Genomic DNA, 564,998 nt, shown 5'->3' on the forward strand with positions numbered 1-564,998 from the left:
TTAAGGCAGGGCTATGCAACTTTGGAAGCCCCAAGGGCCACAATGATACTCTCAGCACATGCCAAGGGCTGCAACTTAAGTGTGGTTTCATATGCATACAAATAGTTTCTTTCATACTGATGGGCAAGACTACATAACATGCAGGCCCCATTTAAGTCAGTTCTGCTGATATTAATAAAATGCAATATTTACCCGATTTCCACCCATGTGACAGCACTTTTAATGAGCAATGACAGTCCAGGAATTTAATTTCTAAAGTACTTATCAACAGAAGACCATTATATTGGCTCACCGTTGTGGAGTGTGTTCCCAGTGGAGGCCATGTTCAAAGGATCCCACCCACAGGCTGTGTGTTGAGCTCCATGTAAACCCAAACTGAACCGTGGGCTGCACACAAATAGGCCATGTGTTGAGTAGCCCTGCTTTAAGGTAAAGACGACGCTCTATTGTAAGACATGCGTATGTTAAGTATTGATACAACAGAGGGATGTAAAATTATTAATAGTACAGAGAAGAAAAATGGGGGGCTGAATCTTGACCCCATTAAAGTCTATGTGAATTTTTCCATTGACTCCAGTGGGTTTTGCCTGAGTTCCAATTTTTCCATTTCCCACAATATAAGAAACCAGGGTTATCCAATGAAGATAGGCAACACATCTGAACTGTAAAAAGGAGCTATCTTTATACATAACTGACGAGCGTATGGGACACTCAAGATATTAAGGTAAAAAATTGTGTTGTATTCAGAAAAGGATGAGACCACAATATGATTATGAACAAAATATCTTTTACTGTAGCTAGGACAAACATTTATAATGGATATAAACCCTCTGACTTCAGGACATAAACTAACTGCTTGGTGCAAAGACAAATATATTGCATAATCGTCTATTACGGTATTTTTTTCTACAACTTCCTTTGAGGCAGCTGGTACTGGATACTGATATATGATGACATAATGGATGAATCAAAGATTTGATCTGAAATTATTTTTAATTTTAATATACTTCATAAATATATGCAACCTCTTCTCCCCTCAAAAAAATAATTGCTTTTTTAAGTGTTCACAAGTTAAATGCTGCCATGGATACAATGTGCTGTTTACAGGAATAACAATAAATATTTTACATTCACACAGTGCTTTTCATCACAAAGTGATTCACAAACTCTGTACAGTAATGAATCACAGCCACAACAACTGTTTTAACAGCATATATCAACACTATCAAACAGTTTAGAATAGGAAGTGAAGAATACTATGTCCCCAGTGAAACTGGAGGCATAGTATAGGAAGATAGAATGTAATCACCAGAACAGAAATCTAGTTTAGGAGCTGAAAGGCACAAATTGTACAAGGTGCAAAGAATCTAATGGGATTGAGCATAAAGTAACCAATGCAGTGTAGTAGCCAATAGGAAAGCACATTTACACTTTTACTTTCCCATTAGATACATTTAACTTTGTGCATTCTGGTTCTGGTATTCTGAGTCATTCTTTAAGCCTTTGCTTTTTTTAGGCAGCACATTAGTGCTGATGTAGGTGTATGACCTAAATAACCAGTGATTACAGAGAGAGAATTTAAAACAGCTCTGATTTTTTTTTTTTTACATTGATTATGAGGTAGTTAAACGAGGGGGTCTACTAAATTATCCCTCCAAAGACTTTCTTGCAGTGACCATATTTTATAAGGACAGAAGAATTGCGGATTTTATATTTGAAAAATATAAAAGTAATTGCAGCTGCAGTTGATGTAAGCTTCATGTTCAAGTACTTGTTGGTTTTGAATATTTTATAGTACAGTAATGCCAAGAGGCTCAGTCAGGATCATGGCTCCATTCCTGTAAAATGGGCGAGAGAGAACCTCAACCCTGATGAACTTACAGTCTAAGAAGACAAGTGACATATAAAAGATGGAGGCATTCAACATCTGAATTACCTTAATTGTAGGAGCAAAATCATGGCTCAGGTTATTTGCAGCTGCAATTTTTTGGGCTCAGATATGGAGACCTAGTTAATACTAGGCTGAAATATTGGCCCACAGAATTAATGTTAAAATTAGTTTTGCATGTTTGCAAGGAATTACTTTACACTACTGATGTCACTGGGCTAGATTTAACACAGCATAAGTAGACTTATGACTTCCATTGACTTCAGTGGAATTGTGCTCACAGATAGCAATGGTAAATTTGACCGACTCCTCCGACAAGATCAGGAGCCAGGACTGGGAGTAAGCAAGGACTTGAGCTAAGCAAAACTTTGACTTGCTTTCAGATTTTTCTGGGAATATAACCTGGTTTCATATTTTATGCCTGAAATTGAACAGGTTTGCTGACGTTTGTAAATCTTTTGACACTGTTTATCCAAGCTTTGTCTGATCTTGAGCTAAGAGTTATTTGCTTTTGTTGGAAACTTTATAAAACTTAATGGGTCCATGAAGTCCATCCAGAACAGTGCAAAACTCAGTGAATTGAACTGAGCATTATTATAGTTTATACCATGAGAAATCCAAGCCCTTCGGGACTGGGGATCTGTGACCAAGACCACAGAAAAATGGTTTTGAAGAACCTGAACTGAAACCATGTACAGTTCTTGCCAGGACATGTGCTATTTATTCCTTGGTCTGCCACGGATTTGCTATGTGAATATCTTCAATTTTCTTAACTGCTTTGCTTCAGTTTGCCTGCTCGTTTAATATTTTCAGTGTTTAGAGATCCTTGGACAAAAGCAGTGTTCCCTATAAGCTGTGCACTTGTGCGGCCATATAGGAAAAATTCAAATGCTGCCCACCTTATTAGCTGAGTGCCCACAGCTGGGTTTTGCTTCTATTGGTGGTGCCCATTCACACATGCCTGAGTGTACATACAAATTTATTCTGCACATGGATGGAAAACATTAGAGGCAACATTGGACAAAAGTGCTAAGTGCAATGTATTATTCTTGTGGTAACAGCTGCTTTGGAAAGGTAGAACTTTCAGGCTCTTCAGGTTTTCACAGGTTTTGCTGGATTCTTCATCGTCCCTGATAATTTATTTTTAGTATTGTCTCATAGTTGTATCTGCTATAAGGGTTAAATTACCACCTATGTATATGTTTATATAATTACTGAGGTTGCATTATAAGCATGCATTTTTCATTTTACCTTAAGTGGAATAAAATCACTAGCATTGCCCATAGGCACTAGGCTAGAATTTGAGCACTGTAATTTTCTGCACACCTGAAGCCTCCATAAACTAGGAGAGTTATAAAGGCAGGAGTGTGAGTACCATATGTAATAAAAGCAGTATCAGTGCTTAGATTCTAGTAAAATTTAACACTTCAGGTTATTTTGTTGTATACTGAACTCCTACCCAGAAATATGACAATAGACTTGTTGACTAAGGAGTATTACACTAATTGACTGTTAGGTTTGAATCCCAGAGCCTCTAACCAGTTGTTAAACTCTGAATAGGCATGTCGATAACATGCCAGCGGCAGTCTTAGGGGGTGGAGAATACTGCTGGGTTTATGTCTTTCAGATTCAGTTCTCCGCGTTAGGAGATGTGTGAAGTCGGGTGTGAGTGCTGCTACAGGCAGATATACAAGGACAGCTAATTTCTAGCTCAGAAGCCCTGATTCCACGAGGGGAGAACTGCTGCTGCTGCTGGAGTATAAACTGGCAGGATCATGACAGAGCCAAGCAGTAGAAAAGAAGGATTTAAAAAATGCCGGAGTGCCACTTTCAGCATTGATGGCTTTAGCTTTACAATTGGTGAGGCTATGGTTTAATTCTTGGTTTTTGTTACCCTCCCTCCCTTTTATTTTCGCTTTCTTTGTATAGTAGGCATCCTATGAGGAGACCATTGTCTACCAACAGTGCTTTTTGAAATGCATAGATGTTCTGTAACTTTTTGCTTGGCTTTGTATCCAGCTGTTTTCTTTATTTTCTTCTAAGAAATCTGCCCTTGAAAAGTAGCTTATCTAAACCCTTTTCTCTGTGTTTTGGAATAGTTTAATTAAGAGGTTTGCACAACTTTTGTTTTGGAACCTTATCTCAGGAAAGCCTGTGTTTTTGGCATTATAGAGATGCCTTTCCTTCTGACAAGTCCAGTAATATAAGCACTGGGAACTTGAGGGATTGTTTTTATTTTTATTTTTTGCTCATCTAGTAAGCTTGCAAGAACTTAAGACCTTGTGCTATTTTCTAGCTAAAGTAGAAACATATAATCTCTTTTATTTAAAAGAAAAAATGCTAGAATTGGAGACTGCATCAGCGGAGGTTTTAATTTCTAGGGCCATGTTTATTCCTGTTGCAATTGTTTGGATGAGGAATGGAGTTGGTGCTTGGCGAGGGAGACAAAGTGAGCCTTCTCAAAGCTACAGGTGTCTGCAGTTTTTGTTTTTGTTTTGTTTTTTTGGGGGGAGGCTTGCTGTGTAAAGGTTAGGCCCTCTGACTAATCTGAAAAGGCTGTTCTTTCAAAATTTTACACCTTACTGGGCTGTTTTATGCAAATCCCTGTATATCTCAAAAAGAAAACAAGCTATAATGCTGGTTTTATTTTTCTTTGTAACCCAAGAGTGACTTTTGCATAATCTGCATGAAAGAAACTATCATTTTATGTCTATCTTTTAGAAATTGACTCAGATTCTATTGTCTTGCACAACTGAAGTGAGTGGCATTTATTCAGGATTTACATTGGTGTAACTGAGTGCAGATTTTCATTCACTAATGATGGATGCAAACTTTTTGTTGGATGTGAAAACTTCCCCCTCTCATTTTCTGTGCCTTTGTCTTGTGTGTAATGTCTTTTACAACTTTAAATAACTCTCACAGAAAGTTTAGGTTTTAAAAGTTAGAATATGCTGTTGGAGAATATTTTCATATCACAATATGTTAATGTTCATACAGCACTTTGAAGAGGAAAGCTACAACACAAATACTATGCGTCATTTTTATTTTGCTTTAGTATGGAGGGTTGGTAGCCTCTGTAGCTAAAAATTTCATCAAGATTCCCTTTATAAAGTCCTATTGGTTCCCATGGTCCCATTCCTTTTTGGGCCTAGGAAGGACTGGACGTTCGGCTAGGGATCAAAACATTTGTGTATGCGCTCAATTTTATTAATACATGCTTATAACCAACAAGATTTCTGTTTTGGCTATTTGTCTGTTATTACTATTTCAGTTAGAGAACTAGATTTTGCATCAAAGGACCTGTATTTATAATCCCAACTTCTTGGATTTTTTTAAGGCAGTTGTCATGTTCTCTCAGATTTTTTTTCTCAAGATTTCTGCATATGGGATAGCCAAGGAAAACAGCTAACCATTTGCATGCTATCGTACACTGCAGTACATAGAAATAGAATATATATATATTTTGAAAGGATCTGGGTGGTTTGACAAATGTGCATTGATTTGATGTATATATTTGTGATAATTTTGCAAACATGCTTCCTAAAATTACTAGCATCCAAAGGATTCGTGAGTGATCATCTATCTACAAGTTTCTATACTGAAGAATGTGACTATTTCTTAGTGGTCGTATGCCAACTAAAAACTATGAAAAATGGGCTTAACATTAATATTTCTTCCTTAATGGGAAGAGAATTCTGCCTTGGTATTTCAAATGAGGTTTTCAAAGAATCTTAGTGATTCCCACAACTTCTGTTGGGGTTAAAAGAATTGCGGGAACTCAGTACTCTTGGAGGATCAGGCACTAATATAGTAACAATATGAGGCAGAAAGCAGCCTGTGCTGAGATGGAATGCTGTGGAAAATGATATGATGTTATCTATATTTTAATCAGTCTATGCATCTAATTGCTGTCCTCCAGCAGGGAGCTGACTTATTGTGTGCCTGTTTGCTTAATGATGATTTACAATTAGTCTTATGGTAGCTTCTTTTGGAGAAGGGTTTGGGCTTGATACTGAAGATAGCTGTGTAGTGCAGGGGAGGTTGGCAAAATGCCTTTTCCCCACAACTGTTTTTTTAGGGTCCAAGCATTCATGCAACTGTTTATGGCTCCATCATTCTTGTGCTGGTCATACCACAGTGTTAATTAGAGCAAGCTCAAGGCTGCTGTAATTTTCACCTTCCTACAGGGAATATTAGGAAAACAGAGACTCTGGCTTTGCTCCTTTCTCCTGGCAACAGCTGTTATGACTGGGGCTGTGAGGAGTAATACTCACCACTAGGTGGAGACTTCCTGAGTAGCCACTTAAATTGAGTTTATGGTTCTGTAATGGGACATCTGCCCCACACTGGCCCTTTTAAGGCTAAAACCCAGCCCTGGCAGCGGGCTGAGAGCAAAGCCTACAGCTGAGGCTGATATTGCCAAATAGGGCCCAACCCGGGCTGTATTAATAAGGGCTCCGGAAGTGCGGAAGGAAGAGACTCTCTTGGGCTACATCTACACTGCAGGCTTCTTGCTCAAGAACAGCTGTTCTTGCGCAAAAACGTGCCGAGTGTCTACACTGCACGCACGTTCTTATACAAGTCAATTTACAATAAAGTGTGGGAACAGAGGGCTTCTTGTGCAAGAGGTATTCCTCTCCTCACGAGGAATAAGCCCTCTTGCGCAAGAAGGCAGTATGGATGGGCAATAGAGGTTTCTTGTGCAAGAAAGCCCTATGGCTAAAATGGCCATCAGAGCTTTCTTGCGCAAGAGACTGTCCACACTGCCATGGATGCTTTTGTGCAAAAGCACATCTCTTGCGCAAGAGCAAACAGTTGTTGCTCAAGAAGCCCGCAGTGTAGATGTAGCCTTGCTGGGGAGTAGGAGGTACCTGGCTGCCAGGGAAGGTGGGGGCTTCCTGAGATAGAGCAGTGCTGGGGAAAGGCTGGCAGGGCTGGGGAGCTCTGGCCTGACCCTACTCCCAGGCTGCAGGGCCTGAAGCAAGGCATTGAGGATACCAGGGGGCACCCAGGCTAGGAAAAGGCAGCAGGTCCACATCCCCTTGCCAATGGTGAGTGGCCATTACAGGCTGATGTTTACCCCTGAGGCAGGGGCTAGATGAAGACTGGCAGAGGGTCACTGAGGCAAGGTGGGTACTGGGGAATTGGGGATTCCCTGGGAGGGGAGAACCCCAGAGTGCAGAGACTGATAAACACCCCCCTGGAAGGGGGATGAGACACAACAATTGTGGGCACTGCCAAGGGCAGTATCCTGAAGAGGACACTGGGGGCTGGAATTGACATGGGGGGACACCAGCTAGAGAGAGGTGTCGGGTGGGCAGGTATGAATTAATTCCCAGTGCAACCGGAAGGAAGTGCTGTGGCAGTGACTCTGCCCTGTGAACAGGTCCCTTTGCACTAATGGAGTTATGCAAAGGGACCATAGTGGGCTTCTGAATCAAGTCCCTTGATTTCAATAGGACCATGAAGGATAAAAAGTCTGCCCAGTCATAAGAGTGGTAGGATCAGGCTACATACAGGCAGTCCCTGGGTTACATCAATCTGACTTATGTCAGATCCCTAGTTACAAACGGAGGTGGGGGGGGGGGGCTGCAGCTAGTGCGGGGTGCCTCCCCCACTGTTGCCGCCCCAGCAGACCAGGGAGACGCGGAGCTAGCCACCCCTCCCCCCAGCAGACCAGGGAGACGCGGAGCAGCTTTTCTCACCGCGGAAGACGCGGGTCTGCTGGGGGGAACTAGACACCAGCCAAAAGGGGGCACTCCAGAGCGGAAAAATTAATTTCCTAGGGAACAGAAGGAGCAGCAGGCAGTGAGACCCATTGTGTTACAGTCCCCACCTTGGGAGCAACAGCTCTTTCCTTCTTCAGCACTAGAGCTGCAAGTATCTTGTTAGCGTCACGTGAAATTAACAAGTCCCTTCCAGCCTGGCAGAAGTGAAGCTGAAAAATTACCCAGTGGTGTGGGTGGGCAAGAATGGGGAGGAGCAGGACAGAAGGGAAGAGGGGATAAGCCCCAACCCCACACCCTGGCTGGAGCGGAGCAGGGTAAGCCCCGAGGGGATGGGTCTGGTTGCAAAGTGGGTGAGTGGACAATGAGGACCCACCTGTGGCTAAACTCCTGTTCCCAACACAGAATTTTTCTTTAAAATTAAATTCTCTCACACACTTCACAGGAAGGGATTTCCATTTTCTGCTCAGCAGAATACAACAGCAGCTTTGATTGTATCAATATTTCACTGTGCTCTCCAATGATTATTGATTACACTTAATACCCATTTCACTGAACCATCTGTAGCAAATTCTATTTGGAACAGTAATATGCATTGAATAAACTTTTTTTAGTTATAAAAAACAAAGATTCTGACTATTAAATGAATAACTGGGATCTTTCAGGTACCCCAAAAGGAAGATTTGGATATAGCATGAAACACTGAAACTTATGATCAATTTTTAATTAAAATATCAACCAAAAAAACCTTCATATCAAAACAGTATGTGTTTTTTCTTAGAATAAGGAAGTTGTATGAGAATCAGGGTCTTTTCCACCTAACTCCAGCTCCCCGCCCCCCCCCCCCCCAATATGTACCAAATATGTAAGTTCCGACTTACATACAAATTCAACTTAAGAACAAACCTACAGTCCCTGTCTTGTACGTAACCCGGGGACTGCCTGTATTAGAACACACGGTTTATCAGAATCTAAAGCTTCTATCACTTTTGTTTCACTCCTCTCGCCATCTGGACATTTCACAGCGTATGAAGTTTTTGCATAGAGTGGTGCTATTAGATTTGGATTCTTCCAAAAAGATAAATTCTCTGTAGCCAATTTTCCCCATTCATTTGCACTCGGATGTGTTTATTTCTGAAGGTTTAAAAATCTAGCTATGATAAAAACATGATGCCCGTTTCTTGCCTTGCACCCTGTCTTGTCACTTTGGTACATAGTGAGCATAAAACTCTAGTCTATCAGAATGCCAGTGTTTCATATCTACCTTGCCTGGTATAACTGACTGAACTAAACATGCAAGGAAACAAAGCATCAGACCCACTGTCCTTCATCTTGAGAAGATGGTAAAACACAGATGTCAACAAGATTATATTTTCCTTCTTTGTTAATCATTTTTCTGTGATTTAGAGTTAGCTGAATTAAAGTTAATTTTAACCCCTTTCTTTTCATATCCAGAAGTGCTTGAATAACTTAAGTGTCCTAGCCACATGAATCCAATTAATTTATTGTTATAAATATAATTCTAATTAGAATTAACTGAATTAGTTGGGTGTTCTACTGAAACACACTATTGTTTAGGTATGAGAAGGGGGAACACTGACCTGAAACAAATGGGTTTAATTCATAACACTGTGGATCTTGTAGCAAAGATTCTTTAGAGTCCCACTGTCATTATAAAGGACACCACCATCACTCTGCATCAGAGCTCCATTTAAAATAAATGTGAGCTTTGTGTCCAGGTGATTTTGATCAATGGTAGTTTCAGTCTCTGATCAGTATTTATTTGTAAGTTCTGTTTCCTATCTGTCCTCAAAGTTTGTGATTCAATGACTGAACCCCATTTTGGTGTTTAATTTTAAGTCTTGATAACGAGGGACGCGTACTTATGAAGTGCATGCACAGACACGATGTACTTTATTACGTCACTGCACAAATTTACCTTGGTAATCTATCTTGTGCTTTGGTTATATAAATGTTGTGACTTGTGAAGATGTGTGCACTAGTTATTTAAATCTCTCACATGACCCCAAGTGGGAGTGGGGCTGGAGAAGTTGTAGGTAGAAGTCTTACAGGGAATCAGAGTGTGAGAGAGTAGCTTTATTAAAATAAGGAAATCCGCTTTACCCTTAAATTTCCTTGTTAGAGGAAAACTATTCTGTATTTCTCTGACATTTTCACGTGATAGGTTCTCAGCAGATGCCCCAGTAGTCAAACTAGCTGACATGTATGGCTCAGACTTTTATTCAAAGATGGGTGTGGACAATCATGCATCAAGTGAGTTAGAAAGATATGACATTTGTATTATTTGTTTTGCTGTTCAATTGAAAGACTGTCTCTATATTAGCAACTGTCAGTACTATGGTCTGTGTGTATATAGCTAGATAACAGTTATGATTTTGGTGTACTGTAACTTTTTACATTTTTAGGAATTCTTCTGATGGCAGCTGCCATTTTGTAATCTGATCAGATGCAGCCTGCAACTACTTTTTTACAGAAGCTTTACTTTTGTTCTTTTTTCCTCTCTTGACTTTCATTCTATGTTAAATCTGAGTGACAGTGCATAGTTGCTCTTTACGTACAGGAAATAACAAGTATTGCCCACACATTCTCAGGAGCATCTTTTCTTTAGTCTTTCGGGGTGGGGGACACAAGGGAATGATAATATCACATTGAAACCCACGGGGAAAGAGGAGGAGTCCAAATGTATCTTTCATATAATGAGGTTGCATTTTTTCACGATTGTCACAATGGGATTCCCTTCAGCTTCTTAAGAAGTACACTGCAAACTCCAGGGACTCCCTTGATCATCTGCAACAGCTTACAAGTACTGCTGGTGGGAAAACATCTTTTGCAGTCAACATGCTTTACCTTGCCCCTCCTCCCCATTTCTATGTGCTGCTAGCACATACTACTTCTCTTTAAAGAGCCATGTTAGAGCTTTAGGGCAACACCTGGAATCAGCACTGCTCTTTCCAGTTAAGAGCTAACAATGGTCCTATTAACTACATCTTAGCCTAATGTAGTGGATTTTTCAGATATTTTCCTTCTGTGGACTGTTGTGAAATAGAATGCTCACGCTTCAGAGACCAGGGTGAAATGCATTTGTTGGGCTCAGTCCATTTTCTAGTAACTAGGCGTCCAAAGTCAGGAAAAACAGTAATTGGTACCACTATTGGCAGAGAAGTCAAGGAGCCTGAAGGACATTTTCATCTCTGGAAGTAGTCCTTCTAAGTCAGGTCTGAACTCTACATTGCAGATAGTATTAAGAAAGCTCCACTTGCATATGCATGTGTTGTTTCTTTTCTGCAGATAGAACACTTCAGTCTGTGGGGACTTCAGTCAGCATGTTTCACCAGTACTAAGCTGTTTTTATGAAATTAAAAAAACCCTCTTTTTATGCTTCTAGCTGAAAGGGGAAGTACTTTTTTTTCTGCTTCATTCATTGTTCCAATTGATACAACTAAAATAGTTTTGCTTACCGCTCTTTTCTGATGGAGAAGAACTGATATTTGTAATTGTCATGTTCATCATCAAATATCTTGCCACCTGAATCAGTAGAACAGTGAATTTTAAGCACAATGATGTGATACTAATTTAGCTATATATACAAAGTTATATCTTTATTTTAATTATTTAATTAACTAATTTGTCAATATATTTCTGAAGCCAATACAGATACATATGAGATAAAGAAAGGAAAGACAAATATTGTGTGTGTGTGTGTGTGTGGGTGGGTGTGTGGGGTAGGGAGGAGGAACTGACAATAAGGCTATGTCTACACTGCAGGCTTTTTGCGCAAGAACCGTCTTGCGCAAGAGTGCATCCACACTGCCATGTGCTTTTGCGCAAGAGCGCGTCCATTGCAGTGTGGACACTCCCTTGCGCAAGAAAGCTCTGATGGCCATTTTAGCCATCGCGGTTTCTTGTGCAAGAACCCGTTGCCTGTCCACACTGCCTTTTTGTACAAGAGCTCTTGCTCAAGAGGGCTTATTCCTCGTGGGGAGAGGAATACCTCTTGCACAAGAAGCCCTCTGTTCCAATGCCTTACTGTACATTTACTTGCACAAGAACGCACGTGCAGTGTAGACACTCGGCAAGTTTTTGCAGAAGAATGGCCGTTCTTGTGGGAAAAGCCTGCAATGTAGATGTAGCCTAAATGTATTGTTGTGGATGAGATATTCTCTATCATTGGTCCAATTTCTGTTGGTGAGAGAGAGAAGCTTTCTAGCTTCCCAGATTTTACCAGACCCGAAAAGAAGCTCTATGTAAGCTCCAAAGCTTGTTTCTCTCCCCAGCAGAAATTGGTCCAATAAAAGCTGTTGCTTCATCTACCTTGTCTCTCTAACAATCTAAAAAGGTATAAGTTTGCTATTAACTGTGTTTCCAAATTACAAAGCCAGATTCAATCCTGTCTGGTGTGTCTGTTTGCTATGCATGAACTGTGCTTCACTTTCATGTCCCTTGAGTGATCAGAATTTATGTGGGTGAGGTGTTGACTTGTGCTGGCCGTCTACATCAGGGGTTGGCAATTAAAAAAAAAAAAATGGCAGCCTGCCAGGGTTAGTCCACTGCTATGTTTACGTGCACTTCTGCAGGTATCGGACGATCGCAGTTCTAATTGACTGCAGATTGTCGTTTTTGGCCAATGGGAGCAGCAGGAAGCCGCATGGACCAGGATGCCGCTTCCTGCCATTAGCATTGGCCACGAACGTTGAGCTGTGGCCAATGACAGCTGCAGTGATCTGATACCTGCAGAAGCACAAGTAAATATTGAGGTGGAGGCCTGCGGACTAACTCTGTGGATTGGATCCAGCCTGCAGGCTGGAATTTTCCCACCCCTCCTTTATATAGTGGTGAATTACACCCTGATGCAGTATTAAAACATGAACTGCTTTTACAATTTGCTTTTTTTAAATGTTTTTTGTCATTGTTCCTGCATGGGGAACAAACATTTGGCAATGCGTTCTTCAATCTTGCAGAGTATAGTATAACATCAACCTGGGAAGGGTTCAGTCAGAGAGATTCTCTTGTGACTGTCAGGTGATGTACTGAATATATCACTAAGCCCTTCTACTTGCCTGCTGGGGCACCCCACCACCTGTCCCGCTAGGCCAGAACCACTGGTCTCCCCCAGAGTTGGGGTCACAGCTCTCCAGCAAAACAACACAGACATTGAAAACAACACAGTTTTGGGAAGGTTCAGTCAAAGGGATTTGTCACAGCACCCAGGTGCACAGCCCCAGTGGGAACAAAACTCCAGAGGAATCCGTCTTGCTCGTGTAATGTCTATACAGAACAAACTCATAACTTGTTCACTCCCTTTATTGATGAAAGCGAGAGATGCACAGTTTTCCCCCTCCCCCGCATTGATAACAGCTATTTACATTGGGTTTATTAATAAACAAAAGTGATTTTATTAATCATAAAAAGTAGGATTTAAGTGGGTCATAAGAGATAGAAGGCAGATCAAAGTAAATTACCAAACAAAATGAAACAAAATATGCCAGCTAAGTCTTAATACACTTAAGAGAACTTGTTACAAATCATAAACAATGAGAAATCCTGTGGCACCTTATAGACTAACAGATTTATCGGAGCATAAGCTTTCATGGACAAAGATCAACTTCATCAGATGCATCTGACAAAGTGGATCTTTGTCCATGAAAGCTTATGCTCCAATAAATCTGTTAGTCTTTAAGGTGCCACAGGACTTCTCGTTGTTTATGCAGATTCAGACTAACACGGCTACCCCTCTTATAGTTACAAATCATAATTTCTCATCCTGGTTCTTATTTCAGAGAGTCCTTCTCAGGCCAGAGTTATGCTTTCTGACCTGAGGCAAGCAGGTCTCCTCCACCCTCTTGTTACAGTCCTTTCATTTCAAGTTTTTGTTTCCATGTATTCCATGGGATCGGAGAGGCAGTCTGTAATGCCACTGAAGACCATCATTGTTTACTTTCCTTGCCTTATTTAGAATTTCCCTAGAGGAGGAAGCCATTGTTTGATTCTGTAACACTTCTATGGAAAAGTACAAAATTCAAGATGGATTCCACCATCAACTGACATGGACACATGCCTTTGTAGCATGTCCACAGGGAAGCAGTTCTCTCCCACTCAATTGTCTCTTGCTAATGGTTTATTACCTCTGTGTCTGGCTTGTTTGTTGTTGTTCCTGATATGTTAGAATAAGCTTTACCAATGTGAACACATTGATAATAAACCTGCAGTCAATATTTTTAATTTCAGCTAGAGAAATGGTACATGAATGCAAATGGAGTATACATATTCAGTTGATTACAAGCTTTTCAATATGTTACAAGAAATTGTTTGTAAAAAACATATTCAAGTTAGGCATAATCCTGTTCATAAACATATTTCCATAAAGAATATAGGGTGTGATGTCACACATCCAGTATAGAAGAGTAAAATTGTAACAGTGAGCGTAATTGCCGGTTGGAACAATTTCTCAAAAGTCATGGTGAATCTTGCATCGTGGGCAATTTTAAAATTCAGCTTGAAGATTTTTCTAAAAGACACGCTTTAGGAAATTATTTTGGGGGAATCTCTGTATAAAGGTCAGGCTAGATCATCAAAATGGTCCCTCTTGGCTTTGGGAATCTATGAAGGAGAAAGGAATTTCATTGGGATTTGATGTACTGTTTCTTCAGTGTGCTCAACACTTTAAAGAGTGGAGCCTTACATAAGCTTTATTAGAAAAGACTCAATAGCGGGGTGGGGAATCTTTTTTGGGTCAGAGGCCACTGACCTACCGAAAAATCAATTGGGGGGCCACACACAAGGGAGAAAACCCCACTCACAGATCTTTCAAACTCTAGCCCCATGGGGGTGGTTAGGTGAGTAAGAGGTGAGGCTCAGGGGTTACTCACAGGGCTGCATTAACTCTTCTGGGGCCTGAATCTAGTAGATTTTGTGGGGGGATGTAGGGTCTGAGCAGGATTTAGGATGCAGGAGCGGGCTGGGAGTGTGGGGTCTGGGTAGGAGGAGGAGCAGGCTGGAGGGTGGGAGTGTGGAGGGGGTGCAGGAGCAGAGTGAGGGGTGGGGGTCTAGCAGAGAGGGGTCTTGCATACCCCCCCAATTCCAGCTCACTTAAAAGCTACTTTTACAAAATCAGACAAACATGCAACAGTCACAGCACGCTATTACTGAAAAGTTGCTTACTTTCTTTTTGTTTTGTTTTGCCACATAATTGTAAAATAAACCAACTGGAAGAATATAGTGCTTACATTTCAGCATACAGTATAGTGTATAAATAAGTCATTGCATGTATGAAATTCATAATTATACCAACTTCACTAGTACTTTTTATGCAACCTATGGTAAAACTAGGCTGGTTGATAGTCATTGGTCTAAGACTCCCGCTTTCTGCGAGGGGAAGTATGGGGAAGCGACAGGAAGAAGCTACTGCTGTGATGGGCCCTAGAACAGAGACAAGGTTCTAGGTATGTAGCCCAATGGCTCAGTGTTCCAGAAGAGAATCCAGAGGCATTAAAATGAGACCCAGGGCAAGCAGTAGTGTTTAAACTTCAGTGTAGTTTAGTTTGGATATTTTTTAACTCTGTTGGGGAGAAACCCAGGAGCCTGCTAACTCTGAAAGAGTGGGATTGAAGAGCAGCTGGTGGGATGAGGTGAGGAGTGAGTGGGGAGAGAGATGTTATGGATGACGAATAGTGTTGTTGGAAATTTTATCTGGGACCTTGGAAGGGGTGAGACAACATGATCTCAGTGGAAGGCCAAGTGGCTAGAAGAATGAAATCCCCACTGGGCCCGAATAGCTATCGGAAAAAGGCCACCAAGGGGAAGGTTCTATAGTGCTGGGTCCAGCCTTGAGGGGGTATGTCTGCTGGTGAGTCACTCTTCAATAGAGCACCTTTATAGTCTTTAAAATACGTATTCTTACAACACCTCTGTGAGGTAGGGAAGTGCTATTCTCTCCACTTTTTCACATGGGGAACCGAGGTATAGACAGGCTAACTCACTTGCCCAGCATTCCACAGGAAGTCTGTGATGGAGTGGACAATTGAGCCCGTATCACCCAAGTCCCAGACTAGCATTCCAACCACTGGGCCATATTTCTTTATGGAGAGGATGCAGAGAGGAAGCACGTGGCATTTACATGTGTATGAACCTTGGAGCAGTGCACCAATCTGACTGTCTCTGACACAGAGGTGGGTTGTTCTGGGGCATGACAATGGGGTTGTCTCAGCGTCCTTTATGTATGGCATTGCACTGGGGAGCAGAGTGACAGGCTGCTCTCATGCTTTCCAGCCCTGCGGGAGAGAAGATTCCTTCTGCAGGTCGTGTTTACTAAGCTTTATCCAGGGATCAGTGAGCCTTTAAGCTGAGTAACAGCTGCAAGTTTTAGCCAGCAGAAGGTGCTAAACTCACTACCAATCAAACAGTTAATACTTAGTGTCTGCCTAACAAAATGATCTTGTTGTTTTGCCCTTCATAAACACTAGTCTCATTAAATCCATTGAGCTGTAAAATAACTACATAAGGTCTGTAGTCTTAAGTAGGGATGTGAACATGTACACGGTTAACTGATGAGCCTCGGCTCATCAGTTAATCCTCACGGTTACACGCAGCCTCCCTGTTACTTTTCTATAAGATACAGCAGTGCTGGGGGGTGGGGGGAGAGGCAGGAGCTGGCTTTTAAGCTGGCTCCCTGAGTGTACTGGTTCCCGCTGAGGTGACTGCTTCCCCTCCCTACACTGCTGCCTCTACTTTTTAAGCCACTTTCCTGGGTGTATTGGCTTCTGCTCTGAACTGCTGCCTTCCACGGCAGCAGCGGAGAGCGTAAGGTGGAGGTTACATGTTTACAAAAATAAATGCATTTTAACATCCCTAGTATTAAGAGAACTTTTACAGATATTTAAAAATTACAAAGGACAACTCCAGCCCTCTTTCACTGCAGCAGCTTGGGGCCAGGTCAGAAGTGCCTGTCCGTGGCTGCTGCAGCTCCCATGGGCACAACTGGGGGACAGACAGACAGACAAACTATCTGAAATAAAGAGTGGATAGGTGTCCCTTTCTCCAATCTTACCTTCTGCTGGCTCTTTGGGGTTACAGCTGTCCTGGTCCCCATTTCTAGTCACTTGCTGCCCCCTGGTGGTCATTCTGAAGTATATCTTTCTCTTGATAGGCCCCCTTCCTTTCCATTTTCTGAGAAACAATTGAATTCTAGGCACATCCCATTAACCTGGCACAACCAAACCCTGACTTTGCTTTAAGTTATGATAAGATGAAGCTGCCTACCAAATTTGGTGGGCCTAGCTCATATAATTTAGGAAAAGTTCTTGAACAAACAGACTCACAGACAGACACATTTCTAAAATATATAGTATGAAATCAAAAGATAGAAAGTGGTTGATTTTTGTATTAAAGTTGTTTATTTAGACTCCAATAGAGTTGGAGTCTAGGAGAGAGAGCTTTTAAATTGAATTGTCTTTTGGGATTTGTTCTGTCAGAACTATTTTTTTCTTAAATTCTTATGCTCTGCTAATTAAACTGTTTTTCTTGTGTGGTATTAATGCATGTTTAATGGCTCTGTAGCAATGTGTAGATTAATAAAAGACTATTGAATAACACTTTTCTTTTCCCCAATGTGAATTTGAAGTAACACCACTCAAGTCAGGAGATGTGAAACAGTATAGCTCCAGTGAGGTCAAGAGCTACAATGCTTTACACTGGCTGAGAATCTGGCCTCAAAAATGTATACCAGTGTGGAGCCAGAGTAATTTAGAAAATAATCTGACCTATCATTGAAGCGATTTAAATCACACAGGATGAAGCCTATCAGCCATATTAATTTCCATAGCTCATTTCCAAGAATTAATAAACAATTGTGTTGATTTTTCCTAGCTTCTCTCTCCAGTGACATAGATTATATTTAATAGTTCCACTGTAACCTGACCCTGGCTTTCTAATAGCTACCAACTTGAGATATTCAGGAGTCAGAATTTGACACCTGGTATTACATCAGTGCCTGGAGCCTATGATCTGGCTGTTCTTAAAGTTGAAAGTGTGATGAGTGGAAAGTTGTAGTAATTACTGAACAGATGCACTTAATAAGGTCTCTATTGGATTTCCAGCTGGCAACTAGAGCTGTGTGCTGGGACACTGTGACTGCAGTCACTTGGATCATTATGTGACATCACATCCTCCCCCTTGTTGTCATAGCAGCTGTAATCATTCCACTGAAAATCTCCCCAAGGAAGACTGCAAACATCATCCTTCTCCATTAAGTGGATCATGGTGTTTAGTTGTTTGCTACTACTATATGATGCCATTTCTTATTTCTATTCATTTCAGATTTTCTTCCTCTACAATTTAGACTGATTGGTTAAGCAGTGATATAGGCCATCAAATGGTATGCACCTAGCAGATAAACAAGTACTCATCCAGTGCAACTTTAATTCTTTCTTACCGTTCCTTTACTCTTCCAGCATCAGAGTTTCCCCAAGCAGACCATGTTAGCAAGAGGTAAATGTAAGATGAACCATATACAAGGAATGCTGGCTCTGAGTCTTAACTTCCATTAGTTTTAAGTCAGTGTAGCTCTACTGACTTCAGTAGCACTATAGCTGATGTATACCTGTGAGAGAGGGGACTTGTTGGCAATGTTCCATCTATTTCTTTTCCATCTATGTGTGGAATAAATTTTGTTATTTGCACCAAGACATGTGCGGATGTGCACCACTTGGAGAAACACAAGATGCCAGCTCTGGGCGGTCTGCTAATCAGATGAATGGCATTTTAATCTCTCCTGATTAGCCACCCAAGCTCTTAGCTTACAGGGAACACTGAACACTGGTATCAATGTCATCTGCAGATTTCTTACGTTTTTGCAATTCTTTCAAGTCAGATGCTGTTTACCAGTTTCCATTTTCATTGTGTAGTCTTTCCTTTCTGGGTCTGAAATGCTGGTAGAATGCTAATACTACTGGGTTTCCAAAGATGCATGGAAACAGTAACTGCCATACAACTTCCACTAGATTTTCTTCTTCCCCTTTTAAGTATTTACTTTTCACAACTAACATTGTGCAAATGAGTTTTGCTTAGATAAAACAAATACTAAGCCATCATGCTCCAGAATACATAGACTGTGAATGTTAAATGTGCCACAGAGGCAAACATAAAGTAACAGCAGAGCAGTTCCAGTAGAAGAATGTTAAGCCTTGTTAAAATAATGCAAGAAACAAGACCTCTTTGGAAATATAGTGTAGGAAAAGTATTTACAGGAAAAATATCCCTCTAACCTACAGGATAATACTAATACGTACTTAGTACCTCCACCTGTGTGGATCCTGCAGTTGGTAATCACAGTTTTTCACTACAGTATCCAGCTTTTTCAGAATGTATAGATTACCAACAGACAATTTTGTCTCCAGGACATGATCCTGCAATTGAGTGTGCACACATGAATTTAAAGTCAATTGGGCTTTACTTAAGTGCACTCATTCATGGTCAGCTGCAGGATCAGGGCTTCATTTAATTGGCTGTGGGAAGAGCCACAGCTGGGTAGTTGCTCGAGACGTAGGTGACTCTTGGTAGCATTCAGAAGGTGCACTACTTCCTAATACCCCACCAAAGTAGCAGTTGCTAAATGGGGTGCCCCTCATATCTCCTCCCTGTTTCTCTGGGTGGCTCTCCATAAAACACTGTCCCCCTCCCCCCGGGGCTACTAGTCACTTTTGGCCTCAGGGCCCAGTGACTTAAAAGGTCTCTGGGCTCTGGACTGCTGCTGCGGGAGTGAGGAAATTATAAGAACTCTCTCCAATTTTTATAAGTGAGACAATGTACATAATGGGGGGGGGGGGGGAGTGGGCTGTTTGTTTGCATTGTTGAAACAGCTGAAAAGGTAGTGAACAGATGAAAAATCTCTCACTTTTTAATAGTTTGGATTATACTTCCTCCCCCGCACCCAGCAATGAACTTTATTAATAATCCAGATCTCCACGTACTGTAAAGAATCAATGGAATTTGAACTGAATACTGTGGCTTGACTAATCCTTGAAGTATAATTCTACACAAAAAAAGACTCTCTTTAAAAATAGCATGTTTGTGGGTTCTAAAGTTTGGTTGTATCTTGGTGACTCCATATAATTTTTTTTCTTAGTTGACTTAGTTTTCGAACTGTGAGCCCTTGAACTGAATATCAAACTGTGTTCCTTCCTCCTTGCACATCATCATCACAATTAAAGCTCTTGCAGGCCTAATTATGTCCTCATATTTGTGCAACCCTGATAATTGAGGAGATAATTTGGCCTGCAGAATTTTTAATAGTGGTGGTGATATGCAAAAAGGAAAAACACAGATAGCATTTGCAGGTCTGGTGGCTTGGGTAAGGGGATGAAGAAAACCTATAGTTATTTGTAAACAGAGCAAATTGAATATGAGGAGTAATTAAGAAAAAAAATCATAAAAATCTTACAATGCCATGTTTACATTAGTTTTAAGTTATATAAGTCTTCTAATGAAGACTTCTACATAGGAGCAGTTCTGTCATGCCCCAGTAGATGGCATTGGGATGTATACTTTACTCATAAGCTCTCTGAAGGCTTTTGCAAACTCACTTGTATAAAGTGTTTTAAAGAGACCAGGTGAGTTAATATCTTTCATTGGACCAAATTCTGGTTGTGTGAGAGAGAACCTTACAAAGAACTCTTCAGTAGAGTGGTTTTCTGTGGTCTCTATTCACTACACTTCTGCCAATGTATGGCCATCTAGCTCAGTAGCTCTGAACCTTTCCAGACTACCTTATCCCTTTCTGGAGTCTGATTTGTCTTATGTATTCCCAAGTTCCACCTCACTTTGGCTGTGTCTACACAGCTGCGTTATTTTGGAATAACTGATTTATTTAAAAATAACAAAGCACGCGTCTACACTACAAGCCTTTATTTTGAGATAATGTAGAGCTGGAGGACTTCTTACTCTGACTCATGGGAACCCTCGTTTCCAAAGGATTTTCAAAAGCACAGCCGTGTAAGTCAGTTTTGCTCCCACGGAAATAAGTGACTGACTGTAAAGGAAGCAGAAGTGGGTCAAATGCTGAGTGCTTTTGAAATCCTAAATAAACATAGCTAATAGGTATCCTTTGTTCAGACCAATTTATTTAATAAAATAATGCCACTGTAGCCAAGACACATTGGCTCCTGATAATCCTTATGGTTGATGGTTGGTTTTTTTAATAACTAGTATAGCTTATCTGGGTGAAGTAATACAAACCGTCTCACTTAAATTGGTTTAAACTTCTGTTACTCCATTGACTTAAAAGGAGTTACTCCTGATTCTCACAAGTGTAAACGAGAGGAGAATTGGGCCCAAAATATAGAAAGCCATCCAGGCACATCCAGCTTTATAGTGTTTGGCTATGGGAGGGGATGTGTTTGGAGAATCCTAAAATGCATATTTCACTATTTCCCTAATTAAGCTTGCTCAGGAGTGAGTGGATCCAGTAGCACTGTCTAGCAATGCAAAGACACGTACTCAGTGGGACCATCAGGCTCCAGCAGCTGTTAAGTGTTTTAAGTAGGCTTCACTTAAATTAGTCACAGGTGTAACTTGCATCTGAATCTGTGTCAGATGGTGTTATCCCAGAGCCACACAGACACCATAACATCTCAGTAAGCCCATGGTACTAGCATACTCTAGCCTTTTTTTTTTAATCCCACAAGTGCCAACAATTAATTGTCGTTCTTAGGTGCTCGTTGGCATTGTCGCATCTCTATGGCTAATGCAGAGAGTTTAATTGTTCTTGAAACTGCGTGTGTGAGCACTGAGGATGTCAATTACAGCACCACAGAGAGCTGCAATTCAGTTGCTGCTGTCAATGTGACAGAATTATCAGAGTAAATGGTTCTCAATATGAGATTCTGTTTATTTTGTAGTGATATTTTTGCCTTTTGTTTCAGTCTAATGCTTTCTATTAATTAGAATTCATCATGCCATTTAACTGAAGTAAGTCCTTTTTACAGTGAAATTCTGAAAACTGACTTATCTTGTCATTGATGTGCATGCTCTGCTTGCATGCTTTCCCTCTCAAGTGCACGCGCTAATTCGAGTCCTTTGCTTTACCGGGCATCACTTTCTTACACTGACAGTATACAGTCATAATTATCTCTTTCCACCTCAACACTGATGTTTAAATGGAACCTTAGGGATGTATTCCCATCTGATTGTGTGTTTACATGTTATGTTCAGTCACTTGTATTTGCTGTGTTTAATAAATAAGCTTTGTATCTTTAGAAAGTTTTTAACTTTGTGCGCCAAACCCACATAGTCCCTTTTGAAAATCCCATTTTTAGGCACTTAAATACCTTTATAACTCTAGCCTTTGATTACTTCTATCTATAATGCAGGGGTAAGGGAGCTTTTGAACTAGGAAGATTAAATATAGAATACCTATTATGGGAGAACAGACACATCAAACACTATTTTAATTTTTTTAAGAAACATAATGGCATCAGGTGGATACTAAAATCAGGAACAAAAGGAATGATAGTTTGAAAATATATATAGAGAGAGAGTGTGTGTGTCCAGACACACTTATTTTAATGGCCAACTCTTAATGAACTCCAACAAAGGAACCCAACTCTGTGTAAACGTATACTGGTTTGTGCTACAGAAGTTTTGGTTGGTTCAATTACAAATCTAGCTTTCTAACTGGATTTCCCTATTTCACCTTCTCTTTATGAAATCTTTGTGCCTACTGCTCTCTCTTGAGTTTAGCTCTTAGCTTTTCCTTTCCTTTCAATCTATGTTGTGTTTGTGCATTCTGTAACAATATATTTCAGGACCTAGTGGGAAACCCAATTACGAGTCTTGTAATGAGGCAAGTGGCAGGACTCATCTTGACCCCTTTTCGTTACCTTTCTAGGAATCTCTGGTGGTCTTTCTTTTGCAGTTCAAATAAAAAAAATCATTCCATGGTTACTTTATTCATCTGCATTCTTTCCATATTAGATATCAAAAGGTAGAAAAGCTTTTAGTGATATGATTTGCTCCAACAAAATTAGAGTAGGCAGACACTGGTGCTTAGGTTTGTATGTGCGCTTCTGGCACTGCAGAAGCACCAGTTAAAAGATCAGAGCTAAAGAATGCTAATAACTTGTAAATTCCCACCCTCAGACAACTGCTGATGATTTCAGGAGGCCTTATTCACTAGATGACAACTGTTAAAGGGTGAATGTAAACAATAATAATAATCTGAAAACTAAAATGGGAGTAAAAAGCAAACACAGCAAGTTATTTTCTTTCATTCGATTCTATTTTTTGTTACTAAATTCTGTGTTTCATTTGGGCTTGTCTCTATTCCAGTTGAAGTGATTGCCAAAAATTCCATTGGCATCACTGGGAGCAAAATCAGGATTCGTATGAACAGACAGACATTAGCATCTTTAAAGTGTCTCAAACTGAGATGTCTGACAGCTTGCAAGTGGGTAGGCAGGATGTACGAGGTACATGGGTTTTTTCCCCCCAGTGCAGGTATAAAACAAATTATAAGAAGGGTGTGATTAACAGGAAAAAAACAAAAACAAAAGAGATCCTTGACTTCAGAAGGCTTGGGGAAATCCATTGTTCCAGTTTGATCTAATGCTCCTAGGTTTGGGGGGAAAGGGGCATTCTGAATGAATTGAGGGATTCTTTTTTTGTTTAGAACTGACATAAAGGGAATACGTAGGGCTATGTGTATAGCTAAATATTCCCACCTCAGGGGTATATTGCTTCCTACATTGCATCAGATGGGAATTTGCTTGTGCTGTCATGTCCAGATATTGGGATCATAAGGCATGTTGCGCTGTGACCCATACAGAGGCTATGATGCCTGCTACTAATGTGAGCTAATGGAGTACTACTTTCAGCTTCACGTGAAGTGGTGGGAGTTAAGATTTGTAGGCCTGCTTCCCCGTGTGAGAGAGATTTAGTGAATTGCATGCTGATTTTAGAAGCATACACAATACAGAATGCATGGCAAGTAGAGAATTGGACCCCAACGAGTTAGAAAAAGGTCAATGGGTCAACCAATCAAATTTAAAGAGGTGGCCTATCTCTTACACCTTTTGGTTAGTTTTCTTGCTTCACTCATCTGTTTTGATTTCTTACAACATACATTAAATTGAGTTACACTATTTAGACTTTATAGGGCAAATTCCTAAGGCCTGGATTACACTAGGAAATCAGATTAGTATAGCCATGTCACTCAGGGCTACGAAAAATCCACATCCCTGAGCAATGCAGTGAAATGGACTTAATCCCCTCTGTATACAGAACTCTCCTGTTAACTTAGCTCTTGCCTCTCAGGAAGGTGGAGTACCTATGCCAATGGGAGAAACCCTGCTCTTGGGGTAGATAGTGTCTACGCTGCAGCACTACAGTGTCTCACTTCAGTATTTGGGGTGTGTGTAAACTACGTTATATCATGTGGGTTTAAGAGTTTGTCTACATGGGAAGCTAGTGGGAAAAAAAGCTATGGTGCAGATTTACAGTGCAGTACTAACTTTCCATGTGGACAATCGTATTCCTCACTAAAAGTGCCTTTGTGCAGCTGAGCTTAGTCCACTTGTAGGTTTTCTAAGCCAAGGAAACTATTTCATCTACAGAGACAAAAGATTAGCTGGACTGAGAGGATGCAGATGGGGCTCTGTCTTCTCTAAAGAACTTGGACCAAATTCATGTCTAGCAGGGGTGGTGAGATCAGACTGAAGATCTGATTTCCCAGAAACGTGTAGCATTTTAGTGTTGTCTAAGAGTAAAAGTATCTGTGGTTAGGCCTACTAAAGGAATGTATGTGCCTTCATCGTCCTTAACTGGGTTAAGTAGGAAACCATAGCTGTCACAGCTATGAAGGACTCTAGGAGAATGCAGCTGAGCAACTAGGGTGCTCAGGAAGGCAGGGGAAGTGGTACTGGAGCTAGGTGGCCTGATGGTAGGTACCCAAGAAGGGTGTCAAGCATGGGGTCTGCAGCTAGGGAGTGCTCCTGGGAGATGCAGAGCTAGAAACAGTGATCAGTCCCAGAGGGCTTAGCAGCCCCTGGGATTCTGCAATTGGATCTGGTTAGAACAGACTGGTTCAGAGGGCATGGCTGGACGATGTTGTGACTATGTTAAATTTCGTTTAATCAGCTAGTTGATGAAATTTCCATTGATGACTCAATTAGTCAATAAGGGGAAAACTGCAGTGCCACTGGACTCTTACTACTTGTAAGAGGCAGAAGCACAGAGGGGGAGCAGGCGTGAGCCAAGAATCAGCTGATTCCTGGCTCGCACCTGGTCCCCCACTGCAACTTTGCCTCCCCTACCCCCCATGGAGACGGTGCTGGGGGTAACCGGCTTTTAAACCTGCTTCCCCCCCCCCAGCACTGGCTCCTGCTGCTTCCGCCCCCTTCACTGCCTCTGATAGAGGCAGCGGAGGTGGGGGGAGGAAGTGATTAGTTGAGTAGTCCCTTGAGTAGTTGCCAGGAGAGCTTTGGCTTCCTCGACCATGAAGGCTTGCTAAGCAGATATGGGGTTCACCTTTCAAAGAAGGAGAAGACCGTATTTGGATGCAGACTGGCTAACCTAGTGAGGAGGTTTGATGGGGGCAGGTGACCAAAGCCCACAGGTAAGTGAAAAACATGGAAACCTGGGAGTTGAGTTGGAAATGGGAGGGAACATAGGCTATAATAGCAGAGAAAAAGAAGGGACTAGGCAGAACTGGGAGGCAAAATCAAATCAGTATCTTAGATGCCTATATACAAATGCAAGAAGTATGGGTAATAAGCGGGAAGAACTTGAAATGCTAATAAATAAACAACTATGACAACATTGATATCACTGAGACTTGATGGGATAATACACACACGATTGGAATATTGGTATAGAAGGGTACAGCTTATTCAGGAAGTATAGGTGGGGTAAACAGGAAGGAGGTGTTCCCTTATATATTAAAAATGTACACACTTGGACTGAGGTGAAGACGGACATAGGAGGCAGACATATTGAGAGTCTCTGGGTTAGGTTAAAAGGGATAAGAAACAAGAGGGATGTCCTGTTGGGGGTCTACTACAGACCACCTACCCAGGCAGAAGAGGTGGATGATGTTTTTTTTCTAAACCACTAACAAAATCTTCCAAACCACAGGATTTGGTGGTGATGGGGGACTTCATATGTTTGGATAGTTGTTGGGAAACTAACACATAATAAGTTCTTGAACTGCATTGAAGACAATTTTTTATTTCAGAAGGTTGAAAAAGCTTCTGGGGGAAGCTATTCTAGATTTGATTTTAACAAATAGTGAGGAACTGGTTGAGAATTTGAAAATGAAAGGCAGTTAGGGTGAAAGTGATCATGAAATGATAGAGTTCATGAGTCTAAGGAATGGTAGAAGGGAAAGCAGCAAAATAGAGACAATTTTAGGAAGGCAGATTTTAATAAACTCAGAGAGCTGGTAGGTAAGGTCCCATGGGAAGCAAGACTAAGAGGAAAAACAACTGAGGAGAGTTGGCAGTTTTTCAAAGGGAAATTATTAAGGGCTCAAAAGCAAGCGATTCTGCTGTGTAGGAAAGATAGAAAGTATGGCAAAAGACCGCCTTGGCTTAATGAGGAGATCTTGCATGATCTCAAAATAAAAAAGGAGTCATATAAAAAGTGGAAACTAGGACAAATTACAAAGGATGAGTATAAGCAAACAATACAAATATGCAGAGGCAAGATTAGAAAGGCAAAGGCATAAAATAAGCTCAAACTAGCTAGAGACATGAAGGGTAACAAGAAGACTTATTAGAAGTGTTACGGGGTCCATAGGCCCACCCCGCCCTGGGCCGCCACGCTACGCCGGTTGCCGCTCCGGAAGGTCCCAGTCTCTGTGACGCGGCGCCGGGTCGGCCCTCTCGTCGGTTGCCCAGGCGATCCCATGAGCGAGGAGGTGAGGGGGGTCCAGGCCCTCCCTCTCTCCAGACTCCAGCCCAGGGCCCTAAGGCGGGGGAGATGCTCTCCTCTCCCCCAACCTGGCTGATGGGGCATGGAGCCGCAAGGCATCAACCCTCGGGCTCCAGTACACCCGCTCTGGGCTGCTTCCTCACACCCTCGCTCGTCCGCTCACCAGCCAGCTTGTCCTGCTGCCTCCTCATGCCGCTCAGTCCCTTCCTCCAGCGTCCTCCTCCTCACCCTCCTCTTCTGCTTCTGCTTCTGCTTCTGCTGGCTTTATACCTGGGGAAGGTGCCGCCCCCGCCCCTCCAGAGCACCCACACCTGTGCTCACCCGCGGTTCTGGCTTCTCCTCCCCAGCTGTTTCCCCTCACCCCCAGCATCCTCCTTGCCTCCAGCAGCTGCGGCGAATTGGGCTGGCTGGGGGCGTCTGCGGGGCTGCCCGCCCCAAGGCTGGTGGGGTGGCGTTCCTTCACCATTACCCCTGCTGACCATAGCGCGGGGGGTCCTTCCCCCGCGGTACCCCGGACTGCGTCCGTGGAGCCGCTAGCCAGGCGGCGTGTCCCGGCTGCCCCGCTGACTGTGCCCCCGGCTGACTGTGCCTCACCCTGTCACCCCCCCCCCCCGCTGCTCGGGGTTACGCCAGCTCGACTGCCTGCCGAGCGGCGCGTTCTGGTTACCCCACTGGACGTGTCCTCGGCAGCGGCGAGACCAGCCGCGCCGCTTTTCCCAGCCTCGCTGGGGGGCGGGGGTCATTTTAGTGCGGGGTTGCCTCACCCCGTCACAAGAAGCAAGAGGAAGACCAAGGACAGGGTAGGAGGAGTGAAGAGGGAGAAACAATAACAGGAAACTTGGAAATGGCAGAGGTGCTTTATGACTTCTTTGCTTCGGTCTCTACCAAGAAGTCTGATGATGAAGGAATGCCTAACATAGTGGATGCTAGTGGGAAGGAGATAGGTTTAGAAGATAAAATAAAAGAAGAACAAGCTAAAAATTACTTAGAAAAGTTAGATGTCTGCAGGTCACCAGGGCCTGATGAAATGCGTCCTAGAATATTCAAAGAGCTGATAGAGGAGGTATCTGAGCCTTTAGCTATCATCTTTGAAAAGTCATGGAAGTTGGGAGAGATTCCAGAAGGCTGGAAAAGGGCAAACATAGTGCCCATCTATAAAATGGGAAATAAGAACAACCCAGGAAACTACAGACCAGTCAGTTTAACCAGGAAAGATAATGGAGCAAGTAATTAAGGAATTCATCTGTAAGAAAATAAGGTGATAGATAATAGCCAGCATGGATATGTAAAGAACAAATTGTGTCAAACCAATCTGATAGCCTTCTTTGATAGGATAATGAGTCTTGTGGATAAGGGGAGTAGTGGTGTATGTGGTATACCTAGACTTTAGTAAAGCATTTGATACAGTCTTGCATGATCTTCTTATCAATAAACTAGGCAAATACAACTTTGATGGGGCTACTATAAGGTAGGTGCATAACTGGTTGGATAACCGTTCTCAAAGAGTAGTTATTAATGGTTCATAATCCTGCTGGAAGGGCATAACAAGTGGGGTTCCTCAGGGGTCTGTTTTGGGACCGGTTCTGTTCATTATCTTCAGTGATTTAGATATTGGCATAGAGCAAATGCTTATTAAGTTTTTAGATGATACCAAGATGGGAGGAGTTGCAAGTGCTTTGGAGGATAGGGTCATAATTCAAAATGATCTGGACAAACTAGAGAAATGGTCTGAGGTAAATAGGGTGAAGTTTAATAAGGACAAATGCAAAGTACTCCACTTATGAAGGAACATTCAGTTTCACACATACAGAATGGGAAGCGACTGTCTAGCAATGAGGACAGCGGAAAGGGGTCATAGTAGACCACAAGCTAAATGAGAGTCAACAGTGTGATGCTATTGCAAAAAAAAAAAAAAGCAAACATGATTCTGAGATGCATTAACAGGAGTGTTGTGAGAATGACATGAGAAGTCATTCTTCTGTTCTACTCTGTGCTGATTAGGCCTCAGTTGGAGTATGGTGCCCAGTTCTGAGCACCACATTTCAAGAAAGATGTGGAGAATTGGAGAAGGTCAAGAGAAGAGCAACAAGAATGATTAAAGGTCTAGAGAACATGACCTACGAGGGAACACTGAAAGAACTGGGCTTGTTTAGTTTAGAAAAGAGAAGACTGAAAGGAAACATGATAGTGGCTTTCAAGTATTTAAAAGGGTGTCACAAGGAGGAGGGAGACAAAATGTTCTCCTTGACCTCTGAGGATAGAACAAGAAGCAATGGGCTTAAACTACAGCAAGGGAGGTTTAGGTTGGACATTAGGAAAAACTTCCTAACTGTCAGGGTGATTAAACTCTGGAATAAATTGCCTAGGGAGGTTGTGGAATTTCCATCTCTGGAGATATTTAAGAGCTGGAGATATTTAAGAGCAGGTTAGATAGACATCTATCAGGGATGGTCTGGACAGTGCTTGGGCAGGGGACTGGACTTGATGACCTCTCGAGGTCCCTCCCAGTTCTAGTGTTCTAGGATTTTATGGCTACCTGATAAGCATATTGTTATTGGGTAGTCAACTACTTTACTAGTTGCTTACATCCCTAATTATGACATGATGGCCTTGTCTTTCAAATATTTCAAACAGATAAAAACAAAATACAGGAGCCTTTTCTGTAAAGAAGTTTAAAGCCATCTTTATAAAAAGGAGCAGGAAAGGGGAACCCTCACAGTTTCCCTTTCCTCAAAAAGAGGAACTTCTTATGGAGGGGAAAGCCACACTAGGAGGAATACCCTCTGAAATGCTATTTTTATAATCCCTGTTAGTTCCCTATGGGCCCAGGGAATCCCAGGCTGAAATAGAAATGGAAGGGAAACAATGTATAATTGGTTCTCATGAAAACAACTGGCATAGTGCTTATTAAGCCCAGTTTCATTGCAGTGAAGCTTCAAGGGCTCTGCTCATATCAACGAGCCCTTAAAATTGAACGCTCTGGGAGCTGATGGCCAAACACAGAGCGATAGCATAACATGCATCCTCTTGAGAGCTTGGACTGTTTGTGCAACAAGATGACCTAGGAACAATGTAGTAAACGTAAGTATAGAGGTTGCTGATGATGCCCATTGTAATATGTCCAGTTTCACAATAAAGAAAAACTGCATTAACGCAAAAGAGCAAAGCCTGGGCCTCCAACCACGCTGCTGCTGCCACAGCACATCATCTGGACACCATAGCTGACCCTTGAGCCCCTTAAGAGTCCTTTCCCGCTCCCAGGGAGTAGTGTAATGGCTCCCAGGAGCCTGCCAGGTGGTGAGAGGTGTGAACCATCCTTGGCTGGGGCAGAGATCCTGGCCCTCATTGAGTATGGGGCAAGGAGGAAAACCTCCAGGATCTCCGCTCCTGATGGCACAATGCCGGTATCTACAGCCGCATGGCCGATAGCCTGGCAACCAAGGGCCACATCTGGACCCAGGAGCAGGTCTGGATGCAAGTTAAAGAGCTTTTCCAGGATTACGACAGGGCAAGGGAGTTCAGTTCCTCCTCAGAGGCAGAACCACACTCCTGCCCCTATTACCAAGACCTGCACTGCATCCAGGGGCAGTACAGCCCTTTCCCTACCCCTGATGGTCGACTTGGGGCTGGAGACGCCCATTGTTGCCCACTGGTGAGGAGGAGGACCTTGATGTAGGCAGCTCCGTGACCTCAGTGACCCTGGAGCCAGCACCCCATGGCCTGGATGTGTCCCAGGCTTCCTCTGAGGCTGTGGAAAGAACAGCAGGTGAGTGATTTCAGGCACATGACACACAGGGTGGAAGTGGCGGGCAGTGTGGGGTGGGGGCATGCTCCTCGCTCAGCCTTCTCGGTGGGGGGAATCGCGCTGCAGTCTGTGCACGTTGATTCATGTGCAGCACCAGTCTGGGCCACACAGCCACAGGAGGCTGCATCAGAGCACCCCTGGGCTCCTGCTCTCAGGCTCTGGGGAGGCTGGACACACTTCAGACACCCTCCTCCTGTCCTGCCACAAGCCACCACTAGAAGGAGGCTGGGGACAAAGACAGAGAGACAGACAGACTCTAGAGTACTGCACACGGGTATGTCCGCATGCTTGAGGCAGTACCCACTCCTGGGGACAGCACTGCCCAGGTGTAGGTGTGTCTGTTGCTCACACCCTCTTCTCTGCTTACACTCTTACCCCTTCTCCCCCAATGGTATTGATACAAGTTCTTTCCTGTTAGAGGGGAAAGGGTGGGCCCTGGCCTCCCAGCCAGCCTCTACCCCCCCCCCCCCCCAGGGGGGAACGCCTCTCCCTCCTTCTCTCAGAGGTTGTGGAGCGTGCAATATGTGACTACCACCCAGGGGATGTTCCCCTCCCCAACATCCAAATGGGTCAGGAGGCATCAGAAATGGGCCTCGAGACACTCAAAGGTACACTCTGCCTGCATGCAGGCCCTGCCCAGCCTGGCATTAAAACGGTCCTTGCTGGGGTCAAGGTGTCAAGGTAGGGCTTCATGAGTCACGGCACGAGAAGGTAGGCCACGTCCCCTGTGATGTACAGTGGCAGTCCACATCCCTGACCCTGATGGTGCAACTGGGGAAGAAAGTGCTGGCCTCCATCTTGTGGAAGAGACTGGAATGTGGAACATGTGGGGGTCGTGCCCCTTCCCTGACCACCCGACACAGATGTCAGTAAACTGCCCGCAGTAATTGATCAGGGCCTGCAGGACCATGGAGAAGTAGCTCTTGCAGTTTACGTAGAGAGATTCCTGGTGGTCAGAGGCCCGGATGGGGATGTGGGTGCTGTTAGTAGCCCCTCCCCCTAGTTGGGGAAGCCCATGGTGGCAAAGCTGGCGATGATGGGGTCCATATCACTGAGGTGGATGACCCTGCACAGCAGGATCGTGTTTATGGCCCTCACCACCTGCAGAAGGAGACAAACAAACAGAGAATCAGAGGGGTGTGAGAGCCCTTGGAACGTCCCCGAGCCCACACTTTCCCCTCTAACCACACCAGGAGCCACCCCCTATGTAGCCCACTCCTCCGGCAGAGCTGCATGAGGGTGGGACTGAAGAACCTCCCGGGGAAGTGGGCTTCCCCCCCACACCCACACCCAACCCACCCTTTCCCTTGGGTTCCCTTTTCCAGTACTCCCTCCTGCCCCCCCGGGACTCTAGCCCAAGAGCACTGTACCTGCATGATGCGGGCCCCGATGGTCAACTTCCCCATGCCAAACTGGTTCCTGATGGATCGGCAACTGTCTGCCATGGTGAGCTTCTAAATAGTGATGGTGATCTGCTTCTGCAGGGGGATGACAGGTCTCATCTGGGTGTCCCATCATGTGAGGGAAGGGGCAAGCCAGGCACATAGCTCCAGAAAGGTCTCCTTCCTCATTTGAAAATTCTGGAGCCACTGCTTGTCTTCCCACCGCTTCATCATGGCTGGTCCCACCAGTCAGAACTGGTGTCCAGCTGCTAGAAGCGGCAGTGCACAGGGGGTGCAGCTGGAAGAACTGCATTCCCAAAGAGTGGTTGAGGGTCTCCTCAAACAGATGGGTGTTGCGTTCTTGCAGGACCAGGAGGGCAGCCTGCAGAAACTGCTACATAAACTGCAGCACAACAGTCAGGAGCCGTTGCGTGCCATGGGGCAGCTCTGGCTCCATAGCTGGGAGTGTTGTGGTGTCCAACAGGGCAACCAAAACACACAGGGAGTATGCTTTGCTTCCCCTTAGAGAGGTAGGCAAGCGGGAGAAGAACCTCAGAAATGACTGTACAGCAGCATGCTTTAAGTAACTGCTGACCTGATGCCCTGCCTGAAGTGGTTCTGGGTGTCCTTAAATGCGAATTGGCATCCAATCAGCATTGACACTCTATTTCAAAATAGCTAAGCGCTATTGTGATGCGCTTTTTGTGTGTAGGAGTGCTATTTCGAAATAAGCTATTCTGGAAAATAAATTCCAGAATAGCTTATTTAGAAATTAGCATGCAGTGTAGACGTAACCAGGACACTTGTTTCCCAGAGTACCATTGAACTGACTTTCTGTATTGCTCTATGTAATATATTCTGCAGTGAGATTTGTAACATGATGTAGAGCTACTGCATTCCAGACACAATGGAGAATCATATGGTCCCACCAAATTGAGTGGTATGAATGGTATAAAGTTTTATGATGGAGGCATATGAGGCAGAGGTTATAATGGGTGCTTTGTATTGGTCATTAGTTCAAGTCCCACTTTTTTATTCCCCGGGTTGGTTGGCTTAGGCCTAGGTATACTATGGAGATGGCAGGGTCAATGCTTGGACTCAACAACCCCCAAAGGCCTACTGAGTGAGAGTTATTAGTCATCCCTCTGTGATAGAATTATATGGTGAGAAGGGACCTCAAGAGTCGCTTACTCTAATGTCCTGCCCCCAAAAAAGATTTGTCGTGGGTAAACCATGTAAGACAGATTGCTATCCAGCTGCCTTCTGAAAATCTCCAGTGAAGGAGCGTCCTTGACCTTTCTAGTCAGTCTGTTCTGTTGTCCTCCTGTTCTCAGCCTGCGTTGGAGTCTCATGGCTGCTGTGCTGGTGAGAGGGTTAAAAGGAGGAAATCCCTAGGGTTGCAACAAGGAAACAGAGTATCCCTCTTTATGGAGATATTTATTTAATAAGGAATAATTACCTTGCCTGAGCTGGAATACCCAAACTACTGGTGTAGATATGCTGAGGGTATATCTTCCACAGGAAAAACAGCGGTAACCTATGTGAGTTGTGGGTTAGCATTTAGTGCATTTCCTTCCGCTGTTCATGGCTACATAAGTGTTTTCTTTAGAAAGTTTTTGTGCTACTCCACGCTCAGAACAACAGCATGGTATATGTTTTTAATAATACTCTTCAGGAGAATAAAGGTGCCCACAAGTAATTCAAGTGGGACCTCATTTACTAGCATTACGAAATTCAAAGCCAAGAGGTCACACCCACAGGAGCTGATTGCCAGGCTATACTTTACCAACAGAAAAAAAAAGTTTCCATGGTAACTGTCTAATGAATCTGTTGGAAAAATTATTCCAAGAAGAACTTCTATCCTTTCCCACCCCCACCCACTAGGTTAAATGTTTGTGAAGCCTGTGCAACTCTGATGTTGTATCTATAATCCCTCTGGCAATGCCAAGAGATTTTTAACTTAGTCTCATTACTTTCCAGGATACATACACAAAAGAATCCACACAGCCAGGTTAATGGATCCAGTTTTAAAGGAAATATTATTTAATGGTTGGGCATGTGCTCTCCCTTGCACTCTTCCTTTCCTTTTGCTCAGACAGTGCTGCTTCTCTTTGGCTGGACATTATCACTGTAGCATATAATAGCTGTAACAAATCCAGGTTGTCGATTTAATGTCAATCAACATATTTGTTTCACTTTCCAATATACTACAAATTTTGAGCTTTCATTTTTTTAAAAAAATGTAGTTTCTAATCTCTTTCTGTTGCCAAGATACAAGCATCAATTGGATTTGTGTCCTCTTTTGTGTGCGTGCGCATGCATGTGTAAAACGCCTGACAAGATTTTTTTCCCCCTGCTAATTCTTTACATTAATAAGTCAGGTTTCTTATTTCCTACTTCTTCAAAGATTTTTTGGGTTGTTGTAGAATGTATATGATCATCTTACAAATACCAAAGAAATTGATTTCTGAGGAATTTGGAGGGGAGAGAATTTTTAGGCTAGCCATTGAAATCCTTTCTTTAGCTTTCCTTTTCTTAATAATTTTATTTAACTCAAACACCTCACAAATAGTGGGGAAAGAGATCCATTTTTCAACACTCAGCATCCCATGTCTTTCAGGGATGAGAGGGCTTCCTCTTACTTCTTTGGTCCTTCAATAGCCAAGAAAAGGAAGACACAATTTAATTATGCTGCTATACCTAAGGAAAAAAGCAGGTAAAAAACACATAGCGGTGGCTGTTTTCAGCCATATTGCATTTTTCTACATTGGCATAATTGAAAGCTGTGTGTCCCTTCAGCTCCTCTATCATTATCTCAGTCACTTTATAGAGCACTTCTTTTTGTTGATTAAATTACTAAATGTCAGTGATCCACAATAAGCTATATTTGCAAATAAAGGCTAAAATTCTATAGGACATGGCTTTTTCAATACCTTTGCTAAGGATGAGGGGTAGACGTAGTCTTCCCACTTGGAAAGCATCAGAAGGCAAATACTGTTCTAAAATTAGCGCATTTTGCTCTGCATTTGTTTTCATTAGGACAGTGTCTGGAAACAGAAGACATTGTCATTCCATTATGTTTTTAATGATTATATACCGGGTGGTGGAGAGTCTGGACCTGCTTCCTGTGGACTAATAAAACAAACCACTCATTTGTGTGGACTCCACGCCTTTATTTTTCTATGCAGTTAGTATTTGGAGTCCTCACAATGACCACTGGCTCTTTGCAGAACTAGCTATTTGTTAATGGATACACAAAGGAAATGGTAACAATTAGGGTGACAAGTGTGGATGCTACTTTTTTGCTTCTTAAGGAACAGCCATGTCCTATAGAATTTTAGCATTTATTTGCAAATATAGCTTATTTTTAATAAGGTCTTTTCAGTACTTTGCAGGCATGTAAATTGAATGGAATCTTATAAAAATGCTAATTTTAGTAGATTTTCCCATAGTTAGGTTCTATCATTTTAGCTGTGAAGGTATTTGTCTACACTTTTTTTTCAGAAGCAGGTAGGCAAATTTAGAAACATGGAAATGCAAAAAACAATGTAATCTGAATCCTCCTTTGCTTTCCCTTTTTTATAGCTGATTCAGCTGGCCATAATGCATAAAGAGGGGATTTTTTCCCCCTCGCTTTTGAAAATACAATGGTTTCGCTCAGAGTTGGTAGCTCTTGCTTTTGGATTGTTGATCCAAAATGTATTTGTAAATCAGTGTACACATTTGATTCAAGGTGATATTTCTCAAATCAACCAGGCTTCCATTATGCCCATCAAAGCACTACAATGGGTGTGAGTGCTCCAAAAACATGGACATTCCAGGTTGTTTTTGGTGTGTTTCTGGTGCAGGGTTGAATGGGAAGCAGTTTCAACACTAAGCCATTCATATTTGCATTTGGATACAAAACACACACTAATATGATAGGCTTAGGAATAGCTTGAAGCTTCAAATGATGGCCTCCCCATTCTAATATATGAAAGGTGACTCAAATGTCTAATATAAGATACACTCTAAAGAACTTGCTTAGTGAATCAATTGATTTTTGACAGTTGGGTGGATGATTGGAATAAAGCAGAACTTCTTCCTTAAAAGAAAAACAGATTGATAGGCCCAAACCAAAACTTTGGAACTTTTGAGGAAGTTCATATCCTTTGTAACTGGGTTTCTATTTCCATTGGGATCTAAAATTCAAATCCAGATTTTTAAATCCCGTAGAGTTAAAGGAAGAAGAGTACTTGGGAACTGTACAGGATACAGTACACTTCAGAGAGTTGACATGTAGGCTGTCATAGCTGCTTCTTCAGCAGTATAAGACCCCTCAAACTCTCTCTTTGTACAGGAGTGTCCATAGCCCTACTTCCATCAGTAGAAGGTAGTAATTTCAGTAATGAATTGTTTCTCTGCTGAGCCCCTTTAATGTTCAGTGTAAACTTCATAATCTTGGGCTTCCTCAGTTTTACAGGCTATGAGAGTTTATCATTCTCGGGGACATTGTCATGCCCCAAAAAAGAGTGAGGTTTGAACACTCCACAGTATTCAAGAGCTTCTGAGAGAAACCCTAGCATCAGGCGGGGCCTACTTGTTACACCCCAGATCTTCTGTACGGGGAAATGAAACGGAAGTAGGGAACTGCTGAAGTTACCCAAATTGCTCCCAAATCTCAAAAGTGTTTGGATTGGATGGGGGTGAAGGCCCCAAAGCTGTTAATGTAACCTGAGTTTCACAGACCTTTTTGATTCTCCACCAGTGGAATTTCAGTAAAAATAGGTTTGTGCAAATGAATCATGTACCACAGCAAGCTAATGTCTTGCAAACAACCAACCAGTTCCTGGAGGGCTGTCGAATATCAACTGTCTAGCCTGTCATGAAAGCTGCAGATGCAAGGTTTAGATCTAGAGACTGAGATTTGTCTAAGGAATCTAAAGGAATGGTGCACCCAAGGCCCACTGGGAGTTGGGCACCTACCTGTCTCAGGTTCCTTTGACAATGCCAATCAGAAGTCTCAAGAGTTGATGGTTTTATAAGTGCAAGGGTTTTTATTTTATTAACATTGGTTTGCTTATTTTTAGTGGGGTTTTTTTAGTTAAAAATGAAAAGCACTCTGAGAAGTTGTGGGTTGTCAGCAATTTGTTTTCCACAAATTGTTGTCAGCAATTTGTTTTCCACCACTACATGGAAAACAAAGCACCTGTGTGGATTCTATACAGGCCAGCCTAATACCATGTTTGCAGCATGCTTCACTGAGGTTCATGATTTCTAATGACTTTGCTTATACAAATGTCACCATCTGGAACTAGCTCATGTGACTTTTTATTCTGAAGGAACAGATTGATTATATTTAGAAATATGAGACTCTCCCTAGAATCCTTTGTGATACTACGTTATAGCATCACACTGAATTTCAAGCAGGCAAAATTCATTTGGATTAATCATAAAATGAGTAATATCTAGAAAATAATATGATGATCTGCAGTATCTTTTGACTCCTTAATGGGAAGAGTGACTCAATATCAGTTTTGTTGTTTGCTTTTCATGAGTTATTTAGCTTTCTTTGCATCTACTGTAGCTTCATAAAGTGTGTTTTTAGGAAATAAAATGGGCTAGTGATTAAAATTTTGTGTTTATAAATGTCACAAATGAGCTTTAAAGCACACTAAATGAATGACAATTCCTGTGTCAAAACAAAACATAGTGGATCAAATGAGTGTCCCATTTAGTCCATGAGCTTCTCCCTGCCAGTGGCTGGTAATGGCTGCATCCCAGGAAAAGATGAGAAACACTCAGGTGGCCAATTATGGAATATCCTGCTCATTGGGAAGCCCCTCGGAGACATGTGGATGTTCTTATTCCCTGCTTCTGAGCCTTGGACTTGATGTCCTGAATTGAGGCAAAGGATGTTGCTCAGGTCTCTAGCAGGAATTATCAGAGGAGAATCAAGGAACTATAAAGCAGAATATGGAACTGCCAGAGGGAGTGGCAATGGCATTTTTTTTTGCCCTGGAGCTAATTCCTTTTAGTAAGAAGCTAGCTTTAGGAAGGGTGCTGGGGAGTCTCTGAACTCTGGGGTGATTAGGAAAGAGGAGCCTGTCAGTTCCCAAGAGGGACCTTGGAAATCAGACTGAGGCAGTGGAAGGCAATAGGCAAAGGGTACATCCTTGCGTTTGCATAATTGGGGGCAAACACCTGCCCTTTGTATTCTGGCTAGCTGGCACATTCCCACACTGGTAACAGCTGTAATTGTGGTCCCACTTGATTGCATATGGGCCAGCTCTTGGAGCTGTACACTGCTGCCAAGGATCCTGTTGATGAAAGAGAGTATGTCCCATAATTTTTCATAACTGCAGAACTCAAAAGCCTCTGTGAAAAGGTTAGCGATGATGAAAGAATGATGGATTTCATATGTATCATTCAGTTCATGTTCTTTTGTTTCCTCTTAGTATTGAAGCACAAAACATTTGTGAATGGGCACAGCACAAACTCCTCCACCTTCTCCTTCACCCTAGTTCACCTCTCCTACACCCCCCATGTCACAACCCAGACCTCTACACCTTAATCTACCTAACCCAGGTCATAACTATTTCCTTTACCCAAATTCTCTCCCACATCCTCTCCTGCACTCCAATCTCTTACTGCAATCTCCTTTCTGCATCCGACCTCCATCCCAGACTCTACACCACCTCCATTGATATGGAAGAGTGTGGCCATTGATCACTTTTCAAATTCTTGGAGTGGTCCCCATCAAAAATTATTGCTCCCCTCTGAGTTGGGGTGCACTGGTTATACAGGAGAGGCTTACCAACTGGACACTCTTGGGACATCTGACATTGTTTTCCATTTGTTTTAAAACAATCATTCAGTTCTTATGTTCTGTGTTTTGATAATCTTTGAGTTTGTTCAGCCAATGTGACCTCAAAAACAGAAGGCTTGTCTTTGGGTTGACACAGGCAAGAAAATGCAAAATTGTAAGCAATGCAACACAAAGGTTTGTATAAAATGGTAGAATGTTTGTATATGTGTATGTAGTTATGTGTATATGTTCATATTAATTAACTTATTTCACACACACAAAACCATATTCTGTATTAATGATCTGAGCTTCCGCTGTTTTCCCTTGCTGCATGTTGACTCTGTTTACTACTCAAAGGCAAATCAAGGCAAATATAAACTTTTGTTCAAGAGGGTTGCCAGGTGTCCAGTATTGACCCAGACAGTCTGTTAAAAAAAAAAAAATCAGAAAATACCAGCCCTCCCCCCCGCCAGATCCTTCACCCCTCTGCTTACCTGGTTCTTCAGAAGAGCTGTCTTGTGGCTGGAGCAGAAAAACAAGATGACTGCTGGCAAAAAAGCCTCTTAAAAGGGCCATGTTTTTTAATTTTTTTTTTGCTCAACAGAATTTTTTTTCCCCAGTGGTGGTGGTGGAAGGCTGTAGAGATGTATGCTCTGAAGGTTGCAGCCACTTTTAACAAGGATTTTTCTCCCCGAGTGCCTATAAGTGCTCCTGGTGATAGTGCTGTGAAATTAACTACAACAGTGGTCTCTAACCTTTTTAAGCATGAAATCATTTTGGCTACGTCTAGACTGCAAGCCTCTTTCGAAAGAGGCTTTTTTGAAAGATACTTTTGAAAAAGCCTCTTTCGAAAAAGAGCCTCTAGACTACAACCAGTACTTTTGAAAAAGCAAACTGCTTTTTCGAAAGAGAGCACCCAGGCAGTCTGGATGCTCTTTTGAAAAAGCACAGTTTGCATTACATAGCACCTTTTTTTTTTGAAAGAGCACTTTTGAAAAAAGGCGTTCTTCCTCATAAAATGAGGTTTTCTGCAGTCAAACTGCTGCGTTCTTTCGATTTACTTTTGAAAAAAACGCGGCAGCAGTCTAGATGCAGGGAAAGTTTTTTTGTTTTTTTTTTGTTTTGGAAAAAAGGCCACTCTTTTTGAAAAAACCCTGTAGTCTAGACACACCCTTTGAATTTAAGTGCAATCCAGGATCTACTTCAGACCCAAACAACCTTGCCCTATCTCCAAGGCCCTGCCCTGGCTCACTCCATCTTCCCTCCCCCATCCTCACTCATGTTTATCAGGTTGGAGGCAGAGGTTTGGGGTGCAGGGGAGTGGATGCAGATACTGATCATGGGCTAAAGGATTTAGAGTGTGGGAGGGGTTCTGAGCTGAGCCTGGGGTAGGGGGTTGAGGTGCAGGAGCGGGGGTTCATGGTGCAGGGTCTGGGAGGGAGTTTGGGTGCAGGGGGACTAAGGGCTAGGGCAGAGGTCTGGGGTACAGGAGGGGTTCAGGACTGCGGCTGGGGTTCAGAATGCAGGTGCCAGCTGGGCACCACTTACCACAGGTGGCTTCTGGGTGGTGGTGCAGGGGACTAAGGCAGGCTTCTCCCTACCCTGGCCCTGCACCACTCCCAAATGCAGACAGCAAACTCTCTCCATCCCTGCCCCCATCTGCTCTGTGGATATGAGGTATAGGGTGGGGATGGGGCACCCTGACATCAGCACCCCCCCTCCTCTTCTCTCCGTGCTTTGCACAGCAAACAGGAGGCTCCCAGGGGTGGGGCACACCTCCAATGTAGAGGGCAGGAGCAGCATGGCAGTGCTGAGTGGGGCAGATGAAGCGCTGGCACTGGATAGTCTCCTGGCCAAACCTGTCAGGATCACCTGTCAGAGGTTTCAATCCTGATCTATTGGTTGGTGACCACTGCTCTACAGGATTGGGCTAGGCTGACTGGTGCTCAAAATCTGAGAAAGTTAGAATTTATTATGGAAAATTTTGACATACCTTATTTTAAGTTGCCCACAGAAAAATGAATATTCCCTTATTTGACCAGGCCTACTTGCATTGTCAGACTATGGGTACATCTAGACTACATGCCTCTGTCGCCAGAGGCATGTAGATTAGGCTACCAGACATAGTAAAATGAAGCGGCAATTTAAATAATCGCCGCTTCATTTAAATTTACATGGCTGCCGCGCTGAGCCGACAAACAGCTGAACAGCTGTTTGTCGGCTCAGCGCGATAGTCTGGACGCGCGGGTGTCGACATCAAAGGTATTTGTCGACCACCCAGGTAAACCTCATCCCAGGAGGTTTACCTGGGTGGTCAACAAATACCTTTGATGTCGACACCCGCGCGTCCAGACTATCGCGCTGAGCCGACAAACAGCTGATCAGCTGTTTGTCCGCTCAGCGCGGCAGCCATGTAAATTTAAATGAAGCGGCGATTATTTAAATTGCCGCTTCATTTTACTATGTCTGGTAGCCTAATCTACATACCTCTGGCGACAGAGGCATGTAGTCTAGACGTACCCTATGAATACACTTGAATTGGAATTATATTACAATCCTCTGACAATGTTTTGTTTCATTTTTGTCAACTGCAAGCACGATAGAGTGGAAAAATCTGCTTCTTTCTCTTGTTTTCATTGTTAATTTAACAGTTGCATCTCCAATCTCTTGAAATTCATCATCTCATACAGTGATTGTCCAGTGTACAGTGGAAACGCTTCTTATTTATTGGTGTCATATTAGTGCATTCCCAAAGGCACACAATCAATGTGCTGTAACCTGATTGTGCTAAATAAATTTGAAATAAACATGTGAAATGGTGAGGCTGGGCTGAGCAATAATTTCAGAGCGCTACTCTCCTAGGGCTTGACCCAAATCTGGAAGTGGAATGGTGTATTCCCATTGATTCTAATGAGAGCTGGACCAGGCCCATTTAGTTCGGTAGTGATGCGAGACTTTTAGATAAAAACATCTCTCTTGCACTCAGTCTGTGTGTTTGAGTCCTCTTTCTGTTCATCTCTGCGATGTCCTGAAATGCCAATAGATTTTTATAATCTTTACCAAGAGACTGACTATGTTCAGCCATTATGTGTGTGCGAAGGGTGTGAGAGGGAAATTGAAAGTGGCCTCAATTTTCTGTGTATAAAAGCCAGCTACAACTGCATTTCCCATGCTCAGGGAAGCACCGTTCGTTCTTTTGTGCTCTCCAAAGGGGCTCATGACACTGGGGATTAAAGAAGTGGAAGTAGGCCCCACCTTATGAAGGGCTGTACCAGTAGGTATCTCCTTGTGCATGTCTGGAGCTTTGGGAAGCTTGGGGATTACCTCCCCTCTCCTTTTCAGGCAAGTCAGTAAATCTGTCTCCGTGGGAAATGGATAAATTGGTATAAAATAAATGAATTGCTTTTCTCCTGTTACATGTATACTAGACTTGCCGCTCTGCTACTTTTCTATTTGGCATGCCTAGTCTTTTAGTTCTGAAAACATTTTCTCGTTTATCAGTGGAACACAGATGATGTGAAATCTTATGCTTATGTAGTCCCCTTAATAAAGGTGCCTCTGCTTATTCTCTGGGAAGATCCTGTGTGCTGCAATCTATCCCCAGAGACTACAATTCCAATGAGCCCTTGAGGAAACCAGGAAGGAACTTACTTTTTGTTTGGGGTCTGAGTCTCTCCATGTGTGTCGAGAGAGATTCTCAGCAGTCTGTGGACTCTTCCCTTTGTTTTTGGAAAAAAGGAGCCAGGCTGCTGTGGAGTAGTTTTATCCAGTCCAGGAGCTGTTAGGTTGCAGCTACAGACTTGGATTCAGAGCCTTTGGGACTGGTATCTAGTAGGCTGCTTCTGATTGCCCTTTGGCTATCCCTGTGGCTAGAAGTACTACTCTGCACCCAACACACAGAAGGAGACTAGAATCATCCACTTCAGCTGCAAAATCTTCAAACGCACCCACGCAAGCAAGTGTATGGTATTGTGAGTCCAGAGCAGTGCACATTCTGGGGTGGGATAAATGGTAGCAGTGCAAATACCAGATAGATAAGTTCCTATGATTTCTGTGTACTTTGTCAGCGTTAGTCACTGTTAATCTATTAAACTGTGTTTCTTTAAGTTGTTAAATAAAGGTTGTTCTTTCTACTGTAATCTATCAGATGTATGTTATTTATGATTTGTAATTGTTGTTCTGGAGCTAAATCCAGATTATTGCTGGAATAATTTTATTTCTGGAGGCTCCCAAGGAACACCCTTAAGTGTGTACAGGGCCAGCCAGGTGAAAGCACCGCCATTGTATGTTCTTTATGAGCAAGGGGGTGGATAGAGTTTCCCCAACTAAACAACATCACTGGGGATTGCCTTTTATGTTAAAACCATCATGCGCCGAGGCACACCTGTAGGTGTGACCTGCTCCTGAGTAACCTAGGGAGGAAAAAGTGGGTTATGCTTATATAGTTAGGGGATGTGCTTTCAAGGATGCACACTTAAGCTACCTGAGGAAGCAAAGAGGTTTCCACAGTAAAACAGCTTTCCTTCAGGAATCTATCTGATCTACAGTTTAATTTCCTTTCATATTTAATCTATTAGCATATTTGACAGTGGTCTTCCAATGACTGATAAGATTTAACATGATGCACGTAAAAGCAGCTAAGCAGAGAGCATGAACATTTTTCTCAGATTTAGAGTAGGTTTGGAAAAATGAGATTAGTCTGAGCCTCTTTCACCATTTGTAGATAGTGATAATTTTCTGTTACAGGAGTATTAGGAAATGGAACCATGATAAAGTGATTTGTGATCTTCAAAAGGAAAGCACTAAGGAAATGCAAAATACTATATAATGATTAAATCTGTGAGAAATTAAATTAACGCTCTGCAATTTTCATCTCGATAATTTAAAGTTTTAAGAACTAAGTGGGGTTCTTTAGTCCATAGAGGCATCCGTCATTCTGGTATACATTTTTAATCAGCAAAATATTGGCATAGGACATACATTCAGCACTCACTGCTCCATAAATTAGTGTCTGCTGACTCCTTTTCCTGTAGTACACACCTGCTCTAATGCTAGTTACAGTAGTGGCGATGACATCATTTATTGACCTGCCGAAATTTATTGAAAGTTACTGTACTTGAATAAAAGAAATCTTTGGGGTGCTAACGATGTAGAGAACACTGTTCTTTGAGAGACTCTGGGACCAGCTCACTTAGCCTTCTGTGGAATTTCAGTAATGATGGCTGAACATGAAAAGGTTTAGAGGTTCCCTTCAGGTAAAATTTGAATGTTTATTTGAAGGATCTGAGCTATTTGGTCTCTGTCCTGGAGTGAAAAGCTCAAAAGGACAGTTTTACTCCTGAGATTTCCCATACTTCCAGCTGGATCGGAAACTTCACAAGAATCGCTTTTCTTATTGTATTATACTTCTTCTGCTTATGGTCCTGGTGATTTTAAAAATTGGCCAGTGTGACCTAAAATAAATAGATTTCTCGGGCTATGTCTAGACTACATCCTTCTTTTGAAAGAGGGGTGTAAATTAGACACATTGAAATTGCAAATGAAGCTGGGATTGGAATTTCCCGTGCTTCATTTGCATAATCGTGTCACTGCATTTTTTGAAAAACGCTACTTTGAAAGTGAAATCGCAGTCTAGACGTGGTTCTTTCGAAAAGAAAAGCCTTTCATTTTTTGAGGAGTACAGGATTTTTCAAAAAAGGCTTTTCTTTTCGAAAGAACCGCGTCTAGACTGAGGTTTCACTTTTGAAATAACCTTTTTTTAAAAACTCCATGACGCGATTATACAAATGAAGTGCAAATGAAGCCAGGATTTGAATTTCCTGCAATTTTGATGTCTAATTTACATCCCTCTTTTGAAAGAGGGGTGGAGTTTAAACGTACCCTCAGTGTCTGCATTATTGCCTTATATTTCTCCCATCGTATCAGTACTAACTATTAAAAGTTATGTGGTTATATAAGGCAGTTAAACTTTTAAAGCAGCAATGGGCAACCTAGGCTAAGGAGGAGGCTGCATGAGTAGACCTCCTTTATCTCAGTGGGCTGCAAAGTAGTCATAATCAAAGCAATTTCCCAGGATAGGTTAATTTTGCTAAACTGTGCTTGCATATTTAGAATTTGCAGGATGTGCAGAATGAACCATTGAAGCACTTTGATTGGATACAACAGAAGTGCATGGCTCCTACAGTCAATATTGTGTGCAATCAGCATGTACCTCACTTCATGTACCCTTGCATTATGTGCATATCACTTTAGGAATACTGGTAGGAAAATAATCTGCATGATTGGAAACCAGTGGAATCTGGCAATTCTGTGCATGCACAATGGTAAACAAAATGTCTCTCAGGCCACACACAACCCAATGGGCCACATGTGACTTTGAGTTACCCTCCACTGTTGCAAGGGGAATCCCCACGCAAAGTGCAGAGGTGTATGAACATGAGAAAAAGGGTGTTTTTAACCTCAAAGAAGATTGTTTAAACTTTGCATGATGTGTGCTTATATGCATATGTGCAAAGTGTTCTTGTTTTATCTAAAGCACTGTGTTACTAATATTTCTGTTTAGTTTTTGATTAAAGAAGTGATTTGTGGCTTTTTTTGGGGGGGCATCTCATTTGTCAAATGGCAAAGTGGGAAAGATATACAGTTGTCTTCATCTGTCAGTCTTAGTGAGTTATTACTACAGATTGAATTGTACTAGAGATATTTGACAAAGAACATTTGACAGCTTGATTGATTTGAGGTGGCATAATGGTGCAATTGCTACTACTTTGAAAAAGAAAATAGAGAACTTCACTGGACAAATATAACTAATTTGAGAACTGACTTAATACTTCAACTGGTATACAGTGCACATATTTGATTAGTCTATTTTAGTCTGAGAATAAACTGCCTATAATACACTTGCTATTTTAATAATAACAACCAGAAAGGGTACAACTTGTGGCCATTGTGATGGGTGGTTACATTATACAGTACTTTAGATATGGAGGGACTTTGAATGGAACTGAAGCGTTGCTGTCCATTAAGATAGATGATCACAGTTAGGGGAATGTTAGCCCAATATTTACTATAATGAGGAGTTATTGTACATTTATTGTCTATAGCTGCTTTTTCTTCCTGAAGAAATTGCTTTATAAACTACATAGTGTGGCAAAGCTCTGGCTGTGTCCTGAGGGTTCTGTATTTCTGGCAGACAGTGTTTGCCTCAGAGGCTCGCTGTGACCTTCCATGCAGTCTCTTCTTTTCTAGAGGCAAGGGCCACAGCCTACTGAGCCATACTCACCATAGGCTAATCCACAGTTTGGGGTGAAAACCCCTTCAGAGTCCTGGTCTCTCAGGCAGACCCTAACCCAGGCCTGCCCAGCACTCCAGGTTCTGGCCCAGGGACCCTAAGGCAGCAGCAACAGACAAGGTTTCTTCTACTCCGTGTGGATCTTACTTCCTGGGTCAGTCCCCAAATGATCCCTCCCAGTACCTTTCCTCTGGTACCTGAACAAGCTTGTCCTGCTCCTCCATGGTACTCTACCTTACTTGCAGATCTTAGCTCTCACTTGGAAAACCTCTCCCTCTCAGATATTGGGTTATTCTGCCCTCCCTGAAGGGAGGGCTTGTTTATAAGGCCTCCCTTCAGGGAGGGCAGAATAGCCCATCAGGCCTTAAGGGGCTTCAGGTACACTGATTAGCCTGCTGGTTCTGGCAAGCTCTTAATTGGCCCCAAGTGCCTGCCTGATCATGCAGCCCTACATAAACTGTGCAACCAGGGCCCAGTATGCCTTCCCTCCATTAGAATGCAGCAGCCAGCTGTACAATAGGTAATACTAAAGTGAGCACTGATTAACCATCTCCGGAGTAGAATGCAGAAGTTAAGGAACAAGTATAGATGTACACAATTTAGTACAAAAACAACTTTGGGACTGGAATTGAAGGTCAGCACAAGGGAAATGCTATGAGTTTTTGCATTAATTATGTAAAACCACCTCGAAAGCCTTCCACTCACATATAATCTATTAGGCACCAAAACAAGCCATGTGACCATCGTTTCCAGTCACTTTGTAGAATACTACCATGCAATATGAATAGCATTGTAGTGGAAGTGATAGTCACAGGGCTAACTCAATTGTGATACATCCATAGGCAGAATTATATCCGTATAATCTGTTGAATAACAAATATTTTTGAACCATCTAAAGCCCTCATTCTAAGCTGCTGTAAATTGATGTATTTGTCCGGTAGTCAGTAGAGTTACACTGACTTTCAGCAGCTAAAGATCTGGCCCTAAATGTCTGTTTTGATATTTTGGGCTAGAAAAAGGGACACTATGAATGGTTGGCCCTACGGTAGTGTACACCCATTTAGTGATATCCCCAAATCCTCTCTCCTCCTTCCTTCCTTGTGAAATGGTTCTGCAACTAAAAGACTTCTATGCCTGCAGGGGAGTGAGCAGAATAGATATGATATGCATCTATAGGCATTCCGCTTCTATTTATCTGTGGTACTTAAGTGGCCCTCCCTTATTACTGTATTTGAGCATCTCACAATCTTAGAATCATAGAATCATAGAATAATAGGACTGGAAGGGACCTCGAGAGGTCATCGAGTCCAGCCCCCCGCCCTCAAGGCAGGACCAAGCTCCGTCTACACCATCCCTGACAGATGTCTATCTAACCTGTTCTTAAATATCTCCAGAGAGATCTTAACGTATTTATCCTCACAATGATCCTGTGAAGTAGTGGAGTATTGTTATCCCCCTTGTACAGATAGGGAATTGAGGCACAGAGAGGCTAAATGATGTTCTCAAGGCCATGTAGTAAATCAGTATCAGAATAGGTACTTGAAACAGAGTATTCAAAGTCCTCAGCTAGTACCCTAACCACTGGACCAACCATCCTGACACAGCAGAATAAAAAATACAAAGTAAAGTAAAAATCAGAGGGTAAAATCCTGGGAGTTTTGCCAATGAATGCAGGGCTAGGATTTCACACACTGAATAGGAGTCCCTCTGCCATCATTTGTCAATGTCACTCTTGTATAATAAAATATTATATAAATAATATATTATGATTTGCATAGTAGGTTTAGAGAGGAGATTATTGGGAACTTTCAAACCATTTGGGTGGGCATTGCTCTCATGAATGTTAATGCAACAAGAAGTCCTGTGGCACCTTATAGACCAGTGTTTCCCAATTGATGCTCCGGGGAACTCTGGTGATCCGCGAAGCAAAAGCAAGGGTTCTGCGAAGAGCCGGCACTCCCCCACCCCCTGTTAAAGAAACAGGGCATGGTGAGAACTTTTTTTTTTTTTTTGCTCAACTAAATGCGGCAGGGGCTGTTTTGTTTTGTTTTTTATAAGGCAACTCGAGGGGTTCTGTGGCCAAATAAAATTGGGAAACACTGTTATAGACTAACAGAGCATAAGCTTTCGTGGGAAAAGACCCACTTTGTCAGATGCATGTAGTGGAAATTTCCAGAGGCAGGTATAATTATGCAGGCCAGAATAAGGCTAGAGATAATGAGGTTAATTCAGTCAAGGAGGATGAGGCCCACTTCTAGCAACTGATATGGAGGTGTGAACATGAAGGCTATGTCTACACTCACAGCTTCTTGCGCAAGTACGGCCATTCTTGCGCAAGAATCCGCAGAGCGTCCACACTGCCCGCCTGCTCTTTTGCAAGGAAATTTACAGTACGGCGTGGTAAGAGAGGGCTTCTTGCGCAAGAGCTACGCTCTTTTTTTAACAGGTGTAAGCCCTCTTCCGCAGGAGCTCTTGAGCAAGAGGGCAGTGTGGACGCTCGGCAGGGATTTCTTGCGCAAGAAAGCCCGATGGCTAAAATGGCCATCGGAGCTTTCTTGCGCAAGAGAGCATCCACACTGCCATGGATGCTCTTGCGCAAAAGCACATCTCCCACATGGCAGTGTGGATGTTTTCTTGCGCAAGAAGCCACCAGTGTAGACATAGCCGAAGAGAGGAGAAACTGCTTTTGTACTTGGCTAGCCATTCACAGTCTTTGTTTAATCCTAAACTGATGGTGTCAAATTTGCTTATACTCCAATACATTTGTTAGTCTATAAGGTGCCACAGGACTCGTCACTTTTGCAGATCCAGACTAACATGCCTACCTCTCTGATACATGAATGTTAATGGCTTTCAGGCATATGAATGAAGACTAGACCCCAATATGCCATATGTTTTGTTATTTTCTATGTGAGCTGTAGCAGTTTAGTAGTGTCATTTTGGGACTTTCTCCAAATTGCTTTGAATTTATTGTTGTAGTGGTAGCATTAATAATATGTTAAAAGGGGGGCAATTTTGACTTCAAACCTCATTCTTAGCTACAGTCCATTACACTCCAATGTTTTAAAACATGGAAGCCTCTGATTAGGTGTCCAGTTACCTATTTCAGGTGTCCAAATGAGCATTCAGTATTTTAGGGGCTAATTTTTAGAGTAATTGATCACATCATTTGAAAATTAGTTCTTCATTTGAATTGCCCAAGGCTTATGCTTGGTTTAAAAATAACCTCAGAACACAACATAAAAAGGGGTAGGTTGTAGTCGAGGAAAGGATGTGTCTAAAGAGAAACAGACTTAAAGGAGATGTATGGTAACACAGAGCTACAAATACAAGCGATCTCTGTGAAAGCTGACTTACTTTTTCAGCCCTTTAAAACTCTACTTCTTCCCCCCATTCAATTAATAAAGATGTACTTTCTCCCCAAGTGTTTGGTCAGGTTTTTGAGCTAATTATTTTAGGGCTTGTTTACACTACCTACATCAATGTTGTTACATTGCTCAGGCAGGGCGTGAAAAAAACACCCCTCTGAGCAATGTAAGTTGCATCGACTTAAAGTGTGCCCATACCACATTATGTTGGTGGAAGATGCTCTCTTGCTGATACAACTTCTGCCTCAAGTTGAGGTGGACTAGTTAGCTTGATAGAAGAGCACTTTCCTGCTAGGATAGCACATTTTCAGTAGACATGCTGCATCCATGCTACTGCAGAGTGGTAGTGAAGAGAAATCCCTAATAAAACAAACAAACTCCAAAGTATTTCAAACACGCTGGAGAGAAAAATCCCTTCTCAGTTACAAAGGTTTCATTTGCATAATGATTGTAATGGCCCAAACCTTCCAGTTCATCACTTCTCCAGAGTGTCTTTCAGGAAGAATATGGGAAACCAGACTGGAATTTTCACTGTAGAAAGCAAATGAGGGGGGGAAACTCTGAGAATTTCATACTTTATAAAGCTATATAAAAAAGGACAAAGCTCCTCTCCACTCCTCATCTCCTTCCATTTTAAATGCAAATCCTAAACAAATCTGAGATCTTTTCTGCATGCAGCATACTGCTCTCTTTTGCTCCTCCCATGCTTGTTCTTTAAGAAGAATAATTGGAAGCTTTGCAGCAAAGTTTTCATTAGAAATGCCACAACAAGTTCCCTTGTGCTTATCACCTAGTTTTTATACTTGTACCTTTACTGAGAAGGATTGAAAATCAGATGGAAGGGATTATATATAGTGTAGTTCATAATAATATCACCATCTATTGGTTAATCTGAGAATTGCAGCATTGCCTATAGAGTCCAGTGTAATCTTTCTAAACACTGAGAGCAAATGGTAGCCTAGTGTTGATAAATATTAGAAGACTTGAGAAGAAGAGGGGAGACTTGAGATGAAATTGGATTTTTTTAAAAAGATTTTGTTCCAGTGTACTGCGTGTTGACTTTGTGGAAACTTATGGAACTGTTTTCTTGTAGCAATTTGTTTTGTGTATGATTCTATAACAGAAAGATCGTTTTCACTGGGGTATTTCCAGACCAGTGAGGAAGCCATATGGAACAAATATCCTCATAAAAGGACACTTTTCTTTGCATACCACCCTCACTTCTGCCCTGTCTCTGGAGGTGGGTCTGATCTCTTCATTGAGATTGGCCATGAAGGGGAAGTACATCTCTTGTCCCTCCCCAGCCTGGCCCAAATTAGCAGCTATGAGCCCCAACTGGGTACTCCTAGCAGCATGAGAAGATTGGATTTCCTGGGGAAGGAATTATTTCATAGTGTATGTTGCATTTTTCAGAGCTGTGAAATTGCGGGTATTGCCTAATGTTAACGAAAATACTAGTATAATACATACATACATTTTAATATAATATTTGTTTCTTTTCAGTTGCAAATGAGACTGGTGACAAAAATGCACGACCACTTTCAAGATTTTCTCGTAAGTAACCAACTTTTAACTCATTCACTTCTACACCTACTAAGCAGCATTGAAATGCAGCTCTAGTAAATCTTCATAGCACCTGCCAGTCATGGCATACCATCTTACATTACAATATAGAGTTCTGAAGCCTTAGAGCTCCCTCTGATCTTGCAGGAAGTGTCTGTTACAAGAACACAGTGATTTTTTTAATGGAATTCCTCCTTCAGAGCAGGTGAAATGTTAAACCTCTGGGCTACCTTCCTATTTAAAGTTGCTCTTTTGTTATAAAAATGCAGATGTTTGATAATGTTCTGATCCAAAGTCCACTGAAGTCAATGGAAAGACACCCATTAGAGCCTGATCCAAAGCCTGCTAGAGCCAACATAATATTGCAAGAATGCTTTTTAACCAAACCAGTAAGTCTTTCATCATCTCTTGTCATATATACTCAGGCCATGTCTAGACTGCAGGCTTCTTGCGCAAGAAGGTTTTTGCAGAAAAGATCTTCCACAAAAAGATCTTGCGCAAGATCGTGTCCACACTCAAAAGCAAAAGAGAGCGTCCACACTCATTGGACGCTCCCTTGCATAAAAAGCAACCCAGAACCAGTTCTAGCTGGGCTTTAGGTCACCAGTTACTCTTGAGTGCTGTTGCCGGAGCCCTGCAGAGACAAGTGCTTAAAGGGATCCTCCCAGACAGCTGTTTCTCTGTTTCTGCTGCCTGCTTGTGGAACTCTGTTGAGGGACAGCAAAGCTTCAGCAGTGTCTGCTGTGGTTGCCCTGTTCTTTTTGGGGACGCCACAGCTTTTTTCCTTGGTGTGTGCCATGGAGCTGGAGCTGCCCTATGGAGCTTCCAGCTGCCTACATGTTCCTGCTGGACATGGACTCTGAACTCTTTCTCGTCACCCTCGGTGTGGCTGCAGATGCTCCAGTCTGGCTGCCACACCCCACCATACACAGAAGGCTTGGGAGACTAGAGACCAGTTTGAACTGGTGGAAACAGCTGGTCATGGAGCAGTGGGACAACCAGAAGTGGCTGCACAACTTTCGCATGCGCAAGGCTGTCTTCCTCGAGCTCTGTGCCTGGCTCGCACCCAGCCTCCAGAGACACGACACCCACCTGCGGCCTGCCATCCCCCTGCAGAAGCAGGTGGCCATCGTCATCTGGAAGCTGGCCACCCCAGACAGCTACTGCTTTGGTGGCCAACCACTTTGAGGTGGAGAAGTCCACCGTCGGGGCCCTCCTAATACAGGTAAGGAGCTTGCAGGCTGCAGTCCCTGCCCACGGCGGGGAGGGTGTTGGATAAGGGGGACCCTTGGGAGAGGGAGGCTGGGGACTATATGGGGTGGAGTGGGGGTGGGGGAAAAGCCCTGGGCTTGTGCCGTTCTGCCCTCACACAGCCCTGCTGCTGGGTGGGTGCACAGGCTCATAGGGGGTAGCTCCTGAGGAGTTGGAGGAGGGGCGGCAGAGGGCAGGGGGTTGGGCACCTTCCAAGGGCTCTCACGCATCTCTCTCTCAGTCTTTGTTTTGTGTGTTTCTTTGTCTCCTTCTGCAGGTCGTCGGGGCCATCAACTCTCTACTGCTGTGCAGAGTTGTCCGTCTCAAGGATCTGGACGCAGCCATGGCTGGATTTGCTGCTCTGGGGTTCCCCAACTGCAGGGTAGCCATTGATGGCATGCACATCCCCCATCCACATCCTGAACCATCAAGCAGCCCAGTTTATTAATAGAAAGGGCTACTTTTCTGTAGTCCTGCAGGCCCTGGTGGATCACCAGGGCCAATTTACAAATGTTTATGTGGGGTGGTTAGACAGGGCACGTGATGCCAGAGTTTTTAGGAACTCCAGCCTGTGTGCCAAGCTTGAAGTGGGCACCTTTTTCCCCTTCTGGGACTTTGCGGTGGGTGACCAGAACATGCCAGTGCGCATAGTGGGGGATGCAGCATACTCACTCATGCCCTGGCTAATGAAGCCATATACCAGCCACCTTGATCCAAGCAGGGACCTTTTCAATGCCCACCTAAACCGAGCCCAGATGCAGGTGGAGTGCACCTTCGGGCGCCTCAAGGCATGCTTCCGTTGCCTCCTCACCCACCTGGACGTTGGGGAGCAAAATATCCCTGAGGTGGTGGCAGCATGCTGTGTTCTCCACAATATTGTACAGCGCAAGGGGGAGGCCTTCCTCCCAGGGTGGGGGGCAGACACAGGCCACGAGGGCAGAGCGTTTGAACAACCCCATACAGCTGCCACCCGCCAGGCCCATCAGGCTGGGGTGCGCATCATGGAGGCCCTGAGGGAGAGGTTCTCTCAGGCCCCCCAGAAACTCTCCTCAGGGCCTCCCCAACAGTGGCTTCTGCTTTTCAGCTCTTTCTCTTCCCCCTCTAACTCCCCCCCCTTGCCCCTTCCCTGACCTCCCAATAAATACACCTGTTTGCTTTCCAACAAAAGCAGTCTTTATTGATTATACATGAAGAAAAGGTGGGCAGGGGGAGGGGGATCCTGGACTGGGAGGAGTAGTGGGGCAGCTTGCTGTGCCGCCTCAGGTGCGGGGACCTCTTCGGGGTTGTGTGGGTCTGGGGGCCACAAAGGAGTGAGCAGGAGGGGGGGGGCTAGAGTGGGGTCAAGGTTGGTAGGGGGGCAGGAGGAGGGGCCACAGGCATCACTTGGGGAGAAGGCATGGGTATTGCTAGGGGATGGAGCAGAGGCAAAGCATGGGGAGGGATCTGAGGCATATCAGGGTGGGCAGGCGGATGGGCAATGGCTCGTCCGTGGGTTCCCTGGACTCTGGCAGGTGGCTGCGGTGGTGTGGCTGGGTCCTCTGTCCTGGCTTGTGTGTTCTCTACAGCCAGACAAAAGGAGAGGCCGTCAGTCGTCCTTGCACACACATTCCCTGAGGCTGTGCCCTCCTTTGTGAGCGGCGACTGCAACAGTCCGCTGCCCGCATGAGGGGGATGTCCCGGGTGCTAGGCCATGTGTGGCCTGCATAGCATGCTCTGTGTCTCAGAGGCCCTGACGTGCCCAGAGGACTGTGCTGCCCGCTTCCCCCCCACAACAGACACACCCCACCACAGCCAGGCAGTGTCCGGCCACAGTTGGATCCCTCATGGGTGGGAGTGGAGCTGTGAGCAGGCTGGCCCTCCCTAGGGTCTGCATACACAGCTGTGGCTCGCTGGGCTATCAAATGGGAGAAGCTGCTGCCTCACATGCATAGGCATGCCTGTGGGCAGCACTCCTGGGTGTGTCTGGGGTCGTGCCTGTGCCCTTGTGGCTAGCCTGCTTCCAGCTGGGTGCACCCCCCCATCCCCTTGGGGGCAGGATGTGTGTGCCCTCCCCTGAGCCTGGCAGCAGGATCCCGGGCGAGTTCAGGGGCTGCCTGCTGTGTCCATGTGCTGCACCCTCCTACTGCACGTGGCTGCATGTGCCCAAACTGCAGCACCATGTGCTGCCCGAGCAGCCCAAACAACACTTGCCCCCAGCTCCCTGTGTGCCTGCCTCCCCCGCCCTGTCCGTGTGTGTGACAACTCACCTGAAGATCCCTCCCAGGACTCTGAGGAGGCCTGGGAGATGTCCTGGTTGGCACTCACTGGCTCCAGGGACAGGGTCACCATCCCTGGCTCCTGCTGGGGCTGGCCTTGGCCCCCCATCTCATCATCTGGGGCAACCTCCGGGCGAGCAGCAATTGGGGTGTCAAGGCTGGAGTCCACCACGATGGGGGGTGGAGGGGAAGATGTCTCCCCTCCCCCCAAGATGTAATGGAGCTCCTGATAATAGGGGCAGGTGTGGGGTCCTGCCCCTGAGTGCATGCTGCGCTCAGTGGCCCTGAGATACCCCGACGGAGTTCTTTCACCTTTGCCCAGACCTGCTCCATGGTCTGGGCAGGGTTACCTCGCTCAGCCAGGGATACAGCCATACGCAAAAAACCTGTGGGTTCTGATGCTTGGCCCAGGGATCCTGGAGCGGCGACTCCTCACCCCACAATTCCAGAAGGGTCACTATCTCTGGGCCAGACCAGATCAGGGCGCACCTTTTTGTCCCCCTGCAGGGGGAGGCTGCTTCCTAGAAAGGCCAGGGGTGGGTCTCGGGGCGCTTGCTGCTTTGCCATTTCTGGAGCGAGACAGAGCCACATGGTTCAGGGACCTGCTCTCTGCACCTTCCTTGTCTAGGGTGCCTGAAGCTTTAAGAGGGGCCAGCAGACAGGAACTATAGAGTTCCGATTACCTTGGGTGGAGTGGCCAAGAGGCCACCTGTTTTTTTTCCTGGATGCCATTTCTTGTGCAAAAACCCTGTTGCTCATCCACACACACCTTTTTGCGCAAGAACTCTTGTGCAAAAAGGAATTATTCCTCATAGAAAGAGGAATACCTACACTGCAAAAACTCCTTTGTTCTGTTGATTTACTTGCGCAAAATCGTGCTTGAGATGTGGAAGCTCCACGAATTTTTGCACAAAAACGGCCATTTTTGCACAAAAACTCTATTGTGTAGTTGTAGCCTCAGAGTTTATGATAACACAAACACACAAAACAAAAACTTGATATGAATCCCAAACAAAAACATTTTTTAGTTGATGGAATAACTTCCTTGGAATACTAGGAGAATTTTAATCACATAGGTGTGACACTGACATTCAGCCAACCTGTGTATGACCGATAACAATTTAATAAGAGGCACTGAAATGTTATTTAGACAATCTATCTGTATGTGAATTTCAAAGAGATGCATTACACCAGCAATCATTAACCCATTTATTTGTAATAATAGAAATCAAGGGTAGAATCCAAGTATATTTGTCTGGTTTTATCTGTATCTTGTTAGGAATTTAACTAGATTAGTTTGTAGATGCTAATTCCCCTTCATGTCTTAATTGCTTTATATTATGCATGTGGTTCAGTTAACCTTAAGATCAAAGATGCAAGATACTATAGGAAACTAATAATACTATCTGCATTGTCTTCAGCTTAAGTATTTATGCTATAATAAAGCACTGGCTAATTGCCTTACATGAATCATAGAATATTAGAATTGGAAAGAACCTCAAGAGGTCATCAATTCTAATTTCCTGCCCTCACTGCAGGACCAAGCACTATCTAGACCACCCCTGACAGGTATTTGTCTAACCTGCTCTTAAAAATCTCCAGTGATGGAGATTCTACAACCTCCCTAGAGGCAATTTATTCTAGTGCTTAACTACCCTGACAGTTAGGAAGTTTTTCTTAATGTCCAACCTCAACCTCTCTTGCTGCAATTTAAGCCCATTGCTTCTTGAATGAATGCATTACTTTACCTGTTTATGCACAGGAAATAGAAGATTAGCTTCGAAGCAGTGGTCCACGAATCATTGCCTTTTCTTCCTTAGAGGAAAGTCCTGCTGTGAGAAGAGGCTTGTTAGCTTGCTAGAGAGTTTTAAAAGAAAGCCCTGGACCTGATTCTGCCCTTTCATGTCTGCTTAAAGCTTAACAGAGAAAAGTCCAAGCATAAGACTGAGGTCTCCAGGTTTACTCTGGATCATCCTGGAATTCTCATGGAAGAATTTATAAATAGATTCTGCACTTGGACTGCCAATTGGACTCTAACCTTTTAAACTTGTTCCAGAAAAAGTTTTACAAATCCGCAGTCCCACCATCTGTACTATGAAACTAATCTAAGGATTTTATCCAATATTTGTATCTATATTGATCTTTTCACCACTTGCAACTTTTTCCCTTTTATTATTAAACCTTTAGTTTTAGTTATTAAAGAATTGGCATCAGCATGATTATTGTTCAAAATTTCAGAGTCATATTGACATGAGATTAAGTGTCCGGTCCTTTGGGATAGGTGAACCTCATGAATAGTGAATCAGGTTTTCAGTAATTCCTCGCTATATTGAACTTTGGCTGGCTAGATGGGAGTCATGAGCTGGAATGCTTGGGAACTGTATTTTTTTTCTGTGGTATACTACAAAAGCTGTTTTGTTACTGGTTTGATTAATCCAGTTATAGAATAAAACACAATTTTTTGGAATTGTCTGTCCTGTCTCTTGCAGTCTGCCCTAAGTGTGGCATTCTCAGTGTGGTCCATCTGTTCATGATGGACTGTTTAAAGCTTGATGGGACAAAGAACTGAAAAATAGAATGGAGATGATTATATGGCCTAATGGGAATATTCCATATCCACTACATATAATTTTATGCTGCTGTGTGATTATTAATAAGGTCCATCATTTAGCAACATTTAACATACAGGGGCAAGCACAACCCTTAGTATGGGTAACACCTTCAGAAAACCGATCTCTTACTCAGTTTTTTTTTCTTTTAAAACTTTTGCTAGCTTAGCATATAGAGCACACACTGAATGTGCCAAACCTGTCTTTGCTCATGCAAATAAGCACCCGAGAACACAAAGCTTAAGTGTCAATTTAAAAAAGAAATACATCTGAATTTTAAGGTCACTTACATGCATGTTGGTTGGAGTGTATTTTCTTTTATTGTGCTCAATAAGGGAATGCCATTCTGCAGTGCAATATTCCCACTCTGTCACATGAGGGCACTCAAAGCATATTGTACACTGTGTAGATGAACCATGTAACAAAATCATATCAAATGTATAGATTTAGAGAGATTGCTACGTATTCAGAAAAGCTTGCTGGCTAACCTGAAGAAAGAAAATAATTAATTGTTCTGGCCTGTCACTCTGATTTCAGATTTATTCTTCCCAAATCTGTGAACAACAGAGCTTTAAGTTAGCAAATGGTAATGAAACTACAAAGAAAAGCAGATGAAAACATGGAAGTTTGAGAGAGAAGTTCAAAAAATGTCTTTTTGTTCTTGATGATTGGTAAAAAGGCATGCTCTGGGATTTAGATTATTATCCAAATACCACCGGAGGCTGAGCTTTGTGTTAAGGGGATATCATTTATTTAGGCTGCACTATTTTGTTATTACTGGGGCCAGCATAAGTTATGACAGTTGGGGCTGAGCTGGCACTTCAATATAAAACTAGACATCAATAATAACATGATTTATGAAGCCAAGAATGGTTGTGTATAAAACATTGGCTTAACCTCAGGAAAACTGGGGTCTGTTCCTGTTCTGCCATAGTTTTGGACAAATCAATCAGGCCACATGTTTAGTGATGTCACCCACTGAATTTAATTCTCTAACCCAGCTCATGACTTTCAGGTAAGTTCCATGAATAGGAGCGTCTGATGCAATCACTGGCTTCCTTACCCTGTTAGGTGAGCTTTGTAGTTCCCAAAGCCACTTACTGGCTCTTGTAGAATAATATTAATAAAACATAGTCAGTAACTCAGTTTAGTTCTTTTGGACAATAGTCATAGTGACATCAAATGGGATCCGGGTAAATTAGTTAAAGGGGTGAAAAAGACCCTTTTGGTAGAAGTTTGAGCTTATTATTTAGTAGCTATGCTCCAGTTACAAAGACTCAACCAGTTTGGTGATAATTATCCCTCATTAGCAGTAGTGTAAGGCAATGACTTCTACAAGGATGTGACGGAAACCTAGAGCTAGAACAGTTAGCAAAAATAGAGAGATCTATCATGCAGGAATTGTCTGTGTCTGCTGCAAGATCAGGTGGACCCAAATGTTCTAGAGAGGTAGTAATAACACTATAATTCATCTCACATTTCCTGATTGGTGCCATAATTTAAATGAACTCACAGAGCAGTCCAGAAAAAAAATCTTAGCTGGGTGGTATAAAAATCAGTATTTTCAAGGACTGTGAATTGAAGAACAACTGAAATAATGTGGGGTTGTTACAGATGGGTTCAAAGCAGCAACTTTAGTCATGTTTAGATTCAGCTTTGTATATCAGCTCTGGAAGTGTGGATCTGGATCTGCAATTTCTCAGATTTGGGGGATGTTCAAATGTAGGCTTTGAGTTCAGGACCTATGCATAACAGAGGAAAAACAAATAAGGCCACTGACCACCTGCATCTGGCCAGAAAATTGTGACTTTTTTCTGTTTAGACACAGAATCTGGCCCTGATGATAACCTTTTCATGGCCTTCAGAGCTGATTAGTGAAATGCATATGTAGAAATGTAAGCTGCATACAAACTGAGCGGTCTTTAATTTGTACACCGTGAAACAATCCAACTGCTTAGCAATACAGTCCTTTGTGAACTTATCACCCATTCTCTGCATTAACTACTGGTTGAATGCAGTGTCTTTTTAAAAGAACTTCACAAGACTGGTCCTAGTAATCTGAGAGATTGCCTCTCTTTCTCTTTGACCAGGACCTAGCACAACAGCCATGACAAAGCTGACAATGAATAGAGAGAGACAGAGTACCTTTTCTAGGAGCTAGACCTATGAACACAATGAATATACTACTGTAAGAGAGAGAGGTGATCACTAACCATACCACATTTAGAATAAAGGGTGTGGTTTTTTTTAACTAGTCAGTGCTGGCCTAACTCTGCTCCCATTTTAAGTCAATGGTAAAATTTCCATTGATTTCAAAGGGAGCAGAGTTGGGCCAACACACAGTGTGCTTTTTAAAAATTCCACCCTGCATGTACAACCCTAGTTAGTGCCTCAGTGTAACTTTTCCCTCAGTATGTTCTTCAGGCTTGCACACAGCTAGATACAAGATACTCACTATCCAAAGACATACCACCTTGTCCAGCCCCACATTTCTCTTACAGGCTTTGATGCAAGAACAACAAGGAAAAATTGTCTAAATGCTTGGGGAGAGTGGTAGGGCCCAGTTGCTATAAATATATGTACCTACATAGTTAAGCATGCAGTATAACAATGTTAGTGGAGTACATGAACCTCTGCCAGTCAGATTTATGACTGGTATCATCTATTTGTGATAATATTGCTTTCACAACTAACTCTGTAGTGTGATCTTTCATAGCAATGCAATGCTTATCTGATGTACAATGAAGGAAAAGAAGGCAAAACATTTTCTAATGAAGAACTTACACTTGTGAACAGATTGAAATGAAAGAGGAGTTAAGTTATATTTGTTCTAAAAGTACTAAAATTGGCACTGTTTGAAAATGTCAAGTCTCATTTTATGGAGGGATGTTTGGCACTCAGCTACTATTGGGAAGTTGTTGCTTATTGCTGCAATAGTTGGTATCTCAGCATGCCATCTTTGTTACAAAGTAGTGTTGCACCATCAGGCTTTGAACAGTTGTGTTTGTGGCTATAGGGAGTTAAATCCATAAGGCTTAACTTTCAGCATTTCAGACAGCTGAAAGATTCCGACAGATGTCTGCCCATGAAGAGCCATAGGGGAAAACAACCCTTTGCTGTCTGCAGTTCACCTAAGCCTAATTGTTTATGTATAATGAATAGCCTGAGCAGTCAATTAGAGCGGGTGGACATGGCATTTCATCACTCTAGCGAAGTGAATTAGATTTGTTTTAATGGTTGGCTTACTCCAACAATGTTGATCTTGATAGAAATTCATCAGACTCTAGAGTTTCTAATCCTAGATATAAACAGCAAGAGATGGATTCCTACCACTGGCAGGCAGCTTTAGAAAGAAAGGAAACAATGTGCAGTAAATTTTAGCAACTTTTATTTTTCCAGCTGTTGTTTAAATGTTTCTGGTTTTAATAAGTTTCTTCTCTCATAATTCAGTTTCCCCTTCTTTTTGGAGCTGTTTGTTAAGCTGTTGTTTTTCTTGTTCTACTAGATTGCTATGAAAGTGATTTGTAATGTAAAGTTCAACACTGAGTTTCTGCGGGCTCATGTAGGAGAGAAGGGACTGGAGGCCAAACTCTGTTCATGAAAACACAGTTGAATTTTCAGATCTGCAATGTCCAGTGCTAGAGACAAGTGATTTAATGAAGAACTATAGGCTAGGCATGTTTGAGGGGCAGTGTGATCTAGTGAATAGAGTGCTGGACTGGGACTCAGGACACTTGGGTTTTATTCCAGGCCCTTCATCTGGCCTGACATGTCACCTTAGGCACCAATGGCAATTAGATGGCTAGTACCCTTTGAAAATTGGGATAGTTAGGTGCCTACCCATGCTAGAACTCATTGTGCTAGGTGCCATGCAGGGACAGAACAAAAAGGCAGTCTCCGCTCCAAAGAGCTTATAATTGAAGCATCCGTTTTCCTCTTCAGATGATAGCATGGGATGAGACTTGTCCGATGAAGAATTTTCAGATTGGAGAGGGCCCAAGTGATTTTCTCAGTGGGTGCCTGCCACACATCCCTGATTCTGGGAGCGCTCCTCCCCCCTCCCTGAGCAGTCATGATTGAAGAAGGATATTGCTCTGGCTTTAGCGAGATTATATCCTAGGAAGTTGTATGTCGTGCTGACTGACAAACACATGGGTCGGGGAGCTCCCCTGGGTAAACTGACAAATCTGAGCCAAAGAACGGAGGGAGGGGAGGGTGTTGTTCTTCCTGTCAGGCTCTTATCTTCTGAATTAGTTGCCACAGATTGAGCCTGATACCACTTTTCCTGGGTGAAAACAGCATACATCTTTGATAAGACAAATAACGACAAAGCATAACTGTGTCATCCTCTGTATGCAGGAACAGATGCCATTAATATTAATACTGTATTTCCCTGTGACATTCTCTTGGAAGATAGAGAGGCAAGAGTGCTGTATTCAATCTTTTACTATCCACTTTATGTATTATAGTGACAGACAGTCAGGACTAATTAAGAACTGCTAGTTGTCATGTGCTTTTTAGTCCGTGATTGCTGGACAATTTGCTTCTGAATGGCAGAGGAATGCTTGGAAATTTACAAAGCAGTACCATATAAGTGAGTCATAAACTTTAGTATGAACCCTACTTCTCAGATTTTAATTTTGCATGTAGCTTCAAGCCTCTGGAGCAAGGTCAGAAGCAGTTTTGATATTATGAGGAGGGTTTTTTTTTTATGCTATGAAATCCAGTAGGGCTAATCCTTCATCATTATAGTGTGATGCTTGTTGGCAGTATTATAGCTAATTTCAGTTATAAACTACTCTACTTAGGTTTGCTAACTAAGCCATAAGTATTCTATGCTATCTGAAATTTGCCACATAACAGGTTTTTGGCATGGTAATAGATATAAGATTTTCAAAAGTGTCTACGTAAGTTAGAAGAACAAGCTAGTTAGGCATTTTTAAAGATTTCATCCATAGTTTTGTCCAAGTTTTTTAAAATTGTACTCAATTTTGTTTTAACTGACAAGATCTGACATAGGGAAATGCTATGCCTTGAAATCTTTTTCTTGATTTTTAAATGTCTTGATGTGAATTTCATGTTGGTGAAAAACTGACAAATCTGGAAATGAAAGAGATGATCAAATTATATTGTTTTAAGAAGCAGATGCTGCATTTAACTAAGATTGCTAATGGAAATTTTTAATATACAAGGTTTTGTTGTTGAAAAAGGACCTTTTTAAAAATAATTAAACTTTTTGCAAAACACAGTGGCCATTTAAGGGATGGTGGAATGTCATAATATTTTCACTTTTTATTGTTTACCAAAAGGCCTAATTGTAGCATGTTTAGGTGCGTCATTCCCTTATTTGGCATTCTGTGCAATGTAGAGATGAAGTAGGAATGTTGCCATCGGCCATATGCCAGCATAAAAGCTGAACATAAAAATTTCATCAAAAAGGAATTTTGAAAAAAATATTTAATGAAACTTTAGTGAAAAATAGTTTCTCTCCAGCTCTAATCATAATGCATTTAATTGAGAACATTCCTTTAAACGTGGCATACACTGAAGCAGCTCAGCTACACTTTTTTTTTTCTCTTGCCATCTGGGGATTCACATGTACTTTTGGTTTTGATAAGAACTGGAAGGGTGAAACCCTCTCCCATATACACAGTGGGAGAGAAGTCATACACTACTTCAGCTATTTTTTTAGGGTTTTGGGTGGCAGTGAAGTGGGTGGATAGCAGACCAATGTGTATTGAGAATCCTATGTGATGCCTATGCTCTCATATCTGAGACATTCCGGTAACAAAGATTGATTAGTGCTTGATCTAGTAATATTTTTTTCTCCCCCCGCCCTCCCCCCCGAATATAAACATACAGCTCCAAACACATGAGCATCAGTTGGCAATAACATAACTTGTGGTTTTTTCTCCACACTGGTGAAAAATCAGCTTTGCACACTGATGAATTCATTTTCTTTCTGTCTCTAGGGTCAAAGTCACAAAACTGCCTGTGGAACACCCTTATTGGTGGGCTTACCGGTAATCTCAAAGAAAAGCAGAAGCCAACCATCATTCATGATCCTAGGACTCCAGAGGAAATCTTAGCAGATGAGCTGCCACCAGTGGACAGTCCAGATGCATTAGTGAAAACATCATTCAGGTTTGATGGACATAAACATATGTTACTTTTCCTTGATTAGGTCTCTTAAGTTAGGTGACTGTACTGTGGGTTTGATTAAAGAAGGCAATACAGTGATACCTTCTGCTGTGTGGTGTGTCTTTGTATTGAATAGGATTGAAGAAAGAGGGTCATATGTATGGTTGTTCAAGTTGCTGACTTTCATTTCTCAGACTCTGTTGACCTCATTACAAGATTATAGGCTAGACAGATATAATGCAATAGAAAGTCAACATTGTCTATGGAGAGAATTTGTTGCTTTTGAAGATTGGTTTGGTGTCAGGTGAATCTGTTGTACTGGTGAAGCCTTGCACTTCATAGACAGATAAAATACTGTACTGAGAGAGAAGCAAACCGAGTCTTTTGTCTGTTGATCTGAAGCCTTGAAAACTATATGGCGTTCATGTATTTTGTCAAGGAGTAGGATTCCTGGAAAGGGAATGGTATGCTGATGACTTATGCTGTCATAAATGTAAGATACTTACATTATTGTACTTCCTTCCAACTTGCTTATTCATGTGAGTGTTCATTTGGCAACCATTTCTTTGAAGCATCTTTTGTTGACTATAGTTTTCCTAACCAAATACATTAAAATAGAATAGTGGTACCTGTGGGTAGATAGTTGATAGAAATTTCAAAATCTCCATGCCAAGTGCACAGCAGTACCTAACAATGTTTATTTTTCTTCTGGAGCTTTGTTTTTAAATTGTTCTCTATTACAGCTATTACATATTTGTACAGACTGGTACTGCTTTTGGTATGGTGCAATGTCTCTGTGGGCAAAGCCTGTGGTTTTAATTATACTCCATGGTATAAACTGACATTGATCTTGGTAAACACTGTTTTTAGCATGCCTGTTAAAGCCCTTTGCCCAAGTACTGATCTCAGACAGCCTGCCAGGATTGCCTGATAACTTGAATAATCCTTTTTCATGTCAGTTTTTCCTTGATGTAATTCTGTCATGAGGTAGTGATGCATGTTGAATGTTTCAGACTCTGGAGCTACCTTTTGTGATTTAAAAATATTTCAAACAAAGTTAGCCTAATTTTGTCTTTGGTATTTAAAAATCAATTGTCAAACCAAGATCCCATAAACACATGCACACACCTCTCTCACACTCTCACTAACAGGAAATCATGGTCAACTGCAACCCTTACACTTCTGTAACTCATATTATTCTAATTATTTTTAAAATATTTTTAGAATTACTGATTCTCAAATGGTGTGATCTGATTATATGATTGGGGTGTTTCTTAGTGTATGCATGATCCCAGGTACAATAATTAAAGAGATGACGAGTTGGAGAATGTAGTTCAGATACAAAGCTCTCCAAATGTTGTGTAAATGGTTTTATAGATGTCAGAACAATGCTAATTTGTCCCTGGGTGTAGTTACTTTACCGTGTGGTGTTGTATTTAGCCTGCCATAAAATTAAATCCAACCTTTCCAGTATCATTTGACATATTCACATGTACTTTCTTTTAAGCAGAAGTGGAGGTTTGGTGCTAAATATACCTGTGTGTGACTGTAGTAGTTGAAAACAAAAAGATAGTGGATAACATTCTAGTCTCATTGAAGCCAGTGGTAAAACTCAATTACTTAAATGTACCCAGGACTTCATCTATTAAATGTATTACGTGGACAGGAAATTTTGATTATTACCAAGTTGCACTTAGAGTGATGGCATGGGGCAGGGAGGTAATTATCATAATCATATATTTAATTTATGTTCCATGGACTTGTTTCAAAGGTGCTGTGAAAATAGAACTACAATGAGAACAATGTGATGACAAGATATATGTCAAATCAACTCTGAAAATATCATGGTGGTGACACAGAGAGGAAGTAAAAAAAGCTTAATAAAGAATTAATAAGTATTTCTGATATTTTATATTCATTGGTGTGGTGTTAATACTGTGTTGTAGTATATAGAGAATTATTTACTTAAGCATATAGCTTTCACAAATCACTGTGCCGTGGTATATGTTCAGAATAAAGTTGCTGAATTAACTTTTGTGGGTTAAAATCCTTCAGGGGGCTCAACATTTATCAGTGGGTGCCAGCACCTTCTAGGGTTCACTCTTGTTTGTGATTCGTCAGGTGTCTCGTTATGCAGGGTGTGTCTGGTGGCTGATGGATAACTAGCAAATATGAGATTCTTTTCCTTTGGTCTTGAACCACACACAAGAGGAGACCCAGGGAGAGAGAAAGCTCTCTTGCCATTTAGGGGAGGAAATGTGCTTCAACAGTTGTTCAGTCTAGGCACACTTGACTAGAAGGTTGGTGGCTGTAGCAGGCATTTATGAAAGGGAATGCCATGTTACTGTTAACATTCCAACTCCCATTGGAGTCAAAGGCAGGCTTTCCATTGACTTCAATGGGAGCAGGAGCCGGCCTTGTAATGTAGCGTGACTATTCTAACCAATAACATACATTAACTCTCCTAGCAGTTGAACCACCAATGTCAGTGAGCAGAGAGCAATACATGGCCATCCCATCTCATTCAGATGTAGTTAAAAGAAGATGTCTCTCCCTGTGTCAAATGAGTCGCATTTCCTTCTGGTGGCTGCTATCTTTCGTGTAAATATGTACCTACCTCAGATTAAAATTCCAAGTACCCCTCTCACACTGGATTCTGTCTCGTTGCAGATACAGTGCTCATTGTTATGTAGCATGGAAAATTAGTGAGTGCTGTGGCTTGATTTTGCTTCACAACAATCATCTTCTTGAATCTGTACCTGTGTGTGCAGGCTCACGTATACAGTATATGATAGAGTATGAAATGTATTTGACAGTGGTTGTATCTTTATGCACAGGAACATTGGACAATGGTTATCAGGCTTTTTTCAATGGCATAATAAGGCCCCAGAGGGCCCTGGTGAAACAGTAGGTTAGGAGTCCTCCTTCTAGGGCTGGGGACTTGCTCCCACTCTATCCCCATAACTCCTTCCCCTGGAACTGCTCAACTCAACCACAAAGGGACCTGGGGCCTCTGTAACACCTTCAGTCCCAGCCTGTGTTTTCTGGAGGACCTCCTTACTTTTGAACTGCAGATGCAGTGAGAGCCCAGAGTGAGGTGGCTGCTGGGGCAGGGGGCTGCAGCCCCAATAGCATTGGCAGTGCTACCAAGGGCTGCTCAGTGCCTGAGCTGTGTTGCTGCACTTGTACCCATGCCATGGTCGGGAGTGGCTGGGAATAAGGTGGGAGCACTTTTTGCTCATCAGAGCCCCTGGAGAGGGGGCACAAGTGCTTCCCCGGAAGCCTGGCTGGCTGGGGGGCTACTTCCTACTCTTCAGATCCCCCAGGGAAGGGACAGAAGCACTGTGCTGCTAGCCTAACACTAACCATCTTATGGGTGGGATGTGGGACAGTCTATGCTGGGTCTACAGTCTCGTGGGTCCTAGCACAACTGTGCCACTTGCACCTTAGTAGCTTAGTAGCTGCTGAGATCTTCCTCATGCATACACTTGCCTATATTGATCACTTTTTAGTACCTCTAGAAAGAGTCATTCCTGGGAGTCACTTGTGAAGCACTTTGGGCTGATGAGAATTCAAAGTCTCACATTCAGATCTGGGCATTATCTGCTGTTTCCATTGTGAGCAACTGCAGGTGCAGCAAATAGCGATCCACAGAGGAAGGTGGCTTTTCTTGTTGGAGAAGTTGCCTTCTCTTCTTTGATGTTGTTGTTGTATACTTGTGTTTTTTAGATGCTAGATGAATTATTGATAATAAGGAAAGCCCAGTGTTGTCACTATAAATATACACCTCAAAAGACCTATGTTGAGGATCAGTTCAGATGGAGTGAGGGTCTCTAAGACCAAGCTGTCCCTCCCTCGTGTACTGAGTAACCCTACCTCCAAAACAGAAAGAAGAATTCTATTTCTTCCTCCTCTTTGTGCAAGGCAAGCAAGCTTTATGATACCATCGACATGTTTTGTTAGTCTACATGTTTTGTTAGTCTAAGTGCTACCAGACCATTTTTTTTCCTGTAACAGACTAACTCGGCTACCCCCTGAAGCTTCAAATCTTGGAAAACCCAAAGCTTTCCTGCTTCAGGGGCCAACCACAGCCATTCTCACAGGCTTTCTTCTCTACCGTATGGCTGATCCTCTTCATCCTTTATAACCATGTTTGTGTGTCTCAGGCACATTTGTTTCTCAGCCACTTAATTGTTCCTGATTTGGCTTCATACCGCCACGGACCTAACACTTGAAAAGGGATTAAGTGGGCTTTAGTACTATGTGCTTGACTCTAGTTTTGCCCAGTGGTTAATTAGTAATGAAAGAGGTGCTGGGGCACAAGCAGTTTTTTATTTTATAACTGATATGGTAAGCCCAGAGGAGCTGGGGCTCTGAACTGTCACGCCGAGAGATGCCAGGGCTCAGGCCTGGCAAGCCCCAGAACAAATTAAGCCCAGGTATATACACACCAAACAGCAGGAGGGCCACTATACCATTATACTTCTAAGTCTGGGCATTGATTCTGGTACAAATATACAACAGGTTTGATCTACAAATCCCTGCACATCACTCAGATGTTAAGCTCCAATACGGAGGGTGGAAGAGCAGGAAACGGATGGATACAAACTAGATTAATACGTAGCACCGTCCCTGAACTCAGTAGTATTTCTCAAGACCTTGCACGCCCACTCTCTTACTTGCACGTGTAGAGTAAAAAAGGGCGCGAGTGAGGGAGAGTGCAACAGCCATGAGCTTACATGTGATCCTTATCCTAAGCATGAAGCTAATGCAGCATTTAGCTCTGTACTCTCTTATTAGTCATCATCCCTGCTACCAGGCAGTAATAGCTTGGCAGCTTTGTAGCAGCACTTTCATTAATGCAGGACTGTTTTGCCTCACAATCCCTGTTACTCACCTATTTTATGTTGAGTTTGTTACATGCCATTCCATGGATGCCTTGTTCAGAAGGGAGCCTAGTGTGACCCACCAGAGTAAGATGGGACCCAAACAATGGACTGCAAAATAAGGTGTCTGAATTTACTGTGTACAACAGTAGGATTCTTTCAATGTCTTGTAATATATAGCTACTGAGCCAAACCATTGTACTCATAGCAGATATAGAAAACTGTGACGTTTTCCCCCTGTGCCAGTGTAAAGACATGTCTACACAGCAGCGTTATTTCAGAAATAACGTATTGTACATGTACAGAGCAAGCCTCTTATTTCGAAATACATTCAAAATAATGGGCTTCTTACTCAGACTTCTGGAAACCTCATTGTATGAGGGGTAAGGGAAGTTGGGGGGGGAGGGAAAGAGTGCTCTATTTCAGGGGGCTGGACTTGATGACCTTCTGAGGTCTCTTCCAGTTCTATGGTTCTATGATTCTATTATTTCAAAATAAGTGCTGTGTAGATGTGCCCAAAGTCGAAATAAGCTATTTTGACTTAAGCCATGCAATTAGTGTAGTTCAAGTTGCATATCTTATATCGAGTTTAGCCCTGCTGTGTAGACGTGCCCTAATGGTATTCTCCTTTTAAGAAGAAATGAGTGGCTGTGTTGTCTAGTGTCTAGACTGGAAGTGGAACCCAGGCAAGCTGAGTTCTAACCTCAGCTCTGCCACTGACTGCAAGGTGGCAAGTCACTTCAGCTCAGTGTCTCAGTTTCCCCCAACCTGTTTGTTTTAAAAAAGGGAGATCATAACACCTTCTAAAGTGCTGTGAGATCTGTCAATGATGTAAACAAAGAGCTAAGTAGTACTGAAATGGTATGGAGCTATTTTACCCTATTAAATATTAAGACTTTTTTAACCTTCACATCTGAAACAATTTAGGTTGTAGGTTTTCTTACACTTGGCTAATAGCAAGTGTCACAGAGTAACACTGTTGAATTTTAAACATGTCTTAAATTCAAGTAAATTAAATTTCTTAAATTTGAGTAACAAAGGAGGCAACAGAAAATAGAAGCCTGCATAAAACTTGTGTAACAATAGTATGCTATTTTCAGTGCTTTAAAATATCCAGATAGTAGTAATGGAAAATAGGCCTTGCATATATATTTTATGCTGCAGTCCCCCCTCCCCAAGGAGATATAGAGAATAGCCTAAAATCTAATTTGGTAAGGAATAGAATATGAAATTATCGAGGCTCAGACAAGAAACAGAAACATTTCTGCGCAAACAACAAAAATAAATCCAAAACATTAGCTGATGGCTGTGTCTATGCTAAACTTGTGCACCATCTCAATAATATATTGAGTGCTAAAGCACTATACGAGGGGCATTTAGCTCCAACTATTTTACTTGAATGAATTCTGGGGCCTCTAGCAAGGTTTATACGATAATTCTACTCTGAATTTTCAATATAATGGACCCACATAATTTGATAGTATCTGTCATGTAGCTGGAATGTTCTTGTAAACTACCTGCTGGCAATTCCTAGAAACTGTTTTATGGACTACTCATTTAGAAAACTATCCTGCTCTGAGCATGCACCTCCCTTGGATGTCAAATATACTGCAATATACTGGCTTTGGTTTGCAGTTGTTCATAGAAACTTTTATTTTGATTTCATTCCCGAAGTGTGCACATTCCTGAAGTCTGGGGTTTGAAAGAACTTAAAATGCTCACAATAAAACTCTGTTTTAATAATCACATTTCACTTGGTGTCCATGTAAAGACCACAAATTGACAGAGGATATATCTAAAACCGGGTCCTGTACCTAACTGCTCTTTCAGGCAATCAATCAATGAATCAATCAAATACTTCCTTTTGATCACAAGACTTCATAGCTTAGGCTTCAAGATGGATCTGAGAAGTGTGGAATTTAGGAAAATTGGGATATGGATCCAAATTCTAACCTAACATTACCTGTATCTCTTGCAGAACGTTGTGTGTGTGTGTGTATATATATATATACAGGCAGTCCCCGGGTTACATGGATCCGCCTTACATCGGATCCCTACTTACAAACGGGGTGAGGCAACCCCGCACTAGCTGCTTCCCCCCAGCAGACCAGGGAGACATGAAGCTAGCGCCCCCCCCCCCCCGCCCGCAAACCAGGGAGACGCGGAGTGGCTTTTCTCAGCAGACACCTCAGCTTGAGAATAAAGGACTGAGGGAAGTGAGGTGTGGGAGAATAAAACTGAGCTCTGGAGAAATGTTTGGCTAGAGTTTCCCCTACAATATGTACCAGTTCTGACTTACATACAAATTCAACTTAAGAACAAACCTACAGTCCCTATCTTGTACGTAACCCGGGGACTGCCTGTGCTGTATATCCCATACTAAGTGTCTGTCTCCTCTCCCCGTAGCTGGTCAGCATATGAGGATAAGAGTCTACTCTAGCTGCCACCTAGAGCAGTTAATCCCTTCATAAAAACAATAAGGATTATGCCTTTAGGTTCTGGGTTCCAACTCTGTCAACCAATTGGTATTGTGATATGTATGCTACTCAAAGTCCATCTTAAAATAAAAAAAAGATTGAAAGTTTATTTTCATCCCTGCTAAATGAGTGGATCTGTACACGTAGCTGCGATTTCAAAGACAAAGTTAATTGAACATTTTATGTTTCTCAAACATTTTCAAACACAAGGGGAACTCTTTTCATATAACTGCCCAGTAGTATCTGGAACCTGGGTCTAAAAGACATGTTTTATCCTATCCAACTCCTTGTGCCCATTAAAATTAACTCTGCTCTAATTTCTAATAGACTTGCTAGAGTAATGTTCAAACTCAATCTGAAGATGGAAAAGTTGATAAAATTGGATTTTTATTACTGTAAATCTCTTTTGAGGCTACTCCATTTCCTGGATTGTTTTTAATGCTGCTAATAACATGATTATCCAAAATGTCAGCAATACTTTAGTACAATGATTATAGAAAATGTTAATGTAAATACAGTGGCCAGAACCTCAGTTGATTATAAATCAGCTCCCGTGAAGTCAGCTGAATTATTGCTGTGTTGATTTACACCAGCTAGGGCTCTGGCCCAGTGTTACTAAGTATAGCTCCTAGACTGAAATGTTTATGTTCTTTGCTTAATGTTCTTATTACAAATCTAATAAACCTGCATGAGTTTCTTGCTACATCATTAATGATGTTGGTGACTGTAATATAAATTAATATATTTTGTGTCTTATGCTGCAAGCTTTATAGCTGAGGCGTGCTCATGGGCTTTCATGAAAGCTTTGTGTACGGAGGACTTATAGAATTGAGCCTATAACTACCATGTGCTTCAACTACTTGTGTGTTTTGTGCTAAGATAATGTTGATCCAACTATATCTGTACAGTAGAGCCAAAAAGTGCATTTCTTTTTATACGCTGGGGTTGGAAAGCAATGTATTGTAATGCAGTCTTTAGTTCAGATCCTCAAAGATATTTAGGCACCTAACTTCCAATGATTTTAGTGTCTCTCAAGGTTTGTATAGTTTTGTAAAGTTCTTTTGTGCTTCTTATCATACTTTCTTGTATCATGCAGTATATCTTGAGTAACTGCATTATCATAACAAGAGAAGGCCAGTGGATTATGGAACTACTCTCATGTCATGCATGGAACTCTCATAGACATCAGTGTAGTAAATGGTCCTTCATTTCACACTGAAGTGGATAATAGCTCTATTAGGCATTTTTTAAACCTTTATTTTACTCTCCTGAATTGGTGTACATGCCAGTTCAAATTTGTCACTCCATGTATTTAATGCAATTTGCAGCAGTAGCAAAACAAATGGCTAGATGTTCCGAATAGCATAAACTGATTGCATGTGTTTCTCCAGGGTTCACTTTCAGAATGGGGTGCCAGGATTTTTACACCACTCACATTTACAGTAATGGGAGTTGTGTAGCTAATTCACCACCCTAAGAGCAAACTCCTAGTCTCTGATCTGCACTGCAGTTCCTTATTGCATAGCCTCACTCAGATGCTGCATGGAACTCCGACTGACGTCAATATGCAGTAGAGGTCCGCAGTGCAGATCCAAGAGTGGGATTTTTCCCTAGAGAAATTACCCATCTGTGTTTCAAAACAACCAGAGAAAAGTTAAATGTGTGATTCTATGTAAATTGCATATGTTGTGAATTGAATCTTCCATGGAGAAGTCTATTAAAATGCAAGCTTCATCACCCAGTCATCTAAGGAAATTGGCTCTGAGTTCACAGCTCATATTAAGATTGAAAATAAGAATCTCATGGAAATCGTGCAGTTTATTGAATCTAATTTAAATGTGTCTGAACAAATCATTTCTAGGCTGCATGGGAGTGGTGAGGGGAATAGCTATGGACCAGTACATAAAAAAATCAGAAAGAACTTTTCATTGGGGCATGTCCTTAGATGGATGTTTCACAACTTGGGTGTTGGACTTCGCAAAATCAGGATAGCCTTACAATCTATGAGTAATTCTGAGTTCATTTCCTGTATCGGTTTGGCACTCCATGAAAATTTTTGTTAACTTGGATGACTGCTAGTAGCTTCTGCACAAACCTATTTCCCGAAGACCCCATTATGTCTCCTGTTATTTCAAAAACATATTGTTTAACAAATATTTTCTCTGAGAAAGTGCAACATGGCCAACATCTATCTCCATTTATGTTGATTTCAATGGAGAACTCTGAAATGCTGTGTCTCATGGCTTGGAAAATGGCCAGATACCCCTCTCTACTGTCCAAATGAGTGGCTCAAATGATAGAGAAGATAAGCACACTTTCTTTTTTAACCTTTGGATGACTCTTTAGAATTTGTCACTTGACCTGATCATGCAAAATCTGGTGACTTTGTTGCAAATACAGTTAATTTGATTTATGTGAACTCATCTGGTATCCTTTTCCTCTGGACAGCGTAGAGTCAAATTGCAGAATGCCTCTGTATATTTGATGGCTGCAGAGGTTACAGGAATCTGTATATAAGGCAGTCCCCGGGTTACGTACAAGATAGGGACTGTAGGTTTGTTCTTAAGTTGAATTTGTATGTAAGTCGGAACTGGTACATATTGTAGGGGAAACTCTAGCCAAACATTTCTTCAGAGCTCAGTTTTATTCTCCCACACCTCACTTCCCTCAGTCCTTTATTCTCAAGCTGGTGTGTCTGCTGAGAAAAGCCGCTCTGCGTCTCCCTGGTCTGCTGGGGGCGGGGGGGCCCTAGCTTTGCGTCTCCCTGGTCTGCTGGGGGGAAGCAGCTAGTGCGGGGTTGCCTCACCCCGTTTGTAAGTAGGGATCCGATGTAAGTCGGATCCATGTAACCTGGGGACTGCCTGTATATATCTGGATATAGCCTCACACATGGGGCCAAATTTATTCTTAGGCTGTGTCTACACTGGCGTGATCTTGCACAAAAGCAGCCGCTCTTGAGCAAAAACTTGCTGCCTGTCTACACTGGCCGCGTGTTCTTGTGCAAGTAAACTGACATTCTAATGTATGAAATCAGAGCTTCTTGCACCAGAACTCTGATGCTACCGCTCAGGAATAAGCCCTTTTGTGCAACTGTTCTTGTGCAAGAGGCCAATGTAGACAGGCAACATGAAATTCTTGCGCAAGAAAGCCCTATGGTTAAAATGGCCATCAGAATTTTCTTACGCAAGAGAGAGTCTATACTGGCATGGATGCTCTTGTGCAAAAGCACATCTCTTGTGCAAAAGCACACGCCAATGTAGATGCTCTCTTCTGGAAGGGTTTTTGCACAAGAACTCTTCCGCAAAAGACTTCTTGCGCAAGAAGCTGCCAGTGTAGACGTAGCCTTAGTTTTAACAGTGCAAATTCAGAGTTAGTGGAATTAACACTTTCAGTGATTCTCGATGTATAAGTAATATTTGGCCAGCTATCTTCATAGAACACAATAAGAGCAGTGAGGAAAATGAGAATATTTTCATGAGAATATTTTCACAAAACTACATCCCATTTATCTGTTCCATTTTGAGTGATTTCATGCCCTCAAATTTACTTTCTTGTGAGATTTTTAAGGCAGTTGATACTACTGTCTCACAGAATAATCTAAAAGTACTTCACTTAATTTCAGACAGGCAAACTTTAAAGTAGAATCTGCAGTTTGACACCAGCCATCTTTTAAAAAACATTAATTGTTTATTGGAAGGAGAAAATATGTGGGAAATGGAGTAAAAGAAACAGACTATGTAAAACTAATACATTTATAAACGTAGAGGCTATGTCTACACTGGCGGCTTCTTGCGCAAGAACATCTTGCGCAAAGGCTATTGTGCAAGAAGTCTTGCGCAAGAAAACGTCCACACTGTCATGTGCGAGCTGGGTTTTTGTGTAAGAGTGCCCATGGCAATGTGGATGCTTTCTTGCGCAAGAATGCTCCGATGGCCATTTTAGCCATAGGGCTTTCTTGTGCAAGATACCTCTGCCGAGCGTCCACACTGCCCTCTTGCTCAAGAGCCCCTGCACAAGAGGGTTTACATCTGTTAAAAAAGAGCGTAGCTCTTGCGCAAGAAGCTCTCTCTTACCACTCTGTACTGTAAATTTTCTTCTGTAAGAGAGGGTGGGCAGTGTGGATGCTCTGTGGATTCTTGCGCAAGAACAGCTGTTCTTGCGCAAGAACCCCCCAGTGTAGACATAGCCATACTGTATGACATCCTGGCCCTATTGAAGTTTGTGGCAAAAGTCACATTGACTTAAATGGGGCCAAGATTTCTTCCACAAACTCTTTTGTGAAGGAATAGAGAAAATGGTGGATAAAAATAATGGTGGTGTAGGATAGGACAATGTTAGTCAACAAGGTTTTGGAATTTTATTTTGGATGAGGGGCAAGGCTTATGATGGGGCACTAAATACACAGTATGGGAAGGAAGTTATGTCTATTCTTGGGCCATATATTATAGGATACACACTGGTATGATTCTATCTCAAGAGTATCACCAAAGTTGAACACTTAGCCCTGTACCTTGACTGCCATTTTGCTATCATTTGTGAAAACGTGCCAGTGCAGATGCAAGCAGGTTTATACCTCTAGTGCAAGGGCAGTGGCAGAAAAGCTAGACAGACCTCTTGACCTATCCAAGCAAGATGACCTCCTGCTGCATTGAATGAATAGCCAAAGCATTACAAAATGTGATTTTTTTTTTGGCAGACCTGAGCACTGAACACACATCCAAAATTCAAAATTAACAATGAAAATGTAATGAAATATTTGGCAGCAGCAGGGTATCACAGATACTTCAGTGCCACACTAGAGATGTAATATATACAATTAAAATAATTGGAATCAAAAGGTATAATAAGGCATCTCCTAACAACTCATGGAAAGGTAAAGTAGCTGCTTAGTAGAATTGTGTGTCAACTTCAGAACATCTGGAGAGGAGGCAAAGTGAGGTGATTTTTGTTTTTGTTTTTGTGGACAAATCAGTGGTGGAACATTTTACTCCCATGAAGTTGAGTTTGCTTAGTCATGTCTCCTTAATAGCTCTAAAACCACCCTCCTCTTTTAAAATAATTTCTGCTATATTGTTTTTGAACTGCAAAGATGATATAAAATAACCATGCCAACCCAATTAGACAGAGCATTTGACTGTTCATAGAAAAAACCAGGTACTGTATAAAAGTAGAGCTTGTTAAAGTTAAATAAATACATTGTGGAAAACCTGCAAAATTGAACTTAATTTTTAACAGGGTTTGAAACACTCATTTTAGAATGCTTGTTTTCTCACAATTTAAGTAAAAAAAAAAGAAAGAAAATGGATTACTTTGGTTTTGATATGTTTTTGTGATTTTTTTTTTAAATGAAAGTCCACAGGTATGTGTGAAACTTTTTTTTTCACCCTCAGGAAAAAAAGATTTTTCATCTAAAACTATGTTCAAAAATTGGCAGTCTGTCTATATAAGCATGTAGTAAAACACTTAGCAACAATAGGTATAAAATCACCCAGGAAACCAGTTACAATGTTACGAAAAAGTGTATAAAAACGCACACAATAAACCAGCCTTAGAATTAAGAAAATTGCCTAGAAAAATAGTGATGCAGGAAGTTTAAAGGGATTAGTTTTTGTGAGAAAGCATCACATTTTATCCCCATGTACTGAGGCCACAGTCCTCCATTCCTCTTCCCTCCCTACCCCCGATACCCTTCTATATTGCAGGCACTGCAAGAACCCCTTCTTTTAATAACCTACTTTATCCATACTTTTACAGGGAGAGGACCAGTGGTCCTTTTTTGGCAGACTGCAGGCACTTTCTCTCTCTCTCTCTCTCTCTCATATGTTTTGGTTGTCTACCTCCTTGTTCTCTCCACATGGGCCTGAGGTGTTGAAATGGCTTTCACTGACTCTTTTGATTACTGTACATGTTAACAGCTCAGTCAATTGGGAATGCTGAAAATATATCAAATGGGAAACCCAAACAATTTAGCCTGAAACTTGAAAATGCTTGAAAGAAACTGCACTGGGATTCTCATCAATGTCTAGAGAGGTCAGAAGATAAATGTATTATGCTCATCTTTGTTGATGCAAAAATAAATCTTGTAGGAAGCACCATTTTTCGTACAGTAGCTCTTTGAGGTAGAAAGGAAGCAAATTTAAGATATGTTTGTTTCAGTATGAATAGTTCACATAGCCCCAGTAAGAATACTTACACTACATTTGTGATTATGGTACCATATGCTTATGATTATGGTACTACTGTAGCTTCTGGAGCAAGAAACAGGGTTTATATAGACCTGCTTACAGGATCCCTTTTAAATTGAGCCTGTGGAAATGCTCACAGTGCCTGTGACTATGGCACTGAAGGTCATGTCTAAGTTCTATTCTCCATGTAACAAGTAGGAGGCTAATTGATGAGTGACTGTGGTTATGGTTTGTTTGCACTAAAGAAGCAGCAGATAATCGTGCCCAATGACAGGGGAGTGATAGCTGTGATAAACTATCAGTCTGCACATTTTCTAACGTTAGTAATTATCTGACCACTGAACAACAGAAAGTGTAGTGAAACATTAGATACAACCTAAGAACCACACACTGTTCATCTTCTGTTATGAGCCTGCTAACAGTCAGGGGCTGGAATTTATGGACTCAATTTTTCCTTTCACTTGGCACAAGAGTAAATCATGAGTGGTTCCACTGAAGGCATTAAAGTTGCATCCATGTAAAGGAGGAAAGAATATGCCCTAAGGGCATACATGAAAACCAAATCAGGCTCAAGAGGTCTGACTTTGCCTATGCACAACAGTTGCAATGGGTTTAAAAGTTTGCGGACAAACTTAAATGATGCATACCTAGCTTCAGAAGACTTAGATTAATTTGGTAGTTGATCTGTGCCATCTCTCCTTCTACTACATTCACATGTGGGAGGTACAACTAAGTACTTATTCTTATAAGTAGGGTCCAAATGAACTCTCCCCTGACATCTAGTGCTTAGCTGGGGGACGAGACTTCAGGAGTTTACATAGACATGCCTAGTTTGCCACTTTGCCAAAATCATTAATTATGGCTGGTTTGGGTTACAAATCACTCTGGTATTTTATATGCAGTGGTAATGGAAGTCTTTCATCCTTATTGTACAAATTAAAAATCAGGAGAACTCTGATTAGCATGCCCTGATTGAAGGGCTCACCCTAATCTGAACCTCAGTGGGGTAAGGATGCCAACTTCCAGTGAAGGTGATTGGGGGAACATAAGGTAAAAAGTTTGTGGACCACTTGTTTAGCACTTGTAAGGATAAGGCTGACAGGGCCACCTTTCAAGGCTTCTATCTGTTTCAATTCCTTAATCCAACCACTCCTTATTGCACTGACATTTGCAGTCATTAGGAACAATTCAGGGATCAGGGTTTGTATTTCCCTTCAGAGTGAAAGTTTTACTTCTGTAACACCACATCCTCTAACCATCTTAGACTCAATCTTGGTCTACACTATATACTTAGTTTGGTGTAACTACATCATTCAAGAGTGTGAAAAATCCATATCCCATAACAATGTAGTTATACAAACCTTAACCCCCATGTAGATAGTGTTATGTTAGTGGGAGAGCTTGTGTCATGGATATGAAGTTATTAAGCTAACAAGTGAGCTTTCTCTTAAGTGCCTTAGTGCATTTTCACTGATGCACTACAGTGGCACAGCTGCATCAATGCTTGTGCGCCAATGTAAATTGGCAGTGTAGACCTGCCTCCCACATGGCAGATCAATGGGCTCCATTATGGTTGTCTTATTGATCAGTCCACTTGGTTAGGCTCTCTCAGGCATTGGCAAGTTACAGGGCAGTAAATCAGCTCCCAGTGTTGTAACTCCTGAGGTATCCACACTGGCAAGGCACTTAGTGCACACTAGCCCCAGAGTTGCTTGCTGGGGTGCTGGTGTAATCACTTCAATTATTTGCTACATTGTAACTGGCTTCCAGAAATGTCCCATAATCCCTCAAGTGCTCTCTGCTCATTGTTTTGAATTCTGCTGGCTGCCCTGCGGGCGTGCACCTTTCAAAGCTCTGTTTCTGACAGCCTGCGTACTGTGCCAATCTGCTCTGGGACACAGAGCAAACCATTTAGGTGAAATGCTCATGCTGTTGAACACAGAGGCAGGCTTGTGTGTGTCTGTGAGAGAGAGAGAGAGATTGCTGTGCAGAGAGCTAGTGAAGGAGGTGGTGGTGATGCGGGGGGGGCGGATAAGTCAGAGTTTCTCCTTTCCCCTGCCTCAGTATGGATTGTTTACTGCTACTGTTGGAAGTGACAAAGACAGCATGCTGATACCCAGCCTCTATGTCTCCCAACCCTCACTCCCTCGGTACATTCTCTTTCTCTCTCTCTGTTGAAAAGCAGCAGTCAATGTAGCAGGATGACCATGGAACAATGGGATTGGGAAATGTGTATAATGTTTTGCTGTCTGCCCCATGTGGCATTGAAAACCTTTCCCAAAGCACCCTGCGGCCAGTTGCACAGTGGGATAGCTACCACAGTGCACTACTCCTGTGAGCCATTGCAAGAGTTACTAACATGGATGTGCTCCACTGTCATTAGGAGTACACTGTGGACACACAAAAGTGGTTTCCCTGCAGTGCTCTGTGAGCAGCGCTGTAACTGCCAGAACTGTACATCTGCCAGTACAGGGTTTGATCAGTTGATTAGGTGCAAATTGCCACTCTTTTAGTTTCTTCAGGTACAGCACATAGTGCGCTTTAGGTAATCCTCTCTAAATCCTACTTAGGATTTGTCACAAATATTAAAAAAGAATGAGACAACAACACAGAGACAGAAGTAATTAAGTCCTTGTCAGATCATATTTAATGGATTGTATTTTTTATACAGAATTAAATTATCAAGCTCTTTCTCATTTTGGTTGTTGAAAATCATTCTGCTATTAGTGCTGGAGCCAGAAAAACAACAACAAAAACCAATTGGACTAGATCGTTCTCTGGAGAAAATATAGGCTGACTGACAAGACACTAGGGGGTATTCTATGGAAACAATGTGTGTGAGGTAATATCTTTTACTGCATCAACTTCTATGGGTGAGGGGGACAAGCTGAAAGCTTAATTTTTTCTTGTAGCAATTAGTTTTTTGAAGCAAGAGTGTGACTTTTTTTTTTTGGTTTGCCCAAACCCCACCATAAGGTCCTGCCTCTGGGCCTTCTATGACTGGGGTTGCCCCAGCTTAATGGAGCTGGCCACTGTCGGAGGTCATCGGCGGGGGCTGGTTAACTGCTAACCATTTAAAAAGGATTACCCTCTTCTTACCGGTATGCTTAATGGTTAACTGTTGTTACATCCCTAATCACAACATGTGGTATACCTCATCAAGTGCACTAAATGCTCCAATGGCAATCTAGACAGTTGATTCTTTTTTTCATGTTCGTTGGTGGGGACCTGGTAATTGTTTTGTCATTGTCTTGAAAATTCTTTGGTGGCAGAATCAGTGGAAGAATTCTTTCAGTTCTCCACATGTTAGTATGGTATCAGGTTCTGTGCGGAAGTTTAGTCTTTTAGAGCAGTGGTTCTCAACAAGGGATACTCAGAGGTCTTCCAGGGAGTACATTTATTCATCTAGATATTTGCCCAGTTTTACAACAGGCTACCTAAAAAAGCACTAGCAAAGTCATTACAAAATAAAATGTCATATAGACAATGACTGGTTTATACTGCTCTATATACTAGACACTGAAATGTAAGTATAATATTTCTATTCCAATTGATTTATTTTGTAATTATATGTTAGAATTGAGAACATAATTTCTCAGTAATAGTGTGCTGGGATGCTCTCGTATTTTTTATGTCTGATTTTTGTAAGCAAGTAGTTTTTAAGTGAGGTGAAACTTAGGAGTCTAATTTGTCATGTATAACCCGGAAGATTTGACAGCCACTGCCTTACAGTGTACAGCAGGGTTGGGCAATAAAATGGTGGTGATTTACCAGGGGTAGGCCCTGCTGGGCTGCCACCACTATATTTACCTTGGCCTCCAGAGGTAATGGCGATCTCAGCTTCTGTTGGCCTTGGATCGCTGTTCCTGGCCAATGGGAGTGGTGGGAAGTGGTGTGGACTGGAATGGCGATCCATGGTGATGCAGGGAAAAGGAAGCAACAAGAAAAGTGTGAGAGAGAAAACAAATCTGGGTAGAGAATAAGGGAGGCAGTGAGACTACCGTTTGTTGGGATGTGCTCAAATCCATTCCTAATTGTCATGCAACACTTGGATAATATGGTGATGAACACCTTAAAAAATGCCAGTGTAAGGCTGATCCAAATGAGATAAGAAAAGGGCACCATGTGTGTATGGGTCTAACTCTGTTCACCTGACATGAATACTCTCCTGGAAATCAATGGGAATATAAACAAGCATGGTTTGGCTCTAGATTTACAACAAGCTGTTTATTTTTACTCTCAAAAACAGATACAAATTTGCAGAGTAGCAATTATAACACAAATATGTTTTAATTTGATCTTTATGTTTATCCTACATATTGACTCTCAAAGTATCCTCATGGAAAATGCCACAAATTATTAGTAATATTCAATCATTTCCCCCCACTTGGGCCTTTTAAAAAAAGTGCTTTGTTTTCATTGTTTTACAGATGTAATAATATACTTAATTTTGTATCCCCTTGATGCCTATTTACTAATACCATGTACAGAAAACTCTTCATTTAAACATTTGCTCAGTTAGGCTCTTCAGACAGAACTATGTTTTAAGGGGTATAGTTAATTCTGTACAAATCCATTGTTGTGGAAATTGAAAATATGTAGAACTTGTAAGATTCATGTTACCTTACAAACCCAAAATCTGTCACAAGGCTGAGATTTATAAATCTTTTGAGTAAATTGGAACTAAATGTTCAAATGAACTTGAGTAAAACTGAGCCAACTTTTGGTAGGGATTTTTTTTTTTTTGTCTGCACAAAAGCTGAATCCAGAAAGCCAAAATGTATTTTCAGTTTCCAATCAAAAGTATTTGGGTTTCAATTTTCTAATGAAAGACCATTTTCCAGGAAAGCAGATGCTTTTGGTGAAATGTTTTGTTCAGTTGAAAATCCAACTTTCCATTGAAATAAATTTCTATGGAAAATATTCAACTAGCTCTGGTTTGGAGGTTCATTCAAAGCTAAAACTAAAAAACTTCAGAGTCTGTTTACCTGCACATTTGCCGAACTCTTCATCTGGGAACCAAAATCACAGCTATTTGCAAAACTCTAGTTATACAGTACAAGCCAAAAAAAAGTGATCCTTTTCAAGAGCTAAAATCTGTTAATAAATTGAACATTCAAAATCAAGTTTTAAAATTTCACAGCAAGTAATAGTATGATATATGATAGATAGTAATAATATATGATAGAAGCTAGCCTTGGACTCACTTTGGCAAACGAAGTCTGGACTCCCATTCTATGAAGAATTCTAATGACTCCAATAGAATTGCATGGAATGTGAGCACAAAACCTGGCACAGCTTCATTAAGGCAACATGGGAAATTAAGCAAAGAGTCCTCTGGGTGAGATATGAAGACAGAGTTATAATCGGCTCTTAAGGCAGTGTGAATCAGGAGTAACTCCTCTGAAACCAATGGATGTGCAGCTGGTGTAATGGAAATCAAATCAGGCCCTGTGAAGATCTGGCTATTCATTATTTTGTAAAACCATATGTATTTGAAATGCTCTAATTCAAGGCATCTTACTTAGTTTATACATGGGAATTAAGTATAATCCTAACTTCTATTATTTTCTTGGAGTTGCTCCTGTCTATGTTGCTTATTTGGTATAAAAGGATAAGAAAATCATTTTCCTTCATCCCAAACAGAATACCTGATATTTCCCAAGAAGAGGACTGAGGGGAACAATCTTACTTATAATATTTTCTGTACAATTTTTGGAAGAGTTCTTTGGTATTGTAGGGCTCTATTCTGGGGCATTTTGACAGTTGATATCCTTCAATAATTTATCTTTTCTTTTGGATGCTCACCTGCCTTCAGTACAGCATCCCAAACCTCATTCACTTAAGGGGAGCATTTGTTAGAAAAGAGATAAACTACAAGGAGTATTCTCTACAACTTATTCCTGGTCTATGGATTTTATCATGGGGAGAGGACAATATGGACTAGAACCAGGAATTGTGCATAGTTTTCACATAATTTGCATAAAGGTAAACATTCATAAATCCTAGTTCTTTGAACAGAATACAGGCTATGCCAAGGCAAGGGCAGATAAAATGTTAATAAACAGGCTCCCTAACTTGTCTGGCTTTTCTATATTAATAGCTGTATTGTTTGTAAAGTATGTACATAGCATGTGTTGTTGATATACCCTTAGGGTATGTCTACACTTGCACCCTAATTCGAACTAGGGATGCAAATGCAGGCATTCGAAACAGTCAATGAAGTGGGGATTTAAATATCCCACACTTCATTAGCATGATCTCACCCCTTGATTCAAACTAATGCGTCCTGGTGCGCACTTCCTGGTTTGAATCAGCCGGCGAGATCATGCTAATGAAGCGTGGGATATTTAAATCCCCACTTCATTGACTGTTTCGAATGCCTGCATTTGCATCCCAAGTTCGAACTTGGGTGCAAGTGTAGATATACCCTTATAGAATTCTGAAGGTGATTTCTTGGGATTTCTGCACTTCCCAATCGATATCCAGAAACTTCACAAGAAAAAAAATAGTATTGAGAAAATCTAGGCTGTAATTAATGCCTGGTGATGATCCCAATTTACAACAAAATCCAATTATTAAAGAGCGGGTATACCATTAGTGTTGCCTTTCGTGTTCATGGGGATTTTGCTGCTGATTCTTCTTTTGCTTGCTCTTGTACTCAGAATAAACTACACTGAAGTAAATTAGATGATAGTAGTGTTAGAGCAGAATCAGGCTCATAGTTTCTCAATGCCTCCAGATATATTGTGGGACTGCATGACTAGAAGTTGCTCTTACCAGTCTCATTGTCTTTGCTTATTTCTGTTTCTGTAATTTGAGGCTTTTGCTGTGTTCTGTGTTGTCAATTTCAAGTTTTAAAGAGAGAAAGTGGGAAAAAAGTTGATAATATATTAGCTGACTTCGCTATAGTTTGAGTAAAGAATTGTAATTGCAAATCAAACTTTAGACTGGATGAAGAAAATAGACTGTATATTCTGCACTTTCTCTCTGCAGGCTTGAGTGCTGTGTATGCTCCTATAGCATTGATTTCCACGAGTTTGCATTCTCTGGCTCATTTCTACTCGCTTGTGCAATCCCACTGAAGATGCACAAATATCAATTGTAGTAGATTTTGTCTATATCTTGTTGTAGCCATGTTTATATCAAGATATGAGAGAGAGAATGTGGGTGGCAATATCTGGCATTAGATCATCTTCTGCTGCTGAAAGACAAAAACTTTTGAGCTCCACAGAGCTCTTCTCCAGAACCTCATATTATCTTTAAAATGTAAAGAATATTGATCATCTGAGTTACAGAAGCAATAAAAATAACATTGTTTCAGCCAAGTGAAGACTCTCACCAAGAATTTACTTTGTTAGTGAAAGTAATTCAGAGATAAAAACAAAGCAGGTTGCAAATTAACCCCTTAGCTCATAGTGCCTCATGTTGATAGACAAATCACTGTGAACTAAGAAATGTGATTCAAATTTCTCAATTATTAATAAATATAAAATTTCAGTCCCTAGAGTGAATGAAAAAAGTTACCAGCCTTTCAAATCATTAACTTTGTAATAATCACAGGGTAATATCTTCAAGTGACAAGTATCAGAGGGGTAGCCGTGTTAGTCTGAATCTGCAAAAGCGGTGAGGAGTCCTGTGGCACCTTATAGACTAACTGAAGTGTAGGAGCATAAGCTTTCGTGGGCAAAGACCCACTTCGTCAGATGCATGTAGTGGCATCAAGTGACAACACTCATGGAAATGAAAGTAACAGTGGGGAATCTCTGTGTTTTTTCCAGGGGAAAAAAATGTAAAATGTGTAAGGTTGGTTGCAGTCAGATCTGGCTGAGTGAATAGGTTTATAATTGTATCTCTCACTGAATTGTGTTTCCTCATCTTTCAAAATAAGTATGTGATAATTTGAAATGAACATATATATTTGAGGTTAAATAATTATAGCATGATTACCATGCTAGTGAATATCAGTCAAATGATAATATATCGCAGGTTGTTGCAATAAGTCAGCTAACAACATAGCATTAGGAGTATATATTTCCCCTGAGCATTGTAATCTGAAATAAAGAATAAACTTCAATGAAGTGTGAAATATTTTCAAAGCTAAGGTATGTTCCTTTGTATTTCCTGCTGCTTGAATTATTTCTGAAGTAGAAATTAAAGTGATTGTTCATGCAGAATATAATCTAGTGATCTGAGGCACCAATTAAACAAAGCACTGAAATTTATACCTAACTTTAAGAATGTGACTTCCCATTGAATATGAGTTTTGTTTACAGCGGTGTTGGGCAAGATCCGGCCTGCCAAGCCTTTGGATTCAGCTTGTTGGGATTCTTAAGCAGGCGCCCTGCTTGCTGCGGCCCCATCTGCTGGAACCATGTGCCTCTAAGCATCACATGCCCTTTGCAGTGGGTGGGGAGAGACATTGTGTTCTCTACTGCCCCCCACTGCAATCATTGCCGTTCCCATTGGCTAGTTTCCAAATGCCCCCTCAGACCCTATGTACTCTCCGGCATTCCAGTACTCTACCCCGAGCTGCCTTCTGCACCCAACCTCCATCCAAGAACCTACACCCCCCTCCATATAAGAGCGCAGGCATTGAACACTTACCAAATCTTGGAGTGCCCACCCATCAAAAATTATTGCCCACCTCTGGCCTAGATGCAAATTTTTATGCTTGTTTCCCTATTTTGGAAAGGGGTATAATTTTCTGTTAAAGTAGATACACTGGTAGAACCCTAGTATGGACAAACTTATAATGGAATAAAGGTTTCTTATAGTAATACAGTGTATTCCTTTTTTCTGTCATTTTATACTAGTATGAAGTACTTTTATCCCTAAACATAAAGATTTACCTGGTGCATCTTGGGTCCTTAATTCAATTTTTGTTTTTTTGAGAAATACAATGAAAATGAACATGCTTCATTTAAATCATTGCTCTTGACTGGGGATGAGGGGTTCAGTATGCAGGCTGTCCTGGGGAGAGAGGACGACCCCAGCCCTCTATCACTGCAGCAGTTTGGAGCCAGGTGACAAATGCCTTTCCCTGGCCACTGCAGTTCTAGCGGGAAAAGCGGGGAAAGCCACGGGAGGAGTGCATGTCCCCTGGCTCAGGCAGGTCCAGGTTCATCTGCCCCCCTGCACTCCCCAGCCAGAATGAGGCATGCAGCAAACAGTGTACTTTCCCCTCACTCCCTGACAAAGGGGAACAGGTAGTAATGTTCCAGTACGAATAAGTGGAGGGGGAGCTTCAGCCCCTCCTCTGCCCTCTCTAAAAGGCCATTGGGGAGTGGGAGGCTCAGAGCTGGGGCAATCCCAGAAGGGGTATGTAGACATGCTCCCTGCCTGGTGATTCTGTCTCTTTTCTGTATGGTTTTGTGAGAAGCAATCCCATTCCAGGCACATCCCATTTTCCTGCTACAACTAAACCCTTACCTTGCTTTAAACTATGATAAGAGGAAAACTGTGTACCGAATTTGGTTGTCCTAGCTCTTACCATTTAGGAGGAGTTCATGAACAGACAGACAGACTCACACACAGATGCACAGACAAATACTCTCAAATATAGAGTAGGTAATTTCACCATGGGTGAGAGGTAGTTGTACTACTTTATCTATATTGCTATAGTGAAAGTGGTACAATATTTATATGTAAGCAAGGCCCTAAGCATGTGCTAACCTACCTTGCTGAAGTGAGGTTTAAATGCCTAGAATGTGTAGGCACATTTATTTGTTGAATTCCCTGGGACTACTCATACTCGTAAAGTTATGTGTGGGCAAAAATGTTTGCAGGACTGAGGCCTATGTTTGCAAAATCTTGGGGGCAGGGAGGACCTAGCATTGCATTCTTTGTAAGTTATCTGCCATAGAAAACACTTCCTATTAGTCACACAGTGACTAAGAAGTCATCTCTTGTTTGTTCTTCCTAAATATCAGGGAAACTAACAACTAACATGTTCATAGGAAATATGGTAGAGAAAAAAAATTGGCATTAATCACACGTAGAAACATTGACGAGGAGTCCTGTGGCACCTTATAGACTAACTGAAGTGTAGGAGCATAAGCTTTCGTGGGCAAAGACCCACTTCGTCAGATGCATGTAGTGGAAATTTCCAGAGGCAGGAATAAATATGCAGGCCAGGATCAGGCTGGAGATGACCAGGTGGATCCAATCAAGGAGGATGAGGCCCACTTCTAGCAGCTGATCTGGAGGTGTGAATTCCAAGAGAATAGAAGCTGCTTTTGTAGTTAGCAAGCCATTCACAGTCTTTGTTTAATCCAGAGTTGATTGTGTCAAACTTAAAGATGAACTGTAGCTCAGCAGTTTCTCTTTGAAGTCTGGTCCTGAAGTTTTTTTGCTGCAGGATGGCTACTTTTAGATCTGCAATTGTGTGTCCAGGAAGATTGAAGTGTTCCCCTACAGGTTTTTGTATGTTGCCATTCCTAATATCAGATTTGTGTCCATTGATTCTTTTACGTAGGGACTGTCCTGTTTGGCCGATGTATATAGCAGTGGGGCATTGTTGGCACATGATGGCATATATTACGTTGGTGGATGTGCAGGAGAATGTACCAGTGACAGTATGGCTGATCTGGTTAGGTCCTGTGATGGTGTTGCTGGTGTATATATATATATATATATACATATATACATATACATATATACACCAGCAACACCATCACAGGACCTAACCAGATCAGCCATACTGTCACTGGTACATTCTCCTGCACATCCACCAACGTAATATATGCCATCATGTGCCAACAATGCCCCACTGCTATATACATCGGCCAAACAGGACAGTCCCTACGTAAAAGAATCAATGGACACAAATCTGATATTAGGAATGGCAACATACAAAAACCTGTAGGGGAACACTTCAATCTTCCTGGACACACAATTGCAGATCTAAAAGTAGCCATCCTGCAGCAAAAAAACTTCAGGACCAGACTTCAAAGAGAAACTGCTGAGCTACAGTTCATCTTTAAGTTTGACACAATCAACTCTGGATTAAACAAAGACTGTGAATGGCTTGCTAACTACAAAAGCAGCTTCTATTCTCTTGGAATTCACACCTCCAGATCAGCTGCTAGAAGTGGGCCTCATCCTCCTTGATTGGATCCACCTGGTCATCTCCAGCCTGATCCTGGCCTGCATATTTATTCCTGCCTCTGGAAATTTCCACTACATGCATCTGACGAAGTGGGTCTTTGCCCACGAAAGCTTATGCTCCTACACTTCAGTTAGTCTATAAGGTGCCACAGGACTCCTCGTCGCTTTTGCAGATTCAGACTAACACGGCTACCCCTCTGATACTTGACGTAGAAACATTGATTCTGCTCCCCTTTTCTTCCCCAGACCATATCTATGTTCTGACTAATAGATAACTATCCTGCCATGGGAACAGCAAGCTATTACTTAGTGTCTCTGCTATGAAGTTTTAATATGGAATAGTGTAATTTTCAGAAAAGAAATCATAATCTGATAGTTGCTCCAGCAAGGAAAGCACCAGAATGTCCCACTTCACATATTTATTGCTTGACCTGTAGTGGAATTGTTGTTTATCAGCATCAGACTCTCTAGCTCAGGGGTGGCCAAACCATGGCTTGTGAGCTGCATGTGGCTCTTTTCCCTTTAAAGTGCAGCTCGTGAAGCCTCCCCCGTGGCTTGCAAAGCCGCTCCTGGTCCCTGGCCCCTAACTCCCTGTCTCTCCGGGGTAGGAGAGCCATCTGATATGGCGATTCAAAATTGTGCTGCCAAGATGGCAGCTCAACAACTCTGTTTTTGCTCAACAACTCCTGGGGGGTTGGTGGGGACCTCTTCCTTTTTTCTTTTTTTTTCTTTTGGTCAACAAAAATTGCTCCAAAAAAATATGGTGCAGTTCTTTGCATTTTTTCCACTGTTGTTTCAGCTCTCTTCATTTAATGGGTTGGCCACCCCTGCTCTAGCTGCTTCTCATGGATGTGTATGGCAGGGGGCAAGGCGGCTTCAATCTCATGCATTCCCAAAACAGGAGCCAGCCACAGTTGCAGATCCTGTGCTCGCCTGCATGTAAGGATTGCTCCCTGCTAGTGATAAATGGGGCCCAACCAACCCATAAAAGGGGGAAAGGAGCTGGAATTGTGGCTCACTTGCTTCTGCAAGCTGTGTAGGGAAGTGAAAGGCTCATACAGCCCTGTCTCCTTTTTCTTCCAACTATGTACTAGGTTATTCAGGAAGAATTGTCTGCCAGTGCTCTGGGCAGGGTGGTGCATCTGCACAATGACCTCAAGGCAAGGCAGCTATTGAGTGCAACAGTATGGCCCTGCTAAACCACCATGTATCAGGGCCAATTTGTAACCTTTATAGTTCCCACCTGAATAGAATCAAGGGATCTCCTAGGCCAGGGTCGGGGAACCTTTTTTGGCTGGGGGGCCACTAAATCACTTGGCTTGGGGGCCGAACTTTGGCTTGGGGACCGAACTTAGACAGACAGACACACACACACACTGCAAAAGCCTTTGAGGTGATGTGCTTTTTTATTTAGTGTTTTAGTGGGCTAGCTGAGTTAGCTTCTCTTGGTGAGCTTCCCTTTTCTGAGTGCTCCATGCAGGGAAAAGAGTTCAGAGTCTGGTCTAGCTATGGCCTCCCCTTCCTCCCTAAAGGGTACACTATGCAGGGAAGGAGCTCAGGGGCTTCCTTCCCCTCCCACTACTGGAAGTGGCTCCCCTTTCCTCCCCTCCCCTCCTGGTCCTGCACACCTCCTTGTCTGCAGGAGACAGAGTTGCTGTCAGCATCTGGCTGGGGATGGATGCTGCAGGAAGTGGATGCCCGGTGTGGTGCCCTGCTGCAGCCGCCCCAGCTGTTTCCCTGCTGCTGCCTCACTGCCCAGTGCAAAAATAAAGCCTTTTTGTAACTTCCCCCTCTGGCCACCTCACTTGTGCCTCTTTTATGTGCAGGAAGAGGAGCCGGAAGTGTCCAAATGGCACTGTAGGTGAGGATGGGGTTAGGTCTCTATACACCACCCTTGAATCTCCCGCAGGTGCCAGACCTAATTGTCGGAGGGGCCAGATTCACCCCTGGGCTGGAGGTCCCTACCTCTGTATTAGGATGTGTAAACATTTCCAAGCAGGTCAGGTGTATTGGGGAGATAGGGGGATTGTGCAAGCTACTATGACCCTGCCGTCTATCTGCCTTCTTTGATGTCTGTCTAATCTGCTCTTACATATCTCCAATGATGGAGATTCCACAACCTCCCTAGGCAATTTAGTTCAACCTAAGCCTCCATCGCTGCAATTTAAGCCTGTTGCTTCTTGTCCTATCTTGACAGGTTCAGGAGAATAATTTTTCCCCCTCCTCTGTGTAACACCCTTATAGGTACTTGAAAGGTGTTATGTCCCCTCTGTCTTCTCTTTTCCAAACTAAACAAGCTGAACTCCTTCAGTCTTCCCTCATAGGTCATGTTTTTTAGTCCATTATGTAAGCGGGGGAATGGTCCCGCTATTGTGGGGAACTTTCCTGGCTTCTATACACCCCGGTGAAATGGACCAGCAAAAGGATCTGAGTCCCCGCTCCCACTTCCTTTACCCCACGGCTCCCTGATCCTGAGGGCTCCCCCTCCACTCTCCTGAGTAGCAGAGCCCTTGAAACCCCAACAAGGCTGGGCCCAGGTTTCCTGGGGCTTAATCCCTGACCTTGTAGTCACTAGGGGCAGGAGTTAGGGTGTCCCCACTCCAAGGTGCTCTCTTTACACTGCAGGCCTTCTTGGCCCAGTGATCACTTCATAAGGTTCAAAGCAAATACAATTTATTAAACAACAACGGATTAAAGAGAAAAGAATAAGAAAAAAATGAGAATGGTTAAATGAGAACACACAGCTCTGCTCTGTAGCACAGGGACATCAAAACAGCAGCCTGCAGAGTATAAGGTCAGTCCACAGTCTCTTTCTTAGAGGCCCTGGATATGCTGCAGGGGGGGCTACAGGCTGGACACGCTAGCTCTGGTAGTGACCACACAGTCTCAAGCTCGAAGTGGCCAGACCCCTCTCCCAGTCCAGAGCCTCTCCCCGCACTTTGCTGGTCCCAGGTGCTCACCACATCCAGCTGCAGGCTGTGCTGCTTGGCCAGTTCCAGCTCCTTGTGTTGCTTCTCTGTTCCTTTTTGCTCTCTGAGCCCTGCCAGTCTGCTGCTCAACACAAGGTCTGCATTCCTTGTGCTCTGTATGCCTGGCTCTGCTGCTGCAAAAACTGCCCCTCAGCACAGCTTGCACTCCTCTTAGCAGTGTCTCAGCTCTCTGTTCCTTTTGCAGGACTTCTTCATACAGCTTGCACTGCTCTTTTCAGCTCTCTGTCTTTGCAGGACCTCTTCTGCACACAGCTTGTTTGTTCAGAGAGAGGGAGAGCCAGAACAATCCCAGCTCACAGGGAGGATGGGGCCTGGCCTCTCCCCTTCCTCACTGGCCTGTCCAACCTGTCAATCAGGCTGAGCTGGAGTGTTGGCTGCTTTCCATTGTCTCTGGGGTCAGTCAGTCTCATGAACTCTTCCCCTTCAGATACTGCGAGCTGGCAAACCAAAAACTCCCACAGAGTTTTAGTAAGGGGTAACAGTCCCCTTACATTTAATCATTTTTTTTGCTCTTCTCTGGACTTTTTCCAATTTCTCCATATCTTTTCTGAAATGTGGTGCCCAAAACTGGACACAGTACTCCAGCTGAGGCCTAAGCAGTGTTGAGTACAGCAGAAGAATGACCTATTGTATCTTGCTCACAATACTGTTGTCAATGCATTGCAGAATGATGTTTGCTCTTTTTTGCAACAGTGTCACACTGTTGACTCATATTTAGCTTGTGGTCCACAATGACTCCTAGATACTTTTCTGCAGTACTCCTTCCTAAATAATCACTTCCCATACTGTATGTGTGAAACTGATTGTTCATCCCTAACTGGAGTACTTTGTATTTTTCCTTATTGAATTTCATCCTATTTACCTCAGACCATTTCTCCAATTTGTCCATTGTGAAATATAACCCTAACCTCCAAAGCACTCGCAACCCCTCCCAGCTTGTTATCATGTGCAAACTTTATAAGCATACTGTATGTGCCATTTTCTAAATCGTTGATGAAAATATTGAGCACAGCTGGCCCATGATGATATATTATCCAAAAGGGTCTGAAAATGAGAACATTTAAGAATTCAAAAATAAAGAAGAGATGAGTCTGATGGCTGCCAAATAAGAAAAAGCATTTGTGGAATGAAGAATTATCATCCAGATTTAAAAGGTTAGTACTCCTCCTCCTTGAATTTACTCTCTATTCTCAGGTTTGCTCCTCTTCTTATTCCTGAGTCTCAACCTCTTAGAACCTATACACCATCTGAGTGTGGTGTACTTTCCCATTTAGTGGTACTGAGACTGCTTAGCGAGGTTAATGAGTCTGCTCTACAGCCTTAGCTGAGAGCCAGCTGGCTTTTAGCTCATGCAGTAGAGGCTCATGCATTAAGCTCCAGAGGCCCCAAGTTTGGTTCCTCTTGTCAGCATTACACTCTGATGTAGCATGGCCAGATATGGGCAACCTTGAAATCTGGTATGCCCCGATTAGATTAAGTGTTTAACATCTTTTTCGCCTTTGACTATGCAGCGGATCATCAATGTCAAATCATACATATGGATACCTAGAGCAGCCATACACTAAAATGGATTAAAATATGCAGGCAGGAACTGCAGCTGATATTGACAAAAAGGTTTCCAAAGAAAAGTATAATAAACATAACCTTAACAAGATAAAGCTCCAAACTGACACACACGTAGAAATGAACGAGTAATATCTGATGAGTAATGCAAATAAGAGAGATTATAACAAGCACATTGTTTATGTATAGTATGCATCATACGTGAAGATGATGTACCTAAGAATGTTATGTGCTTAATAACTTTATCAGAGGCAATTATTGTTAAAGTAGATTGCATTTTATCAGTCCTTTTAGAAAAATTAAGATACAGTTTGTGTTGATACTGTTGCCAAGTTTCTGATTAATTTTAGCAGCTATGATCTGTAAATTGCATGGATGACCAAACGAAAGAGAACAAGGCTTAATTATATGAATATTTACCTTCAGTTACTTGCTACATCAGATTTTATTGCATCAAATTTAATTATGCCACATCTGTTGAGCTGCACAGCATGCTGACTTAAAACCAGTTTTACGTTAGAAGGACAACTATAGGAATTCTGATTAAATTACACATTGCACTATTGACAGTGGATAGCTAAATTATGCAAGGAAAGCATACTTTTGAAATAAAATTCAGAATGGAACAGATTTTGCTACACGTGCTCATGTGGTGCCTTTGGTTTCTATGGGGCTAATTAGTTGTAGAACGAGATATTATTCAAGATGGGTAAAATCTGACCCTAAGTAAATTTTAGCTCCTGGAGTATGTTTGGTAACTTGACAAAAGACATGATTATAAGAAGAAGTAAATATACTTTTGTTTTCTCTGGTGGATCATATTTTTTTCCAGGTAGATTTGGCAATAAAATAGTGGTGTACAAGTTTTGATAAAGATGATATGAACTTTAATCAAACATCCTGAGGAAGGGTGCTGGAACAAGGGATGCTGGGGGGGGGGGGGGGGGGGGGGGGGGAGGGGAGGTGGTGCTGCTGTACTCATTGGCTTGTTTTCCATTATATACAGAAGGGGTGCCAACCTGTTACAGATAAAGAGCCAAAATAGTTGTTCATATAGCACGGGGGGGGGGGGGGGGGGATTGTTGAGCAAAAAAAAAAAAAAAGCACAGGGAGCTGGGGAGCTGCACTTTTGGGGGTGGGGGGGGGAGGGGGTTGGCCACAGCTGATATACAGGGTTTACAACTTGGTTCAGTCTCTCCCCAGCACCTCTACCTTACAAATTCTTCCAGAACCCCTGCTCTTGAGCCAAAATCACTGCTGATGGATATTTTTAGCTAATTCTGTATTTGGCACTTCTTTTGGTACCAGAAAATGTAGAGACATGGACAACCAAACAATTCTATAGCCAAAGACATTAATAAAATTATAAAACAAATTGTTTAAGCCTGAATCGTCAAAAAAGATTTAGTTTGATTTGAGCAAAGGTTTAGGTCAGTCCTTACTTTTCAAAGCTTGTTTGCCAGTCCTCATCTTAAGTGTAGTCATCAGTGAATGGAATGTACTGGTCTGGTATTCTAGTTGTACTTTTATGGTAAGTCAGTAACATTGCATTGGAAAATAAAATACATAATTTATTATAAGTTTCAAATGAGAAGTCATACTGAAGCATAAGAAGGCTGAAAATTAGATTGATGGACTGTGAAGCATTTTATTTATACATTAACTGAACAGCTGCCAAAGGAAAAGCCTTTCCTTAACTCAATCAAATAAAGTGGGCCAGAACCATCCTTAGTGTGACCTAACCAAATTCAGTGAAGTGACACCAACAATGCAATAACTTTGTCAGAAGCATGGTTCTGTTTATCTGTTTAGCAGAGCTATTGTCTCCTTCCCATAAAAATATGCTTTTCTGTCACTCACAGCCAGGGGCAGTGTGCCAAGATATGACAAGTGGCTAAAAGTGTGTTTTCTGCAGGAATTGGAATTGGGTGTGTGGGGGGACCAATGAGGGGGTGAGACCTTTAGAGTGAAGGTGGGCAGTAGGGCACCATAGTAAAAACTGAAAAAATGTTTCATGACCATTTTATTAGATTTAACGTATGTTTTTAAATCATGACACAAATTTAAAGTGGCTACACAAGCCTACTGTGGAGCACTAGATCTATTTTTTTTCTTGGTTTCTTGTAATTTTGCATAATTCTGTTAGTGAACTTCTCAAATGCAGTGCACTCATTTTTGATTAATTGGCTAATCGAATAATCAATGCAATTTGCATCAACTATTCAATTAGTCAATAAGGGCACTTCTGCCTCTGAAGTATAGCAACAGCCTCAGGGTTGTTGCTATACTTCAAAGGCGAAAGCACAGCAGGGAGCACAGGACCAGTGGGGGACTCAAGCAGTCCCCTCTTGGCCCTGTGCTCCCTGCAACGTTTCAAAGTGGCAGTGCCAAGAAGCCCATACGGTCTCCCGCATGGCTCCATACGGTGCTGCCGCTTTAAAATGCTGTGGGGAGCCTGGCGTTTCAAAGAGGCAACGCCGCATGGAGCCCGGGGTCAGCGGGTGAGTCCCCAGCAGACCCCAGGTTCCACTTGGTGCTGCCACTTTGAAACACTGCATGCAGCCCGGGCCAGCTGGGAACTCCCAACTGGCTCTGGGCTGCATGTAGCGTTTCAAAGCAGCAGTGCCACGTGGAGCCTGGGGACTGGCCCGGGGCTCCATGCAGCATTGCCATTTGAAGTACCCTCTCCTCTCCCCACCCTTGTTGCCTCTTTCTGATAGAGGTAGCAATGGGGGGGAGGGGGAAGAGGAGGGAAGTGACTGGTTCACTAGTGTGTTGACTCTCCTATAAACATTTGCTTATCAGATAGGTGACTAGTTGCCCAGTCATTCACATTCTTAGTGTGCAGTACTTCCAGTTTGTCATGATATGCTCTCAGTCTCACAGAAGATGACTACTTTGAGAACACAAACTTCTATTCAATAAGGAAAAAAGAATGCTTTATTGTAGCTGTTGTGACTGGGCCTGGTGAGAGATGTGTTCCACATTGATCATCCCAGGAAACATAGCACAAAAATTGGGCTGAACCACTAAAGAAGTTGAAGTCAAAACTTCATTTGTTGATTGTATGAAATTCCTCTCTATGTTCAAATTCTCTAATCTGTCCTGATAACAGCCTCACCCCACTCAACTGTGAGTGTTTTATAAGACAGGCATCTGTAAAAACCACACAGAGATTCATAGAATCCAGAAGTTAGGGTACGTCTAAACTACATGGCTCTGTTGACGGAGCCATGTAGATTTGTTTTTTTGGGAAAGGCAAATGAAGTCGTGATTTAAATGATCACGGCTTCATTTACATTTACATGGCTGCCGCGCTGAGCCGACAAACAGTTGATCAGCTGTTTGTCCGCTCAGCGCGCTAGTCTGGACGCTCCCCTGCCGACATCAAAGCCCTTTGTCGGCAGCCCCGGTAAACCTCATCCCACGAGGAATAACGGGGCTGCCAACAAAGGGCTTTGATGTCGGCAGGGGAGCATCCAGACTAGCGCACTGAGCGGACAAACAGCTGATCAGCTGTTTGTCGGCTCAGCGCGGCAGCCATGTAAATTTAAATGAAGCTGCGATCATTTAAATCGCGGCTTCATTTGCCTTTGCCTATCTGTCTAATCTACATGGCTCCATTGACGGAGCCATGTAGTTTAGACACACGCTTAGTGTTGCAGAGATGTATAAATCAAATTTGTTTATTTTCCTTTTTTTAGTTGATTTAACAAACACTCTTTGTCATCTTCATTTAAGGAGTCAATACAAATGTCCTAATTAGTCAACTTCTGAAATCTTTGCTTCTTCCAGTACAATTTCCATGACTCTCTCTCTGTTGCAAGTGTAGTTTCTATTGTTGGACAGAGATCTGCTATTGTTCATTGAATGTAGCCTGAATATTCATTGTTTAATGACCTAAGTGGTTTCAAAAGTAGACTTATAAGGGAGAATGGCTCTGAAATTAGTAGCAAAAGTAGTCCACCAGCCTTCCTATTTAGATCCATCTCATCTCAGTAGATACTTTCCAAAGCTAATTATTATGGGTTGCAATATTTTTAAGTCAATAGTCATGGCTTGCACATGAGAAAACCAATGGGATATTAATCAGGTTTGGCTAATTTGAACTTCAGTCCTAGTGTATCTTCTGTGTTTCCTTTTGGATTCTCGCTGAGAAAAGAGTATATTGACGACATTAAATGTATAGCTTTTTAAACTACATTTTGAAGACTTTGCAGCTCTTACTAGTGCTAGTTGGCATAGATGACATCTGCATTATGTTAGGAGAGTTTAGAGTTACACTTTTCTCTAAGCAAAGTTTGTACTTTACTATATTTTCCAGAGAAGTTTGCAGCTCCATCAGATACACAAACAGCTATCTCTTTGGGGTACAACTTATAAGCATTTAACTCTTCCAAGATGTGGGTTGTCAGAGATATGACTTCTAAAACCTGAAATTCATCTTCTGGCCTACCACTGACCTCAAGACAACGTATGCTGTTACTTAGTACTTGACATCTATTTGCATTGGGTCATTCTTCAGCCCTGGATGCATATTCTTTAATGTGGTGAAAGTTCTTCACTTTTTCAACTGCTGAGTCTTTCGTTGTTACACTGCATGCTTTTAATCACTCAGTTCTGTTTCCTGCCCTAAGATACTGAGCATTTGCTGTGTTTGGTTGGAATCTGTGTCTAACTTCAGGATTATCAAATTAGCCTCCAGTTTGTAGTGTGTGGTATATTTCTCTTGCTGTGACAGCCATGTTTGTTTGTGTCTCCAGCATTTTTAACACCCTAAGTACTTCTAAAATTGGCTTTGACAATGACTAGCTTACAAGGCTTTCTGCATGTCAATGCAATCCAGAAGATGGGTGTTTCTCAGCTTTTTCACATAGTTTGTTGGCATTGGCTTTTCTGATCAGTCTTGCAAACCAAGTTCCTCCACTTTTATTAGATAAATCCATGGTGTGCTCATATCTTGAATACTGTGTGCAGATCTATCTATTTATCTGTCTGTCTGTCTACCTACCTACCAACCAACCAACCAAACAAACAACCAACGTTGGAAAAGGTACAGAGAAGGGCAATTTAAAAAGATTATGAGGAGAAATTAGAAAGATTGGGATTGGAAAAGAGAACTAAGCGGGAATGAGAGATATCCTGTCAGTATGTAAAAATCGAAATCTATTTCAAAATAATTAAAACATTAAAACTTAAATGCTTAAAATATCACTAAAAATAAGAAATAGGAATTTTTCTACTACACTCCCTTTAAGCTTCAAAGTCTCTTGGTGAAGTACAAAATCTCATCATTCCAGGAAATTGTTTCATGGGATATTCATTTTGAGCCTGATTCTTCTATATTGTTCACCTTTATTATCTGATCAGTACTTACATTACGAGTAGTCTCACTGAAGCCAATGGGCTTACTTGCAGAGGAAGATACTAATTCACCTTGGTAAGGAGGGAAGAATTAATTTCTTTGAGACTGTTAGGCATATACTTCGTTTTCAAGGAAGCATAATCACATTTATTCTTGTCATATACTTTCTGCATGAGACTTATTTATTAAAAATGATCTGGAGGATGACCTGTGAAAAATAGATTAACATCCATATGCAAATGAAGGCCCCTGAAATCTGATAATTTACTGTGTGAATATTATTGCGTGATCACCAGCTGTTGTACTGAATTTTAGCTCAGAAGAATGGGTAGAGGGGAAAGTCATCATTAGATTTAAATAATGAAAAAGCCAATAAAACATCAGCAACTTTCTAGAATTATGTTTAGCTCCCTGCCATCCCTCAGAATTTATTTTATATAGGACTGTAATTCATCATCCGTTTTAGCTGAAGAAATATTCTCAATAATATAATATGCCAACAGAAGTGTAGTATTTTAAAAATAAAAAATAGAATGCCATATATAAATATCCCACACCTACAAAAAATTAGAAGCACTTTTTCTAGAAGAATGTAGGTATAATATAAAATATGAACCATTCATCCATTCCTAAATGCAGCAAACTCTGAGGTTGTAAAGGCTCAACCCAAAGTCCACTGACTTCAATGGATTTTGTATTGGTCCCTACATATGGCATTTTTAGGGACCAATACAATATCTGAGTTTTGGCAGATGAGGGAATGCTGTAAAAAGAAAACTCATAACATGCTAATGGACATGAGGTAAACAGTTTTATTGGATAAGAATGCCACACATTACTGCCTTATTAGCCAGAGCCGATCCTAGGTATTGGCCACATGTATGGTGACCATATTTTAGCTTGTAGTTGACTAAGGTAGTTGACTCATCTACTCAACTACTCACTTCCTCCTCTTGCTGTCTCTATCAGAGGCAGCAAGAGAGAGGAAGCAGGAGCTGGTTTTGGGGGGAGACAGCTTAAAACTGGTTCCCCGCAGCAGTGTTTCCGTGGTGCCGCCTGTCCCCTGGCTGCCTATGCACCTGGCTCTTCCTACATTTAAACTGAAAAGGCACAGCGGGGGTAGCTCCAGGATGTGGTGCAAGCCTGGACTGAGGAAGCCTTCCCTTATCGACTAATTGTGTAGTCAATAAAAATTTTAACCAAACGCACAGTTAACGGATTACCTGCCTCTTAACATCCTCACCATATTTTCCAAACCCAAAATCAGGACACATGATCTGACAAAGGATTTTGTTCTGATTTGTGAGCAGGCTGGAGGTGGAGGGTGTTGGCGGGGTGGTAAGCGAGGGTGGTGGGAGTGGGGGGTCTCGGTGGAGGCAGTGAGTGAATGGGCTGGGGATGTGGGATTTGGGCACGAGGGAAAGAGAGGCCACTTATTTGCTTATGTGTGTCTCCCTACACTGTGTCCTAGGCATTGCCTCCCGTTGCTCCTATTGGCTGAATTCTAGAGCAGCGCGTACAGCTGTTTCTAGCTGCGTTTCTTCCTCACAAACTGGATCCAGCAGGGAGCCTCAGGGCTTTCTCTCCCCCCTGCCAAAATATTTGCTGAAATATTGGCATTTCTGGGACATTTCAATGGTTTATGGGGACAACGGGACACAATATTTGAAATCGGGACTGTCCCGGAAAATCTGGGATATATGATCGGTGTTGTCATGTGATACCTCATCTGTGTCTGAGAGTGGGGAAAGGCTGAATGGCAGGAAATCCTGGAGAAGGGAAGTTGAGAAATCAAGAAGCAGGAGACTCTCCACACCTAACATGTATTTTGCCTTCCTAAAATCTGCATGCAACAGAGGCAGTTGCCTTAGTGCTGCATGGTCTGATCATGCTGCACCTGCTTGCATTGTCTTTATTACACAGCTGTGTTTTGATCCAGGAGGTCAGATACTGATAAAATGCAACTTTGTAATGGCCTTTATTTTCAATATTTTAAGCACATTATTAAATCCTGTGATCAGTGGTGAAAGGGAGTGGTGTTGTACTCTTATCCAGCTCCTTCTGGGAAACTGCCTGCTATCCCATCTAGCTTCCCAAATGTTAAGCTCCAGATAAGACCTTATATTGCTGGGGCAATATATCTGTATTTCATGCTTCACAGCCATAGGAATGCTTTATTAATTGCCTCATTCCTAGATAGTGATCTGATTGGAAATTGGAAACACTGTGTCAGTTTATTTTAACCTACAATTTCAGGTCAAAATTTTCCATGTTGTGCAACTTACTCCATATTTAGGCACTTATTTAAGCATCTTAATTTTTAGAGGTTCATCTTATATTGAAATTAATTAAACAACCAACATGAAAGTTTTAGTCTGGATAATGCTGAAAGGTTGGGCAGAACTGGAAATAGATGTTAAATCTTCTAACTCAATCTAGAGCCTTACAACCAGAAGACTATCCTTCCCCTTATAATAAAAGTTTTTATCAAGTCAGATTGTATAACTGATATGCCTACACAGCTTCAATTATTTTTGTCCTGAGTTTTATAAAAAAAAAAAATTGACTTTGTCCAAAAATACTTACATAAAAACTGCAAACTGAAAACCATTTTTTATTCATAATTGAAAACTTTTTGTCCAAATCTCCCTCAAAATTTGGCTTTCTGATACATTATTAAAACTTTTGAGGAAAACAGACCTTTTCTTTGAAGATTTTTGTTTGGTCAAAACCCTAATTTTCCCCTGGGGAAAAACTTTGGGTGGAAAATTTTAAGCAGCCCTAATTATTTCCATATGAGTAACTTTATCTTCCTTAATTCAAGTACCCAGGCACTCTATAGATTTAAAGTAAAACCTCATTTAATCAGAGTGGTATGTGCTGAACACTTCACAGGAACAGGTGCTTACGTGGACATGAATATGAGATTTGTCAGACTGGATAAGATCTTTTGTCTCGTATATATGATATCCTGTCTCTGAGAGTAGCCAGTGCCTGATGCTTGTTTAGCATTTGTTTATTATTATTATTATCTTTACTTATTTGTGGTCTACTTTTTCACCTCCATATATTAGACTGTTATTAGGGGTTCTGCAAAATTCTTTCAAGTTTAAAAGTGGTTCTGTGAACAAATAAAATTGGGGAACACTGCTCCAGGCAACTGCACAAAACTACATGTCGGGGAAGAAGAATTTCTTGTTGTCTCTTGCAGTGCATAGCATAAGATGTGATTAAACTTCTTAGTATGCATAACTCTGTCATACAATTAGCTTGTTCTCTTTAAAATCCAGCCACAGCATTTGACTTGATTACTTGCTATGCTCGTGATTTTTCACGGGTTGGCTATAATGAATAACATTTAATATGTAGTTGTGTTTATGAAGCCAAAATATTAAATGTTTAATTCATTGCTGAAATCTGAGTATTACTATTGATTGAATCTGTCAGATGTAATGTAATCTAATTTATACTACACTTATGATGGTATCCATGCACTTCATAATGTAGAACTGTACTATAATCTATGTTCCAAAGGCACATTTTTTTCATTTCATACCTGAAGCTTGTTACTAATCATTTGTTAGACACTAGTTGAATAATATCTTGGAATGTTGTTGATTTGTTTTTTTGTTAAAAAATCTACTAATGATGAATATATATTCTTTTCTTCTTACAGGAATTCAATATATCTTCTGTAAGTTATGTAGAAATATAAAGCCAAGTTGAACTGAATTACTGTCTTGCAGCACATGCCTGCTTTAAAGTACAGAACAATTTATGAAAAGCATTAAAGCACAGTTATTCTCACAGAACAAATGTTTACAGACACATTCTGATATCTTATACTGGTGTAAAAATCTGGAGTAAATCCATTTAAGTTGGTAGTGTAGCTTTGACTGTCCATCATAATCTTGCAAAAGGAGACATATGGGTAGAAAGTTATAACATGATGGAGTCCCAATGTCAGTGAATCAGAATCTAGCCTATTATGGTAATTTCATACTAAGTCTAGATATACACCACAAATCTACATTTGGAACATAACCTAACCTTAGCACTCTTCATTTATGTCATAAATTAGTTTTTTATTATAACATTTATTAGTTGCTTTCAGATGGGAGGGTTGTATTTATTCATGTGGCATATTTATAATATAAGAACTTGTGATTTTGCTTTTGCTTTTTATGGCTCAGGAATGGGTAGCAGCCAAAGTGAAGCACAATTTCTTCTTTGGATAGAAGGAGAAACATCTCCATTAAGAAGATACAATTCTTGATTTCCCTCATTTTCCTCAGATGGTTACATATACATCCATGCTATTGCATAGTACAAATTAGGCTGGTATACAGAGGTGCATTATTCTCTAGTTTCTAATGGTTGCTGCTTAAGAGAGGGTAACCATTTGAAAAGGAGAAAGGGCATAGGAAGGGATGAAGAGGAAGAAAGATTGGGAAGGCAGCATGCATTATCCATCCTTTTTTTCCTCTTTATACTCTATCTGAAACTACATTACTGTTAATGTGAATCAACCTTATGATACACACCAGGTAAAGATGTCAAGGAGTTTTACACAGTAACAAAGGGGGTGGTTGCAAGGAAGAAAGACTGAGATCTAGACATTAGGGCCTGATATGTTGCCACCAGTTCAGTGCATTCACATTTATCAAGCATTGTCTCTCATAAGAGAAGTGGTGTGATGGACACCATGAGACCATAAAGATACAGTAATGGAAAGGAAATAAACAGGGTTCTTTCGCAAGGTTAAGTGATCTCAAAGACAAAATATTATATTTCAATCTTTTCATCCCCTGCATTTTCTTTCATGACATTTCCAGAAGTTATATTTTTTACGGGTCATGGTCAACTTGTTTTTCATAGGTAACAACTCATAAAAATCGTAAGAATGGCCTACCTGGTCAGACCAGAGGCCCATCTAGCCCAGTATTCTGTCTTCCGACAGTGGCCAGAAGGAATGAACAGAACAGGTAATGATCAAGTGATCTCACCCCGTTGCCCATTCCCAGCTTCATACAAACAGAGGCTAGGGTTAATATTCCTACCCATCCTGACTCATAGCCATTGATGGACCTATCCTCTATGAATTTATCTAGCACTTTTTTGAACCTTGTTAAAGTCCTGGCCTTCACAATATCCTTTGGAAAGGAGTTCCATGGGTTGACTGCGTTGCATGAAGAAATAATTCCTTTTCTTTGTTTTAAACCTGTTACTTATGAAACTCAGTCTGTATAAAGTTAAATGAAAGCTAAAATAGGGTAGCATTGAGTCCATGTGTGAAGAGACATACTTATCATTTACAGGGATATTAACAGGAGCTTCTGTAAATTCCTGTGTATGCCATAATAATGTACTGATTTCCATTTTTCATTGTGGCCTGAAAGACCAATTGAGATGTTGAATTAGTAAATGTTATGGGCCCAAACTAGTCTTAACTGGCATGTACTTACCTACTGCCTGAAATCCAATTCTTGGCCTGTTTCCGTAACTCAGTGTAGCCTTTGGAATTGGTTCTCCATGAGCAAAAAGTACACTTTGCATTCTGCTAATCTGTGCTGGCCTTTGTTTGGGCTATGGCTGTGCCTTTATGAAACAAAGTATTCCTTAGCAGCCCATGGTGACTCTGAGTATTACATGGGCTCTCAGCAACAGTGGTCAGAGTTAATGGGGGAAGAGGTGGCATTTTTTCCTATTCCTTATTGGACCCAGATCCCAATCACAATCACTTGAACTGCCTCCAGTCTTGGACTAGATGAAAGTTTCTGCTAGAATAAACAGCAATGCAATAGTTAATAACATTGACATTTACATTTTCATCATTAGAACTGAATTGACATCCCATTGGGATGTTTGGGAATAGGGCACTCTTTTTTTAGACAGCAATCACAAAAGTTTCAGACAGCAGCATCTCTAGTCATATTTAGAAGGCAATCTCTAAAACCATAAGAGGTAGAAACTTAATTAAAAATAACAAGGTTAAGTTTTGTTGATGTCAATAAAATAGGCACAGAACTGCTGTTTAGGGAATTGATCTGAACCAATTCAGTCTTCCTTTTGGTTACAACTCATGCTTGTAAAGCAGTCTATACCTTACATTGAATTGTGTGCAATGCCCTAAATCCATTTTCAAATCTTTAGTTTATTAAGAGAACATGGAAGAAGCTGTTTTCATGCATGTATATAATATGACTGTTGCCTGCTTTGATTCCCTAACAGTTGCTAATCAAAATCTGGAATGGAGTTGTATTAAAAGGTACCATCTGACCTTGTGTGGAAGACTGTACTATGGTATCAAGATACCAGAAATGATTTAATAGTGCTTTCCCCTTTTTATTATACTACAGATATTATCAAAGCACATGGTCTGAGGACACCATTTCAAAAGTATCTCCTTAATGTTGATAAAGTAATGGCAGAAAAGGGCCTTTTAACTCCTTTTTTCATGGTGGATTAGAACAAATTTAGGACTGCTGTGTAACCAAGAACATTACATGGAGCTCTCAGTGGTGGGTACATCACAGCTGAATCAAATCCAAAATTGTTATTAGGAATTAATTTGAGTCGTGTGTTTCATTCACTAAACATTACTCCTTTTTTCTTTTAAAGTATCTTCTTGCTCTGTAGCAGAAAGAAGAACCCCTTTTGCATTCATTTAAAAAAAATGGGGCATTTGTTTAATTTTTTACTTGCTAATAAATGCAGTTTCATCTTGATTGTTTGATAGATTTGGACAGTTTTTTTTCCCAGGCTAGATTCTCAGCGCTGTTCACAAAACAACTGGATTGTTGCCCCATGGTAAATAGCTCAATAGGCCCTGGTCTACACTAGGGTTATTTTGAAATAACTTCTGCTTTCCACAAGGAATAACTTAATTCAAAATAAGGCGAGGAGTCCTGTGGCACCTTATAGACTAACGGAAGTGTTGGAGCATAAGCTTTCGTGGGCAAAGACCCACTTTGTCAGATTCATGTAGTGGAAATTTCCAGAGGCAGATATAAATATGCAGGTCAGAATCAGGCTGGAGATAACGAGGTGAATCCAATCAGGGATGATGAGTCACACTTCTAGTAGCTGATCTGGAGGTGTGAATACCAAGAGCAGAGAAGCTGCTTTTGTAGTTAGCTAGCCATTCACAGTCTTTGTTTAATCCTGAGTTGATGGTGTCAAACTTGAAGATGAACAGTAGCTCAGCGGTCCCGCCACTCCAGTACTCCGGGGTGAGAAAATCCCCGTTCGTAACTGCGGATCCGACATAAGTCGGATCCGCGTAACTCGGGGACTGCCTGTAGGTGTGCAGGAGAATGAACCAGTGATGGTGTGGCTAATCTGGATAGGTCCTGTGATGATGTTGCTGGCGTATATATGTGGGCAGAGTTGGCACCAAGGTTTGTTGTATGGATTGGTTCCTGAGTTAGAGTTACTGTAGTGTGGTGTATAGTTGCTGGTGAGAATATGCTTCAGGTTGGTGGGTTGTCTGTGGGTGAGGACTGGCCTGCCTCCCAAGGCCTGTGAAAGTGAGGGATCATTGTCCAGGATGACTTGTAGATCACTGATGATGCATTGGAGAAGTTTTAGCTGAGGACTATAGATGATGGCCAGTGGTGTTCTGTTGGTTTCTTTCTTGGGCTTGTCCCGTAGCAGGAGGCTTCTGGGTACATGTCTGGCTCTGTTAATCTGTCACCTCACTTCCTTGTGTGGGTATCATAGTTTCCAGAATGCTTGTTGAAGATCTTGTAGATGTAGGTCTCTGTCTGAAGGGTTGGAGCATATGCGGTTGTACCTCAGTGCTTGGCTATAGACAATGGATCGTGTAGTGTGTCCGGGATGGAAGCTGGAGGCATGCAGGTAAGCAAAGCGGTTGGTAGGCTTTTGGTATAGGGTGGTGTTTGTGACCATCACTTATTTTTACCATAGTGTCCAGGAAATGGACTTCCCGTGTAGACTGGTCCATGCTGAGGTTGATGGTGGGGTAGAAGCTGTTGAAATCGTGGTGAAATTCTTCCAGAGTCTCCTTCCCATGGGTCCAGATGATGAAGATGTCATCAATGGAGTTTAGGTAGAGAAGGGGCGTAAGTGGACGAGAGCTGAGGAAGCGTTGTTCCAGGTCAGCCATAAAAATGTTGGTGTATTGTGGGGCCATGCGGGTGCCCATAGCAGTGCCACTGGTCTGGAGATATATATTGTCACCAAATCTGAAATAGTTGTGTCAACAGGGACACAAACTTGGGTTTTCCATATCACAGCTGAATGGCCTAACCACTGAGCTATAGAGTCATTCAGTTCTACTATCTGGTACAAACACTATTCAAGCATTTAATACAAAGTGATCACCCAAGCAAAAGTTATTTCATAATACTTCATAACCTGGTGATTACAGTACTCCCCTGTGAGTTGGGACTTTCGGTTTCAAATACCTATTCCAGATTGGGGATTCAAACCTGGGCATTGAGAGTAGGTCTAGACTACATGGCTCCGTTGACAGAGTCATGTAGATGAGTTTACTAGACATAGGAAAATGAAGTGGCCATCAAAATGGCCATCGTGCTGTGCTGATCAGCTGTTTGGGGGCACAGCGGGGCAGTCTGGACAAGATTATTTAAATCGCCTCTTCATTTTCTTATGTCTAGTAAACTCATCTACATGGCTCCATCGATGGAGCCATTTAGTCTAGACATACCCTGAGCTATCAAGTATGAGGACAAAAATATCCCCTGTGGTTGTTTTTGTGAGTTGAGCCCTTTATTTCCTTTGCTTTTATTTATTTTTAAACAAGGTTATAAATGCCTGGAAATGAGTTGAATATTCTCAAAATTCTGGTTCAGTTTGATCCAATCTGATTTTTTGGGGGGACTGCCAGCAAAGGGAAAAAACAGTGATTTGACCCAGCTCCAAATTGTCTTTGACTAAGATTAATCCTCGTGAAGGTTTTCAGAGAGTAGCTGGTGCATCTGGATTTTGCAAGTGGCAACCTAATCTTCCAAAACAATGGTTAAGGTGAAGCTGAATAATTCAAACTCAGATACTCTTGATTTCTTGTTGAAACTGGGAAGAAAAATCACTGTAATTTTGAAGGCCCAAAGAACCAATTTATTTGCTTTAATTTATAGGATAAAGGGGAAAGGTGCAGAAATAATTAATTCCTATAAGAAATGCAGGGATTCTTATTTTTAACATCAGGAGCTACTGATGTATTACAGCATCTGTCACCTAAGATTAGCATAGAGCATCGAACTGGACTTGAAGTGAATTCAGAGGATGATATGATAAGGGAGAGCCAAGCCTGGGGGAAGGACAGGGTAGGAGAGCTAACTGGAACTACTAGAATCTGTCATGATTTTTGTGACCTACAGAAATACAGCTTTCATCAACATGCTCCACACAATTCATATGAAACTGTTTGAATGTAGTGTTAAAGTGGGATTAAATTTGGTTTTTATTTTTTTTTAAATAAATGGTGGTAACTCATCAGCTTGTGCGTACACTAAGAAATTCTCCCCAGCTACAGAATTTCAGTCCCTTTTTCTTCACAATAATCTCCTTAACATATACACATTAATTCTTTTTCTCCCTTACTCAAGATTTTCTGCAGCAGCCCATCTACACCTGGCAGCTTTTATGTTTCTTCTTAGCCTGCTCTGTGCTGAATTACCTTCCATGGGCCATCAACCTGGGAGTTACATGCACACTGGCTTCTTCCCTTGTTCTAGGGACATTTCCAGTTGTTATTAGTGACTAAGCTACTTGCTGGCTCTTATGAAGTCCAGGTGATGATCAAGCTGTCTTCTGATCCATGGCCTCATAGCCTCAATGAGAAGGCAGCTAGTTAGTCACAACTTCCTTAAAAGGTACCACACCCTGTTATGGCAGGATTAAGATGTTTTTATAAACCAAAAAACTCTATTTCAAAGCCATATAACTGCAGAGGATGCCTGATGACAGTTAATTGGAATGGAGTGGCAGAAGACAGCCTAAGGATCTCCTTGTATAGGTCTGTTGCAAATAAAATTTGCTGATCTGGAATGTGGGTTTCTATAATGAAATCTTCCCTCTGTTGGCCATTATTAGAAAGTCAACATTTACTCTCCATTGCCATGCTGCAATACTTAGAAATAACTGCAACGTTCCACGTGCCACTATATATAACTATGGTTAAAAGTGGAGTTTTCACTGGTTACAGTTTGATGTGCCAATTTCAGAATAGATTATAAGTGTGCTGTATGCCTGGTCTCATGAATTTGGGGAGTAAAATTACTTATTAGCCTGTTTGTTTATAAGTTGCCACCCTCGGGATCAGGGGCGGCCCGTGAACCTAGGCAAACTAAGCAGTTGCCTAGGGCGCCGCCGGCCCGGGCGTCCGATGATGACATTACGGCCATTGACGGCCGTGCAGGCAGGGGTGCCAATCTCACCTTCCGCCTAGGGTGCCAGCTGCCACAGCCTGCCTTGGGCCACTCCTGCTCAGGGTGAATAGGTAAACATAGCAAAATGCTATGACCCTTTCATAAGCCGACCCTATATTTGAGCAGTTAGCAAACTTTAGTCCCAGCTCATCAGGAAAAGCCGCTGGTGTGTTGGGATGTTTTATTTACCTGGAGTGTTCGCAGGCATGAAGCCCTGCAGCTCCCAGTGAAGTGGTGGGAAGTGATGACCAGCATATCAGTTGGTCCGCACTGCTTCCAGCAGCTCCCATTGGCTGGGAATGGTGAATCTCAGCCACTGAGAGCTGAGAGGCTCCATGCCTGCAGATGCTGCAGATAAATTAATGTCCCAGCCTGCCAGTGGCTTATCCTGATGGGCTAGGAACTGAAGTTTGCCAACCCCCTGATCTATGACAATGTAGATCCATTAATAAGCTGTCTCTGCTCTTTGATATATCACTTTTAAAATTAAATTTGCTTATGAATGAGTATGTATGGTACTTGTCATTTACAGTAAGTAAAAAAAACAACAACAAAAAACCAAGTCACTAAAGAAGTGACTTGAATGAGAGGCAGTTTGGGCTTTTAAAAACAAAACCTTTTTTGTTAGTAATCTTTTATCTCCTTACGGTGTCTGCTTTTTGGAAATCATGAGGAGCGGGGGGAGAGACTGTGTTACCATGATGAAGCGTACACTGGACTAGCTGTTGAGATTTGTATGCGAGTCTTGCTGATCATCCTTAGATGCAACATGACTCCTTAACCTGGCAAGCATGGACAAGAAATTAGAGTTAATTGCCATGGAGACTGCCTTTGTACTGCATAGCATGTCCTGCATATTTATAAATTCAGATTCCTCATTTGTGCTTCAAAATCCCTCCCAGAATTTTCTCCCTGAATACCTTTCAGGGCCTCTCAGGGCATGTCTACACTAGGAAATAATTTTGAAATAAGTAAAATCGAAATAACTCCTGAAATAATAAAATCGAAATAGCACATCCCCACTATGGGGGAGCATCGAAATAGCTCAGAATTATTTCAAAATAGCATGTCCACACTGATTGGAGCCTGCCTCGGATTTAGAGCCCTGGAAGCACTCTGGGATGCTTGTTCAGTCAAGTGGCGACATTTGGTTTCAGGGGCTCCTCTCTATGGCCGCGTCTCACATGCACCCCCTCCACTGCCTACCCCCTCGTGGAACACAAATTCCTGCAGTGTGCTCTGGTTGCCCTTGCAGACACCACAGCACTCATAGCATGTAGCCGGAGCTGCTGCAAAGCAGTCCCAGACTCACGGGCCTCATGCAGTGCCTCTTGGGGCAGTATTTCCAAACTGACCATATGCTGCTCCAGCAGGACAATGATGAGCCTGAGCTGGAGGAGCTCTTTACCCAGGACCTGTTGCTGCTTCTGCTGCAAATGCCCCTCAATCCCATGGACAGCACTGGCAGAGGGAGACCAGTTTGGACTGGTGGGACTGCATTGTCCTGCAGCAATGGGACAACCAGCAGTGGCTCCAGAATTTCTGCATGCAGAAGTCCACATTCCTGGAACACTGTGAGTGACTCATCCCCCCCTCAGATGACAGGACACCCTACTGTGAACCACCATCCCCCTGTAGAAGCACATGTCCATCGCCCTGTGGAAGCTTGCCACACTGGACAGCTACTGCTCCATTAGGAACCAGTTCGGTGTGAGGAAATCCACAGTAGAGGTGGTGCTCCTGCAAGTAGCCAAAGCCATCAATAGCATCTTGCTACGGAGGGTCATCACTCTGGGCCACGTCAACACCATTGTGGATGGCTTTGCCACAATGGGCTTCCTCAACTGCAGGGACGGGGGGCAAAGACAGCACCAGTTACAGAATGATAACACTGAATAGGAGTCTTTAAAAAACATCTCCATATGACATGAAGCAGTGTAATGAACTTACTAACTGAAACTAGTATTTGCCTGTCTCGTATTTCATGGAACAGATGACTATCACAAACCAAGTTTGAATACACATTCCAAAATTCAGTTTATAGATTGAACTAATCAGACTTCTTGGATCAGCTGAATCGGACTGGAAATCCCAGGAATTGAAAATTGCAGTTTCCCACTTCTGATGATCCGATGTCAGGGTTTAGTGGAATTTGCCTTTTTGGAGTCCCTCACTCTCTGGTATGCTATTTTGTGCTTGTATATTTACGAAGGGATGCCTTGTGAGATTCTAGAGGACTGGAGCAACAGTAAACAAAGCCAACATTCCTCAATTAAATGAGACTACAAAGTTAACATTAACCACATTTCTGTTTTCTTTTTAGCGATGTTACTGAATTCTACTGGATAGAATAATTCCATTTCCCGCAAGTGAATAGCTAGCTTAAGGATGGTTTACATAGTTTTGTGGGAGGGAAGGGTGCAATGTTGGCTTTATCTTACAGTGACAAAAAGGGTTAATGTATCAGTCGATATAGCTATCCAACAAATTCAACACCAAAGTCACTTTCCTGCTGGAATGAATTCAATCTTCTTTTGAGAATCAAACAGTCAAAAGCCAACAAATCCCTTAAAAAATTCATGTAAATCATATATTGAGCCCTCTCTACACAAGTGAATTTCTCCCTTATTGATAGAACCTGGTGAATATGAAGGTTAGGACCATATGGATATTTTTCATATTTCTCTTCTCAGTTTTGGAAATACTGGGCTGTGGCCTAGCCAACAGCTTTGAAAGAACTTCTCTCTTTTTATGTCTGAGTATCCAATATACTCAGACATAAAAAGAGAGTTGAAAATATTTTAATATTGAAAAAAGTGTTATATATACATATAAGAGATTTGTGCATTATCTGTGTGTTCAAGAACTCCTAAACTGTAAGAGCTAGGACGACCAAATTTGGCATGCAGCTTCCTATTATCCTAATTCATAACAAGTTCAGGATTGCGTTGTGCCAGAAAAATGGGATGTGATTGGAATTTGATAACATGGAAAGGGAGGGGCAGAGAGTGATGTGATACTCATAGTAACCACTGGGGGCAGCAAACACAGGGGAAAGCTATACTGCAGAGTGACCACTGGAAGGGCAGCTGCACTACCAAGCAAGTGGCCACCGGGAGACAGGATTCTCCATGTTGCATGCCACCGACACAGATTAATGGCACCCTGGTCCAAACCTCTCTCGACTGGCCACTGGCCTGGACTAGAGAGACAGGAAGTCCAGCCAACCTACCATTGCAGCCTCCCTGGGAACACTGACAGGCCTGGGCAATGCAGCCCCAGCCCTTCCCAGAATCCACCGGAGCACCCACCATGAGCACCACTGGATTGCCCAGCATGATCCTGGCTGGCCAACCTGTGTACGGGCCCTGTTTCCCAGGCCTGGTCCAGAGAATGTTTGTTTGTGGAAGGCCTGCATGGCTGCTCCTAGCCCTGGCTTGACTTGGGGAGGGTCGGCGTGAGGCCTCCTCCCCCTCTGGCCCCAGAGCCCCCTCCAGCCTCAGGCTGAGTCTGGAGAGCACCAGAGTGAGGCTTGCTCAACCCCACCCCTGTGTTGGACCTGAGCAATGCTGCTAAGTCTTTTAGTGATATAATATAGAGTTACAGTAATTTCCCAATCCCAACCTAAGTTATGAAATGAATCAAGTTTTCTCTGTGGACACCATGATCCATGTTCTTCTTAAGTGACTTTTCTTGCTTATATTTAGAAATAACCTCCACCCCCTTTTTAACCTTCACTTCATCTTTCATGAAGGGTTAGTCATGGGATAGCTAATATGAATCAGAGAGAGACTAGAAGCAGTGCTATTGAAATAGACTTGCTATATGGATCTCTTTTGTGAGCATGACCCGAAAGAATTCGAAAGAGGCATTGAACTACTGAATAATTCACTGCATCTTTCAGACACATATGATGAGCCCACAGTGGAGTAAAATCTTCTCTTTTGACCCTTCTTTCCAATGACTAAAGAACAGGTATTGTACTTTTCTGCATATTGTATAAGATGATTCTCGAAAGCTCACAAAGGCTAAAAATAGCCATGTTTAGAAATTTACAAAAGGGAAAATACGACTTTGAACTCCATTCTCAAAGAGAATCTTACGTATTTTTGTTCTGTGTCTCCAGTTTGAAATGTTTTGTTGGTATAATATTTATCTATGAGACTGATTTGCAGCAAGCTGCAATCCAGTTTAAGGGCCATGCATTCTGTTTTATGGCTTCCCATATATTTTTGCTGACTTTGTAATAAACTAGGTTAATTGTGCTCATTCCATGAATGTTGGCAGATCAGATGTTGCAGTCTAAACATTTTATAAATGGGTCATTCTAATTTTATTATTCATTTCAATTTTTATGACGGTTTTCTTTAAATTCTAGGTGCTTAACAAAAATAAAACTGCCTATGCCAATTTGAAAATGACTGCAAAGCTCTTCATAAATCATCACTGAGCTGTTTAGCAGATTAATCACTAAAGAAGCCCATCAGATCCTCATGAAGATGATGATGATCATGATAGTGGCAACCTCAACTCTAAGCACTATTGCTTTGTTTCTCTAGGATTCTTTTGTATTAGGATTGCCTTTCAGTTTTAAGTAGCTATTGCACAGTACTATTACTCCCCGCTGCATCATGCATTACTATTAATTAATAATTGGGCTGCTCAAATTTGCAGCATAGGAATGTAACGGTTTATGATGACTGTGACTCCCGTAAGACCACCTCATCTGGCATGCCTTCATCTGGAGTCTTTCTACCTCTTGTCACACATTCTAAGTGTAATGGGGAAAAAAAACTGAAATCTAGTTAAAAAGTTGCATCATTTTGCCTTGTTTGTTAACTCCTTTTCAGCAACTGCATTGCTTTGATTTTTCTCATTTTGGGGTGCCAGTAGAACACTCATAATATCTCAGGGTATGGCTAGTTCAAACTAAGGTGGCTAATGTAGTCATTCGAACTTGCAAATGAAGCCCGGGATTTAAATATCCCAGGCTTCATTTGCATGTTCCCGGGCGCCGCCATTTTTAAATGCCCAGTAGTTCAAGTTACCTGCCCGCGGCTACACGTGGCATGGACTAGGTAGTTCAAATTAACACTCTTATTTCGAATTACCGTTAGTCCTCCTGCAAGTTCGAATGACTACATTAGCCACCCTAGTTTGAACTAGGGTGGCTAGTGTAGCCATACCCTCCCATGTCTGAATATTCCTTGAAAGATCCTTTATTGCTCACAAAGTATCCCTCCTCTGCATCAGTCCCCGATTTCACGAGGAGGGTGTTATTCACGGATAGATCTCTATGGCAAAAATCTACCTTCTTCGTTTCCTAAAATGGCCTGGTTTTTTTTTTAGCTCACTTGTTATATGTTTGTATGCTCCTCTTTCTGTTCAAGGGTGTAATCCTTAATCACACAAGTATCCCCACTGAATTCCCTGGAACTGCTCATATGACACAAGAATTTGCCAGGAACCTTTTTTATTAGCTCTTTAAAGGCAGGGCTTACATTTGTTCTGTGTATCACCAGGCTGACTCTGAGGTCTCAGAAATATCATGAGGACACTGATTAGACCCTCCTTTGTGAGCACGTGGATAAAGAAAAATAAATATAACTGCACAAAAGTCTCAGAAGGGTAGCTTTGTTAGTCTGTAACTTTAAAAACAATGAGTATAGCTGTAAATACATAATATTATTATGAGCTTACCCACTTCCTCAGATGAGCAGAAGTGGGGTTTGCCCATGAAAGCTCATAGCTGTACAAGACAGAAACAATGAAAAGAGGAATTGCAGCCCCTTGATTTTGGACATTGAGGAAATCTCGTATCTTTTACTTTACATATTCTAGAGGATAATCACCAAAGTAGTTGGACTCTTGCTTCTTCTTTTCTGTTGGCTATTGAAATTGTGTAGCTTATTTCAAGTTAATTTCTAAATAGCTTATTTCAAAATTTGTCGCTGTTTGCACAGCACTTTGAAATAAATCACTATTCTGAAATGTCCCTTACTTCTCGTGGTATGAGATTTACAGGGATGTCGGAATAGTGAGCCTGTTATATTTCAAAATAATGGGTGCACTCAAAAGATGTGGAATAGCTATTTTGGGATACCAGAGTTATCCCGAAAAAGCATGGCAGTGTAGACATAGCCTTAGTGGTTTCATTCTATAAGCACAGAGGAGGCAGGTCAGTTATCACAAGCATAACAGAGAAAGCAATGCTGGAGAAGAAAAACTATTAATTAGTTGCTAAATTTGAGAAAAAAACCCTATTAATAAATTGCTAAATTTGAGAACATATGGCACTGATGTAATCTGGAAGACCAAAAGTAAATTTTACTCAATTTATTGGTATGAATTTAGACTATTTTTTATGGTACATTTGTTTTTGTTGATTGACACCAGAATTTATTTTTGAAATGCATGCGGCATACAAATGTAGATTAAACTAACTGTGATCAATGCTTATATGATGAATGCAAAACCAATTAATAACAGTTCTAGTACTTAGTGCTTCCCTCTGGATCTCAAAGCAATCTACAAAGCTGGGTAAAGCTTGCTAGTTTCATTTCACAGAGAGTTGAAGTGCCTTGCTTAAGGCCATGCATGAAACAGAATAAGACAAAATGATTTTGTAACAACTATCATGGATTGTTGTATATTTACAACTAAAAAAAAAGAGCTTTTAAAATAAGGAGCTGGGGATAGAGTGAACAGATTCCACTGCATAATGTATATGAAATGATACAAATATGAATTGCTGACACTGGAGGTCAACTGTGGCGCCTGACTTAATTTGAGCTTCCCGCAGCTCCCCTTGGCTGCAAAGTACGGAACGGAGCCAATGGGAGTCGCGAGGCTCCATGGCTGTGGCGTCAATTAATAAATAAACTGGGGAGGCCCGTTCATGTGTTATTCCGTGGAACACTTTCAGAAACACTGCTTTAGAGATTTCCAAAAGGCTTAGGGTATGTTTACTCTGTCCACATTACAGCACTGCAATGTGGGCAGTGTAATCGTTCCTTATTGCCATGGGAGACCTCGCCTGGCGATTGGAAAAAAATTTATCCTAAATGAGGAGTGGTAGCATTATCACTGGGAGCATGGTTCCTGTTAATAAAGTGCTGCCTATAGTAGCATTTCTCAGTGCTTTTATCGTGTGTGTGTGTGTGTGTGTTTATTTCCAAACCTCTGAGTGACCAAAGTTTTAGTTCTGAAAGTGGCAGTGGCAGTGTATTTTAGCAGCCCCTTCAGGTCCCAACCAGAAAGGAAGCCCAATTGTTGTAAGGTGCATTGTATGGACAATGATTAGTTGGGATCTATGCTTACTTAAAGTTATTAGAATTATGCCACATTTCCTTTTTTTTTAAAAATTTCACTTTATGAAATTCTTTATGACTTTTTTTTGGGCTGCTTTGCACAGTTTCACACCCACATTGGACTTATTTTGTTTGGAGTTTTGACGAAATGGCTATGTTTTTGCCTTGAGGCAGAAGAAATGATACCCACTTGTCATGTGAGAGCCATTTTTGCTTGGATTTTTGTAATTTTTGCTGGAAGACATAGGCACAGTAGTGGAATTTTTTATGAAGATCGGCCAAATGGCATATTAACCATCTCGCAATCTGTGCATTTAACACTAGAATCCCCATTTGTTTTCTAAAATACGTTTTCCCAGACATTCTGCTCCCTGATCCTTTGCATCTTCTGAAGACTCTTTGTTTTTTGTCCTCCTCATCTTCCTCCCTACCAAAAGAATGTGAAAGTCAGTACAGAATTTTATAAAGTGGTAACTTAATGCATAAATACATTAAAAGCAAGAGGAAGACCAAGGACAGGGTAGGCCCACTGCTTAGCGAGGAGGGAGAAGCAGTAACAGGGAACTTGGAAATGGCGGAGATGCTCAATGACTTCTTTGTTTCGGTCTTCACCGAGAAGTCTGGAGGTGTGCCTAACGTAGTGAATACAAGCAGAGAGAGGGTAAGTTTAGAAGATAGGATACACAAAGAACAAGTTAAAAATCACTTAGGAAAGTTAGATGTCAGCAAGTCACCAGGTCCTGATGAAATGCATCCCAGGATACTCAAGGAGCTGATAGAGGAGGTATCTGAGCCTTTAGCTATGATCTTTGAAAAATCATGGCAGACGGGAGATTCCAGAAGACTGGAAAAGGGCAAATATTGTGCCCATCTATAAAAAGGGGAATAAGAACAACCCAGGAAATTATAGACCGGTCAGTTTAACGTCTGTCCCAGGGAAGATAATGGAGCAGGTAATTAAGGAAATCGTATGCAAACACTTGGAAAGTAATAAAGTGATAGGGAATAGCCAGCATGGGTTTGTGAAGAACAAGTCATGCCAAACTAATCTGATAGCTTTCTTTGATAAGATAACGAGCCTTGTGGATAAGGGAGAAGCGGTGGATGTCATATACCTAGACTTTAGTAAGGCATTTGATACGGTCTCGCATGATATTCTTATTGATAAACTAGGCAAATATAACTTAGATAGGGCTACGATAAGGTGGGTGCATAATTGGCTGGATAACCGTAGTCAGAGAGTTGTTGTTAACGGTTCTAAATCCTGCTGGAAAGGGATAACAAGTGGAGTTCCTCAAGGGTCTGTTTTGGGACCCGTACTGTTCAATATCTTCATCAATGATGTAGATATTGGGATAGAGAGTACTCTTATTAAGTTTGCAGATGATACCAAACTGGGTGGGGTTGCGACTTCTTTGGAGGATAGGGACATAATTCAAAATGACCTTAGCAAGTTAGAGAAATGGTCAGAGGTAAACAGGATGAGGTTTAATAAAGAGAAATGCAAAGTGCTCCACTTAGGAAGGAACAATCAGTTCCATACATACAAGATGGGAAGCGACTGTCTAGGAAGGAGCATGGCGGAAAGGGATCTAGGGGTCATAGTGGACCACAAGTTGAATATGAGTCAACAGTGTGATGCTGTTGCAAAAAAAGCAAATATGATTCTAGGTTGTATCAACAGGTGTGTTGTAAGCAAAACTCGTGAAGTCATTCTGCCGCTCTATTCTGCACTAGTTAGGCCTCAGCTGGAGTACTGTGTCCAGTTCTGGGCGCCACATTTCAAGAAAGATGTGGAGAAATTGGAAAGGGTACAGAGAAGAGCGACAAGAATGATTAAAGGTCTAGAGAACATGACCTATGAAGCCAGGCTTCATGAACTGGGCTTGTTTAGTTTGGAAAAAAGAAGATTAAGGGGGGACATGATAGCGGTTTTCAAATATCTAAAAGGGTGTCACAAGGAGGAAGGCGAAAATTTGTTCCTCTTGGTTTCTGAGGACAGGACAAGGAGTAATGGGCTTAAAGTGCAGCAGGGGAGGTTTAGATTGGACATTAGGAAAAAATTCCTAACTGTCAGGGTGGTCAAATATTGGAATAAATTGCCAAGGGAGGTGGTGGAATCTCCCTCTCTGGAGATATTTAAGAACAGGTTAGATAGACATCTGTCAGGGATGGTGTAGACGGAGCTTGATCCTGCCTTGAGGGCAGGGGGCTGGACTCGATGACCTCTCGAGGTCCCTTCCAGTCCTATTATTCTATGATTCTATGATTCTATGAAGCAGCTCATGTCCCAACCAGAATCTTATGTTTTTACCATAGAAAAGCATAACATCAGAAAACATGAAAAAAACCCTATTTTTAAACATCAGGCTCCAGCCATGAACATCTTGGGAAACAACAGAAAGGATATGGACAAATTGGAAGAGGCCAGCAGAGGACAATGAAAGCATGTGACATACAAGCAGAGGGTGAGGGAACAGGGCTTATTTAATCTGCAAAAGAGAAGAGTTTGGGGTTGGATTTGATAGCTGGATTTGATAGCAGCTTTCAACTACTCAAAAGAGAGTGGGGAGTTCCACAGAGGATGAAGTAGGCTATTCTCAGTGGTGGTAAATGACCAAACAAGGAGCAATGGTTTCAAGTTGCAGTGGGGGAGGTCTAGGTTGGATTTTAGAAAAAAATATTTCACTAGAAGGGAGGTAAAGCACTGAAATGGATTAAATACCCATAAATAGCCAATGGATAATAGTTACAATACTTTTAACTCTTTCCACACTCTAAGCTATACTGCAATAATGATAGGCATTTTTTATTATACGTCTTGAATATTTGATGCATTTATTTATATATTTTAGAAAGGTGTGTCTGCTTGTTTGTCCATCTGTGAGTCCATTTGTTCAAGGACTCCTCCTAAATGATAAGAGCTAGGACCACCAAATTTGGTAGGCAGCTTCCTTTTATCTTATCCTAAAGCAAGGTCAGGGTCTGGTTGTGCCAGGAAAATGGGATGTGCCTAGAAATCAATTGCTTCTCATAAAATGGAAAGAAAGGAGTCTGGTAGGAGGGAGTTATACTGTAGAATGACCACAGGGGGCAGCAATCACCCCAATTGGCAGCAGCCAACACTCTGGGCTGCCTCAGGAAGCAGCTGCCAGCCTCTGCACGTGTCAGCTCTGGAGAGATCTGGCAGATGGCCCACATGGCCCCTGCACCCTGGCCAATCCCAGGGAGTGCTGATGTGGCCCCCTCATCTCCGGCCTAGGCCTGATGAATGCCAGTGAAATGTTTGTTTGTATCCCCACCTATTGGCGGGCTTCAGGGACCTCCCCACCCAGGGCCAGCCCCAAGGTGAAGCCTGGTGGCTGGGATGCACAGCTCCCCTCCTGCCCCCAGGCCGATGCCAGAGAGTGCAAGTAGGTGACCTGTGTGGCCTCCTTCCACCCCTAAGCTGGGCCCTGGGGAGCACTAGCAGTATGCCTTGTGCCCCCACTGCTCCTCAGCTGGCCTCAGGGAAAGCCAGAGGGAAGCCTCTGTGGTCCCACCCGACCCCCAGCCTAGCCCCAGGGTGAAGTTGGTGGCTGGGGTGAACAGCTCCCCCCACCTCTGGGCTGATGCCAGGGGCACCGGTGGGCGGCTTGTGTGGCTCTCCTCCACCCTTGGGCTGGGCCCCTGAAATGCTGCTGGGAGGCCTGCATTGCTCCTCCGCACAACTAGGTTGGGACTGCTGGGTGTCCTCGGTGTCCCTGCCCTCAGGCCAGCCTTGGTGCATGCTCCCCAGCCTTACCACCCCCAAGGTGTAGCTGGAGAATGGGCGTGCCCCCCATCTGGCACCAGGAAGATGCCCACAGCTGGGGTGCCCCCCCCACGATGGTGGGCTAACCTGGTGAGAAGCCAACAGCCAGGGTGTGCGGCCCCACCCCAGGCTAGACCCAGGCAATGCCATGTAAGTCTTCTAATTGACAAATATTTTCTGTCTAGAGGGAAATGTGAGGAATTGTTGTGATAAGGAATCTAGTTGACTGCAAGGGCCATGGTGAGCTTCCAATACAATTAGAGGGTGAAGCCAAGAATGTATCAACATTTGTTTTTCAAGTTGTAGATGATTTTTTTTTTAGATTTATTATCAAATGAAGGAATTAGCTCCAAAACAGATAGGATATTTTCTTGCATTTAAACAAAAACTGTGGCCCAGCTGCTATACCTGTGCCTAGTTACACTGAAATCAATGATAGATGTGATGGCATAGCTCCATTTATATTAGTTAAAGATTTAGCACTGAATGTCATTTTCAACATGGGTTTTCTTTCAATCATTCAGCTTCTTAAAAAAAGTATGCTTCACATTTAAGCTACAAGGGAGGATTCACTTTTGGGAATAAACAAAAAGAATGAAGTTCTGTATTATTAAATTCAAAGGTGCTGCAATGGAGAAACTGACCTTTAATGCTTGTCTTAAACAGACAACCCAATTTGAAAGAATATCATCTGCCAAATGGCAAACAAAGATGAAGATCCATGTGTAGAACTCTGAGGGTTCTTGTCCATTGATGTGCCAGCATTATAGTATAAATTCATTCTACAAACCAGAACACTCATGCTTGGTGAAGCTAGAAAGGCATAAGTCAACTACGAGTTTGTAACGTAAAATGCCCCTCTGTCTTTCTCCTCACATCCTAATTATTTGCTAGTCAAACCCAGGATTTTACAGTCCAGCTGCCAAATTTGAAAGCCTAGATACATCACATACAGAAATGTTACTGAGCTGTTTTTATTTGTTGCACATTTAATGTTGTTAGGTTCAGGATGTTTAAACACAGGAGCCTTATTTTTTCATTTATGTTTGCAATCTGACTATACCTGATGTTTTTACTCAAAAATTGCAAAGCTTCATACAGAGATGAGAGAAATCTAAAATAAAATAGTGGTACATTAAAATACATTTTATATGGAATGTCCTAATATTATACATATTATGTGAACAAAGTAAGCGAAACAAGAAAAGTAACTAGAGCTTTATGAGTTTATTTTCTTTGTAAAGTGTTCTTGCAAACAATGAACCTCCGTCTGCTCTACTGAAGTAAACAGGAATTTTCCCCATCATGCTTTATTTTTGTTTTGTGTCCCAGTGGTTTACAAAAGCTGTTTCCTTTTGATTGTGTGTTTTTGTTATTAAAATGACTTTCAGGTCTGCAGAGCAATTAAATGCAATTTTCTCAATTCTAAGCATTCATTTTTAGTTGTGTATTGATTTTATAAAAAATTACACGCTGAGAAGAGTTTGAGCTGGGACTCAATCTTAGGAGATGCATAAGTGGATTCTGTACTGCTCCCTTGGTGAGAGCATGAATGAATAGAATGGAGTCTAAGAATCATATTCTAGTGAGGGGAATGAAGGGATGCCTGCCACAAAAAGGAACCTTTTCTGCCTAGAAAAATGTCTTGGAAGAACCTAGAAAGGGATGAAAAATGTAAAAACTAGCGGACACAACACGCAACACAGTGAATGTTTTGAGTGTGTGGTAGTTTTCTCGTACCTTTATGGAAATACATCATCACTGCTTTAAAAGGTGTCCACAAATTGTCACACAGTTTTGTTACCACAATATTTCTGATTCTAAGCATAAGGAAATATTGTGTTAAATCAGATATCACATTGGGTAAAAATTGACTTTGTTGCTTTTAGTGATTGCAACTGTTATTTCAATAAAAGGGACTTCTTCCGTTATAACAAAAAATGATCAGTACTTTTCTATTTTATAACACATCATCTGTAACCAGTTAGAATTTGGAGGGCACAATTCCTTGGAGTTAATAATGCAGTTCCTTGGAGTTAATTCCTTCAGTTAATAATGACCGTCCAGCAGTCTCTGAAGATACATGGGGGGAGGTTTTGAAATAGATATTTAGAAATTCAAAAGTTTCAAAAGCACAAAGGGCAATTAAGTGCCTAATTCCTAAAGGGGTCCAACTGCTGTTGAATTTCTAACTACCATTTGTTTAAAATTCAACAGGAGTTGGACACCTATGGGAATAAGACACCTAATTGCTCTTTGTGCTTTTGAAACTTTTCTCCTTGTTGCCTAAAGGTAGATTCTAAAATCCACATTTAGTCACCTAAATAAGTGGTAGAGGAAAGAAGACATGTGTACAGTAAGCAACCACAGTGTGGTTGAGGTAGCAAAAAGGATAAATCACCCCTTATCACCTCCATTCCGGCATCCAAAGGGAGAGAGGGGATACGGTGTCAAAAGGACTCTGAAAGCTTCATAGGAAAAACGTGATTATAGCACTAAGTATCAGAGCCTCCCTCTCTATCCTGTTCCAGTGAAGTAGTTTAGGTGAAGTCAATGCTGTGCCCTCACCTAGTATACTGTGCAATAAAGTCTGAAGTGCTTTGTGTGACAGTTTTCCCCTATGTCTTATGAAAATCAGCTTATGAATATTAATATGCATAACTCAGAGATGCTTTGAACAAAATACCTATCAATTTAAACATTGATGTAACCTATCAATTTAAACATTACAATCAGCTGGATCTGTAAATCTTATTTTGGTGCATGTATCATTCTTGTATGTGAAGTTAGAAATATGAACCATAAGACTGTTTATAGTTTTATATATACTAATGAGAGCCAGCACTGGTGCCCACTCCTCCCCCAGAAGCCTTAAGGACCAGATCAAAATAACGACTTGTAAACAGCCTTGTTTGTCCTGTAAGTCCAAAGGTGACTGACTTTAGTAAGACATGTGACCATACCGCCTGGTACTGGGATTCCATTTTGATCATGGTAGTTTTCCATGGAAGGAGGAATGCAGAACAAAAGGTTCCCGCCCTGGGGTAAAGACTATTTAAGCAATGGGAAGCTATCAGATCTTTGTCTTTGGTTTGCCTGACACACTCCAAAGAGCGCTGGGAACACAGATCAAGGGAAAAGACTCTCTGACTGGAAGATTAAGCCTAGAACAAGAACAGCTCATTAGGGTAAGACTCTGCTTGCAATACATTTTTTTAGTGAATTAGTGTTTGCAATGTGTTTTTTTTTTTCATTTTAACTTAGTAACTTACTGTGATCTGTCTGTTTTAACTTTCAATCACTTTAATCCTACTGATAGAAATGTAGCCGTGTTAGTCTGGTGTAGCTGAAACAAAATACAGGTCTATGTAGCACTTTAAAGACTAACAAGATGGTTTATTAGATGAGCTTTCGTGGGCCAGACCCACTTCCTCAGATCAAATAGTGGAAGAAAATAGTCACAACCATATATACCAAAGGATACAATTAAAAAAAACCATACGTGTTCATTTTTTTAAATTGTATCCTTTGGTATATATGGTTGTGACTATTTTCTTCCACTATTTGATCTGAGGAAGTGGGTCTGGCCCACGAAAGCTCATCATCTAATAAACCATCTTGTTAGTCTTTAAAGTGCTACATAGTCCTGTATTTTGTTTAATCCTACTGTTTGTACTTAATAAAAATGCCTTTGTTTACTATCAGACCCAGTGTAAATAACAGTTACCTGGGAGGAGCAATCAGTGTGCATGTTCTCTCTCACTCATTGCTGAAGAAGGTGAACATCCTCATGAGCTTTCTTTGTGTAAAACTTTTACTCAGAGTAAGATGGATTTATCTGAGAATTTGATCTCTTTTGGGGGCCGGTTTTATGGGTGCTGTGCCCTTGAACTACATTCTCCCAGAGCTGAAATGGTTCAGTGTCTCTGTTGCTCTTAAGGAGAATAGTAACCCCAGCTCTGAGCTCTGTCTGGTGGGGAGTCCCAGGAAGCAAGAAAGCAGTGGCATGATCAGTACACCAGGGACCAACCCCAACGGGTCTTCTGTGAATGCACCTCATCACTCCTTGTCTTCAATAATATTTTGTAGTAGGATAGTTAGTTGTTCCACTGTATTCTCCCCTCTCCCTATTTCCATACACCTTTTTTTTTAAAAGCCTCAGATGCTTTGTCTTTTCTCCAGAGACCTTCTGTGGCATGAAGAGAAAGAAAAGATCCAGCTGAATAATAACAGTAATTGACCAAAAATAGTCTTTGGATGCAATCGGTGGACCAGATTGGGGCTTGCTCAGATGACTGTTGTCTTAGCACAGTGTTTGATTTGTGGTGAATTGGGCTATGTCTACACTGCAGTTTTTTTGTGGAAGAGGATATACGAATGACACGCTCATTTGCATATCTTCTTCCGATTCTTTTTATGGAAGAGGTTTTTAGCTAAAAAGCCCTGTGTAGATGGGGCCATTTGTTGGGGGAAAAAAATGCTTTTTCGCAAGATCCTGCAAACCTTGATTTTTGAGGAATAGGTGATCTTGTGAAATAGGGTTTTTAGCGGCAAAACCTCTTCCACAAAAAGAATCGGAAGAAGATATGCAAATGAGCATGTCATTGGCATCTCCTCTTCTTCAAAAAAACTGCAGTGTAGACATAGCCTTGGGGAACAATGTACTACAGCATTTTTTGTGAGAAGTTGCCTTATATATGATTACTGTAGGTTTATTACTGCAGTAGTGAGTAGAAACTATGATATCCTAAGGGCAAACATGTTCTCCCTTTTAAAATACACACACAACCCTCATTCATTCTTAAAAAAAAAAAAAAAACCTACAGAGTGAAAAATGTTTTTACCCTATGGGTTTTTGCAAGAATGCTATACTCTCCCACTTAATACATATATTTTATGCTGAATAACCACACTCTTTGTAGTTTCTCTCTAAATGTGCTAGTTAGGAAAATGGGGTGGAGGGAATATAGAAAGGTAACATTCAAAGGGATTTTTTTAAAACTATGACATGATTTCACCTATAATAGGAAGTAACAAAGAAGGAATTTCCAGAGCATTCCAATTCTGTTTTGAGGGCAAGAACAAGTTGCAATTTTTGTAAGGTGATCCACATCCCTTAGTTTAAAGGAAGTCTCTTATATGGTGACTTCCCTTATCAAGGCAACACTAGGCGGCATTGTGGCCTGTATTTCGGCATTACCGTGCATGGTACTATACACTGTCCAATTAAAAACTGATGGTTTTTATACCAAAAGAATAATAGAATGTTGCCATTTAAAATCAAGCTTTGTCCTTTAAAATGAAGCAGTGTGAAAAGTATTTTCTTGAAATGTTGATCTTATCTTTCTGGTTGTGATTCTTGGTAGATAAATCTTTGAATTCATGGGAACTATGTTAGCATTGGTGGGAGACAGGCAATTGTCCTGAAATATTCCCAATACCCTTCTAGTCTGGCTCCTGCCCACTACACTTTTGGTGTTGTAATATTAAGTTCCCCTTAAGCAAAAGTTGCTCAGCATGCCAAAGTTTGTGATAATTTCTATACTCTGTCCCAAGGCAGCCAAACTCCTCTTCAGCTGTTACCAAAGACAAGAAGACAGCATTTAAACCCAGATCTCTGGTGATAGATTGATGCATTAATTAACTTGCTATTTCACCGTGTTGCCTAAGTCAGTGTATTGCTTGCAAAGTTGTTGATAACAGAAATGATGCCTATGAAAATCTGAAATGGAAATTCTAACACTATTGGAAGCCACAATTAAGTGTTAGTGCTGAACAGTGTGGTAAGTTCAGTTCAAATAACGGTAATAAGCAATTTGTCCTGGAAAAAAATGCTCAATGTCAGCAGTGACACTGAGTGACATAGACACTGCTGAGTATATCAGCAGTAACTCTGTGGTGCCTGAGAATTCTCTGATTAGGATTTACTTTTTTTCCTGTACATTATATCTGATCCGGCAAGTAAACATTCTTTGGTGCCAAATTATTTCAGAAATTATCAGTCACTGGCATAATTTAATTTATTTCATGCAAATGGTATAAATAAAATGCAAATACACGTACCCTTAGAAAGCTTTTGAAGTGAAGGGCATTTCCTCTATGTATAAAGAAAGGTCCAGGTATCTCTGATCTCACCATGTCTGTAACATTCCTTTTCAATATTTCTTCTAACATTCTTATACATCACATCATCTTTCTCTCTAGTATCCCCGACACACCCTTCAGACATGAGGATTAGCAAAATGCTGCTACCGGCTTTTTAATAATTGCAAAGAACCATGAGAAATGTGATGACATCACCCGTTTCTCAAGCTATTGTATTTTCTGATTCATTCCAGGATCCAGGGTAAATTTTCTTTCCTGCTTTTAAAATTCTCCGGGAGCTTGCTACATCTTGTATCAGAGAAATAGGCCTTGTTGTGCCCCTCCTTCGTGCTTACTTCACACTAATTCCCACTGTATCCCTCCACACAATACATTATAGTACTTCAGGCAGTTATGAAGGCTACTGAGCCCAGGATGCAGGGCTTACAAAATGGAGGATGCCTGGAGAATGCCATTTTGCAGAACATGGCATTCCTGCTGTGACCTGGCATACTTGATGCATGAGAGGTCATGTTAGAAGGGACTGAGCAGCATGCTACAGCTGCATCTATGATGAGACCAGACAATATCATGTCGGATTTTATATTAGTATCAGACAAGGACAAATTGTAGAAAAATAGGAATGTTTGACTTAAAACCAGGCAAATGGGAGTCCCATAGATAGTCAATGACTGATTCTGCAAACTCTCTTGTATATGGTTAATGCTGAGTGTGTTAATAGTACCACTGTAATCAATGGGAATTGTTGCATACTTAAGTAATGTGATCATATGCGTAGGTGTTTGCAGGGTAAGGCCTTAATTTGCAATTAACATATTCACAATGAATATTTCCACATGTTTTAATTTCTCATTTAATTTCACTAAATTTTTGCTATGTACTCTCTCCATTCACTAAATTTAATGGTAGTGATTCTCATCACTGAGATGCTCCCCATATTTAAAGTTTATATATTCTGCAATGCTCTCTTGTGAAGCAACAATTAGATAATCATAAGGGTAATTATGAGTTTAACGACACAAGTTTGTCCTTATATTTAAAGCAATGGAGGAAAATCTGTGGTCTAATCCCTGCATTTAGGAAGAACTTGACATTTATCCTTCCTGCATCCACATACTTGATGCAAATAATAGAAGATAGTATCTGTGCTACTATTAGCCTTCAGCATATCTGGGACTGTAAATGGCTCTTTGTGAAATAAAAATTGTTCATTTTGACTTCATTTCTATGGCTTGTGTTTTTCAGGGCACTGTTATATACAGGTTAGGACTAGGGCTAGTTTTAAAACAACAGTTACATTGTGGGGGCATGGGGAATATTTTATGTAACTTTGAAAACTGAGGACGTGCTGATTCCTTTCCTATCCAAATCCTTTCAAAGATTTGCTGTTTGTGGTGACTGATTTTTGATTTTTGGGAATAATATTTTTTTCCAAAGCATCAGAGTCATATTGAATGAATTGGAAGATTTATGGTAATTAAAATATGTTTAGTGCATATTTTAAACTCCCTTGTTTGTATTTTAGTGTTGCTGTAAAGCATTGAATGATGTGCAGCAATGGTTCCAATTGTTCGTTCATTGTAAGAACAGCTGTTGTTTGACACACATTTGACATTTTGAAAGTTAAAATTAATTCCCCATTGCCTGTTTTTCTTAGTAAAGAATACTCATTATTTGTTGTTTCACAGTCCTGTTCTTCAAAGACATCTAAATAATCAAATGTACGGTAGATGTGGTTCTTGGGTTGAGCTTTTAGTTATTTCCTCTTTCCTTCATTAATAGTTCCTGTGTGTTTGAGTTATGCATTACTTTCCTATTATGTTACAAATATTTAAACATATATTTAAATTATGCGGAAGTGTTTTAGGTGCTCCAAAGTGAGATAGAGAAATACAAGTTCCTTGCTTCCATGATCTAGTATGCACATAAGTAACTTCACTCCCTTGAACAGTTTTATTTAAGTCAAAAAGAGTGCACAATGCATTGAGTAGCAGCTTTGGTAAAAAGTCTTTGCTGTATCAGGCTTTATTGCAGTGTATGTGGAGAACTATAATGTTGGATCTGCAATGATAGTTACATACAGTAGTATTTGGAATAGAAACATCTGTGAGTCCTGAATGTTTAGAGTGATTTGACAACTCGACAATTTCTAGTCCATATAATTTTTAAAACACTTAAGTATTTTTAATAATTGCAAATCATGTATTCCTTTCTGTACCAGAAGAGGGCAAAAAGACAGTCAGGCAGCTACACCTTTTAGATATTTCAGCCCTGTGACTTGGACGTCTAGTCCTGTAAGGTCGTAAGTGCCTCCTAATTCCTGAGGATTTTTAATTATTTTGCAAGAGCTCCTCAGCACCTTGTAAGATGGGACACTAGGTCAGTATGTAACAAAGCCTCCACTTTGATGACCTTGTTAGGATGTGGAATTCATTTCTCAAGATTGGCATGAGGGGCTAGCTACCCCAAGTAGGTATTTTTAGCATTCTAGTTCAATCAAAGCTAGCCGGAGTGTTTCCATGAGCTGGGAATCAGACCTCCAGCTTGAAAAGTAGACATACCTTGAGTTTATTGCCTGTAGGGAACTTCAAAATTTGGGAGTGAAAATTTACAATAATTTCTGAGTCAGGTTGCTCTGGCCCATGTATTGCTCTCAGCTAGGTGCTTTGGTCTCCCTGACATCACAAAGAATCTCTCAGTGGACAGAGAGGAGTATTTAGTCCTAAGACGGTGTCCATTCTGTAACACAGAAATTTTCGCAGAAACCCAAAATTTTTCCAAAATTCATCTGTGGTGGCAGATGTCAGACAGCTTAAAGTGAGTGAGTACCACAAAAGCAAGAGTTTTGCAAAGTTCCAAATGAAGTTAATGGGTAGCAGGTTTTAAACTAAGAAAAGAAAGTTCTTCACACTGCGTGTAGTCAACCTGTGGAACTCCTTGCTGTGAAGGCTAGGACTATAACAGAGTTTAAAGAGAAGCTAGATAATTTCATGGAGGTTAGTTCCATAAAAGGCTATTAGCCAGGGGATAGAAATGGTGTCCCTGGCCTCTGTTTGTCAGAGGCTGGAGAGGGATGGCAGGAGACAAATCATTTGATCATTGTCTTCGGTCCACCCTCTCTGAGGCACCTGGTGTTGGCCACTGTCGGCAGACAGGCTACTGGGCTAAATGGACCTTTGGGCTGACCCAGTACGGCCGTTCTTATGTTCTTACGTTCATGGCTGGCATTATGTATCATTCCATTGTATGAAAGAAGAGGATCAGATTAGAAGAGAGGGAGGAGATTGAAGGCTGGAGAAATGGCACTTTGGGTTCATCAAAGGAGTCAAGTAGATATTGTGCTACATTTTCCCCTAACTTGTTAGGAAAGTGTACAGAATGTTGTGATGAGAAAATGCAGCCTGTAGCTCTGTCACCACAGCCTCATCCCTGCACTGCGACCCTGCCCCCGACATGTGGAGTTGCAAGGGTCTCCCAAAAAAGGCAGAGGCAGCAGCATGAGGCTTTTACTTTTCCTTGGGTGGAAAGACTACCCCCCCTTAAGAGGCCAACCGGCAGCGCCCTAGCGCCCCTCCGCCTCCCCGGCTTTGCTCCCAGTGTCCCTGGTCTGCTGGAGACGGTCCCCAGAGCAAAGCCTCAGAGGCGCGGGACCCCGCCGCTGCTGCGGCTTTGCTCTCGGTGTCCCTGGTCTGCTAGAGACGGTCCCCAGCAGACCAGAGGCACCGGGAGCAAAGCCGTAGCAGCAGCGGGGTCCCGCGCCTCTGAGGCTTTGCCAGAGCAAAGCCTCAGAAGCGCGGCACCCCGCCGCCACTTCGGCTTTGCTCCCGGTGCCTCTGGTCTGCTGGGGACCGTCGCCAGCAGACCAGGGACACCGGGAGCAAAGCCTCTGAGGACGCCGGCAGCGGGACAGCCGCAGCGCGTCTGGGCTGCCCCGCTGCCGGCTTCCCCCGAAGCTTCGCAAAGCCGCGGAGGGGCTCGGGCAGCGGGGACCAGGAAGACGCGGAGCAGCTTTTCTCGCCCCGGAGTACACGGGCGGCGGGACCGCGAGGTCCCGCAGTCTGTGTCCTCCGGGGCAAGAAAAGCCCCGTTCCTACCTGCAAGTCGGGGACTGCCTGTATACCCGGCGTATAAGACGACCCCCGATTTTTGGGGGATGTTTTTTAGCATAAAAAGTCATCTTATACGCCGGAAAATACGGTATATTAGTTGGCCCAATATGGTGAACAGTCCTAGGTGACTTTAATGAGACTATGTCCAGTATTCAGTGTTATACCTGGCATTAATTTGTCCAGGATGAGACACTGGGGAATAAGTAGAACACAACATGCATAGGAAATAAACACAACAGATTGAGGAATGAATCTTTCTGCAATAGATTTATTTTTTTGCAAATATACTAATGAACATTTGCATTCTTCCAAATAAACTGTAAGAGAACTCTCTCTTACATATCTGCCAAAATTGGAGTTGAGGCAGTTGCTAAACTTTGTTTTAAGAAGTCATTCGATATCTGTTAATGTTTGCCTCCTAGACACTAATCTCAACAGATTAAATTGGAGCATCAGATGTAATCAATTGCTGTGTATTATTTGTATACAATCAGTTTTCTTTTGGATTATATAATCTCTTCTCTGTTGAAAATAAAAAATATATTCCCTTTCCTTTTCTTCTTGTAGCACACTTGGAAGATGAAATGTTTCTGTAAAATGTTATTTCTCAGCTCTGATTAAAAGTATGAGTCACAGTTTGTCAGGTTGTGTGGGTTATTATTGCTCAGCCAAACTATTTCAGGGCAGATTATACTGAACTGTGTAGAGGATAAAATAAAGTCAGACCTGGTAAAAAGTAGGGTTTCCTCTTTTCTCTCATTCCCCACATTTCCTGCTCTCTTTCCCTTCTCCCCTCCCCCATGAAAGAGAAACCTGCTTCAAAGTGCCTCTGGATATCTATAAATTGATGCCACAAAACAATCGTTAGAGAGGATATTGATTCAACATGATTGGTTAACCACAGCTGACAAAATCTGCATTTTTGTGCCACTCCATGGTTCCTGCAGTGTATTTATTGTTCTTCAAGCAGATTAAGGCAGTTTATATTTGAATAAGGATTTTAAATAGTGAATGTGATTGATTCAACTTTTATGTGTACATTGCAATTTCATGCAGCATGAAATTACAAAGTGTTAAATTGCTGCCAAGATACAAAATTCAGTATTAGCATGTTGGCAGTTTTTTTTGGTAGTAAAATCTTATGCTTTCCCAATTCTAAATATCTAGTTAAATTGGCACAGTGAACCCAAATTATGCTTATGTTTTCAAGGGTTGCATTTTTAAATTAAGAGTTCTCAACATTTCCTTGTGGTAGCATGTTTATTATTTTAATATATTATTACAATTCATAATTTAGTGGGATTGATAAACCATGTCCAATATTTCAATATTCAGTTAAGAGAAGGTTTTTTTTTTTTAAAGTCAAAGGTGAAAACTTAATTACAGGACAAGATTATGATGCACTGTCATGCTTTTGAGTAAGGTGTCTAACTATAAAGGCACTAGAGGTTGAACCTCTCGGGTCTGGCAACCTCTGTGGATTTTAGTTAGCTAGTTGTCCACTTATTATAGATGTGGTCAAGTTTCCTGCAGTCCCATAAAGTTTGTTGTTAGCCACCAGCTCTCAGTGTTCTGTGCTGTTATTTAGCTCTAAATGTCTTCTAAGAGGCCAGTAAGCAATGGAAGTGTTGCTAATACTGCTAGACAATATTGAACTCCTGTGGTTTGACAAATTCTCTGGTTTGTCATTGGTCAAGTTCTGAGAGTGCTGGACTAGAAAGGTCAACCCGCAGTAAGATGTTTCCTACTGTATCTCTTTATCATTAACTGTAACTGAGTGAAAAAAACAACAAATGGTCTGGTAGCACTTTATAGACTAACAAAACATGTAGATGGTATCATGAGCTTTCGTGGGCACAGCCCACTTCTTCAGATAACCGGAGTTATGAGTAGGGGATATGAAAACTATAAATAAATAGGAGAAGGGAAGGGGCGAGGGGGTACAGAAAGATGCTCTGTCTCCCACCCCCCTTCCTGTTTGCTGGAGAATGGGTGTTGGACCAAAGCAGATAAAAATCAAAGTCAGTAGATGGAGTAACTAAAATTGAGTGTCAGATGGAAAAATAAGGTAATCAGTAAGGATCTTTGAAAGTGTGTGTGTGTGTGTAAGCTTGCTTAACCTTGTAACTATTCCAGTTGCAAAGTTAAACAAGCTATGTCTAGACTACATCCTTCTTTTGAAAGAGGGATGTAAATTAGACACATTGAAATTACAAATGAAGTTGGATTTGAATTTCCCATGCTTCATTTGTATAATTGCGTCACGGCATTTTTTCGAAAAACACTATTTTTTTAGTATTTTTTAGTCTAGACGCAGTTCTTTTGAAAAGAAAAGCCTTTTTCGAAAAATCCTGTAAACATCATTTTTTGAGGAGTACAGGATCCTTTGAAAAAGGCTTTTCTTTTCGAAAGAACTGCATCTAGACTGCAGTTTCACTTTTGAAATAGTGTCGTGATGCAATTATGCAAATGAAGCATGGGAAATTCAAATCCTGTCTGTCTTTGCAATTTCAATATGTCTAATTTAGACGTACCCCCAAATGTGAAGAATTATCAGTATTAAGGTTGGCCTTGTACTTCCTAAACTGTCAATAGCCACTTGTACTTTGAACAAACACACATGTGACATATTGCTCGGTGTGTATTGGGTGTCCATTTTTGTGCCTGCTCCACAGAGGATGGCTGTGCATCTGTTACAGCTCTCAGATTGGCTCTTTAGTTGGACCTGTAGAGAGTTGTAATTCCATATATATTTATATATAATATAAATAATCACACAGATGGATTCAACTGACGTATAGAAAACTGATCATTCCAGATTAGATCAACAGTAAAGCCATGGTAATTCAAAAGCAATAATAATCCTCAGTACTGAAATATTATGTTGGCAGATGCTTGATACACTTAAACCAAATGTTTACCAAAGAGTGAGCTGATTGCTGGTCGGATCTTTATAAAATGGAGGCAGTGGCATGAAAAAAAACACTAATTAAAGCACAGTGAGCCAGTACGACTTCTGTTTTGTTGTACTTGGCAGGAATCTGTCTGTTTCTCTCTTTCTCTCGATATAAAAAAGTTTTTCCTGCTGTGTGACAAAATGACATTATCAGGCTCTCTGGCCGCAAAAGTGGCCAGGGGGCGAGGGGGGTTGGTGAGCGTAGTGACCAGGGGGCTGCTTCATTCGCGGCCGAAGAGGGGGGAATTGTCAAGCTTAGTGAGCAGGGCTCAGCCCCCTAGTTTGATTTATTATTACATTTTGCAGGTTGTCTGAGGAAAGTGCTACATAACATAATCAAGGTCTCTATTCATAGCTGATTCTGTCCTAAATTACAGTATGTATATTAGGGAAAGCATTTTACTTTCCCAGTTAGGACTGTTTTCAAAATAATTTATTTTAATATTCTAGATTGATTTTTGTTGAAGTAATTAAAGTACAGTGCATACATACTTCTCAGGCATGATCTAAATATGTAATTCCATGCGGTACTCTTGGAATGTTCAATAAATCATTTTATATACTAAGACCATAAGAACGGCCATACTGGATCAGACCAAAAGTCCATCTAGCCCAGTATCCTGGCTTCTCATAGTGGCCACTGCCAAGTGTCCCAGAGGAAATGAAAAGAACAGGTCACATCATCAAGTGATCCAATCCCTGTCACTCATTTCTATTATGAAATAATTCTTCTTGAACCCTAATGGATTTTTAAATATGGTACCTCAGTTTTGTATCCCTATAATTCATCTCTCTTTTCTTCCTCCCTAATCTGAGAATTCCTGTTTACATCAGAGATTGAACTTTCTGCCAGTTTTTGGTAGGATGTTTATATTTATAGAGCTGACAAATGGTGAAGCTAAAACCAAGATGTTTTTAGGGCACTTGTGTCCCTCCAATAGTATATATGTGTATGTGTGCATGGGTTAGTTGAGAAGTTACAATATATTTTCTGATAGTTGCCTTGCCCCAAGCCGGACTGAAGTCAATGGGGCAGTATGTAGGCACAGGGAAATTGCAGGACCAAATCTATGATATTATTTTCAAGCAATAACAATAATTAATAATAATAATCATAATGATGATAAAAGTGGCTTTGTAGCTTGGTATCTGCTAAGCAGTGCAACATGCTGTAGGGTGCAATATAGCTTCTTCATAAATCCAGTAATTGCAAAACAAAACATGGTGATGTGGGTAGGGGAAGACATAAGTGGTGAGGCTGGGAGTTGGAGTTAAGGACTGTCCCTGCTGTGCAAGCAGCAGGTACACTCCAAATGAGGACTTGGGAGCAGTCACTGTTTTACTAGTGCTTGATTTGGCCTGAAGTGTCACTTTGCTAATTTTCAGCTGTTCAGAATTTCCAGTACTGCCAATAAAATGCCTCAAGGCAGTGGCAAACATTAGAGGCTGTATAGGAACTTGTAAATTGTTTGTGATTTTTAGTGAAGTGTGCCTGAAGGGCACTTTAGGAGAGCCTTTGGAGGGGAGAACAGCTTGATTATTAACCATCATGCAAATACCTTAAAGCATAACACACATTAAATGGTAACACAAGGAATTTATTTTGAAGTCAGTGGGAATTTTACCAGCATGTGGACTGAGGTTTAGAAGAATGGTAAATAAGAAAATAGGTGTTTGTGAAATCTCTTGTCCAAAGGGAAGTTTTTTCTAAGAACTGGAGTATTCAAACCTAGGGTTTCATTTACATTAATTATCAGCATGGTGAGACAGTTGGGTTTTCTGTGTAATAGTCAAATGAAAAGAAAATAGCCAGCTGTGCACATCTGGGGAGTCTGTCTAATTACACGTTTCAGTAAGTGGTGACCAACCAGTCTAATCACACAAGTCTTCATAGAGAGACATATTGCTGTAAAACATATTGGTCAATGGAAAAGTATTCCTTGACTCTGTTTGTATACATGATTTAATTTCATTGCAGAAGGAGGGAGAGGGAGTGAGTTGCCAACAAAGTCTGTTCCATCAGCTGCTCCTGATGCTGCTACTTACAGTACCCTAAAAGCTTCTTCCTTTAACATTCTGTGGTGTTGGGGCTGTCAGGCTGTCTTGAGAAGTAGGTCAAATCCTTTGAGATCAAGAGGGGGAAAAGCTATTTCTATGGCGGATAGGTCGAGCTGCTGATGCTAGACTGTACTTCTCACTTGACTTCTCAGCCCTGCCCCCTTCTCTCTATCCCTTTCATCGTTGTCAGGCAGTTTTGTACTGTGTGTGTGTGGGGGGGGGGGCGATTGAGGGGGTAATACTTCAGTAAGAAATGACCAGTTTTACCTGCATGCACTTTTATCTTGCTTTCAGAGTTAGCTAGTATTTGTCTTGTTGCTGACAAGCATTTTCTGACCTTTTCCTCCAATACATATTAGCTTAGATTTTGGGGGGTGTCCCTCTCTCTCTGTTTGGTAGGAACAGCCATCTGGGCTTGGGGAAGCGTGGTCTCTGATGAACAGATTCTGGAGTCCTCCCCCTCTCCACACACACACAGCAGGAGCAGCTGTTGGGGGGGAAGAGATAGTAGCTTATGCTGAAAATCCAGAGCTTTGTTGCCATCCTTCCCACACAAAGATGGGCTCCCCAGTGGCAGAGATTCAAGCCAGATGGCTCTGATTCCCTTCAGGTGTCAAGCTGAGTCTTCTTCACAACGGATATTAGACCAACTGCTTATTTCCCCCCATAGGATGAGTTAGGGACAGTTCCAGGCCCCAGGGAATGTGGGAGGGTGTTAGAGAAAGAGCCACAAGGCTGGATCACCGAAGGTTCTTGATGGCAGCATCAGTTTTCTAGAGTGATAATATCTGTCTAGTACACACTGTTGTTTCTGTAAGGATGTTGTTACCCATTTGCAAGGGCACTCATCTAATTGGTGTTAGTTTTATGGCTTCAGGTATTCAGAAAAATGCCTTCAAATTGACTAATTTAAGAGCTTGTGGTCCCATGAACCAAACTTTGACTCAAGAGGTTTTGTGTGAGAGAAATACTATGCATGAGGCTAATGGAGGGGACTGAACTTCAGCTTTTCTCACCCCTCCACAACTTAGTAATGGTGCTTCAGTGCTGCCTGCATTTGGACACACGACTGCTTTCTTATGGCCAGGTCTTTTCATCCTGAACATGTTACTTCAGTCAATAGTGGGGAATCTTCTGTTGTGTTCCACTCCCTTTGCATTGTTCATGCAGGGCACAGGGAGTAGAAACCACCTGCAAGACCCTTGCACTAGTCTGGGTAGAATCTCAAGCAGGTTTAGTTAGCTGTCCTGGCTCCTATACTACCCTCCCTAATTCCTGTCAGAGCTGCTACAGAGGAAGCAATGGAAGGCATTCGGGGAAGTGGTTCCCTCTCCTTTTTGCTATATAATGACAGGTCTGATTCAAACACTTCCATTTAAGAGGCAGAGGTTGTTTTGCCCTTCATAATAAAATGCTCATTTTCTTAACATGTTTGCCTCAGATGGCTATCAGTTCGTCACCATGACTATAGACTCTGCCAGCTGTAGTGTACTATTCTTCTCCTCTGGTGTATCTGAGAGGTTCCTCCATCCATGTTGTCCTGGAAAGAGATTCAATGGATCATCACTTATTGGTGCAGAGAGGTGCTGAGGACTTTGTTTCTTGTCACCCTGTTCTGTGGGAACAAGACTCTCTCTTTCATGATGCTCCCCATCTGTATTCCATATGTGGGTATACATGCACAGTAGCCTGAGTCCAGAAATTTTTAGTAAGCAATGTCCATTGCTCCACATGTTCGGTTGTTCTCCTTGTGCTTCAAATCAAGAACATAAAGGGGAGCGCTATGTGAGCTGGGATTCTCTATGTCCATTTTGAGCTCCCTTTACTCTGTTCCTAGGAATACAATTTAGTAGTTTAGTGTTTTTATAGTTAGCATAATTAGTTTAGTTCTCCCTAGGCAGCTTCTCTTCCCATACGAGGACTGTGCCAAGAGTTCTGGGGTTCAAGAACTGCCTTCCCTACCTCTGATCCTTTTCATAGAATCATAGGACTGGAAGGGACCTCGAGAGGTCATCGAGTCCAGCCCCTTGCCCTCAAGGCAGGACCAAGCTCCGTCTACACCATCCCTGACAGATGTCTATCTAACCTGTTCTTAAATATCTCCAGAGAGGGAGATTCCACCACCTTCCTTGGCAATTTATTCCAATATTTGACCACCCTGACAGTTAGGAATTTTTTCCTAATGTCCAATCTAAACCTCCCCTGTTGCACTTTAAGCCCATTAGTCCTTGTCCTGTCCTCAGAAACCAAGAGGAACAAATTTTCTCCTTCCTCCTTGTGACACCCTTTTAGATATTTGAAAACCGCTATCATGTCCCCCCTTAATCTTTTTTTTTCCAAACTAAACAAGCCCAGTTCATGAAGCCTGGCTTCATAAGTCATATTCTCTAAACCTTTAATCATTCTTGTCGCTCTTCTCTGTACCCTTTCCAATTTCTCCACATCTTTCTTGAAATGTGGCGCCCAGAACTGGACACAGTACTCCAGCTGAGGCCTAACTAGTGCAGAGTAGAGCGGCAGAATGACTTCATGAGTTTTGCTTACAACACACCTGTTGATACAACCTAGAATCATATTTGCTTTTTTTGCAACAGCATCACACTATTGACTCATATTCATTTCCTTCAGTGACAACCACCAGCACTGCCTTCATTGCCTTGAGGAGCTCCATATCACCACCAAGTGCAACATCTGCTGGTCCTTCTCACCTCAAATTCATGAGGGATGAAAGCTCTGTCTGCAAAAGCAACTCATGGAGTAGGCCAACAGACTCCATTCAGATTCAGGCTGGGGAGATCCTCTTGTACAATGGCCTCATATGATGAGTGGTACCCTTCTGAGCATGAGCTGTGTAGTTGAGGCAAAAATCCTTAAGCCTAAAAAGCCTTCTCATGAGAATAGGAGACATGAACATGGACATAAGGACAAGTCTCCATACAGATATTCCTCTCAGAGAAGGTTCCTCCCTATCTTAGTCAAAGTTAGGTGATTCCTTGTGTGAGAGTCCCAAAAACTAAGGTCTGCATAAGCCTTCTGTTCCAAAAGGAAAGGCATGAAGAAAGAAGGATCTGACAGGTACTACAGTGGAGCATGCTTTGGCAGAGATCTCTCAGGGAAGGGATCAGAAGAAGATCCCATGGACCGGAAGACATGAAATGCATAGCCGTAGCATGGGGGGTTCCATAACCACCATCACCCAAGAGAAGATGACAAGTGGTGGTAGTCGGTGACTCCCTCCTAAGAGGTACAGAGTCATCAATCTGCCATCCAGACCAGGAACCTTGAGAAGTGTGCTGCTTATCAGGATCTAGAATTCAGGATGTAACCGAGAGTCTTCCAAGACTGATCAAACCTTCAGATCGCTACCCCTTCCTGCTTCTCCATGTAGGAACTAATGATACAGCCAAGAATGACCTTGAACGGGTCACTGCAGATTATGTAGCACTGGGAAGAAGGATCGAGGAGTTTGAGGTGCAAGTGGTGTTCTTGTCCATTCTCCCTGTTGAAGGAAAAGGTCCAGGTAGGGATTGTCGAATCTTGGAAGTAAATGCGTGGTTGCATAGGTGGTGTCGGAGAGAGGGCTATGGTTTCTTTGACCATGGGATGTTGTTCCAGGAGCAGGGATTGCTAGGAAGAGATGAGATCCACCTAACAAAGAGAGGGATGAGTATCTTCACGGGCAGGCTCACAAACCTAGTGAGGAGGGCTTTAAATTAGGTTTCTTTGGGGATGGTGATGTAGGCTCTGAGGTAAGTGGGGAAGTGGGATACTGGGAAGAAATTCAAGGAGGAAGAAGCAACAAAGGAGGACCCCTAATTCGTATGGAGAAGGTAGAACAATCTGCTCGTTGTCTAAGGTGTCTGTACACAAATTCAAGAAGCCTGGGAAACAAACAGGAAGAATTAGAAGCCCTGGCACAGTCAAAGAATTATGAGGTGATTGGAATAATGGAGACTTGGTGGGATGACTCACATGACTGGAGCACTGTCACGGAAGGGTATAAACTGTGCAGGAAGGACAGGCAGGGGAGAAAAAGAGGAGGAGTTGCACTGTATGTAAGAGAGCAGTATTATTACTTAGAGCTCCAGTATATAGAGGGTGAAAAGCCTGTCGAGAGTCTTTGGGTCAAGCTTAGAGGCGGGAGCAACAGAGGTGATGCTGTGGTTGGTGACTGCTATAGACCTCCAGATGAGGTGGATGAGGTAGATGAGGCTTTCTTTGGGCAACCAAGAGAAGCTTCCAGATCACAGGCCCTGGTTCTCATCGGGACTTTAATCACTTTGACATCTCTTGGGAGAGCAATACAGTGGTACACAGACAATCCACAAAGTTATTGGAGAATGTTGGGGATAACTTCCTGGTACAAGTGCCGAGGGAACCAACCAGGGGCCATGCCCAGCTTGATCTACTGCTCACAAATAGGGAGGAACTAGTAGGGGATGTAGATGTGGGTGGCAATCAGGATCCTGACCAAAGGAAGAAAGGAGAGAAGCAAAATACACACCATGGACTTCAGAAAAGCAGACTTTGACTTCCTCAGAGAACTGATGGGCAGGATCCCCTGGGATGCTAACATAAGGAGGAAAGGAATCCAGGAGAGCTGGCAGTATTTTAAAGAAGCTTTATTGAAGGCACAGGAACAAATTATCCCGATGTGCAGTAAGAAAAGCAAATGTGGTAGGCGACCAGCTTAGCTTAGCAGTGAAATCCTTGGCAAGCTTAAAAACAAAAAGGAAGCATACAAGAAGTGGAAACTTGGACAGATGATCAGGGAGGAGTATAAATATATTGCTCGGGAATGCAGGGGAGTAATCAGGAAGGCGACAGCACAATTGGAATTGCAGCTAACAAGGAATGTGAAGGGTAACAAAAAAGGTTTCTATAGGCATGTTAGCAATAAAAGGGTGATCAGGGTGGGTGTGGGACCCTTACTGGATAAGTGAGGTAACCTAGTGACAAGTGATGTGGGAAAAGCTGAAGTACTCAATGCTTTCTTTGCCTCTGTCTTCACAGACAAGGTCAGCTCCCAGACTACTGAACTAAGCAACGCAGTGTGGGAAAGAGGTGGGCAGCCATCAGTGGAAAAAGAACAGGTTAAGAACTATTTAGAAAAGCTAGACATACACAAATCCATGGGTCCGGATTTAATGCATCCACAGGTTCTGAGGGAGTTGGCAAATGTCATTGCAGAGCCTGTGGCCATTATCTTTGAAAACTTGTGGAGATCGGGAGAGGTCTCAGATGATTGGAAAAAGGCAAATGTAGTGCCCATCTTTAAAAAAGGGAAGAAGGACAATCCAAGGAACTACAGATCAGTCAGCCTCACCTCACTGAAACTGGAGGATTGAGCCAAAAGAAATCTGATGAGGTTCAACAAGGATAAGTGCAGAGTTCTGCACTTGGGATGGAAGAATCCCAAGTATTGTTACAGGCTAGGGACTGACTGGCTAAGTAGCAGTTCAACAGAAAAAGACCTGGGGTCACAGTGGATTAGAAGCTGGATATGAGTCAACAGTGTGCCCTTGTAGCCAAGAAGGCTAATGGCATAGTGAGATGCATTAGGAGGAGCATTTCCAGCAGATCTAGAGAAATTATTATTCCCCTTTATTTGGCATTGGTGAGGCCACATCTGGAGTATTGTGTCCAGTTTTGGACCTCCTACTATAGAAAGGATGTGGACGCATTGGAGAGGGTCCAGCGGAGGGCAACCAAAATGATTAGGAGGCTGGAGCACATGACCTATGAGGAAAGGCTGAGGGTTTTGGGCTTATTTAGTGTGCAGAAGAGAAGAGTGAGGGGGGATTTGATAGCAGCCTTCAACTTCCTGAAGGGAGGTTCCAGAAACGATGGAGCTAGGCAGTTCTCAGTGGTGACAGATGGCAGAACAAGGAGCAATGGTCTCAAGTTACAGTGGGGAGGTCTAGGTTGGATATTAGGAAAAACTATTTCACTAGGAGGGTGATGAAGTACTGGAATGGGTTATCTAAGGAGGTGGTGGAATCTCCATCCCTAAAAGTTTTTAAGTCCTGGCTTGACAAAGCCCTGGCTGGGATGATTTAGTTGGGATTGTGTCCTACTTTGGCAGGGAGGTAGACTCGATGACCTCCTGAGGTCCTTTTTAGCTCTAGGATTCTCTGATTCTCTGACAGAGTCATCTCTGGGTTCATTTTATAAACCCAATATGTTGTGTCCAGAGGGTTCTGCCTGAGAGTTCAGTGCTGGGATCTCATTTGATGGCTCTGACATTCTCCATTTGGGAGAACACGGCACTTTCAGATGACCTGAATCCACTATCATCTTCCTTAGGAACCTCCTAACTACCAAGGAGGACTGAGTCCTTTACCTCACTGGAGGATATCTTTTCTCTGTCCTACCCACAATCTCCTTTGCTATTAGATCTGGCTCTTCTTAGAGAAACCACCTGGTGGGGAAATGTATCCTGCCCTATTGAGTCCACAGCTTGGAACATACTCGCGTAGTACTGTTGGCACTGTCAGTAGAGCAAATCTGTCATATCAAGTGAATCTCATGCCCCCGATGAGACTTCCTTCCAAGGTAAACAAACCCAGTCATACACCAAAGAAAGTATTGTAACTATCTTCCTCTTTCCAAATATGGCTATCCAGGGGATTGCTGGTCCCCAATTTCTTGGGGCCCTCCTCCAGTTGATCCTTACTTGTCTTATTGGAGTCTGTGAGATCCATACAGTAGGCACTTTGTATTCATGTGGGAATTGCATTGACTCTCTTCTCCCTGCTAATACCAACTGGCTCCTCTGTGAGAATACGTAGAGGAAGAGATTGAGCAAGATTCACCAGTTGTGCTGGGTATGTCATCCTCCCCTTCATCGGATGAGGCAATTGCTCCATCATTTCTCTTCACCCAAGCAGTACTAGGAATTGTTGTAGTGGATGGTAACTGAATTTCAGATACCTGTCAAAGAAATCCAGGACACACAATAGGACCTACTGGACATGTTTCATCCCTATGGCTTTTTGAAGGCAGATTCTCATTTTGGAGCCTCTGTCTACCCAGAGCCTTTCTCTAAATGTTTCTCAATCTGCATTTTCCTTTGCTACTGATTAGCTCATATGCTGTTCCTCTGCATCTCCAGACGAGGTGAGAACCCATTCCACCAGACCACAAGTCATCTGTACAGCCTATTTGTGAGATGCACTTTTACTAGAAATATGTAGGATGGCCAACGGGAGCGCCTCACCCAGCTTTGCAAGACACTATCCTTTGTCCAATACAACTGAGTGGGGATAGAAGTATTACAGAGAGCCATGACTGTAAGGACCCATATGTGGAGGATACACAAGGACCATCACTTGAAGAAGAAATGGTTTTCCACAGCCTTACTCAATACATATTGTAAGGAATGAGAAAGTGTCCTGCATAAGCCTGTCTGCTGCACAGGGAATGAAGCAGGGAAAAGATTGAGGTCTGGTTCAGAAATAATTTTCACTCTTTTTTTGGTAGTGATATTCATTAAAATGGATTAAAGCGGGCCAACTGAGAGCTCTCAAAATGTAATTGGAAATCTGGAATCAGTAGGTGTGTTTCTAGTAGGATGTGGCAGGGATTGGTTCATCTCCTTACATTATTTAACATTTTTGTTAATGGCTTGGCAGAAAACAAAATCATCACTGAAAAAATTTGAAGTGGACACAAAAATTGCAGAAAATAATGAAGAGGAATGGTCATTGATTCAGAACAATTAGGATTGTTTGGATTGCTGGGTGAAAGCAAACAATATGCCATTTAAGGTGTCTGAATGTAAATGCATACATCTAGGAGCAAAGGCCATAAGCCATACTTACAGGATGGGGAAATTAATCCTGGGAAAAGATTTGGGGGCCATGGTGGATAATCAGCTGATTGTGAGCTACTGTGGCCGAAAGGGCTATTGTGATCTTAGGATACATACACTAAGGAATCTTGAGTATGAGTTATTTTACCTCTGTTTTTGGCACTGGTGTAATGGCTGCTGGTATCCAGTGTCCTCTTTTGGTGTCAGCAATTCAAGATAAACTGGAGAGGGGCCAGAGAAGAGCCATGAGAATGATGAAAGGACCAGAAACATGCCTTATACAGTCAGACACAAGGGGCTTGATCTGTTCATTTTAACAAAGAAGGTTAAGTGGTAACTTGATTACAATCTATAAGTAGCTATTTGGGAAATAAATATTTGATAATGGGCTTTTTAATGTAGCTTTAATTTTTAACCCCAGTGGAATAAATAGATATCACCTACCCACTGTTGCTATCAAGTATTGGTGTATTAGAAAACACAGTTTTAATTATTATAGATTGTTATTTATATAACAATCATAGGATCGAGCAAAGTACATTTATGGTGTAGGGGGCAACATCAGTCCATGTAATGAAAAGTGATTTGGATATACTGGTAACATGCAAGCAGGCAAAGACATCTCCACCCCCAGTTCTGGATTCATGTAATTAGTAGTTAGTGAACCTTGAATAGTCTGAGCTGGAGTTCATTTTGGATAATTTCAGATATTTATCCAACTCTTTTGTGTCTGAAAAGTCTGTGAGAACAGTCTGTTCATGAGACAGAGGATTTCGATGAGCTCTTCTGCTTCCAGCTGGAAATATTGCAAGAAAGTTGTCCAAATATTTCAGTTCCTCAGAAAATAGTTTGACTGGAACTTCATAGAATGTTTGCTTAGAAAAAAAAATAGGCTAAAGCTCAGGGAGTTTTTTAGTTATTTAACTTTCCTCTCTAATGACAAGTATATTTAATTAATTCTCTTTGTTTACCTCTCACCTACTTACCGCAATCATGCTTCATAGCACCACTTCCAACCATCAGACTCTCCACATTTTTCATTGTCTGAAGATTTTATAAAGCTTCCTTCCCCCTAGCCATCATTCCCCTCTCCTTCTTTTTACTTACATGTATAGTAAAATAATTTTAAGCCTTCTTGGGCCTCTAAAGTTCTTCTCTCCTTCCCTTTTCCCCTTCTCTAAAACTTATTTTTTTCAAAGTATACTTCAGATTGACAATGCTTTTTGTAATGCATCAAAGTGCCATTGTTGTGAATGAATCTGAATCTTATGAAGATCCTCATGGAGTCTGAAGCAATGATGTGGGCTTATAATCACAATCTAAGCATCATCTTCCTGGAAATTGTTAGTTTTTGTTGAGCATCACATAGGAATGAAGAAGGATCTGAGGTGAGACTTCTAAAACTGGTTTCAGTGGAGTTGAGCAGGTGAGGCTCAGTCAGGTGAGAAATCAAAGCAGGCCAGCCTTGATGAAACTACTAGTTAGTGGTATTTGACAGACGACATGTTGCTAGGGCTGGTTAAAAATTTTCATCAAAACTGGAATAGTCTTGGTAAACTCATTTAGTTTTAATAAACTCTTAGGGCATGTCTATAGTAGAGAGTTATTTCGAAATAACAAGCAGAGCCTGTTATTTTGAAATAACACCACCTGATTGTGAAGAGGAATAGTGTTATTTTGAAATTGTTATTTTGGGAGTTATTATTTCAAAATAACTCCCTAGTGTAGACATGCCCTTAGAATTTTGAATTACAGTATTGATTTGAGACCATGTGCCTATAGTATACCTGCTTAAATCCACTGACACCGGCATCCATTCACATTGCTGTAACTTCTGGGAACTTTAATCAAGGCTAACTTCAGGAGAGACAGTTCATCAGACATGTGCTGTCCATGATCCCCTTGATTACACTTTACCATACATATCTGAATGATAATTTCAATTTTTTACTTTCAACAGTGTTTACAATTTCTGTGAAGGGTGGTGTTGGTTTTTTCCATGTCGTAAATGGTGGTCAGACATTCCACATGAACTTTACTCTTTGGTGTCATTTTCCATTTTGTGGCTGAACTTTCTGTGTTTCCTTTATTTGTGGATGAGCTTTCTGTGTCCATGCCCCTATGGCCCCTGGCATGGAACATAGACCTTCTTATTTCCAGAGTAAGGAGAAAGGATATGCTACCACATTCTAGTTAGGTGATTGGGGTTTTTTAAGGCATGCACAGAAAAAATAGTCTTTGTTTTATAATGATGTAGAGTCTATTTTTACTGGGATTTTTTTCATACTTGAACTTTTGTTTAAAAAAAACAATAAAAAAACAAACAAAAAACCCACACTAACATAGGTGGGATAATACAAACAGGGAGTGCTATATCCTCCTGCTAGTAGCTTTATTTGTTTTGTTAACTGAGTTGTGCTGTTCTCTACAGTCAGACCAGGTGCCTGCCCCCCCCCCATCCCAAGTCACATGCTACTGCACTAAACCAGCTGCTGCCTCTTCAGTGACGCCTGCTTTGCTTACCAGCTCTGCCTGTCTCAAGCAGATAAACTTGTGGTTTTTGTCTCAACTTCCTTCAGCTACATGTCTCGAATGCAGAAGTGTTTCTCTTTGGCAAGAAGAGCATCCTTGAACACATTCCCAGCTCCTTTCTGTCTCTTGTCTTAGACTTCCCATTGCCCCACTCTGCTTGTAATGTTGGTATCGCTTTCAACACTGTACTTAATTTCTTCCATCTCAGGTATCTGCATACGCCTCCTCTGTACCATTGCCTGTAGGTACTTTTGCTTTAATTTTCATCTCTGCCTTCACTACTTCTCATGGTTCTTGCAACTTCCTGTCAATCCAACCCTCAATTCCCTTCACAGTGAAAATACATTTGAGCTTAGCAGTTCTTTTGCCTTGTAAAGGATCTCTCCATTTGAGCTCTACAGCGGCTCCTAGCTTTTGTCCCCTTAATATTATTATTGCCATAGAACCCAAATGTGTTTTGTGTGATACAGCCATGTAGTAGTAGGAAGATACAGTCCCTGTACTAAAGAATTTATCATTTTAAAGACCCCTTAAATAAAAATGTACTGAAACAATACTCTGTTGGCCCCATTATCCACCACTCTGGCTGCTGAGGTGCAAGGCAGATGAAAATATAAAGCAACCCAATATTATGATTCACAGTAGGATCCAAATCACAATTGTCCTACTTCTTAACCTGACAGCTACATAGACCTAATTTCTCTTTCTACTCTTCACTGCATTTTCTATTTGTCTCACGGGCTCTGGAGTGGTTGGGGGCATGAGGACACCACCTGAGCAGCGGTGGGGCAGGACACCTTGTGCCAGGTTGCAACACCACTCACTCAGATTTGGAGGGGAATGGTATAGGGCAGTGGTCTCCAACCTTTTTAAGCACAAGATCACTTTTTGAATTTAAGTGCAATGTAAGATCTACCTCAAACCCAAATACCTTTGCCCTGCCTCCTTTGTACCCCTTCTCTGAGGCCCTGCCCCTGCTCACTCTGTCCTCCCTCTCTCCTTTTCACCAGGCAGGGGCAGAGGGTTGGGCACAGGCTCTGGTCTTAGGCTAAGGGATCTGGAGTGTGAGAATGGCTCTGAGCTGATCCTGGGGCAGGGAGTTGGAGTGTAGGAGGGGGGTCAGGGTGCAGGCTTTGGGAGGAAGTTTAGATTCAGGAGGCTTAGGATTGGGGCTGGTGGCGTAGGAGGGGGTTCATGACTGGAACAGGGGTTCAGAGCTGGTTCCAGCTGGACAATGCTTACCTCAGGTGGCTCCTGGATAGTGGTGCAGTGGCCCTGGCCCTGCACCACTCCAGCCAGTAAACTCCCTCCATCCCAAGCCCTATTGTGCCCCCTGCCTCTGTTCTGTGGAGATAGGATATAGGGTGGGAGGGGGGCACCCTGATGTCATCACCCCCTCTTCTCCCTTCCTTGCTCTGTACTGCAAGCAGGAGGCTCCCGGGCGTGGGGGCAGCTGCAAGGCAAAGGACAGGAGGTATGCAGCAGTGGGAGGGGAGAAGCAGCTGAAGTGCTGTGCTCAATAGTCTCTTGACCAAACTAGTCAGGATCACCTGTCAGAGGCTCCAAGATATTACCAGTAGATCCCGATCCACTGGTTGGTGACCACTGGTATAGGGGCTTAAAGGCTGGGGGAAGGGAAGGGTTGTGATGCTGATGGTGGGGGAGCACCAGAGAAGCAAAGAGGGTCAGGAAGGTGTGTGTGTGAAATCTATGGGGTGTCCAAATTTAAATGGTACTCCACAGCCTTTGCTACATCTAGTACAGCTGTCCCCAACCTGTGGATTGTGAGCGACTGGTGGATTGTAGAGGCTCTGACAGTGGTTCTCCATCTCAGTCCCTCGTCTCCTTCCTGCCGCCTTTCTTTTCCAGTAGCAGAGGGTATTTTAACAAACGCCTCTGCTGAACATAAAGTACAGGCTGCATGCTGCTGTAGCCCCAGGCTGATTTGCTGGATGCCTTCTCAGTGGGAATTGTTACTTTGAAAGGTGCTTAAAGGGACAGAGAAGTTTGAGAGGGGCGTGGGCTGGGCTCAATACTTTGAATTGCTGCTAGGTTCTTTCCTCTTATCCTGAAAAGGAGTCAAAAGAAAACTGCTCATCAGCTGTTCCAGCAATGTCCAATGGATCGGGGTGCTTCCCTTTTACAGACAACTAGAAGAGACTATATGGCCGAGGGGAGTGGGGATTCCCCCACAGTCTTCTATCCTTACTGGCTCTGCAGCTGCAGCAGTGGCCAGAGATGGGAATCCTCAGTAGCTCCTCAGCCTTGTCAGTAAGGTGGGGGGGAGGGGGGGGGAGGGGAGAGGAGAGGAATTCTCTGCAGCTCAACAGTCACTGCAAGGCTGAAGGTAGGAGGGAATGAAAATCTATGCTGCCAGTCAAAGAAAGCCCCAGCCTGAGAACAGCTTTGACTAAACAAGCCCCAAACAGGTTAATCCACATACATGCAAGGTGCATCCCCACCCCACCCCACCCCAACAGAGAGCAGTCTGACTGTGACAGAGGGCAGCTGCAGAGGGTTAACAGCCACTTTGGTATCTGAAATGAAATACTCCTGTCTTCGGACTGGGACTTTCATGGAGCAGAGCCTGTGTCCAGCACAGAGAACATAAGAACGGCTGTACAAGGTCAGACCAAAGGTCCATCTAGCCCCAGTATCCTGTCTGCCGACAGTGGCCAATACCAGATGTTCCAGAGGGAGGGAACACAACAGGTAATCCTCATGTGATCCCTCCCCTGTCTCCCACTTTCAGAGAAACAGAGGTTAGGGACACCATTCCTACCCATCCTGGCTAATAGCCATTGATGGACCTAACCTCCATGAATCTATCTAGCTCTTTTTTGAACCCTGTTAAAGTTCTAGCCTTCACCACATCCTCTGGCAAGGAGTTCCACAGGTTGATTACGTGCTGAGTGAAGATAAACTTCCTTTTATTTGTTTTAAACCTGGTGTTCCCAGCTAGGCAGGGGAAATAAATGTTCACCTGCTTACTATGAATTCATAATGGTATTTGTTGTTGGGTCATTTGTTGTCATAACTGGAATAACAACATAATTCATTTTGGTAATTTAGGATGATGAGGAAGTTTTAAGTAATGTGATTTCTGAATAAGGAGAAAGGAGAGAGGGTGAAGGGAATACCAGGGACAAGGCTGCACTAACAGACAGGGGAGAGAAGGTGCTTTGCCCCTCCTCAGGAAAATCCAGCCACTTCCTGGGGTGTTTAACAAAGGGAGCATGGGACTGGGATGGTCATTTTGTGGGCAGCTATGTGCCTGTGTTTTTAATGTGGTGAGCTGTCTGTGGGACTGTTGCAACCAGTATTTTTATCAACATATCTCAGCAAAATTAGCTATACAGTAATTCCTCATTTAACACGGTAGATACGTTTCAGAAAATGATCGTCCTAAGTGAAAACATGTTATGTGGGGTCAATTTTCCCATTGAAAATAATGGAAAAGGTAGGGGTTGCGTTTGCACTCGCGGCTCCAGCCTGCACTTGTTAGCAGCTGGGACCGGGATATAAGGTTGGGGGAGAAAGGGGACTGGGTTATAGTAGGGAGGGGAGATTTTTGGCTCTGGGGAAGGAAAGGGGAGGAGAGGGGAGGGGCCTTGCAGCTAGGTTTCCCTAGCTGGCCGGTCACTGGCAGCTGCGTGGGGCTTCCCCTGCCTCCTTGCAAAGTGGCGGAGGTTCACTGCTCGCCGCGCTGTTCCCTGGTGACCCCTCCTCGCTGGACGCAAGGAAGCAGGGGAAGCCCTGCACAGCTGCCGGCAACTGGCCAGCTGGGGAAACCCAGCTGCTGGCTGAAACGGGGGCGGAGGAGAGGGAGTGAGGCATCCGGCCGGAGGAGGTCGCTGGGGAATGGTGCGGTGAGCAGAAAACCTCTGCCGCTTTTGTAGGGAGGCAGAGGAAGCTCCGCACAGCTGCTGTAGACCAGCTGGCCAGTCTGGGAAATTGTGTTATTGAGGGGACGGTCGTGTTGTTCGAAAAATGTTCCCTAAAAAAAAAATTGTGCTATTGTGAAAACGTGTTAAGTGGGCACATGTTAAGCGAGGATTTACTATAATGGTAAACTGCCCATTTGCCTCCCGTCTACTGGAGGTTTTATAGGTTTGTTATTGATAGTGCTTAGGTGTGTTGTGTGCTTTTACCGCTCCTCCTACCAGCTACTGATTATGATGCCTGTACAATATGGAGTCAAGTAATCAAAATGGCATCTACCACTAGACTCTATTTTGTTCTTAAAAGGGTGGGAACTTAGAGCCGCAAAGGCTTGGCAAGAAAAGCTGGTTTCAAACCAGTTGTACTGACTTGTCACTGACATCGCCTCAGAGTTCTCTCGCCACTTGCTTTATATAAGGAACTGGGCAACGTCACCCCAGGGCTATCTGTTCAGGAGGCAGCCGTGTGCAATTGTAGTTTTGCATCAAGGACCAAAGAACCCTATGACATCAGTCACAAGACCATCACTTTCCTGCTAGTTGAAGTTCCTGGCCACACATCGGTCACAGCTCCAGATCTTGCAGCAGTGGTTATCATCTTGCAACTGAGGCCCATTGTTCCTCTTCAATGGCTTCAGTGGCCCAGGAGTAGAAGGTACTGATCCACTATACACTATTATCTAACCTATTCACAGAAGGTGTCTGAATATTAGTAGGATATGTATATGTATATTGGGGATTTTGTTGATTCTTTTGACAGGGGAGGGTATTTTTGAGCCTAAGCTAAATTGGACCTATGAGAGAGACGGCATAGCTCCTTTTGGCACAAGAGTTCTTGCACAAAAAGGTGTGTGTGGATGCTCCTCAGGGGTTTCTTGTGCAAAAAGAGCCTATCAGAAAAAGCACAGGTGTTCTGATGGCCATTCTGTGAATGGCAATCAGAACTTTCCTGCACAAGAGTGTCAATGCAGTGTGGATGCTCTCTTGCACAAAAGCACATTGCTTTTGCGATGTGCTTTTGAGGTGTGGACGCGCTTTTGCACAAGAAGTTTTTGTGGAATATCTCTTCTGCAAAAAGCTTTTTACGCAAAAACCTGCAGTGTAGACACAGCCGGAGTTCAGCCCCCCACAGCCTCAGGAGGAGAGGCGAGACTACTTGCATGGATTGCCCCAGTGCATTCAGCAGGGAGTTGTGGGGCAAAGGTGGGAGGATTATAACAAATTATCTAATCACCTGTCAAGGAGAATTGGGGCTGGTGCATGTGTGAACTGAGGAGAAGACACTGCCTTGGCTACAAGTGCTGATGGAGTTAGGTAACAGCCAAGACCACCCAGTACAGGGCTTGTGGTCAAGCAAACTCCTCCACAAAGCCACAAACATTCTGCATTTTTCTCCTTGGCCTGGGTGCTTTCTTATCATCCTATGCTCCTAGTTGCACCTCAACACTCTGCCTAACCTGGAGCTCCCACCCAGAGACAGCACCGTGCACCCTCTCCTACATCCTAACAATCTGCCATTGCCTGGAGTCCCCTCCTGCATCCAAATTCCTTCCCAGAGCTTGCATCTCTGACCCCCTTGCACTCCCAAATTCCTTGGCCCTGTCCCAGAGGAAGGGACGAGGTAGATCCTGGGTTGTCCTGACATTTAAAAAGTGATCTTGAGAGTAAAAAGGTTGGAGACCACTTCTCTGGTATCTTCCTTCTGTGTGTCTCACCTCCTGTGCAGCTCTTGCCATCGGGAGCAACATTCCTATACCTTTCTGCTTTCTGTCTGTCTCTCTCTCTCCACATCATTTTAAATCTCACCCAAGAATATTTTTTTGCTTTCTCCCTGACCTATCTCTTTCTCTGTTCCTCTGCTGTAGTTTATATCTCTGTGTTAGGAACTCTGAAGGTTTCTTTAGAAATTTGTCTGGCCTCTTTTGCCTGAGGCAGATGTATAAGATCCCTTAGCTATACAACCTTATCGTACCATGTTATTACTCCTATGATGTAAGTTTTGATGTATATATTAGTCCCAAATGGAAGCTGATATCCCTGTTATTTAAAGAAAAACACTTCACTCTAAGGTGAGTGATTGATGGCACGATGGTAATGCTTCACTATCGGTGATATTTTGTAGTAAAAGGAACTTAATAGAAAAGGTGCCTATATAAAGTTGAAATGAGCAAATATAACCCTACAGCTCTTTCAATAAGATGAAAAGGAATTTTTAAAAAGTGTAAAGTACAGAAAACTCTGGGGACATGGATTTTTGGTCTGCCAAGTAACTTAAGAAACCATACTGTAATCAGCCTGTCCCCACATACTTTTGTCTGTGAGAGTTTATTTAAATCCCTATGCCTACAGTTGTCTCTGTGTCTGCAAAGCCACAAGAGCTAGCATCTGGAAGACCTTATTGGGACTCTTATAGCAAAATGTGAATTTGGGCTCTTACCTGCTATTTGTGCATGAAAATGTATCAATGATGGAATTAAATTATGCACTTTGCACTTTGAAATTAAATCTAAAAGGGGCCTAATTTTCAAACATGTACAACACACGTATTGGATGTATGATGAGGAAAACAAAGTACAGGTTGAACCTCTCTAAACTGACACACTCTGGTTGAGCAACATCCATGGTCTGTTAGGACCATGGATGTTCTAGGACCAGAAAGTCCTAGTGGAGGTTTAGAAGCTGGAAGCTCTGCAGGCTGACAAGGTAGTGGGCTGCTGGCAGTGAGTTGCCCATGAGACCGGCAGCAGGGCTGGGAAGTTTAGTGGGAGCAGCAGGGCAAGAGGTCCGGTGGCAGGGGGAGCCAGCTGGGAGGTCAGTGGCTGCGGGGAGCGGGAGGCAGAAATGACCTCTCCTGGTCTGGCAAAATCCCTCATCCAGGACCACTTGGGTCCTGAGAGTGCCGGGCTAGGAGGTCCAACCTGTAGAAACAATATGTTGCGCTTTTCACCAGCAGATCTTAAAGTTTACAGAAGCCAGTGTCATTATGCCCATTTTACAAATGGGGACATTGAAGCAAGGGGAGGAAAAGTGACTTGTTCAAGGTTACCCATTGTTCGAGTGGCAGAACTGAGAATAGAACCAAAATTTGAATCCCGATTCTGTTGTTTGTCCACCAGACCATGCTGCTTTCATGTACTTAAAGCTCTAATAATTCCTTACAAGCTTTTGTCTTTACTTACTGCAGAGCTGAATGTGTAGAGAGGAGAGGAAGAATCTCACTGCATTTAAAACAACACAATCACATTTTATTTTTGTCAAAAAGCAAAACATTTTGTGGTTTCATCTAACCTTTATTTATTGACTTTTTAAAAAAAAAACTGGTGAAGCTGGCCTTTACCTTTTAGTGAATGTTCTACTGCACTTCTCCTAAATATGGAAAGCAGTATTGAATATATGAAAGTGGGACATGTAATTGGAAAAACCAGCAGCAAAACATCAAATTCGTGTCATGAATTGAGCACTCTTACAGACCACCACAACTATGCTGAATCCCATTGACTCCAGTGGGACTCCAAATAGATGTAAGAATCTGTCCTTTCATATCAGGTAACAGGATATGGGCCCTGAAGAGAAAGCCAAATGTTATTGTATTCAGATGAGGTTTGAAGGAAGATGACAATGAAGGGCTAAACATGTTGTTAAGAGTTTTTAGAATTGGGCTCATTAGTGATTAGATCACGTTTCACGCCACAAATTACTTAGTGTAAACTGATAGATTTGTACAGCTGTATTAGAGAGGCATAATCGGTAAACAGATTTTCAAAGGTTGCTTTTCCGCCCACTGAAGCATTGGTTTCTCAAAGGATACCAAATAGCGGCTGCAATATGTGATAGAACATGTTAAGTCTGATGGCAAAGTTTTAAAAAATAATTTTCATCCTACTCCAGTGTTTTCAGCTGCACATGTCAAATAAACAAAATGAAAAATGCAAACATAGACACCTTGGCGGAGATGTTAGATCTGGTTAATTTGCATCACTTGGTGCAAATTAGAATCTATCTATATATTTTAGAATTGTGCATCTGTCTGTTTGTCTGTCCGTTTGTTCAAGAACGTCTAAAAAGTAAGAGCTAGGACCATCCAATCTGGTATGCAGCTTCCTCTTCTAATTTAAAGCAAGGTCTGCATTTGATTGCACCAGGAAAATGGAAAGTGTCTGAAATGGAATTGTTTTCCATAACATGGAAAGGGAGGGGACTGTTCGGAGGGTCGCTATACTGCAGAGTAACCACTACTGGCAGTGAATGCAAAGGAGAGCTATATGGCATATTGACCACTGTAGACAGCTGCCCCACAATCTACATTGCATAGTGACCACTGTAGACAGCCACACCACAATCTTGCTGGCCACTGGACTGAGTGAGTGACCCACCTGCCCCAATCGCCTTCCCCCGGCCTTTGGCCACAGCACTGGAGGGGGGAGGGGGACTGGGAAGGAGGAAAGAGCCCCACCGGACAGGGAGGGAGAGGGAAGAGCACTTCTGGATGGTGGGGAGAGATGGCTCCTGCTGGATGAGGGAGGGAGAGAAGCCCCGCCCCACTGGATGGATTGGGGGAGAAGCTGGTGGACATCTCCCAACCCTTGCCCTGAGCTCCCCCTCATCCCAATCCCTTGCTCTGATTCCTGCACCTCCGCCCCCTGCCAGAGCCTGATTCCTCTGTCCTGATTCCTGCACTTCCCATCCCCCACCCTGAGCCTCTCCTCACCCCAACCCTTATTTTCACACCCCCGCCACTCTCAGACTCCTTGCCTGAACCCCTCCTCAACCCCTTACCCTGACTCCTATCCTTACCTCTTACCCCATGCTCCCAGCCTCCTATCTTGAGCCCACCCCATCCCTAAAGCTCTGCCATGACTCCTGCACACACATACACACACACCCACTGCCAGACCCTGCCCTGAGGGACCTGGGCAATGCCAAGTAAGTCTTCTAGTAGTTAATATTTCGATTATGTTAAGATTATGTTGGTTCACCCTTCTTCTCGAGGGAAATATATGAGGGGCAAATTTCAAAAAGAAAAGGGCTGGTTGGTCTCTCCATCCATGTGGGCCCACCCTAATTGTATTGCAGAGTTGGGGAGTTAATCGCTCAGAAATAACTCTCTTAAACTTGACCTGTAGTGTTTATGTATTATCAAAAATATATACAGTAAAACTCCAATAGTCCGGCATCCAATAGTCCAGCACTCCTGATAGTCCGGCATCAAAATGGCAAGAGCCTAGTGAGTGAGCTTCGGCAAAAAAATGAGTCACAAGGTAATAGCGGCAGCAGCTGAACTGAGCAAAAAGGGTAAAAAAGGCGTAAAAAAACTCAAACATTACAGTATACTGTATACAGTATGTACAATAAAAAGGGTTAAGAACACTTTATATACAGTATATAATGTATACAGTATATATATATAACCATTTTATAGTATCTCCTGGTAGTCCGGCATATTTGATAATCCGGCACCATCTAGGTCCCATAGATTCTGGATTATCAGAAGTCTACTGTATGTACCAATACTACTTATTGTTGCTTGCATTACTGGAGGGGAGATGTGTTTATTATTAATGTTTGCAGGGGATGTGATATATCTTCAGCGAGGGACTTCCTTTTTCCTCTGGTTTTGGTGCTTGGTCACTGGCTTTATTTATTTTAAGTTAATTTTGCCCAAGTTGAAACGCTGCTGTGTGTTCTTACTATTGCTCGTTCATGAAAGCCTGCTAACTGCACTCAGCCAGATGACTGTTTCTCAGAAGTGAATTGTGCAGTTCACGTTCTTTAATTTTCATTCCCTTTTCATTACAGCCAACCTTCCTCCAGCTGACTGTTCTCTCACTCTGCATGTGCGCGTGTGAAAGCCAGTGAGAGAGAGAGCGAGAAACATTGCCTGGGCTATGCTGACAGACGACTTTTTTCCTCAGTTGTCAGTTTTCTTGTCTGTCAGCAGAGCTGCTGGTAAGTGGAAGAAAACAAGGGAGGGGTTGAGACTGAGATGAAAGAGAAGGAGAGGGAGGACCAACACTGGAGGGAATGAGGGCTGCCTTTCAAAGCACAGTGGAGTGAGGACTGACAGGGTCCAGTGAATAGAGAAGCAGACAATCGGGAACTGTACAACTGCCAATATTCCCCAGTGTTTCATCAGACAGCTCAATTGTCAGCAAGCGTTTCCCCACCCCTCCTTTATAAAGACCGTTCAACTGGTATTACTGATTGTATCCTTGCCTTATGGTAAAAAATCTGTGGTGGCTTTCAATCTGGAGATCAGCCTCTAATCCCTCCATCAGACTCAGGACCATGGCATGTTGCCACAGCTATCCTCAGTGTACACCTGGAGTTCTTGCTGTCTACACACACTTCCTCTAATCAAAGCGAGAGGTTGTGTGTATGTGAGGGGAAGTGTTTGTAAAAATGTTTGCTGCTCCTGGTCAGTATTAAAGGTGGAGCGTGTGCATGTGCGGGGGGTGGTATCCATACTCTCTGAGCTTTAACCAAAGTGATAACCTGCAGCTATGGAATCACCAACTAAGGAAATTGAAGAATTTGAGAGCAACTCTCTGAAATATCTACAGCCTGAACAAATCGAGAAAATCTGGCTTCGTCTGCGAGGACTGTAAGTGATACTTGTTCTTATCCCTCTTCCTTCTCTCTATTTCCTTCCATTGTTATAAAATAATTATTGCAACACTTTATTGTTCATTTCTTCTGTATACCTTTTAAAATAACCCAAGAGTTTCCACACCTGCTCTCTATAAATACAGTGACTTGCACTTACTTATCACAAAAGAACAGTTTGTTTCCTTAAATGTGTTGAACCTACTTGCTACAGAACTAATGTTTCCCAGTGGGGAAGAGGCATTGAAATATAACAGTCGCCAAGATATTAATTATTTTGCTTACTGTAGTAGCATAGCTTCGGTATACACAAGGTGACACTTAATTCAAAGCCTAGGTATTTTTGAGTTTGTTGATAAACAGAGCTATATGCAGCATATACTGTATTAGCAAAAAGAAAGTCATCTTAATCTATATGTACACAAGTCCCAGCACTAAAGTGGTTAATATGAATAAATGGGAAAAAAGGCATCATTTGGAAACATTTCTAATAGCTAATATAATGGCTGAAAATCCATGTTCTTTTATTAATGCTCAGACATTTAGGTCAGAATGTGTTTATTAATTTATACATTTGTGTTAAGCACAACTTTGCCACATTGAGATGAACTGATCCCTCCATCACAGAAAAAGATGTTTGCTAAATAAAGATGCTGTGATAGATCAGAATTAAAATCGGACAGTTCTTAGTGCTTATATACAGATCTTTTATCCTCTTTGTATGTATTAAAGGGCATACCATTATACCATCTACTTGCGCCTCACTTTCTGATGAAGCCTAAAAAAGTTATTAAAATAAGTGGCATCTGTTCAGATGTTCACAGTTGATTTTCTTTTTACCCTCACATGTTGGAATTAAAAAAAACTTTTTTTTTCACTGAAGAGAGGGCTAAGGCCAACATATAAACTTGTTTTTTAGCAATATTTTGAGAGTGAAATGATATCATATTTTATGAATAGCATCTAGTACTTGTGTATGAGTTTTAATGGCCTAAAAGTCATATATGAATATGCATTTTTCTCAAGGATTCATTCCAGAAAGCCTGTTTTATGAAGAAGTTTAATCAAATGAGATGACAGCTGTCTCATAACTATTCCAAATAGAACAGCTATACAGCACCAAGCCTCTCATTTTCAAGTCTTTGCACCATGTTGTATAATTACTAGTTCATGAATTCATGTCTAAATACCTACACGCTGATTCAGTCTACACCTGATGTTCAAATCTGTATTTAAATCTTTCATAGCATTGCTGTTCAATAGCAGTGTGACAGACAGATTCTAATCTAATTTTATACCCTTGCAAATTAAGTACCTGTGTCGATTTCAAAGAAGTTATCCCAGATGTAAAATGGTCAGAATCAGGCTGTGTTATCTACACTATGTGCACTGTACTAATACACCCTCTTTGTGTAGGCATAAGTACGATATACTGTGCATCCACTGAAAACCACTTTTTATCTTGTGAGTTTCATGATCTTTCTTCCTGTCGGAAATAATGTATTGTAAGGTAGCCTTCCTTGATTTCCTGTAAAATGTCTCAGTGTAGAACAAGATGTTTCAGTTTTCTAATTGTGTTGCTCTGATTAAGACTTTAGAAGTGTTTCCATTTCCATTTGTTATGTTTGAGATTTTAGCACGTAAAAAAAAATTGGCTGCAAGCTGAGATTTGGCACACACTGTTTTCACACCAGAAGTGTTCTTGTTTTTTCCATACGTGTACACGTAATTTTCAGTGCAAAGATGTGGCTATTTTATATATTGACAACTATACAAGGGCCTTCATCTCAAGACTTCAAACAGCACTTTATAAACCATGTATTGTCATAAACATAGGAATCCATTCATCCACCTCTGGAATTCAGACAGCTTTATAATGCTGACACTTTTTTGAAGACACAGCAGCTCTACAAAACAGAGTAAGACAGAACATAAAACATTATACTGCCAGTTGGAACTGCCCTAGGAATTTTAGATGGGCACATTGTAATTACCCAAATTGGGAATTTGATCATGTCACTTGTAATGTTAAAATGGCAATGGGACCATTAATGTTCACAGGTGCTAAGGCATTGGTTTTACATCTGATTGGAAAGAAAGCACCTGCAGCAAACATTACCCCCTAGCACCATATGGAGTATTTACTCAGTAGTGACTCAGCCAGCAGACCAACATACTGAATCACCACCTAGATTTTCCCGAGAGGTCTGGCTAAATTATAACCATATCTGAGCCTCCTTAGCTTTGACAAGTTCAAAGCCTAAAGTAGCATGGGGGTGGCACACTGTATTTTGAATCAATTGTTTGTAAGTCACTGTGTCTTAGAATATTTTCTGCTTAATTAAATAAGGGGCAAATCTGGAACATGATAAGGATCCCAGTATTTCACATTTAGTGCAGGTCTGCTGTGCAAGGTGAGCAGGCTTGTGAGAGTTGTGTACAGGGTGTGTACTGCCTGGGAGTAGGTGTGGAGAACTCTGAGGTATTATTTAAGAGAAAAGTTAGGAGGGTTTGCGATTAGGGGATTTACCGCAGTGTGGATTATTTGGTCTTCTGCTCCAGGGGCAAAAGGCATGTAAGAGCTAATCAGCATGAGGAACTATCTCATATGGAGTGAGAGAAGTTTCCTTGTCCTTATCTCCAAGCATTTGTTCAGCTCAGCTATTAGGCCAAGGCATGAGGATTTGGTCATTAGTCCATGTACAGTCTTAAATCCCTTCACAATTAACATTTGAAAATGGACATATATAGTAACACTTCTCTAAATGTTTTTAATTGGAATATACAAGTTAACATTCTAATGTTCCTCTCAGCAAATTTGCATACTGTGAAGGAATATTGAGTCTATGGAGCCATAATGCTCTGTCAGGTAGAAAAATTGCTCACTTATATCTGGTAAGATGTTAATGTGTCTCTGATTAGAGATTGACATTGTAAACAATAACTGTTTTATAACTTATCTACATACCTACTTATCTGGCGAATTTATCAAAGCTGGAAAAGAGCCTGTTTGCATTGATTTAGGAATCTGTATTTTAATAGATCTGGTAATAGGCTATTACCTGTTGTGATGAGGTACTGTCAGAGCTGTGTGAAACTCCAGTTTTTGTCTTGCTAGGTTTTCACACCTGAGAAGTTTGCCCTTTTCTCTTATTTTCCACTTCCAAAATGTCAGTTCTCAGATATTCCCCTGCATCAGCAAAATTATTACCGTGTTTCTGATGTGCCAACAACCATCACTTGAAAATGGACTCATCTTCCCAAAAGAAAAAGCATATGTTCTGGCCAAGTTTTTTTTCCCCCCCCACGGAAGTAGACCAGTTTTTGAGTCCCTGACATAATGAAGAAAAATTAACTGAAACTGTGAGCTACTCTGCATTTCTTTATGAATGTAGAGATTGCCCATTGTCCTTCCCCCATGGGGAAGCAAGTCAGCTGCCACTGTGACATTATCCCTACAGGGTCCGGACCTACAGGGTATGACTGCACTGCAGAGTTTTTTCGGGCCCTGGTGGCCATTCTGCCCATAGTAATCAAAGCTTACATGTGAGAGAGCGTCCGTTCAGTGTGGACACTATCTATCGAAAAAGCTGATCGCTTTTTAGATGTGCTTTGGCAGTGTGCACACTCTCTTTCGGAAGGAGTTTTTTTGAAAGATCTCTTCTGGAAAAGCTTCTTCCAAAAGAAGCCTGCAGTCTATACATAGCCACAGAGAGCTCTCAACAGGTCTGGAGATCCGTGGTTGGAAAAGGAGTGGATTCAGGTGGACCTTAAGAGAATGTTCATTTTTTAAAGCAAGGGGGAGGCAGGGAGAAGAACACAATGAGCCACTGGGCTAATTGGAGCCCTAGAAAGGAGCCTGTGGCCAATGTCATCTTTCTTATGGCAGGACAGTTCACAGAGACTTCAGGTCCTGCAGGTGCTGCTCTCTATTGATCTGCACACCTTTGCACTCCAATTAAAGATAAAGCAATGAACATGCCTTGTCTGTGGGCTTCTCCTCTGTGTTAGTCGTGGGCTGCCTGTCATCATTTTCAATTAATATAACTTACGTGAGACTGTTAGGCATTTGGCGGGTCGCCAGCTGCAACCCTTTGCTGAGCATGCCAATCATAGTTTATTCTCGACTTCTGAACTTCATTGATCTGATGAGGTATTTACTTGGCTATATGTTAGTGTACCATCAGGGCAGGGAATAGAACAGAGCAAGTCAGAGCAGGGGTGGCCCGTGGATGTAGGCAACCTCGGCAGTTGCCTAGGGTGCAGCATTTAACATGACGCCTAATGATGACATCACGCTATTGAGGGCTATGGAGGCGGGGGCGCCGATCGTGCATTCCGCCTAGGGCACCAGTTGCCAACAGCTCTCCTCGAGCCGCTCCCAAGTCAGAGCAGAGTTCTGAATTTCCTGACTTTTATACCATAAAACCAGAACCCTCACGTTATATCCATGTAATTTTATTCTGTCACATGTATGTGCTCACAGTGCACCATTATCAATACCCACAGGTGGTTAAATAGTGATCAAGCTGTTTTGCCTTTGTAATGGCACCCACGTGCAGCTGGCATATATTCAGCCCTTGCCTCGTTGAGCTTGTATTGAATAGATGAGCTCTCTCTGATTCCTCTGGCACTTGGCTACAGAGCCATTCATTTGTTTTCTTGTATGCGGTTCACTTTGAACAACTGCCTGTTATTTCTGAGAGTGGTGTTTCATGAAGTCTGACAAGCTTAGAAGACTACAGGAAACTATGTTTCCGACGAACGTGCTGTGAGTGTGTTTTCAGGGCTCTGGAACAGAAATGGGACTCTTCACTTTCAAACAGGAGGTTTGTACTTGCTTCTTTGCGGTACATGCCTAATCTACAAAGCTCTTCTTCATTCAGATCTGTTGTGCCCAGCAAGGGGATCTAACATCTTTTACAGATGAATTGCTTAGAAGGCGATAAAACTGGGAATCTGTAATTAGTTCCATCATCTATTCTCTTCCGTGGCTACTAGATAACAATAATAGGCTTGGTAAATATAGACTTCTGTGCTTCACAATTGATGCCCGTCAATATTAAACTGGGCGTATAAAAGACAATGACCATGACAGAATTGAAAGCCTGATTTTGATTTTACACCTGCAATTTTTCTGTGGGTATAAATAATTGTGGGTGCATTTTAAAATTTAGACATCTAATTAGTGGACTGTGCACTCTGATCTAGTAATCAAATCTAGAGTTGCTCTACAGGCCGGCTGCAATTACTTTTGTGAAGAAAACGAGAAGCAGATTCGAAGCCTTTTTAAAAATTGGAGTTGAGTGTCTTTTGGTGGTGCTTTGATGGGGCAGATCACTAGCTGGTGTAAATCCAGAAGAGTTCCATTAGATTCAGAGCAACTATGCTGATTTGTACCAGCAGAAAATATGGTTTGAAGAATTTTTCAGTGATGGTTTTTGCTGTAATTGTGCAGTCAGTCAATCAAACCTTGATATCTAGCTAACACGGTATTACCAACATCAATAATATCTGCCTCTCAGCATTGCAGAGCAGTGGGGAAAATGGACATTAATATTCTTCCCCACAGCCAGGATTACAATGCTAAACTGATAGATTCATAATAAACCTCTAACTCCATGCATAATACTTCTCCATGTGGTTAAAGAGGAAATGAAAGAGTAACCATCCCCGAATCAGGACTCACATGGGGTTCTCTACCTTCTCTTCTTCTCATTTCTTTGATCCTCCTACATAACTTAATTTTGAATCTGAAATTAGAAACTGAAGGGAAAAATAAAAATCTATCATGCAGATGTTTGCGATCCTTTAAAACTAACCCATTGCACCTAAAATACAGGTAAAATACTTCCCTCAACTTACTCTAGGAAGTATCTTGAATACTGAAAATATTGAGATTGTCGACTTACTGCCCAGTCAGGATCTAATTTTGCTTCCATTGAAGTAAGTGGTGACACTGACTTCGGTCAGAGAAGATTCTATCCATGAGTTAGAGGGCAATTTGGCAAGTAAGTGCGACCAATCTATGTATCTCTTCCTTTGTCTTATCCATACAGACAGGTATGTGTTCTACAGTATTTTTAGATTTTCATCTTTAAAAATGCCACATATAGAAAAGCCAGTTCTCCCACTGACAGTACTCTGGCTTGCCTCATTTTCATTTACACAGCCCAAATAAGCGGGAAAACAGAAAGCTCCCTTTAATTCCTGAAATGTTCTTACACAGTGGGCTTTGTCCCCAGATATTTTAGCTGGCAGCAGATTGAGGAGGTTAAAAAGCCCCTCAGAAAGCGCCACTTTGTTAGCAAATGTGTAAATTAGTTAGTTTTTCAAGTGGAAAATATGAATATGCTAATTCCTTTCCGGAGGTGATAGAGGCACTCCTGCTGTCTTTAGTCTTGGTTTCTTCCTGAATCTCCTGAGAGTCTGGGTTTAAACGAAAGCCCTGTTCACCTGGGGAGCAGAACTCTGTGAGCTCCAAACATATTTAAACACAGTTATTGCTAACAGGGTTCTAAGCGTGGCTTCTCTAATGAATGTGGACAGAGGTTGTCTGTCTCCAAACCTTGTCTTGAAACCATACTATAGGCCTTTTATACCTGATCCAGCTTTCTTTTGTATCCCAATTTCCCATTGAACATAGGAGTTTGGGGTGCACAAGGAACAGAGGACTGAACCCTCAGTCCTTATTGGATAGGGAATGAATGTGACAGTTTTGCTAGAAACAACTGTATTGAGACATGATTTAGGGTCTCATCATGCAAAGTCTGACTGACCTTGGTTGAGCTCTTTGTGTCAATGAGGACCTGAGTAAAACTTTCCAGGATTGGACCCATTGTTGGCACAGTAGTATTGGTAGAATGGACAAAGCCCCAGTGTTTACCACAGAATGATGTGAGGGGAAAGAGGTCTACTTTGTGCTGTCTGGAATGCTCTTTCTCTGAAGGAACAGAGGAAGCAAGAGACTCTCAAATCAGTTTTCTCTGATGAATGAAAAAGGGACAGAGTAGGAAGTATTTTTAATGAATAAGTAAAAGCTCAGCAGCTTTGGGAGACGTTAATTAAAAAGAAAAGTGTTTGGAAGCATAGTAGTTCAGTATAATGTGATAAATTTTGCCTCAACCCTTAAGTCAGTGTTATTCCCTCCTGTGCCTTTCTACGTGAATCTTAAATCAAGAAATGACTCCTGTAGGTAACAGTAAGAGGGGAAGACTGTTTCACACTAAAACGTTGAGTAAGAAACACCATAGTTTTCCCATGATTTTAAAAAAGATTTTAGTCTTCTGAGAGTGGTTCAGATGAATTGTATCTATACCTTAAAAAGCAATTACGTATAGTTCCCATAGTTTAAAAACTAACAGAAAACCTAACTATGTACTATAAGAAAAGGGTTCCTTTTGCAAAAACTGAACTGAATGCTTTTTAAATATCATTGCTGTGTAACTATGTTGTAAAGCTCACAATCTTGCATAGAAAGCGTGGAGATGAAAAAGTTATTTTGAGAAGATAAATTTAAATCCTGAGCTGAAGGGGAAATAGAGGATCTTTATATGACCCAAGACAACCATGCTGAGAAGGGACTCTGCACATACTGAGAACATTGAAATAAAAGAAAGGAGAGATGGGAGGAAGTGATTGAGGGGAGAGCACTGAAAAATCCAGTGTTTCGTTTTATTTTTAAAGGCAATAAAGCCAGCTCATCCCATAATCTGCCAGCTTTTGGTGGATTCCAGCACTGTATTAAAACCAACTCAGCCTTTAAAAGGATTTTTAAAGGGTTTTTTTCCCCCCTGAAATTCATATTGATTATTCCTAGTCAGTTTTCTCCTCTCTTACCCTGTCAAAATTGACACCAATTCTTATCTCTGTAACACCATTTGGCTTTTTAAGTTGTCCAGAGGTGGAAGAATTGAGACCCAATTCTTCACATCAAGACTTGCCTGGTAAAACATTAACAGTTGTGAAACGTGTCTGCACAGATTTCAATTTCCATCAAAATGCTGGGGATTTAGGTAAATCAAAAGAGATTTTATAAGGGGTTGGGAATATTTTTATTTCTTTGGGATTCACAAGGCTGTTCTGATCTCACAAAGCACTGCTATAAATATCAGAAGGAGTAACTTCATTGAAGTCTGTGTAGCTAATATGGATACAATTGGTATGAATTTCTCAGTCTCTGGAGAGTGTGTGTGTGTGTGTCTGTTTAAAAACTATTTTGAAAGTACTGTAATGTAGAGCTTGTGAAAGGCCATATATCCTTAGGCAGAAAATTTTTTGGCAATGGAACATTTTCCCCATAATGCCCTGCAAATATGTCTGAACTCTGGAAGATTCATCCTGGGGTTACTGAAAGCAAGTCTCTATGCCCACTCTACTTCTGGCTTCAGCATACATTTACCCACTAATCTATTCAATTCGTGAAAGAAAAATGTCTGCATGAAAAGTGGATTCATTTGGAAGGTGTCTAGATATTTAAGAAAAATTAAAGCTGGAAAAGGGCTAGAGGTGAAATGCTGGCTCTGCTGATGTCAATGTCAAAACTCCCATGGATTTTACTGGGACCAAAATTTCTCCCAGAATGCAGACAATCCAAGTTGTGGCTCTGAGGCTTTGTCTCCACTGCTGGCTTTTGTGGGCAGAGAGTATGCAAATTAAGTGCTGATTAGTATTTTGTCATGCTTCATTTGCATAATCTATTCAAGCTGTTTTGGCGTAAGGGGTTTTTGTGCAAAAAGAAGCAGTGTGGATGTTTCATTTTTGTGCAAAAACCCTTTTTGCACAAGGATGTTGTGCAAAGATCTTGCACCAGGATCTTGTGCAAAAAGGGGATTTTGCGCAAAAAGGAAATGTCTACACTGTTTGTTTTAGAGCAAAAACGGTGCAAATAGATTATGCAAATGAAGCACAACAAAATGCTAATCAGCACTTCATTTGCATACTCGCTGCCGGAAAAAGCTGGCAGTGTAGACATAGCCTCAGAGAATGACTGAGCACTGCGAGTTGATTGTTACTGCCTTTATAACTTGTTTCTGGCAGAGGGCCAAAGAGTGGAATTCACCCATTGGCCCAGATAAGGGACAGTTTTATATGATGTACCTTCTTGGGGGTGAGTGAAGCTCTTCCCAAGCAGCCCAGTGCATCCTAACTCCCTCTTCTTCCCTTGGGGTGACATGTGGTCCTGAGTGGGCGGAGAAGTGCCTGCGAACTCATGAGTAGGGTGGCTAGCATACAGGGGGCAAGGATCCTTGCACGCTATCAGTAGTAGACCCATGTTAGAGCTTGTCACACTCCCTCTCAGAGAGAGAGAGAGAGAGAGAGAGAGAGAGATCAAAAGAATAGGTTTATTCAGGTTTGTGTAATAGTCTTAAAATTTGTCATTTGTCACTTTCTCCCTATCTTGCTGTGTCATGTTGCTTTTAATATGACACCCCACAAATGGATATTGTGGCATCACATCAGTAGTAAAGTGATTTGTTATGCTCATGGGGTCAGACACTATATGTGCATCCAATTCCTATTAGAGACAAGGAGCTTCCTGGCATGTATCTGAGGGCTCTGCTGGGCACACTTTTGTGGCACAAAATCTTGACTCAAATTTGAATGGTTAAAGCTGTATTGTTGCCTTTAGCCACAACTTTGGTTTGTAGTGGATCCCACCAGAGCAGGAGGAATAATATTGAATATTTTAAATAGAAAGGCTGGGTAAAAATATTTAAATAAATTTAAATAAATAAATAAGCCTTGAAGAGTAACAGACAGAGCATAAGGAGTGGGAGAATAGCATAACTGTCCTGCATGGCTCACCAGTTTAGATCAGTGGTGCAAGAGAGGCTCAGATCCTATCTCCTGTCTTGCCCTCTCTGGGGTAGCTTTTCCTGTGTGTTCAGGGAGGTATTCTTGCTTTCCGGTGAAAACAGATTGCAGTTCTTGCTGGCCCCACCTTCATAGCAAATGAGGCAGCCTTTTCCCTCCATACCACACAGTGTGGTCCTGAGATCTTCGATTTCTTGGATTGGTTTGAAGAGTAAAAGGAGACTAAGTTAGGAGAGAAGGACTGGAGGTCACATACAATAGGGCAGACAGATTCACACACATTGTTGGGGACAAGATTGAAGATTATTGTAAAAAAGGCAAAATAGAAGTGGAGACATTTTTGCTTGTTTTCCCTTATGATCCCATCTAACTATTTCTCAGGATTGTTGAAGTTTTAGCTAGAAATGTTAAGAAGTGGGTTTTTGACTAATCATGTAGTCAATACAATTTTTACTGACTACACGATTAGTCGGTAAGGGAAGGCATTCAGTCCTGGCTCATGCTGGGTCCAGGAGCTACCCCACAGCGGCTCTGTGGTTTAAATGTAGTAAGAGCCAGGCTGCCTGCCTGCCCGTCTCTTACTACTTTTAAACTGCAGAGCCGCGGTGGGGGTAGGCCCCAGGCCCGGCACGAGCTGGGGCTGAGCTGGGCTTGCTCAGTCCCGGCTTGTGCCGTGTCCAGCAGCCCCTGTCCACACGGGGTCCCAGTGGGGAGCTGGGACCCCTCACAGACAGGGGCTGCTAACAGAGCAGCTTCTGTTCGCAGCCAGCCCGGGCCACCACAGACAGGGGCTGCTTCACGGCAGCAGCCCCTGTCTGTGGTGAGCCTGGGCCTGCCACAGGCAGAGGCTACTTTGTGTCCCCTCACACATGTTGCTGCCTCTCATGGAAGTGGAGGGCAGGTGTTACCACGGAGAGAATTCTGTGTGCAACTGGCTTTTAAGCTGACTTCCCCCAGCACTGGCTCCTGCTCCTCCCGCCCCCCATCTTGCTGCCTTTGTTAGAGGCAGCAAAGGTGAAGGGAGGGGAATGCGAATATTTGAATACTCACTTACATCCTTAGTTTAGGCATACAATATCTTATAATACCCACAGTATATTAACACATGCAGGGCAGATGACCAAAAGTGCTTGAGAGACTTAGGAGTACAAGTCCTGGGTGCTGTGGAATTTGAATCCTGACTTGAAGGCCCTTCTCACTGGCCTACCACCTAACATAGGGAAAGGGCAACTATCTCAGTATCTCTCTTTCTATCTTAACTCTTTGAAAGCACCTATTGCTGTGGCATCTAGTAGATCTCAGCAAAAAAAATCTTGGATGGAACTTTTTTTTTTTTTAAACCAAAATTTTTTTTACTGTGTAGATTTGGGTTCACCGAAGCACATTGTGAGTTCGTGTTTAATTTGCCAAATTGTTTCAGTCAAAAATACCAGTTGTGGGTTTTTTTAACTTTCAGTTAATCAGAAAATTCAAATTATTTATTTGAATTGATCCAAAATGATTCCCTTCCCAATTTCTCATTTCAGTGACTGAAGCAAAGAATCAGGTGTTTTTAGAGATCTAATATGTAAGTAGTTGTAAGACAACTAGTGAACACACTTATTGTGCCCTAAATGGCTGTATTCTCACAGTTCTCAGCTTGCATGCTGGATTTTTCCTGTACTCATTTAAGCTTCTCTTTTTCATTCCTTCTACATAATTCCCTTCACCCTTCCCAGTCTCTCCACCTATGTAGTGGTGGATTGTCCACTCCTGGATCACTGCGTACGGGGGGGGCTATACTGAGCTGGAAACATGCAGTGCAGGGACATGGGGATGTGCAGTTTGTTTTTTATCTGGTCTCCTTAACTTTGCCTTCTTTCCCTATTCACTGGAACTATTCTGTAATATTTCCGGAGGGTCATCCTTCTACACCCAATGAGAAGAGGGCAGAATTTACCTGTGTGGAAAGAAATAATATAGAATACAATTGTTTTAATGCTTTAATTGGTGAAGATGCACTGACAGACAGCGTCTGTTTTGCCAGCCTGAGGTGTGTGTAATTGGTGAGGTCAGAAACATTAGTAAAACTTCAGGAGCTTCTTTTCTTCTGCAAGAGGCCACGCCTGGGGGTCTGAAAGGCCCAGTCCTCTGCCTCCTACTCATGTCCAGTCTGTTGGTTCCTCTACATACACAAAGTGTCTGTGAACAGAAAAAAAGGAGCACACATTGTTTCTGAGAAATGTGTATACAGGCTTTTCACAAGCAGGAGATTTAATATTTGGTTTGGTAATTGGAAACACAGCCAGCACAAGACAGCTGCTCACTGCACCAAGTAACACCACTGAAAGAGTTGGAGAATGTATTTGTAGCGGTTAGTATATGCCCTGAGCATGGGGTTTAGAGAAGCTAGCCTTGTTTTGGAAAGGGAACACTGCATCTTTGTATAGCAATTTTTTCACCCCAGCTTTAGGCTCGTTGAACAGTAATCCGAGTGTTTCAGCCTGTAACCTAGAGTCAGGGGAGGGTCTGGCACAAAGATGAGATTTAAAATTCTGCGTCATACCAGCTGTCTAGTAGCAGCAGACAGTGGGGGTGGTGATGATGGGGGAACAATAACAAGCAACAGTCTGATAGATTTACTAGAGCTTAGGGCAAGATGCAGATTTGTTTTGTGACTTTGCACACAGCGCTGGACTGGGCTGATGTAATTCCAATCCATGTTTCCTGTCTTGCTTTTAATCCGGGTTATGAATGATGACTCTTTCCCTGCCAACATCTTGCATTCTGTAACTAATCACCAAGCCACCCTGACTGAAACAAAGCTGGACAGCTGCCTATTTGCCTCCATGGGGTTTTCAAGTGCTAGTGTCACATAGTGGCTTTGATTGAAAAATGTAATCCATATCCTTTTATTTAATTAAAGTATGTTAACATTGTAGCCCTGATGGCTGGAATGAGATTCCAGCAAATCATGACTGTTTGTTTGCTTTGAACATACACAATACATATGTGTGATCATTGTTTCTCTTCATCTCCTTTTCAGCAAGACTGCTCCCTCTTACACTGCTTGTTGATATGACATGTTTTCATAATGGTTCTTTTGGTAGGAAAGTAAACAGGATACAACAAAAAGAATGAACAGGAAAGATTGTGTATGTGGTCCTGTTGTTTAACAAAAATGAATCTACCTCACTCTAGTGGAGGTCAGTGTTTCCATGTGAACGCAACGTGCAACACTTCTATCAGGATGTACGCAGAATGCCAGGGAAATGTAGACCCCGCCCCGATGCTTATTACACAAAAAGTTTCATCGTCTATTTGAATAGAAGAGGTTGCAGAGTATGCATAGTAGGATACCACCCATCCTGTATTTTGAGGGGGAGCCCTTATTTGGTGTCAAATGTTCCACAAGTGTATCCAATAGCCAGCTACTAAGAAGCATTTGATCAGATAAAAATATTGTTTTCAAACAGTAATCATGCAAAGGGTCACACACTATGGTAAAATATATCTTTTCCTGCCCCCCCACCCAGGAACTGTGGCCAATGGAAGCTGTGAGGGCAAGGCCTATAGGCATGGTCAGTATATGGAGAACTCCCGGCCCCCCAGGTCTTTCCCAGGGGCTGCAGGGATATGCCAGATGCTTCCACTAGTGGCGTGGGGCCAGAGCAGGCAGGGAGTCTGTCTTAGCTCCACTGTGCTGCCAGACTTTTAGTGGCCTCAAATCTCCTGATTTGGCTTCAGTAACTTCTGGGAGATAAAGCTTGATTCTGAGACTCCTGTCGAAAGCAGGAGGATTGGCAACTCTATTTTCTACAAAGAGTTTTCTCGCCAACAATCTTCTCCCACCTCCCTTACATTTATGGTGGAGTTAATGAGCCATACCTGCCATAGAGAGTCAACAGGAATAACTCCGTATCTTCCTGCTGGATTCCAATACAGGATATGTCAAGGGAAGAAACTTAGGGGGCTTCACGTGGTGGTTTAATTTAATAAATTACATGTAGGATTTTTTCATGTTTTTGGTATAAATTGATGGCTGTTATGATTCTCATCTGCTACTTAGCAACTATTTATCAGAATTTGTGCAAGCTACAAATGCACATTTTGTAAACATTAAACTAAACTACATCAGTATAATCATATCCAATCATATTTATGCATATATGCATTTTTATACCGCTTGAAAATAAAATACCTTTTCCTGGTTGATGTGTAATATTCAACCTACAATCAGCGTTTCAGATAAAATGTTATATTTATATGGGGTCCTAGCCAACGCTCATTCAAGTGAATTGAAAATCTTAGTAGGTTCAGAATAAGGTCTCTAATGTCCGTCATTCTGAAGGCTCTAAAAAGCATTTTTCAAATTGTTTAAAATAGGGATCCATCTCCTGCCAGTGGAAATACTTCTGGGATGAACTGCAGAAGCCATGCTGCAGGAGCAAGACTGAACATATGTGTTTGATATAAGGAGAACAGAGAAAGAACCCCTCTAATTGATACTACAGCTAGAATTTGGGTAAACTGATTATATTCATAATGTCTAAGTTAACATATTACACCACAGTTAACACCTCCCCTATTGCAAAAAATTCTAAAAAATTAGACATAGCCAGAACCTGGGAAACTATTAATCATTCATCTTCCATGCTAGCTACTATCCATTTTTGAAGCTTAAATTGAACTATTTAAAAAATACATTTTAAAAAGTTATAAAGAAAACAGAATAACTAAATAGTTGAAAATTACTAGTCAGTTAAGTGAGATCTATTTTGTTGAGCTGATAGACCTGCTTTTGTTTTCTGCTGACAGCGCGAGAATGTTTTCTTAACTGGAACTTTTTGAGAAACTGAGCACAAATTTCATCTTCATTCTGGATGGGTCTCTCACTGATTTTCAATGTCAAAACATGTAGTGTCGTCCTTGCTCCTACATCTTTTTTTTTATAGATCTTCATGCTCAGCATGACTGTTGCACATCCCATCTCTGTTACCACCCCACACTACAACTCCTCAGGCTTCATCTTGTGCATAACATTGTCCTCAGCATTCTTTCATCTATGAGAAACTTGTCCCCGTACATCTTTGCTAGGCCACCATTCAGTCTAAGATTTAATTTAAAATGCCCCTTGTTGCTTTTAAAACTCTACTCAGGCCTGGTTTAGCTGACCTACATCTCATTTCAAATGGCAGCTGATATGTTAGCTTATTTCCTTTTCTGGCCTCTTAATTTCTCTCTCCCTCTGCCGTCCTTTATCTCTGGGTGTATTATTTAACACAACAGAGAATTCTAATAATGCAGCCTGTATGGAAGATACTCTACATGATAAAGGAATTGTATTATTGCCTTGAGAGTGGAAAAAAACTTGAAAGCTGTTTGTGTTTCACTCATTGAACTAAAACAGACGGCAAATTGTGATCCATGGAGCCCTTCAGTGCCAATTGGAAGAGGGCATGTCATACCGTAACTCATATCAGACCTGACTCGCCCATTTCCCTAAACTCATTTTGTCAGATTTTGTAACTAAAACATGTCATGTGAGGTATATGCAAAATGGAAAATCGGCCAATAATATTATTGCATGGTGCAGGTATGGGCGGTATATAAAGAATGATAGATGTATGCTGGAAATATGTTCCTAAACTATGTTTGTCAAGCGGTACAGAAGCCCATCCTCTCCTAGACAAAGGAATGTTTATACCCCTACTTATCAATGGCTCTAGTGTAAACTAAGCAAGGCAAGACCAGAAACAATGGAAGCACATTACACAGAAGATAGTAATCAAACTAGTAAGTGAGGGAGATGTCCACTTCATGATCATGAAAGTGGGGTGAAGGCTATCCACCTGGAAGGCATTCCTGGCTCTTGAAACAGAGAGTGGAAACTGGGAATTATAAGCAGAAATAGAAAGCCATTTTTGTATCTGTCACCTGAGGAAGAAAAGGAGCCAGCAATCTAAAAAGTCTGAGAGAGATGGATTCTTCAGCCAAGGGATGTTGAAATCGCTAGGAACTGATTGTAGGTGGGAAACCTGATCAGACTAAGGCTATGTCTACTCTGCATTTTTTTTTTTTTTTTTTGGAATTTGTATACCTTTTTCCGCTTGTTTTTTTGGACCAAATGTCGGAAAAACCTCCTCTTTCAGAAGATTCCTTATTCCTCATAAAATGAGGAATACAGGGATGCGGAAAGAACGTGCCCGCTTTTTCGGAAACTGTTCCGAAAAAGCAGACATGTTCCCTGGACGTGGCAGAGTTTTTCTGGGATTCCTCTATCCCAGAAAAACTCGCAGTCTATACATAGCCTAAGATTGTAACTTGCTGAAGTTAAGTTTTAGTCATTAGAAAATCTTTTTCGCTCTTACTTGAAATCACTTAAACCTATGTTCTTTGGTAATAAACTTATTCTTGTTTTATTACAATGCCATCTCAGTGCTGCTATATTAAAGTAAAAAGTAGGTGTTCAGCTATTGTAACAGGCTGTTTTGTGCTTTGTCTCTTTGGAGGCAGCACGTTTAAACTTCTACGAGTGTCTCTATGGAAAGGGACTGGATACTGCAGAAAGAAAACTCCTAGGGAACTCAGGAATTGGGTCTACTGATAGTTCCCTGCAAGGCAATATTTGGACTGGCAACATCCTGAAGTGTTTGCTCTTGAGATGAGCTGATGGGCATGGTGCACAGACACATGGGTTAGCAGCAGCAAACCTCACTGTTTTTGAGATGGTAATACAGTGATTCATAGTTCTATGTGATCTGGACAAGATGTCACATGGATAAAGGTAGCTTGTTCTTGGAAAATCTGGTAGCCTTGGTGAATTGTTAGGTTAGGTTCAGTGCTCCCAGAAGCATTAAACTGAAATTTGAAGGCTGGCGGCCAAATTATAGTCCAGGTTATACTGTATGATTTCATTTTTCAAATTGATGTATACATGTTTTATTAATATAGGCTGTAGTACACATAATTAATCCTGTACTGACATCTAAATTGATATGCAATTGATTCAGCATATTGAAGTGATTGGCAGAAGAGATTTCTGTTTGTGTTAATAATCTTATTGGTTTATACTGTGTATATTGCCATTTTGGTCAAGAGATAGGCAAATGTAAATTTTAAACTAATACATCAACCCTCCCTTTTAAAAATAACAATGTATTTTTTGTATCCACCTTGCACTCTTCTCTTCACATCTCTTTCTGGCTTTACTATTTCTGAGAAATATGTAGTTCTTCTTCAGGTGCTATCCCCATGGGTGCTCCACTGTTGGTGACGTGTGGTCTTCAGAGCCAAAGTTCAGAGCTTTTCTTAGCAGTTGACAGTTGGGCTGTGCATACGCAAGAGGTGCCTCATGCCACTGACAGTTTGCAGCTGCCCAACCCCCCGTTTAGTTCCTCTTCAGCCACCCTTGGTCGCGGTCGGAGCTCTGATCTCGATCTCTCTCACCTCAGGTGTTTGCTCTCTTCACAGCCTTGATATGTAGTTATTTTATCTTTCTTAGCTACTTCCCTTCATTAACTATTAGTTACAACTTCAAAGAGCAAACAGAAAGAACAGGCTGTCCTAGCCTCGGTCCTCATGGACCACCTCAGCAATCCCCTCTCAGCAGGGGTTCTCAAAAAAAAAAGTGAGGAAAAGGACACTAAGGCAGCCAGAGATTAAGATCACTCGGCTATGCCCAGCCCTCCATTGTAGACATTAAGAAATGTCTACAATGCAATGAGCCCATGCCAGCCTCGGACAGGCATGAGGCATGTATAAGATGCTTGGGGGAAGCCCATGCCCCCCAAAATGTGACCATTGTAAGAGCCTCATGGCCAGGGCCAGGAAGGACCATGAAATGTGGCACCACGTGATTTTATTTGAAAGAGCTCTGCAACCAACTGACGAGCCCAAACCACCGGCAAAACATGGAGATGTGAAACACAGGTCCGTGTCTCCATTGCCCTGTAGGCAGTGCAGGGCATCAATGTCTCCAGCCAGATCACTACCGGCAAAGCCATCCTCCAGACTAACCAGCAAGGATGCCTTACATGCAGTAATGACGCCCGTCACCACAGCCACAACCTACACTGGCTCGGGGGCTGGCATGCGTGTCAGCGGCACCGCATGGACTGTGCCGGCAGATCACAGCACCGCTACAGCTGGCACCGCAGCATTCGGTGCTGTGAAGGGGCACAGAACTGCCCACCGTACGCCTCCTGCTGAGCTATCTCCTGCGAGGAAGCCCTCCTCACCGGAGGCTATAACACAGACGTGACAGCACAAGCTGAAGCCAATTCCACCTTAACAGCTGAAAACTACAGCAGTCAGCTGAGCTCCTCCACCCCATCAAGGGGTTCCCCACAGCTAGCTTACTCTCCAGGTTCACCCTCACATGGCACTAGACCCCTGCTGGCACAGAGGAATGTTGCAGGTACTGGATATGATCAGAGGAGTGCTTTCTTCTCTCAACATTCATTCCCAAGTACATCTCGTCAATTTCAGCAGTACCATGAAAGACCTTATTATTCTCATTGGCAGGACTTGACAATCTATGTAATCTACTCGCCTGTGGTGAGTAGATTACATCCCGGAAGAGCCGGTTCGGGCGATCTGCGCATGTGCAGAACGCCGGACAGCGCAGCTGGTGAGTGGGGCTCGCTGCAGCTCGGCGAGCCCTGCTCATTGGTACCTAGCATGACAGTATCCCCCTCCCTACTAGCCTCCTAGGTGGACACTGTGGCACTATTGGGAGCCACGCAGACACTGTCCAAGGAGCACAATTATCTCACCTAGGACACTCCCACCATCCTCGCTATCTCACACCCTCCCACCTTCGCTGGACTCAGAAGAGGATGAGGAAGGTCAAATTCCTGATGGGAAGAGTGTCACACATGACCGGCAGGCATTGGAAGATAATTCGTCCACACCCCTCGAGGATGCTGTAGTACCAGAAACATTGAACTCCTCAGATGACCTCAGATAGTTCCAAGAGCTTTTTAAAAGAGTAGCCACCAGCCAGGAGGTTCAACTCCAAGAAGTGAAAGAGAAACAGCATCATCTCCTAAAGAACATTCACCCTTCCTCTCAAGGAAAGATCACTCTTCCTATTGATGAGGCAATAATGGAGTTATCTGATGATATTTGGCAGACATGCACCTCCATCCAACCAACCTGCAAAAAAGTGGTCAGAAAGGACTTTGTCCCCCTCAAGGATTTGGATTTTCTTTTTTCGTATCTCCAGCCAAACTCACTGGTGATGGATGCAACGAACCAATGCTCCAAGTCTCCCCAGATCAAATCTGCAAGCAATGAAAAAGAGTGCAAGAAGATAGACATCTTTGGCAAGGAGACCTACTCATAAGCCACACTGCAGCTTAGAATAGCAAACTATTCTGCACTGCTAGCTAACCATGACTTTGACAATTTCTCTAAGCTGGCTGAACTCATGGAACATCTGCCTGACTCCAAGAGGCCCATTCTCCAGGCAATCATCTATGAGGGACACACTATCACCCCTACTGCTCTACTAGCAGCCATAGATGTTGCTGATGCAACGGCCAGAGCAACGGCCACCACTGTCATGATGAGGAGAACCTCATGGTTACATGCAGCGGGGGTGCCGAAATAGCTACAGATGAAAGTGGAAGACCCTCCTTTCAATAAACAAAAGCTGTTTGCAGCAAACACAGATAAGATCCTGCACAGCAGCAAGGACTCTTGCACCACACTTCACATCCTTGGCATGTACACACCACCATACTGGAGAAAGTACACTCCTTAGAACAGAAATAGGGACAGCTACTACATCTGCTCTTAGCAATGGCCATACGAGTATAACCAATCCAGGCAGCAGCCCCAGAAGAAGCGCCCACCTCAAGCATGCTTCTCTGGATCACAGACCACCAAACAGCAGATCTGAGGAATTGGTCAAGGGTTTGCCTGACCTTCCCAACCAACCAGTGTCAAGAGACACTAAGCCAGAAACACAACATTACCCACAGATTATACCCCTTTTTCCAACACTGGGACTCATTAATATCAGATCGGTGGGTGCTAAGAGATCATCCAAATGGGATACTCCATACCCTTCATGTCCCTTCCGCCTACCTCCCCTTCTTCCACGTCCCTCTTCAGGGACCCCTCTCACAAGACTCTTCTCAGGCAAGAAATTGACCACCTCTTTCAAATAGGCACAGTAGAGAGGGTAGAGGGAAGTGGGTTCTGTTTGACCTACTTTCTCACCCAAAAGCATACAGGAGGTTGGATACCGATTTTGGATCTTTGCAAGCTAAACAAATTTCCTATGAAGTCAGCATTTCAAGATGGTCACACTGGCTTCAATAATTCTAGCACTGGACAAGGGGGGGACTGGTTTGCAGCCCTCGACCTACAAGACACATACTTCCACATCATTGATACATCCCTCACACAGATGTTACCTCCGTTTCATGTTTAGGGATGACCATTTTCAGTATACGGTTCTCCCCTTTGCAGTTTCTTCGGTCCCCCACATTTTCTCAAAGGTACTCACAGTTTGTCTTTGGCAACAGGGGGTCATTGTCTTTCCATATCTCGACCATTGCCTCATCAGGTGTCGATCATGAGCAGAGACATACGAGATGGTCTCCAAGATAAGACACCTGTTTGATTACCTCTGACTCATAATAAACGAACAGAAGTCAACTTACGAACTGACTCAAGACATTGAATTCATTCTATATCAGCCCGGGCATACTTTCCAAACCAACAATTCAATGCACTCCGGGACCTAGCAACTACTCTAGCCATGAACCAGTCGTCTACTGTGCATACCTGCCTCCAATTGTTGGGCCACATGGCAACTACTATGTATGTTATCTAGTATGAGCGTCTCCACTTCCACACTAAGCAGCACTGGCTGACTTCCATCTACAAGCCTTCACAGCACTTTCTTGGGAAGTGAGTCACCATCCCAGCATGTGTACTAGACTCTCTCAAGTGGTGGACTTTATACCACAGCCTCTTCGTAGGAGTTCCCTACCTGTAGCCCAAGCCAACAGTACAAATTACCACAGATGCCTCACTAATAGGATGGGGAGCACACATGCAACAACACACAGTGCAGGAAAGGGGGTCACTGCATGAAGCATTACCTTCTCAAACTCCAAACAGTCAGGATCATTATTATCAAAGGTGGAATTTGCCAAGCGCCAAATTTTAACTTCACATTGAAAACTATGAGGCCTCAAAGCTATAACTGAGCATAGAATTGGGGCCTGCAAGATTGTTCTTATGGTAATGATATATAAACAGGAAATAACAGCATGACTTGGAAATCTCATGGTGAGTTTTTGGGGTTCACAGTTAGTACAGATTTCAAAATAACCAGTCCCTTATTTTGAAATAACAAGTGGAGCGTCCAAACTACCAAGTCTGTTACTTTAAAATAATTGGCTGGTTATTTTGAAATCTGTACTCCTGCTATCCTCAGAACATGCTATTTTGATTTTATTTCAGGAGTTATTTCAAATGTAATTATTTTGAAATAATTTCCTAGTGTAGACATGCCTTAGGAATAAGCATAATTTTAATTGCAAATTTGCTTCATTTATTTATTCAGTCATTGAGATTCTATATAGAACCCTATAATGCGAATTCTGAAATCACTGCTCAGAGTGAAACTTCACTTAAGTGATTCAGATTATTCTTCAGAAACTGTGTAGGAGTGAAGGAGCAATTCGTTTAGCTAACTAAGATTCTGAGCTGTGTGTTTTTTTGAGGGAAAAAAATCCCTACATACTTAGCAGAGCTACTTAGCCTTACTTTTCCCCCCACTCAGTCAATTTAACTACTTTTCCCTGTGGGCTCACACGTGGAAATGTGATTATTTGAGATACACACACTCCTCGAGTTGTGAGCACGTGGGCCTGAATGCACAAAACCAGTTAGGCGTTGTGATGCTGATAGTCATGGTGCCTAGAAAATTGCTCTGATTCATAAAGTCCTGAGTTAGGCATTTTAGACCAGAGTCCATTAAAAGCCAGCATGTTAGGCAGAAACTGCCTAAACTAGCCAATGGAAGATGCTGACTAGAGGCGCCTGTGCTCAGCTCCACTCCACTTATGGAGATAGGTAGAGCCCTGTGGTTTTTGTGAATGTGAGATGATAGAAAATAAAATGGAAAAACTATGATTAAAATGATAAACTCACTCTGAAGTGCCAGCTCTTATGACTCCTGATTCCTTTCTGGATACTGTAACCTGGCACATGGGGTCACAGCACCACTCAAGTTTGGCCCAGCTATCATACCCTCAGATTTGAATAAGTAGTATTGTGAGTTGGTCAGTGAGAAGAAGACAATTCTGTTGACATTAGAATGGATTATTTATTTCTTAGAGAAAGTCCCAGGAAAAGGACAAAGACTCGTCCCAATGTTTTTGTTTTAGCCTACTCTGTGTTAGTGCGCATGCTCAAGTATGCATTTCCTAACAGCTGGGTTACCAGAGGGTTATTAAAGGAAATTTTCCTACTGTTATATAGGAAAGCGTTAGGTTTGTGTTGTTTGGAAAAGAGAAGACTGAGAAGGGACATCATAACTTTTAAGTACCTAAAATGGTGTTACAAGGAGGAGGGAGAAAATTATTCTCCTTAATCTCTCAAGATAGGACAAGAAGCAGTGGGCTTAAATTACAGCAAGGAAAGTTTAGGGTAAATACTAGGGAAAACTTTGTCAGGGTGTCTAGGGAGGTTGTGGAATCCCCATCATTGGAGATATTTAAAAGCAGGTTAGATAAACATCTGACAAGGGTGATCTAGATGGTGCTTGGTTCTGCTGTGAGTGCAAGGGATTAGACTTGATAGTCTCGCAAGGTCTCTTCCAATTCTAGTATTCTATGATTCTATATGTTTTCTCTAGGAAGTTCCCCAGCTCTAGAGGATAGCTAATGGCAAGACGTCTTTTAAAGTGTACATAAACTAGTAGATCTTGATCTTGCTCCAATTTTTAAAATATGGTTATATTTGATAAAATATTCCTAAAGAAAAGAAAGAATTAAAAATTAAGTTATGTTTATATAGTGTCTTTTATTCAAAGGATTCTAAAGCACCATTGAAATCCATCCATCTCTGGAATAGCTTAGAAAGGAGCAAACCAAACTCTGGATAGTAGTAAGAGAAGGAGAAAATAAAAAGTAGTGCTGGTTAAGAAGCTGTGCTTGGTATCTCTTTGCAAACCACAATCTGAGAATATTATTTTATCTCTAGTAGAGCTTCTACCTAATGAAGTCACTATTGCCACTGTATTTGTTGATCCATTTATAATTTAGAGGAATCTGTTTTTCATTTTTTATCTATTACTGAAAGACAATTTCTATTTGGAAGCTTTACTGGTAGTCTCAGGAAAGATCAACAAATGTATGTATATGGAGACTGAGCAGTACTTGAACTGTTTCTTCCATGCCAGAGTTGAGCTACATTAACAATTAGTGAAGTATGTATTGCCACTGTCTGTATTATAACTTTTCTGGTAACAGGGATTTTCAGTCTTCAGAGTTGTTTTCCAGCTACTTTCACCATCACTAAATTTATATTGAAATTTATATACTCTGTAAGTATTAGCAAACAAGGATAAAATTATTTACAGATATATATTACAGTCTTGCAGGATTGGTTAATGCAACATTACCTACAGAAAAATTAGACTCCAGAACCACAGGTAGGTAATGTAACGAATGTGGCTTCATAGGATATGTCTACACTAGCCCCCTAGTTCGAACTAGGGCGGTTAATGTAGGCATTCGAACTTGCAAATGAAGCCCGAGATTTAAATATCCCAGGCTTCATTTTCATGTTCCCGGGCGGGCGCCATTTTTAAATCCCCTTAGTTCGAACTGACTGTCCGCGGCCACACGCGGCAGTCAGAAGTTAATCCGAACTAAGTCCTTAGTTCAGATTAACTGTTACTCCTCCTGCAATGAGGTGTAACAGTTAATTCGAACTAAGGACTTAGTTCGGATTAACTTCTTACTGCCGCGTGTAGCCGCGAACAGTCAGTTCGAACTAAGGGGATTTAAAAATGGCGCCCGACCGGGAACATGCAAATGAAGCCTGGGATATTTAAATCCTGGGCTTCATTTTCAAATTCGAATGCCTACATTAGCCACTCTAGTTCAAACTAGGGGGCTAGTGTAGACATACACTTAGGCCTTCATAGTCATCAAGAGGGAATAGAATTGCCAACCTTTTGTGTTCCCAAAGTATGGTCCTTAAAAATATTAGCTAAAGGAAAACTGCCATTAACTAAAGCAGTGTTAAAAAATACTTACACTGATTAGGTCAATAAGAAGGGAGCAAAATGATGAGACACATTTCAATATGACAGTACATTATAGTTGGCAGTACCTGTTACTTACGCTGAAAGTAATCCATGTTATAATCTGCAGGAAGAATGTTTTGGGAAAGTAGAAGCCAAACAAATAAACACTTCTGTGATTAAAATTTGTCTGCTAGTATCTTTTCCTTCATAATAGTCCCCCGAGAAAACTTCTTGGTCAACTTCATGAAGTTCTCTGTTGAGCTAGAGGGGGTACGCAGTAGCGATTGTAGCTACCAGTATGAGTCTTGAACAAGCAGATTTATTAGTTGACAAAACTTTTTAACCTCCATGCCTGCACACTCCTTTAAAATGAAAGTTCTGTGGATATTAGAAGTTTAGGTAGTCATGTATTTTCACTCAGGTCCAAACCTGAAGCACTTTGTACTGTATGCTCTCCACATAATACCCTGTAGGACCCTATTGATCAGTAATGCTTGCTGAGATGTACAAGCCAGCAATAGGTATGTGTGTTTTAATCAATACCTCTATGGTGAGAGTTATACAGGCAACATAATACATCCACAGAAAGGTGCTGGTTTGCCATAGCTTGATACTGAGCTCTCTTTATCTTCAGGAGAGGTACAGCATAGACAGTAGAAATGTCCCTACACCACAATTTGGAATAATAAAAATAATCACTTGTGTGAGGGTAAATCATCCAAACTGCCTGTTCTGACCTTGGACTGTCACTTTTGCAAGGGTCTGGACAGAGCCTTTCATTCTACTTCTGCATTGCCTTGAGATGGAATTTGCCTTATCTGTTCAGAGATGTGGCTGGTGAAGCAACTGGCTCAGTTGATTCATTGACTTTATTTCATTTTCTTCAGAGGCATTATCGGAGCCATACCCCATTTTGTTCTGCTTTGATATAATCTTTTTGCAGATGAATCACCCTTTTCCCTTGGCAGCTTCATGTATTGTGACTGACTCTGACCTTGCACTGCTCTGAGGCTTCCGTAACAACATTGACTTTGGCGACGTTACTCCTGACTTACACGAGTTTAAATAAATCAGTAGAGGGTCCTCTGAGTATTAATTTCATTCAGTCTGAAAAAAATTCTCAGCTTCTGCTAATAGAGATGACTGGTAAAGAGAGACAGGTGGCACCAGCCATGTGACCAATTTCCCCTTTCTCCCCAGCCTGGGGAAGGGCCAGGACAACCCCCTCTGTCCCAGGCCCTGCCTCTTCTTGCCTCTGCTGCCCTCCCTTTCTGCCCCACCTCTCCCCTGCTTTTGCTCTCCTGCTACCCTGTGTTGTCCCCTGAGTGAAGCATGCCAGGGAACTAGTGGGCCTGGGAGGCCAGCCTCCCCTGCTGCCCTCACTGGCAGTAGTGGGAGAAGCGAAGCATTGCAGCTCCAGCTCACTCTGCTCCTCCAGCCATGTCTCTTTGCTTCCTGCTGATGTGTGCAGGGGCAGAGATGTAAGCTGAGGCTGTGTTTTTCTGCTTCCCCTGACCTGCCTGGGAATGTGGGGAGAGTGTGGTGGTGGGCCCCTGCTATGGGTGCCAGATGCCCAGAGACTCTGGCTGGTGGTCTCTTGCCATGCATGCTCATGGTGTCTGCTAATACGTTATTTCACATAAGATAAAAAGACAGTTTAGGGGAGTAATGCATTCCAAAGTAGATGGATTTACATGAATAACACTCACTGAATGGGATCCTTATATCGTTCGCCAGAACATCAGTGCAAGGAGAAATGAAGCTGAATTTGAGTCAGCTCTGTATTAACACAGTCTGGCAGAGCACCTGAACCCCTGTTATAGGCCATCCACACTGGATATCCAACAAGAATGAATGCAGCATCAGTCATTGCTGCCTTCACTAGGCAGATAGCCACTGTCATTCTGGCTATCTTTGTAGAAAGGCAGGTTCTTGTGACTTTCCACTGAACAGCTATCTGTTACAAAGGTTTATCCCAGTCCCGCAAGTTCCAACATTCTCCTTTCAGATCAGATTTCTCCTGTAATGAGATTAATTTGGTAGCCTTGTAGCCTGGGGGTGAAGTATAATTTATGTGGGTATGACTCACCAATCTGACTAGAAGATTCTAGGTTTTATCCTCCTTCCCCAGGTCACAAAGGTTGAGGGCTATAAAGCTCTATTTCTGGAGGTGGATCTGGGGAACTACAACAGCAGCCACGCTCACAATAAGGATAGTACCAAATTAAAACAATTTTCCACTGTGACTGGTATTAAAATGGCAAACAAAACAAAGCATACAGCTCTGATCACACAGATTGATTCAATCACCACCGAGGGTAGCATTAACAAAGTTTGGTTACATAATGGTACTTATGTAAGTACACAAAATAAGTTATCTAACATAATACCATACTTACATACCCTTTTCGCAGAAGACCGAGCATGGAAAGGCCACCGTTGAGTGAAAGGTGAAGTATGGAAAATTTAAAAGAAAAGAAACTTAGAAAGAATAGAAACAAAGAGCTTTGATATGAAGGAAAGAGATACTTATTACGGAAAAAGATTTCCCATATCTCAACTACTGCTATAGCTTTTTATGGGTCTTTTTGTGTCATTAACACCCAGCCTCTAATGGCCATAAGATTTCCGCAGCCTGAGATTTTGTGGGTGTTTGCACTTGATTAGATGGTGATATTGGGACATCTTTTGAATATGCATGAATAAGATCATCCGATGCCCCTCTTGGATGCGTTCCCTGACATGAAAAAAGTGGGAACCTGCGCTTAGGTGCAAGGCCTTCTGTTTCCTTGATCAGGATATCAGTTTGGCTAGGTCTTGCAGTTTTGGACCTATTGTAGGTCTCACTAGGCACTGATCTTACTCTATCTGTGTACTGACCCAAATGAAGATTTTGCCACAAAGCCTTCCACAATTTCTAAAGAGATATTAAAGATATTTAGTTTAATTTCTGAAAGATACTAACCCTTACTTATCACACTACCCTACTGGTAAAGCCAACTCATACATGATAAGTCTCAGAGGTCTTGCATTACTGGCATTACTAAAATAGAGTAAGAGGGATAAGAGAGGAAAGTGTATAGATTTGCAGGCTACAGCCTGTCCCCACCCTTCCCTGCATGTATGCAAATGAGACAACTGCAGAGGGAGCTGCTGTTCATTCCTGACCATTTCTGCTTGCTAACTCAAGCTCACATGAATATTGATGATTCTAATCAACAGTGGATTCTGGTAACATTTTCAAAAGAGTCTTCAATCTGCCTCTAATTAATGACTTGTGCTATTGTGTGTCCTAACTACCTGATCTTGGGTGGGAGGGAAGTGCAAACAGGTAGACGTTTAAATGCTCTAATTTGTGATTGCATATTACAGGCTGTTTAGGAAAACTTAGCTTTAAAGTGTCAATTCCTTCCCCTCGCAGCTTTGATGATCAGCAGCAACAGACTTTGTTTTTGTAACACTGGATGGAAATGCAGGCATACCATAATTTATTGCTATATGGCTGCAGCTGTTGGTGGCAGGGTTTTGTTTTTTCTTTAAATCACAGACATGCGTGTACACAGCTGTTCCTTTAACTACATTGTTTTCAACCATAAGATGCAAATTCTAGGTCTAGAAACAAAATCAGTAACTTGGTTTGCATATGTGTAAAGTGACTGTAATGGGATTGCAGGTGTGGAAACTACAACACCAATAAAGAATAATGCTCTTTGAAGTACAAGCAACTTTCTTTTTCCCGATGCTTCCCTGTAATACTGAAAGGTTTTCTAATGCAGTAGTTTTCAATCTTTTTTTCATTTGTGGACTCTGAAAATATTTCAGATGGTAATGACCCCTTTGGAAATCTTAGATGTAGTCAGCAGACCCCCAGGGGTTTGTGGACCAGAAGTTGAAAACCACTGCTCTAATGCAGTATACTGAGCTCAGATGAAAAGAGTGTGATGTGAATCATTTTTAATGATAGAAATCCACAAGTGATTAGAAGATGAAATGTGAGTCAAATGCAAACAGCACCGTAATGTAAGTCCACCTCTGTTAAGGACACATTAAAATTAGAGCTGGCTGGAAAACCATTTTCTGTTGGAAAATGTAGTTGAAATCACAGTGCTTTGTGAAATCATGTAATGTTGTCTAAATTTTGCCAAGAAGTAAAGAAGGGATAAGGACATTCTGATAGTGAGATACAGGGTGTTTGATCATTTTCTGAACTTTTGATTTTTTTCCTTTTAAAATGACTGTTTGTTTAGAATTTTTAAAAATATTCTTAAAATAAATTATATTAAATATTGCAGTAGATCACAAATTAATCTTTTAAAAAAAAATCACAGAAAATTTTGAAGCTTTAGGTTTTTGTTCTGAATTGGAATGAAAACAAATTTGAAATCTGAAAATAGTGCATAAAACAGAAGTTCCATTCTCTGCTTAGCTGTAATTAAAATGTGTTCTATAGAACTCGATAACTTCAAGTTACTATGACCTTTGCTGTTTGTATGTCACACCATTGTGAACATCAGTAGTAGACAAAAATCCATGAAGTCTTGATGCTTCTGTTTGTGAATTTTTTGTTCTTCTACTTTTATGTGTGAGGATTCTAATAAATGCATTTTCACACAGGAAAGCCTAAACTAAATATTTTCAAATTTTAAAAACTAATTATCCAGAAATGTAATTAGTCCAATATTGCTCATTGTCTGAAAACTTCTCACAGGACATGAGTATGGAAGAGAAATTGTTGTACACAAATCTAAAGATAGCAGAGGGTTTACCATTTGGCAACCAGGACAGGGTCCATTCCTTCAATTCAAAATAAAATGGCATGACATTCCATGTGTAACTGCTACCGGGTGGATTTGAACCTGGAACCAATGGAACTTATAGTGTAGGAGCTTCTACCATTTGAGCTAAAAGCCAGCTGTTTCTCAGCTTAGGCTATAGAGGTCTCTTGTTTGTATCTGTTGCTGTGGTCTCAGTGCCACTGCATGGGACAATGACCCACAGTAGGTGTGTGGGTTACATATGCATTTTCTGATTTTTATGATTTTTATTTTAAGTAATATTTTTTAAAATAATACCTTTTTACTTTGTTATTCTGGGCCTGTCACACACAAAGCAGCAATACGAACGGGAGCATTCATACATGTGCACGCGCACACATGCTGTGCCTGCCCCTGCTTCAACTGAAGCTATTCGCAAAAATCCCAAACCACCATTGCCATCAATTTAAGCGTAACTGGGCCCTCTTTATCTTGCATTGACATCACAGCTATATATGATTTGTTTCAGCAGATCAACACTGGTGTCAAAACAAAGGGTTATTAGATTTGCAGTTTTCCCATTGCAGAGATTACTGTGCCTTAACTTCTGATACTTGAATGCTTCTGATTTGGCATTACTAGTCTATTCTTTCTGGAGATTTTACAAGGGGCTGGCCTCCTTATCTCACTTTTATTTGTTTTCCCTGCAGGAGAAAATACAAGAAAACATCACAGAGGTAAGAATAAGTCACAGAAGGCTTAGAAGGAGTTTGTAAGTCGACTGTCCTTAGAGCGGTTGAAGAAAGAATGTCCTTTCATGTATTGTTTTTAATGTATTTAATGTATTGGTTTTGCACATAATGGGAGATGTGTAAAAGACCCTCTCTGAGACACAATCATAGAATCATAGGATTGGAAGGGACCTCAAGAGGTCATCGAGTCCAGCCCCCTGCCCTCAAGGCAGGACCAAGCTCCGTCTACACCATCCCTGACAGATGTCTATCTAACCTGTTCTTAAATATCTCCAGAAAGGGAGATTCCACCACCTCCCTTGGCAATTTATTCCAATATTTGACCACCCTGACAGTTAGGAATTTTTTCCTAATGTCCAATCTAAACCTCCCCTGCTGCACTTTAAGCCCATTACTCCTTGTCCTGTCCTCAGTAACCAAGAGGAACAAATTTTCTCCTTCCTCCTTGTGACACCCTATTAGATATTTGAAAACCGCTATCATGTCACCCCTTAATCTTCTTTTTTCCAAGCTGAACAAGCCCAGTTCATGAAGCCTGGCTTCATAGGTCATGTTCTCTAAACCTTTAATCATTCTTGTCGCTCTTCTCTGTACCCTTTCCAATTTTTCTCCACATCTTTCTTGAAATGTGGCGCGCCCAGAACTGGACACAGTACTCCAGCTGAGGCCTAACCAGTGCAGAGTAGAGTGGCAGAATGACTTCACGAGTTTTGCTTACAACACACCTGTTGATACAACCTAGAATCATATTTGCTTTTTTTGCAACAGCGTCACACTGTTGACTCATATTCAACTTGTGGTCCACTATGACCCCTAGATCCCTTTCCGCCATGCTCCTTCCTAGACAGTCGCTTCCCATCTTGTATGTATGGAACTGATTGTTCCTTCCTAAGTGGAGCACTTTGCATTTCTCTTTATTAAACCTCATCCTGTTTACCTCTGACCATTTCTCTAACTTGCTAAGGTCATTTTGAATTATGTCCCAATCCTGTACTTATTACTCAAAACTCCCATTGAAGTGTGGAGTTAGTGGAAGTGTTGTCAGAATAAGGACTGGAGGATTTGTTTGTGAGCCCAAACACATTTTTTTCAATTCCTTTGACAAGATCTGCCTGTTCTTTCTTTTATCAGTACATATGCAGTAATAAAAACATTGATTTGTTGGCTTTGAGTCTTGCAGGTGGTATGTGCCTTTGCAGGAGACCAAAGGAAGATTGGGATCCCATTGATAAACAGACCCTTTTACTGTTATAAAAGATCTAGTTACCTTAATGTGGCCCTGTAGTAGGAAAGCCTAATCATAGTTCTCTGATTTGTTGCTCTCTAAAGAGCAATTATTTTTGTTTGCACTTGTTTGCTTTCAGATTGTGTGCTGTGCAGTGGTGACTCTAATTCATGGAGGTTAGGTCCATCAATGGCTATTAGCCAGGATGGGTAGGAATGGTGTTCCTAGCCTTTGTTTCTCTGGAGGTGGGTGACAGGGGAGGGATCACATGAGGATTACCTGTAGTGCCCCCTCCCTCTGGGGCATCTGGTATTGGCCACTGTCAGCAGACAGGATACTGGGCTGGATGGACCATTGCTCTGACCCAGTATGGCTGTTCTTATGTTCTTAATGTTTTAGAGTGGGACACTGCAATTTTCCATTAACACTGTACCAGGTTATAAATTAGGGGCTTAATCTTTCAAAGGGTGCTGTGCATCCTTAATTCCCATTGGCTTGTGTGAGAGTTGAGGGCCCTTTGCACTGTGAAGGATTGAGCCCTGAAGGTGCTTCTGAATGTGCTTCCTGGTGCTATTTTGTGGCTTATTCCAGTGAGATCCTCTTGCTACTGCATTGGACACTTCTGTATTGGACTATGCAATTGTACTCCCTGCACATTGTGGGGCACTGGAACAGCTGCTGTGGATGTGATCATCTGAGAGAGCTACTGTGCTCAGTAAACAGCTGTTAATGGTGTCCAACCAGTTCTGAAGCAGTAGCCACTATAGCGAACTAGCCACGTTCAACTGGCCAAATAGCCACATTGTTCCAGCCAACTAGCCACACTACCAGGTGGCTAGTGGCTAGCATGTTGGACACCATGGACGAGTCTACACAGCAGGGCTAAACTCGAAATAAGTTATGCAACTTGAGCTACGCAGTTAGCACATTTTGACTTTTGTCACTGTCTGCACTGCAGTTATTTTGAAATAGAGCACTCTTCCCCTGACTTCCCTTATTCCTCATAATATGAGGTTTACAGGAATCAGAGTAAGAAGCCCATTATTTTGAGTTTATTTAGCAATAATGGGCTTGCTATGTAGACGTGCACTACGTTATTTTGGAATAACTAACATTATTCCAAAATAACGCTACTGTTCAGGACATAGTCCATGGGTGTAGAGAATTGGAATAAAAATAAATGTATGTTTCCAACTGGGCTGATGCCACAGTAATAGAACCCATACTGTTTGTTTGTCTTCAGTTGAGCTGTATTTCTCTCATGTTTCACTTTTTGCTGGTTTGATCCACTAGTTAATTATGTACATGATGTGCCTGCAGCAGGAGGTGCTTGGCTGCTTGTGAGATGATTTGTGGGGAGCAGAAAATAATTTCCTAGAAGTTGAATGATCTTTGCACTATGCACATATTTTGTATTGCTTGTATTGATTTGAGAAAAAAATCTAATTCGTGTGTTTTCTATACATGTTACTATGGCATTGAAGTGAGTGGGTTTGCTCAGGCGGTGGGTTTTTTGTATGGGGAGTTTCTGAAGCAGTAGCCACTATAGTGAACTAACCACACTCAACTGGCCAAATAGCCACATTGTTCCAACCAACTAGCCACACCCAAATGTGGCTAGTGGCTAGCATACCACAGTGTGCATCAGAAGGGAGGTAAATTATAGTTCATAGAAATTATTGTTGTATTTATCAACTTAACTGAAATGTGCAAGAGATATTATGGCATTGTGTTTTTGGTAATCCATCTATAGTTATTCCTCCTGCTCACCACTAATGTACGTTACATTTTATGCCATTTGGGATTGTTGTTCTATTAGTTTGATTTCTCTCTGCATGTTTCCTGTGTGAAGTTTATGTCTTGAGCTGTTATCAATGTCTGTTGGCTGGTGAGATCCATAGTTTCGGCAACAGGATAGATGTGCTTTGTGCCTTGTGTTATGAGACAACTGGTACTGACCCCATGATGGTAGGATGTCATTGAAGGAGCCTGTACATAGTAATTACGAAACATCTATTAATGATTACCTTTCTTAGCAAGTGATGAATGTCAGCCAGAAAACTGTGTACTATAGCAAGTTCTTCTTTGTGCCTGGAAATCTGGCTCTGCCTGCCTGTAGAGCAAAATGGCTGGCTTTGAGCTTGTCTAGCATTTGCCACCCGCTGTGTGACAAAAGTATCACACTGCAAAGGAAATTATATGTATATCTGAGCCAGAAGTTTAATGTGCTCTGGTACTAACAGGAAAGGATGCTGCAGGATGGAAATAAATTAATGCTACAAAGTGGCATGAATCTGTTGAATGGGGATTTCCAAAAATATGGAAATGATTTGATTCCAGTCTTCAGCCTTGATTTCCTTCCTTTATTCATTAATCATGTCTCTTTCTTTTTCTTCCGCACAAAAGAATCTGTGATTTTAAATGTCACCAAACCCAGAAGGGCAACAGCTGTACTCGTCATTTGTTCACTTTTGCATCTAGTTTCACATGATTCTCTATTGGTAGTAGCATTGTTAACTATTAATTATTTATATATTGATGTATAGATTGTTGCAGCAGTTAAAATGTTGGATGTAAATCCAAATATATATTAGATTTTGTTCTCTTTTACCTTTTATGTATGATGAATTCAAATAATATTTACATTTAGTTGGGAATTTTTGATGAGATGCGTTTTCATCAGAAAATGCTGATTTGCCAAAAACTCTCTAGTTTTTTGCAACAAATTTTGAAAGGTCACAGTTTCAGTCTGATGCTGAATGAAACCAGATGCCAAAACCTTGACATTTTTCACCAGATGGATGTATTTTTTTTCCAACGAGCCCTAATAATATTAGAGTATGAAAAATTTTCAAGTGTTGTTAAATTGTTGTATTCACACCAAGCCCTCAAGACTGAAACTGTTATGCATCTGTTCACCCTAATATACTGTATTTTGTACACAAACTACACTGATTTACAATTCCTACAAAGCTTTAGGAACTGTCAAATTGTTTATTCACTGGCCAAGGTCGGTTGCTTGAGAAGTCCTATTCAGACAAAAGAAACCGTAATGACATTATCACATCTCATTCAATGCCATATTCGCCATGCAATAAGCCACAGCTTGAATTGTTCTCTTGAGTGATTATTTTTTCAAATGTAGATAATCATATGAAGTACTATCTTGGTGTGTCTATCTGGGTTCTTGTATGGCCTTCATCACTATATTATCTGAGCCACATTAGAACTGTAATGTGGTATTACAAATACAGACTCTTGCAATAACTGCAGTAACTCAAATGCTTTAAAAAACTACTGTGGATTGATGTAATTTTCATCATAAACTTGGAAGTTCCATAGATATCTATAATCAAATACAATAGTCTCAAATTAGTACCTGAACTAATGAGCTATGAGGCAAATTAATCACTGCAGAGCCAGAGACACAGGTTATTTTAATCCATATATAAGCCATCTATCATCTTTACATCTAGTTAACCTGGAGTTAGTGAAGATTAGATATAAGACTAGCTTGTTACCTAAGTTATTTTACAGAGTAGATAACCAAATAACAAGCACAGAGGCAGAAACTCTCAGAACAGTCAGATCCCAAGTTGTTTTCATGTTTTTTATATAGTTTTAAAAACCTAAATGGCAGGACTGTTCTATTTCATTATTGAGACAGAATTACACTCATATCACCCAACTGTATAAAACTTGACCTTGTGAAGTGCTCATTACCTCTTTAGAGTTGCTTAGTGTCCTCAATTACTATAGAAGTTTATGGAGATTTAGGGCTCACAGCACCTTTCAGGTAGCACTGAGCAGATATCTGCTTGATTGGATTGAATAATCAGTTTAGGTAAAATTCACCCTTTTATAGTGGACTCACCATGAGGGCTGTGTACTTCATAACTCCATTTAAGTTCTGAAAATGAGACATAAATGGTGCATACTCCTTTTTATTGGCCCTGTGCACTGGGTACATATTGCCATAATTTGTCCACAAGAATAACGCAAACATGGTCTGGCCTATTTAGAATATTGCATTGTCATTTTGATTATGTTGCATATTGTCTACTTGTCTAATTTGGCTTTCTGTATATGGTATTCTGACGCAAATACCACTCTTTCACAGTGAACTCATTCTACCTAACTCAATAGTAGTAAAACTTAAGACAGTTTGTCCATCAGTTTGTTTTTAATTAGCTGATAGTGCTGCATAGAAGGTACAATGTAAGACAGATATTATTAGGCTACATAAAAATGTGGCTGTGAGGTGGAAAAAAAAAAGCTGTGTAATTAGGGATGTGAATGGTTAAGCAGTAAACCTCACCCTTAATGTGTGAGACTTACTAGTTCTGCTTAACCAGCAGGGATTGGAGAAGCTCCCTGCCCTCTGTGGGCAGGGGGCTGCTCCAGCCTTGAGGGGCCCACTGCAGGGGCTTCTTTGGCCAGCCAGCCAGAACAGCTCGTGTTCATGGTGGGCCTGGCCTGGTCCTCCTGCTACAGACGCGGGCTGCATTGGCCAGCTGACAGGAGAACCCTTGTCCACAAAAGGGGAGCCATTCCAGCACGGTTGCCAAGGGCGGGAGAGGGGAGGGTGGGGTGGCTTTCCAACCCAGCCATGCTGGAGCAGCCCCCGTACCTTCCTTTAATTGGTTGACTGGATAAATAATGTGTAACCAGTTAACCAATTAAATGGGATTTTACATTTCTTTTTGTAATAAGATCCAGGTAGCAATGTCACTCACAAAAATGTAGTCTGGCTGCTTCTCAATCTACATGCCAAATTTCAGTGGTGTTTTGATCATGCAGCTGGAATGGCACTCCGGATCGCTTCTGCAGCCATTGTACTGATGGAATATGGGATCACTGCTTAAAAGTGGCCTGGCCAGGGCTCTGCAGGAGAGCCCTGCAAATCCGTGGATATATGCTTTATATCCGCAGGTATCTGCATCCGTGAATGTGGATACAGATATCCGCAACTCATTTTTTGTGGATACAGATGTGGATACAATTTTTGTATTTGTACAGGACTTTATTCTGCAGCTTGTGGAACTTTAACTTCTCCTATCTGCCCAGCTGGCGAAACTGCCTTGGGTTGGTTTCCTTAGAGTCTTTTCTCTTCTTCTTAGCTGTCTGTGGCACTTTGCTTGTAGAGATGGACAGGGTGGGTGCTTGCTGTTTAATCAGGGAAGCAGAGAGTGAATATGTGTGAGAGGTACTCACTTCAGCATTGTTTTAATACTCATTTCCTTCCTGTTTCCATGAAATTGGAAAAACATCTTTCAGGCTTGTTTAAATTTAGTTTGGTCGTTATCATTCAGGCATTTGCTCCATGACTTTGGGAGCTAATATCACCCACCTTGTCTCTCGTATCCTGGGACTAATACTGCTACAGCTGTATTGCCTAAACACTGCGGGTACATCTACACTAGCTCGTTAGTTCGAGCTAGGTAGGGTAATGAGGGCAAGCCGAGTTGCAAATGAAGCCCGGGATTTAAATATCCCGGGCTTCATTTGCAACTCGGCTTGCCCTCATTACCCTACCTAGCTCGAACTAACGAGCTAGTGTAGTCATACCCTGCCAGTTGTTAATTAATTCTACATTAATAGAAATATTCTATACTTGAATGGCCCCTTACACTAGTAATTAGTTTTGTAAGGTCATTTGATTCTAAATTGATATGTAAAGCATTTCACCATTTACAAAGCAATGCTGTTAGGAACTTTGCAGTTTAACATACTTGCAAGTATGTGTTTCACAAAGGTTTGCCTTTTCCACATTTAAGAAATTAACAACAGGTTTACAACGTTTTTAAACAGTTTCAGCTACTCATATTTTTGCAGAAGCAGAAAAGAAAAGAGTTAGTATAGGCCCACTTTATTCCAAAATCTACTGCTCTGATAACCCAACCCTACATTCCTTTTCAAAATCAAATCTTTTCCTAAAATAGGAATGTTTTACGTGGTTTCTCTCCTACATTTGTACCAACTGGTACTGTTTCTTATACAAAGGGAGATGTCCTGGTCTAGAATAAACACATGTGGGCTTTCTCTCATGGTGCAACTTCTTTAGAGTTACAATCTGTTTGCTATTACAAATTTTATACAAAGCACATATTTCAGTAACTAATGCTTCTTGAAGCATAGCGCAAAACAAAATGGTATAAAGTTAAAGCAAAGCAAGTTTTATGTAGCACTTTTAGGATAAGACATTTGGTTTTATAGCTACAAGGGAAGGGGTAGTTATCTTCCTAACACTTGCTGGTCCTTGGGAGATAGAAGCAGTAGCCTCCTGAAATTTCTTTAACCAGCCTGAACATTTTATAGCACAACTAGTAAAACGTAAATTGAATTGTTCTGTTTTCAAGCATCTTGGCTATAGCATACTCATGTTAAAGACACACAAAAGTCAGTACAGTAATTACCTAATACTAAAAGCCATTTTTTGCTTCACTACTGAAGCCTGATTACCACAAGCACAACAGTCACACTGGCCATATAAAAAGTCAAACATCAAAAAAAATAACCTGAAGTTTTTCCTCTCTAATGTTTTTTACTTATACTATTCAGGGTTACTCCTAAAACTACATATTAGATGGGCATAGGCAAGATATTGTCCTAAAGAAGCATGCAAATATTTAGTCCTTTAAGTATCTAATTTTGGGTAATTGCTTATGTATGTGCCTATTGAAATTTTGGTCTAGTATAATGTTCTTTGACTAAATCTTTTCCCTTAATACCTTTAGGATATGTTACCATGCGTACTGTTGCCCTGGGAAGATGCATGGCGTTAAATCAGATCTTAATCTGAGTGAAGCAATGGAGAAAAAAAAAGAAAGAAATACTGTGTGAGTTTAAGGAAGTTGCTTATTTAAAGGGTGGACATGGAAACATTTGTCAGTTTGAAACTCTGCAAACCGGGACTCTCTGGTCCAGCAATGTCCATGGTCCTGTAGGACTGTGGATGTTCCAGGTCCAGAGAGTCCCAATGGAGGCTAGGAGCCCTGGGGGCTGGCAGAGCTGTTGGCACTGAGATGCCAGCGGGGCTAGGAGCCTGGATCCCTACAGGTGGGATGCCCAGCATGCTACAGCTGGGCTCCTTGGCAGGGCTGGCATCCTGGCATGCTGGGAGCTGGACTGCTCAGCATAGCAGGCAAGAGGGAGCAGGGACCAGCCGGGCAGTGGGGCTTGTGGCGAGTCCAGATCTAGGGTGGATTGGTAGCAGGGGGGGCCAGATATGGCCTCCCTTGGTCTGGCAAGATCCCTCTTCTGGGACTGGTCAAGTCCCGAGGGTGCCAGACCAGGGAGGTCCAACCTGTAATATGTTTCAAAAATATCAGCATGACTTTGAATAAGTCTTGGCAGGCGGCATTTTGTTTCATTTGACAATATCCCTAGTCCAGTATTACTGAGTTCTGACATTATTTCATTTCTATAGCTTATCTACTGACCTTGCGAAGTTATCTTAATTACAAATTTAAAAACTCCCTAATTCCTTAAGCTCTGCAAGTAATTAGAATGTGGCTCAGCTCCAATTAAGTAAGGGGAAAGGTTGAGTGTTCAGGAAGAGCTTCCACTGCCCTAAAACATCATCACCATGTGTGTGAGGGAACGGGTGAAGGAAAAGCATAGCTTCAGATCTTCCACCTCTCAGCCCCCATCGTTGCTGGTTTAAAGTGGTTTCCATCATATGGAATTTGGTTTGGTTCAATGGCTCGCAGCACCCCCATTACAGACATTGTTGCAGCACCTTTGCCAGGCCCTTTGTTAATAGCTGTAGACTAGGGTGTGTCTGTGAAGCTGGACTCTATACAGGCTGTGAGCACTTTATACACAGTGCCTGGAATCCTCCCCTACCTTCCCCAGCTAAGGTGATGAAATCTTTCCTTAATAACATCACAGCTGATCAAATCCTTCTGGCAGTAATCAGAGACTGCTGTCTTCAGAAAAAGACTACAGACTTGAGAAATGAAAATCATCTCTGCATAGCAGTGGAATCTGTATTCAGAATGTGCAGTGAATGGAAAAAGATAGGAGATTTTTAGAATACACTGAAAGCCAAAGCAACTACCCAAATGTGATTAAACAGTAACCAGTTTCCCTCACGCTAACAATTGTTACCATATTCCCTTTTTTAAAACCTTAGAAAAATGTCTATTTAACCTGCTCTTAAATATCTCCAGTGATGGAGATTCCTCAACCTCCCTAGGCAATTTATTTCAGTGTTTAACCACCCTGACAGTTAGGAAGTTTTTCCTAATGTCCAACCTAAACCTCCCTTGCTGCAGTTTAAGCCCATTGCTTCTTGTCTATCCTCAGAGGCCTAGGAGAACAATTTGTCTCCCTCCTCCTTGTGACAGCCTTTTAGAAACCTGAAAACTGCTATCATGTCCCCTCTCAGTCTTCTCCTTTCCAAACTACAGAATTTCACCCATGGCAACTTCATCTACACACTTAGCTTTCAAAGCTTCTGGACTGCAGTTTCAAAAGTTTGGGTCAAATTCTGGCTAGTACTTGGAAACAGATGTAATATCCTCCTCCCAAAATGAGTGCATTTGATGCTGCAGAATCACAGAAGCAAGAAAAGAAAAAGAGTAGGGCTGTCAATTTAATCACAGTTAACTCACGAAATTAAACGTGACTAATCATTTGGGTATTTTTCACCATTTTCAAATACACTAATTTCAATGACAACACAGAATACAAAGTGTACACAGCTCTCTTTATATTATTTTGATTACATATTTGTACTCTACAAGTACTATAGGACAATATCTTTATTGTGAATGGACAACTTACAAATGTAGGAGGGTTTGGTTACATAATTGCACTCAAAAACAGAACAATGTAAAACTTTAGAGCCTACAGGTCCATTCAGTCCTATTTCTAGTTCTGCAAACTGTTAAGACAAACAAGTTTGCTTACATTTATGGCAGGTAATGTTGCTTGCTCTTATTTAGAATGTCACTTTAAAGTGAGAATAGGAATTTGCATGGCATTTTTTGTAGATGGCATTGAAAAGTATTTATGTGCCAGGTATGTTAAACATTTTCATATGTTGGCCACCATTCCAGAAGATGTGCTTCCGTGCTGATGATGCTTGTTAAAAGGATGAATTAAATACATTTGTGACTGAACTCCTTGGGGGAGAGTTGTCTCCTTCTCAATTTTATCTGCATTCTGTGGTATGTTTCATATTCTGGCAATCTTGAATGATTACCCAGCATATATTTTTTTGTTTTAAAAACACTTTAAGTGAAGTTCTGACAACATTCAAAGAAGGTGCAGGTTTAACCTCTAAAAACCTTGCTGGACCAGAGAGTCCTGGTTGGCAAGGTTCAGAAGCACAGCCTGGGCTGGGCTGGTGGTGGCGAGCCCAGCTCCAGTGGAGTCAGCACACTGGAGAGCACAGCCATGGCTGGGGCTGGCAGCAAGGAGCGCAGTCCCATCCGGGGCTGGAGGTAGTGGGGCTGGCGGCTAGGAGTGCAGCCCCTGGCAGGGCTGGCATGGTGAGGAGTGCAGGCCCAGAAGGGCATGACTAGAAGCACAGCCTGGCCAGGGCTGGTGGCAGGGAGCACAGTCCCAGCTGTTGCTGGAGAGAGCTGGACATGCATCTCGGGTCAGCACCATGGGGAGGCAGGGTGCAGTTCTGGCCAGGGATGGAGAGATGGGGGATGCAGCCCTGATCACAGCTGGCAGGGTAGGGGTGTCTAGATGCAGCGAGGCAGGCGGCAGGAAGCCTACAGCCATGTAGGGAGCTTTAACCTCCCCTCGTCTGGTAAACTCCATGATTCGGGACCTCTCAGGTCCTTAGAGTGCCAGACAAGAGAGGTCTGACCTGTAACAATGTGAGATTTCTAAAAATATAGTTATTAATGGAAACAATGCCAAGAACTAAGAAAATGCAGACACTAACCTACCCGTTAGCAGAGGCTTGGTAAAGACAATTTTGCTTTTAGGGCTTACTTTTCTTTATGGTGTATTTTCTTTATATACTGGTACTGTTCACAATATATCTGCTTTGGAGTCTGAAACAAAATGATGTTCAACGCTTGACTCAGGGTATGTCTAGATTGATGTAGGGAGGCTAATGAGGACGACCGAAATTGCAAATGAAGCGCGGGATTTAAATATTCCGTGCTTGATTTGCGTGTTCCTGGCCGGTCGCCATTTTAGAAATTGACTAGCCCGAAGTAACTGCCCGCATCTACATCCGGCAGTGAAATGGGATTCCAAAATAAAGCCCTAAATCGAATTAACTGGTAAACCTCATTGCAGGAGGAATACCAGATAATTCGATTTAGGGCTTTATTTTGGAATCCTGTTTCACTGCCGCGTGTAGACACGGGCAGTTACTTCAGGCTAGTCAATTTCTAAAATGGCGACCAGCTGGGAACATGCAAATCAAGTGCGGGATATTTAAATCCCGCGCTTCATTTGCAATTTCGGTCGCCCTCATTAGCCTCCCTAGATCGAGCTAGGGGGCTAGTGTAGACATACTCTCCAAGTTTAAGAATCTGAAATCCCTTCCAAAATCTGAGGGGGACAAGGTATGGAGCATGCTTTCAGAAATCTTAGAAGAGCAACACACTAATGTGGGAACTATAGAATCTGAGCCATCAAAAAAGAAATACACTTTCTGCTGGTAGCATCTCACTCACCTGATGAAAATGAACATAACATCAGTCGGTATTGCACTGGAGTGTTATTGAGCAGAACCCATCATTAGCACAGGTGCATATCCCCTGGTTGTTAAAGCATGAAGGGACATACAAATCTTTACCATATCTGGCACATAAATATCTTGTGACACCAACTACAACAGTGCCGTTAGAACTCTTATTCTCACTTTCATGTGACACTGTAAATAAGAAGCAAGCAGGATTATCTCCTACAAATGAGAACAAATTTGTTTATCTGAGTGACTGGCTGAACAAGAATGCGCTCAGGTTTTACATTGTTTTATTTTTAATTCAGGTTTTTTTATACATAATTTTATATTTGGACGTTCAACTTCCATGATCTATAAAGTGAGCTTTGTGCTTTGTATTGTGTGTTGTAATTGAAATTAATACATTTGAAAATGTAGAAAACATGAAAAAATGTAAATAAATGAGATTCTATTATTGTTTAACAGCATGATTGTGTAATTAATCATGATTAATTTTTTTAAGCACTTGACAGCCCTAAACAGCCCCATTGTTTCATAAGAAATAACTTCTGTTCTGTGTCACAGAATCTGGTTCTCTTCTGACCTATTGTGAACTGAAAATCAGGCCTAAGCTTTTTTGAGTTGTAAAATAATATATGTGGATAAAAATATTATATTCAGTATTTGTTCATTAAACTCTTCTTGTGATAGGAAAACTTCAGCAATTAATTAAAGGGTCAGTAAAATGAGCCTCCAGAGATATAGATGCTTCTTTAACACTCCTGAGTCTGCCAAGTTGGGCTGGAGCAATCTGATAACAGGGGAAAAAGCAGTTTCATGAGACTCCCCATGCTGTCTGCTTCTGTCTTCATTTTTGAATTGCTGTCTAGAGGTCTGAAGAAAGGCAATTTGAGAGTTGATTTTCACCACTTATATATAATGGTGACTGACACTATAAATAGTTGAGTCAGATTAGATGAGGACTAACCTTTGTTTTTGTGCCCTTCTGCTTCTGCCAGTTGGAGCCAGGATATATGGAAAGTAATGGGGAAGAAAAGTTAACAGAACCTTACTATACCTGAAAATGTTTCATTGTGGCTTTTTTTTGAGTTTTGGGATCAAGTTCAGGTTGGCATTTGTTTGATCAAAGTGGTTTGCCATATTCTTGGAGTGTGCAGTTTTCTTCCTTTACATATATTGAACATATATCTGCCTTAGGTAAATGCATATTAAATGTTCCACTGTAATTTTAGTCATTTTCAGATCCTTTATCCTTTATACAGTGTTTTGAGAATTGGATTATTAGGAACTTCTGTGTGTGTCCGAGAAAAAGGAGAGTCTATCACAGTATTTAATTTATACATAATTTCTCTGAGATGGATAGTGGAAACATGATAATGAGCTCAGTTAAAAACTTTCCATTATGACCCATGATTTCTTCAGAGATAATTTTCCTATTAGGCAAGTCCATTATTTTTATCTCTAAGAAATGAAATGCTCAAAAATAGTTTTGTTATTTATAAAGTCTGCAAAATCTATTTCATAAAAATGAGGTAAAATTTGCTGGTCAGATTTCTAGAAAAAAATGCCTAGAACTGAGGAGATATAGACACTAACCTATCCTTTGGCAGAAGCTTTGTCAAGATAATTATGGTATATTTTCTTTATATACTGCCACTGTTTGCAATATGTCTGCATTGGTGTTTGAAACAAAACGTTGTTCAGAAAACCAATAAAAACAAGAACATTTTAGTGACATTATTTCTTTCTCCATTTATATCTACAACATCCTCTCACTCAAGCATTGTTTCCTATTCCCTTCACACTAGCAGATTTTCCCCTCCCTGCATTGTCTCCTGCTTTGGCCTTTCTTCTTTTTACTCTGCAAGGGAGACAAACTCTGCTTTTTACTCCCCGAGTCATCCCGTATACCCCCTGCCTAGTCTGCTGAAAGAAAAAAGGCAGCAAAATAAATGGGAAATTGTTGGCTCTGGGAGGTCAATAAGGAAACTCATTGTTTTTATGTCATGTCACCATGCATTGTTTTTGAGCATCCTGCAGTCTCTGGGGAATTCAATGAAAAAGAAAGACGACAAAAATTTTACTGAATGATAAATTAGTTCTGATTCTTAAGCCAATGATCACATGAGCGCTGGACCAACTTCTTGTTCTTACAGTACAGGGTGGGGGAGAGGGGTGGGAGGGTTAGTTAGTCTATTAACCTTACCATTTTGCCTTAGTAAGGTAAGAGCTGGAGCAACTTCTAGGCAAGTTTTGAAGCACTAGTTAATTAAAAAAAAATGGTTAAGTTATTCTAACATACAGCAATTCTGAGGTGAATTCAAGCCTCCAATGTCTTTGCTCTGTCTCAAATTTGATTTGAATTGGTAATGAGTTGTTTTAACCCTCTCTAGTTCAGCAGTCCAGCTGAAAGATTGAATTGTTTTTGGGGGAGGGAGACAGAGAGAAAGGGAAAATAAGTGAGTGATTGACACTATTCATGGAACTAAAGAGTCAATGAACTTTCACTTCTGGAAGCTCCTCTTGGAATGGAGGAAATAAATGTTACCCTGCTCAAATTCCTAGATTTCAAATTATGTCTCACTTTGTAATTTTGCCCATCTAGCATGTGTTGGAGAGGACTCTCAAATGATCTCATGAGTAGTTAGTGAAAATACATTCTTAAAATGGTCCCACCAAATGGAAAGACGATCTCTGGTGATTTCTCTGTCTCTGGTTGAGTTCACCCCTTCCTGGGATTAATTATCTCTTGGGGCATATAAGAACATTTTTGACAAGCACATTTTACACTTTTGATACGGAGCAGATTGGAGCAAATGGCAGACTTTTGTCAAATGATGTCCTGGAGACGTGAAGAAACTCACCCCCTTTTCCCCACTTCATACAAGGTGTTCTTTGTCTTGTCTTATTTCAGTTTATGTAGACTGAGCTCAGGGTTTGTAGGAGCAAAATTCATGGTGTAATGGCTATGAACAAAGTAGAAACCTTTCCTGTAAAGTACATTTGATTTGCCACGCAGGGCTGCCCTTTTCCTCATTTATAATCAGGATATGACATTTTACTTTAGATGGGAAAATAAATGAACAGATTCATGACTCTTTCATGCCTTCTATTTGTGAGCATCACACTCTTGGGGCACAGGAGTCTCACAAGTAAAGAAGGAAATGGTTGTGAAGTCCCTTGTTAAACTACTGGCAGCATTCAATTCACTGCTCTGGAAAGCAAGCAAAGGAAAGCCATACTAGTAACTTTTTTGACAGGTTGGCATTATAGTGCTAATATTAAACATAGAAAAGAAATCTTAAACAACAAAGAGGAGGGGCTGTGTTTATGCAAGCATTGGTTTAAAAAGGTGTCCATGAACACATCTCGTGTGTTATCCACTTTGTTTCAAGACCATAAATTCATTAAAATTACTTAGTGAATTGCAGCATAAAGATTAAGATATAATTTGCTATATTTTATGGCTGGTGTCCCCACTCCTCCGAATCCTATTCTACTGGTGAATCAGAAGAAACAGGATCCTCATTATGGAATATCATGCATACTTGTCGAGTTTCTGAATTGATGTTTTATTCTTGAGGCTGATGTTTTTCAATTGATTTACCTGTCTTGTGTAGAAAAATGTTTGCTTCTCTGCTTCTGTATAGTTTAAAGGTCAGATTTTCAGGTAGGTGTGTGCAGTTGCTCTCTTCTACCTGTTTGCATGTGCCTGATTTTATAATTATTTTGTGTAAATATTGGAAGTGTGGGTGGGTGTTATAGTTCAGTTACTTGTCCAACTCCAGTATTAGTAAGATGTCTAACTGCCCAGGTGTATGCACAAATTTCTGTGTGTGTATTTGAACACACAAGTTTGTACACATTACTTACATCTAATTTAGAAAATCTGGTAATTAAGTAGCTAAAGTTTGATATGATAGCTTATATAGATCTCTTCTTTGTTTTGAATCGAGACTTTGGAAAAACCGAAGTAGATATTAGATCTAATGTACTTAACTTTGGTTTGTCACAGCAACATGTACACACAGAACTTCAGGGGGAGAGCGAGATGCGGGAGTTTAGACAGCTGAGCAGCTCTGCTGTTTATCTATGTCCCTCCTGAATAAATATTTTCAATAAAGCTACTAGATGCTTACCTTATTGCTGATTCATGGTGTTTAAACCCAAACTCTTTCTCACCTGAATACAACACTGGTATCACAGAGAGGAAAGAATAATTGGATGAACATAATTAAAGTATATAGATAAATCAAGATCTCTTTTTGAAGTCATTAGCCCTAAAATGCAAAAGTATTTTATCCCTGCCATCAGATTTATTGGTGCATGTAATTAAAGTTCATTGCTTTGGAAAACTCCTTGACTGATATTTACATAAACATCTTTTCAGTATGCTTCTAATTACTTTCTTGATTAGTATGTGATAAGTAAAAAATAATTTCACTCTTTTAAGTTAGCTTTATCTTGTCAATTATCGAGAGCCATGCACTGTGGAGTACAAATAAATCTCTGTGGGAGATGCATATTCGTTAAGACAGAGAATTCTTCCAAGCTTGTTTTCCCTGCTTTTCAAAGTCTAGAATTGTATTAGCAAAGACTGGATAAAAGTGGGTTTTGGTTAGTACTGTAAAATTGTCCAAGGGAAATCATCACTGCAGAAGACACCTGATCTTGCTGTGTTTTTCTTTTAAAGATGTACATAAACTTCTGTTGTGATAATATTCTTGCTTAGAATCCTCTTGCTGATTAAAGGACAGTGTTAAATGCCAGACTTCCTCCAGTTTTGATCAAATCAGGTAACTCTAACTGAGCTATACATGAATTGTCCATATGTATCAGCCTTGTCCATTTCTCACTTTTCAACATTTCCACAAATTCCAGCAGCACTTTTTGATGCAATTGTTCATTAGGGATCTGGCTGCTTTTGTGATTAATACAGTAGAGGTTAAAATATGTGTTACTAGAAAATGTACCCAGTATTGCTTGGGTGCTTAATTCAATTAATTTGGGGGTGGGGGTGTTTGTGTGGAAAATAAAATGAAAATGTACAGGCTTCATTGGAAGGCTGGGGATGAGAGGTCAGGATGCAGGCTGCCCCATGGCAGGATGTACCCTGCCCTGCAGCAGCTTAGGGCCAGGTGAGAAGTGCCTCTCCATGGCTGCTGCAGCTCCAGCAGACATAGTTAGGGGAAAGATGCCTGTCTCCCTGCCTGGGGCAGGTCCAGGTTTGTCTGTGCTCTCCAGCCAGAGAGAGGAGTGTAGCAAATTGCATATTTTTTCATTGCTCCCTGACAAAGGGCAAAAAGCCAAAAGTGTCCCAAGCTTCAGCCTCCACCCCATAGGGTGCCTGGGGGATCTGAGGTGTGGGGTTGAGGCACTCTCAGATCGAGAGGGGATGCTCCCCCAATCAGCCCCTTTCACTTATATCTCTTTTCTATATGGTTTTATGAGAAGCAATCCCATTCCGGGCCTAGCCCATTTTCCTGGAACAACTTTGCTTTAAGTTATTTAAGTTAAGTTATGAAAAGAGGAAGCTATAGACCGAATTTGGTGGCCCTACCTCAGGGGCTGGACAAGATGCAGCCCGGAGGCCAGATCCAGCCCACCTAACACTTTGATCTGGCCCAAGGACTGCATCTGACCCTTTTTCATTTATATCCTGCTGCCCAGCACCACATTTCCAGGCTGTGGCTCAGGTAGCAGGACTATATTAAAATGGCTCATGGCTCACAGTGCGGAACTACCCTAGAAGGGGCCAGAGCTATGAGCCTTTTAAATCGCTTCAGCAATCCCAGCTATCTGCCAGGCAATGAGGCAGTGACAGGGCGGGTAGCCATGAGCCCATTCTTGTGTTTTTAATTCCAAGTCTCTGGCCCCAGGCAACTCCAGAGGGGAGGCTAAGTCCTCAGCCCCACCCTTTCAACCCCAGGCCCCGAAGATGGAGCTGGTCCGTGACCACATAGCAAAATTAATGAAGTGGTCCCCCTGTGAAAATGATTGCCCATCCCTGTCTGAGCTCATTTTGGTTAGGAAGAGTTCTTGAAGAAATGGACAGATGGACAAACTCTCTCAAATCTATAGTAAATCATATAGCAGATTGCCAAACCCTGCCCCTCTCCCCTCAGTAGTGAACCATAGTGATTAGTATCTAAGGTTATTTGGTGGCCTATGCAAAATGAGTTGGTGGCATCAATTCAGTTTGTAGTAGTTATTATGGACCTATATCATGAGTTACATTGATGCCTGAGCTCTCCACTGAAGGCTGAATGTACAGCAGCGGTTCCCAACCTTTTCCAGATGGGGACCCATTTTGACAATTCAGGAAGACTTGGTGACCCAAGGCAATTCAGAAACAGGGGGAGGAGGAGGGGCAGAGCCATCTGGGGAGACACTTGGTGACCCTTTTGAAATGTAATGGCGACCCATAGGTTGGGAAACCCTGATGTACAGGGAAGACTAAGGCATACTAGTAGTATGTGGAATTGTTGCACTTGAGCTAGCTCTGTAAATAAATAGATGACTTTGGTCTTCAAAGAGGTTAGTCCTGCCACTCTTACTGGCACTAGATTTGCTTAGGAGAGAAATCTAAAGCTATTTTAAAATGTATCGTACCATCACTGGAGATTTTTAAGAACAGGTTAGACAAACACCTCTTAGGAATGGTCTGGATAATAATTAGTCCTGCCATAAAGGGACAGAACTGGATGACCTCTCAATGTCCCTTTCAGTCCTATAATTCTGTGATTTTCTGAAAAATAATTATCTTCATGTTACTTTTTCTTCAATGTGGCGAAGCAGCTGCTATGTTCAATATGCTGACTATTTTAGGTTTGTAATACCCAGTGTTCCTTCTAATCTTACCCATCCATGTGTGGAATAATTTCTTTATGAGGCATGGGCGAATGTGCACCACCAATAGAAAAAAAATCTAGCTGTGGGGGTATTGCTAATCAATTGGGTGGCATTTCAATCTTTCCTGAGTAGCCACACAAGTACACAGTTTATAGGAAACACAGGTGATGATACATGTTTCTGGTGGGACTCTGTCAGGTACTAAACAATGGAGACAACAACTTGATCTATTTCACTTTGTAAACTTAATTGTGAGGATTCTTCGAGCACCTACAGCTCTGGCACCTATTGTGTACATATTGACAAACTTAAAGATACAAATAACATAAAGCCATAGTGAGTAGCATTAATCATTCCTGCTCCTCCCAGCCGTACTGTTGTGGTAGCCATTGCTGTCAGGGAAGAAGACTTTAAAAGCTAGACCTAATGAATGCACGCTGAGTTAGAGTATATTCCAAAAGAGAGAGATTTATGTTGAGTGAGCCCTGCTGCTGATCCTAGGACGAATAATGAAAGTATTTCAACTGATGTTAACTGTCACAAAAAGGCTCAAAGGGCTAGCTGTGTTAGTCTGTAACTTTAAAAATGAGTACCGTATTTTAGTGAATATAATCCGTGGGTTATATTTGTTTTTACAAACCCCGCAACCCTCCCCCCTCTCTCCCATGGGCTATACTCGTGTGCGGGGTATACAGGTTTTTTTTACTCACCTGCGCAGGAACCAGGGAGTGAGTGCTCTCCTGCCTGGAGGCTGGTGCTTCCTGTGGCTGTGCAGGAACTGGGGGGTGAGCGCTCCCCGGCCTGGAGGCTGGGTCCAGGGCGATGAGCGCCCTCAGGAATCGGGGGTGACGGCCTGCAGGAACCGGGGCAGTGAGGCTGGCTAATTCCCTCCCCCCCCACCGGCACTGTAAATGAGCAAATATACTCCTGGCACAGTTCAAAAGAAAACTCTTGTATACCCTGCGGGTTATACTCGTGCGTAGGGAACACAAGACTTTTTTTACTCAAATAGCTAAAACTGCAGTGTATATTCGGGTGCAGGGTATATTCGCTAAAATACGGTAGTCCCATGGCACCTCTCTCACTCTCATCGGCAAAATAACTTCAGATACTAATCACTCTGGTTCATTACTGACCTGGGGGGTGGGGGGGTAGGATTCTGTGATCTGCTACATGATCTACTATATATTTAAGAGAGTTTGTCTGTCCATCTGTCCCTTTGTTCAAGAACACCTCCTAAACAGTATGAGCTAGGACCACCAAATTCAGTCTATAGCGTCCTCTTTTCGTTGACATAAAAGGATTTAGGACAAGAAGCAGGACTGTCCGGTAAGCAGGCCCCAAACCACTCATGGTTTAAAGATGATCTCAGCCACCTGGAGTAGAAGTCAGGGCAGAGACTTGGACACTCCTGATGTGCTGAATGTGGCCTGTGACACTCCAAAGGCAAGGAGCTGGGTTTTTTTCACCCACTGAAATTCTGAAGATAGCCCTAGGTAGAGAGCATGTTTGATATCTAACCTTGAAGTGACAGAAGTGCGGAAAAATACTGCTGTCTCCATAACAGCAATAAGACATAAACGCTTGGTTAATATAGCTAATAAAAGGCAATACTAATCACTATAGCTACATGAAAATCTAGGAAAAATGAAGAATGTGATGAGACCTAGATGTTGTGAGGTAGTTTGGTGAAAGGCAGGTACATTTCCTCAAATGACAGTGAAGACTCCACTGCCCCTTTCTCCCAGTGAACAGATTTCCATTGTATCTGCGTTGAGTGAGAATCAGTTGACTTGAATTTAGCCCTTGGTCTTAGCTGGTCACTGAGAAAAATATGTAGTATGAGTTTGATGAAAAAGAGAATTACAGTAGCTTTTCATCAGTAATTACAGTATAGCCCAAAAGTCTCTCAACTGCCTAAAGTGGCCTTACATACACAGTGAACAGGAGATATGACTATGGAAGGCCTCAGATACCAAATGTTAAGGACCATTTGGTTTTCTCTGAATGTTCCTGCAGGCAACCAAATAGAGCACATTGTTGTCAGTGGTACTGAAAGCTAGTGATAGACCTGATACAATCAGCATGGACACCTCATCTGTGTCTAGCTTTAGAAGACAGTATTACCATTCATTGGTGTGCGCACGGGGTGTTCCGGGTGTGCCCAGGCACACCCTAATGTCTTGGGCTGGCTAGCCTGAGCCATTTTTGCACCCTGGGCCCCACCCAGCATGACGTGGTGCCCCTGAGGCGCCCGGGACCGCCCCTACCCAGCATGGCAGTATGGCGTGCACGTTGCGGCGCCATTGAGGCACCTGGGGGTGCCCCTGCCCGGCCCTGCTGCACCATACGGCACACCGGGGGTGCCCCTCCCCGGTCCTGCAGCTTGGGCTGGCTCTGACTCCAGCCCTATAAGGCAGAAGCTGAAGGTAAGGGGGGAGGAATAAGAGGAAGGGGTGGGAGAGGAAAGGGCTTTTGCGGTGGGGGAGGGTGGAGGTGGAAGAAAGGAGAAGGGGTAGAAGGGGCTTGTACGGAGGAGGAGGGGAGAGGGGGAAGAAAGGGGAAGGCACCAAAGGGACAGGGTAGAGGGGACACAAATGCTAGTGGGGAAGTGGAGACAATGAGGAAAAGGGCAGGAGGGGAGGTGTCAGTGGGAGGGGGGACAGGGTGATGCTGGAAGAGGAGAGGGTAAGGGCATTGGGGATTGGTGGGGGAGGTACTGGGAGAAGTCTTGACAGAAGGGGTAGGAATGAGAAAGGTGGGGTTGGAGCAAGTCGTATGTGAGGGCACAGGGGCATGAGAGGAATGGGGGCAGAGGGTGGTGAGGGGATGGGCATCAGGGAAAAAAGGGCAAAGGTGACAGGGGCAGTGAGGGAAGGGGGAGGCACCAGGAGGGTGCAGGGGTAAGGGAAGGTGTAGGTGCCAGGGGATTCTGGGGGTGAAGCAGAAGGGCAGACACCTGCAGGGGAGGGACCAGCATAAGAAGAGAGAGGCAAGGGAGGGGTTAGATGAAGGGATGAGGAGGAGTAGCTCACATGATCAGAGTGGGACTACTGGAGGAGTGGGCACAGGGGGGAGAGAAGGGCTCGTGGAGGAGGGGCAGGTCTCAGGAAGGCTGAGGGCAGTGAGGAGGGCAGGAGTCAGGACAGCAGAGGAGGATGAGTGGCTGGGGGTCAGCAGGCACCAGGGGAGTTGATGGAGCAAGGGGAGGAGACGTGGCAGCAGAGGGGAAAGGTAGATATTTATTAATAACTTGGGTGCCACAATGGCACATCCAAATAAGCCACATGAATTTGGTACTGGTGCACAACACAAAATTCATTCTGCTCATGGGAGGAAACTTTTAGAGGGAACACTTCCCTCCCCCCGGCCTCTCCACCCCCGCATTAATGTCACACACATTGGATTAATGCAATTGCAGGATAGTTGTATGGGGGAGTTGGGGAGTGCCAAACTAATCCCATTTGGTAAGAGGATGGTGGGAAAACTCCTTGGGTCGGAGGTCACATAACACTTTTTACTTTTGGTCATGTGCCCATCTTGCCCGGAGAGGGTTACCTCCAGGGGCGTGGCTAATGGAGGCCAGGGGCGTGGTTAACAGGGATTAGGGGTGTGGCTAATGGGGGGGTCAAAGTGCATTTAAAAAAATTCTTTGGGTGCACACCCTAATGAAATATGCTGTGCACGCCTATATTACCATTACAGTCTCTGTACTTTGTCCAGCTATGAAGTGAGAGTGTTAGGAATTGAAAAAAAAAATCTGTGGCAGCTAATTACAGCTGACCTTATCCCACCGGCACTTTCTCCATGCCCTCTTGGCACAGGCTAGCCTATTTAGAGGAAAATAACAGAGGCCCCTATTCAGCAAAACTTAAGCACATTTACTTTAAAAATGAGCTTAAATCTCACTAAAGTCAAGAGGACAAATGTAAGGATTTTGCTCAACTGGAACCATAAAAAGGTAAAAATTAGGTGCCTAAGCATGCTCCTCCCTGCCTAGTCCTCAGACTTCAGAAATCTGTAATGAGTGTCCCTATCCCGTCAGCCTGTGCAATAGGGTCAGATATAGTGAGCAGATTAAAAAAAAAGAAAAGTGGATAATACTGGTATAGGAAAACATAGCTTTTTAAAAACATCTTACAATATATTTTGGAAATGAGCATCTGTCTGTCTATTTGTTCAAGAACTGCTCCTAAACCATAAGAGCTAGGGTTACCACATTTTGTATGCAGCTTCTTCTTATAATTTAAAGCAAGGTAAGGGTTTGGTTGTGCCAGGACAATGGGATATGCCTGGAATTCGATGGCGTCTCATAAAATGGAAAGGAAAGGGTCTGGCAGGCGGGAGAGTTATACTGCAGAATGACCACAAGGGGCCAGAGATGGGGACCAGAACACCTATTATCCCCTTTAGGCCAACAGGGGGCAGGCATGGAGAAAGGGACAGCTAATGACTATATATTTCAGAGAGTTTGTCTGTTTGTGTGTCTGTTTCTCAGTGTATCTGTCGGTCTCCCAGCTGGGAGACATGCACCCCTCCCCTGGCTGTGTCAGCTGCATGGACAGGCACTTCTTACGTGGCCCGAAGAAGCTGTGGTGAGAAAGAGCTATGATTGTGCTCTCTCCCGAGGGCAGTCTGCATACTGAATCCCTCATTCCCAGCACTGCCCCAGAACAATGATTTAAATGAAGAAAAACAAAATTTGAGTTAAGAACCCGAGTAATGCTGGATACATTTTCTAGTTTGGAATATTTCCCAATACATATGAAGTGTTCCATTGACGCAGCATTGAGGCTCAGTTCTAGAGAAGAAATTCAGCATGGTATGTGACAAATCAGAAAAATGAGTAACATTGTTAGAGCACTTAACTTGAAGCTAAAACTTTGCTCTGAAGCCCACACACAATGAATCTTCAACGAGCCACCAAAACTCGTGGTGATAGATATTCAGAAAGGGAACATAGATGAGTATAAGAGCAAAAGGAATATTCTTTATTTTCTTTTAGTTACAGTAATATCTAAAGCTGAGTGTGAAAGTAATAGAACAGTGGAAGATTAATACTGAAAGAAAATGTGGTGCATATGTCTGTGATAGAAAGGATGGGAAAGAAGGAAGGATTGGATAGCACCAGCTAGATGGAAGGGGATTATAGTGTCTTCAGGGATGCTTAGTGATTTGTATAAAATGGGTTTGGTGAGTCAAGTGATTTTCCCAGTGAACAGTTGTTCACGTTACAAATGTTAGCACAGCTGGCCCTACCTTATCATCTTACGTCCTGTCTGGACTACAAAAAATGGGTTTAAATGTTATCTAGCTCCTTTTAACAAACATTTTAAAATTCTAGCGTAGATAGTGCGTGGGGGAACTTAGGATTCACCTTGACCAGCTGCCATGTTAAAAACAGCTTTCTCTGTCTACATTAGGATTTTAAAACATTTTAAAGTGTGTCAGCTATTGTGTATTGTTTTAAACCCACACTGTTCGTTTATTTAGACATACAGGCAGTCCCCGGGTTACGTACAAGATAGGGACTGTAGGTTTGTTCTTAAGTTGAATTTGTATGTAAGTCGGAACTGGTACATATTGTAGGGGAAACTCTAGCCAAACATTTCTCCAGAGCTCAGTTTTATTCTCCCAAACCTCACTTCCCTCAGTCCTTTATTCTCAAGCTGAGGTGTCTGCTGAGAAAAGCCACTCCGCATCTCCCTGGTCTGCTGGGGGGGTCCTCTAGCTTCGCGTCTCCCTGGTCTGCTGTGGGGAAGCAGCTAGTGCAGGGTTGCCTCACCCCGTTTGTAAGTAGGGATCCGATGTAAGTCGGATCCATGTAACCTGGGGACTGCTTGTACTGTTAAACACAGCCTCAAAACCTTCCAAGGCAGGGTTGTCGAAAGTGGTTTCCCCAAGTCAAGGTGGAGACACATTAGTGAAACAGTGTGAGGAAAATTTGCTGCACAAGCACTAAATTCTCACCAAAAGAATGTGTGTGAAATGAAATTGACAACTCCAAAAGCCTTCTGCTTAAATCACAGACAAGACTAATGCTATACAAATGCTTCAGTGGGGTAACTGAGGATAAACTTTAAAAACAACAAATGCTCTGGTAGCACTTTAGAGACTAACAAAACATGTAGATGGTATCATGAGCTTTCATGGGCACAGCCCACTTCTTCAGATGACCAGAGTGTTACCTGGGCCAAACTGAATGAAGTATGCAGTAGCTATTCATATTTTTAGATTCATCTTGATATGGAAATTGGTGTATGATTCCTCCTATGTCAGGCTGGCAAGCATATGTATTATGTGAAAATGACAGAACATTTTCTTTATTAGAAATCTTACATTTCTTTGCAACAATTAGTAGCACTTGCTATCTAAAATGAAAACACCTTGAATTGCCTTTTGTCCTTCATTTGGTGCAACATACTTTTGTTTGGTACTGCCAGTTGCCAAATCCCAGTGAACTGTTTCTTGCAGACACAGTGACTGTGTCTAGACTGGCAGTTTTTCCGCAAAATCATTTGATTTTTGCAGAAAAACTTGCCAGCTGTCTACACTGGCCGCTTGAATTTCCGGAAAAGCACTGACGATCTCATGTAAAATCATCAGTGCTTTTCCAGAAATACTATGCTGCTCCCGTTCGGGCAAAAGTCTTTTTCCGAAAGACTTTTGCGCAAAAGGGCCAGTGTAGACAGCATAGTATTGTTTTCCGCAAAAAAGCCCCGATCACGAAAATGACGATCGGGGCTTTTTTGCGGAAAACCAAGTCTAGATTGTCCACGGACGCTTTTTTGCAAAAAGTGCTTTTGCAGAAAAGCATCCTGCCAATCAGATGCGATTTTTCCGAAAATGCTTTTAACGGAAAACTTTTCCGTTAAAAGTATTTCCGGAAAATCATGCCAGTGTAGACGTAGCCATTGAGTATATTTGTGAATACACAACTTGCTTTGAAAGGCTTGCATGTCTTATTCCTGTGAATACTCAAAAGCCCCCAGTTTTGGAAAAAATATACTTAATGTGGAGGAAAAAATGTTCGAAGAGACTATTCTATGAAATAATTTTTATTCAGTGAACAAGTTTCTGTTGCATGTGACTGCAGCACCTCATTCTGTCATTTAGTAATAAAAGCAGTGACGTGTTATTTGTTGCAGCACAAAGAGATAAAGCAATCACATTGTGGTAAGTTAGCTTGAGTTGTCACTTAGTTTTGTCATTCCTGTGAAAATAATTCAGCATCTGTTTACTGCCTGTGACTTATCAACACCTCCCAGGCCTTTCTGTTTAAGAGCTGAGGTTTGAAATTTTGGCACTGCTGTAGAAGGGTTCCAATAATGTTTTTAATACTTGCTTTTAGAGTCTAGAAAGTAACTGTCATATGCTGTGGACCTGATCATGTTGAGAGAGTTATGCGGTGGATTTCAGTGGAAGCAGAATTTGGCCCCCTACAAACTATGCCATAATAATAAAAGGGAAAAATGACCCATCAAACTGGGTAGATTATCAGTTAAACCAAGAACTATTTATGTCTTCAAAGGATCCAAGAGGCTTGTCAACTTGAACCTAGAGTGTCCTAAATGAAGATAACTTGCTTTGAAACTGCATGCATTTTTCAATGGGTGTCCTGTAAAATGTCATTGGTAATTAATAGTAAAAGTCACCAAGTATGTAGAGATGGTGTAATAATAACTTTGTCTGAAACAGACATCTGCCAAGAAATTTTTTTTTTAAATTTGACCTTGCATACAAATGTATAAAGCCATGTTTTCCCCATCTGTTTGATTTGATTCATACACACATTACAATCCTCTTAGCTGTTAGTCTTGTGTTAACTAGCAGAAAGGTGACTCAGCTTCAGATACACTTAAAAATTCTCAGTTACTCATTCATTTTAGTATTGAGTGGAGGAATTCTAACTTGAATATAAGATTTACAATTTACTAAATGTAGAGGACATAATTTTTTCAATAAATATTTCCAGTGTTATTTTCCCCCTCATTTAAAATCTCTTCCAAAATTAATTAAACTTTGATAAAGGCACTCTTATTCCAGAATAGACTGGTCACAGAGGCCTGGTCTACCCTAGACCAGCCAGGTTACCTTAAAATATGTCATCCAGCTACGCAAAATGCATAGCTGAATTTGGCTTATCTTAAACTGAGCTGCTGCAGCATATACACTGTGCGGGCCAACAGGAGCACATGTTTCTTCCTTTACTTTTCACAGAAGGAGGAGTAAAGGATGCTGGTGGAGGCTGCCCTCAGCATTAGATTTGGGGCTTTACATTAGACCCACTAATCGAATGCTAGAAGACTGACCTCCGGAGGTTTGATCTTCTCCATAGTGTAGACAAGCCCAAAGAGAGTAGTTATTTTAGAATAGCTATTCTGGAATAATTTATGCACAGACAAAAGCCTTTAGTTTGTGTCACAACATTTCATTATTTACTATGTAGGGGTTATTTGGATGTTGGTTTATTTAAATATTGGTTGTTTCCAAATACTTGGGCCAAATCATGAAGGGCCTCCTTTATTCACCTGCAATATTTGTGAGTGCTTCTGATGGCATGTGAAAATCTGAGATATATTCAGACAATTCATGAATATGGATAAATGTATCTAACTTTGCTTACCCACATTTGCATAGGCAGACAAATGTACATACAAATATTGCTGTCTTGGTTAAACTAGCTGTTAAAAAAAATTGGCCTATTGTATCTGTCAACTGTTTGGAATTAAGCCTGAATTTGGCAATGCATGTCTCTCATATGGTTCAAGTGTTCTTTTTCAAATTTGCTTTTCATTTTGTTCTGGAAAATGTTAAACATACTTAGATGAAAAGAACCTCCCTCCACCTCCCACCCCAAACCAACACAAACAAAAAAACCCCCAAACCTCAAAACAAACAAAATGCAATTGAATCTCCAAAGACCTAGTATGAGGGGCATACCACAAGCTATTAATAATTGGTAATGCCTGGTTGCCTCCTGTCCCTCTTTATTATTCTGCCTTAAGATTCTTATGTTCCAAACAGATAGATATTAGAAGGAGGGAGGAATTTATTCTTGTTCTCCAAAGCAGAGACCTCAGCTATGTATCTCATCCATTGAACTAAATCCTTAAGACCCTGCTTGGACTTTAACTTTTAGTTTTTCAGTTGACCCATTATATCTCTTGCTGTATTTGCTCCCTGCTTTAATTAATTTATTTAGCTATGGCTAAATAAATAAATTAAGGGAGCAGATTGTTCTTGTGTTGTTACGGAACTGAACAAATATTGGTCACTTGTCTCTATGTTGCAGTACAGTAAATCATCATTTATCACGTGCCCGCTTAACACATTTTTGCGATAGCACGATTTTTTTTTTAGGGAACATTTTTTGAATTACACGATCATCCCCAGAATAATACGATTTCCCCAGCTGGCCCATTGCTAGCAGCTGCGCGGGGCTTCCCCCGTCTCCCTGCGAAGCCTCTGCCGCTAGTTGTGCCATTCCCCGCTGACTCCCCCTCACCAGATGCCTTGTCCCCTTTCCTCTGCCCCTGCCTGCAGGCCGGCGGCTGGGATTCCCTAGCCGGCCTGTCACCGGTGGCTGCGCGGGGCTTCCCCTGCCTCCCTGCAAATCAGCGGAGGGTTCACTGCTCGCCGTGCTGTTCCCTGGTGACCCACCCTCCCTTCCCAACAAATGCAGTGTGGGTCCCGGCAGACTCGTCACAGGGGCATACTCCCAATCCAATCTCTTTCCCCTCTCCTCCCCTTCCCTTTCCCGGAGCCAAACACCTCCTTTCCCTGCTGTAACCCAGTCCCCTTTCTCCCCCAACCTTATGTCCCGGTTCCATCAGACATCACTGCTTGAAACGCAACCCCCGCCTTTTCCATTATTTTCAGTGGGAAAACTGACCCCGCATAACACGTTTTCACTTAAAACAATCATTGTCTGAAACATATCTATAGTGTTAAATGAGGAATTACTGTACTCCACAACATCTGCCTCATGTATTAACATGTTGAACATGAAGGAGCTGACCTGTTTATAGAACTTGTCATGAAGCATGTCTTTGAAGTCCAGGCGGGAGCACACTGACGAACCAGTTTTGATTGACACTGTGGTACTGCTCCTGGAACTGGTATAGTTTGTGGGATGGTGTAACACTTCCTCTGGAGACTAGAGTATGTGTCTTGAGACAGTGTATGCTTATCTCTACTCCTCTTTTGCAAATGTTACTGCTGTCCCTTTGCTATTGTAAGAAGTCTCTCGCTACTTATGACTTTCCTAGTTGTCATTGTACTGTTCAGAACACCGCAGAGGCAGCAGGAGAGCACACAGAATCCTGTGTTTTTAACATTTGAGCTAAAGGAGAATCTTTTTTTATACTCTGTAGTATAGGGCCTATGACACACAATTAAGCAGTTCTAGCCAGTTCCTTATACTCTATTGCCAAGACACATGAACTATATCTATTCCTTTAATGTGTGCAGTGTAAGTTTAATCTTGATGTAATGTCACATTGATTGATTGGCATGTTTCAGGTGTCCCCGAAACTGGCATGTTTTAGGTGCTAGCGAAGAACAATGCCATCTGGGCTACTTCTACATTGCATACTTCTTTTTGGTGTCATGGAGACCATGTTTTTGGGTATATGATCTCATCACTGCATACAGGTTGCAGTGTAGATGGTGAGGCGAGTTGAGTACAGATACACTTAAAGGGTGTGGGTATGTACTCAAATCAAAGAATTAGCAAGATTGTAATGTATTAATGTTTCCAGAGTTGTATTGTAAGAGTTCAACCCCAGAGATTTTTAAAGCTTTTTGTATAAATGATTGGAGACCCCATTAAAATTCCTGATAATTTTTTCAGAGTAGATGCCATAAAAAAGCTCCCGCTTTTAACCTGAAAAAAGATTGTGTATGTCTTCTTTTAACCTGCAAGATGATTAAGGAAAATTAACTCCTCTTCATGAAGTATACAATCTTCCTTTGACATTCAGATGGGAACTTGAATCAGGTTAGCATTTCATAAAGAGCTTGTGTGTGAATTTCAGTATGAAAGATCAGAAATAAATTTCCTCAGACTGATTACAACTTTTCCCTTTGTTTTTATTGCAGCAAGGCAAAGGGACAAAAAGTTGGAAGCTGTTGGCAGCACATTGAAAATTACAAGTGAACTGTCATGGGTTGAATTTTGCCTTGGTGCCTCTAAACTTTTTTCATATACTATCCATTTAAAATGGAAATATCTGGCTGTAAGAATTGAATGTATGTGTACTTTAACTAATATTGTATAGAAAATGCTTGGAAATAGAGCAAAAAGGAAAGAAGAAAAGATTTCACGCAAGATGAAAAGAGAAAATGAATGTATTCTGATGTTAAATTTGTTATTTTTTGATGGACAGTGAGAGCTTCTGGAAGCTTTAGGATGAATTGCCCAAATTTGGGCTGATAGAACTCCATTATAAAACATTCTGAATATTTAAAGCTATTCATTCTTCATAGAAAATAAATACACTTTTTAGTGTACTTACCTTTGAGTCAGATTCTGCTTCTCTTTCTGGCTGTGTCTAGACTACATGCCTCTGTCGGCAGAGGCATGTAGATTAGGGTTGTAGGCAAAGGTAAATGAAGCCGCGATTTAAATGATCGCGGCTTCATTTACATTTACATGGCTGCCACGCTGAGCCGACAAACAGCTGATCAGCTGTTTGTCGGCTCGCCGCTAGTCTGGACGTTCCCCCTGTCGACATCAAAGCCCTTTGTCGGCAGCCCCGTTATTCCTCGTGGAATGAGGTTTACCGGGGCTGCCGACAAAGGGCTTTGATGTCAACAGGGGGAACGTCCAGACTAGCGGCGAGCTGACAAAGAGCTGATCAGCTGTTTGTCGGCTCAGCGTGGCAGCCATGTAAATGTAAATGAAGCCACGATCATTTAAATCGCGGCTTCATTTACCTTTGCTGAATAAACAAATCTACATGCCTCTGCCGACAGAGGCATGTAGTGTAGACGTACCCTCTGAGGCTGAGCCTTACTAATTAAGAAGTCACAATAACTTCCCATCAGCTTCAACATGGATGGCAAAACCTGGCCTGTAATCTTTCATTATTAAAACACAGATTGATTCCAATTAGGGATTTCCAGCAGTTTTTCTGTTTTTAATTTCATTTTGGCTTTGCTGTTCCCAACCGGGCTATAGTTGATGCTTCATGTTCTAAATGTTATATAATTTAGCAGAAAGTCTGTTCAATCAATTTTAAAGGCAAACTGCCTTTAGGATGCAAATATGCAGGTCCAACTGACTTGGATGAGAGCCTTCTGATACTGAATGTAGCTGAAGAAAGAATTTTGCCTAGTGAAATTCAGATTTGGAGTTTTAGAATGTTCCCCAGTTAATTTTCTGCTTTGGAATTTAATAAAATGAACAAGCATTACCTGAGAAATAGAGCAAAAGAAAAGGAGAGAGACTGGAAGTAATGTCATCAAGTGCTGTTTTTGTTCTTCTCCCACAGTGCTTAGTGAGAGCGCTATTAGTAACTGATATATGCAATAAAAATGATAATTTGAAGAAAACCCTCTCATTTGGCATGCAAATAGTTACTGGATAAAACAGTAAGGGTTGGGAGCTGCTGATTAATCTCAATAGCTAACATTATTAACATTCCAAATGTCATTCTTTATTCATTTCACCCACTTGAGTCTGTCATGTCCTTTTGTGCTGAAGTTTCTTAGAGCGCATTTGATATATAGTATATGATAACAGATGGGGACCTAAAGTACTCTTCTAACATTCCAGCCCTTTTTAAGGGGCAGGAATTCTTCAGCCTCAAACACTTCTTTGTGGCTTTCTTGTGTTGTTAGCCAGCGATGGGTAACCTAGGCTAGTGAGCAGGCCACATGATTGGCCCTCCTTCACCTCAATGGGCCACAATATTGTTGTAACCAAGATGGTTTCCCAAGATAAAGTAGCACTTTAAAGACTAACAAGATGGTTTATTAGATGATGAGCTTTCGTGGGCCAGACCCACTTCCTCAGATCTGAGGAAGTGGGTCTGGCCCACGAAAGCTCATCATCTAATAAACCATCTTGTTAGTCTTTAAAGTGCTACATTGTCCTGCATTTTGCTTCAGCTACCCCAGACTAACACGGCTACATTTCTATCAAGATAAAGTAGTTTTGCTAATTGCGCTTGCATGCCTATACTTTGTAGGGTGTGCTGACTGAACTATAGCAGTGCTTTGATTGGATGCAGAGGGAGCACTTGACTGTTACAAACAACATTGCACCCCATGTCATGTGCTCTTGCTTTTTATGTGTCACTTTAGCAATACTGGTAGGACAAAAATGGTGCAGATGGAAACCGGTGGAATCTCGCAAGCCTGTGAAAGGGCAACAATAAACAAAATGTCTCATGGACCACACATCGAACCCCAGTGGGATGCAGGTTGCCCACCACTGTTGTCAGCTCATATGCTGGGGTCTCATCCAAATTAAAACATCCAGGAAATGTTTGTAGGGGGATGAACAGTAGTCTGGAGTTTTAACCTGGCAGTTTTAAATCTCATTCCATCTTTACTGTGGATCCATCCACTTGATAAGGGACAGCATAAAGATGGGGGGATTGGTGGCTAACTTTCTGTATGGTACTCCTTTCAATGCCACTGGTGAAGGGCAGCAAAAATAGCAATTTAAAGCATTTAATGGCCCAGAACTGTGAGTATCCCATTCATGTATCCAGTCTTTTTTTATTCTTGTCATGCTAATGAGTAGAGCTGGTCAGTTTTTTTTCAAATTTTGAAATTTTATCAATATTTCAAAATTTAAGAGCAATGGGGAAATTTTGATAATATTTAAATGAAAAGTTTCCTCCCTCTGTTTCCCAAACCAGCTTGGTCAAAATGTGTTGATTTTTTTTATTTCAACAAAATGTTAAAGATAAACTTTGAGGGGGAAATGGCAATCTTCCCCTTCCCCCGTTATTTATTTATTTATTTTACTTGCTGTTCTGAGAACTACGTCACTGAGTTTCAGATCTGAATTCAGTACTTTTATGGCAGTGTGCTAGGGTTAACCACGATGACCTTTACAGTTCTCAAATGCTCAACTTTCAACCAGATTACTTCTGCTACCACTGCTGCTACTTCTACTACTACTACTACAAACACCACCATTGCATATACTCTCCTCTGCCATAAACATTTGGCTCCGTACTACATTTTTAATGTAGTACTTAATGAAAATGGTCACACAAAAGTAACCGACAAAAACCAAACAAACTGATAAACTCTCTCAAATATGTAGTGGATAACTGCCATATTGCACTAGAGATTAGAAATCTCATCTTAATAGTGACCCACTGTTGAGATAACTGCTGAGATAACTCTTGCTGTGTAGACATAGTCTTAGAGCTTGGAGATAGGAAAAAATGTCTCCCATAGCAAAGTAGTGAGCATTTCGGCTCTGAAGAGGGAGGGCTGTTGGGCTGGGGCTGATGCAGTGGGGAGCAGCACCCAGGCCACCAGCCTGCTCTCAGGCAGCAAGGTTCCCCCCTGCCATGGGGATTGGAGAGGGCAGAGCCCCAAGGCAGTACCCCTATGCCCTGCTGTGATCTGATGGGAGCTGCTGCCTGATGCCACTGCTCACAAGCCCCAGGCAACAGCACTGCACAATTCAAGACTGTTATCTTCTCTCCATCCCACAGACCCTCTCAAAATCCTCAGCCTGTGTGGATGCAAGTAAAATCCAGATTGTGGGTTGCAGATTGGATAACGAATTGAATCTGGCGGATATGGATCAGATGTGGACCCACATTTTTGTAACTGCAAAGGGCTCTATGAATTTGCCTTCAGAGTTTTGAGCCTGGATTTGACCTTGAGGTTTTAGGAATGTGGTTCTCTCCAACTTCTATTGCAAAGCCACGCTTTCATGTTTTATCCTTCTTCCTCTATTATTATTATTATTATTTATTATTATTGTTATGTGGGCTTATCACAATTTTCCAGTGAAACAGTTTTCTGATGGAAAATTGCAGTGTTTGGGGGAACAGAATTTTTCACAAGAAGTGTCTGCTGAAAGATTTTGGTTTAAATCTTTTGGTTTTCAAGTTTTCATTTGAATACCTAATCAAAAATTTCCCTGAAGGGAAATTTATGGATCAATACTAATTATTAATAATATTATTATGAAAGTAGTTTTTAAAGGTGCCAATTAAAGTGATAGAAGTAGTTGTAAAAAGGAGTACAAAGATATGGTTCCTACTCTGAATTTACAATCTAATCTTGTACCACAAAGACACACTTCCAGCTTCTTTCCTCCTTCCATTCATAGCACTGGGTTTCTTGAGACAAGTTATTTTTAAAACCTCGAAACGCTGTAAAAGATAAACAGGAATATTGTCACAGGGAGCGTTAAAAATAACTTGAAACAGTTTCATATTGCTTATTATATTTTTCCATAATTTCCTTTTACTTTTATTGCAGGAATAGATTCATGAAACAATACAGGTGTGACTGATAAGCAGCCCAACAATAATGAAGTTATCAGTAACATAATTTAATTACTTTACTAAAAGACTAATTACTTAATGTACTTGACTGGAACTTGCTTCTGGCAGAGTAGGAAAGCAACTAGCTCTGTGATGATTGATACTTATAAAGTTGAATAGGCAAGTATGATAAGGCATATTGGAATTTGCTCTTGGCTTTATCTACAGAATTTTTTCAGAAAAAAAAAGAGTAAGAGGCTAACAACAATGGTCCACAATTTGCATAATATTGCCTTATTCTCGATGTACATCTCTGCCAACATCATATCCATAATATACTTATGCTCTCAGATTTCTCGTAGTCCAGTTGTGAAAATGCCAAAGTTGGGAGAAAATGAAATGAGGTTGGTATTAACAGATGCAAAATAGGCTGGTTCATTTATGATACTCCCCCTCCAATAACCTGAAGCAGCATTTCTGAAATGTGGCCACAGTGGCCACATGCAGCCATGAGGAGCTTCTCTTGCCACCACACCATACTGGGCTGTGACTGAGGGGATGGGGCGAAAGCAGCGGTCCCTCTCTCTTGCTCCTGGATACACTGCCTTGGAGTTGGCTGTTAGGGCTGCATGCAGGGGTCAGGCTCTGTCCCCTCTGGAGACATCTGGGACACAGTGCTGGAAAAGCAGGGTGATGCTGAGTTCTCCAACTTCCCACGGGCAGTGGGGATCAGGCTTTGAGCTTCACCCTGCAATGGTGGGGCAGCAGGCTCTGGCTGTGGGGCTTCCAGCTTCACTCCGAGGCTCTGGCTACATGGCAACAGGCCACAGGCTCAGGCCATGCAGCTTTGGGCTCCATCCCCCAGCCATGGGGCTTTGGGTCCTGTTTATAGGACATGAGACTCTGACCCCCGACTGTCTGTCCTGGGACTCCCATCCTTGGCTGCTCCTGTACCCTGCCCCCTTGTCCAGGGCTTACTTTGTCCCCAGGTTTGCTGGGGCTGAGTAAGTGTGCTGTGAAAATTGATATTTGTATGTTTGTTAGAGACTTCTAAGAGACTAACTAGCAATTAATACATTACAATACTTTGGGTGTGTGTCTGTGTTGTTCCTAAAGCTAATTAAGTATTTTAGGAAAAAGTGTGAGAGCAACCACCAGCAAGCTGCTGCTGATGGATGATGCACTTTGTGGCCCTCAGAAAATGAATCCTGAGAACCTCTGTCCTTAGCACAGAAAACCCAAATGACTTTGTCAAGGTCACACATAGCAAGTTAGTGATAGAACTAGGAATAGAACACAAGAGTATGGGTTCCCAGTCTCCTGATGTAAGCAATAGGCATAGGTACTCAGCTTGTTCATTAATGTCATTTAATCTAGATTTAAGCAATTAATAGAAACTGCCTTAAGTGTAAGTAAATAGCACTAGATTTCTTTTAATGTTCTGACAGATCCATAGCAACTGTCCCTTTGTGAGCTTAGATTATTATTTGAGAGGTTTCCCTGCATAGAGAGAAAGGACATGCTATAAATAAAGCTAACAAAAAAACAAGAAAAGAAAACACAGGAGGGAATAATGCGTTCTGCCTTTCACAAAATGGAAATAGCGTACTTAAATAAAAAAACCAATCTTTTCAATATGCCTGCCTTTTTATTGATAAAATACCTGTAAATGGTTTTTAGAGTGGCACGAGAAAAAAACACCCCAGTAATAGCAATATTTATCATTTCATCTAGTTATATAATGCCATATTTGAATACCTGAGGGCCTCATACATACAAGAGAAACCAATTTCTGTTTCTTATATTAAATGCATATACAGTTTTATACTGCCTGAAGGCCTGGTGCAACTGCTGTCAAAGTCAGCCGGAGTCTTTCCGTTGACCTAAGAGGGAATTGAAATGGGCCCCTTAGTATTATTTTAGTGAGTAATTCATAGAGGAAGAAAATCTAGCTCTTGGCTTTATATTTTGATTTTTTTCTCTCATGATGTATGGCTGATTGAAATAGATGGCTTTTTGTGGTAAAGACTGTAGTACCCAGGTAAAAATGAATATAAAGGAAGGTGTTTTTAATTGAAGTTGCTGGACACAGGTATATCCTTCAGTTCTCTCTAGCTTCTGAATTGACTTGTGCAGCCTGTGCTTTCAAATGTGACCATATAGTCTCTGTCCAAATTCTAGCTTATGCTCATGGAATTCTAGCTTATAATCATGGAATGGACGGCTACATATGCTCCAAGACCAAGACAAAGAAGATATTGTAACCCAGATTAATACCAAATGGCCAGAATTGTCCATGCTGTTTGATTTTCTTCCCTTCAAATATGGGCCAGAAAAAAATTATATATGTTTGAAGATTTACCAGAAAATATATATATATTTGAAGATTTAAAAAATTCTTATTTTTCTGCCATTTAGCGAATCCCATGGGTAAAATAATGTGACAAGCTACTGAAAAAAAATTCTATGAATTTTCACTCTAGATGTAGCTATACTTTAGTTGCAGATGAAATAATATCTGTAAAATTTGTAAATCTAAATGACAAATCTGTAGTGAATAATTTATTCAAAGATTATATATGATTGTTCATGAGTCTTATGATTTTCTTAGATTTATTCATTGTTTGAAATGAGCATATAAAAGTATGTAAATGTATATAAATAATTCTTGTGTGGATTGTTCAAAAGCTGTTCATATTTGATGTTTGCTGGCTATGTTGTGATTTTATTGAGAGGCTCATGATGTTCTTCTTATAACCCCAGTTCCTGCAGTGATGTGACTATGTGAGAATCCCAGCTTTGATTTGAAAACAGTCTGTAGCCCTCACTTTGTGAAGATAAGCTTGCAAATGCAAACTCTAAAGGCTCAGAACCCAGAAGGCTGATTTAAAAGTTTTTAAAAGATCACATGATTATGGGGGACCTGACTCTTGGTATTTGATGCTGCATCTATCATTGACTTCACCTTGGGGACGTTCAACACTTTACAGTTTTGGACCTTGTATATGCAAATTGCTCTTAGATGGAAGGCACAGTAAATATGAGAAATACTGGTATCCTGGGAAGCCAGGTTCAGAAAAGCTGATGTCTCCCTGTGTCCCACCATGTTTCTGGGTGAGATAAGGAATTAATGCTGGTAAGGACAGCCAGTGTTCTGCTGCCTCTCTGCATCCCTCCCTCAAGTTTTCAGTTGGTGGCCAAGACGCTCATCGCTCAGTCCCCACCAGCAGAGGACAACCCACAGAAATTGTGTGGGAAGGCAGCTCTCTTCATGGCTGCCTTGGTCATGCCACCTCCCTGGACAGTGTTACCCACTTTTCAGGCTGCATTAACTGCCCAGTGTAAGGGAGTTGTGCATACTTTGTTAATATCACTGTATGTTATAGGTCCTCTTCCCTTGCCAATCCACAGATGATATGAGTTTGTACAGTCCATCGCTACAGAATCTTAGCTCAAGATGTAGCAGCTTGTGCTTTTAGCTCTAGAGGTCCCTGACGTGTCAGCTAGGTAGGCAGCCATTTCAGCTTTCTCATACCTTGGTAGCTTTCCATTCTTAATTACCTCTGCCAGGGTCTATGGAGTGAATCTGGCCATTGAACTGCAGCACAGAAATTTTGTTACTGTCTCATTCCATGTGCATGTTAGAACAATAGTAAAGAGAAGGCAAAAATGCTGCTCAAGGTCTAAAATATTTTTAGCAAGTCTGTTGCCAGCTGCGAATTTCCAGATGTGTTAAGGATGCCATCCTCCCTGCCTCCTGCCTTTTTTTTGCCTAGGCAGCAGGTTTGTTCAAGTTGAACAGAAAAGTATATTAAATGTTAAAACAATTTCACAGGACTCTCCTCGTTTATTTAAGTGTCATACGCTGAAGAAATGGCACAGTAACCTTGGCTGTGACCTTCTTCCTTGCTGCTGGCTGTTGCATGGAGTGTTTCTAAAATTACACTGTTGCTCTGACTGGGTGGTGTTGACTTGGTAAACATGCATTAATCATCACAGGAAATTTGCACTTGCTAGCAAGTTGGTGAGTGTTTTGAAAACTATTTTGTGAAATTAATTTCCCTTTGGCTCCTCCTCTTGCTTAAACAAACTGAAAGGGTTTTCTCTGGAGGGAAAATTCAGAACATTAAATATAGTGCTATTAATTATGCCCAAAGTGTATACAATGTCTAAATTGAAATCTGTTTACTAGATGCAGGCACTTAATTTAAGTAACAGTGCAGAAGAATGTTATACAGGAACATGAAATTACACATTAGCTCTTTTTATGTCCTGTACTGTTAGAACTTCAAATGGAACTGCATAGTTCACTCTGTAGCCTCTGTAAACATAATTTAGATTGTAAAAGCATCTGTAGCTATTTAGAATTTGTACATTCATTATGTCTGGATTATAAAATAGTTACAGTATAACTAATGGTACCATACCTGCCATAAATATTCTTAGTTTTATTCACTACTTCAACAGACTTTCACTGGTTTGTGACCTGAGAATTCTACCCAGGTATTTTATATAGTATTATTTTTCCTTTATGTAATATCTTGACACTAATCCAGTTGTCTTATGGAAAGAGTTCTATAAATAGTTTAGGCTTTTCTTAGGGCACACAACATTATGGGTGAAATGGCTATTTTAAATTCAGTTGCTGCCAGTTTTAGCAAAGGCATCAGACATTAATATTTTATAGCATTCAAATTGACTGTGTACTTATATAGCACCCAAATTGTATTACATGGTGTGCTTAAATATAAAAAGACCTAGTCTTTGTTGAAAAAGTTTACATTCTGTGGATGAAATCCTTGTCCTATGGGAGTCAATAAAAAAGCTCCTATTGGCTACATGGTATCAAGATTTCACCCTATAAAATTCAATTTTATCACTTGCATACTGAATATAATCATGTAATATAAGAGTCTACTACAGCCGGTCCCCAACTAACGGCCACCTCGACTTACGACCATCTGCACTTACAACCAAAGCGGTCGTAAATGTGGGCTCCGAGTTACGAATGTGACCCACGCTTACGAACAGCGCAGTCGCAATGTAACTCAATGGGTTCCGAGTTATGACCATTCTGAGTTATGGCCAAGCGTTTGGTCCGTAACAAATTCGTATCTCGGGGACCGGCTGTATAATTCAGTTGTTTGAATTGTCTTTATTTTAACAGAATCCTACATTACACTTCATATGCAGTAGTTACTGTTTAATTACTTGCCCTGTGCTATGTAATTTTATTTTCTGTTTTACTACCCTGCTTTATTCCAGTTCCCCACTTCGAATTTGAGTCATGCATGGGTACATGTTTGTGATTGACTTCATTTATATAGTAATAATCCTGGTTCAGTAATAATCAAATACAGTATGCATTTACAATGCTATAGCACAATACTTCATCAGTTATTATAAAGAACACACATGTCAGAAGTACTACACATCCATTGTTCTCCCAGGAACAAGTGGCATATAACCTTCAAAAGTCAGATGACTGAAAAAAATGTAGGATGTCTGCTTTATAATAGATACCAAAAATGGAAAAAAATTAATCAAACATTTCTGATTGAAAATACTCTGCAGGAAGTTATTGGATTTAGATCTCTGTGGGTATGTCTACACTAGCGCTCCGTTAGTTCGAACTAGTAATCCTCATTCCACGAGGATTAAGCCTAGTTCGAATTAGCTAGTTCGAATTAAGGGGTGTGTAGCCCCTTAAATCGAACTAGTGGGAGGCTAGCCCTCCCCAGGTTTCCCTGGTGGCCACTCTGGCCAACACCAGGGAAACTCTACTGCCCCCCTCCCGGCCCCAGACCCCTTAAAGGGGCACGGGATGGTTACGGTGCCCGTGCCAGGTGCAAGCCTGCCAGCACCCAGCCAGCAGACCCTGCACCTGGCACGGCTCGAGCCACCCACCCGATGCCCCCCAGCCCTCCCCCTCTTCCCGGGACCAGGCTGGCGGCTCCCGGGAGCTTGCCCGGGACCGCAAGAGGCGGGCACCCGCCTGGGCTAGTGCGGACATCGTGGACCTCGTCCACGATCTCCGCACTAGGCACAGGAAAGTGGCCATGTAGGGCAGGAGAGCTGCCAGCCTGGCCACCCAGGAGCAGGTGTGCAAGAGAATCAAGGGGGTCCACTGAGACCCCCGACCCTGAGCCCTGAGCTTACAATGGCCGTCCTGGGTCAGACCAAAGGTCCATCTAGCCCAGTAGCCTGTCTGCCGACAGCGGCCAACACTAGGAACCCTGGAGGGGATGGACCGAAGACAGTGACCAAGCCATTTGTCTCGTGCCATCCCTCTCCAGCCTTCCACAAATCTTGGGCAGGGACACCACTCCTACCCCCTGGCTTATAGCACTCCATGGACCCAACCTCCATGACTTGATCTCACTTCCCTTTAAACTCTGTTCCAGTTCTAGCCTTCACAGCCTCCTGCAGCAAGGAGTTCCACAGGTTGACTCTTTGCTTTGTGAAGAAGAACTTTCTGTTACTAGTTTGAAGCCTGCTACCCATTCCTTTCCTTTGGTGTCCTCTAGTCCTTCTTTATGGGAACTAATGAAGAACTTTTCTGTATGCACCCTCTCCACCCAACTCCTGCTTTTAGAGACCTCTACCCTGTCCCCCCTCTGTCTCCTCTTTTCTAAGCTGAAAAGTCCCAGTCTCTTTAGCCTCTCTTCATATGGGACCTGTTCCCAACCCCTGATCATTTTAGTTGCCCTCCCCTCTCCCAGCCTCTCTCTTCCCCTTTCCCAGGGTATGTCTACACTACCCCGCTAGTTCGAACTAGCGGGGTAATGTATGCATACCGCACTTGCTAATGAAGCCCGGGATTTGAATTTCCCGGGCTTCATTAGCATAAGCGGGGAGCCGCCATTTTTAAATCCCCGCTGCTTCGAACCCCGTGTAGCGCGGCTACACGGGGCTCGAACTAGGTAGTTCGGACTAGGGTGCCTATTCCGAACTACCGGTACTCCTCGTTTCACGAGGAGTAACGGTAGTTCGGAATAGGACCCTAGTCCGAACTACCTAGTTCGAGCCCCGTGTAGCCGCGCTACACGGGGTTCGAAGCAGCGGGGATTTAAAAATGGCGGCTCCCCGCTTATGCTAATGAAGCCCGGGAAATTCAAATCCCGGGCTTCATTAGCAAGTGCGGTATGCATACATTACCCTCCTAGTTCGAACTAGGAGGGTAGTGTAGACATACCCCCACCTCCTTTTCCCAGTCTCCCCCAGTTTTGTTCAATAAAGACAGATTCCATTTTGGAAGACACGTTATCTTTATTTTGTACATCAAGAAGAGGGGCTAGGGAAGGGTAAGTGGAAGGAGGTGAGGGAGGAATGGGGTACGAGCCCCCGATGGGGAGGACTGGGCTGGCTCTGCAGGCTTCTGGGGGTGGAAGCTCTCCTGCAACCCCCCAATTGCCCGCTCTGCGCAGATGGCAGCCAGCGGCAAGTGCAGCTGGGCTGATGGCCGAGTGGTGTGATGTGCCCAGTGTGGGCACTCAGGGCACTCCAAGCCAGGACTGCTTTGCAAGCGGGGCACCCCGTAGAACTGTCTGTCTGGGGTGGGGGTCGGGACCCTTTAAGCACAGCCCTCGGCTGGCCTGAGACAGCATCTCCACGCTCTAAGTCCTCCTCTGATGCCCTGCCGGCACTGCTTCCGGCCATCCTTAACCCCGGTTCAGGGTCCACTTAATGTGGACATGCTAGTTCGAATTAGCAAAACGCTAATTTGAACTAGTTTTTTAGTCTGGATCCGTTAGTTCGAATTAACGTTGTAGTGTAGACATACCCTGTATTAGTAGCCCTGCCTTAACCAGGGGAGTGTAAAATATTGCATCTCACTGTGTACTGAAATAGAGAATGGGGCACATGCTGGTGCCATCTGAAGTATGTAAGCAAATACTCTCAGAAAGAACAATGATAACATTTCAGCAGTGCCGTATGAAAATAAAATGACTTTAATCTGGTTGGCTGAACTCTAACCCTGGGCTTGGTCAGGCCGTGAGTAATGGGCATAGTTCACTCAGTCTCAATCATACTCTGAAGTGAGTGTTTCTTGTTTGGGAGCTTCTCTCTCAACAGTTTTGTCCTCCATTACACTGTGTCAAAGTCCTGACTAATGGCTAGTTGTACCTATAGGTTTTTACCTACAGCACATGCAAGTTCCTTTTATATCATTGGTATCCTTTTCCCCTTTTCCCGAGCCCTACACCTTAATCCTGGGAGTAATAGGCTCAATCTACTCAACACCAATTACATCAGAAAATATCCTATTAATATATAGAACCATTATATCCTGTTAGGATATAGTAATGTTCACCCTAGTCCTAGCACAATTGAGTAGCAGTTTAGCTTTAGGGTTGTTAGTTGGGAAAAAATGAGAGCCCATTTGGCTAAATGATCCCCCAGCATCATGCAATTTGGATGGGGGTAAAGACTTACATCCTTAGGCCTGATAGATCCAAATAAATACATGCAAACTCTCAAACAGATAAGCAAAGGCAAATGCCAATCTGAATGGTGGGACTCAGCTCTGAAGATGTGGAAAGCTGTTATTGATTGGAGCCTACAGAAAGCCTTACAATAAGAATGAGCCCTCCCATCAGATCCCAGCTTCTATGGCTGGAACAGGCATAGCTGCTAAAGAAGAAAACTAGTCAGGGTTGAAGATGTGACTCCTGTTTTCCAAGATAAAGCTCTACATGCAAAGGAATAAGCTTCTGTACTGATCTGATGAGAGAGATGGGAGACTGTATGAGAAGGATGCAGCCAGATTGAAAAGACTAAACCTCAAAGCTTTCCAAAGAACTTGAAGAAATATTTTAAATACTGTATATGTATACAGTTACAATGTTTACTGTATTTCCTAAAATATTGTTAATGCTGCAGGCACATATCAGAACCTTTCACAAATATTTTAAACACTGTATACGTAATATGAAGAAAAAATGGAAAAGGTCTATGAGGTAATCTAATAATAAATCCTTGGCTTCCATCAGCTTTAAAAGATTTTTTCTGTTATATTACATATGTGGAAACGGGTACAGAATGGTGAAGGGACTTCCCAAGACCACAGAGCAGATCAGTGGCAGAGAATCTAGGTCTCTTGACTTCCATTCTAGTGCCATGTCTAGTGAACATTCTTCTCCACAGGTGTGCAGTATGAAGTATTAACAGACATATGGCACTTTGGATGGAGCAGATATCACTTGGAAGGTTGTGATTCCTGCCTACATAGCCCCCACCCCTCATTCCTTGGCACCAGTGTCTTATGCCAAGGGTCCTTCCATCATGAGACCAGGCAGCATGCCCTTCCAGCAGATGGACAGGAGTGCATGCAGGCTGGGAAGCATCATGCACATTAAACATGTTTATAGAAGGTTACTGGTTGGGAGGCCAAAGTCTCTGTGTTGAGAGCTTCAGTGCTGACATTACAGCGAAGAGGTTGCAGCTATGTTAATCCTGGCTCCAAGCTAGATTTACTTTCAGAAATAAAATGCTTCAGCAGCCACACAGGGCCATTTTCTGATGAGCTAGTAATGGGCAGCATGTTTGTGCTAACCCTTGGCTGGTTACCTTTGCAGTTGCATATCCCCATCTTTCATGGGGATATGCAACAGTACTGGGTCCTGCCATGAGGGCAGGAGACTGGGCTCGATGACCTCTCAAGGTCCCTTCCAGTTCTAGTGTTCTATGATTCTATGGCACATACGCTGTTTGTTTCTTTTTTTACAACAGTAAAAAGACTGAACTAAGTTATATATTTGTGCTACAGTCTTGAGTGAAAATCAGAACTCCCTGCACACTCTTGTATCGCCAGTATTATTATTCAGAAAATGGGCACACCCCAAAGTGTCAGGTACTTTCCAAATACAATTCCCATTGCAAAGACTTAAAAATATACCAAAACACAAGGAAGAAGCATACAAGCAAATATACTAAAACACAAGGAAGAAGCATACAAGTAAAGGGAGATGGGATGACAGGCTTACATCGAACCAGTTACATTTTTAAATTCATTCCTTGGCTGGCCACAATTTTCCTCAGCAATTCAACTACCATCATCTTCAAGTTCTGTGCTTCTACTCTGCTGTCCTCCTTTTCTTCCTCTCTCCCCTAAAAGAACAGTTCATATCTCCTATAATAGATCAATAGATACAAGTAGGTGACATAGAAGCCAGTTGCCGGTTGGATTTGTAGAACAAGTGGATCTTCAGAAGGGATTTAAATGAGACTAGAGAGTAACTTACAAAACCAGCTGAGGAAGCACCGTCCTTCTACATTTTGCTGTGTTCTGGTTATGTTAGTTGCAAAAGTTTTGCAGAGAAATTTGCAGTGTCGTTTTCATCTGCTTCAATTACATTTAATTTTTTCTTGAACTTTATTGTTTGTTAAAAAATCATTCAGAGTCTGTGTGCTTTACATATAGATTTGGGACTTGTTTCGAGTTGACCAGGGAATCATAGCAGCTGGCAAGGATGTTTGAAATTTATTTGTTTTCTGCACTGGAACAAACCCCAAACCATTTGAATATTATTGAAAAACCAGAAATCTGTCAAAATGCCTACTTTGGAGTTGAGACCATACCTTTTTGGTTTGGAAGGAGGCATGTTGTGCAAAGGCCTGACGGGTAGGACACCACTCTGGCAGACCAATTTCAAGTTACTGATCTGCTTGATTCAGGTCAGAATTTTTCACCCTGGATCACTCTGACAGCATCTCTCTTGAAAAACTTCCAGATGAAAACTTTTCAAAACAAGTAGGTCTCCAAGAAATGTTCACCTTCAACCAAATGACACTTCATTGACAAAGTTTCTACTGGCTTTAGACGTTTTCCCTTGGAAGTGTTGAATTCATTCCTTTTGTCCCTTCATAAGACACTAACATCATTCTCTCTTTCTATGTAGTGCACTACTGCACTTCTATGCACAGCTCTTGAAACGTGCAGCAGAAGGAAATTGTTAGTTTGAAAATTTGTTTGTAAGGGAGATAGTGCAATATACTAGTAGACGAAGCCTGGAAATGAACATTTGTTTATTATAGATGGGCTCTGTATAATTGCTTAGCCCACAATGTGTCACTCTGCTACTTGTGCAGAGAAAGCAGCATTTTTGGTGAATCCCATCACTGGGGAAGTTAGCTGCTGTGAAATGTCTTCATTTCTTATAATTCCTAGCAATAAACGTGTCTTGTGTAAAAAAAAATCAAAAAATAAAAAATAAAAAAAAAATCACTGTAGCATATATGTATCAAATAGACCAATATTATTTTAGCTGAGTTACAAGGTTTACTGTAGTTCCCTGAAACAAACAAACAATCACTCTAAAACCACCTTTGTTAATGCTTCAGGCACATATCAAAACCTTTCACAAACATGACAGTAGCTCATGTTATTTATCCAGAGTTTAAATTGTTTATATTAGGGATCAGAAAAACTTCAAATGTCTTAATATTGTAGGAGCTGCACTGCTTTGTAACTTTCTTGACTGTAACACACAGAAGAGTTGTATGAATACTCAATGAAACAAGTTCCATGCCAAAGGCAATCAGTGCCACTCCTTTCAAAGTGCCCAATCCTGGGTGGTACTGACAGGATTGGGCTTCATGACTTCTTATGCCAGTCGATTATCTGAATGTCGTTAGTTACAGATCTAGTTCTTCCCATATGCCCAGCTCATAAAATAAGAGTACTTAAATAAAAAGGGGTTTGGGCAGCATCACTGCAAGACACAGAGAGGGATGAGTATGGGAATTTAATGCTACTGGGGAAAGCAGAGGCTAGTACCTTCTTCCCTTTCCCACCGGAAGAACCTCCAGTAGTTTATAGCAATGGAATTGGCCTCTGACAAATGTCAGAAATGTGTTGGGTTGTCTCCTGCAGCTCTGAGCTGCTCCTGAGCCACTTCTCCATCTGGACCTTGCTGCCCTGGGAAGTCCCTTCCAAGCTGTATCCTTTGGTGTGGGGACAAGTGAGGCACTGTAGGAGGAGAGGTATGAGAGGGAGAGGAGCTGCAAAAGGCATGAAGGTATTATGCTGGGTGATTTGGGGGAGCTGAAATGAGTACTGTGGTAGAATGGGTAAAGACTGGAAGGGGAGCACTTTTCACCTGAAAGTTTTGCAAGCAAGATGCCATCAAAGGCTATGTGTACACTGCCGGTTTTGCCAGCAGTGAGTATGTAAATGAAGCATGGATTATCATAGTGCTGCACCTCGTTTGCATAATTTATGCAAGCTGTTTTTGTGGAAAAAAAGTACTGTAATGTGGATGTTTTCTTTTTGCACAAAAACCCCTTTTCCTACCAGATCCTTATGCCCCAAAAATGGAGGTTTATCAATCTGTGGCCAAAGGGATTTTGGCGCAAAAAGAAAAGGTCCACACTACGTTTTCCCCTGCAAAAACGGCTTGCATAAATTATGCAAATGAAGTGTGCTGATATGCTAATCTGCACCTCATTTGCATACTCACTGCCATCTCTTGTCTTTCTCTGCTTGCCAATTCCCAGCTTCACCGGTAGTGTACATATGCCACCACCTCCCAGTATTCAGTCTACTGATTCCATATGAGATCAGCAAAATAAATGAAAGGGGAAATAGTGTACTTAATCACTATTCAGAATAACTCCAAATGACCCATGTGGAGCTCTTCTGATCTCCATTTTATCACAGCTTCCCCACTTTGTCTTTTTAGTGACTTTTTGGTGGATTTTTTTTTTAAAGATAAGGCTGAAATAGAAACTGAAATTGTTCTTCCTTTTCCATTCCCTAGCTAGGTACAATCAGACAGCTATAGAGCAAGTTTCTCTGATACATCACCATCGATCTCAATCCTGATTTGAGATGGAGGGTCTTCTTAACTCAGCCTCTATCTGACCTACGTCCTGGCCAATGTCTGCTAGTCACACTGCACTGTGCCTGTGTTATCGTCTGCGGTTTTTGTGAGACCTTGTGTCCTCTGGGACTAAGCTGAGATCATCAAATCTGTTTTAATGAGGGCCTTAATCTGAATTTGATCCCATGGTTTCTGAGGTGACAGATGACTGCTTTATCCATTAAAGCGTCTGCCCCTTACTTTTCTTCCCCATCTCACCAGATGGACCTGTTCCTGCACACCATTTGTATACTGAAATCCCACTGAAATCAGTGGGAGCACTGTGTCTGGAAAGCTTGCAGACTTAGGCCCATGATGTGCATAAATTTCAGTGGTTGTGCCATTAAGCACTCATATTTTTCCCCATTAAGATGTTTAATTGCCTAAAGTGTTTCCTTCCTTTTAATATTTTCCTTTCTTGCACTTAGCTTTCTTCCTGTAAGTTATTAGCAAGCATTACTGTCCAGATGTCTCTTTACTAGTGTGCTTTATTTCACAGAAAAAAATATCATAAATCTTTCTAACGTTATGGGATGTGTAGTAATAATGCCTGTAACTCTTAGACAGTTATTGATTTCGTGACCTCTTTTTTTCCCCTTTTAAACCAAACCATTAACTAGCTTATTCCATCACCCTACTCATAGACATTTTACTTTTCAGTTCCAACAAAGGATTTGTCTTTCTCATTTCATGTGAGTGGCTTGCTAGCAGTTTCTGGGCATCTTTCATTTCTGATTTTTTCCATCAATCTTTCCCACTCTTTTTCAATTTGTTTGGGTAAATTATATAAAGCACTGCAGGGACAATGTGTGGTTATGTTCAGAAAAGCATCAATTAAAAACGTATCTTGTTTTTTCCATGGGTAGCGTTATCATCAATGTCTTCCGTATCCAAATTTCTCAATTTATCTGTCAAAAGAGGATTATTCAGAGTTCCAGATCTGCTAGCTCAGACTGGTATATGTAAGTCAAGCTATTTTATTTTGGCATTCTACAATCAGACTATCGCAAAAAAAAAAAAAAAAAAAAGAGGGAAACAAACAAACAAAAAAATTTAGTTTTTAGCTGGCAATATGGCTGATGGGACTTGATGCATAGTTCTATGCAAACAATTTTCTTTTTGGCAGATATATTGCCTCCGAGCTATTGGAAGCAGTGAAAATTTATGAACTGAAGGCTCATAGACTGGATTAATCAAAGGGCTAATGGATACATGTTAAGATTGTAACAAATGTCAAGCATCACTACAGTTCAATTGAAGATGTGCTTATGTGCTTTGTGAAAGAAATGTGTGGTTATGTTTCTCTCGGTGTAATCATGTTGAATTTTAAGCGGTCTCTTAAGACCTCATAAGCATCTGCTTAAATGCTTTGCTATAAGTGCTGAAACTAGAGGTGCTGGGGGTGCTGCTGCGAATCCACTGAGCCCTTGGGTCACCCACATCTTCCCCAAAGCACAGTGTTAAAGATAGTACAAATGTGGTAGGTATCAGTGTAGCAGGTACATCTATACAGCCAATGATCGATCTGAACAATCCCAACATTAACCACTTTGGGTTAATAGCAACAGTCCCGTCCAATTGACTTTAATGTTAATGGTTTTTGGAAACTGACAACCGTACATTGCTTATTGAGAATTTCCTACGAAAAGCCCTGGCTACAGGTAGGATTGCAGGGTGGTAGCCAAGGAAGGAATTGCTGGGAATTACCTGCCTGCAGCCAGGAACCTGCCACCCACACAGGAGCTAATGGATTGGGAGCACTCACAATCTTATCTAACAAGGGGGATCCTGCCAGAATCTCATTGTGGCTGGTGGTGTCTGTGTGTGTGTGGAGGGGGGAGGGTGGTGGTGGAAGGGAAGCAGGGGGCTGCATACAGGACAGCAATGGGGAGGGGAAAATGGAAACACTGAGGCCTTGAGGCACCTCACAGGACCTTTTCGTGCACTCTTGAGGCTGTACGCTTTTGTGGTACTGAAGGCCTGGGCTCAGCATAGCCCAATCCTTCTTTCCTTAGTGGCAGCCACACAAACCTGCCTTTAGTAATCTTCAGCTAATAGCAGCTCTTTACTGGGAACTGAGAGGTGGCTAATGAGTGACATCCATGGTATATACAACTTACTATATATTTTAGAAATATGCATCTGTCTGTCTGAGTCCATTTGTTCAAGAACTCCTCTGAAATGGTAAGACTTCAGCCAATCAAATTTGGTAGGAAGCTTTCTCTTATTGTAGCTTAAAGCCAGGTCCGGGTTTGGTTGTGCCAGGACAACTAGATGTGCCTGGAATTCGATTGTTTCTCATAAAATGGAAAGGATGGGGTCTTGTAAGAGGGACAGTGATACCGCAGAATGACCACAAGTGGACAGCAAGGGGCCAGAGATGGGAATCAGAAGAGTTATAACTCCATCGGCCCACAGGGAGCAGACGTGAAGAAAAGGATAGCTATATACTTCAGAGAGTTTGTCTGTTTGTGTGTCTTTTTCTGTGTGTCTGTCTGTTCCTCCAGCTGGGTGACATGCACCCCTCCCCTGGCTGTGCCAGCTGCATTGGACAGGCACTTCTTACCTGGCCCCAAGCCGCTGTGGTGAGAGAGAGTGGTGGTTGTCCTCTCTGCCCAGGGTAGCCTGCATACTGAACGCCTTATTCCCAGAACAATGATTTAAATGAAAAAAAGCAAAACCTATTTGAGTTAAGAACCTGGGTAAATATTATAATACAAAATATTTCAAATGGTAAAATTCTAGAATGCCATATATTTCTTAACATTAGAATGTTCTCAAATAAATACATTTCTTTTGATGAAACAGGCCCATAGGGAGCATATAACATAAATGAGGTCTCATTTTTATAAAGCTCCACACAAGATCTCAAAGATACTTTAAAATATTTAAGAAGGAAGGATTTTTTTAGGACACACATCTTAAAAAAGGTAGGGCTAAGAGTAGGTCATTTCGTTTGATTGAAATATGGCTTGTGAAAAGTGAAAGAGTAAAAACAGAGTGTTGCCTGTTCTATGGTAAATATAGCAGGGTCCTGGATTTACCAAATTCAAGCCCATCACAAATGACTTTTGATTTTATATCCACCACTAGTTTGCCTTTATTTGCTTGCTTCATTGTTAGGGTTTCCAATTTTCATTGGCTGTATTCTAGGAGATGGCATCATCTTTAATTAAAGATGAATCCTTGATTCCTGGAAACTCCAGGCCAATCCTGGAGGGTTGGCAAGCACACTATTCCCTTTGGGTATGTTTACACTAGCCCCCTACATCAATCTAGGAAGGCTAATGGGGGCAATCGGAATTTCAAATCAAGCCCGGAATTTAAATATCCTGTGCTTGATTTGCATGTTACTGGCTGGTTGCCATTTTAGAAATTGACTAGCCTGAGTAACTGCCCGCATCTACACGCGGCAGTGAAATGGGCTTTCGATTTAAAGCCCTAAAATTATGTGGTATTCCTCCTGCAATGATGTTTGCCACCTAATTCTAATTAGGGTAGAACAATGATAGTTCTTTACTTCTTTTAACATGTTGAATGTGCATTCACCTGCAGACACTGATGCAGGGAGACTGACAAAAATACGTAATGGGATTGTGATATTAGGAAATATAGTCAGTGGGCCAAGATAGAATATATCTTGAAGCCGTTCTTTTGGCTTGCAGTCTGATTTAAAATTGGTGGAATGTATACGTTTCAGGAAGATCTCGTCACAGAGATCTCTTGAAACTTCATTATTGTACCTTTGTTGAAACCGTTTAGCTGCTAAATATAGATCTTCATCACTTAGTTCTCTGAACTCCCATAGGAATCCAAAAAGGGAACACATTTGTCACAGTGACTCAAATCGATGTGTGAGACTAAATTTGATTGAGTCAATAATAACAACAACAACAAAACTGATTCCTGGGCGCTTTTCTGCATTAGATTGAGATGTTAGGCTGCAATTGGTGGAAAACTCAGATGAAATTTCAAACACTGTGCTACTGATTTGGACTTAGAAAGGATTGCATCCTATTGATCACAAACCTTTTGAGTATCTTTAAGAAGTCATTCGGCATTATTTCTCTCAACATCTAATACAGCACTGCATGCTTCAATTACAAGATTACTTTGGTGGATCATTTTTAGCAGCTTCATCCACGTGGACAACCTATTAATGCATTCAAATTTGGATGTATATTTCTGAATTGACTTAAGCTCAGTTTAAGCATGTGCTGTGAGAGTAAGAAATTCCTCACAAACAGGGAGGAATTAGTAGGGGAAGTAGATGTGGGTGGCAACCCAGGAAGCAGTGATCATGAGATAGTAGATTTCAGGATCCTGACCAAAGGAAGAAAGGAGAGAAGCAAAATAAACACCCTGGACTTCAGAAAAGCAGACTTTGACTTTCTCAGAGAACTGATGGGCAGGATCCTCTGGGATGTTAATATGAAGGGGAAAGGAGTCCAGGAGAGCTGGCTATATTTTGAAGAAGCCTTATTGAAGGCTCACGAACAAACCATCCCAATGTGCAGTCAGAAAAGCAAATATGGTAGGCAACCAGATTGCCTTACTGGGGAAATCCATGATGAGCTTAAACACAAAAAGGAAGCTTATAAGAAGTGGAAACTTGGACAGATGACTAGGGAGGAGTATAAATATATTGCTCGAGAATGCAGGGGAGTAATCAGGAAGGCAAAAGCACAATTGGAATTGCAGCTAGCAAGGGATGTTGAAGAGTGACAAGAAAGGTTTCTATAGGCATGTTAGCAATAAGAGGGTGATCAGAGAGGGTGTGGGACCCTTCCTGGATGAGTGAGATAACCTAGTGACAGATGATGTGGGAAAAGCTGATGTACTCAATGCTTTTTTTGCCTCTATCTTCATAGACAAGGTAAGCTCCCAGATTAATGCACTAGGCAACGCAGTGTGGGAAGGAGGTGGGCAGCCCTCGATGGAGAAAGAACAGGTTAAGAACTATTTAGAAAAGCTAGACATACACAAATCCATGGGTCCAGATTTAATGCATCCAAGGGTACTGAGGGAGTTGGCAAATGTCATTGCAGAGCCTTTGGCCATTATCTTTGAAAACTCATGGAGATCGGGAGAGATTCCAGATGATTGGAAAAAGGCAAATGTAGTGCTCATCTTTAAGAAGGGGAAGGACAATGATCCAGGAAACTACAGACCAGTCAGCCTTTCCTCAGTCCCCAGAAAAATCATGGAGGGGATCCTCAAGGAATCCATTTTGAAGCACTTAGAAGAGGGGAAAGTGATCAGGTATAGTCAACATGGATTCACCAAGGGCAAGTCATGCCTGACCAATCTGATTAGCTTCTATAATGAGGTAACTGGCCCTGTGGACATGGGGAAGTCAGTAGATGTGAAATACCTTGACTTTAGCAAAGCTTTTGATATAGTCTCCCACAATATTCTTGCTAGCAAGTTAAGGAAATATGGATTGGATAAATGGACTGCAAGGTGAATAGAAAGCTGGCTAGATTGTCGGCCAATGGATAGTGGATCACAAGGTGTTCCCAGCCCCCCTTTTCTCCCCCCATACCCAGCGAAGAGCCCGCGCTGGCAATACAACCTCCTGTGAAAATGGAGATAGTGCTGGCTTCCTGCAGCGTGACGGGAGTGCAGGGAGCGGGGGAAGGGAAGAAATCCTTCAGCTGCATGCCAGATCCAACTTCTCAGGATGCACGCTTGCTGTTGTGAGGAGAGGAGGAGTAGCGCATGCTTCCTGAGATGCCGGATCTGGTGTGCAGCTATGGGACTCCTCCCTGCCCATGCTGCAGTAAGGAAGGAAGGCAGGCAGCGTCCATACTTTCTTGTCTTCCCTTCCTTCCCTATGCTTCGGGGGGTATGTGTGTAAGAAGGTGGCATAGGATCTTTGTCCAGTGGCTTCATCCAGTGCTACCCAGAGATTCTTGTCCCTGGGGACCGCAGGTACCAGCCAAGGTGTCTCTGCCCTCTCCCCTTGGCCAGACCCCCACCAGCACCCTGGCCCCTTCCCAGGCCCCCACCAGCACCCTGCCCTCGGCCCCCTGGCCAGACTCCCATCCATCATCCTGGCCAGACCCACACCAGCACCCTGCTCCTGGCCCCTGGTCAGACCTCCACCAGCACCCTGGCCACTGGCCAGATATCCACCAGCACCCTGCTTCTGCCCCCTCCCTCTTGGCCAGACACCTACCCCAAGATTACTCCTGTACCCTATTTTCCATCCAGATTCTTCACCCCCATCCCTATCCCAGTCACTGGCAGCCTTGTCCCCCACACTGAATCCCTCATTTTTGGCCCCACCTCAGAGCATGGAGGGGCCCAAAAAATCCACTAACCCTGGAACCCCAGAAGAGTTAATCTGGCTTGAGGCTTTGAACCTCAATCGTACCTATCTTCTTTCCCATCCCCATGGGGCTGGAGTGCCAGGGGAGTGAGGTGTCTCAGTTGGAGCCACATCAGTGAGGTTTGGGGAATTTTGAAAAGGTTGTTTTTTTGCATCTCACCTGTATGGTCCCCAACTGATTTTTCTGTGTATCAGTGGCCCCTGACCCAAAACAGGTTCCCCGCCCCTCTCATAAATAAAGACAATGCTGAAACATTTTGTGTTGGACATAATATTTTATTTAAAAATGAAGCCTCGCCAACAATCCCCCAGTTGGGGCCAAGACCCCGATCTGGCTGCAGCATCATAACACCCCCCACAGACTCCAACCCTGAGCCTATCATACACCTGAATCCCCTGCCCTGAGCTGCTCACATCCCCAAACTCCTGCATCCCCGGTCTTCTGCCACAACACTCTTGCACCATCCACACACTGCAGATCTGTGTCCTGACCCCATCATATTCCCAACCCCCTTGCTCTGAGCCTCTCATGCACCCTAATCCACACTCCTGCACCCCCACAAAGCTGCAGCTTGCTCCAGCACCCCAACCCTCTCCAGTCCCCTCCCTGAGCCAGAATCCCCTTCTCTACCTCCTCTTTCACCCAAATTCTCTCCCAGAGCTTGCACCTCTCACCCCTTCCCTCACCCAAATCCCTCATTCCCACCCTAGAGCCCTCACCTATCTCAACCCAGTGAAAGTGAGTAAGGGCTAAGCAGTGGTCTCCAACCTTTTTACACCCAAGATCACTGTTTAAATGACAGACCAAGCCAAGATCTACCACCCCGCCCCTTCCTTGAAGCCCTGCCCTCTCTCTTCTCCTCCTCTCCATCACTTGCTATCCCCAATCCTTATACTGCTACTTTAAAAAAAAATTCCCACCATTCCTTGCAGCTACTCACCTGTGCTGTTGCTCGGTGAGTAGCTGCTCCTCAAATGAGGAAATCTAATGTAAATGTACTGCGCAGGTGCACAGTTCAAAGAGGGCTACTCTTAGAGCCTCTGAGATCTACCGGTAGATCGCGATCTACTGGTTGATGACCACGGGGCTAGGGTTAGGGTTAGGGTTAGGGTTAGGGTTAGCAAATGATGGAGAGGAGGGGAATGGAGAGGGTGGGGCCTCAAGGAAGGGGAGGGGTCTTAGGGAAGGGATGGGATAAATCTTGGCTCGCCTTGCCTTGACATTTAAAATGTGATCTTGGGTGTAAACAGGTTAGAGACCACTGCTCTAAGCTATGCAAAGACTGTAAACAGTGTGATTAGAATCACTAATCACAGAAGCTACTCCAGTCTCCAGTCACACAGATGAAAACTCGGATGTGACCAAAAAATTGGCAAAGGCCCCAGGTTCCATAATGATATAAATAATGTTTTGCAGGTGTGTATATATAGCTTCTTTTGTTGTCTCTGCTATAACTGTATCGTGTATAATAAATGGAAATGACTTGGTAGAAAAATGTCAACATTAGAGGCCCTTTTGTCTCCTGAGGCCTGAGCCAAATGGCCCTCCCTTCCTCCCCCTCTGATAGGGCCTGGATAGGTCTACACTCCAATTCAAAAGCTGCCAGCTGACTTGGGCTCAAGTGGCTTGGGCTAAAGGGTTGTTTCATCGCAGTGGGGATGTCTGGTCTGGGGCCCTAGGAGGGCGGAGGGTGCTTGCTAGTGATCAAATTATAACCAAAACAGGACTGCTGATGGGGCCCAGGGCTCTGACCACTGCTGCAGCAGTGGCAGTGCCCAGAGCCCCAAGTCCTTTAAATCACTGAGCATTGTACGGCTCTTAGGGCTGTTCCAGGCAGTGCTGGGGGGGTGGAAGGTGGCACTGAGGGCCCTGCCCCTTCTGCCTGAGGCCCCCATCCTTTCTGGGAGCATGGAGCTGCCCCCCACACCTTGCCCAGGGTCTTGGTGTGGCTGTCGTCTCCCGTGAACTTAAGCCAGAGCCTCTGCAATGCAATTAAAATGGAGCCTTAGCTTGAACTCTATGAGCCCAAATCAGCTGACACGTGTGTGGCATGGTGTCTAATTGCGGTGTAGATGTGCTTGTATTTCACTGTGAATATACTAGAGAATGGCTTTACTCAGTACGAATAAGGGTGGTAGACGTAGTCTCTGAATTATTAGATCATTTTTACAAGCTCAGTCATTTGTTTGCAAAGATTGGTTGCTCCATCTTGGTAATTGTTAATTTGGCTCACTAGGAGCATCTATTTGCTAATTATTATCTTATTATTATTTAAAACTGAGTATAGACCTTATTAGAGTTAGGAAGTAGAGTCTCTGGGTTTAGTGTATAGTTTGGTTTCTCTGATAAGCGTTTGGAAGTATGAGTGGCAAGGACAGGAGCCGAACAACTACCTATCCAGGGCTGCAGATTCGGTGGTTTATGAAACAGCGTATTTCCATTGATCTATTTGTATATCTCCTATCTACCTGTTACTCATTTTACTACATATAATGATCATGTTGGTTTCATAGCCATACTTGCTTGCCACTTACACACAATTGTGCTATCACAGCTATTATTCTTTAAACATATTTTGCTGCAAATCACAGAGTTTCGTTGGGGGGTTGTGGGGTCTAGAGAAATCAGACGAGTTTGGGGTTATTTTTAAACCGCTAGAATTTCCTCAAAGTGCTTGTATGTAAAAACATTTACCATGTCGTAGTAGTCTGAGCATCCCCACCCAAATGCATTACTAGATTTGGACCAGACTGTGACTTGCTCTGTGAGGTGGTGTGAGAATATAGATGGATTCTTTCCTCGTCGTGCTGTTAGATTGGAGAGGCAAGTCACAATTTCAGTCCTTTGCACTCTCTGCGCACAACGGCTGCTTCACATGGTGTTGGTGTTGGCAATAGCCTACCCAAACAAGGAGAACTGTGTCATGAGGCCCAGCTCCCCCTTCACACCAGTTAGCTGTCTGAGACAGGGGCATGTCGTTTTTGCTGTTGCTTTTCAAAGGATGTAGCAAAGAGTATTGTGGCCTGCTCTCTCTCCCAGTAGCCTATGATGGCACAGAGACTATGTTAGGTATAGTACTGCTGGAACAGTGCTCCCTGCTATGGGATTGTGGCTTTATATTCACAGCTTGGCTCATAGTTTTCAATAAAAGTAAGTGTGACTGGCAAAGGATCATGTGGGTATGTCTACACTATGGGCTAAAGTTGAGTTGAGATACGTAACTTCAGCAATTTTAATTACATAGCTGAAGTCGAAGTAGCTTAACTTGGCTTTTGGTACTGTCTACTTAGCAAGAAGTTGAAGGAAGAACACTCTTCCTTCTACTTCCCTTACTCCTCGTGAAATGAGGGTTACGGAAGTTGGAGTAAGAAGCCCATTATTTCAAAATTATTTTGAAACAACGGGCTTGCTGTGTAGACATGCACTCTGTTATTTCAAAATAAGCGTGTAGTGTAGACATAGCCCCTGTTCTAGTTCTATTTTTTGGGGAGAGTTGAGACAAATATTGCAATCTGCAGGGCTACTTCACTGTACATATCTTTCTCCAAAATTAGTGCTTATTTCGTTTTTTAATCAAAGTCTTCATAAAATATATATTTGCTGAAAAATTGACATTCATTGTACTATTAATGCTACAGAAATATTCGTGGACACATGACATTATATAATAAATCATGTCAATATTTAAATGTGTTAATTTCCCTACCATATTCCCTTTGTAATTGCAAAATAGCCATCTACAGATTTGTTTTTTGTAATGGAAAATATTATCCAACCCCTGTCACCATTTATTATTTAGCAACCATCATAAAAATCATGCAGTCATTAATAATCTTGGAAGTGCTTAATTTACCAAAGTGTGCAGCATTAGAATGCACATTACAACTATCTTGAAGTCTCTGTCACCAGTATCAATCACTGATTGGGATGTCATTACTCTACATTGGTATAATTTGTATGCTGACTTGTGGTTGCTGCCAGAGGATGGCTTCATGACTAAAAGTATTTTAATTGCATTTCAAACGTGTGGTACAGTTGCAGGTACAATTTAAGTGAAGAAAGGAAACCTGTGTAATTTCACAATGAGAACAGCTTTTATTTGTATTTTGTATATTCTAGGGGAAACTGCAGCACTGTTAGTGGATTATGTGGTGATGTATGTATTACTGCTAGAGCTTCTGGTATGCTCAATTGCAGTGAAGACATATTTGATGTGAAACTACATGCATTTAAGCTCCAATGCTCAGCTACTCTGGAGATAAGCTCCTATCCTACACTTAAATGCAGGCATAACTTCACTCATATAAATCGGCTCATGTGAGTACAGCTATGTTCCGTGTAAATGTTTTCTGGTGTTTTAGAACACAATACAGATTGTTAGATATTTACCTTCTCTAGCTTGTTTCTTATCCTGTTTCTTCATTTTGGAGACATAAAAGGACTGGGCAAGATTTAGCATAACAATGCTAAATGATTTTTAAAAGCAAACAAAAAAATATCAGAAATTCCATCTTGTGGAACCATATTAGCTCATCAACAGATTTAGGACTTTTAGATCCACAACATAGATCTCAGCTTCTTGAGATAGTGATATTGTGCTGTTATCTGCTAGGTAGATGAGCCACTAGATGAAAGAAACACTAGGCCTATGGATTTCACAACAGACAGCAGAGAAATGATGTGACCGAGGATTCATGGGTTCAGTTCCAGGCTCTGCAGGGTGAATACTCCTACTAGTTATAATCCCTTTTAGAATGCCTTTTCCCGGTATGACTCTGTCGCTCTCTGCTCTTATGCATTCACATGCTCCCTGCTCCACCACTGTCCCCATTGCTCCTATCCAATTACATTTGAATTTTTTCTCTCGGTCTAATCCACCTCCCATTTTCTATCCCAGGTTCTATTTCTATCCCCCTCTGCTCTTTTACCTGTCCCTGACTCCAGTCCTTGGGTTCCCCCTATTCACATTCCCAGTCTTTAGTCTCTGTCCCCTCTCTTTCTATTTCCCCTTCCATCCCCATTCCTTAATTCCCGGTATTGGAGTCAGATTGTTTCCCCTTCCTCCATGTTGCCAAGAGCATTGAGAGTGCAAGAGAGACTGACAGTTTATAATGACCAGAATGAGCAATTGTAGGGAAAGACTTCCTTTCAGGCTCTGAAACCTTTTGAGTGGAGTATGGTCACTTGCTTTGTAGGGATGTGAGGAGCTATGTGAGAATGGAAGAAGCCCAGTAGTACAAAATCTTACAAATTTAGCTGCAAGCTTTTAACAAATCCCTCCTGTGCATAAGCAAACTGACACTTTTTTCAAAAGTAGTCAAATTTGGGTGAATTTTCACAAGAACAACAAAAGGTGCATCCTGACACCAGCAGGCTCCCTGTGCCAAGGCATGACAGTGCTAGAGCTTCTCAATGAAATAGTTGTAATAATGTGTTTATGTGGGCAAAACAGTTTGTGTTTTTCCTGATTTTTGTTCTTGGAAATGGCTGAACTATTTTGGTTGAAACTTAAACAAACAAATTCAGCCCGAGGCAGACATACATCTGAGAAAATTCCAGTCTCAGTGATAAAAATGTACTGAAGTTATAAGCCCCTGAAAATAGGCTCACATAATGGAAAGACTTAGGCAGCCCGTACCACAGGTGTTGCTATCAGTCTGCCCATACGTAACAGGTGGATTTAGGTCCCTACATGATTCTTCTCCTTTGTACATTGGGAGTAATTCCACTGAAACCAGGGGGCAGGGTCACACCACTGTTGAATTGTTATGCGATCAGAATCAAGCCCTTATAATACAGATTGTGAGTGTACTCTGTTTCTTCCCAAAAGGACAATAAATATAGTTTAGTTATAATTCTATATCCTCAAGGCCGGTGGTTTCTAAAGGGCACAAACTGAGACCTCGCTTCATTGAACCCCAGAAATGAAAAATTGTCATACAAAAATAACAAAAAGCCCGAGAAACAGAATTTTAATACTCCCACCTACAAGAGCAAGAGAAGAAGCATGTACACATATTGCTGTTTGTAAGAAAAGTATTTTCCCAGGCTAGGGATGATTTCATAGTTCACAAGTGGTGGGATGAAGTAAAGCCACAAGTAAATTTGCATAAAATCATCTCTCTCTATTGAAGTATGAGTGAAAATATCGCTGATTAAAGAGAAGGAGGAAATGTTGTTTGACATTTCCTGGTTGATGTAAATATTTTCAGGGATAGGAGGAAAATGAATGAAAATATTTGAAGATTTTATGCAGCAAGATTATGTTTTGAAACAGCATCTGCCTTGTTTATTAATGTGTCAGCACCTGGTGATACAGTAATTTTTGCTTTTATCATTATTAGATGAATCTAGTGTGCTACTGCTTCCAGAAATATATTTAATCCTATTCCCTCTGGCCTCAGGGAGAAGTATAACTCCAAGTTTAGTCCTAATGCATTTTGCAAACACATATCTTATTGCAAGAAGCTAACTTTGATGTATACAAATTATAAGATCAGTTTCAAAGGGTTATAAGGAATACCCAGCATGGATGTGTCAAGAACAAATGAGGCCAAACCAATCTAATTTCCCTCTATTAGGGTTGCTTGCCTAGTGGTTAGTGTGGAAGAAGATGATGAAGAAGAAGTAAATGTGACATTTTTTATTTTAGTAAAGCCTTTGACACAGTTGTACTTATACTTGCAAATTAGGGAAATATGATCTATATGAAATTACTATTAGGTGGGATGCACAACTAGCTGAAAGACCATACTCAGGTGACATGTAGGGGTGCACACAGGGCCACGTGCCCCCTTAAGGCAAGGAGGGCTGGCCAGCAGCCAGCAGAAGGGCCAGCGCTGCTTCCTGCCATGCTGCTCTGGGAAGTGCTGGGAAGAAGCACATGGGGAGGGATGGAGCAAGAGCAGGGCAGGGGCATAGTAAGTGGGTGGGGAGAGTCGAGGCCAGTGCCTTTCTTCCTTCTGCTGCCATGTGTTACTGTTCTCAATGGTTCACTGTCAAACTGGGAAGGTGTAACTAGTGAGGTCCTGCAAAGGCCAGTCTTGGGTCTGGTACTTTCCAACGTTTTATTCATGACTTGAGTAATGGAGTGGAGAATATGCTTATACAACTTGTGGATGACAACAAGCCGGGAGGGCTTGCAAGCATTTCAGGGGACAGAACTAGAATGCAAAATAACCTTGACAAATTAAAGAATTGGTCTGAATCCAGGAAGACAAAATTCAATAAAGCAAGTACCAAGTATGCACACCTAAAAAACGTGGAATAACAACCACAAAATATGTGGTAGTACAGCTGTAAAGGACCTGGGGGCTACAGTGGCTCACAAATTGAATACGAGTTAATGTGATGCAATTGCAAAAACAAAAAAATGGGAATCTCATTCTGGGGTATATTAGTAGAAGTGTTGCATGTCAGACACAGGAGGTAATTGTCCTGCCCTACTTGGTGTTGGGGAGGCCTCAGCTGGAGTGTTGTGTGCAATTCTGGGTGCTGTATTTCAGAAAGATATGGACAAATTGGAGAGAATACAAAAGAAATGACAAAATCTTAGAATATCTGACCTGTGAGAAATGGTTAAAACAACTGGGCATGTTATGTATTGAGAAAAGAAGATGCAGGGTGACCCAATAAGTCTTCAGGTATGTTCACATCTGTTATGAAGAAAACTGAGATCAATTCTTCTCCATGTCCACTGAAGGTGTAAGCCAAGAAGAAATAAGCTTAATCTTCAGCAAGGAAGATTTAGGTTAGGTATTAGGAAAAACTTTCTAACTAGAAGTATTGTTAAACATGGAGACAGGCTTTCAAGGTAGATTATGAAATCCCTGTCACTGGAGGTTTTTAAGAACAGGTTAGATAAACATCTGTCATGGGAGGTCTAGGTTTACTTGGTCCTACTTCAGCTACGGGGGGCTGGACTTGATAACTTCTCAAGGTTCCTTCCAGCTCTGCATTTCTATGACACTATGAAAGCTTTATGACTTAGCAATCTCTTTTACACAATAGGGCTGTTTCTGACTAGAAATTCAGTTGTAAAGAGAGCCATAAGTAATTAATAAAAGGCACAAAGTAGAATTATAAAGAAGACAGGAAACAAAAACAAAGTTATACTCTGAAAAATTGCAATTGTTTTTTCTCAGTGCCTCCCTCTCCCAGGTATACTTAACCAAAGTAAAGTAACCATCACATCTTTGAGGACAGTTGATATGAACCTGAATTTTGAATGGAACATTATGTTAGGGTACATCTACTCTGCACCATTATTTTGAGATAACTAGTGTTATTTCAAAATAACAATGCAAGCGTCTACACCAGCTGTGGCCAACCCGAGGCTCGCGAGCCACATGTGGCTCTTTCCCCCCCACCCAGGGTGTGGTTCGCGAAGCCCGCCCCTCCCCCCCGCCGTGGCTCATAAGCTGCCCCTGCACTCCCAAAAACGGCTCTCTCCTCCCAGCTCCCTGTGCTGACCTGGGCAGGGTCATCCAGCATGGCCATTAAAGATGTATAATTAAAGATGGTGTCAGCCGGCGAGAGCCTAAAGTGGCCAAAAAGCCTCTTAACACGTTTAAATGTGTTTTCTTAAAGGGGCCAAGCTTTTTTTTCTCTCTTGACCAAATGTGATCGGAGGCTCCTTTTAAAGGGGCAAAAAGGGCAGTCCTTTTTTTTTCCTCGACAACTTTGCCCTAGCTCTTCGTTCTGGATCCACTGATATTTTGGCTCTTTGCCCAGAATGGGCACAACCATTCCATTAAATAATTTTGAAATAATGAGCATCTTATTCCGAAATCTGTAAATCTATTAGGCATAATGCCTATTCCGAAACAGCTATTTCGAAATAAGGCATGTGTAGTTGCTTCTCTGCTGCTATTTTGAAATAGCCCCTTACCAGGACCATTTTTAGTTATTCCTCCCCAGTGTTTCCTGGGGCTCTAAATTGAGATAGTGTGTCTACATTAGGGAAGCCTGCCTTTGACTAATTTTGAGGCTTCCCTGAAGTGTAGATGTACTATTTTGAAATAAGCTATTGCAGAATAACTATACCAGAATAGCTCATTTAGAAATAGGTGTGCAGTGTAGATGTATCCTTAGAGTATAGTGGTTTTAGAACATGACCCAATACTCTATTTACATCAATAGGCATTGGATTTGGTTCATAAGTGGTACTGTCATTTTCAATGGTTGAAAGGAGTTACTGCGACATTAGCAAATGCTACTAGATTACTTCAGGGTGCATGAAATCTTGCCTTTCTCACTGACAGAAATCAATCCAATAAAAGATATGGCCTCACCCACTTTGTCTCTCTACTGTGTTACTTTCATGACTGGCAACTGAACCTATGGAACCTCCACTTGTTATTTGGAGAGAGAATCCCCTTTATTCATAGAAAGTAACAATGAAGATGAGAATGAGGTTTGCAAATCTGCATCCAAGACAGGTGTATAATAAAGAAAAGGTACAAGGAGTCACCAAAATTTGTGTTTTTCTATGTTGTTTAAAAGTTGTAATTTCATTAATAAAAACACCTCAATATTAATAACTAATGTTTGAATATATTTGATTATGCTGTGCTGTAACTGATTATATGGCAAATGTTTGCCAATTTATGTTTGTCAATTTATAGAATTTAAAGACTGCAATGAAGCCATGGGGTAACTAGTTGAGTGAGTTTATTCAGTAGTCACTCACCATCATGGTCATCTTTCCTTCAGTTACTACACAGTGGCATTGTAGGTATTGTGTGAGTGTGCTAAGGGGCAGGGGGCTGCCTGCCCTCCAATGAACAAGGAGTTAACCTCAGTGACACTTCATTTTCTCACTTCTCAGGAGAAAGGCTATAGAAGCATGCACATGAAAGGTAGGCTAGTGAAAAACTGAGTTACTTGGGAGCCAAAGGACTGGTGTGAACCTTACGCTTTTTTTTTTCTATTTCATTGTGTGTGTGCTTATTTTGCTTTCTCTAATAATCTTTGTCCCGTAAAGAAGTGACCAGCCATGGTTTTGGTTTTGATTTTGATTTTGATTTCTGCTGAATGATTCCACTAGATGGTAAATGTTGAATTGTTGATGGTGCCCTATCAACATATTAATCATTTTCCCTGAAAGAGAGCTTATTATCTCAGAGGTCCAGAGCTGCATTAGAATCTTGCCTCAGGCAAGTGACATGTCTTATGGTTTTAAATCAATGTCATTTTACTGATTTCAGATTATGCATCTGTGGTGTTTATTGCAAAGAGGACAGAGAAAAGTAAATGAATCTCACTTATAACCAGGAAGTACCTTAGCAGTTCAGTGTTATGGAGAATGCTGTTTTACTTATGACACGCTGGCGTGTTTTGGAAAGAGTCAGTAGAAATTCTGTATCTTCGCCAATGCATCCTTTCTGAACCAAATAAATTCAAATACACAAGGCTCCATGAATCTGATCCTGTACACATTTTAGTTAAAGACTCCTATTGACTTAAATTTCAACAGGTTTGCATCTAGTGAGAGCTAATTTGGCAATGTTTCACTCCTTCCTTTGAAGAACATTTTGACATGCCTTGACTATAAAACATGGGCATCATAACCTATTCTTTCTTAAATTACATGAGTACTCTTAAGGAATTGCACATGACAAAATTCTGGCAGAACTAAGCATTCACATTCTAATGCCTGAACTACCTTTCAGGAGTTAACACCATCTCAAGTTTAGTGTTCATAACTTTAAAATTACAGAACTGGGTTACTTTTTTAGCTTTATGAAATAAATCAGTATTGAGTTTCTGACTTCAGCCACAGTTGAACCATCTGCAGGCACTATGTGTGATCAGAATATATGCAGAAGAGGCCATCCTGCCCCTTCCCCCCATCTAGTCATAACTTTCCAAACATTCAAATCCACCTCAAGGTACTCATTTGGCAAAGTTATGAGCAACTGAAATAGGAAAGCTGTAATGGAAATCAGAAATCAACTAAATTGTGTACTACAGTACACAATTCCAGGATACATAAATACTATTATGTATGTATCCTATTATGTATGTCATCTTGGGCACAGTTTTGTGAAAAGGCTACCTAGCATCCGTTTATTTCAGAAATAAATTCAACAAACTCTAAATTCCCTGCAGCCTATGTAATCACAGGGTATGTTTATGCCTAAAAAGCTGTGACTATGTTAGCCCAGTGTTTCTCAACCTTTGGTTATAAAGTACCCCTTTTTCAAAAAAAAATTATAAGTACCCCTAGTACCTTCCGTTTTCAGACACACACAATTTTTTCTATCATTGCAACACATTTGTTTAAACAACTTAATTGTAGCCAAGCGGGCGATAAAATGTTTGGGTGTAAAAAGTACAAAAATTGCTGTACTTTTTAAAGAGCTGTAAAACTTAAAACAAAAATTCAGTTTTCTCCAAATTTCAGTTGTGTTGATGTACCCTCCAGACTTCCCTCAAGTACCCCTAAAGGTACTCGTACCACTGGTTGAGAAACACTGCGCTAGCCTACCTAAGCTAGATTGAATCCAGCCTGTGTGGGTAACAATAGCAGTGAAGACAGTGTAATGTGGGCTTGAGAATGGACTAGTGAGCCAAGTACTTATCCAGGATCTGTCCCAGGCATGGGGACCATCTGTACTAATGCCTGCTCAGTGCTGTCTCCACTGCTCTTATCGGGACTGGCTGGATTCAAGCTAGTTCAGATAGCCTGAGCACAGTTTTCGCTGGGTAGACATACCCACAACGAGAGGCTTTGGAATCATGTGAGAGAACATCAGTAGGAAAGAGACATAATTTGCCATTGTCTGACTAAATATGAAAATTCTATTGTTTAGCTCTGTGGTTTTAATATAGGTGCCAGTGCTCCAGCTAGATCCATGCAGGATTTCTGTGCCCATGTGGAGCCCCATTAACTTCGATGGGGCATATGAGCTGGTCTGCAAAACTCAAATTATATGCTGGAGCCACAGTTTGTTCTAAAATATCTACAAAATAACTGCATGTCCTTTGACCATAGCTTTGTCTCCCTAATCCTGTTACCCCAAGTGTGGCATTGAGCCAAGTTATCAAGAAAAAGAATGTATCCTTTAGTTTTAAACAATACATTGTGAGAGTGAACTATGCAGTGGCTAGAGGTCTTTTGGTGTTATATTTTTGTGCTTGAAACTGGCAGTACTTGGTAACGATCAGCTTTTGTGAGCAATGTACTTTGCTGATAAATTTTAAGTCAAAGACCTGAGGTTGTTCCTGCATGTCTGTCACCATCTCTCTGAGGTTATAGACTGTGATTTCACAGTGATTGAAAGATATAAATAACAGGCACTTACAGGCATTATATTTCTTTAACAAATACTTTGAGTAGGGAACATTAAAACCCAGTTTTCAAAATTGGAATACTTTCATCCAGTAATCCCTTTGTAATCTCTCTGTCTGGATGTGACTCAATTGCTGTGTGAACGAGGAGGTCTATTTTATCCTTGCGAGAAAATAGAGGAATCTGGATTCTCCTGAAAGGCCTTACAATTTAAAGGAGAGTAGCGGTTATAACGACTTTTAGTACTTGTATTTATTTTTTACTAGGAGGAGAAATCTTTTAACAAAATGGTCCCCAAGGTCCTGAGTTCTTGTACAGCTACATGTGTGGGATTACTGTAGATGAGGGAAAATCCCTGGTTTACCACACCACACAGTCAGCCCCTACACATTGGTGGGGATAGGACCTGAAGCGGCACCAAACTTGGCAGCTGTGATTGGGGTGATTATGGGTGAGTATTGTAGTGAATCTGAGGAAACTGTGTCTAAGGGGTGCTGGTTGGGGGAAGGGTATTGCAGGATGTCAGGGCTTAGGTTAGGGGAGAAGGGCTTAGGTCAGGGCTTGTGTGCAGGTGCTGAGATGAATGAATACTTGTGTGTTGGCAGGGGAAAGTGAACACTGAGCAGTGAGTTCTAGGAGAGTAGCTGGATGCCTGAGGGTGTTATCTGGGTTTGTGAGTGAGGGAAATCTGGGTGAGGAACATCTGAGGAAAGTAGCTGAAGAAGCTGAGGCCAATATTCGTCCGCTTATCACATCATTACAGCTGCTGTCTCCTCTTGATTTCATCTGAGATCCTGCAGGGAGAGCAATGATGGGCATGGCAGAAGGCCTGTCCGTGGTGTTGATACCCCCGCAGTCCCAATGATTGGGAGTGGAGTTCCAGTAATCCCTACAGCTCAGCTTGACCTCTCAAATCCAACGGGGCTGTAGGAATGTGTGACAAGGCTGCTGGTCAGGTGAGTTGTGTGTCACCTGCCAGCCCTGCATGAATGATGAGATTGCATATACAGCACTGGTTACAGGGCAAACCAGCCTCTCAAATAGTGACATTGAAGAAGGAGGCTATCCACAGTCCAGTGATTAGCTGTTAGCGAATAGAAAAAATACACGTGCTAGATTTTGTCACGCCTATTCAAGTGGCATTGTACCTTACTTTCTGAGTAGTTCAGTCTGTGCTTGTCTGTACACACACACACAGAATAGCGAATCCAGTCTTATATGTTGTTGATTGATAGAAATCAGTTTTTAATTTTAGACATGGGCTTTTACTGCATGTATAGCACTTCGTTTCTGTCTCCTCTACAGTGGGAAAAGACATCATAAAGACACTCTAATTGTTTCCAGTGTTTACCATATACATTGAGTCTCATGTGATCTCTTTTAATAGTTTAATTGGTTCTCATTTGTGGGCGACAGAACTCTCACTCTTGGTCAGATTGCCACAATACTCTTTTATGCTACTATTTGAGTTTTCTAATTTAATTTTTTTAACATACAGTTTGTGACGATTCCTTTTGCTCATCGGCCCCTGATTTCAACAGGAAGGCACATTCTCTCATTATTTTATCATGAGTTTCATGATGTTCACTTTTTCATAATGCCCCAGTTCCTGGAGTCCTGTGATTACATCCGAATTCCAGATTTCATATAAAGGATAGTGTAAACATTTAGCCCTTGTGGTTGTGAAGAACAGCTTGAAAATGGGAGACCTAAAAGCTCAAATATGCACCAGGTAAAAAAAAAAAAGAAGCCTACATTTTATTATTTTTTTAAATAATCTAGATTTATTTTACCCTGTCTCATTTTTGGGGGCCTTGTTCATGATTGTCAGAGGTTTGCGATTAGCTTTATTGAGGAGACAGCATGTACAGAATGTGCCAGTAAGATTATATGAACTTTGTTAAATAGTTTATATTGCTCTAGTATATTGTGAGGCCACTAGGTAATTGCTTCTATAAAATATACCATAATGCTAGATGAAAGAGCTCTAAATTTTGGCTTTGGTTCATTTATATAGAAAGACTACAGTAAAACCTGTACTATCCAGAACTTAAGCATCTGGAAAACTGTAGAAACTGGCAAATTTTTGATGCTGTGAAAAATAAAATAAAATAAAATAAAATAATAAAATAAAGGAAACTGGCCCTTTAAGTGTTCCTCAGAGGATTGTGAGCACATACCTTGGGGGAGAGGCAAATGGCAGCCGGAAGCAAGCAACTCGGCTCCCTCCATGGCTCCTGCCCCCCCGGCAGGCAGCCCCCGCCATCTCCACGTCCTGCTCCCCAGCTTCCACCCCTCTCAGCTGGCCGCATACCGCCACCCAAGAAGGCTACATCCTGGCCTCTGCATGGCTCTCAAGCCCCCTCCATAAACCCCATGTGGCTCCTGACCCCCTCCCCTCCAGCTAAACAGAATTTTTAGGTTACCGGCACACACTAATTCCCGGGCGTTCCAGATAACACAGGTTTTACTGTACATCCTCCATGACAAGAAATCCAGAAATATATTGTCAGTGTCCTTGCAAATGGGCAAGATTTGGCAGATGGTGTGCCTAAACACATATTTCAGAAATGGACAGAGGGAATCTTCTGCATCATATGAATTGGTGAAATATTTTAAATAAATAGCCAGAACCAAAACTTTTCAGTTCTAAAAGTTTTATTTTCCCTTTTAAATGTATGCTTTTTATTTTTGTGTGCTTTTGCATTGTCTACTTCCACCTGGAGCAGAAATGAAAAGGCAAAAGACTATGAGACAGGTAGTTCACCGTTGGGTATTTTTGGCTCATGTGAAATCAGAAACTCAGAAGAAAACCTGTTCTCATTAGATTTCCAGGATTATAGACTTTGCAATTGTCAACTGTCCCATTTTGGTCAGCAGGCAATTGCAAAGTCTGACTCCCCCATTCTAGATCCAGTGATGACACTCTTTGCAAAAGTCTTGGCAACACTCTTAATTGACCTTTTAACTGGTCTCACCACTAAGGGACTGTGTTAATAAAGGAAAAGTGCCTCTTTGCAGTCAGCTTTGAGTACGTAATGTGGAGAAAATATTAGTTGGAGTCCTGGTGTTAATATTGTCAAAAGTTCAGTCTTGGCCTCTCTGATGTTTTTCTATTTGTCAAAATATTTTAATTGTTAATTGTCTGCATTGCTATGCAATGTAATTTCTTTTTGATTAATGGAATATTAAAGAGATGCCTGCATCCCTCACATTAGTTGCTGTCTCTATGGAGACTTCTTTTGCATATCATTTGGAAAAAAGGCATCAACAGTGGAGTTTAATGAAAATGAATAAGCAAAAAAAAATGCTCATTACTTTTGTGATACTTAAACAATAACACAGATGTCTTCTCTTTATCACATTTATTCAGTATAATTACATTGAGTATTTGAGATTTCAGGCTTCTGTTAGGGCTGTATTCATAAAACAAAAAAGATCTGATGTGTGCAGGTCCTGATTCCCATTATATAATCACACAGCAAAGACTGTGCAAGTTATTCCTGTTTAAACAAAAGAACACTTGGTTTGTGTTTTGGGATTAGGCCAATCCATAGAGGAGAGCAGATTTACATGTCAAATGCATGAATATTTGACTTTCCAAACAGATACTCATTTAACAAAAGATTTTATGTGAGATTCTAATCAGTTCTAAAGATATACATTCTTAATGTCCTTATTTTCATTGGTAGTGATGGAAGAAATTTAGGAAGAACAGGATAGATCCAAAACTTTTGAAACTGTCATGCTTGAAGTTGAGGTCACCGAATCCACAGTTTGGCATGTAAATAAGTGCTCTGGTTTTCAGAGAAACTGAGCATCTAAAGTTCCCACTCAATAGAAAAAGCTGCAGATTTTCAGTCTCTCTGAATATGGACCACTTATTTTGGAGCTTTCATCTTCAAAATTTGATGTAGCTGAAGTTGCATAGCTTAATTCGACATTTGCCCTGATGTGTAGATGTGCCCAAAGGTGCCACAGGACTACTCATTGTTTTCAATATTACAAAATAACACTGCTAACCCTCTGACACATTAATATTGAGTTAACTATAAAAAGAACAAACTTCTACTACATCTCCCTGTTTAGTTTTTGCCTCCCTCTCCTTTTCCTGATGCTGTATACATTGGGGTTTGTTTCATTGTGTCTTTTCAGTATCTATTTTCCCAGTATAAGTTTTCTGTATTTTTAATTCTTTTTTTTTTTAAATATCAGTTTCCTTTTTGCTTAAAATCCTTTCTTTATAAGAAACTTGTCTTTATTCTCATTCACTCTTCATTTTACTATCCCCCAGTATATTTCTGCCTTCAGCATTTTCTCTTTCATTGTTTACCATGTGTCCATTCAATCAACCTCTTTGTGCATTTCTCACTACGTCTTTGCTACTGCCCCTTCAAACTCTGCCAAGTATTTCCTTATGTATATTGTCCTCACATTTGACATGTTACCCACATTGTCCTCCTTGCTGGAGGTGAGCTAAAAATTAGGTTTCAAACATTGTGAAAAACTGACAAGGATTTTCTCCCCTAGTAGTCACTAACTACAGTTTAAGAAACTTTTCTTCAGTTCCTTAATTATCATCTGTTACTATCTTACCTCCATTTCATACTTTTCCACATACTTTGTCCCATAGATGCTGTTTTCCTTTTTAACTAGGGGTGTAACTAGCCTTTGCACAAACTAGCCTCAGATGTATTGCCTGAAAAAGATGCAAAGTGAGATGTATGAATAACTGAAATTTATACATATTTTTAATAATAAAGGACAGCAAACCCCGAGGTTTAATATGTACACAGAATCACTTCACCACTGAAACTATGTAGTTACCTGAGGAGTGGACTGGAACAGTTGTTTAGCAGTGCAGGGACGATTTAGGTAGACAGCTAAATTCTTACAAATAGTGCTATAGATTTTTCATAGCTGGAAATGATGAGGACTTCAGTTTTCTGTCTCACCTGTACAGCAATTCAGAATGAATCCATAAGAAAATGGAACAAGTTTATGTTTAAAATTAATGCTTAAAATAGACCCTAGTCTTTTACTGTGGTGCATTACTCAACACACTAATACTCCAAACAGAAGAAATGTTTACAGTATACAGAAAGAGTAGAGTAATAACCAAACCAGTCGAGAGAGGTAGAAATACAAATTTGAGTCTTACAAAGCACACAACAGGCTCTTCTTCCTCCTATAAGTATTACTTCCAAATTCATTTGTGCTGAGAAGGCACAAATAAATACCTCTGTAATGACTCTTTAACTGACTTTGCTTGCTCTTTGTGCCCCACTTATTGATTAGCCATTATGCTTGTGGATGATGGGGATTTGGATGGGCCTTATAAACTTAGTGTCTGACAGGGCATGATAGAACATGATTGCCAAATAGTCTGCTACACTATTTTAATAAAAATTGATTTTTACCATGCTGAAATGGATTACATATTTTTTTCTGAAGGGCCAATTGGAACTATACCTAATGGCTAGCAGTTATACTTTTGAACTGAAGACAGGGTTCTTAAGTTTAAGTCGGTATCCACTAAAGGAGTGGAAACTTCTCAGTTTTGCGCAATATTTGAAGTCTAATTTTTAGCTCACCTCTAAAGGATTCAGATCTGAAAGTGCATTGATTTTTATAGTTCTTTTATTGCATATAAGGGTCTGTCTAGTTTCTTTAAGTGATTTGCTGGTTCTTGATTAATATTGAGCTAACTTCCAAAGACACAAGAACTATGGAAAAAATGTATGCTTCTTTGAACTATCCAGATCTTTTGGGTCTATAGAGTTGGGCTGAAAACTTGGAAGAACAGACTTACTCTTGGGATTCTGGGTAATTCCTTCTTATAGTCAGGTTAGAAATATTGAAAGAACACCCTTCCATATACTATTTTGTCCTGGTTTCTTCTTTCTGCCAGCTGGAACTTAGAAGTGTAGAATACCAGTGTTGTCTTCAAGTCATCATTGTCAAGTCCAAATCGAGTCTCAAGTCACTACAGTTCAAGTCTCAAGTCGAGTCTCGAGTCCCTAAAGTCACTTTCGAGTCAAGTCCCAAGTCGAGTCTCAAGTCTTAATTTTAAAAATGTCAAGTCACTTTTGTACAAGCCATCAATATCGGCATTTTCGGACAATTTTTTCACCAAGTCGATTTAACAAAATCAGCAAGTCTCAAGTCGAGTCTCAAGTCACAAACAATGAACCCAAGTCGAGTCTCAAGTCACAAACAATGAACCCAAGTCGAGTCTCAAGTCGAGTAACCTAGGTGACTTAAGTCGGACTCGAGTTCAAGTCATGGGGCTCGAGTCAACAACTCTGTAGAATACTATGGTGGAAAAACAGATATACATAATTGTTTAACTCTGAACAAAGGCTCAATTAATTTCAAGTTTTGGGTAATGTTTTAGGTCCATTCTTTCTTTACCCAAATCATTTTATTAATCTCCTAATTTCTACCTACTTTCCACTTATACACAATTGAAAATACTACATGTTCAGACCTGTTTGTTTTTGCCTCTGTCATTTTTAATTGAATTATATTAGAATCTAATACATGCCTAGGGGATATTTGTAAAAAAAAAAAAAAAGTCTGTTGTGCTTTTACTGAATTTTCTTAACTGTGATATAAAATAAATCCACAATTATTTTATAGCTCCTCTTACTATAGGTGACCTTAAAAATATTCTGGTTTTAGTGACATTACTGATTTCAGAGATATTTCATTCACTTACAACAAGAAATATTTAATTTGGTTGTGCCACTCTACCTTACAGAATAAATAGTATCAAAATACAACCATTTACAATGATTAGCTTAGATTATTTTAAAGGAGGAGTTGCTTGCAGAAAGGGTGTCTGACAAATGAAACGATGGCACAAAAGAAACTTTTAGGAAGGTATCTATGACCTGATTCGTTTTCATTTTACTCTTTAGTTGGAAGAATGAGCTCTTTCAGCAGTAACAACACTTTGAAAATCATAAATTTAAAAATGATTCCTTGCTTTCATTACAGAATATTGCTGAGTTCATACATTGATTGCAATATACCAACATGAGTTCACATCTATCTGAGGAAACCTCTCTCCGTGTGTGCATGCATGTGTGTGTGTTAGTGTGTGTGTAAAAGTAATACAATACAGTAGGTCATATGTCAATGCTCAAAGATTGGAGTTTATTCATGGCAATTTGTAGCAAGCCATCTATCCCTCAAATATTGAACAGAGTACAGCTCCATTTTTCTAACATAATGAACTCTAACTGAACCCACTTTGCAATGTTCAGACTGACCTCTAAGTAAAGATTATTGAATGCATTAACATTATTCAGGTCAACTGCCAGAATACCAAATGTCAAACTCCAGAATACTGAACTCCCTGTAAATCAAGCTAATGAAGTTAAGAGGAAGCAGGAGCAATATGGGCAAGTGTTCATTTAGGAACATGTTTGTGGTTAGGAACCTGTTCTGACAGGTATCTTGCTCTGTCAAATCTGTGTGGTGTTCCCCTTGTGCATTGCCTCGTCTTTGATCAGATAACTGGCACAGCAGGGAGCCCCCAAAAGACCATAAAATTAGATAAGGGATATAGGCACAAGGCTAGTTTTACAGACTCTAGCTCTCCGGATCAGATGTCCACAGTTCTGCTAGTTCATGTGGGCCCCCTGTCAGGTCAAGCAAATAGACTGTTTTGTTAGTTATGCCTGTCAAACCAGTCTACCTAGGACTCATCATTGTAGTAAGCAGGTGTGGAATAGAGCCTTAAGATACTTCACGTCAGTGTACTCAGAGGCCATCTTTTCTGATTCTCTTTCCACAGTCATACTTCTAGAGAGCAGGATGGGGGAAGTCTAGTGGTGAATGAAAGATGCCAGTCCCCCTGGCATTTCTCTTTTAGTAGGGAGAAGAACTTCAATAAGATCACAGTGAAAGACTCGCCCATATTTTCAAACCTGTGCTGTATGTGCCAGCCAGGACCTCAAACACATTTTAAGGTAACGGGCAGGGAAAGGATGTGATTTTCTTTCCTCTGGTCCTGCTGCCTTAGTGGGAGAGCAAATTGTAAGTTACCTGTGACTCACTTCCATAGGAGACGACCTGACTGGGTTACGATTTTTTATTTTCTTTTGTTTTGCTTAGTTGGTGCTTTAAGGCAAATCCCAGTACAGATACATTGTGAAGTCAATGGAGTGCTGTTGAACTGCAATCTTTTGGCTTACAGGTGTGATCCTAGCTGTGAAGAGAGACCAAACAAATGGTACTGGTGCATTGTTGCTCTAACAAGAATAGAGAAAAATTTATTAGCATGCATTGAGGAGGTGTAGAAAGTGGAAGAGGGTACAGTGTGCTCGCCCAACAATTTCTTTCATCCTTTTTCTCTGTTCTTAAACAAACAGTGAATGGGATTTGATTTTTATTGTCATGCTCATTATTCACAATTATTTGGTGAAAGGTTTAAGTGAATCTGGATTAGTCTATGAATTTGCTTGGGAATTACTCACCATAATACAGCTTTGAATATTTGGTAGTGTAATTTGCTATTTGATCACATAAGTCACATAAGGTTATATTTACTCCCCAGTAGGATGGCTGCCAAATCTAAAAAGAGCTTTCAAGAGCTCTCCGGTTCAGTTACTCAGGCACATACATATTCACCTCAGTGCTGGCAATCCTTATACTTTCTGCTAATGTAACCCACACTCCTACTGGGTATGGGTCAATGTCCCATGTATTGGCACTTACACCATTTATAAAAAGAGAGAATGAGTTTGCTCCACAGCTTTAGCTGAGCATCACCTGGCTCTTAGCTCAAGTGGTAGAGGTTCATGTATGAAGCTCTCGAGGTCCCAGGTTTGGCTCCACTAACTGCCACCAGGCAGATTTGAACCTAGGACTGCTGAAGCTGACTATAGGAACCTCTGAGCTAAAAGCCAGCTGGCTCCCAGCCCATGCTGTGGAAGTCTTTTGATCTTAAATGTTGCTGTGGTCTCAGTACCACTTGCATTGCTCAGTAACCACGGTAGGGGTATGTTTAAACTACATGCCTCTGCCAACAGAGGCATGTAAAATAGACTACCCAATATAGTCAATGAAGCGGGGATTTAAATATCCCCAGCTTCATTAAAATAAAAATGGCCACTGCGCAGTGCCGTCTCAGCTGATTGTCGGCAAGGCGCAGCAGTCAAGATGCTGATCGGTTGACAAGGGAAGCCTTTGTTGACCGCTCCTTTAAACCTCGTTTCACGAGGCATAAGTTGAGCGGTTGACAAAGGCTTCACTTGTTGACCGATCCGCATCTTGACTCGTGTGCTGTGTCGACGATCAGCTGAGCCGGCACAGCATGGTGACCATTTTAATTTTAATGAAGCCGGGGATATTTAAATCCCCGGCTTCATTGACTATGTTGGGTAGCCTATTTTACATGCCTCTGTTGGCAGAGGCATGTAGTCTAGAGGAATGTAACCTGGGGTATGCGTACCCTCAGGGGGTACAAGAAGCTTGTCAAAGGGGTATGGGGAATATTTGGTAAATAACTAGATTACCCTAATTGAAATATTCCAAAAGTAGTAATGTTAGTGAAAAAAGTTGTGGATTCTAGAGTCTAGAATTTATTTCCTTTCCTATTGAATAAGGGGTATGAGAAGGTTTACTAAAAGCCAAGGAGGTACGGGGACCAAAAAAGGTTGGGAACCCCTGCCCTAGGGCTATGGCTACACTCGCGGCTTCTTGTGGCAGAAATATGCAAATGAGGCTAAGCATGGAATATTGCCAAGCCTCATTTGCATACTTAATGAGCCACCATTTTTGCAGAAGAGGCTCTTGCACCAGAAGGAGCTGTCTACACTGCCCCTTCTTGAGCAAGAAAACCCCTCTTGTGTAATGCCATTATTCCTGAAAATAATTGGCGCAATGGCAAGTAACTTCTTTTTTCTTTTGCTTGTTGCATGGAGATTATTAAAAACTCCCGTCATTTGTATCAGTTTCTACAGATAACAATTAAATCATTCCTGAGTCTCATGAAGGAGAATCTCAAGCCCTAAGAATACTACGTTTTAAACTTGGAGAGAGGTATAATCACAAAGATAACACTTACAGTCTAATAAAAATGAATTAATGGCTCTAGTCTGTCCAGGCTAACTACTAGCTCTTGCTTCTTGAAAGTTCTGGGGATTCAATTTCTGTTTCTTAGCAGACTAAAAAAAAGACATGAAGAAATGCTGGATAGGGTTGTTTTTGTTCTATGCTTATGTGGTGGTGGATCTTGACCATGCATGGCAGAGGAGTTAGTTAAGACATTGTCTTAGAGACAGGGAGACAATATATAGAAAAGGACATAGGCAGCACAGAAAGGAACAGTTGACTGGAAAGAAAAAAAAGACATTATTCAGCACACACACAGCATCCTGTATTTCCCCACATTTTTGCCACAGAAAAACTGCCATGGCTTCTGGGCAAAAGAGAGTTCCTATGGGAATATTTTTAAGAAATTTGTTTCCTGGGTAAAAAAGGAAAATGTGTCAAGTGTAAGCAGTCGAGAAGATGCAGAGCCTAGCTGCAAGAATGAAACATCGTAAGGAAAACTACTTTATTGGGAAAAAAATATGTGGATGAAGATGGATCAACCAGTTAGTAATTTAAGTAATTCACTTTGCAATGCATCATTCTTCAAGACTCTCTCTCTATGCCTTTTAGTATAAGTGTGATTTGACAAGTAAATTCTAAAGCTCTTTGCTGTATTGGATGTTGCTAGAAAAAAAAGTTTAGCTTAGCTAATCCTTATGGCTCATTTAATTTAGTTAACCAGGTTTAAAATCTGTCACTCAAGTAAACAATACAGAAAGCTGCAGTGAGAGAAATCTAGAGTTGCCAGTTCCCTCTGAGTATCGTTTTCTTATTTTATGTTGAATTAGGAGGTTGTACCCCCTGCTCGCTATGCTCGCCAACCCTCCCCCCCGTCTGGGGTAGGTGTTTGGCCAGGGGAGGTGGGTGCAGGAGCAGGCTGGAGGTAGGTGTCTGGCCACGGAAGAAGAGCCAGGAGTATGCAGGGTGCAGGGTCCAGGTGGGAGCTGTGAGGAGGCTGGTGGGAGGGTTGAGCTCAGATGGCAGAGGGGCGACAGGGTGGACTGGGGGGAGGGTCAGGCTCAGATGGTGGAAGGGACCTACCCCCAGATGCTCCTCCCTGGCAGCACACCACCTCAGGGTGTGAAGCAGGAGCCAGAGCTAGAGCAGCCCATGTCTGGAGAGGATGGCGCTGAGGCTGGTCACAGAAAGTGGCTGGAGATGGAGGTGGAGGCAGGCAAAAAAAATGAATAATCTCTCTCTATTTAAAAAAGTTTTTCCTGCCAGATGACAGAATGACATCATCAGTATTGGCAAGTGGTGCAGGCATTCTAGAGGCGGAGTGTTGCTTCCCCAGCACCCGCTCTCCCTGTGCTCTGGGAGTCGGGGAAAAGGGATTTGCATGGCCTTTCCCTCCTCCATCTCTGGTGCTCTGGAGACATGGGAGCCACACTGCCTCCCCCCTCCCTGGTGCTCCAGGGAGGCAGGAGCTGTATGACCTCCTCCCTCAACCCTCCCTGGTGCTCTGGGGAGGCAGGAGCTGTATGACCTCCTCCCTCAACCTTCCCTGGTGCTCTGGGGAGGCAGGAGCCATGTGACCTACTCCTTTCCCCGGTGCTCTGGGGGAGGCAGGAGCTGCACAGCCTCCTTCCTCCTGCACATGCCCCCCTCCTGTCTCTGGCACTGAGTGGGATAGGGATGGGAGTGTAGGATCTGGGTGGGAGGTAAGGTGCAGGAGGGGGGTGAGGGCTCAGAGTCTGGCCAGGAGAAAGGGTGCAGGAGCAGACTGGGGCTAAAGCAGTGTTTCTTAAACTTTTTAAGACCGAGAGACACCAAACAGTAATTTTTTTTATGAGAAAAATAAAAGGTCGGAGGGGGAAAAGGGTTGCGGAAAAGTTATTGAGAAAAAAAGGATCGGGGGAAAGTTATTGAGGAAAGAAAAGGCCCCCTACTCCTTTAAGGGTGGCCATTTTGAATTCTGTTCTCCGTGGCACACCTCCGACTGCCTCATGGCACACCGGTGTGCCACAGAACACAGCTTAAGAAACACTGGGCTAGAGTGTCTGGCCAGGAGGGAGGGTACAGGAGCAAGGTGGGGGTAGGTTTTTTTTCCAGGCTGGAGGGTGCAGAAACAAGGAAGTCGCCAGCAGGGAAAGCAGGGAGCTCGCCGCGTCCTGCTGCTATGGACCATGCTGCCAGAGGGGCTCCTTCCGCTTCAGCTCCACCTATCCCTACCCCCAGCCTGTTGATGCTGACATGATTAAGTCACTCTGTCCTCTCACAGGAATTTATATATATATATATATATATATGAGAGATAATACATGCTCCTTATTTTGGAACATCGTGGCCACAGACCATAACGGTGATGCCATAAGTCTATTCCTTATTTTATTTCAGCATAACTCAGTTTTTCCAAGGGAACCCCATCCTAACGTGTTCCCCAAAAACCAGAAGTGCCAGCGAGCTCAAAATTAAGAGCACTCTGAACACAGTCAGTCTTAGGTTTTTTTGGTAAATTGATTTAAAGGAATGTTTTTTGGGGGGTGATTTAAATCAATCCTCCTTGCCCAGGAACATTCTCTGGTTTATATTTCTGCCCCCAGGATGCACCATCCATGGCAGGCAAAAGGTCTGGGAAACTGGAGCTTTCCACAGCCACTTGGGCTTCCTGGGCAGCTCTTCCCTTGGCCCAGCTCTGGCTTCTGGCCTGTCCATTGAGGGAGAGAAGGAGAAGAGGGCTGGGTCTCATGGTATGCTGCAGCGAAGGCCCACCTTGGCTTTCCCCACCCCCACATACCAGGAACAGCCTGGCACCACCCTGAATTTCAGGCAGGCATGGAGTTCCTCTGCAGGGACTCTGGAACTGTCCTGGAGTCAGTGACTCCGGAGCCGAGACTTGATCTCTGCATTTCGGGACTATCCTGATTCAGCCCCACTTTTAGGGTTTGGGGCACTGTGATTACAACATCCTTCTTGCTACATCATTCTGAGGAATAAGTGTCTCTACTTCAGACTTTAACAATGTAAATAGGAATGAGGAAAGGCGATCATGGTGAATAATTTTTTAAATAAAAGTGTGTATATTCCACAGTCCTTTTTGTATAGCCTGTAGATTGTGAGAGTAAATGGAAACTATGGAACCACGATTTTACTACTTGACATTTTTGGGGTAACTGTAAAAATAAAGTGATACGAGCATATAATTGTTTATAAACCGTAAGGCTAATGTTTTATAGTATGGCATGCACATTAGCCACATGTCAGTTAGTTATCCCATTCTAGTAGCTGAGCTTTGAAAATACATCTTTTATTTCTGCCTCAGCCTGCCAGTGCAATTAATCAAGAGTTCTGCAGCAGACGTCTAATGCTCACTCTTTCATATACACTTCTGAGTTTCCCTTTCTTCTCTCCCTGTTATCCTTCCCACAACTCCTAAGGGATGGATTCTGCTAAGAAGCAGAAGTGAGTCATTGCTCTTTGTGAGGAAAATGTGGCCCCAAATTCCCTGGTTCAAGGATCTATTTCCTATTTCAACAGGTTAGAGTCTGCTGAATTGGAGTGCTTTTGGTTTTCAATGGATGCATATACACATATATAAGATCCCAAAGGGAATAGCCTGAGTCTCATGGGATGCTAGAAAGTGCTCTGTATTCACAGGCTGGAGTGAATTTGGTGGAGACGAAGTGTTAAATTTATGTTTTGCAAAGCAAGAATACCAAGCCAATCTGCAAACCTTAATCCTGCTTGAAGCTATAGCAAACGCTTATTGGCTAGTCAACACACTAATCGACAAGTCAATCAGAAAGAGGCAGCAGGAGTGGAGGGAGGAGGTGCTTCAAAGTTGCAGCACCCCGTGGAGCCCGGGGCCAGGTGGGGACTCCCACGCTGACCCCGGCTGCTTTGAAATGCCACATGGAGCCTGATGCCGGGCTCCCCCCAGGGCGTTTCAGAGTGGCAGCATTGCATGGGGCCTGGGGTCAGCTGGCCTGGGATTCCATGTGACATTGCCACTTTCAAATGCTGTGGGAAGCACAGGGCCAATGGGGGACTGCTTGACTCCCCCGCTGGCCCCGTGCTTCCCACAGTGCTTTTGCCTTTGAAGTGTAGTAACAGCCCTCGGGCTGTTGCTACACTTCAAAAGTGGAGGCACCTTTATTGATTAATTGAATAGTTGATGCAAATTGCATTGACTATTCGATTAGCCAATTAATCAAAATTTAAAATCCCTAGTCCTTCAGAAGAATCCATGTCAAAAGTTTACCAGACTCTAAAAAAGAGACAAAGATTCCTAAATGATCTTTTACTGAAGAAGAGAAAGGACCTGAGCACTTGGACTAATTGGGAGATCCTGATCAAGTGGATGGTCAGCTAACATGCTAGAAGATAGAAGGATGACAATCTTGCCTTGAACCAGAACTGTAGTTTTGTTATGTCTTAGTTTCTGGAGCAGTTCTCTCCCCCGCACACACACTTTTTATTTGCATGTAGTCGTTTCTAACTCTTTCCTTTATACTCACTTGAAATCTTCTCCCCTTATGTTAATCAACTTGATTAACTTCTAGTCTAAACCAATCCAGGACTGTGTTTGAATTGAAGAGCTACTTAGCTCCTGTTAGTAATAAGCAGTACAGTTTGCCTCTTTAATGGAGCAAATGGATTTTTCATTTCCCTGAATGGTCTAGGAGAGGGCTGGACATTGCAAATCACTCTGTTTTGTAGAAATTTGGGATCGAGGGGCTTAGCGGGTCATCTTTCCCAAGTATAACCAGGGCTGATGGAGGCCAGCTATAGCTGAAGTGAAACAAGCAGGCTGCTGTAGCCAGACAGAGCTGCTTATGAAATAGACACTGATGGGCTACGTCTAGACTGGCCACAAATTACGGAAAAGGGATGCAAATCAGGTAAGTCAGCATAGGGAAATCCACGGGGGATTTAAATATCCCCCGCGGATTTAAATAAACATGTCCGCTGCTTTTTTTCCGGCTTGGGGAAAAGCCGGAAAAAAAGCGTCTAGACTGGCGCGATCCTCCGGAATAAAGCCCTTTTCCAGAGGATCTCTTATTCCTACTTATTCCCCAAGCTGGAAAAAAAGCGGCGGCCATGTTTATTTAAATCCGCGGGGGATATTTAAATCCCCCGCGGATTTCCCTATGCTGACTTACCTGATTTGCATCCCTTTTCCGGAATTTGTGGCCAGTCTAGACGTAGCCATGGTGTGCTTCTATGCCAGCTGAAAGCATTCAGACCAGGCAACTACAGCAGTAGGACATTTTAAGGCACCCAGAGTTACAGGACAGGTGATGTTACAGGACATAAACTGTCATTGGTTTGGATTGCACCCAAGAGCATGACAATCTAATAAAATCTTATTAGTGTAAAAGAGGAAATAGGAGAAAGTTAGTTGAAATTCCTGGTCTGTCAAGTGGAAGGCTCTTCCTCCCATGGATTTGAGGGTTGCTGCTCTTCCAGAATTCCTCCTTTTCTCCTTTCCTCACTTTCTTAGGAAGCGAGGACTCACCTGGCAGAGGAATGTGAAGGAGATCTAGCAGGAAGAGATAGTGCCTGGCTGAATTGTTGCTGGGGCCCCTAGCCTTCCTGCTGTGAGGTGGAATAATGAGATATCCTCAACATGTATGTTCTATAGGAAGATCTGTTCCCTTGCTAGGTCTTCTTTCCCTAATTGGGAATAGGGAATAAATACACACCTGCTACTGATTTTTGGGGAAAGACTAGCCTAGACTAATGCCAAGGGCAGTAAAAGAGGCATATCATGTCAAGCTCCCTTCTTTACTCTGCTTAATGGGGTGAAGAGAATGTGAGTTCAGGAGAGATAAGGAAATTGTGGAGACAATGATAGCCAAGTGGGCTGGGGAAGGGTGCTGGTGTAATTCAGTTGCGGTCAAGGCGTTGTAATGGTACCAATAGAAGGAGAACTGGAAAGAGCAGTGATATGCTTCTTAGAAATATAGTACCTAAAAGTGATATTAATTAGTAGATAAAATTTGGCACTTCAGCTGAGACAGGAAGCTTCTTTCTGTTCAATAACTATTATATGATGTAATGAAGTTGTTAAAAATACTACAAAAATAAGTGACTTTAATGCTTGTGGAAGTGCTAGGTGAACAGCCCTGTAGACTGAACTCCTTTACCCACAGGACAAATACAGCAATATCAGCTGCCCGTTACAAGTTGTGACTGTGACACAACAAAGGTGTTTTTACATCCAGAGAACTAACTTATGGCAGCTATCTTCTGTAAGGGCTTGTCTTCATTTACCCCGACAACGCTCCAGAGAGTGATCTCCTGGGGTTCAATTTAGCTTGTCTAGTAAGGACCCATTAGATCAATGACTAATGGCAGTCCCATCGATCCAAGGACTCCACCAGGTTGCAAGGAGTAAGAGAAGTCAATGGGGGCATGTCTACACTACAGCACTAATTCGAACTAACTTAATTCGAATTAGTTAATTCGAACTAAGCTAATTCGAACTAGTGCATCTAGACCTAAAAACTAGTTTGAATTAGCATTTTGCTAATTTGAACTAGCATGTCCACATTGAGTGTACCCTGAACCAAAGTTAAGGCTGGCTGGAAGCAGTGCCGGCAGGGCATCAGGTTAGGACTTAGAGTGTGGAGCTGCTGCCTTTGTCTAGCCGAGGGCTGTGTTTAAAGGGACCCGACCCCCACCCCGGACAGACAGTTCTCAGGGTTCCCCGCTTGCTTGTCTACCTCGATGAGGGACAGCAAAGCCGTCCTGTCTTGGAGTGCCCTGAATGCCCACACTCAGTACATCACAGCACTCGGCCATCAGCCCGGCTGCACCTGCCGCGGGCTGCAGGAGAGCTTCCACCCCGAGGAGCCCGCAGAGCCACCCCAGTCCTCCCCATTGGGGGCTCATACCCCATTCCTCCCTCATCTCCTTCCACTTACCCCTCCCTAGCCCCCCTTCCTGATGTAAAAAATAAAGGACACGTGTGTTCAAAAATAGAAACTCTCTTTATTTAACAAAACGGGGGAGGGGGGATTAACCTCTGGGGAGACTGGGAAAAGGAGGTGGGAGAGGGGAAAAGAGAGGGTGGGAGAGGGGCGGGAGAAACCTGGGAGGAGGGAGCTGGAAGGGGGAAGCCAGGGGAAGAAGGAGGAGGGGAAGTATCAAACTATGGTACACCATATCTTCAGTACTGTGTACAGATGTGATCTCCTCACCCCAGAAAAGATATTTTGGCCTTGGAAAGGATTCCGAAACGGGCAACTAAAATGATCAGGGGTTTGGAAAAGGTCCCATATGAAGAGAGGCTAAAGAGACTGGGACTTTTCAGCTTAGAAAAGAGGAGACTGAGGGGGGATATGATAGAGGTCTATAAAATCATGAGTGGCGTGGAGAGAGTGCATAAAGAAAAGTTCTTCATTAGTTCCCATAATAGAAGGACTAGAGGACACCAAATGAAATGAATGGGTAGCAGGCTTCAAACTAATAAAAGATAGTTCTTCTTCGCAAAGCAAATAGTCAACCTGTGGAACTCCTTGCCACAGAAGGTTGTGAAGGCTAGAACTATAACAGAGTTTAAAGAGAAGTTAGATAAAGTCATGGAAGTTGGGTCCATTTATCTGCTGGTGCAATCAGCTTTTACTCAAGCTTTTATTTCATGCAAAGTGCTGGATGGAGAGAAGGCATGGGTAATTTTTCCTACATGTATCTAGTCCAGGTTAATCATAGGTTAGGGGGTATACGTACAATGGGGTGTGCACATACATAGAATGTACAAAATCTTTTTTGTAACTAAGACATAGCCAACATATCTCTGATATAAAGGGTTCAATACTAGAAGTCAACTCTTGTTTTCACTGTGGGGATAACTAATAAGACTGCTGATAGTAGTAGTGTCTTTTGTGATTGACCCCTGTGTAGTTGCAACTGCATATTGAGCTGCCTAACTCATGTGATGCGCCTTAATGTGACACTTGTATCCAATACATTTTAAAGAAACATATTGCTGGGCTAAATACAGGAAGATTAAGAATCCTTATGTCTAGGCACTAACCTTACTTACAGATATCTGGTGGCACTATTTTATTGTCCAGCTATTACTGCTCAGAACATTGTTTTAAAGTACATTTATTTGCAGCGAGTAAGAACTGCATCTCAGGCCACTTAGTTAATTTGTAAGGCTAGTTAATTGGTCTCTGTGTATTCTGCAGGTATTGCACAAAAGGAATAGGAGCCTCTCTTTCTTACTCTTTCAGGGTATGTCTACACTACCCTCCTAGTTCGAACTAGGAGGGTAATGTAGGCATACCGCACTTGCAAATGAAGCCCGGGATTTGAATTTCCTGGGCTTCATTTGCATAAGTGGGGAGCCGCCATTTTTAAAACCCCGCTGGTTCGAACCCCGTGCAGCGCGGCTACACGGGGCACGAACTAGGTAGTTCGAACTAGGAAGCCTAGTTCGAACTACCGTTACTCCTCATTTCACGTTAAATTGTGATAAAGACATAAAGCTTCACACGCTTCACGTATCAATAAACGATATAAAGAAAATGGTAGTAATTTAAACTGAAGCTTAGTTTGTTCACATCCTGTAGCCTTAGTGCAATAGATAACAACTGAATTTGTCCAACACCCTGAGAAGGAGGGGCATATGTGGAAAAATTGGTATAATTAGGGTTACCAACCTTCTTAATACAGGGAAACCCTGCTATAAGTCGCCCTGGTATATATCCGTTCCACACTAACGTCATTGATACTTGTAGGAACTGATGCATTAGAAGTCCTCCCATTCTCCACTGTTAAGTCGCACCAGAAACCCCCCCTCAAAACCCTAATTTATGCTAATGGAAGTCAGCTGTGGGGAAAAAAATCCCCGCTTTAAGTTGTTTTGCTATAAGTCCAAGTTTTTTGGAACTTATCTTGGACTTGTAGTGAGGATGGCCTATAACACAAATCTGAACATCCTAGCTCTGCCCTTTACCTGAGGCCCCCCTTCTTCCCCAAGGGGGGCCCCCACTCATTACACTCCTCCCTCAGTGACTTGCTCTCCCCTTCCCTCACTCACTTTCACTGGGCTGAGGCAAGAGTATGGGGTGCGGGACAGGGTGAGGGCTTTGGCTTCAGGGATAGTCTCTGGTGTAGGGTTGGGGATGTCTTTGGAATGTAGGAGAGGGCTCTAGGCTAGGAGTTGGGGCTGAGGGATTTGGAGTAAGGAATGGGAGTAAGGCAGGGATTGGGTGCAGGGAGGTGAGGGCTTTGGCTGGGGGTGGGGCTCTGGTGTGGGGCGAGAGATGAGGAATTCATGGTGTGGGAGGGGGCTCTGGACTATGGAATGGGAGCTGAGACACTGGAGGTGGGGTGGGGTGAGGGCTCCCGCTGGCGGTGCAAGCTCTGGACTGGGGATGAGAAAACTGGAGTGAAGAAGGGTTCTGGTTTTGGAGAGGTGCATGGGGTATTGGGGCTCAGGACTGGGGTGCAGACTTATCTTGGGCTGCTCCTGATCAGCAGCACAACAGTGCTCAGGCAGTCTTACAGTCTATCCTGAGTCCACGCTCCACCATGGAAGTTGCCAGCATGTCTGGATCGTAGGCAGGGGAGGGGGCTCCTTGCCCTGCTCTCACCTCCAGGCATCCCCCCTGAAGCTCCCACTGGCCATGGTTCTCATTGGCAGAGGTAGTGCTCGGGCTGAGGGCAGTGCATGGACCCCCCTGCATTTTCCCCAAAAGCCACTTCAGAGGAGCAGCACAGAATCGGGACAGGTGGGGACCAACCTGCTGTAGCTCCACAGCACTGCCGACTGGACTTTTGATGGGTGATGCTGAGCGGAGCCACCAATATCCCTTTTTGATGGGACGTTCTGGTCGAAAACTAGATGCATGGCAACCCTACGTGTAATAAAACTATTTTTAGAGCTGCCCAACAGCTATAAAATACATTTTTGGGTGAATTCTGTGCTCTCACTAGCTTTTCACTGGTGATTTCAGAGGTGTTATTCTGGTCTCCGATGACTTGTGAAATATGTAGCATTTAGTGTTACAGCTCAGAGGCTGGAAACACATTTTAATAAAATGCATTTAATCCTAAGAGCCATTTAGCATCTGGAAAGCAACTTGTTAAAAACATAAAGCACATCTAATCCTGTGAGCTGCTCAGAGACTGTAAGAGAAGCTTTTCCCCTGTTGCATGATTTAAAGCTACAGCTGGGGAATGAACTGCTGAGACATTTAGGTTGATGGAGGCAGGCAAGGTTTTGTTCCAGATTGTGAATGCAGAATGAAGAATGGCAATAGCATTGCCTACAGTTCCCCATCTTAAGCCTATATATACTAGAGTATTGAATAGAACTGTTAATAAAAAATATACTTCCCTTATTTTGCAGCAATCTATTTATCTTCAGCTGACTTTTTAGTTTAACATAACTGAGTCATTTGCTAGCCAACATGACACTCCTCGCTCTCATTTCAGTAAATTGCTGGAGAAATCCAAGCCCAATAATTTGGCTTTATTAAGCAAACTGAAAAGGCATTTGTCTTATACAGTGCTAATTATTGGTAAAAGGAAACCTCCAGGGATATTATACTAAATCTCTTACTCAGACGTATAAACCTAATGAATTGAAACACTAATTGATAGTAACACATAGATGAGCCCTCCGCCTCAAAAAGCCTGAACAAACCCTGAAAACAAAACAAAATAATCCAGCAAAATGGTTTATTTAAAAATACTTTAATCAAACTGAGCATGTTGACAGTGCTAGTGAAGTATGCTTATTTAGGTTTTTTAGAAGCACCTATTAACATTTCCTGTCTAGTTACAATCTAAGCATAAGATAAATGGAAACAATATTGATCAGCATGATAAGCAATGGTGCCAGTGGGCCAGTGGTTTAACCTTTGGTTATTATAGCATTTGTGATGTTCTTATTCTTATTGATATATAGTCTAGAAAATACTTCAGATTTCGGGGATTTTCAAACTTTAAAGTTATTTTTTTCAAACTTTAAAGTTAATTAATGTAAAATACCCACTACCCCTCAAGAAAAGAGCCCCCCACTACTTCCAGAACCATTATCAAACACAAAGAAATTGTCTTTGAAGCATCAAGCCAGCTTTAGACCTCAGTTACGCCAAGGTAAATTGAGCATAGTTCAGCTAAAGACTACTGAGTACCTGAAACCAAAATGCAACCCTGCCTGTGTTCAGGGTTGAAGGTAAATTGCCCTGTATGCCTGGAATACAGTGCAGTACCATTTGAAAACATGTTTTGGTTTACAAAGCACATACAGTTTATAGGTGGCATACTGACTTATGGGCACAGATGTGCATAGCAGCTCCAGTTATACTGAGAATTCTTAGGGAACTCAAACTCCAGAAATTTAAACACAGGTCTGTATTCGTAGAGGGAAAACTTGTAGAGCAGGAGTGGGCACATACCAGCCCGCAGGCTGGATCTGGTCTGCCAGGGTTAGCCGCTGGTGGGCCTCCAGACCGCCATATTTACCTGTGCCTCCACAACCACAGTGGATCATTATTCCTGGCCAATGAGAGCTGTGATTGCCCATACCTGCAGACACAAAGGTAAATATAGCAGCAGCAGCCCACCAGGGGATAACCCTGGTGAATTGTTCCTGTTTTATTGCCCCCCGCTACTGTAGAGGATGCATAAGTAGTCATGTTTTTACCATTACAGTAAGGTAGCATATATCTTAACAAATCTGTGGTTTCAGTATGACAACTTGGAATTCAATGACACGTGTCAATGTAACTCCAGTCTTCTGTTCTAAAAGCACAGGTTCTTACCACCTGTACTAAGTGAGACTCCCAGAGTCTTTGACATTTGATGGAGGAATTCTAATTCCATACTCTAGAGAGTGGTGGTACTCTCTCCATTCATTGGCCAGTTCATTATAATTTATACATTGTCTCTTCAATATGAAGGTGGGATTAGAATTCTGAAAAGTTGAAAATGTACCTAATTTTCTTTTGGAAAGACAAGAAAACTCACATTGTACTGGAGGGAAGCTATGTTATTTTATTATATATTTTGTAGTCTGTATTTTCAATGTAGGCTGCATCAGATATGTCAGAAACACATGCACAGAGACAGTGGCCTATTTATAACGGTCTGTTTTTTTATTATATGTAATGACAAATAATAGAATGACTATTTGAAATTACAGAAGTTTTACAGAGATTTGATAGTTGCTGTTTGAGAAGGGTTTCACCACTTTTTCAGAAATTTGTGAAATAATTTTCATGAAGCAAGAAACCATGTGTCAGGAGGATCCTGTACTTAACTTGTGAAGTCAATGCAAAATAATGATAAAATAATAATACCAAGTTCTATAGATCAAGGTCTGATCCTACAGAATGTAGAGCAGCTTTACCCTCTATTGACCTGGAAAGTGAACATGCTCAGGGCCTCTCACATTCAGGCCCTCCTTGTATAAGTATTCTCACAAACAGATTTACTGCATACCTCAGAAATCTGGTATGCACCGACCCCAAAGTTGTACATTAGTGAGACAGTATTGGGAGCTTATAAACGTCTACCTGCATAAACTCAGGCCTCTGCCTCAAAGAACCACCCTGTAGAAGAGCTATATGCTCTAAGCAGCAGGAGCGGCCCAAGGCCGGCTGCAGCAGCTAGCGCCCTAGGCAGGGCGGCGCAATTGGCACCCCTGCCTACATGGCCATCAATGGCCATGATATCATCATCGGGCGCCCGGGCCAGCGGCGCCCTAGGCAGCTGCCTAGCTTGCCTAGGCTCACGGGCCGCCCCTGCAAAGCAGACAACAGTTTTAGTACTGTACAAACCCATATATATGGATGTTGAGAAGATCAGAACTTTAGGGAAAAAAACCTAGATAAATGCATGGAGGTTAGGTCCATCAATGATTATTGGCTAGGATGGGTTGGAATGGTGTCCCTACCCTCTGTTTGTCAGAGCCTGGGAATAGATGACAGGAGAGGGATCTCGTGATGATTCCCTGTTCTGTTCACTCCCTCTGGGGCATCTGGCATTAGCCACTGTTGGAAGACAGGATACTGGGCTAGATGGACCTTTGGTCTGACTCAGTTTGACTGTTCTTATGTTCCTATCTGGAAGTCTCAGGAAGAGCATAAACTTTCTGATAAACTGAAGTTGAGTTGACTATGAGCTCTGTCCCTGTGGGGTTTGAAATCTGTGCTGTTGTTCACATAAGCCAACAGTGCAGTGATCGCGAACTCCTAGCCATTGTTTAAACAACTGGTCCATTTAGAATATAGAGGCAACAGGTGCTAGACTCAGAGAATAGACACAAGCCCATATAGTGCAGCATAGTACAGGGTCAGACGACAAAACAGAATCCTGGTTACTTGAAAAAGTTGGGTAACTGGATTGTGTTCTTACTAGCTATTGAGAGGCACACATTGCAGCAGCTGGATTCAAATTCCTTTTTAAGATTTAATAAAACATCTCTTCTTACTTCTTATAAGGATTCTCCCCCATTTGCTAGCAGCACCTTTGAGGTTATATTTTTGTCTCTGCTGGCGGTTGTATTGATCGGATTAGAAAGTGCATTAATGGCTGTTTCATTAAGCTGTGCAAATAAGATATTAAATCCTGTGGTCTATTAAACCTAGTTATTATCAAAAGCTTGCTGTGGCTACTAATCTAGTCGGAGCTGTTAGGAATTCATGTCCTCATTTGTCCAAACAGTCTGAGACAATTTGGTCAGAAAGTCAATTAGTGAGCATTCTCTTCATTAGAGAGCCTTTATTCATTTTTAAAATTTAAAATAAACTCTTGTCAAAGCAACTGATGTAAGAGAGTGATCATCTCAGTCTTTGTAACATAGCGGCCCTCTTGATTTTGATAGTCTTTCTTCTGCCTGGGTCCACAAGTTCACAACTGGTATTTTTACAGTTATCAAAAAAAATGAATGTATTACCTCATTGCTTGGAATACAGAGATTACAAGTAAAATTAACACATGCAGTAATTTACAGGCATTGTATATTAAGCACTGATGTACCTTACAAGTCTAACATCTGTCTGGAGCAATGCTAACATACCGATGAACTGGTCTGGTTTCCAGCTATGACTCTGTCAGTACTCGGTTGATGTCTATAGACTTGGCAAGAGTTGGCACCTGATCTACCAGCATCACAGAAGTAACCGGGGGTAAACCTCCAAATTGGTACTGTAAATTGTGGCTAAATTTATTCTCAAGTGCTTTCGTGTTGTCTTTAATCTGAAAATCAGGCTAGAAATCTCATGTGTTCAGGTCTTCTGGTAAGACTTCTGCCATATCCTCATTTTCTCATTGTGCTGTAGTCTTTTCCACGTACTGTTCCATGTGAAACTAGTGAGACCAGAGGAAAGTGAAAACTAATTCAAGTTTTGATGTATGTTAAAGGCTCCATTTGGACTTAAGGAAAATGCCTATTGATGTGAGCAAAACCTAATATAGGAGCACCTTTTCTACCTCTGAACGGTTAGGAACACAAGTCCTGTTTTCTTACAAAATGATTTTTCATGTTCAGCAGCTTAAAATGTCCTTAGTAAGAATGTGCAAATACACTACAGATTGTTACCACTTGATTATATTGCTCAGTGGTCTAAATGAAATGGATGTGATGATCTAAATCCAGTTCCTAGGAGACTAATTAATGTCCACAAACACTACCCCCCACATGTCATTAATTGGCACTTCAGTGAGCAGCCTTGTCAGAGAAGAAGGACTAAATTACACGTGATGACTTCACTATACATTTACCCCCAGAGTGGTTCTTCATTCTGAGGCATATTAGCTGTGTGTACACAGCTTTCACTGCTACTGTCCTTACAGTGTTTGTTCTATTGATAACTATGACCTCACTTTCTAGGACTGTCAGGCTGGTACCTTTTGCCAGCACTAATTCAAACAAACTCAAAGAAAATGTAACAAACTTGTGACACTTTAGAATGGAGATAGCTATAAATCCAGGGAGTCCATTTCTTGTTTCCTTACAAGAAAAATCTGTCTCACTTCCTTTGGCAAAGCCAGATATGTATGTTGTATGTCTGCAAATGAAATATTGCCCTTAATTAACTGATGCTGAGGTAATTGAAAATTGCAACAGATAAAGTGAAAGGAAATATCAAAGTGAAATGCAGTTTTCTGTGGCTATAAGCATGTCTTTTAAGTACAATACTGAAAATGAAATATTGGCAAAAATGGTAAATTAAGCACAGATTTTTGGCTTAAATTATTGCAAGTGACTAATGATTTTTCAGAAGTGACTAATTTTACTTTCTGGTTGCCCATTTTGAGGCACCTTACAAGGACTGAGCATCCACTATTTGAAAACCAGCCTCTTTCAAGTGAAGTCAGAGAGGATACCCTAAAATCAAAGCACAATCACTGGCTATTGTTGAAAGTGAGGCCATTGTTTTGTTTTGTTCTGGATTTTTAAATTGAGTAATTAGCATAGAAGGGATAAAGCCTTTGTAGGGAGGTTAGAGAGCTTCTTTACACCTCCACAGCAAGCAAACAAGCCTGCCCAACCAGTGTAATTTGATGAATTCCAAATGCAAAGCTTCACCAGAAGCAGGGGAGCTCTTCTTTCTCTTTCCTCAGTAAATACTGATTTTTTTTCCTATGCTCTTCTCTGCACATATATAGTTTTTAAAAATGGAAACAATATGCTGTGGGTGTATGACAGTATCTAGACAAGAGAAATTACTTGGACCAGCATAATGATTTCAGAAAAAAACTTTGGAGGACTAGCTTGTATAGTGAAAAATTTGTGAAAAAAATCCGTGAAGAATTTGCTGTGATGCTTTGTTAGATCAATGAGTGACCACTGTAACATGGAAGTGGCTTTTTATAGTCTGCCAAATAGCTAGGCAAAAGGGAAGGCATCAGTCACATCCTACAAATATATTAATCAGGATCCAAGGAAAATATAACAACACACAGTGTTTTAGTCAGTGTCATCTTGATTAATAGTTAATTCTGTAGAAATCTATGAGATTCCTCCTAGAACTTTGAAAATAATGTGTTCTATCAGTCACTTCTGAGTTCTGGGCTTGACTCTCCACAGCCTTGCATTGTGCATAATCATTTATAGCTTTACACAGGTATAATTGGAATAGTAACATTTTACACCTACTTTGCACACGTCAGTGACTGTATCTTCTGAAAACCACGGTGTGTCTTAACATTAACACACTGAAATTATCCTTATAAGGACCACTCAAGTTTGAGTTTACTAGAAATCTTCATCTTGTTTGGATACCTTTAGCAGCATATTTAAAAGTATCATATGTTCCGTTCTGGCATTACAGAAGCAGTCACAATATGATAAAACTATTCAAAATTCTTAAGTGTCTGTATTTGATTAACATTAATTAGGGACTGAGTGACATGACTCTTATATGAAGATTAATTTGTAGAGTGGCAGTACCCAACAAAGTGCATCCAAAACAAAAGACTAACAGCTTGTTTTTGTAATTGTGCCCATAGGCATATCCCTCGGCCTTATTTTTACTCTATAAGATTTGCCCTGTATGGGATATACAGTGTTACTATAGAGTAGAGCTGCCAGAAACATTTGGCTGGGAAGGAAAAAAGCAGCTAGTTTCATATCAGAGAAATTCAGTCGGAATGAAATTGATGAGGATGAATGTACCAGGAAAACACGTGCAAAGATCTCACACATGTATTCCTCACCAGGCTGAAGCTTATGGATGAAAGACTGAGAATGAATGGTTTACTAGAGAGAGCTCTGAAAAACAGTTGGGAATACTTTTTAATATAGAATAGCAGATTGCACAGAATAACTTTTCCTGTGTGACATTATTCTTAAAAGAGACGTGGGTGATAAGAAAGGGCTTTTTTTTCCTGTAGCTTTTAATATAATTCCACAGGGTCAGTCCTCAAGGATTGACGGAAATTAAAGGGGGATTTCCCTTGGCACAGAGTCACATTAGAATACCCTGCCTACAAAGGTACTTTTCCTGTTGCTGTGCTAACGTACTTTGCCCACAGAATCCTTGTAATATTCATTTATGCTAAATGTTCTGCTTTTGTTTCCCTTCAAGAAGTTGCTAGCAAAGATTTTTGAATGAGCTGAAATGACCATGTTTCGTTAAAAAATGGATGAATTCAGCCTAAATCCTTCATGACTCAAGAATAATATCTCTGAGCCCAGTATCAATAGTAAGAGAAAATGCTCTATAAGAGCTTCTTATCTTCCAAATACTGTAAAAACATTAATTTTACCAACATCATTTATAATACAACTGATCTAATGCCCATAGCCCTGAGGTATGGACAGGTAACATAGGATAATAGAAAAAATATTTGGCCCAGTGATCATAATATGTTTTCTTTTACCCCACAGACTGATTCAGAAATACTATAGGAAGGTTATAATTTCTATTCTGTCTGTATTTTTGAGTGAAACCAAAACCTCAAAGTGCACTGAGTGGAGGGTGTTGGGGGTGGGATAAGAGGAATAAGAGAGTTGTGGGTTTTTTTCTTTTTAAAGTTCACCAAACCCACAAAGTATTCACAGTTCTGTTTTATTACGTTAAACTTTGGCATCTCCATAAAGACAGCATATAATGCAGTGGCAGAGGCGGCTGTAATCAGAGAATGCTTTCATGGCAGAGAGGACCCAAATGTTTCTATGATTTGGTCTGTGAATCATTTTAAATTAGAAATGTTGATACTTCTGCTTGCAATGGCTGACTGATTTACCACGTGTCTGAAACTGACACCTCTGCCAGCTTCCCATCCACTGTCTTGTTACTGTATAGACTTCATGGGTGTGTCTAGACTACATCCCTTTTTTCAAAAAAGGGATGTAAATTAGACACTTCGAAATTGCAAATGAAGCTGGGATTTAAATTTCCTGCTCTTCATTTGCATAATGGAGGCCACTTTTTTTTTGAAACGGGGCTTTTCAATAAAAAAACGGCAGTTTAGATGGGGATCTTTCAAAAATAAAACCCTTTTTCAAAAGATTCTGTAAACCTCATTTTTTGAAGAGTGCAGGATCTTTCGAAAAAGGGTTTTATTTTCAAAAGATCCCCGTCTAAACTGCCATTTTTCTATCAAAAAACCCCATTTCGAAAAAAATGCAGCCACCATTATGCAAATGAAGTATGGGAAATTTAAATCCCGGCTTCATTTGCAATTTCGAAGTGTCTAATTTACATCCCTTTTTCGAGAAAGGGGATATAGTCTAGACACAGCCCATATGAAATTGTAAACTTCATCTTTTATGTGATTGACATTTTTCTGTTGATGGTTCTTATGGAAATATGAATTCTTTCTGCATGGATTTTCTGAAGCAAACCCAGGGAATTAACTAATCACAGAAGGGTGCGTCAACACTGCACCCATAGTTCAAAATAAGCTATGCAATTTGAGCTACGCAAATTGCCTACCTTATTTAGAGTGCATTTCAAAATAGAGTGCTATTCCAAAATGTCCCTTAATCTTCAGGGAATGAGGTTTACAGGGACGTCCGAATAGAGAGCCCGTTATTTTGAAATAATGGGCACACTGTCAAGATGCAGAATTGCTATTTTGGGATACCAGAAGTATCCCAAAATAGTGCTGCAGAGTAGACGTAACCAGAGACTCAACTGTTTTCTTCTTTATTGAGGTGGTGCCACTAACTCATAGCTGAGACTTGCAGAACTATGTAAGGGAGCTTGTGCTGCCAACGCTCTTCCTGCAACTCTTCTGTGAATAAAGATGGTGCTTGGTCTCTCGGGGTATGTCTAAACTGAACGGCTATTTTGGGATACTGGAGGGTTCCTGAAATAGCTACCCCACTTCTACACAAGCCGCCTGTTATTTTGAAATATTTTTCGAAATAACAAGCATGCTATTTTGCCATACCGGTAAACCTCGTTGCACGAGGGATAAGGGATGGCTCAAAATAGTGCATTATTTTGAAATTTGGCATTGTGTAGATGTGCCATGTTTCAAAATAAGCGATTTTGAAATAGAGTCCAGATAAGATACGCAATTCGCATAGTGCAAATTGTGTATCTTATTTCAAGGTTAGGGTGCTGTGTAGACTCTCTAAGTCTGCAGCTTGTGCAGACAATTAATTCTCATACACACATTTTCTAATTTAAATATTAAACTTCAATAAACTTTTCAAGAATAGAAACTTAAATTCAGGTTCATGTACAAAACTGTATGAGTCGGTGGGTTTTCTGTAGAGAGTGGTGTCTAATTTTCCATTGTTGATTTGTACTGTGGTGTCCAGGAAGTGGATCTCTCGTGTAGAATGGTCCAGGCTGAGGTTGATGGTGGGGTGTAGGTTGTTGAAATCTCTGTGGAATATCTCTAGTGTTTCTTGGCCATGCGTCCAGATCATAAAGATGTCATCGATGTACCGTAGGTAGAGAAGGGATGAAAGGGGACGGGAGTTGAGGAAACGTTGTTCTAGGTCAGCCATAAAAATGTTAGCATACTGTGGGGCCATGCGTGTACCCATGGCTGTGCCGCTGATCTGGAGGTATAAGTTGTTCTCAAACTGGAAATAATTGTGGGTGAGAACAAAGTTACATAAGTCTGCTATCACTGCACTTGAAAGGGAATCCTCTGAACTGTCATTCATGTTAAAATTCGACACTCTCCAAAAAGGAATGAACAAACACTCAAGCTATCTTACCCATTACCAAGATAGCTTCCCCAATTATCACCTCTAATACCATTAACTCACAAACATCCCACTCTCCCCACCTCTAATATCATCAATTCACAGACACTTACCTTCCTTCCTCCCCCCCCCCCCCGGCATCCCCCTCCTGTTCTGAAATGTGATTTGTCCTTTTCATATGTGTTCATTTTTTTTAATTGTATCCTTTGGTATATATGGTTGTGACTATTTTCTTCCACTATTTGATCTGAGGAAGTGGGTCTGGCCCACGAAAGCTCATCATCTAATAAACCATCTTGTTAGTCTTTAAAGTGCTATATTGTCCTGTATTTTGCTTCAATAATATTAATAACATCAATGACCCTAATTCTACAACTGATAATGCAAAGACAAGGTGCTATCAGTTGCAAGATTAGGGCCACAAATAATAAGTTGTGTTGCTGTTGCTGAAGATAGATGCTGCTGATTGTAAAGAGGATCCTGAGTCTAACTGGCCATTAGGCAAGTCCATCAGTTCTCATGGCAATGAAGAGGTGTGTGGATGTGGGTGTGGATGTGGGGGGAAGAGTGTGCTGATGGGGTGAGGTAAGAGGGACGCTGACTAAGTGAGGTAGAAAAGCCCCAATGGGTTTGTTGGATTTCACAGAGAGGGTGAACAGTTTGGCGGGAATAGAGAAAAGATTTTTTTAGAAGAAACCTTTAAATAAGTTACTTAGTCTTATATGAAAAATTTGAAGTCACTTTCATTTAGTTCCTCCCTCCCTCTGCTTTTTTATCCTCTGTTTCTGGGTAAACAGAATGGTTCTTATTATCCCATGTGGTCGCAATTCTGAGGACCCTGAAACTGTCTTTCATCCAGTCTGGTCATCATTGTTCTTTTAGAATGAATCCTTCCCACTCAAAATCACCAGTGTTCTTATTTGAATTGGGAGAGAAATGGTATCTCCTGGGAAAAAAAGCCAAATCTTAGTTGAAAGGAGGTTAGTTAAAGACTATGTGTTTGTTATTGCTTTAACTCCCAGGCCTTCTCACCAAGACAGAGGGCTGGAGACCAGCTGTAATCATAACAATTCCTTGTTTCTGTATGTTTCCTGAGGGATAGTTTGACATATAATTATTTCTGGTCCGTGTTTCTCATTAGCAAAAATTAACTGTAACTCTGGGCTTCCAATATTATCAAGTCAGATGTAAAAGGCATGAGTCTAATTATCTGCCATGATGCTCTATCAGCCTAAATATTTTGGATAAATTCTGGCATCAGTTATGTGAATATAATCCCATCCGTTTCTGGGAATCAGGAGCATTAGAGGAATTGAGCGGCACACTTTTATAGTTCTGAGAACTTGTTCACTAGAACTGGTCAGAAAATGTTCAAAATTTGCAATTCTGATTTTTTTTCCAGATGAAATCATGTATTTTGGTGGGGGAAAATGATATATAATTTTTGAGTGCACATTTCTCTGACTTTGTCTCACTATTGACTAGTCTGCTATTTGTCCTCTCATGCCATGGGAATAACCTTCAGTGGCCTGTTACAGTACATGTAAGTCTGGAAAGAAGAAGAAATTACAGTGGAGAGAGCGGTGACTCCTGGGGGAATTCTGTGGCACTGCACATGCGCAAAATTTATAAGCCCTGCAGATTTATTTGTTTCCCTACAGAAAAATGAATTTCTGACAGGGAAGCCAGGGGAGTAGGGATATGAACCTCCCCAGCATTATGTTTTGGGTACTCAGGGCAGAAAGAAAAACCACTGTGGAGCAGGGAGAGGGACTGGGGAAGACCCAGCTGGTAGCTCCAATCCTGTGCTGGGCTCAGCTTTTAGTCTCTGCTGAACTGGGAAGGACAGGACTTCCTCTTCCTCTGCAGGACATCTGGGGTTGGGTGAGACCCAAATCCCAATTTCTCCTTCAGCTGTGGGAAGCTCTGCAAACCTGCCTCCTCTGCTTCCTGCGCTCATTGTTCCTGAGTTGCAGGAGGAGGGATCGCTGCTCCCCCATCCACCTAACCCCTGTGCATCCAGACTCTCACATAGAACCTCAAGCATCCCCCGTAACCAGACCTGTCCTGATGAGCCTCACTCCCTCATACCTGAACCATTCCAATTACTCACCAGCACCAGGATGCCCAATCCTACCGAGCCCTAACCAGCTGCACCTGGATCCCCTCCGAATTGAGTCCCCAGCCCCGGCATCTGGACACCTCCCCACACAGTGCTCCGCACTTAGTCCCCTTCCCCACTGAGTTTTATCCAGAACCTCATCTGCTGAGGCCCAACAACCTTCACCTAGATCAGTGTGCAGCACCCAATTACCAATGCACCCGGAACCCCCCAACCAGCTCCCATGCAGCCAAATCCTCCCATAACCATATCCCTCACTGAGCTGTCCACACCCAGGTTGCCCCACAAAGAACCATCTCAACCCATAACCACACACTAAGCCCCTCCACACTTGGACGCTGCCAGGCTGAGCCTGTCTGCCCACACCTGACACAGATGCGCCGGTCCTGAAATGTTTCTGGACCAGGCCTGGTCCTTACACTGTATTAGAGTTGGATGCAGCCTCACCACTGAGTCCATGTCCCCGGGGAAGCTGCAGAGGAATCTGCCACCTCTATGATCATCCAGTGCCATACTGAAGCCACCACATTTATTTGACAAATAAAATGTACAGAATATTGCAGAATTTTAAAATATCTTGCACAGAATTTTTATTTTATTGGGCATATAATGCCCTCAAGGGTGAGTGGTTCTGGGAAGATACTAAGGACAAAGGCTTGGTGTTTGGGAGAAAATGGTTAAACATAAAACCCAATAACCACCTACTACCAACAAAACAAATGGAAAAATAGGCAAGGGTTAAAAAATTACCAAAAAGTAGAAAGTAAAAGAAATGGCTTTAAAATAAGTATAAAAAGGCCAAGATAGCAGGGTTAAAATGCCAAATGGAAATATGCCATAATTAAATATGGAATTTAACAAATTATGCTGAGCCACACCTTTTTCTTTTTGCTGACCTGAGTTGTTTCTGAGGCTATGTCTACACTACTGGCTTCTTGAACAAGAAGCTTTTTGCGGAAGAGATCGACCACAAAGCTTCTTGTGCAAAAGTGTGTTCACACTACAAAAGCACATCGAAAAAGCAATGCGCTTTTGTGCAAGAGAGCATCCAGACTGCATGGACGCTCTCTTGAAAGGAAACTCTGATTGCTATTTACAGAATGGCCACCAGAGCACCTGTGCTTATTTCGATGTCCTCTTTTTGTGCAAAAAAACCCAGTTCCCCATCCACACACACCTTTTTGCGCAAGAACTCTTGCATACAAAGGGGTTATTCCTCATAGAAGGAGGAATGCCTACACTGGAAAAAACCCTCTGTTTTTTCGTTTTACTTGCGCAAAAATGCGTTGAGGTGTGGATGCTCCGTGAGTTTTTGCGTAAAAACTCTGTAGTATAGAGAATGTAGCCTGAGAATTTGTGACTATTGCAATGTAGCCCTTCATTGTTGATTTACTATGCAATAGCAGCTTTGTCGTAATAAAGAACAAATATTATTTTGTCATGAGTGCTTCCATTATTAACTATGCACATTTGGCATATAACAATTGTTCCCCTACTTGTATCTGCTCTTCTTCTATATTGTACAGAAGAGATGCAAAAATCCATTTCATAAGTGTTCTATAGTAACAGGTTTCATTTTGCTTCTGTAGACTTTCATTGTATCTCCGTGCTTTCTTATTCTCTCTTTCTTGTGCTGCTGCTCTCTAAGGCTACGTCTAGACTGCACTGCTTTTCCAGGCTAGCCGAGGTATCCTGGAAAAGCAATGTCGCGTCCAAGGAACCCGTCCGCTTTTTCAGAAAAATTTTCGAAAAAGCAGATGTGTTCTTTCACCATTCCTGTAAACCTCGTTTTACGAGGAATAAGGGATGTGTCGAAAGAGCACTTTTTTCCAAAATTTGGCACCATGTAGATGCACCAAATTCCAGAAAAGCCTCTTTTGACAGTAAAGCAGAAAAAGATACTTTTTCTGACTTACCCTTGTGGTGTAGACCTAGCCAAAGAGAATCTGCCTTATTTGAGATATTTAAAGGTTATTGGTGTTTTAAAACAATCTCAAAACATGTTTCAGTCAATACTGTCTTGTCTTTTGTTGTTCTGTTAATGTGTGAATTAGATTCTGGAAGGCACATTGGTACATTCCTACCTGAAAGTTTAGCAAGTGCTTATGTACTTGTCTGGATCAGAGCCATAATGCATGTATCTGACAGAATATCTGTTTCCATTCATACTTGCTTGATTGTTCTTTTTCTGTTGTCTCCATTTCTCTTGATGTTTCCAGTGCCAGTTTTCCTCAAACAACTTTGTCCATATTGATCTCTACAAACCGCTTAACATTTCTCTTAAAAACAAGCCTCTAGTTTTTCCTTGAGGCCACAAACACACATTGAGTGGGTTTTTATAGGGGAAAAGTTAGCGGTGTCAAATTTGAATGAAATTCATGAGTCGTTGAGGGGAAAACATCACAGCTGGAGCATGAGAGGACAGGAAACCTTGCTTATGAATTGCTTTACAGATGCCATCCTGCCTTTAGCTTACATTGATTTTTATTGTGAAAGTCACTTCTGAAATATGTTAAGGCAGGAGTTGCTATGCAGCCTAGAGGCACCATCTGAGTCAAAATATTCTAAAAGAAAGGTCCTCGTGTTCATAGCGGCTGGAGTATAAAGGTAATTAGGCTGAAGGCACTTTCTTATCAGTTTCTGACTATTTGAAAGACGTAAACTAACTCACCGTATATGGACTAATCTACCATGCAGCCCGTGAACATTCAGAATTGGCTGTCTTGTTAGATTCCAGCTAAGAAATACAACGAAGTATTGTGTGTATATGTCCTCAGTCAAGACTTTGGGATATATTTGACCCAGGAAGATAAATTACTTTTTGTTTGGTGGCACTTGCAAAATATGCACCCATGTTTTTTGCCCACAAAATAAATTGTTAGACCTAAATCTGAGGAGTTGAGTCCATGTCTATTTGATTTCAACCCATGCTTAGACAAATAGGGACTCAACTACTTAATTCTGGGCCTGAATTTGAATTTCAAGTAAAATATTCTGTAGTTAATTAACCCCCTTTAATAGAAATATACCCTTTAATGTATTACAATAATAAAGACTCAACCAATAGACCCTGAAAGTTTTGCATGTGTAAAGAGTAAAAGGCAACGTCAAAATTGATCCACCATTAACTGTTCTTAATAGATTTTAAAGTGGTTTTTCCATTATTTTTATTGTATTCTGTGAATTAATACCTTTCTTGTTACCTTGGGTTACTATTCTTTCTTGGCAAATTCAAACTAAGAAGGTGATAGAAAATAAGAATCTGCACAAACCTCAGTCTGTATCTCAGTTCTGAAACGGAGACTTTTTGATTTGGCTTTTGAAAGCAGTCTGTATCATGGGGCTGAGGTAATTCAATCACAGTACAGAAGTTAGTCCAAATAGGTGATGTATTAGATAGTACACAGTCCACAGTTTCCTTTGTGGACTAAAGAGCTATTGAACATGTTCAGTGGGATTTCAGCATTGGACTATATCTGTTCACACTGATGCGAATGGTAAAACTCCTGTTGACTTCACTGGAGAGAGGAGGGGAGAGAGGAATGCATTAAGCTTTGAACACTTTTGAAAATTCCACCCATTTTCAGAACAGTAGTTTAAAGGCAAAACTTGGCAGTCAGATTTTTACAGTTGCAGTTTTATATAGTCTTGCTGTGTACACACTCACCTAGAGCTGGATGAACACAAATTGGGCCTTTATCTGATTCATAATTATTTGGTTTGTTTGTTTTTTGTAACAAATTTATATAAATATTACGAAAAGTGATTGATTATCCAGATGTTTGAGTCCAGTAATCCAATACGTTTTAGTGGACCAGTTTTAGTGGACCATTGCAATACTTTAGCATAACTATAGGCAGGGATGTAAAATCCTGTTAAATATTATGTTTAACTGGTTAAACACTTCAACGGAGTGCGCAGGCCGGAGCATCCCTCCTGCACTGTTCCGACCAGGCTGTCCAGCCTGCAGCCTGCTGGGCCAGGCCTGCCATAGGTGGGAGTTGCTCCGGCCGGGTTGGAGTGTTCTTGCTCACGGTGTTACAGTAAGGGTGATGCTTATTGGTTAACTAGTCACATCCCTAACTAGAGGATCAATGAATTATCTTTCATAATTATTCATGCATCATTTTTTTTAAGCACGCATAGAGTTACCAGATGGTTTAAAAAAAATACCAGACATGCTTGATCTCAGATTGCGAGGCTGGCTGGGAGATCGAGGGGAGCGGGGCTGGCCTGGAGGGAAGCGGGGGAGGGGGAGGGGGAAGGGGAGAACCGGCTAGTGGGAAGCGTGGCTGGCCCAGGCACATTCCACCCCGGCCCCGCCCCCCTCCTCTCTCCTCTGTAGTTGCATACTGCCTGGCTGGTGGACACACTCACGCAGTGTGAGCATGTCTACCAGCCAGGCAGTATGCAACTACGTACTGATACTCATGAGCAGGGCTCGCCAAATGGCAGCGAGCTCTGCTCGCCAGCCATGCAGTTCTGCAAGCTGCGCATGCGCAGATCGCATGGCGCCGGCTGTGTCGGCTTGTAATCTACTCGCCATGGGCGAGTAGATTACATGATTTGTTGAGCCCTGCTCATGAGAATAATTAAACTTATTTAATTAGAAAATACCGGACATTTATATGTCTGGTATTTTCTCAATTTGTTTCCTGGACAGAGTGCTCAAATACCGGACTGTCTGGTTTAAAACCGGACACCTTGCAACCCTAAGCACTCAAATAAAATATGTAATGAACTGAACAGAGTACATTTTGTTGTCCTTTCTATAAATCATGCTGCTATGCTTGTGTGACTTTTATGCTGAAATAGCATGAGTCAAGCTGTAACTGGTTCGCTGCGTTTTTTAAGATAGCTACATAGAATTTTGATGCTGTATGCTAGCTACCTTTCAGCAATTTCATGTGAGGCCTATAAAGGTAAATTTCAAAGTATCCATGCAAATGGTGCTGAATTGATTTGACAAATACCACACTAGTGTGTATTATACAATCTTCTATTACAGGTTGAATCTCCCTGGTCAGCACCCTCAGGACCTGACTGGTCCCAGATGAGGGATTTTGCCAAATGTGGAAAATTTCCCCTCGCTGTTGACCCCATCCCCTGCCCGGCCATCCCAACTGCCTTCTCGGCTTCCCCCTCCTCCTCTCCCCCCAGCCCAGCTGAGGCATGTGCTAGGCTTCCCGGTTTCTGCCTTCCCCCCATCCCCCAGCAGTACAGCAGTTTCCTGGCTCCCAGCCCCACATGCAACCCAGGTGGGCTGCATGCTGACCTCCTGCCCCTTCTCTCCCTCTGCCCTCTCCCCCCTTCCCCCCCGCACAGCATGCCTTGCTCCCAATCCTCCCCCCCACCCCGCAGCGTGTCAGGATTCTCTGATCCTGGACTAGATAATTCTGGTTTATAGAGTTGCAACCTGTATATATTTGACAGAGTTTGTGTGCGTGTCTGTCTGTCTGTCTGTAAATCTGTTTCTCCAAGAACTCCTCCTGAAAGGTAAGAGCTAGGACCACCAAATTTGGTATGCAGCCTCCTAATTTAAAGCAAGGTCAGAGTTTAATTGTGTGTGGTAGGGGGAGGGCAGAAGTTTTCTTACAGGGACACACAAAATCATACAGAAAAGAGACAGAATCACCAGGCAGGTGAAAGGGGCTGGCTGGGGGCATGTACACGACTGCCATCCAGGGTTGCCACAGCCCCAATCCTCCCACTCCCCCAGGTTCCTTTTAGGGAGGATGAGAGGGATACAGCTCCTCCCCCTGATTCATATGGGAACACTGCTGGCTGTTGTCTCTTCAGGGAGTGAGGGGAAAGTGCACAGTTTGCTGCATTCCTCAGCCTGGATGGAGAGGCACAAAGGGAGCAGACAAACGTGAACTTGCCCAACCAGGGGACATGCACCCGTCCCCTGGCTGGGCCCACCAGAGCTGCAGCAGCCATGGAAAGGTGCTTCTTACTTGGCCCCAAGCTGCTGCAGTGAGAGTGGGGTTGTCCTCTCTCTCCAAGGCAGCCTGTATACTGAACCCCTCATCCCAATGCCAGAGCAATGATGTAAATGAAGAAAAACAAAAATTAACCGAGTTAAGGACCCGAGCAGTGCCAGGTAAATCTTCTAGTTATGTTATATTTTTGTAGTAAAAATAGTGTATTGTGGGTAGACAGTTTCAGCTCCATAGAAAGATATGGATTTTATCCAAAGACCTTAGCATCCAAAGTCCTGACCCTTCAAACATTTAAGTGTGTTCCTGGCTTTACTCATGTGAATAAAAATTGTCCAGGTGCTTAAGTGTCTGGAAGGTCAGGTCGTAATTTAGGCATAACATGATTGAACTGGGTTAACAGCAAGAAGAATATAAGGATTGTTGAACAGTATATAACTGAGAGTAGTTTTAGTTCAAGTATGTGAACTTTACTAAGAGCATTGTATGGTGCTACTTAATAGTTTGCTTTTATCTCCCTGCCTCTTTTCAACTTAAATTTTAAGACCTGATCCTGTGAGTCATTGAGAGCTCCCATCCCCTGCTGAAGTCAGTGTTGATTGATGGACCTTATATGATCAGAACCTTATAGATTCTACTTACTAATTTTGCCTCTTCAGTAGCCAGCACCTTAGTTTACTCAGAGACATACTGTAGTGTCTGAACCAGCTAATTTGTAATATTTTCCAATTATTCCCTTCCCTTCTCTTTGTTAAGCAGTTATTTTTACACTGTCCTCCTGCTTAACTAATTGTTCATATGTTTTAAAATAAAGTCAATTTATTGGCCATTTTTGTGTCTCTGTGGTTCTTAATTTATTGATGGAACTACTTCATTAGTTCTGCTCCCTATCACCACAATGTACTTTCCTTTCTTATTCCTCATGGAACATTTAGCTAAAATGGTGACTTTACAGGTTTATTAGATTAAGTTCCCCCTCTTCCATTTTCACAAGAGCTCAAATTCCACTTTAGAGGGTATGTAGTGGTGGTGTAGCCATGTTGACAAAAGGCGTTATTCCTCGTAGAATGAGGTTTACCGCCATCGACAAAACTGCCGAGTTCTGTCGACGTTATGTCGACAGAACTCGGCGGTAGTGTAGACACAGGTATAGTTTTGTCGACAAAAGTCCACTTTTGTCAACAAAACCCTGTAGTCTAGACACACCCCAAGATTCTTTACACTGAAGCTATGTCTACACTGCAGCGCTATTTTGGGATACCAGAAGTATCCCAGAATAGCTATTCCGTGTCTTTTGAGCACACTCGTTATTTCAAAATATAATGGGTTCGCTATTCTGATGTGTCTGTAAACCTTATTCCACGAGGAGTATGGAATGTGTTGGAATAGCGATTTATTTCGAAATAAGTGCTATGTAGACAGCGTCAAATTTCGAAATATGCTATTTCGAAATTGACTTGAAATAAGATATGCAATTTGCATAGCTCAAATTGTATAGCTTATTTCGAGCTTCTAGTGCAGTGTAGATGCGCACTGACAGTTTCTGTCTTTTGAACTGAGTTAAACACAGTCTTACTTTTCTGCATTTCCAATAACTGCAAGCATTGGTGATCATCTCTTACAATTCCTGCATTTAGGAACCCCACAACAGTCAAATTGGTTACAATGGACAAAACACCATTCTAACAAGTTGAATATGAGTCAACAGTGTGATGCTACTGCAAAAAAAGCAAATATGATTCTAGGTTGTATCAACAGGTGTGTTGTAAGCAAAACTCATGAAGTCATTCTGCCACTCTACTCTGCACTAGTTAGGCCTCAGCTGGAGTACTGTGTCCAGTTCTGGGCGCCACATTTCAAGAAAGATGTGGAGAAATTGGAAAGGGTACAGAGAAGAGCGATAAGAATGATTAAAGGTCTAGAGACCATGACCTATGAAGCCAGGCTTCATGAACTGGGCTTGTTTAGTTTGGAAAAAAGAAGATTAAGGGGGGACATGATAGCGGTTTTCAAATATCTAAAAGGGCGTCACAAGGAAGAAGGAGAAAATTTGTTCCTCTTGGTTTCTGAGGACAGGACAAGGAGTAATGGGCTTAAAGTGCAGCAAGGGAGGTTTAGATTGGACATTAGGAAAAAATTCCTAACTGTCAGGGTGGTCAAATATTGGAATAAATTGCCAAGGGAGGTGGTGGAATCTCCCTCTCTGGAGATATTTAAGAACAGCTTAGATAGACATCTGTCAGGGATGGTGTAGACAGAGCTTAGTCCTGCCTTGAGGGCGGGGGGCTGGACTCGATGACCTCTCGAGGTCCCTTCCAGTCCTATGATTCTATGATTCTATGAACAGTTGAATATCTTGCAGGCCTAAGCAAACTGGGTGAACTGTATTTACATAACCACAACCAGTATTTCTTTCCCATTCCAGCTGGCTGTAATGGAAGCATTGATTCAAACTCTGCTTATATTGGGATTCTTGATTTACAGAGAAACTGCTTCATAATCTTATGTCTAATAACCTTTGTTATAATGAGAAGAACCATGGTCTATGAACAGGGCACTGAACTGGAAGTCAAGAGACACGATCAATGGTGCCATGATTTCACGTGGATTCTAATTCCTAGTTTTGCCCTGATGCTGTGTGTCCTTAGGAAAGTGTCTTTACCTCTTGATGTCTCTGTTTTTCTTCCCTGCCTTTGTCTTTCATGTTTCTTTAACATGTAAACTCATGATGGCAGGGACTATTTTCTTATCTGTTTGTACAGCACCTAGCACAATGGGCCCCCAATCACAATTGGAACCTCTAGATGGTATTGTAATATAAACAATAGTAATAAAGAGTATTTAATCATCTAGTGTGCTGACACCTCATGTAAAGCAGATGTAAAATGCTATCTTTCTTTTTCTGTTAATGACTGAACAAACATTAGTAAGGCATATTTCTGTGATTGAGCACTAACATCACAGAGAGTGTCTTCAGAAAGATGCATAACTTTAGCAATAACTACTTAATGCAATACCAGCAGAGGGAATGTATTTGTCCTTTAAAAATATCTTTGCTATTTGGTGGTTAAACTTAAACAACATATATTTTAAATTCAGAGACTTTTCCCACCAGTTTACCTTTTTTAAAAGATAGTTAAGGAAGGTTTTGGCCTAAGTTTTAAGACATCTACAAATAATTTTAGCTTCGTTAGAGGTAACCTCTCTACAAACTTGTTAATTTTAAATATGATAGATAAATACAACTTCTGTACAGCACAATTTGAAGTATTAACTAACACCTCTTTACTTGAAATAGAAAAATACCTATACTGCTGCAAATAACTTAAAGATATTTAGTTATATAAGACATTTTCTAGAGCAGCTTACAAGTTTTTAAGAGTGATTTCTGTTTCTGAATGCTCTTTACCTACGATATTGTTCCTGTCGACTATTTCAGCCCTCACTGTACCTTTAGCCATACCGCCACAATAAAATATTTTTTGCTTTAGTGAGACTATCTTGCTGTTAATTGTAGCAAATCTGGAATGTTCTTCTCTGAGATTTCCACCTCATTCTGATGTGGGTTCCTAGAAGAGAAACAGTGTGTGCAATTGATCACTGCGGTAACATTAATTAATATATTTGGCTCAACGGATATTTTAAAGATTGGATCAGTAAGCTTGCCTGGTCTTTAATGCACCTTATATATTAGAAGTTTGAAGAGAGATCTGTGACATACTCAATTCCTTTTGGATTTTTGTGCTTCATTTTAATTTAGTTATGAGATCAGAAAATAATTCAAACATATCCCAAGACAGTGTTCTGTATGATAGTCTTTCAGCAGTTTAATTCATGGAGCCAGAACATAACAATATATTCTAAAAAGCTCCTTTTGTCAGTTAATGTGAAACATAATGCTTATAGACTCATGGGTCTGACTCACTTACACTTACCCTGACATTAATTTGCTTGAGAGAGAGAGAGAGACAGACTCATCTGTGATTATTGCTTCTCTGAAAGGTTGCAGTAGAGTCCTAACATTCTAACAGAAAAAGAAAAGCCTAAGCAATTTTTCTCTTTCATATGACTTTTAATCAAGAAAAAAACCCTAGAGTTTCTACTGGATGTGGGTGGAAGGGGAATAATTTATCTGTAAACATGAAATAAGCCTTCCGTGTCTTGTGATCTGATTATTGGCCTTTAAGCAGGAATAATCCAAGACTTGATACAGAGAAGAGAAGAAATTAAAAACAAAAGATCAAAATTAGATTTTAAAGTCACGGCTTGATTCAGTGGTAGTGGGGATAGAATGTCTACTGGAGGGAAAACTTGGAAACTTTGAGGTACCTGTAATCACCGCTCAGTTTTGCAGCTCCTAAATAGAGGAAGTGGAATTAGTTGCGCAGCTACAAAAAGGAGTGACACAGAAAGGGGTGAGGTTATGTTTTTACTGATTCAGCAGCTCCCATAATCAACCTCTGTTTGTGTGACTAAAATCCTGGCTAGAACTGAAATCTGTTTCCCCTGGCACCACCTCTAGGGAAAATTTCCAGGAAAACAAAGCCATTAATCCTTCATCCCTTACTGATGAAAATAGTTTATCTGGATACTCAATGATCTTTAATTATTGGGGATAGTGCAATCTTGAGGCTCCAATCAGGATCAAGATTCCATGGGGGAGGAGCTGTACAAATACATCGATGGTTTCTGTCCCTACATTTTAAAGACTGTAATGACTGAAAAAGATTAACAGATGGAATCATTCAGACTTACACTTAAGTCGTATCACCCTTTTCAGACCCAGTATCAGTCTAAAGAATTTTTGGTCAATCAGTGTTAAGTATTGAACTTAACTTCTTCCTTTCCCTACAAATCAGTATTATTTAGCACAGAAGCGCAGTATGAACCTCATCCTTCAGTTATAAATGGAAATACAGTAGTTGAGCAGGGGCACAACTTAAAACTCAAAAGGGAAGAGTTGTTAAAGAGACCTGAAGCCTAGTATGAGAAGAAAAGCAAAACTTCTTCAGGAGAACAGGTAGTAGTGAGTGTTAGGCTATGTCTAGACTGCAAGCTTCTTTCACAAGAAGCTTTTCTTGAAGAGATATTCCAGAAAAATGTCTTTTGAGAGTGTCCACACTGCCAAAGTGCATCGAAAAAGTCATCTGCTTTTTCGACAGATAATATCCACACTGAATGGACACTATCTCGCATATAAGCTGTGATTACTATGGGTGGATTGGCCACCAGGGCACCTGTGCTTTTTCCTCTTTCTTCTTCTTATGAAAGAACTCCCTCTTCCTCGTCCACACACGCCATTTTGAAAAAAGGCTTCTTCCTGATAGAAAGAGGTTTACCATTGTCAGAAAACCCCCTCTGTTCTTTCGATTTTTTTTCGAAAGAACGTGATTGCAGTGTGGCCGTAATTGAAAGGTTTTTTTGAAAAACTGCCATTTTCCCGAAAAAACTCTGTAATGTAGACATACCCGTTGTGTAGTTAACCCCAGAGGATGGGTGGCTCTACTTAATTATAAATAGAAGAAATCTTTGGGTATGGTTTTAAATGAACAAGGACATGTGTCTAGAAGTTTGTAGTGCTAGAACTGCAAAAGTATTTGCCTTGTTATTGTTAACCTTTCCAAAGGACACATTTCCTTATGTCGGACTGCCAAAATGGGTCATGATCAGGAGTGCTAATGTCAGATAGTCTGCTCAGAAATGGGGCATGAACCGCAAACTGGTTGCGTGTTCTATTTTTAAATTTCACCAACTGTCAAATGTGAACCCTTAAGCATTGCAGCATCCTTAACATGAAAAAGTCATAGACAGTTTCCTTGGGCACTTCCTGCTGAAGGAGCTGGAGGTGCTGAAGAAGCATCACTCTGGCCTATCCTGCCTCTCAGATAATCTTGCCTTTGTGATAGATGGTCCCTTACACCAAAAAGTGTGACAACATTCAGGTTACTCCCAGTTCCAAAAGACATATCACTTACCCCAACCCAATTGTACCTTAGATCTCTCATAGCCAATCCTTTAAAAAACAAATTAAAGATTTGCTAACTAAGAAAAAAAAAGTTTAGAGCAGGATCTAGAGAGAGAGAGAGAGAAAACGAGGAATAAAGGTATGGATTTTTTTAGCGATAACTATGCATAAGACTGAATCCTGGAACAAAGGATATACCCTATGCTACCAGCTCTCCTACCTATCTTAGGGTATGTCTACACTACAAAGTTAATTTGAACTAACGGACGTTAGTTCAAATTAACTTTGATAGGTGCAACACTAGCGCTCCGCTAGTTCGAACTTAATTCGAACTAGTGGAGCGCTTAGTTCGAACTAGGTAAACCTCATTTTACGAGGACTAAGCCTAGTTCAAACTTACTAGTTCGAATTAAGGGGTGTGTAGCCCCTTAATTCAAACTAGTGGGAGGCTAGCCCTCCCCAGCTTTCCCTGGTGGCCACTTTGGCCAACACCAGGGAAACTCTATTGCCCCCCTCCCGGCCCCGGACCCCTTAAAGGGGCACGGGCTGGCTACGGTGCCCATGCCAGGTGCAAGTCTGCCAGCACCCAGCTAGCAGACCCTGCACCTGGCACAGCTTGAGCCAGCCACCCGATGCCCCCCAGCCCTCCCCCTCTTCCCGGGACCAGGCTGGCGGCTCCCGGGAGCTTGCCCGGGACCGCAAGAGGTGGGCACCCGCCTGGTCTAGTGCGGTCATCATGGACCTCGTCCACGACCTCCGCACTAGGCAAGGGAAAGCAGCCGTCTAGGGCAGGAGAGCTGCCAGCCTGGCCACACAGGAGCAGGTGTGCATGAAAATCAAGGGGGTCCACTGAGACCCCCGACCCTGAGCCCTGAGCTTACAATGGCCGTACTGGGTCAGACCAAAAGTCCATCTAGCTCAGTAGCCTGTCTGCCGACAATGGCCAACCCTAGAGACCCTGGAGGGGATGGACCGAAGATAGTGACCAAGCTATTTGTCTCGTGCCATCCCTCTCCAGCCTTCCACAAATCTTGGTCAGGGACACCACTCCTACCCCCTGGCTAATACCACTCCATGGTCCCAACCTCCATCACTTTATCTCACTTCTCTTTAAACTCTGTTCTAGTTCTAGCCTTCACAGCCTCCTGCAGCAAGGAGTTCCACAGGTTGACTCTTTGCTTTGTGAAGAACAACTTTCTGTTATTAGTTTGAAGCCTGCTACCCATTCCTATCCTTTGGTGTCCTCTAGTCCTTCTTTTATGGGAACTAATGAAGAACTTTTCTTGATGCACCCTCTCCACCCCACTCATGCTTTTATAGACCTCTATCCTATCCCCCCTCAGTCTCCTCTTTTCTAAACTGAAAAGTCCCAGTCTCTTTAGCCTCTCTTCATATGGGACCTCTTTCAAACCTCTGATCATTGTAGTTGCCCTCCCCTCTCCCACCGTCTCTCTTCCCCTCTCCCACCTCCTTTTCCCAGTCTCCCCGAGTTTTGTTCAATAAAGAAAGATTCTATTTTTGACCACACGTTTTCTTTATTTTGTACATCAGGAAGGGGGGCTAGGGAAGGGTAAGTGGAAGGAGGTGAGGGAGGAATGGGGTACGAGCCCCTGATGTGGAGGACTGGGCTGGCCCTGTAGGCTTCTGGGGGTGGAAGCTCTCCTGCAGCCCCCCAATTGTCCCCTCTCCCCAGATGGCAGCCTGCGGCAAGTGCAGCCGGTCTGATGGCCGAGTGCTGTGATGTGCCCAGTGTGGGCACTCAGGGCACTCCAAGCCAGGACTGCTTTGCAAGCGGGGCACCCCTGAGAACTGTCTGTCCGGGGTGGGGGTCGGGTCCCTTTAAGCACAGCCCTCGACTAGCCTGAGGCAGCAGCTCCACGCTCTAAGTCGTCATCTGATGCCCTGCTGGCACTGCTTCCGGCCATCCTTAACCCCGGTTCAGGGTCCACTTAATGTGGACATGCTAGTTCGAATTAGCAAAACGCTAATTCGAACTAGTTTTTTAGTCTGGATCCGTTAGTTCGAATTAGCTTAGTTCGAAGTAAGTAATTCGAACTAAGTTAGTTCGAATTAGTGCTGTAGGGTGTACATACCCTTAGAGATACCACCAATTTTCTGAGGAAACTCCAGAAAGAGACTGCTGAACTGGAATTAATTTACAAATTTGACACTGTGCTTGAATAAATATATTAACTGGTTATTACACTACAAAGCCAATTTCCCCTGCCTTTGCAATATGCATTTGCACATCAAAAGCAATGAATTGGACTTATCCAGCCCACTTAATTAGCTTCATTAACACAGATCCTACAGTTGACAAGTAACTGCTTTTTCTGTTATATATATCTTGATTTATGTTATTTACACTCCAACTCATCTGGGTTTTTGTGCGTTTTGCCCACAAAAGTTCATGGTCCTATATATTTTTGTTATTCTCTAAGGTGCCAAAGGACTACTCATTTTTAAGGTTACAGACTAACAAAGCTAATCCTCTGAGACTTTTTAAGAAAAATAAATGAGAGTTATGTACAAGATTGAAGCAGACAAATCCACCCACACACGTTGCTCTTAAGTTTCAAAAGATGATGGAAGCTGCTGTAATATACAAACTCTATAATAATATTTAGGGCTAAAGTCAAACTAAGCAGTTTGAGGATCCCTGCTTACGCTTAGAAATCTTGCCCTCTCTTTCCCACCAGCCCCTGCCAGTTCTGCTCCCAGGAATCAGGCTTCCCCAGGAGCAGAGATGGCATCCCTAGCCTGCCCATCTCCTGGGGAGGAGGCTTCGCTGCCCTTCCACAGCGAAGTTGCCTCCCTGGGAGACTGAGTGTAGCCAACACCATTAACCAATAAGCATTTGCTTATCAGTTAAACAATTTGTTGTTTATACTCTAATACCACTAGTTGACATGCCCACTTTCCGGTAAAATTGTGTGAGTCAATGTGTGGTTTCTGTATGTCAAAACACTCCTTTCCCAATCTGGGAGATTACTTATGCAGACATGTTTGTTTAAATTAAATTAATTGATTTGCCATTGTACAAAGGGACTATTTTACAGTCTTATTTATGGATCGCTAATGGAATAGTTTAAATCATTTGAAAGCACTGTCTTCCCTGCCTGCTCTCTCTGTCTCTCTCTCTCTCTCTTTCTCTCTCTCTCTCTGTATCTCATTACTGAACTGTGCAGAAAAATGGTACAAGGGGATGGTATTTGTCTACTGTGTGTGTGGTAGAGGTAAGTTGGCAGAATATGGGAAAGATTGTGATATGTTCTTTGTGGTATATGGTGGTTGTGTTAGTAAAATATTTGATTCTGAGTGTGGGAGTATTGTGTGTGTGTGTGTGTGTGTATAAATGAAAAATTAGGGCTATCAACAGTATGTATGTGTTTGTGTGTATATACACACATACACACACAAACACATACATACTGTTGGTAGCCCTAATTTTTCATTTCCGAATTATCTAGCTTGTTTAGAGAAATTGTAACTCCATAAATATTTTTGTGAATTTAAATCTGCTAAATTATTCTTTAAATCCAGGGCTACCTGCACAACAGTGTATAATTAAACTAATTACTGTTCAATTCTAGTGATATCCCCGAGAAAAATAATGTCTGGGCATATCTTTTGCTATATCTTTTGTATTTTACTGTAGAATTAAGAGATTGTATGCTGGTTTGATTTTTTAAAAAATATTAATTGCCAAAGGTGATGCATAAATTTAGCTTTTTAAAATTTGATATATAGTGTATTTATATTTTTTAAAACAATAAATATTTCTACTCAAAACCATACATTTCTTCAAAATTTCACAAAATTGTTGTTTACAGTATTGTTTTAGATGGGTTGATTCCAGGCTATTAGAGAGAAAAGGTGGGTTTATTGGAAAAGAGGCAAGTTTTTGAGTTTACACAAAACTCTTTCACTCACAGATGTTAGTCCAATAAAACTAAACATATTATCTGATACATCTTGTGTCTTTTCATAAAATTCTATATAATGAGTTCATAATGGATGGTTTTGAATTGTTCACTGCTGAGGTGCCTTTAAGTTGTATAGCAATGTTATAAAAGGCTGCTAAAATTTTTAGTGACAAGGTTGTTTACATTGCAGAGCATGTAAGTTTGCTGCTTAAAATCATTAAAGTATAAAAGTGATTTTTCAATTACTTTGTAGTGTGTTTTGAGTTTCATTTATTATGTCATGCAGTTCTTGGTCAGCTGTGGGCAAAGTGAATGCTTAGTTTTCAAGGACACAAGAGAAAAATAAAGCTCAACCCTACGGAAATTATGAAATGAAGATCTTTAAGGGACAATGCACCATCCAGAAATGACAGATACACTTGTGTTCACATCCAAAATACTTGATGGTATGATATGTGCTGGTATAAAGAGTTTATCAGCATAATTTTGAGAATTACCTGAACTTGTTACAAGCGGCATTACCAGATTCCCTTGATTGTCATTGGTCTGATCCATAACCCATTAAAGTCAACAGAAAGATCACAAGGGTGGGAAGTTGGTGACATAACATACTTTTTTCTGCTTCTCTTGACTTCTGCAACTTCCTTTGGTAGCCTGTGTGCTGAAGCTGCAGATCAAAATCTTCAGTCTAATTTTAGAAAGTCAAGTGGTGCAGACAGCCCTCTGGCAAGAAGTAGTAGTACTGAGTGAACTGGAACTTTTCTTAGATTAATTTAATCTAAAATTGCTACATTGCTGTCTTTCACTGGCATTAACTGTTGAAGGAAGGTGAGTGGAGTGATCCTAGTGACGACATCCTAATCTAACAAACATGCTGGTGGAGGAATTGTCAATGTCAGTGTTTCTCAGCTAGTGGTATGAGTACCCTTACGGGTACTTGAGAGAAGGCTGGGGCATACGGCAGCTGAAATTTTGAGAAAACTGAATTTTTGTTTTAAGTTTTACAGCGCTTTATTATTTTTGTACTTTTTACACCCACAAATTTCATCACCTGCCCAACTACGATTAAGTTGTTTAAACAAATGTGTTGCAATGGTAGAAAAACATCTTGTGTGTCTGAAAATTGTAGGTATTGGGGGTACTTATAATTTTTTTTTGAAAAAGGGGTACTTTATAAAAAAAGGTTGAGAAACACTGGTCTATGTAAACTGTTACTGCTAGCTGAACCTGGAGAAATAATTAGGTAATTAACAACCAGATTCAGAAAGCACATTGTCAAACAGATCAAGGTAAAAATTTGTAAAAAGCTTCAATAATGGGAAAGTTTTCATGGAAGGCCTTCTCCTGCAAAGTGCTGTGCATATTTAAATCCCATTAAAGTCACTGGGAACTGAAGGCACTTGGCACTTATTTGTAACTTGCCACATCATGCCCCAGCCCAGTCCTCTCTGTACTACCTAATTTAAAAATAAATATTACAATATACTGAAGGTGATAAGAAGGGGGAGAGGCACAATGCTGAGGGATTTAAAATATAATTGATTAAGGTAATTCCCAATGTACAGACTAAACAATTTTTCAATAAACAAGTTTTCTTTCAGTCGACTGTATTTATGAGGTTCCGGCTGATGGAGAGAAATTTGGGGCCCCAGTGCATTGTATTTTCTGGGGTCCTGTTCTCTCCCATTTCACTTTATGCAGACATTATGGATGTTTTAAGGGCACTCTAGCTCAAGGCCCTGGTACAGTTAGTTGTATCTTCTCCCCATAGCACAACATCCTTGATAGCCCTATGATATTGAGCTCCTTCAACTCTCAATAAAAAATTAGTAGGAGTAAAGGGCGCTTATGCTTAAGACATGACACCCAGCATGAAATCATGCAGTTAGACTTCAAAGTAACATTCATCCCCATTGTTGTGAAGGGAGTAAAAGAAGCAGTAGGAAGATTCTGGAGAAAACACAAATTCCCAGGCAGATGAATCAGCTTCTCCCAGCTCTTTGAAATAACAAAAGTAAAGAAACAAGTTCTTCTGTAAAAACATTTCTAGAACATTATTCCCACAACTTTGCATCAGAAGTAATTAGGCACTAATGATGCTGCATATTTCTAACTTTCATAAAAAATGTAGGACTTGAAATATGCTGTTGCTATGTCAGCTTGTGGATGGGTGTGGTAAAAACAAGGGGGTTATATTTATATTGTTTCCCTTTACAAAGGACCTATAATTTGCAGATGAAGGAAAGGGGAGATGGAGAAAGCATGTAAACAGCTGAAATGGGCTGGTCTTGCTTTTGTTCAATAAGTGAAAGAGACACATTTATCTTTTTCCTAATTAATACTGCCAGCAGACTTTCATGAAAATTAATGAAACTGTGTATTTATCCTATTAGTATTTCATCTTGAAGCCAAAAGTTCACTGGGGCTAAGTCTACACTGTGGAGCTATTTCAGGATGCCTTCGGTATCCCAAAATAGCTGTTCTGCATCTGAAGAGCAAACCCAATATATCGAAATATAATGGGCTTGTTATTCTGACATCCCTGTAAACCTCATTCCACGAGGGTTAAGGGACATTTTGGAATAGTGCCTTATTTTGAAATAATTTTAAAATATGCTATTTTGAAATAAGATACGCAATTTGCATAGCACAAATTGTGTAGTTTATTTCGAGGTAAGGGTGCTGTGTAGACACACCCTGTGATTGATAACTATTCATATTACACACAATGAATCACCAAGGCTGTTCCCTTGGTGATTAGAAATCAAACCCCTGAGGTTGGACAAATGTCTATTTATTCACTGGTTTTCTTAATGCAGGATTTAATTTGTTATATTTTTTAAAAAATTCTGAGTAAACCACTTAAATCCACATTTTGACAATGATGTTGAAGTGACACCAGCACACTTATTACTTAAACTTTGGGAGGAAATTTGCCCTAAAACCCCTGGTAATTTCTCTCTGTTGGTTGTGTATGTTTTTGTAGCACCATGATTCCAAGGGCCTGATCAGAATCAAGAACTCATTGTGGTAAGTGTAGAAGGACAGAATCTTGACTCTTTTAAGCATTTTGAAAGCAGTAAAGATCAGTAAGGTGTTTCTTAAAATTTCTTTTTTGACATATTTAAAATTCTGAAATATTTGATAGGCTTAACAAATGTTCACTAGAAATGTGTGTATTTTTAACAACCCAAGTTGTTGTCATTAAATTACCCCATTAAAAACTACTGCACACACATTAGCTAAATGCAGCCACCTCTCTGACCAGTTAATACCCAGTAATATCCATTTTACACTATGCAGTATCTCTGTGTAGTCTCAATCTTTAACCTTCACCCTCCTCCACTTAGAACAAGGTGCCACATATTCTCCACCAAATGCATGCATTATTCCATGCGGGGTCAATACCTACCTTATCAAAAGGGTGATGGATGAGATATGAGAGTTGTATGGCACAATGGAGAACACTCTTGCTCTCTGGGAGCCAAACCCAAGTTGCCAGAGTAAACTAGTGGAAGTGCAGTCTAGCACCACAACCAGCAAAGGCTGTGAGCACTGTAAAAGTAGTGTGCTCTTCCTCAGAAGGCAAGGGTGAGCATCTGCCTAACATCACCTTCTGAAGATCCCTTTAGCCTATTGCTTTGGACAGAGCTCCTATCATACCGAGTCTTTGAGATGGATGGTGAAGTGAAAAGGTTTAGTCATCTTCACCACTCAGACGTCTCCCTGTGGCTTTGTCTTGTCTCTACATGAAAGAATCAATGGACACAAATCAGATATCTGGAAAGGTAACACACAGAAACCTGTTGGGGAACATTTTAGCTTGCCTGTGCACTCATTAATGGAGCTCAAAGTCACTGTGTTGTTTCAGGCCAATTCCCAAGACAAATACACATGGAAGCCTTGGAACTTAACTTCATTTACAGGTTTTATTCCTGCCACAAAAGTATGATTAGAGACATTGGCTAGATGGTCCACTGCATTCCACATCCTAATGACATAAAAAAAACAAACAACGGGTACTTAAAAACAATTTGTAACTTTTCTATCAGCTTCATGTAGCAGGGAGACTTTAATTGACTATTTGTCCCCCCCTCCTTTTTTTCTCTCCCCATCCCTTTTTTCATTTCAAAACTGAACCTTTAATAACTCTATTCATCTGAAGAAGTGGGTTGTGCTCACAAAAGCTCATGATACCATCCACATGTTTTGTTAGTCTTTAAGGTGCTGCAAGACTGTTTGTTGTTTTTAAAGTTTTTTCTTGTCTTGTACGTTGTTAACTAGCATCTTCTAAAGCTCTAGTATAAGCAGGCAACATAAACGTTAACGCATGCTAAGCTAGTGGTGTTGAAGCTGAGCTACTCATTAGGGTCTACCTTGATCAGCTAAATTGAGGTAAAAGATATGCCCTGAGTATAGATAAGGGAAAAGATTGAGTTTGGGTAAACTCTTAGTCTAATCATTTTTCCTTGCCTAGATTGTAAAGATATACCCCTTGTTAAAGTATACTATGTTGTATTCCAACTAGTCGATGAGTTTGTCTTTCCGAAGTCTGAGTTAAGACTTCAATTACCACACTTCCATTGGAAAAAATTGTGCTGTAAAAAATCTTTACTTGATCCGTTGCTGTATCAGCTGTGGAAGTTTTCTTGTCCTGAAATCCAAATATGCAACTGATTCTTATATCTCCCTGTCTTCTTTCTTTTGCTCTGCAAAAACACCCCTCTTTTTTTATTTCAGATCTTGATTTCCCAACTCTCTCTCTCTCTCCTCTCGAGAAAATTGGCAGTGCTCCAAGACTGAAACACTTAGGTTATTTGAGTAAAATTTCCAGTTGATAAAAATGGGGAATTCCTTTTTGAACCAGACAATCATTTATCAGGAAGATTTTAAATAGGAGGCTCCTGCTTGTGGTAACTGAATGTGGTATATAGTCTTTTGCTTTCTTAGGTATAGCATAGCATATGCTGCTAAACCCCAGTGTACTGATGAATTGAGAGTTAGACTGCCCTCTAGTTGCTGGATCTTTTCACTATATTTAAATAGGTTTCTGGCACTCACTTTGCAGAGTGTAGCAGTTGATCTGTGAACACTGTGTTGCTTGGTGAATATTAAAGTAAATATCCAGGGACCTTATAAACGTCCCTTGTCTAACACGTAGTGACTAGAGAAAGTTTATGCTTTGTGTTGTAAAATACATTCACTGATGGTCAGAAGAAGACGGTTTCAGGCATTATTACACTTTCCTTGTAAAGACACAGGAAAAATATGCCAACCCTTTTATTTCTGCAATTGTTATTCAATCAATCACATTGCATATTGTAACTATTTCCTTAGCTAGTATATTTTAAGTATTGTATATTCAATTATGATGCACCCAGAGAATCCAACCACTAAATATGACACTGAATCCCCTTTCTGATTCCACTTTCTGTTTTTGTTTTGCATTATACTTTTGTTGACCTACATTCTGCTCCTAGAATAAATACATCAGCCCATGTGTCTGGGCATCAGTGGCTTCTGTTGGACTAAATCAGGCCTTCTTAAGTATGTATCGATATAATTAGTTTAACCCACAGTAATTGGTATAACAAGGGATGTGAGCCCTATTTTTATAACTAAGAGACAGCTGTTTTAATTCTTTCACTCAGTGCCTAATACTGATGTTATCAACACTATTGTAAATTGGCAGTCACATTTCTGAAGGCAATAGAGATGTAAAATTGGTGTAACAAAGATAAGGCTCAAATCCTTATAGGCCTGGAGCAGGAAGTACTGATTAGCACCATCTAAAATATAAATTAAATATTAATCTTTAATTCCTGGAGTCTCTGTGACAATCCTGGAGGGTTTGCAACCCTTATTCAGAAAGTGCTTGAATCTGAAATCTGGAGCGTCAGGACCAATGTTCCCTCTAAGCCTTTGGCAGCACAGCTTCACAGGTGATTAATCAGCCTCCCCCAGTCAGAGGCTCAGGGCTCCATGCACAGAGCTGACTGACTGGGCGGGGCTGACTAATCACATGTGAAGCTGTGCTGCTGCACAGCCTAGAGCAAACACTGGTCAGAACCTGTATAGATAATAAGAATCAAGAAAAAGATTGGTTTGAAACCTTACTGAACAAATTCTGAGTTTCACATGAGCTATATTGCGGTTTTGTATCTGACAAATGAGTTATGCATTATATTCTTCATCCCCTATAAGTTAAATTAGCTGGTGGATAGAAATCTGCAGTCTCTGCAGGTTTATGTAAAAAAATGCACCAAGGCCAAGAAAATACAGCCACTAATAGTTTTTAATGGGCTTCAGTAATTCAGTTATCCCACTAGACTTTTTCTACATTGAAAACTGGCAGTGAAAGAGCTTACCTTGTAAATGGCGCTAGAGGAGAAGAAAATTATACTGTTTTTTGTAGAGTGCTTTTGTGAGTAATACAATCACTGTTTTAGCACACGTGTTACTAGGATTCCGGTCCTTTAGAGCTTATTTTATATTTCATGTGCTGACCTGTATCATACTGAGCACAACATAGGGCACAAATCTGTTGCCAAATCTTTCTTCAAACTCTTCCTGCTGGTAGCTTTTGAGAGATGACTCTCTTCACTTCCTCCTCCCTATCTGACAATAAAACTTTCTCAGGAGCTCACCGTAAGTCCCTCTGACCTCAGCAACCAAACAAGGTAATATATTCCACAAGTATTTAAAATCTGAGGATTTCATGAGTAATTTTTATTCTCCATCAGTGTTTTAGGTTTTTTTTTCTCATACACGATCTCCCCAAAGCATGGAAGACAAAAAACTATATTGTCTCTTTAATGTCTGATTGTTATAGTAAAAAATTAAATTTCCAAAGCAAATTACAGGAACACATAAGGTTTATTCAGTAAAATTCTAAGTTTTTGCATTTGAGAAGAGTATCACCTTAAATCCAATGACTCTGGTATACCTTGAGAACATAAACTGCGATTAAGGATGTTAAGGACTAGTCAACTATCGAATAAGCAAATGCTGATCGGATAGTCAAATTGAACAGATGATTCCCCCCCCCCCTTGTTGCCTCTATCAGATAGAGGCAGCAAAGGGAGGGAGAAGAAAGGGTACTTCAAAGCAGTACTGCCTCACGGAACCCGAACCTGGGCCCCGTACAGCGGTGCTGCTTTGAAACGCTGCATGGAACTGACTCTGGGCTCCATGTACTTACGCTTTGGTCCTCTCCTTGAGGTAACCTGGTGATTAATTAAGATTTATTGAGATTTAGTTCAGATAAGCACCCAAGAGTTAGGCGGTGGGTGGAATCGCCGTTCATCTTAAACAAGCAGCATTTATTACACAAATAACTATGAATAACTATGAAGTACTGGCACAGACCAGTAGCTTTCTCTGCAATTGTGGGTTCTGGCTTTGTCTGTGCTTGTTACAAAACACTACATCCTCTCTGATCATCTAGACTTCCAGTGATGAAATCCTGTTACACATGCACATTTTAGTCGAGATGCTCATTCAAAGCTTATTCAGACTTCACAATAACAGTCTTTCTTACAGCATTTTGATACTTTGTATTCTAGCTGAAATCAGGAAGGCTAGAATAAGTTAACTGAACTGGATTTGACTGGTTACAGTGAAGTGCATTAAAAAGTTGTTGTTTGCCAGGATGGCTATTTCCTATTCTGCTCTAAATATGGGGAACTGTGTTCAATCATAAGACACTCTGTGGTAACTGGCAAAAATGGTGAACTCTGAAAGGCAATCACTGTGTCTGGACTATTTCTTTTCAACTTCAAACAGGTTGTATGAGAGCCTGTGAATGGTGTGCTGTATGTTACCATTTTGGTAGAACTAGATACGGATATAGTATGTGTTATGAAAAGTTTTGCTTGGTTAGGTGAAAAATTAAAGCAAAGTTGATAATTCAATAACCATACAAATTCTGTATTCACTGTAAGTCCTCATATGGTTGCTTCTGAATGACTGCCTCTCTTAACTGTATCCCATGCCTGTTCTTCTGCCACATGCATTACATGTAACCTATTTCTATTTGGCACAGTATGTATGAGGTAGAAAGTAATACCTCCACATTCTGTTACTGGATACGGGATTCTCAAAAGGTTTTAGTTTGATTTGGTTTGTTTATCCATGCTATTTCTGTGTTTTTTCAAATAATCTTTATTTGGGGCATAGGGAAGCCAGAGCAAAAGCCCCTATTTTGGCTACAGTACGCATTTGCCCTCTGTTTTGCATTATTGATGCTATTATGCAATATTATTGACATGGTAGAGAAATTAGGCCATAGGAAGGTCAAGCAAAGTAAATGACTGAAATGCTGTTACCAAAATTGCAGCCAGGCATTGGAGAAGAGGGAATGGTGCTGGTGCCAGAATTTCAAGCAAATGGGATAACAGCCAATCTTTCATTGGTTTTTATTGTGCTGGCCTGGTAGTATTTGCTTCAGCAATGAAAACTAAACCAGGAGACTATGAAAACATTAATTTGCAAAAGTGTCACCTCACTTGGGATTTAATATTCCTTTCAGTTAGGGAATGTGATGGAGGGAACATATTTGTAGTGTTGCACTGCTTGTGGAGATGGAGCATTTGTCTAAGTAACAGCAAATCAATTTGTAACTGTGTTACAAATGTCTGCAACTGATGATACCACTGAATGGCATTTAGAACCTAACTGTGCATGCAGAGAAGAGAAGGGGGAGACATATGCCCAGATGAACAAAATAATAAACTGTGTAAGGAGAAGTTCTTTTTCATTCATAATCCATTCAGGTTTCTTCTCTTTCTTGTCATATTGATTTCTTATTACGACTATTCAAAGACACTTTTTTGTGTTGCTCCTCTATTTAACTGTGGATTATTTCAAACAGATTTTTTTGAAGTGTCTTGGTTGTACTGCACTGAGTGAGTGTTTTGGAAATCACAGGCAATTTGTTTTCCTTACATGAATAACTATAAATGAAAAGTGTCTTCCACAATTTACCTTTTGCTTGGATAGAAATGTTCTTTGTCAGCGTTTTTTATAACTATGGACTGATTGTCTTTGTTCTGTAGCAATGACTAATAATGTAGGTACTTTAAAGTTACTATTGATTTCAAAATATTCTTTCCATCAGAAAAGGTATTTTCAAAACCTATATTCCAATTTTGATTAGCTTAAATCTATTCATGATCCAAGGAGTATTTGAAATTAAAATGAAATTATGGGAAAACGACATTTCTAATTAATAATCTAAGCCCAGTAAATTTATCGTTAGGCCCATGGGGAAGAGATTGGTTTTGTAATTAAAGCAAAGAATTGGGAGTTAGCTCTTGCTCATGTTGTGGCATGTTCTTGGACAACTCATTTGATCACCCGATGCCTCAGTTTCCCGCTTGTAAACTGGGTGTAATATTAGTTCTCTAAATTTAATATTTGTGAAGTATTGTGAGATCCCATGATGCAAAGAACTATGCAAGTGCAAAAGGACTTTTCTTACTGTGAACCAAAATATGAGGACTTTACTCAGTTTTTGTTTAGTCAGGCAGAACACTGCTAAATTAAATGGGAAACTGAATAAGGACCTTGTTGGGAAACTGAGTAAAAACCATAGGATATTGCTCTCTCTATAGCCGCCTATTGGTAACATCATAAATCCAAGACAGGACTATGCAGCACTTTAAAGACTAACAAGATGGTTTGAGTCTTTAAAGTGCTGCATAGTCCTGTCTTTTGCTTCAGCAAGACCAGACTAACACGGCTACATCTCTATTACTATCATAAATCCAAGGTAACTTCAGCTTTTCAAGCAGTGGTATTAGTTTCAAACTCTGAACATCTTTACTTTTTTGCTGACATGTGTGGTCCTATTGACCTTACAGGGACTAGGACGGCAGACAGTACTTCAGTTACTTTTTTTTAAAATGTATTATGAAATATTTTTACTCCACCTCTCTATTTTTGTTGGGCTGTTCTTGTAACATTTACTTCTGGAATGAAAGCAAAAGCAGGAGAATAAGTACAGAGTACTGGACCAGATTTGGGCCCACCAGCTCTCTTTCAGTTGAACTTGCACTCATCCTTAGCAGAGCATGGGCTGGGTCCTGAGACTGGGTTTGGAACAGCTCCAATTCCCATATATATCAGAGCATATAAGTTTGAATCGTTAGTGGCCAGTGGCAGTACAGGACTTAATAATGGGTTGACCATTTAGAGCAAAGTACCAGCTAGTATCAACACCCACACCACTGGATAAAGAACACTTTTGTATATTTGTTAAAGCTTATTAAAGCTGTAATCAAATTGCATTTGTTATCTTTCTGTGGTATGGCAATTCCCATACTGTATTTTTTTTCAATTGCCTGTTGTACTGTTGCTTTCCAGATGTATGATTCTGTTGCTAGTTGTCCAGGTGGTAAACTAACATTAAAAAGCCCTAAGATATTTAAAATAGATTATCATAATGAGGGCAATCTGAGACAGAATTCCTAAAACCAATTGGATGGATCTTCCTTTTGTAGCTCTCATGTTTGTTGATATGAAACCAAAAACAAACAAACAAAACCCAGAAGAGCTTATTTACGATAAGTGAGTTAAAATACAATTTTCTGCCGTAAAAATGGCCACTACGCGCACTGAGGGTTCTAAAATAGATACATTCATGGAGTTTAGGACCATCAATACTTATGAGCCAGGATGGGTAGGAATGGTGTCGCTACACCAGGGGTAGGCAAAAGGGCCTCCACCAAGCGGGAGGATCCAGGCTGCAGAGGCCCTGATGCTCCCCCATCCCCGGGCCACGCACTGTGACCAGGGCAGGGGAGGGGAGAGTGGAGGAGGCTTCACACACTCCCCCACCCCAACACCAATCAGAGCCTGGGGGCAGGGGAGCTGCATGAAGTTTCCTTCACCCTGCCCCGGCCCTGCAGGGAGGAGGCTTCCCGTGCTCCCCCGCGCCCAGGCCCTGATTGACCTGGGGGTGGAGGGGGGGGGGGTGGCTGTGCCAAGCCTCTTCCAGGGCATGGGTGCCTAGTGGGAAGTGGAGCAAAGGGGATCCTCCACCACCAGACCAATAATGGTCTGGGGGTGGGGTAGCCCTACCCCTTCCTGTTTAGGCCCCGCCCCTTCCGGTGGCCCGGGGCTACTTCAAAATTATTGCCCACCCCTGCCCTAGACTCTGTTTGTCAGAAGCTGGGAATGGATGACAGAAGCGGGATTACTTGATGATTCCCTGTTCTGTTCACTCCCTCTGGGCACCTGGCATTGGCCACTGTTGGAAGACAGGCTTTTGGGCTATATGGACCTTTGATCTGACCCAGTATGGCCATTCTTATGATCTTATGAGCTCATTGCCTGTTTGTATCCAGATTAATACTTTGGCCCTGTAGTTGTCAGGTAGTACTGCATGTAAACTTTATGAAATACAAAACAATGCTGATTACCTCCAAAATCTTTACATGCATGTAAATGTCAGGAAGGTGGCTGAATCTTATGATCTCCAAACTGAGAGTTGAACGCCTGAATAAAGTGAAAGCTACTTCCATCCTCTACTCCCAGTAATCTACATATGTATAGGTGAGAAATTTCCAAAAATATAACATCAATTTTAAAACTGACTTATAAGAAAATATAAATCATGTAAGTCTAGAGTCACATCTTCAGTTGAGACCAATCGACCAAGGTCCATGGAAATTAGTGGGGTTAACTTCAGTGGCACTAGTTCAATTTATGCCAATTGAAGATCTGGGGTGAAATACAGGCCTCAGTGAAGTAAGCAGGAGCTTTGCCATTGACTTTAGTAGAGCTGGGATTTTACCTCTGGTCTAATATATAATATAAACATTATAAAAAGTAATATTGCATTAAATTCCAATGGTGCCATTTGTAGTTTACCATTTGGCTTTGTTACTGGTCTTGTGTGGTACTCATTTGAGTTTCAGGAAGTCTCTGGAGACCAGCAAGCAGCCACTGTGAAGAATAAAACTCTGAGAACACTCAGGGTATGTCTACACTACCACCCTAGTTCGAACTAGGGTGGTTAATGTAGGCAACCGAAGTTGCAAATGAAGCCCGGGATTTGAATTTCCCGGGCTTCATTTGCATCTTGCCGGGCGCCGCCATTTTTAAAGCCCCGCTAGTTTGAACTCCGTGCCCGCGACTACACGCGGCACGGACTAGGTAGTTCGGATTAGGCTTCCTATTCCAAACTACCGTTACTCTGCATGGAACGAGGTATACCGGTAGTTCGGAATAGGAAGTCTAATCCAAACTACCTAGTCTGTGCTGCGTGTAGCCACGGGCACGGAGTTCGAACTAGCGGGGCTTTAAAAATGGTGGCGCCCGGCAGGATGCAAATGAAGCCCGGGAAATTCAAATCACAGGCTTCATTTGCAACTTCGGTTGCCTACATTAACCACCCTAGTTCGAACTAGGGTGGTAGTGTAGACATACCCCCAGTCGCTGGTGGTTGGGGGTAGGAATCAGGGGCCAGGCAGGAAAATGTTCTTGTTTAAATTTCACACTTTGTGTGCACACAGAGTTGCATGTGCCTAAGCAGCCCGCAGGTTCCAAAAAGCTGGTCTGGAACATAATTGATTTTAGAAGCTGGAAAGGAGAAGATAATTACAGACTTTCTGCCAGCGGATATTTTCATGATAACAGATGGGGGAGAGGGGAGAAACTAAGGTTACAATGATTTTTTTAAAATATTATGTGTTGGATTTCTCCCTGACTATAACAGATTTAAAGAGAAGCTAGATAATTTCATGGAGGTTAGGTCCATAAATGGCTATTAGCAAGGGTATAGAAATGGTGTCCCTGGCCTCTGTTTGTCAGAGGCTGGAGAAGGATGGCAGGAGACAAATCGCTTGATCATTGTCTTTGGTCCTCCCCCTCTGGGGCACCTGGTGCTGGCCTCTGTTGGTAGACAGGATACTGGGCTAGATGGACCTTTGGTCTGACCCAGTACAGCCATTCTTATGTTCTGATCTCTGCAGCAAGTGTAAAATAATGAGCCAGTATATAGCACTGACTTTCAGAGCTGCACAAAGCAATCTACTAGAATTATGAAAATGAATGACCTTACTAAAGGACTCAGAAATATGACAATACGAATACAAAGAAATCTGTCTTCACAAAACTTAAAGGTTTAACTTTCTCTGATGCACCAACACTAACCTCAGTAAATATGTGCTAGTGGCTAAAGGGAACCTATGCCAAAAATCACAACTGTGGGTGCTTATTTTTCTGTGCCTAGTTTTAGACACTCGTGTGAAAATATTGGCCATCATGTCTTGCAATCAATACTAACCTTTTAACCTAAACCAAAGCAACGGAGACTGACATTTGTGAAAGTGGCTGTTTAGTTAGGGTATGTCTGTTTTGGGGTACCCAAATTGAGGCACTTTGGACTTATTTTCAGGCTGGCTGGAAAACAATAATTGAAAGCTGTTAAATTTTAGAGAGAGAGAGATACTGAGACCCACCCCAGACTAGCTAAAAGCCCACTGGCAAGGTCACTTACCTGAGCTGGGGAAGATCCAGATTGTCCTCTGTCCTAGCTGAGAGTGCCCTAATTACCAGGCTACTGGGGAGTGTGTTTGTCCGTGCCCCCCACTTCTACCCCTGAAAACTTCCTGGTGAATTTTGCATTTTTCCAACAAACATTTTGTTGAAAAATCCCCAGCAAGCTTTTAATTCATAAATCTTCATCTATTTCAACTGGGAGTGAGGGTATCGAGCACCCCTAAAAACCAAGCCTGGAGTGTCTTAAGACTGGGCCCCATAAATTGAGCCAACCAAACTTAGCAATGACATTTTGCTTATTTCAGGCTATTTCTCTGATGGTGTCTCCATTTCCCAAAACAAAAGTTTGGCCTGATCCCGCACTCACCAAGTCAGAGGAAAGTCTCCTATTGCCTTTAATAGAAATTGGCAAGGGCCCATGTGCAGCATTTGTAAACGCTCAGCAAGCAATGTTTGTCTCTCTCTTATCTGGTAATTTTCCATACATTTAACAGAGCTGAGGCCTTTCATTGTTTTGTTCCTGCCTTATTCCTAGTCCTAGCTGAATAATTTCTACCTTTCTGAACTCTTTCTAAGGCACAATATTATTTTCTCTCTGTATTGCATAGCTCCATTGTTTATTCTACTCATTCTGTGCATGAATTACCTATTGACATCAGTGGACGCTCAGCACAGAATAAGAGCAGGTATGCAATGCAGGACAGAAAGAGTTTTGCTTTTAGATCAGTGGATCTTTGTATTGTCTTACAGCTCCAGTTTGTTTTCTACTCATTCCCTTTGACGTGTGCATACATAAAATAAGATCTAATAAGTAATTCTTCAATAATTCTTATAATTACCAAAAAAGCAATTTGGGTTCGGTATCAAAAAATGATAGTCCTCACTGATGAGTGGTCTTAGAAATTATTCCGCTGATTTTTCATTATATGAGTGTAATTTGACTAATACACAGCTGCACAAACACAGCCTGATAGCAGGCAGTACCTCTGATTCATGCCTCCAGTGTTAATGAGTGACAAGGATTTGCCGGGGTCAAGTGTGCCATACTGGTGCCTCGTCAGAGGGACATTCTTCTTGCCAGGAGGAAACTTATGAAGATCCTAAATGTAACCAGTCTGTTTCTAATTATATGTCACTTTTACTGATGAGCTCCTGGGATGAATAGGGCTGTACACAATTGCCCGATTTTAAATTTTTGTTAGTCTCTAAGCTGCTACAGGACTACTTGTAGTTTTTAATTGTGTTTGTTCTGGAGAAAAATGTATTGTTGAAGTGGGTCAACTGTGGAAATATTATTAGTAATTAAAGCAATGTCTTATATTGTTTTATCGCCTTTAATCCTGAGGTGGTGTTATGCTGCAAAAGATTTTGATGGAAAGCATTACTTTTATTTATTTTACAAAGATGTACGTCCCCACTGAAAGGTGGCCACATGTGGGACAAAAAGAAGCATCAACCAGCACAACACAATGTTTCGTGAGAGTGGGAAGAGAAGAAACTTGATAAAGGACACAAGGACAAGCCCTGTCTCTTGCAGAATGCGTTGTGGAATCTCTAATGGCCTCAAAGGCAGGTTTTCAGATGGTGTAAATTGGCAATGGTCTAATGAATTCAAATAAGGCTTTGCCAATTTACACCAGAGGTAGATTAGGTCCTGACTTTTTCATGTGAATTATTGAGTTTGAGGATTAGCAAAATGAGAATTAGTTGAAGATCTGCTGTGTTCTCAGTAAGACAAAGTTAAGGTTAAAAAAAAAAAAGCCTTTTGTTTTTCCATGTGGTTGCATGAATGGTTAGTGAATCATCTTAGGAGATATTTAATTTAAATGGTAAAGGGCCAAATTGTGAGCTTGATTACTATAGGATACATTCAGAATAGCTTAATTTACTTGATAATTTCAAGTATCAGAGGGGTAGCCGTGTTAGTCTGGATCTGCAAAAGCGACAAGGAGTCCTGTAGCACGTTATAGACTAACAGATGTATTGGAGCATAAGCTTTCGTGGGCAAAGACCCACCCACATGCATCTGATGAAGTGGTTCTTTGCCCACAAAAGCTTATGCTCCAATACATCTGTTAGTCTATAAGGTGCTACAGGACTCCTTTGATAATTTCATTTACTCTTTTTACTCAATACCACGAGAGGAGTAGGGGGATACATATTGATAAACTTTAGTAATGCACATCTTTGTTGTTTTCAAAGAGTTTGTCAGAAGAAACATCCCAAACACCAGACTAGAGTCATTCTGAATTTCAGATGGAGACATGGGAGTGGAAAGGTGCCGAATGGCTGGAAAGGTGCTGAATCAGAGATGTTGCATTTCAGCTAAAACTAAGGATCAGCAATAGAGCTAAGCAGATTTACACCATCTGAGGAGCTGGCCAGAGCACTCAGACAATGCTTGTGCTGTACTCGGTAATTAAAGTTGACTGGTATCCAGACTCTGGCAATATTAATCTGCTCTGCAGTGATACGTAAAAAACCACCACCACAAAAGCAGGCCCTCTTGCTAAGGAGATAAATATTTGTATATGATTATCAATTTATTTATAACAATAGGGGGAGAGAATGCTTGGAACACAATTATTCATAAAGGCTGACTTTTAACAATATATTGAAAACAACTGCACTTTCTGTAGCTGCCCACACTTTGTTTAAATTGGCAAGCTAGGTTTGTTTCTTAAACTGTGTCACTTCCATGATGAATGTAGGTTTTGTCCAGAATTTTTAATCTCCAAGATAACACACCAATGAAATGTAGAATTGAATAGGAATAATGATTTACAAGGCTTGTGTGAGCTTTTGGTGACATCTGACTTTCTCAGAGCACCAAATCCTGCAGGCCTTTCAGGGCATGTCTACACAGCAGGACAAAAGTCAAATTTAGCTATGCAACTTCAGCAATGTCAATTGCGTAGCTGAAGTCAAAATAGCTTAACTCGGCTTTTGTCGCTCTCTATGCAGTAGGAAGTCGAAGGAAGAACACTCTTCCTTCTCATTCCCTTACTCCTCATGAAATGAGGGTTACAAGATTTGAAGTAAGAAATCCTGCAGCTTGACATTATTTCTAAACAATGGCTTGCTGTGTAGACGCGCTCTTTGTTATTTCAGAATAACATCAGAATTTCGAAATAATGCGGCTGTGTAGACAAGCCCTCTCGGGCCAATGGTCTTATGGAATAGCACTATTCCCATTTTGCCCCAGGGCTTGATAGAGGTGGTTGGACTGTGGGTATTTTTTCCTTGTATTGGAAGTATTAGGGCAGGAGGGGGCAAAAGGCTTTTTTTTTTTAACCTTACTTTGTCTTACTGAAAACACAGCAGATCTTCAACTAATTCCCATTTTGCTAATCCTCAAGCTCAATAATTCACATGAAAAAGTCAGGACCTAATCTACCTCTGGTATAAATAGCAAAGCCTTATCTGAATTCATTAGACCATTGCCAATTTATACCATCTGAAAATCTGATCCTGCAAGTTGCTGAGTACTTCCTGCAAAGCTTTAGCTACTAGTGCACTCAATGGGAGTTGAAAATGTTCAGCATTCCGCTGGGCCTGACTCTTTGTATTTTGTATTGTATTATTTTTTGGTCTGAAAGGTGGAATAACCTCTTGTCTAGTAATAAGCTAGTAAGGGCAAATACAGGCTAGTTAGTGTGCTGCATGAGTGACCCTCCTTCATCTCAGTGGGTCACAAGATTGTCATAATCAAGACAGTCTTCCAGGATAGGGTAGTTTTGCTACCTTGAATCTGTGGGGTGTGCCAACTGAACCGTAGCAGCACTCAGACTGGATGCAGAGTGAGCACACAGCTTTGGGTACGTCTACACTAGGCCCCTAGATCGATCTAGGGAGGCTAATGAGGGCGACCAAAATTGCAAATCAAGCCTGGGATTTAAATATCCCGTGCTTGATTTGCATGTTCACGGCCGGTCGCCATTTTCGAAATTGACTAGCCTGAAGAAACTGCCCGCATCTACACGTGGCAGTGAAACAGGATTCAGATTTAAAGCCCTAAACATGCAAATCAAGCGCGGGATATTTAAATCCCGGGCTTGATTTGCAATTTCGGTCACCCTCAGCCTCTCTAGATCGATCTAGGGGGCTAGTGTAGACGTACCCATAGTCATCGTTGTGTGCAGTCAGCACGCATGTTACTTCACGTGGCCTTGATTTAAGTGTATATCACTTTTGTAATCCTGGTTGGAATAAAACGATGCGGATGAAAGCCAGTGGCATCTAGCAACCCTGTGCGTGGGCAACAGTAAACAAAATATCTCATGGACCACACATGGAACCCCAGTGGGCCGCATGTGACCTTCAGGCCACAGGTTCAGGTGCCTATTACTGTATAAGCCATTTAGAACAGGGGTTCTCTAACTTTTTGCACAGTTGTAAGATAGCTCAACAACGAAATTGCCAACCTCGGCACATTTTTCTACAGTAAAGTCTTGTTAGGAAATATTGTATGTGTTTTAGCTATATTTTAATGCAGTTAAGTAAATGGAATAAGGAAAAGGAGCTGGTATCTTGTCACCAGTTCACCACCAAGTGCTCCATAGACACTTGTTGACTTGATCAACAAGCTGGCTTCATAGTGATATCAGAAACAGTGTGGGGCTGTGTTCTTATGACATGATACTTAGACAAAATGTAGTTAAGACAAAATGCAGTTGTCGTTGCCTACAGGCCACATTTGATCACCTTACTAACAATGGATAGAACTTCCTTCCACAGGTTGACTGCAATAGGACTATGGCAGTGCCATTCAGCGGTCATGAGAGCAGTTCATTCTGGCCCTAATCTAATTGATGATTTAGTCAGAACTGTTTCAACCAAATATAGCTGCATGTAGTACATTAAGGATAATGTCACTGGACTCATATTTAGTACAGGGAATAGGCAGCAGCAGCGACTTCTAGATAAAGCAGAGGTATTTATAGATAATGAATGGTGAAGCAAAGAGAATGTAATTTTTTGCACTCAAGAAACATTGATTTTGACACACCATTCCATTAAAGCAACTTTTCTTCTGGTTTACCAGGTGATTGATGCACAGTGTACTCGGTGTAATCTTTTTGTATGATGGATGTGGGTGTCATAAAGTAATAGCTACTCATTGTACTAGAATTTAATACAAATTTTAAAGGTTCTCTGGATTAGACCTGCTGTGTGCTTCAGCCAATGAAATAAATAGCAAGAAATGAAAAACTTCATGTCCTTGTTGCAATGTTAGCTCATCTACCTTACACAGGTAGTACTTCTGATTACTAGTTAAGGGCCAAACTGTCCATGCCAACATAAAGGAAGAGGAGGATGTATGGGAAGATGTAGTTTAGTATATTGATATTGAATTTTAGCCATAGGCTATTGCACACAATAAAATAAAAACAAATTTTAAATCGATGCTGTTGCAAAAAAAATCTAATTATAAAAATACAAATTAACAACACAACAAACTGCAGCAAAGGAGGTTTAGGTTGGACATTAGAAAAACTTCTGAACTGTGAGGGTGGTTAAACACTGGAATAAATTGCCTAGAGAGGTTGTGGAATCGCCATCACTAGACATATTTAAGAGCAGGTTAGACGGACACTTATCAGGGATTGTCTAGATGGTGCTTAGTCCTGCCACGAGGGCAAGGGACTGGACTTGATGGCCTCTTGAGGTCCCTTCCAGTTCGAATATTTTATGATTCTATGATGAGTTTAGACATCCCTAAAATCAGATGCACCATGAAAATCACTAACAAGAAATAGAAAACATGATTAAAATATTAGGCATGTATTATTTCATTTAGGTCAAAAGTAGTCTTTTATATTTTTGTTTGTTATTTTATGTCTGCTCAGGCAAACACGGTGACAGCTCTTACACAGCAAATATTCTGATTTCTGTGCTGATGTGGTAAAGGGCATCTGGGCCAGTAATGAAGGTAGCCATTTATTTCTCAGGTGGTAACACTACTTACAACACGACAAACAGATGGTAAATCTTCAGCCTGGCCAGACTAGCAAGGCAAACACAATTGCTTTGCATTACTAGCATACCTCCCTTCCAGATGCATAGTTTGGAAAGAGAGACGTGTAAGAGGAGTTGAATTGGTGGGGGGCAAGGGAGGGAAAAGGTGATAGAACTCTTCCAGGCTCTGCCCATGTGAGTCACTGTTCGCAGTAGACTGCCTAGCTGTACATAACATAATATTCCCATGGGGTTTTTGGCTTCTCTTCCTTAGTGAGACTGGGGGCTCTGCTTGGCTCTGTCATATTAATTTAGATGGACTGAAGAGCTCAAAGAATCAAAGGTATTAACATGACCCTGCTGTTGCAACTGTCAAATATTAAACAGTTTTAGATTGTTTGTCATCTGATGTGGTGACCTCAGCCTGCTTACTACCTCAGTGGCAAAGACATAATTAAAAAACCTTGTAACATTGCATTAAATATACAGGAAAGGGCAAAACAGCTAAAGCTTTTGGAATGCAAAGCAGCAAGCAAGGCTTTCCTGTTAACAGCTTGGTTTTTTGTTCCTTTTCCCTTTAGTTGCAGAGATCCTTTAGAAGGAAACCTCCTAATTAGGAGGAAAATAAGTTTTTGTGCATCCAAAAATACTGCCCACTTGAGTTACCAACACTCAAGTGAATTGTGCTGGTCAACGACCCTTAGGATTGCCAATTTTGGATGGCTGTATTTCTGGGGGCTTCATCGTGTGACATAATCTTCTACTTACATGTTTATCTTTAATTCCTTGAGACTCCAGGATAAAGATGAGAGGTTGGGAACCCTAAGGATCCTTCAGCTTCTTTCTTATATAAGGAATGAAATATTTAATGGTTCTGTCATGTAAATGATGACTGGGCAGCCCACTTACACTTCTTCTGAGATGCATCGGAGCAGGTCACAGTTCTCAGAATCATTGTTCCAGACTTTCTACAAGTTCAGCTGCAACCATAAAAGCTAGAGACTATCCTAATGATTTTTAAATGAAAATTGAGATTCTGGAGAACAAGGCAGGTCCAGAGAGGTACATGGTATATTGATTCATACTGGCTATAGCCCTGATAATAGAAATGGGGCCAGTACTGTGTATTTCCTTCCCCAGTGCAGTAGGAAAACAGGGAAGGATATGTGGCTGTCTACATTACTCAGAGTGGATTGTAACTCATGAGCTAGACTGTTTAAATGTAATATTTTAATATTAGAGCTTGTTTAAAAATAGTGAAGACTTTTCACAAAATAATTGAATTTTCCCCCACATGTTTTGAAAAGGAATGATTTGTCAGTTATTTGAAATGTAAATATTTTGATTGAATTTTTTGTCACTTAAATTTTTTGGTGCCTTCCCTCCCACTCTCTTTAATTATTTTCCATCTTTTTCTAGTTTGCCACTGCAAAAGGAGGGGAAGAGGGAGAAAGCAGGCAGGGGGGAAACCTCAAAAGTCAAAGTATTTTTGGTTTTGTGTTACTTTAACAATGGAAAACTTAAAAAGTGTTATATTTTCAGTGTAATTTTTTTAATTTGAAACATTTCAGTTGGCAATTTTTTAATGTAGAGTGTGAAAACTGGGGGTAAGTTTGTGTTGTAATAGGCCATTAAGTGTGGCAATCCTAAATCTTTCTAATGTTTACATTGTAATATTTCCAAAATATATGCTACTTGATACAACACTGGTCTTCAGCAAAATGACAGTATTTGTCAACAGATACATCAGTGAAGTTACTGCTCTTTCTAAGCTTAATGTGAAACTTCTCTATCTTGGATAATAATGTGAGGAGCTGAGTATGTTTAGTCCTCATGGATTTCAGTGGGGGTTGTAGAATATTAGTATCTCATAGGATTAAGCCTTTATGTAGGGCTGGGCAAAATATGGCTGGGGGTGGGGGGGGGGCTGGATCTGGCCCGCCAACCCACTGGATCCAGCCCTCAGGCCACCCTGCCGGGAACCTCAGCCATACAGCTGCTGCGGTTTAAAGAACAGTCTATGGGGCTCTCTACTCTGCTGGGAGGGGGAGGCTTCGTGCGATCTCCCAGCCCACAGCCCAGTCCTCAGCTCCTATATGCAGGAAACAACCAGCCAATAGAAATTGACCCCAGCCAACTTCTCGGGTTGCATTGGCTGGAAACAAACAGCCAATAGGACCTGAGAGATTGGCCTGGGAGATGGGGGCTGCACAAGCCTCTTTCCTTTCCCAGAGCTGAGAACCATGTGCAGGGAACAAGCCTGCAATTTAAAATGATGTGGGGCTGAAGCAGGCAGGGAGCCTAGCTTGCCTTGGTGGTGTTGCAGGCCTACATAAGTGCCTCCCAGTCAGAGACTGTCCCTGGCACCCCTGCCCTTCCACATCCCAACTATCTCCCCCACGTCACCATCCCAACTCTCTGCACCTCCCTACCCCAGGTCACAACTCCCACCCAGACCCTCTAACCCCTTCTACAGTCCTCCCCCAGGCCAGAATCCTCTCCTGCACCCAAACAGCCTCCCAGACTCTGCACCCCAATCCCTCGCCCCAGGTCACCATCCAAACCCTCCACCCAAACTCCCTCTCAGACCTCTCCTGCACCCTTACTCCCTCCCTGGCTCTACACCCCAATTTCCTGCCCCAAGTCACAACCCCCTTCTCCACCCAAACTCCCTCTCAGACCTCACACTATCTCCTGCACCCCAGTCCTTACCCCATGTACCCTTCTGCACCCAATCTCCACCCTAGACCCTGCACCTCCTCCACAGAAAAATGTGGTCCTTGACTTTCCAAAATCTTGGAGTGGCCCCCCACCAAAAATTATTGCCCACCCCTGCCCTTATGTCTTGGGCCATGTCTACCTTACAAGGTCTATAGTGGTGTATAACTAAGGTGCCATAACTATTCCGGCATAACTTTGTAGTGTAGACACAGCCTACAGCAGGGGTGGGAAAATACCAGCCCATGAGTCAGATCTGGTCCACCAGGGTTAGCTTCTGGTGGGCTGCCCCTGCTATTTACCTGTGCCTCTCCAACTCCCATTGCTGAGAAAGGCAATCCATGGCCAAAGGGAGCGGCAATCACTGGTACCTGTGGAGGTGCAAGTAAATACAGCATCAGTGGCCTGCCAGACACTAACCGTGAACCACCATCATTGTATTGTCCACTTCTGGCCTACAGCAACAAAGGGTGTTCTTCTGGCACTGTCAGAACAACACCTGATTCAACAGAAGCATTCTCCTGATGATCTAGCTGGGTTTATGCTATGGGTTTATGCTGGCATAGCTAATGGCACTCACATCCCTGAACTCCATAGCTTAGTTGACCTGAACTTTCAGAGAAGACAACACATTTCTCAAGAAGGGAAGTATTTTGTCACCTTAACATGGACAGGAGTCCTCAGACTCTCTCAAAAGTACATTTGTTTTCTTATGAACATACTAAAAGGAACTTTGCTGTATCTGTGCCAGCATTATGAGGTTTTATGTTGGACTGTATTTTGAACTTCTATTCAAGCTCAAACACATTTCTCTCAGTATTAACCAGGTTCTTGTTTTTCTCTCTTAGGTTGCGGTCTTTGGTAAAGCAGCTAGAGAGAGGAGAGGCTTCAGTTGTAGACCTAAAAAAGAATTTGGAATATGCAGCAACTGTACTTGAATCAGTATACATTGATGAAACTAGGTGAGTTAACTACTCCTGTGTATTGATATTTTGTATTATCCAAACAAAGGTGTAGTTTACATATCAATTGGGAAACTAGAAGTCTAATGGTTTCCGTGACAGGTACAGTTGCTATCATTCTTAGGTGAGAGTCCATGATCTGAACTATCCTCTTAAGGTAGCCATCCACGTGAGGACTGAGGCTAACTAGTTTGGCAAACTTCTGCTTCTACCCATTGACGTGCATAAATAGGTGACTTCTGCCAAATTGATCATGCCAAGCCATTTCACCAGAATTAAATTTACTTCTGCAGAAGCATCTTGGGCAAAATGTCCAAAACTTAAAAAGAAGTGATCATCTGATTGTCATTTGGAAATGTTATAAATCTCAATCAGCTAAAACGTATGACAAAATGGGGATTATGACTATTGAAAAGCTGACAATGAGAAATCACAGGAGAGTAATGGAGCTCTGTGTCAGTGTGCTGATTCTCTTGTTTATCAGCCTCAGAGTGAGCTTCACAATCTGGCATAGGGCTATGCAAGAAAATAAACAATCTGTTATTGATTCTCAAAAATGTGTTCTATTAGGGATTTTTTTAAAGAGTAAATTTTTAACAACTGTTTTAATTAGAGTGTGTCTGAGATGTAATAAACTTGTGTTAAGAGCCCTCCATTTGCCCATTTTCCGCTCCCCTCCAGGCGTTTATTGGACACAGAAGATGAGCTCAGTGATATTCAGTCAGACTCCGTGCCCTCTGAGGTCCGAGATTGGTTGGCCTCCACCTTTACGCGACAGATGGGGATGATGCTTAAAAGGTCTGAAGAAAAGCCACGGTTCAGGAGCATTGTCCATGCTGTGCAAGCTGGGATATTCGTGGAGAGGTAAAGGAAGATTTAATTATTCTGCTTCAGTGGCTGGCACCACAGATTGTCGGTTTTAATATTAGAAGAAGGCGATTTTTATTTTGCTTTTATTGTCAAATAGAGCTGAGTAAGGACTGGAAAACTGGGACTAAATAATTGATCATAAATGGAATCTTCACATAGGCATCCGTTATTAGCATAATACAGATCTAGTATTATAACTAGTATCATTTTGGCTTTTCCCCTTTTTTTAATTTATGCCTTCAGGGGCCAAAGGGAGGAAGAGAATACATGGCTTCAGATACTCCTCTGATAGTAATAAGAGGTCAATTCAGTCCCTCATATAACTCTGTCTCTGTGGTCCAGTAAAACTTATAAATGATGGACAGTTGGCTAGTGTAAACCAAATCAAACCTATATTTCTTCATCCCCAGCTTGAACTACAGGAGTCATTGAGAATATCCAGTCTATAATCAGTTTAAAGATTCAAAACTCAGGAGTCTACCAACCCAGTAAAACTCCCTCAGTTTTCTCCATTGCTGATTCCTGAAGCTTGCACAAATTCACACCTGTTGAGCTAGATGGAACCTAATTTCAAATATTGGAACCTTTGAAAACATTTTGCTGTTTGCTGGATACAGGAAGGCCCAGTGTCCAACTTCTAATGTTGCCCCTGTCTTTAGTGGGGAATTTCCCTTTCCTAACATTCTATTTCTTCAAAACAGAATATGGAGTCACATATATGAAATATGGCACGTCTAATCTGCATTCCTCTTTCGAAAGAGGAATGTAAATGAAGCCGATTGAAAATTCAAATGAAGTACGGATTTACAAATCTTGTGTTCCATATGCATAATCGCGTGAAAGCGCTTTTTCAAAAAAGGGTTTTTCGAAAAAGAAACCACAGTCTAGATAGAGTTCTTTCGGGGGGAAAAACCCCTTTTTCGAAAGAACCCGTACTCCTGAAAAATTGAGGTGTACGGGTTCTTTCGAAAAAGGGGTATTTTTTTTGAAAGAACCCTATCTAGACTGTGGTTTCTTTTTTGAAGAACCTTGTTTTGAAAAAGCACTCTCATGCGATTATGCAAATGAAGCTTGAGATTTGTAAATCCACACTTCATTTGAATTTTTGATCGGCCTCATTTACATTCCTCTTTCGAAAGAGGAATGTAGTTTAGATACAGCTTATATACAGGTTGGACCTCGCTGGTCTAGCACCCATAGGACCTGACTGGTCCCGAACGAGGGGATTTCCCGGACCAGGGAATGTCCCTACCCTCCTGGCCTGGCTTGCCACCGGGCGAGGGTTCCAGCCTTCCCCTGCTACTGCCTCCACTCCCTGGGGTTACTTAGATGCTGCTGGCTCCACTGCTGCCGGGGTAGAGTGCCACAGCTGGAGCTCCGCAGCCGGGGCCATAGTTCAGCAGCTACCAGTCTCTATGGCTGGGGCTGGAATTGCACTGCTAGGGCTTGGGCAGAGGGCTGGGACTGGAGTTCCATAGCTGCTGCTGGGGCCAGAACTCCCCACTATGTCGCCCGTTCTCCCCTGCCCCCCCCCACACACTGGGTTGCCAGTGTCCCCTAACTCACTCCTGCCCCATTGCCAGACCTCCCTGTTCCTGGGCTCTGTGGGCAAGGAACGTCCATGGTCTATGCTGGACCACAGATGTTGCCAGACCAGAGATTCCCGGTTAAGGGAGGTACAGCCTATATACTCAGGGCCAAATTCAGACAACGTGTAAGCAGACACATCCCAGTTATATACAGTGATATTGAATGCGCTTATGGTAGGGCAGAACTGGACTATCAGAATATTAACTGAACTTTTTTGTAGCATTTTACAATATTTTGTTTTTTATAGTATATTTTAATAGGAGTTGTTCACGTCTATCATAGCAAGTTAACAATACTGTTTATCAGAATTTCACTGATGATCTACCAATCTTCACGGTATTAGAGTCCATTAGACAGCTTTGGTAGCCATTATACCACTGGCCACATAGAAACATGGTGGTTTCTTCCAACATACTTATAGAATGATTTCTATCAATATATTTGCATATTCAGAAATTTGTCATACATGTGTTAAGAATACCAGCACGTGTCTAAAAGATATGCTGGTGCACTAGTCAATGCTTTAGTTCAGAAAACATATCTCACCATTTTGACAAGCTCTACTATGTATCCCAACCACCAAAGTATTTGTTGAAAACCATTTACTCAATGCATTTGGCATTTTTTTCTGTTTTTGAATTATTTTTTACAGATGTAGTCAGTATTTGCAATTGTTCAGTAAGTAGATTTTATGAACATCCTAGAGCCTGTGTGTTGTTCACGAACAGCTCATAACAAATAATCAGTGGATTACTGCATGTTCTACCATCTGTTGTTCAGAATTCAAGGACAGTTATCTAAATCACATGATCAGAGATGGGTAATGGATTAAAACCTATATTTGTGAGGAAAAATTAAAATTTCAAAGTTGTTTTAATTTCAAAGGTCTCAAAACTAGCACTTATTATTTTTCAACTTTTTGTCATTTTTTTCAATTACTTCTTTAAAACGTTTATTCAAATATTACCAGTTATTGAAATATTTAATTTACCGAAGGCCTGGGAAATCATATATGGTATAATTGTCACTGGTAATAATTGTGTAAATGTATCTCCATTGGCTCTTACATTCTTTGCATGTAGAGAAGGGTAAAGTAATCAATCCCCTATAGTCTTGTTCAGCAAAGCACTGAAGTATGTGGTTAACTTTGAGCACTTGTACAAACCCATTAAAGTCAATGGGACTTGAGCATATTCTTCACCCCTAACACATGCTCAGGTACTTTGTTGAATTTACTTTGGTGCCATTTACTAGAGTCGGGCAAAATCTTTTATTCTAAACTTTTTCAGGAAAAAACACTAAAATGTTTTGAAAATTTGTGTTGGTTTCATGGAGCTGTTTAGAGAAAAAAACAACATATTCAGGAAAATTCAAAACATTTGTTCTGACATTTTCAAAGAAAGTGTTACAATTTTGGGAGGAGGGGTTCAAAATGACTTTCTGCTTCACAATTTCTTTTGTTTATTTTTAAAAATTCAAAAACATTAAAAAGTCTCAAAACTGAACTTAAGCATTTAGTTTTCTGTTGAACAGAATAGTTCATGTTACCCAAATCTACATTTTTGATGTTTTAATTCACCGATTTTTTTTTTCACTTTTGGTTCAACCTAAAGCAAATATTTGTTTTGAAGTTTTGGACTTGACAGTAACCCTCCCCCCCAAATCTGTTATTTATCCAGCTTTTCTGATTAAACCCTTTGGATACACCTACACAGATAAACAACACAAGACTGCATGGAGCTTTCATATAAAAGACCAAAATAATCCACAGGAAAAGCTATACCATACAGGAGCTGAATAAGTCCAGTCAACTGACTTGACATGTTTACAAAAGCTCTATTTGAAAAGCATTCTGCCCTGGGCCAGAAAGGACTGAGGGTATGTCTACACTAGAAAGTTAGTTCGAACTAACGGACGTTAGTTCGAACTAACTTTCCTATGCGCTACACTAGCGCTCCGTTAGTTCGAACTTAATTCGAACTAACGGAGCGCTTAGTTCGAACTAGGTAAACCTCATTTTACGAGGACTAACGCCTAGTTCGAACTAGCTAGTTCGAACTAAGGGCTGTGTAGCCCTTTAGTTCGAACTAGTGGGAGGCTAAGGCTTCCCAGGTTTCCCTGGTGGCCACTCTGGCCAACACCAGGGAAACTCTATTGCCCCCCTCCCGGCCCCGGAGCCCTTAAAGGGCCACGGGCTGGCTACTCACTTTGTGCCAGTTGCAAGGCTGCCAGCACCCGTGCCTGCACAGCCTGCACCTGCCACAGGATGAGCCAGCCATCCGAGGGCTCCCAGCCCTCCACTGCTCCCCACGACCAGCCTGGCAGCTCCCGGGAGCCTGCCCGGGGGCGCAAAAGGCGGGCGCCCGCCTGGTCAAGTGCGGAGATCGTGGACCTCATCGAGGTTTGGGGGGAAGCCTCAAATGTCCACGATCTCCGCACTAGCCACCGGAACGCGGCCGTCTACGGACGCATGGCTGCCAGCCTGGCCGCCAGGGGCCACCAGCGCAGCCGGGAGCAGGTGCGCTGCAAGATTAAAGACTTGCGGCAGTCCTACTCCCGGGCCTGCCTGCCAGGGGCTGACCCGGAGGCCTGCCCCCACTTCCATGCCCTGGACCGCATCCTGGGGCCTCATGCCGTCCCTGCCCCCCGGGACGTGATTGACCCCGGGGCAGAGGGACCGCTCCTGGACACCGAGGAGGAGGAAGAGGGCTCTGAGAGCCAGGAGCCTGCCGCCAGCCTTCCCAGGACCCGGGACCCCCGAGGCACCCCACAGAGCCGCTCGCCTGCATCATCAGAGGCCGGGGAGGCGTCCACCTGTGAGTACCCTCGTGTTCCCCTTATGTGTACGGGGGGCTGGGGCGAGAGGGAGCCCCGGGACCGTGCGCCTGGGCCTTGCCCACTACGGAGCAGCAGCTGGGGATCCTGCAGGGGCCCTGGCCTTGCAGAGGGGAGCTGGGTTTCACACACCTGGGCCCCTGGGGTAATTGACCGCTGGTCTTCTTGCACCACAGCTGCAGCACCGGGGACTGCAGGGCGCACCACACCGCCTGCAGCAGCCGCCCGCGCCCGGGCAAGCAGGACAGCCAGGAACCAGGAGGACTACCAGAGGCGGCATCTCCGGTTCCTGGACCGACAGCTCCGTCTCCAGGACCACTGGGTCCAGGAGGACCTCAGGCTGCGCCAGAGGAGTCTGGAGGCCCTGGAGGAGCAGGGCCGTGCCCTGCGAGGCCACCTCCAGAGCCTGCTAGACCGCTTTCCATTTCCTCCTCCCCCTGCTCCCCCTCTTACTCCCCCTCTTGCTCCCCCTGCTCCCCCTCTTGCTCCCCCTGCTCCCCCTCTTGCTCCCCCTGCTCCCCCTCTTGCTCCCCCTGCTCCCCCTCTTGCTCCTCCTGCTCCTCCTGCTTCCGCTCCTGCTTCCGCTCCTGCTTCCTCCACACCCCCTGTCCTCTCTGCCCCCCCCTCCACAACCATTCCCCACCGACGCCCCCGGACCCGCAGTGTGGCGAGACGGGAGAGGCACCCAGACTCCCACCCCTGAGCTTTCCTTTCCCTTCCTCCCTTCCCTCCCCTCCCCTTCCAGCTCCCTCGTCCCAGGTTTCCCCCTCCCTTCTCCCACCTTCATTCCTCCCTCCCCCACCCCAGTTCTCTGAAATAAACAGACGTTTTTGTTGGAAAAACAGGTGTCTTTATTGTACAGTAGATAGGGAGGGGAAAGGGGAAGGGGGGGGGTAGGGTGGAAGAAGGCCCCGGTGGGGCATGCAGGGAGAGGTCAGTCCTCCTCCTCCTCCACCTGGAAGCTGTCCCGCAGGGCTTCCCGGATCCGGATGGCCCCCCGCTGGGCTTCCCGGACGGCGGCGGTGCGGGGCTGACCGTAGTGTCCAGCCATGCGGTCAGCCTCAGCCATCCAGGCTGGCAAGAAAGCCTCCCCCTTCCGCTCACACAAATTGTGGAGCACACAACATGCCGCCACCACGGGAGGGATGTTGTGCTCGGCCAGGTCCAGACGGGTGAGGAGGCATCGAAAGCGGGCTTTCAGTCGCCCGAAGGCCCCCTCCACCACGATGCGGGCCCTGCTCAGCCTGTTATTGAAGGCCTGGCGGGAGGGATTGAGGTGTCCCGTGTAGGGCTTCATGAGCCAGGGCTGCAGTGGGTAGGCGGCATCCCCCACCAGGCAGACGGGCATGTCCACGTCCCCGACCCTGATGTGGCGGTCGGGGAAGAAGGTCCCGTCCTGCAGCCGCTGGCACACGGAGGAGTTCCGGTACACCCGGGCGTCGTGTGCTTTGCCGGACCAGCCCACATTTATGTCCGTCAACTGTCCCCGGTGGTCACACACGGCCTGCAGGATGACGGAGAAGTACCCCTTGCGGTTCACGTACCGGGACGCCTGGTGTTCCGGGGCACGGATGGGGATGTGCGTCCCGTCGATGGCCCCCCCGCAGTTGGGGAAGCCGAGGGCGCCGAATCCCCGGATGACGGCATCCGGGTCGGCGAGGCGGACCACCCTGCGGAGCAGCACCCGGTTGATGGCCTTGACCACCTGCGGAGAGAGACACAGCAAAGCGTCAATCAGTGGGGCGCCCGGGTGGCTGGGAGCATTCATGCCCTGGCAGTGCCCCGCGCCCCACTCCCGGAAGCAACCCCCCTGGCGGCGTGTAGTACGGCCGGGACAGCCCGACCCCTCCGGTGCGGGGCGTTTTCGCCTCCTCCCGCCCCCCCCTTTGTCCCTGGGGCGGCCCATCCCCTCCTCGCAGCCCCCCTCCCCCCCGGCTCGGTGGCCGACGAGCGCCGTACCTGCATGAGCACTGCTCCGACAGTGGATCTCCCCACGCCGAACTGGTTCCCGACGGATCGGTAGCTGTCCGGCGTGGAGAGCTTCCAGAGGGCGATGGCCACCCGCTTCTGGAGGGGGATGGCGGGCCTCATGCGAGTGTCCCTTCTTTGCAGGGCAGGGGCGAGCCACTCGCAGAGCTCCAGGAAGGTGTCCCTCCTCATCCTAAAGTTCTGGGTCCACTGTCGGTCGTCCCAGCGCTCCAGGACGATGCGGTCCCACCAGTCGCTGCTGGTGTCCAGACGCCAGATGCGGCGGGGCACGCCGGTGCCGGGGCGCCGCCGCGGCTCCTCCACGGCCCCCAGGGCGGCCAGGCGGAGAGGCAGGGGGCTGACGTTCCCCAGGTGGTGCCAGGCAGCCTCGAGCCATTGCTGGCAGGCTTGCAGTAGCAAGTCCAGAACGTGCACCAGAAGGTGCAGGGCGAGCCGTGGCTCCATGTTGCCACCTGCGGCAGTACCCCCCGAAGGGAAGCACCGACACAGACGGGCACAGAGACCGACGCTTTGCTGTCCCTCGGCGAGGTTGGCAAGCAAGCAGGAAAAGCTGAGAACCGGCTGTCCAGGGGGGGTCCCTTTAAGCACGAGCCTCAGATAGCCTCAGACAGCAGCCACACAAAGCAACTGCTGACCTGATGCCCTGCCAGAACCGGTTTCAGCTGCCCTTAAATGCCCCCCTGCGTCCAATCAGTGTGGACGCGCTAGTTCGAACTAGCAAAACGCTAGTTCGAACTAGTTTTTAGTTCTAGATGCGCTAGTTCGAACTAGCTTAGTTCGAATTAACTAATTCGAACTAAGTTAGTTCGAACTAGCGCTGTAGTGTAGACGTACCCTGAGAGATCCATTGTGGGCAGTTGCTATGGGAGAATAGGGAAGTGTTATATTCCTGAAAAACTGCCCCTCTGCTTGATCAAGATGAGGCATTGGCAGATGCTGAGAGAAATCCTATCTAGTCTTTTTTGTCCCGGAAGACTGTGGCCATAGTATGTGTTGTGGAGTGGGAAGTCTGTAAAATGGGGAAAATTAAGGTAATCCTTAATAATCTAATACATAGATGGAGGATATGTGCAGGGAAGGATGAAAGAAGAATTACAGTCTTTTTTTCTAGACTGTATAACGTCTCTTGAAAAGAACTTTGATGAATCCTTGGTTCTTCTATTTTGTTTTCTCTCTTCATTTTATTTACTTTATCTTGGTAGAATGTACAGACGGACATCAAATATGGTTGGCCTGAGCTACCCACCAGCTGTGATTGGAGTGCTGAAGGTAATGCTGCTGAAAGTGTCATTTAACAGATGGTGGTAAAGTATTATGGTTTGGTGGGGTCCGGTCTTTTAATTCTCCCACTCACAGACATTAATTGGTTACTGACCTGTGGGAAAATTCTTTCTCTTGAGAAAAAAAACAGTTCAAGAATCTGGCCAATTTCAAATGATAAAGAGGCCTGGGAGGATAAGACCATTGATCTGTGGGAAATTACAATACTCATGGAAACAGAACTGAGTGGGAATCAACTTGAGACTTTGATAGTAAATAAAGGATACTACAATCCTTGAGCTTAACTGAGGAGTGACTTGTTCCCAGGTGTGTGTTTTAACATGGAAAGACTGAGTTATTCGGTGAAGATGTGTTATGCTTGAGATTACTGTTCATGTCAACAAGGACCATGGAGCTCGTGAACTCACTGGCCGTTTATGTGAACTATTGAGAAAACCCAGGCATGATATAGTAATGGTAATGGATAATGCCTTTTTACTGGTCTCTATTATATTAGGGATGAGAGAGTCAACACAAATCTTTGTCTTTCTTTGTGTTGAGCTGAAGTATGCTTTGAAGAATTTCTGCCAAGCCAGCACTGTAGTTTAGCTAGCAGTTCATCACCTGTCCGTAAATTGGATAACCCACCCTTCACAATGAGACAGAGGTACCTCTGACTTTGTCTCCCTTCTTCACTTAGGACTTAAACCTTCCTTTCTTTAGGACAAAAGTGTATAATAGTTTAGGATAAACTGTTCAGAGAAAGAGCCAGAGAGAAAGAGCAAGAGAGCAATTTCAATAAGAGTGCCAGTTAGGCCAAGTGAAAAGATGTCTGAATGTTCATGGTAATAGAACGTGTTAGTCTGTTCTTTCTAAAACAAAAGGAAAAACTATGTAGCACTTTAAAGACTAACAAGATGGTTTCATAGGCGTTGAGCTTTCATGGGCCATTCTGGCCCACGAAAGCTCATCACCTATGAAAACATCTTGTTTGTCTTTAAAGTGCTACATAGTTTTTCCTTTTGTTTTTGCTTGTTCATGGGAAGTGGACACTTACACATGGACACCATCAACCACCAAGCAGTCTTCACACCAGATTGTAGTAACTTTCTTTACCAGCCTCTGCTGGATTGAATCTGGCAAAATAATGTTCCGTATCCCATTACCACATAGAGATAAGTGGAAAATCTGTGAAACATTCTTCAAGAAAAACTGTTCCCATGTCAACCGGGTGTATTACCTGCTACTCCTGAGCCAGCCAAAGGTTGAGTCATCATGCAACCCTAGTTATGTTACTTCTGAAGCAAAAAAAATGATGCCCAAGAGCAGGCCACAGTCGTTCTGTGTGTATGCTATGTGCTACTTTTTTCTGCCATGGCTAATAAGACCTTTGTGTTGATGAATCCAAAGGGATCCCAGAGCTGTGGACCCAATGTAGCAATCTGAGAACAGAGGCTTTCGATAATAAGAGATGTTGCAGAAGGGGCAAGATATTGGAAACTGGAATATCGTGGAGCACGCAAAGAATGTACCTCCCTTAACCAGGAGACTCTGGTCCAGCAACATCCATGATCCGGCAGGACCACAGATGTTCCTTGACCACAGAGTGCAGGTATAGGGAGGTCTGGCTGTGGGGCAGGAGTGCAGTGGAGGGGCAGAGGGGAGAGGGGTGACTCATCCGGGAGCCCCATGTGTGTGAGGGGTGGGCGGCTCAATTGGAAAATCTGGCCCCAACAGCTGGGAAGTAGCAGGGGGCAGCAGTGGCCATGCAGCTCTTGCCCCAGCTGCCCAGCTCCAGTCCTGGCTGCAGCTAGGGAATTCTGGCTCCAGCTGTGCAGCTCTGACCCCAGTATTGGACAGGTGGCTCCAGACATTGTAGAAACTTTCGCCTTTTTCTTATGACTGTTCTATAATGATAATGGGGCCTGCAGCAGCAACAAAACACAGTAGCCTGCCTCTCACTTACACTCCATAGTGATTATAAAATGTTTCTATCCTGCCAGTAATGGTGAGACAGAGAGCGGCTATTACTCCCTCTCTTCTGCTCAGTGAGAATGATTTGCAGTTCATAAAACAAAATGGACTGAAAAGGAAACAGGCACAGGTAGGAGGGAGGGAGTGTTTTACTTCTTATTATAGACTCACCAAAGTAAGGGCTGAACAGTAGGCTTGGGTTTAAGGCATTGGATTGTGAGACAGAAGGCCTAGATTTGTTTTCCATCTCTACCACAGACTCTCATGTGGCACCCGAACATACTCCACTTGAAGTTAATAGAATAAGTCCCTTTCAAATAGCTGGAGCAGGATCTAGCCCAGAATTATCGTCTGTTTCAACTTCTTCATACATAAAATGAAGAAACGCTATTTCCCTGCATCACAGGAGAGCAGTGAGGCCCTGGCATTTTGAAATCCTGCCTCAATGTAGGGCATTATGGGCCTGGTTTTCTTCTTTGGGTGAAATCCAGCCCCCCGGGGAGTCAATGGCAAAACTCCCAAATGACTTCAACGGGGTCGGGATTTCACTCTGCGTGTTCTGAATGATTTTTTTTTTCATGAAACACTGAAGAAGTGCGGTTTACCTTCACTTTTGGTTTGTCTACATGAACGGTTAGTTTGCAACAAGCTGGGGTGTGAATGAATCTACCTGCAATAACCTGTCACTATCTATCTGTTGTTGTGCACCCTAATGACCCCCGCATTGCCAGTTGATCTAGTCCTCTTTAAAACAGGACTAGATCAAAGTGCATTAGTGGACTGTTAATGTGCACTGGCAGGGTGGATAAGAACAGTTAGACAGTGACAACCTACTGCAGATTCATGGTGTACCTTGCTGGGAACTATGTGTTTTTATAGGCAAGTACTTAGAGCAACGGAACAGCTTTGAGAGGGTCTACACTCATTCAACTTTCCTCTTCCCTTCAAACACTGTTTGTCATGCTGATCCCTCATTCCTCTAGCCTCTTTTTTCCTTGTAAATTATATTTGGTGTAAGGACACATTTTGATCCATAATTTTGTAGTTATAAAAAAACCCTTAAAACTAGTGTTTTGATTGCTGGCATTAAAGTGGGAGATTTCAAGTGTTCTCAAAGTTCCTGGGATATAGAGACCATCATATGTACGAGGTCAGTCCTAGTTTTTCATGGGACACAATAACTTTATCACTTAAAATCTTTAGAGCCCTGCGAAAATGAAGATATTCACTTTATATCTGTGGATATCTACATCTACCAGATGTAGATGCAGATATCTGTGGCTCATTTTTGCAGATCTGGATAAGGATGCAGATACAAATTTTGTATCTAGAATCCTGCACATTTGCAGATATCTGCTTTATATCCACAGATATTCTCATCCATGGATGCGAATGTGGATATCTCTGACTCGTTTTCGTGGGTACAGATGTGGATGTGGATATGAATTTTGTATCCATTCAGGGCTGTAGAAATCTATGACAAAACTCAAAATGAAGTCATAATCAAGACAATGTTATTTTTATTATGATGATTCTTATTTTAATTTTAAAATTAAATTATTTTAATAATCTAATATTTGTATAAATTATGAATGTATATATGTACTTTATTTATTAGTTTGTTTGTTTGTTTCCCTGACTGGTCTCAGTGACTTATGAAATAAAATAAACACTTACAACCAGTTCTCTTAAAAGGACTGGGTGGATGCTTTGTGCCCTGTTCCTCCATATCCCCTCTCCTGCTTCCCCCAATTTTCATGAATAGCTCAAAGAGTTTGGACTTAGTCTTTTGCAGGGGGAACTTCTACCCTTAATTGCTTCTCCTGCCTACCATAGTGATAACATTTCAAAAACCAAAAGCACAATTTTTGATTTCCCTCCTAAGACTCAGTCCACAAATCACTTCCTGCAGAGCTTGACCCTGTCTTCAGTGCTTGCAAAATCAGTTGCTGTGCAGAAGTTGATTTACCAAGATATGTAAACTCAGTGAGGGCAGATCCGAATCCCCATTGTCCCCTGTTGTGTCTCTGCCTATTTCTGAGACATTCAGCAGACTCTTTGTGTGTTTTTCACTCTGAAGCACAAGCTTGATCCTTTGAGGACTCTATATCCATCACCATTCACTACAGGAGAAGGTCTGCATACAAGAGGTTTTTGGGATCAGGCACAAATTATGATCAGATGCTATCATAGTGTTTTGATCTTATTTAACTGCCCTGCTAGTTGGGTAATGGCTGTATGACACTTAAAGCTTATAAGAATTGTTTGCATCTTTTCCTTCAGGACTGATCTTAAGGGACAGATCCTCATCTGGTGTAAATTATCCTTACTCCATTGGCTGCAAATGCAATTTCCAAAGAGACTTTATAGTCTTGCTAAAAGTGAAGGCATATACCCCACCCTGTCTGTTGTTTAACAACACTCATCATAATGTTATATCTAGCTGATTCCTTTCCCCATCCCTTGGATGTGGTGCCAAAGTCATCTGTACACATGCATAAATAAAATACAATCATCTTTCTTTTTCGGTTAAAGTGCCTTGGGGAATTGGGAGCCAACTTGCAACAGAGACTGTGTGTGAAGGGTAACTTCCAATTTAAAGACGTAAATCTTTCATGCGCAGTTAAAGGACTGTAATTCAGGTATGCAGGAATATGCTTATTCTGGCAGCACCACAAAGTTCTCAGAAATCAGGAAAGCTGGTCCCAGGCCATACATGATGGCTCTGCTGATCTGTTTGTCATTTTCCTGCCTATAACTCATTTTGCTAGGGAGAGGAGGGAAAGGCATGCAACATTTCAAAAACACCTTACCCTTAGACAAGGGGTGCCAACAGACTTGACAGGCCCTGGACAAGGGCGGGGGAGGGTCAGGCTTTTTGCTCCCAGAAGAGGCAGGGCGTCGAGCAGAAGGGGCGGGGCTGGGAAAGCCAGCCCTCAGAGGTGTCCAGAGCACACCAGGCCAATCCCCTACCCCTTGCACCAGGCAGCCCTCAGAACTGCTCAGAGTGTATCATGCAGTGCCCAGGCATGATTTAAAGGACCTGGGGCTCCAGCTGCCACCTCTTCCATGGTAGTGGCACTTAGAGTGGCCCAGCAGCTCTGGGCCTTTTTTGAATTGACAGGCCCTGGGCAACTGCCTCTTCCTCCCATCAGAGGGCCCCCTCTCATTCAAAATAGGCTCTATCCCACAAGGGGGTGAGAGCCTTCAGTTCCCACTGACATCAATATATGACAATGGTGCTCAGTGCATTGCAAGAGTGTTCAGAATCTTGCAGAACTGAGTCTTTTAACTTAAGATTAAGGCTTATTTCTACAGGACTCACCAGCTCTTTACCCTCAATTTGCCACATGTTTTATAACTCAGTAGAAGGACCTGGAAAAAAAATTTCCCAACTGAATGTGGATATTTACCCCTCTTACCAGTGTTGGCTGTTAAGACTACTGTGATTTTTCTCCTAGTCTGTAGTTTTCCAGAGAGCCTGAGGGAATGTTTAGTGAAAAAAAGTTGAAGAAAATTAGGTTCATGTTAATTCTTGGATATTCAATAACATGTCTGATGTAGAAGTGGTATTAAAATCTGGTTTCCAGCATTACAGGAGGGTGGGAGTGGGAGGGGAGATTGCCTAATTGTTTCCCCACTATTCCTTACAACTTTATATATTTGTATTCATTTCATGTCTTTAAATTGCTACTGAAATAAACCCCACCCCTTTAAAAGGTTGTGGGCTTCCTGACATTAAAATTATAAGAGCATTATGATGGGCATTGAGCATAATGAAATATACATAATTAAATATACAGGTAACACGTATTGAATGTTTGACTTTTGATACTGTTCTCTAATGTATAAAACTACTGAAAGATAAAGTTAAACTTTTGTGTTCAGGTAGGGGCCCCTAGGCTGCATAGAGCCCCCCAAATAGTATTTGAAATTGGCTTTACTAATAGGACAGTGTTAAATAGCAAACTGGGGAGGGAAGATATGGGAGATGCTGCAGGACTCCATATGACTTAACAGTCTGCATACACCCACTGAATACTCCAGGTGTATTTGGGTATTGTAATTGTACTAATAAATATGTACACTAGTTGGTAAACACTTTGTGCGCTTTGTGTCTTGGTCTGTTGTATTAATTTAGTTGGAATATATGGACCCAAAGAGCCAAAGATGTTAACATGACATAGTCAGTGTCCAACATTAAACAGTTTTCAACAAGGTTTGCATTGTGGTATAGAGAGACCTCTGCTTGTTTAATACCTTGGCAAATTTGCTATTAAAAATCCATTTAACCTCTTATTAAAGGTGCAGAAAAGGAAAAACTGCTAAAACATTTGAAATGTAAAATATTTAATAAGGTTTTCATTTTAACAGCATCTGTGGTTCCCTTTCCTTTTAGCTATAGAATCATTAGAAGGAATAGCCTCCTGTTTGACAGTCTTTTAGATGATATTAAAGGTAATGATAACAGGCATTTTTAGAGACAAGAGACAAAAGGTACGTCTACACTGCACAGCTATTTTGGGGTACCAGAGGTATCCCAAAATAGCTACTCCATGTCTACACAAACTTCCTGTTATTTCAAAATACTTTTCAAAATAACAGGTGCCCTATTTCGCCATCCTGGTAAACTTCATTGCATGAGTGATAAGGGATGGCTCGAAATGGTTCATTATTTCTAAATTTGGTGTCGTGTAGATGTGCCAAATTTCAAAATAAGCTATTTTGAAATAGATTCAAAATAAGATACGCAATTTGCATAATGCAAATTGCGTATCTTATTTTGAGTTTAGGGTGCTGTGTAGACGCACCCAGAGTTGAGAGTCTGGAACAATTGTTAAAGTCCAATCCTGTATCCTAGAAGGCAAAACAAGACAAACATACATAAGAGGGAGGATAAACAAACAGCAAAGGTAGAAAATGCAGCTTCCAAGTTTAAGTTGGAACCTCGTTGCTGGAGAAATACAGATAGGCTGTATGATCTTATTAACTGCTCTGAGACCTAGCAAACTCGTACCAGCATCATAGGCGTGCACAGGGGGTGTTCCGGGTGTGCCAAGGCACACCTTAATATCTCAAAAAAAGTGGCTTTGCGTTTTAATTTCATCGCATGATACGCTCTTTTAGTTTTAAAGTATGGATTGTTGTATTATGCAATAAGCGCCGAATGTAGAAATGTATAGAAAGCCCGCGTTCGCTCGCAGCATGTCCTTTATGATTGAGTAGCCAATAAATGTTCGCCTTTAAAAAAAATAAAAAATAAAATTCCCTGGGTGCACACCCTAATGAAATGTGCTGCGCATGCCTATGACCAGCAGTGAGCTGCTGAGGGCACTACTTGTATCTGCCATGCCAGTCAAAGCTTATGGCAGTGTTGTAAAACATAATCTTGGGCAGCTAAGCCAGACATTTGTTAGATGGAAGGCAAAAGGAGAGAGATGAGAAAAAGACAAAACAAGGTGTAGAAGGAAAAGGATTCAGTGTGTGTGCGTGACTCAGTCAGTCAGTCTCACATTCCACTTGGGATTGAGTTGAGGGAAGTAGTGATATCATCTGGATTCTACTTTGACCTGAATATCTCTCAGAATTAGAACGACATGGGTCAGTAGTATTATGGTAGATCCTAGGGTCACAGGATGGAGCTGGGTGGTAATTTGTTCTCCTGTCTCTGTTGTGTTTGTTTGCAACCAGGTTTTTCTGATAATTTCTCACCAAAGAATGCTAAAAAGAAGTACCAGATGGAATAGCCGTCCCTTCATAAACGTGTTCTCCAGTTAGGCCTAATTTCTGGAACACTCATTTTGGACAATTGATTTTGGAAGCCAGACTGGCAATTTGGGAAGGCCTTGCCTTCCCCTTTCTCTTATACCCACCGCCCATGGTAGATATCATGAATGACCATAATTGAAAAAAATAATTTTTGAATGTACATTCTTTGCTAAACTCATGCCAGATCTACTATGATCATAACCCATTGCAGAGTAAAACAGAACATTAAATGAAATTTGAGTAATCCAGAAGCATGAATCCAGATATGAATTGATTTCATATCCCGCAAAGTGATGCATTTCTGATTGGTATAGTTTTAAAGTGTAAGAAATTGTGCTATAAGTTTAAAAAGAAATGACTGTATTAACAAACTTTTCCCTCACTTTGCAGAATGTAGACAAGTGGTCCTTTGATGTATTTGCACTAAACGATGCTAGTGGGGATCATGCACTGAAATTCATTTTCTATGAACTTCTCACACGCTATGATCTGATTAGCCGTTTCAAGGTTAGTAAATTAGTGTTAAGTCTTTTCTTCACAAATCCACAGACGTTAATTGAAAGAAATAAATTCAAACTTCATTCAATGTCTGTTTCATCCACACTGTAACTTTTACTGTGTTGGAGCAGTAGCCATGGTTAGTATGACTATAATACTTCTCTGTCCACAGAAATGTCTGTTGAAATTCTACATTTAATTGTATTACAATCCTGCAGTAGACTGGGGTCCAAATAGGTCCTTTCAAAGTAAACAAGAAAAATTCTGTAGACTTCATTGGGTTCAGGTACAGGCCCTTGGACTTTTTGTATCACAGTTCTCGAATATGCTTCAGTCACATTTTACACTTCAGGAATGAGTGGTGTTTTCACCATTTCAAGAGATTGCTACATTGTACTTTAGTCCCTCATCAAGATAGAGATTACGGCAGTTGTGGGTAACCTGTGGTCCAAGAGCTGCATGTGGCCCATCGGGTTCTCTGTGTGGCCCACAAGATATTTACCTTGCCAATGCCTACGTGCAGGGTTGCAAGATTCTGTTGGTTTCTGTCCACATAGTTTTTTTCTCACCGATATTGCTAAAGTGACACATGCATAGTGGAAGGGCACATGACGTGAGGTATGTGTTGATTGCACACAATATTGACTGTGTGAGCTGTGCGGTCCCTCTGTATTCAATCAAAACGCTGCTATGGATCAATCGCGACACCTCGCAAATTCTAGGTGTGCAAGCATAGTTAGCCAAACTACCTTCGTCTGGGAGGTTAGTTAGGCCCATTCACTTGTCTACATTGCCCATCTTTGGATTACAGCTTTGATGAGTCTATCACTAAATAACTTTAATTTTAAAGACAGATCCTCTCTATACTCTGCCTGGAATATTGAGAATGTCCAACTCCACACCTGTGTGCTGAGTCACTTGTTGGTGCATTACTGAATTGAACTACTTGCACTGGCTACATCTTCATGTTTAGTGGTAATGAATGATTGATGTAACTTAAAATGAATGCATTATTTTAAAATCCGTGTGGGATGTAGAGGGTTTAAAATGTCAGGCCAAATATAATCCTGGCACTGTGTCATCTTCAGTGTGGATGATGCTACAATCTAAATAGTAAATGTGACCCCTTCTGGTCTTCCCTGAGAGTTAAATATTTGATATTTCTCTTGCGTCCTACCAAGCATGCCACATTCATGATACGTCTATTCTGACTAAAATTTGTATGTTTCAGAAAGACGCTCTATCCATGGTTCGTCTTTTCCCAAGTGCTTGTTGTTTTGTGAGCACTATGATCAAATCCTTGAACTAGAACACAGAAACCCTTTTATCACTTTTCTCAAATACATTTTATTCACAGAACCTATTACTGATGTCTGCTTCATTCAGCCTTTCAGATCTGTTCAAGTCTCATTTCTGCACAGTTGTGTACTATTGACCAGAGCCCTTAACGAGATAGTAACAGAGAGATACTGTACATCTGGGGGGTCCATTTACCCAGCTCTCTCTCCTCATTCAGGCAAATACTTCACCCTTATGTTTCTTGACAGATATTTGCTCATCCCCACAGACAGTGTTCCCTCTAAGCTTCAGGACAGAAGAGCTTCACAGGTGATTAATCAGGCCCGCCCAGTCAGAGGCTCAGGGCTCCATGCATGAAACTGACTGTCTGAGTGGGGCTGATTAATCACCTGTGAAGCTATGCAGCCATGCAGCTTGGAGGGAACACTGCCTGCAGACACTCAAGCTTTACATTAATTCTTTGGCCGTATGCAGAGCATGAATCAAATGCTCTGCATATGTTTCAATGTTTCAAGCCTTCAGTTGTGTTGAGGTCTTGAGGCCGTCTCAATAATGGAAGTAACAGATGCACCACTGGAACTATTTCTAAATTCACACACCCTCATTTTCACTCACACTTTTGCGGTGACCTCCTCCTCTATTCCAGGGCACTATTTATGCTGAATGTTGCCACTGATCTCCATTCTCTGGAGTCTTGCATTTTATAGCTTGGGAAAAGAATTAAACACTCAAGCATAAAGTAAAATTATAGATTGGTGACTTAGTGGTGTCCAGGTCCAGAAGCTGTCAAAGATGAGTTTTATATTCCAACCTTGTTAATCTTCTCAATGAATGCTGGTACTGAACAAAAATGGTGGAAGCCTCACGAGGAAAAACAATTGTTCTTATAAGGCTTTTCACCCTTTTGCCTTGGCCAAATTCTTTCTCTGATTCATACTCCCAGCATTTGTCTTGCTCAGAGGTTTCTCCTCACTACTGTTGTCTTCTGAGAAGGGCCCCAGAAGTCTCCCACCCTTTGTGCTTCTTCTTCAGAGACTGTTCCATATCTGAAGAGGATATGATGGTAATTAGTCAGATTCTGTCTTTCTCCTTGGCACATACAAGACAGAAGAAAGTGATATATAGTTTACTTCTGGCTGGTAGTGCCACTGAAAGTATAGCTACTGCACAAGAACTTCAAAAACTGTAGTTTGAGCATTTGGTACAAACATTGGGGAATAGAAGTTGTCATTGCCTTGAATGTGTGGTGGGACTAGTGACACTCTCCTCCCAGGAAACCGCTAAATTTTGCCCTCGTGTATATGCATAGTACTTCTACTGAAGTAAGTGTTGCAAATCTGTATTGTGTCTGAAGGCAGAATTTGGCAAAGAGTTACTAAACAGAGACTTGGGTAAATAATGCTTCTCTTATGCAGTATTTCAGTCACGTTGTAATATGTTACCATTACAAATATAGGCCATGAATTGTGAAGCAATGATGTATAACAATGGGTCACGAGAGAACAGACAAACACTTTGTGACCTAGATTGAAGCATTTCCACAGGGGCAATCAATCAAGGGCTGTCTGTTATTTTTCATTCAGTTATGTCTTCAAACAGGCACATGGTAGAGTGCTGTCTTGTTTATGTATATGTGTGTGTGATTCAGCCCTAATGTGATTAGGAATGGTAAATGTCTTGATTTACTGTCAGTTCCTACAGGGTCTGCTAAGGCATTTTAGCGTATTATTTATTTATGAAGCATAAACCATATTGTTGGGCACTAACTGAAAGTTACTCATAAGAATGAAAATAATTAAAGATAATTCTGTCCTCAGTGCATTTAACTTCATGTTTCCCTTTTTAGATTCCCATTTCTGCACTTGTCTCCTTTGTGGAAGCCCTGGAAGTTGGATACAGCAAACATAAAAATCCTTATCATAATCTAATGCATGCAGCAGATGTTACACAGACTGTACATTATCTCCTTTTTAAGACAGGAGTAGCGGTAAGTATGTGAATACTAGAACAGTGAGGCTGAAGCATTGTTAGCTCATGAAAGAGATTGTATAGCAGAACATATTCCTGCTGCAGATGGAGTTAATATTTCTAAAATGAAAAGTGTTTTATAGGTGTTCAGTATTATTCGAAAACTTGGATACAGTTAAATTCCTTTCATAGAGATCTTGGCTACAGTGACCTTCTATTTATAATGGTCTTGGAATGGAAGGAAAGTCTTGTCATTGGGGTATTAATATTGGGAGACCTGCAGTCAATTCCCTGCTCAGCCAGATTCCCTGTGTGATCTTGGTCAAGTCAGTTAGAGTATGTCTACACTGCAACATTATTTTGGGATACCAGAAGATTCTGAAATAGCTATCCCGTGTTTTCACAGCAAGCCCGTTATTTCAGGCTTGCTATTCCGACGTCCCTGTAAACCTCATTCTACAAGGAGTAAGAGGTGTTTTGGAATAGCACCTTATTTTGAAATTTGTGTAGACAGCGCCAAATGACAAAATAAGTTATTTCAAAATAGTATCAAAATAAGATACAGAATTTGTGTTGGTCAAATTGCATGTCTTATTTCGAGTTAAGGTGCAGCAGTGCTTTTTTTGTGATGATATTGCCCGGTACGTGGTCAGAGCTTACCTGGAAAGAACAGAGCATACCAGCACCTCTGTGTGCAAATGTTCAACAGTCGGCTGGGCCACGTGTCTTAAAGGGGCTGCATCTCTTTAAAGGGTAATGTAGCCTCACACCGCCCTTTTTTAAAATTATTTGGTTGTTTAACAACTTTTTCCCCTGGAGTACTGGCACCTTTTTTTTTTAAACAAAAAAAGCACTGTGGTGCAGTATAGATGCACTCTGAGTCTCTCTGGGTATGTCTACACTACCACCCTAGTTCGAACTAGGGTGGTTAATGTAGGCAATCGAAGTTGCAAATGAAGCCCGGGATTTAAATATCCCGGGCTTCATTTACATCTTGCCGGGCGCCGCCATTTTTAAAGCCCTGGTAGTTCAGACTCCGTGCCTGCAGCTACACACGGCACGGGGTAGGTAGTTCGAATTAGGCGAACTACACGAGGAGTAACGGTAGTTAGAATTAGAAAGCCTAGTTCTTACTACCTACTCCGTGCCGCGTGTAGCCGCGGGCACAGAGTCCGAACTACCGGGGCTTTAAAAATGGCAGTGCCCGGCAAGATGCAAATGAAGCCCGGGATATTTAAATCCCGGGCTTCATTTGCAACTTCGATTGCCTGCATTAACCACCCTAGTTTGAACTAGGGTGGTAGTATAGACATACCCTCTGTGCTTCAGTTCTCCAACTTTAAAATGAGGATAAGAGGATGTAATGGAGATAAACACATTAATGACTGTGAGATGTTCAAATGATATGATGATGGGAGCAGGACAAGTATCTATGATAGGTTGGTTATACTGATACTCTAGTGAAGTAGAGTGTCACAATCCCTTCTGAATAGAATTAGTGCTGGCTTTTTCTCCTTTTTTCTTCCTCTAAGCCTGGTGAATCATGACCTAGAGGGAATGCAGACCCTGAATTTAATAATTATTTGGACCTTGTCTACACTGGCAATTTTGTCGCCAAAAATTGCCTTTTAGTGACAAAGCAATGAGAGGGTTTACACTGCGACTTTTGTTGGGGAAAACGTTCAGCCCTGTGAAAGACTTTTGTCTTTTCCCCTGCTGTTTGTTATGTCAGGAGAACTGGCTTCTGCTAATATCCCACAATGCCTGCCCTGATGGCTGTGCTCAGAGTTTTGTGATCTTTGCTCCATTGCAGGCATGCACCCATCCCCTTTCAAAGCTCCTGGAAATATCTGACAGCTGAGTGAGCTGCTCAGTTTGGGGAACAAATCATTGGAATGCTCCTGTTCTTCCCTGCTAATAATTCAGCAGAAGGAAAACTGTTGCTGCAGGGGGAGGGCTGGAGAGACAGCTGTGCTGCTTTGACATTCCTTAGCATGGAGAGCTGGTAGAGCCATGAGAGAGTCCCAGGAAGTGCAGGGATCAGCTCTGCCTTCCCATAATACTGCATTGTGGGATGCTTATCCACATTGCTTTATTCTATCTGTTGTCTGGGTGCTAGCAATGTAGCCATGAAATGTTGCCAATGGAAGGCAAAAAAAATGATTTGACCATTTTTCACTTTTGGTGATTTTTCCATGTCAACACCTATGTCGCCAGACCTTCCTTGGATAGACATAGCCTTAAAGTCAGGAAAACATACAGTGAAAGAAACTAAAGAAGCTTAAACTGTTTAAATTTACAAAGGGAAGATAAAAGGTTAATTGATGGTGGCTTATAAGTTCCTACACAGGGAAAAGATTTCTGATGACAGAGGATTCTTTAAGGTACCAGGCAAAGACATAACAGAATTAAGTGATTGGAAGCTAAAGTAAGAAAAATTAAATATAAAAGTAAAGTGCAAGTGTACAACAAGGAAGGTGATTAACCATTGGAACAATATACTTAGTAACATGGTGAATCTTCTGTTGTTTGACACTATTAAATCAAGACTGGATATCTTTCTAAAATATTTGCTCTAGCTCAACCAGAAGTTATGGGCGTGTTGAAATTCCATGATGTATATTGTACGGTAGGGCAATCTAGATGAGCATAATGGTCCCTTGTGATCTTGACATTCATGAATGAATTCTCTTGAGTGCAGGGAATGTAACTGACTTTGGCTCTTGTTAAAAAATGGGATATTTTGACATTTTCAGAAATAAAACTAATTTTTTTTTGTTTTGGAATAAATCTTTATACTAAATTTACCTTCATTTATATGAAAATGCTTGAAATTGAAAAGAACAACATTCACAGTTATCAAAACAAAAGTCTTCAGTTGACCCAAAACAACAACAACAAAAATAGAATTTTCATTCAGAAATATAGAATTTTTGGTTTTTCTTTCCAGTTTGGGATGAAACACTTTTTTTCTGAAAACTTAACATTTTTTCATGGAAGGGAAAAATCTATTTACTATTCAATTAAATGAATTGATTGCTATTGCTGTAACTGGTATGTGGTTGCATGAAATTGTGCTGTGCTTTATTTTTATTTAAATATAGTTCATTTACTGCTTTTTAGAAACAGCCTACTTAAACACTTACTATTGTGTTCTGAATTGGCTCTCCCATTGCAAGTATCCACTTACTATTTTCAAACAGAAACCAAAAAAAAAAGAAGCCTTAGAATTCAACTGAAAAGTACTTCTTACTTAACATCCTTTGATTCTTCCAAGTTTATTACTGAAAATTGTAATATTAGGAAGAAGATGAAGAAACAATTTTTTGCAAATGACTCAGCATTTTTAAACCTGTTCTGCACTAGGAAGTTAAGTGGACTTCGTTATATGACTTCAAGATGTGAAAAATCCACACCCTAAGGGTATGTCTACACTAGCACCCTAGTTCGAACTAGGGTGGCTAATGTAGGCATTTGAACTTGCCAATGAAGCCCGGGATTTAAATATCCTTGGTTTCATGTTCCTGGGTGGGTGCCATTTTTAAATCCCCTGAGTTCGAACTGACTGCCCCGGCTACATGCGGCAGTCAGAAGTTAATCTGAACTAAATCCTTAGTTCGGATTAACTGTTACTCCTCCTGCAATGAGGAGTAACTAAGGGGATTTAAAAATGGTGCCAGCCTGGGAACATGCAAATGAAGCCCGGGATATTTAAATCCCGGGCTTCATTTGCAAGTTCGAATGCCTACATTAGCCACCCTAGTTCAAACTAGGGGACTAGTGTAGACATACCCCAAGTGACATAGTTTAGCCAGCCTAACCTCTATTGTAGATAGTGCTAGGCAGATGTTCTTCTATTGACTTAGGTACCACCTCTCAGGGATGTGGGTTGCCTATGAAAATGAAAAAAACCCCAACCATCCCATCAGGGTAGGGAGTGTTTTCACTGAACTCCACACTATCTCTGCTGTGCTGTAGCTTTTCAAGGTTAGACAAGCCCTTAGTGATGATTGTATCTTCCTTCTCTCTTGTTGGTAAGACTTTAAGTCCTACTTTTCCCCTCCTGATAAATATTGGTAATGATGTTTGTTTCTGAGACTGCAACAGAGAGAAATACTAAAGAAATACTAAATCTCTTGTGCTGACAGTTAAAAAAGTTTCAGTAAAGATATAATGACTGATTCCATTCTCATACTGACAGTTTCAGACCTACAACTTCTATTAGACCAAAAATCAGCCTAATATAACAGCTCACTGCAGATATTTAGCATGTAGGTAAAGAAAACCCACTGAAGGCCATAAAGAAATAAACTATATTAAAGCTAATCACAATGTGTATCATGATGATGAACAAATTGGTTCCTTTCCTTTCCTCAGATAGTGTAAAGATGGCACTGTTTCTACTTCCTACAGTACAGTTATGTTCTGAGAAGTGAGCTCCTATGTATTCAGTAGACCTGCCACTCTCATGTTTTCAGGGTTATATTTGTTACTTTACTATTTTTGGCATGCTAGCTCTGCAGCACCATCACAGTTGCTGGAGAAGGAGCTGCATTCTTTTCTAGCTCATGGATCATCAACAGAACTCTGTAAATCCCATATTCTTCTCTCTGTTACATCTGTTTGACCTCATTTAGGACAGCAGGACTAAGCAGGAGTGGCAAAAGGCAGAATTTCAAAGAAATGGTGTAACCACGGAATCTGGCCTTGAGAATCTTTATTACGAAGGATAATGCATAAATGAGATACAGCACAACTTGGATTTCAAATCCAAAGATCAGAAAAAAGTGTATTTGTTTTTAAATTTTTGAAATGAACAAACTGGGTGTGAAGTCCACTGAAGAAAATAAGCCTGGAACCCCACAATTACATTTTTTCCAGAGGCTGTTTTTGAGTATAATTGCACTCTAAGAATTTAGTACTGATAGCGTTAAGATTAAAATCTATTCCCCCAGATCCTAAGTAATGGCTTGATTCCGTTTCAATGACATCAGTGGGAAAACTTCTGTTGACTTTGATGGAATTAAGATCTGACCTTATAGTTCTTGTTCTCTTGAGAGTAGGTAATGACCTAGTAAACAACAGATTTTTTTCATGGATTTTTACCAGCACGTAATATAGTCTGTTAAACTTTAGCATTATTAGCTGACACCCCTCATCATCGTTTGTTTTTTAGAACATATTCTTGTGCTATTTAGAGGGACAGAGAATTGATTCCGGTTGTCAGTTGTTAAGCAGAGTGGTGCGCCGATAAATCCATGATTCGGACATGGAGGTCACTTTCCAGGACCTTCACGACTACTTCTGGGACCAGACTAAAGCAGCTGTCAGCCTCAGGACTGCTGGAGCGGTGGCTGCCAGAACAGCTGACCAGCAAGTGGCCAATCCTGGGGCTAGTGGAACAACTGGCTGACTGGTGGCCAGTCCTGGGGCAATCAGAACAACGGTCCGACTGCTGCTGGGGCTGCTTGAACAGCTGGGGAGCAGCATCCAGGGTTGGGTCAGCCTCTGACACAGGAAAAGCTGTTGGGCTGGAGCAGCTGCAAGCCCCAGCAGTGTTCTGTTCATCCCCCTCTTTGACCCCTCCCATGGTATTTTAAGTAAAAATCAGGGACAGGTTGTAGACCTCCATGAATTTTTTATTATTGTCCATGGACAGTCCATTGCTTTTACTAAAAATATCCATGAAAAAAATCTTACTTTTATTCCTAGAGATTTATATTGTACCTCTGAATTTCATCTTAACATTTTTGATGCCTTTGTTTTTTGGTTTACAGCTTTTTGTGTGTTTGTTTTATAGGAAATTGTTCAATGTCCAGATTATTTTTTTAAAAAATTCTGAGCAGATTCAAATTCTATAAGGTTTTTTACTTGTCTTTGACTAATAGTAAGGTTGCAAGGCACTTCTCTGGGGGAAGGATGAGGGGAAGCAGATGTACATAACAGATGTACAATGACCCAATTATATATATATATATATATATATATATATAGAGAGAGAGAGAGAGAGAGAGAGAGAGAGATAAACCAATTATTTTCCCATGTTATCATACAGCACAGAATAATTTTTGAAAGAGGGATAAAAGTTACAAATTAGATGATAAATTACTGACAAATGCTGATGTTTATTTCAATGGGAGTCCTATGTGTGTACCCTAGGGCAGAATTTGGCATTATTTATTCTGATGGCTGCTAATAACATATAGTGGTGCCAAATCCTACCATCTTTTGCTCAATTTTTTTGTTCTTAGTCAAATTCCCTTGGATTTCATAGACTATTATTGGTTTCAGTAGCTTCAGAGGGGTAGCCAAGTTAGTCTGTAACAGGAAAAACTTAAAAAACAACAAATAGTCTACTAGCACCTTAAAGACTAACCAAACATGAAGATGGTATCATGAGCATCTGTGGGCACAACCCACTTCTTCAGATGACCGGCAGATGGTTTCAGTGGCAGTCTTACCTGAAAATAAACTGAGTAAGGATTCCAGGATTTTCCACTTTAAATGCATTAAAGGTCAGATTTTCAGAAATTGTCCATATTGCCCTAAGTCTGTTCCGAATGAAACTAATAGTAAAACTCCCAATGATACGGAAGCAGAGTTATACCAACACTAAGAATTTTTTTTAAAATTCCACCCTGCAAATATTAGGAATAAAAAGGTGCCAACCAAATTCCGCATTCTCCTTTTCCAAATGAACTAAATTATCCTAAATAGCAGTGAATACGCTTTGACTACATCTAGACTGCCCCTCTTGTGCAAGAGAATATACAAATGAGGCTAAGTGGTGAATATTGCTGTGCCTCATTTGCATACTTAATGAGCCACCATTTTTGCACAAAACCCCTCTCTTTAGCAAAAGCTGTTCTTCCTGAAAAAAAGCAGCAGAATGGCTCTTGTGCAAGAGGGGCATTTTGTGCAAAAAGGAGCCATGTAGACAGCTCCTTTTTGCGCAAAAGCCCCTTGCGCAAAATGGCAGCTCATTAAGTATGCAAATGAGGCATGGCGATAGTCACTGCTTTGCCTCATTTGCATATTCTCTTGCGCAAGAGGGGGCAGTCTAGATGTTGCTTCAATGAAGTCCTTTATCTTTCTCTTCAGATTATACATTACTAGAAGACTTACTTGGCATTTCCTGTGTCTGGCCTGGGGCTGTGCACCCTGGCTGCTAGCTTCTTCCCAGTACTGGCTCAAGGATGAGGCAGGGCTGTGTACCCCTGTTGCCAGCTTCCAGCTTCCCACCAGCATTTCCGAGGGCGGGGAAGGGTTGTGCAGGCTGGCTGCTGGCACTCCCTGGAGCTGGCCCAGGGGCAGCAGGGTCTCATAGCAGCTGGCAGCTGCTTCCCAGGGCAGGCTGGGGTCTTGGCTCCTATTCGTCAGTGGCTTCCTGCTGAGGCACTTACTTGCCCCCCTGTGGTCATTTCATAGTATAACTACCTCCTTCCAGTCACCTCTCTTTCCATTCTATGGCTGTGTCTACACTGGGCCACTTATTCCGGAAAATCAGCCGCTTTTCCGGAATAACCTGCGAGCTGTCTACATTGGCCCTTGAATTTCCGGAAAAGCAACGATGCTCTACTGTACAAAATCAGCCTCTATTCCGGAAAAACTATTCTGCTCCCGCTCAGGCATAACTCCTTATTCCGGAACACTGTTCCGGAAAAGAGCCAGTGTAGACAGCCCAGTAGTCTTTTCCGGAAAAAAGCCCCGATCGCGAAAATGATGATCGGAGCTTTTTTCCGGAAAAGCGCGTCTACATTGGTCACAGACACTTTTCCGGAATAAGGGCTTTTCCGGAAAAGCAGCCTGCCAATGTAGACGCTCCTTTTCCGGAAAAACTGAAAACGGAATAGTATTCCGTTTTAAGCATTTCCGGAAATTCATGCCAGTGTAGACACAGCCTATGACAAACAGTTGAATTCCTGGCACATCCCATTGTCCTGATACAATTGAACCATGACTTTGCTTTCAGTTAGGATAAGAGGAAGCTGCCTACCAGATTTAATTACCTTTATTGTTTAGGAGGAGTTCTTATTAATGAACTCACAGACAGATAGACAGATGGATGCACATTTTTAAAATATGTATAATAAATTTTACAATTTTTAGATTATACATAACACACAAACTTTATGATTAATATATTCAGACACAATTTCAGGAAACAATTGTAAATATTTAGAGCAAAGTGAAGCTTAATGTAACAGTTTTTTGTTTTCTTTTTTGAATTTCTATGAGAAATGCACTTATTAATCTAGGAAATTTAATGAAGAATAAATTGCCCACTTTAAGATTGTCTGTCTATCTTCTTTTACACATAAGCACTCCCGGTAAACAGGGATTATCCAGGCTAAGAGGAGAAATGTTTGTTCATGCTCCATCTTAAAATATTGACAGTCCTCCATTGACATGCTGCCCTTTCTTTCACCAGAACAAACAAAGAGCGTCTAAAGTTCACCTGCTATTGAAACATATGATGCAAAAAGTGACAATCATAGAAGCTATCTTTTATGTTTAAATAGTGAAGAAGGAGAGTTAATAACAGTTCACATTAAGAAGGCTGAGATACTGAATGCCTATTTTGCTTCAGTCTTTACTAGAAAGGTAAATTGTGACCAGATAATTAACACAATATTAACAAGAGGGAAGGAACACATGCCAGAAAAAGGAAAGAACAGGTTAAAGAATATGTAGATAGGTTAGATGTATTTAAGTCAGCAGGGCCTGATGAAATTCTTCAGAGTACTTAAGAAACTAGCTAAAGAAGAACTATTGGTGACTATGTTCGAGTACTGGAGAACAAGTGAGATCCTTGAGGACTGAAGAAGGAAAAACATCTATCTTTAAAAGGGGAACAAAGAGGACCCAGGAAATATAGATCAGTCAATCTAAATTGGATTCCTGGAAAGATACTGGGACATAATCTATTTGTAAGCACCTAGAGGATAAAAAGATAATAGCCCATGTGGATTTGTCATGAAAAGTCATGTCAAACTAACCTAAGAACATAAGAAATGAAATGTAATGTTGATAAATGTAAAGTAATGCACACTGGAAAAAATAATTCCAACTATACATGCAATATGATGGGGACTAATCTAGTTACAGCTCTATGCAAGACAGAGATATTGGAGTCATTGTGGATAGTTCTCTGAAAACATCCACTCAGTGTGCAGAGGCAGTTAAAAAAGCAAATAGAATGTTAGGACTCATTAAAAAAGGGGTAGAGAATAAAACAGAAAATATCTGACTGCCTCTATATAAAACCAGGGTACACCCACATCTTGAATACTGTGTACAGATGTGGTCACCTCATCTCAAAAAAGATATATTGTCATTGGAAAAGGTTCACAAAAGGGCAACAAAAATGATGAGGGTTTGGAACAGCTCCCATGCAAAGAGAAATTAAAAAGACTTGGACTTTTCAGCTTAGAAAAGAGGAGACTAAGGAGGGATATGATAGAGGTCTATAAAATCATGAGTGGCGTGGAAAAAGTGAATTAGGAAAAGTTATTTACTTATTCCTACAATATAAGAACTAGGGCTAATAGGTACTGGGTTGAAAACAAACAAAAGGAAGTTTTTCTTCACTCAGCGCATAGTCAACCTCTGGAACTCCTTGCCAGAGGATGTGGTGAAGGCTAGGACTTTAACAGGGTTTGAAAAAGAGCTAGATAGATTTATGGAGGTTATGTCCATCAATGGCTATTAGCCAGGATGGGTAGGAATGGTGTCCCTAGCCTCTGTTTCTCTGGAGGTGGGTGACAGGGGAGGGATCACATGAGAATTACCTGCTGTGTTCCCTCCCTCTGGGGCATTTGGTATTGGCCACTGTTGGCATACAGGATACTGGGCTAGATGGACCATTGGTTTGACCCAGTATGGCCATTCTTATATTCTTATGTGAGAGGGGTGGTCAGCTGGTTGAAGACTATACACAAAGATTGGTTCTTAATAGATCCTCCCAGTTTGACAGGGAACTATCAGTGGGGTCCCACAGGGATCTGGTCCAGGTCCTCTACTAATCAATATTTTAATTAATGATATGGATAATGGAGTGGAGAGCATGTTTATAAAATCTGCAGATGACAGCAGGCTGGGAGCACTAGCATGTGCTTTGGAAGACAGGATTAGATGTCAAAATGACCATGAGAAATTGGAGAATTGTTATGCAATCAACAAGATGCGATTCAATAAAGACAAGTGCAAACCACCACACTTAAGATGGAAAAATCAAATGCACAGCTCTTACTGCTTAGATAATTATTCCTCGTTTTCTACAAGTGAAAAGGATGTGAATTATAGTAGATCACAAAATGAATATGAACCAACAATGAGATAGAGCTGCAGGAAGCCTAATATCAACTCTAGGGGTTTTTAGCAGTTTTGTGGTAAATATGGTAGGTTGTTCCACTATACTCTGTACTGATGAGGCCTCAGTTGGTGTACTGTTTCCAGTACTGGGCACCACACTTTAGGGAAGCTGTGGACACTTGGAAAGCAATTCAGAGAACAGCTACCAAAATGATAAAAGGTCTAAAAAACCCTGCCATATGAGGAAAGGTTAAAACGGGACAGGTTTAGTCTTGAGACAAGAAGTCTGAGGAGGGGAATCTGATAATAGTCTTCTAATATGTCAAGGGCTGTTATAAAGAGGCTAATGATTGAGTGTTCTCAATATCCACTGAAAGTAAGACAAGAAATAGGCTTACTCTTCAGAAAGGAAAATTTAGACCAGACATCAAGAAAATCTTTCTAATGGTAAGGATAGTTTAGCAGAGGAATAAGATTCCAGTGCAGGGTATGCAATCCCTGTCATTGGAAGTATGTAAGAACAGGCTATATAAATGCTTGTCAGGTTTGGTCTAGGTTTACTTGGTCCTGTTCAGCACAGGGCCTGGACTGGATAACCTCTTGGGCTATGTCTAGACTGCAAGCCTCTTTCGAAAAAGAGCATCTAGACTGCAAGCGGAACTTTAGAAAAAGCAAGCCGCTTTTTCGAAAGAAAGCAGCGAGTGAGTCTGGATGCTCTCTTTCTAAAAAGCCCTGTTGGCATTCAAGAACACCTTTTTTCGAAAGAGCACTTTCGAAAAAAGGCGTTCTTCCTCGTGAAATGAGGTTTACCGCCGTCGAAAGAAAAGCTACGTTCTTTCGATTTAATTTCGAAAGAACGCGGCTGCAGTCTAGACGCAGGTGAAGTTTTTTCGAAAAAAGGCTACTTTTTTCGAAAAAACCCCTGAGTCTGGACACAGCCTTGGTGTCACTTCTAGTCCTACATTTTTTATGATTAGAAAGAAATGCTTTTAATTTACAGAGAGGCTCTGGGATGTTTTACTTTTTCATTTTGAGAGGAAACAATATTCTGGAACATGTGTGAAGGTTACAGGGCATGAATATTCTGGATTTACACTTAAGTGAGGGAGAGCACAATTTGACTCATTGTGTCCAGATATCCAGTGTAGCAGGTGTGTCAAGGAGACTTTTGCCTGTGTAAATCCTAAAAGATCACCCGTGTGTTTGTATAATCCTTTAGATGTCATAAGGCACACTAATAGTGAATACCCTATATAGACCATTACAAATTTCAACTCAAGGTATGTGAGGAAGTGTTTGCTATTTCTTGGGAACAGTTCTACACAGTTGTTTACAATGTCAAATTACGTGTGTCATTTGCCATAAACTCTATGGTAACAGATTGCAAAAACCACTCTCCACCAATAGGAACAAAGAGGGACTCCATAATACGATATTTCAGGAGTGACTTTTCAGTTCCATATCACTTCTGAGAAGACTTTTTTCCTATGGTGTATTTGTATGTCTTGGTACCTTCCCTTCCTGTGCTGAGTGTTATAGGATATGATGCTTCTCACTAGTAAAAGTGTGTGGCTTATTTTGCAGTCCTTCCTGTGTATCAAGGAAATGCAGAGTACCATATTTTCCTGTTTGCAGGTTTTGTTCTGACCTAGTAATATTCAGATTGAGGCTTGGGAGCTGCAAGTGGCTCTTTAATGTGTCTTCTGCGGCTTTTTGCAGCACATGATATTAAAATGCTGTGTAATTTAGTTTTTAACTAATCAGGATGATTTTACTATGTTATTAACCAATTATAGAATACTTGGCCATTTTGCTGTAAGAATTATATATACAGTTTTGTGTATAAATAATAAATGAAACAATGAAGTCACACTATTGTGGCTCTTTTGGCTAATGTTGATCGCTTAGGCTGTGTCTAGACTACATGGCTCCATTAGGGTTGTAGGCAAAAGCAAATGAAGCCATGATTTAAATGATCGCGGCTTCATTTAAATTTACATGGCTGCCGCACTGAGCCGACAAACAGCTGATCAGCTGTTTGTCGGCTCAGCGCGGCAGCCATGTAAATTTAAATGAAGCCGCGATCATTTAAATCGCGGCTTCATTTGCCTTTGCCAAAAAAACAAATCTACATGGCTCCGTCGACGGAGCCATGTAGTCTAGACATACCCTTATTTAGCTCCTGAGCCATTGAGGTCTGAGAACACTAACCAGTACATTTACTTACTCAAGTGTGCAGTGCTGTCCTTGCCAGAGGAGGCTGTGAAGGCTAGGACTATAATAGAGTTTAAAGAGAAGCTGGATAAATTCATGGAGGTTAGGACCATAAAAGGCTATTAGCCAGGGGATAAAATGGTGTCCTTGGCCTCTGTTTGTCAGAGGCTGGAGAGGGATGGCAGGAGACAAATCGCTTGATCATTGTCTTCGGTCCATCCTCTCTGGGGCACCTGGTGCTGGCCACTGTCGGCAGACAGGATACTGGGATAGATGGACCTTTGGTCTGACCCAGTTCGGCCGTTCTTATGTTCTTATGCTGTGGGCTGAAAGTATCTCAGAGCCAATGGATCCAATCCTGAATTTTGTGCTCACCCAGGAACTCCAAGTGAAGTCTGTAAGGCTTTCTGGTGTGCAAAGAATACAAGGTCATACTTATGCCTAGTGAATAATGACTGGTTCTTCATTAATATAATCTAGATGAAATGATAGGGTCATAGGAATTGCCATGCTGGGTAGATCAATAGTTCATGTAATCTAGTGTCCTGTCTCTAAAAGTGGCCAGCATCAGTTCCCAGAGAGAAATTGCAAATTTCTGTAATAAGTAATTATGCCCTAGCGTGGTGGAAGCTTGTGCTTCACCCATATGGTTAGCGATTGACATAAGGGTTTATGTCCCTTTACAATAGACCTTTTACATGTATTTATCAGTAGGATGACCAGAAATGAACTCTGTATTCCAGATGAAGAGCTACCATATCTATATAGATATAATATATAATGGCAGTATAATATTTTCAGCATTATCTCTTCTACTTTGATGTACTGGAATATTTTTTATGTTCATATTTCAGGGGAATAAATACTCAAACACACAATTTAGAAAAACTGCATAGATATCTGTGAAACATTTTTCTCTCATTCTTCCTTTCTTTGATTAACTCTGTTATTCAAGTAAAACTCAGTTGTTGTTTTTCTCTTATATGAATATTATCTAATTATTCTTGATAATTATTGGGAATAGGAGATCCAATGGATCTCTTTGTGCAACCACACAGTTGCAAACCATAAATGATTAGAGTGTTTCCTGTACTTCTGTAATTCTTGATAATGTCACATTTCATAGAGCAGAGCTGTAAAACTACTGAAGCACAGGATTTCTCTGACAATTGTGTTTGAACTAAATGGGGGGAAAACCTGCTGGCTTTTATGGTTAATTAGCAGATTTCCATGATTACATGAGATCTGAAACTGATACCTTCTTTGGAACGAATGAACATAAACCCCAAGAAAAGGAGTAAGTTAATTATGTCCAATTCTCCCTTTGCATCATTTTCCTGTCTTTCCTGGCAATGCATTCCATTCACTTTTGCACTGGGAAGCTCATCTAATCCGAACATGTTCTCACTCCCTGGCTACATCTACACTGGCATGATTTTCCGAAAATACTTTTAAAGCATTTTCGGAAAAGCACGTCTAGATTGGCAGGATGCTTTTCCGCAAAGGCACTTTTTGCGGAAAAGCGTCCGTGGCCAATCTAGATGCGGTTTTCCGCAAAAAAGCCCCGATCTCCATTTTCTACACTGGCCCTTTTGCACAAAAGACTTTTGCCCGAATGGGAGCAGCATAGTATTTCCGGAAAAGCACTGACAATCTTACATGAGATCGTCAGTGCTTTTCCGGAAATTCAAGCGGCCAGTGTAGACAGCTGGCAAGTTTTTCCGGAAAAGCGGCTGATTTTTCCGGAAAAACTTGCCAGTCTAGACACAGCCCCTATGTATCACTTTTTTTTGAGTGTATCACTTTGGTATATATGGTTGTGCCGATTTTCTTCCACATATTGATCTGAGGAAGTGGGTCTGGCCCACGAAAGCTCATCACCTAATAAACGATCTTGTTAGTCTTTAAAGTGCTACATAGTTCGTTTTTTTGTTTCAGCTACACCAGACTAACACGGCTGCATCTCTATCCCTATGCACACAGTGAGTCTTTTGTTTAGACTCTAGTGGCTCTTCTTAGTAGTTAATTCGTCATGTTTATTATACCTTTGTGAACAACAGCCATGCCTCATTTCCCTTTCTTTGTTCCCAGCTTGGGATCCAGTGCTCATTCTTTGATTCATTTCTTTCTTTCCATTATCTTTGAAGAGTTTGTTCTGGATTGTTTTTGTTGCTCCAGAAATAAAAAACATGCACATTTCCTTGCTCTCTCCTTCCTCCTATTCCCCCTTCCCTTCACCATGAGGGAGCCCTGCTGCTGTCTTAATCATTTTAAGGACTTTGTTCTTTAAAGCTAGCCCCATTCTGCAAGATGAACTCCGTCATAGCCTAATAAGAGGTAATATCCCCACTTGCATGAAGATTGCCTCTGTTCGGTGCAGCCTGGCATTTTCTTTATTTTCTTTATGATGGCTGTAGTTGAAGTGGGGACTGAAAACTTTTGATTATTTTCCAGAGGTTTTATTTTTCCCATTTACTCTGAGCTATTTTAACTAGACGTTATTTTTACTGGGTTGTATTTGTCATCCACTGTTCCTCTATAGTAACCCTATGCTGTTTCCTGTGCATGTTCTCAGTTAAAGGTATTTTACTCCTGTCTGCAGTTGCCTTCCACTCCATTTCAAGGCCAAGTCTACACTACGGGATAAGTTCAAATTAAGATACGCAACTCCAGCTACATTAATTACGTAGCTAGAGTTGACATACCTTGATTTGAACTTTGGAGCCATCCCCACAGTGGGAGGTCAATTGGAAAAACACTCTTGTCAACTTCCCTTACTTCTTGCAAGAAGGAGGAGTAGCAGCATTGACAGGGGCACTGTGACGCTTCCCCAGTGTCACTCCCTCCCTTAGTCCATTGATAGTGGTTTTTCTTGCCTTTTTGTTCCGTGTACCCGTCTTCGTTTTCCACGCCTCGGGACAAGAGGGGCGGGGAAGGGGGACCCGGGCCCACCCCCTCTCACGGGTCCCAGCCCAGGGCCCTAAGGGTTCGGCTCAGTAATGACCTGACCCGGCTGATGGGGTTCGTGACCTTAACTCGTCAGCCCACCAGCCTGTCCCGGCTCTGCCCTGGGCTGCTTCCTTCCCCGTCCTTCCTGGGTCGACTTGGTGGCTGTAGCCCGAGCAGCTTCCCTACCGAGGGGTGGGTAGCCTCCGTGCGCCTGCTCCTCGTCCCCCTCCTTGGACCGCGGGCGAAGAGGGTTCGCTTCCTCTCCCTCTCCCCCCCTCCTTCCTGGCGCGGGATCCGTTTTTAAAAGCCCCATCGGGGCCGTGACCTCCTCTGCCCCCGGAGGCCCCGCCCCTTACGTCGGCGCCGCTCCGCGTTATCGCGGCAGTGCGCCTGACGTCCCGGTGGCTCTCCCGTGGCACCGGGTGTCCCGCTTCTCAGCGGCCTCGGCCGCGCAGCCTCCGAGCAGCCCGGACAGCACGGGATTACTCCCTGCTGCCGGGTGCACAGCGCGTCCTGGCGCCGCTCTCCTGTGCCATGCTCCGTCACAGGCACTCTAAGCATTTGATTTAGTGGGTCCTTACTAGACCCACTAAATCAAACATTTTAGAAGATTGACCTCTGGAGCATCAATCCACAGGTAAGTATAGACATGGTCCAAGACTCTGCATTGCTCTGACCTTGTTTGACCATGGAAGGTCTGATGAGACTTCAAGCCAGTTTAATGACTCTCCAGATATATTATAATAGTAACTCAGCAGAGAGAATGGACTCCAGGAGCAGAGACACTGCTTCCATTTGGGAAATGAAAAACCTGTTGGAAGAATTGACGTGAAGGTCTATTGCATACCGATTCCTAGAGAACCAGCAACCTGGTCTTCCCTGATCTAACATAGTGTTATAATTGCTCTTAACATCATTATGATATCAGTCATACTGGGTCAGACCAAGAGTACATCTAGAACAGTATCCTGTCTTCCGACAGTGGCCAGTACTAGAACAGGTAATCATCAGGAGATCCATCCCCAGTTGTCCGTTCCCAGTTTCTGGCAAACATAGGCTAGGGACACCATCCTGCCCACCTGGCTAATAGCCATTGATGGACTTAACCTCCATGTTGCTTGAAGAAAGAAGTTATCTTCCTTGCCAACAGTTCATGCTATTTGTCCTCAGGACAGATATGGCAACATCGAGACAACAAAAGCTTTACCACAACTAATGTTCTCCAAATCTCTTCTAATTCTGGAAGGAACATAGGTGGGGATAAGAGAGTAGTTAGTCTCCATGTCTGTGCACTCCTTGTTCATCTGAATAAAAATGCTAAGAAGAGTTACTGGGTTGATTGGGGAACAGACTGCCTATCTTAGGAGAAGAGACTGAAAGATCTTGGAAGACTGGATGAGAAGGCTGAGAAGCATATGATTGCCCCCTATGAGTACATTAGAGGGGTAAATACTAGAGAGGCTGAAGAGCTATCCAAGCAAAAGGAAAAATGGATATAAACCAGCTGAGAACAGTCCATCTGGGAATTAGAATGTTTCTAACCATCATAGGGGTGAGGTTCTGGAACAGCCTCCAAGTAGTTATAGGGCCAAACAACTTAATTAGTTTAAAGAGGAAGATGGACATGTTTATGAGTGTAATTCTGTGAAGTTAGGAAGAAGGGTTCAGAAGCCCTGGGGCTCACTTCTGGTTTATGTGTTGTGTTCCTAAAGCTCTTGTTTCAGGGTTTCAGCAGCCACCTGCAGGGGTCAGGAAGGGATTTTTTTCTCCCCCAAATACATTCTAGGATGTTGTTTTAATTTTCTTCCTGTGAAGCATGAGGGATGCCCAGTGCTGAAGATGAGACATTGAGTGGGGAGGGAGAGGGCTCTGACGTGGCACCAAGCATTTTCTCTCTCAAGTACTTGGCTGGCGGGTTCCTGTGCACATGCTCAGGGTTGAACTAATCGCCAGATGTGGGGCTGAAAAGGATTTTTTTCACATGTCAGATTAGCAGTGATGGTGGGCTTGTTTGATTTTTTTCCAGCATATGGGTGCGGGTCACTTGCCAGGATTATCTGCCTGTATCTCACGTAATCATTTCCCTGTCATTGCAGTGGCCTTGGGCACTGGAGAACTTCGGTCATATGTGTTCTCTGCCTGTGGCATATCATAGACTAATCTCTCATTGGTTCTAACGTTTGGGTCTATCATGGTTCCTTCCCCACTCTGGCACAATACATGCAAAAGTGGGGGCCAGCAAAAATACCCCAAAACCTTATCTACCAGACTTTGGTATAAAACTTTCCCCCCAGAATCTTAACAACCTAAATTTTGGGAATAAAATCTCCGCTACCACCCAAATATTAATAAAGCAACCAGGGAGAGACTACTTGGGAAATCTCACCCCTAAAGTACAAACCAGGACACAAAAATTAACCACTACCAGGTTAATAAAAAGAAAGAAAACTTTTTATCACCACACTATTCATGTTGCAGGCATGATGACTAGATGGAAAAGTTACAAAATAATATACCCATGGAGAAACTCCATGGGCCTAGAACTTAGTTACAAAAGAAAGCCAAAACATCAGATCTCATTTCCCAAACCATAAAATAATAAAACAGATTTATCTAAACTTTACCCTTCTTACAGAAAGTGAAGAATTGTTTCTTGGAGGCAGAGACATATCTGTCCCCCTCAGAAGCTGGAGGGAACTCTCCCAGGGCCAAGGCGGGAAACCCCAAAATTCCTTTGTCCTAGTTTGAGATTCCTACCTACATTCCTACTGGCTAACTCTACCTGAGTTAGGTATAGTGAACCCCTTAGTCCTTAGGACAGTAGAGGCTGCAGAGTCTTGCCAGTGAGTAGTTCAGGGTTACCGCAGAGGGGGAGTGTGGTTGCAGCACATAGGAGATGGCCAGTGGTGGGGCTGCTGTGTGTATGCAAAGGTTGGGAGAGCACCATAGGAGGGAAGAGAGCTGGATAGACCCTACTTACAGGGCCCCACTAAAACCTAGAATTATCCCTGCTTCCCAGCTGCATTTTCATCTAGTATGGACAGTCACTAGTGCTTTGTTCTCAGTATATTATGTAAACATTCATTATTTTAATTGAAATGGCTCTCCTGGAGGTAAGTACGTGTTATAGATGGGGAAACTGAGACATAAATTGATTAAGTAATTGATTTAAGAAAACGCGATTTGGGCTCCTCCAAGAATCAGGTGCTTTTGAAAATGTTCCCCCATGAAATTCTGAATATTTTTCTATTCATTATAAATAAACAACTAGAATTACATTTTTGTAGTGCTGTATTTTTGCTTTACTATTCTATGTTTTGCTATTTTGTAAATACATAATATTCAGTGAATTCAGTAATTCACAAAGGGTCTCTGAGTCATTGGGAATTCACAAGGTTCTAGTGTCTAGACTACAGGGTTTTGTCGACAAAAGTGGACTTTTGTCGACAAAACTATACCTGCGTCCACACTATCGCTGAGTTCTGTCAACAGAATTCAGCAGTTTTGTCGACGCTGCTAAACCTCATTTTATGAGGCATAACACCTTCTGTCGACAGAGTTTCTGTCGACAGAAGGTGTTATTGCATGTAAACTGTCCTTTGCGTCCACACTACCATGTCGACAAAGCAGCTTGCTTTGTCGACAGAACTCAATGTAGTCTAGACGCTCTTTGTCGACAGAAGTTTTGTCGACAGTATCTGTCGACAAAACTTCTGTCGACAGAAGCCTGTAGTCTAGACGTACCCTTCGAGTCTTGTAACATCACTATCTTAAACACACGATAGCTGATTGCCTGTGTTTGTTTTTTTTTACATACTCCACTATGTTTTGTGTTTCTCTTAGAAGAGCACCTCCCTTTCCCAAGTGTACATATTTTTGGTCATATTTCTTCTCTTCTTGCTTCAGCCCTTTTAGTGTCAAAATGTTTTAAATAGTTTGTCAGGGTTTAATTTATTTAGATCACCCTTTGAGAATACTAGTGGTTCTGCTTTCATGTATGAGCTGCAGAAGTTTGCTTTGGAACAGCTGACAGGCTGTAGGGAAAAGTCAGTGATGTGCAGTGTGTATTGTTAGCAAGAGAGAGCTTGCCTTAATAGACAAAAGCCTTAATGCTTGAGAAACAACAGCTTATCTGATTACTTTATAATCTTCTTTTTCAGCACTGGCTGACAGAGCTGGAGATCTTTGCTATGATCTTCGCAGCTGCCGTCCATGACTATGAACACACTGGAACCACCAACAACTTTCACATTCAGACACGGTGAGGCCTTTGTGAGTTACTTAAGGAAGAGAAGGAAGAATGCTCATTTTTTTCTATACCAGGCTCTCCTGGGACTCTTTTATTTTGTGTTTTCTTAATATTTACATAGATAAAATGTTGAAAAAATTGTATGTGGAAGAAATTTGAGAGTTACTATATTTTGTGATTATGCATATCTTCCATTCATGGGGACAAATTCCACTGTTACACCAGTGTAAAGTTGAAATATATCCACTAACTTCAAATAGATTAACCTCAAATAGATGCCATTGAGAAGATAATTTGGGCCAGTAATTTATGTATCATAAACTTGGCAGTTGCTGGAATAATTTTGGAGGTATTCTGGTTACGTTTCTTTTTCTTCTGTTTGTTTCAACTTGAAGACGACAACATATAGTTGAATGATTCAAATGAAAAATAGATATTCCTCAAGAAATAATAAAGAAGTGGGAACAGCAGATCAGCAGCTTTCACCAGTGCCTCTCCCTGCCGAATGCCACGCCTGCAGAATAGAATGTGTTTACAATGCTTCAATGTTTATTGTGGTAGCCATATTTGTAAACATTGGAGAGAACTGCAGAACATTTAGGTGGGCAAGAACTTGACTACACCAGTGTCATTTTGGAAGCAGTCAACTCTTTTGAAGTTAGGCATCTAACTTCCACTGACTTTCCATGAGAGTTGGGAACCTAACTGCTTTTTGTGTCAAACGTCAGGTGTTTTCAGTGGGAGGTCTATTGGTAGCAGTGGTCGTACCATGAATTCCTTGTATAAAATAATCAGTTCAGACAATACAATTGGGACCAAGCTTACAATCCCCAACTCAGTGTTTTACCTTAGTAAGAATTGACTAAAAGCCTCATTGTTTCTTCCAGTGACTGATATCTACATGGTAGTTAGCAGCCGAATCTTAAGAATCTTTAACACAGAAATTGGGTGGGTCTTAAGCAGTGAATAGGGACTGGTTTACACAGGGCTTTATCCCTAAGGTAAATTTTAACCATTGGTGTTAATGTTTTCCTCAGCTATGTAGCAATGAGTACAGCATTGCACTTACTAAATAAATACCAACATACAGTGTGTAATTGTGTATCATGGTAGTATTTCTGAATGAGATATTGACAAACAATGGAAAGAAACATCACTTTTTCCACATTCTTTTAACTTCTAGGTCAGATCCAGCCATTCTGTACAATGACCGATCTGTGCTCGAAAATCATCACGTTAGTGCAGCCTATCGCCTTTTGCAAGAAGACGAGGAGATGAACATTTTGTCTAACCTCTCAAAGGATGATTGGAGGTAAGAACCAATTGGCAAGGGGAAGTTACAACCAGGCCATTTGCAATTGCTACATTTCTTTGAATAATAGGATCCACCAACAGCTGTATTGTTATTAGTAAATAAAAGGATGTTTAAAAATCTTTATCTCATTTTCCCCCTCTCACTTTCAATTGCCGCACTCAGGACTAAATTCAAAAGTGATGTGTGAAGTTATTTAACTTGTAATGGAATCTATTCATTATTCTCTCCTAGATCTCCCTGCATCCACTTATCACTGTGTAGGTGACTAGACTGGTGGCCTGATTTTCATTTAAACAGACTTAAATTAAATTTAAGCCCATTCTGAGGACCGTTTCTACTGTCTGAACATTATAAATGAGCCGGAGTGTAAATGAGAAATAGGGCTCGAGAGTATATGTGGGTGTAATAGACATTTCAAGAAGCCAAAACAAGGTGCAATTTAAGACACACACTCAATTTATTTAAAAAAATCAGCATTTTTAAATAACAAATTATTCAAACTGAAAGAGGGCTTTTTATCTTGTTTTTAAACGAAATAGATATCTGATGCTTTCAAAATAACAATTATGCATAAAACATGCATGTGCCGGACAGGAAGAATCTTTTGACTTCAAAGGAAATTGAGGGCACTCAGCAATACTTCTCTAGTCCCTCATAAGATGGGTCAGGGAGGGGAAGTTACACCCTGTTCCTCCTCCACTGGATTTCTTTTCCACATTCACCCAGACTTCCCAACACAAGAATTTTTTATGAGTGATGGAGCCAGATTGACAACAAGGTAACCCTAGCTGATCAACCGGCCTAAATCCCAGAACCACACATGGTTGGTGTCATTCAAAAGTCAGCACTACAGATGACTGGCTAATATCTTGTGGGTTCATAATCAGATAAACTCTGAAGAAAGAAACACGTTAACAGTCAGTGTGACAGGAATCTTGAAAAAGGAATAAAACCAGCTTTGTGGATTGTAGTTTTAAAATCTAATTTACTTTTCAAGATCTAGGTTGCACAGTGAAAAGGAGCTGAACATTTCATCTAACAGCATGCGGCTGTTGTGTTGACATTCAGTAAATGTAAGGGATTTTTTTTCTAAATTAAAAGACAACTTGTTTTCACTCAGATATATAAGATACCACGGAAAACAGATTTTTAAAGTTATAAACATTTCCCTACCATATATAAAATAGAAACATAATTTCCTACAAACAAATCTGTTCCCTCTGGGTCTAATTTTTCCTTGGCATAACTCAAGTGGTCATGGCACATCAGTTGTGTTGGATTCATGCAGGTTGTGAAGTGTTTTAGTATGGAAGTTTCTATATGTATGATAATGATATTTCAAAGAAGAAGGAATTTAAGGTCCTGAGTTCAGCAAAGTACTAAAGCATGTATCTACATTGAAGGTAGTGGATCTATTCAGTGTTCACAATTAAGTCTGTGCTTATGTTTCTTGCTGAAACTTAATGATGAGGGGTGAGAAGAAATAGTGAAAAAAAATTAAAGGAATTTGTCCAAGCAGATTGGGTTCAAAATTTAAATTTTGTCCTAAAACCTCCATCTCCTCCCCCGAAAAAGGGAGGGATGTATAAAGCACAGTGGAACAGACTTATTCCTGTCATTACTACATTGTCCTCGAACTTAAATGTGGGCCTATGACATAACAGTTTCCTAGATTCTGTTTATTTCTACTATTTTCCTCTTCTGCTACCATCTTAATTCCCCCCTTCTTCCCTTAATATCATTTTAGGGATAATATCTTGCATTCCAATATAGTTCACTACATGCAGGTATTGAAATGCTATAACCTCTTAGATGGGGGCCATCAGCTAATCATACAAGCAAAGCAAACTGTACCATTTTGCATTTATGAGGGAGGTAGTTTTGGCCAAAGAAAAAAAAAACATGGAAACTGGTTCTATCTGTCTTGGAAAGATGAAGCACAAAGTCAACCATGGGAAATAATCAAGTCTCTAAACTGTTTGTGACAAATAAATAAATAAATATAAATTTTACCAAATTTTAGGGGTCACCAAATGAAATTAATAAGTAGCAGGTTTAAAACAAACAAAAGGAATTTTTTCTTCACACAGCACACGATTGGCCTCTGAAACTCCTTGCCAGAGGAGGGTGTGAAGACCAGGACATTAACGGGTTCAAGAAAGAACTAGATAAATTAATGGTAGTTTGGTCCATCAATGACTATTAGCAGGGCTCGCTGAACTGCGGCGAGCCCTGCTCGCCAGCCGCGCTGTCCAGCGATCTGCGCATGCACAGATCATTCTGCTCATGCGCAGATCACCTGAACCCGGCTCTTCTGGGTTGCAATCTACTCGCCACGGACGAGGAGATTGCATTATTTGTGAGCCCTGACTATTAGCCAGGATGGGTAGGAATGGTGTCCCTAGCTTCTGTCAGAGGTTGGGAATGGGTGACTGGAGAGCCTGGGAATCACTTGATGATTTCCTGTTCTGTTCACTCTCTCTGGGGCATCTGGAATTGGCCACTGTCAGAAGACAAGCTACTGGGCTAGATGGACCTTTGGTCTGACCCAGTATGGCTGTTCTTATGTTCTTACCAAGAAAATAAAATTAAATAATTACCAGTGTGATCTCCCTACCACCACTCCCTACACTCTTACGGAGAACTGTGCGTTTGTCCGTTCAGTAAAAAGCAATGATTCATTCTGGGCTATAGTAAAAAGACACCTGCCCTCCATGGCCTCACAGAAGCAGTTGATTGCTGGCATGTCTCTATGTGCCCCTGCTGGAGGGGCAGGAAGGAGAAATGTGACTCTATGCAGCACCATCTTCACAGCTCCCATTGGCCGGTAGCCGCTCTGCACTCCCTTGAAAATTGGTATTGAAAAGTTCTAAGGTGTTACCCAAACCATACTTTCATTCACCAAAAACGTCTGGAATTTTTGAATTTGGTTAAACTCAACTTATATTTTTGTTTATTTTTCAGAACTGCCAGTGAACTGAAAAATTAGTTATTTTGCCCAGTTCTAGTCATAATGAATATTCCTTGGTATAATCATTTATGTCTGAAGAATCTAAGAGTAACACTTGGGAAATCTGTCTGTCTGTTCATATGGGTTTTATCAGTTTTATGGTGTTTAATCTTTCTAGTCTGGGAATGTGTTTTGGGTGAAGGTTCTTCTATCCAATCAGTACAAGAGATCTCGTGGCTTTTGCATGTGCAGGGAGAGCAGAGGAGCCTGGAAGAGGTCTATTGGGTTAGATCAGGGAACAAAGAGCTTAGTCATTAATTTAATTTTCTGCACTTTTTCTCTTTCACATTAAAGAGAAATATTTTTGCTGCTTGTTAAATATTTGCAAAGTTGATAGGTTGTTTCATCTGATGAATCCCTTTTGCTAAAGTATTCAACAAGTATATTATAAAACTGAAACTAAAACAGATCACACTGAATTAAGAAAATAAATTGCAGAAGAGAACAGATGCTTTCCAAGATACTGTTGTGGATCTCTTTTCTGGCACTAATAATTTCCATGCAGTTTATTGAAGTAGAGCATATTTATTACAAGCCCTTATTGGCAAGTACAGGATTAAAAAGACATCTGGAAAATGTTGAGCTCTTCAGCTCCTCTCAGTGTACAGCTCAGGAAATAGTGTCTAATGAAGGTTTTCACAAACCATTGTTAGCAGATGGGGGGTTATGATTCAACAGATGGGTACCTGAGCTCTCATATTATATAGTGCTGTGTGTGTATATGTGTGTGTGTTACTGATGTTTTGTTGTTATAGCTCAGTGATGCCTTTTGTAGGCTGGTTGAAACTCAGACGCACTTGTGAAGGTTCAAGTTAAAAAATTTGCCTACACATAAACTTCATTTGTACATATTACAGACAGGCATTTGAACAAGCAATTATATATTATTCTTGTCCAAATCTGGTATTTGTATGTGTGGAGTGCATGTGCATGCACAACACTTAGATGCCAGCCTTTCAAAATATTGCCTTGAAGGCAATGTTGTTCCTTTCCCTATTATTTTCCATGAGAATAAAAAAAGAGCCCCACAGTCCATGGTTTATACATAATTTTCTGCTATGCACAAAAACACATGCATTTGACTGAAGTGGAATGGACAAAGCACTATGCTGTTGGCAACAATCCTGCTATTGGGCCCAAGGGCATGGAACAGATGACCTCAATAGGCCTTTCCACTCCAATTTCTGTGACTTTATTTACATTTAATTCTTTCAGTAGGCAACAGCATAAATTGGGTGGGGCAAAGGAGAAAAACTGCATGGAACAAAATATCAAAAGATATTATGCAACATTTCATGAAATAAATGTCCTCGGGGCAGGTGTCCTAAAGATCATGTTAAAGTGGTGTCCGGCTGGACCAACGCAAGAGATTTAAAGAATCTATGTGTGCAAATTAAAGCAGACCAGAAATCACTGACCAGCCTACTAATGGTGCCACAATACACACCTGTGGCTTATGCATGTATAATTAATTACTTCAGGTGCAGTAATCAGTGGTAAAGATAGCATAGAAATAGTACCATATTACTTAAATGAATAGAATTTTTATCCCATGGTGGAAATATTGCAGCTTTGATTCTGCCCTAGAGGATAACACCAGAATAATGAAGTGGAAAGTCCCTTCTGGTGGAAAGTCCATCTGGAGATGCTGGGAAGCATCTTCAAATGCTTGCTGCAGCAGCCAGAATGTGGGCAGGGTGTGTGGTGAGGGCACTCATGAGGTGTGCTGATGCAGTGTGTTTACAAGGCAGTCTCTAAAGCCAGTTCTAAGTTAGATCTGTTTTTTTTCCAACGTGCACCCTCTTCCTCCCCTTCCCCCCACACTGACAGCAGTGATATTTTTTGTGCCCTCTCCGCACTGGAGTACAGCTGCCCCGATGACAACTCTGTAGAGGAGAAGGGGGTTTTGCAAAGTGCACCTGCCTGTCTCTGCAATATGAATCTGTCACGATGGAACCATGTCCCCGAAAGATATTAGGGGAATCCTTTTTTTCAATTAAAATAGCCTTTTTTCTGGTGAATATGAGCCAATTTTCAAATGAATTAGGCCTTTCCTATGAAAAGTATGCAAAAAGTTGTATTTTCACACATTTTCAATTAAAAAATATTTCTAATGGTATCTAAGGCACTTATATGGCCCTCGCTACTATAGTATTTGAGCATCTCTGAGGAAGTGGGTCTGGCCCATGAAAGCTCATCACCTAATAAACCATCTTGTTAGTCTTTAAAGTGCTACATAGTCCTCTTTTGGGTTTCAGCTAGACTAGACTAACACGGCTACATCTCTATTACTACTCAGAACCCTGGCATGGAGGGCAAAGTGGAAGTTGAGGGAAGGCAATAATGAGGAATTACTGGCTTGGGGAGTAATGGGAATGGGGCATGCAAACCCCATGGAAGTGAGGAGAATGGAAGATGTGGGAGAAGTGGGAATGGAAATGCACAGAGCTGTTGTATGGAGGGGAAAATAGAGAAGCTTGAAATGAAGATGGGAAAATAAAGGGTACACAGAGACCCTGGCAAGGAAGTGGTTTTGGGGAGGGAGAGAAAGTAGGGACCGGGATAAGAGAGCAGCAAGGAGCCCTGAAGTGTGCAATAAGCTATGAAGTTAGCATACTTAAACTTTCAGAGAAGTATTAAGACACTGTCACCAGCCATTTATTTTTTTCTAGCTAATCTATTTTAAAATTGACTCAGCAGGTGAGTCGATATACGGTTGTGTTTCAAAGTTCACCGACTCCTAGCCAGGGCATGCACACTATTTAAACAGTCTGCTTGTTTCCTTTTAAGAGCCTCCTGTAGAAGAAATCGATTTGGGAGAGCTGTGTTTAATTGAAAAGAGCGGACCATAATGGACTTGTCAAAAACCTCTGGGATTTCTTTTAGCAAGAGTTAATCATCTGACTAAATTGCTCGCTCTTTGGCTGGTATTTACAACATGAGATCCTCCTTCCTCTCCTCTTTTGTCTTGATAATGTGAAGAGTTCAGTGACACAAGTGGGGGAGAGTGCAAATGTCAGAAGTGATTTGTAGCTACCCAACAAAAGAAACATCAATGTTCTTTAACTTGTTCTCTTTCTCTTTCTTGCCTTCTCTTGTCCCAATATCTGCCCAAAAGGGAATTCAGGACTTTGGTGATAGAGATGGTGCTGGCCACTGATATGTCCTGTCACTTCCAGCAAATCAAAGCCATGAAGAATGCTTTGCAGCAGCCAGAAGGGTGAGTCACCTCCTGACACTGTGTGCAACTAAAGGGTTGTATTTCAGCTGGTACTTTTGTCATTGTATTAAACTTCAAAAGTCTCCCTCCAGAGGACTCTTTGATGTCCATGTCTTGATTTTTGAATGAATTCACACGTGAGCACTCAGGCATTTGCCTGTGGGATACTCTGGAAGACCACAGCATCTAAATAGCAAAGCTTTGAGATAAACCAGTCTATTAATTTTCCATTTTGTAACAACACAGGATAAAGAGCCTGTGTGCTTCAGCAGAGAGTATGACTGAAAGAGCTGCTAGATTAAGGCCTCTAGTCCTGGGACCTGGAACCATCACTTGTTGCAATAGCAAGCCACAGACTGCAGCTTGTGCTTTCACTGCAGGTAGCCAGCTCTGTATTTGGAGACAATAGGAAAGCAACCACAGAGCCACAAAGGGCAAGTGTGTGCTATAGTATAGATCAGGAAGAACAATATGAGGAAGGTTTATTCCTATCTGATCATTTTGGAGCCACTTAGAGCCCTGAGTATCCCCCTCCCCATTTTATCCACCTTATCTAAACCCTCAAAACTCTGAATTTTCTAAAGTGGGCTTGACAGATGTCTTCCCAGAGCCTGCCAAAACGGTGCCTAAATCAGACAAAGATGATACTAGCTGGCTGCTATCTCCTCTCAGGAGCTATGTGTATTGCTTCTGCAGTACTCCTGCCAGTTTGGGACAGCATGAGACTGGGATTAGGGCCCGGTAGTATAGATCATGATTAACTAGGCTTCAGGGCTATCCTCTCAGTGGTATGACTTTACGAAGATTTCAGCCTTCTATGACCTGTAGTGCCTCCAAAGAGTTTGAGTTTCTTCTCTGATCTCTTACATGCACCAGCTTTTTACTGGTGAAGTTTGCTTGGTTTAAATGGAATTATTGTTGACACTTATCGCTGTGTGATCAGCATCAGGCCCTGATTGTTTGAGCAAGCCAACAAACTAAAATGACCTAGAACTATTTACTGATTGGAGTTTCATGGAATGTAACTCAGCCCAAACAGTGAAGAGCGTGAACGTGCAAAACTCACTCATGCACACACAAAGTGCGAAGAAAAAAAAGAGCAAAGCTTATGCTCCCAATTTCTCTTTACACTTTTGAATGACTTCATTACCAAAGGAAAGGTTTATGTGGAGAAGTTCAATTCATCTTTCAGAGTTGTCAAGTTTTATGAACACAATAATCAATGTTTAAGTAGCCCTGAAAAAGGTTATGGTGGCCTCATTTACTTGCTTAGCTGGGTTTTTGTTCTTTCTCTTTCAATACTGGTGCAGACAATTAACTTGTTCAGTCATTTGGGTTTGCAGAATCGACAAGCCGAAAGCCTTATCACTGTTGTTGCATACAGCAGACATCAGTCATCCTGCCAAGGCCTGGGACCTTCATCATCGCTGGACCATGTCCTTGCTGGAGGAATTCTTCAGACAGGTAATCAGGAAATTAGACAAAATTATTTTGTAGTTTTGCTGACAGAATGAGAGCTGGAGTGGGAGAGCTAGAATTAATGCCTTTCACTTCTGTTTTTTCACAGAGAAGGTGCCCACTGTCGCAGCAAAGTAGATATATTTTTTCACCTGACTTCAGTGCAATGCTACTGCTATTTCTGATTGTAATTTAGTGTCTGATTATGCTGTCACTGTCGATATACTAGAAATTCTCAGACTTTCAGACTTCCAACAAAACTGTGCCCAGTTTGAGAATGCGTATTTCTAATGACCAAAAGGCAAAATGTCTAACAGAGTATCCCGGCTTGCCAACCATTGAAGCCTTTCAAAAATTGGGTACACTTAAGGAAAAGTACTTAGTATTGGGTCCAGACTATCATTTTCTCTTCAGCATGTGAGGAAGTGAGTTGTAGCTGATGAACGCTTATGCCTTAATACCCTTATAAATGTGTTCTTCTTTAAAGTGACACCGGACTCCTTGTTGTTTTTGCTGAAACCATTCTTCAACAGTGAGAGTCTTCCTATTCTCTTTGGCCAGACTCTGCTGCCATTTTTATGCCAGTTTAAACTCCACCTTGATTTCTACTTTGCTATGAAGTCATGGAAACCAGTAAAACTCAGTACACTGTCAATTACAGAGCTGGACATCAGAAACAGTGAACATTATGTTTCCCTTTCTGCAGAGATGTAGTCTAACCCAGGGGTTTTCAAACTCTGGGCCGCGGCTTATAAGGGCAAGTGCTAGCTGGTAGTGAGATGCTTTGCTTATCTGCGCCTCCACAGTTCCTGGCAATTGCAGCTCCCATTGGCCATGGATTGCTGTTCCCAGCCAATTAGAGCTGTGGGAAGCAGAGTAAACTGGGACACCGCTTCCTACAACTCCCATTAGCTGGGAACAGTGATCTGCAGCCAACAGGAGCTGCAATCACCTGAACCAATGGTGGTACAGGTAAACAAAGTGTTTCACAGCCAGCTAGGGTATGTCTACACTACCCCGCTAGTTTGAACTAGCGGGGTAATGTAGGCATACCGCACTTGCAAATGAAGCCCGGGATTTGAATTTCCCGGGCTTCATTTGCATAAGCCGGGCGCCGCCATTTTTAAATCCCGGCTAATTCCACGAGGAGTACAGCTAGTTCGGATTAGGAAGCCTAATCCGAACTAGCTACTCCATGCCGCGTGTAGCCGCGCGGCACGGGGTTCGAACTAGCCGGGATTTAAAAATGGCGGCGCCCGGCTTATGCAAATGAAGCCCGGGAAATTCAAATCCCGGGCTTCATTTGCAAGTGCGGTATGCCTACATTACCCTCCTAGTTCGAATTAGGAGGGTAGTGTAGACATACCCTTAGTGGCTTGCCTTTACAAACTGTGAACCAGAGTTTGAAAACCCCTGGTCTAACCTACAGCCCACAGAGGACCTTCAGTTGTCAGAAGCACAAATCCAGACACATGATTAATTCCTCTGGGTATGTCTACACATCAAAGTTAATTGGAAATAACAGCTGTTATTTTGAGTTAACTTTAATAGTGTCTACACAGGCAAACCGCTATTTCGAATTAAATTAAATTCGAAATAGTGGGGCCCTTAATTTGAATTTGATAAACCTCATTCTATGAGGAATAACACCAAACTCAAATTAGCTAATTTGAAATAAGTGCTGTGTAGACACTTATTTCAAAATAGGGGGCCTCCAGCCTTCCCAGGGTGCCCTGGTGGCCACTCTAACCTCAAGCAAGAACACTCTTCTCCCTCTCCCACCCTCCCCGGAGCCTTTAAAGGAGTAGACTATGGCCACAGTGCTTGTGCCAGCTCCAAGCCTGCCAGCCCAGAGACAGCAGTCACTGCCCCTGACCCAGTGGCCCCAAAACATGAGCCAGCAAGCCATTGGCAGCCAGCCCTCCACCGCTCCCGAAGAACAGTCTGCCAGCTCCCAGGAGCCTGCCAGGGCCCAGAGATCAGGTCCAGGGCAGAGATCAGGATGGACCTTATTCAGGTTTTGGGGGGGATGCCCCCAGCGTCCATGATCTCCGTACTAGATGGAGGAACACAGCCGTCTATGGCAGGATAGCTGCCAGCCTAGCCACCAAAGGCCACATGCAATCCCAGGAGCAAGGCTGCATGAAAATCAAGGTGGTCCAGCGAGACCCCCCCAACCCTGAGCCCTGAGCTTCCCCTCCCCCTTCTTCCTCTTACTTTCCCCTTCCAGCTTCCTCCTCCCAGGTTTCCCCCTTCCCTCTCCCACTCTCTCTCCTCCCCTCTCCTGCCTCCTTTCCCCAGTCTCACCAGAGTTTCATCTCCCCCCCCCCCACCAGTTTTGTTAAATAAAGAGAGTTTGTGTTCATGAAAATACATGTATTTTATTTTACATCAAGAAGCGGGGTTGGGGGGAGGGATAAGTGGAAGGACGTGAGGAAGGAATGAGGCACAAGCCTCCAGTGGGGCAGACCAGAGAGGCTCTGAGTGCTCCTCAGGGTGGAAGCTCTGCCGCAGGGCCTCCTGGATACTGACAGTCCCCCAATGGACCTCCCAGATGGAAGCCTGCAGAAAGTGCAGCCAGGCTCGTAGAAACATGTTCACGAGAAGCACCAGAGTGCTCAGGGGCAGTTCTGGCTCCATGTTGCAGAGTGCTGTGGTGTCCCGAGTGAGGGCAACCAGATCACTCCGAGACACAAATGCTTTGCTGTCCCTCAATGAGCAGGCAAGGAAGCAGGGACACCTGGGAACCGGCTGCCCCGGGTGTGTGTGTGTGGGTGTGTGTCCCTTTAAGCACAAGTCTCAGATAGCCTCAGGCAACAGCCACACAAAGACACTCCTTACCTGATATCCTACCCCTGACCTGGTTCTGGCCAGCCTTAAATCCGAATCAGTGTCCACTCAGTGTGGACGTGGTATTTCGAATGAGCAAAATGCTAATTCAAACGGCATTTTGTGTGTAGACACATTAATTTGAATTAGCTTCATTTGAATTAATTATTTCAAACTAAGATGTTCGAATTAACACTGTAGTGTAGACATACCCTGTGTGATACCAATATGATGCTCCAACTGACTCTAAGAAGGGTGGTTTTTGTTTGATTGTTTGTCTGCTTTAAATAGAGTAAAATAATTTTTTTAAATTTCCTTTTAATAGCAGAAAAGAAAAATAGAAATAAAGAAAAAATTGTTATTTTTTTATTGACCATTTTTTCCCTTCCCTTTCCAGCTTCAAAATTGTGTAATATTTGAATAGAATAGAATAGAATAGAATAGAATAGAATAGAATAGAATAGAATAGAATAGAATAGAATAGAATAGTGCCATAGATGGTAGAAACATAGAGGCTGTGTCTACATTGGCACCCCTTTCCGTAAAAGGGATGCTAATGAGACCAGTCAGAATTGCAAATTCCGCGGGGGATTTAAATATCCCCCGCAGCATTTGCATGAACATAGCTGCCGCTTTTTTCCGGCTCAGGGTTTTGCCGGAGACAAGCGCCAGTCTAGACGGGATCTTGCGGAAAATAAGCCCTTTTCCGGAAGATCCCTTATTCCTCCTTGAAAGTAGGAATAAGGGATCTTCCGGAAAAGGGCTTATTTTCCACAAGATCCCGTCTAGACTGGCGCTTTTCTCCGGCAAAACCCCAAGCCGGAAAAAAGCGGCAGCCATGTTCATGGAAATGCCGCGGGGGATATTTAAATCCCCCGCGGAATTTGCAATTCCGACTGGTCTCATTAGCATCCCTTTTCTGGAAAGGGGTGCCAATGTAGACACAGCCAGAGAGAAAAAGTCAGTGCAAATTGCAGTGAAATGTATTAATAATAGTATTCCCATTATTATCTCTCTATATACATAAAAAAGTTTTTCCTGACACGTAACAGAATGGTGTCATCGGGCTGTCTGGCTGCAGAAAGCCACCAGAGAGATGTGGGCTGGTGTGTATAGCAAGCAGCGGGTGAAGCCCCCCAGTTTATTTTAATTTCAAAATATAGACATCATTATGAAATTCAAAAATGTTCTGCCAGAAGAACATAGGAATGCCCATACTGGGTCAAACCAATGGTTCATATAGCGCAGTACCCAGTCTCTAACAGTGTTCTGTATCTGATGCTTCTGAAAATTGGAGCTTGTGTCCCTGCTCAAAATGGCTTAAAGCCATTGATGGACCTATCCTCCATGAACTTCTCTCTTTTTTTGAAGCCACTTATAGCTTGGTCCATCACAATGTCACTTGGCAATGAGTTCCATAGGTTGACTGTGCGTTGTATGAAGATGTACTTGCTTTAGTTTATTTTTAAACCTGCTGACTATTAATTTTATTTTTAGGTAAAGGAGTAAATCGCACTTCCTTATTTACTTTTTCCATACTGTTCCAGATTTTATAGACCTCTATCATATTCCCTCTTGGTCATCTCTTTTCTAAGCTCAAAAATCTTAGTCTTTTAAATCTATCCTTATATGGAAGCTGTTCTGAATCCCTAATCATTTTCATTGCCCTTCTCTACACTTTTTCTAATATATCTTTTTGGAGCTCAGGTGACCAGAACTGCATAGAGTATTCAAGATGTGGGCATACCATGGATTCATATAGCAGCATTGTGATACTTTGTTTTATTTTCTATCCCTTTTCTAATGGTTCCTCTAATGCTCAACAAAGGTAGAGTGAGCTGTTGATTTAAATAATTGATATTATTACTAGCATATTTCACAAACTATTTTAAATCTGAGTAATTTCTAGGGAATATTGGCAGATGTATGTTGTCTCATGTAAATTATTGTCCTCGCAGTAGTCTTTCTCAGTGAAATAAATTAAAGGGTGTATTGAACAAATGCATTTTGAACGCACACAGTGAAAAGGGCTGACAGAGAAAGGATGTTAACACTTGATCTCCTGCATAAGTGTAATGTCAGTTCTGGTAGCTAGAAAATGTGTCCAGTGTTTCTGAGCTTCAGTATTTCTTTTGGGCAACAACCCTACCAGCTATATTAGGGGTCTCAGTATTTTAATGGGGAAAAATGTTGGAGCAGGTAAGTTCCGCTGCGTGGAGATAGAAATACAAGGAATCCATATTCTAACAGGGGCATACTCTAAGGGCTCGTCTACATTGGCCCCTTTTCCGGAAGGGGCATGGTAATTTTTGAAATCGCAATAGGGAAATGCGCGGGGGATTTAAATATCCCCCGCGGCATTTAAATAAAAATGTCCGCCGCTTTTTTCCGGCTTTTAGAAAAGCCGGAAAAGAGCGTCTACACTGGCCCCGATCCTCCGGAAAAAGCACCCTTTTCCGGAGGATCTTATTCCTACTTCGAAGTAGGAATAAGATCCTCCGGAAAAGGGTGCTTTTTCCGGAGGATCGGGGCCAGTGTAGACGCTCTTTTCCGGCTTTTCTAAAAGCCGGAATAAAGCGGCGGACATTTTTATTTAAATGCCGCGGGGGATATTTAAATCCCCCGCGCATTTCCCTATTGCGATTTCAAAAATTACCATGCCCCTTCCGGAAAAGGGGCCAATGTAGACGTAGCCTAATAGAGTTCCATTTGCTGTTGGTTTCACATGAGAAGTACTGCATAGAATCCCATGGATTTTCAAGGTGTTCCATAGAAACACCCAATAGGCAAAGGATGCTGTGCCTGTAATATGGAATACACCACCAAATGTTAGGATTCAATCTCTGCTAACTTCAGTCTCTAGATGGCCTTCAAAGTGCTTTTATCTTTTAAAAACACTAAAGATGTAAGGTCCCTGGAACAGATGCTTTAGAAATAGGTTTCTGTTGTTTCTGTTCAGTCTATTTGTTTTTATTTCACAGTGATGTAAATTGTATACAAGAAATGGGAGCTTCCCCATTCAAAATAGGGTGAGAGAGAGAGAGTGCGGAGTAGAGTGGGTGCTGCTGCTCCAAGAAGAGGTTGATTTAGTTAGACAGTGAGGTGGTACATGTCCACAAGAAGCTCTTAAAGAAGTATTTGGATGTCCAGAATAAACAATGTTCTCCTTTAAAAAGTCTAGCAATTAAAGGTATAACATGAGCTTCAATGACAAAAAAAAGAGGGGACTTCCTGGTTCCCAAAGCTGTTACAGATGTTAAGTGGTGCTTGCTGTATTCTAATCTGCTCTCAATTTTGTTTCTGCAGGGTGACAAGGAAGCAGAACTAGGGCTTCCTTTCTCCCCACTATGTGACCGCAAGTCTACGATGGTTCCTCAGTCTCAGATAGGTATGTCCTTTCTATGTGCTCCACTTAGGACTCACAGCAGCAGTATAAAAGAAACAAACTATTCTCTCCCCAACGGGAGTAAGGTCCCTCTGGGCTCTCATCACTTTGAATTAGTTTAGGGAGGGCAAAAGAAATTCCAGTGTTGCCCCTAAATGGATGATTTTAAGATGAACCGCTATCACATTTACAAGAATTGTATTAAAGGGGAACTCAGTTAACATACATGCTATTGCCAAACCAAATGCTATGCGTGTTTGTGTGGTGACTATTCCTTGGCTCCTGAACACTGCAGAAGACACTGGCATTAAACATCTAAACCAGCAATGTCCCGACTTCTCCATTCAACAAGCACCACCCCTAAGCACATAAGGCTTCTTGCTCCCATCCCTTACTCCCGTTTCAGCAGAGCCAGAAATCTCAAAGTGCCCTTTCTTGGGAAACTTAGAATCAGGGTATGTCTACACTTGTACCCTATTTTGAAATAGGGATGCAAATGTAGCAATTCAAAATTGCAGATAAAGCCGGGATTTAAATATCCCGCCTTCATTTGCATAATCACGTTATGGCGCTATTTCGAGTTAGCGCTATTTTGACTTAACAGATGCTGTGTAGACGCGGTTATTTTGAGAGAAAACTCTTCTTTCAAAATAACTTTTAAACCTCATTGTACGAGGAATAAGGATTATTTCGAGAGAAGGGTTTTCTCTCGAAATAACTGCATCTGTTAATTCGAAATAGCACCATAACGCGATTATGCAAATGAAGCATGGGATATTTAAATCCTGGCTTCATTTGCAATTTCGAATTGCTGCATTTGCATCCCTATTTCGAAATAGGGTGCAAGTGTAGAAATACACACATAGAATAGAATCATAGAATCATAGAGCTAGAATAGACCTCAGGAGGTCATCGAGTCCAGCCCACTGCCCAAAGCAGGACCAACCCCAACTAAATCATCCCAGCCAGGACTTTGTCAAGCCAGGACTTAAACACCTCTAAGGAGGGAAACTCCATTACTTCCCTAGGTAACCCATTCCAGTGCTTCACCACCCTCCTAGTGAAATAGTTTTCCTAATATCCAACCTAGACCTCCCCCACTGTAACTTGAGCCCATTGCTCCTTGTTCTGCCATCTGTCACCACTGAGAACAGCCTCTCTCCATCCTCTTTGGAACCTCCTTTCAGGAAGTTGAAGGCTGCTATCAAATCCCCCCTCACTCTTCTCTTCTGCAGACTAAACAAACCCAAATCCCTCAGCCTCTCCTCATAGGTCATGTGCTCCAGCCCCCTAATCATTTTGGTCGCTCTCCACTGGACCCTCTCCAATGCATCCACATCCTTTCTGTAGTGGAGGGGGGCCCAGAACTGGACACAATACTCCCCCACTCTGACCTGCTTTACTTCTGCAGTTGTTACGGATCATGGAATTCTTCCCTGCTCTATACATGATCTATATTCCATGTACAGATCAGCCAGAATTTTTCTCTAAATAAAAAAAATCCTTATGACTGTTTTCAGAATGCAAATCATTGCAAAATTAATGGTGACTTAAGCTATTAGGCAATCATTTACAACTTAAGAAACAGACATTCAATCAATAAGCAGATTTATTTAGTTCTGTGCTATTTACATTATATTTAATCTGTGCAGTTAACTGCTTCCAATTGGCATTAACAGGCATAGTCTCTGTAGAAATCTTGCCCTCTAACATTATAAGTTTTCATCTCAGTCTGTTCAACACATGGGCCAGTAGCTTGGCATCTTTACTGCTTACTTCAGTAAATTAAAAGTTCTTACTTTTGTAACCAATGAATGTCCAGGTAAGATTGCTCTCCAAGGCCAGGGGCAGATACTCAGAGAAATATTCAGGGTCTATTCATTTGCATATCTGATTTTATAGCTTTCAACAAATAGCTCCACTGAATGGTCATTACTGAGTTTCTTTGTAGAAGTAAGTACCTCATGAATTCCAAATTGTGCTATTATCCTACAGCATGCAGCTCTGTTTTCAAAAAATACAAAAGACAAGCCAGAGAAGTTTGTGTTCTCATCCCACTTTCTATTGGTGACCTGGAGTTTCTGAGCTATCTCAACAGCTTGTTTACAGACCAGAGGAGACTGAAGTAAATAACCTCTCTAGAGGTTCCTTGCTGGTCACATTTAAGGCTGTATTATATTTTGCTGCTGTATGACACGTGTTAGAGCTGGGCAGAGAAAGGCAATTCCTTCTTGCAAAGGATATCAATCTTTCAAAATCTGGGTATGTTCCAATTTGGAAAGAAATCCAAAAATGTTGAAATTCTCTGCAAAAGGGAATGAAGGCCCAATTTACAGGCAATCTACCTGCTGGATGGTCCCAGAACCACAGACCCCAGAAGTCCCAAGGTCCCTGACTCTGGTGGAATAGTTGGCTGAGGACCCAAATGGATAGAAATATGGTTGCGTAATGGTTTAACCAAAAATACCAAACACTCCCCTCTCCCCAAAAGAAAAAAATCAGGGAAAAAAATTCTGTTGAGGAAAAAAAAAGGGGGAGACCAAAGTTGTTGAGCAAATAAAAAATTGACCCCGAGAGTTATTAAGCAATAAATAAATAAATAAACAAAATGGCCCCTTAAAGAAATGCCTTTGAGGCTTTTTGGCCCTAACACGCTGCCAGTTGTCATCCGCCATCTTGTCTTCCTGCTCCGGGCCAGACAGCTCCCCTGAGGAACCCGGTATTTTTGCCTCCTGGCCAGGAAAAAATCAGAAAATACCGGACATCTTAGGTGTCCGGTATTTTCTGATTTTTTTTATTGGATAGGAGGTGAAAATACTGGACTGTCTGGGTCAGTATCGGACACCGGGCAACCCTAGATAGAAACCAAGTAGGATTCCATCAGAAGTTTGTTAAAATCAAACCATCGCTGTCAAATGTTTTGATTTCAACAAATTGGCAGAGTCTGATGAAAAAAAATGTTTTGTTCAGCTAGTTCTAGTCATTGTGGATGTACAGACCAAGCAGGTGAGCATGCTTGATTACTGGAAATTCAAAGAGCATTCTTAACATGTATCATTCCTACAGAAATTAAGTTAACAAGAAAAATTCTTTAAGGGAGAGAACAAAAGGGACACATTCTTTCAGCTGCCACTTTATTTTGTAAAGAAAATGTCAGGAACAAGTCCAATCAGAAGCAATTCACATCTTAAAGTCAGACCTTTAGTCAAAGTGGGAGAGGGGCGGGAGTACCCAGCAAATTGCAAAGAATTACCACACCAACATTTTTATTTCTCAACAGGAGAGTTAAAGTATTTAAAGCCTATTTCTTCCTAGCCAAGGCAGAAGGAAACCTTGTTTGACAGGAAATCAGACTTTCTTGTCATCTCAGTCTCTAACAGCTGATTTATGTAGCAATGTCCTTTTATTTTTTTTTGTCCTTTGGCTGCCTGGAAAGAAAATTGTGGCTTCAGACGCTATAAGCAATAGCTGATGATCAATTGATGTTGCTGCTGAATGGCAGTTTCTTAAGAAATTATTCCCTAACTAGCATGACCTTGATGTCCTTTTTAACATGGAATTAAAATAAACTCTAAGCACATCTGATGAAGTGGGTCTTTGCCCACGAAAGCTTATGCTCCTACACTTCAGTTAGTCTATAAGGTGCCACAGGACTCCTCGTCGCTTTTGCAGATTCAGACTAACACGGCTTCCTCTCTGATTCTGAGCTAATGGTTTCCAACTTTTCTTTCATTTGCAATACCCTAAAAATTTCAAACTGGGAAATCTTAGACATAGTCTGTGGACACAGGTTGATAACCATTGTTCTATAGTAATGAGAACCTTTTGTGGATCCCTTATTCATAGTCTGCAGACTCCAGGTGTGTGCACAGACTGTAAATTGAAAACCACTGCTATAGGAAGTTGGTCTTGGGACCCACATCTCAGAGTGCAAAGATGAGGGATAAGATAATTGTCAGTCAATAGCTATATTAAGGTGGTGTAACGACGCGTCGGGGTTTTCCCATCTCCTGCACCCCGAAATGGCATGAACAGACTTCACCAGCCAGTAGAATGGAGGTTGTTTATTGTTCCTCCAGCACAGCGCAGCACAGATGTAATCTGGTTACAGGAACTGGGGCTAAGAGGCCTCAGTGCCCCCCTTGAGATAGGGGAGTCCCAGCCCCCTCCCCAGCTCCTTCTTCCCTGCCTTCCAGCCAGGACCTAACTCACCCTCTTCCAGCCCTGCCCACAGCCAGGGCAGCATTCCACCTCCCTTTGTTTCTCCCCATGGGGGCCGCAGGTCAGACAGGTTTTTGAGTCACCTTTGCATAATGAGGTTTTCCCTGCTGGGTCTTGCTCCGGACAGCAGAGGTCACCACAGCCCAGCAAGTACCCCCACTACGTCACAGGTGGCAATTACATATCAGTAATTTAGAGTAAAATACATTATAGGATCTTGTAAAGTATCCCTAGGATAAGCACTGTAAACCTAAGAAATCTAGAATTCAGGTTAAATTTTAAAAATAAATCCAAACATATTACAATATGGAAACACAACTAGGGCTCCTAAATAACTTTAACTCTGCCCAAGAGTGACACCATGCAGAAAAATAAAATTGAAGAATATGTGTCTTTAAAAATTAGTGTATCTAATCTGTGACCACAAGAAGAAAAGAACCTTACTTACCATATGATTATAGTGTGTTATCAGTAAAGGGCAGAGCTACAAGAGGTTGGAGGCTGGTATATGAGGCTATGTCTTTACTGCAGTACTATTTTGAGATACCGGAGGTATCCCAAAATAGCTATTCCACATCTTTTGAGTGCACCCATTATTTTGAAATATAACGGGTTCACTATTCTGACGTCCCTGTAAACCTTATTCTACGAGGAGTAAGGGACCTTTCAGAATAGCGATTTATTTCAAAATAAATGCTGTGCAGACAGCACCAAATTTTGAAATAAGCTATTTTGAAATAAAATTGAAATAAGATACGCAATTGGTGTAGCTCAAATTGCGTCTTTTATTTCAATCTGTGGTGCAGTGTAGATGCACCCTAAGTGAGCACATTAGCTGGCCCATTAGCTTAAATACTTGGAATGCTGGCACAAAAAGCCGACTTGCAAGAAGACTTCCTATGCTCTTTCTTCCCAGCCCCACCTCATTGTGCACAAGCCAGGAGAGGGAAAGAATTAAGTCTGTATTTTTCCATCTCCTCCTGAATTAAAAATAAAATATTAATTAAAAAAAATTAATGTAATAGAATCTGAATACATTTGACCCTCAATGAATACATACTGGGCAAACTTTCAAATAAGAATATTCACAAAACCTCACTGATATTTGATAGAGTGTAACTCCACAACACTTTGAATAGATATCCAGAGCAGCCTGTTGTTATTGCTGTTCTTTTATGTTTCTGTTTCCAGAAATTTCATCCTCCAAATTTGGTCTCATCCAATTGTCCCAAGGATTTGGCTTTGATTAAAAAAAAATCACTGAAAACAAGTTCTATTGCATCTGTTTATATTCTGAATTTTCAAACTCTCTTTTCAACATTTAAGGAGCTACGATTACATGCAAAATATCAGCTCATGGATCAGGATTAATACATAGTATCATTCTTACTTATCCTTTCTACAATTCCTCTTTCAACATGTAATTCTTTTCATCCACTGTGTGTTACAATAAATAATTGACAGGCAATGGCAAAAAATAAATATTTACCTCTTCTGTTTATGTCCCCATTGTGTTTTGATTCAGGTTTTATTGATTTCATTGTGGAGCCCACTTTTACTGTGCTGACAGACATGACAGAGAAGATTGTAACACCACTCATTGATGAAGCTTCCCGCTCTGGCATGTCTGGTTTTAGACGTTCCAGGTGAATACCTATGTTTGCTTTGGTGCATGAATGCTGTCTCTGCTTTTAGGACTTATTTCTCTTGTTTAGACACATTGGGTATTAGCAAAGACCTTCCATTGAGTCTGTCTGATTTCTACCAAAAGAAAAATATGGTTGGGGAGTGTAGTAGAAATGGATAGACCATGAAGTACAATCAGACTTAGTTAATTGTTACTTGATTTATGCATCTATCCAAGGTCAGAATTCATTGGAATTTGGATGTGAAGAGTTTCATTTAACCTGATCATCTGTCATATGAGCTATCAAGGTACCACCTTGAATTATTAGGGATTCTCCTGTGCTGGCCCTGAGATAATTCCAGCACTAACACAGGGTGAGGATTCAAAAGGCTTGAATGGGGACTAATCTGCTAGCCTGTATGCTAGTCACCATTATTTGATTAGTCAGCATAATAGATTTTACCATTAAGAAGTATCTCCTGGTTATCAAGCCAGGTTTCGTTTTCTTCCTTTTCTTCTATTTATCACTCCTTATACCACACTATAAATAGTTTCTTTCCATCTTGGTGTTTATACTGAGCAGATACTTAGAAGCTTTAGTGGGTAGCCGAGTTAGTCTGTTACAGAAAAAAACCCACAACAAATAGTCTGGTAGTACTTTATAGACTAACAAAACATGTAGATGGTATCATGAGCTCTCGTGGGCACAGCCCACTTCTTCAGGAGTTATGAGTTTGGGATGTGTACACCCAAAATAGATAGGAGAGGGAAAGGGGAGGGGGAGAGGGAAGACTATAGGAGGGGTGTGTGAACAGAGCATCAGTAAGTATCTGAAGATTTGATAGTTAAACTGAAGCAGATAAAAATCAAAGTCAATAGATAGACTCCCATGTCAGGAAGGATACAACACAGAGATGTTTGTACCTTCAATGGTTGTTAAATTGGTAGTGTCCCAAGCAACTTTCATCACGACCGAGTGCATTAGGATGTGAATTGAATTTGCAGATGAACGCTAATTCCAATGCTTCCCTGTGGATCTGGCTTGTAGAACTGGTTTGTGACAAGACAGCTACTTGGAGATACTTAGAGATAGACATTGGCTCAGACCAAAATTCCATACCTGAATGCCTCTGAAATCTGAGGCAGTTCAGACTCTGGAGCCGAATCCCATAGTCTGTAACCTAAACCACCAGAACCTGAATCCTAAATGCCCTTGAACTTTGGAGAAGGGGGTTACAACTGAAGCTTAAATTTTGCAGCTCGACACTCTCTCTCTACTTTCAGACGACCTATAAAGCCCTCTAGCAATCAGTCAACTTCCATCTGCCCACAGTCTTTTGTCACTGCTGTCATCAATTGTTAAGGTGCTTTACTGCTCATTAATCCTTAATTATTTTGTTGCTCTTTGGGTTCCTTCGAAATTTGTCTGCATCTGAACTTGATTTAAACGCATGTAAAATTCACTGAAGCTGCAGGGAGTTCTAAAAGTTACATGAGGTTCTAGTTCAGTGCCTTAGAACTAAGAGCTAGTACTCTGTCCAGAGATCGTGAGCTGAACAGTCAGAGCCAATTTCTCATCTCACACTGGTGTGAGTTGGGAACAACGTCACTGTGTATTCACACAATTGCACGAATGGAAATTGTATTGAAATTAGACTCACTGTAACATAGCTATTTCTCTGTTCCTTGCAATGGTTGTGTCATCAGTTCTAAAGTAGACCTCCTCAATGAGTTCATGATATGGTTCTTCCAAAACAAGGACGGGAACAGAGGGAGGAAATTTAAGATTTGGATATTGGCTTTTGCTGACTGTATAGTACTTTATGGCTAGGCATTGTTTCACTCCTTAGCTGTATGTAAGTGTGTGGAGTGCTGATTCCTATCACATTGTGTGACCTTGTCTCTCCCAGTTTGAATAGCATTAGCCCCTCAGAAGTTAAAAGATCAAGTGTCAAGAGCACTGGGTCAGAAGGAAGTGCCTCACTTAACTGTTCCATACTCACTGTGGACTTCAAATGTTTTAAAACCACCTGGACCGAGGTGGTACAGCAGAACCGGGAGAAATGGAAAGCAAAAGCAACCAAAGGTAATAGACAAGCTTCGTAATGAAAGACTGAAAGCTCTTTTACCTCCTCCCCCTCAGGCTTTTCCCCATCCCCTTAGCTCTGAAGTGAGCTCTGACTTTTCAAACCATCTGCCTCTAGGGGCTAGTAACATTCACCACACTTTGTGCCAAGAAGACCATGTAACTCAACTGAAGGCTTTACACCTTTTTATATACTGCTAATGGGTGTTGGGAAGAGTGTATGAGTGGGGAGAGGGCAAGAGCATAGTAGAGAAGGTGATAGAAAGAAAATGGAAAGGGAAGACAATGGACTTTGGATTAGGCCCCACATGAAAAGAAGGGTCTGACATTTTGACAGCTTGTGAAATCTCCTCAGAGCTGGATTCCTGTTGCTCAAAGTCTTAATTAACTGAGACAATATATTTTATATTTTCTGACTTATTTTTATTTTAATACCCGTTTTTCTCTTGTATACTAGTAGCATTGTACAGTACTTATGATACGTGGGCCACAGGACTTAATGCCTGAATGATTCCCATTCACTAGATCTCAGAACTAATCATGCACCCAGCATATACCCAGTAACCAGCAAACACCCAGATCAAACTTTACCTTGCAGTAGGGTGAGATACTTTTCTCTGTGGCAGGGAGTGTGACTATTTCTTCTTTGTGCTGGGAATTATACAAGTACAATGAGCCCTCAATCTGGACTGTGATCTTTATAAGCTATATTTATACCCATTATTAATAATAATCTCTTAGAAGTGAGGAAAGGAGATGGGTGAAGGTTCTTTAACCAAACTGATTTGGATTTGTCTTGAGGCATAGTGGAAGACTTGGCTCAATTTTTATATTAACTCAAACAGATTGCTCATCCTTGATTACAAACCCTCTTAGGAAGGCAAAAGAGGACAAGTTTATTAACCAAATGCAATTTTCCTTGAAGTTAGAACATACCTTACAAAGTATCAACCCCTTTTATGCTTCTTCTGCCAACAAAAAATAAAGTCAGTTTATTTGCCAATTGATTTCAGCTAGCTCTTATTTTTTTAACATAGTGTTTACTTGTTTCATCTGTTCTTTTGGATCAAAAGATCTGATGAAAACAAATGAACGTTTACCAAATGACTATAGTCATTAACATGGCCAGATGGTTTTTGGTATATGAATCTTGAAGGTATGTGGCCAATCGATTCCGCTCTAATATGTAACAGTTATTCATAAGGCTTTCATATAGCATATGCTGTTTGATTGACCACTCCAAGATTATGGTAAGTGGTCAATGGTCGCACTTTTCTGTGGAGAGTATGGAGGTCTGGAGTGGAGGTTGGGGTGAAGACAGGATCTTAGGATGGGGGATTGGGATTTAGGAGAGGGTGTGAGGTCTGAGATGAAGTTTGGGTAAAGGAGGGGGTCAAGACCTGGGGCAGAGGTTTGGGGTGTAGGGTCCAGGAAAGAGTCTGAGTGCAGGAGAAGATCCTGAACTGGGGGAGGGGTATAGAATGGGGTGCAGGGTCTGGGAGGGAGTTATGACCTGGTCCGGAGGTGCTTACCTAGCAGCTCCTACTCAGCAGCCCAGCAGGACTGTCAGGCAGGCTCCCTGTCTGTCGCAGCCCCAGGTCACTTAAAGCAGCTGGCTACTCCATGTGCTTCTCTGCACGGGGAAAGAGGGGGCTTTGTATTCTACCCCCTAACCCAGCACATTTGTAGGCTGGATCCAAAGGCTTAGTGGGCTGGATCTGGACTGTGGTCTGGATCTTGCCAACCCCTGATCTAAATCCTATATGCAAGGGAAACCACGAGGGAACGTATAATACCTATTTTACATATTGCCTACAAACAAATTCATAAGTCAGACTCTAATGGGTCCTGAGTATTTAACTTTGTTTTCTACCCATTTGTAGCGAGTGCTTTGAAGAAGGATTTTTAATGAAACGGGCATAAGAAGTCACCTGATTCAAATGGATATATGCACCATTAGTTAGGTTCTGGTTTGCCTTTTCTTGTCTGTTTTTAAATCTTCATACATTTCTGGATATGTTCAGTAACAACCTCATTGATACAAAACTTTTTGTTCTATAGACCTTTAGAAACTCAGGACTTGTCAGTGGATTGGCTGAGCAATGGGGTATAGGATTGGGATTTAGTAGACCCGGGTTGTATTCCTGGTGCTACCACAGACCTGGTTTGTGACCCTGGACGTATCATTTCACCTCACCTCTGTGTGCCTCTGTTTCCTACCACTTTTGTGTTTTATTTATTTATCTTATCAGCTCTTTGGATGGAGACCATTGCTCAGTATATTTATAGAGTGCCCAGCACAATGGAACTTCACTCTCTGTTAGGAAGACATAATTACACTGAAAATACATAATAATAATAATAAATAAATAAATAAATTACAAGTTGCACCACCAAAATCTGGGACTCTCTGGTCCAGCAACATCTGTGGTGTGATAAGGACCACAGATGTTGCTGGCTAGAGTGTCCCAGCAGCTGGGAATGATGCCCACTGGGAGCCCAGCAGAAGGAGGACTGGCAGGTCAGCTGCAGTGAGGTCAGTGCCAGGCAGCTGTTAACGGCTGGGAAGCCCTGGGCCAAGCCAGCTGCAGAGGGGCTGGGGCAGCTGGGAAGCCCTGGGCTGTTGAAGGGGTGGCAGTGGCTGAAAAGCCCCAGGCTGGACCAGCTGTGAAGGGGAAGGCAGTGGCAAGGAAGCCCCAGGCCCAATCAGCTGCAGGGGAGCCCGGTCAGGCCAGCTGCAGAGGGGCTAGTACTGGGAAGGTGCAGCTGGGAGCCCTGACCTCATGGGAAGGTGAAACCTCAGAGTGGGGGGAAGAGTGAGGATGGTAGGTAGCCAGGGGCAGAGCCCACAGTGGGGCTGATGGCTAGCAGGGGAGATTTGACCTCTCCTAGTCTGGTAAACTCTCTGGTTCCGGACCACTCAGGCTCCAAGGGTGCCGGACCAGAGAGGTCCAACCTGTAATAGGAATGCAGTCACAATCGGGGTGTAGCACATAACAGCTATTTATTAGTGCACCGCAACATTACACAGCAATTTAGGACCAAAAGCAAAGATGAAATCTCCACAACTATTATTAGAGGCAATGCTTTATCCTGTTTCTGTAGAATAGCTTAGTATCTTTTGTGAGGGTATTATCAATAGAAATCTAGTGTGGTGTTTTTATCATGAGAATGCTCTTTTTTGGAAAATGTCTTGGATTGTGTAGGCAAAATAAGTGGGTTTGTTGCTCAGCTCCTCCTACTTAAAAGATCGTTATTAAATTGTTATAAATTAAGAACCAGAATAAACATCTACCCCAAGGTATTAAAAGCACTTTACAGAGCAAACATGTTGTAACACTAATTCTAATAATAGGCAAATTTCTAGCAGTATCATGATAAAATCTCTATATGGATGAATGTTTCCTTGAGTTGTTGTTTTTTTTTTTGTTTTGTTTTGTTTTTGAGATTCATCTATCGCCCGTGATTAGGAATGCAAAATGTTAGCACATTTTTCAGAGAGTCGCGATATCTGGAAAGCCTTCATTGTATCATTGATCCTAAGGCATAATATCAATGTACATACTGAGCCATCTATGGAAACTAGATTATTGCAGAAATGATTAATAAAGTGTGGGAGGCTCATATCTAATTTAATTATATTTTCATGTGATCCATAATTTATTAATTTAAAAATTAATTAACTTTTGTCAGCTGCTGGCAAGGAATACAGATTGATGCTTCTTATAAAATGACATTTTCCCCCTTCTGTTTTGTTCCTCTTTTTGGTAGATTTTCTGGAGAAAATTGCTCTGATTCAGTTGTCAAAAGAATTTTGGTTACATATGAGAAGATGTTTAATAAACACTTCACAATTCTTATTCCTTTGCTTAGGGCCTGATCCTGCAGGCTACAGAGTGCCATCTGCAGAGATGCAGAGAATTTTCAACTCCCTCTGATTCCAGTTGCATTTGAATTTTGTGTTCAAGCACTTTGTAGGCCAAGGCTGGGTATGGTACAGCCTGGGGGCTGAATGCAGCCCGCCAAGCCTTTCAGTCCAGCCCATGGCCCGCCCCACTGGACCCACAGGCAGGAGCAGCCCAAGGGCTCAGAGCAGCTTCATCTGCCTCTCTGTGTTGTGGGTGGGGGGAAAGGAGGGTAGGGAGAAGCTTTGTGCACTGCAAACCCCTTCCACCCAAACTCTCTCAGACCCTACAGCCTCTCCTGCACCCCTATCCCCATCCCTATTTCCCTTCTTCACCCAACTTTTATACCAGACCCTGACACCGCCTCCGTAGGAAACTGCGGCCCTTGGCCACTGACCAAAATCTTAGAGTGGCCCCCCATCAAAAATTATTGCTCACCCCTGTTGTAGGTGTTGTTCAGCAGCCCAACTAGTTCTAAGTATTTGCTGTCTCAGCAGAACCCAAAGTTCAGATTGCTGCACATGAAAACAGGCTACTTTTAAAAGGAGAAGTTATAGCTCTTAAATAACCTTTTTTACACATACAATTTGAATTGCTATTATTACTCAGGGCTTCCCGTACTTCCATTATTTTAAAACTCATAAACAAGTCCTTGTGGCCAAAACAAGTGGCCCAATAATAGAGGTACCCTAAAGGTACTCAGTTCTTCTCACAGGCATCCTCTCCTCCCTGAGGAAGAAAAGACCAGTAGGGGAGATGGCTGACTTAGTGGGAAGCAGAGATGGGAAGGGCTTGCTGAATTACAGTCATGTTTCTGATGTGATCATCTCTAGTGGCAGATTTAGGGGAGAAGGGATAAAGTGGCTAAATGTACCTGCCTTTCACTTTGATCAACTATTTGCTTTCTGAGTTGTAGTGTTTCTATGCAAATTCCACCTTGGAGGTAGCTGCCGGTCTCTGGTACACATGAAGACTTGTGTATCATGATATTTTTGCGAAGCACTTTAGGATTATTCAGGATTGAAGGACACTTCATGTCAAATATCAGTAGACAGAGCATGAGACCATAAGGAAAGGAAGGAAAACTTGGGTAAGAGTGAGAGGAAATAGGAAGCCATCAGAGAGAGAAACTGAAATCAAAGAGGCATGCTACACTGTTCAAAGGGCCTCATTTTCCCCAATGAGGCTGGTTTTGGATATAGCATGAGACAAATTGAATTTGATTGATTTTCACATGCTTATGCCATGAGTGAACCTAGGCCCTTCCCTTCACTTTACATGGAGGTTGAACTTTATTCCCTTAATTTGCTTTTTAAAATACATAGGTGTAAAAAAATTGAGTATTGCGATTACAGTAGTGGTGGGTTTTCAAAAGTGACAACAAATATTGACTTTCATGGGAATACTGGCAGGCCAATGCTGAGCGCTTTGAAGATCCCACCCTAAATACTTTGTTGTTTTATGTTTTTTCCACATTTATCTAAGTTAACATTTGAGAGCACATGGATGACATTGGATTAAAAGTGTGCATAGTATCACTCTGGCAAATCTGCTGATGGTCTTGATTTTTTTTTTTCACTTCGTGTTGATTCTTTCTTTGCTGAGGATGCAGAAGAAAAAGCTAAGAAAGAAGCCGAGGAAAATGCGCATCAGGGAACAGATGAAAAGAGAACAGAAGAAAAAGAAGAGAAAAAGGCAGCTGAGGATATCACAACAGTCAAGTCAGAAAACAACAAAGAACCAAATCCTGGGGAAAGTAAGAGCACAGATTCCAGCAAGAGTCATGTAAATGGGACTCGGCAAAGTGGTGCGAACAAACGTGAAGCCTCTCAAGGGAAAAAACAGTCTAGAGCAGACAAGGGAACCGAGTCTCACCAAGCGACAGGAGAGCAGAAACAGCGTGTCCAAAATGGTAAGTCCTTTCATTGGTTCATTTAAGGGGTGAATCTGATTCCAATATCTCATTGAGATATTGGAGAGTGGAGCAGTTCCATGCAGACTACTCCAATTTAGCAGCTGAAGTAGCCTCCTGTGTCCTAGATTGCTCCCTTCACAGGTGGGAAGTTTTCTTGCAACTCCGTGGAGCAGGACTCTATAAGGTCCTTCATCATCGATTATCTGGCCACTGCCCTGTATGCTCTAGCTAAGTGGTACACAGCTAAGGATCCAGGGTACATTGGGGAGCCATGAACAGATTTCAGGGGGACAGCCAAGAAGGTTCAGCATTCAGGGCTGCCAATGGGGGAAGGGATAGAGAGGCAAAGGGGACAGTTGCCCAGGGCCCTGCAATTTAAAAAGGTCTGGGGGTCTGGGATGTCACTTCCATGGCAACAGCAGCAGCCAGAGTCCCAGGCCCCTTAAATTTGCATCTTACAAGAATTGTCCTCATATTATTGGGAGTTTCTGAAAGCAATGGAGATGGGGAACATGATTTTCGGAAGTATTGGAGAAAGATGATTTTTTCAGATTCCACTTCTACATTGCTCAAACAAGTAATGCCTTCCTATTTATTAGTACAGTGTTCAGTAGATGCTGTTAAAATATTTTTGGTATCTAATGTAGTAGTTAATTGTGTCATATTAAGGCTGGCCTGACAACTGGGGTGTCTCCTCATGTCCAGGTATGTCACAGCAGTTCTGTTTCCTTCTGGTACCCCCTGCCAAAGGCTGTTTGGTCCTCCAGTCGTCCACTTCTTTCTGTAGGTTGACCTCTTGGTCATGTCACCATTTAAGACTTGTCCTTCTAGGTTAACAAGAAATCCAGCAAATCAATGTCCAAGACCTGTGCCTCAGCTCTTCAGTTCCAACTCTGGGCCACGTGCTTCTCAGGGCTCTTTGGCATCCTTGTCCCATCTTTTGGCCTTATACCACTAGTCTAGTGGCTGGTTGGGGAACCAGGGGCCTCCCAGTACACCAGGTTCCAGGCCACAGACCATATAACTAGCAGCCAGTGTCTGCTTGATCCAGTTGTTTGCTGCTGCTTCTTTAGGCAAATACTGAGCCCCAGAAAAAACCTGGGAGGAAGAAGTTTTTGGTCAAAGTGAAGGCTGAAAAAGAGTGTTCCTAGTGCTGTTAGCAAAAGAAGGTGTTTCCTGCTATTTGATTCTTTCTGAATTCAAAGAGATAGGATTTTTTACATTCCTTGTATTTAAACAAAATTATACCAAAGAAATAACTATCACCAATTTACATTCCTGGCTGGAACATCTCCAGGGCCCTAAGTTTGGATGCTGCTCAAGTCGGAAAGTGGAAACAGTATTTTGCCACTTCAGGTATAATCAACTGAGGTTACACCTTTTGGATCTCTTTGGGTGGCCTGGGAATTGATAGGATGCTGATCCACTGTTATTCTTTTGTGGAGGGGAAGTAAGGCCTGTTTCACTCATTTGTTCATGCCTCACTGGCCAGATAGGCAGACATCTCTGGTCATTGCTGTTTGGGCAGTGGAGCTACTCAAGTCCTGGTAAGGTCTGTCTCTTTTTAAATATAGTTTGACAACAGACAATCTGGTTCCAAGATGAAAAGGAAGAGTTGGTCTGGGTAGTTTTTCCACATTCTCCATTTTGTGATTAAAGTACTTGTACCTGATAATTGTCAATGAAAATTGAGGATGGTCCGAGTGCATATTCATAAAGTATGAATGTACTTCAAGGACCTAAATGCTGTTTTCATTCTATGTCACTTAAGCCCTTGCTTTCTTGGGGTGTTAGAGAGAGTCTAGAATTAAAGCTACCTAGGGGACCTCGCCACTCACTGTTATGCATCATCCAGAAAAAAAAAAAAAACAGATGTAGAAGTAGAGGTGGCTAGTAACTGAAAGTCAAATAAAATGTAATGGATAGTTTGGGATTCTTTAAAGAAGTGCCTTTAGACAGGGATTTGCCTGGGAGGATGTCACATATAAACAGTGTTCTGTGGCCATTCTCAAAACTACTGCCATTTAAAAGTGCACATTTCAGAAGTCTTGATTTTGGAACAAGGACAATGCTACCTTTTATGGTGAGACACTTCTGTAATTGCCAGAAGAAGTTATGCATAAAGATTCACATTTGTACTTCCTTTCTGTACATAGAGAGCTACTAACAATTATTTAAAATACACAAGATATTTGTGAGGTTTGAGTTTTTTGTTAGACTTGTGTAAATCTTGTCTGGTGCTTTATCATGATAGTATGTTAATCTGTATGTACTACTTACCATGAAGACAAAATCTTTTTCAGGCAAACACTTTAATATTGTGTGTAGCTGAATATGGTCCCTAACCCCATGAAATTAAAGTTGCTTATGTTTCACTTCTTATTTCTAGGTGAATTAAAGGATGATAAGTCAGACAAGAAAGATCAGACTAATATGGGAAATGATTCAAAGAAAACAGAGGGTAAGGATCTAATTTCTATCACATTTTTTTCCAGAAATGTATGCAATTTAGTGCATTTTAGAGAGCCAATAGTTTGTACTAAAATTATAGCATAACAAATCCAGGGGAAAATACCCTGCAATGTTTGACAAAACATCTTTGGGACATCTTCAGATAAAATCATCTCTTTTCCAGATAGTGTCTAGTAGTACTTAATTGGTATGTTGGTATACCATGTTCCTTACACATGAATTCACAAAATTTTTGTAAGAAAAATCCTGGATAATTTACAGTTCTTAAAAGAGAATGTGGTTACATTGAACTCCATATTTCTTACTTTAATTTAACTGAATATTGCTCTGAGTTACATCACTGTAAATGCAGAATAACTCCATTGACTTCAGAATTTGAAAAATGTAGCTTATAGTTTATAATCATATCCTGCATTATGGCAATTTAGATATAAGATATTCCTGGTATAGCTGATTATGTGGGAAATCCCTAGAATAGTGGAATCCTAAGTGAGATACAGTAGTCATAGGTGACTTTGTGCTATTTCCTTCCCCATCCAGTGTAGGGTATATTAAGGACATCCTAGAGAAGGGATATGGATGGAATACTGATGCGTTCCAATGGGCCACAGCTATGAAACAGCCTATTGGGAGTCACTGCAACTGAAACAATTTAGAGCACCTAAAGGCTGCTCTAAATTATGCTGAAAGTCAAATGAGTTTTCCCAGGAATCAGGAAAGCATAACAGTAAATATAAGCCATCTTTGCTTCTATCTCTTTCCTCAGGTGTGCCAGTAGGAGTTGTGTTATAGCTGGGGATTGGGATCTATTGCTATGGGAATGATTTAATAAACATTAATTAACATTTGTAAATGGATACATAACTTCTTGTTACCTTTTGCTTATCTCAATATGTCTCGAAATCCACTGAGAAAATGTAGTTTTCACCTTTATCGAGACAAGTAGTGAGTTTTGACCCTATTGTGACTACTACAGCATTGAGAATGACAATAATGACATCTTCTAATTCATTAAAATAAAATGTCTTCCTTTGATTGGATATATGTGAATTAATTATTTGAGAAGCACATTGTTCTGATAATTTTATAATTAAAAAAGGAAAGGTGACTAACACTATAAAGATTGTAACACAATTGACACAGGAACGAACATATATTAATTCTACCCATAATAATATGAATTCTATAAAATGGTCTTTTTCAGAAAAAATGTCTGTCAGGACATTTATTTTGCTAGAAGGCCATTTTCAATCCTGAAATAAATATCAATCAGCAAAAAACCCTTGGTCAAATAATGAAAAAACTGAAAGTCAGCTATATTAATGAATACACAATTCGGGTTCAATTCACTTCTCTTTGCAAAGCCATGCTCTTAATTAATCATCAATATTCAGATGACCGCTGTGTGGTCATGAAAGTATTTGCAAATCCCAAAATCTTCATGAATATATTATTCACTTTTCATTATTTACTATTTGTTATTCACTGTTGAGGATATAAGCATTTGCTACTCTCTCTGTTAAAAAGCGTCAGACATTCATTTAGGAAGCAGAACCAGTACCAGATGATCTGTCATATAGTAAAAAGTCAAATGAAATATTTCAAGAGCAATTCAGAGGCTTAATATTATTCATTCAGATACTTCAGACAGCTCTTAGCTCATTGGCAAGAAAAAATTTTGAGTGATTTGAAAACCAAAGAAAAGATGTGTATATAACACTCTTGTTTTGACAAATACTGTCAGATCTATCTGTTACTTGCTGTGGAACAAAGCATTTTACTAACAGAATCTAGAAATAACCAATACTAGTTTGAGACACATATTTACGTGTAGAATAATGAAATATTTACATAGACAACCGCAGGTTAGCTGAAGGGAAAGAGAGAGAGGCTACGTCTACACCATAACAGAAAATTAACTTAAGCTACGCAACTCCAGCTACATGAATAACGTACCTGAAGTCAGCTTACTGAAGGGTCTACATGACAGGTGGTGGGGAGAAGAGGGGTGATCAATGGGAAAAATTCCCTTACTCTGCTCATATGGGGAAGAGTAACACGGTTGATGGGAGAGCAATCTGCAGTCGATTTTGTGGGTCTTATCTAAACTCACTAAATCAGTCACCAGTAGATTGATCTCAAAGCTTGGATCTGGGCCACAATGTAGATGTGAGACTGTGAGCCAGAGACTGTCAGGAGATACAGTCACACATGTAATAAAGTTAGGGTGATGATATTTCCCAAAGGGAAAACAGAACATTGGCCCAAGAGAACTCCCTCCTCCCCAGTGGGCCCATCCTAAGGTGCTCACCCCTGCCCTGTTTTCCACCCCGTCCTCCGTGGGAGGTTGGGGTCCCTGCTCATCTGATCCCTGCCTATCCTCTGTATGAGGCTGTCACTGGTCACTCAAACTCTGCTTGCTATTTGGAGCTTTGCCTCCACCCTTGCGTGGGGCTGGCTTTGCCACTTATCCTTCTCCCCACCCCCCGCACGTTCCTCTGCATCATACCCTTGTTTGTTGACAAAAGTGGGCATTTGTCCTGTTTGCACTTTCCAGTTGACCAAGTTGGCAAGAGCAAATGGGATAAATGCTCACTTTTCCCTCAAAAAAGTCAGGATGGCCAGGACAATGCTTAAGGAATGACCCCGCCAAAACATGAAGTACGGTCATCCTAAACAGAGTATAAGACCCTGATCCTGCAAAAGCTTACCTATGTGTGATTTTATTCACTATCTGTAGTCCCACTGAATGAGCTCACAATGTGTAAAGTTAAGCTTGTGAAGAGCAGAGACTAAGTCACTCATGGCACGTCTACACAGCAGGGCTAAAGTCAAATTAAGGTACGCAACTTGAGCTACATCAAATGCAAAGCTGAAGTAAAAATAGCTTAATTTGGCTTTTGGTGCTGTCTACACAGCAGGAAGTCGAAGGGAGAACACTCTTCTATTGACTTCCTTCACTCCTTGTGGAATGAGGGTTACCAGGAGTTGGAGTAAGAAGTCCTCCAGCTCAACATTATTTCAAAATAAAGGCTTGTAGTGTAGATGCGCATTATGTTATTTTGGAATAACGTCAGTTATTCTGAAATAACACTGCTGTGTAGACATAGCCTCACAGAATAAGATATTTACACAGAGAGAGTCTCTGAAACTTAACATAATCTTCTCCTTCTCCATAAAATAGAAGCTTTGCAGTAGCTCAATAGGAACCAACTATTTAAAAGGTCCACATTACGTAATATATAAACGGTTGTACCTATGCATCAAAGGCCAGATCCTGAAGCATTTAGTCAGGGATAATTCCAGCTGAGTTTCTCCTGAATAAGAAGCTGATAATGTGATCGAGGAGCATAATTTACAAGCAGAAGTTAAGTATTTCTGTTATCTTCATTACTGTGGTGTCTGAGTGCCTTGCAATCTTTAATGTACCACATGACAACATCCTGAGAAGTAGGGAAGTATTATCCCTATATTTCAGAAGAGGAACAGACACACACAGAAATCTGTGGTGGTGCAGCAATGCAAACCCCTCTCTCCCATTCCTAAAATACCACCCTATACAATGGATAATCCTACCACTCTCTTAACCCTCTTAAGCTTATTGTGATTCATTTAAGTAAGTGATTTACTGTAGTTCCTGACTGGTGACTGTCCGGGTTTTTGAGTGGGGCATTCCATTCAGTAATGCAAGGGTGGGCAATAATTTTAGACAGGGGCCTCTTCACTAATTTTTGAAGTGACTGTGGGTCACCCCGTGGGTGTGGCCTCAGGTGGAAGGGGTGGAGCCAAGACACTTCCATGCTCCCCTGCCCACAGACTCTGATTAGTCTGGAGGTGAGAGAACACATGGAGTCTTTGCCCCTGCCCTCTGCCTAGAGAGATCTGGCAGCTGTTCTGAACAGCTGGCAGTTCCCCCAACACATCCATGCCCCTAGCAGCAGGAGGAGACTTCGTGCGCTCCCCCCATCCCCAGGTCAATCAGGGCCTGGAGGTGGGGGGAACATGGGAAGTCTCTCACTCTCTTCTCCCGCCCTGCAAGGTGCACCCGGTGCTTAGAGTGAAAGCGCTGTGCGCCCCTTGAAAGATGGGAAGAGACTTCATGCACTCCCTGCCTCCACCCTGCAAGGGGTGCACGACACTTTCACTATAAGCCACATGGTTCTTGCAGGGTGGGAGAAGCACACAAAGTTTCTCGCTCCCTGCCTCTGCCCTGCAAGTAGCGTGTGGCACTTTGAGTGGACTGGTCCACTTTGTTCACTCTCCCTGCTCCCGGGCCCTGGGACATTTTGCTCACTTCTCCTGCTCCCAGGCCCTGAGTGGCCTGGGGACAGAGGAGGAGGAGGGCGTCCATGGGCCAGATCCACCCGCTTGGTGGGCTGGATCTGGCCCACAAAGGCCCCTTTGCCCACCCCTTCAGTAACATCTAACTTATCTTCAGGACTGCGAATGGCAGGAGAGAGTCTGTGTAGAACAGAATTAACAGTAACATTACCAGCATGTATAGCTTGTCAAATGGTCCCATTTGTGCAGAGTATTATTAGAGAACGTTGAAAAGCCTGTTTTTTACCCATTGAATAATTGCTTTTCTGAGGATGCAAAAGAAACAGCACAACTGCAGACAGTGAGCAGGGTAGAGGATCCGTGTTAGTGGTTTCCACTAATGTACATGGAGTCTGCATTATTAGTTTCATTGTTACTGGAATTTGTTGCTCTTGGGATTGGAGCACAGTTTGTTCTATGGTTTCTATTAAACTAGGAACAACAGAAAATTAGAAGGATTTTATTATGCATCTAATCACAGGCATCAGCGCTGAGATATATCTGCATTCTTGGCTGGAAGAACTGCCACTAAGAAAGAGGAAAACATGCCAAGGATAAGTGTTTAATAAGCAATGCTCCCATCTAGTGGTTAAATTGTAACCCAACATACTAATAGGTAGAGATTTCAAAAATATCACATCGCTCCTATTTAAAATGTTGTCCTAAAATATAGAGAGAATATGGATATGTTTTATTGTTTTATGAGACACATTTATACTCTGGTATGAACCAGACCTTAAAAAATTCAGGATGTTATTAGTTTTCTGACATGAGCAGACTAATGTTATTAACATAGCCTGTTCAGTTATGTATATATTGTACTTGCAAACACCTACTTGCTGTCATTTGCTTGTGATTGTATTTGGCATTTGCTCAAATATACCTAGTCACTAAATATACTGTAGTTATGGGCCAAGGTTTTGTATGTTGTTATGTTCAAGGATTCTTCAAGATGGGTTAAAATACCTGTGATGGCTGATTAGTTGGTGTGATTACTTGAATGTATGATGTAATATATCTTTTAATGGCAATAGTTTCACGTTTCTTTATGGCATTTTGCTGCTTGTGTTAACAGATGTCCTTTCCTGGTGTCACTCTGTACAGTGCAGTTTTTATTAAAACATGTCACTGAATCATAAGGTCCATCTATCTTTGCAGCCTCTTACTGCAGTGAGCACTGGCAAGATTTTCAGTGTTGCTGTACAGAGTTTATGTCTCTCCAGCCAAAACCCAACAATAGATGTGAGCTGCTGTAGTAAGAAATCTTTATCATGTGGCAAAGTCCCCCTCACTTGTTGTCAATGGGATCACTCAAGTGAGTAAATGAGCAAGATTTGTCCTTACTTCTTAGGAGTGTGGCAATGGTAATGAGAGTACATTTGAGCCCATGTATAGGTGCCCAAAGCTCCAAAAGTGAGGTTGATTTCTTCCATATTGACAGAACCATAATTCTATTCACATTTCAGGAAAGTTCATGAGCAGATATGATAGCTATCTTCTTTCCTTTGATCCTCACAGTTTCTATGCTACACTGGATATATCACAATCCAACTTCAAAGGAAAATTAGCATCTGTTGGTCAAGATTTGTGGAGTGCAATTTCCTTCCTTCCTTCCTTCCCAATCACAGGCTAATAATTGGGGCTCATTATGCTAGACTCTATGGGTATGTTACAAAAAGACAGTCCCTAATCCAAAAAGCTCCATTTTGCTATCCAAAGACACCTTTGCTTGTTACTGCACAGATGGTTAATTGCTGTCCAAATATCCAATAATAGTTCACTAGCTGGATAACTATGCACATAAATTAGCACTGTTGTCATACTCCCATCTCCTCTTTTCTTTCTTTCTTTCTTTCTTTCTTTCTTTCTTTCTTTCTTTCTTTCTTTCTTTCTTTCTTTCTTTCTTTCTTTCTTTCTTTCTTTCTTTCTTTCTTTCTTTCTTTCTTTCTTTCTTTCTTTCTTTCTTTCTTTCTTTCTTTCTTTCTTTCTTTCTTTCTTTCTTTCTTTCTTCAGTGTCCGAGGAAGTAAGTTGTAGCTTACTGTACTCCTTGTTGTTTATCCACATAAAGTTATTTTCCCCCAGTTCAGGCTGGAACTTAGCTGTCACTTATTTAACAAAAGATTATACCAAAGGCAAGTTGTAATTTGAATAGTACTCCATCTGTTTATTATTTCTACTCCCGTCAAATAGATAATAAACAGAATGTAAATGTGATCATTGACATTAACGACAATCATTGAAATTAGTTACAGGAGCACAGCCTTAGTGTTTAACCCTGATCTTAGCTATATCGTTTAATTGCGCCACTCATTAGAAGCTGAGAATAAGAAATGTGTTTGGAAATTAAGTTTAGATAAGTATCTAAAACCTATCATACTTTTTCATACTTCTTTTTGGTGGAATTAGGTGGAGCGGTGTGTGCCCAGGAATTTATTCAGGAAGAACAGAAAGCACAGCTTTTCTTATGTCACATAGTTATTTTTACTTCTAACTCAGTTGAAGAGAGAGTGCAAAACTTGGAATTAGAAAATGCGGTATGTTTTGATTACAGCTTTGAGTGAAGATTTAGTGCAATTCTTATTTGATGTTAACTGGCTCATTCATCCCAGTTGCATGTCTTGGTAAATCAGCTGTCGTCTCTTGTGTGTGTAGTTTGTTTAGGTAACTTTTTACACGATTCATACTCAGTCTAGATATTGGCATCTGGCCATAGATCTACTTTGGAGATGATGCAGAGCTGCAATAGACAAAGAGCTCAGGAGACACAAAATGCTTTCCCTCATCTCCTTGAAGCATAAGGGGGTGTAAAAGTGCAAAATCCCTTATGCCTCCTGCTCCTAGCACAGCCATCCAACTTTGCACACTGGTTGTACACATGGTCCCATTTCTAGTCTACCCATTTTAGGGCTGTTTGTTGTATTTCTAGAGGTGCATGGATGAAGTACTCCCTGCTTTCCACCAAGGAGGAAAGTGCTCCTTGCATCTTCACTCCACTAAGTCCAGAAACAGTCAGGCCTATTTTGATGTGCCCACGCAATTGTATTCCTGAGTTAGACTGTGCCCTTCAAATGAAACCGGATCACAGATGAGGTAAATAACTGAAACAGAAAGCAGACAGTAAAGCTTCTGAAGAGCAAAGGAAGAATATAGGCACAAGGGGTCATGTTCTCCCAAACACCGTGCATAGGAGGGGCAAGGGGTTGGCCAGCAACTGGTGAAGGGATTGGAAGAGGGGCTGGTGCCTGCAGCAGACGTTCACCTCTCCCCATTTCCCCCCTCCTCCGCACTCACTGGTAGCAGTGGGGGAGGCTAAGCAAGGTGGCTGCAGCTCACTTTGCTATCCCAGGCAGTTTTGGTTGAGGATGTAGGCAGAGCAAGGGTGGGAAAGAGGCAGCTGAGGGCGGAGCAGGGCATAAAGGGGTGGGGAGAGGTGAGGCCATAGGTGGAAGGTCCTGGCCCTTGCCCAGGCTGGGAGAGGTCACATGGTTGGACAGATCCCCTGTCACCAGTAGCCTCTTGATAGGTCTAAGTGAAAATGTGAAACCTAGAAAGAAGAAACCCTGTAACTGGGAGGCATATGCTTTAAGCCAATTTTAAATAGATACTGTCCAGACTGTCAGTTGTGTTTTGTTTTGTTGGTACATGCGTGCTCATTGCCTCATCCGCTGTGCTGCCGGATGGCTCTGCTCTTGTGGGCAAACACAAAGATGTTTTCGCGTATTTGGCTTGTTCAGACCAGGACTAGCTTCCACAGAGTCAATAAATAGTAGACAGGCAGCAAAGTGTTTCAAATAAATGTCCTACAAGTTAGCTTTCTCCTCCGGGTGCTTTAATACTGCATTTAGAAGGGAAGCTCGTAGCATGGGAGAAGTAAGGGAGGTATTGACCGAGACACAGTTCATTCTCTGGTCTACTCTTACAGGGTGGAAGCTGTGTGGTAACCCTAGTCAGCACAGACTGTACAGTCACAGTCTAAGCTCAGGAGACTATAACGTGCCATCTTTTATTCAAGGGATCTAGCTCTAGAGTCTTTTAGTGATACTTGGTTTGTCTTGGATGGACTGGGGCATCAAACTGATGCTATTTCCAGTCAGATCCCAAACGATTATTTGCCCTTCTTGTGCACAGACAGCACCAGTAATCTAACTGCAATCTGTGAAGAGCAGCTCTTCAGATGCCCTTCATTACACCTTCATTGACAACAGCATATGCATATACATTATTTGATTAGGAAATGAATACTAAGTTTCTGCGGTGGTTTCAGTAGATTGCCGAGCAAAGCACAGGAGCTTAGAAAACATTGGTGCATTTGCTAGGCATTGCAATGTCAGAAATTTTTGACATACTTGTTATTTTTCTCCTCTGCTCTGAATTTCCAAAATGTGTTTTTTAATCATGGAAATATATATATATATATAAATTAATCTCTTTACCACCCGCCAAATAAAATGATTTTAGGTCAAATGTTATAGAAGCTATCAGACAAATACAAGTCTCAACATCAATGTGAACTGGATATGAAATTATTTGAAATCTTGAATGATTTAGGGATAATTATGTGCCAAAACCAGAAATTCAGAATCTCTTCTGTGCTAATATCATTTTTCCCCATAGCAAAATCAACGTTAAAGGCTCCAGTCATCAGCTAAATCAAAGTGATGTTATTTAAAAGCAGATACCAAATAAGTATTCAAGAAATTTTTCCACTCTTTATTCTTAGTTTTTACAACTGAAAAGGACTCTGTTGTCTTGAAGTTATGCTCTCTTTTCTTTAGCAAAAAATCTTACTCTAAATTTCTGATCCTTTCCTAAAAATAGATAATGGAGATGAATTAAAACATAAATGTGTTGTATTTCCTCTTTGTCTGGTTGATTTATTTGCTGTATCTCTCATGGCTCTTCCTTACTGTCTTTCCTGACATAACAGAAACAAGAGAGACACACAGATGTGGAATTTATTCATTCATGGTCTAAAAGATCTTTAAAAAGGTTATCCAGTCTAACTAACCCTACTAAAAGAAATCTTTGAGTGTTAAAATTCCAAAGAATCATCTTGTGGTTGGAGTAGGACACTGAGTTTCAAGACTCTTGAGTTCTCTTCCTTGCTGGAAAATTTAACCGACTAAACATAGCTCAGATTTTCAAACAAGGTGCCTAAAGTTCAGTCCCATGTGTAAATGCTTCTTTAGTCACCCAGTGGGAATAAGTACTTCAGCATCTTTTACATAAGAATGGACATATTGGGTCAGGCCATAGGTCCATCTAGCTCAGTATCCTGTCTGCCGACAGTGGCCAATACCAAATGCCCCAGAGGGAGGGATCGCAACAGGTAATCCTCATGTGATCCCTCCCCTGTCACCCACCTCCAGAGAAACTGAGGCTAGGGACACCATTCTTACCCATCCTGGCTAGTAGCCATTGATGGACCTAACCTCCATGAATCTATCCAGCTCTTTTTTGAACCCTGTTAAAGTTCTAACCTTCACCGCATCCTCTGGCAAGGAGTTCCACAGGTTGACTGTGCTCTGAGTGAAGAAAAATGTCCTTTTGTTTGTTTTAAACCTGCTGCCTATTTAAAGAGAGGCCATTTATTTAGGGGCTAAGTCCTTCAAGGGGTTGAGCAGTCTAGCGCTGCTCTAATAGAAGAGTTAAATATGTGCTTAACTTTAAGCATCTGACTAGTCCCACTGGTATTGGTGCATTAGATGAGGATCACTCTCATATATATGATACATAGGAATATTTCATTCAAATTATGGAATAAAACTCAATTTGCTAATACGGTGGAAAAATTGTTGATTCCTAAATAATAGAAATGAAAGGGAAGGAAAAGTCCAAGTAAGCTATCCCTTTGCTGTGGTTGTATTGTCCCATGTAATGCATTTTATTGTCTGGTGTAATTTTAAATGTCAACATAATCAGAATTCCCCCAGAGACACAATTCCACCGTCAACTAGATCAGGAATTTTGTCTTATAAACAACTAAATGATCTATTTAAATGTCATCCCATGAATTCTAATTACATCCCCTGAACCACCCTAAATAATTTCTTTCCTTGATGTTTACTCCCTTCATGTGCATTGCAAATGCTATAACTCCAGATAATGCCTGGCATACATGTGTCTAAGGGAAGACCAGGCATGAGAACTTCTTGGATAGCACAGTCCCTATTTTAACAACAGGGTTATACAAGAGTTCAGTTTCTAAGTTGCTTTTGAGCAGTTAATTTCATCCCTCCTAATATATCAAAAAGGCAAACTTTCTCTCCAATGCATCTCTCTGAATCCCTCCAATTATCTTTGATCCCATTGGATACCACATTGCTAGAGCTGGTCAAACAGCATCTGTCAGATCAAAAATTCAATAAACTTGAGGGTTTTTGTGAAATAAGATGCTGTGAGTCATTCACCAACCAGTCCTGTTAATTGCAAATGTTTCCACTGTGTGTGAATAGTTCCAAAACGTTTTGGATGAATAATTTTCAGATTATGGCCCAGAGCTTGTTTGTTCAAAACCTGTTTGCTTAGATTATTTGCCATTGTGTGTGGTGCCAGAGGAGTTGTGGATGCTTAGCATTATTCCCTAGTACCCTTAACATCTGGTTGGCACCAAAAAGGCACTAAAGTGCCCTGGAGAAAATCATAGCTATACTGTGGTAGCGAGGATTTCTGTGAGGTGAGTACTTAGGGAGACAGGAGACAGACAAAAATATATCATTAAAGGAGGCTCTTTGGTTCTCCAAGGACACTGGGATCACCATCAAGAGAGTGAATGCAGGATATGCTGGAAGAATACTAATAGCTGAGATGCAGCACAGTAATTAATTTCATGTCTTTTAACTTGTGTAGTTGTTTTCATATAATTGACACAAAATAGTATATTGATAGCATAGCAGATGCTTCTCTGCCAGGTGACATAATGCTTTTCAGAAGCATTATATGGCATGATAGTGAGATTTGTGCATTGCAAGTAATTATTTCCAGAACTGAACTAGAAGACTGCAATGGTGTTAAAAGGAATATCTTGGTGCAGTCTTAATCACAGAGTCCCTTTATGTTTCTCATAATTATTAAGAAATCTTTATGATGGTAACAAAATATATGGAATCCCACAGAAATCTCATAGAAAGACAAGAGCACATGTTGATGTGATGTAATATATGGATGGATTCAAAAGGGAGGGTCACATTATTCACCCAAGACAGCAAAGTAGGTCATCCCAAAATCTGTCTGTGATGGGGTATATGAGGTCCTCTTAGGCCTCATGACCTTGCCTCAGCCTGTCCCAGAGATGGGCAGTGGAGAGGGTCCTCCAAGCTGCCTAGAGTGGTTGTGTGGGACACAGCCAATCAGGTCCCAGTAGATCAGTATAAGAAGAGCTACAGGGCCAGAGTAAGTTCCATTTCCTTGGCAGAGCTGGAGAGGCATGGATGGTGTTTGGCTCACTGAGGGAGCTGCAGGACCTTGGATACAGAAGTGCTGACAGAAGCAAAGGAGAGAAAGAAGAAGCCCAGAGCATGCAGGGACAAGGCCCAGAGAAAAAGATGAAGATGGTGCAGGGCTCCAGGGAAGTGGCCCAGAACATTAGAGCAGCAGTATGACTTAGACTGATGGGCACTTCAAATAGCTGCTATCTACAGGGTCCCAGGGCCGAGACCCAGAGTAGTGGGAGGACCCAGGTTTCCCACCTCCATTAGCCACTGGGGAAAGTGGCTGGGATATCAATGCACCCCAGTTTGGGGAGCTGAACTGCAGTGGTCCAGCTGGAGAGTTGTGGCTGGAAAGGCCCTAAGAATGTGTAGACTTTGTCACTAGGGAAAGAGCCCTATGGCACTGCTCTATTCCAGAGTAGGGACAACTTGAGGGAGACATTACGCGAGGTGTGAAGAGAGATCCCTGTTGGACTTGTACTATGGAAGGCGTTTCGCTTTGCTTTCTTCACAAAGACTGACTATGTGGAATGGGCTGGAGGGCTGAGTTACAAAGACACACCACATAGGGAGAGCCAAGAGGGGTCGCTCACAAGACGTGAATGTACCCCGTAACTTTGCCTATAATATATTTGTTTCACAGTGGGCTATCTCACCCCACTTCTGACTGAGAGAGTCTGTTCCTGTGCCCTACTGGGAAGCAAATTGCTAAAGTTTGAATAGGACAGACATCGTTATTATCAACTGCTCATTATAAATTCTAATTCTTATAAGATAAAGGACTTATAGACATTTGTTTAGTCAAAAAGAGGGAGAAAAATAGGGAAGATGAATCACTGGTTTCCTATGATTGGTAACCAGCCTTATAGTTGTATAGATATATTTATATAATGCACAGTGGTGTGTATGATAGTGAGGTTGATGTATTATAGTACAGGTGGATTTCAGTAAGTTATCCAAAGTAGTCACATAATACACTTCTAAATAACCCATTAAATTCACACTAGTTGAAAATACCATAGTATAAATTGTTAATTGCATGTTCTGGACCAGTTTGTGATCTAAGATCACCAAGCGGGTACTATTATAGAGTACAATAGGAGTCTTTGTTAGGAGTCATGTATTTGAATATTTGCAGTAGTGACTGCAAGACAGGTCTAACATCAGCAATGTCAAAATATACATTTGACAACACTGGAAGGATGAGCATATACACATGGGTACGTCTAGACTACAGGCTTTTGTCGATAGAGGATTTGTCGGCAGTTCTGTCGACAAAGCTTCTGTCGACAAAGAGCATCTAGACTACATCCAGTTCTGTCGACAAAGCAAGCCGCTTTGTCGACATGAGAGTGTAGACGCAAAGGACAGTGTAGATACAATAATGCCTTCTGTTGACAGAACTCTGTCGACAAAAGGTGTTATTCCTTGTAGAATGAGGTTTACCACCATCGACAAAATTGCCGAGTTCTGTCGATGTTATGTTGACAGAACTCGGCAGTAGTGTAGACACAGGTATAGTTTTGTCGACAAAAGGCCACTTTTGTTGACAAAACCCTGTAGTGTAGACACACTGTGAGCCGACGGTTAGGGCAGTGTGTGTGTGTGTGTGTGTGTGTGTTTCCGAGAAAAGGTTTAACGTCCGTGTTTTTACTGCTAGGACCGGGGTTCCATCGCAGAGGGTGGCCAGCAGGCCAACAGACACCCCGTTGTATAGGAAGAGCTTATTACACCTTAGATTTTAGCTGCTAGAACACAGGGGTTCCTTCGCAGCGGGCAGCCTAGGAAAGGATGAAAAGGTGCCCCAACGGATCTTGTCACATGGGAGTGACACAGATCCAAACGCACAAGCTTTCCCTATGTCTGTCCCTTTATGACCGGCTGAAGTTTTTTTAAATTGTGCTTGGTTTTATTACAGCAACTGAAGGAGTTAGGTTAAAGCTTAAACAGTTACAGGTTTATTAAAGAAGCTTATAAATCATATGGTTACAATGGCTATTGTTCTATTTCTTAAATGCTAGCAAATATATATATATAGGTCTTAAAAATGATCACAGGAAAAAGGTAAAGATAGAAAATAGAAATAATGATACCAAATGACAGCTTAATCTTTAAAGAGCTCTAACACTATGTATATATATACTTAAGCAAAGGACCACATCTAGGTACAATTTTTACCTCTTTCTGTGCCTCTCGACTCTAGCGTGTCAGGCCAGGGCCGGTCTCTCAATTCCTAGGAAAGACGAATACGAGGTGGGCGTCCCCTCTGGAACCTTGGGAGATCAAACACCTAACCCGACCAGCAGATAGATGGTAGATTGACACTCAGAGTAAATGTGCTGCTGGACCCATCTATATACCCCTGGGGGCTCGTATCCTCTTTCTTATTTAAGAGGCCAAATTCTACTAGTCCGTTTTGTGGCGCCAGTTCTTACAAGCAAGTTTCAAATTAATTTACACTTGCAAGAGAGATAACTAAATTGTGAGTACTAGACATTTTTTTTACTGGGCGAGAGATTCCTCCCCCCGCGGATGGATGTGTGTTTGTATCGATATGGGTTAAGTCAAGGACACTCCTTGGCAGCCTCTTGGTCAGCAATTGGAGTATCTCTGTTTACAGCCATTCAGGGTCACAGCAGCCTGGGCCTTCTGCTCTGTGTGCCCTGTATGCTCCAGGCAAGCAAAAATGGATGTTACAAGGGGGGTTCCTGTCTGGCTACACACACCCATTTTGTTGAGTTAATTCAGTGAAATACATGTCTAACCATTACTTAAAGTCTTCCCAGAGATCGAATGGTATACATTTCTTTTTCTTTTTAAATTATTCCCATTAATATGTACTAATTTTGCAGTGAATCCAGTTTAGGAATACTGTAGTGAAATGAAAATGAGCCATAATTATACTCATGGCTAAAGGCATGTTAGTGTTCCATGTTACGGTAAGGAACTCTTTTTGTACCCAAAGAAAAACCAAGCTAAAAAGCAAACACATTTACTGCTCCAATTATCATCCTTCTGCAAACAAAACAATTGAACAATTAGAGATTTTAAAATCCAATTTTAGGCAAGTACTGAGCTAGAATTTTCATGATACAGCTGGTAATGTGGTGGATAGGAATGAAAGACAATCTGTGCTCCATTTGCCAGTAGAGAACTTTTAAAGTCTGGGGAAAACGTATTTATTTATTTTCCATTAGTAGAAAAGGAAGAATGCTTGTGTGATTAAGATATGGCATAAGAATGGGAGACGGAACACTTGGTTTTATTTCAAGCTCTGATACAGAACTTGCTGCATGACCGTAGCCAACTCATTTAGGGACTGATTTTTAGACATGCTGGGCACCCACAGCTGTCATTTACTCACAGTTATGAGTGCTCATGATTTCTGCCAAAGGATACCATTAACCATGGGTGCTTCATTATTTCCTCTTTAATATTGGACTAATGATATATTAATGTTTGCAAAGCAGGCTGAGCTCATTAGATCGGAGGCATCAGAGAAGTACGAGATTATTATTTGACATTGTTAGATTTTGCTCTCATTGGAGCTGAGAATGTAATTAAATTAAACCCAGTGGAAACCAGTGAGTCTGACTCTCCAATGTTGTAATCATCTTGGCAGATAGGACACCATGGGCAATTTTTTTTGAATCATTGCAGCAATTTACAGATAAATATTATGTTATGAAAATCCCTCAGCTAAGTGCACAATAAAAGAGAATGTGGCAAATCTGCGGGTAAACAATGTTGTACAATCATTCCTGCATTTTATGTATTCAGTGGTTACTATTCAGCTTAGATATAGCTCACACATATGCTTGAAGGCTGCAAATTCCTTTCTCCTTGCCCAAATGAAAGCTATCTTCTTTATGAAGACAAACCAGACTGACTTTAGAACATGGCAGGAAGGGACTTGTGATGCATAGAGATAAATCAATTCAGTGGGTTTGCTTGTGTAGCATGAACTATCCAGTTCCTCAGCAGCACTGGGCTGATATGGGTGGATGCTAGAAATAGGTGCCAAAGATATTCACAGGAACCAGTTTCAGAACTGGTGTGGCCCCTTTTATTCTACAGTTATCAAGTGTGAAAGTTTTTCAGGAGGACTGTGAGTAGGGATTGTTTGTTCTGGATACAGTGTTTTCTTTTTCCTGGAAATAATGAAAAATGCCTTTGATTTAGCAAAGCTGCTTCCTTGTGGTAATCTGTTCAGTATGGAGACTTGTCTGTGGGTATCAGTGAAGTCAATGGAGTTACTGTGTCAGGGATGAATGTTGCCCAACATACTTTACTTCTGAATCTTGAAGATATTATTTGCCAAGCTAGCAATTCCGTCCCTTTTAACTGATCATCTGGGATCTCCAAGATTGTGAGAACAGAACAAAGCCAGAGATTTTACAATTATAAATATAAAATTCAAATGCAAATAGATCTTTGCCTATAGCAAACACTCGTGTATGGCGTACTAATGTATGTTTTATCTTTGCTTTGAAAGAACAAGGCTTAAAGAATTTATGTCAAGCAATCCGCACACAAATAAGTTCACAGCACAATAGGTACCGCTGCTATTGTTGTGATTCAAGTCAACGTTAACTAGATCCTGATATTGGAAGATTTTATTTCTCTTCCATTTGCAAATTAATGATTTCAGTAACATATCTCCTTTAGATTTATCTTAACTTGGGCATAAATGTCATGCTGAGAGACCCTGATTTGTCATTACTCACACTATTACTAGGTCAAACAAGCTTAACCACCCGGCTCTGCCAACACCCTGTAATCTTTATGTCCATCACCATTGCTTTTCTTGATTCATGTACAGTATCTTGACCGTAGACTGCAAATATACTGTACTGTGTGGTGCTGTGAGCAATATCACCTAGAGATTTTGATCATGACCACCAAACTCACTCTCACTTGTGATCTGATCTAAGATAGTAATTTAAATCCACTGCATCAGACTGGCTTTCCATTGAGTGTGAATTCACAAGAACTTTGTGGTTGTGCACTGAGCTATGTTTCTACCAACCATTATTTCTTTGTGACAGAGCCATGTAGAAGACAGGATCCATTTTTAATTTGGAGAATTATCTTTTATTTACTGAAAATACAAGTACATTGTTGCCCATGCTAGTGTCAAAGAGAAGCTGAAATGGCTGGGAAGCAACGATGGGTGGAGTGCCCTTTGATTAATATGAACTACCTGTCAAAGATTAATATGGACAACCTGTCAAAATATACCAAGCTTGAGCTGATCCCACTAAAATCGCTGTTTAAACTTCCACTGAGTTTCCTGTGAAGGAAAGACTGTTCCTTTTCAAACCAAGTGTGCAAGGGGGCTTAGCTGTTGTACACTTGATAGTTTTTGTGAGATTAAACAAAGAGATGCTATGTGGAAGGAATGGACATGTCTAAACTGATACTTTTTCCTCCTCCTTTCCCAGCTTTTCCACTCTCTTCACACTGGGGGGAAAAGGCAGCATTGACACTTTTCTTTTTCTTTTTTTTTTCCAGATACAGAAGAGTAAAAAATAAATTTAAAAAAGAGACTGCAAATTTCTTTCATCATTTTAGCTGAGCTTCTTCATTCCTCTCCTCCTCCTTCCGCAAAGACCAATTTCTGGGGAAGGCGTTACACAGCTTTCAAAACAATTCTCCTCCCACTGGCAACTTCACAGTTAATGACTCTAGGGTTCGGGGTGGGGAGGGAGGCTTTCACTTTTTTTCCCCCTGTGTGTGTGGTTTCTTTTTAAAAATTCTCTGGGTTTTTTGTTTAATAAAATAATCCCACTTTCTGCATAGGCAAAGCAAATAAGTGAGGATCCTCCTCAAAAGTCATTGCTGCTCTATGCTAAAGCCCTACCTTGTGAAAGACATGATAAAGTGGTGAAACAAAACATGAAATGTGTGGAAAGGGGCTTGAAAATACTGCATTTGTACTACTGTTAATATCTGCTAGGCTGAGAACTGGATACCAGTTTTGGCATGAATTCGAAGGAATTTTTTCACGAAGGCTGGTGAATTGTTAAATTCATAAACTTTTCTCACTAGGACTTAGTACTGTTACACAGCTTTTCCAGCACTCTATAATACTGACTTTTTAAAAAAAATTATCTTATAGGCAAATCCAGTTGTTCTTTGATTTATTTTGTGTGCTTTTCTTATTTTGTGTTAGCAATGATTCATGAATAGAGTGTTTATCTAGGGCTGTTGCCTGCTCAGACTCTGAGGAGCATAGTTTTTGTGTTGTCTTCCATAACAAGTCATTAAAAATAATGGGCTACTTCTCACATCTGTTTCTTAGATACTTAGACACTCTTTACCTGACCCAGAACTTCTGAGAGAAGGAGAGCAGTAGGAAGTCAGATAGATCACTTCTTCCTTTTATCTCAGTGTGACATTTCTTTTATCACTGATTGAATGGATGGGTCAAAGGAAAATAGTTGGAAAAGTACAGGTAGATGAAGGAAGACAAAAAAAACCCCACTGTGGTCTAGATACACCACTGGAGTGGAATAGCGTATATTGACACCAGCAGAGAATTTGGACCATAAATTTTAAAGGTGAAATGTTCAAAACTAACTCACTCAGGCTCTGATTCAGCAAAGTGTTGCTGTTCATGAACGCATTAAACTCATGATTTAATACTATCCTGCATTAGGACCTCAAAATGGATCCAGCTCAATATACCCTGATTTCATCTGTCCATATAAAATTTAACACCTGTACAGTTGTTTTTTCATAGTTCATTTTATTCATTGTATAGTTTTGCCCTGTTGTTCCCATATATTTTCACTATGAATCAGACTGCTTTCATGCTATTTTAGAGAATATGGAAAATATTGGCCTCAGGAGGAAAATAAACTCCATCTGCATTCCTTGTCCATGTTCAAAGCACAAAACTTTGTTCTACCACTAGCCTATACTAGATAGAAGTCCCACAGCTCCTGGTCAGAGTGCATATGAACAGGGATGAGCATGTTTAAGAGGGTGATAGGAAACATTGCCATATTTGAAGCACCCTCACCTAATACAAGCAGCAATGGGGCTAATCTGGGTTCATATTTTGAATATGAACATCCCATATCTCAGGAATATTTGTATCCCAGAGTTTTGGTTCAGCCCACTTTGCAAAATTCAGATTCACATCAGTTTTATTTCAGACACCAAAGTTTGAGTTTGTTCAAACCCAGGAATTTAGTTGGGGTTTGTCCCATCCTTAGTAAAATGTTTTCTCTTGGAAGAAATATAAAAATAACTGTTGCTGTTCATAGAGTGTATTGTAAATTCTCCAGCTCTCTTCTCTATATTGGTTCCTTTCATAAAGTAAAGGAACACGCAATATTCTAATTCAGTGTTTCTCAAAGTGGTCCATGGGCCCACTTTGGGAAAGCCACTAGCTTTAAGTAAAGTGGGCCTGCACCACTTTGTATACCTAAAGTCCATAGCCACACTTGCCTGAGACTATTAACACTGAAATAATTTTAAAAATTGAATTGATCTTCAGCTATTTATGTCACTGTCCAAGCAGAGTGTGTTGTCAAAAAGCAAAAGGAGACCAGAGTCATATAGTAGCCTTCTTGGTTTTCATGTACCTAGCTCTTCGGTGCAACTTCAGGCTGGAGGTTTAACAGTGAGAATGACAAACTACCCAGGGAAGTGATGGATGCCTTTCTGAAAGATATATTTTCGTCATACACAAATTACTGTGCTCAGTACACAGATAATTGGATGAAACTGAATGGTCTGTGATATAAACAGGTCAGACTTAGATGATCTAATGGTCCCTTCTGGCCTGATCATCTCTGAATATATCACAGCAGTATATTAACATTTTAGAAATATTTTTGACATTTTAAAAAAGTTATTAAATCATTTCTAGAAGATTTGTGGCCTTTTAAAAAAATACTGAAATGTAGCTGTTCTGAGGCTGCAAAGAGAGATGCAGGTGCAAGTATCTGTCCCTGTGGGTGTCTTTGTGGGTCCAGGTTAAACTACTTCACTTGATGGTATCTCTCAAATTAACCATCTCTCTGAAATGCTCAATAGTATTGTGCTAGAGATTTGAGAATGAAGAATTGATATCTCCACACATCTCCAAGATGAACGAGAGAGCAGTCACTGTGCGTACTTTTATAACAAATTTGCAGAATGGCCTCCTATTTTATTTCACAAAAAATTTCTGAGTGCATGAAACTGAACGAATGGCTCTACACAATTCAGTTGAATTAAATACACGTCTTTGATATTTAAAACATTATGAAAAAATTATGTTGTTAATTTTTTTATCTTCCATTCAGCTTCTCCCTTTGTGTGGGGGGAAAATGTAGAAGACTTACTATCTGCTTATCTAGTAGGTGAGACAGAGTAAGCTAGAAATATTGAAAATATGAGGCCTGTGCTGCAGACCTGATTGACTGCTGTGGGAGTCACATGCATGTAAGCACAGCCATGGTTGGTAGAGCTGTTACAGCTTGAGACCTGGGTTTGGAAGTCATTATGTACTAAAATGACATAGTCCAGCTTTTAGGATGAGAGTGCTGGTCAATTCTCTCATCAAATATCATTATTTTAGATGATGAAGCCAAAAACTGGCCCCTAATCTGTGGGAATGAAACCAGGCACCTGTCATCATATAAACAGGGAGATATTTTCCTGGATACCCCTGACAATTTATCCATATTTAAACTTTTCAAGGAACTGGTCTTCAGAGAACTGGCATAGCTCAGTCAGTATCATTAAATGGTGCTTGTGCTTCTATCTAAAAAGACTAAAGCTTCCCTTAAAAAATGTCGGCAGATTTTATTTTCTATTTACAATTTACTTTGTTTAAATTGTAGAGGTTCTCAGTTCTGTACTCAATTATTTGGTTTATGAGAAAACTGGGTATGTCTCTGACAACATGCAAAAACAATTAGGAGTAGGCAGGGTCAGCTTTCAAAAAGAAAATAATTTGATGCATCATTTAAAGCACATGGTTGACTGCTTATATCCAGTACTTGATCAGTTTTAAACATGAATTGCATAGCTTTTCATCAAGATTGTGAGTTCAGGTTTTCTATTTTATCCTTATAAATAATGCCTTTTAGTATTAATTACATTATCCACAGTTGCAAAAGAAACATAGATGCCTGACTCCAAGACTTAGCGGGTAAAGACTTGTGCAATTTCATATTTAAGAATATTTTAAACTAGTCATGATTTCTACATTACCTCCTTAAATAAAGATGCATTCTTTTACATTAACATTATACATATACATGCAAGTGTTCTGTAATATAGCAGGAGAATCCCAGAACCCTGAACTTAAGTCATGCTAGGGAAATAAAGATATTTTTAATTGTTCTATTTTCAGTACCCATTGACATGTAGCTGGAAGTGAATTTTTAAAGAGGCCTCAGTACAGTCTCTTTTGTGCTATGAAAAAATTCATATGCAATTTTTGAAAAAGGCTGCCTGAACTTACAAACAATAGAATTTAAATGCACAAAGCTTGTTTGTGCTCAGCTAGCTGGTGTGCAAATGAGGCTTGGAATGGGTAGATTTTATTATTTGTGCATACCATTGCTCATGCTCAAATTCTGAATGCAGAAACTTGCAAGAAAATCGGTAAAGACCATACCTGGCAAAGAGTTTAAATTTTAGCCGTGGAGTATACATACAAATTCTAAAACTGATTTTGAATCTGGTTTTAATTTAAAAAACCTGGTATAGCTTATACATTGATAGAAACCGAATCAGAAAGTTCCTGCCATTCTAAGGACTGCAGCCTAAACTGAGGAAAATAAGTATATCTTCGTGGTGTGAGGAGATTACTGTAAATATTTAATTATTTGGCCCTATTCTTTTCACAGTTGCACCAATTACATACTGGTGCAACTTCCTTGACTTTGGGGTTTCTCCTGTTAATCACCATTGTGTCAGGAATGTCAGATCCATTTCTTTATTTACTTTATCCACCACTTCATCATCAAATAAGTAAACCCAAAACAATGGCCCTCTATTTTCCATCTGCTTAACATTACTGGGTCCCTCAGCTGTGCATATTAGATCTCTGAATAGTGAAGATTAAATATGGTAAGATGCTTTCCAAGCTGAATATGCTAAATGTAGAAAGCTGTATTAATACTTGATGAGGTGTGGGGACCCACATAGAAAAAGAGAAAACTTGATAGGAAAAGTATAATTTACTTTCAAATGTTCCAATACTGCTCCCATTGACATCAATAATAGTTTTTCCATTTATTACAATTAATATAGCCACCATGGGCTCAGATCAAGTGCAGTATCAATTTAATATCTGATACATCTTCTCTCGGGATGATTATCCAACTCTCGCAGGGAGATGGGTTTGGTGATCAGATAGAACTTTTTTGCCTCTGATCACTCTGCTTACAGCTGTAAGTAAATCATTTGACCATGGTTGATCAAATTATTTGCCATTAAAACAGCAAAGCAGGCATTTTGTGTCTAGTACCTCAGATTTTTGACTCTTCTTCCCTTTCATGTTTTTTTTTCTTTTACTGAGCAAATACAGTGTGAGATTTCTCACTGGCAAGAAAATAGAACTGTGAGTCTGTCTTGATCCTCTGTCTCGCACACATGCACACACATTGCAGCACACATGTAGAAGCTTCACAGCACACTGTTGGCACTTTGTATTCCTTTTATTTCATCAGCGTGTGTATATAAGGCCTGTTGTGTATTCCCCCTTGCCCAGTTCTAGAAGCCATCCTATAGTAGGAGGATGTGTCTATGTAATCTTATCTCTGCTGGGTGACTGTAAGAGTGCATATATAAACCACAATCAATTATGGCCATAGGTGTTGTGTAGTGATAAATCCTAGTGGCAGCGTAAACATTTTCCTTTTCTTCTGGCTTGGATGATATTTTTATACAATTTTATATACAATTTTTTTAAATATTTGCTATTTTTATTTGTAGGGTTCTGATTGGGTTTTACCAGAACTTCTGGTCGTCTACAGGCCCAGTTTCTCCCACTAAGATTTCTCTTCCCTTCCCCACCCCTCCCACCCCACTGCCCCTGTAGACAAAAGCCATTGCATCTGCAATATCATCTTAAAGAGAAAAAAAACCCACACCTTGGGCCTAACCATGTCACTAGTTGTGCTGAAACTAATGAAAGTTGCACACAAGCTCCTTTCCGTTCCACTATCAGCCCCATTGGGAACCGGCATCAAAGTATATATAGGAACATATATACAGCATGCTAAAAGCTGGGTGATTCAATCTGAAGACTCCATATATAATGATAGTGGTGTCCTCTTTCAGTATGGTAGGAGCTACTTCCTCCTCTGCAGTGGATTTAAGTAATAACAAAAAAATCTAGTCATTGTTCCTATATGCTACTTGTGCAGCATCTTAGATCAATAGGAAGCTACAGCAAAGGCACAAAATAGTACACTGATTACCTTCAGCAGGAAGGGAGTCTATAAGTTACTTGTTTACCTGAAACACTAGATTTCACTGCTCTTAAATTACACGTGTAGCAAATGGTTCTTGATGAATCTGTAGAACATTCAGTCTGTTTTGAAGGGGGGGAGGGGAAAGGGGACATTAACCTAAATGCAAGGATTCAAGATTGTAAAATAATCTTTTATCAGCTGCCATTGTGCAGGGAGTCCTATATACAAAGCTGAACGTACACTTTAGACTATCTTTGTATTAGCAGAAATTATAATGGAGATGTCTTGTTGAACTGAATTAATATAAATCAAATATATCTGTAATCCAGAGCCTTTTTCAAGCAGGCAGGAGGCAGGTTGCTATGTGTGTTCTGCATCAGGCAATTAGAAAACAAAACAAACTCGATTTTAAAGCAAGTTAAATACACGTTTGTTGGAGAAAAACCTCTTCGTTTTGTTCCGATTTAACAAACAAACAAACAAAAGGAAAGGAATGTGCCCATGTAATAGCAAGGTTTCCCAACTCTACTGAGAAGAATTTAAAACAATATGGTATTTATTGTAATGTTCCTTATTTGAAAGAAGAGGCTTCTAGTCTCTAAATGTATAAAAAATGTTTCCAGCATTCCAGTTTTTCTGTAAATGAGTACATGTATGTCCATTCTCTTACCAAATAAAGTCGATGAGGTCTCCACTCCAGTTGAATGTGAATGGGGGGAGGAGGGGAAGTGTTGGTTTGTTCAGTCACTTTTTTATGTTTGTGGCAAGCATGGAGCTGTGAACTGTCTCTTTGAACAATAACAAAAATCAGCAGTGGTGTACCTTCTCACGTTGAAAGCACTGTATGGACGTTAACTAGTTATATATCAGAGCCTTTCTAAGAAAGATGGGTACAAATTAGGGCCCCATTTTACAGCTTGGGAAACTGAGACAGAATGTAGAGGCCACATAGTTGAGTTGGTGACAGATTTGGAATTAGAATTTAGAACTCCTTGACAGTTAAACTCATCCCATTCCACCAGGCAACACTGTCTTTCAGAAGTGGGTGTCTGCGTATTGCTCTGTGTTTAAACAATATTCTGTATCTTGAAGGTCAGAAGCTTTGTATTTCCATCTAGTGTGAGTGTTTCTTTTCTGCACACTATGTTAAAGAGGCCCTCAATGCTGGATTATTACAGATGTCTTCCTTCGATTTTTGAGACATTTTGGATCATATATCAAGTCAAATTTTTATGAGTGGGCTTAACCCAAAAGCAGGCTCGGGGGGGGGGGGGGGGAGGGAATGCAAATTTAGATCCAAGATTTACCACACATCTGCCTGTCAGTTTGTCTCTGCTCATGTCGGTCTTTCAATTAAAAAAACAACAATACCTTTTGTTTCAAATAACAATTCTGCTTACTGAGTGACAGCCAAGTGTTGTCTTTATCCTTGGTGGTTACATGTAGGATTTGTTAGGTTTCTGGTTTTTGACTGGAATGGCTAGTTGAAAAGGGACCCTGGAATTTCTGGGCAGCACTAAAAGTCCACTTGGCAGCACAGTGAGGTTAAGACAGGCTTTCACACCCTAACTCCCTCCTAGAGCCTGCACCCACTATCCCAACCCCCTACCTCAGGTCAGAACACCCTCCCCACACACATACCCTAGTTCTCTCCTGGAGCCTACCTCCCGCACCATCCCCTGCACCCTGCCCCAGCTCATGCCCCTCATGAATCCCAAACCCCTTATCCCTGGGCCTACCCCAGAGCCCACACCTCCAGGCAGAGCCCTCATTCATTCCCACACCCCACCTCCCAGCCTGTAGCCCCTCACAAACCCTTCACTTCTGGTTCCAGCCTGTAGCTCCACCCGCTGCCACACCCCAATCTGCTGGCCCAGCCCACTGAAAGTGAATGAGGGTGGAGGAGAGTGAGGGATGGATGGAAGGGGGATGAGTGAAAAGAGGCAGGGCCCCAGAAAGGGTGGGGCAGCATTGGAGCAAGCATATTTGATTTTGTGCAGTTAGAACATTGGCAACTCTAGTAACGGGTATTTGATGTTCAAATGGGAAAGTAAATTAACAGATTTCACAATAATTCACTCCCCTCTCTGCGAGCAGGTGCACACCTTGTGCATGAGCTTTATGGAAGACTAGCAGATGTACCCAGCGTTGATCGGGTCTATAACTGAAGGAATTTTGTTTTTGGAAAAATAAATGAAAAATATACCTGCGTTATTTCAATGACTGTATTTCTCAAAAATGAAGGAAAATGAAGGCCGGAGTGAGACTTCAGGAGTGAGGAGGGCCATGGGTAGGTGGCTTAGAGAAGAGGGTTGGGATGGGGGGGGGCAGCTCAGAGCAGGGAGAGAGGTAGTGAAGTCAAGGCAGATGGGAGGTTCAGAACTCAGGGCAGGAAGCTAGGAGGTGGGGGGAGGGGCTACCTGGAGCTACCCATGTTGGCAAGGGTAGCATTGCTTCAGTGGCAACTTCTTCCAGGGAGCTAGGCAACACTCTCTTGCCAGCAGGGACCTTCCAGTTGCCCTCTCCCATAGTCTTCAGACTATTTGGGGGATGCAAAGCTCTGGGAGCTGCCCCTTTCTATAGCCTACAGGTTGTCAGGAGGGATGGGTGAGTCTATGGGGCTTCCTCTCCCCCCCCCCCCCCCACAGCTCACCCCTGCAGCCAGCAGGTTGTCAGGGGAGTGAGGCTCTAGGGACTGCCTCTTGCAGCCTTTCGGCTGTCTGGAGGAGGACAAACTCTGGGGGCTTCCCCATTCCAGTTGCCCCTCTCCAACACCCTCCTCCCCACAGCCTGCAGGCTGTCTGAGACCTGCCCCATCCTGCAGCAGCCCCACTCATGGCCTGCATACTCTCCATGGTGAGGAGCAAGTTCCAGGTTTGGGGTAGTAGGACTTTTTTCCAGCGGGTTGGCAGGCAAGATGGCAGAGCCCCAGAGCTGCTGGCCATTCTCTAGGTGCTGTAGCTGCCCCCAGTGGCCACTCTCAATATTGCATTCCTTCCCTCTCTGTGCCCCTCGCTTTCGTATTCCTCCTCTCTGTGTCTCCACCTTTTCCATGTTATAGGAAACAGTCCCATTCCTGGCACTTCCCATTTTCCAGGCACAACCAAACCCTGACCTTGGTTTAAGTTAGGGTAGGAGAAACCTGCTTACCCAATTTGGTGGTCTTAACTCTTTCAGGTTAGGAGGAGTTCTTGAACAAATGGACAAACAGACATGCAGCTAGATGGACTCACAGACAAATAGAAGCACTCTAAAATATATAGCGAGATTAAGGGGAAACTTTTGTAAGATCTCCTTGCTGCAATATCAGCACATCATGGTATTATATATGCACTGTCTGTTTATTTAAGTTTGAACATATAAGACACATATCTCAAGGGTTTAATCTGCCTTGACAGATTATTTAAATAACAGTCCATAAAGAAGCCTATACCGGAAACAGCACAGCAGAATTCTCCAGTGCCCACCAAAATGTCCCCCTCCCAATAATTATCAACTATTCTCAAATGCCTGCTTCCAGAGGGAATTTTGAAATATATCTTGAAAGTTGTCAAATTCAGGCTCTTTCAGACCAATGGGGTATGAATTCCAAAGTCAAGAGGCCCACATAAAGAAAGCCCGGCAAGTAGGTCATTGTGTATGAAGGAATCAAGCTCAAATGTGTCTGTTGATCATAATTGTGTCTCTCAGGGCATGTCTACACTGGGAAATTATTTCTGAAATAACTGTTTTGAAAACAGCTTATTCCTCTTCACAAGCAGAAGATATTTTGAAATAACCAGTCTGTTATTTCAAAATAACGGGCTTTGGAGTGTGGACATTCTGCTTGTTATCTTGAAAAAAGGGAAGTTATTTCAAAATAACTCCTTAGTGTAGGCCAGAGCTCAGACATGCAGTCCCCAATCCATTTAACACTATTTAGTTTCAAATCAACACCTTTCACTCCATTTCAAACCAGCACTGGACTCCTCTTTTCATAGAGTGCTTACACATCCCTAAACTCCAGATTTGAATAAAACTACATTTACTCACCATGGGCTAGGTTCTAGTACCTTTACTGCCATTAAATTACCCACAAAGAGTTAGCAGGACTAGCTGTGACATTAGTAAGGGATAGAGACTCTTAGGGTACGTCTACACTTGCTCCCTTGTTCGAGCTAGGGATGCAAATGTAGGCGACCGAAATTGCTAATGAAGCGGGGATTTAAATATCCCGTGCTTCGTTAGCATGATCTTGCCCACGAGTTATTCCACTCAACAGCTGATTCGAAAGTGAAAGTATGCTCTGGGACACGTTAGTTTGAATCAAACTAAGGAGTAACATTAGTTCGAACCAAGGGATTTGATTCAAATTAACGCGTTCCGGAGTGCACTTTCACTTTTGAATCAGTTGTTGAGTGGAATAACGCGTGGGTGAGATCACGCTAACGAAGCGCGGGATATTTAAATCCCCGCTTCATTAGCAATTTTGGTTGCCTACATTTGCATCCCTAGCTCGAATGTGGGAGCAAGTGTAGATGTCCCCTGAGTATGTGGCTACTTTTTTTCTTTCTTTTAGTTCCCTTCCTAAAGATTTTGTCAGTCTTTAACAAAAAAAAAAAAAAAAAAAAAAAGAGACTTATTATCAGTGTTGGAGAGAGACTTCAGCCCTTCTCCCTCATGGGGGATATGTAGATCATGATTGTCCATTAAGAGGTTGTAGGGCTTTTTTCCTCTTACTTTTAGTAAGATCAACTTGTCTCTCCAGCACATGGTCATTCCTATTGATTGCCATATGGGTGCAATAGGTATCAATTTATCTGATTAAATTCTGGTACTTTATTGCTTTTGTCAGCCGCTCAGCATTTTATCTAAACTCCTTCCAGTAGAGAGGATGCCAACCCACAGAGTTTGGTAGCTATTGTGAGACAGAGCTTTGGCTGACCCATTATAGAAGCTGGCTGTGAAGTTTAGATTCAAATAGAAAGTTTCCAGGTGTTTGGATCTGTGTTCTGGGATGGATCTCCACTTGAAATATATTTTATTCCATTATTTGGAATAAAATATAATGGAATGAATATTAAAAAAACATTCATTCCTTGTCAAAAATACAAAGGAAAATGCCATCAGCAAAAACATTTATTGTTCTTGCCATGACCTGCCAACCAAAGAAGCCAGTAAAGAGGTGTTCAATGTTGACTCCTCTAAAATCAAAAGGGCCAAAGAAGGCTGCTCAAACAGAGGAAAGTAGCTTGGTTTTGTAAGGAAGATAGCTCCACCCCCATTATTAACACTGCTAAGGACACATTGAGAAAAACATGACAGAAAGGCTGTTTCCAGACTCAGGGGTTTTTTCGAAAAAAGTAGGCTTTTTTCGAAAAAACTTCCCCTGCGTCTAGACTGCAGCCGCGTTCTTTCGAAATTAAATTGAAAGAACGCAGCTTTTCTTTCGACGGCGGTAAACCTAATTCCACGAGGAAGAACGCCTTCTTTCGAAAGTGCTCTTTCGAAAGAAGGTGTTCTTGAAAGCAAACAGGCTTTTTAGAAAGAGAGCATCTAGACTCACTGGGTGCTTTCTTTCGAAAAAGCGGCTTGCTTTTTCGAAATTCCGCATGCAGTCTAGACGCTCTCTTTCGAAAGAGGCTCTTTCGAAAGTATCTTTCGAAAGAGCCTCTTTCGAAAGAGGCTTGCAGTCTAGACATAGCCAAAGAGGCTGACAGTATTGAGTGACAGTGGTACTGTATAAAGTGTTTGTGCAGAGGCAGATCTGTCGCTCACCCATCACAACCATTCTTTCTTTTTAAAGGTTCAAAGCAACATGCACACGAGGTACCAGACTCGGGTTCCATGACAAGCCGCCTTACATTGCCAGGTCAGTAGGCACTTTCATGCCGGAATGCATTTATATGCACAGCCACAGAATTGGGTAATCAGGTGAATGTTTATCTTTTCAAACAATAATTACCCCAAGAATTAAGTCCTACTCACTGGGGGCGCAATTAGCTCAAAAATTCTCTCTTGTTTTGGGACTTTGATTGGACACAGCATGTGTTAAATTTAAAAAAAATGCTTAAAATTGGGTGGATTGTGTTGCATAAATTAGTTTGATCTGCTGAATGAGGTGAGAAAAATAGGCTTGGTTCTTGTCATCTGCACGCAGGAGTAAAAAGGGAAGTAATATGTTTATTCTGTGAATTGCAGGGTAGCTGTTTTTCAGTTCTCTCACCCCACAAGTCCCTGCTCTCTTTGATATGTCCACAAAACCATCCTCCACAGGCCCTTCATCTCTGTCTTACACAATGTTACACAAGAAGAGGGAGGTCACTAAGGGAAAGCAATATGAAATGGTGACTCAGAACGACTCAGCTTGCATGGGTAGCAAGGACATACAGCTTTGGAGGAAATGGGGTGAGTGCAAGGGTTAGGTCATCTTGAAACACCTGGAATGTGCCTCAAAAGAAAGAACCCAAGGAGAGCAGTTTTGGAAAGGCATTGAAGAATGATTTACTACATTCATTTTTTGGAAGCCTATGTGGGGTGGAAATACAGATATTCAAGGTGCAATACAGCCTTCCATATGGACAACAATAGCAATAGCACATCACTGTGGGACTGACATCTTCGTGCTGTGCCTAGTATGCCATAATTTCACATGTTAAAATAACAGAATATTCAGCAGATTTTTCTTCAGACTGCAACCCAGTGTAAGCAACATGGATCACGAGCTGTAGCTAAGGAAAACTATGGAGAGAGACTTGAAAATGGTAATTTTCTCAGATGAAGCAGCATCCTCTTTGAAGCTTCATGTAAGGTCAAACAAGAAATTGGTCACAATCATGGACCATGCCTGAAGCAATTCCTAAATAGAAGGTACAGTAAACACCATACAATCATTCTCTTAAAGTATCAAATGCCTCATTATTGGCTGAAATAGTTAATATGTTTTGTAGCATTAGCTGCAGATTTGGCCTGCTCCTCCTCCCTTCTTTAACACCATTCCTCTTATTGCTATAATTTTTTTTAGATGAGTGTATAGTCATTTTGATATTGTTATAGGGATGCTGTTTCAAATGACTGTGGATCAGACTTCCTTAAAGATTACTATCATAATAAAAATCTACTAGCCCCAATATTTGGAGACTTTTTTGGAAAGGCATGTAATTTTTTTAAACAATAAGTTAGGATATAAGTTAAACAGCAAAGGAGGAATTTGATCCACATTTTAAAAAATATGTTATTTTCACTGTTGCGCTCTTCCTGTGATACTACATTTCTTTTTAACAGGCTGTGCTTGCTGACTGACACTTATTCATGTTGTCCATAACAATTTTGTTACTGTAATCAGCTAATGAGCACTTGCCTGTAGTATCTACCTACTTGCATGTAATATTCACTCTCAGAATGTAGGTAATTACAATAGAGAAGTTAAAAAGAGTGCAGAGAATAGGGCTGTGGAGTGTGTTACACAAGAGATACATTTTGTTCCCTTCTCTGCTATCATCTCTCTGGCGGGTGACCTTGGGCAAGTCATGTCACTGTTCCATGCCTCAATTTCCCCCTCAGTACAATGGGGGATAATGATGCTTACTCAAGGCTAATTGCTTTGCTCTAGATGAAAAGTGCTATATTAAACTGAAGTGATAGAATTCAAATACATAAACACTTGGGGGATATTTGGTACAGCCCATATTGCTGTATTTGTGTCTTATACTGGTGGCGCATATAGCATAAATAGCAGCAAAAATGTGTGTATTGCAGCAGCTAGCCATCTTCTTCCTTCCCCCCACCCCTAGGGCTAACAGACCAGATTTCAGGCTGTTATTTTGAGTATACTGACTTATTAACATTTACATTGTTTTTACTATTGTTAGGTCACCTGACATGAACTTCAGCACTCCTAAGGGCAGCAAGGGCTCTGTACCTTGCAGCAGCAGAACACCTCAGACTGTCTTACTGTTTTGCTGATCTGTACAATGTAAACGTGGTGTCTATTCAGTCTTTGCTTTTTCAGAGTGTGTATTGATAACAGTCTCATATTGAATTGCACAAAGAAACCCTCTGAATGGCACCTACATAAATAACTGGCTGTATTTTCTTTCTCTTAATTAAAGATTTCCCACATCAGTGCATGTTGTGGCATTGACTTACTAGATTTTCTGCATGTGCATGTATACTAATGTGTCACTGCACTTGTACATTCTATTGTAGAGGTGTCACAGAAGTGTTTAGTTTGGTACAGGGCATGAATCAGTTATTCATACCCACACATTTATGATATATTGGTGGGAAAAGTAAAGTATAATATATATAGCTCTGTGGGGCATATAACTTTGTAACAATACTGATTTGTTATTTATGTACTGGACCATTAAGTTTCTAGGAGTCTGCTCTTTGCTGGAGGCAGCTGTGCTCCATTGAGAAGCAGGAAGGAACACTTCCATCTCTACTCGTACATCGTGTTCTCTAGTGGAGAACTTTAGTTTTGTTGTTTGCTCTATTTAGCTAGAAGTCCACCTCACATTAGTTAACTGTTGCACATTTCTCATCATCACCACTTTTCTTTCTTTCTTTTTTTCATACCCAAAGAGCAATTATCCACTTTCATTTCATTTTATTGTAGATTAAGGGAAAACAGTGAAGCAAGAAAGAACGAATATAAAGTCTCCACAAGAGAGCATAGTCTAACCATCTCTTCTGTGGCAGGATATATGTGAATTGAACTTGAAGGGTGTAGTTTTCAGTAATGCTCAGAGCTAGCCTATCTCTGTTCCCAGTGAGGGCAATGACAAAACTTTCATTACTCCAATTAAAGTCAAAGTTTCATCAATGCTGAATGCTTTTCAAAATTCCACACACAATAACAGCTGTTTTTAGCAAAGAGAAGGCATATAGAAATTTAAAGGTGGTAGTTTTTGTAAAGTAAAATCTTTAATTACAAAACTACATACACCACCTTTCACTTGGAAAAATGCCAAGGTTCTTTACAAATTCTATTCCCAGCACTCTACTGGTGCAGAACACATTGTATGTGAACCTATACAAACAAAATATGTGTAAATTTGGAATAGTCTGGATATTCAATCCAGATAAACACTCTGTATTACTATCCAAAATGTATCTGATCTATCTGAATGACTTTGGGTCTTATAAAAATGGCCTCTCATGCTAGATTTCCAGTATTTTCCGCTTCTATCCATTATGTTCTTATGCTAATTCCAGTCTTTCTTGCAAAATTTCTTGTGAAATTATTACATTTATGTTTTTGGTCTGACCCAGAACCAGAAATACAAAAGCTTCAGGGGATAGCCAAGTTAGTCTGTACAGGATAACTTAAAAAACTACAAATGGCCCGGTAGCTCTTTATAAACTAACAAAACATGTAGATGGTATCATGTGCCCACAAAAGCTCATGATACCATCAGAAATACAAAGGTGAGTAAAAATGAAAAAAATAATTTAAATAATTTAACTGGGTCCTTTGAACTACCCAAAAAGTTGCACTAAAATGTTGAACAAAGGTTTAGGTCACTTGTCCATCAACAAGAGACACAATAAAATAAAAAAGATGCTTGGCTTTATTTATTTATTACATGCCAGCAATCAGGATGGATAAGATCCAACATGAAGATAATTTAAATAGACAGGAAGCATAAGTAGACCTCAAAGGTTGTGTTTTCACTTCTATTGATGTGACTTAGTTTATAAACTTCCTAAGAGAGGTCAAGCATATCTAACTTGCATACAGAGAGTATACAGCAATTGCATAATAATGCAATTATTAGGTGTCTGTTACTGAGTACAATATCTGTTTGTCAAAGGGGCAACTGGGGGCTCTTTTGTGATGCATGCTGGCTAATGAATAGCCATTTTAAAGTTGACACTTTACTTCTCCTCCCTACAATCCTCCCCAAACATACTTTAAAATGTTTCGCATCTTCTCCAGGACTGTAGATTTTTAAAATACCTTTATTGTGATAGAGGCAAAACCTAAGCAGAAGAAAATCATTGTTAATTAACTCTGTGATAGTTTCATGTTGATACAGAGATGGAGAAAACTCAATTCAAGGTTTGATGTTATATAGAAGCTTCAGCGTAAAAGTATTACTTAAGAGAAAATGAGATGTTATGCTTTTGTGATTTTTGATTTTGTAGCTTAGCTATAAATTCTGATGCTCAAGCCCAGATTTTTAACTATATTTAGACTTAGGTCTTTTCAAACAGAAATTTAGGTTCCTAAGTCAGTTATGTATTACATTCACTAAATAACTGTAAAAATCAGGGCCTTTCCCCCATAGATTATAAGAACCTTAGAAACGGATGGCTGGATAGGTGGGCATACAAGGGAAAGAAAAGAGATGGCTCATTGTGAGTTATATTTCTTGGTTTCATCGCTGTTATGCACTTTCAAAAACTTGGAAACAAAACATATTTTCCAACTAGTTTTTGTCCATTTCCACTGTACAAATACTAGGACAAATTGTTGCTCCTTCCCCGAAAAGATTAATGGACTGTTCCCATTTCCCACATCTCCTCTGCTCAGCTGGTAGCCACAACCCCTCTGTTGAATGCAAAAAGTCCGTGATGGCAGCTAGTACCCCCCAGCACCTCAGATTGTATGGTTTGGGATATGGCTGGGGTTGCATACAGTGTGGCTTTGTCTACACTGCAGGGTTTTTGTGCAAGAAGCCTTTTGCAGAAGAGATCTTCCGCAAAAACTTCTTGCGCAAAAGTGCATACAAACCTCAAAGTGAATCGTAAAAGCGATGCACTTTTGTGCAAGAGAGCTTCCACACTGCATGGACACTCTTGCACAAGAAAGCTCTATGGCCATTCACAGGATGGCCATCAGAACACCTGCACTTTTGCCAATAGGGGTTTCTTGTGCAAAAACCCCTCCGGAAAGTCCACACCTGCCTTTTTGTGCAAGAACTGTAGCGCAAAAAGGAGTTATTCCTCGTGGGAAGAGGAATAACTCTATCAGCAAAAGCCCTCTGTTCTGCCGATTTACTTGCACAAAAATGCATTTGAGGTGTGGACGCTCCAACGGTTTTTGCGCAAAACCTGCCTTTTTTGCACAAAAACCTTGTAGTGTAGACATAGCCTCTGTGTATGTACATGCTGGTTCTATGGAGAGTGGGTGGAGGGAGGGAAAAGAGGTGCATGTGTGAGGCCCACCATTCTGGCTGTTGCAAATGGGTGACCTCCTCAGTTGAAAATCAGTGTCAGAATAAGATTCAGGCTGTCAAGCTGAGAACTTGTGATTGGGTATAGAAAGCAATATAACACATTAGCCAGGGAGCTGCATGCTTTACCAGGATGGAGGAAGCTCATGGCTAGCAACTGAAAGCCACAACAGTTTGAATCCTAGATGAAGTACTGACCCCACAACAGCTAGGTCCTCATACTGGTTTTGGAAGTATTTCTTTTGGAGACACTACTTTTCTCTTTCCTGCCTTGGAGTTTTTGTACTGAAGGGAGGCAGCTAGGGCCACTGAGTTTTGTACAAACACACAGATGTTTTAAAAACTACTTGGAGACTAATTCCCCACCCCCAAGCATAAAACATTTTTTGAGTGTTTGAATATTATTAATGAATGAGCAATCTTGAGTCTCCTTCTCCACTGTGCTTGAGGGACTGCTCGTAATTACTGCATGAAACCTCTTCAGTGGCAAAAAGTAAAGAACAGCTGCTGAAGACTCTCACTTTATTTAACAACTAAATGCCAGCTTAGAAAATGACAGCCTCTGTAATTTTTCCACGTAGTCACCCATGAAAATGGGCTAATGAAGGATTTTCCTTATGGCACATGATCTGGTTGAGTTCATTTCATGTACCTTTGAAATGATATAACCTTATTTTGCTCACATAAGGAGAGATTCTTGCATCTTTCATAAAGTTCAGTGGCTAGAGCTCTATTTGCCTATTCTGAATGGCAGCTGAAGACGAAAGCCATCACATACACATGGTGGCTGGCTGAAGTATTTCTCCTTACTGGGAGATGGGATCCACTTAATGAAGAGAGGAAGGAGCATCTTCACAGGCAGGCTTGCAAACCTAGTGAGGAGGGCTTTAAACTCCTCACTAGGAGGTTCATTGGGGGACGGTGACCAAAACCCTGAGAGGAGTGGGAAGGTCAGACACCGGGAAGAAATGCATAGAGGAACAAGCAAGAAAGGAGGACCCCTGATTTGAATGGAGAAGATAGGGCGATCAACTGGTTACCTCAGGTGTTTGTACACTAATGCGAGAAGCCTGGGCAACAAACAGGAAGAACTGGAGGCCCTGGCCGAGTCCAAGAAATATGATTTAATTGGGATAACAGAGACTTGGTGGGATGACTCGCATGACTGGAGCGCTGTCATGGAAGAGTATAGACTGTTCAGGAATAACAGGCAGGGGAGAAAAGGAGGAGGAGTTGCCGTATATGTAAGAGAGCACTATGATTGCTCTGAACTCAAGTATAAAGAGGGAGAAAAACCCGTTGAGAGTCTATGGGTTAAGTTTAAAGGAGCAAACAATAGCAGTGATGTTGTGGCTGGTGTCTGCTACAGGCCACCGAATCAGGTGGATGAGGTAGATGAGGCTTTCTTCAGACAACTGAGAGAAGCTTCCAGAGCGCAGGCCCTGGTTCTCGTGGGGGACTTTAATCACCCTGACATCTGTTGGGAAACCAATACAGCAGTACACAGGCAATCCAGGAAGTTTTTGGACAATATTGGGGATAACTTCTTGACACAAGTGCTGAAGGATCCGACCAGGGGCCGTGTGCAGCTTGACCTTCTGCTCACAAACAGGGAGGAACTAATAGGGGAAGTAGAGGTGGGTGACAACCTGGGAAGCAGTGATCATGAGATGGTAGATTTCAGGATCCTGACCAAAGGAAGAAAAGAGAGTAGTAAAATACACACCTTGGACTTCAGAAAAGCAGATTTTGACTCCCTCAGGGTATGTCTACACTACCCCCCTAGTTCGAACTAGGGGGGGTAATAACCAGGGAGAGGTTTAAATGTATAGCTTGAGAATGCCGGGAGGTTATCAGGAAGGCGAAAGCGCAAATGGAATTGCAACTGGCTAAGGATGTGAAGGATAACACAAAAGGTTTCTACAGGCATGTTAACAAGAAGAAGGTGATCAGAGAGGATGAGCGTCCCTTACTGGATGAAGGAGGTAACCCAGTGATAGATGATGTGGGGAAAGCTGAAGTACTCAATGCTTTCTTTGCCTCTGTATTCATGGACAAGGTGGGCTCCCGGACTAATGCACTAAGTGACGCAAGATAGGATGAAGATGGACAGCCCTTGGTGGGTAAAGAGCAGGTTAGGAACTATTTAGAAAAGCTAAACGTACACAAATCCATGGATCTGGACTTAATGCATCCTAGGGTACTGAGGGAGTTGGCAAATGTCATTGAGGAGCCTTTGGCCATTATCTTTGAAAAGTCGTGGAGATCAGGGGAAATCCCGGATGATTGGAAAAGGGCAAATATAGTGCCCATCTTCAAAAAAAGGAAGAAGGACGATCCAGGGAAGTATAGGCCGGTCAGTCTTACCTCGGTTCCTGGAAAAATTATGGAAGGGATCCTTAAGGAATCCATTTTGAGGCACTTGGAAGAGAGGAAAGTGATCAAGAATAGTCAGCATGGATTCACAAAGGGAAAGTCATGCCTGACCAATCTGATTAGCTTCTATGATGAGGTAACTGGCTCTGTGGACATGGGAAAGTCAGTGGATGTGATATACCTTGATTTTAGCAAGGCTTTTGATACAGTCTCCCACAATATTCTTGCCAGCAAGTTAAGGGAATGTGAATTGGATAAATGGACAGTGAGAAGGATAGAAAGATGGCTAGAAGGCCAGACCCAGCGGGTAGTGATCAACGGCTCGATGTCAGGATGGCGGTCGGTTTCTAGCGGAGTGCCCCAAGGTTCGGTTCTAGGACCATTTTTGTTCAATGTCTTTATAATGACCTGGATGAGGGGATGGATTGCACCCTCAGCAAGTTTGCAGATGACACTACGCTGGGGGAGAGGTAGATACGCTTGAGGGCAGAGATAGGGTGCAGAGTGACTTAGACAAATTGGAGGATTGGGCTACAAGAAATCTGATGAGGTTCAACAAGGACAAGTGCAGAGTCCTACACTTGGGACGGAAGAATCCCAAGCATAGTTACAAGCTGGGGACCAACTAGTTAAGTAGTAGTTCTGCAGAAAAGGACCTGGGGGTTACAGTGGATGAGAAGCTGAATATGAGTCAACAGTGTGCCCTTGTTGCCAAGAAGGCTAATGGCATATTAGGTTGTATTAAGAGGAGCATTTCCAGCAGATCCATAGATGTCATTATTCTCCTTCATTTGGCTTTGGTGAGGCCACATCTGGAGTATTGTGTCCAGTTCTACCTCCCCCCCCCCCACTACAAAAAGGATGTGGACACATTGGAGAGGGTACAGCGGAGGGCAACCAAAATGATTAGGGGGCTGGAGCATATGACTTATGAGGAGAGGCTGAGGGACTTGGGTCTGTTTAGTCTGCAGAAGCGAAGAGTGAGGTGGGATTTGACAGCAGCCTTCAACTTCCTGAAAGGAGGTTCCAAAGAGGATGGAGAGAGGCTGATCTGAGTTGTGATAGATGGCAGAACAAAGAGCAATGATCTCAAGTTGTGGTGGGAGAGGTCCAGGTTGGATATTAGGAAAAACTATTTCACTAGGAGGGTGGTGAAGCACTGGAATGGGTTACTTAGGGAAGTAGTGGAGTCTCCATCCCTAGAGGTGTTTAAGTCTCGGCTTGACAAAGTCCTGGCCGGGTTGATTTAGTTGGGATTGGTCCTGCCTAGAGCAGGGGGCTGGACTTGATGACCTTCTGAGGTCTCTTCCAGCTCTATGGTTCTATGAGTCTATGATTCCTTCATTGCGGGATCCGTGGGTGTTGGAAATGTATACGTCATGGATGGTTTACTCAGGGATGACCTCGCCAGAGAGAAATGGTCCGACTGCACAGGCCCTTGTGTACACAGGCAGGGAGCTGCACTTCATGTGTGAAAGGTACAATCTGTATATTGTACTGAGTGCTGGCTGCCTGTAGAGGAGATGAAAATGTTCCTATGTCAAGCCATGTGAAAGCCAGCTCTGCTTAAGCTATTTCAGCCCAAAGGCCACCAATGATAACAGTGTGCTTCATCACAAGATAACTGACAGAGCCAAGAAACTTCCGATTCTCTCTCCTTCTCCGGTCCACGTGCCCCCTCTCACTCTTGTGTATGGTGCCCTCCTGGAGCTGGGCATCCGATAAATTCCAGAGGTGAGTGACACTAGCTCCATGACCAGAGAAGCTCCATGTCAGCAGAAAGGCTGGGCCACATGTGTCTCATTTTATAACAATAAAAAAGAAAATTGTATCAGAATGGAAGTGCAATAACCCCATGCCAGACAATGTCCTTTCTAGAGCTGCACTGTGTGGAGGATACTGCCTGTGGTAGGCTTAATGTCTTGCAAATTAGGATTCTTCCTTTTTTTACATTGTCAATTAAAAACCTGATTTTCAGGGACTCTAAACACCAGCGGCTCCCACCAATTTCAATTTCGCCTCTAAAATCATCCTGTATTTCTGTGAAGATCAAGCTGTTATAATGGAAATTCCTGTAGTAACTGAGGGTGATGGAATCAGCTGCTGTAGTTGTGGCGTTAAGTTCATTTAATCTTTTAAAATGAAAACAACCATTCCATACCCAGCTGACCAGTTACGTTTGCTCTAAGTAATTTTACCAGTCCCAGTGAAGCTAAGGCTCTTTGTTCTTCCTAAGACTGGATTACACTGTAATACTAACAGCTCACTTTCCAACACTTCCAAGCGCTTTTGTTGTTATAATATTTAGTATCTTGAAGTATTACAAGTGACTACTTCTAACTTTACTAACATGTGCTGTTTGGAATAGCTTTCTTTTCCATGAAGCAGGCGAGGTCCTAAGTTGGTGCAAATCAGTGTAGTCTCATGGGAGCAGTTATGCATTTTCAGATATCAGGCTGAGATTCGGAATGTCCATCATGGTCAATTATTTAGCTGTGGATACTTTAATGAAACTGTTATAGCCTGTCCTTGTATTACACCCATCAATAGTGGGCCTGAGCACCTGATGTTGACTATATTATTTTCTATGACTCATTTCCCAGATCTATTGTGTGACTGTATCTCATCACTTTCATGTCACACAATTACTGACAAAGCACCTTTTTCCTCTTCTTGAATGCTCCTAAGAGTTATACACATGTACCAAGGAGAGAAACTAATCCTGTGTTTTGAACCTTGATCACATTGGGATTTACAAAACATTCCCTCTATCAAAACCATTCATTGCTGAATGGACATGTAGAGTACTTAGAAATGTCCTCACTTTTATTTAGGTGATACACAAGTGGTCATCCAAATAGGAGTGAAGTCATGTTTGGTGGGAAATGGCAAGTGTTCTGAAGAGTTTGTTGCCAGTTTGTGCATGACTGTTGAGTTAAGAGATAGAAAACCACATTAGAGCTTGGGAGGAAACCTTACCTGTTCTTTCTGCTTGCAGGCCCATGGCAGGAAAAGGGTCAAGAGGCATTATTGCTCTCTCTGGTGTAGCTGGAGACTCTCAGTTTTGCTCACCCTGGTCAACCATTTATGCCTTATCCAGATGAAGCCGCTGTTGTATGTTTCTAAATAAGCTTCCTTTGAAGCTCATGCAAAGGCTCCAATGTGGAAAGCAGCTTCTGATTTGCTCTTTATAATAGGAGTTGGCTGACTGAAACACTTCCCTCTGCCATGTACACTGGCTGCCAGTGCACCAGGCAATACAGTTCAAGGGCCCCCTTGGGCATGGTGGAAAAAAGAGCCCTCAGTTGCCACTGATATACTATCAGAGAGACTTGAAAGTGCTCAGTGTATCACAGGATCAGGCATTAGATTCTTTTGTAAATTAGGCCCCGTTTTCCCGAATAAATGCCTCTTGTTATGTGTCCTTGTCCATCCTTGGTTTGCTCCAAGATGCAAGCTGCATGTCACTGAAAGTTATGGGTGATCATCACTTCTTAGGCCCAAAGTCTGCACTTGTAGTAGACTCTCTTCAGTTTTGTTGATTCACTTATGAATGAAATAACCTGGCAAACTCCAGACTCAAGTTTTGTGCGTCACTCTCCCCTGCCCCCTGTATCACTCATGTGTAGCATAGGATTAGAAAAGGGACTAGGTATTTTTACATATCTTGTGATCTGCTCACTCCAACCACTGCTAGAATTTGTGTCTCAGACCATTCCTCTTTACTAGAACTATGTGAAGTTGAATGGGTTTGGCGGGAAGCGACTCAGATTAACTACATTTTTTGTTTGCTTTTTCTACCTTAATTTGATTGATATGAGTTTGCCATCATGTTTTTTCTGAGTTCTATATTTGTGTGATCACAATTCACATAGTTTTCACCTAAAACCTGCTTTACTGTAAATTTGCCAGAGACACTATCCAGATGTCCTCAAAGTCTGTACCCCAGGTCTAATCAAAACTCATGAACCCTTGGTTAAATCTTATTTGAATCTGGACAAAGTTTCAGGTTTGTACCAAAAAACTTAGAAGCAAGTAGGTGAAATGTTGCACAAGATGTTGCACTGCTAGTTTGATAAGAACAAAGATAAGCATCAGAAATATTAGCTCTAATCCAATAGAAAGGCAGGTAAAAGGCGGCGACTTATCTCCATCCTCTCTGTGGTGAACTTGCATACTAGATCTGCATACTGGTCACAGCAAACAATTTGTTTGATGAATTTGGTTATTTTATTAATTATCTGCAAGTAGACCCCCACTAACTCATTTCTTCAAAATTATTCAAGAAATGAAGATTCAAAAACATCTATTTAGAGATTGTTCACGAACTGTTTCCTGCAGCTATTGCTCTGAGTCATTGTTATTTGAGTTTGTACACACGAGCTGTCAACTAACGAGAGAGGAAGGTTGGACTGTGGATTATAACAGTCAACTGAGACCCTGAAATTCTAAGTTTGAAATCAGCTCTGCTCATGACCTTCTGTGACCTTACTCTCATTGTGCCGTCCTTCCCTCTGTATTCAGTGGAGACACTAATACCTCATTTTTCCAACTCTTTGTCTATCTACTTTAGATAATATGCTCTTCAGAGAAGAATCTCTTGGTATGTTTATGTGGAGTGTTTAACACAATGGATCCCAATCTCATCATTCAGATTCCTGAATGCTATATGAATTCAAATAAATAATACTTTTTTCTTTATTCACTGAAAACACATTTCCTGTTTCCAGATGGCTGTGTGAATCCTTTCATATTCAGAGGAGTTGTTACCACACTCTGTCCCGTGAACAAAATTTCCCTATCACAAACATATGGAAGTAAACAAAAGACTCTTGAATTCACAGCTTTTAATCAAATGATTTCTCATGAACAGTGTTTTTCTTCTGCACTTTTTCAACTGTATTGAATACCCATTATGAGTAGTTACATGGCCTTAGAATAGCAAAACAAGGATCAAAGCCACATCATATTTTTACACGCTCAAGGAATAACTTTCTTGGATTTTTAAAATCTGTATCAGTCATGGGGAGAATTTATCATCAGTTTTATTCAGTAAGCATCAGGATTTATTTTTATAAATATGGCCTCAGAATTGTGTTCCTTGTTTTGGTACATAGATTTGACATTTTCATTTATTGCTGTCTTAGCCAGGGGTATCAGCTGAGAACAGAAAAATGGCAACACTCTATTACCACTGGCTCATGAACAACTTCTGTCATTTTTATTAAGTCTTCATCACCTTCTTTGCATTCATTTGCCTATATTGTGATGTGGCACCCCAGGCAGATGTACATTAGGATTGCAGTTCTCAGTTGTGTCCATCTTTCATGAAGTACAGCTGAGGGTGAGGGAATCTGCTTTCAACACCTTCATCCTTGGTCCATGCAGGAGCATGTGCAACTTTAAGCATACTAAGCTCAGTAGGCAATTGCCCCCTCCCATAGTGTATTCTGACTATACACTGTCGCCAACAGGGAAGTTTTGTCAGTGGCAGCTGTATTTTTGGAACAGATGGAATACTGCCCTGCTCAGAAAAATGACAACATAAGTAAGAATAAAATCAATTTTGTTTTCTCCCTGATTCTTTGCACTATTTTCAGCTTCTTATTTAACACCATGGCTTTTTTTTTTCAGATGAAGAATCCAAATGGAACATTTTCACCTGTGCTTCACACTTTACAATGCACATGCATGAAGTCCAGTCGGGGCCTTCAATACAGCAGCTCTGGCTTTCAAAAGTCCCTTTCAATTAATGATGAATGTGCATCCCAAATCAGGAAAACTGTGCCATATAATAGTGTCTTAGAGATACTTCTAATTTTCCCCAAGAACTATAAGATCGAGTCTCACAATCATGAAGCTTACACAACAATAATAATACTCATAGAGCACTAATTGCAAATTACTTTTACAAACAATAATTACTTAAGCCTCTCAAAAATGCTAAGTGAAGTCGTTATAATTATCGCTGTTGTACAGTTGGGGAAACGTAAGCACAGAAGGGGCAAGTGACTTTCTGAAGGTCATGCAGCAAGTCAGTGACAATGTTGGGAATAGAAGCTGGAAATCCTAATGCCCAGTAGTCTGATATACCCCACTTCCATACTCATAGTGGGTGTCAATAATGACTAAAGAAATTGAATGTATTGTGCTCCCTTGTGCTCATTCAGCTATTGAATTAACATGAGAAATGGCCTGTCATTATTCTGGATATACCCCATATACTTATCAGACAACACCTCTCCATTGGCAGTGGCTCTGGTAGAATTCCAGTAAGCAATAAATTTTTCTCCATGCTGAGTAGGGGGAAATCCAACAAAAGTTTGGCTGAGTCCATGCTGAGTAATGAAAACGGAATGAATATGAAGAGTGAATGCCTCTTGAAGAGCAGTAAATCAGTTAGTAGACATACTGAAGACTTGGATTCTACTTGCCTGACTGACAGTCTCCTTGAAAAACAGGGAAGAATCAGAATGTTTATTGTTGGGGATGGGACAAAAAAGTACTTTGTTTACTAGAACATTTGATAGAACATTTTATGATGCCTGAGATTTATTAACATCAGAGTGTAGCATGTATCTGAAATTAATGCTAAGTAATTCACACTTAGGCATCTCTTTAGCTTTGATTTTCCATAGAATACTGACACAATGATAATATTTCACTGATCACTTCATTTACATTTGATAACCAAATCCAAATCAAACTCATTGCTGGTTATCTCTTGCTTTGCTTTTGATGTTATGTGTGTAAAAACTGGACCCAAAGCAAATCCTGAATCCAAACACCCACAATTTAAACCATGAGAAGATTCAGGGCCACGTAATGGATCCAGGCATGAATTTCAAAGGGGTAGCAATGTTAGTTTGTTTCAGCAAAAACAAGGAGTGCAGTGGCACTTTAAATAATAATTTTATTAAGGCATAAGCTTTCATGAGTCACAATTCACTTTGTCAGATGCATGAAGTGAAAGAAAAACAGATAAGAGGGATTCAGAGTTGGGAGTGTTACATCAGAGCTAATTCAATCAAGATAGATGTGGATAAGGTGGGAATACCTAAAATGGAAATTTACTTATTGTAATGAGAGAACTATTCCCTGCCCTTATTCAGACCCATTCTGATGGGGTCAAGTTTGCGTATGAATTTCAGCTCCGTGGTTTCACATTGCAGCCTGTTTTTGAAGTTTTTTGCTTGCAAATGGCAACTTTCAAGTGTCCACGGTTATTAAAATATTCTCCCACTGTTTTTTGAATTTTACCATTCTTGATGTCTGATTTGTGTCCATGTGTTCTGTTGCATAGAGACAGTTCAGTTTGTCCAATGTACATGGCAGAGAGGTATCGCTGGCACGATCGCATATATCCCATTAGTAGATGTGCAGGTGAACAAGCTTTTGATGATGTAGCTGATGTAGTTGGTCCTATGATGGTGTCACGAGGGTAGATATGTGGACAGAGTTTGCAATGGTGTTTGTTGCAGGGATTGATTTCTGGGTTAGTAGTTCTGCTGGGAGTGTGGGTGTGTGTGGTTGGTAATAACTATGTGTTTCAGGTTGGGGTGCTGTCTGTAAGTGAGGATAGGACTGCCTTCAAGTTCTGTAAGAGTGAGGGATCATGATCTAAGATAGGTTATAGTGCCTTGATGATATGTTGGAGAGGTTTCAGTGTGGGGACTGTAGGTAATGGCCTGTGGCATTCTGCTGCTTTCTTTGTTGGATCTGTCCTGTAATAGGTGACTTCTGGGTACCCACGTGGCCCTGTCAATCTGTTTCTTGACTTCCCCAGGTAGGTATTATAGTTTTAAGAATGTTTGATGCAAATCCTCTAGGTGTTTGTCTCTGAGAAATTGGACCAAATGTGGTTGTATCTTAAGGCTTGGCTGTAGACAATAAATCTTGCCATGTGTTCTGAATGAAAGCTAGAAGTGTATAGGTAAGTATGGCTGTCCAGTCAGAAGGTTTCCAGTGGCATTTATGTGACTATCACTTAAGTGAATCTCTTGTGTGGAGTGGTCCAGACTGAGATGGATGGCAGTGTGGAAATGTTGAATACCCAGTGAAATTCTTTAGGGGTCTCCTTCCCATGGGTCCAGATGATGACGATGTCATCAGTGTAGTAGGCACTTGGGACAGAAGATGAGGAAGCGTTGTTCTACATCAGCCATAAAAATGTTGACATCCTCTGGGGCCATGCGAGTACCCATAGCAGTGCTGCCTGCTGGGAGGTATAAATCATCCTCAAATCTGAAATGATTGTGGGTGAAAACAGTCACAAATCTCAGCTATTAGTTGTGTCATGACATCCTCAGGGATATAGTTCCTGGTAGCTTGTAGTCCATCTTTGCATAGAATGTTGGTGTAGAGAGCTTCCACATCCATAATGGCTAGGATGGGTGTGTTCTGAGAGATCTCCAAAGGATTGTAGTTTCCTCAGGAAGTCAGTGGTGTCTCAAAAATTGCTGGGAATGCTGGTAGTGTAGGGCCTGAGGAGAGAGTCTACATAGCCAGACAATCCTGCTGTAAGAATGCCAAAGACTGATATGATAAGACATCCAGGATTTCCAGGTTTATGGATCTTGGGTAGCAAATAGAATACCCCTAGTTTGGACTCTAGGGAGTCTTTGGGTATGTCTACACATCAAAGTTAATTTGAAATAATAGCCATTATTTCAAATTAACTTTCCTAGCGTCTACCCAGGCAAACCGCTATTTCGAAATAAAATCGAAATAGCGGGGCGCTTATTTTGAATTTGGTAAACCTCATTCTATGAGGAATAATGCCAAATTCGAACTGTGTAGACGCTTATTCTGAAATAGGGGGCCTCCAGCCCTTCCGTTTCCTGTAGTGGCCACTCTCGGCCAAATCAGGAAACTCTTCTCTCTCCCAGGGCCGGAGCCCTTAAAGGGGTAGACTCTGGCCACACTGTATGCCAGATCCAGGCCTGCCAACAGTCGCTGCCCCTCATCCAGTGGCCAGAGAATGAGCCGGGCAGTCAGTGCTAGCCAGCTGTCCCCCACCCAGTCCCACAGCTCCCAGGAGCCAGCCAGGGGCCGGAGACAGCGAGCACCCTCCTAGACTAGTGCGGAGATCATGGACCTCATTGCGGTTTGGGGTGAGGCCTCCAATGTTTATGATCTCTGCTCTAGATGGCAGAACACCGCCGTCTACGGACGCATAGCTGGCACCATGGCCACCAAAGGCCACATGCGCACACAAGAATAGGTGCGCATGAAGATCAAGGAGCTGCGTCAGGCATATGCCAGGGCCACTCAGGGCAGCTCCTCAGCAGGGGCAGACACCGGCCTTTACTTCAACGCCATGGACCGCATCATGGGGGGTGGGACGGTCCGTGCCACCCCGGGGGGCAGCAATCCGGGACCGGAGGCCCCTGACCAGGGCACAGAGGAGGAGCTACCATGGAGGGTGCCAGACCAGCCAGACTCCCGAGCTGTCCCAGCAGCGGACTCATGAGGGTCATCCTGGGAGGCCACACCATGTAAGTGCCATCACTGTTCCCTTCCCAGAGGGGTGAGGAGGGACACCAGGGACCGCACGCATGGGCCTTTCTTACCATGGATCATGCAGCAACCTGTGCACGTGCAAGCACGTGCCGTGCCACCCCCGGGCAGGTGGCTTCAGCTGCGTGCCACACAGGGGCCGGGCCTGATAGCCACATGCGTGTTTGAAGAGACCTGACATGCTCCTGACCCCAAGGCGGGACACAGCAGGACGCCCTCCCTTCACAAGCCCCCTCTACACAGAGGCATGGGACATCTCCCCCACCCCCTCCTCAGCCGCACTATACACAGCACAGGGTATGGGTGCGGTCCCAGGGCAGCTCCCACTCCTGGGGATAGCCGGACATTCCGACCATGGCCTCTGTGCAAGCACAGCGGCTCTGACAGTGCAGGGCACGGTCATTTTCACCTCACAGAGGGGGGCGGGACTTCATCCACTGTGTCCGCAGGAAGAACTGATCATTTCTCTTCTTTCTCCACAGCCGCACCAGCTGTGCGTGCAGGGCACACCACCCCGCCCGGGAGGTTCTTCCGCACCTGTGGGCTCAGCAGGTCCACTGCAACACTGCAGGGGTACTGAGACCAGCAGGCCTGCACTGCACCATGGAGCAGTGGGTGCAGGATAAATGGGAGTTCCGGCGGGAGCTGCTTGCCCAGGGTCGTGCCTTCTGTGCCCATCTGCAAACCCTGGTGCAGAGCGTGTTGCCTCATGCCACTCCAGCGCCGGCTGCCTCCCCAGCTCTCGCTCCTCCTCCCACTCCTTCTCCCCTCCCACCTCTCCCTGCTCAACCTCCACACCCTCCTCCCCATCCTCCTGGGGATGCCGAGGCCCCCACACCCGCTGTTCTGGGAGACAGTTGGCCTGGCGAGACCCCCACCCCTGAGCCTTGTGCTTTCCATTCCCCTTGTATCCCCCTTCCAGCTCCCTCCTCCCAGTTTTCCCCCTCCCCTCTCTCACTATCTCTCCTCACCTCTCCCACCTCCTTTCCCCAGTCTCCCCAGAGTTGCATAACCCTCCCCCCCCGTTTTGTTAAATAAACAGAGTTTGTATTTTTGAAAATACATGTATTTTATTTGACATCAGGAAGGGGTTTAGGGAGGGGTAAGTGGAAGGATGAGAGGGTATGTCTACACTACCCCGCTAGTTCGAACTAGTGGGGTAATGTAGGCATACCGCACTTGCAAATGAAGCCCGGGATTTGAATTTCCTGGGCTTCATTTGCATAAGCGGGGAGCCGCCATTTTTAAAACCCCGCTGGTTCGAACCCCGTGCAGCCCAGAGAGGTTAAATGGGGCTGGAGGTCAGGCTGGTGCTAGTGACTGGGCGTGGGGCTGGCCAGAGCGGGGTGGAAGATGGGGGATGTGAGGGGGCTCTGGTGGGCGGGGGATCTGAGTGGGAATTGGGGAGCGGGGGGTAGGAAGGAGCTGTGTGCTATGTGCAAAGCAGGACCTCTTAGACCCCGGGGGCTGGAGGGGTAGGCGGCTGAGGTTGAGCACACAGGAAGAAAGTGAGGTTGTGGGGAGGGAGGGCACGAACTAGGTAGTTCGAAGTAGGCTTCCTAGTTCGAACTACCGTTACTCCTTGTGAGGGGTAGTATAGACATACCCTGAGGAATGAGACACAAGCCCCCAGTGGGGCAGGCCAGGGAGGCTCTTAGGGCTCCTCAGGGTGGAAGCTCTCCCTCAGGGCCTCCTGGATACTGACAGCCCCCCGATGGACCTCCCAGATGGCAGCCTGTAGAAAGTGCAACCAGGCTTGCAGCAACGTGTGAAAGAGAAGCACCAGAGTGCCCAGAGGCAGCTCTGGCTCCATGTTGCAGAGTGCTGTGGTGTCCCGAGTAAGGGCAACCAGAGCACGCAGAGACAAAATGCTTTGCTGTCCCTCATCGAGGTAGACAAGTAAACAGGGACTCCTGAGAACTGGCTGTCCAGGGGGATCTCTTTAAGCACAGACCTCAGATTGCCTCAGGCAGCAGCCCCACACAGTAAGTCCTGACCTGGTGCCCTGCTGGAACTGGTTCCAGCCTGCCTTAAATGCGATTCAGAGTCCACTCAGTGTGGATGCGCTATTTCGAAATAGCAAAATGCTATTTCAAAATGCATTATGTGTGTAGACGTGTAATTCTGAAATAAACTATTTTGAAATAATGCTGTAGTGTAGACATACCCTTTGTGAATATTTATTCCTGTACTTCTTCTGATAGTTTCTTGATGGGGTAGTTTCTTTTGGTATGCCTCAATGGGATCTGAGGGTAATGGCCTGTAGAATGTGGTGATCCCAGATCCAACCATCCCTGAATTCAGGGGAAGTTTGGATTTGCATCCAAGCAGAGAGCCTCAAACTCATCACTGCTTCAGTGATGCAGTAATTATTGTATATCTAAAAGAAGACATGGTGCCTAGATAGATAAGTAACTACAGACCTAATTTTAAAGTTTAGGCTTTCTTTCTCTAATACGACAATATATTTTCTCTTCCCTCTACATAAGACAAACATATTAATTAGGGTGGACTGAGGGGTGGGGTAAAGTAATCCATTGATTGATCTCTAATATTCTGACAGAGGCTTTGAGATTGAATGATCTTTGTTTTTGTTTTATAACTTCTAGCCATCAAGCCTCAACTGTGCCATTTCAAGAGACCCAGTTCCCACTCAGGAACCCACTTCCCACCCTTTCACAAGAAATCTGATGACCAGCTGGTGAGATACAAGCTGCTCGACCAGAGAACCAGAATGAAAAAGATTCAACACATTTCTCAGAATTGGAACAGAAAATAGGAGAACGGTGCCTCTTCTTCACACTGATCTTTGCAAGTTGACGAAGGACATTGTGTAATAATCACATGGACCATTTTAATTCTGCACCAAGTGGGGAGTAATCCAAGATGCAAACATGAAATAAGATTTAGCCAAATAATTCCATGGAAGCTTTCAGTAGAACCATTCTCAATAGCGTTCCTCTTTGCTGGAATATTCTCCAACTTAGGGCAAAAAATTGGTCTGGCACTTTTAATTTTCAAAAGTAAATCTGCATACATAAAATAATGATATTGATTCATGGATTGTAGCAGACCATTATGACCATCTAGTTTGATCTTCATAATACAGGGTATATAGAACTTTGCCCCGTAATTTCCACATTGAACCCAATATCATGTGGTCCTGCTTAGCCTGCCTTTAAACTGATTGCATTGTGAATTACCTGACATTACCTGATATTTATACTACAGCGGGGACTGAAAATTGCTTAAGTACAAAGAATGGGAGATGGACACCTCCCCTCTAACTTCACATTCACACATGCAAAGAAGGCATAACACCACGTTAAAATGAATGAGGCTTATTTAGATTTGTTCATCTAATAATATATGTTTCTGGCCTTTGTCCCATTGATCTATATGAAGAATGGTTTCCAAGTCTGAGATCAGACTCCTCCAAAGCTTTGTATGGAGGAAGGACCCATAGATTAGAGAATAAATATAGAAGCAAAGTGATAAGAAGAAGAGAGCGGGCTGCAGTCTCATCACATATGTACTCTACTTCAGTCTCTCAGTAAAGAGTACTAAACAGGACCATGCTTATCTTTAGTCCTCTAAGAGTTGTCATTGCTAGAAATGCAATCTCTGAAAGGCACTGCTACACATGATGTTAGGTAGTGAAAACTAATTGGTTGAAACTGTGACATTAACCCCACTAATTATCCCCATTTCAATAATGCATGAAATAGCAAAGGTCCAGGATCAATGTGGGCCAATAGGCATGAGGGTGTGATAGCCGAGTTATCCATCTCCCCTCTCGTTCCACTTCACTGTAGACTACAGTACGCCTGATATCAGAATGGCTAATTTCAGGTATATAACACTTTGGTGCCACATAGATAGCATAATAAGAACTGAGCATTGCAGGGAAAATTGCTGGGGCACGTTATAGACTCTGCAGTTCTTCATTAGGATTTACCTTAGAGTGCTTTGCACACAAGCCTAGGTCCTGTAGCCTTTCACAGATGGCTGCTGTCAATGAGTGCCACAAAATAGGCAACCTCAGCATTTTGCTCATACTTACAATTACTTTATTGTCTTCCTCTTAAGTAGCACATCAGTGGCAAAACTGATGTCATTGCCAGTCAATTAACTCCAGTCTACTGGCTCTGTCACCTCTCTACTATGCATTTTGTTCCTGTGTTATATTTTCCTCAAACACTATCAAAATTTGTATCACTGTAGTCTTCAGTTCCTGTGTGCCCCAGCCATATAAATGCAATGAAATGTGGTGTATACCCTTAAAAGGTCTTCAGTTACTAAAATGTTGAAAACCTGATTTACATCTGAGAATTCTCAGACTAAGAGAATATATTTTGACTATACATTGCTTGTAAAGTTCCCTGAAATGTTTTACATGATTGGGTTGTATAGAAATGCAATATATTATTCTTTGAAATTAGTTTTCTGCGCCTGTGTCATTTCTTCTCACCAACAGCCCTTGACTCACCACACTTTGGCAATGTCTACACTGCGCTGGTTTTGCGCAACAAATATGCAAATGAGGCTAAGGGTTGAATATCACCAAGTCTCATTTGCATAAGTAATGAGTGGCCGCTTTTTGCACAAGAGACTTTTGTGCAAAAAGGAGCCATCTACACTGCTCCTTCTTGTGTAAAAACCCCCTGTTGCGCAAGAGCTGTTCTTCACATTTTTTCAGGATGAACGGCTCTTGCGCAAGAAGAAGCAGTATAGTTGGCTCCTTTTTGCGCAAAAGCCTCTTGCGCAAAAAGCGCCTGCTCATTAATTATGCAAATGAGGCTCGGCGATATTCCACGCTTAGCCTCATTTGCATATTTCTTCTGCAAAACCAGCTCAGTGTAGACATAGCCTTTATCTTAGACCTTTTTCCCTACCCATCTACATCCTTGGCATTCAAGTGACACCAGTTTAGACTTATTGGGCCAGCTACAACTTCTTGCTTCCCTGGGTTCAATTTAACTTGCACTTCCTTTTTTATTATTTATTTTGTGTCACTGTAGGGGCTAAGCAGTTCACAGACAAAATTGAGATAGCCTTATGATGTTTCCCCTAAGCCCACAATGGAGGGGGCTACTTTAAAATCCATTCTGGCATGAGATTTACAGGGATGGCAAAACAGCACACCCATGACTACAAAAAATATTTTGAAATAACAGGCGTGTTTTGAAGACGTGGAGTAGCTATTTCAGGATACCTTAGTATCTCAAAATATCTCCACTGTATAGACGTACCCTAGGAATCCAGCTTCTGTAGGCTGCTAAAGTGATGTGCTGAATTAGTACATCACCTTCCACCTACCCAAACCATTCCACAGCCCACCACACCCTCTTGTCTAGCTCTGCTGGCTCCCCTCTCTGTCCCTGTGGTGGGATGTGCTCTAGAGCACTAAACTTGAGAGAACTGAATGAGGCCAGGTAGGTCTAATCAACCAATTAAGCTGCAAAGGGGGGAGATTTCGGTCTTTTGAAGGCTTCTAACTGAATTAAAAGCTCACCTGTGAGGGAAATGGCAGGGTTTCAATATAGCCAGGAGGAGTGCTAGAAGCCTCCAGTTTCAGTCTCTGAGATAAAAGAGAAGAAAGTGGGGCATTGGAAGCTCCCTGTCAGAGAGCTGGAGATGGTAGGAAGTAGCTCAGAGATGAGAGTAGTAGGATTGGCAAAGTCCCAGACCATAACTGCTTGCTATAGGGGAACCCAGTACCAGTCCAAGGCTGTATCGCCCACTGCAGAGTGGTATTGCTAGGGGCAGTGACTGGGAAGCTTCCCTAAGCACTGTGGGACTGACATACTCAGGGCAGTGGGTATGAGAACTGCCTGATGCTGCTTCCGTAGAAGGATTTTGAAAGACTGGCCAGATCACAAGATGACCTGGCCAGAAGGCTGAGTTACAAAGTTGCTGGATTGGGATGCGGTGAGAGGGCGATGGTAGAAGAGAAGAAAGAGGGCTCTGAACTGGGCAGAGCTAATGGCCTGAAGGTGATGCCCAGCAATCAATCGAACCGCCCACGGCATGCTCCCATACCTCTGCAGACAGTCTGATCTCCCACAAGCTTTTTTCTGGGCATGGGAAATAGATGAAGGCTGGTCTGGGAGGTTTTTTTGGGGGATGACAAGTTATAGGCACTTGTTCCCCTTTTTATAATCTGAGAGTGTGGGCCTGATTTTAAAAGTTTGAATTTTTTTTTAAATAATGGCTGTAATGTGCATAGGTCTGGGAAGAAGTGCAGTAACCAAATCTGATTCCAAATCATATATTTTATACTACACTATTAGGCTACAGGAACACTACATGATTTGCTGAAAGAGGCAATGCAAATGAAGCATGCATTAGCATTTTCTTGCACTTCATTTGCATGCACTCTTTCGTTCTATTTTTGCGCAAAAACCCTTTGTGCAAAAACAAACAGTGTGGACGTCTCCTTTTGGCACAAAAACCCCTTTGTGCCTGGAGAAGCATAAGTATCTTGCTCCAAAAGGGGTTTTTGCACCGAAAGGAAATGTCCACACTGTTTGTTTTTGTGCAAAAACCCCTTGCACAAATGCGGAATGAAAGAGAGTATGCAAATGAAGCACGAGAAAATGCTAATCTGAGCTTTATTTGCATTGCCTCTTTTGACAAAGCATGTAGTGTAGACAAAGCCTAAGTGTCAAAAAGAGTTACTGATTTTGCTTCTGTCCAATACCTAGGATTAAACATTGTCAATACCCACCATAGATTCTTGGTTGAGAGCTCCTGTAAATTATAAGTAGCTCTTGTATGACATTTTTCATCCATAGGTCTTAAAGCATTTTACATTTGAGGTAGGTGTAATTATCTCCATTTTATAGTGGGTAAACTAAGTCACAGGCCAACTGACTTTCCCAGGGTTACTCAGCAGGCCAAGGAATAGATTCTACATCTTTCAAGTCCCAACCCAGTGTTGTATTCAATTTATAACCTGAAGGGAGGTTCCAAAGAGGATGGAGAGAGGCTGTTCTCAGTGGTGACAGGTGGCAGAACAAGGAGCAATGATCTCAAGTTACAGTGGGGGAGGGCTAGATTGGATATTAGGAAAAACTATTTCACTAGAGGGTGGTGAAGTACTGGAATGGGTTACCTAGGGAGGTGGTGGAATCTCCATCCCTACAGGTTTTTAAGTCCTGGCTTGACAAAGCCCTGGATGGGATGATTTACTTGGGATTGGTGCTGCTTTGGGAAGGGGGCTAGACTCGATGACTTCTTGAGGTCTCTTCTAGCCCTATGAGTCTACGACTGCACTGCTTTTGGCTAAGACTGAGTGATGGCACCAGATGCTCCATTTAACAATACATTGCTTGCAGTGTCCTGTACTGATCCCAGGATATTAAAGAGACAAGGTAGGTGAGGTAATATTTTTTTTTTTTTTTGGAGGGGAAGGGGGGCAAACTTCTGTTGATGGAAGACATAAGATTTTTTTTTAAACTCTGTAGCTTGAAAACTTCTATTTTACCAAGAGAATTGGGTCCAATAAAAGATATTATTTCAACTATTTTGGTTTTTCATATAACATTATGTAACAAGAAAATGCAGAAGCGTTATATTCTATTGATGTGATTCTCTGACTAGAAGTACTGTTAATATTTGTCATCTAAACTTGTGAGACTTGTATGGACCATGCCATGTATATATTGTATACTTGAGCAAATTGTTACTGGCCTGGGAGGAGGAGGGAGGGAGGGAGGGAGACCTTCAAGAATTAAATCAAATAGTTCAGCTCAGTCCATCTCTACATACAGTAGTTGAACATGTTGCCACCCTAGCAGCACAACACTGCCATCTAGTGCACCAAAGAAGTTTTCCAAGCAATGATTTCTAGAACAACATACACTATTGAAGGGAGACTTGATTTTGCAATGAATGTTTTGCTTAGATGCTGCAAGTACAGAAGTGGAGAGAACCTGAATAAAATATCACTTGGGTATTCTGAGGCAGGAAGCTTAATTCAGTCTGCTCTGAATGGCATCATTTGCTGCAACTCTTAGTTGAAAGGTTGTGCCTGTTCCTCCATGTGTGGTCCATTTGTGGACTCATGCGGTGGTTAGAACAATGGATGCAGTCCTTCTGGCAAGGCAGTGCATATTTTTAAGAATCTGTTTAAAATGTCAAATATTATATTCATGACTTCTTAGACATACACTAGAGAGAGGAATGTTTTAGGGTTTATTCCACACATTGTACAAGTGAGTAGCTATAAAAAAAAGTGTGAGAGACTTCTGTATCTTCTAGGAAGTTCCCTCCAGAGCAGGAGACTAGCTGAGTTGGTGAGATAGAGAGCTGAGAGTCAATGGGATGTGGAGGTGAGTATATAACAAGGCAAGAGAGTCAGTTGGGCAATAGGGCTGGTAAGGGAAAGTAGGCAGTGGGGGAACCTTGTTTTCCAGTCCCTATGCAATCTGTCTCTCCAGCTCCACTACCCGGCCTTCCCAAGATCTGCTGCTGAACTGTGCAGCCAGTTTGCTATTCTGCCTCCAGGCTGGTCCCATTGAACCTCACCATAGGCTTCTATTTGTCCCTGCATCCATTGCCCTTCTCCCAGCCTCCCACACATCTGGTCAGCTTCATGAGTGGGGCTCCTGGTGTAACAAGTCTACTGTCCATAGGACTACGTGCAGTTAGCATGTGGTAGACTCTGGCTTACTACACCTAAAAGAATAAACACAAGCAGCACAACCCTTTGCTGGTTCCTTTATATTCCAGGAGATTTTTCCCCAGGTTTATCTTCTTTCCTCAGTGTCTGTCCCATTCTTGTCTTCTCTGGTTTTGTCTTGTGTTGGTTTCAGTTAAAAAGATAGGCTCAAGATTCTTTTCATGGCTTTCTGCACGTCCTCTGCTGAGCAGACTGACAGTGAATTCAGGACACTAAGGATATGTCTATACTGCAGCCTTCTTCTGCAAAAGCTTATGCAAAAGAAGCAGAGTAGAATATCGCCATGCTTAATTTGCATAATTAATTAGCAGCCTTTTTGCACAAGAGGCTTTTGTGCAAAAAGGAGCTGTGTAGATGGCTCCTTTTTGTGCAAAAGCCCCTTCTTGCGCAAGAGCCACTCTTCCTGAAAAAATGAGGAATTATGCAAATGAAGCGCGGCGATATTCTACTCCGCGCTTCACTTGCATAAGCTTTTGTGGAAGAAGGCTGCAGTATAGACGAAGCCTAACTGGAAAATTAAGATCAGGGAAACTTTTACAAGGAGTGAAAAATGCAGTGGGCTGGGAGGCTTCACTTCTTGCATTCTTTTGACTAGAAGCATTCAATTTCCAAAATCTCATTTTGATTTGTGTTGTAAGGATTGGAATGAAAGGAATTGTGTAGTTTGGTTACATACAACTTGTGTGCAGTTAAATAAGCCATATTTTCTAAAAGACCTCAGCCTGATGTCTACTTCTGATTTTCACTTGTAGGTGCAATATTTGTGCATTGTCACTTGCACATGCAGATTATAGGCAGCGTTTTCAAAATGGGACCTTTATAAGAATGCGACCACTTGTATCATGTGCACTTTTTGCTGGTTACCAGGCAGGCACAGGACAAGAATAAGGGCATTTGGATGAGAGAGTATGGACAAGTACTGGCATTTATGTTTTGCTTTGGTCAAAGCACAATACAGATATCAGTTAAGCCACAACTCTTAATTAACTTACTAAGATGTCCAGATAGCTGGACAAAGTTTCAGCCTAAACTTGACACCTCTGGTATTGAAATATGTTCATGGCTTCTGGCTCAGTTTTGGACTCTACCACTGAGTAGTTGGGTTAGCTTGGGAACATCACTTAATGCCTTGGCCTCAAATTCTCCATCCTCAAATTTTCTATCAGTACAGTGGAGCTAATGATGTATCCCTGGTAGGTATAATAGGCTTTTGTGATCCTGGGTTGAAAGTTGCTAAAGCAGTGTTTCTTAAACTTTTTAAGACTGAGGAACAACAAACAATAATTTTTTTAATGGGGAACACTGACGATTTTTTTTTGTTGAGCAAAATATAAATAAAAAATCCACCAAACCTGGGAGACCTGGGGGTTGAAATGTACCACAACCGTACGTCCCCCCCCAGAAGACTGCCACAATAACAGTCTGGTACATGGAGCTGAAAATGTAGACCACAAAAAAGTAAGGACAATAATAAACAAATGCTAAATAAGGCCATGTGTCTGGCCAGGAGGGAGGAAAGAGGAGGGTCTTGTGGCAGGGTGTCTGGCCAGGAGGAGAGGTTGCAGGAGGGGAGTTGGGGCAAGTTTCAGAACAATCTGGGAATGTGGGGTCTTGGCAGAGGGAGGGGAGTGAGGAGGGTTAGGGTACAGGTCTGGGCATGAGGGGGGATGCTTACCTGGTTTGGTACCCTGCTGCAGCAGGGAAAGCCTCCAGAGAGCATGCTCTTGTTCCTCGTGGGGGGGAGGGGAGAGAGCTCAGGCGTCCCCCCCGCCCATGCAGCAGAGACACAGTTGCAGCACCAGGACAGGCTTCCCGCTGGCAGGACAGGGGAGGGGGGGATAGTAGAAACCCCATCAGTCCCCACCAGATTAAACTCTGCCACTTTCCCAGCAGGCTGGGGAGGAGCATAGGGGAAAGAGAGCAGCAGCACATGGGGGGCAGCAGAGCCCAAGAGTACCCCGGGGGAGGGCAGCAGAGCCCAAGCGCACCACAGGTGGGGGGCAAGGGGGGCAGTAGAGTCCGAGTGTGCCCCAGGTGGGCGGGAGGTGGCAGAGCCTGAGCCAAGTTCCCCGCAGGCAGCAGTTTTAAGACGCTGCAGTCCAGGAGCGGCTCCTCAGCTCTAGCTACCCCTTCCCCTTCCAGCAGGAGTGGCCACTGTAAAAGCAGCTGCCTGCACATATGGAGGAAGAGGAGGCTGCGCAACACCGGAGGCCCCTTGAGGTTGTGGGAGCGGTCTACGGGATCTGCAGGAGTCGGGGGAGCAGAATTTTTTCTGTTCTCTCTGCAGCACACCTCTGACTGCCTCACGGCACACTGGTGTGCCATGGAACACACTTGAAGAAACTCTGTGCTAGAGTATAATAGGGTATGTCTACACTACAGTGCTAATTCGAACTAAGTTAGTTCGAATTAGTTAATTTGAACTAAGCTAATTCGAATTAGCGCAGCTAGAACTAAAAACTAGTTTGAATTAGCGTTTTGCTAATTCGAACTAGCATGTCCACACAGAGTGGACCCTGAACTGAGGTTAAGGATGGCAGGAAGCAGTGCTGGCAGGGCATCAGATGAGGACTTAGAGCGTGGAGCTGCTGTCTCAGGCTAGCCGAGGGCTGTGCTTAAAGGGACCTGACCCCCACCCCGGACAGACAGTTCTCAGGGGTTCCCCGCTTGCAAAGCAGTCCTGGCTTGGAGTGCCCTGAGTGCCCACACGCGGACCATCACAGCACTCGGCCATCAGCCCGGCTGCAGTTGCCACAGGCTGCCATCCAGGGGGAGGGGACAATCGGGGGGGCTGCAGGAGGGCTTCCACCCCCAGAAGCCCGCAGAGCCAGCCCAGTCCTCCCCATCAGGGGCGCGTACCCCATTCCTCCCTCACCTCCTTCCACTTACCCTTCCCTAGCCCCGCTTACTGATGTACAAAATAAAGAAAACGTGTGTTCAAAAATAGAATCTCTCTTTATTGAACAAAACTGGGGGAGACTGGGAAAAAGAGGTGGGAGAGGGGAAGGGAGAAGCTGGGAGAGGGGAGGGCAACTAAAATGATCAGGGGTTTGGAACAGGTCCCATATGAAGAGAGGCTAAAGAGACTGGGACTTTTCAGCTTAGAGAAGAGGAGACGGAGGGGGGATATGATAGAGGTCTATAAAAGCAAGAATGGTGTGGAGAGGGTGCCTAAAGAAAAGTTCTCCTTTAGTTCCCATAATAGAAGGACTAGAGGACACCAAAGGAAAGGAATGGGTAGCAGGCTTCAAACTAGTAACAGAAAGTTCTTCTTCACAAAGAAAAGAGTCAACCTGCGGAACTCCTTGCTGCAGGAGGCTGTGAAGGCTAGAACTAGAACAGAGTTTAAAGAGAAGTTAGATCAAGTCATGGAGGTTGGGTCCATGGAGTGGTATTAGCCAGGGGGTAGAAATGGTGTCCCTGCCCAAAGTTTGTGGAAGGCTGGAGAGGGATGGCACGAGACAAATGGCTTGGTCACTGTCTTTGGTCCATCCCCTCCAGGGTACCTAGGGTTGGCTGCTGTCGGCAGACAGGCTACTGGACTAGATGGACCTTTGGTCTGACCCAGTACTGCCATTCTAAACTCAGGGCTCAGGGTCGGGGGTCTCAGTGGACCACCCTGATTTTCATGCAAACCTGCTCCTGGGTGGCCAGGCTGGCAGCTCTCCTGCCCTAGACGGCCACTTTCCTGTGCCTAGTGCGGAGTTCGTGGATGAGGTCCACGATGTCTGCCCTAGACCAGGCGGGTGCCTCTTGTGGTCCTGGCCAGGCTCCCGAGAGCCGCCAGCCTGGTCCCGGGAAGAGGCGGAGGGCTGGGGGGCATCGGGTAGCTGGCTCATGGCGTGCCAGGTGCAGGGTCTGCTGGGTGCTGGCAGGCTTGCACCTGGCACGGGCACCGTAGCCAGCCCGTGCCCTTTTAAGGGCTCTGGGGCCGGGAGGGGGGCATACAAGTTTCCCTGGTGGTGCCCACAGTGACCACCAGGGAAAGCTGGGGAGGGCTAGCCTCCCACTAGTTCGAATTAAGGGGCTACACACCCCTTAATTGGAACTAGTAAGTTCGAACTAGGCTTAGTCCTCGTGCAATGAGGTTTACCTAGTTCGAACTAAGCGCTCCGCTAGTGTAGCGCCTATGAAAGTTAATTCGAACTAACGTCCGTTAGTTCGAATTAACTTTGTAGTGTAGACATACCCATATAGATCCCAGCTCCCACCCCTTTCCTTTGGGTGGAAAAATTTTGTACAGCTCTTAGGTAGGAATTCACCCCAGAATCCAACCACTTTTCAATAAACACACCCACATCAGCTAAGCAGCTCTCATCTTTATCAGCAAACAAATTGTCCCTCTGCATCTCCACCATCAGTCTTAGTCACGGTTCAGAGCGCTTCTTTCCTTGTGGACTGTGATACTCGTGCACCGTGAGTACAGACCCATAGGGTATGTCTACACTACAGAATTCTATCGGGAAAATGGCCATTTTTCTGACAAAACTTGAGGAACATCCACACTGCAATTGACTTCTTCTGCAAGAAAATTGAAAGAACAGAGGGGTTTTTCTGGCATTGGTATCCTCATTCTATGAGGAAGAAGCCTTTTTGTGAAAGAGCACTGTGCGTGTGTGTGTGTGTGAGTGAGTGAGTGAGTGAGTGAGTGAACAGGGAAGAGGAAGTTCTTTTGAAAGAAGAGGAAAGAGGAAAAAGCACAGGTGCCCTGGTGGCCACTCCGTCCATAGTAATCACAGCTTACATACAAAATAGCATTCATTCAGTGTGGATGCTAGCTGTCGAAAAAGCAGATTGCTTTTTTGGTGCACCTTTGCAGTGTGGACGCTCTCTTTTGGAAGAAGCTTTTTTGGAAGATCTTTTCTGAAAAAAGCTTCTTCCGAAAGAAGACTGTAGTCCAGACGTAGTCATAGTGTCTATACAGACAGGCTGTTCCTGGGCATAAACTCCAAGCCTACTGCCTTCTTGCAGCCCTCACAGTTCCTTCTCAAACAGCACACCCCTTCTATCAGAGAAGGGCTGGAAGCAGGAAATTAGGGCTGGATTTCCATCAGAAGGGTTTTGGGATCAGAGAACTGCGTAGAATGGGAGCTCAACAGAAATGTAATTTGTTCAACTCCACAGAGGTATTCAGGTGTTTCTCTCCTCTTGAAAGAGGAGGTGTGCCCTGATGTATTTTTTAGTGCTGAGGTCTTCATTGTGGCTGTGTCAGAACCTGGTGTAGTCATGGTGCTGCTTGCCTTGGCACCCTGTAATGTGACAGGGAGAAAAGCACTTATGATCAAAAGGGACCATCCACTGCCACTGGTATTTGGAAGGCAAACCCCTAGAGCTCCTGCCTCAGAGGGCCTGAGGCTGCTTCGGAGAAATTTGCATTCAGAACCCATGTGGAAGGGGACAGTGCTACGTGCATATAACACCAGTGGAATAGCCTGGCTGGGAAATGATGGGATGTAAGAGTCATGGGAGTGCCTCACTCCCACTGCAGCCAGCTATGAGAGGGAAGTGGAAAGGGTAGATGTTTTGGCGCCCATAAAAATGTACGCCCTGTGGCCCCACCCTCTCTGCTCCCTCCCTTCCCCTTCTTCCCCCCCACCCCCTGTGGCCCAGCCCTCAGAACTACCCCCTCTCCCTTCCTTATGGCGCTCCAGCCGGGGTATGGGCAAGGCCCCAGGCCCTGTTCCTGTTCTCCGGATGGCGTGCCAGGCGGGGAGAGTGGGACACGTGCCGGGGTGGGCCTGCATGCTAAGTGGCTGGGCCGTAGCTCACTTGTGGCGACAGCCCTGACATGTGCAATGTATAACACCATGACATGCTTTTGTGAGTCCTAAAAAGTTGTAAAGACCTCTTTAGCATTGAGAAAGTAATACTGAAGTCATGTGTGTGATAGAGCAGTTCAAAGCAGTGAGAAATGACATAAGTAAGCAGGGTCTGCATGGGCTCTCCCATGATCTAGTGATGAACTGGGGTGGGAGAAGACTTAAGGAAGAGACAGTGCTGACGTAGTCACACTAGGGTTGCCAGGTGTCCGGTATTCTACCGGACAGTCTGGTATTTGCGCTCTTTGTCCAGTAAAAAAAAAATCAGAGAATACCGAACATGTGCAATGTCTGGTATTCTCTGATTTTTTCCAGCTGTGCACCAGACAGAAGCCTGGCGTGGGTTGGGGGAGCAGCAGGAAGGCGGGGCTACGATTGGCACTAGGAGCCTGTGATTGTGGAGAAGTCTGGCAGGGGTTGGGGGACTGGCTGGAAGTTCCTTTTTTTTTTTTTTTTTTGGCTTGATCAAAAAATACTGCATGTCCAGTATTTTTTGGGAGGCCATCTGGCAACCTTAGTCACACCTACTCTTCTGAAGCATTACAGGCATGCCAACAGCTACAGCAGGCCACAGGACAAGGTGTGGGGGGTTCGGTTCCACACCCCAAGGGTGAGGGGGTAAGGGCAGTTAGCTATTAGCATCACCCAGACTGCAGCACCCTCCGTCTCAGCCCTCAGAGCCATGCAGAGCAGTGCTTCTGGGGCAACAGGGCCCAGGGCTCCGGCTGCCACCACTGTCACAGTAGTGGTGGTGACAGCCGGGAGCTCCAGGCCCCAGGCAATTGCCCCTTTTGTCTTCCCCCTGTAGGTGGGCCTGCTGGGGGCACACACCACACTTCAGAAAAGGCTGGAATATTGAAAATGTTCTTCCTGTATTTAATAGGAGAGTCTGGTCTGAGACTTACTGAAGGGCTTCTGCACTCTTGAAGTCATGAATAGGAGATACTGTTGAAGCATCTCCTCCAATGTGGCTGTACTGCCCCCCTGTCCTTCAGTGGGTGCTGCTGTATAGGCAGAGGAAACACATGGGTTTTCAGCAGCCTCATGTTCTGCTGCTCCTGTGTCTTTCTGGTACACTAAACCAGCTATAAATATCTTGTGGTGCAGCTTACCAGACTGTATGGTGAACTGGACCGTACAGCCCTACTAGCACTTTTGGAAGAATAGGAGAGTAAATGGCCTTGATTGTGGCCATTCATCTGTACTGATTCACCATGTGAATCCCCCCATACATAGGCCTGAACTGCCAGAGCTGACCACACAGGAGCTCTGCTTCCTCTCCATGTCACAGGGAGAATTTCATCACCCTGCTTCTCTTATCTAGTGTTTCCTCAGTATGTCTCCAAGCACTTTACAAAGTGGGTATTGCTATCTCTGTTTTATAAATGGAGATCTTGAGTCAGAGGGAAGTGAAGTGACTTCCTCAAGAGTCACCCAACAGGATAATAGGAGAGCCAGGATTAGAACATAGTCCCAGTCCTATGAACTATCCATTAGGCCATGACACTTCATTCACATGCACTACTGGGCTTCTTGAACTGTGCAAATTGTAGGATCATATACACAATTTCCCCACTAGCTATGACAATTGAGTAATGATATGGGAAATTCTTCCAGTGGAAAAGGGCAACTTGTTACATGAGGACAGAGGTATAGATATCTACTTTACAGCCACATCCACAGATGTCAGTGTGGCTGTCCACAGCTCATTTTGCGGATACAGATGCACATGCAGATACAAAATTTGTATCTGTGCAGGACTCTACAGATATTGACCAAAGCTTGCTGACCCTCACTGAATACTAGAAAGGAAATGATGTGAAAAAAGAACCACAACCATACACTACATAATGATAGCACAAAAACTGGGTATTAGCTCTATAGAAAGACCATACCAGGAAATGAATTGTAACTTGAATTGCAAAGCATAACCTGTAACATACACTCACTGTTCACTGTACATTAATACTGTTATTTGGTGTGTTGGTTTCTGTTAATATTTAAATGAATATTTCTCCATCTCTATAAATTAATCTTCAGTAAAAAAGTCAAATAACCAATTAGTAATTTCTAGTCCATTGTACAAGTTTTGTGATGTAAGTTTTAGGGTATTGCTGCTGATTTACCATATGAGCAAATATTGCAGCTAAATATTAATGCACTGAACGCTTGTGAATGGTGCTGGGTCAATAACTCTGGAAACTGATGTTTCAGACACAGCAGATGTAGTTATGCTATAAGATTCCTTATAACCAGTAGTCCTCAGCCCTCTTAAAGAGGTGAACGTGTTGGACAGTAAAAGGATAATTGAAATCAGAGATTACCAAGGACTCAATGAAGAACAGATTGAATGTTCATTGCATTGGAGCTTTGTACATATGAGTGGATACCTGACTAGTAGAAACAACTGTGAGAATGCCCAGTTTTTAACACATGGGCCATCTGTTTTATGTAACATTCTTTAGGTACCTAGTTCTATTTGTTTGAACTATATCGATCGTAATTTCCTGGGACACACTGTGAGGCATTTTATATGAATTAAGCTGCACAAACAAGTTGTAAATCACTGTGTTGCCTTACAACATAGTGAAAAGATTATTTAATTTATTGTGTATAATTCAGCTCTGAATTCTCCAAGAATTTTCAGTCTTAACAGAACCTCATAATAGGCGCTTACCTAAAGAAAATGTGTAGATTAAAAGATCAGCTACCCAACTAATTCATATTCCACCACTTTTGGCAAAAGAACTTTGACACAAACAGTTCAATAATACATACCAGTATAAATCACAAATGCTGCACTTCTAGGAGGCTTCTTTTATGATAGCAATGTGCTTTGTAACATTTAAGTTTTCAAAGTTGATGGCTCCTATAATTTTTGGTATTAGAGCAAACTCACAGGTTATATCAAAGGAGGAAATTACAGCTATGAGAATTGATCTTATGCTGTACATGCAAGAGATTATTGGATTCAATTTTAGGGCCTATGGACTTGATTGTTTACTTTTATGCCAGTGTAACATTACCACAGTCAGTGGTATTCCACCAGAGTAAAGCTGATGTGATGAAGTACAGAATCATAATGCAAATACATACTAAAATCTTGCGGGAGGGGGGATGGGGGTGGAGCAGGAACTGTCCTGCTTCTGCTCAGTGTTGTCATTGTGTGGAATAAACCTATAACAGCCCTCTTCACAAGAGAAACTTGTCATTAGTTGGTATCCCACATGATCGCATCCTCACAGCTCCCACCCAGTCATGTGGTGCTTGCTATAATGATTAGGTGGACCCTCTTGGGGCCACTTTTACTAGAGCTGTGCAAAGAAAAGTTTTGACTTTAGAAGGAATTGATGTAGAAAAATTCTGCATGATAGGTCTAGATAATACAAGATATTTCTTCCAACCCTAACCACAAATCTGTTTACTTTCATCTTTTTCCTATGCTAGCCATGAACTTGGAGTTACAGATAAGCGTTTGGTACTAAGTTAAATGCAGTGCATGCTTACAAAAATTATTTATAAAAACAAATAGGTTTTGTTATATGCTGTGTTTTTGAATGATCTGGAATTATTTACAATAGTTTGGAGATCATAATCTTAAATAAGGACTTTTTCTCCATCTTTTTCGTCATCTTCCACAATCACTGTCTGTTTTTCTTCTTTAAGCAGGATAGTACCTTAAACAGGAAAAAAAATAGAGAAAAAATATCTAGTTGGATTAACATATTTAAGGTCTAGTTTTCCTAGATCTTCCAGTTGTTTGACACAAGTATAGTTCTGCTGATTCTGATTAAATGTGGGGATAATCAGCCCACAATATTTAGTAAACCTGAAACGCATGTCTGTACTTGCACTTTGTAATTAAAATCATTGGACTCTCTCACATACCTGCTCAAATAACTAGCACATTGTGGTTCATTCTTGGAAATCTACTGGACTGTTTATAAAAGGTAAAATACTTGATAAAATACTGTATCTATACTACCAAATACATATTTAAATCTCTCTCTCTCTCTCTCTCTCTCCTAGATTTTGAAAATGCAGATTCTAGAATGGGCAAATATTGAATGATTTCAGCTTCCACACATCAGTAACATCCCCACTGAAACTAATCTAATGGCAACATGTTCCAAATGTAAATAAAAATATGAACCTCAACCAAGGAAGAACAGGCTTCCATGCATTAGTAGAGACATAAGGTATGTCTAGACTGCATTGCTATTTTGGGATACTGGAAATATCCTGAAATAGCAATGCCGTAACTTTAAAAGCACCTGCTATTTCCCAAAATAGCAGGTGTGCTATTCCAGCAACCCTGTAACCCTCTGTGCCTTATTTTGAAATTTGGCGCTGTCTACACAGTGACAAATTTCAAAATAAGCTCTTTCGACTTAGACGTGGAATAAGCTACACAATTTGTATCACGCAAATTACATCGCTTATTTCAATAGAAGGGTGCTATCTAGATTCACTCATAGTATTGCATGTACTGGAACAGAGCTTAGTGAATTGAACACGCATCAAAGAAGATCCATGTGTAAATGAATGCTAAAGATAATTAATAAAACCACACGTTCATTGCTAAGGCACTGTTGAACTGTACAGCATAATAGAGAGAGAGGGTGATCTCACGGTTAAAGCACAGGACTGCAATTCAAGAGGTAGGAGTTCTGCAGCTGATAGGTCACATTTGGGGTTCAATCATTTAATGTGTCTGTGCTTCTGCTTGTGAGCAACTAACTTTAGTTGTTCTAGTGTATTTGGAATGTAAATACCTAGTGCCTACAATGAGGCCCCACGACTGACTGGGGCTTCTATGCACTACAGAAAGACAAATAAGTAATAACATAATTTAAAATGACACCCCTAAAATGAAATGTTAACACCATCCAATGGGATCCAACAGGCAAAGGTTCTACTCAATCCTTATTTTAGCAGGACTAGTTTCTTTCTTGCCCATGCCTAGTGTTAAAAAAAAAAACCCCTAAATGAATAGCCTCCACAGTATGTTTTATTTCCACTGCCAGCTAAATATTCCATAATGGCAGCTAAAATATTCCATAAACAAGGTGAGGGAAACCAGGACTTGAAACCAAACTTGTTTTTAGTCAGTCTCCTACTGTTTGCTGCCAGTGCACACCAACCTGCCAAGTTGTTCTGTCAAACCAACCCATTTTCTTTCTTTCTGTGTTGAAAGCACTCAGAATGAAGCAGTTCATGAAGTCTGAAAATAGAGCAAAGGAAGCTATGCCACACAGGTAGGCTGTCTTCAATTCTGGATTCTCTTCAAGAGGTGAGGAATTTAAGGACAGAAATTATTGACCTAAATTATTATTCTTTAAAAACAGGTCTGGTTTTGTTTGCATGGGGTTTTTAACATACTAACTGAGTTTATTGGGGGAGGAAAATCATTTCAAAAGGTTGGCTGAAACTGGCACTTCTATGTAAGTTTGAAAAACAGTGGTGTGTCCTTCACACAGCCATTGACTGACTGGCATACTGGAAACTAGTAATGGGAGTGCCATTTTAAGGTGATGGATAGAGATACATTTTCTCAACCTAGTTTTTAACTCTACACTTGGAAACAAATTTTCACAGACAAAAATACCGACATTCATTTTTATTCCTTTGTCTCTGCATTTTCCAAAATGCTCCATGCCTGAAATGTAGGCTTATAACATAAAGCCAAAAAAAAGTTTTGAGCTATCATCTATAATCTTGTCTCCAGTGCTTCTTGGTTCTTATCTGAATTACAAAATAATGAGGAAAAAAGCAAATGGGCTCTTAGCCAGACTACAGTTATCTGGGGTAATCAAAATTACCTCATGCTTGAATCAATTCCACCTGCCACAATTAATTTTAGCAGAAATTGTCTTCAGGACCAGGGAGGTAGGTGGGAGATCTGGAGTGCAACAACAGGACTCAGCAATCCAGCATAAGGAGTTGTTGTCTTTTACTAATCACATACCACATGCTCATCAAAATAGAATGTGGTGGTGACTAAGAATGATCACAAGAATTTATCCTGGTGGGATTCCTGACCCTGGTACAGTGTGACACGTAGATCAAAAGCACGTGCTCATGTGCTCTGCTCATGGTTGTGCAGAGTGGCAGGATTTAGTAACTTCTGTGTGTGAGTTCTGGCTCTGTTTACTGATTTAGTGTCTGGGCAGGTCACTGTGCCTCTCTGCCCCTGCTTTCCCATCTATAAAATGGGCAACATAACAACCAACATAGCTTCATAAAGATGTTTTAAGGATTAATAGATTAGCTAGCATTAATGTCTGCTAGAAGCTTTGACTTATAAAGCAGCATATAAATAAACACAACAGAGGAGTAATTGACAGTAGAACCCAGTGCAAAGGGGAAATCTGTATCAAAGACTTGGGACTGTAAAATTCATGCCAGAGTATTGATGAACATAAAGTGGATGTAGAGGATCTGGTGCACCTTAGCGCTTTCTCAGAATAACTCTAGGTTGTTTCTGCCTATCTATCCGTCATGAGGCAATTCATGTCAAATGAGGATTGCTAGAGCATTCAGGTGCTTGAGCCCTGCTCCCTAAACTGAGACTAATGCAGCTGCTATCTTGGTGTTAGGACATGCAGTGACTTCCTCAGTGTTAGGGTAATCCCAAGGGAGTCAGTTAAATTGGCTTTACAAAGCAGTGCAGCAAAGGGGAGGATGAGGGCTTGAGAGTGTGGTTTTATGATTATCTCAGATATCCATTAGTCAGGAACAGCTTTGCCATATTCACATGAATATTTACATTCTTGTCAAAACCTGCAATCTCAGAGGCTCTTCAGCAATACTTAAGTTAATTGAATATGCTACTAAGTGAGGATAGCAATAAAACATGTTTCAAATCTGATGCGAATCATTTATGGTCGTGTGGGAGGTGGGGAAGCTACAATAGAACTGTGGTTACAATGGCTCAGATTCTTGAAAATACAGGGGTGCCAAACTCCCACTGATGGAAATTGGGGCCTTTTCACCTCCTTATGTCATAAGAAGTCTAAGATGTGGGTTGATTTAATTTATTTTCCATTTAAATAGCTTTCATTTTTCTAAAGTGATTCATTTCTATATGTCTCATGCTTGCATTAAAAAAAAAAACAATGTGGCTAGTTTTGTACCTGTTAATTATTTTTTAATGTTACTTACTAATGATTAATTTACATTTATCCATAGCATACTACGGGAAAGAGATTTTTAAATGAAAGCATTGCTTCTTTAAGATTTGCATCTTGAATGCCACAGTAATTTATCCAATTATTTGGGCTACTTACTGCAACACACACAATCCACAATGCAAGAATAGATTGGTTGTATGTGCATCTCTAACAACAAAAGATTAAGAAAAAATGAGGAAGAAATAGCAAATTTACCAGAACTCAGAATTCCTTTTAATGTGCCTCCTGATCTGGAGAGGAAGACTGTTTTTATGCATCAGGCATGAGACTCAGACTCAGGAGTCCTGGGTTGAATTCCTGGCTCTGCCAGTGATTTCTTAGGTGACCTTAGGCAAGTCATTTAATTTCTCTCTCGCTCTGACTTGGTTCCTCATTTGTAATATGTAGATATTTTCTTTCCTCTTTTTTCCCCTTCACATTTACCTGTTTTGATAAGTAACTCATAAACACTTTTGAGGCAGGGATTTTCTCTCTTGTATGTATACATGGTATTTGGGAGTATGGGTCGCTGGTCTTCACTGGAATGTTTAGGTGTATTAGAAGTAACAGTTCTAGTCATTATTGTGTTTTTTCATAACTTGCTGGTGTTGATCGTTGTGCTATAGGCTGAGCTTTGGAGAGACCACCAGGAGTCCTATTCTCTCTGTAACCGTGGCGAAGACACTTAAACTCTGTGTGTGTCTTAGTTTCTGATATATGAATAGTTATGCTCCTCATGGGGTAGTCTGAATATTAGTACATGTTTGGAAGATATAAAGCAGCCTTGATGTAATTCTGTCGCCCTTATTCCAAGAGCAGTCCTATTGATTTCAGGAAGAGTGGGACAGAGACAGGCCCCAAGGAAGTCTCTGGCCATCCAAAAGTGGATAGGACTGATCTTAAGTGATCAAAGACAGTGATAAAAATTGGAGGGAAGAGCCAGGGAGCATGATTTTCAGTTCTATGGGAGAAACGTTCATGAAGACAGCTGTTTAAAATATTGGTTAATTTGTACTTTGGTAATGCTTGAAGTGTTGGATTTTAGCAGCAAGTAGGAAGAAAAATAAAAACTCAATCTGGAGCACTCTACAGTGCAAGTTATTGAGAGCACTGAGCATTCTACTTAGGTCGTACATCCTGTAACAGCAATAACAGAGGATTAGGAACAGAAAGACCCTTTTATGTTTATTTGGTGCAAATAACCCTGCTGGGACATCCAGGGTTTGAGCCTATAACTGAGATTTTGTTTTGCGCAACTGTTCCACAAGACCTCATATTATTTATTCTCTCATTGCTGCCTTACTGGCTAATCCTAAAGGTAAAGAAATTGTAAATATGGGACTAATCCGCAGCCACTGTGAGTCACTCTTTCTCAGCAAGGCATGCAGCACTGTATCCATCAGCTTTCTGCACTCTGATATCTATCCTGAAAAGAAAATATGCTCCTTTGAAAGGGGAGAGATTCAAATCTGAGCACAGAAGCCACTTTGCCCATGTCATAAACACAGAATATGCCATTGGGATTATTATTTAAGAGATGTGCTCTTCAGGAGAACTGTTTCTCTAGAAGGACAACTGGGAATGCTGCAGGAAGAGGCAGTAATGGCAGGCACTGAGGTTGAATTCATAGGGGTTAAAGTGGCCTGCTCATTCACCATTTTCTCAGTCCAGTGTTATGAAATGAAAATAAGTTGAGTCATGCTGGCATGAAACTTCAATAATGCAATGACAAACTGAGCCTGGGTGTACAGGCAGTCCCCGAGTTACGCGGATCCGACTTATGTCGGATCCGCAGTTACGAACGGGGCTTTTCTCGTCCCGGAGGACTGGAGTGGCGGGACGCCCAGATGCGCTGCAGTCCCACCACCCCCGTCCTCCGGGGTGAGAAAAGCTGCTCCACGTCTCCCTGGTCTGCTGGGGGGGACCCCCCCCCCCAGCAGACCAGGGAGACGCGGATCAAAGCCGCCGAGCACGCCCGCAGCGGGACAGCCTGGGCGCGCCTGGGCTGTCCCGCTGAGGGCATGCTCCAAGCTTTGCTCCCCATCTCCCTGCAGACCAGGGAGACACAGAGCAAAGCCGCGGAGCACACCTGCAGGGGACAGCCCGGGCGCGCCTGGGCTGTCCCGCTGCGGGCGTGCTCCAAGGCTTTGCTCCCCATCTCCCTGGTCAGCAGACCAGGGTGATGGAGCAAAGCCATGGAGGACGCGGGCGGTCCCGCCACCCGAGTCTCCCTGGTCTGCTGGGGGGGGGGGGCGTGCAGCTAGTGCCCCCCCTTCACCCCCCAGCAGACCAGTCTTTTCTTGCCTACGCCTGGGGTAGAGCAGCTGGGGAGCTGCCGGGTTGGTCCCGCAGCGCCGCTCCTCGGCGCTACTGTACCAACCCGGCAGCACCCCAGCTACTCTGCCCCAGGTGTCCTGATTCAGCCACTGCTGGTCAGTTTCAGCAGTGGCTGAATCAGGACGCCTGGGCAGAGCAGCTGGGGTGCTGCTGGGTTGCTCCAGTAGTGCCAAGGAGCGGCGCTACTGGAGCAACCCGGCAGCACCCCAGCTGCTCTGCCCCAGGCGTCCCCAAGTCAGCCGCTGCTGAAACTGACCAGGGGCTGACTACAGGAAGCCCGAGGCACAGTTGCTCTGCCCCGGGCTTCCTGGAATCAGCCGCTGATCAGTTTCAGCAGCAGCTGACTTGGGGACGCCTGGGTTTCTTAAGTTGAATCTGTATGTAAGTCAGAACTGGCGTCCAGATTCAGCCGCTGTTGAAACTGATCAGTTTCAGCAGCGGCTGACGCCAGTTCCGACTTACATACAGATTCAACTTAAGAACAAACCTACAGTCCCTATCTTGTACGTAACCCAGGGACTGCCTGTATTTCATGTTCTGTTAGCTGCCACATGCCTCAGAAATTGGATGCATGCAATACTTTTTGTTACACACTTGAAAGTCACTGCATTTTTCTTGTTTCTTCATTCCCTGTTGTTATTTCTTAATTAGCAAATACTCTGGTGATTATAATAAAGGCTACGTCTACACTGCAGGGTTTTTGTACAAGAATGGCTGTTCTTGCACAAAACCTTGCAGAGCGTCTACACTCCATGCATGTTCTTGCGCAAGTAAATTTACAGTAAAGCATCGGAAAACAGGGCTTCTTGCACAGGAGTTATTCCTCTCCCCACGAGGCAGTAGGGACAGGCAACAGGAGTTTCTTGTGCAAGAAAGTCCTATGGCTAAAATGGCCATCAGAGCTTTCTTGTGCAAGAGAGTGTCCATACTGCCATGGGTGCTCTTGCACAAAAGCATATCTCTTGCACAAAAGCACATGGCAGTGCTCTTGTGCAAGACCTTTTGCATAAGAACTCTTGCACAAAACAGTTCTTGTGCAAGACGCCTGCAGTGTAGACATAGCTAAAGTGTTTCTACTATTCTATAATCTTCGTTAACTTCCTCTCTGATTTGAAAATTCTATCGGAATAAAAAAGTGGTCTTCTAGGGTAGAAATGGTAAAACTGCCACTAGAGACCCTGTTTCTCCCTGAAATGCTGGCTAGAAAGGTAAGGGTTAAACTAACAAGATGATCCAAAAACAATTTGACAAATATTAAATCATGCCTAGTTGCACCCTCTGTTACATACCAGAGATTGTATTTAATATAATGCTCCCCAAAAGAAGAACATTGCTGTTTATTAGATACAAAAACAAAAACAAAAAATATTTTCAGTTGCACTTTACCTCATTCATTCTTCCATGCTCTGTGGATAAAATAACACCACCTACTACTTAAGTAGCAATGTATGGGGGAGATTTCCATTGCCCCACATAGTATGGTACCTCTATGCAGTCCCCAAAACACAGGAGTTTCAAAGGAACTCCAAGTGGTCAGAGGAGAGTCCCCTGGCACAGAAACCATATGGACCCAACAAAATTGGTTCCATACAACACTTTCCCAAGGCATGGCAGAGAGGGTGAGTCAGGGTGGTATTGACAGTACACCATTCCTAGAGGTGTTTAAGTTCTGGCTTGACAAAGCCCTGGCTGGGTTGATTTAGATGGGATTGGTCCTGCCTAGAGCAGGGGGCTGGACTTGATGACCTTCTGTTGTCTCTTCCAGTTCTATGATTCTATGATAAGGGGATGGTTTGAGAACATGATCTTGGTAACTAATTGACCATTCATTATCAGTGGGAAATAGGTCAATGGAGGGATGATAGGAGTTACTATAGAGAACTTTCTGGGTGTCTGGCTGGTGAGTCTTGCCCACATGCTCAGGGTTTAGCTGATCGCCATATTGGGGTCGGGAAGGAATTTTCCTCCAGAGTAGATTGGCAGAGACCCTGGAGGTTTTTCACCTTCCTCTGTAGCATGGGGCACAGATCACAGCTGGAGGATTCTCTGCATCTTGGGACCTTCAAAGTATTTGAAGGCTTCAGTATCTGAGGGTATGTCTACACTACCACCCTAGTTCGAACTAAGGTGGTAATGTAGGCAACCGGAGTTGCAAATGAAGCCCGGGATTTGAATTTCCCGGGCTTCATTTGCATCTTGCCGGGCGCCGCCATTTTTAAATGTCCGCTAGTGCGGACTCTGTGCCGCGCGGCTACACGCAGCACGGACTAGGTAGTCCACGAAATGAGGAGTAACGGTAGTTTGGAATAGGAAGCCTAGTCCAAACTACCTAGTCCGTGCCGCGTGTAGCCGCGCGGCACAGAGAACGCACTAGCAGACATTTAAAAATGGCGGCGCACGGCAAGATGCAAATGAAGCCCGGGAAATTCAAATCCCGGGCTTCATTTGCAACTCTGGTTGCCTACATTACCACCCTAGTTCGAACTAGGGTGGTAGTGTAGACATACCCTGAGACATAGGTGAGAGGATTATTCTAAGAGAGGTGGGTGAGATTCTGTGGCCTGCACTGTGCAGGGGTCAGACTAGATGATCATAATGGTCCCTTCTGACCTTAAAGTCTATGAGTCTATGAGTACAATGTCAGACTCTATATTTTCAAACTAGAAGAGAGACAAATTAGTAATTTATTACAAATGATTTCTTTCCTTTGCTTTTCTCTTTCTGTGTACTGTTTCTAAATGGAAGCACACTACGCTTAAATGCTTTACCGAATCAGGTCCTTAGAAAAGAGCACTAGAAAAGAAGAGGCCTATTTCGTAAGTGTCCCTCTCCAGTGGTAGCTTACTTTATGAACCATTTAACACTAGATTGGGAGCTGTCCTTCTCTCTGCAGTAGTGTGGAATCAGCAGATAAATTGCTTTTCTAACTGGCAATAGCTCAGTCCTCCCTGAATAGTAGTAATATTTGACACTGTTATGGTACTTTACGTCTTCAAAACACTGGGCAAACATTAGCTAATTAAGTCTAACAACACCTTTGTAGTGTAGGGAGACGAAATCATCAATACCTGCTCTGCACAATAAGACCATAGTTTCTGTGCAACCCCATTAAAATCAAGTGTTGAACGACTTGTAGGATCAAGGCCTAAATTTGAATTCTTAATCAAATTCAAGTCAAATTGTGGTCAAAGATTTGGGAAGTCTGAATCCATGCCTAGTTCTCAGCAAAGGTAAGTCCAAAAAGATCTCCCTTCCCCTATTTCTTTCAGACGATAAGCTCTTCAGAGACTCAGGGACTGAGTCCTATGTTTCTACAGAACCTTGCACATTTTGGTAATACCTGCAATAATAATAATAACAATAACAAATAATAAATTAAGAATTCCAACTGGGAATAAGAAAAATGAGTAGATCAAACTAGGTATGAGTAGATGAGTTAAATGGAGTGGACATATAAATTGTGCCCCTTACACTTGCAGCTAACTGCCCTTTATATTTTACTGTTGAACTCTGTGCTAGTGCTCTTACCTGGGATAAGTGGTGGGATGTGTATTGCAGGTGTATCCTTTCTCCTGGGTCTTTTTTGTTCCTGCTCAGTGATCTGAGAGACTGAAGTCACTTTATCCTTCTGTGTTTTTTCTGCAACGTCACACCTTTTAATAAAATGTTCTGAAAAGTCTGAGAGGATGCCTGTGGGAAACACGACACAATAAATGTTACTTGAGCCTCATTTACACTGATAAAAATTGCACCCACTGAACTTAATGTACTCAGGGTATGATTATACTACAGTGGCAGATCTATGGTGCTAGAGCTGTTCCCTTGTACAGGTTGAACCACTCTAATTCAGCTCTGTCTGGTCCAGCAACATCCGTGGTCTGGCATGATTTCAGATAGCCAGATGTCCACTTACTATGGGTGTGACCAAGTTTCCCACAGCCCCTTAAAATTTGTTCACAGCTACCAGCTCTGGCTCTTAGTGTTCTGTGCTGTTATTTAGCTCTAATTTACCCCTAAATGTCTTTTAAGAGCCCAGTAAGCAGTGGAAGTGGTAGTAATATTGCTAGACAATATTGACCTCTCATGGTTCAGCACATTCTCTAATTCAGCTCCAGTCAGGTTCTAAGGGTGCCAGATTAGAGAGATTCAACCAATGGTGGCATAGTGTAGCCGCTTGTTACAGTGAGGGAAGGGATTTTTCCATTAATGTAGTTAATCTCCCTCCTCAAGAGGCGATATCTACGTTGATGAAAGAATTCTTCTGTTGACCTAGCAGTGTCTACCTCCAGCCTTAATCAGCATAACTATATGTCTCTGGGGTGTACATTTTTAATACAGAGTGCTTTTGAGAATACTGTTCTCCACCCTGCCATAGGTAGGCACACAGAGATGTGAGAGAATTTAGGGCATTAATATTTATATTTAATTCCTAGTGAATACAGTTAACCCACAAATCACCAGAAGTTTATCAAACTTCACTACTACTATGTTATATTACCTGGTATAGATGGTGGGGTGTGTAAGGCAGGTGTATCTTTTCTCCTTGGCTTTTTCTGCTCAAGTTCAGTGTTCTGGGAAGCCTGGATATTTTTGCCCTTTCTTGATTTGTTTTTGAGGTCACAATTCTTAATCAGCTGTTCTGACAGATCATCTGCATGGAAAAAATAAAGAATACTTAGGTGAGGGAAAATAATGGATCACAGAATTAAAAGAAAGGTTCACTTTAATAACAGTACTTCCACCCTACTTGGTCAAAACACTTCATGGAAATTCACCTCTGCACATGAGGCCATTACAAGGGCCTTAATACTACTAAAACAGGGGATAAGTGAGACTTCAGTGCCTTGAGTTGGCCTTAGGCAATTAAACCTCACAGTGCCTTTGTGAAGAAGGAAAGAATTATTCCCATTTGATAGATAGGGTGACACAGATGATAAAGCTAATATTTTCAATTTTAGATGCCATATTTAGATACCTATATTAAAGTGACTAATATTATCACTAGTGTAAGGGTAGGGAAATAGATTTTTGTGTTGGGTTAGCAAATCTTCCTGACACGTTTGGAGATTTGGAATAAAGTAATAGCATGTGAAGTAGAGGCAAGGAACATGAATATGAAAAGGCATTCTATCAAAGTCTCGAACGCCTCATATTTAAAGTCTGTATAAGAGATGCCTCTGGTACTCCAAGTGCAAAATTTTATGTAAAAAGTCAGTGCTAGAAAGGACATGGATTGAAAATAAAGGGGAAAAATTTAAATTCTATCTAAAAATAAACAAAAGGAATATCTGAAATATTTTACTGAAATTGCACATCGAAAGTGAGTGTAGGGAATGCTAAGATATATTTTAGTTTCCAATTTATTATTGTATAATCGCTGAAAACACTTCCCTTTCTCTATCATGGAAATGGACGATGATTCTTTCCCCTTTCCTGACTTTTAATAATTTCCTTCTAGAGCTTCAGCTCATATTTTCATGCAGGGAAGACAACCTTTTTCTGTCCATTTAGCATCAGATGTGTTACCAGAAGGCACAGTCTATCGGGTTTCTCAGAGGATCCGTTGTACTTCTTAAAAAGCCAATGGCCAGTACTTAATGATGTAACAAAGATATTTTCTCTCATTACAAGTCACTGACATCACCTTAATAACACTTACCTAAGCGGTTGCAATGTGAGTCTCGCTTGTCCAATCTGTCCTCTGGAATATCAAGTGGCTGCACGCACTCCGTTGACATCATTGAAAAGGTTTTCTCTCGAAGCTACAACTGAAAAAAGAAGCATCCCATAAAACAGATATATTCATAGTCTGTACCAAATCAGTTCCGTCCATCTATCCCAGGGAAATTCCTGTTTTCAAAGTGATTTTTGCCACATAGCCACTGCTGGCTTTGTTGATATTGGAGTGCTTGTGAGCTGTATGGGCTTATTGCCCTCTGACCCCCTTGCACTTCCACTGATTGAATGCAAAACTGCAGATTCTAAAGCGACATCTGCCAGCCTAAAAAAGAGCAGGCCAGCTGGGAGGGGTTGTAACCCCTTGAGGAACCTATTGAAAGGGACACACTAAGCTGAAAAGCTAATATGTGCGTTGAAAGTAGTTCCAGGTTCTTTACCAATCTGAGTTCCCATGCAGCTTGTTGCTGGTGTTACTGTTATTTATTTAGAGCTCACACCTAAGGACCTGAGCACGACTGAATAAGGCACAGGAAATATATATTATTTTTTAGGGAGGGGATTTGGTGATTTTACAATAACATTTTCCTATTTTTACAAAAGATTTTCTTATTTACGTTGCTGCATTGCTAAATGGTCCAAGACAAACACACCAAAAAAGAGGCAACCTTTTTGACCAAGACCCACTGGACTACTAAACTCCTTCAAGTAAATATACAGATGTTCCAGATGTAGCCTTTTACCACAAAGCAACCATCCACACATTACACAAAAAGCCTTCACCCTGCTGGCACTAACTGATTACTTTAATTGCTAAAATTGAAAGGTTTTAATTCTGTATTGAAAATCACCTTCAACTGAAGGTAGTTTAATCCAGTTTTCAACTATATAGAGCAAAAAGAAAGCAGTTTAAATCTAAATTTGGTTTTGCTCATGTTTTAATTTTAGATCATTGAAAGGCTATGGTTTACGATTAGATCTAACTGTGCTACTCACGATTTCTGCTCAAAATGATGGCAATAATGTGAAGTCAACTGATACCGTGAAATTTTAACAATCCTGGGCTGAAATCTCATGAGAAAAACCTACTTTTGTGAGGTTTTCACTACATTTGAAACAACATTTTAAAAAACTAGGCCTCAGTCACATTTTGATTGTGATGTGGGACTGAAACTGTAGGAAGCATTTTGGATTCATAGAGGGTGGCTTGGTGTGGGTGTGGTGAGAGAGAGAAATATGAATGGCTCTTCAAATGAAATGTGAAGGTTTGGAGATATGAAGTTTTATTACCAGCCTATTGCTTCTTTTTATTAATGTTATTAGTGCCATTGCTTCAAGACAAAAGGGCACCTGCATTGTTTAATCAGTAACTAAAATAAATTTGCTTACAGAGCAGTTACATTGCAAAATAAGTGTAACTTAGGTTATTTGGAGTCTAGTTTTCAAAGTGTGTTATGTACAACTGTCTGTGTCCATCTCCCTCAAGTACTTGCAAAATAATGTTTCTGCACAGAGTTGTCCATCTAAATGGCCAATGTGCATGCTGAATTCTCCTATTTTTATACTTAACTGCACAGACCCATCTTTGAAAATCATGCCCCTAAGTTCTATCAAAATTCTAAATGCCTAAAACTAGCTTTTTTCTTTTACTCTAACTGCATGAAGATTTAAAAGTAGTATAAGTAATAAATGATTATTTATTTGCCAGGTGATACACTGACAAGTCTAGTCTTAGCTATATGAGTACAGTTGTAATGTCTGTTAGTATTAACAGAAGCTCACTATGTAACTGCTGCTGAAATTGCAGATGATAAAAGACCTTAGTGTTTTGCATTGGGGAAGGGGTGTAAGTTATTGAAATTTTTATTGCAAGTATTTCCTATGTAGGGCAGATTTATAAAATATATATTGCATCCTTGCACACTTTATTCAGGGTGTGCCTTCTCATGAATCGGTATAATGCACATTTTTGTACATAAGCACCTGGATATTCTACTCACCGGGGGTGATCTGATCCTATAAAGCAATGTGCTCACCATGACAATAAGAGCAACACTCCAGCATATATTATATGAGTAATCACTGAAAAGACCTTTGAAATATTGTCATGGATGGTGCATAAATAAAAGCTATTGAGAAAACTCTTTTCTTATATGGTGATAAGTAATGCAGATTTAATATGAATATTTATTCTGATAGTTAATAAAAATGTTACCGTACTGTTACAATGCAAGGTGTTTACATTTCTTCTGAAACCTGTGCACTGAATTACAAAAGTTCACAATAATTATATTGGCAAGTGTATATTTTATAGTGTTTTAGAAGGAAAAGGCTATTGAGTAATAACCTAAAATATTTTCCTTCCTGTCTCATCTGAGACAAGGACAAGGACTTCTTGTGGAGAGGGCTGAGTGCAAATTGTTTTGTTGTTTCTTTTTCCCTTCTTGGCAATCAAATTTCAATGAAAAGAAAAGCAGGGTGAGAGAGCTTAATGACCTGACCCCTTCTTACAGGAGTTGTCCCTTTGAGTCAAATCTTGCTTCCACTGAAGCCAATGGAAAAATTTTCATTGATTTCCATGAGACCAGAATCAGATTCTCATATGTTGACAGGGCTGTTTGTGTGAGGAAGAGCTGCCAGCCAGGGCCCTACATTTAGAGGCTGCATTGCAAGTGTGCAAGAATGTGCTTATGTGCATGTGAAAGAGCAGAGCTTTTCTATCTGCGATCAATGGGCTGCAAGCTGTGACTATGAATATTTGATAGTTTGTTGCCCAGTGGGTGAAAGGCTTCACTGGCCCAGAAGCAGAGCCTGAATCACATCATGGGCAGGTCTACACTGAAGAGCTGCATCAGTGTAGTTGTGCTGTAGTGTATTAGTGAAGATGCTCTTATGCTGATGGGAGAGCTTCTTCCACAGGCGAATTTAGGGCAAGTCTACACTAGAATCGCTACGGTGGTGCAGTTGTCCCAGTGTAGCTGTGCTGCTGTAGTTCTATTAGTGCAGAGAATGTATGCTGATAGGAAAGAGTTCTCCTGTCAGAAGGGCAGCTGACTGCTTTCACAGGGCTCTAGGCATGAAGAGGAGGGGGCTCTCTCCAGGCCACCAGAAGCGCCAGGGTCTCAGAGTGATGTACATTTTATCTGTCTATATATTTTAGAAATATGGGTGTCTGTCTGTCAGGTTCTTCAACTCCTCCTAAATGATAAAAGCTAGGACCACCAAATTTGGTAGACAGCTCCCTTATTCTAACTTAAAGCAAGGTCAGGGTTTGGTTAGGGCACAATGGGATGTGTTTGAAATTCAATTTTCTCTCATAAAATGGAAAGGGAGGGGTCTGGTGGGAGGGAGTTATACTGTGGAATGACCACAGGAAGGCGGCAAGTGCCCCAGCAGGAAGCCACTGCCTGGCATCAGCCAACATCCTATCCTGCCATGGGGAGCAGCTGCCGGATGCTGTACAGCCCTTGCTGCTCCCAGGCCAACCCTGGGGAGCACCAAAGGGAGGCCCATGCTGCCCCCTACCCCATTTTTGGTCTGGGTCCATGAAACAGTGGTGAGAAGCCTGCACCCTCCCACTGGACCACTCCCAGGATGAAGCTGGCAGCTGAGGTGCATGGCCCCTCCTCTGTCTAGCACTGGGAAGAAGCCATCAGCTTGGGTGCACAGCTCCGAGAAGCCAGCTGCCAGGGTGCATGGCCCCACCCCTGCCCAGGCCATATGCAGGCAACTCCAGGTAAATCTTTAGTACTGATATGTGTGTAGAGTAGATCTGGCCTGTGACTTCTAGAACCATAATCTGGTACTTTTTCATACCAAGAGGGAAATAAGACATTCCAGTCTTTTCGTTAGTGCCTTCTCCTCTCTGTGGATGCTGAGATACTGACATCTGCATGGAGAAGTGGTGGTAGGCAAACTTCCAAGCCCCGCTTCCCTGCTGGCAGCTCTTCTCCCCTGCCACCAATCCTTTATTGGCTCTTACAATGTGGAGGGAATCGCTTTAGTTCCCTCTATGGGAAAGCAAGAGGCCTTATGATTCAGCCCTAAGAAAGAGCCAATAGCTCATTTTGTCCCTTCTCTGCACCCTCTGATGCCATTTACCTCTGTGCAAAGTGGGTATAAAATGCTATCACTCCGGTACAATGCTACCATTCTGGTATGCCTACCATGCACTCACCTGGCACAACTGAAAACGACTGTTCGAAGGGAAAGCCTGTGGAGAATGGCCCATTTGCCTGTGGTCAGAAGTCAGTATTTGATTTAGCTACTAGAGAGTATGCTCTTTTTTTGTGCACCCCAATTATATTCTGCCACCAACATAAGTAAGTCCTCCAATAGTTTTTTGAATTAAGCCCAGTAAGATTAGAAAATGTATTCCATACACAAGGAGACTATTTGTTTTTCAAGAGGTCTCAAAGTAAAGTTCTTCACTTGCAGTTTGATCACCATGATTTTATACCAACTCATTAGAATAACTTGCTTTTACTTGAGCCCGGATAACATTTTACAAAGTTTCTATTCCAGAGTTAAAAATTTCATTTTAACTCTAGATTGTTTTAAAAAAATCCCACTAACGTAGTCTGATTTTGTTTTTATAAAGTAGCCTTAAAACGGACCGTCTCTCTGACACATAATACTGCATGTGTTTAAAATCCTGACTACATTCTTTGTCCACCCAAAACTCTGACTAATAACTCCCTGTCTTGCCCTTATCCCACAAAATTGATTTTGAACAGTCTGCCAAGTCCACAGAGAGATTTTCACTGACTTCAATGGGATTTGAATCAGACCCTGTCATAGCTAGCAGATAAACTTGATTCAGCAGATCAAAAGCAGAATAAAATTTGAGTTTCTGACAAAAAAAATTGCTGTTCTTGGTGATGACTAAATATGCAAAACCTTGCCTAATTAATTCCTCTAGGAGCAAAACATACCCTACACATGTCATTTCTTTTAGTTGGATAAAATCCTGATAATCTTTCATAGTCTGTCAATTTGCACAATTTGTTCATGAACTAATGCTGCAATTAAAATATATTGACACATTTGTCTGTGTAGCACTTCATCCTCCACCCCAGCTTTCCCATTCACAGCCCAGTCCACCTCCAACTTTCACCAGATGGTATCATACATTTGCTCCTTCTAATTTCTATCCTGTGGAGTCCTGAACTTTACTGCACGCTCAGCACCAGTGTAGATTACACAGTCTACAGAAGTGCAACTGGAAAATATCAAATGACTGTAACTAACTTGGTCCCGGAGACTGAAAAAAAAATTGTTTCTCCAGCAAAGGTAAACTGCTGTACTTACCGATGACTGAAAGGCACTGGGATAGGCGTGATACAGGGTGAGCACTCACTGAAGCAGGAACTTTCTTCGCTGCTGCTGCTGTTGTGTCCTCTTGCACTCCTTATCTAGGGAGCAGCTGTGGCTGTTGCTATGGTAATGCTTTGTGTTTCAAGAGTGCTCTGGGGAGGGGGAAAAAAATAACCTTTAGCCGGCACACTTAACAGATTTTTTGATGATGTGATGGTTCCTGCTTTTTTTATTGGAATGAAGGAAAATAATAAATTCTACAGGCATTAAAAAAAAACTTTTAAGGTTAAACAACCTTTTATGCCAGAGATCCAAGAAAACAATCCAAACATTTTGATGGAGGAATGAAAAGAATTAAACAGGGGATGGTAAATCTTAAAGTGTCTTAAAATCAGGGACACAGCAGCTATGGCAAGAGTCAATGAGGAAGCAGACGGGAGAGTGCTAGACTGTTGCTGGGCGAAATATGTGTTGGATGAAAAAGGTGCAAGGAGGCAGGACCATAAACATTAAAAGTCTCCAGCAGTGAGGTTTAGCTGAGGATTGTGGTATTTGTGTTTATATGGCCTTGACTCGTTACACAAACTTGGCACACTGATGCCATTTAAGGGGCCAGGCAGGGAATCTTCTGTGGTTGTTGTATTCTTGGCAGCAGCACCCAGTCTGCTATTTTAGCCCATTGCTTTAGGTGGGGCTGTTATTTGGAAAGAGAAAAATATATAAACATGCCTAATCTGTGCAAGACGAAGCACTCTGCTCAGTTGATGTTGTTATGAATTGCACCTATTTCAGCATTTATCCCTGTATAAACGTCGTCTCCCAGCCCCTTTCATTAAAGCATTCTATACAACTGTGATGGTTGATAGTTGTGTTAGCACACTTGGATTGCCATTCCCATGATGTCTCTGCGACATTGCAACTATGGCTCAGCTTAGTCTTGTTTTCTTTCATAACAGAGTGTGCATCAAGACCCTAAACATGTTCAGAGTAGCTCCCAATCCTGCAATTAACTGACCATGCTCGTTATCTGTGAAATTCAGGTCTAGTTCCGGAAAGTGTTGAACATTTGTAATTCTCTAAGGGTTTCTTTCTGCCTCCATTTGAGATTCTGCCCCCATTTGAGATGAGATTTCCTAGTAACTTCAGTAGGAGAGACAGACATTTATCCTATGATGAAGGGTGACAACTCTCAAAAATATCTACATGTCTGAGGATCCTAAAGTCCATTTTTAAAAGGGACTTATGCACTCAGGAGCTTAAGTCTCACAGAAAATTAATGGGACTTAAATGCCTACGTTACTTCTGAAAATGGGATGCAAGTTCTCACATAGACCTCTTTGGAGATTTTTCAACTAAACATTTTTTGTCAAAAAATGCTAATTGGTCTAATCCAATACTGTGCACAGAAAGGAGTCAGTTTTGATGAATTTTCTATTACAACATTTTTGAAACGTCATATTTTGACCTTTTTTAAATGGAAACAATTTCTGGTTTTCATGTTAGAATGACATCAACTAAGTAAATTTATAGTTGCGAGTTTCAAGGGCATTGTCAAAAAAATTATAAATAACCTGAACTGACATTTATGGATTTTAAATTTTTTTCCTAAGATGTCAACTTTTGGTCTCACTTCAGGATAGGAAAATATTTGGAAAATCACAACAGTTCTTCCTGCTCACATCAACACTCAATTCATTTAAATACTCTTGAAAATGTAATTCAAAACCTTCAAGAATGGTGGGGGCAAGATTTATAGGCAACCTGGAGACCTAAAAAGGCAAGCCAACTATGAAGCGTAAGGGAAAACTGAGTGTATAATAAACCTCTCTCCAGGTTGTCCTCACTATAAGTCCAAGATACAATCCAAAAAACTTGGACTTATAGCAAAACAAGTTAAAGTGGAGAATTTTTTTCCTGTGACTGACTTCCATTTACGCAAATTGGGGGAGAGAGTTGCGTGACTTAAGTGCGGGGAATGGGATGGCTTATAATACATCAGTCCCTACAAGAGTCAACAACTTTAGTGCTGAACGGATGTATACTGGGACAACATATAGTGGGGGATGTCCTGTAGTACATTTGCTATTTGGTTTTGGCTTGACTTGTAATTTAAGGGGGAAATTTTCTAAGGCATAAAGGGTAGTTGGATTCTGACTCCCATTTACTTCCAAAGGAATTGGGCATCTACTTGCTCTTTGTCCTTTGGAAATGTCCTTTATAAAGAAATACTGACTTCCTGAAACTTCCCCCAGAACCAAACAGTAAGACATAGACTGATTTATTAAAGGCATCCTGGTGCCAGTAGGGGTGTTTGTCTTCTTCATAGTAGGTATCTACTCTGTTTTTGTAATGTAGGCACACCTATCCATTGACTACTGCTGTCATATATAAGGAATGGCATGTTAATATATTGCCATTTATAGCAAAACATTATAAAAACTTTCCCAAACATAATCTTGTTTGGAGTGAATGAATTTTGCCTAATTTTCAATCTGCTCCAGCTCAAGGCTAGATTTTGATCTCATTTAAACCAGTGCTAACCCAGGCTACGTCTAGACTGCAGGCTTCTTTCGGAAGAAGCTTTTCCAGAAGAGATCTTTTGAAAAAACTTCTTCCGAAAGATATCATCCACACTGCCAAAGTGCATCGAAAAAACAATCTGCTTTTTTGAAAGATAGCGTCCACCCTGAATGGACACTATCTCGCATTTAAAGCTGTGATTACTATGGATGGAGTGGCCACCAGGGCACCTGTACTTTTTCCTCTTTCCTCTTCTTTCAAAAGAACTTCCTCTTCCCTGACCACACACGCCTTTTTCTGAAAGAGCTCTTTCGAAAAAAGCCTTCTTCCTCGTAGAAAGAGGTTTACCAATGTTGGAAAAACCCCTCTGTTCTTTCAATTTTTTTTCAAAAGAGTGTGATTGCAGTGTGGACGTAAGTGATGCTTTTTTGGAAAAATGGCAGTTTTTTCCAAAAAACTCTGTAGTGTAGACATAGCCCCAGAGTAACTCCTCTGAAGCCATTGGATATGTGCTGATGGAATAAGAATCTGCTTCTTAAAGACTTGTAGGCTCATGTTTGCTAAAAGGAAACTATGAATAAAGAAATCAGTAGAATGTGGAGAAGAAAGAATAATTATAATGGGAAAAAATAGAAAAGTGATCCAAAATATGCCATCAGACTTGATTTAATGGGCTTGTGGCCGGTGTGAATGATAGCAGAATTTGGACCAGCTGATACTTTTGGTTGTGTATATATATGGCATCCACTTTTGCCAGTGTAGCTTGTTTGGTAGAATAAATATTATTAACTATGGGAGGGAGTTAGGGGGGTGGGATATGTTTGTTTTTGGCTAGAGCCAGCCTTACATTAAATTGAATAACCTGTGAGAGGGGAAAATGCTTTGGATTAACAAAAATGAGAGTCATCAACTCACCCTAGAGATGTTAGCCCTGTAAATGCATGAAATAGCTTATGAGGGCAGCAAAACCTTCAGTTCCAGGAGGCCTTGTAAAATGTGGTAGTCTCTGTTTTCTTTTTCTCCACCCTCTCTCCCCATGCCATGCATCACACATTAATTACTGAAATAGTGTTACTGGGATGGATTGCTGTGCGAGTTCATTCTTAAATATGATGTCTCTTTTATAGATATTGTGGTCTGGAAAGAATGTAATGAATGCAGAGATGGCTATGGGGCTTGCTGATATGGGCAGTGAATACTACCTATAGGTGAGAGGACAGTGTTCACCTATGGGAAACATGAGGACATGGGAAACATGAGGAGCAGTCTGTTGAGGAGAAGGAGTAGACGGTATGTATGGGGATGAGGGAACAATACATTATGGAGAGTTAAAGATTAGTTTAATCCATGGTGTTCCTATCCATAGAAATCATAACTATGAAATGCCCTCTACAAAGAGATGAGGAAAATTGAGAACATCATGCCATGATGTATAAAATAGACCCATTTTAAAGTATCATAACAGTTACTCCATAATTCCTCAAATGTAAAGAGCCCTGCATGGACGCAACATTTTGTATCTGCCTCCACATCTGTATCCACAAAAATGATGCCAGTGGATTTTTAGGGCTCTACAAATGTACTGCTGATGATTATGAAGGGGATTGTTTTAAAGCAGTCTTTAAAAGGAAGCGGAACGTTTCAATTTGTCTGTCTGGGCCTGAGGAGAAGGGTGGTACTTGTGATTTTGGCAGGCCAAATGCCAGCTCTTGTCCAGGCTGCAAGTATGAGATAAAGAATGACTAACTTGTAGCTGGAGACAAGACTAGTTCACCTTTATGTTAGTTTTGCTCAAAGCAGGTATTAGTCTGGTGTTAGTCGGGGAGCAGAATGTAGCAGGCTGGGGCAGGGTCACTCCACTTCCCGCCACTGTGGTGAAGCAGAGTGACCTGGCTAGAAGATAGCAGTGGAGTTCCTGCTGCCATGGTGAGTGCAAGGAGGCCCAAGCACTGCTGCCACCCTATGCCATGTCCCCCAGTAAACCCTCGGCTCATGTCTCTTGGAGGAGGGGGGATTCAAGCAAGGAGTGCAAGGGGTTGGGAGGAATGGAGCAGGGGCAGGAAGAGTTTAGGCAGGGGTGGAGCTGGTGTGGGGCTTGGGGGAAAGGATGAAGTGGGAGTAGGGTAGAAGCAGAGTGGGGGCAGGAAGAGGCAGGGCATTGCTGGGGCCTGTGGCAGAGTGGGGGTTGCCTTGGACCCAGCAGCCGGCATGTATGTAGTGTTTAGACTCCATGAAATGCTTGTAAATTGCTGCATGTGTTGTTCTCAGTTGTAATGTCATATTCTTTGCTATAAGAAAATAAGTTTTGCTCTACAACTTTGAAAATGTTTGCTGTGAACTTGTGAAACCAGGCACAGGAATCTCTTTCTCCCTCCACAGCCCATCAAAATCAGATGAGCCATCAAGGAGTATCCCAACATAAAGGATTGGTTAATGGCACTATTGCATCTGTGAAATGCTACGTGCGAGGAAACTCGTCCTGTGGACTTGGAAACTGAAGGTAGGAAATATAACAAAGCCACAGGAAAATTTTCCATCTCTCGCTGCTGTTTGACTTCTGAAAGGGCCAGAAACTCTACACTAAAACCAGAGGTTTCACTGGGACTGACACCTTGAATGGACAGATCAGACAACTCTGTCACTGTTAGGATTTAGATACTCACTCATTTGGGTGTTTGCTTGCTTAAACTTGTAAATAATTTGTTTCTTTTTCCTAGTTAATAACCCTTTTAGACAGTTTATTACAGAGTTGGCTTTGCGGCAAGATCCAGGGTACCGATTGATCTGCAGTTACTGGTCTCTTGGGAGTGGAAGGAACCTGAATATTGTGCGATTTTTGGTGCAAGTGACCATTTATTATCAAGCCCAGTTTGTCTGGGTGACAACTTAGACTAGACAGTCTAAAGGGGGCTGTCTGTGACTCCATGGTAAAGCCTGTTAAAGTAATCCAGGAGTTCAGGTTTGTCTGACTTGGTGAAATCTAATTAGAGAGGACACCAGCATTTTGTGGTGTCTGCCCTGTTTTTGACAGTCTGCCCTGGGGTAGACACTCACAGTCATGGGCCTCTCCAGACAGCGTGACAGAGTGAACACATTAGATAGCCAAGAGGTGAACTCAGAAGGTGAGTGACGACAGGTTAGCTGCCTGTTCCATTTTAGTCTGATTGTGGACCCATGAGGAGTACACACAAAACCATTACACTAACCTCAAACACATGGTCTTCCAGCCAAATAGTGACATTCCACTGAAATCTGATCAGAGGCTCTGGTAGCGCAAGTTTGATTGCAAACAGAAATCTTATCAAGGGTGTAGGACCCTGTGAGGAGGGACGGTCACAGAGCTCTGGTTGCAGCCTGAGCCCAAACATCTATGCCACACTCAAAAAGCTTCTTTGCCCACTATGGCAGATGACAGTTAAGGAGCTCCCCACTGTTCCAATAAAGGTTAGCAGGAATGGCTTGAAAGACTGGCAGAGCATAGCTCAATCTGAAGAGGCAAGTGGAATTTTTAAATCAGCTCTTCATGACAGCCTTATTGCATGCTGTTGAGACTGAAAAGAACCACAGTAAGCTGCCAGTAGACCAGTTATGGTGAGGGCTGTGGAAGGACTATAGTCTACATTATAGGTGTTGGGCCTTGAATAAATGCAAACCATTCTGCACTCCATTCTATATGACAGAGCTAGTCTATGATAGGTTCTAAGGCCAGATAGTATAGTCTGACCTATATCATACCCTCTCAGAAGGGTAGCTGAGTTAGTCTGTAACTTTAAAAACAAAGGGAAGTCCTGTGGCATTTTACAGACTAACAAATATATAGGATCGTGAGCTTTTGTGGGTAAAACACATGTCATTAGATGAGTAGAAGTGGAAATTACAGAATCCAAGGCATATATCAGAGGGGTAGCTGTGTTAGTCTGAATCTGCAAAAGCGGCGAGGAGACCTGTGGCACCTTATAGACTAAGTCTATAAGGTGCCACAGGACTCCTCAAGGCATGTATAACAGCAAAAACAGTTATCTGTCATTTGTAGGATCCTTGTTAATGAAGCTAATTAAGTGGGCTGGATGTGTCCCATTCATAGCTGTTGATATGAAAATGTGAATGTCAAAGGCAGGGGAAATTGCCTTTGTGGTATCTTAATCCGTTAATACCTTTATTCAAGTCCAGGTTGACAGCGTCAAATTCGTATGTGAATTCCAGATCAGCAGTTTCTCTCTGTAACTGGTTAGTAAAATTCCTTTGTAGAAGAATGGCTACTTTAAAATCCATTATTGAGTGCCCAAGCAGGTTAAAATGTTCCCCTACAGGTATATGTGTGTTACCATTTCTGATGTCTGATTTGTGTCCATTTATCCTTTGGGGCAGAGACTGTCCAGTTTGACCAATGTACATGGTAGGAAGGCATTGCTGGCATTGGATGGCATATATCACATTAGAAGATGTGCAGGAGGATGAGCCCTGGATGTGGTGGCTTATGTGGTTAGGTCCTGTGATGGTGTTGCTAGTATAAATGTGTGGACAGAGATGACAACTGGGTTTGTTGCAGGGGTAGGTTCCTAGGTGAGTGTATCTGAGGTGTGGTTTGTGGCTGCTGGTAAGTATTTGCTTCAGGTTGGTGGAGGTTGTCTGTAGGCAAGGACTGGCATGTCTCCTAAGGTCTGTGAGAATAAGGGATTGTTTTCCAGGAACCTGCATCATACAGGGCATAGAATTTCATGCACTAATTGTAGAGCCCAAATACTGTTATTTAGCCCATATATCACTGTACAGACTACATATATCATGGGACCTGGCACAAGGGGTATTTGACCACCTACTTCTTCTACTCACCTCCAGCACAGATAGAGGCTGGAAATGGGCACAGCCATTGCTTTACTTCTGAGCTCTCAATATGCAGTTAACTTATCTAAGAGCAAGTCTACACTATGAAATTGTAAACCTAAGTTGCATCAATGCACAGGCTGAACTTCTCTAGTCCAGCACCCTCGGGACCTGACTGCTGCCAAACCAGAGAATGTGCTGAATCACGGGAGGTCAATATTGTCTAACAGCATTGCCAACCCTTCCATTGCTTACTGGGTTCTTAGAAGACATTTTGGGGTAAATTAGAGCTAAATAACAGCACAGAACACTGAGAGCCAGGTCTAGTAGCCGTAAACAAATTTTAAGAGACTGTGGGAAACTTGGCCTCACCCAGGATAAGTAGACGTCTGGCTAACTAAAATCATGCCACATCACGGATACTGTTGGATCAGAGAGTGCTGGACTAGAGAGGTTCAACCTATACAGACATTGCTTTAATGAAATCGCTTTTGTATGTCCGTGCTATGCTTCCTGAATTGGTGAAGTGCATCCTCACTGGGCCCACTAGCACCATTTAACTCTTAGGGTGTGGCATTATGGAATGAAAGGCTTTTGAAAGGCAGCAACAATTGTTCCAAACAATGCAGTGTCTATACTCACCCCGTATTGAGCTAACTACATGGCTACGTCTACACTGGCCCCTTTTCCGGAAGGGGCATGTTAATTTCAGCTATCGCAATAGGGAAATCCGCCGGGGATTTAAATATCCCCCGCGGCATTTAAATAAAAATGTCCGCCGCTTTTTTCCGGCTTTTAGAAAAGCCGGAAAAGAGCGTCTACACTGGCCCCGATCCTCTGGAAAAAAAGCCCTTTTCCGGAGGATCTTATTCCTATTTTGAAGTAGGAATAAGATCCTCCGGAAAAGGGCTTTTTTTCCGGAGGATCGGGGCCAGTGTAGACGCTCTTTTCCGGCTTTTCTAAAAGCCGGAAAAAAGCGGCGGACATTTTTATTTAAATGCCGCGGGGGATATTTAAATCCCCCGCGGATTTCCCTATTACGGCTTCTGAAATTAACATGCCCCTTCCGGAAAAGGGGCCAGTGTAGACGTAGCCCATCAGTTTAAGTGCTATGCCTCTCACGAAGGTAGGGTTAAGTCAGTGTAATGGGCAAATTACATCAGTGGGAGCTACATTTTAGTGTAGATGCTTACAGAGTGAGGTTGGAGCAAACTGCCTTAGATCAACCTATCTCTGTAGTGTGGACCAGAGCTAAGCCATTACTGGGGATGCTGTGAGGACAGCCTCAAAACAATTTCCTCTAGCCTCCCAGAACAAAGGGGAAGCAGGGAGGGAACTGTGTCTCAGAGGAGTGTTTCTGAGGCATGCTGTCTTCTGCAGCCACTTCTAGGGTGAAGGAAAATATAGAGAGGGCCTAAGTCTACTGTTTTACACCTGGGCATCCTGGTTAATGTCACTGGGGATGAAAAGGTGTCACTGAGAAGAGTTTTGTCCAGGATATATATTGTGTACAAGTCATGCTTTTGTGCCAGACTCACATTCTGAAAGATTTCTCCTATCCCTGACTCAAAGCACAAGCTTCCCTTTAACTCTCTGAACAATCACTCTTCAAAATACATGACTCCAAATTTACAGGAAAAGATTCTCAAATGAGTTTGGGATTCTTAAGGCCTCGAACTCTATGATTTCCTTCCATCCCCATTTATATTTTCTTGGGTCAGTTTTTATTCTGCCTACACTTAAGGGAAGACAGATGTAAAAATCCACTACACGGCAGATGGTAATGGAAATCCATTCTCCAGAGAGATCAGGATAATGACTCTTTGCAAAGCAAAACCAGAAGACCTCTGGCCCCTGCAGCTTATGTTCTACTTCAAATGCAGAGATCTATATGATGTGGAGCCAAAGGGGAGTTCCAATCTGGTCAAGGAACTGTTGTGCCTTCCCTATTTTCTTGCCTGGAGCCTCCTCCTTGCTCCCCCCTCCTTTTGGAGTGGTTACATTCACAATGCTGTTCTCCCTTCTTCCCCCTTCCCTCTTTTGCTGGAGCAATTTCCCTGACATCCTTTTTCTGTCTTCACCTCTTTTTTTCATTTCTGTCCCTTCTTCCTAACAAAAGACTGTGGTGGGATTCAGCATTGAGTTATTTTATTCTGGAGCTCTGGGCTCTTTTGGTGAAACATCCCAACTGAGATTCAGTGCAGGGTTTTCTGGTTATATTCATTGAATTCTCTATTGTTAAATAAATGTATAGACTTTTTTCATTTTTAGTTTAAAAACAAGTTTACAAAACTCCTGATATAGTCGAATATAAAGTCTGCTTTGTTTTACCAGAGTGCAAGCCTCGAAAGCATATTGCTCATGCAGCTAATTGCATAAAACTTACATGCGTGAACATAGGAAACCACTCTGAATACCAAAGGGGCTTCTCTTCCAGACTAGAGTCAAACTTCCTTACTAAACTCCAGCTTTTCCCTGGATGTGTTTTTGCTGGAAACAAAAAAAAAGGGGGGGGAGAAGAGGGTGGAGAGGGGGAGAGAGTGGTTGTAGCCCATGCATGTGTGAATCTCAGCAAAGAGTACTTGAACATATGTGTTACAGAGAAAATGTTATGTTGAAAGTATTAGTGAAACCAGAGTGGATTGATACTGGACCACATTACTTTAAGCTCTTGAAACATGAAACAGAAGAAACAGGATGAGATTTTCCAAACAAACTCCCATTGAAATTCAGTGGGATTTTTTTCAGTTGTATACTTAGGCTTCTGTGAAAGCCCTAGTCCTCATGTAGTATTTGTATTATGGTAGTTCCTAAGGGTTCCATAAGAAATCAATTCCCCATTGTGCTAGTCATTGCACAGCCATCTACTAAGAGATCATCTCTGTGCTGAAGAAAGTGCAATCTAAATACACAAGACAAAATTATCATCCCCATTTTATAGATGGAAACTGAGGCACTTCTTTGTACATTTACACAGTGATTAAAATGCCCACGGCTGGCTCAGATCAGCTGATTTGGGCTTGTAGAGCTCAGATGCCAAACTGGAAAATTGCTGTGTAGACATTTGGGCTTAGCCTGAAACCTAAGCTCTGGGATCCTGAGGGGGAAGGTCCTTACGTACTAGCCTGCACCCCAATGTTTACACTAAATTTTTCCTGGAGACCAGGCTCTGTGAGCCTGAGTCAGATGGCCTAGACCACCCATCATTCGCTTGTCCATGTGCTGACATACTCAAAGAGAAAATTATTTCTCTAAAGTCCTACAATTGCATGTTCATGAGAGCCAGGTATGGTGAGCAGCTTTCCGGTTTGAGGCCTTAGACTATAAACTCATGAGGGTAATGACATCAGACCAGAGTCATGCTACTCAACTGATGCTAATGTAGTTTCATCAGAGAGAAATTTGGCCCCTGGAATTCCAATATTGTGGCAAAGAGCTATGTGTCACTGGGATGCTATAGAAAAAATGAATAAAATGGTAATTAAAGATTGGGCAAAACCACATTTTTTTTTATTGCACCTTGAGAACTTTGGTGGTTATGGGGGGAAAATGTAAAAGAATCTGGAACCAACTCACCTCTGGTTCTGGTTTAGCAAACCTGAATTATAAGGTTTTTGTGAATTAAAAACATAGTTTTCTTGGCCCAGTTATAATAGCAGTGTACTGTTCTCCATGATACCTTAGGCCATTTACTCTGAGTTATTTCATTGCCATTTTTACTTCTGGTTTTCCACTTCACCTGGCCTACTGGTTAAGCAATTGGGAATTTAGCCATTGACTTCAATGGGAGAAGGATCGGGGCCATCATTTCTGTTGTGCTCTGTTTAGATCCTTAGGGAAAGCATTTTTTTAAAAAACCTACTACCCTGGTTTTATTTGCTGTTTCATCACACTGGTTTTAGCTCCTTTTCTAGTACCTACAGAATATTGCTCTCTTTAAACTGGGCATCTGGCAGAGCTATATAGTAGAAGTATAAACCACATGGTCTTAGCCAATTTAAAGCTGTATGAATATTAATTTTAGATGAATATTAATTTTTCAGCATTGGAGATTCTTTAACAGGTATTTCAATTGCTCAATTAAGTTGCTATAATAAGGATGACAAACATACCTAAACTGACTAATGCATCTATAATAAAGTCAGATATCTTCCAGTCCCACTTCTTGCAGCACATTTTAACAAACGAGATATGATTTTTGCTTGATTTTCTGCTCATATTGCTGAAGGTTCCTTGGGAATTTAAAGGCATAATTCTGTCCCCTCTTGTGGCCATCTTATAGTGCCCTGGCTGATAAAAGGTACCATAATGCAGGGGTCTTAGACTTCCAGCCCACAGGCCATAGCTGACCAGAGAAATTGCACAATGCGGCATGGGAGTTCCTGGAATCTAGGGACAGGGGCTATCCACTACGTCCCCCAAGAGCCACCCTTTTCCACCTCTGCCCTGCCTTATCCCTGCCCATAGCACCTCATCCCCTGAGAATGTAGCCTTAGTGATCACTGGGGGGCTTAGCAAAGGGTAGCAGCAGTGGTTGGGCCCCCCCACCCCACACTCCTCACAGTGGCAGGAGCTGCAGGAAGCATGGGGGCCTGACCTCTGCTGCTAGACCTTTCCCCCCAGTGATTATGTGGGGGAGAGGGCAGGCTGATGGCAGGAAGGGGTGCAACTTGGGGGATGGTAACAGACAGACCCCAGCCAGAACTCCCAAGCCAGATTACACAATTGCTGTGACCAGGGATGGTCCATGGGCTGGGAGTTTGAGACCCCTGCCATAAAGGGAGCAAAGAGGCCCTCTGGAAATACCTGTTGAGTAAAGGAATTCCCTTGCTGTTGTAAGGATGGCAAAGAGCTCTCTGCTACATTCCTACGCAGTCCCTGGTGTGGAGGCTACCTGGGGTGTGAGCGGGAAGGGATGCTGCTGGAGCACACTGCTCTATGCCCTGTGGGTGCAAAGTGGCCCATCAGCAGCCTAGAAAGCCCACTGTTACTTAAAGTAACTCTGGGGGGAAAGCCTGGCCATAGCAGGGTTGGCAGAGCCACACTTCATCAGCATCTGGCATAGCAGCATGCTCTGAGTGTGTCCAAATGCAGAAGGGGCAATCTCACAGTAGATTCAGTGTAGTTATATTGGCACCAGGCTGCCCCCACCCCCAAGCTAGCACCAAAGATGCTCTGCCATTCTCAGTCTTTTGCACAGAGTTTACTTCTTTAACAGAGGTTAGCAAACCAATGGAACACAGCGTCAAATCAATCCTCTGCCCAGGGTTCAGAACCAGCCCTCCCAGGAGTCTCTGATGTGCCAGATTCAGGCAGCTTCCCAGTCTCAGTCAGGTCTGCTCTCTCCTCAGTGAAGCAGCCACAGGGCTGCTTCTCTCGGCCCCAGCCCCTTGTTTCAGCAATCTGTTTTTCCCTTCCCCCCAAAGCTAGCTCCATTCCAGTTTGGGTCTTTCCTCCCCAAGGTGCAGCCTCTCTCAGTCAGTCTCCCAGCTGCTCACTATCAGCCCTTTATAAGCCCAGGGTCAGCCTTGCCCATTGGCTGGATTGGGCTCACTTGCTCTGATGGAGGGGTGTAGGATATTGCAGAACACTCTACCCTTGGGGGGGGGGGGTCTTTAAACTGTGGTAGGGTCTGAACAGCACCCTGGTCTAGCCCAGAATTTGGAGGCTGCAAAAGATGGTGGCTTCCTGCTCCTGGACCCACATCTGTTGTCACACCGCTCTTAGGAGGCACAACTTAGAAATGGACCCTTAGCCATAAAATGGATTTTCAGAATTTCTAAAAGTCGTGAGGCAAACCATGGAGTATGGAACATATTGGGGAGGGGGAAGCCTGGGAGGGAAATGTCAAGTTAATAGTCATGTCAAGTTTTACCACAAACATAAAGTAAACAATCTCCGTCTGAGAATTCCCTTAGAGGAACAGACGCTGAATGCCAAATTATACTAAATGCCAACTGATACATTCTTTGTGGCAGGTCTTCATATTGGACCAAATATTATTTTAGGTGAAATGTAATAATTTAAGACATTTACAGTGTGTCTCATGCTACCAAAAGGCAAGCCAGGACCAATAGGTGCTTTGCACTGATTTTTGCACTGTTTTTACCTCACGCTCATGGTCTCAACAGTTCTATTCATTTTCAGATTCAATGATCTGCACCAGCCTGCTCTCAGGGTGACCTGAAGGGACATTGGATTGGAGGAGGAGCAGTTGTAAGAGTTTTGCACAATCCCTGCTCTATGCAAACTGGGAATAGGCTCAAAAGCCTGAACACCTCAGGAGATCATCTCTTTGTCACTGCTGGCTGTACTGAGATGTTCAACACATGGCATGGCATAAAAGGATTAAAAGATAGAAACATAGGATGGGCTTTTTCAGAAGCAATGAACACTGCTGTATCATTGGTCCCATGGAAGTCAACACTAAAATCTTTATTTCAGTGGGACCAGTGGTGCAAACACCAAATGTTTCTGAAAATTCTACCTATTATGCATTACAATAGAACCACTTCTGCCTTTGCCTTTTTTCCAGGCTTGTTGGCTTCTGTATCATTTCAGTACAACTCATCCCAGTTTGAAGGTAACCCACCAGACATCTCTACAAATACAAACACATTATAGTTTATTAACATCCCACCTTAGACCTAGATGACATTCAAAACTTTGCTTCACAAGGGTTGTATTAAAAACAAAGAAAATATTTGTACAGGGGCTTATACCCACTGAGCTGCTGACCTCACTATTGGGAGTGGCAAATAGAATTACTATTTGGGACTCTGTGGTTTCCAGTACAGTTACCATGTAGTGAGTGTGATAGAACATGCCCCTGTAGTGTATAATACCCTATACACTATTGCTATAATCTTTATAAAAAATGTAGATCATAAGGTATCACTTAAAAACTCATAATCTGCTGGTCAGTATTGTCCTGATACACTGCGTGTGGCAACATTCTGTGTGGAGTGATAAGATCCCCCTCTAGAATGTTGTTAACACATGCTCCAAACCCTACAGCCCCACCCTGGCTGAAGTCCACAAACAGGTCTGTCCTAAAGAAAGGAATGTGTGCTTGCCTTAATTTGCTTAATAAGCAGTAAACAAGAGTCATCAAGGAGGAAGGGAAAACAAAGAATGTTCAAACAGGTAGAAAAAAACATGGAACATTTTTCCACATAGACTCCTTGTCAGCTGGAAACATAGGTGAACTGAAACTATAAAAAACAAGGGCAAAGACCCCCAAGGTACCCTTCTCTCTCTCTCTGACCATTGCATTCTCTGCACCTGAGAAAACAAAAAGAAAACAGCTATTGGACTCAGGGAGGGGAATGAATTGTAGTTAACAAACTTGGGTTTTTTTTAAATCTAATCCAGTCTGTTTAAGTTAATGTCTGGATAACTTCATTTGTCATGATTAACTGGTGCATGTTTTTCCCTTAAAGGAATAGTGAATTGAATATTCCTATGCTGTCAGAGAGAGGGCTGGACAGTGCCTGAGATACATTTCTGGCAGACAGTCTGGGACTGGGAATGTGTCGGGGTCACCCTGCAATATAACCAAAGCTGGTGAGAGCGAGGGTGCAACTGGCAGCTGCAGTTACACCAACACCTCTGGGAGTGACTTGCATGCTGGTGGCTGTTTGTGAGCAGTCTGGGTTGGAGGCTACAGCAGCAGGCCATTGAAAGATATCCCAGGACACAGGGCAGGGATGACGCATCTCCTCAGTGGTCTTGATTGTAAGATGGTATGTTTGAAATCTTTCTGCTACTGAAGCCAATGACAAAAATCCCATTGAGCATGTATTGGCTTTGCTCTGGGTATCCGAGAAAGCTAAAATCATTTCAAGCAGCCCTGCTAGGACAGCATCTCCGAGGAAGTGACATTCATTAGAATTAGAGCTTTGGTGCAGTACACAAACTGCTCATGCTCGCTATCTCGTCAATTTCAAGTATTGTGTATAGGGTCAAATAAAACATTCACAGGATAAAGCCCACTTTGATTTTTTTTCCCTTTATAATAGTAATTCAGATGTTGTCTGAGGGGGTTACACAACTGTTTTTCACTAAATAACTGTGCCCTTTGTAGGGAAATGTCCCATTTTAAAGTAATACTGTGAAAGTAACAGCTCAGAGCATGTGACATGGACAATGTTAGAATAAAATGTATGGAGGGGAAAAGTGCTCGTGGAACTGAATTTCCATGATAATGGCTGTTCCATTTCAAGCAGCCTCCTAATAAGTATAGCTGCATGAAGTAGCTCCTTTGCCCACAGTTTAATTAAATGCCCATTCATTGCTCTATTTTCTATTCATCGGTCGCGAAACTGCAGAACAATGAATACCAGTATCACGAAGTTTTGCAGATACATGTGAAAGCAATCTTTCTTTTGTAATATAAAACACCAAAAAGACTATAGAGTTCCCTTTTTATCCCTCAGTGCTATGAAATTAACATCAAAGATTAGAAAATGCAATTCAGTCCTTTTGGCAAGTGGCTATTTAGAAAAAGAGTTGAATAGAAGTCTGTCTGCATTACATACATTATAATCTAGCAAAGCCAAGCAAGTTTTATTTAGTCTCATCCTCCTGTTTCAGGAATCATGATGGAAGAAAACTCTTTCAAAACAGAAGAAAATGTACATGCAAATTTAGTCACAATGCTAAATCCTGTTTACCTTACTCATGTAAAAAAAAATCAATAGTAGTTTTGCCAGTGCTGTGCAGCAGGTGGCCTGACTTCTGTATGTGCTTTCAGGATGGTTCTAGCTGATGATGTCAACATGCAGGCAGGGCCAGATTGTAACATCGAGACCCTAAGATGTGTCAAGTATAAGATGCCCTATACTATAAAAAATAATGTATTATTTTCACAAAAAGGACAGTGAATATATAAACACTAACGCTTTATGTTCTCACAGGAAAACAAGCAAGGATATATAATATTTGTATACCATGAATAAGGAAACTTATCCTTTTCATATGAATATGCGAGAAAAACATTGATTGATTTTGTTAGGGAAATACAAAGTTTATCCAGGTTATGTAAAATATATTTACAAATGTTTATTCCAATTTAATTTTCACCATGAAACAATGAATTTCTGGGATTTTTCTTTTGCCATACTATAAAAATATGAGTAGTCCCATGGCACTTTAAAGCTTTCATTGGTAAAAAACACTTTGGCTACGTCTACACTCGCGGCTTCTTGTGCAAGACTCCGCAGAGCGTCCACATTGCCCACCCGCTCTTGCGCAAGGAAATTTACAGTACGGCGTGGTAAGAGAGGGTTTCTTGCGCAAGAGCTATGCTCTTTTTTAACAAGTATAAGCCCTCTTGCGCAGGAGCTCTTGCACAAGAGGTCAGTGTGGACGCTTGGCAGGGATTTCGTGTGCAAGAAAACCCTATGGCTAAAATGGCCATGAAAGCTTTCTTGTGCAAGAGAGCATCTATACTGCCATGGGTGCTCTTGTGCAAAAGCACAGCTTGCACATGGCAGTGTGGACGTTTCCTTGCGTAAGACTTCTTGCACAAAAACCCTAGCGCAAGATGTTCTTGCGCAAGAAGCCACGAGTGTAGACATAGCCCTGGTCAGATGCATGGAGTGGGAATCGGAGGTAGGGTGATAAATATATGTACAAGCATATCAAAAAAAGGGAGTTACTTACCAAGTGTAGGACCAGTGTTAACTCGGTATATTCAGTCAGAGTGGGTGTGGCTCACCCCTAGCAGTTGATGGGGAGGTGTGAATACCAAGAGAAGGAAAATTGCCTTTGTACTGAAATAATGATTCTAAGTCCTTATTCAGTCCTAATTTCATCATATTAAATTTGCAAATGAATTTCAGCTTTGTGTTTCTTTTCATAGTCTGGTTTTGAAGGTTTGTTTGTTTGTTTTGTTTTATTTTGTTTTGTTTTATAAACCTGTTACTGAGTGTCCAGGGAGGTTGAAGTATTCTCCTGGTTTTTGTATGTTACCTTTCTTGATATCAGATTTGTATTAATTTATCCTTTTGCACAGAGACCGTCAGGTTTGGCCAATATACATGGCAGAGAGGGTATTGCTGGCACTTGATGCTATATTTCACATCAGTAGATGTGCAGGTGGATGAATCCCTGATGATGTGGCTGAAGTGTTTAGGTCCTGTGATGGTGTCCCTTGTGTGTGTGTGTGTGTGTGTGTGTGTATATGGACAGAGTTGGCAGTAGGGTTTGTTGCACGGGTAGGTGAGTTCCTGGGTGAGTCTTTCTTCGGTGTGGTGTCTGGCTCCTGCTGAATATTTGCTTCAATTTGGGGGGCTACTGTGGATGAGGACTGGCCTGCCTCCTGAAGTCTGTGAGAGTAAGTGATCATTTTCCAGGCTAGGTTGTAGATTGTTAATGATGCACTGTGTATAAAAATACAGTGAAATTCCCAAAGATGATGGAGGGAAGCCAGCTCACATATATCCTGCTCAAGATCCACTCGACCCAAGTCCAAAAGAAGATCATCTGCAAATTCAGTCATACGCAGTGCATGAAGCAGAAAGAGGCATGCACACTAAAAAACCACAATTATACATATGTACCAATCAAAAGAAGAAAACATACTGACAATTAAGGAAATGAAGAAAAACAGGAGAAAGTGAAGAAAAAGTAGTGAAGGCACTACATAACTGAACTTGCTGGAACATGACTAAAAGATGGCAGCCTTCCTGCTATTACCAGCCAACGATTTTGCTATACTTGAAAGCACTCCTAGTATGGGCCCCACATGAGTATGAGCTTGGCAGGATTGCTTCATAACACTACCATCTGTGACCTCACAATTTTCCCGATTTTATCGACAGTGAGATTTATTTATTTATAGATATATATTTATTAAATAAGCAGTTAAGGATTTATTAAATAAGTCAGAATTTTACCAGTAGTAGCTGGCCAACAAAACACTGCCTAAGGAGACTGATAGCAGAGTTATCTGTAGAAATACTAGTTTAACATGTGCAATTATTGTTTTTTTTCTCAGTCCTGTCCTCCCACCTGTCAATTAAGAACAGTTAGTGAAGGGTAAGTGTATTTTTGTAGCCAGATGTGCATATTTTGTCACATTTGAATGAAAATGCCTTGATTTAGAGAGACTCTTTCTTCCATACATCCTTTATTTATTTATCACCTTTCCTAAAATTTGAAATAGAATCAGTTTTTCTTTTTAGAGGCTCCTCATAGTGTGAGGCACTAAAGCGGTCTTTTCGTTAGTTTATGCCTTAATCCAGCACTGGGTACAGGTATAGGCTGCAAAGGCACTCTGTAACAATGGCATGCCAGGGCTCTATATTTAAAGTATGCCATTCAAAATAAAAGGTTAATATTCCTAACTGTCAGCAGTGGTCCCTGTAAGCTGTGCACTTGTGCAGCCACTCAGGAGAGATTCAAATACCACCCAGCTGATTAGCAGAACTCCCACAGCTAGGCTTTGGTTTCTACTGGTGGTGCACATTTACACATGCCTGACTACACATAAAAATTGCACATGGATGGAAAAAATTAGAGGGAACACTGACTGTCAGCTCTGCAAATTCAACTTGGGTTCTGAAAGAAAAGGTGGGATTTTCTATCCCATGCATCATGCATGAGCAGTAATAAAGATTCTGCAGGCTAAATTATGACTGACCTTAGAGGGCTCTGAATCAGACCCCAATGAGGTCTTTCCAAATCCTTTGAGGAGCTTGGCCTTAGTGTCACCTGTGGAGTCCTGTTGCCTACAGAGGGTTTGCATATGTGTAACTTACTGGAGTTTTGTCAACTGTTGCTGGTGCGCAAGGACTAGAAACTGGCTCACTGGCTCTTAGCTGTATTGATTTTACTGTGCTAATAGAAGTAAAAACATTAAAGGTTTTTTTTTAGATATTAAAGTCAGCTAATCTGATTCTGCACTCACACCAGCAGTGGTTTATTGACTCCAATGGTGCAATTTTTATGGTGACATTTAAGAGCCACACTACATGTTAAATCCTCTTGAGAGGTTTGTGAACTCACCTATGCTGTTCCTTAGAGTATAGCTACATTGTAATTAAAAACTTGTGGAGAGCTCTTGTTCTCTCTTTTTTTCCCCTCAGCCCTAAGATGTCCAAGCAAGGACATGGTGATTTGTCTGGTGTGAAATTTCGTATTTTCCCCAGTCTTCCCATGGGAGCTGTGATCAACTGTGCAGATAATACAGGTGCCAAGAACCTGTACATCATCTCTGTGAAGGGGATTAAGGGCTGCCAGCGCCTGATGTAGGCGATCTGGTGATGGCCACTGTCAAAAAGGCCAAGACTGAGCTCCAGAAGAAGGTGAACCTGGCAGTGGTAATTCAGCAGAGGAAATCCAGTGAAAATATGGGGTATTCCTCTATTTTGATAAATTTTTAGTTCAGCATCCTGAAAATGCTCCATTTTGGTCAATATAGGGTATCTCTCAGCCTTAATGTGAAAGGAGTGCTGAACCAGCATACACCATTATTTGTAATTTGGGCGGGTCCTGTAGAATTTGTGCTATGCAAATTGCACATCTTACACGTTTCATCTTCTTGAACATTATAACCGAGTTGAACTGTGTGTTCATACCAACCTGGTAAACTCCAATTGTGGGTTCCCGTGCAAAATTAAGAGATGTTTTAGTAAGAAAAATCTGTACATTGCATCTCAGTAGGAAATAAATAATGGCATCAGGATGCAATGTGAAGGCAAACTTGATGAACTTCATATCTTTGGTGATAGGAAATAGCATTTGATGGTTATTGATTTCTAAGCTCTAAATTGGTGCTTTCAATATTTCTCCCTGGGTATGTCTACACTACACAGCTATTTCAGGATACCAGAGGTATCCCAAAATAACCATCCCACATCTACACAAGTTGTCTGTTATTTCAAAATATTTTTTAAAATAATAGGCATGCTATTTCGCCATCCTGGTAAACCTTGTTGCATGAGGGATAAGGGATGGCTTGAAATAGCACGTTATTTTGAAATTTAGCACTGTGTAGATGCACCAAATTTCAAATTAAGCTATTTCAAAATAGTTTTGAAATAAATGTGCAATTTGCATAGCACAAATCGCGTATCTTATTTCAAGTTTAGCGTGCTGTGTAGGCACACCTTCTGAAAATAGAGACTGATCAGCATGTACATTTCATTCCCTACAATTTTTAATTTAATTAACTGTTACACTCCATTTTATGAAAACAAACATCCTCTCCAGCATAACAAAGATGAAGCAATATTAAAAGTTAACCCTTCTTATGAGGATCATGTCTTTTGAAATTGCCTAATCAAAATGGGACTCTATTAAAATGCAAAATATTAAGCTTACCCTTTGAAATTATAAGAAATGAGCATATGGCCCTGCTTGGAATAGTGCATGCAGCTCTGAAGTCAGCCACACAGAAGAAAAAAAGTGGATGGTCAGATGGCTTCTAAGAAGAATGATAACAGACCTCTGTCTTAGAGGTGTCACTCTATTACTGAATGCTGAGATGGAAGGGTCCAGAAAGTTACCTCCTCAAAAGTTTCATCAACATGCCTGGTGGCTAGGACTATAACAGAGTTTAAAAAAGAGCTAGATAAATTAATGGAGGTTAGGCCCATAAAAGGCTATTAGCCAGAAGGTAAGGAATGGTGTCCCTGGCCTCTGTTTGTCAAAGGCTGGAGAAGGATGGCAGGAGACAAATTGTTTGATCATTGTCTTCGGGTCCACCCACTTTGGGGCACCTGGCACTGGCCACTGCCAGCAGACAGGGTACTGGGCTAGATGGACCTATGGTCTGACCCAGTATGGCCATTCTTATGGCTAGAGGTATGCTATACAACAAAAAAACTATATGGTAACACTTTTCCCTTTTCACCAATGAAGAGCACTTACAGAAATCCCAGGCAACTTAATACAAGGTGTTGGAACATCAAACATATGGTCTTTTCACCAGCTGATACATTTCACAAGAACCTTTTGCAATAAGCCCAAAAATAATTTTCAATCCCAGAGCCTATACCAAGCACCAGTAACTGAATCCTACCTCCTTTCTCCTTATGGAGAAAGGCAGATCTATTATACCCATTTTACAGTTAGGGAAACTGAGGCCTAGACATGGTAAAGTGACTTTCACTAGGTTCCACAATGAATAATGGACACTCAACAACAGTGCACGGGGTTCCTGTTTCTGAGCCTCCTGCTTTGTAGAAACCGAAGAGACAGAAGAAAACACAAAGTAGGGACCTATTTCCCATATACCTATTTGTCGAGGTCTCTTGAGCATGACAGGGCAGAAATCCATAGTTGTTTCTGCAAAAATTTGTCACCTGACCATGTGAGTTCTTCATCTGGCATTCTCTGCGTGCGCCCTCTCCCCCACATTCCCATGCACAGAGATTAGAGCGGTAACCGGGGGGGGGGGAGGGCGGGAGGGAAAGCAGGGAAGAGGAAGATTGGTTTCAGCAGGAACCACCTGGAGCAGTTATGGGCAGATTAGCTAAAACAGAACATGGCCTGGTGCTTAATGGCTGGTGGCAGAAGATGCAAATAAATGTCAGCGATGAAAGATACCCCCTTGCTCATCGTGTTTTGCTATCACACCAGTTATGCAGGATCTGGCTGGACAGTACTTGGGTAAAAAACGCAGTGGCATCGTGAGGTGTTATGAGAAGGGCTTGGTTAACTGTAGAGGTACCCCAAATCCTGGGGCAAGCTGGCCTGGAGTTGGAATTAAAAGAAGGAGCCTCCACTCAGATGGGCGCAGCCCTGGAAAGGGAACAGGCTGCTGAGCTCCCCAAGAGGTCAGATGCCTTTGCTCTCACAAGAGGAGGACAAGGCACCTATGTGGGCTAAGAGCATATTGCAGGAACTGGGATGAGTGGATCTGAGAGGAACCACAGCACCCAGGCCACAACCAAAGTCTTGGGGCAACAAACTGGGGGTGAGGGTCAAAGGTTAAAAACCAGGGACATTCAGTAAAGACACAACACCCACTCCTCCTCAAAGGGGTCTAAGGAATCAGTGGAAATGGTCCAGAGGAACACTGCTTGGGGGTGTGACAACAAAGGACCAAAAATAGATTCTCAAAGTTATAGAACTTTCCTCTGTCCTCCTGTTCCTGTTGTCCTGTGGACTAATGGTGGGGGGAAGGGAGGGGAAATTTGAATCTTGCACTGGAGATCCAGTGACCTCTACGGTGGGCTGGAATGCTTCCAAGCCCCCTTGATGGAAGGGAGGCCAATCTGACTAAAGCTGTCAACAGTTTTCTTTCTTTTCCTTTTATGTTTTTACTAGCTGGAGTTACCAGGTGTTGCTTGGGAAACTGGAGGAACAAAATGTAGAAAAATAGTAGTCCATTATCTTTTTTTGAATGGTAGAAAAGTTGCACTGATTTCTATAAGGATTAAAATATAGGTCCGTGTCATCCCGGGGGGGGGGGGGGGAGGGTGCGACCCCTGGTGGAGGGGAGGTTACACACGGGAGAGGTGCCCCAGCTCATGCCCGGGGCTGCAGGTGCCGCGGGGGGCAGGGTGGGTGCCCAAGCCATTGTGTGCGTGGGGGTTGGGGCACTGGGTGCGGGGGAGGGGGGGGGGAGAGGATGTAACTTCGCTGGGGGCCGCAGGCGGCGGGCACGGGACCTAGAGTGGGCGGGGCGGCCCCTGCAGCTCAGTGTGGTGGGTTACTTTTTTATTTTTACAGCTTGAGCTCAGGCCTGATCAGGTCCAAAAGTACCTTAAAACCTTCTCCTAGATGAAAGGTTATCCCATGCAAAGTTTGGTTGAGGTAGCTCTTATAGTGCCCAAGTTATTAGCGCAGAAACTTACGAACATTCTCCTTTATATATTAGATTTAACTTCATTTTTGAGTTATGGTCTGTTTCACCTGGGCCCCTGAGAAGGAAAGGGAAAGGCCTTGGGAGGCATTCCGAGCACAAGCTGTGCTAAAATGACACACCCTGCAGTACCAGATGGGGTAGGGCTACTGGATCCATGTGCTTGTGGTCCCCACATAGCTCCTATAGGACAGAGTTGTGGACAGGCCTCTCCATATTGTAATGGGGGACATCAGGGTTCAGAACAATGCAATGTTCATTCTGTACATAGTTATTAATCAATATAAAGAATATTTCCTGTATTTAGCCTTTCAACAGCCCTCCAAAACCTTTCCCTGCCCCTACCTACTTCTGTGATTCTGTGCATAAGAAAAGCAACCATGTATAAACTGTGATCACTGTTACACAAGTACCATGAATCCTGTGCAAAGTATGTCATGGAAGGTATCAACAGAAAATTATGAATTATTAAGTATGTTTATCTTTATATGTATCTGTCAGCTTTGTTTCTGAAGTTATGGATAGAGGCTATGTACTTGTATCTTAAACCAGTGAATCTGGGTAAAGTGGCTATCAGACAAGTGTTAATTCCAATAACACCACTAGAGTCCAAGCCTCCTCCTGCTCCAGTCAGTGACAAAACTATCATTGTCCTCAGTTAGAGTAGGATCAACCCCAAGATGCCTTATCTTTGTACTCTGTAAGAGACACTCACAATCACACAGTATATATACAGAAGTGCTGTTATTTACGCATCCTTTACTCTGGAGTATATTGAATAGACACTTGGAAGAGCCACCAGTTGGAGACCTTAGCTTGATACCATAGCATCTACATAACACTTCAGCAGGGCTACAGTTGTGCTACTAAATTGGGAAGTTTGGAGCAATGGAATTCATGCATTGTTTCTGAAGTGGCAGAAACAATAACCAATATGGTCCAGAGCACTTTTTGTTTAGATTATCATGAGGTTCAATCAAATCTGGGATTCACAATCTATCATCATCCAATTTTTAAATTGACAGCCATTGAGTTACCTCTGTACGAAAGCACAATAATGCATTTATATCTGCCATACCAGGAATCCTAGACCACTGTGCTATGACAGGTTACATAATTAGTCATCAGTTTTACACCACATATCATCTTCATAGCTGATAGATTACTTGACTTGGTTCTCATGCCCATGTGATATCATGACTTTTTAGCTACTAGTGATATTCATAAAATGCTATGAATTGCATTTTAGAACAAAGTAGGACAATGATGATGATTATTGTACATAAGAAAGAGCAGACAACTATTTCTATTTCTTGTTGCTTTTATTGCTAAAATAATCCATCTTTACTGTTAAAATAATCCAGTTACTGGGTTAGCCCGAAATGCACAAAAGTTCTGTACAGTGTCAGTAATGATATATTTATTAGTGTTTGGAATTCTAGGCATAATGTGAGAAAGCAAACCATTTTGCATGCTAATCCCCAGTTAAATTTAAATGCTGAATGGTATTTCACACCATGGACTGGCCATAACATTTGAAGCCCGTTAAAATGAGAAAGTGTATTTAAGTGGTGGTTTTGAAATGATGGATAGGCCATGTGTGGCCTCTTTACTCAGAGATAAATTTCACCTTATGTGCCAAAGCTGGAGATCCTTATTCAGGCTGTTGAGATTAGTAACACAGTATATATTTTGTCATGGAGCATGACTCTTCTATGGAACTATTTTTCTATTCTGCTGAAAAGGAGCCCGTTATAGTTTTATGTATATACTAGATAAAAGGTGCTTTGCAAAGCCAACTTCTCGTTTTGTGGCCCAAATAGGCATTGCTCATATGTGCCTTATCTATTTTCCCTATGCGTCTTCTATACACAGCAACACAGTACACAAGTGTACAACCTTTAGCCTTATTGCAGCTGTGCTTTCACTCACTCTTGCATTGGCAAGCCTAGAAAAACTGCTGAGCCAAATTCACCCCCGTTGTCAGAGGCTTTATAATAGATATTAATTTAGCCCAGTGTACCTGCCAAGTATCATTTCATGGATTAGGCTTTGTGACATTCTATACCTCAGAGGAGTGTCCTGTGACCCCCATATTTACTTTTGGTCCATATAAAGCAGTGTTTCTTAAACTGTGTTCTGTGGCACATCGTGTGCCGCAAGGCAGTCAGAGGTGCATGGAGGCGAACAACAGAGTTCAAAATGGCTGCCCTTAAAGGGGCAGGCAACCTTTTTGTTTGTTTTTGCGCAGTAACTTTCCCCTCGATCCTATTTTTCTTTTCTTTTCTTTTCTTTTTCTCAATAACTTTTCCCTGGCCCTTTTTTTTTTTTTTTTAACTTTTGCTTGACAAAAAAATCCTTGGTGTTCCTCACAAAAAAAAAATTGGTGTTCCTCCGTCTTAAAAAGTTTAAGAAACACTGATATAAAGCATCTGTAAAAATGGCTTTGATCTGCTGAAAGTCATTGTTCTATCTAAAGACGTATAGCATTAGTTCATATGAAGTTATGAGATTATGTTGTATGATTTTCACTAAAATATGCTGTTAGGGAATTGCCCAGATACCAACTCTCCAAAAACAACAAGGGAAGCTAACCAACACTTGGGTGGGCGTTGAACACATATCAGCAGCCACTGTCCTGCAAAGGGATTATAATTCAATGTCTCCCCTAAACAAGACCACACCAGGGGAATGCTCAACATTGCTTGGTGACTCAGCAATGCCAACCAATCATTCCTGGGCTTGTGTTGTCCAGGCACATGAAATGAGGATATAATATAGAGAACAGAGGCTGCTTGATTTGAGAGAAGTGTCTTCTCTCACCTACGCTGAAGGCAATGAGAACACTGGAGCTGAGGAGACTGGTCCCAAGGCTAACAGAGGACCAGGTATGAAAACTGTACCCAAGCAGCGAGAAAAACTGCTTAGTCCAGATATTGCCTAGTCTGATAATGTTGAGAACTTAGAATGAATGCTTATATTTTATTTTCCTTTGGTAATTTATTTCCTTCTGGTCTTTTTTATTTTGTCTATCAGTTCATAACTCCTTTAAATCCATCTTTTATAATCAGTAAGCTTATTCTTGTGTTTATCCTTCCCAGTGAGTTTGACTGAAGGTCTTGGTTAGGCTGCTCAGTTACAAAGACTGGTGTATGTCCAATTTCCATTGATGAAGTGAGAGACTAGAATCACTGCTCTCCCAAGAACTGCATTAATAAACTCGCATTACTCAAGAAAGGACCTTGAGCAGCACAAGATGGCATATTCTGGTGGTACAAGGCTGAGGAATAGGGGATTTAGCTGGTGCCTTCCTCTGTGTGATTCATAAGTGGTTCTGGGAGAATTCATGCAATCTAGCAGCATGTGGGGTTTGACATGTGGTTGTATGGAGTGGTAACAGCACCTGGAGGAGTTTGCTGCCTCTCACCAGGAGGGCATTGTGAGAGAGATCCTAGATTAAGTTAAGGGTCACATTGATCCCAGGTTGCACTGCTGGGTTGATGTCACAGGCTCACAAACATTAAAGGAGCCCACTTTGAACTTTGAGGAGGAAGCTTTTGAAAATTAGATTAATTCAATGTAAGTGCTCAATGTAAGTGCTCATTTGAGTTGTAACTGAAAAAGGTGAATAATTTCATGTATTGACCATGAATGGATAACAGAAGAGTTTCAGTTTTCCATTGCTAGTTTCCTCAATAAAATCTATTTTATCTTTCCTGTTACAGAGACAGATGGCTGCACCTACCTCTTAAATTTTCAGAAAACATTTACATTCAAGCAACAGTTTTTGTAAGCAAAGTGTTCTGGCCTCGGTGCTGTAGAGTCTGTTATTTAAAAACGGCTTTGCATCAGATTTTTTCCCAGAGGAAATATGGGCCACAGTGAGACAAAATGTGTTGCCTTATTCACATAAAACCCCTACTGAAGTCATTATGAGTTTTGTGTCACTAAGGCAAGCATGACCGTTCAGAGGTGGTGGTGCTGGTTAGGAGTTCTACTAACAAGAGTTTGATCCTCTCTGGTATATGAGAGAGTGGAGGCTGGTACCTGTGTGGGGGTCCAAGCTCTCCTTATCCAGTGTGGGGTTGCCCCTCCCTCCGCCTGCCCCTCAGGGTTGGAATTGCTGTTTACCCAAGCCCTGCCTCCTCCACTACCTGCCCATCTCTCACCACATGAGATTAGAATCACTGCTCCCCCAAGAACTGCCTACCTTCCATGAACCTCGCTACGCACACAAGGTTGTGGCACTGCTCGCCCACACCCTTCTTTCTGCCTCCTCCCCTGTGTGAGGCTGGGGGGGTTTCTGATCACCCAAACCCTACTTCCTACTTCCCCCAGGAACCTGGGGTCTGTGTTCATCTGAGTTTTGCCTGCTCTGCCTCCTGTGCATGGCTGTAGTCACTGCTTGGCTGAGCTTTGCCTGCAGCGCCGCCCTCAACACTCAGGGTTGCTGCTCCCACACCATTCTTGCCCCTCACCATGGCTACGTCTAGACTACATGGCTCCATCAATGGAGCCATGTAAAATAGTTTATTTGGCATAGTCAAAGACGCGGCGATTTAAATAATCCCCACTTTGTTAAAATAAAAGTGGCCGCCGCACTGTGCCGACGATCAGCTGATCTGGCACAGCGCGGCAGTCTAGGCGCGGCGCAGTTTCACGAGGCATACCAGAGCGGTCGACAAAGGCATCCATTGTCGACCGCGCCGTGTCTAAATTGTTGTGCTGTGCCGGATCAGCTGATTGTCGGCACAGCGCAGTAGCCATTTTTATTTTAATGACATGGGGATTATTTAAATCCCCGCATCTTTGACTATACCGAATAAACTATTTTACATGGCTCCGTCGACAGAGCCATGTAGTCTAGATGTAGCCCATGTGAAGTTGAGCTTGAGGCCCCCTCACCCCCGCCCCGTGCAAGGCTGGGTTCACCGCTCACCCAGTGGGGTTGCCATACTTCTAACTGCACAAAACTAAACATGTTTGCCATGCTCCCTGCCCTGCCCCACTCCTTCTCTTCGCACCCCCCCCTTACTCCATTCCCTCCCTCTGTCACGCACTCTCCACCACTCTCACTCATTTTTCACTGGACTGGGGCTGAAGGGTTTACATGCAAGAGGGGGCGCCTAGCTGGTGTGGGCGGTGAGACCAAGGGGCTCAGAAGGGGGCTCCTAGCTGAGGGTTGGATGTGAGATGGGGAAAGGGGCTCTAGGTTGTGGGATGCAGGCCCTGGGGTGGAGCAAAGGATGAGCAGGTTGGGGTGCAGGAGGCAGCGCCCATCTGGGGTTGAGGGGATTTGGTGTGTGAGAGGGGGCTCTGGGCTGAGGTTGGAGTGTGGGAGGAAGTAGACGGTCTGTCCTGGAAGTGCAGGCTACAGGGTGGGGCAGGAAATGAGGGGTTCAGGAAGTAGGCAGGAGTTGAGGGTTGAGGGGGTGGAAGTTTTGGGGTAGGGCCAGGGATGAGGGGTTTAGGGTGCAGCAGGAGAGGCCAGGCTGAGAGGTTCTGAGTGTAGGAGGGGGTTTGAGCTGAGGCAGGGGGTTGTGGAGCATGAGGAAGGTTGGGCTCCTGGAGGGATTTTGGGTGCGGGAGGGGGTTTAAGGGCTGAGGACTGGGACACTGTTGGGTATGGCCTATGGGTGCTGCTCACCTCGAGCGGCTTCCCAGAGGCACCCCTTCCAAAACTCCCATTGACCTATGGTTCCTGACCAATGGGAGCTGCGGAGTTGGTGCTTAGGGTGGGAGCAGCGTGTGGAGCCCCTGTGACCGTCACGCTGCTTAGGAGCCAAGGGACATGATGCTGCTTTCAGGAGCTACATGGAGCTAGGTAGAGAACCTGCCATCTTCACACCAACTCAACTGGCAGTTTCAATCAGTACCGCTGACTGGGCAATTAAAAATGTCCCTTTTCAGCTGGGTGTGCTGGTCAAAAACTGACTCTGTCTGCTGAGCCCAGCCTGCTCCCTGCTACCACACAAGGCTGGGTCGATGGATTGCCCAAGCCCTTCATGCCACCCTCCCCCACTGCAAGACTGGTAGCCCAAGTCCTTTCACCTTCCCCAATCAAGGCTGGAGGTCATTGCTTCTCTGAACCATTTCCATCCCTCCCCTGAATCAGGCTGAGATTGCCCACATTATGCCTGCTCCCGCCATCCTCCCCCACGAAGCAAAGGTCACTCCTCACCCCAGCCCCACCCCCGGCGCTGTCCTCTCTAGAGAGGGCTGGGACCATGCTTCACTTGAACTCTGCTTGCCCCCTCTGCTGTGAGGCTGGGGTTACTGCTCACTTTGAACCCTGACTTTCTGCCTCTTCCAGGCAAGTCTAGGGGGACTAGCGCACCCGAGCCCTGGTTCCATCCCTCCCCTGCATGAGCTCCCATGAACCCTGGCTGCCACATCCTCCTCCTCATGTGAGACTGGGCTCGCGTCACCCCAGGGCCCTGCCTGCCCTTCCCACCCCCACGCAGCCTCTGCCGTCTCTCCTGCACTGTGCTGGCATTACCACTTCCCCCTCTTCTTCTGCATTGCTCTGCACCACATCCCACTTTTTTGATCAAAGTGGAAATTTGTCCTGTTTCTTTTGCCAGCTGATGAAGTTGGCAAAAGCAAATTGGACAATGCCCCCTTTGCCAGACTGCAGCTTAAAAAAAAAAGGCATGTCCTGCCCCAAACAGGTCATATTCCTCACCTTAACAAGGTTGTACATGTAAGTGCAAAGTAGCAAGTGATGAATGAGAGGTGCACACACAAGCATTTTAAAGGCTCTTGCTGTGATAGGTTAAGCCTACCTACTAACTGGCTACTTAAATTCACTCCCGTGCAGAGGACTGCATGTCTCAAACACCTTTTAAAGACTCACACCTTCAAATAGGGTGTAAGGGATACACAGGGCCTACGATAGCACTCTGCAAGGGATGAATTTCACCCTACATCAGGAATGCTTGGCTAACCACCTGATTAGCTTGTTGTGGCTTTTGTTTAAATGACCTTTTAGACACAGTCTTGGCCCATTTGCTTGCTAACTTCCAGACTGTAAGCAGATAGGAATGGATCGTTACCACCATTCAGCACATAATCTTATCTGTGCGCACCTCATGTCTTCACTTGTACTTCAAAGACTAAATGACACACAAAACACCTTCACTGCATTAAACAAATGGTTAGACATCTGCAAGTCTTTGTAGATGTAAAGCATTACGGTAAAAAACAGTCATACAAAATACCTGGTCTCGACTATAGACCAGTTTGTATATTGCCATCCCATACCCAACTGGCAGAACCAGGGTGCCTGGGATGGTGTTCGGGTTATGCATGCTTTCAAAGTTAATAGATTTTCTATCTAGATGAAAACCCTATGTTATCCACAGCAAAATGAACCAGAAGGCTGAGGCAAAGACCCTGGATCCTACAGCCTTCTTGGGTTCTGAAAGACTTTTTCAGTGGTTTCATTTATCATATTTTAAAATTAGGTTTCTATGAATTAAATATGAAAATGACTAATACAATCTGTACAATATTCCCTGTGTTATATAGTTTGGTACTCCGTTGACTCGATAATGTATGCTCTCCACACGTTGTCATTGTGCTGCTGATTTCTATGATGACAATAGATATATCCATCATAGAATTTGTCAGCGAGAAGATGGAGGTTTTAGTGGCTGGTTAGAGAAAGTGTGGGAGGTAGATTGTGGTTGAGGATTAATATTAGCTGGATTTTTTAATTTCACTGCATCCTTCAGTTAAAATGATGAGCCATGATACAGTTAATACCTTTCTGAGCTATTTTTTCAAGCTGGGTGCAGGAAGACTCTGCAGCATCAGTTGACTTGGTTCACGTTTCCAACATTTTCTTCACAACTGTGAGGGCTCAACTGTTTTTTAATGTGACATTTTACAAGCTGTAGTGTAATACTGTGCCAAATGAAGGGCAAAAGGCCTGTAGCAAATTCTATGACCTCAGAACAGCATAATATATGACACCATCATTTAGATCACTGTTTCTCAACCTTTTTTTTTATAAAGTACCCCCAATACCTACAGTTTTCAGACACACAAAATGTTTTTCTACCATTGCAACACATTTGTTTAAACAACTTAATCGTAGCTGGGTGGGCAAGGAAATTTTTGGGTGTAAAAAGGACAAAAATAATAAAGCTCTATAAAAGTTAAAACAAAAATTCAGTTTTCTTCAAATTTCAGTTGTGTTGTGGTACCCCCCAGACTTCTCTCAAGTACCTCTACAGGTACTCATACCACTGGTTGAGAAACACTGATCTAGATGATCCCTTAAAATGGCTTGCTCTCCAGGGCAGCCCTCGCACTGCAAAAATATATGTAACACCCAATGGCAAATAGCAGCTGCTTCCTTCTGTTTCTGAAATGCTTCAGCTGGTTTAGAATGTTTGTTGTAAGGAGAAGTCACAACTATAAAGTCCAGAAGTTGTCTGTCTTCCATCAATCTTGTCATTCCTCTGTGTCATTACTGAAAGAGTTTCGGAAATATTTCTTGAGCTGGCAAAAAGAAAAATATATTAAATGCCTGTTTGGGTATGTAAGCCAGGGACTTCATTCTTGGAAATGATCCTGTGAGTCTGCTTTACCACTATACATCAGGGTAACTCCTATGTGTAAAACTTGTGCGAGAGAATGAAACTACTGACTTCAATGAGGCATACATGAAGGTAGTGCAGAATTTGGCTCTAGTTGTTCTCTTAAGAGGAGGTCCAGCCCTGAAGATTTGGTTAAACACTCTTAAGTGGAAAAGTGAAAAACTCTGATGATTATCCATCTGACTTTTTTTATCTAGATCGCTTTCTAGTTTCTCTTTATTGTTCAAGATACAAAGGCTTAGTGAAAAAGAAAAACACTTTCTTATTGATAGTAAAACACTATTGGTCATGAAAAGATTAATCATTTTCACTGTTACACAAAAACAGTGAAACTCTACATTCATGTACCTTTGCTGTCCATGTAAAATACTTCAAGTTGTTTTGCAGGTAAATGATACCTGCAAATTTCACACAGGTTGGCATAGATCTCAATCAATCACACACTGAGTTCTAGACTGGCAAGGCACTGCTGATACGAACCAGCCACATAGTAAAACTGAATTTATTACCATGAGCAACTACTGCTATTAACTTTGAGAATGCTACCCCACCCTTTCCCCCAGTCTCTTTAGTTTGTAAGTTATTTAAAATAAAGACTACAGCTTGGTAGGGGTATTTACAACATCTAGCACAAAGGGGCCCAAGCCTTGATTGGGCCTCTATCTACTACTGTAAAAAATACAATACAGGCTGAACCTCCAAAAACTCCCTTGTCCGGCAACATCCATGGTCCAGCAGGGGCTGGGACTGGAGCCCCAGTAGTACAGCTGGAGCTATGGCAGCCCCAGTAGCAGGGCTGGGACCGCAGCAGCTGTGGTAGCCCCAGTAATGGGGCTAGGGCCAGGGATGCAGCAGTAGTGGGCCTGGAGATGTGACAGCCCTGGTAGCGGAGGCAGGATGGGGCCACAGCAGCCGTGGCAGTCCCAGTAGCAGGACCAGGGCCGTGGCAGCCATAGCAGCCCCAGTAGTGGGGTTGGGGCTGAGGATGTGGCTGCCGCAGCAGCTCCAATAGCAGGATCGGAGCTGCGGAAGTCCAGGATGCCGGGGCTGCAGCAGCACGGCAGCCCAGCAGTGGGGCAGCTCGGGTCAGCAGTAGGGAGGGGAGCTGGTAGCAGAGCACCTCCCCTGGTCTGGCTAATTCCCTCGTTTAGGACCAGTCAGGTTCTGAGGGTGCCGGACCAGAGAGGTCCAACCTGTAGTAATCTGATGTCAGCATGTTCTGACATAAAAATACACAAGCAAGCAGAATAAAATGAATTCTTACACTTTGTAGAAAAGCCTTAAAGTCAATTTTTGGCTGGGGAGGTCCTTTTATTTCTTTTTTACCAGTGAGGAGTTCCCGTAGATCTGGCTCTGCTGTTGCTATAGCAAGAAATTGCATCTCAGGTGTTCCGTCCATTGAAGCTGATGGAGTTGATGGGAGCATTTCACTTCTCAGAACCCTTGGAAATACTATTTTTGAGCTCCCAGCTCTAGAATTCATAGTGTCAGCTGTATCTGGAACAACTTGCTTATTCTGGGCAGTTCTCTCTTCCCTGCAATCAGGGAGTCCAAGTTCTGAAAACAGATGGGATTGTTCTCCTAGTAATTGGTCCAGCTGCTGCAGAGAAAATAGGGAAGACATGCATATTGTAGTAATAAAAAATGATAAAAGGTATCAGGCAGTGATACACATGAGAGGTTATGAAGCATGCCCATTCTTAGTATTGGTCAAAAGAAGAGAAGTATAATTTGGCAGCTGAGATGCTGCTGTGAAAAGGATTTCAGTAACAAATTTCAATCCCATTTTAGTGTAAACAACTGACATGTTTGCCTTAGTAGAGGAGTTCTCAAACTGGGGAGTGGAACTTCTTTGGGGCATCACAGGGGCTATGTCTAGACTGCAGGCTTCTTTCGAAAGCATCTTTCAAAAGAGCCTCTTTCGAAAGAGAGCGTCTAGACTGCACGGAGAAATTTCGAAAAAGCGGCTTGCTTTTTCGAAAGAAAGCATCCAGTGAGTCTGGATGCTCTCTTTCGAAGACGGCCTCTTTACATTGAAGAACGCCTTCTTTCGAAAGAGGAGCTTTCGAAAGAAGGCGTTCTTCCTCGTGAAATGAGGTTTACCGCCATCGAAAGAAAAGCCGCGTTCTTTTGAAATAATTTCGAAAGAACGCGGCTTGAGTCTGGACGCAGGGGAAGTTTTTTTGGGAACAGGCTACTTTTCCCGAAAAAAACCCTGAGTGTGGACACGGCCAGGGTTAATACTTGGGGTGGGGAATTGCAAGCTGTCAACCTCTACCCCAAACCTGCTTTGTCTCCCACATTTATAATGATGTTAAATATATAAACAGGGGTTTTAATGTGAAAGGCTTTGTATGTGAAAGAGGTCATCAGTAAAAAAGTTTGAGAAAGTAGTTTAGTTTTTGCCTTAGTACACCCAGACAGACCTCTGTGGATGCCTGCAGGAGTCCTGGATTGAAACGGGTGTCCTCTAAAAATGTGCCGACTTGGATTCATCATTGTGTTCCATGCATTGTGTCTCACGCAGGCACTGCACAGTGAATGAATTCAATCTGGAAATGAGTACTGGAGAGCTCCTGTTGTGGAGGAGAAAGCCAGTGGGGAGGAGAAAGCCAGTGGGGATGTTGGGACAGGAGCAGGGCACTGTTTTGTCAATTCAGCTGTTCTGCCTCAGCTACTGTAAGTAACACTTAACCCAGGCAGAGCAATTGTAGGCAGAATAGAACTCTGGTGACCATCTCCCTGCTCTGCACCAAATGGAGATCTAAGACAGGGGAGAAGGAAGCCCCATTTGAGTTCTGTCTTAGGGCTCCTGTACACGGGGAAAACAACAAACACGGCAATAGCACAATAAATAATCCTCTACAGCTATGCGGGAGCCTGGAATAAGTCCCTGTGGGTATGTGTACCCTACAGAGAAGATTGAAGTGGCAGCTGTCGAACTTCCAAGGCTTGAATTAGTGGGTCTAGTGAAGACACGCTAATTTGAACTGAGGGGGGGCACTCTGGCCGCTGCCAGTAGTCCTGCCTCCACGAGGAGTAAGGGAAGTCGAAGGGAGAATATTTTCCCTTTGACTTCCTACTGTGTGAACAGTGCCAAAAGTCGAGTTAAGGTAATGTCATAAGCCAGCAGCTGGCACTCAAATGTGAACAGCTAAGTCATGGGAGTCAAGAAGCTGGAGGGTTCCATGCCAGTGGAGGGAGTTGCGGGAGAAGGGATTCTGTGGAAGGAAGAAGGAAAGTATTTCCCTAGATGCAAGTGAAAGCGAGTCCAGGGACAGGACTGTCAGAGATGGCTGGATTGAGACTAGTGGTGTACACTGGGGACATAGGGTCACATGAGGCAGGGGAAGGCTGAGTAGTCATGGACCAACAAATCCCACCAGGCCAGAGCCCTAGACTGAGCAACCACTTTTTCAGGCTAGTGCATCCCAGATTTATTGTCACCCCTGGCAGGAGTGGAAGGCTTTAGGGCATGGGCATGGGGTCAAGATCTTGGGTACTTGCAGAAGTGGAATGGTGCTATTATTTCACTGTTTTCAGTTCCCCTCAGTCCCTCATCCCCTTTCAGCCCATGGGTCTGTACCCATCTCCTGGCCTAATTAAATGGTCTCAGGACCCTGTGTGCAATTGGGTGTTTTTGTTTCAGGGGCTTCCAGGTCCATCTAAGCAAAGCAGGTTGATGCCCCACCTGAAGAGAAACAGGTGCAGACAGGCTGCCTTAGGATACCAACCTGTACCTGTGTCCAGCACAGAGAAAGGGAGCTGGGTTGGTAAAATGCTTTATAGCAGCAACTGCTTAATTGGGCTGAGAATTATGCTTAATGGGGACACCCTTCAAATAATTGAGGAGTGCTTAAATCTTGTGTGGGTTTTAATCTCATGCTGCCTCTATTTACTGCCCAAACAAGAGCTTTCAGTGGCTTCATAGCCGTGCAACATTCTCTCTGTACATCAACTGTTTCATTACTGACTGCTCATGGCTGTTTTATTTCTTTCATATTAACTGCAGACAATGTGCAACAATGCCAAATTAATCCTCACTGCACCTACCAAACATGTTCATTTTTTTGCAGTCTCTAATCAGCTTTCATTAATTGAAAACATGCCTTGTGATGTTCATACAGAAATGGTTGCTTTGAGCATATGCTTACATGGCTGCAAGTGATGCAGCAATTCTAAAACCATAGTGAATGGTCTGGAGGAAAGGCGATGACATTTTTTGGTTGTAAAATCAAATATGTCAAGAAATTGGTGATCAGTTGTAGATCTGACAAAATATGAAGTCCCCTCTTTCCAAAGAGAAAACTTCTGTTCTGCATCTGACAGCAGTTTATTACTACAATATTTGTTGGGTTTAACATTTTTTCGATGTTGAAAATTGTAGTTGCATGGCCAGTATGACTAGTGAATCATGACTTTTTAGTGCTTTGGGGTTTGAAGCATCTTGAAGGGGCTGATTTTCAAAAGGTGGAACCTCTGCATTTTCTGAAAGCAAAGCCTATTGAGGAGTCACAGGCTGGGCACCCAAAAATGGAAGTATCCAGTATACCTAGTCCCTTTTTGAAACTCAAGGCCACAGGCCAAATCAGATGACACAAACTTTGTTGGTTTGGTCACGTGTTCAACTCAGAAAATTATATGGAAGCCACATAGACATGCACTACTCACTATGACATTGCATCAGTAAAAGGCAACAGTATAAAGAGTCTTTAAACTAGATTCCTTTTCCCAGTGTTTCAGAAGAATAGCACAACGTACCATTAGAATTCCCTCCCTAACCTGGCGAGATCGATCATTCAGCTGATATTCCAGTTCAGAAACTTCACGACGAACAGCTTGACGCAAGACCTGCAGTTGTCTTTTTTCCTCTCTGTAGCAGAAAAACAGTCACGTGAATAGTGGCGATTGGCAAAACATTCATTTCTCCTTCATGCTACTCATACTCTGCTGTTTCATACACACCACAGAGCATTCTACAGCCTAATGAATAACCCAGCAGTACCAGAGCCATGTCGTTCCTTTACTGTCTTTCATTGTACAGGCTGTGAATTTGTGTGTCTGTCATTCAAAAGAAATCCCTGGCATTTGTTCAACCCAACTGCAGACAACCCAACTAAACAACCAACCATTATGAGTTATGACATTACAAAAACAAAACAACCCCCCTCCAAGATATCTCCCCCACCAATTCTAAACAATGAATAAATGCTTTCCAGTCAAAAATACCTTGTTTGACTAATTGCCAACTTTGCCCAGACTACCCTCCAATGCCAAGGAACTGCACATGAAAAAATTCAGTCAGAAGTTAGAGATATCATTGTGTAGACAACTACCCGATTAACTGATAAGCATGGGGACTATCGAACAGTTGTATATCTGCAAAAATTTCATGTGGTTACAGGACTATTCAATTACCTCTAGAAGACCCATCACACTGATCTGTGGATACTAAAATTCCTTTTCATTTCCTGGGTGGGCACAATATGTGATAGCACCTTCATGACTGGGGACGTCATACTCATGAAGAATCCCAGTCACTGAATCAGAGAAGTATCAGAGACAGTGTATATTTGTTGATACATATTATAAATCCCTTATGTACACAAAACTTTAATGCAACAGAAACTGTTTGTAGCAATGGTGGGCACATGTTGCCCACTGGGGTTCTGTGTATAACCTATAAAACATTTTATTTGTTGTTGCACATGCACAGGGTTGCCAGAGTCTGCTGATTTTCACCCATGTAGTTTTTCCTTATTGGTACTACAAAAAAGTGACACATATGTAAAGAATATAAAGTGAGGTATGTGCTGTTTGCATACAACATTGTGAGAGCTGTGTGCTCTCTCTGTATCTGATCAGTGTTGCTGTGGTTCATTCGGCACACCCTGCAACTTCTAAGTATGCAAGCACAGTTAGCAAAGCCATGCTATCCCGGGAGACTATCTTGGGGTACATCTAAACTGCAGAGTTTTTTTGAGATACCGGAGGTATCCCAGAAAAGTTCGACTGCATCCAAGGAACACGTCTGCTTTTCCAAAAAACATTTTGGAAAAGCAGACGCATTTTTTTCAGCATCCCTATAAACCTGATGTTCTGAAAGAGGGTTTTTTTCCCCAACATTTAGCCCAGTGTACATGGGCCAAATATCAGAAAAGCCTCTTTCAGAAGAAAAGCGGAAAAAGATATGCAAATTGCAGTTCACAATTTCCGTGGTTTTTTTTCTGGCTTTTCTTTGTAGTCTAGACACAGCCTTGGTTACAACAGTTTTTAAGCCCACTGGGATGAAGGAGAGCCACTCACTAGCCTAGGATGTTCCTCATTGTCTTATAAAATACTTTGACATAGAATTATAGAACTGGAAGGACGTCACAAAGTCATCAAGTCCAGACCCCATCTAGACCATCCCTAACAGACATTTGTTTAATCTGCTCTTAAAAATCTCCAAAGATGAAGATTCCACAATCTCCCTAGGCAATTTATTCTAGTGCTTAACCACCCTGACAGTTAGAAAGTTTTTCCTAATGTCCAACCTAAACTTCCCTTGCTGCAATTTAAGCCCATTGTTACTTGTTCTATATCAAAGGTTAAAGAGAATAAGTTTTCTCCTTCCTCATTGCAACAACCTCTTAGGTATTTGAAAACCGTTATGTACCCTCTCACTTTCCTCTTTTCTAGACTAAACATATGGGCTACGTCTACACTGGCCCCTTTTCCGAAAGGGGCATGCTAATTTTAAACTTCGTAATAGGGAAATCCGTGGGGGATTTAAATATCCCCCGCGGGATTTAAATAAAGATGTCCACCGCTTTTTTCCGGCTTGTAGAAAAGCCGGAAAAGAGCATCTAGACTGGCCCGATCCTCCAGAATAAAGCCCTATTCCGGAGGATCTCTTATTCCTACTTCAAAGAGATCCTCCGGAATAGGGCTTTATTCCGGAGGATCGGGCCAGTCTAGATGCTCTTTTCTGGCTTTTCTACAAGCCGGAAAAAGCGGTGGACATCTTTATTTAAATCCCACGGGGGATATTTAAATCCCCCGCAGATTTCCCTATTACGAAGTTTAAAATTAGCATGCCCCTTTCGGAAAAGGGGCCAGTGTAGACGTAGCCATGCAGTTCTTTCAATCTTCCCTCATAGGTCAGTTTTTCTAGATTTTTAATATTTTTTGTTGCTATTCTCTGAACCTTTCCAGTTTGGCCACATCTTTCCTGAAATGTGGTGCCCATAACTGGACACGAGACTCCAGCTTAGGCGTAATCAGTGTAGAGTAGAGTGGAAAAATTACTTCCTGGGTCCTGCTTACAACACTCCTGTTAATACATACCAAAATGATGTTTGCATTTTTTGTAATGTTGTCACACTGTTGACTCATATTTAGCTTGAGGTCTACTATGTCCCCTATATCCCTTTATGTAGTTCTTCCTGACAGTCATTTCCCATTTTGTATGGGTGAAACCAATTTTTTCTTCCTGAATACTTCATTTTTATTCTTGTTGAATTTCATCCTATTTACCTCAGACCATTTCTCCAGTTTGTCCAGATCATTCTGAATTATAATCTTATCCTCCAAAGCACTTGCAACCCCTCCCAGCTTGGTATCATCCACAAGCTTTACAAGTGCACTCTCTATGCCATTATCTAAATCATTGATAAAGATATTGAACAGAACCGGTCCCAAAACAGACACCTGCGGAATCCCACTTGTTATGCCCTTCCAGCATGACCATGAACCATTAATAACTACTCTGTGGGAATGGTTATTGAACCAAATATTCACCCACCTTATAGTAGACCCTACTTTATTAATGAGAAGGTCTTGCAAAACTGTATCAAATGCTTTACTAAAGTCTAAGTATACCACATTTATCACGTTCCCCCTTATCCACAAAGGCTTGTTATCCTATCAAAGAAAGCTATCAGGTTGATTTGACATGCTTTGTTCTTTACAAATCCTTGCGGACTGTTACTTATCACCTTATTATCGTCTAGATATGACACGATCAAGTCTAGAACATATTGGTTGGATAAATGGATAATAATAAAGTGATGAACAATTAGATGCTGACTTCTGTGTATACCACAAACATGTTAAATCTGAGTGTTTGCACATACAGCAAGGTGCTCTGCACACACACCCAGGGTATAGCTGGTTCTAAATGTTGCTTTTTTAATGGGAATTGTGTGTTTGTAGTGATGTAATTACCTTCCTTCATCTGACATAGCACTGGAAAAAAGATTCTGTTGCTCTACCAGATGCTGCTCAATCTCATCTAGCTTCTCTCGGAAACTCTGGCAAGATCTCTTCATAACTTCGATTTCATGGATTGTGCACTATAGAGAAGAACAGGAAGAGTGACTGTTTCATTACTTTTCCTTTAATTTTTGTCAGACCGACAGCCCAGGAGGCAGCAGTCCTAATCTCACCCACAGAACAGGAACATTGTGAGCCGGTTTGTCAGACTTTCATAGGTATAAGCTCCCAGGTAACAACTGAGATGACTTCTGAGGAATATAAATATCTTATTCAGTAATCAGCTCTCAAGTCTTTGAAGTCAATGGAAATTTTGCCCTTGTCTTCAAGGGAGACAGGATTTTGCCCATAGTTTTGACACAACGGGTCAAATTGTGAGCTTATGTGAATCATTAGCATGGAACAGAGTTGCCTCACATTGACATCAGCATCACCAAATGAAAAAATGTGCTCCATGTTTCTCATTTGAAAGATGGGTTGAGCACTGTTCCTTTGGAACCATCACCACATTTTGTTGACTCACCATTTGTAAACATTAAAATTTAGCTGAATTTTATATCACTAGTGAAGGCAAAGTGATTAATAAATTTGAATAAGAGGACCAGATATTGATGAAAATAAAATGAGCAACTGCAATTGCACTAGCTAGGATAAGATTGCAAAGACTATACAATTCTTTTGGGATTTGAGCTGGACAAACTAGAACATGTATAGCTCAGGACTCTCTTTGCAAAAAATCTGCAAACATCACAATTTCCACAGATTTGTTTAAAACTATTCAAATCGGGTGTTATACAACTATAGTTCAGCCTATAGATTGCTCGTCAATTGTCCTTTGCAAATACTGCTTTGAGAATTCTGTATTCATTACTTGAAATTAAAAATTTTTGACAGGGCACATAGATCACAAGATTTCTGCCCCCAGACTGGATAAGTATAATTCTTGGAATCAGATTTCCAGTATGAATTCAATTTTTGCACAGTATTTGAAATATTTGTTAACAAGCCAATGTTTTGGTGAACATTCCTGCCTGTAACATTGCTTGACAGGATGTACAAACACAGGCAAAGCACATTTTGTATAGGGTAAAAACTTTCCTACTTCATGGCAAAAGTCAGTCACTAAGGATATGTCTACACTAGCCCCCTAGTTCGAACTAAGGAGGCTAATGTAGGCATTTGTGGAATGAGGTGTAACAGTTAATTCTAACTAAGGACTTAGTTCGAGTTAACGTTTGACTGCCGCGTGTAGCCCCGGGCAGTTAGTTCGGACTAAGGGGATTTAAAAATGGCGCCCACATGGGAAGATGCAAATAGAACCCAGGATATTTAAATCCCGGGCTTCATTTGCAACTTCGAATGCCTACATTAGCCTCCCTAGTTCGGACTAGGGAGCTAGTGTAGACATACCCTTACTGACAGAAGTCAGAAATTTCTATGGGCAAGTTAGAGCATAATCTCTCACTTTAGGTTTTCTCTTGCACAAGGTATTGGTCTAAATGAATTGGCTTTATCCAGTAGGACAATTTCTATGCTTATATCCTTAAAAAGTCAAACAAATATTTGGAAATAATGCCTGCAGTGTTTAATGTTTATTGTGAATATAAGCTGTTCAGGAAGGAATTTCCCAGAGACTACTATTTCTGTGGGGAGTTTACACTTTTCAATTAAGACTCTAGCATGGGCCTCAGATAGAAACAGGATTCTAGATTAATAGTTTAAATATATTTCAATAAATAATCAATAGATCAGTGGTCTGGTCTGCTTTGGAGATTCCTGCACATCAAGACATTATGGACCAGTCTGCTTGCAAGGTAAAGCTTGTCTATATGTACATGAGATATAGGTTTCTCAGGGGGTGTGTCTAAATTACATGGCTCCATCGATGGAACCATGTAGATTAGGCTGATCGACAGAGGGAAATGAAGCCGTGATTTAAATAATTGCGGCTTCATTTAAATTTAAATGGCTGCCGCGCTGAGCCGACAAACAGCTGATCAGCTGTTTGTTGGCTCAGCGCGTTAGTCTGGACGCTCCCGCGTCGACCTGAAAGCCCTTTATCAACCTCCCCGTTATGCCTCATAGGATGAGGTTTACCGGGGAGGTCGATAAAGGGCTTTCATGTCAACAGGGGAGCGGCCAGACTGCCCCAATCTGCTGACAAATAGCTGATCGGCAGAGCGGGGCAGCCATTTAAATTTAAATGAAGCCGCGATTATTTAAATCACAGCTTCATTTCCCTTTGCCAAACAAACAAATCTACATGGCTCCGTTGAGCCATGTAGTCTAGATATACCCAGGGGCTGGATCAAGGCTGTAGAACCAACTCCCATGGGATCAGCAAACAACCTTAAAACATACAACTTTCCATTCCAAAGTGTATTTCTTCTACCTGGCCTTTGCAAATATACAGACATAGCAGGTCATATGTTAAAACATTTTATTTTCCTTCAGAAGGTGGAAGGAGAGAGACAGAGAGAAAACGAAAAAGAATGTTGGTGGTATCATCTAATTCACTGCTTGAGATCACTCAGATACATCAGTGATGAACAGAATGATGAACAGAGTATAAGATGTTAAAGATGTGCAACTGAGTCTCCAAAGAAGTGCAACTGAGTCTCCCAAAAGATATGGAAATAAATAGTTTCTTTCAGGAAATAATTACTTGTAGAAGACAATGTCATGCCCGGAAGCATCAAATGTAAATATGCTAATTCAGCATAATCTGAGGGCTGTTTGCTCTTTCTGTGTTTTAACACTGACTTCGGTTAAGAACAACATTGCAGTTAATATATATTTTGATTATTTCCAAGATTTTCTCTTGTTCTAGAAAATATTTGATGCTAAAATCTCTTGGCAGACTGGAATTCCTTCCCTAACTAACAGGTTTTGCTCCATGTGAAGAAGTGAGAAGCAGAATCTTCAACCTTGACTGGCCAGGGTCCTTGTGCAGTGAAGTGGCGCATACCCACAAGTCTAAGACACAGGACATTTCGACAGATACAGTGTGCTGCTGCGCTCCCTGCAACTCCTCAAGATTTCAGGCCAATAGAATTGCAGATCCATTGACTGCACACCAGCATGCTTAATGCCACCCAGTTCCACTCTACATAAACAGGGATGTTTGCTGTCCCTTAGGATGGTGTTTCCTTACACTCAACACACATAATCACAGCTTTCTCACTATGTTTGGGTCCTTCTGTGATACAGGGTCTGGCTTTCATATCATTAACCTCAGACAGGTCCTGGATTTAACACATCTTTGCTTAAAGAACAGAGTTTGAGTAGTATAATGTGCCTGCTGTCTCAGGTTACTGAAAAAGCATCACTGTTCATCTTTCACCACCATCACAGGAGCAAGTGATAGAACAATACTAAAAAATCAGCTGTAATGCACTGAAACACTGACATCTTGTGGCAATTGAGCACCATCTCAGAAAATTCAGTGCACTCCAGCAAATAAGAGCAAAGAAAAGCCGCCACAGTACTAATATAGATGGTGACATGAAATTAATCAGTTTCACACCACAGCGGTTCATGCAATCATTTTCTTCCCTCCCGACTCGCTGGTGTTTACAATGACCCAAGTCTGAGTTTCAGGTTCAACAATATCAAACAACGAAAGAAGAAACTAATTTGAAACCACCAAGTTGGAATAGTTTTAACACAAAACTTGGAGAGACTCTCACATTTCTCAGGATGCAGAAGCATCCATCAGGCCAGCTATCTTCAAAAGCTTTGTGAACTTTTCAACAATCCTGGTAAGGCCGGTTTATGAGAGTCAAGGGCAAAAATTGAAATGGCATCTCCCTGTCCTTCTAAAAAACCTGACACCTCATCCCCCGGCACATGAGCACCTGCATTCAATCCTCTCGCAGGAGCCTCAGCCCTCAAGGGAGTTTTCCTGCCAACCCCTCCCAGGAGCCCCTGGCTCCCTGACCTCCCTCTTAATTTTACCTCTCCATGCTGCTGAATCTTGCCCAAAGATGATGGATCCATCCAGCTTCCCAACCTGTCCCCACTGCTGAAAGAGCCGCCATGGTTTTGATAGCCAGCAGGTGAGGACCTGGCATTTGGCACACTGCATGGTGGGGCTGCTCTAGCCACAGAGGCACTGTGCCCCTGTGCACCAGGTCACAGCAACACTCACTAAGTTTTCACCCAGCTGATCTTCACCTTCTGTCATGGCTAACAAGGCACAGCTGGGTCAAACCTGAACATTGTCATGTGCCAGTTTGTAATGTCACTCCCTCTGCAGTTTGTCCCCGTTGCCTACCATCATATTGTTCCATGAGTTTAGGGTAACTCTCTTACAGGCAAGCTCCTTCTCACCCATTCACCTTCCCCTCTCTCCCCCCCTCCCCCCCCCCCCCCCGAGGTGACCCTGCATCCTGAACTTTGAGTTTGTAACAAAGTCAAAACCTGGTGACTTGTGGCAGACATTTCACATGGTTCTGATAGCCAGCACCACTTGAGGTTGGTGACGGGTAGATGTACACCTGCAACTGACCATGTCAGCTGACTTGGTCTCATGAGATTTGGGCTATGTGGCTGATTAATAAGTGTATAGATGTTCAGACTCAGGCTCTGAGACTCTGTGAATCAGCTGACCTGGGTCAGCCATGGGTGTTTAATTGCATATAGCCATACTCGCAAATGTTCTCTAATCCACCTGAGTCAGATTTGCTGAGATAATGAGCACTCATCATCCACAGACTTCAGCAGGAGTTTTGGCTGCTCGGCCCTTCTGAAAATTAGGGCTCTACAGAATCATATCAATTTTATTAAAATCAATTAATCTATTTGTGAGAGGATGGGTCATATGTGATTTTAGCCTTCTTTACTCCGTTTAGAGCAGCATGGATAAATACCAAAAGGAGGGCATTCTGCATCTTCAAACATAAAGTGGTTAACCTGCATAAGTTCACAGCAAACCAGAAAGTTTCCCTTTGGTTTCAAAACACTGACTGACCTTGTTTCACTAAATACATTTAACTAATTTTTCCACAAGTCTTTCCCTCGTTTTTAGATTTGCAGTCATTTCTACTAGTACTAGATTTTTGCCACAAGTAAGGGTCCTGATAAAATAAAGTTACAGGGCCAAAGTGAGATGAGTCTGAACAAATGCAACTTACTCTATGGGTAAACAATAGGATGTCCTGTGGCACCTTATAGACTAACAGATTTATTGGAGCATAAGCTTTCGGGGAAAAGACCCACTTCGTCGACATGCATCTGACGAAGTGGGTCTTTGCCCACAAAAGTTTATGCTTCAATAAATCTGTTAGTCTATAAGGTGCCATAGGAATTCTTGTTGTTTATGAAGATTCAGACTAACATGGCTACCCCTCTGATACTTACTCTATGTGCTGGCCCTTTCAGTATGGAAGTCACAACAACTCAGGCAGACAAACTCACATGGCTAAATTCAGAGTGATGCATAAAGAGGGTGAAATGTACATATTGGTAGGCAGGTGTGAGTTCAAGCAAGGCTGACTGGGTTTGAGAGCATCCAAAGCCTGATCTGCACAGTTTTGTGTTGGTAAAACTATTTCAGTGGGGGTGTGATTTTTTTTAAACTGAAATAGTTATACTAGAACAGCTCTTAGTGTGGATATAGTTATATTGGTATAAGAGTGCCTTATTCCCCAAAAGGCAGGGAAATCAACTGTACTGGTATAAGTTGTATAATTGTAAGCACTGTATATTGGGGAGAGCGTCGTTGCACCGCTTTCAGTATGCTGGCATAATTTAAATCAATACAATTTTGTAAGTACACAAACCCTGAGGGAACCCACATTGGTATAATGAAGAGAGTGGAAACAGTAGTAAACAATAGCTCAGACACATCTAAGAATTTGACCTCAGCTCCAGCTCACCTTGATCAGTTGTTAATCTAGCAGTTATCATGTCAATATTCTCAATATTAAGAGAAGTAGTCTAACATAACTTAATTGGAATGAGAGTGTATTTCTGACATTCCTCCAATTTGTCCAGGACAGACTGTCTCTTCTTCCCTTCCATTTCCTAAGCTACATTCCTTACATTCTAGAACAAAGAACAGAGCTTGAAATAACCAGCACTCCATGAGTTGGCTCTCAATGAACCAGATTTGATGTATTATTTTAACAAGAAATATACTTACTGGAGTAATGGTCCTCAGTGCTGTATCCTGGAGCAGCTCTAACATTTTCAAAAGCTGTAACTCTATAGCAGCAGGGTTTGAGCAGTGGCAGCAATGATGGCAGCAGAAACAATGACAGCTATGACCACACTGGGCAGACCAGGCACCAAAGACTTCACAGTAGGATGATCTGTATTTCCCATAAAGCCCAGTGTCTAGGGAGACTGATTTTGTGAGATGACCATGTCTATAGAAAGGAGGGAGAATTTGTGGGTCAGGCCACCGATTTCTTGTTTTCATTTCAATTGAATCAGTTTGAATGGAAGCTTCTCTTGTCTCTCTTAGACCTTCCTTCAAAGTATCCAGTTCTGAAGTAATTACAGGTTCATCTTCAAAGCACTGGGACATTATGGATTTAATTTCTGAAAATGGGCCTTTACTAAGGCCCTCGCTCAATGAAACTTTTTGCCCAGTGGACATCAGCCTTGAAGACATCTGAACAGTAACAGATTTAGAGGGATTGGTGTATATTTCAGTGTTTTGGACAGAGTCATCTTTCACCAACTTCTTGTCTCCTGATATTTTATCTAAACAAGTCTCTGTGCTTTCCTGGGAACTAAATTCAGATCTGCCCTCTGAGCAGTGAGCAGCAAGGTTAGATGCTGGTATAGAACTGCTTGAAATAACCTTGCTTTCATTTTCAACTTGGAAGACCTGCCATTGGGTTGCTGGAGTCTCTGCTTCACACAAATGACTTACACATTTTATATCAAAGTCCAGTTTGAAAAACTGTTGAACACTTGTGGCTTTGGTGACTGGAACCACCGTGTCAACTTTACTGAAAAACTCCATATTACATCTCTTTCCTTTTACACTTCCTGTAATATCCTCCTGGATATTTTCCTTAAGTACTTTCCTTTCATCGTCCTCAGTTAAAGGACCTTCACTTTCTTCGTTTTTGGCACAGGCTCCACTGTCAGTGAAGTCAATAGGAGTTGTGCCATTATCTTGAGCATGAGCTGGAGCTGTACTTTTGGGTATTGAACTGCAGTATAAATGACAGACAAGTTCAGGGGTATTAATGTCCCCCACATCCTGATTATCATTCTGAAAGCATGGAGTATCCTGTTGAATGCAACTTTCCTCTTTCTCCAATTGCCCTCTTCCAATTTTAATCTCCTGCTTATTATTTACACCATACACCATTTTTTTGACAACATTCTCTGACTCATCACTGATGGTTTGATGTAGACTATCTTCCACAGTTAGTGGGAGGATGATCTCTTCCCTCTGGTCCTGTTCTCTGTCTGGACTAGGCACACTTGGAAGGTTTTTGCAATCTGCAGTGGAAGTATAAGCAACAGGGCTCTTTGGCTTTTGATAAAAATCCCGGTGTGATGCAACAAGAGCTGTTCTTTGTGGCAGAGCTGATTTTCGGTCATGGGTATCACAGCCAAGGTTCAGGTTTCCTGGAAAAGGTGGGTTCTGCAAGGAAAATGAGATGACACTAAAAATGGAATATTGTGAAGCATGAGCTAGTTTGAGGAGATGGCTAATGGGACTTTATCTTGACAAAATTTTAAATACCAAAGGAACTCTTCTGTTTGATACATGGTTTAGGGCCAATTGTGGTCAGTTGGTCCCTGGGTGGGAGAAGATTGAGTATCTCTCACTGAATATTGCAACAATTCTGCACAAAGGCCTTATTTTTACTGTGAGAAAAGATGTGTTCATAGTTCTAATTAACGTTCTCATGAGAATAAGGAAGTCTGAAGTTTTCATATAAGTTAGCAGGCTGAGCAAAACACTAGGCACTTCATTGTGAAGACAAGGCCAAAAGGGCCAGTCAAACTTTCAACTTTAGCACCTTGCAACTACAGAGGTCTGTACTTTATGGGCTTGATTCACAGCTCATTGAATTAAATAAAAAGATTCTTGTTGACCTCACAGAGCTTTGGCTCTGCAACTAATGTCACTTTCCAGAACCTCTATTTACAATTCTTCAAACTTCAAATTGTGCTACCGCCTAGATAATGTTATATGGATAGATACTAATTGCTGCCATTAAGGAGCTCTTTGATCTATAGATTTTTTTTTAAACCCAACAGGTGTGCTGTGCACTTATTTTCAGGCTCAGTAGCTCCTTTATTTGCAATCAATAATAGGTATTACTGTCCAGTGCACTAGGCCACATGGTCAGAGCTAAGTTGTATGTACAGTGAGGCTTCCTTGGATACAAACAGAGGCTCTAGAATATTAATGGTAGCTTGGTATTGGCTGACGGCAGAAAGCAATAGAGGCTATTGCAAATATGGCCCTAAAGAGATGCATAGACGCATAGCTTTGTGTGTTTAGAACTTGATGGATATTCATATTGGGCTGCTTCTGAGTGAGAAAAGGGCTTGCTGTTTCTACTCTGTTTAAGGAAATGAGAATTTCTTATGTAAATAAATGAGGTAACATCTGACTCACATCAGCTCTTTCTAACACATTCAACTCTGCAAAGCTCTAAGGGTTGATGGAGCCATGTAAACTAGTTTACCCGGCATAGACAAAGAAGCGGATATTTAAATAATCCCCGCTTCATTAAAATAAACATGGCCGCCATGCTGTGCCGACGATCAGCTGATCCGGCACAGCGCGGCAGTCTAGACACAGATCTGTCGGCTGGGGACGCCTTTGCCGACCAATCCCTTATGCCTCGTGAAACGAGGTTTACAGGATCGGTCGGCAAAGGCTTCCCCAACCGACAGATCCGCGTCTAGACTGCCACACTGTGCCGGATCAGCTGATCATCGGCACAGTGCGGCGGCCATGTTTATTTTAATGAAGCGGGGATTGTTTAAATCCCCGCTTCTTTGCCTATGCCGGGTAAACTAGTTTATATGGCTCTGTCGATGGAGCCATGTAGTCTAGACATACCCTAAATGTTGGCTGACCACTTGAGCCAAAAGAGCAAGAATGACACACATTAGATGGTGGAAAAGTTCTACAGGGTATAATTTTGGGACTTGTATAGTATTCCACTGAGGTACGAATGCTTTTTTTTTTTTTTTTTTTTTTTTTGCCTATGAAAATTTGTCTGTTTTCCCCACAGGAAATCTCAGGAAAATTCTATCACCCTGTATTAGTATTACTTTTGTTTTTCATGAACCTGGTAACTTTTGGATATTAGTTTTGCTCAAACTTTTCAATAATCTCATTCAATAATACCACCAGCTCTTTACTTGTAAAGGGAATGGCTCCAGAGGTTCCTCCAGAAATCCACTGCTGTCAGACTGGCAGCTGTTTGTTCTTGTCACCAGCACTTCTGCAGGGAGAAAAATAGGGGCGAGAGGAGATTCAAACAGCAAGCCAGATTAAAAATCAGTAAATGCTTCTCATTAGAGCCTAAAGTGGGTTCACTGTAATTGTTCTTTCTCATGCTAAACATATTCCTGGTCCTAGCAGTTTTACTCTGAACCAATTAGAACTCTACAACCAGAATAAACTACAATGTGTGTCCAGTGTAGCTGCAAATACCAGAACAAGCATTGATTTAACAACAGGTCTAATCACTAACTGAGGTTCCATTTTTCATCTCTGGAAAACAAAGATCATCATTTGAACACTCAAAATAAACCAATATAAATAGTCGATAAGTACCTGTCCTTTTGCTTTGTTATTTCACTTGCTAAAATTGTTGACTTTTGACTGTTTCTTGATCATTATAGGCACTTTGGAAATGCTACTCAGATGAGCATTTCCAGTGATTTCAATGGAGTTGAAATCATGAATACTCATGAATATGGTAAGAAAAAGATGGCACTTAAGACCAAAAGCCACATAAGTCTAGATTGAGATACCTTTAAATATGTTATTTGTTACCTTACTTGCACAATTTTTTTCTCTTCAGAAGGAGATTAAGGAACCATATATTCTCAATTTTTATCCATACAAAATTTTAAAAGTAGGCAGTGATTTGGGTTCCTCACTTGTCAGTGGCTCATCTTACACACACCAATTTGGGCACACAAAAACCACAATCAATCAAAATTATTGGCCACTTTTTGAAAATTAAGGGGCTAAGGATGTTTTCTAAGCTTTTTGCTCTCCTTACTTGGGCAGGAACCCTCTCCTCCTGAAAGGGCATAAGCCTTGACTCCCCCATTAGTTACTTCCTTACTGCCAAGGAAACACTTTCTTATCAGGTATGAGTAGAAACTAAAACTCCCTACACTTTCCTCCAGTGAAAAGTGCTGCCTAATGTCTGACAGGATGCAAAGAGCTACATATTCTCCCGCCTGTCCCCACTGCAAGACTTGTGCCACTTTCCTGAAAGTCAGCCCCAGAGCAGGGGCTGAACCTGAGGGGGACCGAGTAAGGCCATGAGCAGCAAGGAGGTAGGGAGTCTGCTTTGTCTGCCACAAGAAGGGCCACCAGAAGTAGGTTTGCCAGATGGTTTCAACAAAAATACAGGACACACTTGACCTAACATCACAATCTACATTACTTCTTATTTAGAAAATACCAGTATTTTTTGTTTCCCAAAAAATAGCTCAAATACTGGACTGTTCAGTTCAAAACCAGACACCTGGCAACCCTAACCAGAAGAGGCACTTGCCCCCTCAAGGGAGGGAGGCTGAAGAAGGAGGTATCTGGGGACACAGAGAGGTCAAAGGCAGGTACAGTCAATTCTGCAGTGATGGCAGTAGTCGACCTGCCTGGAAGCCATCCTAGGGAGGCAGCTAATAAATTGTCTGGGACAGAGAGGGCCCAGTCAGAGAAGGAGATGAAGACTGTAGTGGTCCAGGTCACAGTATGGACCCAGACCGTGAAGACGAAATGTCCAGAGTCTTCTGGACTTAGAGAAGGGCTGGGGAAAGGCAGGCAGAGCTGGGGAAGCTCCCAGGCTGCAGGGCCTGAACCAAGGCCTGAGGGTATTAGGGCTGCAGAGAGGCAGCCAGGGCAGCAGAAGGCAGCAGGTCCACATCCTCTTGCCAATGATGAGTGGCCATTCAGACTGCAGTTTGTCCCTGAGGTAAGGGGCTAGATGATGACTGGCAGTGACACTGAAGCCAGGTGGGCATAGGGGTTGGGGGTTCCCTGAGGAGAAGGGCCCCAGAATGTGGGGGCACTGGGGCAGGGCAGTACCCAGGTGGAAGGGTACCACATCTGGGAGGGATGTGGGTCCTAACACAAAATGATGGGGAATATCAGCTAACAGTAGGCGTGACACCAGCTCAAAGGGGGCACGCCAGAGCTGAAGAGCTGATTCCCCTAGTATCCAGCAAGAGGCACCGTGTCACAGTCCAATATGAAAAAGACTTTTCATCCCAGGCAGGGTCAGTCCACTGTAAGTTTGGAAATTCAAACTGCTGTTAGAAGAATACATTATTTCATGTTACCTGTATTTTATAGAATCATGGAACTGGAAGGGACTTTTAGAGGTCATCAGGTCCTATCCACCAAACTCCTGACAGGACCAAGCACCATCTAGACCAGTGGTCCCCAACGTTTTTGTGTGGCGGGCACCGCACCGGTGGGTGACGTCATCCTGCTGCGTCACCTGGCCAGCCAGCCCTGTGCCAAGTGCACCTGCGCTGGTGCCAGACCCCCCCAACGCAGCCATTTCGCCACTCCGGACTGGCCACCCTGCTCCCACATCTTCCCCACCGCACTCCCCAGCAGGTTCTCCCACCGCTGGTGCTTCCTCACGCCCCGTCACAGTGTGAGTTCAGCCCCGCAGCGCGTGCGGCCCGTCCTCCCCCTGCCATCCTGCGTCACGACCCCGACTAGGCGGGCGCACATAAATGCCCCAGCGGGCACCATGTTGGGGACCACTGATCTAGACCATCCTTGACAGGTTTTTGTCTAACCTACTCTTAGAAATCTCCAATGCTGGAGATTCTACAAGCCTCCCTAGGTAACTTATTCCAGTACTTAACTACCCCAGCAGGAAGTTTTTCATAATGTCCAACCTAAACTTCCCTTCTGTAATTAAACCCTTTGCTTCTTGTCCTGTTATCAGAGGTTAAGGAGATTAATTTTTCTCCCTCTGCCTTGTAACAGCCTTTTAGGTACTTGAAAACTGTTATGTTCCCTCACAGTCTTCTCCTTTCCAGAATAAACAAACCCAGTTCTTTCAATCTTCCCTCATAGATCATGTTTTCTAGACCTTTAATCATTTTTGTTGCTCTTCTCTTTTGTTCGAGAGTGCTGGTGATTTAGATGTTTATTCTTCTGTTGTTGTATGAGGGTTTTATAGGCAATTCATGTTAATGCTGGCAGCCTTTCAAGTATTTGAAAACTGCTATTATGTCCTCCCTCAGTCTCTGCTTTTCCAAACTAAACATACCCACTTCCTTTTCAGCCTTTGCTCTTACAGCTTGCATTCCATCCCTTTGATCAACTTTGTCACTTGCCTCTGGATTCTTTTCAGTTTCTCTACATCTTTTCTATATCCTGGTCACCAAAAGTGGATACAATACTCCTGCTGAGGCCTAACCAGCACCAAGAGGAACCATACTATCACTTCCCATGACTTGAATGCTATGCCTAAGGCAACCTAAAATTGCATTTGCTTTTAAGTAGCTACTATAAGATAGCTGTCTCCATTTGAAACCACACTTACCACTATTATGTCTAGACTGCCCTCTCTTGCACAAGAGAATATGCAAATGAGGCAAAGCGGTGAATATCACCGTGCCTCATTTGCATACTTAATGAGCCGCCTTTTTGCTGTCTAAACGGCTCCTTTTTGCACAAAACCCCCCTCTTGAGCAAGAGTCGTTATTTCGGAAAAAAAAGCGAAAGATTGAGGCTTTGTTAAAAAAGCAACACATTGATACTTTGTTAAAACTGGTTGTCCATAATGAATCTCTGATAGCCCCTTAAATCAGAATTACTCACCATATACCATGTTTCTAGATTGAGTATTCAAGATAGTTTGGCCGCCTCTAGCAGCTAAACTATTCTCTGCATTGGAAGGTCACCTGAAGGGGTACGAGTTGTTGGCTGTGATGAGTGTATGGAGGCTCCCAAACTGCAGAGATTCTTGGCATGTATGCAGAGCAAAAGGGAGCCGAAGTGTGTTTAGAGAGAAGCTTTAGCCTCAGACCTTTTCTGAGCAATGAATTAATCATTTCAATTTAGGGAATTGTGCAGAGAACACACCTGGCCATGCTAGAAAGAGGAAGTCTGAGAACATCCCAACATCCCTGAGAGATGCTAGTGAGGAAAGCCTTGTCTCTTAGCCTTGCTGTGCTAGCTCAGATTGGGATGGTTTTGCTGCTAAATCCCACCACTATTCTGCATGAGTTGTAAATAAAATTTTAGTATACTTGGATTTTCAGAAAGCCTTTGACAAGGTCCCTCACCAAAGGCTCTTGTGTAAATTACATGGCCATGGGATAAGAGGGAAGGTCCTTTCTTGGATTGAGAACTGGTTAAAAGACAGGAAACAAAGGGTAGGAATAAATGGTAAATTTTCAGATTGGAGAGGGGTAACTAGCGGTGTACCTCAAGGGTCAGTCCTGGGACCAATCCTTTTCAACTTATTCATAAATGATCTGGAGAAAGGGGTAAGCAGTGAGGTAGTAAAGTTTGCAGATGATACCAAACTGCTTAGGATAGTCAAGACAGAAGCAGACTGTGAGGGACTCCAAGAAGATCTCCCCAAACTGAGTGATTGGGCAACAAAATGGCAAATGAAATTTAATGTGGATAAGTGTAAAGTAATGCACATCGGGAAAAATAACCCCAACTAGACGTACAGTATGATGGGGGCTAATTTGGCTACGACAAATCAGGAAAGAGATCTTGGAGTTATCGTGGACAGTTCTCTGAAAACTTCCACACAGAGTGCAGCAGCAGTCAAAAAGGCAAATAGGATGCTAGGAATTATTAGGAAAGGGATAGAAAATAAGACCCAGAATATCTTACTGCCCCTGAATACTGTGTACAGATGTGGTCTCCTCACCTCAAAAAAGATATTTTGGCCTTGAAAAGGGTTCAGAAAAGGGCAACTAAAATGATTAGGGGTTTGGAACGGGTCCCATATGAGGAGAGGTTAAAGCAACTGGGACTTTTCAGTTTAGAAAAGAGGAGACTGAGGGGGGATATGATAGAGGTATATAAAATCATGAGTGGTGTGGAGAGGGCGGATAAAGAAAAGTTATTTATTAGTTCCCTAAATAGAAGAACTAGAGGACACCAAATGAAATTAATGGGGAGCAGGTTTAAAACTAATAAAAGAAAGTTCTTCTTCACACAGCCTGTAGTCAACCCGTGGAACTCCTTGCCAGAGGAGGCTGTGAAGGCTAGGACTATAATAGAGTTTAAAGAGAAGCTGGATAAATTCATGGAGGTTAGGTCCATAAAAGGCTATTAGCCAGGGGATAAAATGGTGTCCTTGGCCTCTGTTTGTCAGAGGCTGGAGAGGGATGGCAGGAGACAAATCACTTGATCATTGTCTTCGGTCCACCCTCTCTGGGGCACCTGGTGCTGGCCACTGTCGGTAGACAGGATACTGGGCTAGATGGACCTCTGGTCTGACCCAGTACGGCCGTTCTTATGTTCTTAAAATGTTGCAGTCTTAATATTTACCTGAAGGAATGGATACCATGATGTAAAACCACAACATTGTGGCACCTAGAATTCAAGTTTCTATATTGAATGATAGACAAAAGAAATAATCTAACTGAAATTAGAGCTGTATGAATTTTGGATTAGGTGCAGACCTCACTGCACCTATACCCACCAACTCTATCTGCAACATCGGGTTTGGCAGATTCCAGTAGTGTGTCAGCCCCATTTGTGCACTGTAATACCACTAGCTAGGCCTACAGGCCTTCTTTCTCAACCACACAATCTTACCTACAGTATCAATCAACAGGAAATTCCTTCTCCATTATCTCCCACTATCTCTACACCAACCTGCTGAGTAGGATACAATTATTCTCATTACTTATTTGTATTGTCACAGTGCCACAGCACCCCAACTTACAGAGCAGGAACCCTTTGACAATCTCTGCCCCAAAGACTTTACAATGGGAGTGAAAGAGAAACTATCACAGATGGATACAGACAGATAAGGAAACAATAGGACAATCTTGCTCAGCAAAGTAGGCTACCTCAGTGCTACCAGCACATCATTCAGAGAAAGTTCAAGTAACTAGTAAGGGAATAAAGAATCAGCTGTATCTGGATTGTTGGAAACAGAAGAGTGTGGAGTATCAAACTGCTACAACAGGCACATGAAATCTAATAAAACTATTCCACTGTCAGATTTACAGTGTTTTTACAACTATTACCTAAACAGAGGACTTGTTGCAGTCCACTGGATTTTTGCACACTAGAAGAAAATAACTCATCTAAGCATCTGGATGTAAAACTGAAATATAAAGGGCTTTTAAATGATGTCTATAGCTCATGAACAGAACAGATTATGAACAGGAGGTGACCAGACAACTCACCAATACCAGATTCTACAAGCCTCTCTCCTGTGATCCCACTAAAAGAATACCAAAAAACCCTGAAACAGCTGCTCATGAAGCTCCCTGATGCTGCTCAGGACTAAATTTACACCAACACCCACCCTACTCCCTGACCAGGAGTTTTCTATCTGCTACCCAAGATACACAAACCTGGAAATCCCGGAAAATCCATCATCTCAAGCACTGGCACACTTACAACGGGATTATCTGGCTATATTGACTCTCTCCTCAGACCCTATGCGACCAGCATTCCTAGCTACCTTCGCGACATCACTGACTTCCTGAGGAAACTACAAAACATCAATAATCTACCTGACAATACCATCCTGACCACTATGGACATAGAAGCTCTTTACACTCACATTCCATATGAAGATGGATTACACATTCCACCATCCCTGATGACAGCACTGCACACTTGATTACACTCTGCGGCTTTGTCCTAACCCACAACTGCTTCCAATTCAGAGACAATTTGCATCTTCAAGTCAGCGGCACAGCCATGGGCATCCACACAACACCACAATATGCCAACATCTTTATGGCTGACCTTGAACGTTTCCTCAGCTCTCACCCCCTAACACACTTACTCTACTTACACTACATCGATGACATCTTCATCATATGGACCCACAGGAAAGAGACCCTTGAAGAATTTCACAGGATTTCAACAACTTCCACCCTACCATCAATCTCAGCCTAGATCAATCCACACGAGAAATCCATTTCTTTAACATTACAGTTCAATTAAATGATGGACAAATTCCCACCACTCTATATTGGAAACCTACCATCTGCTACACTTACCTTCATGCCTCTAGCTTCCATCCCAGACACATTTCTCAATCCATTGTATACAGCCAAGCCCTAAAATACAACCGGATCTGCTCCAATCCAAGAGACAGAGAGAAACACCTACAGGATCTATATAGAGCATTCTTAAAACTGAAATACACGTCTAGAAAAGTGAAAAAAACCTGATTGACAGACCCCAAAAAGTACCCAGACATGAACTACTTCAAGTAAGGCCTATAAGAGAAAACAACAATGTTTCACTTGTCATCACCTACAGTCCACAGCTTGAACCCCTCCAATGGCTTATCAACAATCTACAACCTATCCTGGAAAATGATCACTCACTCTGAGGCCTTGGGGGAAAGGCCAATTCTTGCTTACAGACAACCCCCTAACCTCAAACAAATTCTTTCCAGTAACCACACAACACACCTCCATCATAATCTTCTAGGAACCCACCCCTGCAATCAGCCCCGGTGCCAACTCTGCCCATACATCTACACAAGCGATTTAATCTCAGGACACAGCCACATCAGCCACCGAATCAGAAGCTCATTTAACGGCTCATCCACTAATGTGATTGATACCATCAAATGCCAGCAATGCCACACTGCCATGTATATTGGCCAGACTGGACAGTCTCTATGGGAAAGAATGAATGGACACAAATCAGATATCCAAAAAGGCAACACACAAAAACCTGTTGGAGAACACTTTAATCTTCCTGGATACTCATTAATGGATCTCCAAGTTGCCCATTTTGTTTTAGATCAATTCCACAAGGTAAATATACAGAGAAGGGTTGGAATTTAACTTCATTCACAAGTTTAATTCTTATGCAAATTGTATGAATTGGGATATCCGATGGCTCGCACATTATCTTCCACATCTTAATGACTTAACCACCCAACCAAACAATGAAGGTGCTAATTGCTCTTGATGTCTGTGTAGAATCTGGTGTTGGTCATCTTCCTTTCCAAGTGCAAACTAATGGTTCTTATCCGCCTCTTGTAACTTTTTAGTCGTTAAGGTGCTACTAGACCAGCGGTGGCCAACCTGGCTCTCAAAGAAAAAAATTGCAGAACCCAGAACCGCTCAGGTCAGCTGGTCTCATGGCCAGGTTGCTCTGAGCCACATGCATGCTCACAGCCTCCGCCATTCAGCTCATGGCCCCCAGTGCACTGTGCCATATCCTGCATATGCAGGCTGGGTCACACTCAGCATCCCAGACTGTACGTGCTAGCAGCTGACTGCTGAGTGCAGGCAACAGTGGCGGATCCAGGTGCAGTGGTGACTCCGGGATCTAGGCATAAGGTTGGGGGGAGGGAGATGCCTGGCTCTGGAGAAGGGGAGGGGAAGGGAGAGAAATTGGGTTGTGGGGGGTGCACATGGGTTCCCGACCAACACATGCTCAAAGCCAGCTGCTCAGCGTATGTGCCCAGCACTTGTAGGGAGATGCACATGGCAGCAGCAGTGGTGACGGCAGCTCTGGCTCTGGGACCCAGGCATAAAGTTGGGGGGGGAGGGGAATTGGATTAGGGAGGGGAGAGGAGCCTGGCTCTGGGGAAGAGGAGGGGATGGAAATTGGGTTAGAGCGGAGGGAAAGGGGGTCTGGCTCTGGGGGAGGAGAGAAGAGGGGGATTGGGTTACAGCGAGGCGGGGGGGAGGCAGTTGGAATCCAGGTACTGCATGTCAGCTCCAACTTCTCAGGAAGCATGCAGCTGTCATGGGGAGCAGAGGACAAGCGCACACTTCCTGAGAAGTTGGAGCTGGCATGCAGTCCCGGGACTCCTATACACACACACACACACCCTGCACAGGCAAGCAGCAGAGGGAAGGAAATCCCCGGCTGAGTGACAGACCTGGTATTTCAGGAAGCATTCCAGCTGTTTATGGGAGGGGAAGGGAGAAGAGGGGAGGGGAAGAGCAGCTGCTTGCTTCCTGAGACCTGGGACCCCCAGGTACTGGCCGAGCTGACACTCTCCCCTAGCCCCGACCAGATCCCCCCACTAGCATCCTGTCCCCTGCCCGCCCCAGCACAGTTGGGGACACATTAGTGAAGCTTGGGGTTTTTTGGAGGGGTTGTTTTATGCATCTCACTTGTGTGGCCCCAGCTGATTTTTTCTGTGGGTCAGCGACCCCTGACTCAAAATAGGTTCCCTGCCCTTCTCACAAATAAAGACAATGCTGAAGCATGTTGTGTTTGACATATTTTATTTAAAAATGAATCCTGGCAAACAAGCCCCCAATTGGAGCCAACCCCCGATTTGACCACAGCATCATAACACTCCTGCACCCCCCCGGACTCCAAACCTGAGCCTCTCCTACACTGGAACCCCCTGTCCTGAGCCTCTCACATCCCCAAACTCCTGCACCCCCACATCCCCAGTCTTCTGCCACAACAGTCCTGCACCATCCATACTCTGCAAATCTGTGTCCTGATCCCATCATACTCCCAACCTCCCTGCCCGGAGCCCCTCATGCACTCCAGCCCAAACTCCTGCACCCTCACAGCCACAAGCCTGTGGCTTGCTCAGCACCCCAGCCTTCCACCGGATCCCAACACTGTCCAGCCTGGAGCCCCCTGGGACGGTGTGTACTGGCATCTATTTTCCCCTGGCGCAGCTGCTTTTTTTTTTTTTTTGCTCAACAATTTTCACCCCCAGTATGTGGCTCTTCGCACTCTGTCCACCACTGTCTTGGCTCTTCGTCTCTAATGGATTGGCTACCCCTGTAATAGACTATTTGTTGTTTTTAAAGTTTTTCCTGTTACAGACTAACTCGGCTACCCCACTGACGCTTATCTACTCACTGTCTCTTTTTTTTCTTCCTCCCCTCCATTTTTTTTCTTTTCTCCCCCCCCCCCTTCCCTTATTTATTCTTGGATCTGGACTTCCAACACTCCTGTCATCTGAAGAAGTGGGTTGTGCCCATGAAAGCTCATGATACCATCTACATGTTTTGTTAGTCTTTAAAGTGCTACTAGACTATTTGTTGGTTTATAAATTCTTTCTGAGGCATTTTAAAGGTTATTTCCCCAGCTTCAGAAACAAAAATGTCCAGACTAGATAGTTCATGCCAATCTTTGTGTGTACTTACTTTTTCAATAGAAACAATACGAGGCCCAATTTTACCACCCTCACGTTTATAGTCTGTCATCTTCTAAAAATACCAATTGCATTGGACTTTTTCATTGGAGTAAGTGCTGCCCATCTAGGCCCACCTCCGTGGGACTAGAATAACATGTAGCAGCACAGGAGTATGCTCACCAGATGGCAGCAGCGGACAAGCCATAACTTCAGTTTCCAGTGCTAGAATAAGCTGTAGTTTTCATTCATGCCCTTCTACTGTTCTTCATAGTAAGAGCTAGATACAATCCTCTTATCTGAAATCCCCATGATAGGAAACTGGGATATGTGCCCCACAATGGATCAGTTACATCTTATTCAAAATGCAGGTTAGCTAAATAAATGTCACATCCCTGTTCCATTTGGATTAAGTGAGATTGTTTCAAATTGGCACACACGGCATTACAGAACCTATAGGAGGGGCCACAAGGATCATCTAGTTTAACTGTCTGCCAAGACGCAGTATTTGTTGTGTCTAAAAGACATCCAAGACAGATGGCTATCCGGCCTTCTTGAACACCTCCAGTGAAGGAGCTTTCACAGCCTCCCTAGGAAGTCTGATCCATTTCCCTACTGTTCTTATAGCTAGGACATTATTCCTGAGGGTTAGCCTAAATCTGCTATGCTTAGTTTAAATCCATTGCCTCTTAGCCTGCCCTCTGTGACAAGAGAGAACAACTTTCCCCCATCTTTCTTATTGAAGCTTTTCAAGTATTCGAAGACCACTATCCTGTCCCCCATCAATCTTCTCTTTTCCCGAACTAAACATATCCAGGTCCTTTAGTGTTGCAGTTTTGCAACAGCATCACACTAACAACTCCTGTTGAAGGTGTGATCCACCACATACTAACAGTAAAATACAAAATTCTGTACCCAACACAGTTACTAGTATTAATGTTGTAGTTTGGTAACGCAGGAGAGTCTCACTTTTGGGCAAGAACACCATTGGGCTAGGAGCTGTAGAAACTGTGGGGCTGATAGCCTTGCCAGTGGTGGTGGCTGGGATCCCTGGGCCTTTTTAAATTGCCAGGCCAAGAGGCAACTGCCCCCTTTCCCTTCCCCTGTCGACAGGCTTGTGTACAAGCGGAAAAAAAATAGCTCTTGCCCCAAAAAGCATATAACAAGAACCGAAAACTTTAAATTTAAAAAACAACAAATGGTCTGGTAGCACTTTATAGACTAACAAAACATAGAAGGGCTTTTGTGGGCACAGCCCAGAAATCTTGCTGTACCATTATTCTTTTACTACCAAGCAGACCCCCCCTTCCTCTCTCTCAAACAGCCTGGCCTGTTTTTCTTTCTGTAATCACAGATAACACTGATACATCTAAGATGCACATTTTCAATTACATGGCGCCTACATTTTAGATAATTGTGCAATTTTCTCATCTGATTTCTGCCTCCCACTATACATGCTATTATTTATTACCACGTGTTTTTATAAGGCATGCATCATTGTGGCACAGGGGCACACTTTGCAAAGAACTATGTTTTCCAGATATAAGGAACAAAGTGTATTTAGTTATTTTGATTTAAAGGTGATTAGCCCAAGGGCCACATATTTCATAAGATTAAACCACACAGAATAAAAATGCAATGTATAAAACACCCTGTAGACCAACCATATAACAACAACATAATAAGCTCTCTAGTAACTAACATCACCATAGCCCTCACCCTTCAACCTATTCCCACCCAAAACATCTGAGAAGTTAATGGGTTTGCATCATGTTCCTCATGAGCTCTTTGCTTTAGAAAATAGTGAAATGGATAGGACTCTCTCTCTAAAAGCACATATTTTCATAGCTCACATTAAGTAGGAATCCTTGGTGAGGAGCAGAACTAGTTGAAAAATGTCTCTAGAACAATTTTTTGTATGAAAAAGTTCTGTTTCTCTATAAAGGAAACAAATGACTACATTGCTTTGCAAGTCTCACAGAGGTAGCTGTGTTAGTCTGCAACTTTAAAAACAAGGAGTAGTCTTGTGTCACCTGAGGGTGTGTCTACACAGCAAAATTAATTTGGAATAATGGCTGTTATTCTGAAATAATTATGCGAGTGTTTACACAGCAATTCCGTTATTTCAAAATAATTTCAAAATAATGGACAGGTTATTCTGACTTCTGTAAACCTCATTCTATGAGGAATAATGCCTATTCCGAAATAGCTATTTTGAAATAAGATGTGTGTAGACACTCCACTTCCGCTATTTCGAAATATCCCTTTACCAGGGCCATTCTAAGTAATTCCTCCTAGGGCTCTAAATCAAGATAGTACATCCACATTAGGGGACCCTGCCTCGGACTAATTTTGAGGCTTCCCAGCAGTGTAGATGTGCTATTTTGAAATATGCTATTTCAGAATAACTATTCCAAAATAGCTTATTCCAAAATAACTGTGCAGTGTAGACATACCCTTAGAGACTCAGAAGCTTTTGAAGTAAAAATGAGGTGTTTTCTAAACCCCCTGGGATTGTAGAAGAAAAATGTAGCTGAATACTGAAATTTGTGGTTTAAATTTATGAAAAAAATTATTTCCCCAAATTATCTTTTGTGCACAAATACGTTGCATCTTACTATAAATGGCCAGACTTGAGTTCTATGAATTTCAGAGCCAGGGATTCCTTACTGAGTGTGCCTTAGCTTTAGCTCCAGCAACTACACCTCAGGACAATAGGGTCAGAGAGAATATTTTCTTTCAGGTATGCAGAGGGGTCATTTTAGGCTTGATGACACTGCTCAACACACTGAATTTCTCACTGGAAACAGTATATGCCAGGCTGTGCCTAGACTACACCTCTCTGTCGACAGAGAGATGTAGATTAGGCACATCAAAATTGCTAATGAAGCAGGGATTTTTTGAAGAATACAGGATCTGCCAAAAAAGGGTTTATTTTCAACAGCTCCGCATCTAGACTGCTGTTTTTTTTCCGAAAAAGCTCTTTTTAGAAAAAAAAGTTGTGGCCATGTTTATGCTAATGAAGCACAGGATATTTAAATCCCTGCTTCATTAGCAATTTCAACGTGCTTGATTTGCATCCCTCTGTCAACAGGGAGATTCAGTCTAGACGTAGCCCCGTAGAGGTGATATTCTCTAATAACCTACTTCACACAGGCCATGTCTACGTTATGTGGAAGATCGATGCTGCCGCAGACAAACTTCTGGAGTTTGAATTACCGGGGCTAGTGAAGGGAGCACCCCCATCAGCACCGGTAGTCCTGTTCCTCACAAGGAGTAAGGGAAACCAATGGGAGCATTTACTCCCATTGACCTCCTGCTATGTGGACAGCATGAAAACATGATTTAAGATATGATGATTCCAGCTACATAATTAAAGTAGGTGGAGTTGTGTATCTTAAGTCGACTTTCCCCTTTAGTGTAGATATAGCCTCCGAGAGTAGGCAGCTGCTTTCTAGCATCCATCCAAGACACTTTTCCCAATCAATTGTTTATAGCCAGGTCCTATGATATGACCGGATTTGCGCCAATCGCACAGAGACAAACACCTACAGGATCTATATCAAGCATTCTTACAACTAAAATACCCACCTGGAAAAGTGAAAAAACATATGAACAGATCCAGACAAGTACCAGACAACAGCTTCTTCAAGATAGGCTTTACAAAGAAAACAACAGAACTCCACTTGTCATCACTTACAGCCCCCAACTTAAAACCCTCCTGTGCATTATCAACCATCTACAACCTACCCTGGAAAATGACCCCTCACTCACAAATGCCTTGAGAGACAAGCCAATCCTCACCTACAGACAACCCCCTAACCTTAAATTCTTGCCAGCAACCGCACGACACACCTTCATCATACTCATCAAGGAACCCACCCCTGCAATCAACTCCAGTGCATACATCTATACAACTCTGTCTATACATCATCACAGGACCTAACCACATAAACCACCACACCAGAGGTTCATATAACTGCACATCCACCAACGTGATCTATGCCATCAAGTGCCAGCAATGTCCCCTGCCATGTATATTGGCCAAACTGGACAGTCTCTACGACAAAGGAGTAATGGACGCATCAGAGATTCAAAAAGGTTACACACAGAAACCTGTTGGGGAACATTTTAACTTGCCCGGGCACTCATTAATGGATCTCAAAGTTTCCATTGGCTAATGGACTATTCTTTTCCAATTTTTTCCTTACCTTTCCCTCCCTACCCCTTTCTTTCTTTGCTATTTATTTGGAACTTGGACCCCTTAAACTCCCTTCATCTGAAGAAGTGGTTTGTGCCCATGAAAGCTCATGATATCATCTATATTTTTTGTTAGGCTCTAAGGTGCTGCATGAAGGCTAGGAGAAGGCTGTGAAGGCTAGGACTATAAAGGTATGTCTACCCTAGCCCCCTAGTTCAAACTAGGGAGGCTAATGTAGGCATTTGAAGTTGCAAATGAAGCCCGGGATTTAAATATCCCGGGCTTTATTTGCATCTTCCCATCCAGGTGCCATTTTTAAATCCCCTTAGTCTGAACTAACTGCCCGCGGCTACACGCAGCAGTCAAACGTTAAGGACTTAGTTTGAGTTAACGTTTGACTGCCGTGTGTAGCCGTGGGCAGTTAGTTCGGACTAAGGGGATTTAAAAATGGCGCCCAGACAGGAAGATGCAAATAAAGCCCGGGATATTTAAATCCCGGGCTTCATTTGCAACTTTGAATAGAGTTTTAAAAAAGAGCTAGATAAATTCATGGAGGTTAGGTCCATAAAAGGCTATTAACCAGGGGATAAGGAATGGTACCCTGGCCTCTGTTTGTCAAAGGCTGGAGAAGGATGGTAGGAGACAATTTGCTTGATCATTGTCTTTGGTCCACCCCTCTGGGGCACCTGACACTGGCCACTGTCAGCAGACAGGATACTGGGATAGATGGACCTTTGGTCTGACCCAGTATGGCCATTCTTATGTTCTTATGACTATTCATTGTTTTAAAAGTTTTTTCTACTACAGACTAACACGGCTACCCATCTGAAGCTTTCTGTATGGTTGCATCTCTCAAATCCAGGACTCTCTCGTCCAGCAACATCCATGGTCCAGAATGACCACAGATGTTCCTGGATGAGAGAGATCTGAGGCAGAACAGCCAGCAACTGGGAGCCCAGTGCAACCCTGTGAGTAGCAAGGATGCAGCAGCCTGGGTTGAGTGCGATCGGGACTGTCTGCCATCCGGCAGCAGGGCTAAGACCACAGCAGCCCAGGAGGGGAAGCCTGGCTGAGCCACATCAGCCTGGAAGGTGGTAGGGCCGCAGCAGCCCATGATGAGAAGCCAGCTGTGGCATCCAAGCAGAATGAGTGCATCCGGGGCCATGTGCCACCTGGCAGCAGGGTTGGGACTGCAGCAGACCAGTTGGGCAATGTACCCTTCTGCCAGTGGGGCTGGAGCTGCCCGGGCAGCCAGCATTGGAGTCAGGGCTGGGTCTGGCCTTCAGAGAGCTGGGCTGAAGGAGCTGGCAGCAGGGAGGGGCAGTGGCCTGAAGGCTGATATCAGAGGACCTCCTTTTGTACAACAAATTCCCTCTTGCAGGACCGGTTAGGTCCCGAGGGTGCCGGACAGGAGCGGTCCAACCTGTACTATCAAAGTTTCTGAGTGTCTTTCTTGCTTAGTCATAAACAGATTGCATTGGCAAGAATAGAAATAATGAAAGTGTGAATGAGCAATGTGAGCTGTTTCTTTTAGAGGAAAGGGCATAATATTTTAGCTAATTACACACAATCAGAATTATTTCTAGCCACCCATACAATTTGGAAGTTTAAGAAAAGTAATTAATCTAGCTGAACACTGGAATTACAGCTCACTTTGGCAATAGTCTTTTATCCTCCTTCAATTGATGGAACAGCTTCAGACTTTGCCATGTCCTCCCAGTATTTTCTTTGCCAGCCAGCATCATCTTCATCTTATTAGTGATTGAGCTTCAGCCAATTGGCTTTACTCCAGCTTCCAGTCCCTGCCAAACTTCGGGAGAGTCTGGTGATGGCTATGTCTGGTTCTGATGAAAATGAGATGTAGAGCTAAGTGTCATCAGCATACTGATGACATTACAGATCATATTATTTCACAATCTCCCCAAGTGGCAACTGCATAGAGACATGAATAAAAAGAAGCAGGCCTGATCTCTTCTGAGATTCTTCTGTGAGATTCACCAGCTGAGAACCTTCGCGAAGGAGAAGGAGTCACTGAACTCTGATCTAGTACAATTACCCCAAATAAAATATATGGAAATTCCCTCCTTTTCTGCCAGGTCCAGTAACCCTCTCTGCATGGTATCAAATACCTCTGAAAGGCCTTAAGGTGAAAATTCAGCTCTGTTTCCATGCTACTGGCTAATCAGAAGCCTGACTGGAAGGGGAGTTAGGGATTTCAACATATCAGCTGTTAGATTAGACCCACCATGACCTCATCCAGAATGAAAAGGCTCGGCATCAGTCTGCAGTTGACAAAAGCTATATTAACTCTTTGGGACTGGGATCCATTTTTTCCTGTTTGTGTGGCGCCTATGACAGTGGGCTCGTAGGACATGAATGGGGCTCATAGGCATTACCACAGTACCTATACGTGACAATATTGGTGTTCTTTTTTCTAGTATGTTTGACCACAATTTGTTTGAAACTTCCAGCAAGTTGCCCTCTCTGCAGGAGGGTCTACATCCAAATCACAGTACTTTAGAAACCCTCTGACGAGAATACTCCACAACACTGATGGCGGGACAGGGTGTAGCACAACAAATCCTTGCTCCTTGACTCAGTAACTACTAGCGGCCATTGTGAATCTCCTGGAAGTTTCTCTGAGAGGAACTTAAGCTCCTCAGAGCAAAAAGAAACCAACCAGAAGAGTTCCAGCGTTCAGCCTTTCCACAGCAGACAGGAAAGCCCACCTGTTGCCCACAACAGTGACTGTAAAGTAACAGTAATATAGAAAAAAATGTGGCCTGATTCATTCCATCAGGCCATACTTACACAGATATAATTCCACTGAATGAAAGGGTCACACCAATGTAACAGTGGAAAAATCAGATCCTTTATGTCATAGGCAACAAGACCCATCATTGGAATTTCATCAGCAATGCTCTAAATGTCCTTTTCTTTCTCCCCACCTGATAGAGACCATGATTACACTAAGGTGACCTCTCAGGACTTTTCAGAAAGTGGAAATGGTGTAAATGGTTACGGTGTGACAGTTCCAGTGGTAACCAGGACAGTGAGTTAACTTATTACCTCCTTATGCTAGTGAGAAGGAATCTTTCTTATGGTAGTTAGCTCTAGGTTGTTACTATTTTGCTAAATATTAAAAAAATGATGAGAGGCAACAGGAATATCCTGATGTTAGTTGAAACATGGAAAGAAATGAGGATTCCTTTCCCACGAGTCTGGTGGCATGAACCAATCAATGCCATGCATGTTACAATGGCAAATAAACAGGATTCACACTGTTGGAACACAGCCAATTAAGAAAAATATTGATTGCATTCTGGAACTATTCCCATGGTGCCACACTGTATGTGGAACTGGTGGGTGGGAGGAATGAAGGTGTGATAATTAAAAGAATTGCTATTTGATAAGTCACAAGAGCTTATGTGTCCGTTTAGCATTCTGGGAAGCTAGAATGTTCCCAGCTGCTGTGAAGACGGAATGTAGTTTGCTCCCTGGCACCTTTAGTTGGGACAAGATGAATCACAAATGCTCTAATAGTGAGTTTCCATGTCACAGTTTGCCAGATGGAGGTGGTTACTTCTCTGATTGATTGCCCCTCGAGCTACAAAGAGGTTCTCCAGCAGGCTAATGCCTTTATGTTGGCACACAACCTTCAGGGATCAGCAGGTCCTTCCTTGGTCAATACTACACTGGAATCCTTGCATAGCAATAGTATGGCTCCCCTAACAGGAAAAGGCATTGATGAGTAAAGAAGAAAGTAGTGGGAATGAACAAATGCAATATTGTACAAAAATAAACATCAATTCCCTTGCATCCCTAATAGACGTTGCTGCAAATGAATCTTCAGACACGTGCTGAGTTAACAGGCATGAACAACACAGAAACATTCTTTAGTTAAGCTCAATACTTTATAAACGCTAATTGAAAATGGAAGGAACGATGGGGGGTAGAGAGGGAGAACAGCTCTCTTTTCAAATATTGAATATGAAATCCCTGCAACAGATGAGTTTACATGCAAGCCTGCACCTCATCAGGGCAAAGAGACAGTGGAGTTATTTCCCTCAGAACACAACAGCACCAGTGCTTTGCACTGCCCAGCCAGCTTTCTCAACTGTGAGCTTTAGAATATAAACAGCCAATAAGTAAGAGCAATAACTATAGCTTCCTGCTGGGAGCTAACTCTGCCTGTCATGCATTTGCTGGGTCCTAATACAGGACAGTGAATAAAGCTTCATTACAGAACAATGGAGTTAGCTGCCAGAGCCTACAGATTTGAATAAACAACAAATAAGCAACATCTGCTCCAGCATATGTGTATGGTGAAAAAAAAAAGTCACAAAATAAAAGAATTTGTAAATGCCAAAAGCAACACTAAACTGCCAGTGCTACTGTAGAGTGAATTTTTAATTGCACATGCATACAGGCAGGCTGTGGGTATTAGTCTCACATATGTCTGGTTGCTGCCAACCTGGGAGTATAGATGAATTTAATTAAATAAGGATTATCCCTTCTCCCCAGTACAATTACTTATTTATAACAATGATAAAATTGCCTAATAAAAATTGTAATTTTTAAAAAAAACAGAGCTTGAAAACACTGCTTTTCTTGTAAGTCATTCAGGGATGTTTGGGGGTTTGAGTGTCTTTTAAAATTAAGTCTCAACCTTCTGCCAAATAAGAAAAGAAGAAGAAGGAGAAAGCTTTATCATAAAGCCTGCTGCATTTAAACAGCCAAAATCTACATTATGGAGAAATATAAAGAAGATGTACAGCAGACAGGGAATTGGCTTTCCTAGGGAAGCTAGAAAATTAAGCAATTGGACTAAAATTGAGGCCAGGCTACAGAGCCAAGGGAAAAGACCATTAGGGCAAGTACTTCAATAAGTCACCCATTTCTAATATGCTCCATTTATGCCAAACACCCTGTTGCTATTTAGCCCTGCTTCTTCAGCACCTACTTCAGCACCTCCACGGTGATACCTAGAGGTAACACAGTGGAACAGCTTCCATTCCAGCCTCTTTCCAGATACATGTAACTTATATTCCTTATAATGGTTCCTGCTGGGCAACCAAGAAAGGGTTCCCATTATTCTAAATACTATACAAACACAATGACTGGCACTCCTTGCCCCCCAAAGAGATTATAATCCACCTCTAAATTTCATAGCATTCACTTTTTGGGCTGATATTTTCCATAATGATGGTCCTATTTGGCAAAGCACTTAAGCATGTGGCTTTAAGTATATCCCTGACCTGGAACTCATTTAAAGACATACTTTAAATATACGTGTAAATCCATCACTATTCAATTTAAGTTAAGCACATGCTGAAGTGCTTTTCTGAATTGGGGCCTTAAGGCCAGATCCAAAAAGGGGACTCAGACTGAGTGGTACACCTTGCTTCCAGTGGAATTGACAGTTCCGAGTTAGGTACCTAAATATATTAGAGGTCTGGCCCTACATTTTCTTCTTTTGAAATTAAGACAAGTATCAGTAATACAAGTGTCAATAATCAGAGAAATAGATCAGAATTTAAACCACATGCAAAAATACAATTTTGGAACACCACCTTGTGTCACAGACATTAATATATAATACATGTACTATTTCCTTATATGATACTAGATTTACCTGGTGTTGTTCGAGTCCTTAACTCAATTAACTTTTTTTACTTACTCTCTCAAATATATAGCAGATGAGTTGCAAGCTTTTGCCAGCAGATGGCTGTCTACTTTACAAAATAAGATCCCATTTGCGCGGGTCCTTAACTCAATTAATTTTTGTTTTTCTTCATTTAAATCATTGTTCTGGAGAGGGGCTGGAGATGAGGAGTTCAGTAAGCAGGATGCCCTGGGGAGAGAGGACTACCCTGACTCTCTGCAGCAACTTGGGTTCCCTCCAGAGTTGTTGCAGCTCCAGCAAGCACTGCCAGGGAAGGGTTCACATCCTTCAGCTGGGTCAAGTCCGGGTTCATCTACCCATACACTCCCTAGCAAGAGTGAGGAATGCAGCAAACTGTGTACTTTCCCTTGGCTCCCTGAAGAAGGGGAACAGCCAGCAAGGTCCCCATATGAATTGGGGGGGCTTCATCTCCCTCTCCCTAAAAGGGCCCCTGGGAAGTGGAAGGGTTGGGGCTAAGGCAATTCAGCACACACTTATTTCTCTGTGTTAAACCAGAATGCAAGGTACCTGGTTTTTCCTTTACTTATACTAAGAACAATATAACTATGTGACCTGCAGCAACTAATACAATTGGGCTGCTACTAGACTGGCATGATTTTGCGCAAAAGCGGACGCTTCTGCACAAAATCTTGCTGCCTGTCTACACTGGCCACGAGTATTTGCTCAAGAACACTGACTTTGTAATGTACAAAATCAGTGGTTCTTGCACAAATACTCCGACGCTCCCACTCAGGGATAAGCCCTCTTGTGCAAGTATTCTTGTGCAAGAAGGCCAGTGTAGACAGCCACGTTAATTTCTTGCGCAAGAAAGCCCGATGGCTAAAATGGCCATCGGAGCTTTCTTGTGCAAGAGAGAGTCTACACCGGCACAGATGCTTTTACGCAAAAGCAAATCTTTTGCGCAAAGGCACATGCCAGTATAGATGCTATCTTGTGCAAATACTTTTAACGGAAAAACTTTTCCGTTAAAAGTATTTACACAAAAACATGCCAGTCTAGATGCAGCCTTGGTCATTACATGGTACAGTAAGTCACAGGAGCTGGATAAATAGTAGGGAACTCTATTTGTGAATATTTTAGCAAATCCTGAATTGGTTTCTAATTTGGCTGTGTTCACTTCTCTGTCAACACTTGTGTGGGAGCCTGTCTCTGTCTATAAAGATTCAGTTGTCATTCAGGAAGCAGATACAAAACAATACCATGACTAACCATGAGGTGACTAACGCACCATGAATAGCAAATAGGAGGACCTGATCCAAAGTCTAGTGAAGTCAATGAAGATGTGTCTACACTGCATTAAAACACATATGGCTTGTGGCAGCTTCCTAAGGCTTGCAGACCTCGCCCTGTGAGATTGTTTAATTTCCAGATAGATATTTAGGCTCAGGCTGGCACTGGAGAGGCCTCACGGTGGTCATTGTGACTTGTGATATTGGCTATATACTGCCACCAAGATGTCACCCTAGGAGAGGCCAATTCTTGTTTATATCAATGGGCTGTACAGACAATTAGTATCTATGGATATCAGGCCACTTATCTATGTGATTAAAAATGGATTTTTGCTAATTAAGGAGTTGTCTGTGCATTTAAATCATTAACACAATTTTGTTACAATATGGTAAGGTCCACTGGGATTTCTCCCTTTTATCCCTTTCTCTCTGAGCCTGAGAGTGGCAGGGAACAATCACATGGTTCTCTCCAGCTCCTGAGTTTCTCACTGCTGCTCTGAGGATTAGCTAGAGGGAGGAACATGAGAATCCTGCAAGACATTCCCTATTCTGAAGGCTGAACAGCCTGCTTCTCCAGCATTCCACAGTCATCTCTGTAGCATGGAGACACACTTTCACTTTATTGTCCATCCAGCCGTTTGTGCTTTAACCTTTAACCTCTTAATGCAGGCCTCACACCTGCAATGAATTGCATATGAGCACATCTCCAGGTACACACACAGAACACCTCTGACTTTGTGAGCAAACCTGAAATCCACCTTATTTTACTACGTGAAATGCCCATTTGATTGGCACATTTATAGTTGTGCGGCCAAACTGCATAGATGGGAGCAGTTAGAGGATGCATTGTGCAAGATAGAGAAAATTAGAAAATTAAATGTTTGGGCTTTTTTTAAAGTTGCATTTTATTTGTTACTACCCACCTGAAGTACTATCACGAGGATTTCCCCATGGAGTTTCATCCTCAAAGCTTTGGATCTAATTCAGAAAAAAGAAAAAGAAAAAGAAAAACCAGCTAATTTATTATTACAAGTCTATTCCCCTTTTAGAATTAAGAAATTTCATTTGAAATGTCAAATCTTCTTTTTGTGGCTCTTGTTTTTATTACTTTTTAGAATTTTAATCCAGGATCTAGTCTTGGTCACCCTCCAAATCCCATATTTAACTGTCAAAGGCCTTTATTCCTGTACTATACATTCAAGCTCTCGCCATGGAACTAGCTCAAATAAATGCCCCTCAGAAAATCAGTGGCATAAATCTGACCCATAGGGCCAAATTCTTGCAATGAGATGTAAGAAAGGCCAGAATTTGCTCAGAGAATGAAAGGTCATGTGTCTTTCCCACAGTAACAAGGGAAATATTGTGATGTTCCACAGGTCTCTTTAGAAACCATCATTTTTTTAAGTGTTGCCTACAGAAGCTTATGATGTCCCTAGCATATTATTTTTGACATTGAGGTAGTGTCTATGGACAACAGTCAGGCTACGTCTAGACTGCAGCACTTTCCCGGGATCCCGGAAACGCAATGCCGCATCCAAGGAACACGTGCACTTTTCAGGAAAAAAATTCAGAAAAGCAGACACATTCTTTCACCATCCCTGTAAACCTCGTTTTACGAGGAAGAAAGGATGGCTTGAAAGAGCAGGTTTTCTGAAGTTTGGTGCCATGTAGACGCACCAAATTTCAGAAAAGCCATTTTCGAAAGAAAAGTAGAAAAAGATACTCAAATTGTGGTTTGCAATTTGCGTATCTTTCTCTGATTTTTCTTTGTAGTCTAGACCTAGCCTTGTAGACCAGGGTCCCACTGAGCAAATACAGAAGAAAGACAGAACTTGAACCAAGAATCTTACAATCTAATAGAACCATATCATAACCCTTTGAAGACAATATATTCAGTGATATAACCAAACAACCTTAGATTTTGCATACAGATATCTTTGATTTCAATTGAATCTCCACATAGTAGTAGTAATAGTAGTAGTAGTAGTAGCACTCAAAACCTCCTATATATGAAATGGTGCCCCACTGTACTAGGTGCTCATCAAAATGTATGCAGCTAGTTTGGCCCTTTTAATTCCCTGTGCTGAGCCACACTCCCTCAGAAGGGTACAAGTGTGTCACATGTTTTTCTATAAGAGACGTGATGAGCAAGGCAGAGACATCACCCCAATTTTGAAGTCAGAGCTTAGTATTTTTCTTAGCTACTGAAGGTGGATGTGGGCTGGAACAAAAAAATCCTTGTAGCAAAATAAAATCTTGAAACAGTACTTAGATGAACCAGCCTCCTCTCCATGGGTCCAGGATCCTACTCCTTCCTATGATGACCTTTTTTTGAACATCTCTTCAACGTAGAAATCCTCCTTAAGCTGCTGTCATCTTCTATGGAGTAGGTGTGCCACCTCCCACTCAAATTTCTGTAGGGGGGTGGTGGCTAATCCTCTCCCTATTTTCTTTGTTTCCAGGGAGACCTAATTGTTGACATTCTTCCCCTATCATCAGCCTTTGGGTGGCTGGGAAGATAAGCCTGCTTCTCTGGGCATCATATTAGTATTGCCAGCATGGGGCAGTAGCCTTCCTGGACTTCTTTCTGTGACAATGGGAACAGGCAGCTACGCTCCCACTGTTGCAGTTGTATACTGTTCTTATGTAACACTCAGCCTGACAAACACTCCAGGTTGTGCTGCGCCACTCTGACCTTATCAGCGTTCCATCTCTCCTAATATGTGTTGACAGCAGACAGGGAACTAGAGGCATTCCATGGAATGTGGCTCAGAGGACAAGTCAGTGTGCCGAATGATCTTGTTTTTAGGATGCAGAACTTAAAGAACAACTGCTGGATCATATACTTGTTGTTGCAATCATGGCTTTTTAAGCACCAGTGACAAATTTTCTGACAGCCATTTAAATCTAAATTGAAACCCTAAACATCCTATAACACACAAAGAAAGGGCTCTGGAGTCTCTCCATAGTGAAAACATTTTACTTTAGCTCTCCTCTTGAACCAAAAAAGCCTGATCTATTCATGTATTGATCATCTGTTTATGCACTCTTATACAGTACACTGATACCTGACTTACCTCTTCCATTTCAAATGAATCTGGAGGCTTGCCCTTTAGAGCTGACACCCTTCTGAGCATGTTGGTCAAGAGCAAATTGGACTCCTTCCTTGGTCTGTCTTTGACAACCCTCTCTGATGCAGAAGAAAGCTGGGGCTGCTCTATAGGCATATATGACAAAAACTGAGATTTCCCTATGGGAGCCTGTGGCAGCTGGGATAACGTTAGTGCACCATCCTCAGTGGAAGACTGTTCCTCTGCCAGACCCACCAAGGTATTATTTTCTGAAAAGCATGTCCTAATTGTTCTGCACCTGTCCGTCTCGGCAGAGGTGGGAGACGGTTCTTCTCTATCCTTGAATGACACTAAAATTCCAGACGTCTGAGGGCTCCTTTGACAAACAGTTGCCTGTCTGGAAGCTTTTCTCAGGAGCTGACCTAGCCTTCTCTGCTTTGCTCGTGTGGCCTTAGCTTTGTTCCTCTGAATGTCCATCATGCTCTTTTCTTCCCCACTACTCTCCTCTGGTTTCTGCTGCTGGGTGTTAACGCCATTCAGCAAAGAGGAGAAGACACTAGTCACCTGATCCAGGACCTCCAGTTGTCGAAAACGCCCTTAAGTTTGATGGAAAGGGAGGAAATGGTAAATTGTTAGAACAGAGTAATTCAGTGGGTTACACACAGTTGTCAAGGTGGTTCAACATTTCCCCTTTGCTTTTCTTCAAAGAGACTGAGAATTCTTCAAAAAACAGAGCTTCTCTAGAACCCTTTATTATTGATTCTTTTTAAAATTCATATTTTAAAGTGGTTTGAAGAGTGGTTTCCAAAATTCTGCAACCAAAATCTAAGGGCATATATAAAGAGGTGAATGAATATGACTTAGGGAGCTTAACTTGAGACTCAGAAATTCAGCAAGGAACTTAAACGTGCTTAAGTTCACTCTCTCTGAGCTACACTATGGACCTTTTAAAATTTACACCATGTTAGCAGTTAAAATGGGACTTAAAGAGCCCTTAATGTAAATGAGAATCACTTCTTAAATGTTTTCTTGAATAGAGATGGATTTAGGTGTTAAAAGATAAACACATACTTGAGTGTTTTGCTAAATCCGGGGCATGCATATCAATTTAGCTGAATTGTATATTTGAAACGATTGACTACTTTGTGGAGCACAATTAATTTAAAAACTTTTTCACTATTAAGGAACACATTAAGGGCCTGAACCAAAGTTCTCTGAAGTTAGCCAGAGTCTTCCCATTGACCTCAATGGGGTTTTAGATCAGGCTTATAATGGCTTGATTGTGTAACTCTTAAATCAAGTAGTCTTACAAGAACAGTTTCATGGAGCTCAATATGTCTTCTTGTGTCAATACTACTCAGCATAAGTAAGGGCTTCAGAAATCAAGCCTCAAGTTCTCAAATACTATAAGATAGATCTGAGTACAGTATTAAGACTTAGTAACAATTTGTACTATGAGTCACCCTACTTAGCTCAATTGGTCTACTCAGAGAACTGTGCTACTCTATGAATAAAGGTATCAGAATCAGTTCTCAAATATTTACAGCTGGCTGTCATCCAAGACCCCTGTAAAATGCATAAGCCCTTTAACTGATAGCAATTAAGTACTGTAATTTATTGCAATAAATAGTGCACTATATTAAGCAATACAATCCCTACAGACTCTCTTCTTATTTTCAGAGAAAAGAAAACAAGAAGTGTATTGTCCTCCACTGACACAGCAGAATGTGCACACACAGAAGTTTCATAAGGTTCCCACAGCTTGTTAAGCTTATTAAGTCTCTGTAATTTGTTGGTGAATATTATTCCACAGCATAACAGCCAAAGGGAAATGATTTAATTTTTCATCTGTTTTATTAAATAAATTAAATAAGCAAAGAATTTTGGAGATTTCCATCATTGTAAAATAGCAGGTTATCGATTAAAAGAGCTGCAACACCGCTGTGTGTGTATTGTGTCCCACACCCTTCCTGAGGCAATGAATATGTCAAAAAGGCTCCTGATTCCTTTAGAAATTCACTGAGGAGAATAGATGGCAAAGTTCTCACAGTCTTGGCTTCCATTTCTCCTTGTGAGCAGCCAAATTTATTTCATGTATTCACATGCAGACTGTTAAAGCCACTTCGCTGATGATTAGACAACAAGGGGATGTTTAACATGGCTCTGAGCTGGGCCTGGGCATCAGGGACCAATATCATGATACTGAATTCCTGACTCTTACCATTTCACTGTGAGACTCATGTTTTTCCAAGCAATGCCTGCTTTTTAACTTCAGAGGAGGATTTTACCATCCAAAGCCTTTAAGGACAATGACAAAGCTTTCACCAATTATGGCTAAAAACTGATTACTGGTATACAGAGTACACAATTGTTTTTTGTGATATAAATGTTTTATTGGCATGAATTTGGGATGATGGCCTGACAGACTTATAATTTTGAATTATCAGCAATACTGTCACCTATTCCTTGAATAAAACATATATTCTCACTATTGTGCATTGCTAGGCTATTACCATATCAGGATGTTGAAAGCTCAACTACTTATCTCTTTTGAATTACTAGTGACAGGAACTGTCTAACATTTCTGATTTACATCAGCAACACCTTTTTATGGTTTAAATAGATTGCTAAAGCAACACATGTCAAAAACTACTTCCCTCGCTTTATGACAGCTAATGAATGAATCAAATGATGAGGGGAAAAGAGGAGTAAACAATAATTCACTAATTGTTCATGTAATCAACGCACAGGGCCACATCCATCCCTTGAGTAACTACACTGATTTCAGTCAAGTCACTGGAAGAACCATATCATATTGTTTCAATGCATAATCCTCCCCATGCAGGCAGTCCCACTGATTTCAGTAGGAGCTCTCCCATGGGTAATGTTTAAACATGTGACTAAGATGAGTAGATCTGAATTTAGCCCGCATTACTTACAGAGCTTTTAGCTCTTTTCCTAAATACTAAGCACCCAACACTGCAAATCTTTACTCACTCAAGTAATCCTTGCCCAGGCATGCAATCCCACTCAAGTCAATTAGACTACTTATATGAATTAGGGCATATTAATGTAACAACTGCAAGATCCTGACTACAGTACAATTATCCCCACAGCTACTTACACCACAGCTGTTATGTGTAGTGTAGGGTCACGTCTACACTACGAGTTTTCACGGCAAAAAATATGATAATGAGATCCGTATGCCCCTCGATCTTGCGGAAAAAGGGGGCTTTGCACAAAAAGAAAATGTCCATATTGCTTGTTTTTGCACAAAAACCCCTAGCACAAAAACCCCTAGAAAATATGCGAATGAGATTGCAACTCACACAAATGAGTCCCTCATTAGCATATTTTTTGCCAAGAAAACTTGTAGTGTAGACATAGCCTAGATGAGATTTGAAGGCCAGGGTAGTCATTAGGTAGATTGTGGGCCAAATCTAGCCCACCAGACACTTTTTGAATGAACCCCAAAATATTTTTATTTACTGCTTATTATCATTATTATCATTTGTAATTATTATTATTTTCTCTGGAGCCTGAACCTTGACTATATCTTGATCAAGAAATTTGGATCTTGACACAAATAGATTACCTCTGCATTAAGGAATGGAGTTGAGACACCTGAATTTGCAGTTGTTCTATCATTATCTTAGAATAATTATGTCGCTAACAAGCCCACTGATGTAATTATATTGCACATGTAATCTGGTCATTGTCTAAGGATTTGTAAGGTTGGATCTTGAATAGCTGAGGGGGAAAACACATTTTAGTTTTTCTTTACCTAAATCCCAAGTTAAATTGTCTAGAAGACTGTGGTATAAGGATTTAGAGTCTCATAAGTGCCCATCACTGAAATGAATGACGGGCTGTTAAAACTTTTAGTGTTGAGTGGAAATTTTCCCACAAAATATTTTTAACTGGAAAATGCAGTTTCTGCAAAAATATTTTGATCAAAAATTAGATTTTGCTTTTTTATGTGCAGAGAAAATCATAATGAGATATTTAATTTTCGTTCACGTCATCTTGGTTTGTCGAATGGAAATGCTTCATTTCAGATTATCTCAATGATGTATTGCAGACTCCCTTCTTTGTGATCGGTCAAGGAAGTCATAAGACCACAGTATGTCATGAGAGATGTCACATGGTGGGGGGAATCTAGCTCATAAAGAAGAATGGGTGCATGAAGCACCCAAATAGCAATGTCAATGAGGCACCAGGGATGCTCAGGAGGACAACAGATGAATGTCAAAATGAAAGGAAATGGTTTAGATTTGGGAATGTTGAAACATTTTCTTTGGCTCAGATATATTGAACTGAAATGTTTTGGCCTTTCTGAAACAATCATTTTTAGAATGTTCCATCTCACAAAATATTGACATTGATAAATGTTGATGCTCTGTGAAATTCCATGAGACAGAAGTTCTAATATTTGAACAGCTCTAGGAATTTAACAGAAAATAGGAACTTCACACATATGCCCTCTTCTCTAAGCAATCTTCCCTCTGTTCCAGTGAGTCACACGATAAATTGCACTCGGGATTTTAGAGTCAAAATATTAAATTATCAGAGATATATAGAAGAGCTTCAGAAATGCAGCATTTAACATATGCAGAATATGACAGAATAACTTGGGAAACCTCCATATTGATGATCCATGCATCTCAAATCAGACATGCAAAAAAAATCAAAGAGGAGGAGGAAGACAGAAGGAGAATGGAGTGAGTGAGAAATGTAAGAAATTAAACTGTCTTCTAAACTGTGGTGTTGTCTGGCCATTCATTCCCAGCAAAGTCCTTTCCCATCTGAGGAGGACTTGAATCAGCTAGATTTTCTAAAGATTTCAGCTCCTATTTAGACACCACAATAAGTGCTAGATTTTCAAAACAGCTCAGCATGCTGGGTGCTTAGCTCTTACAAAAATCTGGCCATCTGTGTCACACAAGGAGCTGCTGGCTGCTGAGCACTAATGAAAAATCAGAGCCGAAACCTTGGCTCCACTGAAGTGAATGGGAGTTTGGCCAGTGATTTAGCGGGAGCCAGGATTTCACCTCTGGTTTTTATTGAGGTGCCCAAAGGACAGCTGAGCTCTTGAAAATCTGGCTTCAGTTGTAGATGCTGAACTCTTTTGAAAATCTGGCTCAGTGACTACACCGAAGAATCAATTACCACCGATCAAACAGAAGCACCAACAAATAATGCACCAACAAGCAGCAAATGCATTTGAAAAGGTCAGTCCAGCAATTAAACAGCTCTAGAAACCCAGGAAAATAATAAATCTGGCTTTACTATGGAAGCCAAACCCACGGTTTATTCTTGCAATATGGCCACCCAACAGGCAAACCCAAACAGAAAAGGACTGCACTGAGAAATTAATAGCTGGGAGATTTAAAAAAACAACAACAACCCTATGGAGACCACTCTGCCTAGTCAGACAGACAAATTTCATCACAGTCGTTTGCTCTTTCATTCTGTTTTCCTCATCTTGTTCACTCTTTCCCTTTTCTTCCCTCCTTTAATCTGTCCTTCTGCCTCACTCTTTCCTTGCAGTCTCATTGATTTTCTTCATTCTCACTCCTCCCCTCCATTTGAGGGAATTCTCTCAGTCATGAGCCAACTGCACCCAATGGGTGGGTTTGCTGTAAACATTTAGATGAGTGCTTGGGTCTATGGAACATTTTTTGTAAGGATGGACTCTTTTGTTGCATTTCTCATTCATTCATGTACAGCTTACTTGATGAAGCTTCTGAATGGGAAGAACAACAAGGAGTCCTGTGGCACCTTAAAGACTAACAGATTTATTTGGGAATGAGTTTTCATGGGCAAAGACTCACTTCATAAAATGCATGAGTTAGATGCGGATTCAGATTAACACAGTTACCCCACTGAATAGGAAGGCAGCCTGTATGTCTGAGATCCTGCATCACTGAAAATCTCAGGAGCAAACAAACTCTTAAAGCCATCTGGCTACCCTTGTGCCGCAGACAGGAGTGGAAACTGCAAGAATAAGAATTGCAGACTTGGAAAGACATTGCAGACATAGTCCAGATTTTTTTTAAAAATGGAAGGGGGGTCTGAGCAATGGAGGGAGGAAAGGGACCGTGTGACCAGTTGTGTGTGGCAATATGGACTGAACTAAAGCACCATAAAATGGAAAGCATTGTGAAAAAAATCCCCCTTTCCTTTAAAAGGTCAAAATCTGTAATTTCAAAAAACTCAAAAAGTCAACCAGCTGTAATGCTGAGCCTGAAGAAGAGATTCTCACTGCTCTGCTGGTGGCAGGTTGTAATGCTGGGACTGGGAAGGTTTTGGAAGACGATGGAGCAGTACCTTGACAGCACAGGGCATACCCAATTGCATGCAAAGGCACAAGACAAGACTGAGTGAAGGTAAGTGATGTAGTGACATGATCTACCTAGCTTTGGTTTTTATGGGACTTAAATCGCCACAGTTACTTGGAGTATGGTATACTAAAAAACATGGGTCCGGATTTTGGTAGTTCTACTTGAGTTAGATACTTCAACACTTCTTCATATGTAGTTCCATTGGCTTCAGTGGGACTATTAGTTGATTTGGTTAGTCTTCAGCATAAATATCAGCAAATTTGAATTAGAAGTTGGCCCACAAAGACCATAAGGTATGGTCACAATCCTAATATCGTGTCTATACTGAAGATGAACTGTTTGTAAACCAGGAGGAAATGTTATGATCATCTAGTCTGACCTCTTGCAAAACACAAGCCTGTGAATTTAATGAAGTAATTTCTGCATCAAGACCATAACTTCAGGTTGATCTAGAACAGTGATTTTCAAACTATTTTTCTTATGACCCGTTGAAGAAAATTGCTGATGCCCATGACCCAACATAATTTGACTACAGTGTGGGCTCTGGAGTGGGACTGAGGATGAAAGCTTTGGGGCATCAGAGGGAGCTCCAGCTTTAGGGGTGGGGCAGGAGGGACTTACCTTGTGCAGCTCCCAGTGAGCGATGCAACAAGAATGATACTGCAGGCTTCCTGCCTCACCTGGCACTGCAGACCATGCATGCTGTGCCCCAGAAGCAGCCAGCAACAGGTTCCCAGCCAATGGGGATACAGAGCTAGTGCTCAGGGCAGGGGCAGCGCATGGAGCCCTGGGCTTTCTTCTGCCTCCTGCCCTCATCTAGGAGCCAGGCCTGCCTTAGAACCCGCACTGGTCACCTGATCCCCCTGCAGCAATGAGACCCAGTGTCTCACATTTCATGACCCATTACTGAGTTGCGACCTATAGTTTGAAAATCACTGATCTAGAACACATCTTTTAGAAAGACCTTCATTTAAAGACTTCAAAATACCACATCAGTAGGTAGCTCGTTGACATTTTCTTTCCACATATAAATATATAACTTTACACTGATCAAGTCACCTCTTAACTTGCTCTTTGATTAGTTAAATGGATTGGTCATCTTAAGTTTATTACTGTAAACCAGGTTTTCCAGTCCTCAACTTATTGTTATTGCTTTTTCTCTGAATCCTTTCACATTTTCAATATCCCCAGAATACTTGGTGCAAAAACATAAAAAACTGATTGTTCAAATGTGTGTCCCAAACTTGTGCTTAAAAACAAACAAACCAACCAACCAACCTCTAACATGTCTGCATCATGTTTCTCCTTTAGTACAGAGACCTTCTCTGTGAAGTGAACGCTGCATTGCTGGATCTCTATAGGATTTACCTGGCATTGCCTGGATGCTGGTGGGGGCTCAGAGTAGGGAGTGTGGAGGGGTGCAGCAGTCGGGGTAGGGGACTGGGAGATGCAGAACTCAGGGCCGGGGATTGGGAGATGCAAGAGTCAGGGCAGAGGGCTGGCGGGGGTGCAAAGCAGGGGACTCAGGGCAGGGGAGAGGGTGCAGAGTCAAGGTGAAAGGGCTACAAGAATCAGGGCAGAAGGGGCTCAGACCAAGGGGTTTAGGGCAGTGGGCTGGGAAGTGGGGGAGGGTTACCAGGGTTAGCCATGGTAGCAAGGGTGGCATTGCTCCACCTGCAGCTCCTCCCAGAGGCCCAAGGTTCTGCTGCCTTGGCAGCTCCTCCTAAGAGGAGGGAGGAGGCTGGCAGCTCATCCCAGGGGGCCTAGGGCTGCACTTCCCAGCCCTCCCAGCCAGCAGTTCCTGGAGGGGGGCTGTCTCCACTGCCAGCCTGCCCAGTCATCCCAGCAGCTCTACTCAGGGGCCAGGGGCCAGGGGCCAGGGGCCAGGGGCAGGGCTCTGCCGTAGTTCCCAGCTTCCTAGCTTGTACTAATGGGTGTGGGGTTGAGGGGGTGGGCCAAGTGTCTCCTCCAGAGGGGCATGTCTGGGCTGAAGTTTCTGAGCCCCTAACATCTCCAGAGGGGTGTTGGGGCATGTTTCTCAGCATCCCCTGCATCTCCTCCAGAGGGGACTGGGCCCAGGCTGCAGTTTCTGCTCCCCCAGCATCTCCGGAGGGGGGGGGGGGAACTGCACTGCTTAGCCACAGGGGTAGTCCCGGGAGGGCCCTGATCGTGGAGCTGATGGGACTCTCCCCTGTCCAAAACTAAGGCTGAGAGCCAGAGAGTGGGGTTTGGAGCAGGGGGACCACTTACCCTGGCCGATGGCCAGTAAGATGGCAAGCCCCAGTCCCAGATGGCCATTGTCTTGCTAGTGCAGCTGCTCCCAGTGGTGACTCAGCAGTATCACTTTCCTCTGATCAGCCCCCCCCCCCCAGTTCCATGTTAAGGAAAACAATTCCATTCCAGGCACTTCCCATTTTCCTGGCACAACCAAACCCAGACCTTACTTTAAGTTAGGATAAGAGGAAGCTGCCTACCAAGTTTGGTGGTCCTAGCTCTTACCATTTAGGAGTTGTTGAACAAACAGACGCGTGGACAGAGAGACAGAGACAGACAGATGCATATTTCTAAAATATATAGATAAATGCAATTTAAAAAATAATAGCCCAGTCAGTGAAATTTTCAAATAGTTGTAGATGATGTTACATTTTGGGGCCTGTTTACCCTATAAAATAGTTATGTTAGAAGCTCAGGTTATGGATGCAGTTTAATTGTATTTATCATGTAAGGAAGAAGTTATTCTGTAAGTTTGCAGAACTGTATTTATGTTTGTGGAACATGGTCCCAGGCCTCATTCATTTTCCTTCTCTCTCCCTGCCTCTGCTTTGCATCTTTGATTAAACATTTCCCTACTTACCGTATAAATTGGGATTCTCAATGTCCATACGCTGTTTTTGAGCTTCCAGAAAGACTCGGATGTTGATTCCTTTTGCAACGGAAGCATTACTGATGAATCGAGAAGGGATTTTAGTGCAAATGTCAGGTTCTTCTGTTCCAAACCCCAAATCTAGTAGAATCTCAACTGGATCCTTTTCCCAGAGTTTCAGCCATTCAGTGATGCTGTGGAGAGAACCAAGACAATTTATATAATTGTCCTGGCATCTCCCTTCTTTTTGTTTATTTATTACCTGGTTTTGCCTTTGCTCAGAAATTCTATTTCCTTTCTCCATCTCACAAGGGCAGAGTTTTGGGAGGACGGGGGGAGGGGAGGGCAACATCAATGAGTCATGCTTTTTCATCCCATTCCCCAGACTATCAGGGAGCGAGGGGAAAGTACCTACATTCCATGCACGACTCTCTCACTGGCTGGTGAAGGGAGGGAGCAGAGGAGTAAATCACAGAATGCAAGTACTTTTCCCTCACTCCCTGATAGTCCAGGAAACAGGATGAAAAAGCAAGATGCGTCCCGGTGCACATGGCTGCTGCCTCCCCTCGCCCTCCCAAAACTCCGCCCTTACCATCTCACTCTCCCAACACTACTCTCTAATGATAATTGATTTCTTGCAGTACAGAGGCACATGATTTTATTCTCCCAGGGATACATTAGACTGGAAAGCTAAGGTAGCTGCATACTACTCAGCAAGAAGAACATATACAGAAGTTGATGTTCCTATAGATAGAGGATTTCAATTCACATCACTGGTAAGCCACACACTACAGCAATTTAGTCTTCCTCACGCTGCCTCAAAACTCACCTGGGGACTGACCCAAAGCCCTCTCATATTAATGGAAAGCTTATCAATGGACTATGGATCAAATACCTTGAAATCAGCAGAGGGCCATTTTGTTCTCATTGAAGTGAATGAGAAAACTCTCATGAACGTCAATGGGAGCAGGATTGGCGGTCAGGGCATCTTTATCCTTTATGCTCAATATATTAGGTTTTTGATTCTCACATGTTTGTCAGTCTCTCGATGGGACTTAAAATATCTGGAAACCACTAACCTTTTTGGTGCACTAGAAAGAGACTGGGATGAGTTGAAACTGTTCCACCTTGACATAACAGGAGTTTCTGAAAACTGATGCAGAGATCTACAGGAGTTGTAAAAAGCAACAATGAAGCATGTTTACTTTTGTGGTCCTCTGGGATGTCATTATGATTTTATTCCCAAGTAAACATTTGCATTTTGTCTTAGTTTATAATGGTACATAATATCAAGGCCTTAGAAGAAGAGCAGATATGATACTGTGGCAATACACTTATTCTCAAGAACAGTATGTTACAGTAGGTGTTAGAATGTAGGTGTTAGGTACCAGTAAATGCTAATTATAAAGGTGGCAGAATGTCTCGCTTCTGACAGATGGTGCATCTTTGGGGAACCTTTAGGGAGCACAGTTTCTCTAGCCACCTACTTCTGAAGGATATAATTGCTGTTAACGAAGAATAGGTTCAGTAAGTAGCAACAGCAGGAACTACATTTCAGATTACATCTTGATTCTTTACATAGTTATGGTTTCTAACTGTTTTTGTAGCAAATAATCTGGATAACGATGACTGTTTTTAAGGGGTTATTCATTGCAAAATGAACATTCTATAATCTAGTAGGGTTTTTTCTAAGGTACAAAATTTGTGCTTCTGTAATAGATGGACTTGGCTTTACCCACTTGTATCTAAGCTAATTAGGGGCATTAATAAAGTTATGGGTGAAAAGTTGAGCCTTTCTTTGTCCTTCCAAGATGCCCCACAAAAGACTCACATAGAGCTTAGGTCTTGTACAAAGGTACTAATGTTTAAAAAAAGCAAAAAAGCAATTTACAGGTTTTGCTGCTTTTTTCCCCCAAAAGTCTTGAATATAAAATTCCTTCCTTTATAAAAACAAATATCTAACACAGCCATGCATTGTCTGAAACTTACCTCATATAACTTTGCACAGTCATTTGCACCATTCCTGGGATAACCAAGGAAACTGCAAATAAGAAAAAAAAAATTATATTTGTACTTCCTTATGCCTCTCAGGAGAGAAATGTTGTCAAACTAGAACAAACGAGGTTTATTTTATTACATGACAATATTATTTTAGCAAAAGCACTAAATAGGTGAAAATAGATGTTTTTGGATGATATGGACCATTAATAGTATCTACCAGACTCCTTATCTTTACGTAAAGAGATTCTGAAATGAGTTTCCTTTCATGTTGTAAAGATTCCCAAAGACACCTCTGTCCCAGATGACGATTTAACTCAGATTTGGACCACCAAGATTTGTTGTAATTTTGATTGTCATCTGAATCAGCAGGACAGATTTTTCTTAGGAGTAAAAGTAGCTGCACAGGGGGTTATAGTAGTAAAATTGCATTAGTTTAAATTCACACATTATCTTATACTGGTATAACTTTTCTAGTACAGACAAGCTTTTAACACACGCTTTTAACGTTGAGATAGGGCTTCTACAGAGTGGAGAAAATGCTGCTCAAAAAGGGTAAAGGGCCTGCTAATTAGGGGTGGAAGGCTACAGGGCAATTAGGAGCAGCAGGCAGAGAGCTGGCTGTCTACACTGGCCAACTGACTCTACTTCAAGCCTGCTGGAATCCTGCTGGAGGACTTTAAAGACTTCCCCAGTTAGAAGGTAGGGGAAAGAGTGAGAGAATGGAAAGAGAGGGAGAGAAGAGGAGAGGAGAGACGAGATGAGACAGAAGGGAAAGAGAACAAGAGTTTGAGATAAAGCTTTTGCAGATATAGAGCTAGAAACAGCAGGGGAGGGAGCCCCAGAAGGAGTGGCTGTGCTCTCTGCCCCAGAAACCAGCTGCAAGCCCCAGCCTCTGGCAAAAGGGGGAAAGCTGCTGCCCCAAATACTGGCCAGGGAAACAGGAACCTTTGCCACAACGTCAGATCCAATGCTTAATGAAATCAATGGAGTGTCCAATCTTTACTGTGTAAGGAGGAGTTAAAATACAGTCACAGAGCACCTGAAACAGTTTTTGTCAGAGAAACTGTCTGGCTAGGAACTCGAAGTATTGTACACTGGTTAGTGGAGTTTCAGGGTGCTACTGCTGTGAGTTATAACCATATTTTGTTCATACCGTTAATAAACTTGCTCACTGCTGTAAATAAGCGAGATTATGATACAATGTGCTGCATCAGCATAACTCATTGCTCCTCTCAACGATCCCATTTTTGGATTCCAAATGTCCCTTGCTGCTTTGAAGTAGGGGCAAAATATTTTCCTATGGTTAACAGTAGATGCCCTTTTGTGACACATTTAAATATTTGCTTTTTATTAACAAAACTTTGCCTACAAAGTTTGGAAAAAGCATCCTCTCTTGGTGTCTTCTAGATAATTTTTCCTTCTCATAAATCCTAAATTAAATTCTTCTCATTTACTTCCTTCAAGAATTACCATCAAAATTATGAACATAAAGGATGTTGGCATTCTGTAATTGCTATGGCAACACAAACCACAACCTCTAATAGCAAACTTAGGGCATAATTTGCACAAAAGTCTGCTATTTGTCTCATGACACAAGGTATACTATTTTTGAGTTTCATACAATCAAAAGCTGTAGATGCCCTATAAAAATGTTCAATGCCTGACAAAGGCAAAAGAAAAAAATGTGGGAAGTTGTTAGAATTCTTCCTTAATACAGCTTGCCAACTTTTCCTTCCAAAAGAACTTGATGCCCTGCCAACAGAAATTTACCTTTGTAGTAAACTCCCCAATAGCTTATGTTACTGAGATTGAAATGAACACATGCCCTGCCAATGTAAAAATACGGAACTGTGGAAGTTGCTGCAGCGTGTTAGTTTGAAATGTTTGTAACTTTCTGTGTTTTGAGTAACCATGGAACATAAGCTGTTGCTGAAAGATGAGTTTAGTCGTGCCATAAAACCATTTTTCTGTGCATCTGAAGGAGTCTATGGAGTAGACTTTTATCCATAGGTAAGCTCTTCACTTCTCTTTCTGTCTTGAGCCTTAGTCAGAAGATCTCCAAGCTGCAAACAGTGTGGCTACGTCTACACTGGCACCCTTTTCCGGAAATGCTTAAAACGGAACAGTTTTCCGTAATAAGTATTTTGGAAAAAGCGCGTCTACATTGGTGTCTACAAGCACTTTTTCCGGAAAAGCATCCGTGCCAATGTAGTCGCGCTTTTCCGCAAAAAAGCCCTGATCGTCATTTTTGCGATCGGGGCTTTTTTGCGGAAAAGAAATCTGAGCTGTCTACACTGGCCCTTTTCCAGAAAAGTTTTCCGGAAAAGGACTTTTGCCCGAACAGGAGCAGCATAGTTTTTCCGGAAAAGCACTGATGATTTTACAGTAGATCGTCAGTGCTTTTCTGGAAATTCAAGGGGCCAGTGTAGACAGCTGGCAAGTTATTCTGGAAAAGCGGCTGATTTTTCCGGAATAAGTGGCCAGTGTAGACACAGCCTGTGATTTTAAGGGGATATATAGAAAGAAGACCTATACATTCTCAAACTAAGAGGCCATAAAAGCAGTGTGATGGTCTAGTAGGTACACTTCCAAATCTAAAAAAATGTGTTTATTCTCAACCCTAAAAACATTTAATCTGATAATTGAGCTGGATTACACTTTTGGGGTAATAATGCCCTTTAGAAATCAGTCAGAAAAAGCTTATGACAACAAAACAAAAACAAAAAGGAATTCCTAAGCCACCAGAGGCGCTAATTGGCGCTGTTTTCACAAAGATGGACTTACATATGTGCAATAAATAATACATTTGGCAGATTTAAATGTTATTTCTGATACTTGAAAGAGGCTTGGATATTGTAGCAACATAGAATATGGCTGGGTATTAAGAGAAATTAAGAGGATATTCCATTTTGCAGTTCTATACCTCTTAATTTTGAGCAACAGAAAGTTGAGAATACCATGTTAGAATGTGAACAGCATTATTAAACAGTCATTTGGATCCACAGCAGTTGCCCAAGATGTGAAAATGTTGGTGGACTTGCATGTCTGAGAGGGAGCAAGGGTTTGACATGACCCTGGGATCTGTTACCTTCAGTTCACAAAGTAAATTAGGAGAAATGTCACAATCAAAACACAAATTAAAGCTGCTCAAATCAAACAACACAAAAACTCAGTCAGTGGACCAGATTGTCCACTGCTAGATATTGGAATAGGTATCACCATTGCCTTGAGTGGAGATACACCAATGTATATCTGTGGAGGAGCTGGAGATTAAAGAGGTCTCTGCTGAGCACTGATTTTGGAGTCTTCTGATTGAGACTCAAGAGAAAGAAGGAACAGAGAGTTTATCCCTGGATGAAAAGCTCTACACAGCTGATGCAAAGACAAATTGAGAGTTGTGTCTTTTAATATTGTACAAATAAATAAGTCTTCAGAGGAAAAAAGACAAATGGGGAAATATCTACTGGTTATTTATTAATGATGGTTGTGCTCTCTGCGGGTACGTCTGGACTACATGCCTCTAGTGACAGAGGCATGTAGATTAGACTACCCGGCATAGGAAAATGAAGTGGCGATTTAAATAATCGCTGCTTCATTTAAATTTAAATGGCTGCTGCGCTGAGCCGATCAGCTGTTTGTCGGCTCAGCGCGGTAGTCTGGACGCTCCACGGTCAACATCAAAGGCATTTGTCGACCTCCCAGGTAAACCTCATCCCAGGAGGCATACCTGGAAGGTCAATAAATGCCTTTGATGTCGACCGCGGAGCGTCCAGACTACTGCGCTGAGCCGACAAACAGCTGATCGGCTCAGCGCGGCAGCCATTTAAATTTAAATGAATCAGTGATTATTTAGATCTCTGCTTCATTTTCCTATGCCGGGTAGCCTAATCTACATGCCTCTGTCGCCAGAGGCATGTAGTCTAGATGTACCCTGATATGCTTATAATATCTGCCATTACAGACAAATGTTAATCCTTTGCCCAGAAACAGAGCTCCCAGACTTTTTTATTATTTTACCTGCTTTTTCTCTGTCTTGTAAATCTTCACTTGTAGATGAGCTGTAAATATAAGATGTGTATTTTTAACAGAAGGAATTATATCACCATAAAAGCATGATACTCCACTGCTCCTTCATTAAATAGATAGCAGGGGGATGTGGTATCATAGAAAAATATAGCACTAGGCATTCAATGCTGTTTATGTATGTTGGTAAGGAAAATGTTCCCTGTGTCCATTCTTACTAGTACACGCCACCTCCTCTGTTCCCCAAAACACAGAGACCTTAATTAAGCACTAAGGGTATGTCTACACTACAGCGCTATTTCAAATTAACTTAATTTGAAATAGTTAATTCGAAATAACGCATCTAGACACAAAGTCTAATTTGAAATAGAGTTTTGCTATTTCGAAATAGTGGGTCCACACTAATTGGATACTGGATCGCATTTAAGAGCTGCTGAAACTGGTTCCAGCAGGGCATCAGGTCAGTAATTGCTTCTTGTGGCTGCTGTCTAAGGCTGTCTGAGGCTCGTGCTTAAAGGGACCCCCCTGGACAGCCAGTTCTCAGCTTTCCCACTTGCTTGCCTATCTCGCTGAGGGACAACAAAGCGTTTTCTTCTCTGTCTCCTTTGGTCGCTCTCATTTGGGACACCACAGCACTCGGCACCATGGAGCCAGAGTTGCCCCTGGGCACTCTGGTGCTCATGTTGAATATGTTGCTGCAAGCCTGGCCGCAATTGCTGGAGGCTGCCTGGCACCATCTGCTGCAGGTTAGCCCCCGGGACTCCCCCCGAGGGCTGTGGAGGAGCAGCAGCAGCGCCCAGATGCCAGCGTGCCCCGCCACATCTGGCGTCTGGACACCAGCAGTGACTGATGGGACCACATCGTCCTGGAGCACTGGGAAGACCAACAGTGGACCCAGAACTTCAGGATGAAGAAGGACACCTTCCTCGAGCTCTGTGAGTGGCTTGCCCCTGCTCTGCGGTGATGGGACACACATGAGGCCCGCCATTCCCCTCCACAAGCGGGTGGCCATCACCCTCTGGAAGCTCTCCACGCCGGATAGCTACCGATCCATCAGCAACCAGTTCGGGGTGGGGAGTTCCGCCATCAGAGCGGTGCTCATGCAGGTACACCAGTCATCAGTCACTGGGCCAGGAGGGGGAGCTGCAAGGAGGAGATGGGTTGCCAGGGAAACGAGGGGGAAATTGGTGTAAGTGCCCTCCCCGGGAAGGTTCGGTCTGTCCCAGTCACGCTACAGACCACCAATGGTGGCCAGGATTGCAGCGGGGGTTGCTCCTGGGACTGGGGCATGAGGACAGTGGCAGGGAACGAACATTCCCAGACACCCAGGTGCCCCAGAACCCTTGGTTTTGTGTGTCTCTCTGCAGGTGTTCAAGGCCATCAACAGGGTGCTGCTCCATAGAGTCATCTGCCTCACTGACCTGGATGCCATCATCCAGGGGTTAGGCGCCCTGGGCTTCCCCAACTGAGTGGGGGGCAATTGACAAGACGCACATTCCCATCCGTGCCCTGGAACACAAAGCCTCCCTCTACATCATCCGCAAGGGGTACTTCTCCATGATCCTGCAGGCCGTGTCTGACCACTGGAGCCTGTCACAAACATCAATGTGGGCTGGTCCAGCAAGGCACACGATGCGTGGGTGTACCACAACTCTTCCGTGTGCCAGAGGCTGCATGCCGGGACTTTCTTCCCTGAGTGCCACATCAGGGTCAGGGACGTGGACATGCCAGTGTGCCTACTGGGGGATGGGGCCTACCCCCTACAGCCCTGGCTAATGAAGCCCTACACGGGACACCTGAACCCCTCCCAGCAGGCCTTCAATGCCAGGCTCAGCAGGGCCCACATTGTGGTCAAGGGGGCCTTTGGCCGACTGAAGGCCCGATTTAGATGCCTCCTCACCCACCTCGACCTCTCTGAGCACAATATTCCGCACATGATGGCAGCAAGCTGTGTGCTCCACAATTTATGTGAGAGGAAGAGGGAGGCTTTCCTGCCAGCCTGGATGGCAGAGGCTGACCAGCTGGCTGGCCAGTACGCACAGCCCCGCACGGCTGCCAGCTAGTTCGAACTATCTAGCCCGTGCCGCGTGTAGCCGCGCGGCACGGGGTTCGAACAAGCCGGCTTTTAAAAATGGCGGCACCGGCTTTATGCTAATGAAGCCCGGGAAATTTAAATCCCGGGCTTCATTAGCAAGTTCGGTATGCATACATTACCCCGCTAGTTCGAACTAGCAGGGTAGTGTAGACATACCCTAAGTGAGGCCACAGTAATGGCCCCATCCACTCTATACCAGAAGATGCTGTCATGAGAGAATGCTTCTTAGATCCTT

General features: G+C 42.1%; 3 protein-coding genes across 10 annotated transcripts; 1 reads left to right on the forward strand and 2 right to left on the reverse strand.

Moving 5' to 3' along the window:
• The first annotated feature begins 3,515 nt into the window (after positions 1–3,515).
• On the forward strand, positions 3,516–443,181 carry PDE1C (phosphodiesterase 1C). 7 transcript variants are annotated; one of them, XR_016348931.1, is made up of 20 exons: positions 3,516–3,748; positions 50,690–50,740; positions 62,837–63,008; positions 321,172–321,285; positions 321,967–322,149; positions 329,772–329,838; positions 337,963–338,079; positions 341,216–341,356; positions 360,975–361,075; positions 362,247–362,375; positions 368,507–368,608; positions 369,952–370,072; positions 376,202–376,283; positions 382,027–382,147; positions 384,039–384,214; positions 389,732–390,031; positions 392,424–392,495; positions 421,469–421,534; positions 421,864–422,532; positions 423,534–424,221. XR_016348931.1 is itself a non-coding variant. In XM_006124030.4 (19 exons), the coding sequence occupies exons 1-19, from the start codon at positions 3,664–3,666 to the stop codon at positions 441,517–441,519; spliced, it is 2,370 nt and encodes a 789-aa protein (XP_006124092.3). In that variant the 5' UTR covers positions 3,516–3,663; the 3' UTR covers positions 441,520–443,181. The 7 variants fall into 7 exon arrangements, 6 of the variants coding, with proteins under 6 accessions (XP_006124092.3, XP_089632683.1, XP_089632684.1 ...); XM_006124030.4 differs by lacking the exons at positions 421,864–422,532; positions 423,534–424,221 and adding an exon at positions 441,350–443,181; XM_089776557.1 differs by having other exon boundaries at positions 421,864–424,225.
• Positions 443,182–455,834: 12,653 nt separating this feature from the next.
• On the reverse strand, positions 455,835–474,233 carry PPP1R17 (protein phosphatase 1 regulatory subunit 17). Of its 2 annotated transcripts, XM_014574061.4 has the most exons (6): positions 474,042–474,233; positions 473,741–473,898; positions 468,414–468,522; positions 467,253–467,405; positions 466,283–466,444; positions 455,835–456,922 (listed from the first exon to the last, which is right to left on the reverse strand). In XM_014574061.4, the coding sequence occupies exons 3-6, from the start codon at positions 468,493–468,495 to the stop codon at positions 456,843–456,845; spliced, it is 477 nt and encodes a 158-aa protein (XP_014429547.2). In that variant the 5' UTR covers positions 468,496–468,522; positions 473,741–473,898; positions 474,042–474,233; the 3' UTR covers positions 455,835–456,842. The 2 variants fall into 2 exon arrangements, with proteins under 2 accessions (XP_014429547.2, XP_075777899.1); XM_075921784.2 differs by having other exon boundaries at positions 473,741–474,233.
• Positions 474,234–506,504: 32,271 nt separating this feature from the next.
• ITPRID1 (ITPR interacting domain containing 1) lies at positions 506,505–558,680 on the reverse strand. The gene is made up of 10 exons (XM_089776559.1): positions 558,634–558,680; positions 557,724–557,810; positions 556,636–556,838; positions 547,444–548,033; positions 545,290–545,344; positions 523,121–523,203; positions 519,915–521,378; positions 513,722–513,849; positions 510,275–510,386; positions 506,505–507,113 (listed from the first exon to the last, which is right to left on the reverse strand). Exons 1-10 carry the CDS (start codon positions 558,663–558,665, stop codon positions 506,661–506,663), a joined length of 3,207 nt encoding a protein of 1,068 aa, XP_089632685.1. The 5' UTR covers positions 558,666–558,680; the 3' UTR covers positions 506,505–506,660.
• Positions 558,681–564,998: the final 6,318 nt, after the last annotated feature.

Source organism: Pelodiscus sinensis, chromosome 2 (assembly GCF_052426305.1).
Source record: "Pelodiscus sinensis isolate ZL-2025 chromosome 2, ASM5242630v1, whole genome shotgun sequence".
In the NCBI taxonomy this organism is placed as follows: domain Eukaryota; kingdom Metazoa; phylum Chordata; order Testudines; family Trionychidae; genus Pelodiscus; species Pelodiscus sinensis.

Coding starts and splice junctions, on each gene's coding strand:
- ITPRID1 (XM_089776559.1), bottom strand. CDS start 558,665: ATGGTGCAAATGACTGTGCAAAGTTATATGAG. Junction 556,839..557,723: donor CTTTCTAGTGCACCAAAAAG/GTTAGTGGTTTC, acceptor TTCTCTCCACAG/CATCACTGAATGGCTGAAAC. Junction 548,034..556,635: donor TGAGAATCCCAATTTATACG/GTAAGTAGGGAA, acceptor ATCAAACTTAAG/GGCGTTTTCGACAACTGGAG.
- PDE1C (XM_006124030.4), top strand. CDS start 3,664: ATGACAGAGCCAAGCAGTAGAAAAGAAGGATTTAAAAAATGCCGGAGT. Junction 322,150..329,771: donor GCTGGGATATTCGTGGAGAG/GTAAAGGAAGAT, acceptor TTATCTTGGTAG/AATGTACAGACGGACATCAA. Junction 368,609..369,951: donor GCTTTGCAGCAGCCAGAAGG/GTGAGTCACCTC, acceptor TTGGGTTTGCAG/AATCGACAAGCCGAAAGCCT.
- PPP1R17 (XM_014574061.4), bottom strand. CDS start 468,495: ATGATGTCAACGGAGTGCGTGCAGCCACTTGATATTCCAGAGGACAGA. Junction 466,445..467,252: donor CACCCCACCATCTATACCAG/GTAATATAACAT, acceptor TGTTTCCCACAG/GCATCCTCTCAGACTTTTCA. Junction 456,923..466,282: donor CATCCCACCACTTATCCCAG/GTAAGAGCACTA, acceptor TTCCTGTTTAAG/GTACTATCCTGCTTAAAGAA.